The sequence below is a fragment of the Fringilla coelebs genome (genome assembly GCF_963513975.1).
Source record: "Fringilla coelebs genome assembly, chromosome: 8".
Taxonomy (NCBI): domain Eukaryota; kingdom Metazoa; phylum Chordata; class Aves; order Passeriformes; family Fringillidae; genus Fringilla; species Fringilla coelebs.
In genome coordinates this window covers 34,538,456-35,115,171 of record NC_140066.1, presented here as the reverse complement: position 1 = coordinate 35,115,171, position 576,716 = coordinate 34,538,456, and the positions used below count along the sequence as shown (strand labels likewise).

General features: G+C 44.3%; 5 protein-coding genes across 8 annotated transcripts; 2 read left to right on the top strand and 3 right to left on the bottom strand.

The window, feature by feature from the left end:
- Window positions 1-47,665: 47,665 nt before the first annotated feature.
- MKI67 (marker of proliferation Ki-67) lies at window positions 47,666-63,150 on the bottom strand (the record flags this gene model as incomplete). The annotated part of the gene is made up of 16 exons (XM_084210184.1): window positions 47,666-47,799; window positions 48,540-51,518; window positions 51,844-51,916; window positions 52,712-53,772; window positions 53,893-54,279; window positions 54,656-54,790; window positions 54,898-55,069; window positions 55,462-55,577; window positions 57,322-57,715; window positions 58,282-58,520; window positions 58,826-60,271; window positions 60,976-61,054; window positions 61,580-61,649; window positions 61,992-62,107; window positions 62,193-62,274; window positions 63,059-63,150. The coding sequence occupies 16 exons, from the start codon at window positions 63,148-63,150 to the stop codon at window positions 47,666-47,668; spliced, it is 7,575 nt and encodes a 2,524-aa protein (XP_084066310.1).
- Window positions 63,151-73,675: 10,525 nt separating this feature from the next.
- Window positions 73,676-156,320, bottom strand: PTPRE (protein tyrosine phosphatase receptor type E). Its single transcript, XM_084210533.1, has 20 exons — window positions 156,224-156,320; window positions 103,854-103,963; window positions 97,921-98,023; window positions 97,628-97,701; window positions 96,219-96,355; window positions 92,462-92,552; window positions 92,159-92,235; window positions 92,010-92,046; window positions 90,999-91,096; window positions 88,746-88,865; window positions 87,653-87,813; window positions 82,969-83,104; window positions 82,054-82,203; window positions 80,596-80,689; window positions 80,120-80,196; window positions 78,927-79,061; window positions 77,291-77,416; window positions 76,424-76,584; window positions 75,622-75,757; window positions 73,676-74,043 (listed from the first exon to the last, which is right to left on the bottom strand). Exons 2-20 carry the CDS (start codon window positions 103,954-103,956, stop codon window positions 73,969-73,971), a joined length of 2,091 nt encoding a protein of 696 aa, XP_084066659.1. The 5' UTR covers window positions 103,957-103,963; window positions 156,224-156,320; the 3' UTR covers window positions 73,676-73,968.
- A 17,554-nt stretch (window positions 156,321-173,874) lies between these two features.
- On the top strand, window positions 173,875-184,759 carry CLRN3 (clarin 3; the record flags this gene model as incomplete). Its single annotated transcript, XM_084210588.1, has 3 exons — window positions 173,875-174,103; window positions 181,477-181,662; window positions 184,485-184,759. The coding sequence occupies 3 exons, from the start codon at window positions 173,875-173,877 to the stop codon at window positions 184,757-184,759; spliced, it is 690 nt and encodes a 229-aa protein (XP_084066714.1).
- A 74,810-nt stretch (window positions 184,760-259,569) lies between these two features.
- DOCK1 (dedicator of cytokinesis 1) lies at window positions 259,570-532,765 on the bottom strand. 4 transcript variants are annotated; one of them, XM_084210278.1, is made up of 52 exons: window positions 532,647-532,765; window positions 510,356-510,439; window positions 504,710-504,750; window positions 502,678-502,733; window positions 500,613-500,709; window positions 497,509-497,657; window positions 494,313-494,448; window positions 493,388-493,545; window positions 492,614-492,695; window positions 491,801-491,936; window positions 491,417-491,489; window positions 489,521-489,663; window positions 487,234-487,359; window positions 485,974-486,098; window positions 485,587-485,685; window positions 484,536-484,608; window positions 482,695-482,798; window positions 482,119-482,302; window positions 476,982-477,079; window positions 473,094-473,183; window positions 472,649-472,749; window positions 470,302-470,436; window positions 466,641-466,749; window positions 454,382-454,452; window positions 452,678-452,784; window positions 445,111-445,238; window positions 443,540-443,635; window positions 379,775-379,876; window positions 375,014-375,108; window positions 339,157-339,235; window positions 338,603-338,703; window positions 335,769-335,827; window positions 329,431-329,579; window positions 322,801-322,886; window positions 322,457-322,613; window positions 318,271-318,311; window positions 316,851-316,941; window positions 313,073-313,192; window positions 303,663-303,752; window positions 301,121-301,225; window positions 298,718-298,859; window positions 298,429-298,507; window positions 298,018-298,102; window positions 297,160-297,246; window positions 293,662-293,838; window positions 292,402-292,485; window positions 288,284-288,421; window positions 285,679-285,824; window positions 281,035-281,233; window positions 276,384-276,537; window positions 271,938-272,148; window positions 259,570-262,478 (listed from the first exon to the last, which is right to left on the bottom strand). In XM_084210278.1, the coding sequence occupies exons 1-52, from the start codon at window positions 532,690-532,692 to the stop codon at window positions 262,280-262,282; spliced, it is 5,823 nt and encodes a 1,940-aa protein (XP_084066404.1). In that variant the 5' UTR covers window positions 532,693-532,765; the 3' UTR covers window positions 259,570-262,279. The 4 variants fall into 4 exon arrangements, with proteins under 4 accessions (XP_084066404.1, XP_084066401.1, XP_084066403.1 ...); XM_084210275.1 differs by having other exon boundaries at window positions 272,003-272,148; XM_084210277.1 differs by having other exon boundaries at window positions 272,003-272,148; window positions 489,521-489,600.
- INSYN2A (inhibitory synaptic factor 2A) lies at window positions 398,593-436,559 on the top strand (the record flags this gene model as incomplete). The annotated part of the gene is given in 7 exon segments (XM_084210280.1): window positions 398,593-398,711; window positions 410,677-411,832; window positions 427,114-427,185; window positions 435,858-435,915; window positions 435,917-435,928; window positions 435,931-435,992; window positions 436,376-436,559. Coding segments are annotated over 6 exon segments (1,539 nt in total). The 5' UTR covers window positions 398,593-398,711; window positions 410,677-410,681.
- Window positions 532,766-576,716: the final 43,951 nt, after the last annotated feature.

Genomic DNA, 576,716 nt, shown 5'->3' with positions numbered 1-576,716 from the left:
CATAAGTTAAGACAAACTAAGGGGAGTCTATCAGCCAATGTTTGGTGCCAAACACCTGAAAATGAGGTGACAAAACATCCAGAGCTCTACTAAACATCATCAGTGCAAACTAGAAAGGAATAAAATTTCCATTCCAGGGACTGGAGAAGAGAAGTAAATCCTAAGGAAGTGGCAAGCCCAAGGAAAGCTGCTCCAGCTCCCGTGGCTCATGCAAACAGTAGCAAAAACCCTTCCTGTGCTCTTCCCAACCCAAAACAAAAGCTTGTGGTGTCTGCCAGGACGTGCAAATCTTCTGCAGGAACAGAGGAGAGAGAAATAAATGCACATCTGTAACGAGTCTCCACTATCTCAAGTGAAAATCCATTTCATCTGCTGGCACTGGCAAGGCACACCCATAAATTAGAGAAAGCAAAATATTGTCTTCATATCCATCAGAGATGTTCAGGGAAATAAGGATCTCATCTCTTGGGCTGCCACAAAAATTATCTGTTCCATCAGAAAAGGCAAATTTTGAATGTCAGCAAAGGCAGCAAGAACAGCTGCTCTGTTCAGCTTGTCCACTGCTTTTGGCCTGGAGAGCAAGCAGGGGACAAAACTCTCCTGCAGCAGCTTCTGCTGGGGCACAGGGTGGACAAGAGAGCCCAAAGCCCACCTGAGGACACAGGAACCCCTGACAGCACCAGCAGTGACCACAAAGTGCCACAAAACAGAAAAACTGGGAGTCAAACCTTCCCTGGGTGTCCAGACTGGGAGGGCAGAGGAGCAGAGGATGAGTCAGGGAGTTGTAGTCACACACACAAAGAGCAGAAAGCAGCCCCAAACAGCCATCAGGAAACAGGTTCTAATCTTTCCACTGTCTCATCCCCAAATTTAGAGATTTGTTGAAGATGGGAAGCAGGACATTAACATGTACAACATGCCGGCTATCACTGCGACATAAAATTCCTGGTTTTCCATCTGCCATCTCTCAACAGGGTAAAGGAATTCCTCCTGCAGCATATGAGCAGTTGTCTCTTTTATGGCTTTTTAATGGAAAGCAAATAAAAACTCTCCAACTTTGAATTTATCAGAACCATCTTGAAGGGTCTTTCAGAAGAGTTTTTTCAGCCTTTCCAAGAGCTGCAGCAGCTGCATCCAATCATGGCCAATAATTCCTTCCCAGCTATCCAGTGGGCCTGGGAAGGAACCAGAGCCTGCAGCTCCAATCCATGGGATGGTTGGTAACACAGGGAAATGGGATTTCCCACTGGAATAAGGCTGCAAACAAATTGCAGGTGGCTGATATCAATAAGGAAAAGGTTTTAAAAGAATTAAATTCCATCAGGTAACAACAACAGAATAAAATAATTTCCAGGCTCTCTCACAGACCTCATTCTCTGACTATGCTTTTGTTTTTTTGCAAGTATAGACCCCAAAATCTGAATTGGGAAATTCCTCAGAAGGGAATGTCACTGCTTCAGCCAAAGCCCAGCGTGAGCCCCATCACTGAGGAGGAGAGGAAAGTGCTGAGTTTATACAAAACCAGCACCAAAAACAAGTGTTGGCCTCAAACTCTGAAAAGACCACTCCAAAATTTTCGTTTCTGAGCCTCTGTGCTCTCAAGATAAAACTCTGAGCAATTTAAGGCACAACCAGAGCTCCCAGAACTGCAACACTTTTGGAGGTCTCTGATCCCTGGAGTTTGCAGCAGTTTGGGCTCTAAATTCACCAGAAAGTTCTGAATATACTGAAGAAATGGATCCTGCAGAATAAATGGAAAATACTGAGATGTCACCACAGAAACACTAAAATAAATCAAGTGTTGACACAGCAACACAAAGCACAAATACAAAATCTTAATGCACAGAGCCCTCAGAGAAATCTCCAATAATTCCTTGGGGCAAGTGAAAGGGAAAGAAAACAACAGAGAAGTTTTACCCTGATTTTCAGATTACAAGGAAAATTATGCTGAAGGAAGGGATCAGGATTATAAAGAGATGTGGAAGGGGGTTATCCAAAGGATCTCAGCTCCTCCCCCAGAGTCCCTGGATAAGGAAAATCACAGAAATGAGGCCCAGGAGTAAAAACACAGGCAGGTTTTCTGGAAAAGAAATGTCATGTCTGTCCTGGAATCAATTTATCTAATGAATCTAAGAGTTATATAAGTATATAGAATGAAAATATACAGAATATAAAAATATACAGAATAAAAGCTGATGGCAAAGGGAACAGGGCTATCAAACCATCCAGTCTTGGAAAAGGAGCTCCTGTCATTGTCCTTCCATAAAACCATGAAAGAATCAGAGAATTGGGTTTGAAGGGACCTTAAAGGTTGTGTTGTTCCAACCCCAAGAGGACAGAAAGCCAAGACTGGTGTGAAGCAGGTCCTTCCCTGAGAATGTGGGGACTTGTGAGCATCCCTGAGGCCAGAAAGAGCAGAACAAAACCCAAAGGAGCTTGAAGTGAATCCAGAGCAGCAAAGTTCTCCCTGCTCAGCTCAAAGGGCAGAGAACACAATCACTGCTGAAGTGCTGGGGGTAGAAACCACGGGCACACCAATAAAACCCTTCCCACTGTCAAAAAGGTGCCTTCATGGCTGCTGGCATTGCATTTGGAGTGGTTTTGAGGCACAATTGTTGGTACCTGGATGGAACAGGAAAGGGAAGGAGTGTTGGCATTTGGTGCTGTTCATTTTCAGCCCTGTCTGAGTAAAAGTCCATCTGCCAGTGAAGAATATTTCACTGCACAGGCTTCCTGTGGTGCTACACCATGGTGAGGATTTGGGGTAATAATGCACAAATTGGAAATTTTGCACAAATTGAAATATTGTAAACACAATATTTCAGAGGTGGAGGAGAAAAACTGAAGAAGAGAGGGAAAAAGGAAAAAGTTTAACATCATTTTAGTAGCACACACATCACTCTACTACAGCCGTGTCCAACAGCCTGCACCACTGCCAATGGCCAGGGAGGGAATTCATCCCCAGTTCAGAGCCATCCCTAAACTGGAATCTCAGCAGGACCATCCCTGTGCCTTGGGGGCCAGGATCCTCAAGGGAAATTCAATTGTGATATTCAAGTATTGGAGCTTGAGACAAGAAACATTTTCAGGCTCTGCTCCTACACCAGCAATTCCCACAGTCTGCAGATCAATGAGATCTTACCAAAACCCATCACTGCTGGGTCTGGAGACAGAACATTAAACACTGAGGTGGTCAGGAGGCTTTTAGGGTACCTCAAATATGCTGATCCAGTTTGGGTTGGAACTAGAATATAAAGAGCTGCCCAAAAATAAACCCAGACCAAGATTAGAGGAGTTCTGCTGTCCCATCACAAAGGTAAATACACACTCTTGTTCACTGAATTAATCCAGATTGGGGAATAATTTTATATATATATCCAGATTTTATACTTTATAACTATCCAGATTTTATCCTGTAATTAAAGACATGATTTTTAGCTTCAGGCCATCCCGTCTCCTGCATCTTGGACTGACAATTCCAACAGTTGGGAGTTCCCCATCTGCTGAATATCCCAGGTTCCAGCAGAACAAGTGGATCCGTGCTGGCTGCAGGCCAGCTGAGAAGGAGGAAGATTTATGCAAACTCTCAGGAAAACATTTCCAACAGCTGGAATGGAAAGGAAATCCAGGCAGCATCTGAATCACAGAGTTATTACTCTGCCACTCCACACAGAATCACCAGGGTCCCTCCAGCAACCACATTATTTAATAGACCATTTAATAGACTATCAAAAATCCAGTTGTCTTCATTACAGCAAACAGGAAGCTGTGGGATAATGGAGTGATTTTGTGAGTAGAACAACTGCTGAGAACCAAAGGTGAAGCAACACAGAGAAGTTTCACACTGACAGAAATAAGGATGCTCCACACAGGCTGCAAATTGGGAAATTTCAGGTCCTGAGCAATTTAAATCTTACTCTGGGTTAGCATGAATAAATAAATGAATAAATATGAGTGGGAGGGGGAGGCATGCTGCCATAGGTCACATTTTGAAGCGCTTGCACAGATATTGGACATTTTTTAGGATGAGTTGAGGCAGAGTTCTTTCAGGACAGACCCAACATCTGCAAGCAATGGAGGTGGAGCCCAGCAGTGCTCCCTGTTCCTGCAGAACCTGGGGAGTTCACACTTGCAGGGTCACAAATGACTCAATTCCACAGTGCCTGATCCCAGGAGATTCCAGAGATGGACAGAAACCAGGGAAAAGCAGCTCTGGGGCCATGCAGGAGTGCCCAGCTCAGTTCATAAATCACCCCAAATGCCCCCAGCCCTGCTGAGGAATCCCTGGGTTCAGTGCCTGCAGGTGACCATGGAAACTCCTGGGAGAAGAGCTGAACCTAAATGCCTCAAAAAGGCACCTGGGGTAGCCTGGAAGTCTTTCCCTGATGTAAAAACTTAAATGTTAAAAAATAAAATGTTCTTTTCAAATACTAAACTTGCAGCACATTTCGCAGGGGAAAGTTTAAAGGGTCTCTAGCTGAGAAAACACACACAAAAATATGAATTTATAAAGAATAATTTCCTCTTTCACTGCTTCCCCCAGAGCTCAATATTTAAATGTTATTTAAATATTAACAAATGACCCCAAGTTAGGAGCAGCTGGCCAGCATGACCTGGGCAGCTGTGCCAAGGTTTGACAACCCTTTCCATGCTGGAATTTCTCCTAAGTTTTCCTAAATTTTTCCCAAGCCAAACCTCTCCTGGAGGGACCTGAGGCCACTTCCCCTTGTCTTATCCCGCGATGGATCTGCCTCCCTTCCTGGAAACTCAAATCCTGTCACCTGCAGTGATACTTCTTGATAATTTTTACCTAATTAACCAAACACCACAATATTTTGACTTTTTTCCCCCACTTTTAGTACGTCACAACGCAAATTCAAGATGACCTTAGGATTTTCCACATTTTAATGCAGATAAATTCCAGGAATTTATAACACTTCCTTTTTCCTACAACAAATAATACAATTCCTTTTCCAGATCTGAAATACTCACATGTTTTATGTCTGAACTCTGAACTTTTTCCAGGTTTTGGAGTGCTCCATCCAGCTTGGACACCTTCCTTAGGGTTTTATATTGAGGTTTGTGATGGGTGCAGACCCCAAATGACCTGGGGCTGCTGCCAGTGGGGACCCCAAACTGTGGGGGAAAGCAGGATTCTTTTGTTGTTGTTTTTAAAAGCAACATTTCTAAAGAATTCCAAATTTTATAACCATTGTTAAAGTAAAATTAGCCACTGGTTTTGGGTTTCCACTGTCCCTGGTGTGAAATAAAGCTGCTCTAGGAGTGTTTCCTGCAGGTTACCCTTGACAGCCTCAAACCTGGAAGAAACAATTTGGATATTTGGGGGAAGGGGAAGAAGAGAGGAGAAGGAGAAGGAGAAGGAGAAGGAGAAGGAGAAGGAGAAGGAGAAGGAGAAGGAGAAGGAGAAGGAGAAGGAGAAGGAGAAGGAGAAGGAGAAGGAGAAGGAGAAGGAGAAGGAGAAGGAGAAGGAGAAGGAGAAGGAGAAGGAGGAGGAATGGAATTTGGGGTGTCACAGATCTATTGCCACACAAAGGGAGCAGATAAAGGTGTGTGTTATGACTGGGGCAGTCAAGGCAGGCTGTTCCCAAAATGGATTTACCTGGATTTCCTCAGGAGCGTGGGGACAGCCATGCTGTTTAACAAGGAACATGAAACCTTATCGAGCACAAGAAAACACTAACCACTCCACAGCCAAAGAAGCAAACACACAAAGGAGAATCACACAGACATTCCAACCTACATCTAACACCTTGTGTCTCACCCACAGAAAACTGTGAACTTTAAATCTCCTTGTGAGTGTAAGAATCTGTAGTCTTGTAGAATTTTTTGTTAGATAATAGTGTAAGAAAAATATAGAGCTCAATCAAACGCTGTGCTTCTACTTTTCTACTTTACTTACTTTTAATAATACAAATTTACCGGTTAGCCAACCTAGGAGCAATATTTAGGTGACTTTAGCTAATATATTCAGTTTAGATACCACATGTCTGTCCAACACAACCCCAGAAGAACTGTTTTCCTTCCACCTGTCTAGTTAGTGTACCAGTAGATGCTTAACCAATTCCAAAAGAATGTGATTGGGCCATACAAAGTACATTCACAAGATCACCCACTGCTGGGTTTTTGGCTTCTTTTTTCCACCTCTGTGGAGGCTGAGATTGAAGGCCCTTGAGAGGGCAGTTCACATTCAGACTCAGGTGTTTATTATTTCTTATCTATGTTAAGGTCTCACAGCAGTGAGTTCTGCAGTATTTCACTAACAAGGCACAAAATGGCCAACTATCTCTTGTTACAAGGCCTTTTAAGGCTAAACTATCCACTTAAGAAATGACACCTAAATTATTTTCACTTTTAACCCAGTAACTGATCACTCAGTCTGCACTGTGGACTTGTCTGTCCAGTTACAAAATACCACCCAAACCCATGGAGAAGGAGGAAGAAGAAGGAGAACAACCTCTCTCTGCCCTAAAACCTCCATCTTGCTGCATATCTATTACTATATTCTAAAACCCCAAATTCTGTGTTTTCCACCCTGTGATATCACATGCTTCTGTTCAAACTCCACACCCACAATCCCAGTTCTGCCATTCCATTCTGGAAGCTTCTCCCCAGCCTCAGGTCAATGCAGTGTTCTCTTGGGGGTCAGTGCCTGCGAGCACAGAAAGTCTGAAACTCTCAGCATCCCAAACTCCAACAATCCACACAAGATCTTTAGTCCCCAGACCACAACCAAGAGCAAACAGGCCTGGCTTAGCCACTTAGGCAGGGCTGTTAGGCTGGGCCCTGCGGGTTTCACAGGGAGAGGAGAGGCTCAAGCTCTCCAAGGGCTCGCCCTCCTCAGCCCTGCCAGCGTTGGGTGAGGTGGATGCTTGGAAGATATTTCTCATTAAGAACACATCAGCCACATCCTCTTGCTGCCCAAAGAGCAGGAAAGCTTCTCCTAAAGTGGTTTGCTGACAGGAATTTGAGTTTGTTGAAGACATGTGCCTTTAAACCACGCCGTCGGAGGAAAACTGCTTCAACAAGTTCATCTTTTATAACAAACACAAAGAGATTCACAGCCAGGAAGGAAATTGTATTTAGGAATAAATTTGTGTTCGGATTTTATTACTAATTCATTACGTTCTTAATCTGAAAAATCCTGAAGCAGCACAACTGCTTGAGAATTATCATTAATAATTACATTGATACTGAATTCTTTTATGCAAATAGTACAGTAGACTTAGAGATAGGACTCTTTGTAAACCTCCTGAGTGTTTGCAGGAAGTTTAATTCATTCCCTATCTCCTTTAGTTTGCAAATGAGGTGTGAAACAATTGTCTGTTCCTGGAAGGCGGCAGCATTCAAGTGCCACGAGCAGGACGTGGATGGCTCGGGTTGTCTCCAATGTCATCGAGTGAGGTCGCCCAGATATCATTAATTATTACCATTTATTGAGTGCTGGCAGTGCAGGGATGGTCTGGGTGCCTGTGGAGCGTGCCCAGGTCTGTAACTCACCTTTGGATGCAGAGGAGGCAACGTCCAGGATTGCTCTGGGGCCAGGGATGGGTGCGGCTGAGCAGGACCCTCCTGATAACACAGCAAACACTTTTGGCCCATCATTAGGACTTCTCCTTCCCCAAGGGGGGAACAGCTCCCAGGCAGGTAAACATGATTAACAAGATGCCATAACCTCCTAGACACCTCTGTTTTTTTTTCAGAAAAACCAACAATACATGCTGCTGCTAAATGTCTCGGAGAAAGAAACGAAACTATTCAGAGAAAGAGATTTCATTTGAATATGTTGTGCCTGAGCCTCATCCTGGAGTTTCTCAGCTTTCCTATCAGTTTCTGCTAATGAGTTTAGCTCCCTGGGTAGAATGTGTCTGGTAAATTTTTCAAGAACTGATCATTAGCAATGTTTTGTATATTTTATTTTCTTGTTTTCGCCGTATATAGAGTTGTCATTTTTAATTCATTGCCCACTGGAATTTTACGAAGGAAAACTCACATTCACTTAAAAATGAGATGAGGAGGTTGGCACGGATTTTAATAGATGCATGTTGTGCTGCAGGTGAAATTTTCCAATTCAAATACAAGTGGGTGAGAAACAAGGAAACACTGAGAAAGCAAAGTGGTTCTAGAGATAAGAAACTCACTCTTCCCATGGCAGGGGGAATGGATCACTGATAGTTTAAGGAAAAATTCCTATTTTTCCCAAATACACAATGTGGTCGTTGGAGTTTCCAAAGTGCATCCTCTCTTCTGGCCTCAGATTAGAGAATTTGAGCTCAGCAAATTGGGGATTTTGTTGGCACAAAACCCTGAAAACACCAGTTTAATCCTGATTTATGGGGAAGGGGGTAACATAATCTTCTTACTTTGCAGCATTTAAAAGGGCAGAGCAGAATCAAGTGGTTTAGCCTAATTTAGCTGGGGTTTTTCTATTAGATTTGTAAAACAAGATGAAATAAGATGAGCATGTCCATGCACATTGCCTCTTCTAATGAGTTGAAAAACTCTACTGATGAAGAATTCTAAGTGAAAACAGGGTTACAATGCAATAAAATGCTGTTTTGACTCATTTTACTTTTGAGTATTCTATGACATCACAACCCTGACATTTTTCTACGTTACATCACAGAGATGCAGCTCTGAAATGTGCTCACCTGTGTGAGCAGGTGAAATGTCCCCCTTCCAGCTCAATCCTTTCGTAAAATTAACCCCATTTAACCCTAGAATTAACCCTTTCCAGCCAATTTTCCATTATTGAGGAGGAGGAACTCTTCTTCCTGCAGATCTGACCCCTCAAGTCAGGGTTAAAACCAGACACAGTTCTCCAAAGCTGTTTTTGTCTACAACAGGAAACTTTTCCCTCTCCTCCACTTTCTCCACTCATTTTACCTTCAAAGAAATGTTGAGGCTCATGGAAGCGTGAAGGATCCCAATCCCACTCCTTTCCATGCTGTGGAAAACCAAGGAGGAGTCCTGGAAAACAGAATCTTGGCCATTTCTTGCTCCTCCTGAACTAAACCACAGAACCACAAAACACTGGGGCTCCTCACACAGCAAACAGCTCCGTTCATGGAGAGGGAAAATTCACACTCATGGAATTATGGAAGGGTTTGGGTAGGAAGGGAACTTAAAGCTCATCCCCTTCCACCCCTGCCATGGCAGGGACACCTTCCCCTGTCCCAGCTGCTCCAGCCCCAGTGTCCAGCCTGGCCTTGGGCACTGCCAGGGATCCAGGGGCAGCCCCAGCTGCTCTGGGAATTCCATCCCAGCCCCTGTCCACCTTCACAGGGAAGAATTCCTTCCCAATATCCCATCTAAATTTACCCTCTTCTAGCTTAAAGCCATTCCCTGTGTGCTGTCCCTCCATCCCTTGTCCCCAGTCCCTCTCCAGCTCTCCTGGACCCCCTCCAGGCCCTGCCAGGGGCTCTCAGCTCTCCCTGGAGCTGCTCCTCTCCAGGATGAGCAGCCCCAGCTCCCCCAGCATGTTAAATTCCTACCAGACCTCAGAAACACTGTCAGGATTTAGTCACTGTGCCCACCACTGAATTAGAAATTAATTTTTAAACCCATTTTTCTCTCTCCGCACAGCCAAGAAGAGCCCAGACTGGCCTGGAGATGCTGGTACCCAAACCATTCTCAGTATGCAGTGAAAATCTGCTCTTGTCCCATTTCATCCCATCCCATCCTATCCCATCCCATCCCATCCCATCCCATCCCATCCCATCCCAATGTCCTCAGCAAAAGGACCCTGATTTCACATCCCTCAGTGTGTGACAAATGACAGGAAAAACACTCAGGACCTCATGCAGAGCGTTTCCTGGCTTCCCACTTGAAATCAGGAATGCATTTGATAAGATGCATTGAAAATATTGCAGCAAAACATCCTGACAACTCCAGTGTCTCTCAAGGAACATCCAGAGCCGAACACCAGGGACGTTTTGCAGGAAATTGTGCTTTTTAAATGGCAACATATTTATCTGCTTTTGTACCCCCTTTACTTGTGCCTATTGAAGATGGATATGTGGGATCAGTTATGGGGTAACTAAGCCCAGATATCAGGGGGACAAGGAAATATTTGACGTGCTGGTGGTAATTTTTAATCAGAAAACCTGCACCAAAAAGAAAGGAATACATAATAAAATGATTCCACAGGAGAAAAACGCCTGACTTCAGCCTTACCCAGAGCATTACAAATGGATTTTGTCAGCCTGCAGCCTTACAAGGCTCGTTGGTAGTAAATTAAATTTGGTCAGTTTATAAAGGTATTGCTTTCATGTTTCTCTCCCAAGATCTTCCATCCCTCGGAGGTTTGGAATCACCTTGCTTCTCCTCGCTTGTCTTCTATTCTTCATTACACAACAGATGACCTATCAGATATTCTTCTTCTACTCCAACAGCTTTCCCGTTGCCAACCTTCAATGAGAATAAAGCCTGCAACCCTTTTTATCTTCATTCCACTGCTACTTCCATCAGGGGTTTTATTTTTTTTCCCCTCCTAAAGATCGTTTGCCGACGTTGCTTCCTCTGCTTTTACCCAGTGGAACAAGCAGTGTCTTCTGAACTGACAATTCTGACTTTTTGCTGCTTGTGATTTTTCTAAAGCATGACAAGTGCTGGCATGAAGACATGGCAAACCTTTTCAGATAAGGAGCTGGGAAAAAAAAAAGCACGGCCTTTCAAGGAGCAGTGGTAGTTACTGCACAACAAAACAAGTCTCCCATGGATTAATTTAATTCAGCTGCACCTTTTCCGTGGCAGCAACAATTAGAACCAGCACTTTTAAACAGGTTATATTAATTTTTTTTAAAGACTGTTCTAGCACAAAATAAAACTTTTTTTTTTGCATGACAATATAATTAATATTTGATATATTTTAGCCTGGATGAGGAATGGAAACCGAAATAGACAGGAAATGAATCCCTGCAACTCTGTCAGAAGAAAAGGCAGGTCTGGGGTGAGATTTAAAAAAAAAAATTCCACTCAGCGTATCTCATTTTCTACCCTGCACATTCTTCAGAAGATCATCCCAAACTGAGAATTAATAGAATATCTCTGATTTGTGAATGAAAGAACAGGGTTCTTGAGTACCTGCCCAGGATTTCAATTTCTCCCAGAGCAGCTGAGGCTGCCCCTGGATCCCTGGCAGTGCCCAGGGTGGGTTGGATGTTGGGGTTGGAGCAGTCTGGGACAGTGGGAGGTGTCCCTGCCATGGAACTGGGGGGGATTTAAGGTCCCTTCCCCCCAAACCATTCTGTGAGTCCATGACTTTGGGAGCTTGCAGAATCCTAAGGCAGCAGCTGTGTGTGGGTGAGACAAGGCAGGCTGACACTGACAAATAAACAAAATAAATATGAAAATAGAAAAAATATATATATACATATAAAAATAAAAAATTCAAAAAGTAAAAAAAAAAAAAAGAAAGAAAGAAATGAGCAGTTCTCAGTCCTCAGAGCAGTGGGGATGATCTGTGCACACAGAGAGCTGAGCTGGAGTTTGGATGTGCCTGAAGGACAAGCTGGAGGATCCCTGGTGGATGCTGGTGGAGGAGGGGACCCGGCCAGCACAAACCTTCCTGGGGTGTGCAGCCTGAGAAATGGAAAAGATGATGGACAGTGATGGCAGAGATGGATTTTGTTTTCCTCAAGCCTTAACACACACCATGGAAGTTCCAGGCAGAGGGCTGGGTGCCTTTCCAGGGAAAAAGGCATCGCCCAAGGCTTTGTGTGTGCTCTTCAGAGCAGCTTCCATCGATGCCCCAGCTGTGAAAGCCAGGAAGACATGCAGGAGTGGGGACAGCAGTGCTGAGAGTGCAGCAGGCTGAGTCGATAGCTCCTCACACACAGAAACAAAACTATCCCAGCCCTGTTCCATAATGGATCAGGAGAGCAGCTATCAGGGCACATTATCTCAGTGCAATGTGAATGGAGGCTAATAGCCTGCTCCAGTGCTGAATTAAAAGGAGGATGGAATCAATAGATGGGAGCAGATGAATCAAGTGTCCATTTCCTTGAGCTGATAGCAAGAATAATGTGATAATGCATGAGGAGCTCTCCTCTGACATTCCTGGGCTGTAACTGGAGAGCTCTCACTCAGTGCCAGACAGAGGTGAGGCTCCTCTGAGTCAGGCAGTCCAAAACAACACAATGCAGAAAGGAAGGAGGGTTGTGAATTCAGCCACTCACCAAGAACTTCTGCCCAGCACCAACTCTGCCGCCTCGTTTGCTGTTCTCTCCTCCTGGCCTGGGAGCAGTGCAAAACAGATGCTCTGGAATGATTCATTTTCGTATCTGCTGCTGCTCAGAGGCTCTGGCAGCACCTCCACCACGAGCAATGCTCCTGGAACAGCTCCAGATTGGCTTTAGGGGTGGTTTTGCCAGGCTGAAAGGCAGCAGGCAGAAATACATCACTGCTCTCTGCCTTTCCAGGGCTGGCCAGGACAGTTTAAAGGTGAGAGAGCAGAAAATACAGCTCAACCCCACCTTAGCTCTTCCTGAGGATGATGCCATCAGTGCCTTTAATCATCCTCTTTAATTTGAGGGAGAACCAGCAGTGGTTGCAGAGCAGGAGCCGCGTGCCCAGTGCTGTTTCCAGCAGCCCTGATTAATCTCACAAGGATTTTAGCACTGAGATCCTCACTGAGGTAATGCTGCAGGAGGTCAGGTGGTCATTGATATATTAATATATTAATATATTGGTGTTATTAACACATTGACTGGGGGGAAGAGCCTGGTTCTGCTTCCAGCTCTGCCACTGGCCCTTGATGTGACCTTGAGCTTCTCCCTTTCTCCATCCCATTTCCCCACCTGCACAGCTGCAGGCACAATTTCTCACCCCTCACCTTTTTGCTGGGATGGGCCACACACATTCACTTTGGACAGGACACTGAAGGGTTTGTCCTGAACCCATTTTTGGTGTAACACAGATATCACATCTCTGCTCTGAAAGAGAGTTTGCCCTAAAAAAAACCCAAAAAACCCAAAACCAAGCAAATAAATAAACAAAATTCTGTAGGAGAATGGCTCAGAAGCAGCTGAGTACTCCAAATACCCTCTGCATGCACTGACATTTTTGGTATCTGTGAGAGCCATGCAATAACTGAGCTGGCTGAGGGTGAATCATCCACCCAGAGCAACATCTGGAAGCTTCTATTCCCACATTACACAAGGGCACATTTGCCTGTGGGTTGGTTTGAAGCAGGACCCAGAATGGCTTGGGCAGGACAATGCTGAGATTCTGCCCTGGGAAAAGTTCCTTCCTTGGGGAATCAAGGGCAGCTCTCCACTCCTGTCCATCTCCATCTGAATTCCAGCCCAATTCCAGCAGCCTTTGCTCATCCTTTGACCAAAGCCCAGGATTCATGAGCTGCTCTGGAAATTTCTGCATCTGTTTCTCTTCCCCTTCAGTTTTATTTTCCTCTTCACCTTCTTCTCCAGAATATTCCAAGAAAGACCTCCTGCTTCTCCTGACAGTGAGGGTGGAGCAGCTCATTGACACAGATATTTAATGTCTATTTTTACAGAAATGGCTCTCAGATCCACCTCCCTGCTCCCAATTTGTCTCCTTTCATTCAGCCTTGCCTTTCCCTCTCTCTGTTGACACCTCTTCCTGCAAATTCTAATTTAAAGTGACCAAAATTGGAGTCTTGCTCTTTCCTCTTAAGCATCCTTCCTTCCCAAATTCGCTGTCAGCCCTGTCAATACTCTCATTTTCCTGTCATCCAGGGCTATAAATGAGGTGGTCCCAGGTGATGACAACCCATCTTTAATATTTTAGCCAATTAATGGTGACTTGGCTGACAGAGATATGAAGATAATGAGGGTCTGTGCTATTATTTGTAAATGTAGCCATGAAACTTTGATTTTTATCAGTAAAAAATGTTATGTCAATAGGAACTTCTGCTTGGATGTGCTAATTCCAAAATCTGGAAATAAGTCCTGTTACCCTTCTCCCACACACAACTCCCATGGTCCTGGTTATTAATTCAGGGTAAAGAGCAGAAAATCTTGTGGGAAAATTCCAATTTAAGCATATTGAGATTAAACCACAGATCACCAAGATTTTCTGGGGGGAAAAAAAACCAACAGAGAAATATTGGGAAAAATATTACTAGTTTTAGCAAGATGCACTTATTTAACGTCTCTAATTAGGAGAGGATGCCAACAGATGGTTTATAAGATGAAATATGAAAGTTTATAGGTTAGGTTTGGACTTTCAGGAAGGCAGTGCATTCCCAATTCCCAGGTGCATCCCTCTGCTGCTTCCCCAGCCCCAGGAAGGTGGGACAGAGGAAATAAACCCCACACAGAATTATGGACAAGAATAAAACTGTAAATTCACCCCCCAGTAACGGGGACCCAATCCAGGTGCTCCCAGCACACCAAAGGAATGGGAATTCCGTCCCCCCCGAGCTGCCTGCCTTGCTGGGAGCAGCATCAGGAGCTCAGGGGGCAGCCCAGCCTCACAGCCAGGCTGCAGCATCTGCTCCTGCTCCTCAGGAGCCCAGCAGGAGCCTTGTTCCTCCCTGCTCCCTGCCCAGGTGCTGTTGTCAGGCACAGGCAGGGAAAAGGAAAGCTCATAAATCAGCAGGAGCAGTGTGAGAGCCAGAGATGGCTCTGCCCACCTTGGAAAGGACACTGCTGGTTATCAGTGCAGGGCAAGGAGCAGAAATTCCTGGGAAAACTCCCATTTCCATAGGTTTGTGTCAGATCTCCAAGGTTTTCTGCCTCCTTTCTTGCTTGCTGCAGCAGTTTTTTAAAGATGATAATTCCTGACATGGCCTGCCAGGCTCTGTCGTGTGGAGGGGCTCCTGCTGCACCTCTCACACCCTTTCAGATGCTTTCAGCATCCCCCAAAGGCCTCTCCACTCTGCCAGGACATAAGTGAGCTTCTCTTTTTTATCTGTACAAGATGCTGGTTTTCACACTTTCCTTTTTAATGCAAGTCCTGGAATGGAGGAAGGCACTGTCTGGAAAAGCATCCACTGCTGTCTGCCAGGTCTTGAGGAGCATCAGCTGAAGCTGGACTTTGGTTTAAAGAGTGTTCAAAATTCAAGAAAACCATGAAATCACTACTGGCATCTCTGCAGAGGTCGTTTCAGTCCTGTGAAGATATTTAACAGGGATGAGCCAATTAAAAATCGGAGCTGGCCAGACCATTCCCAATCCTTCCAAAAGTCTGGGTGGTCCTGGGTGCTGGCAGGGAGAGAAAGGAGGAAAATCAGCAGGAAATCAGGAATGGAGCTGAGCAGCCCTTTGCAGCCAGACTGGTTTGGGGTTCCAGCCATGCTGCTAGCACAAAGAAAAGCCAGGTTTGTCCTCTTCTTTCCAAAAAAAGAGAGCACACCCCGGCACTGCCACAGGAGGATCGTTTGGTGACAGAGTCCTGAGTCCCTGCTGTGACCTCCTGGTGTCCCCACTGCAGAGTTCCAGGTGCTGCTGCTCAAACATGCCCTTGAAGGCCCCATCCAGAGGTGTTTTGAACACTTCCAGGAATGGTGAATCCTTGATCTGTGTGAGAATGCTCAGGCAGAGGCTTCTCCTTTAACATCCACTAAAAATATTATTATTATTATTATTATTATTATTATTATTATTATTATTATTATTATTATTATTATTATTATTATTATTATTATTATTACTATTTCTCACTTATACCATTAATATTATTAATAATATTTTATTATATTAATAGCATTGGTGAAATAATAATAATAATAATAATAATAATAATAATATCATCATCATCATCATCATCATCATCATCATCATAACAGAAATTACAAGGAGAGGGAGAAAGAGTAACAAAATCCAGCAGAACCAAGTGATGCCCTACTCAATCTCTCAGCACACACTGACCAATCCCCAGCCCATCTCCCAGCCACAACTGGTGCCACCCAGCCAGTGTCCCCAGTTTTCATTCTGGGGGGCTGTTCTGGGCTCTGGGACATCCCTTTCAGCCAGTTTGTGTCACTGGAAGGTCTCTCTGCCATGTCTCCATGAATCCAGGGCTGTGGCATCACTCCTGAATCCTGTGAGATCAGCTGAGGAAACAGCTGGGGGAGCGCTGGTCAGTCCCTCATCACCACCCACCCCGATGCCTCAGGTTTGGCTTTTCTGTGTCTCACATTCTGTGCTGCTTTAGTGTGTGGGGCTGGGCTCACATCAGGGATGCTGAGCTCTGTGCACAGAGCAGGGAGACAAAACAATTCCTGCTCCAGCTGGCACCAAGGACAAATGAGCCAAATCTCAGGCCAGGAGCACAAACCCCGTGGGCTGGAGAGAGAAAAACAAGCAGGGTGGGACTGCAGGGGCTGAAGCTGGGATGGGACAATGAACTGCAAGGTGCAAATGGAGCAGAGCTGATCCCAGGGAGAGACCCCGTGCCCGGCCGGGCATTTTGGGGCCATTTTGGGTCATCTTGGGTGCAGCCCTGGCTGGGCTCTGGTGCTGCCCCAGGTGGGTGCATGGAGGAGATCCTTTGGATAAATCCCTGCTTTATTCTGGAACTCTGCCTGGTCTCTGTTCTAGGGCAGCCTGCACAGGGCATCCACCCCACACCCCAAATCAAAGAAGCCCTTGGGCTTCAGGGCTGCTGCTGGTGGCTGCTGTGCCCTGGAGTGGGTGTGAGGCCCTGGAGCCTATAAATACCCTCTTGCAGCTTATTCCATATCAGAGCACTTTGATTTACTCAGGAAATAAAGTGTCTCCTCCTGCTGCATTCAAATGTTATATACAGATTTAATCACAAGCCCCATGATACTTCACATTACTCACAAAGCTGAGCTTTTGTACTTCTCACATTTCTTCCCTTTGCCTGTTTTTTTTTCCTTAAGTACCCATAAGATTAAGCTTTAAAAAAACCTAAAAAAGTCCCCCAAACTTAAAAAAAAAGAGGCAGCAGCCAAATACAAAGCTGCAAATGACATTTTTCTTTTAAGAATCTTATTTTTTCGACGTGATCTGGGAGACTCACCTCGATTCTTGAGGTGTTTGTGCATTGTGAGACATTCTCTGTGATTGGCATAGAGAACATTCTAAGGAAGGGCTGAATTCCACCAGTGACTCAGCTGTGCAGTAACAAAAATGTGCAGTGCCTGCTGGGGGGGAAATGGGCAAAAGGTGCAGCAAGGGAGCAGAAGGAAGACCTGGATTCCATTTAGGAGAAGAATGGGGTGCCCTGGAAGCAAGAAAAGCTTAGGAAAAGTAGAGAGAAAGAGGGGGGAGAGAGGAGAAGGCTGAAACAAACATTTGAGAGGGTCACACCTTTCTGAAGATGCTGATCTGAAGCACCAAAGCCTTATCAGGGTTGAACTCTGAACTCCCTGAGGTGCCAAATGGATCTCTCCCTTCCCTGGGCTCCAGCCTCCTCCTCCCCAGCCCTTCCTCCCTGGCCAGTGCCCAGGTCTGAGCTGGGGTTCAGCTCCAGGAGCTCTCCTGGAGAGCCCTGAGGAGCAGGAGGGAGGCAGCAGGAGGAGAAGCAGGAGCAGCAGCAGAGCTCAGCCCTGCCCAGCCCTGGCTGCTCCTGCTGCAAACGCAGTCTGTGCCCTCCCAGCTCCCTGCAAGCCTGGGGCATGCACAAGGCACACCCCAGGAAAAGCTCTCCTGTGCCCTTATGGGGGTGCTGGCAGAATGAAGAGACTGAGGGAGGCTGTTGAGGAATGCCTCCACTGTTTTCTAATTTATTTCCTGCAATCACAGAATCCCAGGCTGGCTGGGGCTGGGAGAGACCCAAACCCATCTTGTTCCACACCTTCCCCTGTCCCAGGTGCTCCAGCCCCAGTGTCCAGCCTGGCCTTGGGCACTGCCAGGGATCCAGGGGCAGCCCCAGCTGCTCTGGGCACCCTGTGCCAGGGCTGCCCACCCTGCCAGGGAACAATTCCCAATTCCCCATCCATCCCTGCCCTCTGGCACTGGGAGCCATTCCCCCTTTTTCTGCCTCTTGCAAATCAATTGAGGCGTCCACCACCCTCAGCTGTCCTGTGCTGACCTGGAGATGAGCTCTGGTGCAAGGCCACATCACCCTGTGAAAAATGAGCATTAAACTATTGCAGCACCCCTCAGCAAAGGCACTGCAGGAACAAAATCCTCTTTTGGCAACAAATATGCCCAAAAATCCCCCATAGGAAAGACCCCAAACTTGGGCTGGGATGGTTTAAATCCTTCTCTGGAACCATGGATGGGTCCCACCACAAACCCCCTTGGAGGAGAACAGGGGGAAAAGCCTCAGGGCTGGCAAAGGTGCCTGCTTAGAAGATGGCCACAGAGCCAGGCTCAAGGTATGAGAAAGAGAGGCAAGGATTTCAAACTTTGCTCATAGATATTCTTCAAGTGGTGTTTAATACCGCTCCTTTTGTTTGTTTTGACAATGGATCTTATCTTTTGCTAAGGGCTGTGTTCAGGACTATTATTACCCTCCATAAAAGCCTCCCAGTCTTTCTTTCCACTTGTTCAGCACACCAAAGTGGCATAGCAAATTTAATCGAAGAACGCAGCTCCAGGGAGAGCCTTTGGAGACTCTCCCCTTTTTCATAATGCCGTTATCTCCCTTTCCTTGTGTCGGGGATGCATAAAAATCACAAAAAAGTCATTCTGAGTATATTCTTCCTGATAATTATTGTCAGACTCCGAGATAAGTACCCTACGTGATGTAATGTGTGTCAGACCCGGCTCTCTGAATGCAAATCCTGCCGCCCTCCAGGCCCAGACAATGGGCACCCTAAACACCAGGGCCTGGTATTTTGCCACAGACAAGAGAGAGCTTTGATTTTTTGTGTTTCGATAAGGCACAATCTGGGTGCCTTTATCTCAGCTGTTATATTTAAAGATGACATTCTAGCCTTGCAGCCTCGCCTATTGTCTTGACCCTGATTATCTCCAAATGTTGTTGTTTAGTCAAACTCGGCGCTTTAATGAAAGGCCTGCTCCCAATTTAAGGGGAATTATTTAAATGCAGAGTGTCCTATACACTGCGGTTTCCAAAAGAACTAGGCGGTTAATCAAAAGTTAATTGTATAATTCTCATGCAGATTAGGGCCTCTTGCAAATGAATCCCAGGTTGTGATTATTAAAAAAAGGGAAAGTGCTGGAGTAATGCACAAGGGTCTTCAGTCTGGTAAACAATCAGCTAAGGTTTAATTTGTGGTAAACAAAGTGCTGATACACCAGGGGTCTCCAAAGGAGACAAAAAGGTGAAAATAAATTAAAAAACAACATACAGATATGATCTTTTTGTTTTTAGGCATCTTTCAAAAACACAGGCTAAATGAACAAAAAGTAACCCATTAATATTTACTGGCAGCATCCTGGCAGTATGCAAATGAGAGCAGTCCCATAATTACGCCGCAGCCCTCGGACAGGGATCCTGCTCACGCGGTGTCACTGCCACCACCTCCAGTCCCCACCTCCGTGGTGCTCCCCTGGAAAATAACCGGCTCTAATGAACACTTTGATTAATCACAAACTGCTGCTGCCCGTGCCAGCCCACAGCCTCAGCAGAAAAGGGCACCAGAGGCAGGTCAAAGCTTATCTGTGTGCTCTGGAGTTATCTGAGGGAAGCAATAAACCAGCAGTGATGTCTCCATGCCAAAAAAGTCATGGCTCCGCTGAAAAAAAAAAAAGAAAAGGGGAGTTGGGGTTCCCACGGAACTCAGGATGGATAAACAGCTCCAGGTTTTCAACCAACAGCCTCAGAAACTGAATTTTCTTACCTGGATAACAACCAAGGGGGAAGATACTTCTGTTATCAAACTTTCAAAGGAAGTTCCTTGTTGGAGTTGTGGATGCTGAGAATGTCAGATTTTCTGTGCTTACAAACTCTGACCCCTAAGAGAGCCCTGCATTTGACCTGAAACTGTAGAGAAAGCTTCCAAAATTGATTGATAGCCCTGGGATTGTGGGTGTGGGGTTTGATTAGAAGTGTGTGATGTCACAGGGTGGAAAACATAGAGTTTGGGGTTTTAAAATATAGTAAAATATATGTGTGTGTGTGTGTGTGTGTATATATATATAAAAATATATAGTGTATATATATACACTATATATACACACACTATATATATATATATAGTATATATACACTATATATATATGTAGTAATATATATAGAGAGAGAATTTTATATATATATGTATATGTAAATGTGTATGTATATATATATATATATAAATATATATATATAAAAATAAATAAATATATAAATATTTATAGTGAGAGAGAGGTTTTAGGGCAAAGGTTGGTCCTTCTTTTTCACCTTCTTCTCCATGGGTTTGTAATTGGACAGAAAAGTCTGCATTATGGACTTCAAGTGATCAGTTATTGGGTTAAAAGTGAAAATAATTCAAGTGTCATTTCTTAATTAAATAATTTAGCCTTAAAAGACCTTGTAAAGAAAGATATCGAGAGAGGAGAAAAGAAGCCAAGAACCAGCAGTTCCTGACCCAAACTGTGGCCAGGATGAAGCCAGCAGGGTTCAAGGCCACTCTCTGGTGACCCTTCAAAGTGGGACCCCAAGGGAGAGCCCTGGGCTGTCCTGGGTGAGTGGGAAGCTCAGAGGGTGGTTCCAGGCACCACTGAAAGCCTTTCCAAGGAAATGGTGAAAGTGGCCCTGACTGGGTGGTTCTGCCTGTGAGGAGCAGCAGAGGTGACACCAGCACAGCCAGGGGAAGGTCCCAGAGCTGCCTGCTGCCACGTGGGATGCAGGTCTGGAAACCCCTGCCTGCCTGCCCAGGAAAAACCCATCATCAGCTTCTTTATTTCCTGATGACAGCATCCTGGGTCCTGGATGGAACAAAGAAAAACAAATCTTGGGAGCAAGACATGAGCAGCATCCTGGGATGTAAGTGCTTGGAACTCACCTTCCTGATTTCTCTTTCTAAAGGGAATCCAAGTTGGAGCATTCTTCTGCCATGAAAGGATTTATCCTCTTTAAATTAAGAGCAGGATCTTCAGCCAAGTATGGGTGATTCAAGGAAAACTTCATAGCTGGCCACACCTGGGCAGGCAGAGCAGGGTTGGATGGGATTTTGGGAAGGAATTCCTACCTGGGAGGGTGGGGAGGGGCTGAGATGGAATTCCCAGAGCAGCTGGGGCTGGCCCTGGATCCCTGGCAGTGCCCAAGGCCAGGCTGGACACTGGGGCTGGAGCACCTGGGACAGGGGAAGGTGTCCCTGCCATGGCTGGGGTGGCACTGGGTGGGATTTGGGGTCCCTTCCCACCCAAACCATCCCAGGATTCTAAAGTTCCGTAATTACACACGTAAATGAAACCAAAAAAATCATTTAGGCTGCTCTGCACAGACACTGTCAGATCCTCAGTGGGGATGTTGGCAAAACTGGCTCAGGCTCTCCTGGAATTTGGCTGTTTCTGAAGGCATGAAATGAAATGTGGGAGAAGGGACAGAAACAGGGACCAGCTGCAAGGCTCTGTCCTTCTACACTGTCAGAAACTCCAGTTTCAAAAAGAACTGATCAGAAAACACCCCTAAATATTCTGAAATTGAAAAAAATTGTAATAATCTGCCCCTCCCTACCATTTAACAGCAACCATTGTGATATTTTAAAGGGATTATTTGTGTAAAAGATGACCACCAAAGCATCCAAGCCTCAATTAGTGTGAGCCATCACCTGGAGGTAAAGAGAATGCTATTTGACATTAATTAGGAATCAAGAATGATTAAAAACACTCATGTTTATTTGCCATTAATTGAAAAAAAATTACTAAGAATGAGCAATTTTGTTTCTAAAGGGTGGTGGTTTTTTTTAATTTTCACTTTATTATCGTTCTTACTTAGACCATTTTGTTTCAAAGGAGAAGGAGGGAAAATGTTGCCTTAGAAACGAAAACCTAGGAGCCATTAATTATAATGAGATAATAATAATAATAATAATAATAATAATAATAATAATAATAATAATAATATGTTTATGTTGTAATATAATAATACTAAAACTGATACTACTACTACTACTAATAATAATAATAATAATAAATAATAATAATAATTCCAGAGTGTTGCTCTGTGTTCCCAAGTGCAGAACCAAGAGAATTTCCCTGGAAAACTGAAAACCTGGAGTGCTGGGGCAGCAGCAGGAGCCCCAGGGTCATGGCAAGGGGGCAGTTTGAAAGGATCAGGGAATACCATCCCATTCCTCCACTCCTCATTCCTTCAGACATGCCCAGAGTTTGGAATTATTGTTCCCTTCCCTTCAGGAACCCCAGACCAGCAGAGAATTTCCAGCTGCCTGCCCGGGGTGCAGGTGAGGGCACTGTTGACTTTCCCACCTTTCAATCAGCCCATGGCAGATCCCAAATGAATCTTTCCAGCAGCAGAGACAGACTTTGGGAACTAAACTGTTCAGTAATCTGCATTTTCGATCAAAACACAGGGGAGACTTTAAAAATTTACTGGGCATAAATAAAAGATTTGATGGCTGTGATTCCCATTTTCCAAACCCTCACAGGCACATCATACTAATATTGACATTAAACTTCAATGCTGATGGAGGGATGAGAAAACAGAACTGCTGTAAATACTTGAACAGGATGCAGGAGGAAGTCTGGACAAAAATAGGGATTTTCCAAGAGGTTCTTGGGATTATTCCTCCTGGTGGGAGGTACCAGGGGGCTGTTCTACACCTGAGCAGGACACTGGGTTTGGGCTGCAAGAGCCAGGTGGGGCTTCCTTTGTCATGGAATTATGGAATGGTTTGGGTTGAAGGGACCTTAAAGATCATTCCTGCCATGGCAGGGACCCCTTCCCCTGTCCCAGGTGCTCCAGCCCCAGTGTCCAGCCTGGCCTTGGGCACTGCCAGGGATCCAGGGGCAGCCACAGCTGCTCTGGGAATTCCAGCCCAGCCAGGAATTCCTTCCCAGTCTCCCATCCAGCCCTGCCCTCTGCAGTGGGAGCCATTCTCTGTGTCCTGTCCCTCCATCCCTTGTCCCCAGTCCCTCCCCAGCTCTCCTGGAGCCCCTTCAGGCCCTGCCAGGGGCTCTGAGCTCTCCCTGGATCCTTCTCCTCTCCAGGTGAGCCCCCCAGGTGTCCCAGCCCTGGAGCAGCTCCTCAGATTTCCCCACATCCCATTTTGGTGCCCATGTCCCAGCCCATCCCTCTGAGCACCCCAGGACCTTTACAGCCCAGAACAGCCTGGGAGGGTCCTGAGGAGCCCAAAGAGCCTCACCTGGACACCGAGCTCAGGCTTCAGGAGATGTTTGCCAAACCTCAGCCCTGGGAGGGCTCCTGCCCTGAGATCCTGGTGCTGCTGTGCTGCTCCCCAGCTCCAGCTGGGACAGGAGCACCCAGGGGCTCCAGCCCTGAGCCCACAGCCAGCCCTGGGAGCAGCAGCAGGGTCTGCAGGGGGTGAGTTCCATCCTCACACGGGACAGCAGGTGTGGGGGTCCCAGCTGGGGGTTTCTCTGGGTCTGCATTGGAGGCACCTGAGAGGGCAGTTCATGCTCACACTCAGGTGTTTATTATTTCTTATCAGTGCAACAGTCTCACCACTGTGAGTTCTGCAGCTTTTCATTAGAAGGCACAAAATGCCAACAATCTCTTGGTACAAGGGCTTTTAAGGCTAAACCATCCAGTTAAGAACTGACACCTGGATTATTTTCCCTTTTAGCCCAATAACTGATCCCACAGAGCTGCAATGGGGACTTTACTGCCCAATTGCAAAATGCCACCCAAACCCATGGAGAAGGAGGAAGAAGAAGGTGAAGAAGAAACCCAGGGCAGCACCCTGTGCTCTCCATCTTGCCTCCATCCACAACACACTAAAAACCCCAAACCCTCAATTTCTCACCCAGTGACACACCCACACTGCTCTCTATAATCTATTTCACACTTTTGTGGGTTCCAGTCTATCTTGAAGTCTGGGAAATTTCTCCATGGATGAGGGTCAGAGTCAGTGCTGCCCTGGGGGTCAGGGCACCCCAGAGCAGACACAGAAATATTCCCAGTGCCCTGGGTTTGCACAGCCTGGGAGCATGGGAACATTGTCACCCTGTGGGGATCTGCTCAATACAACAAATTAAAATAAAATAAAATAAAATAAAATAAAATAAAATAAAATAAAATAAAATAAAATAAAATAAATTTTAAATAAAATAGATTTTAAATAAAATAGATTTTAAATAAAATATTAAAAATAAATTATTTTAAAATAAAATATTCAAAATAAAATATATAAAAATTTAAGAAAAAAATCATAAAATAAAGTGTTTTTAAACAAAATATTTAAAATTCAAAAAGAAATTAAAATATTTTAAATAAAATAAAAAGTATTAAAATATTTAATATTTTTAAATATTTAAAAATAAAATAGGACAAAATTTTTAAAATAGTAATAAATACAATAAAAAATAGAATAAAATTTTTTAAATAAAATACAATAAAATAAAATATTCTTTAAAATTAATTAACATTTATTAATTTAAAATTAATTTTTTTAATAAAATAAAATAAAAATAATATTAAAATAAAATAAAACCACAGTCTGCACAGCATGGCAAGAGCATGACAAAGTTTGAAGTTTCTTTGAAAATAAAGCAACTGCAGGGCACAGTGATTCCATTTTAGGCACGGTCTATTTTTGCTGTGGAGGAAACACAGAGCCAACATCAGAAATAGCATCTAATTTACTTTAAAAACAGTAAAAGTTGCAAATAATTAGAGCTGGGTTGCCCAGGAATCGTTAGAGAAATCAATATCCAGCACCAGTGGAGTGTCTACAAAATACCAGATGGTCACGAGCAAAACCCAGAACGTGAGAACTCAAACCCTGCCCGTAAAGGGGGAAAAAAGATGAGTGAGAATTTTCCCTGGGGGCAGACAAAACTGATCAAAATTAAATTGGGCAATTTCCTGATGAGCTCGTTCTGCTAATCAATATCTGAGCAGAAGGGCCGGGCTGGGGTGGGCACGGGCCTTGGCTGGCAGGGATCCCAGTGGGAATGGGCTCTGCTCCCGAAAATCCCCTGCCAAGGGCTCCTCCTGCCTTCACCGGACTGCAGGGACCAGTCTGAGCCAAAGAGGGGAACTGGAGGCAGGAATTCAGAAGGAAGGAAGGAAGGAATTCGGAAGGAATTCGGAAGGAATTCGGAAGGAAGGAATTCGGAAGGAAGGAAGGAATTCGGAAGGAATTCGGAAGGAAGGAAGGAATTCGGAAGGAATTCGGAAGGAAGGAAGGAATTCGGAAGGAATTCGGAAGGAAGGAATTCGGAAGGAATTCGGAAGGAATTCGGAAGGAAGGAATTCGGAAGGAAGGAAGGAATTCGGAAGGAAGGAATTCGGAAGGAAGGAATTCGGAAGGAAGGAAGGAAGGAAGGAAGGAAGGAAGGAAGGAAGGAAGGAAGGAAGGAAGGAAGGAAGGAAGGAAGGAAGGAAGGAAGGAAGGAAGGAAGGAAGGAATTCGGAAGGAAGGAAGGAATTCGGAAGGAAGGAATTCGGAAGGAATTCGGAAGGAATTCGGAAGGAATTCGGAAGGAATTCGGAAGGAAGGAAGGAATTCGGAAGGAAGGAAGGAAGGAATTCGGAAGGAATTCGGAAGGAATTCGGAAGGAATTCGGAATTCGGAATTCGGAAGGAAGGAAGGAAGGAAGGAAGGAAGGAAGGAAGGAAGGAAGGAAGGAAGGAAGGAAGGAATCAGAAGATCCCTGAGGCTGGAAAACCCTCCCAGCCCATCCGGTCCCAGCTGTCCCCATCCCCACTGTGTCCCCAGCCCAGAGCTCTGGCTGCCACCTCCAGGAATTCCTTGCTCACCTCCAGGGGTGGTGGCTCCAAACCTGCTGGGCAGCCCCTGCCAAGGCCTGAGCCCCTTCCTGGGACAAAATTCCTCCTGATCCCTCCTGGGCCAGGGCCCAGCCCCAGTGTCCCTCGGCTCTGTGCCATCCCTGCGCTCCCGGAGGTCCAGCCGAGCCCAGCAGAGGGAACGAGCTCAGAATTCCTCCTCGCTTTCCCAGGGTGAGAGCCAGTCCAGGGGCTCTCCTTCCTGGAGCAGGAGGCCTCTGCCAGAACTCTCTGTGATTTTCTCACTTGGTCCTGGCTGAAATCTACCACTTTGGGCAGCTTTTGGCTTCAGTCCAGCGATGGGAAGCTATGTACAAATAAACATATTTTTAAAATATTAACTCAGGGTCTTCTTCAGATTTTAAGTTCCTAAACCCTCCAGTTTTAGTTATTTCAAGTGAAGCTCAGGGACTTTGCTCCCCAATTAACCTTGGAGAATAAATTAAATTGGAGAGCTCTTCTTTCTGCTGACAACTCATTGTCCATATGATGCTGGTTGGTGTCCTACAACATCTCCCAGAAGAGCTGTCTTTTACCAGGCTTACAAAATGGGGATTTGGCTCCTTTTCCAGCCTTTCTGATGGCTATGGAAGTGTGTCCATGTGGCCTCTGCTTCTATCTAATTAAATCCCCATTAAATAAGTGATTGCAGCCACTATAAATGACAGAGTGCATCCCCTGGATATTTAATCCATAGCAACTGCTGTGACTGTCCCAGGCTGTTTTAAATGGACTTTAAAGGAAAGTCAAGGAATTTGGTGTGGCTCAGTCATTGCAGACTTGTTTCTTTGGAGCCCATGGAATTAGGACATGGGAATAAACGTGAGACTTGGAGCCCTGAGTTTGGATAAAGCAGTGAGGAGCTCCTTGGGGCTGGGACTGTGGGAGGCGGCCAAAAGGAAGCTCAGAGGCCATGGAAAAATGAGAAATCACAGCTCTGGCCTTAACAGATATTTTAGGGGAATTTTAAAATTCAAATGTTATTGAAATGTACTGAAATTTAAATTGTAGGGGAATTTTAAAATGGAAGCAGATTTTTGGCTCCATGAGGAGGAGACCACATACGAACAGCATCAGTTTGGCAGGAATTTTTGGTTGGTTTTGTTCGTACCTGGACATCACTCTGAGGGGTCTGAACCAGCCCAAATTGCTGCTGTTTCAGCTAAGGAATAAATCCAGAGCTGGAAATCCAGAGCTGGACAGGGAGAGAAATGCCAAGCACACTCCCAATTTGAATTGGGCTGATCTGTGACAAAGTGAGATCATTTTCATGGGTTTGTATTTCTGTCAGGTTTTAAGGCACTGAGCAGTGCACATTCCCCAGCTCTTGGCTTAAGTGCAGAAAAGATGCAGAGGCATCAATTAAGAAATTTATCCTCCCCCTGCATGAATCAGTCCATGGCTGCACTTGTGAGTGTCAGGACAGCAGAAAACCAGGCTGGACAGCAAATATAAACTGAAATTACAAAGCATGCAAGGATAAATATCTTGAAGAAGAGCCTGGTTTGGGCTGGGTTTTATCTCTCCCATCTACTGGACACCAGATGAGAATTTCTGCTGTTGCAACAAAACTTGAAATACTTTCGAGCTGATCGTAAATGAATGTGGCTGTGCAGCTTCAGTACAGCACAGCAACCTACAGAGGGGTCATATTTCATCTTTAATTCATTTAAAATCAAGAGGCTGCATGACATCACTCTGACACTCCCTAAGATAGCAGCAGCCAGCTGATGTCACACACATCCTAAGGAAATATGTCAAAATATATTAGCTCATATTTTTATCTGGACAGCTATCAAATGAAGTCAACAGACAACAAGCTCTGCTGAAAGAAAACATTTCCATTTTCACAGTCTCAAAAGGGACAGAACAAATTATTTATAACACTGCAGTTTGTACACGCAGGCACGACTTCCTCTTCAGACTTTAGGAAAAAGAAAACAAGGAGAGAATGAAAAGCCAGTTTATTTTCAAGCCTGCACTAATTCCAGTTTCACAGGTGTGCAAACCAGCCCTCCCAGGAGACTGTGATACTGTGATACAGTAAAATAAAGTACAATAAAGTACAATAAAGTAAAATAAAGTAAAATTCAGCCTGGAGATGAGCTGAGTACCACTTGTTAAATCTGTAAATTGTGAGAGCTTGGGAAAAACCACCAGATTCCCTTTCACAAAAGGGGGAACAATGGGAATTCACAAAAGGGGGAACAGAACTCAAACAGGAGGAGGCAGGCAGAACCCTGATAATGGGAATTACAACTTCAGATTCCTTTTTTTGGGTTGTTTTCCCGGAGCCAGAGGCTGTTTCCATCCCTTTTTTCCCAGTCCCACTGGGAACCACTCACACAAACTCCAGCACAGCTCAGATTTGCATCTCACCCGAGCCTAAGGGGCAGCAGGCAGGGCCTTTCCTCTCTTTTGGAGAGGTGTTTGATCCCCTGTCACACAGCTGGGTGGAGCTGGACACAATAAATTCATTATTAAATAAATAAATTTGATGGTTTTTATGTTCCTGACACCTTGGTCTTGGTGGGGCATCCCTGCAGCCCTCCTTGGCCACCCTGCGAGCTCAGAAATGCTCCTTAGGCTTGGCCTGGATAAACAGCACCTGAATTAAGCTCTGACTTACCAGAAACTCCATTTGCTCCCAGGAATTTGGGCTGACAGGAATTCCCCTTGGAAACTTCTTTTTCTCACCTGAACAACCCACATGGAACATTCTCTTTATCCTCAACTTCCCAGGAAAGCCACCGACCTGAGCTGCGGCCAGGATGGAAGATTGTGAGCACTGAAATAATCTCTTGTGATCCCATAAAATTCCTGTTGGGATTTTGGGGGGAAAACGGTTAAAAAATGTGTAAAATGTTTAAAATGTTTAAAATGTTAAACATGCTGAATTGTTTATTGGGGCTGCCCGAATAAACCTTTCAGGGTTTGATGGATTTTGTGGGAAGCCCCGGTGGAACTGAGGAGTTCCACTGGGCTGCTGGGGATGCAAATAAAACCCGAAAGAATTCGGGGTGAGTCAGAATTTATCAAACTTTTAAAGACGCCGATCCAGCCTAAAATTCCTGCTGGAAAGCAGCACCCTGAGACTGACAGGATTTTGGAATAAAAAGCATCACTGAAAGAACTCATTCACCTGATAATTCCCCGGTGGGGCCGGTTAAAAAAGGCAGCTGGGCGGTGGAGTTTTACACTTAATTACCAACAATTAAATGCTAATTCTGCGCCTTTAACTGCTGCGGGTCCAAACATTGCCCAGGTGGTGACACCGATCCAGGGGCTGCTCCTGATCTGGATTTTTAGGACAGATTTCCTGATCTCTCACTGCCCCCAGAGTGTGAAACTGTGCCGATATAGATAATAAAAAATAAATTGACAACAATAAAAAAATTGCAAATTAATACTTATAATTAAGAAAAATTAATAAAATAACAATAATAATCCTAACAGTATTATAAATAGTAATAAATAATAATAACAATAATAATCCTAACAATATTATAAATAGTAAATAGTAATAATGATGATAATGATAATTATGATGATGATGATGATGATAATAATAATAATAATAATAATAATAATTATTATTATTATTATTATTATTATTATTATTATTATTATTATTATTATTATTATTATTCCTAATTTATTAAGAGAGTCCCATAAAAACATACATTATGTGAAGCAGAAGTTGAAATTCCACCTGAAAAGTGTCAAGGACAAAGAAAATAAGTGAAATCTTTTGGTGCATCACAGGTAGCACGGGAGGTTCTTGGGACATTTTATGAAAAATAGACCAGATAAAGACACCCTAATAGAAGAAAGAATTACAACAATTGACGGGAATTGCAGTGTGTGGGAGGGAAATGCCCCCATTTTCTATCATTTCTCACTCACTTTGCACAATTCACAAAAGGGGAAATAATGGGAACAGAGCTCAAACAGGAGGAGGCAGGCAGACCCCTAATAATGGGAATTACAGCTTCAGAGAGGGAGACAGGAAAAACATCTTCAAATCCCAAACTCTGCTTCCCAGCTGCAATCAGAAAGTCAGGCTGAGCAATGATTCTCTCAGAGATGTACATTTACTCAGGATTTGGGGGATTTCTCCACAATCCAGCACTACAAAATCTGCTGAGATGTGATACTCAGGAACAGGAAAGTTTCTAGGTTCTTACAGTTGTACCTAATTATAAAAGCAAAACCTTTGATCAACACCTTATCTTTCATTTTGGGTAATGCAAAGACTTTTTTTACATTTTTAAGTCTGATTCTCGTTTAGCTCAATGTGATTTTTTTTATTGAAAGTGATCTTTGAAACACAAACCAAAACAGTTTTAAAACTTTACACTCTGTGCAGATACTCATAGACAAGAAAACTGTTTAAATGTTTACAGAAATGGAGCTTGCAGATAAAGCAAAAACTGATCAAAAATTAAGTTCTGGCCACAGCAAGTGCCACAGCTCATTTTTGGTTTTGAGCAAGCACCAAATGCACCCCTGTGGAGAGGGGGACTCCAGCCCTTTGTGTCACCACGGATTTTTGGCAGCCTTTAGTCTGAGGAGCCACTCATGTGTGAACTATTTACATTAAACCCCTCACATTTTTGATAACCTAGACTCACTCCCCGTGCATAGCAGCCACTTTTCAGTACTCTGACTTGATTATCTAATTTATTATTTTTTTTTTAACAGCAAGGAATGCACAGTTTGCAATGGTGACAACATTCAGTTGTGGTGGGGAGTGAGCTATTTACATTAAACTTGTCACATTTTTGATAACCTATACTCACTCCCCGTGCACAGCAGCCACTTTTCAGTACTCTGACTTGATTATCTAATTTTATTTTTTTTTAACTGCAAAGAATGCACAATTTGCAATGGTGACAACATTCAGTTGTGGTGGAGGAGGGAGGATCCTGGCTGGTGCCCCCAAACCACTCCATCAGCTGGGCAGGGGAGGGAGAACAGACCCAAAATCTCCAGGGAGGAGATGAGGGCAGGGAGGATCTCTCACCCCTCACCCTCGTGGACCAAACAGCTCCGACTTGGGGAGATTAATTTAATTTATCACCCATCAAATCAGAGCAGGGTAATGAGAAATACAAACCTGAAAATGCATCCCCCCCAGCCGGCTGAACTTCACCGCCCCTTCCCTCTCCCTGCCCATTCCCAGAGGCACAGGGGGATGGGGAATGGGGCTGGGGTCCCTTCATCCCCCTCACCCCCTCCCCTGCTCAGCCTGGGTCCCTTTCCATGGGTGCAGGGACAGCTCCTGCCCCCCTTCCTCACTGCCTGGGGCTGCAGAGCTGCCCCTCCTGCCCATCCTCACTCCCCTAGGTTTGTAATCCCCTTCCTAACCCTGGTATCCCAGAGCTTGGCCAGCACTGGCTCCATCCTGGAGCTGTTTATCCAGGTGCTGCTGGGTTGTAAAGGTGGGGAACACCTGATCAGGAGGTTCATTTTATCAGGAAAAACATTCCTGTTTTCATTTTTTGCCTTGTGCTGCAGGAACTCCTTGTCCTGTATGTAATTAGGGGCCTAGAGCTGGAATTGGTTCTGTGGGAAATGGGGAAAACTCCCAGCAGCTTCTGCCAGAAACCACCAAAACCTGGTCAAGCAAACCCAAAACAGTTGTAGGGAATGAATTCTTTTGGGATGAATGGGTTAATTCATTCCCCACTTGAGGAAAGCTGAGGAAGGGAGCCCAGCCACGGGGATATCCCATGGCTTGGCTGTTTCTTCTTTCTCTCTCCTGGAGGATCCTGGAAAAGCTTCCAGCTGAGCAGCTGAAAGTGGGGTTCAGGGTGTAACACCTGCCTGGTGGGAGAGGGGAAGGGAATGGGAGGATGCTGAGTGGATTGAGTGAGAAATTTGTCCCTTCTGGAGCCAGCACTGCTCGTCCTGAGCTGGGCCATCAAAATGAGGTGGTCCCAAGACCTTGGGGGCTCCAGGAATGCTGGATCTTGTAAGGACTGGAAAAAAGACATCAAGCAATGGCTAAGACAAGGTCAGAGCGCTCTGGCAGCAAGCCTGGAGCTGCTTTCTCCCTGCAGGAGATCCTTTGGCAGCGGGAAGTGATGAGCCAAAGTTTCAGCTTGGGCAGCACCTCCAGCCCAGAGCGTGGAGAAACCACCCTGAGGAACATGAGGAGCATCCTGAGATCCAGGAAAGGGAGGATTTTCAGAAATAAACCACCCTGAGGAACACATTTCCAGCAGGAATGTCCTGGAAATCCAGAAAGGGCAGGATTTTTCAGGGAGGAACCATCCCAAGGGACACATTTCCAGCAGGAATGTCCTGGAAATCCAGAAAGGGCAGGATTTTTTCAGGGAGGAACCACTTTGAGGAATACCTGGAGATCCAGAAAGGGCAGCATTTTGCAGGGAGGAACCATGCAAGGAACACATTTCCAGCAGGAATGTCCTGGAGATCCAGGAAAGGGAGCATTTTTCAGACAGAAACCACTCTGATGAACACATTTCCAGCAGGAGTGTCTGGAAATCCAGGAAAGACAGCATTTTCCAGAGAGAAACCATTCCAAGGAACACATTTCCAGCAGGAATGTCCTGGAGATCCATAAAGGGCAGGATTTTTCAGATAGAAAGCACTCTGAGGAATACCTGGAGATCCATAAAGGGCAGGATTTTGCAGGGAGGAACCATCCCAAGGAAGACATTTCCAGCAGGAATGTCCTGGAGATCCAGGAAGGGCAGCACTGGGCGTTTGCTGGGCAATTGGATGGATCAAATCCACATCCTGGCAGCAAAGTGGCAAATTTGTTCCCTCTTTTTCTCCTGGTGGTGAATCACCCCCACACAGCCTGTGGTCCTGGGGGTCTGCTGAAAAATTAGAAATCTTAGTTCTGTAAAAAGAGATTTTTACATCAAATTCAGCATTTTTGAACTTAAAACAAAGACAAACCTTCAAGTGCCACTCCCTATCACCCTGTGTATAAAAATGCAGATTCTCTGTGTAATTCTACCTCAGTTCTGCTTTCAGATTTTTCTGGGAACATAGTGGGAATATTTCCTGAGCAACCCCAGTTACCCAACCTGCACTGAACTCCTGCTTCTCCAGTTGTGCCTTATGGCTGGCAGGAAACATTTGTTATTTTCTTCCCAGGATATTTTACCTGGACAGGGAAAGTGGGAAAAAAGTTTCTCTTGTTTGCAGGCTGATCCCAGTGAGAGCAGGACTGGGGCAGAGCAGGAAGCAGCTGCAGCTGGGCTGGGTTTAATCTGTTTGGGTTTCATCAGTGTGACAATGCCTGGGACAACCAAGAGAGTCTCTGAGAGAATTCCTACAATTTTGGAAGATCAAAATCCTATAACAAAGACTTCATCCACATTTAACTGCTTTGCTTTTCTGAATACAGATCCATTCATTTAAACAAAAAAAAAAAAAAAATGTATCTGAATAATTCATCCTCCATCCCATTGCACTATTTAAAAATCTTTATACCTGTGCATGGAACAGATTTTTTTTTACCTGCCAAGAGTAAAAGCTTCCATAATTAATTGTAGCAGGAAATCTCTTCCCTGGGCCATCCATAGAAATCCCAGATCCAAGTACAGGCATTTTAAATTAGTGCTCCCTAAAAGCACAGGCAAAACAAGGCCACCTCAATATTTTCAAAGCAAAATTATTTTTTTAATTAATTATTAATGATGAAAATGATTATTAAAGGTGTGGTTTGATTCCTGCCCAGACTGAGCCCCTGAGTGCTGGGTGTCTCCTGACACCAAACCCATGTGAAGCCAGGTGGGAAATGCCAGGAGAAAACAGGAATAAAGTCACAAGAAATATTTGTAATATTTGTCTGTGGCTTTTTTGCCACTCCATCGATACCCCAAGCAAACCAAAAGCCTTGTCTGAGTTTTGGCTTTCATTTTTAATCTTTAATTTTGTATTTCTCTTACGCTTTGTGGGGGTTTTTGTGTTGGTTTTACTCCTAATTTAAAGCAGGAAAGTTTCCTGAGTGTCTCTTTTGATTTCTAAAGCATTTCTTTAATTCTAAATCTCTTTTTGTTTCTAAATTCAACTGCCAGTGGGCATCACTGAGTCAGGGCAGGTGACCCAGAGCTGCTGCTGGAGCTGGAGAAGGAGCAGCCCTGAAAAGCCAAGGCTGCTCCAGGCATTCCTCTAAAAGTACCACTCAAATCTAAGATTAAATTTTCTTTTCAAGATTTTCCACTAGGACAAAAATAAGACCTATTTTTTTTTCCACTTTTCATTTACATTTTCAGGTTTTTTCCCAGGTCAATATTCACTTACCTACCTTAACATGACTTTTTTTCTATTCTGAAAAGGCATCAGTACAAACCATTCAAACCAAGCCATGCCTCTGTAGAAAATTAAAATAAAAGAAAGTAAAATAATACAGTAAAATAGAGTAAAATGAAGTAAAATAAAGTGAAATAATACAGTAAAATAGAGTAAAATGAAGTAAAAGAAAGTAAAATAATACAGTAAAATAGAGTAAAATGAAGTAAAGTAATGAAATAAAGTAAAACAGTGAAATAAAGAAATAAAATAAAATAAAATAAAATAAAATAAAATAAAATAAAATAAAATAAAATAAAATAAAATAAAATAAAATAAAATAAAATAATAAAATGCATATTTTCATTCTGGGCAACCAGTTAAAAACAAACTTTGCAGCAGGCAATGAGAGTGTGAAGTATCTTGTTTTTTCCACCAGAGCCCTTTTCTCTGAGCAGTGAAACCCCTAATTATGTCCAGGACAAGGAGTTCCCCCAGCACAAGGCACAAATGAAAACTGGAATATTTTCCTCTGATCAGGTGTTTCCCACCTTTACAACCCAGCAGCACCTTCATAAATATAAGTATATTGATAATATGTGTATTATCTAATTGATACTATACTTTAATTATCAATAATAAGTATCTAATATAATTGAATACTTGATAATTTGATTTGAAATTATATCTAATATAATTGAATAATTGATAATAAGTATCTAATATTATTGAAAATGAGTATAATATAGAAAATAAGTACAATATTGATATATTGATAATACATATTATTATATTATATTATATTATATTATATTATATTATATTATATTATATTATATTATATTATATTATATTATATTATATTATATTATATTATATTATATTATATTATATTATATTATATTATATTATACTATATTATATTATATATTATATTATATTGTATTATGTTATGTTATATTATGTTATATTATGTTATGTTATGTTATGTTATGTTATGTTATGTTATGTTATGTTATGTTATGTTATGTTATGTTATATTATGTTATATTATGTTATATTATATTATATTATATTATATTATATTATATTATATTATATTATATTATATTATATTATATTATATTATATTATATTATATTATATTATATATATTGTCTTATATACAATAATATATGTACCTTATATTATTGAAAATCAGTATAATATTGATATATTGATAATATAAATATCAAGACATTGCTATTTTGTCCTCAGCAACAACCTGCCTTGCTGCCAGAGCTCATGACAGATTTAAACACACATATTTTGAGTGGGGACTATTAAAAAACAACCTTTTTTTTGTTTTTTTTCTTCTGCTGATTGTCACAGCTGAGGAGTGAGCCCGGCCTGGGGAGGCTCCTGGGGCAGCACATTCCAGCCCTGCCCTCCTGCAGCCTTTGCCCTCTCCTGAGCAGCCAGGCTAAATTGGGTAGTGCTTTTGGAAGTGCACAAATTGGGACTAGGAAAAGACCCCAAGCTCATTTTCAATTTTGTTCTGAGCTCCTGTTTGAGCTGGAGTAGTTAGGAAAGCAATAAATAGGCCAGGGCCATGGGGGAACAGCTCTGGGTGTACATTTGGGTCAGGGGCTACCACCAGGATTTCTTTAGGAAGCCAGATTTCCATTAGAAAAAAAAAATATAAAATCAAATCCCAACCACAAAAAAGTTTTGTGTGGAGCATTTTTGGGAAGTGGTGAATACAACAATAATAATTAGCACTGCAAATTAGAGCTGGGTGAGATTTAGAACCAAGTTTATTTTACCCTGTCACTTATACACTGGAAATTTACCTCCCCAAATGTCTCAGCTTGCAGTTTAGGCACTCCACACAATTATGATTAATTACTATGCAAAGGTATTAATCAAAGCAATCTGTGCACTTAAACTTATTTTTTAGTGAATTCTCTAGTTTAGCAATATTAGATGTATTAACTTTTATACCAATATAAATAATTAAAGTAATATCAATCTTATTAGGATTAAGTCAATAATAAAAAACCAAATTTCAGTCTTTATCATTTTTATTTAGATATTCAAATAATTTTTATATAGATCCTGTTTCATTGCCCAAGGTTATGAGAGTTGCATAAATAAACAAAATAACAAATCTAATTTCTCCTGTCCTTGGGCTGGAAGCTGCCCAGGTTTTCCTGCCAACATTCCCTGGCACCAGGGCACTTTGGGAAGTGTTCAGCCCATGGGGCACCAACTTAGGGGATGTGCTCCCACAGGAACATCCTTGCTGAATTTCAATGAAAAAAAAAATTAAAATTATTAAAATCTTAAAAATTAAATTTAAACATATTTAAAATATTTTTAAAATATTTATTTCATTAAAAAATATCACCTTGGTACCATCAGCTGCCGCACCTGGAGCATCCAGAGCAGGAGCCAAACCCCCCATCAGCTGGACATGGAGGGTGGCTCTCACAAAATTATTAAAATATTAAAAATTAAATTAAAACATATTTAAAATATTAAAAAAAATTTATTTAAATAAAAAATATCACCTCGGTACCATCAGCTGCCACAGCTGGAGCATCCAGAGCAGGAGCCAAACCCCCCATCAGCTGGACATGGAGGGTGGCTCTCACAAAATTATTCAAATATTAAAAATTAAATTAAAACATATTTAAAATATTAAAAAAATATTTATTTAATAAAAAAAAATCACCTTGGTACCATCAGCTGCCACACCTGGAGCATCCAGAGCAGGAGCCAAACCCTCCTCAGCTGGACATGGAGGGTGGCTCTCACAAAATTATTAAAATATTAAAAAATAAATAAAAACATATTTAAAATATTTTTGAAATATTTATTTAATTTAAAAACATCACCTTGGTGCCATCAGCTGCTGCACCTGGAGCATCCAGAGCAGGAGCCAAACCCCCTCAGCTGGACATGGAGAGTGGCTGTCACAAAATTATTAAAATCTTAAAAATTAAATTAAAACATATTTAAAATAATGTTTATTTAATTAAAAAATATCAGCTTGGTACCATCAGCTGCTGCAACTGGAGCATCCAGAGCAGGACCCAAACCCTGCTCAGCTGGACATGGAGGGTGGCTCTCACAAAATTATTAAAATCTTAAAAATTAAATTAAAACATATTTAAAATATTAAAAAAATATTTATTTAATTAAAAAACATCAGCTTGGTACCATCAGGTGCCACACCTGGAGCATCCAGAGCAGGAGCCAAACCCCCTCAGCTGGACATGGAGGGTGGCTCTCCCACAGCCAGGATGTTCTGCAGGACAGCATTCCATGGACTGGGGCTGCTCCACAGCCCAGGAGTGTGGTGGGACCCAGGGATCCCCCAAAGCTGCTCCGTCCCTCCCTGAGCCGGGCAGGAGGGACAGACGGACAGAAATGGCCATGGGTCAGTTCTTCAGCCTCTGTTCCTCCTCCTCCTCCTCCTCAGGGGCTGGAGCCCTTCCCTGTGGGAGTCAGCTCTCCATGGACTCCTCCAAAGTGAGTCCTGCCATTCATTTTTGCAGATAGATTATATTATTTTTGTTTTAGAGGGGTTCCCTTGCTTCTTTTTTAAGGAATTTTAATGATCATTCATAATTGTTGGAGCACCTTCCTGATCATTCCTGCCCTGCCTTTTGAAACAACCAAGGGACACTTTGGTATTCTTGGAAATAAATTAATTTATCAAATATCTTTGATTCTATTCACATAACCAACATTTAAAATAATTTAAAAAATTATTAATTTGGTTTTATTATTATGAACAACAATGTTCTTCATTTTGATTTTTCTTTTTCATTCCTCCACAGCTGGACACTGTTTATCACCACTCTGGAGTGAAAGTAAATAACAAAATAGTTCTCATGGAATGAATCATTCAAAGAAATGTCAGAAAAAAACCAAAAACCCCAAGAAATTTTAAGGTCCTTCTCTTTCAAGGCCTTTCTTTAAAAGTGGAGGAGAAAGCTTGGAAGGGCCTGCCAATATCTGCTTCAGTGTTAATTAGAATTAATAGATCAGAATTGAATGAAATATTGTTTGCTGGTTAGAGCAGAGACACTTTGGGAGATCACACCTTTGAATAAATAGGGTGCAAGGGGAAAGATTAAGGTTTTTAAAGTAGCTCTATCCAGTTGTAATAATAAATGACCAAAAGTTTGGATAAGAGGAGAAATGAAGTCTTTGCTAATTGATATTACCGTTGTTTTCTGTGGCTGAGGTCACATCAGAACTCCAATAAATTTGATTATTTCAGATGAATTAATCCCTGCCCACAGAGCCAACATGTAAATATTGCATGAGTGGTTGCCCACTGTATCTCTTCATGAAATAAATCTCATTATTTCCCAAAATCATTTCTAGTAAAGGTTACTCAGCCAGCACAACATAAATTTATTTCACATAGAACCACAGAATCGTTAAGGTTGGAAAAGACCTTAAAGATCATCAAGTCCTACCATCAACACCTTAAAATAGTTCCTGAGAAAAAGATAGATTTACACTGAAAAAGACTTTTCTGTCTTCATTCCCTGAGGCAAACTTGTTTCCTCTTCCCTCCCTGCTTCTCACGAGGGAATTGGTCCTTGGAAAACATAAAAAAGGACTTAGAAAAAGGGTTTTACTTTCAGGGAAAGTTCTCAACGTGCACTCAAATGACTTTTCTTTATTCCTACTCACCTGGACCAACCCCCTGCGTTTATGAGAGGCGGAAAAGGCAATAAAACCCCAACAAATGTGGGGTTGGAGCTTGGCAGGGACACAGGGGTAAACAAAGCAAGCCCAGGCTTTGCTTTTCACCCAGCAGCAGCATTTAACCCCGGGCTTGGAAAGGAGGATGCTCACAAATACAGTGAAGTCATGTATTCAATTTTGCTCAACTACTGGTGTGAAATTTTAATCAAAAAACTAGAGAGCTCATTCAAAAAAGAAATTAGTGAAGAAAAAAAAAAAATTAAAAAAAAAAAAAAAACTTTGGTCGTCTCTCATCAGTGAAAACTGATTTAGTTATGCAAATTACTGCTATGAATATTAAACCACTGATGAAAGGTTTTTAATGAAGGGATCTTTTGTTTTGGAAATGCAAGGGTATATGCTTTAATTTCTTGCTAATTTACTGTTCTTTGATAATGTTCGCATTTTCCCCAAAGTGACTCCACTGATGGGTTTAATACTGTGAATAGAACTACAGGCCAACAATACTGGTTTTGACAAGCCTTCCCCTGTGTAACTATAGATCATGATTTGCAGCCCCTTATGCACAATTCTATTAGGGTGAATTTTGTCTACAGGGCTTTCCATGAAATGAATTCTCATTTTAATGTTAGCCTCCTGCAGTTTTTAATTTTTAATCTGTAATATGAAATTGCAAATTTTACAAACATCATTTGAAAAAGCCACTAGGACAGAACCGAATGCCAAAGTTTACATATTGCCTAATTAGACTGTTATGAGAAGCAGCTTATCAATGTCAAGCCAAAGATCATCAAAAAATCCAATTACTAATTTGAAAAACACATATATTTATAGGTTCATTTTGTTTAATTTGCATCCGATTAGCTTAATAATTGTTTAAAAATTGTATTAAGGTTAATAATTTGGGTTCAGTTAGCAACACACCTGGGCTGCCCAAGTGGGTACCCCACCAAAAACAAAGCTCCACGGTGATCTTTTCCAGCAGAAAGCACACAGAGCTCATTACTCAAATGACAAGGCAATTTTAAATATGAGAAGTTATTAAATCCACTCACAGGCTGCTCTTTTTTCAGCTGGTACTGGTCAGGACTGCTCAGGCTGGGCTCTCCCAACTTCCAGTAGGATTCAGCTCGTTTGGATGTTGAGTCCTGTCTCACCAGCCAAGGTCTGCTCTGAGATCCTAACAGGGAATTTGGACTTTTAGAAGTTGCAGTGGAGGGGAGCAATGGTGGGCAAGGCAAAGGGGGTGTTTCTCTCTAGGGTCAATTTTAGTGCAAGCTCAGAGGGGTCATTGCTAACCACAGCAAGGGTCAGGTCTGGGAAATCGGTCTCGTGGCTGGACTCCAGGGTCTTCTCCAAGCTAAATGACTCTAGAATTCCATGAATTCCATCAAAGAGGTGCCACAGCCAACATCACTTAAGAACTTGACTCCTGGGAAGGTTCATCCCTCCCTGGTGCTGTGCAGGTGAGGGCAGTGGTGTCCTGAGGAAACACAGGAGCTGTCCAAATGGGAACTGCTGATCCCAGGGACAGAACTGATCCCAGGGACAGAAAATATCCTAAGGACAGAACTGATCCCAGGGACAGAACTGATCCAAGGGACAGAACTGATCCCATGGACAGGACTGATCCCAGGGCCAGAACTGATCCAAGGGACAGAACTGATCCCAGGGACAGAACTGAAGCTATGGACAGAACTGATCCCATGGACAGAACTGATCCCAGGGACAGAACTGATCCTAAGGACAGAACTCATCCCAGGGCCAGAACTGATCCCAGGGACAGAACTGATCCCAGGGCCAGAACTGATCCTAGGGACAGAACTGATCCTAGGGACAGAACTGATCCTAAGGACAGAACTGATCCTAGGGCTAGAACTGATCCCAGGGCCAGAACTGATCCTAGGGACAGAAATTATCTAAGGGACAGAAATGATCCTATGGACAGAACTGATCCCATGGACAGAACTGATCCCATGGACAGAACTGATCCCAGGGCCAGAACTGATCCCAGGGCCAGAACTGATCCCAGGGCCAGAACTGATCCTAAGGACAGAACTGATCCTAGGGACAGAACTGATCCCAGGGACAGAACTGATCCCAGAGCCAGAACTGATCCAAGGGCCAGAACTCATCCTATGGACAGAACTGATCCCAGGGCCAGAAATTATCCTAGGGACAGAAATTATCTAAGGGACAGAACTGATCCTATGGACAGAACTGATCCCAGGGCCAGAACTGATCCTAAGGACAGAACTGATCCCAGGGACAGAACTGATCCCAGGGACAGAACTGATCCCAGGGCCAGAGCTGATCCTAAGGACAAGAGCTGATCCTAAGCACAGAACTGATCCTAGGGCCAGAACTGATCCTAAGGACAAGAGCTGCTCCTAAGCACAGAACTGATCCTAGGGAGCAGCACAACCATGGCCAGCGCCTGGGAAAGCCGTGCCAGGCTGGGAGGGATGAGCTGGGATGTGGTGTCCGTGTTCCTGCTCTCTCAGAAGCCACCTCAGCCCTGGGACTGCCCAGCCAAGCCCTGCCTGGGGCTCCTTCATTAATCCAGGAGTGGGGCTGAGCTGTGCCTGAGGACCAAGGTTTCCCTTTAGTTAATGGGAAGCAGGAGGCTGCTCCAGAGGGGCACCGGGAGCCCCGAGCCGAGCTGGGGCGCCCTGGAGGAACGGCCGGGATCTTGGGAGGCAACTCTCCAGATGATCAAATTAGTGCCTCTGCTGCCTAATTGGCACGGGGTGCACCAGCTAATGAACGAGGAGCAGCGCAACAAAGGAGGCACAGGCTGGAAAGGGAGGAAAATGAGCCGGCGCTAATTGGTGGGCTTGACTTGGCTGGGATTAATCACACGTTGTAACTGGGAGGGCTACGGGGCACTGCCCACACCCCAAAAGGCACTGCAGGGCTGATTTGTGTCTCTATAACGAGCTGGGCTTCTGTAAACTGACAGGATTTGGCTTCAAAATAAAAAAGCTGGTGGGTTTTCATCTGGTCCAGCACCTAAAAGTCTCAGCTTTAGTTTTAAACTTAGTTTCGGGCTTTGACTGAGGGGATGCTCTCAGCGGGTTCAATTAAAATGGATTTGGCCCCTCGCTTGCCTCATGGATGATTTCTGATCTGCCTGACCCTCCTAGAGGGGTTTCTCATTTCCCATTATTTAAAAATAGGTCATTGAGAGTTTTAGGAACACATGCAAAATATGAATTACAAAGTTCACTGGCGCAGTTGTGGTCAGCTGGTGGGGTATCTCCCCTCAAAGAGAAACAAGGATTTATGGCAGTGGGTTCTTGGGAGATTTACAGGATAAATGTTCCTAGGTGCTTGAAAAGAGCCTGATCTAATCTAATTTACAGCTCTAATTAGCTGGTTTTTAGGAAAATCTGTTTGACCTTCTTGGGGGCAGTGAAAGCTGCATCTTTCCCTGCTATTCACAAACAAGAGCTGCAGAACTGAGAGCCTCAGATCCAGATGGAGATGCAGCTCCCTCTGGAAGGAGCAGAGGAGAAAATCAGGAGTTCATTCCTGTGCCACACAGTGGCCACTAAGATTTCCTTGCATTCTGCCACCAAGCAGCCTGGAAAACTTTCCAAACTGCACAAAATCCCAATTTTCATTCCATCATGCCCTAGAAAATGTGATCCTCTCACTGGAGGAAATGATATTAAGAAAATTAAAAACCTGAATATTACATATAGAAAGATTCTACAATAATTTCATACTAACATAACTTACTTTATAATAACATTTCTATTAAAAAGCTAAATGCTAACATTAAATTCATTTTTGAAATAAACTTTTACTTAGAATTCAATAGAGAAATTTAGAAATAAATTTCTACGTTTCAGATGGCTGCAAAGCTGTGCAGTCCTTTGATCTCCTACCACAAATAGCAAAAATGGTATTTTTCTGGAAATCATAAGTTTTTTTTTGTTTAAGAAAGAGCTGCAATTTATTGTTAAGAAGTTTCATATTCCACCAGAAGAGAAAATAAAAAATTATTGTGTGTGTCCAGGTTGAAACTTGAGTTTAAACTTGAATTAAACTGGATTAAAAACCCGTTTCAAAGTGCTGCAGTTCACTTAGGCCAGGTCTCTCCTGGAGCTGGGAAATTTGTGTTGAAATTTGCATCAGCAAATTTTAAACTGCTGAAGTCAAAATAGGATTTTTTAATTCCTAAATGAACACTGAGGGGTGAAACTCCTCTCACTCAGGTTTTGTTTTAAATATACATCCAATTTTAGGAGGGAAAATAAACCATGAGGAATTTTCTGGCAAGATTTTTGTATCTTAATAAAATAAATTTTCAAATGTAGGAACTTGATTCAGATCAGTCTAATAGCAGCACTAAAAGTGGTGCTAAAAACACTGATTTGTTTCCAGAGTTTCTTCACTATTACACAGAGACACAGCAATATTTGCCTCAAAGTGCTTTGATTTCTTCTGGTTTTGGCTGAAAATATTTCCTGGCCAAGGTGATCTGAATGATGCTGCTCAGGATCAGCAGTGAGGGGGTATTGAAGCACTTCTGTCATGATTTTATGGTATCCCACCTTTAATTCCAAATTCTGGCTGCAGTTCTCTTGATAAAAACTGATATCTTCAGTGAAATACAGTACAAAGTTTTACTCTTTCTGCCATCTGCCTTGCAAAAGTTGTGATTATCAAACTTTGGGATTACCAGGGTGTATTTTAGCCATGCACAATCCTGCATTCCACTGGAATTTAAAAATCCCTGCTGGAGAAAAAAATTAATCTGGAGAATTTGCTGAAATTCATTAAAATAGAAGAGGGAAATTCATAATGTTGAAGATCAGAACAGGATTGGGGTTTTAGCTTTCAAATACTCATTTTTTTCCCAATTTTTAGTGTTAATGGCTTGTCACAGGCTGACAAGTCCTGACCTACCTCCACTCACAGAACCACAAAAACATCAACACCTGCCCTGAGCACCATCAGAAGTTCCCAGATGACCCCACACCCTGATATTTAATTTCCAGTTGTTTTCATTACCTCTTTTAGTACTACAGAAGGAAAATTTACTTCAGGAGATGTTCCTCAAGTTTAGTTTAGCCACGAATTCCAGCCTCTGTTGGCAAACCCGAGAATATTCACTAATTACGACTTTTGGAGTGGCAGGGAACCTCACAATGAATTTTTAAAAGGATGGGAGTTCCCACCTGCCTCTAGGATTTTCTTTTTGTGACCTCCTCTGAGTACCAGCCATAAATGATATTCTAAAGGAGCAGGGAAGGAAGCTGGAGTGGGAATCTACAGAGACAACGTCCTCCAAGATCATCAATTACCTGCCCTCTGTTATCTCTGAGAATTGCCTCCATCAGAGCCCAGCCTTTGGGAAATTACAGCATTTCCCCAAATTCTGGGGGTGTTTACAGCTTAGCTCCAAGGTTAACAACTGCTCTCCCAAAACAGGAGCACACCAGGTCAGGGCAGGGGAGGAATGCCATGGAAAGAGACAAATTAAAAGGTACAAAATTCAAACCAAGGTGAGTTTTCTTTCCATATTTCGTGTAATTAAGCAGCTTGTCTGGCTGTCAGGGAACTCTTTCAGGCCAAGGAGTCTGGAAGGAAATTGGATATGAAAGAGACTGTCAGGAACAAGCAGGGCTGTGGCATTGATGGCAAGGCAGGGCTGAAATATTAAAATCCAGTTTTGTTGTCAGGAAGTTTTGAAGGTTTTGAAACTCTCTGTGACAATCAAGTTGATTTTTCAGCCTTATTTATGTTGTGGAAGCAGGAAGTCCATCTATTTTTAATAAGTGTGGAGATGAAATTTAGAGAGGAGAGATGGAGGATCCCACAGGGATCGGTGACAATTGACAGCACAGTGGTGACAATGCCATCAAAAGGAGGATCAAACCAAAACCTCTGGAAAAATAATGCTCCTGCTTAAATAATAAATACTCTGCAGGGATTTAAAAGCCATGAGGATGTGGCATTTGGGGACATGGGACAGTGGTGGCCTTGGAAGTTGGACTCGATGGTTTTGGAGAGCTTTTCCAACCTAAATGAAGCTGAGAGATTAAATATCATCAACAGGCAGCTCTCTAGATTTACACAAAATATAAAACACTCATTCTTCTTTACTACTCCCTCAAAATCACTGGAGAAATTAGCTTTAAATAAATTCATAGACATAAAAACATATAGATCTATCTGTTGCTTGCATTTAAAGTTGCTGGGTATAATCATGGATAACTAAAAAAGAGAAAGCTCTGCCTCCTCATGTTATTTATGTCCCATTCCTTTCCTTCTTTCCTTAAGAAAATCATCTGCCCAGATTAAAAATAAAAGATTGACAATGCAGAAAGTTTGCAATGGAATTTTCCTACAATTTCCTTTTTTTTTAATTTTTAATTTGTGCTGCCACACAACCAACAATGAAGATGCAGCTCTACAGAAATAACAGAAGATAATTTGGAAATTTTCCTTGAGGAAAGAGAAGATTTGTTTCTTTGGCTGACCCCTCAGGTAAAAGATTTCTCAGCTCTCCCCTCAGAATCATCTACCTTGAGGTAGATTTGCAGTTTCAAATTTTCAGACTGGAAATGGAGCTGCCTATAAAACAAAACACATCTTTATCTAATTTGAATCAACAGGAATTCACGTTAAATACCAGTTCTACAAAAGAGCATGGAGTGAATCTTCTCTGGAAACATCCTGGGCAGTGAGCAAAGCCCAGGTCTGGGTGGCTGCAGGGTCCCCACAACCAAACCCAGGTTTATGTACAAGAAAATGCATCAGCCACATGCCTTAAACTCCTGATTTCCCTGGCTGGCTGTAGAACACTCCCAGAAACGACACAACAACAACATCACTTTTTGAGAGACTTCCACAAGTGAAGCCTTGCTTTGGGAATTCCCATCCTACCTGGTCCAACCCTTCACCAAACACACCTGGCCCTGCACAGATCTGCAGAGCACGTGTGTGCTCCTGGCATTACAGAAACTGGGATCTAACTCTGGAGATCCCTCCAGGTCCTACAAAAGCAGTGGGATAAATTCCTCAGGGAGATCCCTCAAATCCCTACAAAAGCAGTGAGAGACATTCCTCAGGGAGATCCCTGTAATTCCTACAAAAGCAGTGGGATAAATTCCTCAGGGAGATCCCTCCAATTCCTACAAAAGCAGTGGGATAAATTCCTCAGGGAGATCCCTCCAATTCCTACAAAAGCAGTGGGATAAATTCCTCAGGGAGATCTCTCCAATTCCTACAAAGGCAGTGGGATAAATTCCTCAGGGAGATCTCTCCAATTCCTACAAAGGCAGTGGGACACATTCCTCAAGGAGAGACTCTGCCCAGGCTTCCTGCTCAGTCTTGAGACCAGCTCCAGTGAGGCACCTGGGAAAGTGACAATGAGAGGAGACAATTCCTGATTTATTTTTTTAGTACTAGAGAAGGAGAATTTACTTCAGGAGATGTTCCTCAAGTTTAGTTTATCCACAAATTCCATCTTGGGGAGAAACCCCAGCTCTGGACAATTGAGGCATTTAATCTGGGCTGAGCTTCTGTTAGATTTGAACTGGGACCAAACCCAAAAGTGACAGAGTGACTGGAGAAAAAAAACCCAAACAACTTCTTAGAACCAGAAAAATATTCCTGTGGATCCCTGTATTCCCCAACCATGGCATTGCTTACACAGAGGAGACAGTTTTGATTTTAGGGGAGATGGCAAAAGTTTGCTTTCCCCTGAGATTTCAGGGTTAAAGTTTTAGGAATGTCATGATTGGGAAACAGGGTTTAAAAAAATCAGAAAAAAACCAAACCAAACCAAAAGACCCCCCCCCACCACAGAATATTCCAATTCTCATATTTAACCATGTGAAGTTTAAAGGAAAGTACCAGATTCTGCACCTGCATGTATGGACAGACTGGAATTTTCACACTAGAATTAAGTAATTATAAAAAAGTGCATTATAATTCAATAAAAACCCTCTGTGGATATGGGTACAGAACATTCCACATGATAAAAAAACTGACAAGCAAAAAAAATCCAACCTAAATTAAAAAAAAAAAATCATAATATTATATAAATTTTGAGGTTTGGAGTATTGGGGTGTTTTCCAACCTGAACAATTCCAATTCCAACTGCTCTGCTGCAGAACTATCTCCAATGCCTCACACACCACATAAACAAAGGATTTTAAGTCAGGTCTAAAAACTGCACAAGTTTGATGCCCAGCCTGAATTTTCTCTGTTTCTGCATTTAAGAAGCCCCCAGCCATGAAGACAAATTATCTGTAAAAAGTCCTAAAAATTCTGTCTCCAAACCACATCAACCACAGAGGCTGAACCTTAGAAATGAACTTGTGAAGACAGCAGCAATTATTCTTAAGTGTTCTTAAAACCAAAAAAACCACACAAGTGTCAGACTGTTTACAAGTTTAATGACTTCAGAATCTGCACTTTTCAATACAAATTTATTTTTTTAAAAAAGTTATTAAAAATTTAGCGTAATACTTCTGCTAATACAACTATTTTTTTTTAAAAGAATATTTACAGAACTCCAATGAAAAATAAAACTTAAGCATAGGAAAATTTCAGCAGAAAATAGCTTTAGCTGGCAGTAATATGGCTTCCTGATTGTTGTACTGATAGGAAAAAGGGGAGAGACACTGGTAAAACATAATGTAATTTATGTTTGCAGCTTTGCTCAAGCACCCCATGGTTTAGGAACCACCACATAATGGCAAAGCTACTAAAGAAATATCTACTTCCTATCTGTATTTGTAAAGCAACCACGTAATTACCAAAAATCTTAGCTTAAAATCAGAGTGCAAATCAATTCACATTAAAAAAACCTGTAATTGGAATTACTGAATTGATTTAAAAACTGGTTCTGGGACTCCTGAGGCTATTTCCTTGTTCTTGTGCTGGATCTTGTCCTCCTCTCCATCCCTCCAGTGGTCTGAGCCACCCTTGCATCCTCTTCTCCAAGTTTAGTTTTGTTTCTTCTTCCTCTTTGGAGAGACCCATTTTCATCATTCCCTATTTGCACATGGAAAAAAATGTAAATTTGTATCATCAATCAAACATTTCCCACAAAATTCCATCTTCACCTACATTGTTTTGAATGGAAACGTCCCCAATGACAACATTCCAAAGATTACATCTCTGAATTCAACAAACCAGATACCAACCCCACACTTCTGCACATCCAATATCCTTTAAGTTGGATCCCTGAGGATTTACAGCTATTTCTGAAAGTAGGTTAACATTAATGAGAGCACCAAAACCAATTAGCTGCCATTTGAGCTCAAATTCTTTCCACTGATATGTAAAACTAAAACAGAACCAACACCAAAGTCCTGCACAAATGAAAACAGAGCAAGTTTAATGGCAGGAAACTCCTTGCTGCAGCACTTAAGAGCTGCTGCCATTTCTACTTCAAGACATTCATTTGATAATATTTTCTAATTGGGAGGTTTTTAAGTCAAGATGGAAACTCCAGGGAATATTTTAGGTGGCAGCAGGACCAGGGCAGGGATTGGGTCCTGGGCACTGGGGAGGCACCTCCAGTGCTGAGCCTGCTTTGGGTCCCTCAGCTCAGGAGGGGCTGGAGTGTGAGCAGGGAAGGGAATGGAGCTGGGCAAGGGGCTGGAGCCCCAGGAGCAGCAGATGGAGCTGGGATCTTGGATCTTTTCCATCAGCAGCCCCAGAGCTCTGCACACAATTGTTGTATCTACACAAACTCAGCCAACCTTAGAGAAGGCCAAGCCTTGCCTCACCTGATTTTAGTTTTTTGGGTGGCACATCCTCTGCTGGCAGCTGGCACTTCCTTCTGCGAGAGGTGGGAGCAGGGTCACCCTCCTGGCCTTTTCCTGACTGATTCTCTTCAGAACCAGTGGAAGCTCCACTCAAATCCTGAGTTACCAGAGTGCTGCCACTTCCTGGCAAGTCACTGCTTCCATGGGGAGAAGGAGCTGCCTCTAATGACACCTCCACCTTCCTCCTGTTGTTTCTCAACTGCCTTGTTCTTCCTTGGCATGGATTATTTTCTGGAGATGCATCTTCACTTTCTTGAAGAATCCTCTTCTGAGCTCTGCCTCTGGGCAGGTTGGGTTTTCCCCTGAGAGAAGTGGAAATTGTTTCTTCAGAGGTGGAAGAACTTGTTTTCTTCCTGTCCACTCTTGATGGATTTTCTTTTGCAGGTGGAGCTACATCCAAAAGTTTACCTTTTTCTTCAGGAACTGTGTCTTTGCCATCTTCTGGCAAACCCTGAAGTGAGGTGGGACTAAGAGCCAGTGAAGTGGTTGCTTGCCTCAAGCTCCCTTTTACAAGCTCCGTATTTTCTTGGGAAGAATGGTCCAAATTCTGTTTAGCTTCCCTATTGTTATTTTTTCTGCCACTTTGTTTTGACAGGACCTGGTTTCCTTGAATAGAACTTTTCACTTCTACCAAGGGGACAGTTTCCTTCCTCCTGCCTCTTCTCAGTTGATTTTCTTTTCCTGATGGATCACAAGTTTCTAAGGGAACACTCTGCTCTTCTTTGGGAGCTTCTTCTCCGTCACCTGCCGGCACCCTGCGCTTCCCTCGAAGAGAGATGGAATTGGTTGTGTGTGATGCCAGAGCAGTTTCTTTCCTTCTACCCCTTCCTGGTGGCTTCTCCTTGGCACAGGACACTGCTTCCAAAGGCACACTTTGTTCTTCCTGAGTACCCTCATCTTTAGTTTCTGACAAGCCACATTTTCCTTGGAGAGGAGTTAAACTTCTTGCCTCTGCTGCCGGCTCCATCTTTTTCCTTCTGTCCCTTGCTGGTGCATTCACTTTTGCCTGTAAAGTTTTATTACCCAGAGCTGGATTTTCCTCTTCTCTCTGTGCCATCTGTTTAGCATCACCTTCCAGCAGCCCACGTCTCGTTCTGACAGAAGGAGATCTGGTCTGTGATGCTGCAGCCACCTCACGTCTCCTGCCCCGCCTCGGTGGATTGTCCTCTGCTGAAGAGGGAGCAGCTTCCAAAGCTGATCCTGGCTCTTGTACAACAGCCTCATCTTTATGATCTGCACTTAATGTCTGTTTTCCTATAAAGGCAGGACTAGCTTTTTGTGGGATGGAATCAAGTTGCTTTCTCCTGCCCCTCCTTCCCTGTGAAGGAGGATTTTCAGAATTCTCATGTTGATTATCTTTGTCAGTCATCCCTTCATCACCCTCAGGTAAACTATTTCCTTCAATTGCTTTGGAATTGCTTTCTTCAAGCTGAAAATTAACTTTTTTACCTCTTCCTCTTCTACACACCACTGCATTTTTTTGTGCTGGATTGCCCTGCAGGATTTCAGTTTGCTTTGCTTTCAGTATTCCCCTTTCATTTCTTGTCCTCCTCTGAGTGCCCTGCGCAGGACTGGCACTGTCTGCAGCAGGGACTGATGGGGCACCTGGGCTGGGCTGCTCCTCCCTGCCTTGGGCTGCATTGACACAAACAGAGCCCACAGAATCCTGCAGAGAAGATTCATCCACTTCTGTTTCTGACTTAAATTTGGGAGCAATTGGTTTTAGGCTGCTCACATTTTCAGTAAATTCCTCAGCTTTCTGCTCCAAAGAGTCTTTTTTGCCTCTCCTGTTTCTAGCCCTGTTTGCTTCCATGTTCTGAGCACTGACTGGCATTTTGTTTGTCTCTGCAGAAGGTGACTCTGCCTTTAATCTTCGATCTGCCTCTGTTGTATTTTCCTGAGCAATTTCTGTTTCATATCCCTGAGATCCTTTCATCTTATTTTTCACGTGGGATTGTGTTTCAGCATCAGTTTCAGTTGATGTTTCCTCAGTTTTCTGAATGTTTTGTGTATTTTCAAGTGCGACCCCACGAGTGTCTGCTTTTATTTCAGCTGAGTGCTTTCTGTTTCTAGTACTTCTAAGAGACCTAACTTTTCTCTCTGTTGCCCTTAGTTCAAGATTAGTGCCATTTTCAGATTCTTGTGCTGTGACAGCCTCAGGAGCTTTGTCACAAGCCTGCTCCTGTCTTTGTGAAACCTTTGGGGATGGGTCTTTACGAAGCTTTCTGGTTGTTCCCTGAAGGTCTCCTGGAGAAGCTGCTTTACCTTGGTCATTCCTTGCTCGTCTCCCTCTTCTCGGTGGAATCACAGGTTCTGTGTTCTCCATTCCTCTGCGCCTCCTCCTCGGTGACAGGAGCACTTCTTCACTGTCCTCTATCCCACTGTCAGCAGCTTTGCTATCAGGATTATTTAAACTTGTTTGCAGCTGACACATTTCACTCTCAATGTTTCCAGGTCCTGTCTTTGTGCCTGGATCATCTTCAGTTTCATTGGTGCCACAGTCCTGCAAACTCTGTTTGGTATTTGCAGGTGCTTTTTGTAGCACTGAGGAATCTTCAGCATAAGACTCCAGATTTTCATTTGGATGTTTTAACTCCTTCAGCTCTTTCCTTTTACCTCTCCCTGGTCTCTGAGCAGCTCCAGGTGGTTCCACAGATGAAACAATGTTAAGCCCTTCCTGATCAGGGCACTTTGGAACAACTTCTTGTATGCAACGCTTTGTCCTCCTTCCTCTTCCCTTGTTTTCAGGTGTGATCACTCCCACCTCCTCTTGGGTGTCAGGACTCTGCAACTCCTTTAAACTCACATCATTTTCACTTGGCTTTGCTGCAGCAGGAGGCACAGCCCTCCTGCCCCTTCTGGGTCTCTGGGTGGGCTGCTCTTCACCAGTTGAGTCCTTCTGTTGGGAATCTTCACCTTGGGAAATTCTTCCTTTCCCTTCTAGAACAGGGCAAAGAGCACAAACAAAAATGAGACATTCCTGTGCCTGATCAAAGTATCTGTGTATTTCCATTTCCCTCACAGAAGCATCTTGCTCAAACAAATCATACAATAAATAAAGAAATATTTAACCAATTCGTAGATTAAAGGCCAGGCTTCTGACTGAAGTTGTTTAATTTATTTGGATAGGTCAAAGGGAAAAAATTATCTTAGCTCAGGAAATAGCTGGGCTCACTGAGAGAGGTTTAAACAACATTTGAACTTCATAGTAACATTTATGATTTTATATATTCATTACTCCTCTAAGCAAAACATTTGTTCTTACCATGTTTATGACTGGAATTAGAACCAGGAGGTGCAATTTCTCCCTGAGAATCCATAACATTCACTGATCTGACCTAAAGGAATAAAAAATAACCAATAAATGCATGTCTGACAGGACAAGAACTTGTGGAGCCACCAATACCAGATGAATGTACAGCAATGTTTATAAAAATGATTGTGAAACCTTTCTCTTGACAAATTAAATCAATTAGTCTTATAAATGCATCCATAGAAACCTGCTAACATAACAAATTGAATTCTTGCCCATCTAAAGTGAAAGCCAACATTGTGGAGAGGTTGACAAGTGCCCAAATCAGTGCTCAAAGGGAATTTGGGGTATTGAAGAGAAATTGAGTGTTCTGTAGTGTTTTATTGTAGTTCTGAGCACTAAGCCCAGGGATACTCAGCATTTTACCTATGGAACACCAGAATCAAAATAATTTTTTCAGGAAATGATACTGGCAGAGATTGCCAGCGCATCTCCATTGAAGATCAAGATTCTTCTCACAATAAAAAGCAGTACCAGAACAAACCAGGCACAGACATCACCAACCCTGACCCACTAACTGGAGAACTTCACTTCTCCTGCCTGTAATGGTCAGTGTGGAATGGTGAATGAGGTGCTGGGAATGTCACTTTTATATTAACCTTATCACTTTAATATTAAGCCTGTTTTTAATGATACTTAAACAACCTTAAAACACTCATTTGTGACAGGTCCTTTCAAATAAATACGTTTTAACACACACAAATGCAGCTGTCACTAAAAAATGTTGCAGGATGGAAAGTGTCATACTAGGAAGTCTAATTAATTTCAGCACAGGTTTCAAAGTCTAAAAACATCCTTTCCAAAAGTTGAAGTATTTTACCTTCATTTCCTCTGGGGTACCAAACATTTCAGTCACTCCAGCATAGTCTACTTCAGAATCAGAGGATTTCTGCCTGGGTTCTGCCATGAGCCTTTGCAGCCCCACAAAATCCTCAACTGGTTGATATTTCTCTTTAGGAGACTTCATCAGTCTGCTAATTCCAAACATGTCTTCCAGAGGCTCCACCTTCTCCTTTGGCGTCTGGAAAATGCGGCTGATGCCAACCATGTCTTCCACGGGTTGGGATTTCAGCTTTGGGCTTTTCTTGGTTGAAGTCACGGCTGGCGCAGCTTTTACTGCTACCCTGCTCTCTCCTGGAGTCTCCAGCAACCTTTGCAAGGCAATTTCATCTGTGACTGGTTCCAGCTCTTGCTGAGGGGTTCTCAGGAGCTGCTTAATGCCTGACAGGTCCTCCACTGGCTCTGGCTTCCGCCGTGGGGTCCTCATGAGATGCTTGATGCCTGACAAAGCCTCCACAGGCTCCAACTTCTGCTTTGGGGTCCTCATGAGCTGTTTGATGCCTGACAAAGCCTCTATAGGCTCCAGCTTCTGATTTGGGGTCTTCAAGAGCTGTTTGATTCCTGACAGAACCTCTACAGGCTCCAGCTTCTGCTTTGGGGTCTTCAAGAGCTGTTTGATTCCTGACAGAACCTCTGTAGGCTCCAGCTTCTGCTTTGGGGTCCTCATGATCTGTTTGATGCCTGACAAAGCCTCTACAGGCTCCAGCTTCTGCTTTGGGGTTTTCAAGAGCTGTTTGATGCCTGACAAAACCTCTGTAGGCTCCAACTTCTGATTTGGGGTCTTCAAGAGCTGTTTGATGCCTGACAGAACTTCTACAGGCTCCAATTTCTGATTTGGGGTCTTCAAGAGCTGTTTGATGCCTGACAGAACTTCTACAGGCTCCAATTTCTGATTTGGGGTCTTCAAGAGGTTCTTGGTGCCTGACAGAACCTCTGTAGGCTCCAATTTCTGATTCGGGGTATTCATGAGCTGTTTGATGCCTGACAAAACCTCTACAGGCTCTAACTTCTGCTTTGGGGTCTTCAAGAGCTGTTTGATGCCTGACAGAACTTCTACAGGCTCCAATTTCTGATTTGGGGTCTTCAAGAGGTGCTTGGTGCCTGACAGAACCTCTGCAGGCTCCAATTTCTGATTCGGGGTCTTCATGATCTGTTTGATGCCTGACAGAACCTCTGTAGGCTCAGGTTTCTGCCTTGGGGTCTTCATGACCCTCTTGATACCTGACAAAACCTCTCCTGGTTCTGACCTTTGCTCAGGGGTCCTTAAAATCTTCCTTTTGCTTGACATGACCTCAGCTGGCTCCAGTTTCTGCCTTGGAGTCCTTCTTTTACTTCCCGATTTCACGAGAGATGCTGGTTTTTCTGGAGTTACTGCCAAACTATCCATGGTATCTTTGTGCACAGCTTTTCTCTTTTCAGCAGTTCTTGTGGCTGTTTCATCAAACATAGATGGAGATGACTCCTCTCTCAGAAGGTGGAATATGCCTGGACTCTCTTGCTTCTGCTCTGAAGCATCTGAATTATTTAATGGTGACACCATCATCTCTCCTGAAATAAGCAGTAGACTTATGTCATTTGGAAAATAAATTAAGCAGAAAATCCAAACATTTTAATTGCTGCATAATAATAATAAAAAAATCAAATTCAAATATACCCTTCTAGAAATCAAAATCCAAACACATGCATTGGGCATTCAGAGTCTGAATGTCTCATCAGCAGCTTGAAGTTCCATACCAAATAGAATGAACAATAAAATATCCTACTCAGAAACTAACTGGAATTACATTGTCTTTTACTACCTGATAAAGCTCAATGGTTCCTCTCATGGGTTGCTGGATGCAACCTCAGTTAAGTCTGCCTAGACTGAGACTGCTGCTAACACATAATATACCCAAATATTCTTTTTTTAAAATACCAAACCTACCAGATTCCTCAGGAGTGTGCAAGTCAGAAATGTCCCCTGCAGCCCATGGTGGTGTAACATCAGCATTCTCAGCAGCAGTCAAAGGAAATGTTCTTCCTCCCTGATTTTTGGGGGTTTGGAACATTTCAGGCACCCCTAGAAATGATATTTGGAGAAATGAGCAGATGTTTTGACAAAAGAACTGCACAGCAACAGGCTTTGAAATCTCACCTCAGATGAAGCAACAGGCTTTGAAATCTCACCTGTGAAACTTTCATCCATATCCATGTTTAGCTTCAGCTTGGGATTGTTTACCACTTTGGGGACGTGTCCAGCTGACCTGACTGTGGTGGAATAAGCTCTACCCACAACTATGGTAGCAGGTGACTCTGCATGACCTGTGCTGAAGTGACCTTTTATTTTCTTCTCTGGAGTCTGCAAAGGGAAAAGAAAAAACAAAGTTATTAAACAAAGATTCATGGTGGAAGAGGTGGCCAAGCTCCTTCCATAATTTCTCATCAGTCATGGTTAACTCTGAGGTTCCAGAAGGCTGGAGGATGAGGGTTGGAAGGTCTAGCCAGCCTGAGTTTAGGAAAGGCAGGTCCTGATTTTTATGATCAGAGGATGGATTCCAAGATCTTGGAGGTCTTTTCCAACCCTAAAATTTCTGTGATTATTTCTGTACAAATCTCCATTTCCCACATGCTGTGGGAGACACTGACTCCCATTTTATATCACACCAAGAGCTCAGCTTCTCGATCAAAGTCCATCCAAGCTGCTTGGTGGTTATGTAAGAAAATAAAGCAACACAAAAAAGAAAAGGATACCTTTGGTGGGTGGTTTAATCTCTTCAGGGCTCTTCCTTTACAGACAGCTTTTTTAGCAGTCTTTGGCTGTGGTCTTGCAACCCCCAATTTTACCACTTCTGCCCAAGATTTTGCAACTAAAAGAAAAGGAGAAAGAACCAATTTAACTCTCAGCTGTGTAAATGGAAGTTCACAATTATTTCTTTATGATTCCAATACATTTTCTGCAGTCTGGCAGAGGAGAGTGGTTGTTATTATCCAATAACACCTGAAGTATTCTCTGAAATATTCTCAATTTGAAAATCCAATTTCAGCTGAAGTTTAAGAAGACTCCAAGTACCCAGTGTGGCTTTCCACACCAAAACAATGATCTTCACAGTGTCAAACACAGCTCAGATCCTACAGCTGAACACTGACCCAGTTACTTCCGCTCTCTTTTGGAAGGAACTAATTTTTCTCAACAGAAACTTGCCATGAGTTTTTCAGCCTCGTTTATTATAGATGAGCTTTACTCTGGTGAGATTTAACAACAGAAATTGTTTCTAAGTGAAGTTTCTTTCATCACCTTCCTGAGGAATTTCAGTTATTTATCCTGAATTTAGATCTATACAGACTTCCCATAATTTTTCTTGTATCACTTTCTCCTTGTGACACACTCCCAAAATTCCCAAAGCAAGGTTATCTTCATCACAGCATCATTCTGTACACAGCAGTGGGAGCAGGGAATTACAGCTGTGGAATAAATGAATCTGCAAGTTGTAGGACACCTGCCTTGTTTACTTCAGGAAAAAAAGCTATCAGAACAAAGTGATCATATAAAAGAAATGACTTTTAAAAACAGAGATAAAAAGGGAAATGCTGTTCCTTTTCCATCCAAGAAAAGGATGCTGCTATTCTCTTGTCAGAATTGCTATGTCAGTCTGTAAATAAAAAGAACTTTGAAAAGCTGACATTGCCAGGGTGTGCAGGATGCAGAGGAAAATGCCAAGCATCCAGGAAATTACCTGAAACAGCTCTGGAAACAGTTTTATTTTTGGATCTGAATTTTTTAAGAGCTGTGATGTTCTTTTCATATCACAGAAAGAATTGATGCAGTGATATTAAAAAGCAAATTACAGATGTGGTGAGAAATGGAATGCCACTGGTATTTGTCAAGAGCTCTGCTGCCATTAAAATGGACAGAATAATAAAGTAATGAAAATTCCTGGGTGAATGGGGAATTTGACTTTGTCAAACTGATTTAACTGATGAAAACAGGTGACAAATACACCCTACTTCAAAATTTATTCAAAAGTCAAAACCTGAAGAACCAGAACTCCCCTACTACAGTTTCCAATGCTGTCAAAACTATTTCAAATCAGTGCTCAACACTGGGAATTCTGAGGATTTGAAAGTAACACCCAGTTATGATCCTACTTTTTATGTCTATCACTTATGTACCACTTTGACTAGTTAAATACAGCCCAGTTCCTGGACAAAGTTTGTGAGCCTTGTATAAAAAGAAGGCACAAAATAACCAAAGTGAAGGTGAATTGCTATAAAAGGTTAAGGTTTTCAAAACAAAACTGATGTGATAAACATGGTTTAGTTTAACATTACTTGACAGATTTTAAAGATCATGACTCTAACCTTGCAATAGTTTTACCATTTTTAAAACTTCTGAACATTAATATTTGTCTTTAATTATCTTTATAGATGCTTCAATAAATTTGCTTTATGAACAAAAAAATTCAACACTTTGCATTTCCAATAAGGCCAGCAGATTTCAGAAGATTCACCAATGATCTGGTGGCCTCTGCAGAACAAAAGAAGACTTTTCCAGTGTGGTTCCTGTATTTGAAAGCATGAAAGTGAGTATTAAAATTAACTACTGAAACCAACCTAATAAATTGGCACTGGAGGCACCACTTCTCCTCTTGGCACTGATAACAGCCACAGCCCTACCTCTGCTCTTCATAGCAGAGCTCTTCAAGCGCAGCTGGGCACCTCTGGCCGACCTGGCAGGGGTCCCTGTCACCGAGGCTTTGGCATCTTGGGCAGCAGGAGAAGATTTTGGGGTTTTCCCTTGGACACCACTCTTCCCCTCTGGATCAGTGTCTTCTGTGCCAGCATCCTTCTCTTCTGCAATTGGGAATGGAGTGGGGGGCTGGGAGATGGAGAAACGCCCTCTCCTGAAGGGGGCTGGAGAGCCTGCAGGGATTCTGGGAGCTGAGACAGGGGATGAGGCATCTGGGGGTGGCTGGGCTGGGGAATTGTTGGGTGATTTTTTTTCTTCCTAGGAAAAAAAAAAAACCAAACCAAAAACCAATTAGTGAATGGAGGATGTTTCCTTCTTTTTAATGAAGTGATCAGTCCAGGCAAACCCTGCCTGAGACTTGGATTTTACTTTTTCAGGAATGATAAATGATTCCTGAACTGTTGATCAAGTCTGGGCTAAGTTTGGCAGGAGGGCTTACCCCACTTTTGATCCTCACCCTTTCCCATCCTTACCCTTCATCCATCCCCAACCGCCAATTAAATCTTTTTATGTCCATTTTAGTTTCAAATTGATTGATTTTAAATTTTAGCCTGATTTTTCCTTGTGTGTTTTACCCATCCAGTAAGTAGCAGAGTTGACTTTGCCAATGAACTTGGTTTATAATAAACTTCACTTTATAATAAACCTTTTTTAGCTGATGACTCTTTGAGTATCCCCAAACACTCATGAGTGACACCAGCATGCATCACACAAGGGTTACTACTAATTTTGAATTAATAAATAGAATAAATACATATATACTGGAATTTCTAAATTCTGATCATGATAATGGACTCAGCAACTTGATGACTCTGAACATTTACCTGATCTGTCAAGTGCTTCAAGCCCTGAACCTTTTTGAGCACAGCCCGAGGAGAGCTTCCATGGGGTAAGCTCCTCCTGGCAGGGAGGGCTCCTTTTTTCAGGGGAGAGTTGGGAGGCAAACTTTTATCAAAGAGTTCTGGGCTCAGATGACCACCAAAGGACACCCTCTTCCTTTTGCCCAAAGTCGGAGGGAGGGTTTCACCACTTTTCCTCTTCTGAGAGATTCTTTTTGTCTTGCCTGAAAAGAACAATTGAAACGATTTTTAGATACCCAAGAATCCAAAGCAGCATTTTAACCTTTCCTTGTGCATTTCAAAGTTGGCAACAAAACCCAGAGAAACTTACCTGAAAGGGAAATGAATTAAATCCAGGATATTTTATACATATTGTGGATTGTTAAGGTCAAATGTAACTCCATGATAAATATTTTTCAATTAGTGTTAGTAATTGGTTCCACATTTGGCCCAAGTAGGAGAATTCTTAGGAAAGTGCTACAGAATTTCTCTCATACAAAAAACAAGGCAGGGAATCCAAGGTATTTACCTGAGTCTTCTCCATCCAAGAGGCCAAAAGTTTTGGTTTCTGAGCCAGGCTCAGTGTCCCTCAGCTCAGCAGCACTTCCAGGAGATCTCTTGCCTGATGGTCTCCGAGGTTTTGCAGCATCTTCCAAATCCTGCTGTTGGTGACAGCTGTCCATGGCCAGCTCTGCTGGAGCTCCACTGGCTTTTGTGCCTGGATCGTGCTGCTCCTGAGCAGTGTTTGTCTCCAGGGCTGTTTCAGCCAGCACTCCAGAGCTCCTGGGCCTTCCCCTTTTCCTTCCAGGTGTCTGACCAGCAGGAGTTGCCAGCATTCCTTCTGCAGCCAATGCCTCTGAATGGGCACTTTTGTCCAAGAATTCTTTGCTTTCCCTGGGGCTTCTTCTGGGACTCTTGGAATTAGAGAGAGAGGCAGGGGTTTCACAATGCCCCACCTTTGAGTTATCCAGGTTTCTTTCAGCCTGATCCCAGATTTCTTTCAGCACCTCTTGGGCAGGTTTTCCTGGTGTTTGTTGCTTGCTGTTTCGTCTTTGCTTTAAGCTTTTCTCTTCTGGCAAAGGCAGTTGTGTGTTCTCAATTCTGCACACTGGGTCTTCCCTTGGAGCTCCAGCAGGGATCTCTGGAAGTGACTGCAGTTTCAGTGACCCACGCCGTGGGGTCCTTGGAGTGCCAGCATTTCCAGGATTCATTCCAGTGCTTTCTCTGGGAGGTGACACAAGAAGAGAGCGGGGACTCTTCCTCGTGGGCGTTGGTGTGCTCAGCACACACGGACCTCCTCCAGAAGCACTGCAGCCTCGGGGGCTGCACACTGTCCCTTGAGCTGGGCAATCAAACCTCTCTATGGAGCACTGCTCCAGCAAAACCAGGGAGCTCCTGTGGCTCTCCTTGGGTTTGGGTGTAACTGCAGCACCTCTGGATCTGCCTGGTGTCCTCAATGCCTTGGGATCCTGCAATGGACTCTGACTGGTATCTCCTGACACCTCCTTTGAAATGGGAGTTCGAGGACTCCTGGTAAAACTCCTCCTGGGAGTTCTCCCCGCAGCTGACAGCTGGTTAGACCCTGGGCTGTTTTCTTCTTCTCGTCTCACAATTATGCATTTTTCAGTATTTTCCATCCTGCCTGATTCCTTTCTTTTAGCCAGGCTGCCCAGATCAAAAAGACAACTCTGGGATGAAATGGCAGCACTTGGTTCTGGCAGAACACTCCCAGGGTCTCCTTTTGCAGCTTGCTGAGAGGAACTTCTCCTGTGCAAAGGTTTCTCCACTTTCAGCTCATTTTTCACACTTTCATAGAGTTTACTAAAGGGAGACATTTCATTTTGCTTCTTAAGAACACGATGTATTCTCTGTGAAGATTTGGGTGTTTGGAGTTTGACAGGGAAAGCTTCAGGAAGATTTTTCTCTGGAGTTTGTTTCTTTTCATTGGCATTTTTTTCTTCACACTCAGCATTATCTACAAAGAAAGCAAAGCAACACAAAAATACAGATGCAGAGTTACTTTAAAATTGCAGAACTACAAAGAAAAGTTCCATAAATACAGATTAAAAATTCCTTATTTTCCCTCCCAATGGAGAAGATACAGGTCAGCAAGGATCTTCCTGGTCAATCAGGATCTACCAAAATGGAACACCTGGAAGCAGCTGGGGCTTTTGGCATTGGGACAAAAATCTGTCAGAAATGATAATTAAGAGCCTTCTCTGAAGATCAGGATTGTTTAATACAAGAAGGATGGGAAGGTGAAGTTCTGGCATTTAAGCAGTCCATGGGTTATAATTATCCAGAATTAGCTGCTCTGGGTTTTTCTGTTTCTACAGGAAACAGTTCCTGTAAACAATTAATTCAATATATACCATGTACCTTTGAAATGATACTTGTTTCAATTTTTTATTAGGAAAAAATGCATGAGATAATGCAATATTTGCTAGAAAAAGTGTAGCTGTAGGTCAGCAGAGCATTTCAAGTTAAATTTTAATGTCTAAGGTGAATTCACAGCATTTAAACATAATAAGATAAACAGACACAGCAAGGTACAGTCAGATTGGAAAGTCTTAAAATGCCTTTTCCTCCCTCTTTTAACTTTGGTTTAATTCTAATGCCAATAATAAATGCAGTTAAGGGGACAAAAGCAAACAAAATCCTCATAAAACAGGCACCCACCTGAAGCATCAACACTTTTAGCTCCTGGAGGTTGTTTGTGTAGTAATTCCACTTCTGCCACCTGCTGAACATGAAGAACCTGTAAATTTGTACAACATTACAGCAGAGCAACAAATATTTTATACTTCAGCTTTCAATTCTACATTGAGAAAAACTATTTATAAGAGAATATTCACTGTCCCTAAACAAGCCTTAAAGTATTGAAATTAAATCCTTGATCTTTTCAATATTTAACATTGGCCAATACATTTGAGGCCCTAGAGAGAAGTTTATCTTGTTTTATCATTTAAATTCTGAGCTGTCAAAGCAGCTGTAAAATAAGAATAAAACACTTGAATCTCCCCTTCTTACCAAATCCAATTTATAGCTCTTAGTAACATCATGGAATATTAATTATCTTTTACCAAACAGTGGCAAATTTTTGACTAAAATTTACTAAATTTTTCAAAGTATTTGTCAGAAAAAGTTGATTTGTATTTTAAGACAAAAAGGCAGTTTAGGGCTGAAAAGTTACTTTTAGTAAGAAAACAGGACAAGGAAATATAAAATTATGTCACTATTACCAATATATTTGTAAAGAAAAAACCCAGAGCCACAAAGTTACCTGCAGAGTTTCATCTTTTGGAGACCTGGAACGCTTCCTTTTTGGTGTTGATTGCAGAGGATATTCAAACCTGAAAAAAATATTTAAAAATACCATTTTTTGTCACATAATTGATGACACAGTTCTGATTGCTAAGAGGAATGACCTAGGAATAGTTGCCCCCTCCCAACAATGCACACATCTCCATTTGAAAGGCTTTAGCAACTTCAAACCACTTAAAATTTCCCCCTAAAACAAATTCAGAATGATGTCTAAATAATTTTATCTTTACTGATTTAGCTTAATGCAACATAAGTGATAAAAAGATAACTTTAAGCAATCCTGCCTTCTGATGAAGACTTTGTAAAGAAGTAAGAACTAAATTTCATTAATTTCTGCTCTAAATCAAATAACTGAAGAGCCTGGCACGCACCTGAAAGAACGATCGATGATGGTTAACACATCTCCGTGCTTCAGGGGAACAGGCTGCTCCAAGCTAGCCCCGTTCAGCTGCGTGGGGTTCACTGAGCTTAAATTGGTCAGGACTGCCTGAAAACCCAAACAAAACCTGAGTGAGTGAGCTGCAGGGATGCAGCGAGGCAGGGCATGTTTCAGTCCAACACCAGCAGCTCACCTCCTTGTTCTCGTTGATCTCGATTTTGCAGTGCTCGTTGGACACCCAGGGCAGCCGCATGCGGATGTCACATTCTGTTTTCCTGGGGGGAAGCACAGGTTCAGTTCCACACAAAACACTGGCAGAAGCAGGGCATTTCCAACATTTTAGTTAGCAATGGTACAACAGCGTGATATGTCTAATTTGAAGAAAGTTAACTACCTGAGTCTTTTTAAACTGGTAAAAAATAGCAGCTCACACACCTCCAGCATCAGAGAACTGAGATCAGAAACACAGAGAAACACCCAAATGGGAAAAAAGCAGATCACAACAAGCTGAGCACAGCTACAGCACAGCTGGTGCTATGGGATTAACTCACTCCAGAGTTTCCTGAGTCTTGGGGAATATTTTTAGACAAAATAAGCTCTTAAAGTCATTCTTAGGCTTACATTTCTGACCTGAGACTGCAAACAGGTAACTGGACCTTGGTCTCACCTGCAGAGCAATTTCCACCTTCTTAAAAGTTATTAGTGAGTTAAAACATGTTAATAAATGTACAGACTTTTCCTTTCTGTCCTTTTCTGAAGCTAATCTCTAATGCTTTTGACTTGCTGTTGGTCTTATGACTTTTAATCCCTTCCTTCCCCTGCTTTCCTTTGGCCATAAATTTAAAATCAATCAATCAAAGTAGTTCTAGCAAGGAAAGGAGAAAAAGCAGGAATAAAATAAAGTTCAACTTTCTACTCTTACATTAACCTTAGTCCAGTATTGCCTTCCCTCCTCTGTAGACCATTCCTAAATACACGTTTATTTTTGTAAATAAGCATTAAAATACATGATCTGCAGGAAAACAATCACTAATTCAACGTATGCAAGCAAATTCTCACCTTCCAAATAAACAAGAAGTTGAGGTGAGTGGAAAAACAATTCCGTCAGTCCCATTCCTTTTAATGACAACGATTGTTCCATAACGTGGCATCTTCGAACGTAAGGAACCTTACCTATAAAAAACACCCAGATTACTCATCCTAATTAGGATTTATATGTATTTCTCTGTGTAAAAAATAAAGAATATGTTTATATAAATTGTCAGACTAATGTTGGTATTCAGGTGGTTTTTGTTACCCATCAGAACCTTGGAAAGGCTAAGGAGCAACACAGATTTTGTCTCATAAACAACTTAAAAACTCACTCCTCTTCGCCTAAATCTAACTCTTTCCATCTCTTACCCAAAGGGAAATTCTCAGATTTGAATTTAAAACAGAGACCAGCTGATTGTAGTTATATTCTCCTGGAAAAGGAGGGCAGAGTGGCAGCAGCAGAACAGCTGGGAAGGGGCTGGAGCTTGGGCAGCCCCCGAGCTCTGTCGCGACTGTGCACAGACCACGACAGGAGGAGGAACAGCACTGAACCGGCATAAAAACCCCAAACCCACAGCGCAAGAAGATACCCTTTCATGTAATTCATTATTTAATGTATAAGTACGATTACCATAAGCGATTCTCAAAGAAGCATCTTTATTAACACTCTGTTTGAAAGCAGCAAGGTAAAACAAGGCAATTAAATGCAGTTAAGAGAGGCTCTCATGGAATTTTTGGGTGGGCTTCATGCGATAAACAACAAGACACAACTTGGAGGGGAAGCGGGCGGTCCCTGAGCCTTTCGGGCAGGCAAACACTCGGGGTCCCGCACCGAGAGCGCCCTGCCCACGGCAGCCACCAGCTCCCACAGGCCAAACACCCCACAGGAGCTGCACAAGCAGACATTGATAAGCCCGGGCTTCAGGCGGTCACAGGACACGCAAACACGGGGGCAGAAAGGGGCGACAGCCACCACGGCATGGGGCTAGAGCTACCATGGAGGGTAGTGGCCACCGAAGCGGGGTGCCAGGCAGCCCAAGTCCTCCTCGCGGCAGCCGGCACCCCAAAGCCGCGTCCCCCCGGCCTTAGTCCCCTCCCCGCAGCCGCGCCCGTACCTGGGTCCGCCGGAGCGCTGGCGGCCGCTGACGGGCCCCGTGTGGCGGCGTCCGACGCGCGCTCCCGGCACGGCGCGGCGCCAACTGAGCCCTTCCCGCGCGCGCGCGCCGGCCCCCGAGCCCTCGCACTGCGCCCCCGCTTCCGCCCCGCTGTATCCCTCCGCCAGGCACCAAAACAGAGCCCCCGGGAAAGGCGCAGAAGGACGGACCGGGAGCCGCCGCCACCGCCCGCGCCTTCCAGCAGCAGCCATGGCGGCAGAACAGCACCGAGCCGCCCGGCCGCGACAAGCGGCACCGGGCAGAGGGACTCTTTTAGCTTTACCCCATACCGGGTCGGCGGAAGCAGAAACGAACGCACCGCGCGGACCGTTGAACATTCGAAAAGGAGCGCGGTGGCCTCTAATTGGCGGAGGGGGCGGCGCGCGACGCGCAGCGCAGCCAATGGGGAGCGGCGAGGGCGGTTTGAGTTCAAACGGAGACACCGCCCCGCGGGGCCGCTCTGCCTCAGGCGCTGCCCGGGACCCACGGCGGGAGCGGGCGGTCCCTCACGGCGGGACGGGCCCGGACACGGACCTGGCGCCGCTCCTGTGCTTGTACCCGCGCCTGGAGCCGTACCTGTGCCCCCTCCTGAACCTGTGCTTGGACCTGTCCCTGGAGCCGTACCTGTACCTGATCTGTACCTGTGCCCCCTCCTGAACCTGTGCTTGTATCTGGATCTGTACCTGTGACCGAACCTGTGCTTGTACCTGGGCCTGGATTTGGATCTGTACTTGTGACTGCACCTCTGCTTGTGCCTGGGCCTGGGCCTGGATCTGGATCTGTACCTGTGACCGAACCTGTGCTTGTATCTGCTCTGTACCTGTGCCCTGATCTGTACCTGTGCCCCGGCCTTAACCTGACCCTAAACCTGTATCTGTGCCCCAGCCTGAATATTTTCCTGAACTGTACCTGTGACCACACCTGTGCTTGTACCCCTGCTTGTATCTGTACATGAACTTCTACCTGTACCTGTGCCTGAACCTGTACCTCTGACCACACCTGAACCTGTGCCTGTACATCACCAGTACATGAACCTTTGCTTGTACCTGTGTCTGTATCTGCACATGAATCTGTACCTGCACCTGTGCTCTGCCTGTGCCTGAGTCTGTACATGAACTTCTACCTACACCTGTACCTGGATCTGTACCCATAACATTCCTGTGCTCATACCTGTGTCTGTACCTGAACCTTTGTCCATAGCTGTACCTGTACATGAACCTGTACCTGAACCTTTATCTATATCTGAACCTATACCTAAACTTACACCTGAACCTGTCCAGCCTTCTTGGGCCCCTCTCTGAGGGAGGGGACTTTCAGGGAGCTCAGGGGTCCCCAATTTGCACCTCCCCAGATCAGCAAAACACACCCAGATTCACTTTATATCAATTCAGCTTCACTTAGGCTTTATAAAATGATTTCAGCATCTGTGTTTGATCAGATTAAAATATTACTAGCCACAAAAATACTATTAATCACAAAGGGGGAGAAGAATAAAGTGAGCAAGTGAGCAGCAGTAAAAGTTAAATTAGTATTTTAAGTCCATTTTAATCAGCAAATTAGTTACCTTCATTTAGATGTAAAGCTGATCCCCATCTCTGCTCCCAAACAGAATTCATTACTGAGACTGGAATTTGAGGATCTATGAGGCCAAGAATTAACATCAACACTGTGTTTTCCTGTGATTGAAGACAGAAGAAAAAAATAACCATATTAATAGTAACAACAGTGCATTATTGAGATCTGAAATGTGACCTTCATTCCAATTGTGATGCTTAGGAAGGGGATACAGGACAAGGTCATCCAGCCCTTTGTGCTTCAGGGCATAAAATTCTACTATTCAGATCTTTTACAAAGCAGAACTTTTGATTTTACTCCTATTTTATTACCTAGCTTGCCTCAAAGACTATTTTATGTTCTGTGATGACTTTAGATGTGCTACAGTTAGATGTAAGCAGCTTTTTAAATGTTATTTTTTTCAAATAAATGACTTTGAAGTCTATTTTGTAAGCTTTTGTGGGCCTTTAATTTAGCTCAGATTCCTATTATTATTATTGTTATTATTATTATATAGCTGTGTGCTACTGGACAATCTTTAATTTAGATGTAAACCATACCAAAATCAGGATTCTATCTGGTATCTAATTGGGTATCATTGCTAATTAACAGGTTAAAAAAAAAAAAAATCCTTCCTGGAGGTCCGGAATGATGTATCTAAAAAGAATTTCTAGCAGAAAAACTCTTAGAAATTGAATTTATTGCAGTCTCTGCCAGCCCACATGTGATCAAACAGCACAAATAAATAGACACACCTGCACTGTGGCAATAATTGGATTTTCTGGCATGATTTACAGTGGTGCCACAGCTTTTGTGATGTGCAATATTTAGAGGAAAACATAAATTATAACAAAGGTTTTCAATGTCTCCAAGAGCAGCATCTGTACAAATATTTACCAAAGCAGATTTGCAGGAGGGGAAAAAAAAACAAGAAAAAAAAGACATTTTCTCCAAGGTTTAAATTTGCTGGTAGGTTAATTTGGAAACATTTAATTTAGATAAATACACCTGAATCCACCATGAAGTAAAACTGTCAGAAATGAGAAGAAAAATAAAGCCAGTGCTTGAAACTCCTTGACAGAGAATTAAAAAATCAGCATTTTAATTTATCACATGAGGATCCTTGTACAGAGTTATTTATCCAAGTGTTGAACAGTTGAACAGGTGGTTTGGAAGCGCTGAATGAAGCTCATTTACAGATTTGTGCTATCAGTGGTTTTTACTTTAAATCCACAAATTCTGGTGAAAGCTTTCCCTAAATTAGGGCTTTTGCAAGGTATAAAGTAAATAAATATTCAGGCTACTCACACTGGGTAAAGCCAGAGATGAGAAGTTTCATGATTACCCCTGAAAATGTAAAGTTTTGCAACAAATCTCTCTCTTAAAATCATAATTTATTTCACTGACACATTATTGCACCTAGGCTTTTTGGAGTGCTGCTATTCATGCACAGAACCTGATTTTGACAAAGGATTTTATGTGGGAATCTGCATAAATTTAGGCACAATTGGGATGTTTCCAAATTTTATGGAATGCTTTGAAATAATTAATTTACCTTAAATGGTGAAAGAACATGAAAGTACTAACGGAAAAACTTTTTTAAAAGATAGACACACTGATGTTTTTGTAAAATCTGTATTTCAAGTAATCCAAATTAATCTGGAGAAGGAGCTTTCCACTTGGCCTGCAAAAGGGAAGATGACTGGGAAGCAAAAGACACAATGTCCCCACGGGGATTTTTGAAGGAGTTTGAGTAAGTTAGAGATGGGACTTCTGAGTTTTTTAGATGATGTGGTTTATTTTCCTTATCTTTTATAGAGGTAGGAAGGGCGAGTTTGGTTTCTATTGCTGTAGTATGGTTTAGAAAGTTGTTAGACTCTTAGTTGTAAGAATTTTTAAAGAGTTCTTGACTAATAAAACACAGCTAACAAGGATATTTATGTATTTGACTTAATTTTTAAATATTTTATGGACTCATGCTACAGTGTAACTTTTTTTAGTTAATTTTTTGTGACACAAACTTATAGTACAGCATTTTAATTTTTTTTTTTAAACTTTTGTAACTACTTTATTTTTTCTATATCTTAAGCTCTAAAGCTCTCAACTTTCCTTTCCTTAGCTTAACATACCTCTGCTTTAAACTATAAATCCACATTCTCACTTCTAGCACCTGAGTTTGGAAACCTTTTCCAAGATCAGATTCTGGGTTTAATTCTAAGCTGTGGCTTAGAGGCTCAAAGTTCTGAGAGTTCCCTGCATTTCAGATTCCAGCAGTCCCAGTGAAATATGGCAGGTTTAAAATGCAAATGAAAACTTTGCAGTGTGTTCTAGGTCTGTGGGACAGACCTGCCATTCCAGACGATGACAAACCCACCTCTGAGGATGATGGGATCCAACTCCTGGCCCCAACAAACCCACCCCGTGCCCAACCTGGGAATGAAATCCTTAATCCAGGAAATGTTGCCATCAACTTCAACAGATCACTTTTAACCCCAAAGGTTAAAATCCCATAAGAGGGATTTTGCATCTCCCAGCCAGTCCTTTTGCACAGCTGAGTGAGAAATTTGTACATTTTATTGGGACTGGGGCGAGATTCCCCTGGATTCAGCAAATTAACCTCTGTGGAATTCTGGAGTTCCCTAATTTCCATGAAATAAACTCAGCCTCTGTGAAATTCTAGAGTTCCATCATATCCATGAAATTAACTCAGCCTCTGTGGAATTCTGGAGTTCCATAATTTCCATGCACACTTACAAACAAGGAAGGAGAGCAATTCCATGGGCTGCTTCCTTGGAAACAGCCTCTGCTCCATCCATAGGCTGCCACATGAATCATAAAACCATGGAATGGTTTGGGTTGGATGGGACCTTAAAGCTCACCCAGTTCCACCTTCCCCTGTCCCAGCTGCTCCAGCCCCAGTGTCCAGCCTGGCCCTGGGCACTGCCAGGGATCCAGGGGCAGCCCCAGCTGCTCTGGGCACCCTGTGCCAGGGCCTGCCCACCCTGCCAGCCAAAAATTCCTTCCCAATATCCCATCAATCTCTGGCACTCCATGCTCTCAGAAACATTCCCTCTCCATCTTTTCCACAGTTTCCCTTCAGGGTTTGGAAGGACAGATTTCTATAAAAATCTCAACTAGAAAATCCCACACTTAATAATTCCTCCTCAGGCTCTTCCCACCTGGGAGAGTTTTCCTTGCTTTTTGTCCACCCAGCTGGTGAGAAGTCCCAGCTTGGATCTTTTATTCCATGTTTATGGATAGCTGGAGTTCATGAAAATGCAGGAAAATGCTGGAGTTGTTTCTCATGAATGGTAACAGGTGAAAAGGATTCTTTGCACAAAGAACTTCCTTGGCAAGGTGTCAACTCGATTAATGACTGAGTAATTCCCCTCCTCTGTGCAAAGCAGCACAGAAAATGGATAAAAGTCATTAGAAGGAAGCTCTCACCAGAAGATCTAAATTACATCCTAATCCTTTAATTCCTCAGATGAAGAACACTCCCTGGGAAGTTCAGTGGCCTGGAAAATTCTCAATTCAACAATTTCTGCATCAGGCAAAACAGGGCTTGACATTTGTGCAGAGCAAACACCTCTGTGATCTGCCTTAGTTTATACTGTTTAAATATCCCATTACACTAAATATATTTCATGGACAGTTTACAATTAAATTGCATTTTTTTCCTAAAAGTTGAATTTCTAAAAACAGAACCAGATAAGGAACCAGAAGGTCTTTATGGTATCTTTTTTGTAATGTTTAAAAGTGGGAAAAAACCAACTGTATCACCATCAGAGTACAGAAATATCCATGTTTGCTATGTGATCGACTATTACAATTATCACTATTTATTTAAATTAACCAACAATTAATTAATAACTTGTAAATATTTGAGATTCTTCTGTTTTCTGAGAGCACACCGAGGCATCTGCCTGTCCTCACAGTTACCTCCCAGCGGTCACACAAGCTGCATAAAAGTACATCACCCAATCACACAAAATATTTTATCAACTCCTCTGGAATAATTAAAAAAATTAACAGCTTCTTCATGCAATGGCAAATTAGAATCAGATTTGTTAAGTTTGGAAAAGATCATCAAATCCAACCACCAACCAGTTCACCTCTAGCCCATGTCCTCCATGCCACATCCCCACGTTGAACACTTCAAGGATGGGGGCTCCACCCCTGCCCCAGGCATTTTCCCAATGCTTTCAAACCCTTTCCATGAAGAAATTTTAATTTCCAAACCTCCTCTGGCACAATTTAAAGCCATTTCCTCTCATTCTGCCAATGTTAGAACAATGCCCAGGAAGGACATGCAGAAAAGTTCTTCCCAACAACTATGGAAAAAAAAAATCCTAAAATTACCAGCCCTGAAGAGGCATCCCCCAAATGGGAGGTGTGGGGTGGAGCAGGGGAAACAGAAAAGGGTCAGGCAGAAATCAGGCTGCATGAAATCCTGTTTGATTTGCCATCAGCACGGAACCCCTGAGCAGTTACTCCTGCTTTACACAAACCTCCCCCCCTTGTTACAACAGTGGGGCCTTCAGGGTTAATTTTAGCAAGATGTCCAATGCAAAACTTGTCAAAATGAATTAAGAAATTGCTGTTAATTAAAGTGAACTTTCAGTTCATGGTTGGTGACAGAGCTGGAAGTTCAGATCCTATTCTAATCTTGGTATGACACCACAGTTTACCACAGGATTATTTTACTTAATATAAATATTTACTTAATTTTACTATATTTATTTCATCAAATCTTACTTATCCAGACAGTTTGGGAAGACCTGGATTCCAACTGTTTCCATGAGTTTCTACACCCTTTTTATGCACAAAGTTCAGTCCCAAAATAAATCAGAATTTTACTCCCAAACAGCTGCAGATAAGCACTGAAAAATTACTTATCTAGATAATGGATTTCAACTCTTTTAGAATGCTTAAATCAAATGAACACACAACACAGGAATGAAATTAAAAGATTTAAAGGAAATAATGCAGGTGGAGAATAAAAAGGAAGCTTTGTTCTTGCATCAGAATGTATTAGATCTTGCAATTTGCATATACAAATAATTCAGCCACATTCACCGGCATTAAAAACACAGCAAGATCAAATTAGAAACGTAAGAAAAGAAAATAATAAGAGCTGAAACTGTATAATACATACATATATTATAAAGATTTGACAAATTAAATACATTTTGGTTATACAGAAAAGTTCCTGTAACTTTACATGAAAAATGGGACGAGGGAAACGCAAACATTTCAGAAGACTAAACAGAGGGTGGTCAGGATCATTTTAAAAGTTTAAAAAATACATAAAAATAGCCTAAAAAACACTGCTAATTACAGTATGCATTCTTCATTAAGGCCCAAGTCAGCCAAGCACTTGTAAGGGATTGCTCTGGGATCCATCCACGGATGGTGGGATGAGGGCGTGGGGAAGCGAACGCTTCAATGCTGAGCTGAGCTGGGACCTTCTGAACACATGAACAGTCCGAGTCACACAGTGACCAAAAGCACAGGCAGATCAGAAGGACACTTCCAATCCAACTATTTGGCCTTTTGAAGGAATTCCACGCAACAGACGGAGAGTCAAAGGAAAATTCCAATCCAGCCAGACCCTCCCCAGAGCCCCAGCCAGTGAGCACGCACAGTGACTGCCCAGGGAGCTCTCCAAAAACCTTCATGGACCTTCAGCTGGCAGTTCTGAACTCTGTTTTAGGCATTTCTCTTTCCTCCTTCATATCTCAGTCTGGTTATCAACTAAAATCCGAGTACCCACCGAGGATTTGGTGTTCCAGCTGAACTCCATCCTGCTCCTGGTTGGAAGGAGACCTTTAGGGAACCCTGTGGGAGTTGTGCTGCAGCTCCTGGGGGCTCTGGGACCCCCACACCCCCTCACTGCTGCACTGAGATCAACCTCATGGCCAACTCCACCCGAGGTTTTACCTCAGGGGCCCCAAAAATCTGCCCAACACACAAATTATTATTGTTCAAAGGCTGGCTAAAGGGTCAGAAAGATCCTGACATCAGGATCACAACATGGGAATTCCTTCGTTTTCCAACCTTTTGGATCTCCCTGCACTGAGACTGACTTCAGGAGACAACCCCAGTTTTCACCAAAGGGACCCACAAATCTGCCCAACAGACAAATTATTATTATTATTATTGTTGTTATTATTATTATTATTAAAATGCCTCCTAAATGGTTGGAAAGATCCTGATATCAGGATCATACAATGGGACTTCCTTTGCCTCATTTTCCAATTTTTTGGAGTCTCCTTGCAGTGAGATTGACCTCATGAGACAATTCAACCCCACTTTTTACCTCAGGGACTCACGAAATCTGCCTAACAGACAAATTATTATTATTATTATTATTAAAATGCCCCCTAAATGGTTGGAAAGATCCTGACATCAGGACCAGAAAATGGGAATTCCTTTGCATTATTTTCCAACCTTCTGGAGTCTCCCTGCACTGAGATTGACTTCATGGACAACTCACCCCAATTTTTTACCTGAGGGACCCCAAATTCTGATAAATTATGGGCTAAATGGTCAGAAAGATCCTGACATCAGGATCAGAAAATGGGAATTCCTTTGCATTACTCTGCAGCCCCTGGGAGCCTTTGCTATAAATGTATCATTTCCAGGCTGAATTGATTCTGGCTCTTTCCATTTGGATGGAATTTCAGGAGCAGGCCCTTCCTCAGCTCCACTGTCAGTACCCAGCCTCGAGTGTTTCTCCTCACAGAGACTCACCAGCTGGGTTCAGTCTTTACCCAGTCTGGTTTCTGAAGTGATAATTTACTGTACAAACAAATCCAGGAGTGCAGCCCTGGGAAGACAAGAACAGCCAGTGGCACTGTGGGGATTGGGGGCTCAGGAATTCCTATCCCAAACCTTTCCCAGCCAGGCTGGAATGGAAGGACACCTAGGGACACCTTCCCATCCCCTTGCATTGCTCCAAGGGGATTCTGTTGGAAGGGGATAAAATAGTGCAAGATCAGCAGGGAAAAGCTCAGGTTAAGCTGCTTGTTTGAAATTCAGCTTTGATGCTGCATGGCCAAAGCCCTGCTGGATGAGACAGAACTGCTGCATATTTGTTATTTAATTAATTATAGATTCACCCCTTTGTGCTCATGAAGTCAGAGATGCTTTAGGAAGAGTGGGAGAGAGAAATTTGGTAATTATTCAACATTTGGGTGCCCTGTGATTTTAGGGATTTTCCAGCCCCTGGTCAGGGCTGTAATAAAAACTTTTCTATTCTCAGTAGTACTTTCAATAAAAATATATCTCTGTACACAACCCTAAACCCCTTAAGGAAAGTCCTTTTTTGATAACATTTCTGGGAGGGTAAGAACCTGGAGGAACTTTTGCTACAATACTCAATGTTTCTGGCATTGAACTGTTCATAAAATGTTTTTTCCAGTTTTTACCTCAATTATCCTGCTGAGTCAAATCAAAGAATAAGAGTTCATCTCTTATTTTAAAGAAGTGGGAAATCATGCAGGTGTTTATAAAGAAGAGATGCTTTTAACTTAATTTCTGGCCTTTCTCTTCAAGTAGACAAGTTCAGGTGCTGCAAAATATACTTTTCAAATATGCAAAATATTCTGAAAATCACATTATTGCCTTTCTGAGTTGACTTAAACATTATTTGGGCAAAAAACAAATGAACAGGGCTTTGAAAATTCTGTTAATTCAAAAATTCAAATCTGTATTTCTACTGATTTTTTCCTATGGACAGTAAGATTCAAAATCCAACAAAACCTGGAGGCTCTTTAAAAGAGCCTGGAAAAAATAAATATCTATTTTCATGGTGAACATATTTTCCTGGCAAACAAAATATGTTTAAACATGTGCACCCAAATTCCCTGTTTTGGGATGGACTGTAAATCACCTGTCAAAAAATTCAAGAATTAGAAGATAATGTGGTTGATAAATATTTATGAGTGGCAAAATTCAAAGGAAAAAAAAACAACCCAAGAATTAATTTTTTGTTATGTAGAATAAAGATTTCTATCCCATCTTACAGTGCTATACAGTATAGGAACATTATACTTTACTTTAGAAGATATTTATATTTAAGAAACAACTTTATACAGCAAATGCAACTTTTAGAGCCAGCACAACGTTGTATTTACAGTTCAGTCAACAATCCAAGTGACATAGAATAAATTAACATAATATACAACTATTTATACAGACAAATTAAAAAATAAGGCAGAATTCTCATTTGAAATTAGCATAATCTGAAAAGATGTCGATGAAATCTTGTACCACTCTGTAGCAGAATTCATACTGTTCCTGGAAAACAAGGAAAAGAGATCAAAATGTGCTTTTGGTTACAGTAAAAAAACCTGAATTCTGCAAATCCCAGTGGTGAATTCAATATATCCTAACAGAGACCAGTAGCTGAGGACTGGTCTGTTCTGATTTCTGGGGATTATTTTAAATAAAACCAATGGTTTATTTCCTTTGGTCAGACAGAGGCTGATCCCTGCTCTTTGGTTCAAATGATTTCTTGAGCTTTTTCAGAGATGCTTCTTAAACTGAGTCAGTTCTAAGGCCTGGCTTTTGATTTTAACCCAGCTGCTGACAGCAGAAACTCCTGAGCACTGCCCAGGGATAATCAGGGAATCAGAAAATCCAGCATGGTTTGGGCTGGAAAGGATTTTAAATGCCACCCAGTTTCACCCCAGCCATGGCAGGGACACCTTTCCCTGTCCCAGCTGCTCCAGCCCCAGTGTCCAGCCTGGCCTTGGGCACTGCCAGGGATCCAGGGGCAGCCCCAGCTGCTCTGGGCACCCTGTGCCAGCCCAGCACCCTCCCAGGGAAGGATTTCTTTAGTAAATAATATAAAACATGACAATCATGCTTATTCTAGAGCTTAAGAATTAATTTCACGTCAGTTCTTCTCATTCTGGATACCTGCCCGACAGAACCAGTGGGGGATGTGGGAAAACCCAGATTTAGATTATTGATAAAGTATCACTTTCCTTCAGCAGCTGTGGAAGGAAACTCCACAGCTCCTCTGGGAATTCCATCCCAGCTCCTCCCCACCCTCCCAGGGAGGAATTCCTTCCCAATATCCCACCCATCCCTGTCTCAGCCTGACCATGGATAACCCAATTCCATTTCTTCATCCCCTTTCTTCCTATCTGTGGGATGGAGAGAGCATCCCCCTGGAAAAAGGGTTTGAAGTAATTGTTTCTGAAGAGGTTTCAGATTGCTGAATGGAAGCTGCTACAGAAATCAAAAATATCAATATTTTTATGTATTTTCAAGTTCAAAAAAGTCTCAATAAACTTTTTAATGTTTACTCAATAGGGAAAAGGATCTGGACTAAGCTTCATACAGTAGCTGCAGATGACTTGAAGGAAAACTTTAAAGATTTTAAACAAGTCAGAGACATTTCCAAGGATTTCCTCATCCCTGGGAGTGTCCAAGGGAGGCTGGACAGGGCTTGGAGCAGCCTGGGATAGTGGAAGGTATCCCTGCCATGGCAGGGGTGGGAATGGGATGAGCTTTAAGGTCCCTTCTAACCCAAACCATTCCATGATTCCAATTTATGCCCAGACATTTTAAGGTAAGAAAGAACAACTGATAAATAGCTTGAAAGCCATTTACTTAATAAATTTTATCACCTGCAACACTCAAAATACGTTTAGTTTCACTGCCTCAAGTTCCTAAAAGTCAGAGAATATTTAACCAAATTGTATTTTTAGACATGCTCTAAAACCCCCTGTAAAACCCTAATTGTGCCTTGTACACCCACATCCACCATGCATCATTTATGCCAACTTGCAAAAAACCCTTTTATTCTCCTTTCCCAAGTATATTTCCACCCAGAACTCTCTCCCAAAGGCCTGGTGAATCCCATACCAGTGTTTGCACCATGTGTGGCCTCTGCAGCCTCAAGCTCTTCACAGCCTGGAACACGTCCAGGAGCCCCTCAGCCTTGACCCGTTCCAGGATGTTACTCAGGGCTATGAAGGTTCCTGTTCTCCCTGCTCCAGCACTGCAATGAAAACACATTTGTTTGGCATGAACTGGGATAAAATGGGAAAAGAGATGTTGGAATCTGAAATGCAAGGAGCTCTCAGAACTTTGAGCCTGTAAGCCAAAGCTTAGGATTAAACACAGGATTTGAGCTGAGACCTTGGGAAAGGCTTCCAGACTCAGGTGCTGGAAGTGAGAATGTGGATTTAGAGTTTAAAGCAGAGATATGTTAAACCAAGTAAAAGAAAGTTTAGACTTTTAGAGTTTAAGATATAGAAAAAACTAAAAGTAGTTACAGAGGTGAACAAGGAGTTCAGAATACAGCACTGTGGGTTGGTGTGTCATAGCATGATTGGCTAAGAAAGCTCACACTGCAGCATGGGTCCAGAGGATGAAATATTTAAGGATTGGGTCAAAAACATAAATATCCTTGTTAGCAGTGTTTTATTGGTCAATAAATCCTTAAAAGGTCTTGTAGCTAAGGGTCTTGTGACCTTCTGAGCCATGCAGTGAAGATGTGAGCCAAACTCACCCCTCCTGCCTGTGTAGAAGAAAAATAAATAGCATCATCTAAAACAATTCAGAGGTCCTGTCTCTGGCTCATTCACAATTCCTTCAAAAGTCCCCACAAAAGAGGAATGCCAGGGGCACAGAGCAGCCAGGCTGAGGTGCAGAGGGGGCTCACCTGCAGTGCACAGTGATGGGGTGGTTCCCTGTCTGCTGCTGCTGCTTCTGCACAGCTGCAATGAGGTCGATCATGCCCTTCCCTTCGGCAGGAATCCCGATCTCCGGCCACCCATGGAAGTGGAACTGCCTGACCAGCCTGCTCTGCTTCTCCTGGTTGCTCTGCCAGCAGGAAAACACCCTTCAGCCACTTGTCACTCCCAGGTGCAAACACAATTCCTGCCTGGAACGTCTGCAGCAGCGATTTTGCACTGCAGAATTTGCAGCCTGGTCCACACCATGTAAAGGACCTTGGTGATTTTATTTCCAGTGGTATCCCATGATTCTATCCTGGCAGCTGTTTCTGAATTCCCCACCCACTGACAATTTCCCCCTACAATTTTCCTTTGGTTTGCACAGCTGTTTCCTCTAGGAGGGACTTGGGATGCACTTTAAGTGTCCAAAGCCAGGTTGGAAAAACCTGGGACAGTGGGAGGTGTCCCTGCCCATGGCAGGGGTGCAGTGAGATGAGTTTTAAGGCCCCTTCCAATGCAAACGCAAATTTTGTGAAAAATCTTGAATCAAATTTTCTTTGATACCTATGTGGGAGATAGCAGAAAAATCTAGGAATAACAGCAACAACAAAACAGTTTTAAAAAACCCCAAAACCCACCCCCCATTTTGCAACCACCTGTTTCACTGATCAGAATTTTCAGGGACTTTAAGCAAAATTATTTCTTATAAGCTTCCTCTTAGTGCCAGCTTTTGATTAACCTCATTTAAATTTAGACAGAAATCCCAGAATTTAAGATACATAACCAGATTTGTAAATGCCTTCTGATGGGGAAAAAAAAAAAACCAAAAAACCGCTGGAATGGTAAAGAATTACCGGATTATATGTGACCAGGAAGTCCCTCACACTGATGGCATCCATCAGGCTGTCACTCTTGATTTCCACCGTGATCTCTCCGTGAGTCACAGAGCCCTCTGATGGCCAGTACTGGCAGCATTTTTCCTGCAGAATCCAGACAATTGCAAATATTCCTCGATTTATCTTTCCCAGTTATCCACATTGGCATGAAACTCTGGCATAAGAAGTGACATCCAGCATAATAAGTGTGTTTTAAACACTAAGAATAAAATATTTCTTGAATGGAAACCATCATGATGAAAAAGGCTCAGGAGGCCCAGATAGCAAATATTGCTTTAAAACAGAGTAGAATAATAAATGGAACTCCTGAAAGCAAGGTGATGTTGTTAAAAAACTCCCAAAATCACCAAGAAAAAGCTTTTCACAACATCCTTGTCAAAACCAGAATTTTCAAGCTGCAGCACAGGATTCTTTAATAAATTAATGACATCAATTCTCATATTTAAATCGAATAATCAATTAATTCTTGTGTTTTAGTCAAATTAGGACAGGCTTAGAATGAGAAATGGGAGCTTTTTCTGGGACAAATGGGATAAAAGTTTACACAAAAGTTTATTCCCAAATCCCAAAACTCTGTCTCGTGTCAGGCATCCCTTGATGCAAAGTGGAAGCTTTCAAAAATCACAATGTTCTGCATTTTTTTTGTGTTTCCTGACAATTCCAGAAAAAGCAGCAACACTGCCCCACACCAAAGAGTGAAGCAAGTGCTCATTTTAGGAAAAGCCAAGAAAAATTCAGATTGCTGGAATTTGTAGACAAAAAAAATTGTTTCTCCAGTATTGATGCTCTTGGCTTGCAGGTGGGAAGGGGAAGTGTGGGGCTGCAGGATGGGCACGTGTCAGATCAGGCCCTTTTCTGACCCAGACATGGGGCAACTGGGAGGCCTTTTGCAAAGGTTTATTCCATTTTCAGTTTTGTGTGAAGGGTGGGATAATACAGATGTTATAATTCATGCCATCACAATCAGAAGCTATTTCCCAATTACAGGGCATTATCAGGGTTTCTTGGCCTATCAGCTTTTGCCCCACCATGCTGGGGCCTTAAAGCCAATTTTAAATGCCCTAAAGCCATTTTAAAGTTACCCTTCTTGTGGAAGAGGTTTTACAATGACTTCTGTGTGCCAGAAGTTAGATCCATATTTACCCCTGAAAGAATTTCCTACCGAGGGTGTTGGCATAAAAACCAAGAAAGAAAGAAGGATAAATAGGAGAAACCTGCAACTCTGTTGCAGTGAGCACTTTACTCATTGGTCAGGAAAGACAAGCAAAGTGTAAATTTATAAGTTTTGTAAGAATGTGTAAAAAGCATGCATGCTAGAATAAAACCAGGTTTGAAGCCTTCTGGAAATGGAGTGTTGCTTTGTATTGTCTCCATCTCAACTACAGCAATGGTTCCTCCTACAATGCATCTTTCAGGGTTCTGTTTCTCCAAAGTATCCAGTCTTATTTGCAAGGCCATCTTTTGAAACTTGTTTCCATTTCCATTTCTCTCTCAACAACGCCTGTCCTGTTCCATGGCATTTCTAAGTCAGCATTTCTCATCTCAAGGTCTGCCCACCATGTGAGAGCCCCCTCCAAACCCATCTGCCACGTACCTGCTCCCTCTCCTGCACCTCGGTGAGCATCACGATGGTGTGGCACTTCCACTCCCACACCATCCTCCAGAAATCCTCCACCGTGTGAGGGAGGGGGCCCTGGGTGGCAATGAAATAATCCTTCTGCCGGTAGCCCTGTGGGAAGAGAGGGCATCACCCAGGGACAGGGACAGGGACACGGGGACACCACGGCTTTCTCCCCCAGGGAACGGCCTCAGGCTGCCCCAGGGCAGGTGGGAGTGGGAGTGGGGTATTAGGGGGAATCTCCCCTCAAAAAGGATCAGTGAGCCCCCATCCCTGGAGGTGGCACCTGGGGACACGGGGCAGTGGTGGTGGCCCTGGCAGTGCTGGGGGATGGTTGGACTCCATGGTCTGAGAGAGCTTTTCCAAGGTTCTAAAATCTCCCCCAAATTCACGATGCTCAGGTGAATTTCTCCAGGCATGGCTGAGGAGATGAGATGCTGCAGGACCACATGTCACAAGATCATCACAAGGGCAGCTCCCAGCTTTTCTCTAGAATGAATTTGTGCCTCAAGTTTTGGGGTCCAGCTTTATTTCACAGAATCAATGAGGTTGGAAAAGACCTCAGAGACCACTGAGTCCAACCTGTGACCCAACCCCAAGGCTCTGAGGCCACACCCAGCCCCTCCTTATTCCCATCCAGGTGTGATCTGTGTGGAGTCCACAACCCTCAGTCGTTTCACTGCTTAAGGACATGATTAATTCTCCTATTTCAGCAAAAACAAGGCACAATCCTGTGTTCAGCTTCCAACAGGAAGCTGGGAAGAAAGCCTGGAATTCATCCAGCCCTGCCCAAGTAGAGCCTGGCTGCCAAACACTGTCACAGCTTTCCCCGTGCTCAACACTGACTTCTCTGTTTCTCAGAAAAGCAAATATTTACACCTGTTAACCTGAGCCAGATAGTGGAATCACTGGCTGTAATTGTACAGCTGATTCGTTTGGTCAGAATTGAAGAAAAAGGTTTGGTTTATAAATCTGACAACAAGGTTTAAATTGCACAACCATTTAAACTGAAATTAAAAACACCAGATAAGAACTGCATTTGGAAACTCCCACAAACAAAGCTCATGTTCTTTGCAAGCCAAGCTGATTGTGCCTCTTTAAAAAGACCTCTCAGCAGCAGCAAAATCTCTGATTTGACAAGTAAATCCCTGAAAATGTTGTATACTTACATCTATGAAGGAAGCATTGATGTAGTCTGTGTACTCCTGCCCTCTTTTCATGGACAGAATCACTCTGTTAAAATCATCTGGGGAAAAAAAAAAAGTCTGGGCTTAGTTTTGAGTCCAGTAAAAAGAGTCTGGTCTTAATTTTGAGTTCAGTCTCACTTTTGCCAATGGAAGAACAAACCCCACCCAATCTTTTCTGTGAAATATTCATTTTTCAGGTGCAAACATTCCAGTGCTGCTCAGATCGTGCATGGCATCACACAGAAAAGGGGTGGTTTAGCAGGTGAAACTGTTGAGTTATTTAATTCAAAATCCCTGACTGTAGCAGATTTTAGGGTAATCCAGTAAAACCCAATTCACTGAATGTTTTACAGCGACACTTTGTAAGGGGAGCTGTGCTCTGCCAGCACACAGATCCAGTGTGTGCTCCCAGCCAGGGATCCCTGGCTTTCCCAGGAGAGGAGGAGCTGGGCTCTTACAGGGGATGATCTGGATGACTCTGGCTTTCTTCATGTTGGCTGGGAGGTTGCCAGTCCTCATGTTCTCCTTCATGATGCGCACGTTGGTCAGCTTCTGCAGAGAGCACAGGGGTGAGCACATCCTGCACACATGCCAGGGCTCTGCAGGGCCTTTGGGGGGTAAAAACCCAGGGCTCTGCAGGGCCTTTGGGGGGTAAAAACCCAGGGCTCTGCAGGGCCTTTGGGGGGTAAAAACCCAGGGCTCTGCAGGGCCTTTGGGGGGTAAAAACCCAGGGCTCTTCAGGGCCTTTGGGGGGTAAAAACCCAGGGCTCTGCAGGGCCTTTGGGGGGTAAAAACCCAGGGCTCTGCAGGGCCTTTGGGGGGTAAAAACCCAGGGCTCTGCAGGGCCTTTGGGGGTAAAAACCCCTGCCCCACTCACAGGGAGAGAGAGCACAGGGGGGTGAGCACATCCTGCACTCATGCCAGGGCTCTGCAGGGCCTTTGGGGGGTAAAACCCCTGCCCCACTCACAGGGAGCCTGCAGCCACTGCACTCTCCTGGCTACAGAAATGGAGAAGGAATGACAGTCACAGCACCCCAGGATGGTTTGGGTTGGAAAGGACTTTAAATCCCATCCAGTGCCATGGCAGGGACACTTCCCACTGCCCCAGGCTGGCCTTGGACACCTCCAGGGACAGCCACAGCACCCTGTGCCAGGGCCAGCCCACCCTCCCAGCTAAAAATTCCTTCCCAATATCCCATCTAATCTTCCTTCCCTCAATACTGTTGATTTTGGAACTTGTTGCTCTATCATCAAACTTATTTTTACATATATTTTTTTACCCAGTTCCCAACTGCTGGTTAAATTAGCCCTTTAAAGCAAAGAGAGAATTCCAGTTAACACCCAGATGTCAATTAATACTTTAAAACTATAAAGAAAATAAATATTTTACCATAAGGAAAGTATAAAAAAATTCTAACTATTCCTTCAGGAACTAAAATAATTTAAACCATGATCACAAACAGCCAGCGTGGTTTTCTTCAGCTGGGGTTTCTCTACTGATAAGAAATGGGGTTTTTGGAGTTTTTTTTTTTGAGGTTTTTCTCCAGCCCTGTACATTCCCTGCTGTCAGATACATCAGAGTTAACAATCCCACTGGGATGCAGATTAGGAGCACCTAATCCAGTTTCCTCTTCCAGCATTATCTGATCTGGCAACTGCACCACACTCAGAGAATCACTCCACTTTTCTTTTATAAACAAACAAAAAGCATTTAGGGAAAGGCCACGGAATCACACAGCTCTGAATGAGGGAATGAGATTAAAATCTGAATTTAGGGAACAGGATGTTCAGCAAGGCCCCATTCACAACAACCACCAAATAAAACAACTCCTTCCCTTTTATGCACCTTGAAGGTTACACTTGAATCCTCTTGGCTTACATCTTGGAAATCCTATGGGAAAGATTTCCATACTTACTTTAAATTCCTCTTCCAGGCCTATTTTGACCAGGTTTGGGGCTGCATTTTGGGAAGTCTGGAGGTGTTTTTCCAGGGATGACACATCCAGCTCTGTGTCACCATAGAGGTAGTACTCGAGTAAGGCTTGGTAAATGAAGGAATATTGCATCTGGAGGGGATAGAGAGGAAGAGGAAGAGGGGGAAATGAGGAATTCTGGGACTTGTTTAAAAATCCCAGAATGGTTTTGCTTGGAAGGGACCCTAAATCCCATCCAGTGCCACCCCTGCCATGGCAGGGACACCTTCCCCTGTCCCAGGTGCTCCAGCCCCAGTGTCCAGCCTGGCCTTGGGCACTGCCAGGGATCCAGGGGCAGCCCCAGCTGCTCTGGGAATTCCAGCCCAGCCCCTCCTCACCCTCCCAGGGAACAATTCCTAATTCCCAATATCCCATCTAACTTCAAAACCACTGCTCCCTGTCACTGTTTGGTGGCAATCTTCTAATTATTAACATAACAATAATTAGAGATTATTATGCTAAACCAGAGTTTTCCTGTTTGTTTGTTCACATTTTCAATCATGTTCTCGGACATTCCACTCTCTTGTGCATGGGAAAACCTGGAAATGGCTCCTAAAAATTAAGTGTTTCACAGTGGTCTTCTCCACCTTAATCTTCTGCCCCACCCCACATCCTTCACTGAGCTTTGTGTATTTTTGAATTAGAGAATCCCAGAATGATTTGGGGTGGAAGGGACCTTAAAACTCATCCATCCCACCCCTGCCATGGGCAGGGACCCCTCCCACTGATCCCAGGCTGCTCCAAGCCCCAATTTCCCAACTGTCCGACAGCACTGAGCTCCAGCAGAGTGGGAACACAGCAGCATTTCCTTCTCTGCCCAGGAAAAGCTGCAACTCCAGGTGACTGGAGTGCACTCACATCAGTCTGGACCATCTGGGGCCGCTGGTTGCGGATCCTGCAGACGAACTCGAAGACGTCCACCCTGTGCTCGGCGTGCATCATGTCGATGATGGCGTCGATGACGATGAAGGTGCCCGTGCGCCCCACGCCCGCGCTGGGGAGGGAGCAAACACCCGTCAGCACACAGCCCTGCACACACAGACAGCCCTGCACACAGAGAGAGACAGCCCCTGCACACACAGACATGCTCCTCTCACACAGACATGCTCCTCTCAGTGAGAAGCTGTGAGAAAGCTCAGAGGAAAGAATCAGAACAATTCTCATCTCCACTTGCTGCACGCGTTGCTGGGCACGTGTGTGGGGTGGTGTTTGAGGGTCCCCAGGGTGAGGGAAGAGATGAGAATCTTGACTCCATGTTTCAGAAGGCTGATTTATTATTTTATGATATATATTATATTAAAAGAAAATTATATACTAAAGCTATAGAATTATAAAACTATAGAATCAGAACAATTCTCATCTCCACTTGCTGCACTTGTTGCTGGGCACGTGTGTGGGGTGGTGTTTGAAGGTCCCCAGGATGAGGGAAGAGATGAGAATCTTGACTCCATGTTTCAGAAGGCTGATTTATTGTTTTGTGATATATATTATATAATGTCACAGACATGTTTTATGAATAATCCTTTCCTTAGGATTTTTCCTCCTGAGAAGCTGAGAGGCCTCAGGAACAAAATGTGAACAATGATTGTCTGCTGCTGTGGAATGCAGCAGGTGGATCTGGGATTGGCCTCATGTGGTTGTTTTTAATTAATGGCCAATCCCAGTCCAGCTGTGTCTCTCTCTGGTCAGACACAGGATTTTGTTATCATTCCATTCTTTCTCCTTCCTTGCAAGCCTTCTGATGAAATCCTTTCTTCTACTCTTTTAGTACAGTTTTAATATAATATATATCATAAAATAATAAATCAGCCTTCTGAAACATAGAGTCAAGATTCTCATCTCTTCCCTCACCCTGAGACCCCTGTGAGCACCACCACACTATAGAATTATAAAACTATAGAATCAGAACAAATTCTCATCTCCACTTGCTGCACCTGTTGCTGGGCACGTGTGTGGGGTGGTGTTTGAGGGTTCCCAGGACGAGGGAAGAGATGAGAATCTTAACTCCATGTTTCAGAAGGCTGATTTATTGTTCTATGATATATATTATATTAAAAGAAAATGATATGAAAGTGACTAAAACTATACTAAAAGAACAGAAGAAAGGAGACATCAGAAGGCTAGGAAGGAATGAATAATAAAAACCCATGACTCTCAGAGCCTTGACACAGCTGGACTGGGATTGGTGATCAAGTAAAAACAACTCACATGAAACCAAAGATGCACCTGTTGGTAAATCATCTCCAGACCACATTCCAATAGTTATTGTTTACATTTCTTTTCTGAGGCCTCTCAGCTTCTCAGGAGAAAAATCCTGGCAAAGGGATTTTTCAGGAAATGTGTCAGTGATACCTGTGGAATGTGTGATGAGATTGTTTACCAAAGGGTGGTTTGTAACTGGTGGTGTATGGAGGGATTTACCAATTAGTCAAAGCTCTGTGGGACAGTCAGTAAGGGTTATGAGTTTCTAAATAGTACAGTATAATATAGTATAGCTTAATGAAGCAAAGGATCAGCCTTCTGCAATTAGGAGTCAGTGCTAATTACTCCCCATTCAGGGGACCCTTGCCATGATACAAACACACAAAACCTCCTGGAATCACCCAAATCTGCAGGAACTGCTGCAGCAGTGAGCCTTGTACTCAGACTGGATTGAACTGTGACTGGGAAACATTAAATCCCACGGAATCATGGAATGGGTAAGGCTGGAAAAGCTGTCTCAGGTCCTTGAGTCCAACTGTTCCCCCCGTGTCCCCAAGTGCCACATCCACAGGGCTTTTAAATCCCTCCAGGGATCCACCCCTGTGGCCAGTCCCAATGCCTGGTCACCCTTTCAGTGAAGAAATTTACAGAATCACAGAATCACTGGGTTGGAAGAGACCTTCAAGGCCATCGAGTCCAACCCAGCCCCAACACCCCAACTCAACCCTGGCACCCGGTGCCACATCCAGGCTTTGTTAAACACACCCAGGGATGGGGACTCCAGCACCTCCCCAGCAGCCATTCCAGAACTTTATCACCCTTGCTGTGAAAACTTTTTCCTGATATCCAATCTAAACCTCCTCCTTTTTCATTTTAACATGGACAGCAAAAAAAGAGGGGTGTTTCTAGCATAAAACCCCAGCTCTCCCCAGCTGATGCCATGAGAATTAAATTTAAAAAGACGTTTAAAAAGAAAATCTGCTTGACCATCTCTAATGATTCTATAATAACTCTATAAGGCTAAGATAAAATAAATAACTATAATAATAACAACTCTAAAGGTTAAGATAAAAGTTTAATCATTCTTTTAGGAATTTTAGCTGCACATTTCCCAAGGTTGCCATTCCTAAACACTTTTTGGTTTTTATATCCTTAAAAGCCACAAGAGGGAGCACGGCCGTTAGAAATGACAAAATTCCAGCGACTTTCAGCTCTTCCTTCCAGAGGAAAAGGGCATGGCATCCTGTACTAGCCATGAGCAGCTCTCCTTTAACCTCTGGGCAGTTTGCTTGGCTGCAGTGGCCACAAACACCTCCAGGAACACGATAAAAACATCTCCCCTCCCCTCAGGGGCTCAAAAATACAAAGCAATTCTCAGCAAGGCAACACCAGGTTTTCAATAACACCAGGAAAATCAAGTTATTGTATTTATGGTACAATTATTTCATGTCCACACACTCTTTTACCCACAGGGAAACCAAAACCCATGAGCTCCACTATTCCAGAGGTCTGGAGGGATGATGGAGATTCCCTTCCCTCTCCCTTCCATCCATCCATGCTGGCCATCTAGCACCACAAGGAATCTCCCTCATGTCCCAACATCTTAATTTCCACTGAAGAGATTGTTCTCCTCCTGACAGCCCTGGAAGCCACCTCTGAGCACGGATCTCCCCTCCCCATTCCCACTGATCCCTCACTGCTCACTCCTGGAGATTCAGCCCAGCTCAGCTCCTCACTCCCTTTCCACACATCCCTGTTCCCTCTCAGAGGTCCCAGACCAGCTCTGGATTCCATCCCTGCTGAAGCTGGTCACTTCCCCACCCTGGGCAGTCACCTCCTGAGTGCCTCCATCCCTAGCCTGCTTTCTCTTACTCAGCCATTCTTCAAAGTCCTTCTCCACCCACTGAAAAAATTCTATTTCTATAAAACTTACAGAATACAAGAATCAGCAGAAAATCCTGCCACTCCTCATGTTGACTCCTTGACTTCCAAACGCTCTATCAGTGTTTTATTCACTTCCCAAACCTGACTGCAGAGCTTTCAGCCAGGGTAGGTTTTCCTACAGGCTCCCTAAAAATGGATGGTTACTCACTGCTGATGGGCTTCCCTTTCCTTTTCCCAACAATTCAGTGGTGTCACATCCTGGAGTGGGACGGAAGCTCAGTGTCACCTCTGTCCTCCTCCACTCCTCACCCTGACACCCAACGGCCCCGTGTGCTCTGCTGGCCCTTTGGATTGAAACCTCTGCAGGTATTGATGCAATTATTTTGTATTTTCCTTCTGCTGGTGAAACCAAGCACAGCATTTCCTGCTGCTGCCAAATAAAGCTCAAGCCCAGACTGAGACTCCATACACAGCAAAGGGCTGTAAAAATATTCTCAACTGAGACAATTCAAATCTACTTTTCCCATCTCAATTTTTTTTTTATTCATGACACCTGGGGGAGAAGGTGAATCCCAGGAGGACAAACACCCTCTACACCCTCTTTTACTCTAACACACATTTCCAGGGAGTATTTCTAGCAGGGAAAAAAAAACAAATACAGGAATTTACAACTTTGTTTTGCTTAAAAACAAGACCCAGGCAGACAAAGCTGCTCTTCTTTTCATTCTGCTCCTGTGCTCTTTTTATTCTAACTTTGCAATGAAAATTGCTCCTGAAAAGCCACTTCCTGCTCAGGGGTGAGCTTACAGCTGCTGTAGAGGTTGCAATTATTCTCTTCAAAGTCTTTGGGAGTTTGGTTTTAGTTTCATTAAAGATTTCAACAGTTCAGCAGCAGGGTGTGCCTGCGTGAGTGACCAGCGAGTGGGAATTGGTTCTGGATTGGGATGAAGCACATTTTTAAAATTGCAGCATTTAAGTCTCTTGAATTCAAGTCTTTCTTCCAAACTTTTCAGGCATTTCATGGCTAATTTCCATTAAAAAACTGCAATTTGACTGTGGGAGAAGTGGGGGAAGAATTCCCAGAGCAGCACTGAGTGGCAAAGGCCACAGATTTCTATCACCAGTCTGTTTTTCTGACAAAGAACAGATTTATACCAAACAATGGAGATCCCTCACAGAGAAAAACCCCAAAGAGCAGAACAACAACTTCTGTTTGAGTATTAAACTGGCAGCAAAGACAGAGCTCTGGAAATTGGTTTTACTCTCAGCTCTCAAAAACTCAGCAGATTATTACCCTTGAATAGAAACATGTGAGTAAATATAGCTATAAATATAAATACATATAAAAAAAGATATAAAATACTTAAAAATATATAAAAATATGCAAAAATTTTCTAAATCTATATAAATAACTCCAGGCCAAGCCACAAGAATGGTCTGAGGAGCACATACATACCTGCAGTGAACCACAATGGGTCCAGCATGGGCAGGATTCAAGGTCTTGACTTTTTTCAGGAATTTCAGCATGCCAATAGGTGTGAAAGGCACCCCAAAATCCGGCCAGCTGGTGAAGTGGAGCTGTGTGACCAGCCTTGGAGCTTTGCATCCCTCCTGGAGCTGCAGGAACACCCAGACTCTCAGTGTGACATCTCATTTTTCATGGTGGTTTTGTGCTTTTAGTAGTTGATAATTACTGATTTTTTAAAAAATGTTATCTAAGTGTATAGAAGGTATTAGTTATTTTACAGATATGTTTGAGTTGCTTTTATTGTTAGTTAGTTAGTTACAAAAACAAGAATATCAGTTATTATTTGATACTTATAGCTATTTTTGTAAAAGGTAAATGCATAACATTCTATATTTTGCAAAAGTTAAAACTATAATAAAATAATATAAAATAATTTAAAAGAATAGTTAAAACTATGATATATTTATTACACAGATCTTAAATGAAAATATAATTAATAAAAGGTGTTGTGAGAATCCAAATTCCATAGGGGCCAGATCACAACTATTATATTAAAAGCAGTTAAAAGTGACTATAAATATATTAAAATCCTTGTGATTAAGGATTCCTTATCCTAATGTGATTAAGGATTCCTTCATTCCTAATCAATCCATCCACAGTTGATAAAAGTTAATTTACAACAGCAAAAGCCAACAACCACGCAGTTATTTAGCCTAAATCACTACGTGGTTGTTTTAAAAACAGAAGTGATTGTATTAAAATCCTTGTGAATAACAGTTGGGAAAAGTTAATTTATAACAGCAAAAGCCAACATCTACATAGTTATGTAGCCTAAATCACTATGCAGTTGTTCTAAAAGAAGTGATTATAAATATATTCAAATCCTTGTATTAACAGTTCATTTACAGCAGCGAAAGCCAACAGCCACACAGTTCTTTAGCCTAAATCATTATGTGGTGTTTGGCTAAAATCAGCCAAATTCCTGAAATTCTGATTTCTCAAACAGCCTCAATTCCTTCCTTCCAAGGGACATTTGGGATTTTCTCCATCCCCAGGGGCGGGGGAGCAGCCGAGGCCTCACCGAGTGCACGCAGAACTTGCGGATGGTGTAATCCACCAGCACCATGGAGTCCTCCACGGACACACGGACACTGCCGTACGTCCAGCAGCCCTGGTCAGGCCAGTACTGGAAACACTTCTCCTGCACAAGAACGTGGGATTTCAGAGCCAAGCATGGGGAACTTCAGAGCCAAGCACAGGGAATCTTAGAACGAAACTCGGGGAATTTCAGAACCAGACCCAGGGAATTTTAGAACCAGAGCCAGGGAGTTTCACAGCCAAACCCCAGGAATTTCACAACTAAACTCTGGGAATTTCACAACCAAACCCAGGGAATTTTAGAACCAAAACCACTGAATTTCAGAACCAACCAAAGGGAATTTCAGAACCAAACCCAGGGAACTCCAGAACCAAACCCAGGGAATCTTAGAATGAAACCTAGGGAATTTCAGAGCCAAAACCACAGAATTTTATAACCAAACCCAGGGAATTTCACAACCAAACCCAAGGAATCTCAGAGCCAAACCCAGGGAGTTTCACAACCAAACTCTGGGAATTTCACAATCAAACCCAGGGAATTTCAGAACAAAAACCAGTGAATTTCAGAACCAACCAAAGGGAATCTCAGAACCAAACCCAGGGAATCTCAGAACCAAAACCAGGGAATCTCAGAACCAACCAAAAGGAATTTCAGAATGAAACCCAGGGAACTTCAGAACCAAACCCAGGGAACTTCAGAACCAAACCCAGGGACTCTTAGAACGAAACCTAGGGAATTTCAGAGCCTAGGATAGGGGATTTCAGAGCCAAAACCACAGAATTTTATAACCAAACCCAGGGAATTTCACAACCAAACCCAAGGAATCTCAGAGCCAAACCCAGGGAGTTTCACAACCAAACTCTGGGAATTTCACAATCAAACCCAGGGAATTTCAGAACAAAAACCAGTGAATTTCAGAACCAACCAAAGGGAATCTCAGAACCAAACCCAGGGAATCTCAGAACCAAACCCAGGGAATCTCAGAACCAACCAAAGGGAATCTCAGAACCAACCAAAGGGAATCTCAGAACCAACCAAAGGGAATCTCAGAACCAACCAAAGGGAATCTCAGAACCAAACCCAGGGAATCTCAGAACCAAACCCAGGGAATCTCAGAACCAAACCCAGGGAATCTCAGAACCAAACCCAGGGAATCTCAGAACCAACCAAAGGGAATCTCAGAACCAACCAAAGGGAATCTCAGAACCAACCAAAGGGAATCTCAGAACCAACCAAAGGGAATCTCAGAACCAACCAAAGGGAATCTCAGAACCAACCAAAGGGAATCTCAGAACCAACCAAAGGGAATCTTAGAGCCAAAACCATGGAATTTAACAAACAAAACCACAGAATTTTAGAACTAAACAGGGAGTTTCACAACCAAACCCAGGGAATTTCAGAACCAAACCCGGGGATTTTTATCACCCTGACTTTGCTTTCACTGCCAGGCTCTCCTAGCTGGATGCAGGGAAGGTGAGCACAGCTGTGAGTGCACAGAGCTCCTTATCTGGCACAACTTCAGCACCCTGCTACAGCTTCTGACATTGATGCAGAGAAGGTGAGAACAGCTTTGAATTGTTTTTTAACCAACTGAGCCCCCACAGCTTTTGTTTCAGTTTGGCAGCTTTGTTACAGGGCGTCCAACTGTGGGGGCTGCGAGGTTTTCACTCTGATTTGAAGCCTTTAACTGCAGACTGTGAGAAATTCAAAGCAGTTCTGCTTTGGAGCCATCAGGAATATCCAGATTTAGCAGTTCTGGCTGCTCCCACTGGGAACTGGCCTGATGGATTTGCTGTTTGAGCCTCATCAAGCTGCAGTGAAAGTGCAGGAGAATCAAGTCCAGGAGGAAAACAAGGGATGCCGTCCTCAGGGGAGGAGTGGGGCACAGGAAGGAACAGCAGCACCCCCACAACACAGATGATCTCATTTCTCTTTGTTTTGTGCATTTTGAAACCTAAGACTCAGGAAAATGAGCAGAGTTTTTTTCTTCATTCCTAATCAATCCGTCCACAGGTGCAGCCTCACACTGGGATAAAACCTCAGGAGTTTTCTCCTTGATATCACCTGACATAAATGGGTATTTTAGAAATGAAAACTGTATTTTGGAGCAGAAACTCAGCTGTGCTGACAGGGGCCAGGGCAGGAAGTGGTGAGAAATGCACCTGGTCAGACCTGAGCAGCCACAACTGCTCTTGGAGCACAGGGGACACCCAGAGCAGGGTGAAAGCTCCTTACCTCTTTTCTTTCTTTCAGGTTGGTTAACATGACAATAATGGCTGATTTCTGCTCCCAGATCATCCTCCAGAAGTCATTGACTGTTTCCTGCTTGGGTCCTGCAGACAGAGCAGGGAAATGCTCAGGAGAGGGGATGGGGCAGATCCCAGAGCTGCCCCACAGCTGGGTTTGCTACACCTGCACAGCTTTGGAACCTACCACATTTCTGTGTTTATGTATTAAATAACCCCCCCCTCATGTTTTATTTTACATAATCATGCACCCAAATCGACATTTTTAGAAGGAATCTCCTCTCTTGAAATACACAGAATCACAGAATGGTCTGAGTTGGAAAGGACTTTAGAGATCATTTAAATCATTTAATCATTTACTTTCCACTCCTTGCCATGGCAGGGACACCTTCCCCTGTCCCACCTGCTCCAGCCCCAGTGTCCAGCCTGGCCTTGGGCACTGCCAGGGATCCAGGGGCAGCCCCAGCTGCTCTGGGAATTCCATCCCAGCTCCTCCCCACCCTCACAGGGAAGAATTCCTTCCCAAAATCCCATCTAAACCTGCCCACTCTCAGCTTCCAGCCATTCCCTGTGTGCTGTCCCTCCATCCCTTGTCCCAGTCCCTCTCCAGCTCTCCTGGAGCCCTTCAGGCACTGGAAGAATCTCTATCACATTAACTCTTAAATATGATTTAATCTTTTAACTACAGGAGCAACATTTAGAATTTCCCCTCTGCAGCTGTTCCCCATGCCAAGGTCCAAGGTTCCCTTGGAATGGCTCATCAGGAGACACCAATTTCCAGCAAGGAAGGGGAAATGAGCCCCTGCCAGAACAGAACCCACAGAGCTGCCTGCAGGCACCTGGTCACCTCACACACATCTCAAGTTCATCTCAGCTGTAACCTCCAAACCCAGCCTCCCCCTGACCACCACCTGCAGCTAAAAACAACCCCTCAAACACATCTAAAATTAAATGTGCTCAGCCCTGAGCTCTGGAGGAGAGAGAAACGAGGAGGAGTTACCTTGTGCTGCTATAAATTTATTCTTTTCTTTATAACCCTGTGGAAATAAAGGGCACAGCAGTTAAAGGGTGAAAGGTTGAGGTGTGCTGGCAGAGAATTACTTCTTTAATGCCCAAAGTTTGGCCAGCTCTGGGCAGCTCTCAACTCACATCTATGTATGAGGCATTGATGTAGTCTGAAGGTGGGACTCCATCAATCTGGGACAGAATCACTCTGGAATGATCATCTGAAAGAAAAGGACAATGGCCAGTTATTAAATCTGAAATAGGGTATTTCCTTGCAAGCAGGAGGCATGGAAAAGCACAGAGCTCCCAAACCACAGACAACACAGGAACAGCATTTCTGAGCAGTGAAATCGTTGTTTTTTGAGTATTTTCAGCACAGGAGCAGCACCAGCAGTTGCTCAGTGCCAAAATGAGTGGTCTGGTTTGAAAGAAAAGCAAATGGCTTACATGGCAGGATGTTGGGATATCTGTTCTTCTCCCTGTTTTCCTCCTTATTTGCCATTTCAAACGTTCCCTGCACACATCCAGACGTTAATGACTGAAAAAAAAAAAGAAAATATATAGAGTCAATGTGTTAGAAAACAAATAATTTTGACTGTGCACAGCTTAGGGAAAACTTGCATCCTGCCCAGCCCTGGGTGAAAAGGAGGAAGGGAAAATAATTCATATTATAAATTAATGTAAATTTATTACATGGCTTTTATAGGTTTATTTTATTTTTATTATGTTTACAATATGATAAACAGCATCATAATTTATCATATTGAATAGAATTATAATATAATAAGAAGATTACCATATCATTGTTTTCTATAATTAATTCTATATATAATAATATAATATATAAAATATATACTATATTACTATAGTATATAGTAATATAGTATATATTTTATATATACTATATAGTATATATAGTATATATATACTATATATATACTATATATACAGTATATATATAGTATATACTATATTAATATTGCTTATTATTGAATAATATTATTATATTAAATAATATTATTATATTATTTATTAATAATAAAAGATTTTTTAAATTATTGGGTTAAAATCATTTTAACCCATAAAAAATAAAGGGGTTTTATGCAGCGTGAGTTGAGTTCTGAGTGCAGGTGAAAAAAAACCAAAACCAAACAGTCATGGAGGGCAATAAAGCAAAGGAAAAAACAGAGAGGAGGGTGAAGATGAAAGCAAGGAGGTGCCCAAGGTGGAGCTCCTCCACCACTGAGGTGCTGCCACCACCAAAGCAGAACCAGACTGGGAGAAGTTCCTTAAGGAACTTCCTGAAATTCCCTTCAGCTGAGCTCCAAAAGCCCCAGGGGCAGCAGGGTGGGTCCCAGGGAGGGAAGATCCCAGCAGGGTGGGAAGGCAGCAGCAGCTTCTGCCAGCCCTGTGCCTGTCCCTGCCAGGCTGGGTCACACAGGGCAGGACAAACAGGGCAGGGAGAGGGCTGGGACCCCCAGGACTGCACAGGGGACACGGTGGGACATGGGGGGACACACAGGGGACACAGGCAGCCTGACCCCTGCACACAGGGAACACTACCCTGCACTGCGGGCTTGGTTTGCTGGGGCTGCTGTGGCACAGGAGGCTGTGCATGGAAAAGAGAGGAGGCTGAAAGAGGGCTGAGGAAGAAAGCTGCTGTCAGGCTGGTAATTCCTCATCTGAATGAAGCTCGTGGCTTTTTATCAGCCCACTCTGCTGACTAAAGTACATTTATGAAACACAAAACCAAAAAAGGAATAGAGGGAGGTGTCCCTGCCCATGGCAAGGGGTTGGAGCTGGATGAACATTGAGCTCCTTCCAACCCAAACCATTCTGTGACCCTATGAAATAATCATCTTTTTAACCACAATCTCTTCAAGTCAGGCACCCAATTTTCAATTAACAGCCCGAGAAGTTCTGGATTTTCCTGTGAAAAACACATAAAGAGGGATGAACTTTGGGAGATCTCCTGCGCTCCTGAGCCCTGCAGGGCCCTGGCACCGTCCCAGGCAGCTCCTGTGCCCCAGGGTGGGTGCTGAGCCCAGAGCCCAGAGCCCAGCTCCTGCTCCCACCCACGGGCAGGATGTGAATCACCCAGCACATCCTCCCAAATCCACCCTGCCAGCAGCCCGGATCATCACGAGGAGCTGACGGGTCCTGCCGGCCCTGCCTCATCTGTGCCACCCCAGCCCGAGCTGTCCCTGACCCTAAACTGCCCCTGCAGCCTGGAGAGGCTCAGCCCAGCCAGGATCTGCACATTTCCTCCTTTTTCAGCACCGAGGGAGGCCTTACTCAGGCCAGAATTCAAATTTCAAAAGAAAGCTCTCAGGGGAAGCTTTTCAGTAATTAATCTGAAAATCAAGGTGACAATCCCAAACTTCCAGGGATGATCAGCAGAGCTGGGGCCTTTACAGAAAGGAATCAATTTTATTTTAATTTTTTTTTTCCCTGTGAAGAAAGAACACACTCTTCCAGTGCCCAATGTTCACAAAGGAATCACAGAAAAAGAGAAGGAGCCTCTGCCACTCTGGTGAGTGTCCAAGGGGTGCAATGGCCCTCTTAAGGGTCATGCAGGCTTTAAGGACAAAATCAAAGGTGCTAGAGAGCACCATAAGGCACATAAATCCAAGAGAACTGTCCTCAAAGTCAGGAACTGTCCTCAAAACTCTTTCCTCCCTGCTGGGTGTCTTCATCTTTTAATGTCAGGTTTCTTTTTACCAAAAAAATCACTTGGGACCAAACTCCGCAGGTTGGTGCACGTGCCTGGCTCCCAGAACTCACCATTTTCAGCCCAAATTTGTCCCTAATTCCCACTGGAGCTCCTGCATCTGCGTTCCCAGGGGTGCCTGGCCCCTGACATGTGGGATGTGGAGTGGGCAGAGATCCCTGGAGCATCCCCAGGGCAGGGCTGAAGCACAGAACCAGAGACCCATGGAATGCTTTGGGCTGGGAGGATCTCTTAAATCCCACCCAGTGCCACCCTGCCGTGGCAGGGACACCTTCCCCTGTCCCAGGCTGCTCCAAGCCCTGTCCAACCTGGCCTGGGACACTTCCAGCCCTCCCAGGCTGGAGCAGACAGCTCATCCAGCCACAGGGAAAAAAAAAACCACATTGAGCATCAACCCCATCACTGCTCATTTTTGGGGATCAGACCCCAGGTTTTTGGGTGTGGACAGAATCCCACATGCTCACAGCATGGGGCAGAACATTACCAAAGCAAAGAGGGGCTGAAAAATGCAAACAGATGGTTTGTTTCACTCTGAACCTCAGAGCAAATTCACCAGGAGAGTCAAAATTCACCAGGAGAGTCAAAATTCACCAGCGCGCACCAGGCTGGTCCTCACTTTCATTTTCAGCTTTGAGAAGGATTTCCACAATGCTCCCTTGTCTGATAAGGCAAAAGTCTGTGGTTTAAATTTATCATCAAGCAAAGTGCAGCTCTAAATATGCTCCCAATTAAGAAGCCCTCCCAATTAACTCAGCAGCCTGCCTAATCAACACGTGCCTTGGCTCTCACTAATCCACGCCTGACATTTAAACTCCTGCTTTGCTTCTGCTGTGGAGGGAAGGGAAGTCAAGTCATTAAAAATCTGGAAAAAGCCCCAAACTCCGGCTCCTGGTGTTGTGTTCCTCCACAGGAATCCTGCAGGAGCTCAGCACAGACTCCAGGTGCAGCTCATCCCTATGAGCACAAAATCCTGCTCAACAGGAAAACCCTGAGAGCTGAGACACCTCACAGAAACTCTGTGCTGCAAGGAGGGGAGCACTGGCATGGTGACCAAGAGCAAAAAAGTCAAATTATCAGGAAAAAAGAATTCAAATCCCACCAGGACAATGTTAAGGCCACCGTGTGTCCTCTCCTCTGAGTACTTCCCATGGAGGTGAAACACCCAAACAGCATCATCATGAAAATCAATGCTGAAGAGATTTCTATTCAATGTTGCTCTCCTCCAGCTTCAGGCAAACACTAAAGGCTTTCTTAAAATGCTAGCAAGAGGCAAACAGTTCACAGAATAGCAATTCAGCACCACAAATCAGTAAAAATTCCAGGTTTTATCCAGATGAAATTCCAGGTTTTATCCCCACACACGACAGAACCCGTAGGAACGGCACCAATCATGCACCAAACACAGAATTATTAATGCTTGCAGATATTTTGGTTTTCCCCCCCATTTTCAGCCATCCATGTGTAAAAACTTACATTAAACTCCTCCCTGAAGAGCTTCCCCTCGTCGGCCGAGCGTATCCGGATTTCCTCCTCCAGGTTTTCCACAGGGATGGGGAAATACTTCCTGGGGCCCGAGGGAGACCTGCTGAGCAGCATCACCCGCTGCTGCTCTGTCAGCACAAGGGCAGCACGTGTTAAAGGCATGGCCAGAGCCACAGGTCCCAGCTACAAATTCACCTTGGTGCTGAGAGATGCCCAAGCAAACTGCTGCCATTGCACTCTGAAGGGCTAAAGGGGATTTAAAGGAAATTAAAACACCAAATCCTAGGCCAAGTGGCTGCTTTGAGAGCACAGTGGGATCAAGAAGAACCACTGCTGGTGAAATGAAGGATTTCTCTACTTCCACTGGATTCAAAAGTGACCAAGTTTTATTCAGGAAAGGAGAGGGTTCTCTCTGTGAGAGGGCAAGGACGGCTTTTGGCACCTATCACCAAAGAGGTGCTGCCAGATTATTTCATTTTGAGGGGGAATAATGCTAATACTACAAATAATAAATAATTTAGCTTGAACTTGGCAGCCAACAGAGACTGTGCCCCACGAGGAGCTGCTGCCCTGTGCACAGGAACACCCCAGCAGGAAGCTGATGGGTATTTTTAGGGTTTTGACTTTTCCTCTGACTGTCACCCTCCTCAGCCCACTCATCCCTTCACACGTGGCCAAGTGGGGCTGACACAAACCACAGATGGATTATTTTATCTTTAACTTGATCATTTTTCTATGGTATGAGATTAAAACAACTTGCCCAGCCCTTCCAGGTGTGAGCAGAAACAAACCCAGCACAGCTCAGACCGGGGGGAAACATTTGGAACTCCTCAGAGAGTTTTATTTCAGTGCCTCTGGCTTCAAACTGCCCCATCTGAACCCCCTGCCTGTGTTTGTGAACACACCCAGTGTGTTCACAAAGTGTTAAGGACTTTTCCCCCCATTTTAAGGAGAAATACTGCAGCTCTTTCCCCAGATACAAAGGTGACAGTGTCACAAACATGGATCTCAGCTGGCACCCCGGTAAAACAGCTCCAAAGAGCCCAGGGAGGTTTTACACAGAAACATTTGCTGCATCACAAAGTGAAACCTATTTCAAACCAGCGACTGAAAGTTAAGATTTTCCATAGACTGCTCGAGTATGATTGCTAAATATGGATCTCTACAGCTTGGAGGGGACAGCCAAGGGCTGGGAGATGTCCCTGCACATGGCACCAGGGTTGGAACTGGATGAGTTTAAGGTCCCTTCCAACCCAAACCATTTCTGACTGCGTTTTTTCAGACTATTTTCTCTTTAATAACAACCCTGTCACTTATATCAGAAACAAAAGCAAACATGGAGTAATTCTGAATTAAAGACAGAAATAAAAGGGAGAGTTTGAAAGCAAATCTCCCCATACCTTGTTCCTCCAAGATCCCATTTGGCATCTTCTTGTCCCCAGAGTTGACCACAGCCTTCCTGTGTCTCCTGAACCTGGAACAGAGGCACCACATCAACCAACCCACAATTCTGGCAAGGACAAAGCAGCAGTTTTTCCCCCCCAGACCCTTTTCACAGACCATGTAATTCTGGAGAAGCTCTTTCTGTTCATGCTGGCAGGGAGAGCGGGGCAGGCACGAGGCTCTGCCCGGCTTCTGCTTCCGTGGGAGGGCTCAGGGGAAGGATGGGCTGAGCCCAGGAGAAACCACCCACCTGAAAAAATACCCCACCAGCACCACGAAAATGATCACCACCAGCACCAGGATCAGCAGGGACGTCAGCAGCTCCTTGTGCAGGGTGTTCTCCTCGGTGGAGTCTGGGGATGGAACAAGAAATGTGGAATATGAGACGGGGATTGCCTCACCAGGCACAAAAACTGTGCTTCAGGCACTAAAATCTGCCCCATTGTCTGCTTCTGCTTGCTCAAAGCATCACAATTACTTGACATGGGCAAAGCTAAAATTGAAAGTTTATTTTTTTAAAATTTTTAAATTTTTTTCTCCCTCGTCAAAAGCACAACCAAACCACTGCTGCTGAGAAAATCCAAGATATTTTTCCATTTCCCTGTAATCAGGGAAAGTTGAACAGCTATAAGCTGAATTTGAAGCCCATTAAAAGGTTTGCTGCAGTGCCCTTAGGCACATCAGCTGCTTCAGAACCACCTTTCATAGAGATACAGAAAATGCCACCTTTCACAGAGATTTTATTCACTGAAATTCTCAGAGATTTGATTCGCTGAAATTTTATATAAACATGAGAACAAGCAGGAATAATGACATTTTTCTCAGGATGGAGATTAAAGAACATCTTTGTTATATCTGGTACAAACTCTGAGTCTCACCCTTCTGTTCACAGTGCTTTGTGGAAGTGTCTCTTTACCTTTCACTTTCATTATGCTTCTGTAACCTTTTCGTTCTACTGAATAATTCAATACAGAACAGATTAAAATCATTAAAAACCCAACATGTTTTATTTAAGGAAGCCAAACTCCCAGTCTGAACCTTCAGCAAGCAAAACACAACCCTACAACCACTCCTCCAAAATTAAGGCAGTTTCTGTTGCTGCTGGTATTTCAGATTTTCTTCTCTTTTAAACTACTTTTACACACTTCAGGGAGTTTTATTCCCCCATTCCTACAGTGGTCTTTGAGAGCTGACTGACAGAAGGGCTGGATGGGATATTGGGAGGGAATTCCTGGCTGGGATGGAATTCCCAGAGCAGCTGGAGCTGCCCTGGATCCCTGGCAGTGCCCAAGGCCAGGCTGGACAGGACTTGGAGCACCTGGGACAGGGGAAGGTGTCCCTGCTGTGGCTGGGGGGGCACTGGGTGATTTTTAAGTTCCCTTCCATCCCAAACAATTCTGGGATTAAAAAAAAAAAAAATATTTAGGAGTAGGCAACACCTGCAAAAGTATAGAAAGGATTCCTGTGGATCAAAGAAATACCCAGAACTGATGGCTACAAAACCATCTGAGTGTTGGGGGCAGCTGGAAACTCTCTGGGTGCTCCACAGGGTGAGAGGACATGGGGAAAAATTCCTGGAGAGGCACAGGTGAGCTCAGGACACACAGGGAAAAAGGGCTCATAAATCAGCACCATAACTCACAGCCAGGGAAGGCAATAAAAGGCAAGAGGGATGACTTTTAGGTGGTGTATAAAGATAAAAGTGACAGGCATGACAAAACTGCAGTCAGGAGCTTGGCAGGGGTTCAGGAAATCACTCCTGGAAGGAGTGGCTGGATGAGGATGAATAACCACCCAACACCTTCTGTGGGGTGTTCTGCCACTCTGTCTGGAAGCCAAGGCTGGCAAGGAAACAAACACCAAAAAAAATTCCTGGTTTTGTCCCTCACAGACAAAATGCAGCCACTTGCATGGAGTTAGAAATGTCACCCTGAGCATATCAGAATGCCCCAGGGTTTGGGGTTGTGCTGGTTCTCTTCAGCTCTGTGACAAGACCCATGACAAGTTTGCATCACGAGGGAGTTAAAATTTCACTCAATTACACAATAAAAAAAATCACCCCTCTCTTCTCTTCACAGAACTGCTGCACCATTTTTGGGGTGTCTGTGGAGAAGTGATTCCCAGGCAAGCACTGAAAGCTCAATCCCAGCCAGGAAAAGAGAAGCTGAACCACCAGTACCAGTAAATGTGAGTTCAACATCTCAGAGCTGGGCAAAGCCAGCACAGCCCCCCTGGCACTGCAGTCACAATCTGAGTCTGGCCTGGAGGGACCTTTAAATGTCACCCAGGCCACCCCCTGACCTGAAACCACCAATTTCTGAATTTCTGCTTTGCCCACAAATGCTGGGAATTGAGTGTCTGCAGAGAATCCCTCTGGCATTTAAACACCAAATAAAACAAGCCAGGTCCCTTCTGCATAACTCAGTTTTCTGATGCTGCCTCATTTTCTCCATGAAACCACCACGAGTCTCACAGGGAAGTCCCACCTCTGGGTCCTCCTGGGTGTTCACAGAGTCACACAAGGGTTTGGGTGGGAAGGGACCTTAAAAATCACCCAGTGCCACCCCAGCCATGGCAGGGACACCTTCCCCTGCCCCAGCTGCTCCAGCCCCAGTGTCCAGCCTGGCCTTGGGCACTGCCAGGGATGCAGGGGCAGTCCCAGCTGCTCTGGGAATTCCATCCCATCCCTTCCCCACCCTGCCAGAGAACAATTCCCAATTCCCAATCTCCCATCCATCCCTGCCCTCTGGCACTGGGAGCCATTCCCTGTGTGCTGTCCCTCCATCCTTGTCCCCAGTGCCTCCCCAGCTCTCCTGCAGCCCCTGGAAAGCCACAGTGAGGTCACCCCAAGGCTTCTCCTCTCCAGCCTGAGCAATCCCAGCCTTTCCTCCATCCCAGTGAACGTTTGGGTTCATCCCCACAGCCCCAGCTCCTCCCCAGGGCTGCACTCGCTGTCCTGGGTGGGCTCTCTCCAGAGTGGAGAGGCACTAAACTTTATTTTCACATTGCCAGGGACTCGTTGGAAGCTGAAACCAGCCCTGAAGAGGAGCCCCAAAGCTGCCCCATTTTGCTGCCTTCAAACCTGCAGCTCCTCTGATAAATTCACCCCCTCTGCAGGTTCAGACATGGGTGATGGGAGGGGATTGTGAGGATTCCAGGAGCCCTCCTGGAGTAAACAGCAGCGGAATGTAAACATTTGGAAAGGCATTTAAAGGTTTACAACTGCAGCTCTTGCACATCTCAACAACTCCACGAGTAAAAATACAAGAGGAAGTAAAACAATCCAGACTATGATTAATCCTGGGGAACTCAAATATTTGAGTTACCAGGAGTTACAGGATAGTCACAGACAATATCGTGAATAAACAGTCTGTAACAAGGATCTGGGAGCATTAAGGTGTCCTTACTGGAAATATACATTTATTTATGCAAATCCTAATAAATATGAGCTTGGAAGTCACGACTAGATGCTCCCTTCCAACCCAAACCCTTCTGTGGTTTGATGGTTTATATTTATTTGATGCAGTTGAATACCTGGAGTAAAGATCAGGGCAAATTTCCAGTAAATGGCAGTGCAGTAAAGCCCAGAATATTCTCATTTTCTGAAAGGGAAATTTCAAGGCACCAATTTCATGGCTGCAGTTTCAGGGTGTTCTTGTAGGAGGTAAAATGGCAGCAGTGCTAAAAATCGACCCATCCAGACAAGGTAATCATGTTTTAAATAAGAATAAAGCTGATACTGTAATTCAGCAAATCTTTGAAAAAATCAAGGCAGCTCAAATAATGACATGGAATCATTTATACCTGTTCCTTTCAGAATCAAAAGTATCTTTTGGGATCACACATCAAATTAGCATGCAAAAGGAAAGCTGATTTTTTTTTAGGCTCTTTTAGTTCTTTCCATAGTCTGTTAAATGGAGTTTTCTTTAGGCTTCAATCAAAAATCTTTATTTTTGTATTTTAAAATGCTGTATTAGTTCAATGGCTATCAAATTTATTAGATAATCCAATTATCTTGGTTCTCTTTCTGCAGCAATGTAATTTTCAGGGTGCACCTAACTTGTCTGTCAGACAAAACTCTTCCTCACTGCAAAGCCAGGAAGGCTTTGATATTTAGGCAAAACAGTTTAGTCACACCAATCATTTCTGAATCATATCACCAAAATTAAGATTTAATTAAAACAGGGATGATCAGATTACTCTTATCCATATTATCAGTCTTAAATCCAACACAATTTGGAATTAAACTCTGAAGATGAACAACGCTGATGGCAAAACTCCGTTGGTCCTCATGTTATTAAGATTCTGGGAAATGATAAAAACAACAAGTGACTTCCCCTTCTCAATTCCCATATTCTGACATATTCAGCCCAATATTAGTAACTTGTTTTTCTACAGCTCCAGGTGCCAGACAAGAAGCAGGGACCAAAACCTACTTGACAATACTTCAACCTGATTAATTAGCAAATTCACACTCGGCTAAAGCTTCATTCCTATGAATAATTTGGGTTTTTTGGAAGCACTCAGCAGAGCCACACTCAGATTGTCACTGCTGATGGTGGAGCCCCTTGTTCCCCAGCCTCCCCTTCCCCTGCTGAGCTCTGGAGTGCTCAGAGTCTGGAGAAGGCAAATGCTCACACCTGAATTAGCAGCAAATCTCAGAGTGGTTTGGGATGGGAAGACCCTCAAAATGATCCTGTTCCACCCCTGCCACGGCAGGGACACCTTCCCCTGTCCCAGCTGCTCCAAACCCTGCCCAGCCTGGCCTTGGGCACTGCCAGGGATCCAGGGGCAGCCCCAGCTGCTCTGGGCTGCCCACCCTCATTTTCTTCCCAATATCCCATCTAAATCTCCCCTACTTCCATTTAAATTACTACAGCAAGAACCAAACCAATCCAAGGGGCCACGAGCCCGGCCTGGCTTTTGATTCCTCTCCTTCTCCAGGGGTGTAAAGTTCACAGACAGATCAAAAGGAAATAAAGCAACAAATCAGCCTTCTGTGAAGCACTGGGTGTCAACAACAGTGACCTGAACACTCATCAAAACGTGGCCATGGCTCACATGGGACATCAGCAGCTTCACCTCCCTGCTTTGGGCTGGAAGGGGCCCCAGAGATGGTCCCAGAGATGGACCCCTGCACCACCCCAGGCTGCTCCAAGCCCTGTCCAGCTCAGCCTTGGCACTTCCCCAAAGCCCCCAAATTCCCCTGAACAATCCCCCCAGGACTGGCAGGGGTCAGGACGTGGTTCTGGGAGGGGATGGGGAGGAAGAAATTCTGCCAGCAGAAATGAGGATGAGGATGAGGTGCTGTGGTGGCCCAGAGGGATGCCTCAGGTTTGGCTTTTCTGTGTTTCACATTCTGGGCTGCTTTAGTGTGTGGGGCTGGGCTCACATCAGGGATGCTGAGCTCTGTGCACAGAGCAGGGAGACAAAACAATTCCTGCTCCAGCTGGGCACCAAGGACAAATGAGCCAAATCTCAGGCCAGGAGCACAAACCCCGTGGGCTGGAGAGAGAAAAACAAGCAGGGTGGGACTGCAGGGGCTGAAGCTGGGATGGGACAATGAACTGCAAGGTGCAAATGGAGCAGAGCTGATCCCAGGGAGAGACCCCGTGCCCGGCCGGGCATTTTGGGGCCATTTTGGGTCATCTTGGGTGCAGCCCTGGCTGGGCTCTGGTGCTGCCCCAGGTGGGTCCATGGAGGATCCTTTGGATAAATCCCTGCTTTGTTCTGGAACTCTGGTCTCTGCTCTAGGGCAGCCTGAACAAGGCATCAGGAGAGGAGGGGATCACTCTCAGCTCCTGGAACAACTCTCCTGTTTCTCACCTGCCAGGACCCTCCACAGGACACCTGCACTGCACACCCTGCTCCAGCCTTTGCATGAAAGCACAGACTGTGTCCCAAGGCTCCTCCTGGTGTTTCCATCTGTCCATCCTGCTGTCTAATGAACATTTATTTCCTTTTATCCATGCCCACATCCCCTCAGACCCCCCTGGCAGATCCCCCTGCAGCTCCCCCAGCTCTGCCATGTTTCTCCCTGCCAGGACAAAGAGAAAGTGAAACCCAGCAGCACCCAGAGGAGCCTGGCACATCAGAGGGGTCAGAGTCCTGCCAGAGCTCCTGGGCTGTGCCCCAGGGACACCCCGAGTCCGTGCCCATCCTGCCCCCCAGGTCACTCCTTACTGGTGGCTGTGGTTGTTTTGGGCAGTTCTGTTCCATTGGGTGGCAGAGCTCGTGCAAAAATGAAACTAACACAGAGCAGCAGGAGCGAGCAGGGGCCTTCCATCCTGCACCTGCAAGGAAGCAAAGCAGAAGATAAATTTTCAGGTCAAATCGATATCATGGTTTGGTTTTTTTTTTTTTACCCTCGTGATAGAAGGAAGCTAAAAGTAAAAGCAATGTTTGCTTGAAATTTAAATTTATTTAAACCCTGTTTTATGCTCTCCCATCGCCTTAGCACTGAATGTTCAGTTTTGATGCAAAAAGAAAAAGGAAATGCAACTTGTGCACACTGAAAATTCAGGTTTTACATCCCACACTCACACTAGCCATGGTTAACAGACAGCACCAGACATCTGGGCCAAAATGCTCCCTCCATGAAAAAAGCCATCTGAGGACACTGGGGAAACAATCCTGGGAGTCATTCCCAGAGATAAGAGGAAAACTCAGAACAAAGAGGAAAAGTGTTTTACCCCAAGCAGCCCAGTAACACCAGAAAGCTCTGAGTCCCTCTGACACACACTTTTAGAGGTTCCTGATCCCACCTGACTCCCTCAGCCACAGATGGGGGCTCCAGGGATGGATTCCATGGGGGAATGTTTGCCCCAGCTGAGCCTGCTTTCTAAACACAGAATTTCAGCGTTGGTGAGACCAGAAAATCATCTCCAGTGTGAAGAAAATTGGAGGAAAAGTGTGATGAGAACGTGCTGTTTCTTAATTCAGGGAAACTCATCGATGGAGGCAAATAAACAGGTCCAGAAATACTCCAATCCCTCTCAACAGAGGTGGGAAATAAATGTTGTTATTAATTTGTTGTGATTTACCCAATCACTAATGAACAGATTAATTAGGAGAGGCTCCCATCTCAGCCATTAGCCAGTCCTGCTTGATTTAGAAACAATTTCACACAACCTTTGCTTTGTGGCAGGATTTATCCAGATGGTGGCTCTGCAGCCACTGCTAAAATTCTGTCCCTGCAAATGCTGCTCCCCAGAGCTCCCCCTTTCAGGGTAATACATTGAATTTATCAGTACAATTTCCACAGGGCATTACACAGTCCTGCCTCACCACACACTAAAAAACCCAGGAATTTGGCAGTCATTAGAATAACCATTAGAAAATCCTGCCTTTCCATGTAAAGTGGGATAATCCACCAGAAATAATCCCTGGATAAGCTCAAATGTAGAGAAATCTCCCGTGACAACAACTTTCACACCACCTTTGCACTGCTCTCACAGCTGTTACTCAGAAGTGAAATATTCCCAGCCATTCCCAGCCTCTCCAAAGCCTGGTCCTACACCCAGGAGTAACCTCAAACTCAGCACACAGCTGCTATTCCTTGGACAGACACTTGGGAAGCTCGATGTTAATGTTTATTTTTATTTCCTAATACAATGAGTGAAAAAAATATAATAAAAAATATTATTAGCATCAAACTTTATTTTCTTTTTTTTCCCCCCCCAGTCCAGCTTCCTACTTATTTATTCCTTCAATTCCTTCTACTACTATTTCTAATTTAAGCAGCCTAAATGTCTTACAATCTAATCCCATTCTTGGGGTTTTACAATCCCATTCTTTCCCAATCCCATTCTTGGGATTAGTCAGTTCATTGTGTTCAACACCTCCCTGCAAACTGTGCTGCATCATTTAGAGCATTATATAAATGTCCCAAATTAACTATTTATAATTATATTATATTTATAATTAGAAAGCTTGGGACACACAGCAGCACTGAATGGAACCAAAGGGAAGGGAAAGGAGGGAGGATTTGGAACTGTGGAATAAAGGCAGAATAAAAGTGGGATTCACAGGGAAGAGGTGCTGAATGCTGGGATGCTTTCCACCCTCAGCAAAGGCTGCTGAAATCCACTGGAGTTTCAGGTACTCAATCCTGGCAGGGGCTGATTTTCCAGTTCACTTTCTCATCCTTAAAATACATCCAGCTCCTTAAAAAAACTCCCACAGAATAATTGAAGTTGCTGGAAGGTTTCCAGGAGAGCAGAAAGGGAAAGGAGCATCAGTGCTTCTCTCCAAATCCCTGTCAGGAGGGTTTTCCAGATGCCAATTCCCTGCCAGACCCCTGGAATCTGTTCTCTGGGATGTGATTAAAAAAAAAAACACCAACAAAATTCTCTGGGATGTGATAAAGTGTGGCTGGAACACGCTGTGGTGTCCCTCAGTTTATCAGAAATAAACACAGCCACGAAGATTATGCACATCCTGAGATTTTTGGCTTTGGCCAAAGCCCTTTGCATCTCCAGCTCCTGAAGAGAGGAGGAGGAAAACTCCAAGGGAATCCAGGAGCTGCAGCTGAGGTGGGTGCAAAGGACTGGGCTCAGCAGGACCAAGCAGAAAATCATGGAATTAAGGCTGGAAAAGACCTTTAAGATCATCAAATCCAACCATTCCCAGCACTGCCACCTCTGCCCCATGTCTCCAGGTGCCACATCCACAGGGATTTTGAATCCCTCCAGGGATGGGGACTCCAAACTGCCCTGGGCAGGAAAATTTCCCAGGAGGAAATTTTCCCTAATTTCCAATCTAAACCTCCCCTGGCACAGCTTGAGACCATTTCCCCTCTGTCCCTTCTCTTCCCACTGGGGTGGATGGGGAGGTGCCCAAGTTGAAATCCCACAAAAAATCCCACAAAACCCCTGTGAATTTTACTCTCTGTTTATATGTTTATATTTATATTTTTACAGGCCTGCAACATTACCATTTTCTGCACAAAAGGAATAGCAAAAACCCACTGCTGCAGGCACAGCAGCGTTTCCCACATTTTCCTTACTCACAAAGGCACCGAGTCATGATACAGCCTGGTAAAACAAGGAGGAAAAAATAGTAACAACTCTCCTGAGAGAACAGGCAGGGAGCAAAGCACTGCTGAGCAGGGAAGGACAACCACGTGCTACAAAAGAAACCTCTTGTTGGTAAAAGTGGAAAGGAAAAGATCCAGGGAGAGACAAACTGTTATTATTACACAGCTCTGCTGTAGGGCAACTCCTATAAAAAGAAATAGGAACTGCTTTTAAAACAAAACAAAAAAAAAAGAATTAAATGAATTTATGAACTCGTATCCTACTGCATCCAGCCTTTATTCCCTGGATATGCAGGGGTCAGGCTCTGCCCCCAGGGAAGGAGCAAAGGGACAGGAGATTGGCCTCAGACTGTGCCAGAGGGGCTCAGGGTGGACATCAGGAGGAATTTTGTCACAGAAAAGGTGCTCAGGCCCTGGCACTGCCTAGGGAGGGTGGCAGTGCCCATCCCTGGGGGTGTCCCAGGAATTCCTGGAGGTGGCACTCAGGTGTGACAAGGTGGGGATGGGGCACAGCTGGGACTGGATGACCCTGGAGAGCTTTTCCATCTGAAAAGATTCTGTGATTCTATTCTGAATGGCCCAGGCACCTCAGGTTTAACCCCACTGATTTTTCCTGTCCTTTATTGCTGCTCTGGGACACCTTCCTAGAGGGACGTGCTCCCTGCTGACACAGTGACACAACTATCCTTTGTCCCTTTAGAAAGGAAAGGGGCTCAGAAGCTTCTCTCTGCAATTGGGTAAAAAAACATCTCACAGGCCTAGGGACCTTCACCTCTCCTCCATCCCAGGCTGCTCCCAGCCCCAGAGCAGCTGGAATGGAGCTGCAGGGGCTCAGGGCTCAGCTCAGGGATCAGGGCAGCCTGGGACACCTCTGGCCAGCTCCCCCTGCAGCCCCAGGAGGCGTTGTCAGCTCCCCAAAACGTGAATAAATGGCATTCTTTCCAGGGATTAATGGATTACCACACATGGCTAATTTCTATTTTGGCCACAGAACTGAATCCTCATCTGACCTGACAGCTCAAGAGTAAAACCTGGGCTGGGAGAAAATAGGCCAACAAAACCTCCAGTGTCACGTGGCTCTGCCACAGATCTGGAGTCCTGCTCCTTCTCCCAAGGATGCACCAGCTGCTTCAGAGCAGGTTAAATTGATACCCATCCCTTGCATCCTCCTAAAGCAGGGAAAAAAATCAGAGAAACACCCTAGGTAACACAGAGGAGAGTGGAGAGATTGGTGGGATTTGTGTTTCCCCCCCAGCTCAGGTCCTGCTCCAGCCTCTCAGTGCTACAAAAGTCACATTTGCAAGGATAAGCACCATCAATTCAGAGAACAGAATTAAAAATGAGAGACAAAAGCCTTGTCACTGCAGGCTGACAAAGCCATAGGCCACACCAAGAGCAAGTGCCAACCTCAAAAATTTGGTAGTTTAATTAAAAAAACCAACAAAACACCAAAAAGGGGAATGAGGAGACAACAGTCACCTGCTCTCTTTGCTCTTCCTGCTTTCCACCCATAAACCCCAACACCCTGCTGGTCCCTGGAAAGATTCCCCAGAGAAGCTGTGGCTGCTCCTGGATTCCTGGAAGTGTCCAAGGCCAGGCTGGATGGAGCCTGGAACACCCTGGGACAGTGGAAGGTGTCCCTGACCAGGGGTGGAATGGGTTGGGCTCTAAGGTCTCTTCCAACCCAAACCATTCCGTGATTCCAGGAGAAGAATCCCAAGCCCCAGTGCCTGCTTTTCCAGCTGCCTGGGGGTTCTCCTACCTGGAGCAGGTGAGCTGGCACGGCAGCTCCCTCTTGGCTGGAATCCCAGGCACCAGGAGCTGCTCCCACTTCCAGCTGGGTTGATTGCAGCTGTTTTCCTTTTCCTTCAGAAAAGTCAGGGACTGTGCTGACCCATCCCAGGCAGTGCCAGGTTACAGTTTAACTGGAATTGCTCTCCCGTGACCTCATTAGTGCTTAGGGCTTTATTGCCCCATTATGTCATCAGGGCAAGAAATCCAGGCTGCATGCAGCATTCCCAAAAGTGTTCCCTTCAGTGTTTACAAAACAGCTGGGAACAGAAGTGCTCCTCCCTTTTCCAAAGGAATGGAGGAAATCAGGAACTCATGTTGAGAGGGAACCAGGAATGGTTTGGGCTGGAAGGGACCTCAAAGCCCATCCCACCCCTCCCCTGCCACGGGCAGGGACACCCTCCACCATCCCAGGGGGCTCCAAGCCCCTTCCTGCTGGAGTTAAACCCTTCATTGCTCGTGTTTGCAAGGAAAGTGAACAGCTCTGGGAGGTGCCAGGTCCCACAGACCCCTCCATCCCCATCCCCACCTGGGGCACTGAAGTCTGTGGAGCAGCAGGACCTTGGGTTCCTGCCCTCAGCTCACCAGGGACACCCCACCCTCCATGGCCCATCAGCTGGGACCAGCTTTTCACAACTCCAAAATATCAAATTCCAGCTTTTCAGAAGCAGCTTTTCAAAATTACCCCCTTGGGGTCACCATTCCATAACAATCTGTTACTTGGAGTTAGACTGAGCCCCAAATCCAAACGTTGGAGTTACTTGGAGTTAGACACTGAGTCCCAATAACCAGACATTGGAGTTATTTGGAGTTAGACACTGAAGTTTGATCAAGTCCCGTGTTTTGACATGGCTTTAACATTCAGGAGCTTTAAAAAACCCAAACAAATAGAATTCTACTTTTCCTATTTTTGAAGCCTTGTAATTCTTCCATGAGACTCGGGATATCCTAAAATCCAGAGGAGAAAAAAAGGAATGGAATTGGTGGTGATGCTTGTGCATGTGTTCCATGCAAGAAACTCAAGAAGGGACCTCTCCACTTGGGAAACATTCCTGAAAATCCAGCCACTGATAAATTAGAAAACACTCCATTATGAACATTAAATTTCACCATGAATCCCATCATTTTAATGGAACTGTTTACAGCACACTCAATGTTGCTGTAAATGCATTTGATGCATTTGCAACATTGCTTTGTTTCCAACCCCTTCAGAAACAACAAGGGAATTAAGGGACAAATATATAATTTTATAATGATCTATAATTTAATATAACTGCCCACAAAATTATATCTGACTGTAAAAATTCCTCATGTATTCTATACAAATAGCCTCGGTAAAGATCATTTCAAAGAGATGGCAATAATTAGATTAAAAAATTACAAATCAGAATAATCATTTACACGTAAGAGACCGAGCGAGGCAAAGCACCCAATTAAGTGAGTAAAATCAATTTCCATTTGGAATAATCAAGCTTGATAGACTGTCTTGCTTATTTAGTCACTTTGTGTCTAATTCAGGTGGACAAATTATTATATTTGCTTTGATTTCCACGGAAGAGGAGGTCAGCAGATGTGGCAAATCCATTATTTGTTCCAAAAAATGATATTTAAAGAGAAATACCCGAATGCAGGCAAAAATTACCACTTTTGTAGTACCAATTCTTAAATTCTACCCAGCTCAGCTATTTCTGTGCGTCGTTCCCAGCACCCTGAGTGTCCAAACCCAGCCCATCATGGGGAACACGAGTTCCAATCCATTTCAATTAGCAGGGCTGGGATCTCCCAGGAATATAAATCACAGGTTGTCACCAGCAGATTAAGCACTGCATTAACAGGGCTGCTGCAGCCAGGATTAACTGACACTGCTGGTGACATGCCACCCTTACAAAGTGACTTTGCCACTTGAAAAGCGGTGGGGGAATTTTTCAATCAATGGGATTTCTGCAAATGCAGCCAGGAGTGGATGGGCTGGGCCAGAGGAATGGGCTGGAGCTTCAAAGGTCCCTCCAACCCCAATTACTCCGTGGTCACCAGGAGGCAGCAGCACTGAGTGTGACAGGGATCCCTTTCCTTTTATTTCCCTTGCTCACCAGGGTTACTCAAAGCAGCTGTGTTGATATTCTGTGACATAAACTGAATTAAAACCAGGAGCATAATGATCTCTGCAGCCTTAATTTGGGAAAAATACACACTGCCTGCTCATGTGTTGCACATCTGGCTTATCTGCAACCCCACAGATCTGGAAATGAAGGAGGAAAAAAATAAGAGAGAGATTCCTTTTCCATGCCTGAGTGGCTCTGAATGAAGCAATGCAAGGGCTGTTGTTAAAATTACCCAGGATCAAAAAACTCCAGCACAGAACCATGGAAGTTCTTGGGCTGGAAAAGCACTCTGAGACAGAGTCCAGCTGTTCCTGCAACACTGCCCCATGTCCCCAGATGCCACATCCACAGGGATTTTAAATCCCTCCAGGATGGGGACTCCAAACTGCCCTGGGCAGCTGTGCCAGAGCTGGACAAACCTTTCCATGGAGGAAATTGTTCCCAAATATCCACCCTGAGCCCAGCCTGGGGCCGTTCCTTCTGCTCCTGTCCCTGTTCCCTGGAGCACAGCCCGACCCCCCGGCTGTCCCCTCCTGCCAGGAGCTGTGCAGAGCCACAAGGGCCCCCTGAGCCTCCTCTGCTCCAGCCTGAGCCCCTGCCCAGCTCCTCAGGGATGCTCCAGCCCCTGCCCAGCTCCATTCCCTTCCCTGGATGTGCTCAACATCCTTCTCGTCACAAGGGGCACAAACTGCCCCCAGAATTCCACACTGCCCTCCTCACTGTCCAGCACAAGGTGACCATGTTAGGAAAAGTGCACACAAAAAAATAAAAGGAACTGCTTCAGAAAGAGAGAGAAGTATTTTCAAATTCAAAGCTGTTTTCATGCTGCAATAAAAGAGGTCAGGATGACTAATGCATTCTCTCACAGATGTACATTTACCCTCAAACACTTTTTGAATAATTCTTTTGCCATTTTTTTTGCACTTTCCTGACCATCTTTTGCAGGAAATATCCTGCAAAACTCAGCAGGCGCATTTCTGAAGTGATCATACAGTTCCAAAGTCAACACAGTGAGGACACTATTTCCTACCTGAAATTGTTTAAATATTCCCAAAAATCTCAATAAATTTGCCTCTAGTTCCTTCCATTATAAAAAACAAAACAAAACCCCAAACACAAAAAAGTAGGTTAAAGTCCCCTTACCATATATATTTAAAGTTTAATTTGTGTTGTGTCACGAACTGAGGCTATAATCATTAAAGGAGATAAAATGACTCCTACCTAAAGTGAAGTTGTACAGTCCCATGATTTCAGTGTAATTAATTAAATGAGTCATGTTTTATTTAGGTGCTTACACAAGTGCAAGAGGATTAATTCTAAATAAAACCAACAGAGCTGTAAAATGCTCATTTGGAAAAGGTCCTTGACAAGTCCCCCAAGGCCAGTCCCTCACCACAGGCTGGCAATTCCTGTCCCATTCCTGGGGATCTGGTCTGAAGTGCCCATCCAAATCTCCAATTTTGGAGTCTCCAAATCTCCAATTCTCAGCAAATCTTCAGCATCCCTGGCACAGGCTGCCCTCTGCCCCCTCACCCATCATCTCCTGCCCCTCACAACCTCCCAAAGGCAGGGATGGCTCAGCCTCTTCCCAGATCAGAGCTGCAGAGGTGACTCCAGCTGCAAAACACCAAAACACCCAACTCCACCTGAAAGTCCCTCTGTCCTTCCCTTGTCTCAGCCCAGGTCCCATCCCTGCAGCCACGTCACCACGTGGCTCTGGCAGCTTTGGCTGCCCGTTCCCTGCTCCCCCCAGGAGCTTTTCCATCCCTGTGCTGCTGAGGAGAGCAAACCCAGCACTTTTCCATCTGTCCCTTCACCCACCTTCAGCGCTGGGAGCAGCAGGACACACGCGTGTCCCTCGGGGACACACGGACCCAACCCCGCGCGGCCACTCGTGAGCTGCAGCTGCACAGCAGCACAACAACACCAACCCCACACACCCAGAAGTGTTTTCAGAAACCACAAAATTCACGAGAAGCCGATTCTTCTCTTTTCAGGGCCAGAGAGAGCTTCCTTTGTGTCCCTACTGCAGTGCCCAGTTGTGCCTCAGCAGCAAGCTCTGATGGGACAGCTCCTGGCTGCAGTGACAACCTTGCTCTGAAATGCCAGCTCTGATGGAAAAGTGCTGGGTTTGCTCTCCTCAGCAGCACAGGGATGGAAAGGCTCCTGGGGGGAGCAGGGGATGGGCAGCCAAAGCTGCCAGAGCCACGTGGGGACGTGGCTGCAGGGATGGGACCTGGGCTGAGGCAAGGGAAGGACAGAGGGGCTTTCAGATGGAGTTGGGTGTTTTGGTGTTTTGCAGCTGGAGTCACCTCTGCAGCTCTGATCTGGGAAGAGGCTGAGCCATCCCTGCCTTTGGGAGGTCGTGGGAGGCAGGAGATGATGGGTGAGGGGGCAGAGGGCAGCCCATGCCAGGGATGCTGAAGAACCGGAGATTTGGGTGGGCAGTTCAGACCAGATCCCACTGCACAACAGCTTCATCCAGAGCAGAGCAGCCACAGACTGGGAAGCAGGACAGCAGATGCCAGAGCTGGGTGCCACCATCCCTCCACCAGGTCCCCTTCCAGCCTCCCACCCCCCATAGCTCACCTGGCCCCCCATCCACGCTCGGTGTCACACGCCAGCTGCCAGCAGGTGACTCCACACACAGGTGCCATTCTCAGCCAGCCGCTGCCATGCAAAACAAAACCTCCTCCAGAAGTATTCCTGCAGCTGAAGAACGTCTCTGCAGCTCCAGGAACAGCTGAATTAGCTGCCTGCAGTAGTTAAACCCCCATATTTTGTGTAATCAATCCCCTGAGGTCAATCTCTGTTGTATGAGATTTCTGCAGGAAGAACTGACTCTTGTCAGTTTGTGGTTTTTTTTTTTTTACTTCTCCCCTGCAGTTGGGCTTGGACTTATTCCCTTTTTTTCGGGCCATTTCACCATTTCCTCCCGGCTGCCGTTCGGGGTTGCGGCAGCAGCGGTTCTGCAATGCGGGGCCGAGCGCCTGCAATTAACAACTTGCTCCCAATTAACAAAACGACTTGGGGAGAGCCAGGGGCACCTGCTGTACCTGCTGCTGGTGGCTGAAGGAGTTAACAGAGGGTTTCATTAGTGCTATCAGCAGCCAGCCACGCAGTTTTATATATAGCAAAGCTTATCGTGAGCAAGGAGCCAGCCCGCCCTGGCCCCCCTTCCCAGCAGCTCCGAGGAACATCTGACTAAGCCCAGCTTTCTGACTAAGCCCAGCTTTCTGACTAAGCCCAGCTTTTGGAGCCCACAAAGAGGAGCCAATCTATTCAAAGGGAGTGTGGGAGAAAAGGCCTGGGCTGGTTTTGGGGCACAGGAGGCTCAGGAATTGCCGGGGCTCTCACTGGTAACGCTGGCTCGCCCTGCAATCCCAATTATTCCCTGGGAATTCCAGATCAGAGGCAAAAGCCTAAAAGACACTCGAAAGGTTGGAGACAGAGGCTCGGCACAGACAAAATGAAATGGAGATAATGAGCTCCAGCTTGCCAGGGGTGTCTCTGCAGGGCTGCTCGCTGTGGGCAGTGGAAGGACAGTGGTGGCACAGCAGGATGTCACTGCTGAGTCAGCAGGAAGCCCCAGGCCACTGTCACTGTCCCCAAGCTAGAGGAAATGGTTGTGACGCCAGGGGCTGGGGTGGCAGCTGTGACACCCAACCACAGCTGCCACCTCCATGCCCCTGCTGCTGTCACTGTCCCCAGGGCAACTCACACCGCCCCGTGAGAGACTGAGTGAGATGAAGGCACTGAGGGATTTTGTGTGGAAAACGAAGGAAAAACCACTGGATTATTTTCCAAGTACTTGTTGCCTACTGTCAGGTCTGTGCCACAGCCATTTCACACTCCTGTTCCACATCCAATTGTGCCTCTTGCTGTACATTCACCATTCATCCTTTGTGGTCTCATTTTAGTTAGGAAAGGTCTCTGCAGCAAGGCTCTACTTTGAATTATTTACTATTACTGTTTCTCCTGCAAGCTCAGCAAAGGACTGAGGTCATCAACACAAACACAGAGAAGGAAAAGAGACTCCTCAGACTAACCAGAGCACTCATCAAATAATTCAACATTGGCCAGCAACAAAGCTCCAGGATTTGCTTAAAAAAATCTTAGAGGAACAAACATTTCAGATTAAACCACTCTGACTGGTTTTAACATCTCATTAATATCTTTTATAATACTAAAGAGCTGCCCCTACCCCAGATTAATGGCATTTGACTGAACAGGGATGGGGAACCTTTCAAGCCAAAGCAAAACCTTGCAGTTCCACTTTCCCAAGTTTCCAGCACCCCCTGTCCCAACAGGCCTGCTGAAGTCACAAATTAGGGTCACCTTTCCCCGTGCACTGTCAGCAAATCAATCTGGGCTGCTTTTCAAGCAGGGCTCACACATAAATTAGTCAGTCTGCCATTGATTCACATGAGAAACCCGTGAGCAGTGGAGTGAAACACCAATAAAATCTTACAATTAACTTGAGAAGTTGCCTTTGGTTCCGTCCCAGCGGCCCTTCTGCTCCTCAGCTGCACAAAACATGTCCTCACACAGATGCTCCCTTGTAAGGGCTCTGGATGAATGTTTAAAATTGCTCCTTGAACACAAAAACTAATTACAGCCAAGGGGAAATACTCACAGAAGAGTTTTCTGCTGCATCATGGCCAGCCTGAACGCTTGTGTTTCGGCTGCAGTTTCATTTTGGAGGAGAGAAGAGGAGGAAGGGAAAAAGCCAAGCAGAAGTGTGCCTTGCCTGACTGTGTAGAGGCAGAAAAGGAGAACACACAACTGCACGTGTGAGAATTCACTCCAACACGCCAAGAGGTGCAACACAGGAAGGAAGGAGGGAGGCAGGGAGGGCAGCAGGGCTGTGGCTTGAAGGTTTGCAGCCCAGCAGGTGAAACCCCTCACAGGTGTACCCAAGTCCAGCACAGCTCTGCACTGCAGAAACCCAAACCCAGACAATGAAAGGAAGGGTTGAATGAAGGCTGTGAGTGTGCTTGGGGAGCTGTCTCACGGCTGGTGGTGCCAGCAGCAGTCACTGAACACCTGCAGAGGCAGCAGCTCGCTGCTGACTCCTTGAGCTCCGACACTCCGGTCCCTGCAGAGCCCCAGCCCTGCAGGCAGGAGCAGCACCAGGGACACCTGGCCAGGAAGCTCAGCAGCACATCTTTCACAGTCAAATCCATTGCTTGGCCAAATTTAAAGACAGAGGGATCTTTTCAGTGCTGAAGATGGAAATGGAGGCTGACAATATGCAAGTTAATAACAAAGTTTTTCCTTGGCTGGTGGGATGGCTCAGGAATTCCCAGCACAGAGCAGCTCAGATCTGCAGCTTCAGGGAACCCAGCCATGCCCCTCTGCTCCTCCCTGTGTCCTTCATGGAGTTCTCATGTCTCATGTGTCCCTTGAGCTGCAGAAGTTCTTGCTTTCAAGCCGTCAGCTGCTTCCCAAGCACAGCGACACAGATTTTTAGCTGTGTAACTGGAGAAGCAGCGATGGCACCGCTGTTTCCAGGTTCCTAATTCCTCTCCTCGCCTCTGCAGTGCTGAGACTCTTCTCCAGCCATGGAGACTCTTGGGACTCCATCAGACTCCTCCCTGGCACTGGAGCTGCCAAGACTGAAAGGAAAAAGCTTTTGATGATAAGGTGCTGAGGCCCTGGCAGAGAAGCTGTGGCTGTGCCCATCCCTGGAGTGCCCAAGGCCAGCTGGGACAGGACTGGAGCAGGATCATCGTTCTGATGGTCTCAAAGCTCTTCCCAATTGAAGTGATTCTGTGATTCCATGTCCCTGCCCATCATGGGGGCTGGACTAGGTGGCCTTTAAAGGTCCCTTCCAACCCAAACTGTTCCAGGTTCCTGTGGCTGCTCCAGAGCACAAAGGGTTTGCTGGCACAGCCTTTGCACATTCTCATTCCTTTTGTCTCCCACACCAACACAACTGCACATCACCCTGCAAACGAGGGGGAGGAGCAAGGGAAATCCACTTTTCCCTGAAATCTGAAGCAGTTTAATGATCAAACTCACAGGCACGGCCCAACCCATGGCTGAGGCAGCAAAACTGGGGTGCCAAAACTGGGATGGGCAAGGGGACAGCAGAGCAGCAGCAGGGACAACAGGACAGGACCATCCCTGGGGGCTGGAGTGCCTCATCTGTGCTTCCAGGGACTGTCCTTTCACTGCCTCCTTGTGGGTCAGATGACATCTTACTGATGTCAGACACACAGACAGACAGACAGACAGGATCTCCTCGTTCAGCTGAAGATGGCATTACAGACCTTATTCCTTCAGGCCTCCACCCCAGGTTCTCCCTTTCTTTAAGCTCAGAGAATTTTCCACAGCCCTGCTCAATCTTTTTCTCAGCTCCTGTCATGACCTGGCCCACGTGGCCCAACCACATCCCAAGCTGGCAGCCAGGCAGGAGTGACTGTCACCAAACAATCCCCAAAGCATCCCAGGAAAGTCCCCCTCCCTGGAGGTGTCTGGATACAGCTCCCTCACACTGAGCCAGCTGCATCCACACACTGACAAAAACATCAACCAGAATCCTTCCAAACACGATAAAAGTCACTTTGGGGATTATTTTCCAAGCCAAACAACAGCTCTTGATGTTCAGACTGAGCCACTGATCTCATGAGGTGAGCCCAGGACCCTGCTCACTCTGTGCATCCCAGGGGCTCTCAGGAAGCATCAGCTTCAAACCAGCACACGCTGCAGTTCACACCAGGAAAAAATCCAGAGCCTTTGTAGCCTTTTCCCCCTGCAGCTTCCACTTAGCCAGGGTCTATTTATGTGTATTTCTACAGGTACAACTCCCTCTCTGTTTTTTCACTAAGACTCCAACTAACAAAAGCTACCCCAAACATTTATCCTCCCCAAAGTGCCCTGAGAGCAGCAGCAGTCACAGCAAAAGGGTTCCTGACAGCACAGCCATGAGCTCCTGCTGCAAACCTGGCTTTTCCAAGCCCTTCCCACTGACCAGCAGGGAAATTAAACAAGTACAAAACAATTACACAGCTAATGAAGCAAATGCTGCCAGATGTTGAACTCATGCCCCAGATAATTCCAGGGAACACCTGTTCCCTGCCTGGGGCTGTGTCCCAACAGCAGCCTGTGCAAATGTGAGCAGGGATGCAGAGGAACATCTGTTTTTCCAGGAGTTGCTGGCTGAGCATTCATCAAAAGGCTGATATTCCAATTATTTATTTGGAATGGCTGCTGTGGGCACAGACAGCAGCTCCCTGCTCCTGCAGCACCAGGAACTGAAGCAACAGCCTGGCCCGTGGAACAGATTTAGCACCTGCCACCAGTGCTTGCTATTCCTCGTTTCCTCTGACATTCCCAAAGTTAGCAGATATATATTTACTCCCCAGAACTAACTTATGGCATCAACAGCACCAGCTTTAATTCTAAATCTGGCTCTGGGACATGAAATGCATCTGATTTTTTCATCCATTATTAAGTCCCAGGCATGTTAATAAGGCATTTATCTCCAAAAAAGATCATTACCCATGCGGGTTTCTAGGGATAGTCAAGTTCTTTACAGCCTGGAGTCTCAGGACATAAATAGAAACTGCATTTACTATTAAAATTAAACCAGCAAGCCTGGGAGTTATTAGAAAAGTAAAAGGCAAGGTTGTGCAGGCAGCTCTGGGAGCCTGCATCAAATCCTAGGGATGCAGGTACTGCAACCTGCCACGGAGACTGCAGGAATGCTGAGTGCCTGCATCCCTGGAACTGCCCTGCATCCCCTGGAACTGCCCTGCATCCCCTGGAATTGCTCTGCATCCCCTGGAACTGCCCTGCATCCCCTGGAATTGCTCTGCATCCCCTGGAACTGCCCTGCACCCCCTGGAACTGCCCTGCACCCCAATTTCACAGACAGTGCTGAAAGCATGAACACAAGCCCTTGGTCTGCAGTGAGAAAATCAAATCCCCCCCTGAATAAACCATCTGCAACTTTTCATGCATAACACAGGGTTAGGGTTTCCTGGCAGGAGGGAGATTTTTCTTTGCTCAAGTCTGGAAAAGAATTCCCATCATAAAAGAGGAACAGCATCAATAATAAAACCCCAAGAGGAAAATGCTGACACATGCTGAAAAAGGCACTGGAGAGAAAAATTACTTTAGTGATGTTTCTGCAGCAGTTGGGGGAGAATAAATGCAGCAAGAACTGCCACTGTAATTTAGATTTTGAGAGAATTCACCACACCTCTAAGGGACTGCATGAAATTTTTCCATCATTTTGGCTCAGACCACTCTTGGGCTGGGAAAATTCAGGAAAACCCACTGAAACAGTGTCAGTCTGAGCTGAGTTTTTGGAGCATGTTTTAAATTCAGGACAGTTCTTCAACTTTTAGTGTGCCCTGGATTTGGAGAAGTGGAAATATAGCAAAAGAGAAAACCAAATTACTGTTAACATTTTGGAGATGAATCCTACCTGAGATGTTGGGGGCTGGGAAACCAAGCAGCCAGAAACCAACTGGAAAAAAAAGGAGTGAGGGGCAGGGCTGGAAGACACAGCTTAAATGTTGGGATCCCCATTTAGATCACCTGTATTCCATTCAAATTCATTATGGGGGCCATAATCTCCAACTTAAATGTTGGGATCCCCATTTAGATCACCTGTATTCCATTCAAATTCATTATGGGGGCCATATTCTCCAACTTGAATGTTGGGATCTCTGTTTAAAACACCTGCACTCCATTCACTCTTTAGCATCAGCTGCATGACATAAACAATAAGCTTCAAATATAGTTTTATATTCAGCTCAGAAAAATCAATAAAGCATTTCTCAAGTTGGTGCCGCTTTTGGTAAAAATAAGTTTAAAAATGGAGCTGAAAATTTAAAAATGTTGCTTGGTATCCCCTGCAAATCACACAACAGCTGAACAGCGTTTCAGATAAATGATTCTGACACCAAAGACAGAGCTGGGCTAAAAATCTACCCGAAGAGATAAGGATCCCTGATGGCTGCACTGATAACAGACAGAGCTGCACTAACCACTGACAGCTCCACCACCAGAGATGTCCTTCCCCTGTGCCCAGCTCAGCTCCCATCCATCACCAGCAACATCCCACTTTCACAGCCCTAAGGAGTGACAGATTCACATCCATTCCTTGAAGCAGTGACATCCACAGAGCAAGGGCTCCTGCTGACTTTGAAAAAATGATCTGTCACCTCTTCAGGTCCCAGCTGGGACTGGGGCTCTTCCCACAGCTCCCACCAAAGCCAAACTGGGTTTGCACTTGGGGGAATGGTTTCCCAGTGCCAGAGATGGAGGGATTTTGGGAGAGAATTGTGAGGGTGGGCAGCCCTGGCACAGAATTCCCAGAGCAGCTGGGGCTGCCCCTGGATCCCTGGCAGTGCCCAAGGCCAGGCTGGAGCACCTGGGACAGGGGAAGGTGTCCCTGCCATGGCAGGGGTGGCACTGGGTGGCATTTGAAGCTCCTTCCAACCCAAACCATTTTGGGATTTTATCATTCTTGGAGGTGAAATCCAAAGTCTGAGCATCTCTCGTGCTCTGCTCCCTGCCCCACTTTGTGTGCACATCTCTGATTTTGCCTCAGCCTGAAGATGCCCTGATAAGATTGAAAGAATTCATTGGGGGATAAAAAAAAACCCAAAGCAAACAACTCAAACTCCCCAATAAAAGAACACACACATCCCCAAAAAGCCATTAACCACCTCCCTTCTTCTTTGTTTGGGACCAATAACTAACCCAGACAGAAATCCAGTAAATTATAGCAGCAGCATGTCCAGAATACAGAATGAAAGTTTGGGAAATGTGGCAAAACCCATCAAAATGAGATTTTAAAAAACCCAAACAAGCAAAACCTGGAAAAAATTACTCTCCAGTGGTTCCTCTTGCCCCAGTGAGTTTCTTGGTGTTAATTCCCAGCTCCCCTCCAAGTCTGGCCCTTTCCCCTCCCAGGCTCCTCCGTGCAAACCTCATCTCCATCAATCCAGGGCTGTGCTCTCTAAGCCTCTGGCCTTGCAAGGCAGCAATTTTCTCACAAATAATCCTTCCAGTTTCATGCTTTTTCATTATTCTAGTAGAGGAAATGGCTCAGAACAAAACTGAAGGCTTCCAGTTAGATATTTTTGTTTAGCTCACCACCAAGCCCACCATTGCTCTGGCTGGGTAATAGAATTGCTGTAATATCCATCAGAAGCTTCTAAAAGCTTCTGAAGCCTCTAAAATACTGCAGAACTGCCTTTTCCCCCCCCTATTAAAAGGGAATTATGTGATGATATTTGATACAGAGACATGACAGACATCCCATTATTTTTCTGATTCCAAGAGTTTCTGGAGCAACAGCTCGTGGGGCTCTCTGACAATGGCTGCAAAAATCCTTTAATTTCCACCTTGATCCCCTGCTGAGGAATCTGGTGCTGCACATCCCCTCCCAGCAGAGGTACAACCATCCTTCCCAAAGACTAAGCTGGGGAAAAAGGAAATTTCCCTCTGGAATAAACATGGGGGTGGCATTTCCATCATCCTGTTGTCACAGAAAGCAGGATCAAAGCGATGGAACATGAGCCACAGGTCACACAGAGGCCCTGAGCAGAGGTAAGGTGCCATCTGTTTGGATGTTATTTTAGAAAGAATAACCCAAACTTATTTTCTTAGCAATTAAAAAAGCTGGAAGATCAATGATTTTGTGCTATTGATCTCAAGCAACACCCACCTGATCAATAAATACCAAATTACAGGATTTTAATGGGGTTTTTAAAATGAATTTTGAGGGAAAAGCGCGCCAGGCCAGGTTGGATGGGGCTTGGAGCAGCCTGGGATAGGGGAAGGTGTCCCTGCCCATGATGATTTTAAGGTTCCTTCCCACCCAAACAATTCCATGATTTAATGGAGAAATTCCAAGTGTGTAATGATGCCTCTGCCCATCTTACACTGAACACTGAATTCTGTTATTTGGAAAAATATTTCCATTCTCAGCTGTGAGACAACTCAGAGAGATCCCTTTGCCTCCAATAATGAAATTGCCCCAGTGCTGCACACTTCAGGCAGAAAAAGGTTGAAGCACCAAGAAACACACAGGGAATTTTTCCCTAACTTCTATCTAATGTCTGTTTTATTCCTTCTGAATGAAAACATAAATTTCATTACTGGAACATGATTAAACTTTGGTTTTTTTCCTATCTGAAAACCCAGTAATCACCACCTGAGCATCGCAGCTGTCAATGACAACAGCCCCAGGCTCTGATCTGCAGGAACTGAACAATTAGTAATTAATTAGAACAAAGCTGAGCAGTACAACACAAGCTGTATTGGCAGCTAGAGTTATTAGAGAAGCAAAAATTAGGGTTGGGCCTCCTGCTATGTGTGAGCACAGCAAGCTCATGGTTTCTGCAGCAAATTCACAGAAAACTTCCCTTAAAAAAGTGATTTTTTTCCTTTTTCTCCTTGAAGTGACAGCACAAAACTTCTGTCCCCAAAAATACCCCTGTCCTCCACACCTCTGCAGGGTGACAGGATGCCTTGTGACAGGCAGACTTTCTGCCTTGCCCAGTCCTCTGCTCCTTTCCACTCAGTTCTCTCTCTGAAAAAAAAGTTCTTCTGCCTCCAAAATAAACCTCTGACCATCCTTGATATCTGGAAAATCCTTCACAGAGAGTAAAATTTGATGAAATTGTCCTTGAATTTGATTTTCATCCTCCTAAATTCTTAACTAACGACACCCAAAGCCACACCCTGTATGACAAAGAGGGAAGGAACAGCAAGGATGGAGTCCCCAGCTGAAATCCCAGTCTTGGGCTGCTGATTGTGCAGAAGAAACAAGGATTTTGCACACACACCAATCAGCATTTCTTGTCCAAGCACGAGCAGCAGCCTCAGGGGTCTCTGGGGATGGGCAGGTAACAGGAGCAGTGCAGAGAGAGGCTGGCAGGCAGCTGCAAGGGAGTTCAAGTGGAAAAAAACCTAAAATACACCCCAGAGAGGACCTTTGCAGCCACTTTAGTGCATTAGAGATGCCACTTACAAACGGGAGAACAGCAGAAAACAAGAAGTGTCTGTTCACAGCGTGGAGAAATTATTGACAGAGTGGCCTGATTAATGAAATATGTTCCTGTACGTGGTGCTTTTGAGTGTTAAGGAAATCTGAATTGTTACAGCCAAAAAAACACCAAAATGTTAATGAAAAACTGATGGAAAGTATGAAAGCAGTCCAACATCAGATCTACTCCAGACCTTCACACTAATTCCCATTAAAATATATAAACCATCAAACCAGTGATAAACTGAAACAGTGCCATAAACACAGAATAAAGCGCAAAAAATCCCTGCCAATTTATTATGTCCTGTAACATTGGAGAGCTCCAAACCTGCTGCTGATTGAGAGGACTAAGATTAAGGTTTAAACCCTCCTTTAAAGGAGTAGTTCTCAAATAAACACATATTCAGGTCAATGACTTCCCTGCCTTCCCCAAAATCTGTGCCACTGACTCCAAAGCCAGGAATCTCTCAGGGGTGGAGCTGCTGCATCTTTGGAGAATGTGGATCACCAGATCAGGCAGCCAAGGGCAGGTCTGATTTCATTCTGATAGCTCTGCTGAAGAACTGCAGCAGGATTTTTCCTTCCTCACTCACACAAAAATATAAACAGTAACCTTCAATACTGAAATAGGTTTTCTGGCCAGCTTTGAGATTTGAAAACCTGAAAGGAAATAGAATCAGGAAATGGTTTGGGCTGGAGGGGTGTTAAGGATTACCTGGATCCATGGCAGGGACACCTTTCCCTGTCCCAGCTGCTCCAGCCCCAGTGTCCAGCCTGGCCTTGGGCACTGCCAGGGATCCAGGGGCAGCCCCAGCTGCTCTGGGCACCCTGTGCCAGGGCACCCCCATTATCTCACCTACATTTCCCCTCTTCCATCTTGAACCCATTACTCCTTGTCCCATCACTCCAATTCCTGATGCAAAGTCTCTCCCTGAATCCTTGTGTTCCCTTCAGATCCTGACAGGTTCTGGGAGGTCTCCCAGAACCTTCTCCTCTCCAGGCTGATCACCTCAATCCATCTCACTCACTGCTGCTCAAAACCCCTTCTGTGCCATAAATGTTGTGTTTGGGAGACCTGACCTCACAGCTGTGGCAATACTCCCATAAAACCAGGAGATAAGTGCACAACCTTTTCCAGGTTCATATTCTCTGCATAATCAGAGAAGTTTCATCTATTTTAAGCCTCTTTCCAAAATGTTGATTTGTCACCTCTTGCTTTTAACCATTCAATGTTTATCCTATGAGGTTACACCTCCCCAAAAAATAAAACTGTGCCAAGGATTGTCTGAACTGTGAAATATTGTCTGTGCAGATTGTCTGAGATGCATCAATCTATTGTCAAGAAAGCCAGGAAGAGCCATCAGGAATATCTGCAAACACACAGCCAAAACTGAAATGCCAAATCATTTCTGCAAGAGCTCCTGTTAAAAAATAAGAGTTTAAAGCACTGATGTGGGACACAGGGCTAAAGCCAAGTCTCCACAAAGTCAGTCCTGCTTTCCCAAGCTGGGTCCTGGAGCAGATTTCCATCCCTGCAGGCAGGATTCCTCCCCAAAAGCAGGATTAGCACATTCCCATTGGGATTCTCCAGGTTCCTGCAGGTCCAGATCTAGCAGATTTACCAGCCCCCTCCCAGTTTGCTGCTCCAGGGGCCAGGCTCAGGATCCCACGGGATTTGAGCAGGGTGGGAGAACAGCTTGGAAAACTTGTGTACAACCTCCAGACCTCCAAATGACTTCCACTGCTGCCCACACACTCGGCAGCCAGATTCAGCAGCTCAGAAACTCGAGGAGAGGGAGCTTTTCTTGCCCCAAAGAAGAGGAGAGAATGATAAATGAAATACCAGCACTATATTTAGAAAATAAACTCTTTCCGCTGCAGTTCTAATTCGCCGAGTGTCACAACATTTTGAGTTTCCTTGGAAATATTATCTGCAGGGGAAAATAAACCACATTGAAACACTGCACATTCTCACTCCCATTTCCAGCTGCAGCAGAGGACAGCTCAAAAACACTTCCCAGGAAAAGGTGGCACAAGGATTCAGTGTCACTCACTGCTCCTGCCCCTGGGCTGCACCAGCCCTGCATCCCTGACACTCCATCCACACATTTCCCAACTCCCACCTTTTACTATTCCTAGCCCCACTAAACTGACAGATTCTGCGTTTAGGTTGGTTTATTTGCATTATGAAAGGAGAAAAGAAATGTTTTTCTCTTCAGAGAGCAGCAGAGTGAAGGTTGGAAGATGCTGAATGGCCTCCTTTGATGTGAGAGGTTTACACTTGACCTTCTGTTTTCCTTCCTGGATATTTATATCCCGTTGGCTCCCACAGCTGAATAACAATGAGATGCACACACTGACCTGCTCGAGTGAGGCTTCCATCCCTCTCCTAAAAGTGAATCCGTGGCACTTGGTTCCAACAGTTTTGGGGAGATAAATGACTAATTTTCAGCTTAATTTAGCTCTCTTGGCATTTCAGCAGCTAAATAGATTATTCCAAGCAAAAATTCATCACTTCAGTAATTCCAACGCATGGCCTCAGAAGGCAGGGATTAGTGCTTCAAAGGCACAGAACTAATCCCAAAAAATTCTTCTCTGGGAGGGTGGGGAGGCCCTGGCACAGAATTCCCAGAGCAGCTGGGGCTGCCCCTGGATCCCTGGCAGTGCCCAAGGCCAGGCTGGAGCAGCCTGGGACAGGGGAGGTGTCCCTGCCATGGCTGGGATGGGATGGGATTTAAGGGGTTCAAGGTCCCTTCCAACCCAAACCCAGTCTGGGATTCCATGATTCCATCCAGAACACCAATGTTTTGACCCAACATCAAAACAAAACCTTGAAAAGACATCCAAACAACCCCTGGAAAAGGAGAACATTCCCAAGTCATTCCCAAAACACACAAATGTTTGACACACAAAACTTTATGGCTCATTTCTTCCTCACAATCAAAACTACTTAGGAAACAGCAAATTTTCTATGTAAATAACTGTCAAAGCACACTCTCACGATGCCTCAACACTCGTTTCTGAGACATTTCCAGGATTTTTAGTTGCCTTTCTACTGCTATAATCTTTAATTCCTTTTAATCAACACGAAGTAGATTGTTTAGATGAAAGTAAGCCAAATTTTATTTGGTAATAAAGCAGAATACATACAAGAGAAGCAAGGCACCAATGAAAGATGGGGAAAAGGAAGAGATTCCATTTAAAACAAGGACAAAAACTTTGATTCAGGGAATCTGTTGCTTTCCAAGGAAAGTGAACCTTGGAGCATTCTGTCATAATGTGATAATCCCAGATTCTGGGGACTCCACTGCAAACTCTCAGAGAATTCCCAGAAATGCTGAGGATCAGCTGGGAATGTTCTGGTTTGATGTTAACCATGTGGTCATTTGGAACAGGAAAAACCAATATTTCATATCCATTTGCATTACAGAGCAGCTCTGCAGCCCCCACAGGGTAAATATCCAATACTCAAATTATTTCATTGCAACCACATTGAAATTGCTTCATTATATTCTTTTAATTGCGAGTAACTTCAGGGAAATCTATGAAACAGAAAATAAAATAAAAATATAAAATATAAAATTCTGCAGCAGGGCAAAATTTTTGAATGGATCTGCTGAAATGCCTCAAAAATAGCAAAAAAATAAAAGGGATTTCCTACGTTCAACATTTCCAACAACTTTAGGAGCAGCCTGGAGCCCCTGGCAAGGGAAGAGCTAAGCTTGTAATACTTTTCCCTTCTTGTAAACCCAAGGATTACAATCCCTTCCCATGCCTGTGTTTAATGCAGCTAATACAGCCAATACATATTTATAGGAATTCTCCATGCAAACCCAGCAAAGCCCTCAGAAATTGAAGCCAAAAAGCATTAAAATGATCTTTAAGTCTTCTTTAGGGCTGATTCAGACATGTATTTTATAGGGGCATCACTAATGTGATAATCCCAGATTCTGGGGACTCCACTGCAAACTCACAGAGAATCCCCAGAAATGCTGAGGATCAGCTGGGAATGTTCTGGTTTGATGTTAACTTGGGTAAAAATGTCCTTTCAAACCCTGCTCATACTTGAAAGTGTCCTTGGGGAGCTGCTCGTTCCAGCGTGCCCCAGCCTGAGGTCACACACAGCACCCAGGGACTTCCCACTGAAGCCTGGCCAGGGATCCTCTCCGTGCCCTGGGGAAGGGAATGCTGGGCACAGCCACAGGGGCTGCTGGTGAAAGAACAGAGAGGCTTCAGTTCATGGGATCATGGAATCACCAGGGCTGGAAAAGCCCTCTGAGATCATCAAACCCACCCTCACCTCTGCCCCGTGTCCCCAGTGATGTCCCCACATCCACAGGGATTTTAAATCCCTCCAGGGATGGGGACTCCAAACTGCCCTGGGCAGCTGTGCCAGGCCTGGACAAACGTTTCCAGGAGGAAATTGTTCCCAAATATCCACCCTGAGCTGCCCTGGCCCAGCCTGGGGCCGTTCCCTCTGCTCCTGTCCCTGTTCCCTGGAGCACAGCCTGACTGCCCCGGCTGTCCCCCCTGAGTCTCCTCTTTTCCAGGTCACTGGGGAGCATCCCAAAATTCCATTTCTGAGCATTGCTTAGGTTGGAAAAGCCCTCCAAGATCACCAAGTTCAACCCCAGCACTCCAAGGCCACCACTGCCCCATGTCCCCAAGTGCCACCTCCACACATCTTTTGAATCCCTGCCGGGATGGAAACTCCACCACGGCCATCCAGCAATTTTTAAAAGAAGAGGTTTGAATGATCAGAATTATGAAAATCAATACTCATTTTATCTACAGATTCATGGAAAAAAAACCTCAACCAATTCTCCACTTTGTCAGGAAGGAAAGGCACAGGGAGCTGACAGACCCCTCTGTCAGTTATTGCCATGGATAAACAAACAGAGGAAAACCACCACAGGTTTCAAAAGTTAATCATGGGAGGAAAGGGGTAGAGGTCAGGGCTTTGTTGCCAATTCCAACTTCTTCACCTTCTGAAAGGCAGGTTTAATTAAATTATGTATGTAATGTATGTAGTTTATGCAGTTAATGTGTAATTTATGTAATTAATTTATGTATATAATGTATGTAATGTATGTAATTAAATTATGTGTGTAATTTAACTATAGTTCTTGAAAAGAGCCCAATGCTAAGGTTACACTAAAGAAGAAATTCATGTGTTTTCCTGAGTCATGATTGTTCCTTTTCCTCCTGAACTCACAGTACATCTTGGAAACCCTTTTTAGACACTACAGTGAAAGCAGAACTTCCCAAATCATGTAGAGGGCTAAAAATATTTCAGCAAGTTCCTTCAAAGTCCAAAGTGTCTGTGAGAGAAGTACTTTTCCCACAGATAAATTCACAATATCTACCATTCATAACCAGTTCATAATTACTTCTAAAGAGCACAGGTGGGAATCACCACATCAAGTCCCCAATAAAGTATAAATGCAGCTGTGGAAGGATAAAAATCATGGAATGGGTTGGGTTGGGAAGGATCTTAGAGCTCATCCTGCCATGGGCAGGGATGATTCCACCATCCCAGGGTGCTCCAAGCCCCAGTGTCCAACCTGGCCATGGACAATCCTCTTAGATCTGAATTCTGGTGCTTTGATACTTGGGAAAGTTTCACTGGAGCTTTAAGGGTCCTTAGTAACTAATAAGGTTTGGATGTGGGTTGGAATAACCACAAACAATAGTTCCCCGCTTGCACAGGACTCACTCCTCTTAAAATAAATAAAACTACATAAAAACAAATCAAATAAATCAAAATCATGATCTAGCTTACCAAGCAAACTTGACTTTCCATTGGAAATTCGAACACACCTCCCCAGCTCTCCATTGCACACTGCTGGGCTTGGCCAAGCAGAAGCCATGTGAAATGGGTGTTATTAAAATGCCATATGCAGCATCAGATGGTATTTCCTTACACAGTTCAGTTTCCCAGCTCTGGAGGAAAAGAAATGGTAATTCTATGCAAAATAAGCTGTGAGTCACAGCACGCAGCTTTTGCAATCATCAAATTCCCCACTTTTATTTGATACTTTAAAAATGTCCTGATCAAAGGAAGACCAAAACTAATTTCAGAGATTTGTGGATAAAGAAATAGAGAGAACTGGTACCATGAGGACTGGCCAAGGAGCCCAACAGCAGGGATTTCACATGGAGGAAATGATGGGATGCATGGATACTTCCTCCAGAGTGGTAAAACACACCCCAAAAACTTTCAACTTCCCAGAAAGACTCAAAGTGTTGTGATTTTATAACCCCCTCCTACACACCTTTTATGAGGGCTGTACACAAAACTGAGGACTGCAACAGACTTTTTTTAATCTTACACTGAACAGCTTTATAAATTCAATTAATGCAGCATTTCTTCTATGTTTTTTGGCTTAATCCCAATTATTTCTCTAAGTTTGCAAGCACCTGCACCTGACCATTAGAGAAACACCCACTGCCCTTTGGTTTTGTTGCTGAGAAAGTTTGGTACACAGATGTGGCAAAGCTGCAAGCAGACTAAAATAAAATAAAATAAAAAATAAAATAAAATAAAAAAATAAAATAAAATAAAATAAAATAAAATAAAATAAAATAAAATAAAATAAAATAAAATAAAATAAAATAAAATAAAATAAATTTTTTGACTCCACCAAAATTTGGCATTTCTCCTTTTCCCACAAGGGCCCATATTCTCACTGTGGTGATGCTGTGGGTTGGTTTCTGTGGTTTCCCACCTGGAAGTGGGAGAGGAGGCTTTGATCCAGGGCACAGCTCCCTCCAGAGCCTCTGTGTTCCTGTTTGGCTCGGGAATGGCCAAACTGGAACACCTGGAATGGTGAAATAGGAACCAAACCTCTAAAAAAGATGGAATTAATCCTTTTTCATGTCTTCCCCTTGAGTTTGCCCCCACCAAGACAAGGTTTGCCACACTCCTGTTGTCCTGCACAGCTTGGACACACTGAAATACCAACTTGAGAACATTCTGCATTTATTCCAGCATTGGAATAAATGCTGCATTTGGAACAGGTTTATTCCCATTGTTCCTACTACAATAACTTCCAGACAGACTTGCTTTCAGCACATTTGTCCTTCCAGGCAAGGAAAGGCTTTGGATCCCACCATTCCTAAGAGGTGGCCTGGAGGACAGCAGGATTCAACTCATCAGTTCAGGCAGACAAAGGTACAAGGTCCTGTCACTTTAATCTGGAAAAACAGGACAGGATTGGATCCCTATCCACATACATCCCCACTATTTATCAATTATTCACCTTTCAGACTGTAAAATCCGAGATGAAAACACAGCACAGGCCAGTTAACATCCTTTCAATACAGTCACATCTTTTCAATAAAAAAAATCCATAATTCAGTGAAGGAAGGGCAGACTAAGCATTAACTTCTACTCCTCCTGATGCCAAAGTTAGAATAACTGCATGCCAAGGCATGCTTAAGAAGTTGAAACTCAAATAATACCCCTGACAAACAAATCAAAAAGTCCCCAACAAGCCAAAAGTTCCCCAACAAGCCATGGGTTTGGTTTTGTTCTCTTTCTTTCATGAACATGAGAAATCAGGAGCCCAGGGAACTCCTGAGGCCCAGGGCACTGCAGAGGTACCTCTGGCCCTGGGGGCAGCTTTGGGTCACAAAAAAAGGACCTTGAGGGGCTGGAGCGCATCCAGGGAAGGGAACAGAGCTGGGAATGATGCCTCAGGTTTGGCTTTTCTGTGTTTCACACTCTGGGCTGCTTTAGTGTGTGGGGCTGGGCTCACATCAGGGATGCTGAGCTCTGTGCACAGAGCAGGGAGACAAAACAATTCCTGCTCCAGCTGGGCACCAAGGACAAATGAGCCAAATCTCAGCCCAGGAGCACAAACCCCGTGGGCTGGAGAGAGAAAAACAAGCAGGGTGGGACTGCAGGGGCTGAAGCTGGGATGGGACAATGAACTGCAAGGTGCAAATGGAGCAGAGCTGATCCCAGGGAGAGACCCCGTGCCCGGCCGGGCATTTTGGGGCCATTTTGGGTCATCTTGGGTGCAGCCCTGGCTGGGCTCTGGTGCTGCCCCAGGTGGGTGCATGGAGGAGATCCTTTCCATGAATCCCTGCTTCATTCTGGGACTCTGTCTGGTCTGTGTTCTAGGGCAGCCTGCACAAGGCATCAGGAAGGGGCTGGAGAATCCCTGAGGAGCTGGGCAGGGGCTCAGGCTGTGGAAAAAGAGGCTCAGGGGGCCCTTGTGGCTCTGCACAGCTCCTGGCAGGAGGGGACAGCCGGGGGGTCGGGCTGTGCTCCAGGGAACAGGGACAGGAGCATAGGGAACGGCCCCAGGCTGGGCCAGGGCAGGCTCAGGTGGGCACAGCAGGAATTTCCCCATGGAAAGGGTTGTTGAACCCTGGATTTCTCCACAGAAAAGGCTGAACCCTGGAAGGAGCTGCCCAGGCAGGTTTGGAGTCCCCATCCATCCAAGGAACCACTGGAGGTGACACTTTGATGGTTGAGTTGGCACAGTGGGATTCAGCTGAAAGCTGGACTTGGTGGTTTTGGAGGTCTTTTGGTCATCTTTAAATCTTTTTGTGGTCTTTTCCCACTAAATGATTCTGTTGAAAGCCAGTTATAAATCCCTAATGAAGTGGTGTGCAACATCCCCCTGCCCCAGCCTGTTCACCACAGCGCCCTCCAAACACAACCCCGAGGGGGCTGGGCAGCCTGAAAACAGAAATCAGCAAATAAAGCTGCCTCCTTGCCTTGTACTGATCACAGTGAGAAGAAAAGAGGTCACGTCAATTCAGCTGAAGCTGGTTAAAAGTGTGTTTTTAGGTTATCCTGCACATCAGCACTGTCAGCGCGATGAGCAGACGCCTGGCTGGGCTTGGGCATAACCCCCCCTTGGCTCCTGACTCCTGCACCTCAGAGACATCATCAAACATCAGCCAGGTAGCACAGCAGTAACCCAAATAATCCAATCATAACTTAGAAATTTACTATATAAGCAGATAATCACGGGGTTTAACAAATGGTATCGGAAAAATCCTGAAGGAGCAGCAGGGAAAGAGGAATTCTGCCTGCAGACAAAGCTCTGAGGGCTGCTACAGCCCCTCCTGAATATATAGAGCCCACAGGAGCTGGTTGCTTTGGAACATGAAGGTTTTCCTCTGCAAGCCAAGCTGACAGCAAACATATGCTCAAGTGCTGCTGCAGCAGCCACTGAAGCCTGGTTACTTTGTAGCAATAAATATTAAATAACTACATATGTTAAATAAATATTTTTAAATTATATCACCAGAATGATATCAAATAATATTTAATAACCTATTTGAAATAAGAATAAATAATGAATAAATATTCTGATTTTTTACTTCAGTTGGGCACAGACTGGGTTTGAGTAAGTGCCTACATCAATGAGCATCACATGGATATCACAGCTGCTTTTCTGAAGGGGAGAAATGCTGTACAAGGTTATCACCATCAATAAACCACCTGGAAGGTCGATATTCCCTGATTTACAATGCCAAGGTTTTTTCCTGACCCCACAGAGCGAGAGCAAATAAAAATGAAAGGTTCTGCTTCCTGCAGACCTTGTTTGTACCATTCCTGTGCACAGCACTCCCCTTTTCATCCCAAATTCCCCCATCAGCTGCAAACCTTGAATACACTCAATTACTGCTGCAGCTCGACCTGGCAAACACACAGGAGTGGCTTTTCTTTATATTCCTGCTCCAGTCCAGCTTGGGCTCAGCTGGGGCTGGTGTTTGCTGCCCTCATTTCTCCTGTATCAGTCTGGGCCTCCCAACCAGCACAGCAACCTCCAGCCATTCTGGAAAGTTTTACCTGGACAAAACCAGCAAAATTCCTTAAACCAGGAATCATTTGTGATGAGTCATAGTACAGCAGAGCCAAGGAAAAGCTGCAATGGTTGGAGCAGAAAGGGACCTTAAGGATCATCCAGTCTGCCCGTTTTGCAGTTCAGACAGAAGAGAATTCATCAGGGAAAATACTCAGCTGCTTATCATGAGTGATGGTTTCTTGTTTCAACTCAGACCTCGCCACCTAGGCAGTAATCCTCAACAAACTGACACTTAGAGAAACATCTCAGTTTTGGGATGGGAAGAAGTATTCACCAGAATAGCTGCAAGAGCTCAAAAACTGTGTTCTCCATTTATGTGGAAAAAAACCCAAGAAGTGAAGAAAAACCTCCTCAGAACAGCGTGACCCTGCTGGAGAAAAGGGCTGCTGTGTTTTCCCACCGGTGCCTGGAACAGACAAAAGTGGAAGCTGATGACTAAAGGAACAGCTAAAAATACCCCAAGTAGTCTGGATCTGAGAGTTGTGTGCCCTCACTGCAATTAGCAAATTGCATATTCAGTTTCACTGACACTAATGAGTGCAGCCGAGTTCATCTACACCTCAATTAACTTCAAGAGACGCTTCTTTTGCACAAATAATGGCAATTCCTCCTTGCCTTTGCACAGTCCCTCTTTCTGCCTGACCCCTCGGGCAGTAAATCACTGCCTCGTTTGCTTCAAATAGGGTTTGGAGGGATTAAATGGCTGAAAGAAAAGAGAGAATTGCACTTCCAACACAGGGAGGAAGGGAGAAGGAAATCTTGCACTGGATGGGAGCAGATGGATGCCAGCAGGCTTTGGGATACAGCCCTAATTGTGTGCATTTAAGGAAAATCAGGAAGATTCATTGAAGGAAATGTCCAGGCACCTCTGGTATTCTCTAGGACCTTTCCAGGTCTGACCACCACGTTGTATCAGAGGTTAAAAATCAGTTTTCAACTCAAGCTGGAGGAGAAATTTCAGCATGTACAAGAATTGCCCACAGCAGGATTAGCAGGTAGGGTCAGAAGGCTGCAGTTTGCCACTGCTTGTGCTGAACAAAGTCCTTGTAGAACCTTCTCTACTCCTCTCCTTGAAGGAGTCAAGAAGTCCCCTTGGTGGAGACTGGACTTTAAAAAACAGCAATGTAGTGTTTGATCAGATCATTTCAAGAATTACAGTTAAAGCAATGAAATAAAGGCATCATCAGAGGGGAGGAAGAGGAACTGCATTGATGGTGCCAGGGAAAATAAGATGAGAAATAAATCAAGAGATGAGATTTCAAGCCCAAGGCACCAGTGAGGAGGATGCTGAGGATCACCTGGATGCCCATGGGAGGACACAGGGATGGGCCCCAACCCTGCCACCACCAGAGCTCCCTGCTGGATTTGCTCTTCATCCCACCTGCTCCTAGCACACAGACACAGAATCCTGGAATGTTTGGGTTGGAAAGGCCCTCAAAGCCCATCCAACCATGGCAGGGACATCTTTCATCATCCCAGTGTCCAGCCTGGCCTTGGGCACTGCCAGGGATCCAGGGGCAGCCCCAGCTGCTCTGGGCACCCTGTGCCAGGGCCTGCCCACCCTCACCATCAACTTTCCCTTTTGTTCAGCCGCTGACAGCACTAATTAGCAGAGAAGTGTGCAAACAGATGCTAATTTGAGGCAGTATCACTCCGTTTGGCAAGAGGCAGTGGCTGATGGAAAATCCAGCCATTGATTTTCCTATCGGCTGCTGTCATCGCTGCTGCTGCTGCTGCCTGGGAATAAACAACCCCCAGAATATTTGCTTTCCAATGACAGCTGGTGTCAGCATCAGTATGCATTTGCTGTTGTGCTTCCTGCAGAATAAACTGATATTTTGCTATTTAATGTGTTTCAAAATCATCACTGGGATTCCTGACAGCATTGTGCTATGGAATGAACGTGGATCTTCAAGCCCTGGCAAAGCACTGAGCATCCACAGCCGGCTCCCATTCAAATCCTTACAAACTCCTTTTAAGACATGGCATTAAAAAGAATTGCTCCTTTTCAACATATTTACTAAGGGACAGAAGAAAACTCTCTGTGAATACCAGCACAATAATCACAGCAATAACACAGAAAGATCCTCTCGGGAAATATTTAGCACAAGTGAGTTTTGAGTGCTGCTCGGAGTATTTACAGCTCACAAAACCTAATTTTGGACTTGTAAGGGATTTCTATAATTATTGATTTCTCCTCTTTACTATTCAAGTTGGATTTTTGCATAAAGGACTGGGGTTTTTTTTTAGGATGGGGATAGAAAAAGTGGAGTGTTTTCCCAGCAGCCCCTGACAGCTGCCTCAAAGGCACCATAAAACTCAGAGGATGGTCCCACTTGGAACCTTCTTGGAGTGAAACTCATAACAAAGCTGTGGATTTGACCATCACAGACAGAGGTACTGAAATTCCATCCAAAAATACTTGTGGGTAGAAAATACCCCTTGGTGAAGTGTGGCCTGTTACCATGGGAATAATTCTTTGGACTGAGCTGCATCCTGGACCTAAGATCAAAGAGAATTATATTTCTATTTTGGAAATAAGAAGTGGCTTAAAAATAAAATAGAAATGCAGCATTTGTGCAGGACACGGAGTCCCAAACGTGCAGGTTTTATTTTCCTAAATAAACCAGCAGCTGAGCCAGGGCAGAGCCCACAGCCTGGGCCAAGCACCAGCAGCATCCACTGAAATCCTGCCCTTGGAAAGCTCCTCCTGGTGTAAACCCAGGAATATTTTATATATAAAACCAGTTGTTTTCTCAGAGTGCATTTTTGCTTTTTGTTTTTAATTGGAAATGAGCCTTTTATCTCGCCCAGTGTTTCCTGTGATCCCAGAGAGCTGGCAGGGCCCTGCCTCTGCCCAGGTCACCTGGCTGTGCTCCCTGGGACCTGCTGGTGACCCCAGCACCACAGAGGAGGCACAAACACCCGGGGCTGTGCCCCAGACAGGGCAGGTGGCCACCCAGACCCCGATGTGGCATTTGGGGCACTCATTCCACGTCACACATGGAGCACACAACAGCAGCAGGGGGACGAGGGGGTGCCAGGTGGAAAGGACATTTCACAGCACAGCAGGAGCAGCAGCCAAGGCACCACGGGGACTCTGGGAATGGCTCTGTCCCCTGCCAAGGGATGCTGGGGACACTGAGGTGTCCTTGGGGAGCTGCTCGTTCCAGCGTGCCCCAGCCTGAGGTCACACACAGCACCCAGGGAATTCCCACTGAAACGTGGCCAGGGATCTTCTCCATGCCCTGGGGAAGGGAATGCTGGGCACAGCCACAGGGATTGGTGGTGCAAGAACAGAGAGGCTTCAGTTCATGGGATCAGGGAATCACCAGGGCTGGAAAAGCCCTCTGAGATCATCAAACCCAGCCTCACCTCTGCCCCGTGTCCCCAGTGATGTCCCCACATCCACAGGGATTTTAAATCCCTCCAGGGATGGGGACTCCAAACTGCCCTGGGCAGCTGTGCCAGGCCTGGACAAACCTTTCCAGGAGGAAATTATTCCCAAATATCCACCCTGAGCCCAGCCTGGGGCCGTTCCCTCTGCTCCTGTCCCTGGAGCACAGCCTGACCCCCTGGCTGTCCCCCCTGAGTCTCCTCTTTTCCAGGTCACTGGGGAGCATCCCAAAACTCCATTTCTGAGCATTGCTTAGGTTGGAAAAGCCCTCCAAGATCACCAAGTTCAACCCCAGCACTCCAAGGCCACCACTGCCCCATGTCCCCAAGTGCCATCTCCACACATCTTTTGAATCCCTGCCGGGATGGAAACTCCACCACGGCCATGCAGCAATTTTTAACAGAAGAGGCTTGAATGATCAGAAGGATGAAATTCAATACTCATTTTATCTACAGATTCATGCAAAGAAATGCTGCCCTGGGAAGGTGGGCAGGCCCTGGCACAGAGACGCTGCCCCATCCCTGGAAGTATCCTCAGCCAGGCTGGAGCAACCTGGGAGCGTGGAAATGTCCCTGCTCGTGGCTGGAGATGGAACTGGGTGAGCTCTAAGGTCCCTTCCAATCAAAATCACCCAGAAAGGCTCTGAAATTCCTTACATGACACTTTAAACCTCCAAAGATATTAAACTAAAGCAGCCAACCTGACTTTCTCCTGAATAACCCTTCCAGATGAAAGAGGTTTGAAATGGCATCACCAGAATCTCCAGCAGGATCATTTATAAACACAAAGCCCCCAATATTTTCACTGCTTCTGTTTGTTTTACATTTCCATCCCATGTTTTGACTAATCCTTCCCACACCCTAACAAATTAATTTCTCTAAAACATGGAAACTTTCAAAGCAAGTCTCTTTCTGTGGTTCTTGAAAGACACTTGTAACTCTATTTCAAGCATCTCTCCAGCTCTTTGTGTTCCCTGCTCCAGGAATTTTGGGGGTTTTTCCCCTGCACCACAATCTCCAAAGCACAAATACATCCCCATGCTTTTAAGCCCAAACCACAGACCCACTTTCACAAAAACAAATCACACCCAGTTACATTTTAGAGTAAAAAAATACAGGCCCAGGAGACTAAGGAAGGAGATCCTCCAAATGATATTTCCCCCAAATTTTTCATATTTTGCTGTTCTACAGTTCTCCCCTAATATTTTTAATTTTTATTTCATATTCCTGGAGCACTTATTCCAAATCAATCAACAGACAGCTTGTCAAGGTAATTTTGAATAACTTTTAGTCCTTTAGATGAGCTACATTTTAGCAAGATTAAAACATTATTTATTTCCTTTATTTACCTTCTTTCCAAATGATGCAGAGATGCCCAAGAGCTGCTGCCCCACAGGACCCATTTTTTCAGATCAGCTGAACTCTGCTGCCTGTCAGACTGGTCTTTGAGGATAGATCAATCCCAAAAAAAGGGGAGAGCTTTTTATAGAAGAAATTCAGATAGTGCAGCCCCACAGTGAGGATGGAAAACCTGACTGCTGAATATTTTGCTTGTGGCTTTAACATGTGACAGAAGCTCACCCCACGGATTCAATGGAATAACCTGACAGGCTCTGACCATGCTAAAACACCAAATTCTTCCTCCTGTGACTGGAAAATAAATGTTCAGGCTGATCAATGATTGGCTGAAGCTGCAACAAAGTGAAATCCCCTCTTATTCACCAGAGGACCTGGCCACGTATTCGTGTCCCAGGAAATATCAGAGAAAATCTACTTGTGGTATTTTTATATAAAATTTTAAAATTATAATTATAAATATAAATAAATATAATGTAAATATAATATAAATATAAATATTCAGCCTGATCAATGACTAGCTGAAACTGCAACAAAGTTAAATCCCCTCTCTTATTTGCCAGAGGACCTGGCCACGTATTTGTATCCCAGGAAATATCAGAGAAAATCTACTTGTGGTATTTTTATATAAATATAAAAAAGACATATAAATATAATAGAAATATAAATATTTAGGCTTATCAATGAGTGGCTGAAGCTGAAACAAAGTGAAATCCCTTTGTTTATTCACCAGAGGACCTGGCCACATATATTTGTATCCCAGGAAATATCAGAGCAAATCTGCTCGTGGTGCAGTTAAATAAAATATTCCATGGACAACCCTGAGCCTCTTCACACCCTCCTTGCAAAGACTGGGGGAGGATGGAAGGGGAAGTCACAGGAATTCTTTTTTTCCCTGCAATTTTCCCTCTTCCCTCCAAGTGCTCCATCAGCAGAATCCCACAGCAGCCTCCATGGGAAGCCCAGCCTGGGCAGCTGAGGCTCAGCTCCTTTCCCTCTCCCCTGAAGCTGCTTTGGACACCTTGTTTGCAGGAATTTAATCCCAATCCCGTCTCCACATCTTCAGGTGTGATGGAAAAGGAAGGAAGAACATAAATTCTGCGTTTGGAGAAGACGTACAAAGCTGAGACAGCAGGCTCCCTGGAAAAAGCAACCAGGTTTTAATCTCCCAGGCAGAATAATTTTAATTATTTTACATTTTCAGGCTCTGAAGAACAATTTCCAGGTGTTTGAAAGGACGGAGATCATGCTCTGAGAGATGGCAGAGGCTTTTAAAGCCTTTTGGATGTACCAAAGCAAGGAGATCACACCCTGATTCTGAGCAGGGTGGTGGGAAGGGAGAGCTGAGAGGTCAGCCCTGCCCTCTGTGGGCTCACCAACCACGAGGCCTTTCCTCTGGCAATTGCTAACTGAGGAAAAATCAGGAGAACAGCAGCGAAGTGGGATGGCTCAGGAAGGTTTCTGAACTCAGCCTCAGTAGATGTTAGAGCTGAGCTGATTTGCTGGCCAGGAATCGTCCTGGCAGCTGCAGAGCCGTGCACTGGTCACTCTGATTTTGTGAGCTCCAAGTCAGGCTCTGCCCACCAGAGAGGAAAATGAGAATAATTTGCTCCCAAAACTCTGAGCTTGGCATGTCTGGCAAGACTGTGAGGATTATCCCAGAGATCTCGGCCTTAGGAGACACTGAGAGCTTCTCACAGACTTTTCCACCAAGAAAAAGTAAAATCAATATATAAATATATAAACATAGATAATATATAAACATAGAAAAAATATCTAAAAATACATAATATACAAAAATATAACTATATAAAACAGAAAATAAATAGATAAAAATATAAATATATATAGTAATAGAAAATATATAAAATATAAATAATATATAGAATAACATATAGAATATATTCTATATGCCTATGCTATAAATTTATAAAGATATAAAATATAGAAAAAATATATTTTATATATTGTAGATATTATATATTATGTGCACATATATTATAACTTATATAACACACATGAATATATTATAACTTATATAAAATATATAGGTCAAGTACAAACTACAAAGTACTTTTGTAGAGATGAAATTAAATCATAAACATCCTATTAAATTAACCCCACTATGTCTGAACAGAACCTTTCCAACCAACTTAAAATTCTCAGAGGGACCTCAAATTTTATTTTATGGAAAATTCTTTAGTGCTACCATCCACTGATCCTGGAAATGCTGGTTTCCCTGTTGCACACCCAGAGCTCTGATTCTTTCAGGAAACCAACTTAAGGCATTAACTAAAAATAAAAAGCAAACGAGATCAGCTTAAGCAGCTTCCTAAAAAAACATATCCTATTTCACAGCACGCTCATTAATGGAACAGAAGTGATATTTTGATATCATGATTAAGAACAGTTCATTTTGAGCATCTTGCTCACCAGCAGATCAAGGCAATTAACTGGCAATTTGCTCACTAAATGACTTCCCAAGATGTGCTACTGAGATAAGGCAAAGCCTTTTTTAAAGTGACTTTGAGCCAGCAAAAGATGGACCTGCAGGGAGTGTTTTTATAAACAATGTACAAGTCGACTCTTCAGCAGTAAAAGGAAGCTTCTGCTTCAGGAGTAATGACAAGGAAATATTAATTTATGTGGAACAGCAAGACACTGGGGGGTTTTCTCCTTATTTCCCAAACTATAGCCTCTATAAATAATGCTGTGATGGAGAACACATCCAAAACATCTTTTTTACAATATATAAAACTGAAGTTCTTGATTTCTTTGTATTTTAACCATGGCACACAGGTGGGGGCTGGGGGCAGATAAATCCCTTTTCCTGCCCTGTAATCCTTCTGTCCCAGCACTCAGTGCTTTTCCCAGTGCTGCTTCACAAGGAGCTGGGCTGGCTCCTGGGTGACAGAAATAAAAGAAATGCCATCCTTCAGGGGCTGGGAAAAGGACCAGTTTTTTGTTCTGCATTTTGGGCTAGAGCTCAGTGTTTGGTGTTCTCCATGACTTTCCACCCCAGCTCAGCCCTCACCCTTCTCCTCCAGGTTGTTCTTCACATCCTCACCTTGAATTTGGCTCTGGCCAGCCCCAGGATTGGGATGTCCCTGTGCAGAGCATCCCTGCCCTGCAGCACAGCAACTGTCGCCACATTTCTCTTCACAGAGAAAAGCAAGGCACCATTCTTCCCAAGAATATTTCTGAGTTTCACATTCTCTGAACCTCAGAGAAAGGAAAACAATTCTTATCTCATTTACTGCTCCTGTGTTGTTCACAAGTGGAATGAATGCGTGGTGGTAGATGGTTTACCTGAAGGGAGCTGAGAATTGGATTCTGGGGTGTTTGGATTCATTGACCAGTTGAATCCATGTGTGTGTGTCAGGCCTGGCAGCTGACAGTCACGAAAGGCTGTGCAGTTGAGTGCTTGGCAGATTCACTTTAGATGAAATGTAACATAGTATAGAATAATATAATATAATATAATATAATATAATATAATATAATATAATATAATATAATATAATAAATATAATATAATATAATATAATATAATATAATATAATATAATATAATATAATATAATATAATATAATATAATATAATATAATATAATATAATATAATATAATATAATATAATATAATATAATATAATTGTCATGGTTTGACCCGGAAGTGAGTTTTTTTTTTGGAAAGTTATGGTCAAACCAATCAGTGGCCAGATGTGAAATTGGCATTTGGTGTGACCACTGAGGATTTGGGTACGCCTCCGAGAACACACTCAGGGGTTAAAAGCAGAAGGTTCAGAGAAGACCTTCCTCTTTGGAGTCCGGCCGGTGAGTTGCTCTGACCTCTCCCCTGCCCAGCTGCGTCTGGGTGGGGGAGGGGAGGCCATGCGGCCTGAGAAGGAAGGCCGGAGCCCCGGCAAGGTGCAGGGGTGGAGGAGTCCTGGGATGGTTTGGGCAGCCCCCCCCCTGGGAGAGAGGATGATAGAGACTGTGCAGGCTGGAAATTTGTTATCTTGTGCTGGGAGCACAGCCAGGAGGAGAAAGTGGGGGGGGGGCAAGGTGCCCAGCCGCCAGCAGACTGGGCCAAGCTTGTAACCTTTTTGAACCTTTGGAAGCTTTAAAAACACGGATCCTCCTCAGCTGAGGAGTGAGAGGGGAAAGAAGATGGGAAAGAAGAAGAAGTTTGACTAGGTGAAGAAATGCTTGTAGATGAGAGTGCCCTAGGTGGAGGAGATGATTGGAGTGGCTTTGGCTGGACTTTTCTCTTACACAGCCACGGGCGAAACCAAGTTCTTCTGATAATACAGAGACTGCTCCTTGGGGGAGGCGTTGGCTAGAAGCCAGGAGTGACAAGGCCACGAGGAGAAGCGGAGAGAACAGAGACTGAGGGGGAGGGTGTGGTGGAGCCCTCTGCCTCCAGGGAAGGATCTCTGTTCCTGAGAGCCCCAGGCCCCAGGGGAGATAATATGGGGGGGACAGGTGTCCCAAATGGTGAGAGGCGGCCACTTCTTGGAACTGGGCAAAGCATTCTTAAAAGGACCTAAGGAGCAGTTTGGATCCATGGACAGTGGTGAGAGCGCTGGACATGGAAGGAAGATGGTCACCACTACAGATTTTCTTCGGGCGGCTGCAGTGTGTGACACGGAAGCACTGGGGACTTTACAGTGTTTTCCTGGGGAGGCCCATGGTGTGAGAGGAAGACTCCTCTCTCCTGATGAACTGGGGAGAGTGTGTGTGAAGGAGGGTATTGGATTGAGAATTGATGTGTTAGAGGGGATTTGTTTGTTGGAGAGGTGGGGGGAGGAGAAGTGTTTTTGAAGATGTTCTATTGTGGATTGTTGTGTGTAGTTTTTTTTCCTTTTCCCTTTTGTGTCTATGTAGATTAATAAAATGTTGGGTTTTTTTTCCCCTCCATTCCCAAGTTGGAGCCTGTTTTGTTCTGTTCCTGGGTCACATCTCACGGTAACCATTTCAGAAATCCACCTTTCATGGGGGCGCTGGCACTGTGCCAGGGTCAACCCATGACATAATATAATATAATATAATATAATATAATATAATATAATATAATATAATATAATATAATATAATATAATATAATATAATATAATATAATATAATATAATATAATATAATATAATATAATATAATATAATATAATATAATATAATATAATAATTAATTAGCCTTCTGATAAGATGGAGTCCTCCTCATCATTCCTCTCCTTCGTTGGGGGCAAAAATATCAACCAGAGCAGCTGCTCCCAGCCAGAGCCATCTGGCACCGTGCTGAGCCAGCACTTGGTCCCTCAGCCAGAGGTGCTGCTCTGCTCTGCTCTGCTCCAAAACGATGAGCAAAGACCTCCCTGGCAAGTCTGTCTGCATTTAGTGAGGACAGTCTGCCTGCAGAATTTGCTCCCTGCTGCAGCACACATTTGGTCTGGAGCACCCTTGTTGGCAGTGGTGAGGTGATATGTGATGGTTTCAGTTTGAAACCAGGTAGAAACACTAATTGTGCAGTGCTTTTGGTTTGCTGATTTGAAATTGGGCTCATTTTGAGATGTCTCGGTTAATGCACTAAGGAGTGTGGTGGGTTAGGTGTTGTTTCATCACCAGTGTCCTCACTTCCTGCTGGGAGGTAGGATGAGCAGAAAGGCAAAACAGATTCAAAACTTTAAAAGGGTATAAAGAGAAATATATCAACAGTAACTAAAGAAAAAAGTAATAAGAATTAGAACAAAACCTTTAGAACACTTACTTCTCCTCCCCCTACATTTTCTTACTCATTGACAATGTAAAGAAACAAAACTTAATTTTTTTTTAGTTTATTACCTCCAGAGGTTTATTACCTCTAGAATAGTATTTGATGTTATCACTCCAAAGTCCTGAATGAGCTCCTGGAAGGTCAGGAACCTGCAGAACCGTGCCAAGTTTCAGTATCTACCTCACACAAGCTTCCCCAGACGTGAGCTTATTTGGTAATTGTCTGCACAACAACATAAATCACTGTTTTAAGGGCCTGGGCCAACGTAAACAGGAAGAAAACATTGTGTTCAGAGGTCAGGCTTTGCATGTTTTCCAGGGTTTTGATGTCCTAAGGATGTTTGTTAGGATGTTTTGGATGCACACAGAATACAAAATCAGGACTTTGTTAACCAACATCCAGCCCTTGTACTGAATCTTTAAAAAACCCCAACAGAAATTGCTTTTTGATGAATATAAAAAGCTTTACAAGCCTCACTTATTCCAGCAGACTGCAATTGCTGATGTTTTGACCATTTGCCTCAAGCACTCAAGGGAGATGAACTTGCAAATGCCACCACAAGTCACTGCAGCACAAATGCAAACAGCTCAGCCAGGATGCTCCCTGACAGGAGTGCAATTACATCCCAGAGAATCCACAGCCTCTCCTCAAATCATCAAATGAATAAATAAATAAATAAATGCTTGGATCCCATTTATTTGAGCCCCAAAAGGTTTTTTTAAACCCCCTTTCCACCTGACACGAATTAATTGCTTCTACCAAAAAGGATTCACGCCTTGCAAGAAACCTTCCAAGTGATTTTAAAACTGGTGACAGCAAAGCTGAGCTTGGCAATGAGCTCTGGACACCACTCAGGCCAATCTTTCATGGAAAGCTGGGCTTTAGTTTAGCTTTTCCAGGAACTGTCAAGCAAATTCATCAGTATTTCATGAGTGTCTTTTAGAACAGTAATTATGAAAATGACTTTTGCTCTGTGCTCATTGAGGAACTTCCTTTCCTGCCCAACTGAAATGACAATGCTGAGGCACTCACTGCACCTCCAGCTTTGGGTAAAGCCACAGAGGAGCTGCAAGAGGTGAAGCTGCTCCAGACCTGAGCTGGCCAAACCTTTCTGGGTTATCCTGGGAATCTCCTCGCCATGGAACTCCCCCTCACCTTTCAAACTCCAGGGAATACCAGTTTGGGAGAGCCTGGGAGGGTTTTATCAAGCCTGGATATTTACAGGAACTTCTCTTGTCCTGAAGCTGCACATCAGGACAGCAGGAGGTGACTCATCAGTGGGATTTCCACAACACTCATCTGATGCTGACACCCTTCCCTGAGCAGCAACACGTCAGAAATCCCATTTTCCTGGAGATCCTAATTCACTCTGACACCACAGGGTGGTAGCACCACGACAGGGACGGAGAGCAGAGGCTCTCACACAGCATTTGGGGTCCCACTCAGCTGCCAGCTGGGGTGTTTGATGTTCCACTAGGAACATCCAACCTTTCATCCATTCCTCCATTCCACCCAACCTCCCCAGAGGCCGAAGTCACAAAATCCTCATTTCCAGGACAATAACAATTTGTGCTGGAGCTCCAACTCCTTTCAGTCAATTCCCAGCATCTGGGCCGGATGAAACAGTGGAACACAGAGATGCCACACAGATGGCTGAAAAGCCATTTCAAACACCCAACTGTTGTGGGTTTTCACCACAAAGGCAGAAATTGGCTCTTTATAAAGCTGGGTGTGGATGGCTGCCGCCAACTCCATCATCCCAACAGCCTAAAATTCCACAAGAATCACCCTGAACATAACCCCAAACCAGACATTTATTATTATTTACAGAGCAACAGAATGCAGTGGTTCCAGAAGATGGTTATAACCATCTTTTAAATTTTTACTCAATGTAGGAGTAAATTAAAAATAAGAAAAAAAATTAAAGGCCTACCCAGTTTTACTTTCTAAGTGTCATTTGTACTTTGAATGCAGAGTTTTTCTACAGCCTAATGTATTTCTACATGGATTCTCAGGTCCAAGTCTGCAAGCAACTTCTCATTGGAAAAAATGAGAATCCACTCCAGATCTGGAGAAAGATTCACCCATCAGGAATCTGCTCCAGGAGAGGACACAGCAGGGAGAAGAAGGAAGAAGACACTTTGCCTTGTGTGTCCCACTGATGTTGTTCCAAACACCAGCTTGCAGCAAATCACCTTTACTGATAAGTTTCAGCAGAAAAGAACACTGAGAATTCATGGGTTTGATTGTAGAGCAAGAGATGAGCATGAGGTTTGGGAAACAAGGATGGAACAAAAACAAACAAACCCCAAAGCCTCAAACTGAAACACTCAAGTGTTGCCCCATCCCTGGAAGTGCCCAAGGCCAGGTTGGACAGGGCTTGGAGCAACCTGGGGTGGTGGAAGGCGTCCCTGCCCATGCAAAGGTTATTACATTTCAAAGTTAAATCCCAAAACCCCCAAAATCTCAGGCTCTGCAAGTGCTGAGCACAGCCCTGTGCCCTCCTCCAAGGATCTGAGCAACCTCTGTGACCTCCTCATGAGCAGCTCCTCCGTAGGAGCAAACACTGCTGCATTCATTTAGGGAACAAAAGGAGTACTATGGGAAAATCTGCTGCTCACAGTTCTGGTGTGACATCCTCAAAAAGGACTCTTGCTTCCCCAAACTTCAACAGGGGAATTTCAGACACTCTCTAAACCTGAAACTTTTGCTTGCTTTCTTCTTTGAGAGCAGAAAAGCAGTTTTTTATAAGACCCAACTTTTTTAGGAAATAACCACCTTTATATTGTGCTTAAGGACTTTGTCCTGGTTTTCCCTCTTGAATATCAGCTATTAAGAACTCATGGCATCATCCCTGAATTTCTACAACTGCCTGAAAGTTGTAGAAATTCTGCCTCCAACAGACTGGGGAGAGGCCTTACAAAAGTACCAGCCCTAAATCAGCTGTCCAAACTCAAAGAACCAGGAAATTGTTTAGGTTGGAAAAACCCTCCAAGATCATCAAGTCCAACCATGGCCCCAAGGCCACTCCTGCTCCATGTTCCCACGTGCCACATCCACAGGGTTTTTAAATCCCTCCAGGGATGGGAACTCCAGGGCAGGAACTCCTTTCCCTAAAGGAATTTTCCCAAATATCCACCCTAAACCTCTCCTGGCACAACCTGAGGTCATTTCCTCTGGTGCTGTCCGTTGTTCCTTGGGAGAAGAGACCAACTCCCACCTTAAAAGAGCAAGAAAAAAAAATCTCAGAATCTCCTCTACCAAGATTTGTTCTTCTCCCAAAACAAGAATGTAGCAACTTTTCAAGGCTCTGAAAAAATTTCCTGCTCCTGCCAGCCTCCCCCTCTCTGTTCTTCCTCTGCCACCTCAGCTGGGGCATCAAATTCATCCCTGAAACTGCATTTTCCGTAATATTCCTTGGATTTCTTTCTTGGTTTCTGTGCTGATCCAGGGTTTATGCCGCAGCAAATAACCAAAAAGAAATAAACCACCAGAAAAGTAATTTTAAAAAAGTAAAAAAAAAAAACCCTATTTCTTCTCCTCCTCAGTAGTTATTGTGAAGTACACAATTAAATTGTAGCACAGTCTTCTTCAGGAAAGGGTTCTCTTCATTTTTCAATGTCTACATTGCATTAAGGTCAACTATTTAAAAGATAATTAACATAACTCTAATTACAAGCTATGCAACACTTTCCATTTTAATCCATCATTTCCTTTGGGAGTTTCTGCAATAGGTGCATTTACTTTTTGAAAAAACAAGAGAAACAAAAAGGTATTTAGGTGACCTTTTTTTTTTTTCCCCAGCTGAATGAGGTTGCAAAAACAAAGCCCTGGCTATTTAAATCTAGTATCCAGATAAGCTATTTATGGCAGGGCAGTGTTTACACTTTGGACTACAACTCATTGAGAAGATGTACAGCAGCAGTGCTTGAAAAGCTGCTCTGTAATCGGGATCTGGGGCTCTAAAACAACCGAAAAAAAAAAGGTAAAACTCTCCTTCATCCTCAGCTTCCAGGTGAAATCTCAGCAGCACATGAATATGCATTTGGTATTTTATACACAGCATCACAAGTTTGTGAGGCGCCTCGGGACCTCTGAAGAAGGCACAGAATAAATGAAAATCATTTTAATTAAAAGCAAATTAAAGGGTCCTCTAATCCAGGCAGCGGCAACAAATCCGCGGAGAGTTTTTAGGCTGAGGCTCCTTGAAGTTCCCTCGCTTCCAACCCTCCCTAATTCCACTTTCCTTCCCTGATTCTCCCCAAAGGAGGCTCGGAGGCGGCACGAGATCAGGTTTATTATGAAAATTCTGCTCCAGTTGCTAAAAAAAGCTTTTGCTCCAGTTTCTCAGTGGCCAGGGGCGCTGGCACCCTCGCAGAGCAAATAATAAAGGAACGACAAAAGCAACGTTTGTGCTCTCTGCAGGGGGAAAGAAGAGATAAGATTCCATTTTAGGCTTTGAAGAAGTCGTTTCAGCACTGATTAGGAAAGTTGGAGTTCTCCTCCTTGACGGGAGGCTTTGGAAATGCAGCTCAAAAAATCAACTAAGTAACCACGAAGGGAAATGTTATCACGGGAATGGCTTCAGATTAGAGAAGTCACAAGGAAGGAGAATGTGGACAACTAAAATGAAATTATTCCTGTGCTCTTTTTCTCTGCTGTTCCTGAGGCAGGAGGACGTTACTGGGAAAATCTCCCTGGTTTTCCCTTGCCTGTCCCCAATTCACTGTTGCCAATCCAATAAATTCCAGAATGAATTTACAAACGCTCCCAAAAATAAACAGGAAGCTAAACCCAATCATCGTTTATTTCTGTCTAAAAGGCATTTTAATATGTATTTATCTCCTTAAATAAGTGAATTCCTCTGCTACGAGGAAAAAAAAAACCCACAAAAATCTCAACCTTGAGGGAAAGAATCCAAACAACTGAACAAGAGGAACAGAAAAAAAGAGAAAAAAATGGGCAAAACGCCTGGAGAAACTCTGCTTTGATTTTGACACGTGGGAATAAATGGGAAAAAAAATATTCAGCTAACCCTTCTTTTAATCAAAACATCTTCCATCTCGTGTGCAAATTTCAACAGCTGAGAAAGCATCCTACTCAATCTCCCCAAAGTGGTGTCAGCATGTTTTATGTAAATACTGCTTAACAAGGGATGGGTGTTTGCAGCAAACATTCTGAGCTCTGCTTTAGGAGCTCTGGAGGCACCTCTGGATCAGAGGAATTGGAATTCTGGAGAGGAGAACAGGAGATGTGCACACAGGAAAGGTTTTTTTTTCCCCTTTAAATTGTCAAGACATATTTGTTAATGAGGAGTTTTCAGTGGTTATTTAATAAATTAACAGGAGGAAAACGCAGTGACTCAGCTCAGCACCAATCTGTGGCACAGAACATCTTGGAAACAACTTTAAAAGTCTGGAAATAAGTTGGGGTTCAATGACATTGTCACCCTGAAAGGACCCTGGGAGCAGGGCAGCTCCCTGGGACAGTCAGAGTTGTGACACGAGGAGCACGAACAGGACCAGCTCCTGCTCTCCAAGGGGACACCCAGGGAAAGCAGCAAATCCCTGTCCAGATCTGGGGTTTGGGCAATGCCCCACCTGCCCAAGGGCACTGCTGGCACTGCTCCCCCAGCCCCTGTGCCCTCCCAGCACAGCTCTCCTCTGGGCCCACAGTGACCCAGCAAAAACGGGAATTCATTCTTCCTGCACTGCTTCTGAGCTTTTGTCTTTGTGGGTACCTACAGAAACCAGGGCACAATTTGGGATGTGGCCATATGAACCACCCCAGAGCCATCTAAAGCACCTTGTGGTAATCCCATAACCATCTAAACCTCCCTACAACCATCTCAACCACCCCACAGCCATCTAAACCACCTAATGGCGATCCCATAACCATCTAAACCATCCCATAGCCCTCTAAAGCACGTTGTGGTAATCCCATAACCATCTAAACCTCCCTAAAACCATCTAAACCACCCCACAACCATCTAAACCACCTCATGGCAATCCCATAACCATCTAAACCTCCCTAAAACCATCTAAACCACCCCACAGCCATCTAAACCACCTCACAGCAATCCCATAACCATCTAAACCACCCCATAGCCCTCTAAAGCACCTTGTGGTAATCCCATAACCTCTAAACCACCCCACAGCCACCTACAGCACCTCATGGCAATCCCATAACCATCTAAACCACCTCATGACCATCTAAACAACTCCACAGCCGCCCCACAGCCATCTGAAAAATCCCACAGCCGCCTAAAACACCCAATAGCCACCCCATAACCATCTAAAACACCTCATAGTGACCTAAAACACCCCACAACCCCCTTGTAATGAGCTAAAACACCCCCCAGACAGCCCATAACCATGTAAACCACCTCATGGCAATCTACAACACCCAGCAGCCACCTCATAAGGATCTAAACCACCCCACAGCCACCCCAAAGCCCTGTAAAGCACTCCAGAGCCCTCCAAGAGGCATCAAAAACACCCCTTAAACATCATAGAACACTCCACAGCCACAGAAAGTCAATCAAAAATACCCCATAGTCACCCCACAGCCAACTAAAACACCTTAAAAGCCGTCTAAAACACCTCATAGTCCCCTAAAACATCCCATAACCACCCCATAGTCATCTAAAACATCCCAAGGCACCTAAAACACCCCATAGCCACCCCATAGTCATCTGAAACACCCTAAAAGCCATCTAAAACACCTTATAGTCCCCTAAAACACCCCATAACCATCCCATAACCCTCTAAAGTATCCCAAAGCCACCTAGAACACCCTATAACCGCCCCATAGTCATCTACAACACCCTAAAAGCCATTTAAAGCACCCTAAAATCCATTTAAAACACCTCACAGTTCCCTAAAACATCCCATAACCACCCCATAGACCCCTAAAACACCCCATAGCCACCCCATAGTCATCTGAAACACCTTAAAAGCCATTTAAAACACCCTAAAAGCCATTTAAAACACCTCATAGTTCCCTAAAACACCCTATAGCCACCTCAAACACCCCACAGCATTAGGGAAATGTTCTTTCACTGTCACACAGAGCAGGCACAGCCCCCAGCACTGGAAAAACCAGCGTGCAGCACGTGCAGGAATACAAACAGCACAAAAACAACCACCAAGATCAAAGGGTTTCTGTTTTCCAACCTTCCTCTCCTGTCCCCTCCCCTCCCTCTGCAGCTGAGAACTCCCTCAGCCACCCTGCACCAGTGTTTGCTGGGCCAGGCCAGGAGAATATCTGGGTTAAAAGAAATAAATTCATTTTAGAGTGAGGATGGCAAAAGTCCTGCAGAAGGAAACATTTCCCTGATGGGATTCACAGCCCCAAAAAAATGTTCTACATCCTCAGAGAGCAGCAGCTCAGGGGCATGAATAAGTAGCTGAGAACAGGCAAAAACCTATTAACAATTTTTGGAAGACAGAATTCTTCTGGAAGAAGACACTGACATAACCACAACATCCTTCACTCAGACAGAGCAGCAGCAGTTCATTTATTTCAGCTCTGTCTCCTCTGGTTAGTTTGTAACTTTTCCTGCCCAAAAATCTCTGTCCCATCCTGGTTTAAGGGGACACAAGGGAAGAAAAACAGAGCAGGCAGGGATGGGTGAGGCAGCCCCTGATGGAGCCAGGCAAGGGCAGGTCCTGCTCCCATCCCCACCTGCAGCTCAAGGAGGGCAAAGACTTCACAAAAACTTTGCCCAGTGTGATGGAACAGAAGCACAAACCCCCTTGCACAGACTTCACAAAAATTTTGCCCAGTGTGATGGAACAGAAGCACAAACCCCCTTCCCACCGTGCTGCAGTCTGGGATCCACATCAGATCCCTGCTCAGAGTGAATTTCCTTCAATTCCCCCTTCCACATCCCACATAAGGCAACTCCACCAGCAGCAGAGACTGTTCAATATGATTAAAGGAAAGCTTTTTTCCATCAGCTGGAGTGATAGCAAAGCTGTTCCCAAAGGAGGCTGGGGATGGCAATTCCTATTTTCACTCTGCTCAGAATGTTATCAGCGTGGAGGAAAGGGAACTTCCAGATAAGCACACACAATCTCTCCTGCCTGAGGCACTGAGTTTATCTCCGGGGATTTCTCACAATCACACACCTCAGCTGCAGGAAACGTTTGAGGATCCCCTCATCTCCATCCTGCCAGCCTCTCCTCAGCCCCAGCCATTCCAGGATCCACCAGCAGGACTCAAGGAGCTGTTCTGTCATTTTGTGATGTGCAGGAGATGAGACTTCCCCCCCACAATTGTCAATTTTCATTACCCAAGCCCAGTGGTGCCAAGTTCACCCACAGCTTTTTCTTCCTTTAATTTTCAGGATTACCATGATGAGAATAAACGGTTTCTCTGCCTTCCAACTTCCCACACTGAGCCCAGTGGAGAGGACTTTTCCTTGGAGAAGTGCATAGGAAGAAGGACAGCATCCTCCAGAGAGGCTTTGAGGAGCAGAAATGAGTTCCAAGTTTGCTTTCTGTAACAATGAGGGGATAAATTAAAAGTTATTGCCCTCAAGGAACATCTCTTGTTTGCATTTACATAAAATTTCCTTCATTTGAAGATTTGACCTTTTTGCTTGGATGCTGCTATTCTAAGACCTTCCTGCAGAAGCCAGCCCAACTATTTGTCTAATGTGAGAGATGAAAACTCAGATTTGTATGAATTTCTGCTTATTTCAGCCATTCTTCAGTACAATGAAGAAATGGTGAACTCCATTCTTCCTTAAGTCCTTATTCCTGCTGGCTCCAGGAGCACTCAGATGTTCCTGTTCAAAGGCTGGATAAACAGCCAGAAATCCAGATGCAAAACAAAAACTACCAACGGGAGGCTGAGACAAAAATGGATCAAACTCCTCACAAAAACACAAAACTCTCACTGTTCTGCAAACTGTGAGGAGGAAGGAGCTGAACAGCTCCAAGCTGAAACACAAAACCTGTTGGAACCGTGGATGCTGAGATTTTTAAACTTTCTGTGCTGAAGGGCACAGACCCACGAGAAAATACTATATTTGACCTGAGGCTGGGGAGAAGCTTCCAAAATGGAATGATGGAACTGGGATTGTGGGTGTGGAGTTTGAACAGAAGTGTGTAATGTCACAGGGTGGAAAGATGGAGGTTTTAGAGCAGAAGCTGCTCCTTCTTCTTCACCTTCTTCTTCCTTCTTCCCCATGGGTTTGGGTGGTATTTTGTAACTGGACAGACTAGTGCACAGTGCAGACTCTGAGTGATCAGTTATTGGGTTAAAAGTGAAAATAATTTAGGTGTCGTTTCTTAATTGGATAGTTTAGCCTTAAAAGGTCTTGTTACAAAAGATTGTTGGCCATTTTGTAATTGTTAGAATGCTGCAGAGCTCATGACTTGTAAAATAGATAGGAAATAATAAACACCTGAGTCTGAACATGAACTATACTCTCAAGTACCTTCAACCCTAACCTTGACAGAAGAATAACAAAGAAGCCAAGAACCAGCAAAAATGGATATGGAAAAATCTTCAGAGAGCTCCAGGAGCTGCTCAGGGCTGAGGATGACAATGAGGGCAGTGATTCCTGTCACCTGCAGACTGCCAGGACTTCCAGTGAACGACACATTTTTACAGAGAGAAGTCCACAAATGACAGGGATTTAATCTAGAAGCAGACTGGATTCTCCATATGGGAGAAATGGAAAATGGGAAATGGATTTATAGAAGATTTTCAAAGCTTGATAGAAGGTTCACATAGTACATATCTGTATGTAAGCTTTGAGATAGGAAATACTAACTTAGAAATACTATAGAATAGGATAGACATTGTTGAGAGAGAAATGAACTAGAACCGAGTTTTAAAAAGACTTATAAAAAAAGAGTATATAAAGACTAGCCTTATAAAAAAGACTAGATATTTTAGAGAACTAGAACTATGAAAGATATATAGTAGTAAGACTCACAGAGAGTAATTTCAAATAATTAACTTTGAAACATTTACAACATAGTGTAACTGGAGCTAATAAACCAAGAAACACTTACAATGCATGTAATTAAAAAATAGTTAACTTCTAATTGCAATAGCATAAATTATAAGGTCTGTATTGTCTCACCCTTCACATAAAACAGAAAAGGAAATGAAAGTGTTTAAAACACCTCTCAGTTGCCCCATCTCTAAGTCAGCAAAAGGCTTAATCCAACATCCTTAGGCTCCCACTCCATCAGTGGTGGAGAGCTATGCCCAGCTTTTGGCACTGGCTCTGTTTTTCCAGAAAGAAAACACCCTCTGTGACTTACCTGTGTCTAAAAGGCTCAATTAACAGAGGCTGCCTTTCAGATGAACCTTTCTCTCAAAACCTGGTGGTGAGATGTGCCTGCCCAGATGGATTCAGCTATGAACAACACGGAGCTGGGAATCCATCAGCTCAGAAAGGCCTCGGATGCTTTTGGGCAGCCACAGCTTCTCTGGGCACAGCATCCAAGGCCTTTCTGAGCTGATGGATTCCCAGCTCAGAATTATGGAAAGGTTTGGGTTGGAAGGGACCTCAAACATCATCCCATCCACCCCAGCCATGGCAGGGACACCTTCCCCTGTCCCAGCTGCTCCAGCCCCAGTGTCCATCCTGGCCTTGGGCACTGCCAGGGATCCAGGGGCAGCCCCAGCTGCTCTGGGCACCCTGTGCCAGAGCCTCAAAGCCAAAAATTCTTTCCCAATCTCCCATCCATCTCTGCCCACTGTCAGTTTAAAGCCATTCCCTGTGTCCTGTCCCTCCATCCTTGTCCCCAGTCCCTCTCCAGCTCTCCTGGAGCCCCTTCAGCCCTGCCAGGGGCTCTGAGCTCTCCCTGGAGCTGCTCCTCTCCAGGTGAGCCCCCCAGGTGTCCCAGCCTGGCTCCAGCCCTCAGAGCCCCTCCACAGCCTCCTCTGGATCACTCCAGCAGCTCCACATCCTTACCCATAACTGGTTCATTCCCAACTCCATGAATTATTTCCCAATTAAAACAACCCAGAGTAAATATTTCATCCCAAGACCAGCACAAGCCTTGCTGAAACGGAGCCTGCACAGCCTCAGTCGGCTCCCGGCGGGTCCTGGAGGGCCTCGGGCAGCTGAGGTCAGCTCAGCAAGAACACAAAACACATTTGTTCTGCACAAACACCAGGACAGGACGACAAAATGAAAACCAGCAGAGTTTTCCTTTTCAATGCTCGCAGTGAAAATGTTCTTGAAGACATCGGTGGCCAGGAGGTCTCTCCCAAAGAGAGGAGCAGAAAATGAGGCGGGACAAGGCCCAGGCCCACCCACACCCACACCCACACGCTGCTCGGCATTCCCAGCGAGAAATCCGAGAAATCCGAGAAATCCGCTCCTTCTCCTGGAAAACAGCCTCGGAAAACGCCCCAGGTCTGCTCAGCTCAGCCAGGCTGGAGGGAAATCCGAGTGCTTTCCTTGAGGCTGCAGCAGGGATCCCTGCCTGCTCCAGGGCATCCAGCTAACACCAAAGGGCACTGAAATAACGCCTCGCTAGAAACACGCAGGAGAAATTTGCTGACGTTATCAGAGGGTGAAAGGAGAAGTAATTTGGATTTGGATCTCTCTCACAAAGCCAGGGTATAATTTTAAGCCCCTCTAGAATGCAGGATTTTGAAGATTTCTCATCCATTCAGATCCAAGTGGAAGATCTGAAAGAGGTTTTAAAGGCTTGATCCTAGCTGGCCAAAAGCTCATGGACAGACACTCAACACAGTCTCAAACAACACCAGCAGAGACATTCCCAAAATAAGGAAAATTCCCAAAATAAGGAAAGCTAGCAATCCACTTGGAATTTTCTTATCCTGCCAAAGGCATCAGGTCAGATATATTAAAGGCTATTTCAAAATAAAATGCAGTAGGAGCATCCCAGAGGCCCAATAACAATATCCTTTCTCCATTGTCCAGACTTTGTTTGCTAGGAAACAAAGCACACAGATGATTTTAGCATTCCAGAAATTTATAAACAGGGGATGCCTTGTTTGCCTTTTCCTACAGAAAGCCACGTCAGCAGAAACGTGTTTAATACCTGCTTGCACAATTTGGGAAAAATGAGATAAATAAAAAGCTCTCAAGGGATCCAGGAACAAAATGGGCAGTGGGGATTCTGTATGTAGAAATCCTCTTTTTGGGATCCAACAACACCAGGGCATTGCTGCCATAAACACGAATCTCACTCAATTATTTAAATTTGATCATAATTAAAATAAATTTTTAAAAATCCAGCTAAAGAAATGCACCAACACTGCTGCCCCAATGACCCCAAAATTCATTTTACTACAACAATTACGGATTGCCACTATTTACTATCCTGACACAACCACAATTAATTCTGTATTTACCATGCCTCAGGCCTGAAGCTATTTTAAGGAGCTCTTATTTCCAAAATTCCTGTTGCAAAACATCCCGTGTTGCAATTAGACAAGAGTTACAGCTTTTAAAGACTCTGATCAAAGAGCAGCGACATGATGCAATTGTTTAGATGTTTCCAGGGAGACTTAAAAAGCCAGAAAACACCTGGTGGTTTTAAGAGGTCCTCATGGGAGTTCTTAAACACAGAGCTGGAAATTACACAAATGCCTCTGTGGTTTCTGAGTGTTTTCAGCCTTGCAAATTAACAGAACCTCTTTAATACCTCTGATAATTTATTAGCTCCTGCTGCAAACCCCTAAGCAGCAAATGATGCCACCAATTCTGCAGATGCATTGCTGCCTGTGATATTTCTGCGCTGCATCACTCTAATTATTGATCTGAGGGGCTGAAAACAGCTTGAAAAGTTCCTCTTCTGCCTGAAATCAGAATTTTTTGCCATGTTTACATCCCACAGACACAATTCATCAATGCATACAGAACTATATAAAATTATAACAACTATAATATAAAATAGTAATATTTTTTATAACTAGTATAATATAGAATGGCTATAATATAAAATACCTATAATACAATATATAATAACTATAATAAATATAAAGTAACTATAATATAGAATAACTATAATATAGAATAACTATAATATAGAATAACTACAATATAGAATAACTACAATATAGAATAACTATAATATAGAATAACTATAATATAGAATAACTATAATATAATATATAATAACTATTATAACTATATATATATAACTATATAAAACTGTAATAAAAACACCAATACTACAAGGAATTTTTAAAAAAAGCATCATGCCCTCCATAAAACACAACCCCAAGCCCCAAAACTCAAGAAATGCCATCACCTGCCTTGGGCTGAGGGAAGAGGGGACTTCCCTACGCTCCTGCCCTGCCCGGGCTCATTTCCCCCTCGGGCTTTGTTGCTTCTGTCCCCGAGGAAAATTCCAGTTTCCCTGCAGGGATAAAGGTTCCTGTGAGCCCCGAGGCAGCGCCCATGAATGGCTGCAGTGTTCAGTGCCAGAGCCAGTCATGCTCCCCCAGACAATTGGTGTTTGTGGTCCTCAGGCAGCAGCCCACTGGGCATCAACAAAGGGCTGGCATCACCTCGGGGAGAAAAGTTCAAGAGAAATACAATATTTTCCCTAAAAATCTGCCTTTTTAGTTTCGTATTTTCTCCAAAAAGCCACCTTTTTCTGTTTCATATTTTCTCCAAAAATCCACCTTTTTCTGTTTCATCCTCACACATTGAAGCAACTCAACAACCACCACCAAAGCCATGGGGGTGTCAAAATGAACAGCAGGTGGGAAATGAGCTTAACTAGGTGAAAGCTACAGTTCAGCCACGCTCAAGTCATTAAAAAATGACGGCAGATCTTGCTCTGAAAATCAATTTTTATGGCAAAGTCTTTTATGCACAAAGTCACACGTGCAAGGTGTTTTCTGTGTTCAGGCTCTGATTACTCCAAGCAGAAATTCAAAGCCCTTCACCCTCACCAGCTCTGAATTCCCCCCTGGAGCTGGTTATCCTGGGAAGGGAAGAGCAGAGATGGATCCTCCAAACCTTGTCCTTCAGGTGGGATTCTCATCCCCACTCGCCCTGGGCATGCCTCACTTCAATTCCTGCTTCTCCTCATCCTGCCTTTCCCAAAACCTCTGCTCCCCCACAAAGCCTCCCCTGGGAACTAAAACCCAACTGGCTGAAGTTTCACTCCTAATCAAATCCCCAAATCCCACCTTGCTTTATTCCCATTCAAACCGTGCATGGACTTTCAGGAACCGCTGTTATTTTTACAGAAATCACACCTGAAAAATATTTTCCTCTATTTTGTCTTGTTCTGCTGGCTTTGATTCATTTCTTTTGGTGGTAAGAGTCGATTTCTTTGTGTAGACGTAAATATGGGAAATGGACATTACCCACCACTGAAACTCTACCAGTTTATCTCCTAAACTCCTTTCCCTCATCACAGAGAGTGAATCAAATATCTCTGAATAATAAAAAGGTCATTTAAGATGGTTAAAGGTGTCCAAAGCACTGCTGGATGGACACAAAACAGCACAAGACATGGTTTCTGCTCAGCTTCAGGAGAGCTGATAGAAAGCACTGAATTTGAGTTTTAAATACATCTAAATTCAGGAAAAATTTAAAATTGTTAAAAACAATTTACCACACTTTTGAAAAACAATAATACCTAGCTGTGGTTGCATTTCTAGCTGAAAAATCCCCCCTCCCATTGCTGTGTCCCTCCCCCAGCCCTGCACAGCTGGGCACAGCTCTGCAAACGCTCTCTGGCAGGACAGTTCCTGCCTCTGCTCCTTTCCCACGCCCCAGAGCTGCTTCCCATTCCAGCTCCCAGTGCAGCCCTTGGAATGAGGGGAAAACCCCTCAGGGATGGCCTGGCCAGCCTTAAATCCCATCCCAGGGAAAGTGCACAGAGCAAAACTGCCCTGGAAGAGCCTGGGCAGCAGCAGCATCCTGCAGGGATTAACCCCTGAAAACAGGAATGTCCAACTCTGCTCTCACAGAAAGGGCTCTGTGATTTTCCAAGGAAATTATTCAAGTTTCTCCCTCAGGAAGTTCTGGTAAATGAGGCTAAATTTCAAGGGTAAATAGTTTGATGCAGTGCAGCAGTTCTGGAGCTTCTTCAGGACAAATTACAGCTCGAGTTACACGTGCCCCAAAGTGATAAATAACTTGGGCAGTTCACAGTAAAGGATACTGTCTTGAGGGGCCCAAAACTGACCCCAGGATTTGAGGCTCCTCCTTGAAAAATGCCCCATTATGACAGAAATGATCTCAACACCACAAGCTCCTAAGTCTACTTCGAACAGTTCAAACTATGTAATGTAAATAGGTCATTATTTAAATATAGTTCCCTGTTTCCACCTTTTCCTTTCCTCTCTGCCTTCCCAGAAATATTTAAGTCTCTACAACTTCCTCTCCCCCCACTTCTGCCAGGAACCAGTGCTGGAGTGGGAGGTTTGCCTGTAGAAAACAGATTAGAATTAAGTGTTGGATCTGTGGCCTTGAAATGTGCCCTCAGCTGAGTTTTTAATTTGGGCTTTTCAAGATTGATCAGCACACGTGTAATTTAAAAGCAATTTGAAGCACCAAGGTAGGGAGTTTGACTTAAAATTAATGAGTTTTTGACATCTGCAAACAAAATGATAATGTGAACCCATTTAAACTCAGGCCTGTGTTTAACAGGGAAAGCATCTATCATTTTAACATGGTTACACAAAGGCTTTTCTGCTGCTGCCCAAAAGCTGTTCCACACAATCCTGCTCCCAGCAGCAATTTGCAAACTTTGTTCTATCAGATTAGTAGAAAGACAGGCTGCAGATCAATTAATATCATTGGATAATTAAATGTTTTAAGTGACATTTTGCAGCATGATTGAAGACATTCGTGAAACCCAAATTTAAATTAATCAGACTCAGTCCCTGAGACATCTAAACCCACAGAATACAGGGTGCAAACATTATTTATGGCTTGTTTAAATCAGGATTTTACTGCTCAGGAAAGGCCCAGCACTGCAGCTCTAGCAATTCACAGCATATTCCAGCAGAAACCAAGACTAGGAATGCAAAGGAAAATAAATCCTCCAAGGACAACCAGCAGAGATGACAAGATTAAAGGGCAAAAGACAATCAAGATGGAATTTACCAAAAGAAACAGTGCACAGGGTGAGGGAAGGGTTAGGAGTGAAAACTGCAGCTGAGGAATTATAGCTCTTGCTAAAGAAATATTTACAGCTCCTTTATCAAATATCCTGCAAACCAGAGGGTCTGGAATTTTCATCGTTGGCTTCAGGGTGTGATCATGCTGCCTTTCATTTACCAGAGTTAGATTTGCTTTTGGACCAAAAATTCCATTCAAAGAAGCAAGGGAGGTAAGAAATGACAGGAGCAAACGCCAGGGGCACCTGTGGCATTCAGGACCTCAGACAGGGAAGCATCAACTCTTACAACCAACCCAAACCCAACCACTCCATCCCACATCACCCCACAGCTTTGCAGAAGATAAGATAATTTCCCTGGGTAGCTGCTATTCATAAGAGCCATGAGAGAAGTGGTTTTTGTTATAGAGAAGTCTCCATAACATTAACAAGAAAGAATTCTCTCAGTAAACTAAAGAAAGACTATTCTAGAAGTAATAAAGTGACTAAAATGTTTTGTTTCTTTACATTGTCAGTGAGAAAGAAAAAAGTTATGGGGGGAGAAGTGTTCTGAAAGTTTTGTTCTAATTCTTATTACTGCTAATAAAATTTTCTTTATGACCTTTTTAAATTTTGAGCCTACTTTGCCTTTCTCCTAATCCCACCTCACAGCAGGAAGTGAGTACATGAATTATTAACCAGCACTGAACCCCCACACTCATTGCTGTGCTGGGAAGGGGTGTTTGGAACCTTGGAGTTCCCAGTTCATCCCAGTCTGGCTCAACCAAAATTGCTCTGCTGATCTCCAAGGGGCTCTGGGCTGAACCACAGCAGCTCCAGTTCAGCTCCCTCCAGAAGGTTTTGCAGGGGAAGGAGATGGATTTTGTGTCAAACCCACAGCAATTAAGGGAACACCAAGCAGCAGCAGAACTGATGGAGCCCAGGAGGGTGAGATCTTGCCATGGAGGTGCAGTTGAGTATTTCATTCTGAATTGTTTTCTCCACAGCAACAAAACCCACAAGTTAGAGGTTTATCCTCCAGCTGCCCTGATTATTGCGTCCTGATCTCTTAGAAGTGACATGAGTAACACACTTTTCACTTCTTCCCTTGCAAATCTGTTCTTTGCTCTCTTTAAAATTCATTGTCCTACTAAACCAAAGCCTTTCCAAGTCCTCATTCTTCCTTGTTGCTGCTGCATCCCGGTTCGTGTGTTATCTTCAGGGAACAGCTGCTCTTGGCAGAGCTCCTCCCAGCTGCTGGGGCATCCTCACACTCCTGTGGGAAAGACCTGCCTCCTCCCAAGACAGAAAGCCCAAAATTGTCCCTTCTATCCCTCAGGTATTTTTTTAGTTTATGTCTCATCTCACTCCTGCCTGATTTACAGTTTTGGTTTTTGTCAGACCTCTCATTCTTACCAAAGAGCCTCTTGCCATACATTAGAAAACGGAAATCTCGGGTAAGACAAGCTTTCAGGACTGAGAACCTTCTCCTTCTTACAGAGGGGATAAAAGTGATAGAAAACCCAAGAAGAGAGTTGTTGTACATTTCCCTGTGACAATCCACCATCACTGCAAGCAACAAACTAATCCAGCACATTTCTCCCCAGTTTTATTTCTCCCTCAGCCAGGAAACACCTTTGAACACAGACAGATCTCTGAGCAGATTTGATTTTGCCATTTCAGCACTGAGTCATTGCCAGCAGCCAAAGGGGAAAGGGCATTTTTGGGGCAGGGGATGTCACTGGTGAGGCATCCTCTGCAGGAAACAGAGGATTTGGGCAGGCAGAGGGATATCAGGGATGGAATTATTATTATACCTGCAGCAAGTCGGTTGAACACGCCTTAAAAATACACTCCATGGTGTGAATAACTCAGAATTAAATCCTGTACAAACACTTCAACAAAATGCTGCTGCTGAGCTCCTCCTAATCACTGCTTTATCAGTGTCTCATTTCAGCTCTGGCTTGCACAAGTATTAAATATATTTGTACAACACACCTGAAGAGATATCAACATTTCAGCAAGAAGTTTGGAATAAATACAGGCAGGGTTTGTTTTTTTTTTTACTACTAACAGAGCATTTGGGATTGTATAATTCAGATCAGACAGGACAGAAACACCAGGATGAAACCCTGTGCAGAAAGGAATAATGAGTAAAAACCACAAGATTAGAGTTAAAAAAGACGCAGAAACCCTGCACAGAGCATCCACTCCTCATTCAGCCCAAATTCTGCTGCATCACATCACAAATGAGCTCAAGCAACACCCAAATCATTCCCTGAGACAGCTCTGAGCCCAGAAAACCAGAGCCACATCCAGGGGAGCCATAAATGCTCCACCAAGACCACAGAATTCCAAACTCCTTCATAATTCATGGAGCCAATTCTCAGCATTCCATGCTGGGCACAGAACGATATTGCAGCTTACAGAGGGATTTTCTGCCATTAATATTGCAGCAGGAGATCAATAATGAAATGCCCAGCAAGGAGCAGAGAGGGGCTCACTGCAGCCATCCAAACTGCATCCCTCAGGTCTGGCTGCTCTGCTGCTGCTTCTCAACCTGCAGGGATGCTGGAAAAATGCAGCCTCCCTCAAAAAACTGCAGCCTCTCCCCAGGAAAAACTGCAGCCTCCTCCCAAATAAACTATGGCCTCCCTGGGATAAATGCAGCCTTCCCCAAAAAACTTCAGCCTCCCCAAAAAAATTGCAGCCTCCCCCCAAAAAACTCTGCAGCCTCCTCCCAAAAATCCCCTGCAGCCTCCCCAGGGGTGCTGGATGAGGAGCCAGTGACAGAGCTGGAGTCTGATTCACCAAACCCACCCCCTTGTGCTGCTTATAAAGGAAATGTGGTCCCTTCCTGGCAGCCCCCCTGGAATAGGGGTGGAATTGCAGCTTCTACCCAAAACATCTGTTTTCAGCCTCTTCTCCTGAGAAATGTTCATTGCATGTCCAGATCCAGAATAATTCACTTTAAAGCCCATGTAAAGGCAGGTTTTTTCCACCAAAACATCACCATTCATTGATGACACCACACACGGGATCTCCAGCCCTGCCATAAATCCACGCTGAGGAATATCTTAGAAACAGAGACTGAAACACAACATCACATTTACAAAATGCCAGCCTCATTCCCAGGAGGGGCCAGCACAATCCTCAGGTTCTCTAGAATTGAACCATCTTCCTGCAGAAGCTCCCACTCCGTCAGCAAGGGCTCTGTGGGCTCCCAGCAGCACGAAAAACAATTCATTATTCCTCGGGATCTTTCAGCTTTTCCTCCTCCACAGCATTCCATGCTTGCTCTTTTTTATTTTCCACTGCAGCTGACCTGCTCCAAAACCTTGAACAAATTTTCCTGGCATCACCAAGCATGAAGAACATGAACACTTTGCTGATAACAAGAGCTAGAGAGGGGCTTTTGATAAGGGCATAGAGTGACAGGACAAGGGGGAATGGCTTTAAACAGAAGGAGGGGACATTTTGATGGGATATTGGGAAGGAATTGTTCCCTAGGAGGGTGGGGAGGGGCTGGGATGAAATTCCCAGAGCAGCTGGGGCTGCCCCTGGATCCCTGGCAGTGCCCAAGGCCAGGCTGGAGCAGCCTGGGACAGTGGGAGGTGTCCCTGCCATGCCAGGGGTGGCACTGGATGGGCTTTGAGGTCTCTTCCAAGCCAAACCCTTCTGTGTTTGTGTAACACATGGATCTGGCTCTCAGAAAACACCAAGGACATCTGTGACAGGGCAGAATGGGTCTGGCTTCCTCCAGCTCTATTTCACAGTTCTGGCAGTTTGTCAACCCCTGTCCGCTCGTTTTTCTTCACAAAACCTCTTAAATGAGTGAGAGAAAGGTCACCCAGTCACCAGCCAGAGCTCTGCTGGATCACACTCTGAAACCAACCCAGTTCATAACACAGCTCTGCAGCTTTGGGCATGACACCACCAGCTCCAAAACCCCAGCAAACCCCAAAATCCTTTCCACCCTTCTGAGAAGGGGCAGAGCCAACTCTGTGCAAGGCAAGGAGCAGCTCTGCCCCAGCCCCACAAGATCCTGTGTGGAACAGGGGGGTTCTACACAGGTATTGAACCTGCTGGGCCCCCCAGCAATCCTTTTGCAGCTTGCCATCATTTCAGCCCACACAGTGCACTCCTGACACCACACAGGAGCTGGGAATGCCATGGAGGGTGAGGGAAGGAGAATAAGATTTAAATGCAGGAATTCTAGACAGCCCTTTCTCAGAGATGAAAAACACTGACTGAGTTTGTTAACAGATAAATAACCATAAACATCTGAGGTGGAGAGCAAGAAAAAATTCAAAATACAAACACACAGGACCCAAATGTGCTAAAATTCCCCACGTAGCACCTGAGGAGAAATTCCTGTAGCCCAACCAGCCCCAGCACCCTGCTTTAGGTACATAAAGAAGTCTGGGCTTATTAAAGGCGCCAGCAAAGCTGTCAAAGCAGTAATTCGGTTTTGCTCGGTGCTTGGGAGAATCCCTGCATTTCAGGAGCACCGAGCACAGCAATCCCTTTCTTTGGGAGCACAGCAAACACTACGCCCACACCATTTTGTTTCTCACATTATTTTCTTTCCCTTCTTCTCGCACATTTCTGAGCTCTCGCCACACATTTCAACTCGTTCTGGCACTTGAGAAAAGAAATGTTTTCAGCTGAATTCGCTGTGCTGGGCCGATCCATCACCCCACAGGTGATGTTTGCATCCACACCAAGCCGGTCCCCTCCTCCTGGGGACCTCAGCCTGCTTGTCCCACTCCATACCCACCCCCCAAGCCCCACAGAGTGACCCATAAACACCTCGTTACCCCCATAAAGGCTCCTCTCCAAGCCCAAATTCCACCTGATCGAGACTGAGCCGGTCCCCCCAAACCACCTCAAACTTCCCACTCTAAGCTTAACTGGTTTCATTTATCCCCCAGCAACTCCAGCCGGGGGATAACGTCCCTCCAGCATGAGGAAAGCACATTTTATCCACATTTAAATCTCTTCTAAACTACACCCAGCTTCCAGCTGAACGTCATTAGTTTTCATCAGAAGTTACTTATTTTATTTATTTATTTATTTACAAGCCCCAAACACAGCACGGACAGAAGGTACAACTATGACGCACTTAAATTTTTTTTTTCCAATTCTCTGCATCTTTGTTTCTACTTTCCACGGATTATAGCATCTAAGGGGGAAAAAAAACTCAAAAAAAAAAAAAAGCTCGATAAGCGCTGTCTTTTCTTTCAGCTCAGCAATGTCTACCCCATCCAAATCAGACACAGACAGCTACACAGCTGAATACACAGAAAATCACTTCACGCTATGGAAATAAGCCACATGGAGAGGAGCCGCACAGAAAAATTGGGAGAAAAGCAGAAGACAGCCTTTCACAATCAGAAAACACCGTTCCATCCCACGGCAAATACCCATTAACCCTTTCCACAAAGCCGCGAGTAAAGAGAAAAATAAAATCCCGTGATGGGAAGCAGTGAAAAGCCACGTGAGACAACTAATAAACGGCACAAATGGAAATTGAGGGAGTTTAAAGAACACCAGCCTTGACCGTGAGAGACCACAAGAGTTCGTCCGCAGCCACCGGTCCCGCTCACCTGAACGCGGCCACCGGTCCCGCTCACTTCAGGAGAGGCTGGGTGGGAACCGACGGCAGAAAATCGCTTTTAAAGGCGCAGTTCAGGGGCCAGCCGCATTCCGGGAGCGGGGCAGAGCCCGGGGAGCACGCACACCTGGGGTGGATGCGCGGGGATGTCCGGGGATGTCCAGGGATGCGCGGGGATGTCCAGGGATGCGCGGGGGTACCCAGGGATACCCAGGGATATCCAGGGATGCGCGGGGATGTCCAGGGATACCCAGGGATGCGCGGGGAGCCGGCCGTGCCCTTGGCGCTGCCGCTGCCGGCGCGTCCCGCATCTCCCGGGCGCCGCGCGGTCCCAGCCCCGCCGAGGAGCCGCGGCCGCCGCTGCGCCCGCCCGCGCTGCCCCCGCGGCGGTGCCGCTGCCGGGATGTCGCTGCCGGGATGTCGCTGCCGGGATGTGGCCGCGGTGTCGCGCCGGCGCCCAGGGCCGGCCCCGGGCAGCGCCGCGCTCTCCCCGTCCGTGCCCGGCTCGGAGCGCCGGAGCCGCCGGAGCCGCCCGGCCGCTGCCGGCACCTGCGGGCGGCGGCATCCCCGCTCCCTCCCTCCCTCCGCCCTCGCTCCCTCGCTCACCTGGCGGCTGCGGCGGCTCCGCGGGCCGCTGGCGGCGCGGCCGGGCCGGCCGGGCAGGCGCTGTGGGCCGGGGCGGCGGCTCCCGGCAGGAAATTTCCCTTTGGCCGCCGCCTCCTCCCGCTGCCGCCGCCGCTGCCGAGCCCCAGCCCGCGCCCGAGCCCGCGCTCAGCCCGGCCCGCGCCGCCCGCCGCGCCGCCTGGCGGACACACCGCGCACTGCAGCGGGAGCGGCCCGGCCGGGGGACGCGGCCTTGGGGCTCTGTCGGCGCCGCGACAGCGACAGCGACAGCCCCGACACAGCCACAGCGACAGCCCCGACATAGCCACAGCGACAGCCACAGCCCCGACACAGCCACCGCCACAGCCCCGCCGCCGCACACACCGACTGTGCCGCCAGCGCCCCGCTCCATCCCGAGCTGCCCCCGAGCTCCTCCCGGCGCGCCCGGCCCCAGTGATGCCGCACCTGCCCGCGTCCCCATCCATCCCGCGATGTCCCCAGGAGCGGCCCCTGGGGACGGGATGCCCCGCACGCTCCGTCCCCTCGCTGCCCAGCCCGGCCGGGATGTGTCGGTGCCGGCGCGGGGAGGGAGGGACGCACCTGGGGCTGGCGGTCCCCGCTGTCCCCCGCGAGGCGGGACGGGGACACCCGGAATAGCAGCGGCAGGTGGGAAAGTAGGGCAGGGAGGAGGGGATTTGCAGGAATCAGGAGCCAGCGCGACTCAAGGCACATCTTGGCTCCAGTCCCAGCTACACACCTTTCCCAGAACCGGAGGAGCCTCCCAGCAGGAGGAATCCCTGCTCCAGGAGGGATCTGAAAAGTCTTGCCCAAGGATTCCCTGCGTTATTCAGTCACCCCCATACCCATCCACACCGTGCTTAAGCTTTCCACAAGATGTCCCAGAGCAAGAAGAGCATCCCAGCAGGAGAAATCCCTGCTCCAGGAGGGATCCTGAAAGTCTTTCCCAACCTTAATGTTTCTGTATTTTACTTTCAACCTCTCCCATATCAATGCCCACCATATTTAAGTTTTCCAAAAGATGTCCCAAAGCAAAAAGAGGATCCCAGCAGCACAAATCCCCCCTCCAGGAGATATCCAAGCAATTTTAATAAATTTGCCCAACCTTAATGATTCTCTGTGTTATTTTCCAAACCCCACACCCACACAGGCAACATTTAAGTGCTCCAAAGGATGTCAGACAACTGGGAGATGTAAAGAAAGACCCACCAGAAGAGAAAAAAAAATCAGAACATCTGTGAATGTTTGTGTCTTCTGCAGGAAACTTCATCAGGGCCTAATTACATCCCTTTGGCATCGTGTTGACAAGGAAACAGCAATTTAGTGGGGGCTGAAATCCCGTGAGCAGACGTGGCAGGGCACAGCATCAGGGAGGAGCTGCATTTTAATGAACATTTTTTGCTGATAAATGGTTGCAAATCAGCGATTTTCTCACTGAGAACCATTTGCAAGGAGTTGGATATTAATTTAAATGAGTGCCTATAGCCAGGGGATAAAATAAATAGAATTATTATATGTGTTGGACAAAATGACCACATTTTTTATTAGTGCAGGAATTAAAGATACTGTTAGGCTGTGTGGTCCCAAAATTAATTAGTCATGAGACAGAAATGGGAAGGCAAGTTGTACAATAAAGTTTTTAATACGTTATTTGGTGTGAAGGGATTTGCCGGAGAGAAGGAGAACATCTAAACAATATCAAAATAAATTGTGAAATAAAGCCGTGAAAGGAACATCCAATCTTCCCCACTCACGTCCATAATTGATGATTTTATTGATAATTTAGCCTCGTTAGTCCCCAGCTCTGCATCCTCCCAGCCTCATCCAGGATGCTCCAAGCCAGGTTTATGCCACTCGTGTTTTCCAGGATACATCAACGAGCTGGAGCCAACAGCCTGAGGCTGATTTTTTGTTGGCTGCAGAAAAACAACCCAGGGTGCTGCTCCCTGATAGAGGGCTTCAGCCAGAAATCCAGATTTAAAGTCTGGGAGGGGGGATCTGAAGGATGAAATGCCTTGAAACCCAATTTCAGATCTCTCCAGACAAGGTCTGAAGGGAATTTCTGCGCTGACAAAGGGGAGAGGATGACAAACAAGGCTGCTCTGAGATTTGTAGCCATTTAGTAGCAATTTAATGACCTTGACAGAAGGAAGACAGAAGCTGCACCAAAAAATAAATTTAAGAAAGTGGAAGGCTGAAATATTGTGTACAAATAAGACAGCAACGAGCAGCTGATCCCACATTTATCCCAATTCTGGGATAATCCAATATCCCACAGGGACTTTCCAACCTCCACCTCCCAGCCCAGGTGCCTTTTCCTCTCTTTCCATCACAAATCCAACCCCTCTCAGCAGTGGCAGCTCTTTGGCAGCCCTTCCACCTTTGCTTCCAATTTTCCAGAGATGCTGCAGGGCCTCCCACAGCTCCTGGCTGGCCCCAGCCCCTGCATCCCTTCCTTGGAAGGAATTTATTCCACCAGAACTGCTGGGAACTTCACCCAGAGCCATTCCAGGCTCTCTGGGACTCTCTGCCTCAAGCTCAGGGAATAATTGATAGGAAAAATGCAATATTTGAACACCAAGATTTTATTTTGGGTATTCCAGCATGCTTACCTTGGTGGCAGGGCAGTAAATTGGTCTCCTTGCTGATGCACTGGAAGAAAAATAAAATAAAATATTATTTGATACAAGGTAAGAAATTTCCCTTTATTCCTCAGAGCTTCAATCAAATCCTGGCTGATTTCCACTATGTTAATGAAGCATTTTAATTATTTAGGAATAAAACTTAAATATGTCTTTAAAATTATATTTATATATACCTATAAATAGTGACCTTAAAGATATCACCAAAGTCTCAAATTCCCCCCAAAAAACCAGAAAATCAGAGGCAGAACAGTCAGAAACTGACACAGACCCAGGATCTCTGTGGCTGCAAACACATCTCAGCCTGAAAAGCTCTTCAAAGTAGGGATAACTGGGCAAGCTCAAGAAAATAAATGATAGGAAAGAGGCAAAATTTGCCTCCAGCATTTTATTTAGGTGTTCCAATATGATGCCCTTGGTAGAGCGGGGGGGATCAGTCTTTTTGCTGCTGTACTGGAAGAAAAATTGTAAATTCCTGAAAGGATCAGGAAATCAGAGGCAGGACAGCAAAAAACTGACACAGACCCAGGATTTCTGATGCTGCAAAAACATCTCAGCCTGAAAACACAAGGAAAACTCTTCCAAGCAGGAATAATTGGGTAAAAGCATGAGGCTGTGTGATATTGCAGCAGTAGTTCATTTAATGACTTCAAAGGGCTGTTTGCTGAAGGTTTTTCCATTTGGAATCCAAAATGAGGAGTCTGTAGGAATAGATTGAAGTGTTCAAGGCTGCATCTCTTTAGAATTGTTACAGAAATTGCAAGAAGGGAAAGGCTGCCCCGCCTGCTCTTCTCTCCACCTCCACCCCAAGGGGTTGTTTTAAACACTCCACACCTTGAAGCAGCTTCAAAGCCACATTTGATTTAAATGAAAACATTGCAAAGGCTGTATTTGCCATTTCTTCAAATGTCAGGAGTGGGTTTTGCCCCTCAGTCTTCAATAAACTGCACCTGACCGCTCAATTTCACTATTCAGTCATAAATGAAAACATTTTAACAGCAAAACAGATAATTTTAAAGCTGGGGTATCTTTCAGGGTATGGAGAAAAGACACCTTGAGAGATCTTAAAGGCTTTAGTGGAGCTCTGTGGTTTGGGGAAATGCAGACACTGACTTCTGGAGTGGAAAAAAAAAAGGAAAATATCTCTATCATTTCAAGATTTCATTTTAAAACTTTTTATTTTACCATCATGGCCTGCAAACATTGCCACCAAGGATTTTCCAGCTAGGAAACGGGGAGAAACAGGACAAAGAAGGAGTCAGGTGCTCAGGGAGCTGCTGCTCTCCTTGCCCTGCCAGGATGGGTGTCCTGGGGGAAGTTGGGGAGGATTTCCATGGAAGGATTTAATATATATATTAAATCCCAAACTTACTGCTGGATCATTTCTTACCCCAATATTGTTGAGAAAAGGCAATTTCAGGGCTGTCCCTGCAGCTGCCATGTTCCCACTTCCCAAAATCCAGCTACCCTGGAGGTTTGGAGCCATTCCCTCTTTCCTGCCACTTCAGGCCTTTTCCCAAAACTCCAGAGTGGGCACAACCCACATCCGAGGGATGCCCTGGCAGCAAGAATCACTTTAAACCAGGATTTTGCACATTTGTGCTGATTCCACTGTGCTGGCTTTGGGATCTTCCATTTCTTTTCATTCCCAGTGGAAATACTCCTATTTTTTTTTTCATCTATTTTTTCCCAGTTCCTGCTGGGGTGAGAGGATTGGGCTCTGAGGGGTTGGTGACAACATTCCAGCTGTCTGAGGGACAATATTCCAGCTGTGATCCCACTCCAACATCAGAGCTCAGACATCCACAACCATCCCGGGATGGAGCTCTCAGCTGAGAAATTCTGGGCATTTTCTGGCAAGAAATCCAAGCAACATTTCAAACATGCTTGCTTTGTCTTTCAAAAGTGCTGTGGAAAAAAAAATAGTCAGAAAAGACTATTAATAAAATAATAGAAAAATAGTTAGTCAGGAAAGACTATTAATAAAATAATAAATTAATTAAAAACTGGTCAGGAGAGAAGAAATCAGGAGATGGAATTGTGCAAATCCAGCCCATGGGCAGGGATCCATAAAAAAGCTGCTCACACCCCTCCCTTCCAAGGAGTTCCAAAGTTTTCCAAGGAGTTGTTGCAATCATTTTGCAGATCAGTGCAGCTTCACATTTCTCAATCCCAGCTCCAACAAAATCCTGATGCTTTATCCCATTTCCCTCTGCCAGACCAAAGGCACAAAGAAATCCCTGTTTCCATCTGAATGGTGCAAAGTGCTGAGGAAAACACCTGGATTTTATTCTTAATATTCTATCATTTGCTTTAATTGCAATTTATCCATCCCAGAAGAGGGAAAGACAACACTGGCAACACGTGGCTGGACCCTGAGTGGAGTTCACGGACTGATCCTGCACACTCTGGAAGTTTCTGGAATCTTTTTGGAGCCAAAAGCAGCTGAGGGATGAAGCAGCTGAGCTCCTCTGCAATCAGAGATGGGAAATGGAAAAGCAGAAAGATCTCAGGGCTTGTGGGACACACGAGGATGCAGCAGGAAGGACAGGCCCACGGAAAATTCCAGAGAGCAGCAGCACCTCCTGCCAGCCCTGCTGCCAAGCCACCCTGCAGCAGCCAGGTTTGGATGAAATATTTCAACAGAACGTTGGAAAATGGTTTGAAATGAAATCTGGTTTGAAATGAAATGTTTCAAGAGAAGATTTTTAAAGCACCAGCAGTGAAGCATTGCAGCTGCAGCACACTGAGGATAATTTGCAGTGGATTCACCTGGAATTTCCCCGGCTGCTGCTGAGCACAGCTGAGAGCTTTGACCTGGGAGCCAAACCTTGGATCTCGCCCTGCTGGCACTTTAGAGTTTCTTCATCCTACCCTACATCCTAATCCCAATAACAAATTTTAAAAATTTATCAGTAATTACACCCAATTTGTTTTAAAAAACCCTAGAAATAAGGCTTTTCAACCTTTCCTTTCCTTCTTCTCCTTTAAATCTATTAAATCACTTCAAAAAAATATTCAGTTTTCCCTAAATATTAAAAACAATATTCTTAATAAACCCTAATATGTAATCTAATAAATAAATAAACAGAAATAAATCTAAATGAATAATAATGAAAATAATAAGTAATAAATAATAGCATAAATAAAACTATAATTAAAAATAAAATCTAGAGCAGCAAATAATAAATAAATCTAAATTAATCCTAATATTTAATCCATCCTAATATTTAATCTACTAAACTTCCTTTATATAATCTGCAATTTATCTAAAATAAAAACTGAACTATCCAGAGGATGTTCTTGGGAGAACATCCCAGAATGGTTTGGGTTGGGAAGGACCTTAAATCCCAGCCAGTGCCAGGGACAGGGACACTTCCAGGGCACTGCCAGGGGCAGCCACAGCTGCTCTGAGCACCCTCCCTGGGAACAATTCCTCCCCAATCTCTGTTCCTTCTGGAGCTGTGGGCAAAGCAACATAAGATTTTTTTTTTTCGTGTAAGAATGTGTTTGCAACATTAAAGAACTGAAAAGTTTGCATTTAAAAACTTTCCTTTTGTATTTTTGATTTAAAGGAAACTGATGTAAACAGAAGGGAAATGCATCAGCAAGATTTAAAAATGAGGGGTAATTTTATGTCCAAAGGATTGCAGATCTCTCTGCTGCCCCCCTGGTTCATAACCAATAATCTGATTTTTCTCTTTGGTTGCCGTCAGGGCTGAGTCAGGGGCAGTGGGGGCAGAGTTGAGGAGGTGCTGAGCAGGAAATATTTTCTCTGAGTCAGAGGAAACCAATATCTCCTTTCTCCTGTCTCTCTCAAGATGAGGTGTGTCCTGTCAAACTGCAGCTTTAATTCCAGGGTTTATGATGTTTTTACAGGCAGCTGTGAGGAAAAAAAAAAAGACAAAAAAGACAAGGAATCATAGCCTAGGCAGAGAATGAACCTCAAGGTGACAAGCAAGAAAAAAGTAAATTATGGTCTCATTTACAGAGCAATTCCCTGAGCCACAGGAGAGTTTCAATGATTTGAGCCATAACAATTTGAGCTGAGTCACCAAAAACTCAATAGAATTGAGTCAGGTTGCAAGGAAGGAACTCCAGGCTGTTCACATCTCTGAGGCTCTGCTGTTCAGTGTTTTTAAAGGGCTGCCTGCTTAATTCATCAACATGGAAGGAGCTGAGAAATAATTCCCTGGAAGTTTTTACCAAGACAAATATCAGCTCTTAAATATGGAATTTTTTTAAACCATTTTTCAGAGGGGTCATGTGGCACTGCTGATGGCAGGAGGGCAGGTTTCAGCTCAGTTTATTAGAAAACATCCTTGGATTATAAAGTCTTGGACTATGTCCTGTGGAGAATGGAACTGTTGGATTAATGAACCTGGAGAGGTGGATCAGCCAAACAGAGCCTCCCCATATTTCTGTGGTTAAAGTTTAACTGGGTACTGGGCAGAAAGTGAGGCAGGTTTCCTATTATTTGATACAGGGTAAGAAATTTCCCTTCATTCCTCAGAGCTTCAATCAAATCCTGACTGATTTCCACTATGTTAATGAAACATTTTGATTATTTAGGAATAAAACTTATTTTTTAAAAAATTGTATTTATGTATTCCTATAAATAACGACCTCAAAGATATCATCAAAGTCTCAAGTGGTTTGAAAATTAAAATAAAAATCACAAGATTACAGAAATAAAATCTATGAATTTCAAATCTAATCACTGCTTCAAAGTTTGGGATCAATAAACAGGAAAATCTCAGTTCAATAACGCTGCATTGCAGAATTAATATTTTCCCAGGTATTTTGTCCTCCTGAGGAATTCTTGGCTATTCAAATCCATAAAAAATTCAGGAATCTCTCCCTGTCATCACAGGACACAGCAGGGAAGCTTCAGGACAAGAATTCCACAGACTGTGCCCTAGAGGTTAATTCAAAAGCTCTGGATGATCCAGGAGCAGGCCTTCAGTGTAAAGTGGGATAATGACATTATAATTAATAGAAATAAAAGCTAATGGAATCTCTGTTACTCTACACCGACAATAAATTATTAATTTATGTTCCAGGTTCCATGCCAAAATGATGGGGACTGAGTTTATCTGAAATTCTTGAAATTTGGCTCTGGTCTTTTCATTAAGCAATGAAGGTTCTGTTTGAAATTGTGTTCTCTGGTCACTGTTTAGGTCATTTTTTTGGGGTCAAAAAAAATGAATATATTCCCTTGGTTTCTAGCACAGAATAGATTTTTTCCCAGGATTTCTCCCTGGACATATCCACTGCTTCCCTGAAATGAAACCCTGCTTCAGGTATTTGTTTCCTCCCTGACAAAAAGCGAAAGCGAAGGAGCTATTCTCTAAAAATATGTGGAATTTAACTGGGAATCAGAGGTCTTAGAAAATAACCTATTGCAAATAGATGGAACAATCTCACCCCACCAAAAGCCAAGACCAGCACCATGTTTTGTGAAATTGAAAGAGTTTAAGAGGTTTCCCAGAGGGATGGTTGGGTGTGTGCTTAGGCGGTTTGAATGGAGAAGGAACATTTTACAACTTTATCATAACATAGTAGAGAGAGATTAGATTGAGAGTGTCACATTCCAGGCTGGCTGTCAGGATTCAAAGAGGAAGAAGCAGGGAGCTCAGAGCTGTCCCAGGAGGAGCTGGGAAGGTGCCAGAGCCAGGCTCTGGATGAACCCAGAGCTGGGATCTGGGAAGCGACGCCTTGGCAAGGACCATGAATCACCCATGGACGATTCCAGCGGCCTTTGCCAGGCTGCTTTGGTTGTCACCATGGCAACACCTTTTCCCCAGGGCAAAGTTCAATTATTTTACATTTTTATTGCCACTGCTTAAAGTTTACCAGAACGACTTTGCGCTCGGACTGCGCCGAGGAGGAATCACCCTCATGGTGCATGGGACTAAAGGGAACCAAATCTCTGAGCTGGGGGAAAAATCCGAGGAAAGATGCCGTCCAGGAAGAAAACCTCCATGTTTGCCTCTGCTTTTTGTGCCTGTGTGAGCTCCTTCGTGGTGATCTGCGTGGCGCTGGCCACCCCGCAGTGGGTGAGCAGCGAGGTTCGCTACTCGCGCACCGGCACCGCCGTCACCGTCAGCCTCACCTACGGCCTCTTCAGTGGCACCTGTGAGCAGTTCGTGGATGCAGGACTCCAGGTGTCCCAAACCACCTTCCAAGGTAAGTGCTGGCACAGCTGGAAGGGGATCAGGGCATCCCAGATTGGTTTGGGTTTGGAGGGAGCTTAAATCCCATCCATTCCCACCCTGTCCCACACCTCCCACTGTCCCAGGTTGCTCCAAGCCCCATCCAGCCTGGCCTTGGGCACTTCCAAGGATCCAGGGGCAGCCACAGCTTCTCTGGGCACCCTGTGCCAGTCCTTACATCTAATTTGAATCCATATCCCATATTTCAAAATTACTTAAACATCTAATTTAAATCCATACCCCATATTTCAAAATTACTTAACCTACTGTAAGATGGATACGTCTGTCAGCGGCACGAGTAAGATCTTATGTTTGGGTTGGATATTGAGAAGGAACTGGACTGGCCTTGGACACTTCCAGGGATCCAGGAGCAGCCACAACCTCCCTTGGAAACCTATTCCAGGGCATCATCATCCTCACAGGCTGGAATTCCTTCCCAGTACCCAACCCAAGCCCAAGATGATCTTACTTGTACTGCTGATGGACATATCCATCTCACAATATTTTAAGTGACAACAAGAATTTAAGTGGGGGATTTAAGTGCTATAAAATAAAACCCCCAAAAAAGCACAGAAATTCAACAATTACAACTTACCACTCGTGATCTTGGCCTACACCTTGGAATAAAGGGGAAAAACCCACAAAATGTGGTTTTCTGTCAAACTGACTTTGATTTTTGGCAGTTCAGTGAGGAACAGGAAAAGCAACACTCATCACTTAATTAAGGATTTACAAACCTAATTCACCTTCCAATTTCATGATGTTAATTCATTGTTTCGACTTTAAACATTTTGCTGCCTGCTGCTGAATTAGCACCGTTTTGATAGAGAAAGGTTTGAAGGCTGCTGTAGGAAAAAGAACAAAACACACAAAACAACACCTGAGGGGAGATAAACCTGAGAGCTGCCACAAGGATCAAGGGTTTGCACTTATTTTATCTGCCTTGCTGCCTCATCAGGTTCACAGCAACAATGCTGGTAACACAGAGGAAAGGGAGAAAAGCCACTCAAAAGAAAGGCACCAAAAATATGAGCAGGTCAAGTAATTTAAAATGTGAGCTATGGATTTAAATTAGATGTAAGGACTGGCACAGGGTGCCCAGAGCAGCTGGGGCAGAGCCCAAGGCCAGGCTGGACACTGGGGCTGGAGCAGCTGGGACAGGGAAAGGTGTCCCTGCCATGGCTGGGGTGGCACTGGATGTTCTTTAAACTCCCTTCCCACCCAAACCAATCTGAGATTTTAAGATTCTTTAAGAAACAATTTCATTTTTTGTTAGGCTGTTGTGAGATGTTTTAGCACAGCAGATACAAACCTCCAGCCTAATAAATTAGGCTCTTCCCCTGCCTAATTTATTCCTGAAATTGCAGCTGCAGAAGCACCTGAATTCCCACGGTGGTAGAGCTGTGTTGCACAAGCCAGTCCCCATGTTTGACTGGATTCCATTTCATTCCTGTTCTCACGAAACCCTGAGCACAGCAGCACTCCCAGCAAGAGGTGGAGCATGGATTGCCATTGTTACATAACAAGTACAAAATCCCAAATCGCTCCATCTTTCTTTATTACAGCCACAGCAGAATAACGAAAGTGATTCTTAGAAGAGTAAATAATAATAAAGAAATAAACTAATTTCTATGTGGTGGTAGTTGGCTGAAGCCCCAAACCTTGAGCCATGTGGGCAGCTGATTTTAATGTGGCTCTGTGGGAAAAGTGGAATCCTGCCCTGGGGAGCTGATGGCAGAGGAGGTTCCAGGCTGGCTGCAGTCCAGGGACTGTGCCCTGCCTTTGTCTGAAGCAGCTCTCACAGCCCAGTGCCAGGGCCTGGCTGTTGCCACCAGATCAATTTTAATTAGAATGAATGAAATGAACTCACAACACTGGTATCAGTGAAGGGTTTCAGTTCTCTGCATGGGCTGCATTGGTGGTGTTGGGTTTTCCCTCACCAGATTTGGGGTTTTGGGCTTATCATTTATCAGATGCTGAGAGAACATTGACAGAAAGTGATCTCAACTCTCCCCATCAGTTATTTAGGGATGAACAAAGGGAGTGAGCTGCTGGATTTGTGAGTTTCCTTCCACAGCTGCTGAAGGAAAATGATGTTTTATCAATAATCTAATTTTGGGGTTTCCCACATCCCCCACTGGTTCTGTTGGGCAGGTATCCAGAACGAGAAGAACTGACTTGAAATGAATACTTAGGCTCTAGAATAAGCATGATTGTCATGTTTTATATTATTTGCTAAAGAAATCCTTCCTGGGAGGGTGCTGGGCTGGCACAGGGTGCCCAGAGCAGCTGGGGCTGCCCCTGGATCCCTGGCAGTGCCCAAGGCCAGGCTGGACACTGGGGCTGGGAGCACCTGGGACAGGGGAAGGTGTCCCTGCCATGGCTTGGTGGCACTGGGTGGCATTTAAGGTCCCTTCCAGCCCAAACCAGTCTATCATTCTATTCCATTTATAATTGAAATAGGAAAAATGATTCCTAAGATTCCATATGTTCTCTCTTCATATTCAAATTAATTTATACTCCTGTCCTCCTAAGGCAGGAGATGCATTTCCTTTGCTGATATCCTTAAATAAATGGATTTCCAGTGCTATGGAGGAACAAAGTGCTGAGCTTTCTCTATTCCAAGATTTCAGACATGAACAAGAGGAGTTCTAAACATCCCTTAAAATCACAGCATGATTTAAAAGCAGCTGTGCCCTGCCTGGGGGCTCTGCTGTGCACCCCATGTGCATTTCTCAAATGGCACTGTCATATTTGGGTGTGGGAAAAGAAGGACAATCCCTGAAGGGTAAATCAAAGTCAAGAACTTGGGGATTATTTTCAGGAATAGCCCAGGCTGACTTTCATCAGTGGCCATTCAAAAGCAGATCATCAACAGCCTTTACCAAAAAACCAAAACAAAACCCAAAAACAAATAAACAAACACTTATTTCTGTAGAAATCACAACGTTCCAAGGAATTTACAAGCATAAAGATGAAAGACAAAGGAATATCATTTCTGGCAGTGCCCTGTGCATGGAGTGCCTGGCCAGGGTTGCTCTTTCCCAGCCTTAATAGAGCAATAAATCACTGCAGCCACTCCTCAGGCTCTGGGGATGGCACAACGCAAAAGTTATTTAACAACCAGGCTCCTCAGAGCCTTCCTGAGCTGTTTGAGTGATTTGTCTTACAGAGGAACCAGCTGGGAGTAAAATGTCTGTCAGGGGAGGTTTGGGCACGGCTTTGGCTGGTCCAAGTCAAACACGTAGAGCTTGAGCCAGGCTCAGGAAGAACCACGCCCAGGGAGTCTGGAATGTCAGGATTTATCCAACTGCTGGCAGCCAGCAAGGCCAGCAACACCCAAGGAAGGCTTTCCAATTTTACCTCAGCACAGAGGAGTCATTTCACTTCCTAACTTAAATATACCCTAAAATACATGACAAAACCTAAATACACTCTAAAATACACGACAAAAGCTTGGAAATGGCTGGGATTCATTGGTGTTCTCATCAGTTTCCAGGGATCTCCTGCAAAGTGGGAAGCTCTGTTGAACTCTCTCCCCAGGAGTTTTTGTTTGTTTGGGCTTTTTTCAGTGATTAATCCCTGATGTGTCATGGGTGATTGTAGAGCTGTAAAAGCTGCTGGCAAGGCTGACTAAGCTCAGTGAAAGTCTGGAAAAATCCTACCCAAACATGTAAGAATAAAGGATGAAAACTAGAAAAAAACACAGGAAATTAAGGAGAAATCTGACCAAACACTGTTTTCGTTCTAGAATTGTTGTTTCACACAGATCCAGAGGTTATCCAGCTGCAGGTTACCACTCAAAATATTTGAGTTTGATCCCACTCAAATAGATCAGCTGCAGGAGATTCCTTCTGTTTGCACAGACTGCTTTATTTAGGGATTTAAAAAAGGATCAGCTGCCATGAAAAGAGCATTTTCTTTCAAGCCCTCAGCCTTGTGCTGTTGACAGCTGGAGGCTGCCAAAATGCCACCCCCTAAACTGCAGCTCAGTGTCAGACATAAACAAGATCAATTAGGGGGTGCAGGAGGTGTAGCCAGTTCTGGAGAAGTTCTGATGGATAAAATTAAGTGAGGCTGCCCAGAGGGAAATTACACAAGCCTGGCTGGTTTGGCTCCAGACTTATTTCTTCTTCAAGAAATAGATCACAGGTGATGGCCAGGCTGCTTCAGCCTGAGTGCAGGGTACAACCTGCTCACTTCCATTCCATTGAGTGATATCCCCTGGGTGCCCTGCTTTCCTTTTCTTCCAGGAAAATTGCATAAATTCACAGCTGATTTCCATAACACATCCTTACCTGCCAGTGCCTCCAGCAGAAATTAACTTGTACTGCAGTATTGGATAAAATGTGAGAGGAATTCTCCTTTTCATTCCTTGCCAACAGCTCTTTTTATTATGTTTATTCCTCTTTATGGGGTTTTTACTTTTTTCTTTCTGCTATGATTCCTTCCAGTTATGCAGAATATTTTGCAATAATGGCTCTGTTCAAGAATAGCACAGAAAGGGAATTTTCCTACTGAAGTCAGTCTCTCACAACATCTATTTGAACAAAGCTCCAAGACATTGTCACTGCATTTGTTACAACATAAAGCACATCATAGCTGCCTTTTCAATCTTTAAATTGAGAGGAGGGAAATAATTCACCTCAACAAAAAAACACTTTGATGGTATTCAATTTGGGGTTGAGTCTCTTGTTACCAGCACCTTTTTGAGGAACTGGAAGGATTTAGGCAAAAATTGGTGACAGTTCTGAAGGGTTTGACCACAAGAGCCATGGAACTACAGCAGGGAATGATCTGGAAAAAAGCTGGGAAAAAAGGAGAGGGAGCAGGATCTGGGATCAGGGCCACGTGCCCACAAAGCTCAGCCCTGAGGGAACCAAACCCCCACAAATCCCATCCTGTCCTGCTGGAGAACAGCAGGAGCTGCTCCTTTATTTGAAAAGAAAGGAGCCGGTCCTGCCTGCACCCAGATTTTCCTGCAGGGCACAGAGACAGATCCAGTCAGGAGATGAGCTCAACCATCCTCATCTGCCCATGGATGACCACACTCAGATTTATTTGTCCTGCAAAAGCCCCTGGCCTGTCCAGACAGCAGCTTCAGTGGGCTTGGGGAAGGTTTTCCCTGTCACATTTATTGTATTTATAGCAGCGTGACTGCTGCTATTTTTAAAGGAAATACAACTGGAGCAGGGTTTTAAATTGGAGCAGAGTTTTAAATAGGCATTTGTGGAGGTGACCAGACACTGGCAGAGGAACACCCAGATTTCTGATCCAGTTTAGGCAGAAAATTCCTGTCTGGCCTCATCCAGAGGAAATTTTTACAGAAGTATTGGGGAACAGAAGTTTACTACCCAGCTAACTGCAGGATTAGCTGGCAAGAATTTATTTCAGCCCAGATACCTTCACCCCATTTGGGATTTGCGTTCATTGCTGGGTCCAAACCTCCTGAACTTTCCTCATCCCAATCCCTTCACATCAGCCAAACCTCTGCTCATTAGTTTTTAATTACAGCCCTGGCAGGAAGTCACAAGGTTTTCCAAACCCACCAGACTGGGCAGGGCAGGTTATCAGAGAATCCTGGAATATTAATGTTGGAGAAGCTCTCCAGGATAACTGAGTCCAACCTTTACCACACCCCCAAGTGCCACAGCCACGCACCTTCAGCACACTTCCAGGGATGGTGACTCCCTGCTCCAGGGCTTCCCCACCCTTTTTCTGGGAGCAAACTTTCCCAAATCTCCAATCAAAGCCCCTCTGGTACAAGCTGGGGCTGTCTCCTTGATGCCTTTTTCAGGCTCACTTTAGAACAGAGGCCAGACAGGATTAAGGGAATAAAAGTGGGTATATTTAATGAAGGCCTTTAGGTACATTTCAGAACAAAGCCTCCCCAAGGGGCTACACCCAAAATGGACCATGGTCATGAATTTTTCATACTTTTATAAGTTTGGTCCATTCACATATCAGGGGTTAATCCTCCAATTACAGTTTCAGGTAATGAAGTCATTTACCCCCATTTTTCTCTCCTCCAACTCACTTTTATTTGTACTTTTTGGGCCCTGAGGCTGTAGGTGATGCCCTGAGAGGCTCCCTGGGCCAGAGGCTGGGCAGAGTTAAGGAATAAAGCAGGGATTTATTAAAATGCATCACAGGACACACCTTGGGCAGTGCAAGAGCCTGGCCATGGCTCCACCCAAGACGGACAATGAGTCACAAGATTTCACACTTTTATGGGTTTTGGTCCATTTCCATATTGGGTTCAGTGTTGAATTGCAGCTCCAGGGGATGCAGTCCCACCCTGCCAGGCTGCTCTCCTCCATCCCCTGCTCTTGGCACTTTTGGGGCTGGAGCTGCAGCGCTGCCCTTGGTTCTGGGGCTGCAAAAGGATTGAGAGTGTGCCTGGGCTGTGAGGAGAGCTGCTGGCACTTTATATGGAGTTTAAAAACTTCATATATACAAAACTATATAGTGTATATATATACTATATATAGTATATAGAATATATATGCTATATCGTATCTGTATATACACTATACATATATATGCACTATACCATATATTTTATATACTGTGTATATATTATATTTTATATATTTCTATAGAAAGTAAATATATATATGCTATAGTATATATATATATATAGTATATATATAATATATATACTATATATAGTCTTACTACTGAAATGTATAGTAAATAGTATATATAGTCTTGCTACTATATATATACACACTACATATAGATTATATATAGTATATAACTATAACAATACTATATAGAGACTATGTATAGTATATAACTAAAACAAGACTATATATATAGACTATATATAGTATATAACTATAACAATGCTATATATAGACTAGACATAGTATATAACAATACTATATATATAGACTGTATATAGTAATAACAATACTATATATATAGACTATATATAGTATATAACTATAACAATGCTATATATAGACTATACATAGTATATAACAATACTATATATATAGACTGTATATAGTATATAACTCTAACAATGCTATATATAGACTATACATAGTATATAACAATACTATATATATAGACTATATATAGTATATAACTATAACAAGTTCAGAGTTATATACTGATGCAGTACAGAATCTGAAATATATCAAAGCTAAACCTCAAGGCATCATTTGGTGCCCTGAGTTTCAGGCTTAGAGGAATTGGTTTTTCTGACCAAGAGATGACAGTGAATGGCACTTTCTATGGAGTTCAGCTTCACCCTAAGGCAGTCCAGGATTTGAAGAGCAGAAAAGCTGAACCCCAAGGTTTCACACTCCCTCTGTCCCTGTCCCTGCTGTGTTGCAGTCTCAGAGGCCCTGAGCAGCAGCAGCAGCAGCAGCAGGAGCCTGGTGGTGGCCACCATCGTGGTGCTGGTGCTGGCCCTGCTGAGCTCCCTGCTCAGCGCTGGCTTCACCTGCACCAACGCTGTCAGCAACCCCTACCAGACATTCCTGGGACCCATCGGAGTCTACACCTGGAATTCCCTCTGTGGTGAGTGCCATTCTAGTCCTCAGGTACATTATATATATATATATTCCACATATATACACAATTAAATATTATATTATTATATATTATTACATTACTACATCATATTTCATATTATATTATTCCTTATATATAAATGGAATATAAATGGAATTTAATATAATATAATACAATACAATATAATATAATATAATATAATATAATATAATATAATATAATATAATATAATATAATATAATATAATATAATATAATATAAATTATAGTAGACAATATTTAATATTTAATATTTAATACTTCTATATGTTATAATTATTATTTCTAGCTGTATATTATAATTATATCTATTTTACCCTTATATATTATACACCATTATAATTATATATAAGTATTATATATGATAATATTACACATAATATATTATCTATAAAATAAATAAGAAATAATACACCATATATAATATATACAATATATTTTAATATATTATATAGGTAACATATATAATATGTTATATACTATAATGCTATTATTCTATTATGTTATGTATATATTATATAGGTATTTATATATATTATATAGGTAACATTTATAATATATATGATAATATTATTATCATATGTTACCTAAATAATATATTATATAGGTAACTTATATACTCTATATTACACATATATTATATATATAACATATATATAATATACATTTTTATATGTGGATATATATGTGTGTATTTTATATATAAAAATATATATATATTCCAACATGAAGGAACATAGAGCTGCAAGAAACACCTGGAAACACATTCTGCTCTCTGGGTTTGGTCTTTAACTGTGCCTCCTGGCACACCTGAAAACCATCTTTTAACTATTATTCAAATATACTATTTAGGAATAAAATAATATTTATATGACAGTATTTATAGGGAGGCAGCAGTTTGGAGGAGTGAGCGTTGGCAAAAATTTTTTCCCTCTTTAAAAATTGAAATTCACCAGTGAAAATCAGTTTAAACTTATTTAAGCATAAAAAAAAAAGGGTGGAGAGGCTGAGTCCTTAGAGCTGTGTAGCTGTCCAAGAGACTGGGGGTGGGAACCCCATTCCTGCTGGGATTGAGCCTGGCTGCTCCCAGCCCCCCTGTGCTGCTCTGGCCTCCCCTCTGCTCTCACACTCCACCAGTCTCCAGAGGATGAGGGTTCCTCTAACAATAGGTTTGCACTTGAACCATTTCCTTTTAAGACATTTGATTACAGAGTACCTCAGCACGGGTATTTTGGCCTTCTAAAGCTCTTCAGGTCCAGGGAAAATGTCCCCAGCAGCATCCCCCTGACCTGGGGACAAAACCAGACCTTGGTGGGGAGGGAACAGTGCAGATAATCTCAATTATTACAAGTACAGGTGGAGGAGTGAAAATCGCCCATTTTTAAACACAGATGCTGAAATAGCTGTGAAACACAGAAGGAAAAGTGAACAAATCTTAATTAGACAATTACTTACCTCTGAGACAAGCAGGTCACTGTCTCATCCCATGGGAAGGTTTTTCCTGACCCAGCCCCTGAAGCTCTGTCTGAAACAAAAGGACCACGGGCTGGCCAAAATGAATACTGGAGAGAAAACAAACCCTGGTGTTGGGCTGTTGTTACTTCTAACAGCCCTGCAATGCTGTGACCTGGAAGGTTATTTTGCTGTGGGTGCATTTTTATGGGAAATCACACATCATTTAATGTGGGAGGTCATCCTGGAGGTGCCTAATTCTCCTACCAGCGCTCTCCTGAATAAAAAATGAAGCTGTTTCAGCGTGAGCTGGGCTAGGATGAGGTGCCTGGAGAGGAGGAATGGAACTGTTCCACTAAAGTTCAGAGATTACAGCTCTGTTGGCACGAGGAAAGCAGAGGTGCAGCAGCAATATTTAGATAAATGTCAAAGCAGCTGAACTTTTACATTTGGGAGGCTGCAAGAAATAAACCCACATCTAATAAGACATCACATTTTGGCTTCTCCCAGACTCATCCAATCATTCAAGTTGTAAAGAACAGGAGGTCTCCAAGTCTAAGCTCTTTTTGCCAACCCTGAGCACAGACCAGGCTGCTCAGGGCTTTATCCAGATGTGATATTTATCCAGCTGTGATATTTTACCCAGCTATGATATCTTATCCAGCTGTGATATTTATCCAGCTGTGATATCTATCCAGCTGTTTTGATTTTATCCAACTGTGAGACTGCCCATCCATGAATTTGGGCTCATATCAAACAGACATTTACAAATCACCAAGGGGGTCAATACACAATACTCATCAGCACTACATTAGATGAAAAAAACTTGAATTAAATGGCCTTTTGTAAGAATAATCAGTGACAATCAAATAATCTTAGATATATCACTGCCTGCATCAAAACACCTGTCAGATACTATTGGGTGGGGCAAAAATTCTTTAAATGCCCCCATAGAATTGCTAATATTAGATAAATTGATTAAAATCCCTGGAATAGGGCAAGGATTAAAGCAGATTATATCTAATATATTAAGATATGATACATGAAAAAATAATATATAAAAAATAATATATTAAAAATTATAAAAATTATGACAATACAATATATGAATAATATAATGGGATATAATGGGATATAATGGGATATAATGGGATATAATGGGATATAATGGGATATAATGGGATATAATATAATGTAATGCAATGTAATGTAATATAATATAATATAATATAATATAATATAATATAATATAATATAATATAATATAATAATATATAAATGTCACTACACAAATAGCACTACAGTTCCTCCTCTAAAATTTGTATTTCTGTTTTCCAGGAGTCCTCATCCTCATAGCCATGATCCTTTTCCCTGTGAACGTGGAAGGGAACAGCCTGTCTGAAGAGCTGGCCCACAGCTGTTCCAGCTCCCTGCAGGCACACCTTGGATCCAAACACAACTATGGATATTCCTACTGGATCATGCTGCTCACCCTTTTCCTGAACATTGCTTCTCTCATCATCATCTATTTCTATGACCATGCCAGATATTCCAAGAAGAAGGAGCAGGAGAGGCCCATAGAGAATGCACCAAAGGATGTTATTCTGTTTTAAGGACACCTTGGAAAAGGGGGTGTGAAGGAAGATGACTTTAATGTGGACAGCAAATTTCCATTTGCTCTGAATTGTGTGCACACTTCAATTCCCAGATTGTTTTGAGGACACAAAAGCCTGGTTTGGTTTTGTGCCTGCTGGGGAATGGTTGGACTAGATGGATTTTCCAATCTAAATCATTCAACAATTCCATGAGAGCAGAGAAGCCCAGTATCTCCAGGTTATTAACGCACAGAAACACCAGGAAAATCCTGCTTGACCTCTGAGCACTGCCAAGAGCCAAGGGCAAAGCCCAGCCCCTCTGCACACCTCCCTGCCTGGCACAAAGTCCCCCAGGTGATGATTCCAGGGCTGATCTCTGGCCAGGGCCATCCCCTTGCCCAGTTTGAGGATTATTTCATGTGCTCACAAAGACACAGGGCTGCAGCACTGCCCAGGAGTGGGGGAATCACAGCTCCATTCCCTTCTCATTCCTCCCTGGGAATGAGCAGTGGGACCTTGGGGCAGATCCAAAGTGCAAAATCCTGCTCAGAGCACGTGTTCAGCACTTCTGGCCCTTTGTCCCTCACCTGTGCAGCCAGGAGAGGCTTTTTTTATTCCTTTAAAAAGAAAAAAAAGCTTCCTTTTCCTTTCCAGTGTGATTTTCAGTCACACTTCATATCTGTGATACAAGAGGTGCTCGTGGAGATAAAACAGCATTTTGAAGAGGGGATGAGGAGATACAAGAGGTGAATCCTCACTATTTATGTCACAAAAATAAAGTTTGGAGATGAAAGCAGCCAGCACTTTGTGCAGCTGAGCTCCTTCAAAGGAACCAAAGCAGAGGGATTTCCCATCCCCTTAAAAGGGTTCTGAGGGCAGAGTGGGGAATAAAATAAAAATAAAAGAGGATTTCTAAGACTTGAGGGGTGGCACAGGTCAATAAAACCAGGGCTGATCTTTGCTCTGCCTGCCTGGAAGTGCTGGGGAGGGCTGGAAACGTTATGGTGGAGTCAAACATTTGCCAGTTTTGCTTTGGCTGCAAAAATTTTCACAGTTTCAGCATTCATCTGTCAGTGTTGGGCCCAGCCAGCATCTGCCACACGCCACAGCTCTGCTCAGAGGGGCTTGGGGGAGGGATGGAGGCAGAATAATGCAGGAAGAGCAAGAATTCCAGCTCTGGAGAGCTTAGAGGGGTCTGGTGGAGGGATGGAGGCAGAATAATGCAGAAGAAAAAGAATTCCAGCTCTGGAGAGCAGGAGCTTCCCCTTGCCTGGGAGTTTCTGCTGCATCTAAACCCTGGGGTTTGGTGTGGTATTTTCTGGGGTCCCTGTGGCAGAAAGAAAATGATGAATCTGACTGCATGTTCTCAGAAGGCCAATTTATTATTTTATGTACTTACATTATATTAAAGAATGCTGTACTAAACTCTACTAAAGAATAGAGAAAGGATACAGACAGAAGGTTTAACAAGACACTAATGAAAAACTCGTGACTGACGCCTCAGAGTCTGACACAGCTGGCTGTGATTGGTCATTAAGTTAAAACAATTCCCATGAAACCAATCAAACAATGACCAGTTGGTAACAATGTCCAAACCACATTCCAAAGCAGCAAAACACAGGAGAAGCAAATCTGATAATTATTGTTTCCCTTTTTCTCTGAGCCTTCTCAGCTTCCCAGGAGAAAAAATCCTGGCAAAGGGATTTTTCAGAAAATATGACAGTGACAGTTTTGGAAATCACAGAAACCCTGTTTTTGGGTGTCTGTTGGGAGCACGTGGCTCTGTTAGAATCAGACTGCAGATCTCTTGTTTGCCTGCAGACACCAGAAAGTGGCTGTGTGACAAACCTCACCTGCTTTGATGCGAGTGCCAGATCAAAGCCACCACAACACGACAAAAACCCGATTTCAACAGGAGTTCAAGTTGCATCTGTCTAACAAAGCTACCTCGGGGTTCTTCCTCTGCATGATTTATTTCAGTTTGAGGGCAGAAATTCCCTTCCCAGCACAAAGAGCTGCTCGGGGCTGGAGCAGGGGGATGGGACCGAGGAGCACCCACACATCCCTGTCCCAACCCCACTGATTTGGGGCAATAACCTGCAGAGCACAATATTTACAGGCAGAATTTGAAATACAGAAAGTTTGCATTTTCAATTTGCTCCAAAAGCAGGCACCCAAGCTCAAATTCAGAAGTTCCTGGTGAGCTGTTGATAATTTCTCCTGAATTAGGGACCAACCAGCCACAGCAGGAGGGAACACACAGAGCTGGCACCAACTTTTCACCCTAAAATTCCTTCAAATGCTTTCCTAAAACTCCCTGCCAGTGCTGGGAAGTGGCAGCAGAGCACTGTGTGCAGCGGGGAGCTTGAATTTATAGGGGGCCCCTGGATCCCTGGTGTTCACATACAAACACTCACCATCTAAACCTTCTATTAAACTTTAAAAACTCTCTACAAATCCATTCCCCACACCTGGAAGTGTCCCAGGCCAGCTTGGAGCACCCTAGGACAACGGGAGGTGTCCCTGCCCCTGGAACTGGGCGAGTTCAGGCTTCCACCACCCCCAAACCATTCTGGGATTTATCTGATCCTGGTCTCAGGCTCTCCTCCTTTCCCCCCAGCCCAGCCTGCCCCAGAGGAATATTCCCTGAGCTCTCTGATGGCTGTAACAGAGATCATGAGCTGTGGCTCTGCTTGATTGAGAGCATTGATTGTTAATCCCACAGCAGGGAGCTCTGCTGCCTCTGCAGTGCAGCAGCTCCTGGGCACGGGGATTGCTTTTATTGACGCAGCCTCTTTGCCTCTGGCTAACAGCAAAGCTGCACTGCCTCTTTTTGTCCCTATAATTGTGAATTAACCAGCTCTGCATGCTGGCCAGGAGCTGTGCCCACATCAGAAATGTTTGGATTTGCCTGCCTGCAGCTTTGCAATGTTTTTTATTTAGTGTTTTCAGCTGCTGCTAAACTTTAGGTGACTGTTAATTTACCAGGTGTTGAGGGTCTCTGTGGGTTCAAGGAAAGCTGCCTGTATTCAGCATTTCTGCTCCATGCTGTAACTTTTTTATCCAGTGTGAAACTTTGAGAGTGAGCTATAAAGCTCAGGTAGATCTGGTATAAATAAAATCACAGAATTAGAGGATGGTTGGTTGGAGGGGAGCTTCAAATTCATCTCATTCCTTGGGCAAAGACACCTTCCACTATCCCAGGGTGCTCCAACCCCTTGGGCACTTCCAGGAATCCAGGGGCAGCCCCAGCCTCTCTGGGCACCTGTGCCAGGGCCTCAGCTCTCTCACAGAAAAAATGATTTTTCTCCTGATATAAAAAGAAAGATTTCTCCCTAATATATAACTTAAACCTGTCCTCTTCAATCCACAGCCATCCCTCCTTGTCCTGTGCCCCTGCAGAAAGCAGGGTGAGGATGTATAGCCCACTTAATGTAATGTATGGTTATTTTAAACCCTGCAATTCAATCAGGATCACTTTAGCAGAAGCACCCAAGTGATTTATTCAGCCAGGGAAAAAGAAGTGACTCATTGAGTCAGAGCAAGCATCATGGACAGGTCAGCAGGGAGTGAGGACTGCCTTGGATTTCTGCTCTGGGGGTGAAAGGAGGAAGAGAGGGAGCAGATGGGAGCAGGGGGTGCCTTGCTGGATGATCCCCTCTTGTTCCTCTCTCTCAGGCTCAGCTTGCAGCATTTCTGACCTGGGGCACAGGTGGGACTGGGAGGTTGGAGGGGGAATCACCTTTCAGGCAGCTTTTTATCTAATAATATATAATATTTTTATCTAATACTTTATATATTTTTTTATCTAATACTATATATATTTTTCCATATAATACTACTTAAACCTAAGAAGAAGAAGGTGAAGAAGAAGGATTAGCCTCTGCTTTAAAACTTCTATCTTGCTTTATATATATCACTATATTCTAAAACTTTAAACTCTAAGTTTTCTACTGTGTGAAACTTCGAGTTTCTATTCCAACTACACAATCACAATCTCAGTTTTATCATTTTATTTTGGAAGCTTTTTCTGTGGCCTCAGGTCAAATGCAGAGTTCTTTTGGGGGTCAGTGTCTGTCAGCACAGCAAGTTTAAAATTCTCAGTAACCAGGGTTCTAACCCCTAATGCAGGCTTGGATTAGGTTGCATCCTATCTTTTTTTGGTTTTTTCCTTCCCCTTCTTTTTTACCTTTTTTCTCTTTTTTTTAACCTTACTTTTTTGCTCCTTCTCCCATTTTACCCTTCCTTCAGCCTGTGGCTGCAATGGGGATGCACAATCCCTTGGTTCCTGGGCACTTTGAATTCCTGTTCATCCCTGTCCTGGGAGAGGATCCTGGGCCACCTTTTCCCTTCAGGACATGGGGAATTCCAGAGTGTTCTCATTTTGTAATTTAATTTCATTTAGTTACTGATCACTGACTTTGTTATCTCATTATCCAACCCAGCCCTGGACACTTCCAGAATCCTGAATCAGCCAATTATCCCAGGGAATTAATGGGATTTCCAGGAATTTAGGACTTTTCTGCTGGAGGAGCAGCTCCTGTGGTGCCCAGACCACACCAAAACAACCTCTTGGGAGAGAAGGAACTGAAAAAATAGAGAATAAAATCCCACCAGGCAGCACTGCCTGGGATACCCCAGGACATGGAGTCAGCCCTTCCCATCCTGGCTCTGCTCCTGTGCCTGAAAGGGAATTTTGCTGGACAAGGAGGATCCTCCCAGCTTTTTATTCCCATTTTCCTCCCGGCTGTTTTCTCCAGGAGCCATGAGAGGGCAGCAGGCTCCTTCCTAGGATTCCTTGGCTTTGCATTCCTGGTTTATTTTTGATGAAAAGTGGATGGAGACAAAATGCAGGGTGAGACAGGGAGAACTCCCCTAACTCCACATGCCAAGGAATATAAGACTCACCAAAACCAAACAAAAACCACAAGTATTTCTCAAATTAAATTAATTTTAAATCTCTAATTGACAGCCCAGCTCTGTGGGAATGGGCACAGGGAGATGGAATAGAGTGGTGGGTTCCTGGAAAAAGTTTTTGGCTCATTCCCAATATTATTTTACATATATATATATATAAACAAGAGGAAACTTGCCCCAAAAAAGCCCAGAGGAAAGTGAAAATACAATATTTTAAAAAAAAAATTAATCAGAACTGACAAAGTCATTGATTAACAATGGTCAGAAATTCAAAAAGAAAATGGGATTTTATACAGCATAAATCTGACAAACAAGGATAAAAATACTGAGTTTTGCAAAGGTAACCAAGGCAACATTCACTGATATTTCCTGATCAATACACTGCGAGCAAAACTATAATCTCAAATAAGAATAGAGCTGTATCACTCAAAAAACATTTAATAAACATGATTATTTCTTCTCTGGGTGCAAGAAAGAGAGAATCTCTCAGTGTTGGACACCACCAGTTATGTGCTGCCTTTGTTAAATCTCCAAGAAAATAACCCAGAACCCACCCAAGTGCCCCAGAAGGAACCTGCTGCTGGCTGGGGCTGTCTGAAAGTCCAAAGTTTTGTTTATAAAGGAGGTTTGTCAGCATATAAATGGTTCTTTTCCAGGCCTGGCACTTGGGCTGCAAGGGAGGGAAGCGAGCTGAGGATCCATCAGCATCCATCTCCATCTGTCATTCCTGGCTGGCAGCAGAGCAGGGCCCCAGATTCTGCTCTGATTCCACCTCAGGAGTTGCTCATCCCCTCCTCTCCTGCCCTCCCAAGCTGGGACTTGCTCAGGTGCCCACATTCCCTGCATTTTGAAATAAACTGGATGGATTTTTCCAGCACTTGGCTGGAAATGAAACTTTGCACAGGTAAGGAAACACAAAAATATAATTCAAAGCTGCATTGAAATGGCCACACCAATGAAGTTTTAAATGTTATTTTCAGCCTCTTCTCTTACAACTATCACAGAGCTCCCTGCAGATCTGAAATTCTATTGGATGTTAATAACACCTCTGGGTTTAATATGAGACAATGAATGAAATCTGCCCACAGATGGGAAAGGATCCTGCCAGCCAGGGGGAATTCAAATTATTCCTCTGCAGCCAGAGGGTGACTCCTTCTCATCTGGAAATAACTTCCATTACTGGAAACAAAGGAGAAGGAGCTGCAGCTTCTGGTTAATTCTGGGGGACTATTCAGCTATTTTTTAATGAAATGCAGGTTGGGAACAGAGTTTGGGCAATTTCTTGCACAAGTAAGGCTGATGGGAGAACACAAGATGCAGGAGAGAATCCAAGTCCTTCATCAGAGAAGGTGCAGCAGGTAAAGCAGGGCCAGGTGTAAGAAAGGACTTGAAAAGAGCAGCACATTTTGGTTTTCCTTAAAAAGATTTGCAAAGGAGAGCCAGGGAACAGAGCACTGCCCTTTTCTGCAGATAATTCACTTCATCCCTCCTCTCTCTAAGGAAGATGTCATCACTTATTCCATGAAATGCTCCCTGGCAATGTGAAAGGCATTCTTCCCCTTGCAAGAATAAAGCCCAGAGGTTGATTCCATCATTTATATTGATTTATTACACCTGTCCAAAACAATTTCAAGAGGAATTTTTTTATTTTCCTCTGGGAAGCTCTGAAGTCCCAACCACGCCCTGGTGAGGCTGCAGGAAGCCTCTGGATCACACAGAGGCCAATTCCAGCTTTGTTGGGTGGGGAGGGAATTAAAATCATCCAGTGCCACCTCTGCCATGGGCAGGGACACCTCCCACTGTCCCAGGCTGCTCCAAACCCCATCCAACCTTGCCAGGGAACAATTCCTTCCCAAAATCCCTCTCAACCTCCCCTCCTTCCCTTTGAAGCCATTCCCCCTGAGCAGACAGGGAAATAATCCCACTCAAATCCAGCAGGGAAAGCAGAATATGAGCAAGGGTGGTGTTGGCCCCATTAATAATGCCAACAGCAGGAGCTAATCTTACCCCCAGTCTGAGCATTAAAATGTAATTTATGCCCAGCAGCTGCTGATGGAGATCACTCAGTGCAGCAGCTTTTCCTCCCTGGCTCTGGAGGACAATGCTTGGTTTGAAGTGAGGCTGCTGCCCTGATGGAAAATAGGGATCCTGAAATGCAGGAGTTTGCAAATGATCTCTGGAAATGAGGTGAAAACAGGAACTGGAATTGTGCTTTGGCATCCCCAGCCAGGGGCCAGGGAAATCTGGGATTTCCCAGGGCCCATCAGGAAGGAACAGGAAGCTGCAAACACAAGAGGTGCCCCCAGCATCTCCTTTCAGCCTCAGCAACAAATATCATTATCACCTGTGGAGGTGATCCCTGTCCAAAGTGTGGGCAGAGAAGGATTTCTCCTTCAAATCCATGTCAAATGTGGAATTATGCATGGTGTACTTAAAAAAAAAAAGGCAAAAACCCAAACAAACCCAAAAAGTGTTTCCAGCAGAAAGGAAATGTGAAATTATCATTTCCCAGGGCTCAGCCCCACCAAATATTCCCAAAATTTGTTCCTCAAACAAGCCTTTAGCATCACTTAAAGAAACCCTAATACAGCCAAGGACAATGAAAATATAAAATTCAGAGGGATGGAAATCTTCTGTGTTACCAGGCTTTTGTTTTGAGTGACTCCAGAACAGCACAAACTCAATTTATCCCCAGAAATTCCCTTACAACCAACTCGGGCTGCAGAGAAATCCCAGGATCCTCCCTCACCTCCCACTCGTGGCTTGAAGCCCAGGAAAGAGAATTAAACCCGATTTTCTCAGTAGGTCTAAAAGCCACTGGACGCTGAGATGCTCAGGGGAAAGGGAAAGTTAATTAACAGTGAATTATCTGCAGAGTGCTCTGAGGGCCCCGAGGCAGCAGCAGAGCCATGACTGCCTCATTTCAGCTGCCACCTCCTCACTTCCAGGGCAGCACTCAGCTCCTCAGCATTCATTTTGATTTCTTCACTGCTTTTTTCCCACATTGTTGTTCCCCCCTTCCATTAGGACTTAATGAAATTCTTCTTTCATTGAGAATTCCGTCTTTGTGCTGGATGATTTTTCTTCCACGGGTCCAAACATCATCACCCCCCTAATGGGATCCTCCCAGCTACAAATCAGCCTTTGGCTCTTGATTTTTTTATTTCTTGATTATTATTTCTTGATTTTGATTTCCCAGCCAGATGTTCCAGGGGGATTTTTCCTGATATTCTCCTTCCTGATATTTTTATGTATTAAGAACTACTTACAACTTCCCTTTCCTTCAGCCCTGATGACTCCCAAGAACCTGGAAATTCAGTTTTGTCTTGATTTTCCTCCCACAACATAACATTTAATATTCCCTGTTCTGTTTTCCAGAAAAAAAAAAATCCTGGGAAGCTGTGTTATCCCACAGTAAAGCCCAGGGAAATCCTAGTGCTTAACAAGGATTTATCACAGGCAAGTGTTGGAGCAGAGGGAAAATTGAAAAGAAAAAAAGGAGAAGTAAATCTGATTTATCACATCCTGTTTGCCTTTGTGATGGGCTCCTCCTGAGTGATAATCACGCTGAAAATAGAGATTTATTGCTTTTGCAACTGGATTAAAATAGAACTGAGACTACAATAACAGCAATTAAAGCCAGGAAAATAATTCGTGCTCGTTGCTGAAGAAGTGAAACAGCCAGCTCTGCTCTCCAGCCCCTGCCTGCCTTCCCCTGCCCAGCCAGGGGCATTCCCTGGGTTTTTCTGGGAATTCTCCATTCCTCCAGGTGAATCTAAAGGACACACCATCAAAACCCCTGTGAGCAGAGGTCACCCTGCTCTGTCCTGCCCTTTTTGGGAGGGCAGGCTGTCAGGGATCAGGAGGGATGGGGCTGGTTTTTGGGAACCTCCACCCTGAGCCAGGCTCAAAGCACAGCCCCAAACCAAATATTCCAAAGTGCAAACTCTCCTTTCATGCCCTGCACTGCTGCCCCTTCCCAGACCTGCTTGGAAAAGGAAACACAGGTTATTTGAATGCCTTCTTCCTTGAAAACCCTGCAATAATAATAATGGGAACACAGAGATTCTGTCTGAAATCTTTTAAATTCCATTCCAGAAATTTCATTTCCCCTTTCTGTGTAAATTTTCTTGGATAAGGCTTTTTTCAAATAGGGAATTGATAAAAAATCAGTGTATCCACCTAGACCCTCACAGGATATTGGCTGACAAGTTCAGTTTGCTCTTTCTTTCCCTTCAGATCTACTCAAGTTGGATATTTGTAAACCAGATCTTTTTATAACACAATTTACTGCATTTTAGGCCAAGAAAAATGTATGTTGTACAGTTGATTCTTCCCTTTCACCAAGGATTTCACCTAACGTCTAAATCTCCCCTCTTTTAGATTAAAATCATTGCCCCCTGGTATAGGAATCCATTATCTCTCCTTTATAAGCTGATTTTAGATACTGGGAAGGGCTCTGAGGTCTCCCTGGACCCTTCTCCAGGGTGAGCACCCCCAGCTCATCTGCAGAGCACCCCGAGCATCTCTGGGACATCAAACCCTTCCCTTCCCTCCCCAAACAGCCAGGAGGGCTGGCAGGGAGCTCTGCTTTGCTCCTGGCCACGGAAAGCTGCCCATGCGAGCTTTCCATAGCAGGAGGTGAAAGCTTTTCCAGCCTTCTGGTGGGACGGGACGGGGAGAGCAGGAGGGACGGGGAGAGCAGGAGGGACGGGGAGAGCAGGAGGGACAGCGGCGGCGCTCCGCACACCCATCCCCTGGAGTTACCAATTCTGTACAAACTCACATTTCTGCGGTACAAGGCCATCGATCGCTCGTGCCCGGCTTCAGCCTCGGGTTGCCTCGGGCGGGGGTGGCCGTGTCCCCCGCGGGTCCCCACCGCTGTCCCCGGCCCCCTCCACCGCTCCGGCCGCCTCCGCTCGCCGCTTCCTCCTCCTCCTGAAATTCCCGTTGTCGAACATCTTCTCGCAGTTGGGATCCAGCGTCCAGCAGCAGCTGCCTTTGCCTGCGGACAGACCCAGAGCAGAGGTGGCGGCCCCGCATCGACCCGAACCGCCCCGCACATCGCTCCGCACATCGCTCCGCACATCGCCCCGCACATCGCCCCGCACCGCTCCGCACATCGCTTCGCACATCACCCCGCACATCGCCCCGCACATCGCCCCGCACATCGCTCCGCACATCGCTCCGCACCGCTCTGCATCGCCCCGCACCGCTCGGCACATCGCTTCGCACATCACCCCGCACATTGCCCCGCACATCGCCCCGCACATCGCCCCGCACCGCTCTGCATCGCCCCGCACATCGCCCCGCGCATCCCCCCGCGCATCCCCCCGCGCATCGCCCCGCACATCGCTCCGCATCGCCCCCCGCCTTACCCGGCTCGGCCCGGTCCCGCGGCAGCCGGTGAAGCCCTGGCTGAGGGCCAGGCTGTGGCGGGTGCGGTTCTGCCCGCCGGCCCCCCCAGAACGGGAAGGTCTCGGCCACGAACCGGCAGATGCGGCTGAGCGTGCGGCCAGCCCGGCACGGCCCCGGAGCGCGGGCACGGCCCCGGAGCGCGGGCACGGGCACGGAGAGCAGGCACGGGCACGGAGCGCGGGCACGGCCCCGGAGCGCGGGCACGGGCACGGAGCGCGGGCACGGAGCGCGGGCACGGGCACGGAGCGCGGGCACGGAGCGCAGGCACGGCCCCGGAGCGCGGACACGGCCCCGGAGCGCGGACACGGCCCCGGAGCGCGGGCACGGAGCGGCGGGGCCGATGGCCGCAGGCCGCAGGTACGGGCTGGCCGCGGGCGGCTGCGGGGCCGGCAGGGAGCCGAGCATCCCGGAGCATCCCGCGGCCCCAAGGGGTGCAGGTGCGGGCACCGCTCGGAGCACGGCCCGGTAAATAGCGGGGACCCCCGGGAGCTCTCGGTCCGCCCCCGAGCGTCCCGCACCGCCCCGCAGGCGCGGGGGAACGGGAGAGGGTCCGGGATAAACGGAGGGATTTGGGAATGGGAAGCTGAGCACAGGATGCAGAGGATGATCAGAGGATGGAGCAGCTCTGCTGGGAGAGCTGGGATTGTTCACCTGGAGAGAAGAAGTTTGGGATGACCTCACTGCAGTCTCGTAGTGCCTGAAGGAGCTACAAGAAAACCGGAGGAAAACGATTTGCAAGAGATGGAGCAGCAGGAAAAAGGGGGGAAGGCTTTAAAATGACAGAGAGGAGGTGTAGATGGGATATTAGGAAAAAAATACTTACTCGAAGGGTGGGCAGTGCTGCCACAGGGTGCCCAGAGCAGCTGGGGCTGCCCCTGGATCCCTGGCAGTGCCCAAGGCCAGGCTGGACACTGGGGCTGGGAGCACCTGGGATGGTGGGAGGTGTCCCTGCCACGGCAGGGGACAGAACTGGATGAGCTTTAAAACCACTCTGGGATTCCATCATTCTTTCAGCTTGGGAACTGTAACAACAGCAGCAGCTCTGAGGGTGTTATCCCGGAGCAGGATGGAGAGGCAGCAGGAGCAGGGAGGGCACTGTGCCCTGCCCTGGCACTGCGGGGGTCACACCTGGAGGGCTGTGCCCAGCTCTGGCCCCTCAGCTTGGGAAGGAGCTGGGACACTGAGCACATCCAGAGAGGCTGGGAACACAAACCCTGAGAGGAGCCCTGAGGGAGCTGGGGGTGCTCAGCCTGGAGAAAAGGAGACTCAGGGCTGCCCTCATCACTCTCACAGCTCCTGAAAGGTGCCTGTGCTCAGCTGGGCTGGGCTCTGTCTGCAGCAGCACTGACACAACCAGAGCACACAGCCTCAGGCTGCTCCAAGGGAAATACAGGCTGGAGAGCAGGGAAAAGTTTTTCACAGCAAGGGTGATAAAGTTCTGGAATGGCTGCTGGGGAGGTGCTGGAGTCCCCATCCCTGGGTGTGTTTAACAAAGCCTGGATGTGGCACCGGGTGCCAGGGTTGAGTTGGGGTGTTGGGGCTGGGCTGGACTCGATGGTCTTGAAGGTCTCTTCCAGCCTGGTCATTCTGTGACCCTGCAGTCCCGGGGGATGCTCCCGCTCGGAACGCGGCTCACCTGGAAAGTGGGGTCGGCGTTATCCCGGCGTCATCCCAGGGCAAAGCAGGGACGGGCGAATCGTGGGCTGGCGATGCCATCTAGTGGCACCGGGACCGGCTCCTGCTGCTGCTGGCACCGATCCCCGCCTCAAATCCCCAAAATCGGGGCTGGGAGCGAGCCAGCAGGAAATTCCCAGGCGTGTTTCCAACCAGGAATGGCCCGGGAGGGACCTTGGAGCTCATCCCACTTCCACTATCCCACCTTGCTCCAAGCCTTGTCCAGCCTTAAAACTTCCTCCAGCTTTACTCTTGTGACCTCCAAAAAGACAACAAACACCAACTATAATCATTGACTTTCAGAAATATCTAAACCCACCTAAAAGAACTTTTTCAGGCATAACAGAATTCCATTTCTCACCTCCCATATTTCCTGATCTGCCAGGCTTAGATAACATAAAAAGGACATACAAATATTCAAAAGTTCTGTACATTGTACTTTTATTTCCTATTTTACTTCAGGGAATTTGGGTATGAGATATTTGCCAGTGTTCAAACCTGTTGGTGTGAAGTGTTTTCAGTTTGTGGAATTCTGGGGGTGCAACATCTGCTTTTAACCAAGGAAAAATGCAAATAATATTTTATTAGTTCTATGAAACAGTTTAAATTAATTATATGAAAATAAGCTGCTTTTCTAGGATAATGTGACACAAAAAAATAGCTGGAATCTCCCACAAGTCAATTATGTAAAGAACCTCAGTGGTGGAGTTTGTGTGGCTGCAGAGCAGGACACTCCTGGTGTTTGTGAGGACAGAATGGATTTCTTCTCCATAATTATTAGAAACACCACATCTGTCCCAGAATTCCCAACTATTTCTCTTGATGTCCTTCATCATGCAGTCCTACAGAGAGGGAAGTGCTCAGGAGCATATCCTGATCCTAAAAAAAAACCATTACTGATTTGGGAGCACTGGAATTTCCCATTCATTATTAATAATCCATTAATCCATCCATTATTATAATCCATTAATTCCTGCAAAATGCACTTTTCATGGGAAGGCAGTGCAGGGAATGTCTCCTCAAGGACCTGCTGGGGGTCAGAAGTCCTTGTGAGAGTTTCCCTCAGGCTCTGGGATTTTTTCCCAGATTTCCTGTGCTGGCACAGGGCAAACCCCATTTGTGTCTCCATGGTCACAGAAATGCAGGCTGGCATCCTGGGTATCTGCTCAGCCAGGGGTGCCAGCCTGATTTCCACCCAAACTCCACCAAAATACTGAAAACCCTCCTGCTGGAGGTGTTGGAGACACAGCACTGACCTCCTGCCTGCAGCTGCTGCTCAGGGCTGTGAGGATTCCCAAATCCCACTGCACTGTCCTGGGCTCTCCATCCTTTCCCTGAAGGACATCAGGGATCATCTTCACCTCTGCTGCCCCCACTTGGGATCCCCCTCTGCTCACCTGGAGGAAAAGGTGACAACAGGTGAGCCCTGGAGGCTCCCTGGTCTCCTTTTGGGAGCTGGAAAATGGGAGAGTTTCATTTCCTGCTGATTTATGGCTCTTTGGGGTCCCCTTTGTGGAACTGTATTTGAATTTACAACCTCTGGCAGTTGTTTCAAGCTCAAACCAACAGGTTTGACCCAGGCTGGGTCGGATTTTATGAGGATTTCACTGATCAGCTGAGATCTTCCCTAAAAGCCTCCTCAGTGTTTGTACTTCCAGCCACTCACCTTTAACACTTCATTTGACTCTGCCTTGGGAACTCTGAACTCTTCCTGAACTCTGTCCTTCCTAACCCAGACCATTCTATGATTCTATGATTTTTCAAGTGGTCTAAAAATAAATCAACAGCTGAAAGCAAATCTGGTTTCCCTGAGACCAAATACTGCAAATATTGGCCAGCTCCTGGCCTTTGACTCGTGGCTGCTTTGCATTTAACCCAGGAGAAATGGGATTTGTTTCATTGCAGAGCTGCAAAGGTAAATGACCCTGAACAACACCCAAATAAAATCTTGCCATAAGATTTTTGCACCTTTTAAACAGCTACTTCTGCCTGTTCAGAGAATCTGAAAGCAAAACAGCCATAACAAATAATATATAACAAGTAATACAGAATTATGTGTGGCACAGAGATGTATCTGCAGAAAAGAGCTCTAGAAAAGAGAGGTTTGCAGCCAAACTTTCCATTTCCTGTTCTGCTGATTTATTCCTCACATATTGACAGTAAAAATCCCACTCAGGGTTCAGGCCCTCCAATTGTTTTTTTAACTGCACTTCACAGAATATCCTAACCCTGAATCACCTGATAACTCCAAAGGAGCATTTTCCTTACAGGTTTTTTTAGCACACCTTTTCCTCTGCAAATAAAAAATACTAATAGAAAGCTCAGAGTAAATAAAAAATAATCCCAGAGCAATGGTAATTTGATGCATTTGTTGTGATACCAATAGAGTAATTCCTGTAAATATTCCAGTGATAAGAAATGAAGTTGAAATCCCATTCATGGTTCAGCAGATTTCACTTTGAGGAACATCTCTGCTTTATGGAATATCAGATTTATTTCTTTTCAGTCACATTTTGCTGTATCCCAAGTAACTGGTAGGAAGCTACAAGATTTTTTTTTGTGGAAGATTTTTTACAGAAAAGGATTTTACCTCAGAGGAAAACATTTGTGTGTCAGGAGCAGGATGTCCCAAAATCTCCCTCCTGAGCTGCCCAAAGATTTTAATTTTTTTTTATTTTAATTTTCCATCCAGAGCACCCCAGTGACAAATCCCTGCCCTTCCCACCCACCTTGTACACAGAATTCCTGGACCTCCAGAGGGACACCCCAAGGCTGGGTGACCGTGTCCTCCTGGCAGCAGCCCTAAAACCCAGCTCAGAGTCCCACATCCCACATCCCACATCCCATTTCTTTTCATGGACCTGCTTCAGCCAATTAAACCCTTTTTCCTTCAGAGCTCATCTGTGGAGAGAGTGGCATTAACTCACCTCGTGGGATTAATTGCCTGGAAAGTCACTGCCAGACCTTGGGCACGCTGATATTAATTACTGTAATAGATATCAGAATGTTAAACATCATTTCTGACATTTATTTGGGGAAAAAAACCCTCTCAGAATTAAAGGAATTAAACCACCCCCAGGCTATTTAATTATTTTATTGCCCTGCCATGGTTAGGTGAGGACTCAGCTCAGTTCTTCTCCTCTCTAAGCCGTGTCAGGAGTGTGCTTCAGTGATTCACACAAATCAGAGAGATAAAATGCATAATTTTTCACTGCATAATTTCTACTTCCAAATTGTCTACAACCCACAATTTTCTTTATTGGGCTGTTTGAAATTTGTCCTCGTGAGATACAATTAATCTGCAGCAGAGATTCAGAAAGCTGGAGTTTAACAGAGGAAGTTGCACTGTGCAAAGGTGCTCGTTAGAAATATGGGATGTTTGGTGAGCAGTTCCTTTCCTCTAATGAGAAGAATTCCAGACAATGACAAAAAAAAAAAAAAAAATCACAGAGCAAAATTATCCTCTGCCTGTTTTTACTGATTCAGGTGACATTGCACCAGGAAAGCAGCAAAAAGGAGGGAAATGAGACAAATGCATGTTGGTTCTGAGGGAGGGTTACAGGTCATGTTTATATTTGTTGTGAGTGAGGAGGAACATGCAGGAAACAGCAGAAATAGACTCAAAAAATCAAATTACTTTGGGGTACCAATGGCAGCACCAAACTCCTCTTCCCATGCTGAATTTCCAGCCCAGGCTGGGAGCAGCTCCCAGTTCCACACTGGGAACACTTTGCTGCCAGTCAAGGAGGTTGGTGGTGCCTCAGGTTTGGTTTTTCTGTGTTTCCCATTCTGTGCTGCTTTAGTGTGTGGGGCTGGGCTCACATCAGGGATGCTGAGCTCTGTGCACAGAGCAGGGAGACAAAACAATTCCTGCTCCAGCTGGGCACCAAGGACAAATGAGCCAAATCTCAGGCCAGGAGCACAAACCCCGTGGGCTGGAGAGAGAAAAACAAGCAGGGTGGGACTGCAGGGGCTGAAGCTGGGATGGGACAATGAACTGCAAGGTGCAAATGGAGCAGAGCTGATCCCAGGGAGAGACCCCGTGCCTGGCCGGGCATTTTGGGGCCATTTTGGGTCATCTTGGGTGCAGCCCTGGCTGGGCTCTGGTGCTGCCCCAGGTGGGTGCATGGAGGAGATCCTTTGGATAAATCCCTGCTTTATTCTGGAGCTCTGGTCTCTGTTCTAGGGCAGCCCTCTCAAGGTCAGCATCACTGCAATGACCCCAGGCATCCTCCTGGATCCTCCTCCCACACAAGGAGCCACCCCTGAGCCAGGGACCCTGGGCCTGCCTGGCTCAGGTTATTGCTCCAATCCATCACCCTAATTAATTCACCCTAATTAATTCTGGGATGCTGCCATGCTGGGATGGAGTGTCCTGCAGAGGATCTGTGCCCCATGGACAGAGGGACAGCCCAGGGGTGAGGGTGGGATGGTTTAGGGGAGGGAGGGATGGGGGTCCTTGGCCAGCAGAGTCCGACTGATCCAAGACTGCCAGAGGGAAGTTGGGGCTGGAGATGGGGGCCACAAAAAACTAAAATAAAAGGAGAAAATTCTTGGCTTGGTTATCTCCTATGCCTAAAGGCTGGAGAGGGACTTTTCACCAGGTCATGGAGTTATAGGACAAGGGGAAGGGCTTTAAACCAATTTATTTTGGATATTAACAAGGAATTGTTCCTTGTAGGGTGGGCAGCCCTGGCACAGGGTGCCCAGAGCAGCTGGGGCTGCCCCTGGATCCCTGGCAGTGCCCAAGACCAGGCTGGACACTGGGGCTGGAGCACCTGGGACAGGGGATGTTTGCAAAATAAAACTTAAATTCTAAACCCCCCCCCACTCCTGGATTCTGTAAAGCTTTCCTGCTCTCACACACAACACTAAACCATCAGCACACAGAACAAAATCATTATCCAGGCTTCTGGCAGAGCTTAAAGCCAGAGTAGCTCAAGCCCAAAGAGGGAAATATTTGCACAATATGACTCAGTGCAAAGAATTTACCTCCAGTTTTAATTGCTCTGCTTGTCAGCAATCACACAATGAAATCCTGCAAGGACACACAGAGGATGTGGCTGTCTTCTCTCATGACACAGCTCTGTTACTCCAAAAATGTGAAACACTTTAAATCATCAACAATCCCTTCAAAAGGAAAAAAGAAAAATCCTCAACAATCTCTTTTTTTTTTTTGTTTTTAAATATTTTAAATCATCACCCATCCCTTCAAAAGTTTTTTTTTCTTTAAATATTTTAAATCATCACCCATCCCTTCAAAAGGTTTTTTTCTTTAAATAATTTAAATTTAAAGCTATTATTAATTTTTTTTTTTTGACCAAGGAAATAAAACCTGTAATAAAGCAATCAGTGCTCTCTGTAATTGTATTTTTCAGACACCCACCTGACCTTTACCTGGTCTCTCTGCTGGCCCCTGGCAGGAGGATGCTGTGTTCCACGTGTGATATGCATGGAAATGAAGTGATGCAGTGGGTGGGAAGTGAATTAGCTTCAGTGAGTGACACAATGCCTGGAAATGGAACTCCACACTTCCTGCAGAGCCTCTCCTGCCTGGTCTGCTCCTCACTGCCTGCCAGGGCAGGACAGCATCTGCCCCCCCTTTTCCTGTCATGAACTGACCAATTTGATTATCTGGGAATCACTGCTGACCCTCCTTCCTTATCCCTCACTCCAGGCTGATTTTTCAGCCCACACAAATCATCCCCTCTGTACCCAGCACCTTCCAGAGCCTTGTCCCAAGCTCTGCCAGCAAGGGATGACTTTTCCTGCCGAGGCTTTGCCCTGTGGAGATCAAACCCTGCTCTTTGTCCTTCCCTTTGTCCCCAGTGAAGGTGTCCCCAGGGTCTGGCAGAGAGTGGCACCTCCAGCTCTGCCTCCCTGCACTGCAGCCAATCCCTTTGGGATTGGGATTGGGATCCTCCTGGTCCTTCCCCTGCTGCTGGGGGAGGCTCCAGGGAACCCAAACCCACCCCACAGCTGGTGCTGAGCACCTTGCCTCTCCTCACTGCTCATCCCTTTCACCTGCTCTACCTGGGACAAAAACCCCCAAATTCTTTGGGATAAGAGGGGGAAGAGGGCAGGAGCTGCTGCCCAGGGGCAGAGGATCTGTCCCAGCTGTGTGTCCCTGGCTCCAGAGACACCTGGAGCATGGGAGGAGATGTTTGGTGTATCCAACACCTGAGCTTCAGCTTGGAGAGGGAGATTAAGAAATAAATATGCTGTGTAACAGGAGGGGAAAATGCCAGATAGTCCTGGATTGAGGGATAACCACTCTCCTCAAGGTGACAGTCATGGTTTCATGAACTGCATGAAGGAGCAAGGGGAAAAGGAGCAGCTCCAGGAGGGATCTCCTGGCTCTCAGGTGGGGTCTGGGTGGGCTTGGAGCAGCCTGGTCCTTGGAAGGTGGCCCTGGCCCATGGAGGGGTGCACTGGGTGACCTGTGGGTCTCCTCCAGCCCACACCACTCTGGGATTCTGGCAAGTCTGAGCTTTGCTGCTTGGAGCCTTCCACCTCTTTGCCCTTGGCTCCAAGGCTGAGTGACCTCTGCTCCACAGCCAGTCCCACCTGAAGGTGGAACCAGGTTGTCTCAAGGCTGCATTTGCTCTGATTTGGTCCCTTTTAGCTGCCATGAGAACATTCCCAGAGTGATGAGGTGTTTGCTGCTGCAGGATAATCACGTTGCATAAAGCCTCTGCCCATTGTGGAGCTAATAAAACCAGCAGCAGCATCTATCTTGGCCCAAAGAGGCTGGGAGTTTATTAAAGTTTTAAATTATGAATGCTGCTAATGCAGGGTAATGAGTTCAAGCAGCCCAGCCTGAGCACTGATCATTCTCCCATTTTTGTCTACTATTGTGTAGTTATTAGACACCTTGTCCTTTATTCATCTCCTTTGACCTTCTTCCACAAATTCTCCCTCTCATAAAACTGAGTAACTGCTGAGGATCAGAATGTGCCCAGGAGGGCCTGGGGGGATGAGGCACAGTGTGGACAAAATGCAGCTGATAAAGGAAATGCTCCTGGTGAGGCCACCCCGACCCCTCTGAGCTGGGATGGGACCGTGGGGCTCAGAGCTGAGGAGGAGACCCGGGGTGGGGGAGAATTTCATATTATCATTTTAATGGAGATTCTGGGAGCTGGGCAGGGGCTCAGGCTGGAGCAGAGGGGGCTCAGGGGGCCCTTGTGGCTCTGCACAGCTCCTGGCAGGAGGGGACAGCCGGGGGGTCGGGCTGTGCTCCAGGGAACAGGGACAGGAGCAGAGGGAACGGCCCCAGGCTGGGCCAGGGCAGCTCAGGGTGGGCACAGCAGGAATTTCCCCATGGAAAGGGGGCTCAGGCACTGGCACTGCCCAGGGAGGGCTGCAGTGCCCATCCCTGGAGGTGACACTCAGTACCTTGGGCTAGGGACAAGTTGGGGATGGGGCACAGTTGGGATTAATGGTCTCAGAGGTCTTTTCCACTCAAAATAATCCTGTGATTTTGGGATCTGATACATAAATCAATGTATACTGCCAGCAGCAGGAATTTCTCCATGGAAAAAGTTGTTAAACATTGGAATGGGCTGCACTGGATGGGCTGCACTGGATGGGATGCACTGGATGGGATGCACTGGATGGGATGCACTGCCCATCCCTGCAGGTGTCCCAGGAATTCCTGGAGGTGGCACTCAGGGCTCTGGGCTGGGGACAAGGTGGGCATTGGGCACAGCTGGGACTGGATGATCCACCCTAAATGATTCTGTGAGCTGGGATTTACTTCAGCAGAATACCTAAATGCCATTTCTGAGCTTCGAATGACAATGATTTGAATACTAACAACTCCCCATTTCCTGAGCACTGGGAGAGGAATAAAGAACCCTTCAGGGAGGGGACAAAAGAAACCCAGAATCTTCTTTCCAAAGTCCTTGTTGAGAATTCAGTGCAGGATCTCCCCCTCTGGAAGGCAGCCAGTGCATGTTCCCACAGCTTTTCCCTTTGTTTTATGGCAGACTGAAGGATCAAGGATGTGCCCACCTGCAGCAAGGACGTGAGATGGAAAAGAGCTCAGCACTTTGCTCACTCCCTGTCAGCACAAAGCACAGTGCCAGACCCTGCTTCACCTGAACCCACGTGGCAGCAGCAGACAGTTACAGAGCTAAATCTCTGCTTTTGCCTGAAAAATGCCTGTGCTGCATACAAATTTAAATATTCATGGCATTTCCAACTTACTCATCTCAATCACAACACTGCCACTGGAGTGAGACAGGTGTGAAGCCTCTGCTGAGAAGTTATTTCCCAAAAAAAGTTTAATTTTTGTCTCTTCATTATTTTTTTTTCCCCTTAAGTACAGGATAATGAAGAAAAACCCCTAAGTTTAGAGTTGATCATTCTATTCTGGTTGTCTGAAGAAACATTAAATAAAATGTTATACAGCTTTAAACAAATTGCCCATTTGAATGAATAAATAAATAGCTGAGGTATTAGAATTGAAAAACCAGCAGCTGATTAGTAAAACCTCCTGAGAAGTGAGGGTTATGTTCTTACAGAAAATGCTGGATTTGAAACATGCTCGTTACAGCAGGTGGCTAAAGAGTTTTCTTCCAGCATGGGGAATAACAGCTTTCAGGGACTATTACCATTATTTCATGTGTAAGCAACAAGAAAATTAAAAAGACACAAAATGCTCAGCCCAAGCCAGCAGAATCCCCAGTTCCCATCATTTCTGGGCTCTGTGGGAGGGAGCAGCTCCTGGAATGGGGCACTGTGGGCAGCAGTGACCCATCCATGGTGCTCCTGCAGCTCCCCAGGAGCATGGGCACCATCCCAGCCTGGATCCCTGGGGGCTTTCAGGAGCCCAGGAGTTGTGATATTTCATATTTAGTGCATCTCAGGTGGTCCCAGGGGGCTGGGAGCAGCAGGCAGGTGCCCTGTGCCTGCCTGGGACATCACTGCTCATTCCCAGGGCTCCATCCAAGCAGGAGCTCCCCTGCCCCATCCTTGGTAAAGGCTGGCAGTTCTTGGGTTTGCTTTCCATTGAACACCCCCTGAGAGGTTTTTTTGTTTAGTTATTCCCTTCACCAGCTCAGGAGGAAGAGGCTGGAGCAGAGAAAGCATCAAATATTTTTGTGACAGGACAAAGGGAAATTGCTTTAAATGAAAAGAGGGTAGATTTGGATAGATTCTGCTCCTCAGGTGGCCTCTGCAGGAGGGTGGAGGGACAAATGTATTGCCAGCACGGGTGCCACCTCCCTGGCCCAGATGTCACTCATGGGATGTGCTGCAATGCAGAGTTGGAGTTCAGAGATGACAAAATCAAGCAATTTATTCTCATTTTTAATGCACTGGGACAAATTTACTGCCTTAACCCATCCACAGCTTCCTCCCCTCCCATCTCCTCAGCAAAACAAGGAGGTTCATGGCCAAGGAGGGAATTCTCAGGACAAGGGACACCAGGGTTCCATCAGTTGGATTTATGTGCCCCTGGCACAGCACAAGCCAGAGAGGCATGAACATCTCCTCCTGCCTCTTGGATCTGGGAAAAGCCTGGGCAGGAGCTCTGTCCACCCAAAACCCAAAAGGAAGAAAGTGAAGAACAACCAGCCACTGCCCTAAAACCTCCATCTTTCTTTACATATATTACTGTATTCTAAACTCTTAAACTCTGAGTTTCCCACCCTATGACATTACACACTTCTATCCAAACTCCACACCCACAATCCCAGTTCTGCCATTCCATTCTGGAAGCTTCTCCAGGGCCTCAGGTCAATGCAGTGTTCTCTTGGGGTCAGTGCCTGCCAGCACAGAAAGTTTAAAATTCTCAGCAGCCAGGGTTCCCACAGAGTCCCAGCCAGGACACAGAGGAATGGAGAGGAATGGCTGGAGAAAACATGGAATGCTCTGTGCTGGAGCTGCCATCCCCACTGGGAGGGGTGAGGACACTGGTGTGGACCAGCAGCTGTTTAGACCCAGCCATCTCTCTCCTGCTTTCATTAAACCCCACACAGAAACAATTAAAACCTTGTCTGGGATTATCCTGTAAGGTCTGTTTATCCCTCTATAGCCAAAAACTAACTTGCTTTGTTTATTAGCTGTGTTTACTCACCAGCTCTACCTTCTGAGCAGCCTCAAACCTCAGTTTGTTTTAGTCTTTACACAAACAACATCTGTCACAAGCTGCTTCCTCAGCCTGCCCCTTTTCTACCCCTCAACTTGCATTTTTTGCTTTCCAAGGGCATTTTTAGGCATATGAAAGGAGAATAAAATGAGCTCCCTGTGCAGAATTCCCCCCTCCCACAGCCAGACAAAGCAGGGAGCAAAGCAGAAAATAGATCTTGGAAAAATGCCACAGCCTTCAGTCCATGAGGGGTGAACAGGAATGCTCCATGGAACCAAATGGAAATTTCTGTTGGAATCTTCACCCACACTGCCAAGGTCTCTGCTGCTGGCTTTAAAGAGGTACCAGGGAAGCACGAGAGGTTTTGATCAAGTCACAAAATCTGTTCATCCCCAAAATGCTTCTTTGGCCAACAGCAAGGAAATCTGAAAGGAAAAATAAAGAAATGAAGGGTTTTTTCAAGAATGTTTCTGGCGTGTTTGTGACCTTCCATCTGGATTACTGCAAGGTGTTAGGAGTGTGGGAAGTGAATAGGTTGTGCTTGAAATTCCAAAGCTCTGCCCAGGAGTGCTCTGGGTCAGACAGGGACACAATTCCCTCCCCAAGCCCTTCTGCTGACAGAGAGGGGAGCTGCAGGGTGACATTTTCCAAAAGCATCCCTTCATCCCTGCTAATCAATTCCTCTGCCTAATCTATAAGGGTCATTGCTTAATTTTGAAGTCAGAATGTAAACAAAATGTAATTCCTAAACATCTGCAATTATTCCATAGGAAAAAGCCAAAGGACAGCAGCTCTGAATGGTGACATAAAGATTTCCCCTTAATTTAGGATTAACTGATGAAAAACTCTCACTTAATACAAGCTAATTAGAAATAAACAAGTTTCCTCTGAGTTGCTCCAATACCCTTGAAGTTCCTCATGGTATTTTCTGCAGGACAACAGAATATCCATGATCATGTCCCATTTAAAGGCTTTAAAATCTTTTATCATAATTTTCCACGTGTTGCATAGGATTGTTGTGGAGATTGTTTTCAATGCTCCAGTCCAGAGCAGGTCCCACCGTGCTGGATGTTGTCCAAATATTTATGCCAGCTCCAAAGTGTTTATCATAATTGGGATAATTCACTTGTGGGGAATTTTGGAAGGAATTCCAGACAGGACCTCTGAATTGTTTTAGGCGATGTGGTTTATTTTCCTGTCTTCTACACAGGCAGGAGGGGTGAGTTTGGCTCACATCTTCACTGCATGGCTCAGAAGGTCACAAGACCCTTAGCTGCAAGACCTTTTAAGGATTTATTGACCAATAAAACACTGCTAACAAGGAGATTTATGTTTTTGACCCAGTCCTTAAATATTTCATCCTCTGGACCCGTGCTACAGTGTGAGCTTTCTTAGCCAATCTTGCTCTGACACACCAACCCACAGTGCTGCATTCTAAACTTCTTCTTCACCTCTGTAATTTCTTTTATTTTTTCTATATCTTAAACTCTAAAACCCTAAACTTTCTTTTACTTGGTTTAACGTGTCTCTACCTTAAACTATAAATCCACATTCTCACTTCCAGCACCTGAGTCTGGAAGCCTTTCCCAAGGTCTCAGCTCAAATCCTGTGTTTAATCCTAAGCTTTGGCTTACAGGCTCAAAGTTCTGAGAGCTCCTTGCATTTCAGATTCCAGCAATAATCTCAGGCCAGTGGAGCCTGTAACAAAAAAGGGGATGAGGAGACAACGACGGAGAGATAAGCACTTTATGGTCCTGAATGATGCTCAAGAAATATGATTTGTGTTCTGAAATGAATGAGACAAAGACAGGGAATGAATCCCCAGCACATCCTCACCTACAGAATATTTTCCAGCCCATTTCCATAACTGCAAAAGTGTTTTAGGCTCTTAACCAGCAGCACAAAAAACTTTTGGGTGTTGACCTCTCTCAGCCTGACTTGCAAGTTTGGTGTTGGCCAAGACCCTTGGGTGTTAAGGAGCAACTCTTGTCCTGTGTGCCTCAAACAATTCCAAGCTCATGGAATTTTCTGCACTCCTGCATTGTCCTGGTGTCAGATACTCTGGTTCAGAGGTGCCAATGAGGGAAAAGGAAAGGAAAATGTTCATGTTTGTCCTGGAGTCCTGCAACGGGGAAAGGTGGTGGGAATAAAAATTGGTGATTTTGAACCAGCTGAAAGAGGGGAAATTTACATTTCAGGAACACCTTGAATATTGAACCCTGAAATTCACATTTCAGGGACACCTTGAACATTGAACCCTGAAATTCCCATTTCAGGGACACCTTCCACTACCCCAGGTTGCTCCAAGCCCTGTCCAGCCTGGCCTTGGACACTCAAAGGAAGAATTCATTCCCAATATCCCACCCAAATCTCTACTCTCTCACTTTGAAGCTTTTACCCATCAGTCCTTTCTCATGTCATCAGTGCTCACTATAAATTTTAAAAACTTAAAGCAAAATTTAAGCAACTTCTGATTTTCTCTCTCCAGAAAAAAAATAAAAAGGACAGATAGAAATATTTTTTCCCATCCCCTAAATATTTTTCTAAACAATTCCCAGTTTGTCACCGAAACCACCTGGCAGATTCCTGACTGCAGAGGGGAAACATAGCTTCCAGTCTGTTTATATGTTCATAAAATGTAATTCCCAGGGAATACAGACATTTTAAGAATAGTTAAGATATTGAAAGATTTCCCTGGCTCAAAGTCAACAGAAAATTAATTTTTGGGGAAGATCAAGAATAGAAAGATTCAACACTGGAGGAGATGGGTGTGGACAATTATCTGAGTACATCAGAGGAGTTCTGTGATAGGAATTATCCTGGTCATTACCAGTTGTGCCAATCAGTAATTCCACACTGGGGATAGGAACTCAGGATAGAAATTGATGGAGGTTTTGTTGAAGTGTCAATGCACTTCATTTTTATCTATTGATTCCATGTTTGTGAGCTCCCTTCCTAGTTTATTTTCCTTTTATTTTCCCATATTACTCAGATGGTGAATGGAGATGTATGTGCAGAGTTACACACTGAATGTGCCCAAAACTCTTTAGGCAAAAGTCCATTTATTTCAGATTCAAGAAATAGGATGATCTGACTTTATTAAGAAAAGGAAGATTGAAAACTCTGTGAGGTGAGACACTTTTAAATGAAAACCCGTTAAATTATTTACTGAGATAAAATAAGTGTTTAATGGAGAAACATTTAAAATTTAATTGAGTGCTGAGATTATTGGGTGAATTATGTGAGGAGCCCACATGAGGTGCAGCTTTCTCTTGCAAGTGAAAAACTCAGAAAAACATGTTTATAAAATTATTTTGAAACAACAACAAGAAAATAATGGAATATTTGTTGTAAAATGTTCTGCTGTGTTACTACTCACATCAGTAGAGAAAATTAAATTGAATAATTTGGGGGAAGGGGGAATGAGGGGAGCTGTGCTTAAATTTGAGGACTATGACTGAAAGTTCTGTTTGGAATTATAGAAGGATAATTAAATAAGGAATTCAATCTGCTGTGTAATATGAGTTTAAGTGACTAACTGACAACTCTAAATAAAATTTGCCATGGAATCCCAGACTGGTTTGGAAGGACCTTAAATCCCAAATAGTCCCACCCATGTGCAGGGACACCTCCCACTGTCCCAGGTGCTCCCAGCCCCAGTGTCCAGCCTGGCCTGGGGCACTGCCAGGGATCCAGGGGCAGCCCCAGCTGCTCTGGGAATTCCATCCCAGCCCCTCCCCACCCTCCCAGGGAACAATTCCTGCCCAATCTCCCTTCCAAATTTATCTTCTCCCAGCTAAAGCCATTCCCTGTGTGCTGTCCCTCCATCCTTGTCCCCAGTCCCTCCCCAGCTCTCCTGGAGCCCCTTCAGCCCTGCCAGGGGCTCTGAGCTCTCCCTGGAGCTGCTCCTCTCCAGGTGAGCCCCCCCAGGTGTCCCAGCCTTTTGTTGAGACATTTTTCTCTGCTGTTCTCCAGCCTTTGATAATTTTCCAGAACAATCTCCTCCAGTGGCTGCAGCCCCTGTTGTCCTACTGCCCCTATGTGAAATTACTCCCTCCAGGTCAACACAGAGAGGCTTTAAAACTGGAAATCCTCCACTTCCCATGGATTAATTCCTTTGCAAAACAAGGAGAAATTACAGCAACTTTAAAAAACAAACTGTAGTCATGGACTGAGGAAAAGTTTTCTGGGAAGCACCAGCTGAGTCAGACAATACAGGATCCTTCCAGACTATTTCCAGTTTATTTATAGCGCTTGAGAAAATATTCCTAATATTAGACCTTGCCAGACAATGTGTCAGACTGCCACTCTAATTCCTCCACCAGCAACACACATCCTTTTCCAGCTGATCACATTTGTGTTGGTTAAAAAGCCATTCTTTTTTCGGTGTTATTTTTAATTTGCAAATTTATTTTAGATTTGCTGTAGAGCTAGCATAGGACCGTGTTATTTTTTTCTCCACAGCACATTATTTTTTAGCATTTCCATCTAGCTAGAGATTATTCAAAATTTGGTTTAAAAAAAACCCAAAAAACCAAACCAAAACAAAATGATGAATAAAGACATATTTTTTAAAAGAAAAAGTAGCTGGGGCTCATGGTTAATATCAAGAAGTTCAGAGAGATTATGTCCACAGGAAAACAGGAATATAATCTTGATGAAGATGTGCCTGGTTATTCCAGGGGATGGAGTAGACAGCCTTTAAGCTCCCTTCCAACCCAACCCAACACAACCCAACCCAACCCATTCTACGATTCCCTGATCCAATGTTCCCCTCAGGCTTTATGATCTTTCCTTTAAAATTCTTACCCTCTACCAAAAAGTGAATATATTAGAAAATGTTGCTGTTTTAATGCTAAAAGAGCCACCCTCGAGATGTCTAATCCAGCCAGGCTGAACTTTGCTGTTAAACTCAGTGATTAAGCTCAGTCTCAGCTGAGAACCAATCCACCAGATTTCAGCCCGGAGTGAAAACAAACGGCTGAATTAGAAAAACCCCAAAAATAGAAATTCCGCACGCAATCACCGCCACAAACCTTCGCTGGGGCCCCTGTAGAATCATAAAAGACATTTAGTAAACAACAAGGTGCCTAATGATGCAGGGAGCTTTTCATCCAGCACTTGGAGACAACTCTCTACACGTAATTAGAGCATCACCAGAGCCATCCGGCGGCGACGACAGCGATCCACAAATGTCACCTGCCTCCACATCCAGCAGCAGTTCTGGCTGTTTTATGAGCAGAGCTTTAAAATGCAGACAGAAAAGACGACAAAAACAAAGCTAGTGACAGAGTTCATGTCTTGTTTTGGAGCAGCAGAGAAATTTGGAAGTGGATTTTTTTTTTTCCTCCTGCATAATTTGCTGGGTTTTGTAATAAAATCTTATGGTAGAACCAGATTATTTGGGTGTTTGTAGGGAAAAAGTGGTGTTTTCTACCCCTCAGGAAGTAATTCATCGGAGCACTTGAGGACAGCTCAGTGTGCATCCACAGGAATCTCTTCTTGGCCTGATTCCCTTCAGTATTTCCATTTATGTAAAAATTACAATGCCACAAAATAGAAAAGAACCCAAACAACCAGAATTGAAGATTGCCACAGGGAAATGATTAAATGGGACACACTGAGAAAGGCAAATTTCAGGTAGGAGTGGCTTTCCATGCAGTGATTCTTCAGGAATTGCTGGAAGAGGGAGGATATTGAATACGAGCTGTTATTGTGCAAAAGAGAGGTTTAATTTAAGAGAAAATTTCAGAAAGGTCAGAGCTGAACTGTAGAGGTTCAAAAAACCCCACAACTTTTAAACAATAAGTTTAAAGTTCTGATTTAGTTTAATATCAGAAAAGGATGGCTAAAGGAGGCTGTTTGAGGGGCATAAACCACCAGTCAGCTGTTCTTGTCCACTGGACATGAGGAAAACGAGACCAATTCAATGGCAACAAGAGACATCTGAGGAATTCCTGATTGCTCTTGCAGGAGCTGTCTGGACTCCCTCATTCCCAGGGTCTGGAGCATTGCTGCTGGCTGTTGTCACAGCAGGGTTGTTGTCTGACTCGGTGTTTAGAAGAACGGTTTTGCTTGGAGGCAACACAAGATCTGGGCCTGAACCATCTCTGGAGGCTCTATCAGCTTTGGTTTGGGAGGAGTTGATTTTTCTGACTCACAGCATCAAACCCCCCACATTTGTTGGTTTGGTGCCGTTTGTGCCAGGCAGGAGCCACGTGGGAGAAGAAGGAGGAGAAGAAGAAACCTCTTTTGAAGCCCAACATGGTGATGACACACAGGAGGCCTCGGCCTTGCTGACTGAGGCCTGGGTTGGAAAGGCAAAATGGAAATCCACACTCTCTGTTTAGTCACTGGGAAACAAATGGTTTCACAAGCCTGGATTTTCCATTCTCCTTGTTATTTTCCCCCCTCAGGGCAGTCCTTTCCAGCTTCTGAAGGCTCTTGTTCCCATGTGTCTTGGTTTTGGAAAGACAGTTGCCTGCTAAAGGAGACAGGAGCCTCCCCTGAAATGGAGAATGCAAACCCTCCCCACCCCTCCAAATTGCTATGAATTTGAAATTAAGGGGCTCTCAGGCAAAAATATGGAGCAGGAAATAACAGTTCTTTAATAGGGAAGGGGAAAAAAAAAAGGATAAAATAAAACAATGCAATACACTAGAACAACACTGACAGAGTCAGAACTCAACCTGACACCCTGTGGGTCAGGGTGTTGGCAGCAGTCCAGTTGGAAAAGGGGCTGCAGTCCTCCTGGAGTGTCAGGCGTGGTTCTGTTGGAGCAGGGGAGTCCTGTAGGAAAGGGGTGAATTCTTCCTCCACAGATCCCTGGAAGTAGAAGCAGCTGCTGCTCCTCTGGGGCGTCCAGTGGAGAAGAGCTGTGCTGGTGTGTCAGAATCTCCAGATTATATCTGGGTAGGAATGCTTGGCTCCTCCCTCTGGGCAGAGCATCTCACAATGGGATGTTATAGTTCTTGTCAGTCATGTGGTGACATTCAATAGCCCCTTATCAGCAGATGTTCCCTGCTGAGGGACCTTGATTATGATCACTGAGGAAGAGAGATAAGGAGCATTGCCCACGTGACACCAGACACTACCATACAGATGGCAATAGAACACATCTTGCCTTGAAATCTGGAACACCATGGGAAACAGGATGGAAAACAGGGGGCATTGTTAGCAATTCCTGAAGGGAAAACCCTTTAATTCCTGAGGTGTAATTTGAAGGTGCTGCTCACATCCCACTGTAGTCTACAAAAGGCTTTTTTGGTGTGTAAGAATTAACTGATTACTGCTGTATTAACGAATTCCTGCAAGGAGAACACAGAGGACACACCAAGGAACACAGAAATCACAGGAATCACTCTTCTGAAGGCTGGAAGAGCTGAGTTCATCAACAATGTAGAAAACCTTTGACTCAGTCAACACACAGCATTTTTTGAAGTGTTTGGCTCAGGCAGTTCAGGAGTCGATTTGCTGTCAGAATATTTGTTCTGGACCTGTCAGGAATCTCCTGTAGGAGTAACAGCTCTGTTTGCAGAAATCTCTGCTAAAAATCACCACCATTTCTGCTAGCTGGTCATGTTTCCTAAACCCAGAGATATTTTCTCAATCTGCCTTCAAAATTGACCAGGTATCCATGAGGAGGACTTGGGAAAATAAGTCAATTAAAATATTGCTGGTGTTAGCTGGTAATCTGCTAAATTACAGCAGAAATCATCAGTGAACATTACTTTTGTTTTCATTTTTGGATGAGCAACCCTCAGAAAGCTTCACAACTCCGTAATGTGTGCAAACATCTTTTAAGAGGGACTGTTTTGTTTTTTATTCTATTAATTCCTTTATCAAAGGGGAATAGGAACCCCTGGGTACATCTTATCAGCAAGCAAAACATTGCAATCTGAAATAATCCCGAGCAGAAATCTGCCAAGAACATTGGGAAAACAGCTTTTCCTGCAGGTGTTCATGTGCTGAATCAGAAGTCAAGCCTCAGAAACATACAGGGAGAAAATAAAGATGTTTGTCATGCCTGACATGCCACCACTTTCATTTTTCCAAAAGGAGCTTTCTAAATCTCCCCCTGAAGTGTCTGTTTGAGTTTGACTGAAGGTCAACACGTTCTCCTTGTGAAATGAGAAGTGCCCAATTACCCTGTGGTTAATGAGGGGACAGTTAATGAGATCTGTAGAGAGCCATGACTCTGAAATAGTCGATATTGCAGAGCTTGTGTCGCTATCCCAGGATCTGACCCCAAACCCCACTGGGATCCAGCAACACTCCCAGCCCATGGGAGCCTGCTCCAGCCAGCACATCCTCTGGGACACATCAGCTTTGCTGTGACACGAAATCTGTCCCTTCTTGTTGCTTTTCTGTGTTCAGTGAACAATCAGGATCCACCCCTTAAATGCTCTATTTCTTCTGCCAGACTTGCTGGCAATTAGAAGAGCAATTAGGATTTCTGTGTAGCTCATAATAAACTCTGGTGGAACGCAGAGTTCTCCACTGTGCTGGGAATCTGTAGTTTGGAAGATGGATATTCCCAGCCTGTCAGAGACCCAAACTGCAATTTTAAAGTGCAATTATCCTGAGACACTTCACGAGTTACCGGGGATCCAAACCAGCATGATGCACTTACCTGTCCCAAATACATGTGCACATTTTCAGTTTAAATTTGACTATTTCATATCCTGACTTCATTGATCAACTGACTTGAAATATTCAATTAATTTTTGTTGATTAGAAGCCCTCTAATTGAGCAGTACTGTCAGAATGTATAAGGATCTTTATGGATGCTGAAAACAGGCAGGTGTCCAAATATCTCCCTGAAATGAGTTTTCTGTTTAGTTAGGGAATAACTTAAATTTCAGAATCTGGTCTGGATCTTTATCTGCTGCTGGCAGTATACATTGATTTATGTATCAGATCCCAAAATCACAGAATCATTTTGGGTGGAAAAAAACCTCTGAGACCATCCAGTCCAACCTGTGCCTGATCCCCACCTGGTCCCCAGCCCAGAACCCTGAGTGCCACCCCCAGGAATTCCTGGGACACCTCCAGGGATGGGTACTCCAAACCTCCCTGGGCAGTGCCAGGGCCTGAGCCCCCTTTCCATGAGGGAATTGTTCCCAATATCCACCCTGAGCCCCCCTGGCCCAGCCTGGGGCTGTTCCTTCTCCTCCTGTCCCTGTTCCCTGGGAGCACAGCCCAACCTCCCAGATATCCCCTCCTGGCAGGAGCTGTGCAGCAACAAAGTCCCTCCTGAACCTGCTTAAAATAGACCCAACAATAGAAAATAAAAACAAAACAAACACCAAAACCAAGAAGCTGAGGTGAAATCCATAAAACAAAGAGATTTTCAGTGCTACTCCCATTTGGTACCTGCAGCTCCATCGTGGCTCTGGTTGCTCACGGAGCAGGGACCCAGCTGTCCCCTGTAGCCCCAGAGATGTCACCTGTGCTGGGGCCATCCCAAGTGCCCTCAGAGATCAGGGATTTCCAGGATCATCCCCAAAGCCACGTTTCTGGAGCTCCCAGGTCATGCCCACGCCGCAGGCAGGGTAAAGCAGCGGCCACGCGATGCCAAGGGGTGTCTTCCAAATTCCCCAAAATCTCTGGAGAAGTCTGGCCCTGAGGAAAAGAGGCTCACTGCAGCTTCATCCTCCCCTCATCCTCCTCTCCAAGCAGGATTATTGTTCAGCAAAGAGAGAAATTTCTCCTCCTGGCTGAGTTCCCATGGGTGTTTTAGCCATGTTTTTTTTTGTTTAGGGTGTTTTACCTCTCTGGTGGTGGTGTTAACAGCATCCCTGGCCAGGTGTGGGGCTGCATTCCCTCTTTTCTCCAGTGGCTCTCCCTGTTTTGCAGGAAATCCATTGAAATGAATGGCACTGCTGGGAGAGAACACAACATAATCTGCACCAGTGCTGTAAAATGTTTTACATCCTGAATTCTCTCCCAGAGGAAAATTTTTGCAGCCAATTAAACCAATGGATTTAAATGTGCTTGCTGTTGTTGCTGAGCAGTGCATATTCCCCTCAGGAATTCCAATGGATACGGAGAATGGGACATTCTTAGGGTGTGGAAGGTGCACAGACAACACAGTTCCAATTCTGGGATGATTTAAGGTCCAGTACCTGCTGTCAGCTCATGACAAACCAGGTCCTCCCTGAGCAAAACCAATATTTTAGTGCTGCCTAATGAGATATTGGATCATTAGGGAAATGTTTGTTTCCCAGGAAAAACAGAAGCAATTAATTTGCTCTCACATCCCAGAAGGTTGTTTTGGTAAAAACACCCCACACCACAAAGAGCTTCAAGCGGGGGTTGTGGGCACCTGGGTTGAAACAGCTCATAGAGAACTTGGAGTCACTTAAAATTTTATCACTTTTTTTTTTTTAATCATGTCTTTAATTGCTTTAAATCTATTAATGAGGGAGAAAATGGGTTAGGTTTGCCCTGAGCTGAGTCTGGTGGCAAAACCCAGGGAGAATTCTTGGTTCAAGGTGCAGGACAGAGGCTGTAAAGAGCCACAGAGCTCTGGAGTGTCCAGAGAAGACAACAGGAGAGTTCCCAGCCCTGCAGGTGCCCAGGGAACTCCTGGAGTGGCACTCAGGGCTCTGGGCTGGTGACAAGGTGGGGACTGGGCACTCAGTGATCCTGGAGGGCTTTTCCAGCCTCGAGGATTCTCTGATATCACAGGCACAGCCTTGGTGGGTGGCAAATCTCCTCATGGAGAAGGGGTCTGAAATCCCTCATGGCTTCAGCTTGCTGAGAGATAAAAAGCCCCAATAAATAAAAGAAGTGAATCACAAGCACAAAAAGTCAGGACCTGATTCTGGGGCCAAAGGAGATGAGCACCTGTAAGGGAAATTATTTCCTCTGCCATGAAACACATCTCCTGGGCTCTCCCAGTGCCCAGGCTGCAATAAATCCTCTCTCTCCAGCACAGGATCAATTGGGAATCCCCCCTGAGCACAGAGTTGTGCCTCTGAGTCTCACCCTCCATTTACAACATTTCTCTTCCCAGTGATTGTTCCATCAGCTTTTTTTCCTGCATTTTTCTGGCAGGAAACCTGAAATGAGCGTTTCGAGCACAGGAATTGTCTCACAACCCACCACGGCCATTGAAATGTCAATGCTGCCACTGCTGAAGATTTAACAAAATCAGGAGTAAGGATTTGATGGAAACATCCCAAAATTTTGGCACCAGGACCCAGAACTGCAGCTTGTGCTGCCCTCAGAACCCAGAGCTGTCAGGGTTTGCTCCAGGGATTCAGCAAAATGTTGGGCACCAATAAAAACCCATGGATCTGAAAAGGCAAATTCATTTTACTGCATCTCAAACGTTCACTTAATTTCACTGTTAATTGAAAAATAATCAGCGACAAACCTGGGGGTGTCTGAGCTGCAGAGGAATCTGAGATGGTCACACAGTCCATGAAGGTGGAAGGTGCTAAAAGTGCCTCATGATCTGCCCACCTTTGTTTAACAAGATATTTAAGGCAAAAAGCATTAATTGCTTTATTTTCATGTTTGAAAAAAGAAATGGAGCATACAGATAATTAATTACTTTCTGTTCTGAGAACATATTGACCTCAAATATCACTTCCAGTTTAGCTGTGGGTTAAAAACCCAATAGAACTTTTTCTGTGCAAAGCCTCAGTCCCATTTATTAACCAGCTGGTGGCAGTGTTTTCATTAGGAAAAGATAAAAGGCATCCCACTCATTTCCCCAAGAATCCAGTCTTTCTGCTGTTAAAGTGGGAGAATCTTCCTTGTTCCTTGGTTTTCTTCATTACAATTCAAAAAGAAATCCATCCATGATAAAAGCTCCTCAGTCACTGCTGCAGAATTCTCTGTTTTTTCACAGGTTATGGAATATTTTACTGCTCTTTGGACCCTGCCTGTCGATCCTGCTGCTGGAATTCTGGTGTTAGAGAGCTCCTTGCTTTCCTCTGTAAGTTAGTTCAGATTTCAAACAGAGGTGTTGGAACGAAATAAAACCAGGACAGATTTAATCCTGGCTTCTGCCCACTGGATTTGTGGGATTTGTGTTTGGGGAGAGAGGTTGGAAATTGCTTCTGGAAAGGGAGGCATGGCAACATTCCCTTGTTCTCCCCACACACCCAGCAGTGGCTCCTTCCCATCCCTCTCCTGAATCTTAATTTAAACCAGACCTGTGTGCAGGAGAGCTCCATCTCTGCCCATGGTATTTATTAAACAGAGATTACATCCATCAGCATTTAGCAGGAGCAGCTTGCAGCATCCAGCCTGGAAAAACCTTCCCAACCCCTCCCTCCTGAGCTGCCAGCAATGCACCTGGCCATGTGCTATTTCATGTTTTCCAGCCTGGAATCACAGGGTCCTGAGGGATCAGTGGAAGCAATTCCAGACAATATTTAAAGTTTTCCAGCCTGGCATCACAGGCACAAGGATCCTGAGGGATTAGTAGAAGCCATTCCATGTGATATTTAAAATTTTCCAGGCTGGAATCACAGGCACAAGGATCCTGAGGGATCAGTGGAAGCTATTCCATGTGATATTTAAAATTTCCAGGCTGTAATCATAGGTACAAGAATCCTAAATGACCAGTGGAAGTCATTCCAGGTGATATTTAAAGTTTTCCAGGCTGGAATCACAGGATCCTGAGTGATCAGTGGAAGGCATTCCAGGTCATTATTTCCAGTTTTCCAGCTGGAATCACGGGCACAAGGATCCTGAGGGATCAATGGAAACCATTCCAGGTGATATTTAAATTTTCCAGGCTGGAATCACAGGATCCTGAGGGATCAGTGGGAGCCATTCCAGGTCATTATTTCCAGTTTTCCAGCCTGGAATCACAGCTATAAGGATCCTGAAGCATCAATGGAAGCCATTCCAGGTGATATTTTAATTTTCCAGCGTGGAATCACAGCTATAAGGATCCTGAAGCATCAATGGAAGCCATTCCAGGTGATATTTTAATTTTCCAGGCTGGAATCACAGCTATAAGGATCCTGAGGGATCAGTGGAACGCATTCCAGGTGTTATTTAAATTTTCCAGGCTGGAATCACAGGCACAAGGATCCTGAGGGATCACTGGGAGCCCTCTGACCCCTCTACCTGGGAGCACCATCCCCGAGCCCTCCTCTCTGTGGGTGCCAGCTGTGCCATCTGCACCAGCTCCATCTGCCCAGGGGTACCTCCAGCCTCCACAGGTGTACCCAAACCTGCTGCCAAGGCGTGTGGGAACACCTCCTGGAGGGCTGGGAAACGCACCATGCTAGAGCTGAGGTGGAAAAAAAGAATAAAACTCTTTTTTTCTTGTTGCAGGAAAAGCTCCAGCAGCTCCAGGAGGGAGTGGATGCCTGTCTTGGTTTGGACAGCCAGGTGGCTGCTAAGGAAGGCAGGAGCCTCCCCTGAAATGGAGAATGCAAACCCTCCCCACCCCTCCCAATTGCTGTGAATTTGAAATTAAGGGGCTCTCAGGCAAAAATATGGGAGCAGGGAATAACAGTTCTTTAATAGGGAAGGGAAAAAAAAAATAAAAGGATAAAACAATGCAATACACTAGAACAACTGCCAGAGTCAGAACAGACCCTGACACCCTGTGGGTCAGGGTGCTGGCAGCAGTCCAGTTGGAAAAGGAGCTGCAGTCCTCCTTGAGTGCCAGGAGTGGTTCTGCTGGAGCAGGGAGTCCTGTAGAAAAGGATGTATTCTTCCTCTGAAGATCCAGGGGAAGAGGCAGATATTTCTCTGGGAAATCCAGTGGAGAAGTTGTGCTGGTGTTCCAGAATCTCCAGATTATACCCAGGTAGGAATGCTTGGCTCCTCCCTCTGGGCTCACATCTCCCAATGGGATGCTGTAGTTCTTATCAGCCATGCAAGGACATTCAATGGCCTGTTATCAGCAGATATTCCCTCCTGAGGGAGGAGTGATTGTGATCACTCAGGGAGAGAGATAAGGAGAATTGCCCACGTGACACCAGATACCTGCCATACAGATGGCAATAGAATAAATACATCTTGCCTTGCAGTCTGGAACAATCCCGACTGCTCCTGCTCCCCTCCACATCCCCCATCCCTCCCAGAGCAGTGCAGGTGCAGGAGCTGCAGGGATAACCCTGCATGGGGGATGTCCTGGGCTTTGGGAAAGCTTGCTGAGCCCCTGGGAGTGCCTGCAGTCAGTTTGGGCACGGCCAGTTGAGGTGGCAGCTCTCCAAGGCTGGCACTTCCCTCTGCTCTGAGCACCAGGAGCGCTCAGCCTGCTTTGGATTATCTGGAAAACAAGGAATGAACGCTTGCTAACGTCAATAAACCTGCTGGGCTTTTGGAGTCAGTGCTCTGGGAGACTGGCAGAGCTTTCTTCCAGGTTTTGCCATAGTTTTCAGCTTGGATTTGCTTCTCCTCTCTTGTCCTGCAGCCCAGAAATCAGTGCAGGTAATTCTGAGGTTACAAATACACAATAAATGGAAAAAACAAACACACCTGCTCGTGTCCCTTCAGGAATTCTGTCATGCAGCTCGGCAGAAAGGTCACAGTGACCCCGGATTTCATGGCTCTGGAGCTCCTGGTGGCCTCCAGGGCTGGGAGGGACATGGGACATGGGATGTGTGTCCAGGGGGGTGAAATCCTGGATCTGCTCCTGAAGGAGACTGGAGCAGGAGCTTGGCAGCTGTCAGGGAATGCTCCTCGCTGTGACTCTGTCAGGAGTGATTGATTTCCACAGATCACTTCGTTCATTATGATCTGGCATTTTCCAGTGGAAAACTGTTTGGAGAAAAGTCCTGGCCAGCCTGATTTCAACCCTTCTGGGGTTTATTTCATTCCCAGCCGTCTCCAATTCTTGGTGACCACACGATTTCTGCATTTATTGCAAATGTTTGGAATAAAATTTTCCCCTAAAACCCCCTGGGATACACAATTCATTATCCCTTTGTCGAGTTAAAAAAACCCCACTGTAAATATTTCTCTGTGAACAGGTGATTGATGTTTCAATCACATTTGGATTTACATCCACCTTGGTGTCCTTCCCCTGTGAATATTCCTAGGAGCTGCCTGAGTGATCAAAAAATTAAACATTGCAGTCTGGAGTGTTTTGGGAACACCTTTCATGTTTATTCCCCAAGCCCTTCCCCCTGGAAAGGCAGCACTGGTCCCAGGGTGTGGATTGGTGGTGACACCAAAAATGTGAAATCCACAGAAATCTGCTGGGGGGCAGCAAGGGAAAACAAATCCCCCAAATCTGCTGGTGCTGAAATCACAGAGCAGGACCTCACACTGGGACCACTCCCTGTGCTCACTGCTCTTTGATATTAATGCAAATATTGAATTTTCCTCTTTTTTGGGGCATCTTTGATATTTTTAAAGCACATTAGTTGCAAGGGGAAGTGGTAACAGACCCAGGACGTGTTTATTTTACTTAATCTGAGTGTTTTACCAACTGCCATGAAATATTCTGTATTTAGAGTCCACTTTTCCATGGAAAACAGAATCATGGGATGGTTAAGGTCAGAAGTGGTCAGGGATCATCTAATCCCATCCCAATAAATGTTCATCTGACCAAAAGGCAGGAAGGAAACAGATGAGGCCTCACCTGGGGGAGGATTTGAGAAACAAATGGAATTTGAGGCTCGGATTTGGCTTTTCCTGGAAGCTCAGCTGCACTTGATGCTTTTAAAACCCCCAAATTTCAAATGTTCCTCTACTTTTCTATTTCAATTTCTGTCCATCCGGAGCCAATCCTCATCCCTCCATCTCCCTGCGCTGTTTTCCAGTCCCTCTGCTTGGATTTGCTGACGTTAGAGGGCACTCTCCCATTTTCCTGCTTTTTTTCGAAGGTATTTTAACCAGCTCCGGTTGCAAAATGCTTCGGCAGGCTGGGGCTGAGGGCATAGACATGCTCCAAACAAAAGCTGCTGTTTTTATTTAAAAACTGCTGTGGTGCTGAGAAATCTTCTCTCAAAACCAACTTTTTAATGATATCTGTATAGCTGGGAGGGAGGGCAATTTATAAGACCTCACACACGTGAAATATCTCCTGTTGCAACAGTTCTCTGTGAGGGATCCCTGATTTCCCAGCTGGAATTTGTGGGAATTAATGCAGTGCAGCCCTTCCTTGACATTGCAGGGTATTAAACTAGAGGTGGCTAAAAGGTGACTATGACTTTTGTGTGATGAATATCTCCTAAATCCTCCAAACTCTCCACTTCACTTCCAGAAGTGTTTTGAAATTACAGATGAGCCAGAAAAAAAAAAATAGGGAAAAAAAAAAAAAAAGCCAGAGACCAAAAGTTGTTTTAAAATGTGTAGGAAAAGTGTTTCTGAATCAGCCCCAGGAATGTCTCATAGCCATAAACCCACAAAGCATCCAGAATGCCATTCCAACATCCACAGTGGCAATATTCATATATCAAAGCCGAGGTGCTCTCAGCTTCCAACTTTTTTTTTTTAGGATGGCATTCATCTTTCTGACAAAAATAATCATGGAATGCTAACCTGCAGCAGCTTCAGCTCGCTAGGAAAATATTACCACTTCTCCCATCCTCAGTCACACCTAATTTAGAGAAGCTAAGCTTGTCATCACTAAAAAAAACAAAAAGCAAAATGGGCAGAAGTCACCACAGATTTTTATCTCCCCTGGAACTTTTTCTTGTGGAAGTTGCAGGACAAAACACACCCCCAAAATATGGGATTTGAGATCCAGCTTTAACCCTTCCTTGCTGCTCTGGGAATCTCCCTCGTGCCATTCCCTGGTTATCCATTGTTCCCATAATTAGTTATGATTTACCCTGCAGTAGTGTTGACACAAATTAATTTGCAGTGTCTGGATGCCACACAAATTCCAAGTGGGAGCAGAAAATCCCACCAATAGAACAGTGGAAGGAAAAGGGACAAGTTCAAAAGTTTGGATGGAAGAGCCAAATGCAGAAGCAGAATCAGTCAGAATCCTGCCCAAGGTGGCACAGGGAATGTGGGGGAGTTTCCAGTAGGAAAAGGAGAAATGGTCCCATTTTTTAATTGAATTTTTGCCAGGCTCCGTGTCAGGTGTGCAGCATTCCTGCCTGGAAAACTCCTGTGTTTGTGTCTGCAACTCCACAGCACCAAAATTTTAACAGAGCAGGAAGAACCCCTCTGGAAGGTAAATTCACTTTTTCTTTACAGGGAAAGTGAAGCATTTCCTCAAGGTCAGGCTGTCAGAAGTGACTCAGAAACCAGAGCTGTCAGTGACCCCGAGCAGGATCCCCTGGGTTTGTTCCATCAGTCAGGAATGAGCCCCAGCCTCCCTGCTCCTGCTGACCTGGGCCTTTTCTATCTATTCAACATGGAATTGAGGAAATCACACAACTCTGCTGCAAGCAGCACCAAAATGTAACATAAAACTACTGAGACAGTGCTTGCAGTGACTGCTGGTGAGTGCCAGGCATGAGTCATGTGGGAACCCTTCCATCCCATGATTCCAGGAAAATGAGGGAGATTCATTTCTTTGCACACTTTGCACACAAGATAAAATTTCTGCATTTGCTGGAAATGCAGTAAATAAATATTGCTGTGGAGTGAAAGCTCCTGGCAGCTGGAAAGGAGCTGTAAGGAGCAGCAAATGGTGTGATGGGCTCATGGAATCCCAGATGGGGTTGGGTGGGAAGGACCTGAAATCCCATCCTATTCCAACCTCCCATCAACCTCCCAGGTGCTCCAGCCCCAGTGTCCAGCCTGGCCTTGGGCACTGCCAGGGCTCCAGGGGCACCCACAGCTGCTCTGGGCACCCTGTGCCAGGACCTCATCCTCATTTATTAATAATCAATAATGAACAACCACATCTGCAAAACACTCTGCAATTAATTTGTCAAATGAACTCTCTTCAGCCATCAGACTCTTCAAAATTATATATTTTTTTTAATGCAGTATGACTAATTCATTTAAAATACAAAGTATTTTACCTAAATAAAAAGCTGAATTATTGAATATGCCTTTGAAAAACATCCAGCTTAGGCCAGTGACCAAACAATCCAGTGGACAAGGCCAGAGCATCTATAATATCATTAATTAAGCAGTTACAGGCTCAGAGGTACAGCCTTTGACAGGTGAACAGCACGAGGCAGGCGAGGCGAGTGCTCCGTGCCAAAACACCTGAATCCATCCTGAGAGCACAGGGAAGATAAATGTAGCTCATTTCCTGAACACAAGCACGTAAATGACACCTTATTTGTTGATCATAAGGAGCGATTTGTAAAGTTCAAGCACCAAAATATGCAAATTGGCACCACACTCCACATGCAAAAGAGCAAAGGGATCCTGGAGATCTCATCCTCACATGGCTTCTGCCTAACTCTGGAAAAAGCCACTCTGGGGAGTTCAAAAAGTTCAGCACAAACCCCTAGGCACTGACAGCAGAAAATTCAGGAAATTCAGCTGGTGGGAATTTAGGGAAACACCAGCTTGACACAAAAATAGAGAAAATATTTGGGCTGTTCAAAGGGCCTTGAGCTGCACGGATTTGATGTGGAGTTTGTGTCTGGCAGGGCAGGAGCATCCAGGAGGATGATCCTTGTAGGAGCTCAGCTTTGATGATCCTCGTGGATCCCTTCCTGCCCAGGATGTTCCATGAGAAATCCAGCGACACTCTCATTAATACCTGCAGAAAGGCAAAGGTAATATAAAAACCCCTTTGCAACAGGGAAAACATTGATTTTTTTTGTTCATAATTATCTTTTCATGGCCCAGTTCCACCCACACGGGGCAATTATCTTATTTCCTTTAAGGTTGTGTAAATTAATCAACATGAACAATTTACATAATTCATTATATAATTTTTTCCCCCATTTTTTCTCATGCATAGTCTTCTTTCCTCAAGTTGAGAGCTATTTTTTCTTTTTAATTAATTAATGATTTTTACTAGAAAATGAAGTGAAAATACAACATGATAACCATCATCTACTGAGAGTGTGATTTTTAGTTAGAAAATAAAGGAAAGCAGAGCTGGGGGGACCAAAATGACTCTGGAATGATGCTGACATCACTGAGTTTAACAATAAATTATCTTATTTTCTTTAAGGTTGTGTAAATTAATCAACATGAACATTTACATAATTCATTATATATTTTCCCCCCATTCTTACTCACACATACTCTTCTTTCCTCAAGTTGAGAGCCATTTGTTCTTTTCAATTAATTGATGATTTTTAGTTGAAAATTAAATAAAATATACCCCTCTGCAACATGATAACATAACATAATCATATACTGAGAGTGTGATTTTTAGTTAGAAAATAAATTAAAGCAGAGCTAGGGGGGCTGAAATGACTCTGGAACGATGCTGACATCACTGAGTTTAACAACAAATTATCTTCTTTCCTTGAAGGTTGTGTAAATTAATCAACATGAACATTTACATAATTTATTATATATTTTCCCCCCATTTTTACTCACACATACTCTCCTTGAGTTGAGAGCCATTTGTTCTTTTTAATTAATTGATGGTTTTTACTTGAAAATGAAATATTTTCAGAAAAATAGCAATTTTTATTTATAAAATAAAGCAAAGCAGAGCTGGGGTGTGTGTGTGTGTGTGTTTGTGTGTAAAATGACTCTGGAAGGATGCTGACATCACTGGCTTTAACAATAAATTTCCACAGCATCCTCCCAGACCTTGGCGTCAGCCCAGTGTCATGCTGCTAATTGAGATGTTAATGAAGACACAGAGCCAACCAGAGCAGCCTGGGCTCCTTGTGGAGCTCCCAGCTCTGGGATTTGGCTGCAGTTTGGGAAGCCCAGTTAAGGTCTGGGGGGTCAGGAGAGCCTCAGGCACAAAGCACAGAAATCTGTGCAGAGGCTCGGTGGGCAGGGGAATCTCTGAGTGTTCAGAGCTCTGCGAGGTGCTCCAGGGTTGCCATAGAGACTCACCAGGCTTGACCAGGAGTGAACACAGAATATTCCAACCCTGAATGTGCCAAGTGTCTGAGGCAAAACCTGTGGAAGATGATCTGTGACTCCTTGTTCTTCCAGTGAGCTGGAGGTGAAATCTGGGCATGATGTCTGGAGAGCTGCTCTCCACAGCTCATTTCTTGTCACACTTGTGGGAATTAGAAAAATCAGAAAAACAGAAACTCCCACAGCACTGAAGGGTTTCATCTGCAGCCTTGGGAGAAGCTTGGATTGATGTAAAAATACAATACACAGATATTAAGCAGAAAAACCATAAACTCATATTTCTGCAGTTGTCAGTAAGAATATGCCTGAAGTGAGTGAGAAACTGCACTGCTAAGGTGGTGAAGGGTTTCTCATGTAGGGCTGGGGCTGTATGGAATAGGCTGAGAGTTTGGAAGTTATAACAGAAGCAGATGTGTGCCTGTGAGACAGACCCCATTGGACAAAAGGATCCAGAGTGCAGCAGAAGTGAGTAAAGGTGAGAGGTCAGAAAAGCAAAACAAACCCTGTGGGACTGTCCATTGGATTAGAAAGTTCTGGATTGCCTTGTACCAAAGAACTTGGGACTGCTCTTGAGCTATGGCAGAATGCCTGCTCCTCTGAAACCTCACAGCCTCTGAGACTGATGTTTGACTGAGCAATGAATCCTTCTTAGCCTGAAAACAGTCCCACCCCTTCATTTCTAGAGGTGACAGTGATAATAACACTGAGCCCTTGCGTGTGCTCTGGCAGGTTCACACCAAAGAAGTTGACAAGATGGGTCTCAGCTGATCAAGTTTTAAGATCACTTTATTTTCCAGCATCAGCAACCCAGTGACTTCAAATCTGGGAAGGAATCAGAAGAAAAAGTCTGCCTATCACCACAGAGACAGAAATATTGCCCTAACCCCAAAAATTCCTCTGTACCCCAACCCCAGAGGGATGTCTGATATTCAGCTGTGTCATTTTTCCCACCACCAAGGTCCATCCTCACCTCAGTTGTTCTCACCAGCCATGGCCCATTGGGGTAGGAGAATTCCAGCTTGTTTCCTTCAAGAAAAAAGTCCTGCCATGCTGCTTCACTCCCAAAAATAAATTTAAATATGGTGAGACTGATACAAGGCATATCTTTGACATTTTTTTCAATCTTTCCCCAAACTCTTTCAACATTTAAGCAGACAGCTCATCAATGACATTCTGCATAAATGCTCCATGGTTCAAAGTAATTTTTCATGATGAATCTTTAAAGTGCCAGACTCCCTGATAAGTTAAATTTTGATTTTCTTTATATGACAAATGGTTAATAGTTGTCTTAGAGCCTTTCTGCACGATGATTTTTATCTCTCTTTTATTATGGTAATAATAACATCTAATATACTCTCTCATATCTGTCTTGTTCTTTCTTAAGGTCAAAATTATATCCACAGTTAAAAGCACAAAGAGATTTCTCCCTTTCTTCCTCTTGGTATTTTCAGGGAATAAATTACCACATACAGGCAAATAATAGCAAATTAGGAAACCTAAATGTGATATCCATACTTTAATATGTGCTGGGCAATCAGAAACCTGAGTATTGGGATGTCATTACAACAAGGAATTTTCAGGCTTGCAAGTTAATTAGGTGCTATTACATCAGGCTATTTAATTGCCTTCCTTGCCAAAAAATCTGTGAAGAAGAAGAAGAAAAGTGTTAACTCCTCTTCTTGTCTTTGGGCAGACTTTGTTGGTGATGTTTTATGGGATTTGTTCCCGTCAGGTTCACCAGTGGGAACCTCAAACCTTCAGAGGCAGAGATGGATTTGGGGGAGCAAAGGAGCAGCAGGTGACACATCCTGATCCTTGGAAGGTGCCATTCCAGGGGTGGGGATGGGATGAGATGGGATGGGATGGGGATGCAGCTCCCACAACCTCCATGTAGGATCAGCCCAACCCCAGGGCCCAGCACAGGCTAGTTTATAAATTCATTAACTTATTTATTACTAACTGATTTACTTAGACACAGCTGGATCTGAGTTGTCACATTTCCCAATGGATGGGTTCTCTTTATGGCAATGATATCACAGTTAAAAGGAGTTTAATTCTTCAATAAATGTCAAAATAAAAGTCATTTATTCAGTAAATCTAGGGAAATCTTTTTTCTAGTTTGAACTAGAATCACAACTGGCCAAATTGAGTTTGGCTGCTCCAAACAGTGATTGCTGAGTCCAGGGATGGTTCTCACAGCCCAAAACCAAGGAATCATCACTGGAAATTTATGTCTAAAGCTTCCAGAGGTGGATACAAGTTAGACAGCAAAGTAAGGGAAAAAAATCCTTATGGATTCAGGAATTCTTCATGTCTTTTCTCTCAGCCTTTCCAGCTGCTGAAACCACCCTTTTCTGTCCCAAAACTCTTCCCAAATCCATCAGCCATGACTGCTTAGTCAAGATGGCTCAATGAAGGCAGTTCCTTATTTTTCAGACGGGGAAATTGAGTAGAAACTATTTTTCTAAAGTCACAGACGGGATTACTCAGCCAAGACTGGCCAGAGCATTCCCAACTCCCCAACTTGCTCCTCAATCCCCACACAAAGCATCACTCTTCCCACCCTCTGAACTCTTTGATCATTTCTCTTTCTTTTATGTTAGCCAAGAAAAATAGTAAAGAAATTCACAAATTGTCTTCTCATAGCATCGTGAATCCCTGCTCTTCAGAAAGAAGTAAAATTAATGACAACACATTAATTACGGTGCAGGTTGGCACCCCTATAGTTGTTCTCATTGTTCACTTTTTACTGAAAAAAAGGCATTTTCTGCCACATTTCCAGTTCCTGTCAGCATAAAAATTAATGTGCCTGGCAATGGCCCCCTCAGATCCTTATTTCCTGACAGAGATCACTGAGGTCACCCTCTGTTCTCTCCAAAACAAAGCCACCTTTAAAGTTCAGAGATGAATTCAGCATTGCAGCGTCTTCTGTGAGCTGAGCTGGCCACATCAGCCCTCCAGTGACAGAACTCCCAAAAGGCAGCTGGACAATCCACATTTTGCAGGCTTGCCCTGGATTTAGGGGATTTAGGTGACTTATGGCTCTTGGTGGCCTCCTGGTCCCATTGTTTTGTACATGCAGATCCCTCCAGCTGGAGTGGGGCCTGTCAGGGACTGGCTAAATCATAAAGAATGGGATTTTTCCAGCAGCCCATTTTTCTTGCATCCCTTATTTTTGATAAAAGGGGATGAAGGTCTGTGGGAGTAGGACAGCAGCTCTGCAACCCTCTGGAACATTCCCTGCCCAAAGACAAATGCCAAAACACTAAATGAGTTACTGTCATTCCTGCATAATAAATGAAAGAGGAGAACCTGATTTCCAAGCTCCACACTGAGTTCTGTTGGCTTGAAGACAACCTTGCTCATCCCAGGTTACCAAGGCAGGAACATATTCATCATGTAGGAAAATGTTGACAAAAACAGATCTCAAAACTCAAACAAAGGTAGTCTGAATTTGTTTGGGGTTTCTGCTTTCCTGAAAGATGGTTTGGGTGGGGATGTGAGCAGGACAGAGCTCTGCACTGGGACAAAACACCTCCATCCCCACAGCCGTGTGCAGATGCAGAATGGATTCATGGAATCATGGAATCATGGGATCACAGACTGGTTTGGACTGAAGGGACCTTAAAGCTCATCCCCTTCCACCCCCTGCCATGGCAGGGACACCTTCCCCTGTCCCAGGTGCTCCCAGCCCCAGTGTCCAGCCTGGCCTTGGGCACTGCCAGGGATCCAGGGGCAGCCACAGCTGCTCTGGACAATCCATGCACTCAGGACCTGCTTTTGATTCTGTCACCAGCCAGGAATCATTCCCAGCCCTTCCCTTTTCCATGCCAAAGGCAGTGAAGTTCTGCTCCCTGGGGAGTCCTGGAGACACCTGGAGAGTGTTTGGGATGGAAAATTTGCAGGACAGCTGGCGTGGCTGAAATGCCAGCAGCCAGAAGTGACACAGGACCATGCCCAGCTGCAGTGTCACCATGGTGCCACCCTGAGCTTGCTCCCCTTTGATAGCTATTAATTATTACCAAGGGTAATAAATATCCAGCACACTCCTTAGGCATTTTCCATGGCTGCTAGGATCCCATGGGTCCTAGGGTTCCATAGTTCCTTAGATCTCATGGTTCTTGGGTTCCACGGTTCCCAGGATTTTATGGTTCCTAGGATTTTATTGTTCCTGGGTTCCATGGTTCCTAGGATTCCATGGTTCTTAGGATTTCATGGTTCCTAGGATTCCATGGTTCTTTGGTTCCATGGTTCCTTGGTTCCATGGTTCCCACTCAACTCAGCAAGCTTGAGATGACCCCAAAAGAACTCAAATGTCAAAGAGGCTTTAAAAACCAGGATGTGTTAAACTTTTCTGCCTGGACAAACACAGGCAGGAATGTGTTTGATCTCCTTGGATCAGCCAGAAATCATCCAGAAAAACCTGCTGTCCCACCAGCACAGCTCCATGCTGGGCTCACTTTATCCCACGAGCTCAGGGAGGGCATCACAGAGGTGATGACACCAAACCACCTCATTGCAGGGTTTAAAATGATCTCCTTGGCTATGATATTTAACAGGAAAATATTAGAAAACATCCACAGAGTGATTTATTATAATTAATATCACAGCTTTGACTGCAAAAGGCATTGCAGAGACACTCTGTCACATTTTCAAGCCAAGGGCACAGTTTGTTACATTCAGGGGACACAGCCACAAGTAGAACAGACACACGTGTGTAACTCGTCAGGTGAACTTTCCTCCACACCACATTTACATATTTCACATCAAATTACTTTTTCCTTGTTTTATTTTATTTTTTCCAACAGGAAATTAAAAAAAAAATCCCAGATTTGACACATTTCATCAGCTGGGTGTTGCCTACCTAAGTCAATTAATTGAGGCACAGGGAGAGGTGTTGATACCCTGCCTTAGAGTGATTTCCCAAGATTCTTCTGGATATGAGATGAGACATCTCCAGAGACTATTTCCTGCCAAAGTCATTTTTAATAACTATATTAAAACGCCAGTGGAAGTTACGAGTAGGGCCTCATTCTTTCACCAGTGGTCCTTCATATCAGTAGAAACCTGAAATGAAGTGTACTTTAAATCTGTATTTAAATTACCAGTTGCCTTCAAGTAAATGTGATTTGGGATGGGAAAGCACAGGAATGCCTCGTGCCTGGCAGAAAGGAGGGATTTTGGGAATGCTCCGTCCTCCCCACAGGCTGCGTGCGCTCATCTCCTCAAAGCACGGGATTATCTTTGGATGAATCAAAGAGCAGCTTGATTAAAACCTGTAGCCTGACAAAGGAGGGAAATTAAGCAAATGAAAACATTCATTTCGAGACAAAACTTTACGCCAGTGGGACTTTGGGGACAAAGCCCTTCCCGAGCGCTCCCATCTGCTCCGCTGGGCGCGCGGCGCTTGGAAAGCGACATCTGGGGACTCTGCCAGAGGTGGCTCCGTCGGAGAAAAGCATCAACAGGAACTCAAAGCAACGACTGGGACATCAGATGTCACACCCTGGGCCGGCCTTTGGGACACTTGCTCAGGACTTTGCCCTTCGGAAGGAAGTTTTTTTAATTCCCGCGCCGACGCCGTTGCGGAAGGACCTTTTGTGGAGAGGGGACTCCAGGAGAGGCTTCCCAAGGGGCAGCTCCTCAGCCCTGCCCACCTTGGACAGGCAGCTGCTCAGCAGCACCAGGCACGAATCCCATTCCCCATACAGCTGGCAGGTCAAATAAAAAGGGTTGGTGCTCTGGAGATTAAAGGCAAACAAACAAACAAACAGGGAAGAAAAAAGAAAAGAGATAAGGGAAGGTAAAATTATGGATTTGTATATTTGCCAGGACTTGTTCAGGCAACAGAGCAAAGTAGAAACGCAAAAGCGATTTATGCTTTGAATTACAGGGATGAGCTGTTATTTTCTAAGGACTTATCGTGTTCAAAATCAGATTTTTTCATTGTTTTTTATACATTTCTGGTTTAAAATACTGATACAATTATGTTTAGGGTATGATATGAATTGTTTTCAGTGATGCTGACCAGCTGTGACATGGTTTCCTTGGAACAACACAGGTGTTTATTGCTGGAAAATGAGATTTTTTCAGGGAAAAATGAAATGCCAGCTTTGTATAACCTGTGTGAACTTCTGAGGCTTAAATGACAGGTAAGAGAAAACAAAAATACCTGTAAAGCTAAAATTTGGAGGATGCTTTCCAGTAGTTATGACCAATTCTGGAAGTAATTCTGAATGAGTTTAATAATGACAAAAGAGTAATGGGAATTTTAAAAAGTCTGCATAAAAATACAGGCTTGGATAAAAATCCAGGGTTTTGCACACATTCCTTTTACTTGCACTCTACCGGACAAAAAATGCCAACTAAATAAAAACTTTCGCATATTTCAACAGCTCTTAAAATAAACTGCATTTAATGACTGCTGAATTATAAAATAAAACCATTTCCTGGCATGTCTGTGGTTCTTCTGTGTGTATTTCATCATATCCTGGTTTCCCAGCTGATTTTCCATCTTAAAGTCATGTTCTGTAATCTCTAAAAATTCCATGAAAAACCATAGGATTAACACCAGGAATTGCTGGTAAGACCTAATTAGGATTTGTTTTAATTCAGTGTTTTATTGCTCTTCTTTAATACTCGTTATTAAGTTAATTTTTTTGTTTGTTTAATGACTTTTTTTGCAACCAACACCTTCTGCTACTGACAAGGCATTTCCCAGACTGAATTTTCTCCCTAACAAGAAAAAACATTTTTTGCAAGAAAAAACCCTATAAAAACCAAAAAACTGGGCACAGAGAAATTCTCCTTTTGAATTTTTAGCTGCTATTTCACTAGGTTTCCTGAACATATAACTTTTATTTTGACATTTATTGAAGCAATTAAAGACCTTTTAACCATGATATCATTGCCATAAAGAGAACCCATCCATTAGGAAATGTGGCTACTCAGATCCAGCTGTATCTAAATAAATCAGCTGATTATAAATAAGTTAATTAATTGATAAACTAACTAGCAATAAGTGAAATTAATACATATATATATATATATATATAATTGCACCTCTTTGAGATAAGCAAGGAATTCAGATTAAATGGAGAGGAGATTTGTGATTTTCTCTCTTCTATCCAGGATTTCAGCTCCCCACACTCTACATTAAATATGCACTGAGTTGCTCACATGATTATTTCAGAGGCTTGCATATTTTATTAATAACACCAGGAAAAATTAGGCTATGCTCCAGGAAAAGGAGGTAATAATATTTAACCAATAGCTTTAATACAAGAAAGTCCTTTCATTTTATAAAAAATAAGAAACACAGCAGCAAAGAAGCAACCAAGCAAACAAAATTAAATTAAATAAAGAAGTAATTTAAGAGGAATGGAACAGATCTGGGAGTAATTAGAGAATGGGACTTACCATGGAAGGGCCAACTGGGAAACCCGAGCACACCAATGTCATGGAGATCCACAGGATGAAAACCAAGTTCAACCTGCATAGACTTCAAAGAAAAGCTGAGATTAATGAAAATTTGGACCCAAACCAAGCGAAATATGAACAGAGAGCATCCTGTGCACCAAGAACCCCGCAGTGCCTTTACCTGCTCATTTTTTACCCAGCACCGTGTGTGTGAACATGCAGCTCCACATCCAAATTCCTCACATATCCTTTCAGTTCTTCCTCAGGTGACCATTTTATACCAGAGTTCAGGAGGGAAAATGTCATCAAAGCTGATTTTATTCTGACTAATTGCTCCTTGTTTGGCCTTTTCTTCTTGTTAAATGGGAAAATGGCAAGAACACGCTCAGCTGCCATCACCAGCCCCGGGATTTCATTTAAAGCGTCCCATTAAATGTCTCTCAAGTGGTTTTATTGTTACCTCTGTGTCATCACTGCAAGCCTGGTCAGAGGTCTAAAGATTTCAAAAATCCATCCCAAGAGTTTGTTACCACTTCCAATATATCAGGAGGAGACCTTGCAGAGCCTGGCAGCAAGGGAGAAACATTAAAAGTGCATTTTAAGTAGAAAAATCCTCAGAGAGTCTTATTATACTCCAAACAGCCCCATACAAAGAATAATATTTTTTTGCATCTTTCTCCCCCCAACATTATTTTTTATGTGCTTAGTTCTATACACACCAAATGAATTTTTTTTTCTGACGATTAAAATTCTTTGGACAATAATTTCTACTATGCAGCCGTATCTCAGCCCACTCTGAGTTTAGCCAATCCAAACTTCTGTAGGATTAACAAACACTGTTAATCTCATTAATAAACTCTGTTACTCTCCAGCAGCACAGCAAATGTTTCATGTCTAAAAGCATCATTTGTTGCTGCAACAAATTTAATGGTGCAGCATTTTAGGGGATTCTGTGGTTTATTTATCCAGAGTGGTGTGAAAGTGCTGAATGGGAAGGTCTGGGAATGTTGGGCTGCACAGGGAATGCTGAAAAACATTAAATTCCATTTATTTTTTTCTGAGAACGAACACCACATCTACAAAAACATGCTGGGTTAATGCTTGGACTCACTGATCCAAGAGCTTTTCCATCTTTAACCATTCCAGGGTTCTAAAGAAAACGCTGAGGATCATTTTTTGACAGCCACAGAGTGTCAGACATGCACACAGTGAGGCACAAACCCCAAATGTTGCATTTCCTTTGGTGTTTACACTGAAAAATCAACAGACAAGAGCTCCAGCAGGGACCTTGGTGTGAGCCTTTGGGGAGACTGAGCTGTTTGTTATAAATGATGCCAAATTTCACTGCAGTATTTCAGGTCATCTGACAATCTGGAAGGTCTTTTCCAACCATGACGATTCCATGATGCTGGGATTCAGCCTCCTGACAAAGTGCATTGCATTCCAGGAGCCAGAGGATTGTGAGGAGAAGCCCAGTGGCATGGAAGAATCTTTGGGAGTTTTAATCAAACATTCCTGATGTGATCTCAGCCTGGGTTGACCATTTCTCCCTCATCATGGTGGTGCTGATCACGGCGGGGTTGAGAAAATCCAACTACTCTGAAATGACTTTCTGAAAAGAAAAAGTGGTTTTAAAAGAATTGTGGTTGCTGGTGAGCTCTCCAGGATTCTCCAGGGCCACGAGGGCTGAAATGAGGATGAAATTCACCTCATTTAAAGCCTGCAGCTTTAAACCCTTTATAAACCCATCAGCAGAACAGGTGACTATTTGCATTATTCAGAGAGCAAATCCTCTCTTTGAATGGAGCCTCCCATTCCCACTCATCCAGGACCTCCAAGTCCAAGGATAAGAGGATTAGGTCGTGTTGCTGCTGCACAGAAAAGCACTTTGGGCTGGATTCTGCCTGGGCACAGCTTAGCTCAGCTCTCATTGTGTCTGCATTTAGTCCAGCTCCGTTTTATTCTGAAATTAACCTTCACACAACACTTTTTGTGGAAGGTGAGGAGCCAGGACAGGCTGGTGATTAAAGCTCAGGGTTTCCAGGTTCAGCCTGAGACTCTCTGGGTAAACTCTGGTGCATTAATGAATTAATTTTTAAAATTATGAGTTGTTAGATCTCCTATTGGGCCTGGTCAGTCCCTCCTATCCTCACCTTTCTCACATCCCTCTAAAAGAGAGGTTTTGACCAGGTGAGAAATCACAAACTGCTTTGGAACTGAAGAACAACAAGATCATGGAATAGTTTGGGTTGGAAAAGCCCTCTAGGTCTGAGTCCAACCATTCCCCAGCACTGCCAAGGCCACCACTGCCCCACGTGCCACATCCACAGGGTTTTAAATCTCTCCAGGGATTGGAACTCCACCCCTGCCAGGGCTGGACAGCCCTTTTTGGGAAGAGATGTTCCCAATATCCAGCCTGAAGCTCCCCTGGAGATGCCGATGGAACCAAGGCAGGAGTCACTGAGACATCACCACAGGGCCCAAGGGCTTTGTCCACCCCTCAGACACACACAAAAATATTTCCTGAACGTTCAAACCCTCCCATTTGCTCCTCCCTCTTTGGAGGTTATTTTTCCCAGCTTTTCAGGATGCAGTTTAACACAACACACCTGTGATTTGCATGCATGAAGCACAGATGGAGACTGAGCTCCATTCCAGATATTCCCACTTCAGGTCTGGAGGAATCAGGTTGAACAGAACAAGTGGCAATTGACATTTCTGTCTGCTGCTCTGTCTGCAGAGGCTCTTCTCCCAGGCTGGGTTCACTGGCAGCTATCAGAGGTCAAATGAATCATTAAGAACCACAATAAAAGCTCCCAGTATCCATAAAATTTGTATTTTCTCAGAATAAATCAGCAGCAGTATCAGCAACAAAATCACCTCTGCCCTCCTGCTTGCCTTGTTGGAGGGCTGCTGTGTGGAACCTCAATGCTGCTTTCCTTTGGTTTTCCCCCAAAAATCACATGGAACAACACAAAACTCACAGCTGAGCCTATCAAACCTTGCAAGTTTTTGAGGTTAATAAGCCTGTAAGCTTTAGAACATGATATTTCCTTCTCTCAGCCCACTAGTCAATCCAAAGTGTTTTAAACTGGCATTGTGGGACTTTGCTAAGTGATCAAACAAAAAATGAATGAGCACACCTCAACCTGTCCATTGGCATAACCCCAAAAGTTGTAAACCCACAGCTCCTGATAAAGGCAAGGCTCAAAATCTCATTTCCTTCTGGGATGCTCCCAGTGAAACCTCAGCATGGCTTTGCTGGAGAAAGCTGCTGGGATATTTTGTTCCAAACTCAATGAGGTTTTTTTTTCTTGCTTTCAAGAATATCAAGAAAGCCAAGAGCCAGTGTGGTTTGCTTTCAGCCCACTGCAAGGTGTGAGCTGGAAATCAATCACACTCCCAGCACATCAACCTGCTTCTGAGTCAGTGATAATAGAAAATCCCAGCAAGACACCAAGAGAGAAGAAACACAGAAAGCAGAAAGTTCATTCCTTGGGTCATTCCCTCTGTGCTCTCACTGCTGCAAGGGGACACAACCAAATCTTTCACCTGCACCACGAGATCTCATCCACAGAGGCACAGGGGAGCTGCTGTGGATACACCTGACTGATTCTGAGCATTTCCCTGCCTGGAGATCTCCAATCCCCCTAAAACTGGGTGTCAGGTGGCTGCCCCATCCCTGGAAGTGTCCAAGGCCAGGCTGGACGGGGCTTGGAGCCACCTGGGACAGCAGCAGCTATCCCTGCCCATGGCAGGGGGTGGCACTGAGGCATCAGGGGGAAAATGATGCCTCAGGTTTGGCTTTTCTGTGTTTCACATTCTGGGCTGCTTTAGTGTGTGGGGCTGGGCTCACATCAGGGATGCTGAGCTCTGTGCACAGAGCAGGGAGACAAAACAATTCCTGCTCCAGCTGGGCACCAAGGACAAATGAGCCAAATCTCAGGCCAGGAGCACAAACCCCGTGGGCTGGAGAGAGAAAAACAAGCAGGGTGGGACTGCAGGGGCTGAAGCTGGGATGGGACAATGAACTGCAAGGTGCAAATGGAGCAGAGCTGATCCCAGGGAGAGACCCCGTGCCCGGCCGGGCATTTTGGGGCCATTTTGGTTCATCTTGGGTGCAGCCCTGGCTGGGCTCTGGTGCTGCCCCAGGTGGGTCCATGGAGGAGATCCTTTGGATAAATCCCTGCTTTATTCTGGGACTCTGTCTGGTCTCTGTTCTAGGGCAGCCTGCACAAGGCATGAGCACTAAATCGGATTTAAGGTTTATCCCAACCCAACCCTTTCCAGGATTCTGTGATGCAGGAGGAGAATGGCCCTGACTGACAGGGCTCAGGGGCTCTAAGGGCAAGTGATGCAGCCTGGGGGAGGCTCAGCTCCTGCTCCCCGCTGTCCTCTGAGACTTGGGCAGTGCCTGCCCACCTGCAGTGTCCCCCAAGCAGGTGGCACTCGTGCCCAGGGCTGTGTGTCCCCTGTGCCATTTGCCTGGCCCCTGAGCCGCCACAGAGCTCCCTGGGGAGGATGCAGCGATCTCATCAAAGGTCAGGCACACATTTTCTGCAGCCTGTGCTGGCTGCTGTGGGTGCCCAGCTCTGAGCTCCTGTTCCAGCCTCAGAGTTCTCCAGAATGACAGAGCTGTTTATTGAATTCCTTCCTGGCTGCCAAGCCCTGTGAGTGAGACACTGCTCCAGCTCCTTGCAGGCAGGGACAGCTCCTCTGCTGAGCCCTGGCGCTGTGCCCTGGCTGGGAAGATGCATGGCTCCTATTTAAAAGCCAGTTTTTAATGCAATTCCACTCAGACACCTCTCCCCTCGCAGCCTGAGCCAGCAGCAGCTCAGGCTCCAGCCAGGCCCCCTCTGACGCTCAGGTTTGATCTGTGAGAGGAGGAAAATCAAAAGGCATTCAAGGCAGAGCAGCACTGCCAGTCCTGCCCCCCTGCCCAGCTTTGGCTTTCCTGGACGGATGCTCAGCGGACAGGAGGGGAGCAGCAAGGGCTGCCAGGAGATGGAAGGAACAGGGCACAGGGTTTGTGGACACTGTGAACCTCAGGATCCTCACTGACACCGGATTTTGGAGCACTCCTGCATCACTGGGGCTGTGCACGTCACTGCCTCGGCAAAGGGGAAGGAACTGTGCTTGGATCCTCCCATGCCAGGGGAAAAATTAGCTCCAAAATCCCATTTTTGATCCTACCTCACACAGGAATCGTGGGCTGTGTCACAGTCACCATCCCCAGGATTTTAAAGTCTACATCATCATCATCTCTAAATATATCAATTCCTTCTCCTGGTTCCAGCCAGGGCCGGTGTGGGCAGAGGCAGCGCGAGTTCCTTACCCCACTGCCCAGCAAGTGTCCCAGCGTGAATCCAAAGCGGTGACGGAAAATGTCACCACTCCCCACGTCCCACAGCACGTGGCACCTCCTGGGCTTTGTGCCAGGCCACACATGGCCATACAGCCCCTGCTGATGTCACCCAGCCCTGCTGATGTCACCACGGGAAGTGGCAGGAATGAAGCTTTTGGCCAAAACATATCGGAACGTGTCAGGAAATGTTTCTAATTTATGGATCCCTCTCTTTTTTTGTCGGGTTCCTTAGCACACCTTCAGAAAAACAGCCTGCACCAAGCTCAGCATGAAATACAAGCCCTCCCTGCACCAAGTGTTAAAGCCCTCTGAGAATTTATCTGAAAAGAAAGAGCAGAGCAGACAAAAGTTGCTCAAACCGTCAAGGGGAGGCTCAGCAGAGGAAAAGTGGAGGTAATTAACACTCTGGCTACGCTGATTTGCGCGTGCCAACATAATTTATGCGCTCAGAAATCTCTCAAATAGATCCTGCAGGAAGTGGCTGCTGAAGAAAAGATGTCAGTGCTGAGCTAAAAAGACACCTGTCAAAGCCAAACCCAAATTCCTGCTCAGATGCAACAAAGATCTCGATGATCTGAGAAAGGCTGAATAGCTGTTGAAGGAGAAGCCAGAAAGAGAAAAGAGCCTGGATAGACAGGAAAAGGAGAAGGGTTTTGAGGAGAGAGAGGAGAAAAGGATGTAGCAAAGTCTGATGTGACTTTAGAGGAAGAGATCAAACTTTAAAGGGATCAAACTTTAAAGGAGTCAAGGAAAGCTAACGTAAATATTATAAATAGCAAGGAATAGGGAGAAGGAGCTGGGTGGCTTTGAAGGGCACAATTTTTTATGGGTTTTATGGCACAGCACCTCAAGGTTTCCCCATGGATAAGGCTAAGGAAAGACAAGGAAAACATATCCAATATTTTCTATTGGGATAATCTGGCTGGAGCAAGGTTGCATGTTTTCCCCTACAGAATCCCAGCACAAACCCAGTTGTTTCTGCTCCCCAGCTCCTTCGGACGTCACCCCAACAGCCCCGTGTCAGCTGGGAATGGGAAAAAGGGAGCAGTGTAGGGAAAACTCAGTTCTGGCAGCACAAGGAGTTATGCTGGGAGGTATTGGGACACAAACCTCTGGATCCATAGGGGCAGTGAGGGGATGCTGAAGGCTGCTCAGATACCCAGACAAAGGGGCAATTGCTCACCCCAGAGCAGCTTTTTGTGCAATCCAGAGTGACCTTGCCCTGGAGAACAGCTCAGGTGGGTGCAAAGCAGCTGCCAGGAGGTTCTGTATCCCTGCAGACACTCCTGGGCTGAGGGACCCCTGGTTTGGCAGCAAATCTCCAGCTCACAGCTCAGGGTGAGTTCCTTTCCTCCCGGCCAGGCTGGGAAGGAGCATCTCAGCTGCTCCTCAGATGAGCTCTTGGCATTTCTGGAGAAGGGTAAGATGCCAGCTTGAATTTGTGACACGAGACCTAAAGAACCTTTAGGAAATGAGTGGCTGCATCTGGAACTACGCTCATCATGTGGAGGAGGTGAGAGGACACACCTTTTTTCCTCTGAAATGCTGAGTATTTTCCATCTGCTCTCCCTGCTCTTTCAGCTCGCTGCTGTTTTCTCCCTACTTGGCTGTGGCACCTAAATAAACAAGGATATTGCAGCCTCTTTAAAGGAGACTCCTTTCCTGCAAAAGCCTTCTTGAAAAGAAGGATCCTCTCCACAATGACCCGCTGAAGAGCGAGCAAACAAACAGGAGCCGAGCCCCAGCTGCATGTTGTGTTTTAAAATTGGCTGGTAGGAAGAGAAAATCAAACTGTGAGTCTGCCTCGCTCTGCAGGCTCTGGAAATGCCAGGTCTGGATCAATTCTTGGCGACTTTGGTTGCTTGTAAAGGTCCTCAAGCAGGAGAAAGGGAATGTGGCTATCAAACAACTCTGTGCCTTTTGTCTGAACATGATCCTGATTTCCCCTTGTGTTCTCTCCCTCTTATAAAAGGCTTCAGCCAAAAATATCCCACACCACAAGACAGGAGAAGTTTCTGTTTCCTCACTGAAAGCCTGTTGCAGCTGGCTGGATCTTTCTTGCTCTGTGCAAAGATTTCTTTGTGCCCAATTATGTTTCAATGCTTGATGTAACTCCTCTGGAAGTTAGAGCTGCAAAGGGACTTTTAATGAGGTCAGGGAGTGACAGGAAAAGGGGGAAAGTAGGTTTAGCTTGGGTGTTGGGAAGAAAATCTTCCCTGGAAGGGTGTAAGGCCCTGGCACAGGGTGCACAGAGCAGCTGGGGCTGTCCCTGGATCCCTGGAAGCTCCAAGGCCAGGTTGGACATTGGGGCTGGGGGCCCCTGGGAGAGTGAAAGGGGTTTGAGGTCCCTTCCAACCCGAGCCATTCCATGGTTCAATAGTTTTATGATGCTGTGACATCTGGCTCCATTATTCTCCTATTATTTATATCAGTACCTGATTTGCAAAGCTCGTCTCTCCCCTCTCCACCCTCTGAGCTCCCCTTTTAGCATCAGGGTCTTCAGGGTTTTTACCCCTCCCCACAGCTGCCACATTTGGAGGTAATCAACAGCTACTTCTTAATCAGGAGCGCAGATGAATGTGAATAAACACAAAATCCAATATCAGAAAAGCCCATCCAGCCCCGTTCCCAGGGGAGCAGAAAAGGCCAGGAGCAGAAAGGACAGGGGATATTCTCCAGCTTTTCCTGCTCCAGTCCCTCAGGAAGAGCTTGGAAGGCACAGGAGATGAAAAGGAGCAGCTCTCCGTGCCCTTGGCACTGCTCTGGCTGCCAGGAGCAAACGTGCAGTGCTCAAAAACCCAGAGATTCTTTCTTGCTGCCCTCCTCAGCTCCTGCTGCTGCCAGCCCAGCCTTTCATGGGAGCAGGGAAGGTTCAGCCTTTAAACCCAGAGCACGGGGAAAATGATAGCATGGACTGCAATCCTGCACTCCTCAAAAAAGGCTGGGCTGGGAGGGGTGAGGACAGACAGGGCAGCACCTCCCGAGGGGCTGGGGCCTTGCTGGAAAAGCACTGGGGGCATTCTGGAATTAACACTGGTGGCATCCAATAAAAAAAAAAAAAATAAAATAAATTTTAAAAATTAAAATAAATTTTAAAAATTAAAATAAAGAGAAGGGTAGAAAAACCCCAACAAAATACAAGCATACATAAAAGAACAACATAAAAACATCAAAATCAATAAAAAAGAAATCAAATTCCAGATAAAAAGACTAAAAAAAAAATCTTAAAACTTAAAACCGCTTGTAAATCATTACAAGAACCTCTTTTTCCCAATAACACATAGAACTATAAAAAATTAAAAGTTCAATTAATATCAAGCAAAACCCTCCATGTTAAAATAAGCAAATATTAAAGTAACTATAATCCCATAAAAATTTAAATAGAAAAAGAGAGAAGAGTAATCCAGGTTTGTTTTCAGGGATACTTCTCAGGTGCTTCCTGAGCATGCTCTGGCTCAGAGATCCCCTGATTCCTTTGGGAGCTGGAGCAGAGGCTAGAGGGAGTTCAGGGGAATAAAGTGGGGATTTATTGAGGTGCCTTCAAAGGTCACAGCCTGGAAGTGCCCAGATGGCTCCAAGATGGAAGCAAAAGAGCCTGGGCACGAGATCTCGCATTCCTATAAGTTTTAATCCATTTGCATATAGGATTAGCTGTCCAATTAAGAGCTTCAAATGATGAAGTTTCATCCCCCTTGCTTCCCCACCCTCCTCTTTTCACGTTGTCCATGCTTTGGGCCTGAAGGTTGAAGAGATTGTCCTGGAGTCTCCAGCTGGAACAGGGTTGTTTTGTCTCCAGCACCCTGTGCAAAGACCCCAGTAACTCTTCACGTAAAGCTAAAGCTGCACAGCAGCACAGAACAGAGAAACTCAAACCCCAAGGCATCGCCCTGACAGGGCTGCTGCCCTTTGGCGTCACCTCAGGAGGGGGGAGAAGCTCCAAGGACCACCACAAATTGTCAGTGAGCAGCCAGGGAAGAGCAGCTCCCAGAGCTCCCAGACCTTCCACAGCTCCTACGGCTCCGAGGCCTTCCACAGCTCCCACGGCTCCCAGAGCTCCCAGACCTTCCACAGCTCCCACGGCTCCCAGAGCTCCCCGATCTCCCACAGCTCCCATGGCTCCCAGAGCTTCCACAGCTCCCAGAGCTCCCCCATCTCCCACAGCTCCCACGGCCCTCAAAGCTTCCACAGCTCCCATGGCTCCCATGGCTCCCAGATCTCCCACATCTCCCACAGCTCTCAGAGCTCCCCCATCTCCCACAGCTCCCCCAGCTCCCTGATCTCCCAGAGCTCCCCGATCTCCCCCATCTCCCACGACTCCCACAGCTCCCACATCTCCCCCATCTCCCACAGCTCCCACAGCTCCCACAGCTCCCATGTCTCCCCCATCTCCCACAGCTCTCACGGCTCCCATGGCTCTCAGAGCTACCACAGCTCCCCCATCTCCCCCATCTCTCAGAGCTCCCCCATCTCCCCCAGCTCCCACATCTCCCTCATCTCCCACAGCTCCCCCAACTCCCCCATCTCCCCCATCTCCCACAGCTCCCCCATCTCCCTCAGCTCCCCCATCTCTCCCATCTCCCCCACCTCCTCCATCTCCCCCACCTCCCACAGCTCCCCCACCTCCCAGCCTCTCCACACAGCAGGAGCAGCACGGCCACGTTCGAGACAAGAGATCCCTTGAAACTCAGATAACCCCACAGTTCTCTGCCTTGCCACACTCCATAACATCAGCAGCGCCTAAGCCAGCAGGACAGCAGCTAAAAATACTCTGCTGCAGCTCATGGCAGCTGCTGATGGAAGGGCAGAGGCCCTGCCATGCGCTCCCTGCGGTGGCGGCAGCCTCGGGGCAGGGCCCGGCCAGGCCCCGCACCCACGGCAGGGCCTCAGCCCAAGCTCTCCATCGCCCGGATCGCTCCCGGCTCGGCCCTGCCGCGCTCTCCTGCCCAAGCTCGGTGTCTGTGCTCTCAGTGCCAAACTGCTCTGCAGCCACATCCAGTCCCTTTGCAGTCCCTGCAGTTCACAGCTGGAAATTGGCGATTTCTGATCCAAATGTCAGCCGTGGGAAATGCAGGCCTGCGTAACTTTGTGTTTCCCAGGGCTGTTTCCCAACCTAAACCCTCTCCCCAAAGCTCACTGGCACTTTTGGGGTGCAGTAGCATAAAGAGGGGCTTGGGAAGAAGAGCAACTGTGTTCACGTAGAGTTCATGTTCCCTGCTGTCCTTCTGTGCTCAGTCCCATTTTCTGCAAGAATGAACAGAGAAGCAAACCAAAATGTATTCGCTGTGCTTTTTTTCTGCTGCATAAGGTGATGTTTCAGTAGAATGCCAGGCTGGTTTGGGTTGGAGCAGACCTTGAACCTCATCCATTCCACCCCCTTCTATAGGCAGGGACACTTTCCACCATCCCAGGCTGCTCCAACCTGGCCTTGGACCGTCCCAGGGATGGGGCAGCCACAGCTTCTCTCTGCCAGGACCTCACCACCCTCACAGGGAAGGATTTCTTCCCAATATACCATCTAATCCTGCTGTTTTTCAGTTCAAAGCCATTCCCCATTTTCCTGCCCTATTAAAAAAATCCTATTAAAATCCTGCTCTATTAAAAAATCCCTCTCCAACTCTCTTGTAGCCCTTCTAGGTACTGAAAGGCCCCAAGAAGATCATCCCAGAGACTTCTCTTCCTCCATTTTTTCAGCCATGTGGGGTTTTCTCTCTTTCCTCACTGCTGTTTCTCTGTAGGGAGGGGTTGCCCTGGTCCAGCTGCCCTGAGCTGGGACTCTCTGTGTCCACAGCACCCACTCAGTCCTTGCCAGCAGGATGTGCCCAGAATATGTGGCCTGAGCAGTGAAATCCTCTTTATTCAGAACAATCCCAGCCCAGGAATGACCTTAACTCGGTGAGGAGACATCCCAAACTGATCCGAAGCTGAACCTTGGCAGGCCCTGCTCCTGGCTGTGGATGGAGCTGAAGATGCTCCAGTTGCCTGGGAAACCTCTCCTTGGGATGACTGCAGTGCATCCCACACTTCTGCCTTCGGACACACCATCAGCACCTTGTCTGGGAGGGAATCCTGCTGGGAGGGGCCTGCAGGAATCAAATCCTGCTCCTTCCACAGGGATAAATCCAATGTAAAGTCACTCAGGGGTTGTCACTGTCGCATTTCATGAAAAATCCCTTGGCCAGGATTTCTTCTCTTGGGAAGCTGAGAAACCTCAGAGAAAAAGGAAAACAATAATTATCTGATTCGCTTCTCCTGTGTTTTGCTGCTTTGGAATGTGGTTTGGACATTGTTACCAACTGGTCATTGATTGATTTCATGGGAATTGTTTTAACTTAATGACCAATCACAGCCAGCTGTGTCAGACTCTGAGGCGTCAGTCACGAGTTTTTCATTAGTGTCTTGTTAAACTTTCTGTCTGTGTCCTTTCTCTATCCTTTAGTATAGTTTAGTATAGCATTCTTTAATATAATATAAGTACATAAAATAATAAATTAGCCTTCTGAGAACATGGAGTCCGATTCCTTCCTTCCTCCTTCATCTAGAGGACCCTGAAAATACCACAGTGGGCCAACCACAACCAGATCTGCCCCAAAAGAGTAAATTTGGGTCCCATCCAGGTGTTTGAGCATCTCCTTCCTCAGCTGAGCACAAAGCTTAAACCCATTAGGATATTACCAGCAGGTGGAAGAATTGGCTGGGCGGAGATAAAGGAGCTACAATCAAAGGAGATGGGGTTACTCAAGGACTCAGAGCATTTATTTAGATTAAATATTTGCAAATTGGGATTGTTTTTGTCCTATTTTAAGAAAGAATGGATTCAATACTTAACAGCACCAGGTAGGACCTTAAAAACCATCTTGTTCCAGCCCCCTGCCATGGAAATGTGGTTGGGGAATCAGCCTGATTTTAGAGGACAAAAAGCCATAAAGAAAAGCAGGATATTGCTGCAAGTGTCCTATTGCTGGCAGCATTTAGACAAGGAAAGCAGCATCATCTCACTGCTTGCTTACCTTCAATCAAAAAACAACACTGGGCTTTAATTTCTCCTGTGGGTGTAGTCAGCTCTTAAGTTAAAATCCAGGCTTTAATATCTTCTCCTCATAATTTAGGTCATGGGCAGGGAAGCAACACAGGGAAAAACAGAGAGAAAATTCAGGCTTTGCAAGAGATGCTAAAGAACTGCATCAAGGCTCCCAGGGCACCAGCTGCAGCCAGTCCTGCTCAGAAAGGCTTGGAGCCAAAAAAGAGAGGCTGGAATCCCTGCAGGATTTAAATCCCGAGTCCCAAGGCCTTTCTAGGGTCTGTTTGCAATCCCTGAGGTCAGCAGGGAATGTTCTGCTCATCCCTAGGGAGAGCTGGGAAGAAGGGCTGGAGGTGCTCCACTCCTGGGGAAGGGTCAGAAAGGGACACTCAGGGATGGGAAAGGAATCCTTGGGATCATCCAGGGCAGGTGCATGGAAAAGTGGAAGGAAAAGGGGTTAAATGGCAGAGAAAAGTGTCTCAACAAAAGGCTGGGACACCTGGGGGTGCTCACCTGGAGAGGAGCAGCTCCAGGGAGAGCTCAGAGCCCCTGGCAAGGCTTGAAGGGGCTCCAGGAGAGCTGGAGAGGGACTGGGGACAAGGATGGAGGGACAGGACACAGGGAATGGCTTTAAACTGACAGTGGGCAGGTTTAGATGGGATTTTGGGAATAAGGAATTGTTCCCTGGGAGGGTGGGGAGGGGCTGGGATGGAATTCCCAGAGCAGCTGCGGCTGCCCTGGATCCCTGGCAGTGCCCAAGGCCAGGCTGGACACTGGGATTTGGAGTGGAAGGTGGATCTGGATGAGCCTTAAGGGCCCAACAACCCAACCCAGTCTGGGATTCTGGGATTAAACACCAAATTGCAGCTGCACTGGTCTGGGAGGATCCTGTGTTGGGTTGGTTTTTTTTTCAGTCTTTCATTTCAAAAATCCAGACAAACCAAAACACTTCCCTGTTGTCTGTGACACAGATTCTGCTCTCAGTGTCTCAGTGGGATCCTGTTCACCCCCAGAATTCAGAATTCCACCCCCCTGCTCAGTTTATGGTGCTCATTTTCATCAGAACATAATTACACTGCACAGGGTCATAAACTCCCCATTCTGGGGGGTGGAAGCAGCTTTCTTCTCACATTTATTAAATTGTGTTTATACACATCCTTACCAATTTATATGGCATCTTCCTTGTTAAATAGAACAGCAAAATATAATTGAGTCCTCTATTCCTAATGGGTCTTTTTTGTTGTGGTTTTTTTATTGCCAATATACACATGCATAAATTTTTGAGCATCCAGAAGTCATCTGGAGTTTTAGATGATCAGGGCAAGGAAGCCTTGGGGTTTTTGCTGGGTCACCATCAAGGGTTGTTGCATGCAGCTGACACCAAGCACTGCTAAAAACACACTCAGCTCCTTCAAGACTGCTCAAACAAAATTAAAATTCCAGGAAACTGCAGCCAGTTGGTTCCTAACATGTATTTCAAGTGAAACTGCTTGGAATTTTTTCTTTATTATTATTAATTTTTTAATATTTCAGCTCTGGTGGGATGTGATTTGAGATTTTCAGAAAGTCAGTTTCTGAAGAAAATGTTAATAATGAATGGAGTGAAATGAATCCCATCACAGGTGAATGTGCCATGGATTTCAGTTTTGGAGAACACAGGAGTTTATTTGTTCTGTTACCAACCAGCCCTTTGGACTGGGGAGGAAGAGGGAAAGTGAAAAAGGGAAGGAAAAAAGAGGGGAAAGGAAAGGAAAGGAAAGTGGAAAGGAAAAGAAAAAGAAAGGTGTTCATTTTAAACCCACAGCTCCAAGATATTATCATGGTGCAGCAATGCCGGAGATGCCACCAAACTGAATTATATCCATTTTTCCATCTGTTTGGGCACTCCAAGCAAACCATCCAGCACTGCCAAAGCAGCTGCACTAGATCTGTCCCACAGCAGAAATCACTGCACCTGAACAGTCATAGCAGAGTCCCCAAATTCACTTTTCCCTTCTCTTTTCTCTTCCTGACAGCAAAAGCTCAAACGCTCTGTGAGAGCTCCACGCCACCAGCAGGGAGGATCTCACCACAGAGCTCCAGGAGAGGAGTTTTTCAGTGCAGAGGAGAAAATTACTGTTTCACCAGGAGACACAGATCCCATGTCAAGGGAAAAAAAAATTAAAACAAAATAGATCTGGACAGCAATTCTGTAGTTTCACCAGGAAATGTTTTGTGATGAAGCTGAGCAAGTAAACAGAATGTCAAGTACCCAGATAAAAGACTTGCACTTATTGTTGGACAATCCAAAGGTGTTTTGTTGTTGTTGTTGGTTTTTTATAGCTCTATTTTTTTCTGCAAATAAATGTCCCTACACATTTTTTAAGGAGGGCAATGCACTGGAACATCATGGAATAGTGGAATAGCCTGTGTCCATCTCCAGGGAGCCAGGGTTAGCAGGTCAAAGACACCAGGACTTCTTAGGAAAAATTCTGCATAAAAACCCTAAAAAAAACCCCACCACAGGTTTCCTTTACATCACATCAACTGCTCCCCTCTCCTGCACAGAAAGACAAAAAATGCCTGGACTGAAACATCCTTGGAAATAAAAGGGTGATTCTGCTGCCTTGGGGGATGCTGCTGGAAAACTCTGAGTGTTCTTTTGTCTGTCTTTGCCCCTGGAAAAATCCAGCAGCACTTCAGGCTTTAGGGGCTTTCTGGGATTATTTTATTCTGTGTTAAGTGGAAAATAGAAATCAATATTTTTTGTGCACCTCCCAGTGCTGTATCTGATATTTTTGTGCACATCCCAGTCCTGTGTCTTGCCCCAAAAAAGGATTTAAATTTGCCAACCAGAGAGACCAAATGCGTGCAAACATCTGGGCTGTGCATGTTACAGATCATGGAGCAGCTTTTCCTTCATGGAACCACCGAGAGCTTCAGGAATCTTTGGAAAAGCCTGGGACAATATCCAGTTGTAAATGAAGTGCCTCGATTACTTGAGATTAGAATTTCAACCAGGCTCTCTGTATTATGGAGCCCTTTGTTATTTGCCTGTGTGATTTCTCCTGCACTCCAGGATTTATTTTGCAGTGGTTCCCATCTCTTAGCAGGGCCCACATTTCTTTTCCTAATTAGGATCATTGCAATGTTTTGATTTGGTTTGTGACATTTGCATCTCATTACATGGAACTTCTCTGAGCAGCACAACTGTGTTTTATCCAGCCCTGTCCTGGAGGAGCAGAGAGCTGGAAAAAACACTCCCACAAAGGCTTCAGCTCCTCAGTTTTAATAATTCTGGGCTCAGACAAGCAATTCCAACTCATTCCTGCACCAGGGCTCCATTTGTCTGTCCTGGCCATTCCCACCCATCCCTACTGCCCACAGAAATGGGATGGACGTGTCTGGAGCCTGAGGCTGCAGCTGGAAAAGTGGGAATTAAAGGAATTACCTTGGAAAGAAGAGGTTTTCAGTCTCCTGTTCTTGTGGAACAGAGAACACTTTCCTGTCCTTTTCTGCTGTGACAGGAGCTGGGAGCTCAGGACCCTTCGGGTGGGGTTTGGTTGGATGCAGGGTCAATTAGGATGGAAAATTCCAGGATTTCAGCAACTGGACTCCCACTGCCTGTCAGATAATTGAAGAGAAATCATTACAAGGAGAAAGTCAGTCAGAAAAAGCACTGACAGAGAAAAATGTAGGTCCTTTGCCCCCAGCTGGGGGAATCCTTTAAAATATAGTTCTGGGATTTGCAGCAACTTGATTTCCATGTCTTCAGGCACTTTATCAACAGCCCGAGCATGAGACTAAATGCACTAATTCCAACAAACCAGAGTGCAAAAAAATGGTGCACTCAATACTCACAAAGATACATTTCAGAATAAAATAACATTATCCCAGGAAGTGCTGGAAAATGAAGGCTTTTTTTTTTTTTTTTTTTTTTGCTGCTGGAGATTTACAACCCTCCACTAATGTTTTTCTCAACTGGAAAATGCTTTCCCAAAGGTCCCTATTTTTTTTCTAAAGTACAAACCCACCAGGAATGGGTCTGGGATGAAAGATCTCAGAATCAAAGGCTCACAAGGGATTTTAAATTCACCCCATTTCCCCCCTGCCATGGCGGGGACACCTTTCCTTGTCCCAGCTTGCTCCAAGCCCCATCCAGCCTGGCCTTGAACACTTAAAATTTCTTTTTTTTTCCTTTTATTTTTCATTCTGTTTTCCCTCTGCAATGAGCTGCAGGCCTTTGGAGCAGCTCTGTTCAAAAGCCCTGGGGAGGGGGCACTTGGGGACACGGGGCAGTGGTGGCCTTGGCAGTGCTGGGAATGGTTGAATTTAATAATTTCAGAAGCCTCTTTCCACCTTAATTATTCTGTGATTTTTTTTTGGTGCATTTGCTGCAACCCTGAGCCACTCTGGGCCCACTGAAGCTCCTTTAATGCCTCCCATTATTTTCAGGGTGTGAAGAGAAAGGATTTTAGGTGACATCAGTGAGGTAATGAAATGTAATCATTAAAATGTCCTTCCCCTGCCTCTGCCAGAGCTCTTCCAGACACTGCTTTTCAGAAAAGAAGTTACAAAATTGGAGGTTTGCAGTACCAGAGCAGGTCCTGTCAGGAGCAGCATCTCCCAGGGCCACGGCAGTGAAAACAACAGCAAAAGTCAAAGGAAAATAGTTTATAAATACATCAGGGTTTGATTTAAGGTGTTAAGGGTTGGACTCAAACTTTGAGGACTTTTCCAGCCTTAAAGATTCAGAGATTCTGCATGGGAGAGCAAAACTGGTATGAAAAACTTGGGATTTCTATGGGTTTAAATTGCTGGCACCAACACCATGGATCCAACCCAGTGATTCTGTGATTCTGTGAATCCAGGGCTAGGGCTTATAAAGACAAAACCCAGCACCACCAATGAAGAATTTGGGTCGTGAGGGCATGCAAAGAATCATTTTTACAGAATTCACAGAATTCACAGAATGACAATGGAGTTGGGAGAGAACTCCAAGATCATCGAGTCCAACCCAGCCCCAACACCCCAACTCAACCCTGGCACCCAGTGCCACATCCAGGCTTTGTTAAACACACCCAGGGATGGGGACTCCACCACCTCCCCAGCAGCCATTCCAGAACTTTCTCACCCTTGCTGTGAAAACTTCTTTCTAACATCCAACCTGTTAGGAAAACCTGTTTTTCAAAGCATATTTACATTTGGAATTAAAAATTCCAGCCATTCTAGGCTTGAGCTGGGTTTTTTGATTCCTCCCAGTGCATCTGAAGAATTCAGAAGTGCTCTTCCAAGCAGTGGGGATGGGAGCACATTTAGTGCAGCTGCTGAGAGGCAGAGTCTCAGTGAACTGAGAAGTGATTATGTTGTACCCCTGGGCAATGAGGCTGTCATCGAATTTCCAAACAAGATGTGAGAATCTAGGACAGTTCTGTTGTTGGGTCACAACGTTTGCTTGGCACTTCTCCTCCCTATTTTCTGCTTAGGAATGAAATCCCAACATTTCCAGGATCAAATCCTCCCCTGGCAGGGAAAAGATGCACAAAAAGCTGATTTGGGGAGGGCAGGCTGTGACAGCAGGATGGGTCAGACACAGGGCAAACCCAGCCAGAAATGAGAAATAAAATGGGGGAAAATGAGAATTTGTGGCTTTTGCTGCAACCCTGACCTCAGCTAATTACTTGTTATACACCAGCTGCAGTTCTGAATTGTTATAAAACAGCTGAAATTATTACTTGCTATAAAACATCCGAAGTTTTGGCTCTGTTGCCCACCCAGACCCCATGGAAACTTCCAGGGAGGTTCCTCCAGAAGGGAATTTTAAGCACCTGTTGCTGAAGCATCCCCTGGAAAAGCCCATCCTTCATTTCCCTATTTTTAATATATCTCTTTCTTTTCCAAATAAATTAATAAATAATTGTTTTTAAAACCCAAACAAGAAAGGAAACAAAGAAAATAAAACTACCTGCAAAGGTTTGATCATATTTTAGTGGCAAAGATGAAATCCTGAGGTCACCTCTGCTGCTGGGACTTGTTTTTCTGCCCAGCACAGAGCAGAGCTGCCTGTAGTTATCCAGCAGGGACAGAATTTCATATTTCCAGGCATCACAGATTCCAAGAGGAGTGAAATGGCCACAGTAAACCCACAAGACCCAGCTCTATTAATAATTAAATTGGCTCCCTAACGTGGTCAAGAAGGATGGCTGCCACCAAGTGCCACAGCCACGCCAAGGGCAATAAAATGGGTTTATGCAATATTTTGAGGCAGCCTCCCCCTCCAAAATGTGTCCTGTGCACAAGGAGCTCCCAAAGTCAGTAGGAATGGAGCTGAGCCCACAGGAGAGGGTCATTTCCAAAGGAAATTGGTGTTTGTTAACCCAGAACTGTCCAGGAGTGGTGAGAATAATGGAGCCTTACAAGGCTGAGGTTGAAGGAGAAATGGGGAGATTGCTCTGCTGTGTTGGTGTTGCACTTTAGGCAGCGTTGTAGCAAACAAATATTTCCCTAAATAAAGGAAAATGGTCAAATGCTTAGAACAAACCCCAAAACACTCACAGCCCAGAGTTTTCCCCTGAATGGTTCAATCCCATTTCTCTCACCTGCCCCTAATAAGAGGGAAGTGCTGGTGCTGCCTCAGGTTTGGCTTTTCTGTGTTTCCCATTCTGTGCTGCTTTAGTGTGTGGGGCTGGGCTCACATCAGGGGATGCTGAGCTCTGTGCACAGAGCAGGGAGACAAAACAATTCCTGCTCCAGCTGGGCACCAAGGACAAATGAGCCAAATCTCAGGCCAGGAGCACAAATCCCGTGGGCTGGAGAGAGAAAAACAAGCAGGGTGGGACCTCTTATAACCCCTCTTATATGATTTTAAACCTTGCCCTTATAGGATTTTAAATAACCCCCTTATAGGTGTAAAAAAAAAAAAACCAAACCAAAGGAAACCTGCATTAAAACACAGCTGCAGGAATCATAAAAGAATCAATTCAGGAATTATAAAATAAAAATGCAATTCAGGGGGCCAGGCTCTTGCCAGGCCCATCAGCCAGGGGTATTTTGCTGCCTGCAGCTCATTTCAGGGAGGTTTGAGGGGCAGGCACAGGACAGGATGAGGTAAAAGGGTCAAGGGTGAAGCTGGAAGGTCACTGAGGTGTTTCAGAGGACTGGAATGGCACTGTTCATATACAGTGAGATGTTTTGGCAATATAGACGTGCACAGCCATGCCATGATGTAAATCCTAATTCCTCAGATTGTTTCTTTTTTGGACTGGTTTAGATAAAGCAAAATCCACCAGGGCCAGCAAGCACCATGTAACCTTGAGTATATAATGCAAGGCTCAGCTGCCAACACCAATTTCAGGGTGCAGGAACCTTTAAAAGTTCAGTTCCCGTTTCCCTTTTACATGCAAGACTGAGCAGAAAGAAGAAATTAAAGCACTGGTTTTTAGGGGAATACTATGTAGAAATTGTTGTCCTCAAACACATGAACACTTCGCTCCCTCATCCAGAATCCAGAAGTTAGGGAGCAGGGATGCATTTTTCAGCTCTTTTGGTTACTTTTATTTCCTTTCCTTCCCAATTCCCCTTTTTTCACCCTTCCCAGCTGCAGGACTCAGGGAATGCCAAGCTCCCAGCCCATCCCTCAGCAAACACAACAAGAGCACGTGCTCCATGCTGGTTTTCCACCAGCTCTGCACTTGCCTGAAGGTGCCTTCCCCTGCTCCACCCTTTTGTTTTAAGGGAGCAGAGAAATGCAAGCACCACTCATTTCACAGCTCAGCTACAGGTAAATTATCTGAGAAAATAGGGAAGCACTTGGCGCCTTTCATTTTTCTAGGTGTGAAAATCAAATGTAATGGGCTCACTGATTGATGACTGCCAGCAGGATTGAGCACAGGGATCATTGGATACCTGCCCAAATTCCTGGCTCGATCACAGAACCCCTTCCACCTGGTTTGAGGTTCCCTCCAAACCTCTGCTCACCAGCTGCACCAACTTTTAAGAGGAAAAAAATTCCCTCCAGCCCCACATTTCCATTGGGAGAGTCCCTGTGGCTCCCGGGGTGTGTCCAAGCTGGGAAGTGCCATTCCCAAACTGGATGGAGGCTCCAGGCTGTGAGCTCAGGGGATGCTGGGTGGCACAGGCAGCTCATCCCTTGGAATCCCAAATGGAGCATCATGGAATGGTTTGGGTTGGAAGGGACTTAAATCCCACCCAGTGCCACCCCTGCCATGGCAGGGACACCTTCCCCTGTCCCAGGGGGCTCCAGCCCCAGTGTCCAGCCTGGCCTTGGGCACTGCCAGGGATCCAGGGGCAGCCCCAGCTGCTCTGGGCCAGGGCCTCAAAGCCAAAAATTCCTTCCCAATCTCCCATCCATCCCTGCCCTCTGGCAGTGGGAGCCATTCCCTGGGTCCTGTCCCTCCATCCCTTGTCCCCAGTCCCTCTCCAGCTCTCCTGGAGCCCCTTCAGGCCCTGCCAGGGGCTCTGAGCTCTCCCTGGAGCTGCTCCTCTCCAGGTGAGCCCCCCCAGCTCTCCCACTGAACAGGAGCTCCAGCTCCATTCTTGCCATCAAACCAACAACAATTTCCCATTTTCCAGGTGTTTTAGAGACCAGGCCTAACCTAAAACATGATTTCTGCTCCTGACCACAAACACCACGGCCCAGAAAACCTCACACCAGAGAAAAGGAATTTCTTTTTCCAAAGTCACTTTTTTGCCATGTCCAGAGCCCACAGGGCAGCTGAGATCAGACCAACACTGATTTCTCCAGGAGCTTCTGATGGGAGGTTCAGAGGACCTGTGTCTCTTCCCAAAGGTTTTTGTGTTTGGACTTGTACTTATACTCCCTGCTCAAATACTCCCACACCTGCCCACCTCCACAGGGACCACAAAGTGAGGAAAGGCACACACTTCTTTAAAAATCCCATTATTTCTATTTTTTTCCCCTCTTATTTCCCTCTGTGGAGCAACTCAACAATAATGGGCTGCTTGGAAAAAAAGCAACAACAAATCTATTTGCCAACTGCACAGAGTAATAAACTCATGGAAGGAAGTTTATAGCCAGTAAACTGAATATTATTGACAACAAGATCTCAATAAAATGTAAAAAATATCTCATGACAGGCCTCCTGCAATGCAAGTAGGTAATAAGTGCCTCATCTTTTGAAAGAAGGTGTTTTAAAGTTTTTTCTAATTTATGGCTGATTTCTTTTGGATTTTTTTCTTGGTGAGCTTTTGAGCTCATGCAATTAAACACAGGCAAACACATCTAATTCCCAGAGAAACAATAATTACAGCTTAACCCAACTTCCTGCCCTGTGCAGCGCCTTCCCCTCTTGCTGCAAGAACACGCTCCCCAAACCAGTGTTCATCCTGTTAAATTGGATGTTAATAAGTGGTTTTAGCTGCATAATTGATGCTGAGCTAAGGAATGTTTTGCTCAGGCTGGAGCTGCTGGGATTGTTTTACCTCTCCGAGCGTTCCCTGAGCCGCGCTGATCCCACGTGGAATTTGTGTCACACTGCTCTGGAACGGTGCCTGGCTCCCTCTTCCCTCCCACAGCTTCCTCCAGATCCTGCTAAGGAATTCTCTTTGGAGTCCAGGAAGGTTTTGAGTTCATTTTCTGTGTTTTCCCCTGTCAGAGCAGTGATCTGGCACAAACTCGTGGGGAGGACGGAGAGAGGAAACTCCTTTGAAATTGGGATTGCAGCACTGGGGAAGTGCAAGCACAGCCATGGGAGAATGGGAGAAATTTGGGAAGAGCAGCCAACAACAGGAGAATGCACCAAAAATGCTTTAATAGGAGCCAGTGCCACATTGGGGTTTGGCTTTCTCCTTGTAAGGACTCCCTAAAATGTTGATGACAAATATCTTCTGCTTCATCTTTCTCATCTCTTTTCTACTTCTTCTACCTCCCATTTACTGTTAAATAAAATCAGAACTATTGACTCCACATGGTCTCCTGTGCAGATTAATTTGGGCAGAGCAATCTCTCAATATTTGGATCTTAACATCATCCCAAGGGGGTCAGGACGTGTCCCCAGCACTGCAGTCCACAGCCACCTTCCTTTGCAGGGAAATGAATTATTTAATTTAGCCTCTTCCCTTTGAAGTGCTTGAACACAATGCCACACATGTTGGAAATGAAAAATAAAAGTGTCACTCAACAGAGAAACACAATTTACAGTAATTATTCATGTCTGCAGAATACATATGAAAAAAACCCCAAGGGAAATTAAAAATCCCACAAATAGCCTCACTGGAGAACAGCTGGAGAGACCCCATACAACAACCAGGTATTTCTACTGATCCCCACCTTTCTGCATCCACAAGAAGATAGCAACTGCAAGCTGAAAATCAGTTTAGAGCCATGGAAAGTCCAAAAGGAGAATGAGAGGAAATGGAAATGTCAGCATGGCCAAACCTCACGCTTCCCATTACTGCTAAAAACCGAGCACAGAGGAAAACCCTGAATTTCAGTGCTCACATCACTTGAGTGCTTGCCCTGTTTTCCATGGGGGAATCTCTACACATGCTCCCATTTACTGATTTATCACAGGCAAGGAGAGGATGGAGACAGGGAAAGCCTTACCTGGTTTGTGCAGGGGATGCAGCCACAGCCTGGCTCACACCACGTCACACTTGTGGCACGGGATGGTCCCCAAAGAGGCCCCAAAAATTGACAGGAAGATGTTGAACATGAAGGAAGAAGGTGGAGACCTCAACCAGTCAGTGAAGTGAGATGTAGCACATTAAAAATAGTGTTTGATGTGTGTGCATGAATACACAGCTGCACCTGCACTCACATGAATCTCTGTTCATATATCACAAATAAATACAATTTCACCGCGAATTTTTCATCCTTTGCCTTTGTAAAGTCACACAGGCAAGGTAAAGAAAAATGCCAATGTTAAGACAAAACTGAATTTTAAAGCATTTTTACCCTCAGAATTTGTGGTATTGTGGGAGACACTCAGTAATCATAAATGTCAATTACAGGAACCAGCTTGAGGAGTGACCTTTGTGTTGAGCTTCCCAGTGAAAATAAATGTGATTAAAAAGCAAAGAGGCCCTGTCCAACAAATCTTGTGTGGTTTTGGGTGGGACTGATCTGTGCACCTGTAAATTCAACCCTCACTCCCGGGCTGAGACTCAGGGAAATGGAATTGAGCAATCTCCTTTTATCCTGGCACTGTGAGTTAACTTTCACAAAGTGAATTCAAGCTGCTTTTCAAGAAAATTAGTGGCTACTGAAATTCTGTTTTTTCCACTATCCAGGAACTTGGCACCTCTGAATTCCTCTTTCAGGGAAATTTGTGTCCCAAAGCCCCGAGGGCTGCTCTGAGTGTGAGCAGAGGGACAGCACTTGGGGGAGGTTAATCTCTGACTTGTCCCAAGTGGTGAAAACCTGGCCCCTGTGGATCCTGACAATTCCCTGGCCAAGGTCTGCTATGGAAAACATGGATGGGTCACCTTTGTAACAGAAATATTGATTTGGCTCGAGTCTGAGTGGGACCTTTGGTTGTGGAGGCACTGGGAGAATAAAGAAGTGATAAATAAACCAGGTCATCCCAACCTCACCTTCTCCACATGCAGCTCAGGGCACGGGGAAAGCAAAAGGCTCCCTGAAGCCATTCAGGGATGAATTCTCACAGGAATGGGGCAGATGGAAGGGACAGATCCCCCCACTCTAAAAGTCAAATAAGTTTCTTCTCTGAATTGTTTCATAACAAGCTCTTCTGCATTAGCCCAGCTGTGTCCTAACAACGTGACAAGGAATTCCCAAGGCACTGGGATGCTCTGACTCCCAACTGGACTGGAGAGAGCAAACCATGAGCAGTAAGAACATCCCTGGGATTGTCCACTGCCTGTGAGGAATTAGGTGCTGCCTTTGCTCAAGTGTGCTTTTACCCCGCTGTGAGGAGGCCCTGATTCATTCTGGGCTCTGCACAAGGCACAGCCTAGGAGCTGTCAGACTGTAAAAGGGTGACAATTTGGGTCTGAGAGCTGCTCTGAGAGCCTGATTTTCAATTCCCAGGCTCAGCTTGCATATTTGTAAAACACACACACAGATGAGATTTGGAGTTTGTGCTGTGAGACCGATTTGGAAGTGCAGCTCTTGTTTGAGGAGTCTCACAGGGCTGAATTATAACACTTGCACGAGCACAGGAATTTGCTGAGGACGTGGGAAAACAAACACATTATCAGAAAGACAATTTACAGGCATCCACTGAAAGGTCGATGGGAAAGCTCTTCCCATCCTTTAGGAAGCAAATGGAACAGAAAAGAGGAGAACTCACCCAGCATCCCAGCACGAGCAGCAGCAAGAGCAGCCTCTAAAGTAATTCTCAATTAAATACGAGACTTATAGAATCAGAGTTGTAATATGTTATTGATTGACTATGGGTATCTGATTGGCTGCAGCCAACAATCCTTCCCTGCCTGCTCCTCTTGAGCAGAAATTATAGGAACAAAACACAGAGGGAATTGCAGGATGAGATCTAACAGTAAATCCTGAGACAGTCCAGGAGCTGATTTCACAGCAAGGAAGTGTGTTTGTTTGATCCAAAGTGACTCCGTGGTTTAAGGCAAAAAAACGAGAATATGTAATTGACCACAGGAGCCACTTTTTACAAGAAGGGCAATTTTTCTGGCTCTGTACCAACAGTGCTGTTTTACTGCTGTGTAAAGTCACTTCTGCTTGCAACTTGCATCGTGTAGCAGGTACCTGAGGTGGAAAATATTACATAAAACTCGTCTGTTTTCTGAAGCATTCACTTAGAGATACCCAAGCCATCGTTTTGGGCATGGACAGCACACAGGGGTGGATGTTCTTAGTGCTGATGGATGTTTTAGCTCCAACCTGCAGGGACAACCACAACAGCAGGGTAAAAGATTTCAGTTTTCTCATGAGTACCCCTCCTAAACTGTCCTGAAAAAAAGAAAGTGTATACACAGCCTTCTACATAATGCAGCAGCTCCCAAAATTCTGCAGTGAGGACCAAAAATACTCAGGGAATGTATTCATTTTCTTAGACAAGCTTTTAAAATAATAGTTTATTTTTTTTGAGTCAGTGGTATATTTAAAAACAATCTACTGTAAGAATAAAAAGATTGTAGATAATAAAAAAAACCAAAGTGTGATGACAATAAAAAAACACTAGAATATAAAGTTAGTTTCCTTCCTCCCAAAACCCCATCCCATCAGTCTGATATTTCTCAGAGCTTAATATCTGGAAAAAAAACCCACTTTTTGTCTTTTCTTTACACTTTCAGCAATTAGGAAATTAAGAATACGTAAAGCATTCTTTGCGGGCACATTAATCATTATGATGTGAAAAGCAGGCACCATAAAAATTAAAACATTCTAAAAACCATCATATATACAAACACTGTACAGAATGATGGCACAAGGACAAAGTGATTCCGTTCAGTTCATCCTAATCCAACATGAAATATTACACAACAGAGAAAGGAAAAAGCTCTTCCCGTTTCTGTACTCAACATTTAGGTTCAGAATGACCAGGAGTCTCCTCTCTGCTCACTGTTTTCTCTGCCACACCCTCGTGCTGTTGGCAGCTCCAAGGCTTCTTTGTTTTCCCCCTCGTGGACAGCCAGAAGGTCCAGCTGAATGGCAATGGCAGTGGCTGATCACCAGTGACTGATTTTACAAAGCCCATTAATCACAATTATCCAGAGCTGGGAGGGACCCACAGGGATCATCAGTGCAGCTCCCATCCCTGCACAGACACCCCAAAAACCCCACTGAGAGCTGGGGATGAACCTTTCCCTAAATCCAATTTAAACCCTCTGAGCCAGCTCCAGCCATTCCCTGGGTTCTGTCCCTGATTGTGACAATGAAGAGTTCAGCTCCTGTCCCTGCATTTCCCTCAGGAGGATGCTGCTGACCCACCAAGGTCTCCCCTCAGTCTCCTCTCCTCCAGCTGAACGTTCCAAGTGCCCTCAGCTGCTCCTCACATGACTTCTCCTCAAGACCCTTCCCCATCCTCGGGGCTCCTTTGGACACTCCTCAACAGTTTAATTCTTATTTACATTGTGATTGGTGCCAGCCTGGTGTCACCCCAGCCACTGGCACCCTTTGTGCCCCACCCCTGAGCCAGCTGCTCACCCATCCCATGATGTGCTCCTTCAGCTGTAGGATGGACATTTTGTCCAGAAGGATCTTGTGGGAGACAGCACCAAAAGCTTTGCAGAAGTCCAAAAAGATTCCATCTCCAGGCTTTCCTGGACAGCCAGGGTTACCCTGCTGCAGAAGGGAAATTGGCTTCCACAAGCAGGACTTTCCCTCATGGAGCTGTGCTGGCTGTGACCCATGGCTGCTTTGTCCTCCAGGTGCTTTCCAGGACATCCCAGAATAATCTTCTCCATGATTTTACTGGGCCTGGAGTTTCCAGGGTCCTCCTTCTTGCCCTTCTTGAAAATCAGGACAACATTCCCCAGCTTCCAGTCAGCGGGGACCTCTCTGGATTCCCCAGCCTGCTCAAAAATCATCAGGAGGGGTTTTATGATGGCATCAGCAGCTCTTTGAGGATTCTGGATGAATCCCATCAGGGCCCATAGGTTTGCAGGGACTCAGCTGGGACTGCAGATGATGCAGTTCAGGCTGACAGGGAGCTGATCATTGTCACAGTCATGGTCCTCCAGCTCAGGGCATGGGACCCTCTTGGTTTGTGACCACCCACGTGTAAGACAGACAAAGGATGCGTTAAGCACCTCTGCCTTGTCCCTGTCCCTGTCTGTGAGGTGCCCATCCCCACCCTAGAATGGGCTGATGAGATTTTTACACTGCCTTTTGCCATTGATATATTTGAAAAAAAAAACCCTCTTTTTTTGTCCCCAACAGTTCTGGCAGCTCCAACTCCAGCTGAGCTTTGACCACAGGAATTTTCTCCCTATAGTGGGGAGCTGCAGCTCTGTGTTGTTCCCATGCCCCCTGACCTTGCTTCCACTGGCACACACCTTCCTTTTCCACCTGATATCCAAGAGGAGATCCCTGTTCAGCCAAGCCAGCTCTGCCTGACTCCCAACATTTGGGAATTGCTGCTCCTGTGCCCTTGGGAGGTGATGTTTAAAAAGGGACCAGCACTGATGGACCCCAGCACCTGCAAGAACATTTTCCCAGGGGACCTTACAAATTTCCTGAGCAGCCTCATGGTCAGAGGGGAGGCTTTGCTGGCCCTTTTCCTCCTCTCACCAGAGGTTTTAAACTCGATGGCATCGTGGTCACTGTGGCCAAGGCAGCCCCAAATCCCCACTTTGCTCATTGCAATCAGGTTATTTGTATCACAGACCAATTTCACAAATCAGTGGTGTCTGATTTTTAACCCTGGGCTAAAATCCCTGTTATTCAGGGAAATCCTACAGCAGCTTCACCTCACTGGGAAACCTCCTCTTGCCCTGAATTCCATGTGAATATTGTCATTGATTCCTATATACACTGAGATTAGGTACAAAAACTCTGCTCATTTGAAACTCCAGAGGTACCCAAAATCTTTAGGTACAACATTTCCAGCTCTCATTTTAATCTCCACGTTCAGCTCTGTGCCTGGCGTTATCCAGAAGCAGGGAGAAGGTTTAGGAAGAGGGTTCTGTCAGTTGATGGAGTTCCCAGTCTCAAGTAGAAATCCAGATTTCTTTCAAGTTATGGGAGGGAATGATCCCAAAAACAAGGGGATGTAGTGTTGGGTCCGACACACGGCGAGAAATGGATTTCTTACGGAGTTACCATTGCACTAAATATTAGATACTGCACACCTGAATGAGGTAAACATTATAGACCAGAAAATACTTAGGGAAATGAATTGTTACAGCTTGATCTTTGGAAAATAACCCGCTTCCTTCTTCACTGGACAATCCCAGAGTCAACAGACGTTTGCTTCCGCGTCGTCTTGGGAGGCGGCGGCGGCGGAGTCTTGCTGGGCAGAGGAGGAGGCAGGTGCTGGAAAAAACCAATTTGGGCAGGTCATGTTAGGAATGAATGGAATTCTGCAACGTTTTCCAGTCATCTCTAAGTGCAAGAGGCAGCAGGTAAGTCTGGAGCCCTCTGGCTCACAAAAACCTCTCCCTGCAGAATTTGCTGTGAACACAGAACGCTCTCAACCATTACTTTTAAATATAACTTTGACTTTTGACAGTGAAAAAAAATCTCTCAAGAGTTCAGGATTAATTAGCTCAATATTTAAGGGGAAAATCTTTTGAAAGCACTGGAGAAGTTTATAATTCCCCACTTTATATCATGATAGGATATTGATTTCTTGGTCTGTATCGATTGCCCTCAGCCTCTAGGCACTCAGAGCTTAAAAACCAAGCTGAAGCAATGGCTTCATTGCTTTTCCATTATGATTTGGATTTTGCACAGTTAGAACAGAAATATTAAAAGAAAAAAAAAAAGAAACAATTTAAAATCATTTAGAGAGATAAGTAACTCACAATTTACTATTACACACAGAGTTATAATTAAAATATTCCAAACAGAAATGCAGAACGTTCAAATATACGTATTTTAAATCACTTTACATATCTCACAACAGAAAACCATCCCCAGTCAGAATCACCAGCTAATTAGACGAATTAAAAAAGCCATTATGGAAATTAAGACCTTTTTTCCCTAATGTTGAAACCTACAAGTGATAAAATCTGTTGCAGAAAGAGCTGGAGAACACTGCAGTTTGCAGGCAGGTTTTCCCAGATTTTGGCTGTGCAGGCAGCACAGGTTTCCCAGAGGCTGTGCTGCAGTGTCACAGCTCATCAACTCTGCTCTGGCTTTGTTTTTCCCTATCATTCTCCCCCACTCCCCAGTCTCAGGGCCTTTTATTTTCCTCCAGGCCCAGTGATGCTTTCCCAGCTGTTTGTTCCTGTCCTGTCTCCCCCAGCCCAGCACCAGCTGCTGGCTCCACACAGGCACAGCCTGAGGAGCCCCAGCTCTGCCCAAATTCCTTGGCTGCCTCTGCAAGAACAGCCCAAGCAGCTGCAGTGCCTCAGTGCTGGACAGAATCCTGATGGTTTGTCAGGGTCAGGTATCTGATCAGCTGAGCAACCCCAAGGAAGTGCACAGAACCAAACTGGTCCTTTCAAAGCTATCCTAGGATGCTGTCCCAAAAAGGAGAGAGGTCCAGGGCGATGCCAGGACATCTCAGTCCCTCCTCTGCTCAGAGCAACTCCTGATGCTCCTGCAATCTCATGACTGGGAGTTTTCAGAGATGGGTAAGAGCAGAAGAAAAACAACCCTTAAGGTGACTAAATATGCTCTCCCAAGCAGGGATAAGCCAGCATGGAGTTACAAATCTGAGATTTCACCAGACAGTTTTACTGATCACAAACTAAGGAGAAAGCTGGGAATGCAAACTGGCTGAGCCAGGCAGGCTGGATTTTGCTGGAATCTCTTTTCTGTACCCTACCTGGACAGCACCACTTTGCACTCCATTTCACACCTTTCCTCATTCCTCCCAGGCAAAGGAAGAGGGATCCCACACAACCACCAGTGAGCCATGCCCTGAGTTTGTCTCTCCATTCTGCTCTCCACTCTCCATTTCCCAGCCCTTCCAGCAGCACCACTGCTCTTTCTGCCTGCTCCCAGCTTCATCCTTGGCTTCAAAATGCTCTCTGCACTCTGGAAATCCACTGGGTGTGATCTGCTGCTGAGGGAGAATCTCTGAACCAAAAGGGAGGCACCGGAGCAGGGTGCCAGGGTGGAAAGCTGCACTTCCCTGCCTGCCTGGAAAAGAGGCACCACCCCTGGCACTGGGGACAGGGGGCAGTGGTGGCCTTGGCAGTGCTGGGGGAACACTGGACTGGGTGATTTTAGTGGCCTTTCCCACCCTAAATGATGCCATGATTTCCCACAGCAGCCTCCAAACGGGCACTGCTTGTTCCCAGTTTCCAGTGGGACACGATGATCTCTGAGTCAGAAAAGTCAACAGATTAATATGAAAGACAGATAAAATAAGAATTTAATTTTTTTACTACATGCAAAACTGAAGATTTTGTTTGATTTTTAATTAAAATGTCACTGCTGATCTGCCTCTGAAGTGTTACAGCCAGAACCATTAAATATTTCTACTACCTGAGCAAATCCACTCTTGGCATGTTAACTCCTGAATTCCTGCTAAGGCACTTGAATAAATGTCAATTGGGATCTGAAGATTCCAAAACCTTTGAAAAACTTGCTTAATTACAGTCCTGTATCCAGGCAAGGGCTCTGGGAAAGCTCTGGGAAATGCTGGTGGTCTGCAGAACATGAACATCTCATGGAACTGACATTCCCTTCAAACTCCATAAACCACGTGCACCTCAAAAACACAGCACAAAATAGAAAACTTTCCTCCCTGCTTTGCTCTCTTTAACTTCATATTCATCACCAGGAAAAAAAAACCTAACTCTGCTGATAGCATCATTTGTGCAAATCCATTTTGAATTTAAATAACACTCTATTGGCAATAATTCTCAATTCAATTAGATCAAAGGCATTTCTCAACCAAATGAGCCCCTTCATATTGATCAGAGAACAATCAAATCAGCCCTGAAAACCTGGTTCTGAAAAGCAGAGACAATGCAAATACAATGAGAAGAAGCTAAATATATATGCTATAAATAACAAGCTCAAAACCTACCCGAGCTCAGATTCTGCAAGCAAATTAGGCAGAAAGAAATAGCAGAGATAGGTAGATAATTATTATAATTGAATTTACAATTTCCATTAGAAAGTCGGATAAATTTAGCACATGTTCATTTATATAATAAGCTCCCAATGAATATATTAAGTAGGATGTGTAATGCTGGTTGGGGTGACACTGTTGGGAATTTTGCAAGACAAAACATTCCATCATGGAGCTGGGGCAACTCCAAAGCATCACTCCCAGGGCTGATCCATCCTTCCTTTTAGCCAGGACAGAAGAAATTCAACCACATTTCCTCCCTCCCTTTAACACCACACTCACAAAAACCATTATCAGGCTTATAAAGTTCATCTGTGCTGTGCTTCCCCTTAGAAACTTTGCAATAAAAATAGAGTTTGCCTTGATTTTGTGTTTAATTAAGATCTCTTTGCCGAGTTGGTGTTTATATCTCGGTGGTTAATTGTGAACCTGACTCTTCCCTTTCCTTCCTGACAAACTGACAGAGGCTGCTGCTTCACATCCCAACCTATTTTGGGCAGAATCCTTGACTCAGGGGTACCTCAGGGGAAACAGAAACCTTATGTAAAAGGCACATCTGCAACACAGAAACAATCTGTTCCTTCTGCTTCAGACATGAAATTGCTCCCATTTGTTTGCTGGGTTTTTTTTTTCCTTTCCCTGATACAGAAAAGAATCAAGTTTAAAAACATTTGTCTGTCTTCTCTTACAGAGAGATATAAACTGCACTACACCAGGCGTGTTTAGGATGTAGTAAAAATCAATTACAGAAGATGAGAAAATGCTTTTTTTAAATTTTTTTTTTCTCTGCTACTCTCAAGCAGCAAAATGAGAGATGAGTTGTTTTTTGTTCATAGAATACTGTTAAAGAAACAACTACAAAAAAACCAAGCAGGATTTGACTCTCCAACAGGGTCCTTGTGGCACTGCATGAGATTTCTTTCTGGGCAAGGAACTCTTTGAAATTCAGTGGTCACTGAAATTCAGTGGTCACATCGACAGGACACGCTCTGGAGATCCAGGGAGAAGCACTTTGGCTGGAAGAATTAAGAGATCTAATTAGGTCAGAAGCAGCAGAAATGGGATGTAAATAGACCATCAGCTACCCAGGACTGTGAAAATGTTTCAGACCCTGAGTTGTTCCTTCAGCACGGAGCTGAGATGCCTGACAACAACGTGGTTATTTCGTATCTGCAATGAAAAATAACATTTGAGTGTGAGGCTCTGGCAGAATAACTCTCCAGCAGGGAGAACAGCCCAACTCCACTAATGGCAGCCAAATTACAGACAGTTTAAGCTAATTGGCTGTTTGACCCAGAGAGCAAAGTTCTGTGCAAAATCCAGCAGGTAACTGATGGGAAATGACTGTTTAGCCCCTGGTTCATCCATCATCTATTAGAGTCTCATTTGACTCTGTGGCATGGCCATTACCTGCCCTTGCTGGAGTGCCCTGGGATCAGGGAGAGGAACTGGAAGGGTTCCCCTGGAGAGATTTGTGCTCCCACCCCCAGCCCCTCACAGGGACGGGAGAAATGCCTCAGAATGGGAAAGATGGAATTGCTCCGGGTCAGAATCCCAGAGCAGATCAAAGGGGCTCCTCTGCTCTGGAGCCAGGCTGGGACACCTGGGGGGGCTCACCTGGAGAGGAGAAGGAACCAGGGAGAGCTCAGAGCCCCTGGCAGGGCTGAAGGGGCTCCAGGAGAGCTGGAGAGGGACTGGGGACAAGGATGGAGGGACAGGACACAGGGAATGGCTTTAAACTGACAGTGGGTAGGTTTAGATGGGATATTGGGAATTGGGAATTGTTCCCTGGCAGGGTGGGCAGCCCTGGCACAGGGTGCCCAGAGCAGCTGGGGCTGCCCCTGGATCCCTGGCAGTGCCCAAGGCCAGGCTGGACACTGGGGCTGGAGCAGCTGGGACAGGGGAAGGTGTCCCTGCCATGGCAGGGGTGGCACTGGGTGGGGTTTGGGATCCCACCAACCCAAACTGAAGACTCTGTGACTTTCCCCATGATTTCTGGCAGGCCCTGCTCCTGTGGGGGACATTGGCAGTGGATGAGGACAGAGCTGGACCTGTCAGGGCTCTCATGCAGGGAGGACCTGGCTCCTGGAGTGTGGCAGCTCTGCTGGAGCACAGCTAAGGAGCCTCCTTCCCTCTGTGGAACCCCATTTCTCCACGTGGACACCATCAGTATTTCTGCCCTCACTGGATGATACTGGAGCTCCCCAGCACTGTTCCAGTCTGTGCACAGACTCAGCAGGGATGAGCAAACCCCTCAGAATTAGCTTTAGACTCCAGACTGACTCTGCATTCCTCCCTGGGGGCCCAGGTCCTGCAAGAGGGACAAACCAGCACATCAGCATGGCCCAAACCATGCCCTGCTGCCATGAGGAGAGCAGGACACGGCCACTCCCTGGGCTGAATCAAGGCACACATCACATGGCTGGGCACACAGCAGGAGGGAGAACACAGCTTTCACTCCAAGTCCTGTAAAAAGCAGTGGCAGTCCATTGACTTGGAGATTTATTAAAAAGTAAATGAATTTTTCAGAAACTCTTTGCTCAGCAACATCTTAACCCACTGAAGAGTGAGGGACTGGCACAGGAGGAAAGGCTTGCAAGGTTTCCCATACCCAGCAGGCAAAAATAATGATCAGACAGCAAATAAACCCTGTATTTTAATTTGTTTTTTTCTTCTGGGCACATTGTCCAAGGCTCCTGGAGCTCTGGCAGCCTCGGGGCAGTGCCCATTCCCTGGGGAGCCTGGGCAGTGCCAGCACCTCTGGGGATGAACCTTTCCTGATCTCCAACCTAAACCTGCCCTGACAGAGCTCCAGCCACCCCCTGGCTCCTGTCCCTGTCACAGCCAGCAGAGATCAGAGAGGAGCTGTAGGCTGCTACTGCAGCCCCTCAAGTTGCGCTCCCTAATTCCCTGCTCCTCCACAGCTCCAGCTGCATTTCCAGCCTCTCTCTCCCTGTCCACATGAGGACAACACATTTGCTGAACCCTTTCAGGTCAGTTTTTGCTCACTGCAGCTGCTACAAGAGAGAATTTCCAGCACTGCAGCACCTGCATTGCAACACACAAAAAATCCCCCTGGGTTGTGCCTTCTGTGTGTCAGATGTGAATCTATCACCCAGTTTTATCCCAGTGAGCAAGCAGAATAATCCCCACAGAGCAGAGCCAAGCCAAGGCTGTTCTGCTCCTCGCAGGATTCAGCCTTCCCCAGGTTCCACCTGTGCTGGATTGATGGAGCTGTTCCCATCCCAACCATTACCCCATGCTTAGCAAGTGTTATAGCCAATATTAGCAACCCAAGTGCTCCTTTATCTATTTTCTTTGAGCTCCCTCCCTGCTCTGAATACTAAGCAGGAGGTTGATTTGTATGCAAGGGTGAGGATGAGCCCATAAAGAATGATAAGTGCCTAAAGGAATCCCTTGATGTAATAATAATCCTTGCAGGAGTCGTAGATTTCTCTTTTTTTTTTTTATGCTCCCATATATTATTAAGGACATTTTTAGCAGAACAAATCGCAGGGAGCAAGAAAATATCTACAGAGGTCTCAGAGTTAACAAGGAGTAAGGGACAATCAGGAAATGAAAATGAGGTGATCACCTGGATTAAAGACTTCAGGTAGACCAAGGTAACACTGGACTCGGAATATCTGAGATTGCTGTCTCAAAAATGACATTACTGCCTGCAGTTTGACTTGGAGCATCTGATCCCTTTCTGGCTGCCTGCTTTTAGTTCAATACAGCACTTTTCCTGCCTTTCATAACCCACTGCAAGACAACCAGAGTGAAAAACACAATCATTCCTCACACGAGGAGATATTTCCAGTTTAAAAGCTACTCAGATAATCTTATCTCTAATAGGTTTTACTGATTTTTCTTCACTGATACAACGGCAGTGTAATTTAAAAGATGATCAGTTTACCAGGCAGAGAATTATCCAGTTATGAATTATGGAGCTATTTGACCCATGAAACATAAGTCATTAAAACTGTGGAGTGGGATTTAATCACGGCAGCAATGAGAATTTACCCATCTGATCTTTCATGTCCAGCACTACTCATTTTCTTGATGTTCTTTAAAAGCTTCCTTCCTACCAGCCTGATGAAATAAAGGCACAGAGTGATTGTTATAAGATTAGAAACCTTCTCCAAAATCAATCCTGAAGCTAATACAGAATCACAGAATCTGCTGAGGTGGAGGGGACACACAAGGATCAGCAAGTGCCACTCCTGGCCCTGCGCAGGACAGGTGGCTCTGGGACAGATCTGCTTTAGGTCCTTCTGCCAGGCTTTGGAACCCCATTCCATGCTCTTGGAAAGCTTATAAAAACACAGATGCTGGAGAAAATTGTGGGCAGTTAGATAAGAAGATGTAGCTTGTATCTGATTGCATTTCTGAGCTATTAAATCCTGATGCCCTTCAACACCAGATGTTAAAAAATGGGCTCTGTTCCTACAGAGACAAAATGTAGTAAAAAAAATGAGAGGAGCCTGAGCAATCAAGATTGGAAAGAGCAAAAATATTGAGAGCTAAATAAAACTTTGCAAAAAACCACGGGAGCATATTTCTGAACTCCCATTTAATGATGTGGAAATGCTGCTTGTGGCAGGTACAGGGGCTGCACAAGGTCACAGAGCAAATCAGGCTGAGTTATCTCCAGGTGTGGGCTCCCAAAACCACACCCCCACGGCATTTGGGAGTCATGAAATAACTAAAAACATACAGCCCCAGAGAGGAAACCCCTTCCAAAACCCTCACCAGCCAGGAAAAAACCCTGGCTGCCAGGATTTTATTTCTTACCACTGTTTAATACTTTTTAGCTAAAATCTGAACTCATCCTAGCAATCCTGAACTGCTACCACAGCCTAAACCTTGCAGTACATCACAGAAAATGAATTTACTACTCTGGAGTTTATGCAGGAAAGAGTTGAAGAAAAGTGAATCCTAATGTGAATTTCTCAGCTTTCTTCCTGGGGATGGATTCCTTAGACAAAGCTCCTGGCAGCCCTGCTGTACATTCTGTAATTTTCCACTTTGAGGGCTGTGTTCAGGACAAATGAGAGCTGGCCCCTGAGACAGATGCTGGGGAAGGGGGTTATAAGGTTAGAAGTGCAGTAAAGTTTGATGGAAACGAGAGGGAAAGTGAAAATATTGACTAAAATGATCCAGCCATGAGGAACAACCATGGAAGAGAGGATTGGAATACAGAATTTTCCAGTATATGCAAATAAAGAGTAAAACATGGTGTTTTGAATATCTCTATTCTCACTTCTGAAGTTACTTCTATACCTGTATTTTTATTTTACCATTCACCCTGAAATGGGAAAACAATTCAAAAAAAGTCAATTCCTGCAACAACAAAGGCACAATTTCAAGCATGGAAAAGCTGGACTGGGACAATCTGTGTTAAACACAACTATTCCCAGGGTCAAACCAAACTCCTGCCTGGCTCCTCCTCTGCTGAGATTTCTGCCACCATGAAATCTGCTGGAGAGCAAATTACTCCCCAGAATTTCACTGCAATGCTGAACCTCAGAGGAATCCTGGATGACACCTCTGCAAACAACAAGGGATCAGTTCTGCTGGGAAGTTTCCCACAAAACAGCTTGGTCAAAATTTGACATTTCAGAGTCAAAGAAAACTTGTGACTTGTGGGTTCTCGCTGCCCTACTCTGATTTGACTGGTAATAAGTTCAATTAATTTCCCAAAGTTGAGCCTGTTTTGAGGGCAAGGGGTGAGTGATCTCCCCCTGTCCTTATCTCAACCCATGAGACTTTCATTGTATTTTCTCTGCCTGCCCAGCTGAGGAGGGGAGTGATGGAGCATCTTTGGTGGGCACCAGCCAGGATCAACACTCCACACCCCTTTAAATGTATTTTTTTTTTGCCCATAGAGAAAATAAAAGGCATTTCTGAAAAGTGCTGCTTTAAAGAAAAGGACCACATTATTTTTAAACGCTTCCAGCTACAGGAAACAAAGCTGAAAAAGCAAATTTTCCTCAGAAAGCTGCAAACCCTGTTGGTGATGAAGAGTTCCTGAGCTCCTTGCCTCAAAGGGGACACGAGTTTGCCTCAAGGAAATAAATGAGTGGTGACTGAACGTTGGCAGAGCAGAGCTCCAGGAAGGGAAGGTGGCAGGTTCATGTTTTATTTCCTTTCCTGACACAGGACTGAAAGGCTTGAAATCCAATTTGCTGCTCCTGCTGGTTAAAGCTCCCTGCCCAACAAACCTGACAACATCTGCCTTGGAATTGCCCAGAATGAACCCAACTTTCCTTCAGGTTCTGCTGCTCCCTCACCCTCCTGGCACTGCTGACCCCTCTGGATCAGTGATGGATGCAGGAGCAGGATCCCAGCTCCCCTGGGATGGCTCAGGGAACAGAACTGCAGAAGGGATCATTCCCTGGGAAGAACTGCAGAAGGGATCATTCCCTGGGAAGAACTGCAGAAGGGATCATTCCCTGGGAAGAACTGCAGAAGGGATCATTCCCTGGGAAGAGGAACTGCAGAAGGGATCATTCCCTGGGAACAGGAGCTGCAGAAGGGATCATTCCCAGGGAACAGGAACTGCAGAAGGGATCATTCTCTGGAACAGGAACTGCAGAAGGGATCATTCCCTGGGAACAGGAACTGCAGAAGGGATCATTCCCTGGGAAGAACTGCAGAAGGGATCATTCCCTGGGAACAGGAACTGCAGAAGGGATCATTCCCTGGGAACAGGAACTGCAGAAGGGATCATTCTCTGGAACAGGAACTGCAGAAGGGATATTCCCTGGGAACAGGAACTGCAGAAGGAATATTCCCTGGGACTCACCCGTTGGTGGGCAGGGGGGGACGTGGTGGGGCTGATCAAGTCCTGGCTCTCCATGAGGTTCCCGTAGTCGGCCGTGCTTCCCTTGAGGGGCAGAGGAGGGGGAACGTCGGGGATGTCGGAGCTGGACATCCCATTCAGCTCCAGATCTGCAAAAACCAACACTGGGTTAACGCTGCCAACAGCTGAACCCCACAATTCCACAATGCTTTGGGTTGGGAGGGACCTCATGGATCACCCAGTCATGGGTGATGCACTTCCACCATCACCCTCCACTTGCTCCAAGCCCTGTCCAACCTGGCTTTGGGCTCACTTTAAAATGCCCTCAAAACACTTGAACAACCCCCTGGTTTTAATAAAACATCATTTTTGTTTCATGTTTCCCACCAAAATATTCATAGCTTAGAAAATATAATTTCCCCACCTTCAAGCTCGTCTTGTACATTAAAACACAATAAAAGTTTTGCAAAGTGCACGAAGAAAATATAATCTGGCTAAGTTTTATTGACATTCTCCCAGTAAAATCAAAGTTCCCTGTTAATAAAATGCACAAATGAAAGCCTGGAATTAAGTACATCTCTCTCCAAAACTTTCAGGCTCCAGGTAACTATAACAAATGAGCAGCCATTAGTTGTTGAGTAAATAAAATCATGCACGAGAAAGTACCAAACATTTATTATTCCTGTGTGCTGGGTAGAAAATTCCCTTTTCTCAGCAGATAAATCCTCCCAGGTATGTGCTGGAGGGGCAAACAGCCTGAGGGACAATAAAGTTTATTGAGGCCTGAGTGATGCATAGGTTTTTGGGGAGAAATCCCCCCATGGTGTATTTCAGGGTAATTCAGACATTTTAATACAGTCATTTTAATTCAGTCATTTTAATAAAACCCACTGCGGTCTCTGCGAGACAAGAAACTGAAATTATTTGTTTATAAATGAGGGCATTTTATTTAGGAAAAAAAAGGTGATTTCTATTTTATTTTACTGGGGTGATTTGTGAAACAAGAGAGGACTTATTTATGCAGATGTTTTTATTGCAAAGCTCATATAAATATTTTATTAAAAGTGTGATTTTATTGTTCTCTAAAATGGCCTCTCACAACAAAATTTAACTCTAAGGTGGCTCTATTGATTTGTCACTGAAAACTGTAATTTTATCCCTCATCCTTCCACCTGAACTCTTGACTACATGGAAAAAAGGTTATTTTCCATCCTGGGACTCCATATTTTCAGTGGCTTCCTTTCCAATAGGCTGAAAATGTTGTTTGTCCACCAGGACTGGAATTTCTCATTGCTTTTTCCATTGCTCCTGTTTTTTATCCTTCCCTTTCTCCATTCCCCTGACATTCCTCAGAGTTTCCTTTCTGCATCTCCATGAGAATCTCCTTCTTCATGGAACTGAACTGCAGCTGGAAAACCACACTGTGCATTTGTAACTAAGGATTGATGCTGGGAATGAACTTTCCTGTCCATTCTGGATGAACTCCCCATCCATTCTAGAGAATTCAGGAATCTGAGATTTTTAATGTTACAAAACAACTCCTTGGCACAGGTCCTGCATGGCTCCCTCACTACTACACATCTATATCTTAGCTGCATATATTGATACCTGAATTTTTGGTTGGTTTTTCCATGCAGTTTAGGGAAATACAGGGAAACATTTGGGAAATGGCATTTTCTTTTGTGTGTTTAGTTAGAGCTTTACCAAAACCTGTTTCAGAAAGAGAAACCTTTCCATATTTACTAGAAACAACCCACGTTTTTAGGCCTCTTGGTAGACATTCCTTGGGAAACTCAGAGGAATAACACACAATGTCCCAAAAATAAAGTCAATTTAACCCCCCTGAACACTTCAGCTTTGCATTCTATATGATATTTTTTCAACTAAAAGGATTTCACTTCCATGATAAGTTACTTCTGACTTCACCTAAGCCAAGGTGCTCCCAAGAGGATGGGGAGACCCATTTTGTTAGGAATAACCCAAATCCTTTGTTTTTTGAAACAAATCCTTGGAAGATCCATGGAAAGGGAAGTTTTCAGGAAACATCTGAGGAATGTTTTCAGCAGAGCTGAAGAGGAAACAAGGTGTGGAGGCAACTCTGCTTGAAGGACCTGGATGGAACCCAACTGTCCATGCAGTTGTGTCCTGCTCTGCTTCTCCCCCTTTCCCTACATCCCTGCAGCTGGAATTTCCTGCAGCCTGTCCGTGGGACCTTCCCAATCTCATCCTGATGAAGGATCCAAATAAATAAATCCCTGCAAGTGTGGGCAGAGAATTTCCACCCACAGGAAGAGCTTATAAAATACATGAGCAACGTGTTTGCATTTATCTGGAGCTGTTTAGTGGAACAACAAGATTCTATCCTGAGAAACAATGATTTGATCTTTCCCAGAATTCGGTGAAATCCAGGGAACTTCTCCCCTGCAGCAGGTATTGAACAAATCCAGGAATTCTCAGTGTTGTCCCAAGAAAATCTATTTGCTGCAGATCTGTTGATTTCCTCAGCTGAACTAAACCCCCCTAAGATGATCACTAAAATAATTACCCCAAATTTCTGGTGTGCCCCCATTATTCAGTGAAATTCATTATTCAAGGTGGTTCATCAGATGAGTGTGCTCTGAATATTTGTTCCTTGCTGGACATGTGCCACTGGGAAGATCTTGGAGCTGACAAAGGATCAGTTAAGGGACCCTTTTTTCATCTTACCCCACTGATCACATTTTCCACTCCCTTCTCCTCAAGTGCCAGCTAACAGACAGCCAGGATTGCTTAGCAACCCAATAACTGCTTTTAGCCAATTTGGGCTCTGAAGGAACTTCTTTATCCTTGGAATTCCTAAATAAATTATCACTGTAATTCCTGAAATGATTCTACACTGGTGCAATAAGCTGATCCTATTTTATGTAACACCCACCAACCTCTAGCATAAAAATATTCTCAGAAAAACCTGGTAACTTCAGATACTTTTAAAAAAGAGAAATCAATTTAAGTGTTAATAAAATTTACATATGATCAAAAAGTCCAATTAAAATATCTTTTGCAGAAGTATATATACCCTAGTTCCCTGTATTCCCAGTTTTTAGCATTTTTAGTTTTTAGTTTCTGTCTATAAAATTGTAAAGGAAGGTGAGAGTTACAATTCATTGTAAGCAAAATATTTGCTTTGTGTGTCTGCCTGTTTAAGAGAAAAATTTTTGAAATACCACAACCAGTAAATAAAGCAGTGACCTTGATGGAAAAGATTTTTTTTCTGAAGACTGATCATCTCTTCTCCTCCTTACTAACACTGAACTCTTGGCCACTGGAGTTGGATTTGGGGACATGTATAAAAAAGATCTTTTTATTTTGCTTTTTTGTCACATGCTGGCAGCTGCAAACTCTGAATAACAGGTTTTGGGAAAGAGCACTGGGAAAGAAATAGGTGTTGGATTACACCCAGTTCTGCAATAGGGTTTGCTGCAGACTGAAGCAAACAGATGATACTTTACAGAAAAGCTGAGTGATAGATGTCAATGTCAAAGAAAAACTACTTCAAAAAGCCTGACCTTTATTTTCCCTTCTGGTTTGTACCCACAACATATCAAAGAGAAAATTTTTTAAATGTACAATTACAAAATATTACTTTTTAAGCCTTTGTGCTCCAAAACACTCAATATGGCATCAAATACAACATGAATTTTTGACTATTACTCTACACCTAATTAATTGTTAATGATGACTTGAAAAGAAACTGTTTCACTGCAATCATTCTGCTTGCTTTTGTAAAATACTGAATTAATTTTTGCTGGCAAAGGTAAGAGGTTAAGTAATACTGATGCCTTGTGCAGGCTGCCCTAGAGCAGGGGCTGGGCAGAGTTCCAGAATAAAGCAGGGATTTATCCAAAGGATCTCCTCCATGCACCCACCTGGGGCAGCACCAGAGCCCAGCCAGGGCTGCACCCAAGATGACCCAAAATGGCCCCAAAATGCCCGGCCGGGCACGGGGTCTCTCCCTGGGATCAGCTCTGCTCCATTTGCACCTTGCAGTTCATTGTCCCATCCCAGCTTCAGCCCCTGCAGTCCCACCCTGCTTGTTTTTCTCTCTCCAGCCCACGGGGTTTGTGCTCCTGGCCTGAGATTTGGCTCATTTGTCCTTGGTGCCCAGCTGGAGCAGGAATTGTTTTGTCTCCCTGCTCTGTGCACAGAGCTCAGCATCCCTGATGTGAGCCCAGCCCCACACACTAAAGCAGCACAGAATGTGAAACACAGAAAAGACAAACCTGAGGCATCAATACCTGGTGCAAGAACAACCCTGGTGATGGCGAAACTCAAACCAGGGTGTGAAGAAATGCTCAGGACATACATTTGCACACTAAAAGGAGTTCATTTCAGAGAGAACACTTACTGGGCTGGATGCTGAAGGCGAGTTTGGTCCGAGGGGTGATGGGGGGCGGGCTCAGCTGGGAGCTGGGCGGCGCTGGGGACACGGAGAATCGCCGCTCGCTGGACATCACGTTCAGCACCTGGCTCTTGGGTCTCTGCGGCCTCAGGGGGCTGATCTGGGGGACACAACCAGGAAGGGGGGCAAGGAATGCACAGAAGTGAGTGTCAGAGATGGAAGTGCCGTGGTTTGATGCCCTACAGGGTGAGGGCAGTGCTAACAGCCAGCATTGCCAATTCCCAGCTCCAGGGTCTTCTTTTCTCCCAGCCTGCTCTGGTTTGCTGAGCTAATTCCCCAAGCACTTGTTTAGTACCACCTGAGGAACTTTAGAGTTTCACAGCACATTACACAGCACTCAAAAGCTTTATTTTTTCTCACACAGATCTACTTTCCTGTTAAAATTTACCTCTTTAACCATTTAACCAGGTTTCTGCTTTCCACATAATTTCAAGCTTATTTTTAGTAGAATGGATAAGCTAAGCACCCACTTTTTCAGGGGCAGATAATTATAAAAAAGCAACTAAGGAAAACACGTTAATTGGTGAAGGAAACACGCCAGAATCAAAAGAAAACCAACTGGAGGCAGGTCCCCAAGTTAACCCACTCTTCATCAAACTCTCTTCTGATGAAGACATCATCAGTCCAGAAACACTTCTTGGTGGCTCCTGACTGTGCTGATATTTAATTAATTGAAATATCTCTCTTTTTTTTTTCCCCTCTGGCTGCTTCATAATCCATTCAAATTTTCCATCAGGAACCCTCAAAAGATATTTGTAATCTGATGGGCAACTCATGCTTTAGTCAAGGCAATTCTTTTTACTGAGTTTTATTCTGAGCTCTACTGATTTCCCCATTCACAACCCCCCTATTAACAGGAATCATAGTGGAAAAAATGAAGCTTTTATTTCAAACAGATCCCAGGAAATGGAGCAGCAGCCTGAAGTTAAAAGGGGAATTACTCCAAGGTGCTGCAGTGGGACAAAACAGAAAGTGCCAGGAGCAATCCAGGCTTTTTCAAAGGATTTTGTCATTTCCCAATGTTTGGAGTTTTATGAAGTATGTTGGGAAGGAGAAATCTGAAATTTTCTTTTCAGAAAACAAACCCTAAAAGGCTTTGCATCAAAGATTGTGCCTCTGAGACCCTTCTACAACAAATGAATGACCAAAAAGTATGGACCTTTTTTTGGAAAGTTCATCAAGACCTCAGGGTGACCTCTAAGAAATTGTTTTGATGCTAAAAATAAAATTCTAGAGATTCCAAAGGTTTCTGCTTTCCACATCCTTTCAAGTGTATTTTTAGTAGAATGGATAAGCTAAGCAACCCACTTTTTCAGGGGCAGATAACTATCAAAAAGCAACTAAGGAAAACACATTAATTGGTGAAGGAAACATGTCAGAACCAAGAGAACAACCAACTGCAGGCAGGTCCCCAAGTTAACCCCCCTGTAATTACTGAAATAAATAAATGTGAAATAAATGAGAGCTTCTCCTGTGATTGACAACTTGGGCCTCCTCTGAAAGCTCCACACAAATCACAGATCTGCTGAGGAATATGAGCTCTTGGGAGGCCACCAATCCATAATGAAGCCATTGCTAATTTTTCCTGGTCTAGCCCCAGATCAATGGTGAGTGATGTTAGACACCACCAAATCAATAAAACACAGCCTGTTCTTCTGATTTCCAACAGCAGCCTCCCAGTGCTCTGCTAACTACCTGGCCTCAGAGCTGGCTTTGCTCTTAGCTCCTGGGAGCAAAGCACAACAAGGACAATTTATGTTGAAGAAGTTGATGTGATGCTTAAAAGAAGATAATAAATCTGTTGGAAAGGATGAAGATATTACTGATATCTTCACATTCTCAAGTGCTTGATTTATCTTTGTTGTTTTATGTAATTAAGGCCTGGGGTTTGATCAGTCAATAAATTCATGGTTAGTGCAGTGAAATTTGGGGAAGAGTACTTAAACCATTCAATTAAACAGACTCTGAATGCTCCTTTTCCATGCAAACCTAAAAGCTCCATGAAATAATTCTGCAGCTTTAGAAATTCCCCATGTTCTCCCTCGGTGATTCATTTGATTGGAAAAAAGAAGATGCTACAAAAGACTGGAAACACTCATTTCTTTACACAACATCATTGTTGGGAAGAGCAGCAGGAGCTCTGCAGAGGTGGGGATGGCCACTGGCGTTTCTCTCACTTGATTTTCTCTGGAAATTTGTCTTCTGTTGTAAAATCCCCAAATATTTCAGAAGTCAGAACTAAGAATCTGTTAAAAAAATTCACCAAATAACTGAGATGTTTTAATTGAATGAGTGATAGCACAACGAGCTGTAAAATTCTCAGCCCAATGAATCCAGTATCTGTAATAAAAAACTTAGTAACTAAAAGTATTAATTACTAAAACACCACTTTAGAAACTTTAAAAAGTTTAATTTCCATTTCTAGACAAATCTGTACTTCCAACTTTTCTTTTTTAAAAAAAAACAATCCTTATTTTTTTTTCTTCACCACATTTAATCCAGCAAACTTTCTTCTTCAAAGTTCTTAATGCAGGAAAAGCCAAAATGTCTTTTTCCTCATACAGCACGGTGGTAGAAATGCTTTGGGAGTAATTTCAGCTTAAAAAGGGAACTTGCACATGAATGTTGAACACAGGGAAAGCTGAATTCCTTCCAAATTTCCCTTCACATCATTAACAGGGGATGCCTCCAGCACGCAAAAAATTTAAGACAAATTTTATCTTTAAACTCATCCTTGATATTATCTGTTCAAAATTCCAGACGACAGCAGTGGGAATTGGGCAAGCACTCGTGTAAACTGATCTCAAAAGAGTTTCTTCTGCTTCACCTAAAAATGAACCCCACTCACACCAAACCTTCCAAACTGACTCAGTCGTCTTGGAGCTCATCAAGGCTTCTGCAGAGACTGAAAAGGGAATTTTTTCTCTCAACAGCAAACTCCTTTTCATATTATTGATCTGTGGACTTGAAGAAGCTCAAAATAACTGTAAGTAACCAGTTCTGACATTTAATTTCCCTCCCTCTCCATAACCAGGGGAATATTGCTCACACCAGTCAGCAACTGAAAGCTCCTGACTGGGAAGATTGGAAGAACTTGAGTCAAACCATGTTGGGCTTTGCTGATTTTTGCTCTTCAGATGCCAGATGGGAATATGCCCTGAGGGGTTATTTTGCACTCCTTTCCAGGCAGAATTTGCATTTTTCCTGTCACAAACAAGCTCTTCCAATGTCCAAGACCTCTGAGAGCTGACAGTGACCTCACAGCCAGCTCCCCAGCATCCTTGAATGCCTCCCAACTGCTCCAGCTGGCTCAGCTGCCCTGAAATACAATTTCCTTCTTCTGTGACATCTCAACAGCTCTGCTGGTCTGTTTGGGATCTGGGAGATGCTAGTGGAAGTCTTGCCATGGTGATCCCAGTCCTCAATCAGTCAAAACACAACTGCTGCAAGGTGAAAGCGAAATGCATGGCAGCAAAATCATGAGACGTGGAAATCTGTGCAGGAGGAATCTCCATTTAACCAAACCAAGGCTCATGCAAAATTTACTGAAGTCAATGGAAAAACTCATTGGTTTCAAAGGTGAAAAGCCTGAGACCCTCAGATGGGGTTTTACTGGAGTTTCTGACTGGGCACATCAAACACAAGAACTCTGATTTTTCAGGATGTCCCAAGACATGTGTGAGAGATTAACTCATCTTTGAGTGGAAAAAGAGGGCAAAATCCAGAAAACAGAGAAGTGTGGTTGAACATGTAAATATCTTCCTATAAATACCAAACAGAATTAAAGGATCCAGTTACCACAGGAGAGAGAGAAATTGTTTTACAATCCAGTGTCAATGACACAGCACCAACAAGACTCTGCTGAGTGCAAAGCTGCCTCTACAAGTACTTGTGCAGATCTTGAAAAGAACATTCCATTTATTTCTGGGAGGCAACTTTAAACTCTTGGCCTCCAAACAGGTGTCCAGGCAGAGATTTGGAGGTCACAGCCAGTTCACACTCTCCCTGCTCCAGCTTTAGACATCCCTGCTTTCAATTTCCCAGCTCCAACTTCTCGGGTTACCTAAGCCTTGAGGACAGTTCCACTGAATTAAATCTAAGCCAAGAAGAGAGGGTTTAAGGGAGATATGCCCTGGTTTTAATATCCTTACACACAAGAACTGCTCAGGATTTTCTGCTCCAAACAGGGATCTTGAAAATCCTTCAAGGACATGCATCTGCTGACAGAATGACCTTGGGATGTCCCACCAAACACTGTCCTGCAGTGAAATGTGGGCAAATCCATCCCAACCTACTGGGAACCAGCAGTTCCAAAGGCTGCTGGAATGGCAGCATTTATTTCAGCTATGCTGTGCCACCTGCTCCTTTATCAAACAGTCATCCAGAGCTTTGGGTGAAGATTTTCAGAGGATCTTTTCCCCACTGTAAATCAAATCAGTATTTTTGATTCATTAGCATGTGTATTAACCTGTGGTGTATCCCCTCAGAGTTATTTCTGGCCTACAAAGGAACTAAACGGTAAAAAATCAACATTTTGATTTCAAAAGACAGAACATGGCTCAGAATTAGATAAAGCTTTCCTTGCTAATAAAGTTACCGTTTCTGAAAGGATCACTGCTTCAGCCTGCTGCAGAGAAATATCAGTAGATTTAAATTCTTTATCAAATATCTCTTGATGCTTGCTGTTCCTCTTCTCCTTCTTCTTTTCCTTTTTATCTCTATCTAGGTCATCCTTGTCCAATTTATCTTGCGACCTAGAATGCATCTTTTTTGGCAGGAGGGGCTCCAGCACAAACCTAAGGAAAAATGTTGCTCAGATCAATAAAACGTTGTTTTCAAAACAACTAATTTTTATTTATGTATTTCCCAAAGTCTCGCCTGAGTTAATGAGGCTTTGCTAATCCAGAAAAACTCATTAGAGGGAGAAGGAGGGGGCAGAAGGTCACACAATCATAATTATCTTATAATAAAAATTACTGCAGGACTGCTGGAGAAGCGGAGCTGCAGATTTCCCTGCTCTGCAGTAAATTTATTGGTTTCTGGCTGCACAAATTCCTGAATTTCGCATAAAAATGGATTTTTCATTCAGCACTGCCACTCTCCATGCTGGGGCACCTGGAAACTCCAGTCCCACCCCCTGCCATGGACAGGGACACCCTCTACTATCCCAGGGTGCTCCAACCTTGGACACTTCCAGGGATGGAGCACTCTTGGCTAGACAAAGTATTTTATGATTTATTTTATATTATAAATGAAAAACACCACTAAGATCACACCTAGACAGAATCACGCTGGCAGATTTTAAGACTGTCTCAAATCACCACATTACAAAACCAAAACCAAACCAAAACTTCCCAAAGAAGGACATTTTTAGCCCTGGAAAAGCATTTCCCATGCCATGGGGTGCATGCAGGTACAGGCCACACACAGTCTTTGCTGTGAAATTCCAGAGTATTCATATTTCAGACAATTTGCACTGACATTATCCTAATCCCCACCATTAGCAGCTATACCCAGCAGCAATATCCCAAATTATTTCTATTTTTTTGTTGTTCTTTCCACTCTACATCAGCTCCTTTGATGGGAAGATGCTCCAAGCAGCACCTGCAACTGCAGCCCCTGAGCCATTTCCCAAATCCTGAATGCCATGGGTTGGGAACAAACCCACAAGTTTATCCATCCCATTTTACAGAAAGGGAAAAGGGAAGACAGCAATTTGCCCAGGGTCACAAAAAACCCCAGTGACAGAGCCCAGAGCAGAGCCCAGCTCTCCCAACACCAGGACTTTTTAGGAACCTGAGTTGTGTATTTTGGACTGGGTGGTGCCAGCACCTCCGAGGCCAACTGCAAATTCACAAGAGGAATTTCCATCCTTCAGACAATGATTAATTGCTTCCCTTCCAAGCACTGTATTAGGACTATTAATTATTTGGATTATTAATGTATCTGTGCTAAAATGGGTCAGCACACTGTGCTCCAACTGGAAGCACTTTGGGACTGCCAAGAGCTGAGAAATCCCACTGGACCCCAGGATTCTCCTGCTTCCAACCACTGAGTGCAAGTGCTCACATTTGTATTTCTAAGTCCCATCCCAAGCAGGGAATAAATCCAAGTCTCATTTTTGAAGTCAGTTTTATTTATACATAGAGCTGGGAGTTGTAAAACACGTCCTGTGTCAAAGCCTGCTTTGAGTCTTTGCTGTTTAAAAGCTCCAGAGCAGGAGCTGCAAATGGCATTAAATAGAACCTGGGTGATTTGGATAAGACACCCCTTTAGCTTCTCGTTTAATGGTTTTTTAGTTTCATCTCTAGTCTCAAATTTAATTTATAAAGAGACATGGAAAGACAAGAGGAGAACTGACCATGAACCCCACCAACCACAGCAGGAACAGGAGGAAACTTCTGCCAGGCCAGCAGCGCCAAACCACCCACATGATTTTACAGCCACCTGAGTTTTTGAGGTCTTTCATGATATTATTTGTTTCTGTTGATTTTTCTCCTCCAAACAAATGAGAGGTATTTTCAGGTCTTCTCAGTGACAAGAGTTGTTCACTCTATTTTCCTGTACTGCCCTGGGCCCAGAGCAGGAGCTGAGCTGCACTGTGATTTTTGTGGGATCTTTGTGAAAATACACCCTGAGGAGACTCAGAGCCTCAAAAACTGCCATGTGACACTACCCCAACACAGCTGAGAGGTGAACCTGAAGAAAATAATACCCAATGACAAAGTAAAATACACTTAAAATTTTGAAGGGAAAACCAGAAAGAGGCAAGGCAAAGAATCCATATTTTTCTTCTGACATAGAACAAAGTTGCTCACTTACTTGGGATGGTTGTTCTGCCCAAGTTCCAGCAAGACAACTTTGTTCAGAACTCAGGATCTCTGCTGTCCCACATTTACACCAAATGTGTGAAAGCATTCCAGAGGGCAGTGGAATGAGAGCTGAGCTGTAAACAGCTCCTGCCAATGACTAAATAAACTCTTTGTAATCAAGGAAAGCATCCTGCTGGTCCTTAGGTGCTGGATTTAATTTTACTTGATGCCTTTAGTTTCTAGCCGGGTATTAACTCCTCTCTGAAGGTGCCCAGGAGTTTCCAGCACATCCCTGTAAATCAGCAGCCCTTCAGAAGGTGTAAAAAACCTGCTGCCTTGGTCAAATATTGCATTTCTGGATTACAGGGGTGCCTGAGGGGAGGAAGAGAGAGAAGGGACTTCTGAGGCTGCATGGAAAGCCCAGACAGCAAACAGATTATTTTGTTCTTTGAGGGATGTGACTGTGAGACAGGGCTTATCAACAGAATTCCCAGTCCTCATGTGAAATATCTTGATAAGTCTTGAAGTACAATCTTGCCATAAGCAGCTTTTCCTCTGGCAGCCGGAGTGAGCAGCAGTGATTGAGCAGTCAGGTAATCCTGCCCTGAGCTCCTGGGCCAGGGCTGGCTGCACACACGGCCTGCAGAGCATCCCCCACACACCTGGGACACTCTAAAAAGGGGGAACTGATCTCCTCTTTGGGAATTTTTGGTGTTGTCTGAATGCTTACAGGGCAAAAAAAAACATTGTATTTATCTGGGTTAGAGAACAAGAGACCTTGAGAGAAATGTCTCTGTAGGTTGGGTTTTTTTAGCCAATTTTAGGCCGTCACTTAAAAAAATCATGGAATGGTTTGGGATGGAAAGGACCTTAAAACTCATCCAGTTCCAGGGCAGGGACACCTTCCATCATCCCAGACTGCTCCCAGCCCCAGTGTCCAACCTGGCCTTGGACACTTCCAGGGCTCCAAGGACAGTCACAGTTGCTCTGGGAATTCCATCCCAGCCCCTACCCACCCTCACAGCCAAAAATTCCTTCCCAATATCCCATCCATCCCTGCCTTCTGGCAGAGGGAAGCCATTCTGTGTCCTGTCCCTCCATGCCTTGTCCCAGGTCCCTCTCTTGTGGAAGAGGTTTTACAGCAACTTCTGTGAGCCAGGAGAAGTTTGATCCATGTTTACCCCTGAAAGAATTTCCTACCAAGGTCATTGACATAGAAACAAGAAAGAAAGAAGGAAAAATAAGAGAAACCTGCAACTCTGTTCCAGTGAGCACTTTGTTTGTCTTTCCTGATCAAAATGAGTGAAGTGTAAACTTGGGAGTTAGGTAAGAATGTATAAAGAGCATGCATGGTACAATAAAAGCAGTTTGAAGCCTTCTGAAAATGGAGTGCATCTGTACTGTCTCCATCCCAACTACAACAACACTCTTCTGGAGCCCCTTCAGGTGCTGGAAGAGGCTCTGAGCTCTCCCTGAATGCTTAGAGGGCAAGCATTCCCTTCCCTTCTCCAACTGAACACCCCCAGCCCTCCCAGCTGCTTCCAGCTCCAAGACCTGGGAATGCCACCCACCCTCAAAACCCAGAGAGTTTTAGGGACAATCCCTGGCTGAGGATTCCCCACCCTAGGGAGCTTTGGGGACAATCCCTCGCTGGAGATCCCTCACACAGCCCAGGGAGCATCAGGGACAATCCCTGGCTGAGGATCCCCACTCATCCACCCCAGGGAGCTCTGGGGACCATCCCTGGCTGGGATCCCCACTCATCCACCCCAGGGAGCTCTGGGGACCATCCCTGGCTGGGATCCCCACTCACCCACCCCAGGGAGCTCTGGGGACCATCCCTGGCTGAGGATCCCCACTCACCCACCCCAGGGAGCTCTGGGGACAATCCCTGGCTGAGGATCCCCACTCACCCACCCCAGGGAGCTCTGGGGACAATCCCTGGCTGAGGATCCCCACTCACCCACCCCAGGGAGCTCTGGGGACCATCCCTGGCTGAGGATCCCCACTCACCCACCCCAGGGAGCATCAGGGACAATCCTTGGCTGGGATACCCACCCCAGGGAGCAGCAGGGACAATTTCTGGCTGAGGATTCCCTGCCCCAGGGAGCTTTGGGGACAATCCCTGGCTGAGGGTCCCTGACTCACTCACCCCAGGGAGCAGCAGGGCCAATCCCTGGCTGAGGATTCCCAACCCCAGGGAGCTTTGGACACAATCCCTGGCTGGAGATCCCTCACACAGCCCAGGGAGCTTCAGGGACAATCCCTGGCTGAGGACTGCCCACCCCAGGGAGCTCTGGGGACCATCCCTGGCTGGGATCCCCACTCACCCACCCCGGGGAGCTCTGGGGACCATCCCTGGCTGGGATCCCCACTCACCCACCCCGGGGAGCTCTGGGGACCATCCCTGGCTGAGGATCCCCACTCACCCGTCGGAGCCGGGCCGCGAGGGAGTGCTGTCCGAGGAGAGGGAGGACACGGAGGCCACGGAGAGGGGCCGGGATGAGGAGGGCATGGTGAAGGAGCGCACCATGGAGCGCGGCCGGCTGCCCCGCCGCTCCTCCAGCCCCGACAGCTGCAGCCAACAGAGGCCAGAGGTTACTGCTTCATCCCAAAAAAAACATATCTAGTGTAAAGAGCAGGCAACCCCACTGAAGGGGAGAAACGATGCATCTGACTCCATCATATCAGAAGGCTCATTAATTACTTTGTTATACTACATTATTCTATATTGTATTACACTATATTACATTACATCTAAACTCAACCTGTCAGTTCATCTCAAGAACTCAACCCAACCCAACTGCCCAGCATCTCGTGACTGTCAGCTGACAGTCCCAACACACACACATGGCTTCAACTGGTCAGTGAATCCAAACACTCCCACCAGAATCCAACTACCCATTCCCTTCAGGTAAACAATCTTCCTCAATGCATTCCACTTGTGAACAACAAGAGGAGCAGCAATTGAGATAAGAATTGTTTTTTCTTTTTCAAAGGTTCAGAGGATGTGAATCCCAAGTTGTACCTTGCTTTTCTCTGTGAAGAGAAATGTGGCTACAAATATCCACACGCCAAAGGGAACGGGGGAAAGTTCCGTGTATTTTCTTCCAGGTAGAGTTTGGTAGCATTATTGAATTAATAACAACCAATACCTCATGTTACCAACAAAGAAATAGGTTCTAAAGGAAATTCACCCAAAGGACTAGAAAAAAATATTTAGGTAGATGTATAATTTGAAGCATATTTCAAGAATTCCTTTGTTCAAATGGTATTTCCATTTGTATTTCCAGTTTTTATATCTTGCATTTAAAAAACTATCTTTTTACATATAATTTTTTAATCCATCTCTGCCATCGTTGTGACTGCCCTGTCAATATATTTCAATGAAATGGACTTCATTAAAAAAACCCCCAAAACCCAAAGTAAAAACCCACAAAGAGAAACTTCATGTCAAAAATATCAGGAGAGCCAATTTACAGAGTGACACCAGGTTAAGAAGAAAATATATGAAAGTTTTGGTTTTGTTTCAGACAATTTCAGAGTTCTGAATATTTCTCCAAGCTTTGTTAGTCATTAATAACTGATATATGCATAAAATAATTGAACTCTTGCAGTCAACAAATAAGAATCTCATGCTGTTTAATTACAGGTATATTTTCCACCCTGTCAACTACTGGTAAATTGGCCTTGTACAAGGAAGACAGAAGAGATAAAACTCCATCACTCCTGAAAATTCTTACTGGTGGGTAGAGTGAAATTAGAGAGATAACACCACTTTCCAGTCATCTCCTTGATGATGTAAATGGATATTACTGAAGTGACTGACATGCAGGTATCATTAATGTTAATTACTTCTGTTCTCCCTGGGAATAAATTACTGTTTGAACTTTTCCCTGAATATATAAATTCATAAGATGGGATTTGAAGGACCACAAACAGAACATCAGTTAAAGGATACCACAAAGGCTGGAATGTTCCCTGTAAGATCTATGTCCCCATTAAAAAAAAAAGATGTCACTGCTACAGACAGAGTCCCAGAATTATTTAGGGTGGAAAAGTCTGAGATGGAATCCAAGCTGTGCCCAGTCCTCACCTTGTCCTCAGCCCAGAGCACAAGTCCAAATCCACTGATTCATTGGACACCCACAGGGGTGGGGACTCCAAACCTCCTTGGGCAGTGCCAGTGCCTGAGCCCCCTTTCCATGGGGAAATTCCTGCTGTGCCCACCCTGAGCTGCCCTGGCCCAGCCTGGGGCCGTTCCCTCTGCTCCTGTCCCTGTTCCCTGGAGCACAGCCCGACCCCCCGGCTGTCCCCTCCTGCCAGGAGCTGTGCAGAGCCACAAGAGCCCCCTGAGCCTGCTTTTCTCCAAGCAAAATAGGATCTCATAATAGCACCCATCCATGTATTTTTGATGGAATTATCAATTCTATCCTGAATTAAAAAGCTGTTGGCTTTGTTTGTTCTGACCTCCACACTCAACAAAAGCAGAACAAACCTCCACTGGAAACACCATGAAATTCTTGGCTTTCCCTTAAGGATGAAGCAGCAACTGGAAATAAGTTGCTGGAATGAGAACAGAGTGAATTTCAGTCCTTTTAAACTCATGAAGTAGGAGGTGTGGCTTTCTTGCCTGCCTCCATTCAGTGAAGGTACAACCACACGCTACCATAGAGCACCACAGATCTCCCTTCCCTAAGGAATCCCACCTAGGGAAAGGTAACATTCAGCTCTGGAAGTGCCAATTTTTAAACTCATTTTTGTAACCCAAATCCTTCAGAATTGAAGGGTTTTCTTGACTTTCAAGGAACAGACTCGGGCAGTTTAGAAATTGCTCCCGTGCTGGGAAATGAAAGCACCGAGGCTTCCTCAACATCTCTCATCTGCTCAGTATTCCATAATTTGATGATGCCTGGGAACAACCAGGAACTCTGCATCTACACTGCTCTGGAATCATCACACAGGAACAGAGAGCTGCTGTAATTCAAGGGAATTCCAGATACTGTGGAAAGGAGAAGTTGAGAGGGAACTTACGATGGCGCGGACCCCGTACTGCTTTTCCACCTTGTCCTTCAGCTGCCTGAAACACGCCTCCATCCTCTCATGGAATGGCCTCAGGGCCTCTGTCACCTTCTCCCCATGGATCCTGATGCCTTCAGCCAGGAATGGGATCTGGAAAGCAGAATTTGGCTGCTCCACCCTGCCCAGCCCTTCCTGAGCCAAGGGACAGGGCAATGCTCCCGCAGCAGGGAAAGAGCTCGTGCAGTGATAGTAACATCAGTAATAGCAATTATAACACTAATAATAATGATAACAATAATAAAAAATAGCAACAACAATAATATTAAAAATGACAAGAATTATTATTATGATCACACTGACCATCATCATTCCTTGCATATGATGCAACCCTTTCTCCAGGATTTCCCTTTTTTTCTGTTAAACAAAGTCCTTTACATTTAATTCAGCCCTAATTCTGCCCAGAAATCCCATGCTGGATTTATCCCACAGCACAAACCCTCCTGTGATATTCCATTCTCAAGCCCCCACAGATTCTGTACTTTAAAACACCAAACTGATGAATGATGAGTCTCACACCAGGTTATTAATATCAAATCCTTTCCCAGTTCCATGAGGATAAAACCCTGAAGACAAAAATAGTTTATGTTTTCTTTAATAAATGCTCTTTCTAAAGCTGCAAATGAGCTCCATCCTTGGACAGATATATATTGCAGAGCAATATTTATTAATAAAACATACAGTTTTAGATGCTATATAGTTCTCCTTAGAAAAATTATTTTATTTTCTCTGGGAAGAAAACAGAAGAGGGAAAAAATTAAATTAATTCTCTTTTGTAACTGAAAATAATAATTTATCTTCAAGGCTTCTGTCACAAAATATCCATGCCAGCACAGGATTATATAATTAGTTCCTAGTGTGGAGGTGTAGCTGACCTTTGGAAATGTTTTAAGAGAGACATTTTCATTCCCACAGCTACCCAGACACACCATTAGAGTTTTCTACCTCCAGCTCAGGAAAAATATTTCCTCTTCCAGGTCCGTTTCAGCCCACACAGTGCTCTGATTCTAACTCAGATATTCTCTGCAGCAATCAAGCTAAGAGGCTTCTTCTTAATAATTCATAATTAAATCATAATACTGATTAAAAACAGATTTTTCTAATAAGACTGAGCAGCAATCAGAAGGAGCAGCTTTATTAGTAAGGAGAATAATAAATACACAGATGAATTACAGATGAACAAATTCAAGAAATCTCATCAAGATGATTCCCTGAGATCTGGCACTATTTAAATGGACAGAGGTGCTTCTCCTAAAAGGCTACAAAGAGAAGAATGACTTTTTTTTTTTTTTTTAATGTAGTGGCTTCTATGTATAGGCATATGGATTTGTACTTGACAAAAATTAAACATGAAACCAGGAAGTTTTCCCTGCTCTCAATAAGTCAATGAATTTCTAAATTTACATAATTACCAGGCCACACTGTGACCCTCCTGTTTTGGGGGGATAAGTGGTCACTCTGCTCATTTATTTTAAAGAACTGTTGACATTGGAAATGGACTCTATTTTTAAAAACTGGAATTACCAAGGTGAAGCATATGAGACCATTTTATGGGTAGAAAATGCACTGAAGAACCTGTCCTGGGGATCAGCCACCTCCAGGTTGGAAAATCAAGAACAGGAAGTAAATGACATTATTTGTAGGAGAAAAAATGTGGGGGGAGGGAGAAGAAGGAGAACAAGAAGAGAAAGAACAACAAGAACAAGAAGAAGAACATGAACAAGAATAATACAAAGAAGAAGAACAACAAGAACAAGGAGGAAGGGAAGAAGAAGGAAGAGAAGAAGGAGAAGAAGGAGAAGGAGAGGTTTGTTAATCTTTTACAGAAGATCAAATTCATGAATGTCCCATGGCTTTGCCACAGAATGTGGATATTTGGCCTCCCTGTCCAAGACCACTTAATCCTTAAACATTTATCAAGTGCAGGAGGAACCTTTCAGCTCTGTTACCATTTCAGTTTCATCTTCTTCTACCAACTTCCAAACTCCTCCTGTGTCTCCTCCCAGACACAGGGAAATGTGCTGATGCCTGACATGGAATTTGACACCTGTCAGAGGCAGAATTTTGCCACATTCAGGATATTCCCAATTAATCTGGCCTTGAAGAAAGGGCATTTTCTTATTTCATAACTCTGTTCTTGGCCGATTTTAAAATTTTATAAAGTTCTACTGCAACTCAAAATTATTCCCTGATTTGTTTCCCCTTTTTGTTTTTTTTTTTTTTTTAATCTTGATCTGCTTGGCTGAAAAGACTGAAAAAAATGACATTGATTTGAATTATTAAACTAATCTTTGAAAACAATCTTTCAGAGCAAGGGGATCATAAAATATGAGCATAAAACCTGAGTTTGGTATGCAGCAGTTCTTTCATCTCTGTAGAAGGAGCACAAGGTTTTGATTTGCTGTGGTATTTTTCTGTTTTGCTGTGCTGTAAATACTTTAGCTAAATTCAGAGTGACTAATGTCATCAATCATTCATTTCTCTGCCTTAATTTCAATCAATCATTTCATTATCTTCACGTTAAAATGAAAGACCAGCTTGAAATGCTGCAGTTGCATGGGAACATTTTTTGCCTAAGTTGGAAAAGCACCAAGAAGGCCAAAAATGGACCTTGCTTTGCTAATGGAATTTATCTGAAATAATAAGAGACAGAAACAAAATGTACACTTGAAGTTCACAGGAATTATATGAATTATGAATTATGAATTCCATGGCACAGTGGAGAAAGAGGTAAGGAGATGAAAAAAATTGAATTTAACTGGTCAGCTGGTAATACAATTGTCAGGCTCCTATTTCATCTCCCCAGATTGATTTATGCAGCAGGGAGAAAATTCCATGTGATTACAGAACTCCAAGCCCCAAATTATTGAAAAACGAAATCTCCTTTTTGCTTTCCATCCCTGTCAGCCCAGGATATATTCAAAGGCTTCCAAACACATCCCTCTCCCAGTATTTGGGAGCTGACTCCCACCTGGCTGGAAACTGATGTAATTTCAGAGGAATTTTAAATTTTAGGATCCCTTAAATGTGTATGAAACATCCAAGGCAATTTAAAAGCACTGAAAGGGCTTTTAGTGACTCTTATTTTCAGGTATAAAAATAAATTTTGATCCCTTTTCTCTATTTTCCTGGTTCCTGTTGTTTTTGAAGTACAAAACTGATGGGAAATCATGTGTTTAAAAGTCCTGAATAATTACAATACAATGTGATCAGCTGCCATACCTATTTTCCAATTGTAATATTATTTTAATACACAAGTGTCACCAAAGTGAGCCTTTGCTGAGGGAAAGTGTGTTTGGAATTCATTTGAAGTATCACTCTCAGAGGCAAAGACACAGAGCTGACACCAAGTCAGTCTCCTGGGACCAAATTATTTTCCTCTATAAAACCTAAAGCTTATAAAATCTAATTTTTCTAAAAGCTCACAAGAAAGTAAATTTAAAAATGCCTTTTTTTTTTTTGTCAGACCAAAAGAGTTTTTTACTCACTGATAATTTTAAAGCCTTCAGAGGATATTCTATTTTTGAATTCTGTAGCTTTGGTTCTACTACCTCTAAGACTGAAATCTACGGAAATGTAAATTATTCCCTTTATTATAAAGACAGAACTGAATATGAAAAGACAATGATTCACTTTCTTTTTCTGTGGGGAAAAAAAACCAGTTCAAATCAACGTGGTACTTTTTTTAGTTATCATAATATTATATTGAGACCATAGAAAAATGTCCAGTGTGTGACTATGGAACAAAACTGGAATTGTCACTTGTTTGCCTTGAAAAATATTTTCTCATCTGATGCAGATGGGAGATTGTCACTTATTGTGTTTACAAAAAAAAAAAAAAAAGACACAAGAAAAAAGAAAATATCTTGATCATATTTGTTCTCTGCAAGTTTATCAAAATGAGCAATTATGTCAGATTTGAAAAGATGAACTTTAACTCAAGCTCCAAGACAGATTTAAATGGCAAAGAAATGTATCCAAGGTGAGGATAATGTCTGAATTTCCTCCAAAGTGACACCAAGCTGTCTTTCCACAGCAGCTGCCTCTGCCAAACCTGACTTCAAGTTTTTTACCTGCCAAGCAATCAGATCCTTCAGCTTCTCAATCTTGTCATGATCCTCGGGATGCTCGTGCATGTATTTTTCAGTAAAAAAAGCCTAATTGAGAGAGAGAGAAATGAGCCATTATTCAGAAAATGAGGAATGAACTACAAGGAAGATAAACTGATCAGCTTAAAAATTCTGCTAAGTAACAGCTACAAACACAAAGTGAAAATTATGGGATCACACAATCACACTGATTTGGGTTGGAAAGGAGCTTAAATCCCACCCAGTGCCACCCCTGCCATGGCAGGGACACCTTCCCCTGTCCCAGCTGCTCCAGCCCCAGTGTCCAGCCTGGCCTTGGGCACTGCCAGGGATGCAGGGGCAGCCCCAGCTGCTCTGGGCACCCTGTGCCAGGGCTGCCCACCCTGCCAGGGAACAATTCCCAATATCCCCAATCTCCCATCCAGCCCTGCCCTCTGGCACTGGGAGCCATTCCCTGGGTCCTGTCCCTCCATCCCTTGTCCCCAGTCCCTCTGCAGCTCTCCTGGAGCCCCTTTAGGCCTTGGAAGGCCACACTGAGGTCACCCCAAACCTTCTCCTCTCCAAGTGAACAATTCCAGCCCTCCCAGCAGAGCTGCTCCATCCCTGCTCTGGCCTTTCTCTACATCCTCCCTGTGCTGGGCTCAGCTGAGACCCAGTAGGGCAGGGGATCCTGGTGGAATTCAGGGGATCCTGGTGGAATTCAGGGATTCCTGGTGGAATTCAGGGGATCCTGGCAGAATTCAGGGGTTCCTGGTGGAATTCAGAGATTCCTGGTGGAATTCAGGGGATTCTGGTGGAATTCAGGGATTCCTGTTGGAATTCAGGGGTTCCTGGCGGAATTCAGGGGTTCCTGGTGGAATTCAGGGGTTCCTGGAGGAATTCAGGGGATCCTGGTGGAATTCAGGGGTTCCTGGTGGAATTCAGGGGTTCCTGGTGGAATTCAGGGGATTCCAGATGGAATTCAGGGGTTTCCTGGTGGAATTCAGGGGGTTCCTGGTGGAATTCAGGGGAGCCTGGTGGAATTCAGGGGTTCCTGGTGGAATTCAGGGGTTCCTGGTGGAATTCAGGGGGTTCCTGGTGGAATTCAGGGGATCCTGGTGGAATTATGGGGATCCTGGTGGAATTCAGGGGATCCTGGTGGAATTCAGGGGATCCTGGTGGAATTATGGGGATCCTGGTGGAATTCAGGGGATCCTGGTGGAATTCAGGGGGTTCCTGGTGGAATTCAGGGGTTCCTGGCGTTACCTTCTCGTAGTTGGCGAAGCCGCCCATGACGGCGGGGTCCACGATGCCGTTGAGCAGCATGGACAGGGGGTTGATGGGCAGGTTGGGGTCATTCAGGTGCTGCTGCACCATATTATTGATCTTGTCATTGGTCAGCTGCATGGTTTCTATGGCATTTTCCAGGGGGCTGATCTCCACCTGAAACCCAAACAAAAGGAGATCTCAAACCAGGGCCAGAGTTTTTAACCTGCTCAGCAAAACCCCACGGGCAGAAACGCTCCAGGCCCCTCAGAACTGAGGTTATTGGGAGATTTTGGACCTATAATGACCAGAAAGAGTGACTGAGGTATTTGGTATCTCTGTGCTGCAGTAACTGATATGATGATGGGTATCAGTGGAGAAAGTTAACTGCATTTTGCTGCTGCAGGAGGGATTACATCCCAGCACAGCATCCAGAAAGGCTCTGGCAGCAATCACGTGAGGTTTTTTGGAGGATTACGGAGAACATCAGAGATTAAGGGTTGGTGAGTTTTAGCAGCACAAAGAAGATCCAGCTTAACGTAACAGTAAGAAAGAAATGATAACTTTAACGTGGATTTTCTGATGGAAAATGTAATCCTAAGCTGCTCAAAAATCAGGAAGATATTTTTGCAGTGATTATTTTGGTGTGTTTCCAAGGACATCGAGTTGAATACGTTGATGAGATGACATCTAAACTATCCGCTGTGCTTTCTCCCAAGAGGTCACATTTTCTTCATCTGACCATCGAGAACTGAAGGGAGAAATTTTCTTTCTACCTGGACTTCAGTGAAGAGTTTCCTCAGATGCCTTCATTGGTGTACAGCTCATATGCTGTACAAAACTTGCTTTATTTTAATGGACTGACCTCCAGCTACTTTTTATGCCCAGCTACTGTGTCTTTCAAGAAGTTCATGTTGAAAAAAACAGTATTAAAATATTTTAAATATTAGTCAATGGGCTGAGAATCGGTAACTTGCAGTGACCCAGAGTGTAGAGAGTCCTGACTGGAAGCCACAGCCTGCTTGTATTAAAAAAATGATGTGGAAGGGAGAGGAAAGGAAGGTTAATTGAGGCCTGTGAGGAAAATGCAAGTGTATATTTGATTACAGCCTCATTTACATAAATGCTACATAAACAAAGCAGCACTTCTACCTGGCTATCAGTTGCTTACCCTGTTTCTGAGAACCACTTATAATCAAATCTCTTTAGTTGTTACTCTTACACCTGCCAGCTGATTACATCAAGGATGTTTTAATTAGCATTTTGAGCAGCCTGCCTGCTGGATGATTCTGAAGGCAGGGGAGGAGCCTGGTGGTTCTGCTGGGAACAGGGAGCAGGCCAGGCTCGGACAGAGCCCAGCCTGCCACGGGGGAATCTGGACTGGGGAGTGAAGCCACATCCAGCATCTGATTGGGCAAAACTGCTGGGAGCATCACAGGCTAAATTTAGCATTCTGTCACTTGTATTAATGGCCTTATAACTATGCAATAATGTGTTGATGAACCATTGCTTTTAAAGCTCTTGAGCATCTCCAGAAATTAGCACTCATTGAGCTGACAGCTTTTTGACTTTTCTGTAGCAGCAATCATGGCTTTCTTTCTCATTCTCCTTTCTTTTACTACTCTAGTAACACTCCCTCTATTTTTTTAAAAGCAGATGGAGAATTGCAGTTGCCATCTCACTACTACAAACTGGGCTTTGGAACCTGGTGCAAGCTATTTATGAGAAGTGTAAATTCAGAGCCCAGCTCCCAGGGCCACTCTGGGCACTCCTCACTCTAGCAGGGAAAACAGGAATTACATTCTCCTGAGACATTTGCAACAGTACAGAATTCCAAGACAAAAACAACACAGAGATTAGCATTTGTGCTTTTCAAATTCAAGTGTGATTCAAAATCTGATTTCTAATTCCCTGGTTGGTCTCTCTCCCCTACAACTTCTCGTGCCTGGCTGAAGCAAATCACATCCAGAATAAGGAATGTTGGCCCCAAATTCCTTGTAGATAATGAACAGATTGCAAAGGTTTAGGTAAAAGTACTCAGAAGGAATTGGAAAAGCCAGCAGATTTAAAGCAACTCTGCATGTTCCTATGGGTTATGTAACATAATACACTGCATTTATGAAATTACTCCGTTCTCTAAGCACTGATTTGATGTAATCTCACCTCTCCCTTTAACGATATTCCAGTTCCATCAATAAAATATGAAACATGCAGAGCTGCTGGAGTATCCTGGTGCTTAGCAAGGGATCAATATCATCTGTATCCATAATCACAATTTAGCATTACAGGGATGTAAACCCTGTGATCCTCCTTGCAGCATTTTAGCTGACAGAGATCTTGAGGAAAGTCAATACCCATTTTGTAGGAGCTGTGCCAGAGGAGGTCAGAAGTTATCTGTAGCAGTCTTCCCACACGTTATTAAGTTCCATTCTGCTATCATTTCTCAGCTCTGCAACTCATACAATCCTTGCTCCCAAAAGGCTGATGGGATTTGTGCCCATCTGGATGCCAGGCAGAGCAGGAGGGGTGCACACCAAGCGCCTGTCAGGCTCTGCTCTCTGCTCATCAGGACTGCCATCAGATCTGCCAGCCTTTACAAACAGCACTTCTTGCCATCATGAAGATAAATACAATCTTCTCCATCAGGGTTATATTGAAACTACGAAATTCATTAAAAATTCAATGTGTTTTATTCAGCTGCCTGTTACTGTCACACATCACATTCATATTCTGTTACTATAGATACCATAGTAATTTTCTGCATTACTTCTGTTCATCCAAATACAACTGTCCAACATAACCTCAATGGAGCAATGAAAAAGGTTTTAATTAATCATATGCAAATTGTTCTTTTCCTTTAAAAATAAGCCTCACAAGAGAGATTTCAAAAACGCAGTAACAATGTTTTTATTGCTACTTAAAAATTACAGCTGCATAAGAATAATTTAATCTTAAAGGCGTTTAATGGATATGTCTTATCTAAACAGTCTAAATGGTTGAACAGAGAAATGAGTAATTTGGAGTTACTCTGTGAGGTTGCTGAGGGTATATTTAGCTAAATATGGAGAAGAAACAAAAACAACCTTTAACCACGAGTGGTAAGGAAGGCAGACATACAATGCCTTTGATTATTGGGGTATTTTGAATTAATGACAATCAAAATATCCAGATCCTCTTTGATAAAGTTCAGGCTAGGTTCTCCGGGATGGAGCAGGGTTTCCCTGCACCACCTCAGGTCTCTCTTCACTCTAGGCACCTGCTGAGGGACACAAATGCTTTCTAAAAGGGCTGAAGGCCTTGGAGGGCTGGCTGCATTGCCCGAGTCACCCTCAGCCAGCAATCAGCACCCTCAGCAGGTTCCCTCAGGATGTGCCAGGTCCAATCCCATGGATTCCTTGTTCACAGATCTCAGCACAGCCACTGAGACACACAAATGCTCCCTGGCTGTATAAAACCCCATTGTTTTACCCAGTCTCAACACAGCCAAGCTGATCTTACCATGAAAACTGATTTGACTTCAAACCACCTGAGGATCCCAGGTAATTTATAGGCTGTCACGTAGATGGTTCTCTCAATCCACATGTTCTGCAAAGGCAACACAAGTGTCACATTATCAATGGACAGCTGGGACCCCGAGCTAAGCCCTGAAACATCAGCAGCAGGACAAGGACCAAGGTATGGCAGATGTCACAGAGCCAGGGGAGAATTCCAAATGGAAGATGGAGCAGCACTGATTTAAATCTGGGATGTGACTTAGCAGGGAAAAACTGCTCCCTTTCTGAAGGAGAATACCAAGGAAAGATCCCCTGGTTTTACCCAAATGGTTTAGGTTGGAAAAGACCTTAAAACATCCAGTTCCAGGAGCAGGGACACCTTCCACTATCCCTGGCTGCTCCAAGCCACATCCAACCTGGCCTTGGGCACTTCCAGGGATCTGCACAGCTGCTCTGGGCACCCTGTGCCAGGGCCTCCTCACAGCACTCATTTATTGACCATTAGATGAAGGAAATGGTTTAAAAAAAAGGCAAGAAAAAGCAAAAGGTATTAGTGACTGAAGATTTTCAGATGCCTGACTGAAATCGTCACGGCAAGACAAGTTTCAGGTGTAACAATTTAAAATCCTTTCTCAGAAGATCTGTTTTTACAAAATAAATACAGCTTTGCCCATTTTTGTTTCCTATTGGTATAAACGAGAACATGATAAATTGGCTTAATTAACTTTCTATGAAAAATAATCCCTTTAAACCTAGAATTTAATTCTCAACAAGCAAAAGATAATGAATGGCTCAGATGCTCAAAATAGAGGGGGATAAACAAGCAAACCAAAAGTGGTTTATTTTCTTCATAATTTCTTACTGCAAATTCATTGTCGGGGTTTTTCTCTCCTTTTCGAACAGGGCGTGAATACTCAAAGCGTTGGACTTCATTCACCCTGTAGAAACTGAAAAGAGGGAAAAGAATCATGGAATCACAGAATGGATTGGGTTGGAAATGACCTCAGAGATCAGCAGTTCCGAGCCCCAAATGCACAAAGAAAATCAAACGCTGTCTGTTTAGGAATGGATACTAAATTCTAATATTAGAGGAAGTTCAGGAACAAATATGGGATCACTGTTTTCCAGTGGGTTGGACTGTGTGCCAATAATAAAAATCACCATTAAATGCCCTCACAATGCCCACATCCCTTGGCTGGGCACAGACTCCTAATACAACAATAATGTGCTATGAAGGGGACTGAGAAATCAACAAAACCCAACTCAAACTCACCTCACAATTTGCTCCGACACCGGCCTGTGAAATTTCGAGGGTAAATCCAGTTTGGGCTTCACAGTGAAGCACTGAATATCTGAATTTCAGGGGTTAAGAAGTGAATTTCAGTCACACAGAGCAAACAGCTCAACAGGAACACGCACACACACAAAAAAGGACAAAACAACAAAATCGGTGCGTTACACCTGTCAGGGCAACAGGTTGGCCACAAATCCTTGACCTGAGCTGTGGATGCACTGGTTGTACTGGATGCACTGGCTGTACTGGGTGTACAGCCCAAGGATACACTGGCCAGAGGAGGTTTTGATGTCATCGCCGGGGGGTGACGTCGTCTTCATCTTCTCGGCGTTGGGGAACTGCGTCAGCAGCCGCGCCTCGAAGTCCTCGCGGCGCTCGTACTCCTTGCCCCGGTAAATGAACACTTTGTTCTGCAAACAGAGACGCCTCAGGTTTGGCTTTTCTGTGTTTCACATTCTGTGCTGCTTTAGTGTGTGGGGCTGGGTTCACATCAGGGATGCTGAGCTCTGTGCACAGAGCAGGGAGACAAAACAATTCCTGCTCCAGCTGGGCACCAAGGACAAATGAGCCAAATCTCAGCCAGGAGCACAAACCCCGTGGGCTGGAGAGAGAAAAACAAGCAGGGTGGGACTGCAGGGGCTGAAGCTGGGATGGGACAATGAACTGCAAGGTGCAAATGGAGCAGAGCTGATCCCAGGGAGAGACCCCGTGCCCGGCCGGGCATTTTGGGGCCATTTTGGGTCATCTTGGGTGCAGCCCTGGCTGGGCTCTGGTGCTGCCCAAGGTGGATCCATGGAGGATCCTTTGGATAAATCCCTGCTTTATTCTGGGACTCTGCCCAGACCCTGCTCTGGCTCAGCCTGCACAAGGCATCAGAGGGGCACCCACAGCTGGCACCAGCACCCCCAGAGCTAAAACCAGTGCTCCCAGTACAGAACTGGGGCCTCAGAAGGGCTGACACCAAAGCTGTCAGCACCTCTCAGTACGTGAGGAATTTCACACTCCTCACACTGTGTCGTAATCAATACTTCATCAATATCTTTTTCTCACCTCCAATTCCATCCTAGGATCATTAAGCCCATGTTTACCTTTAGGTACTTTTTTAAGCCACATTAAGATCACCTCAGACCATGATTTCAAGGGTCTGTAACATTGGTGACCATTTAAAATATATTAACAGAAATTATTACCAAATCCAAGATGTCTCCTCCACTTTCCACAGCTAATGATGGAATGGATATCAATAAATAAACTGAATTAGGCTTTTTATACATAAACATTTATTCAAAGGCACTCAGGTGAGCAGAAAAGAGTAGCAGAGAAAAGCAGAAACATACTGCAGATTTAAGGAGGAATATACAAAAATACTGACCCTTATAAAAAGACTCACATTAATGCATTAGATTTCTGCCATTATATACTTAAAACTTTCTATAACTTTAAAATTAAGTTTCTTGTATTTGTAAGCATTGGTTTCTTCTTGGTCAATAAAGAAAATGAAGAGATATTTTATACACTCCATTTACATGCTGAGTTCATTAAATTCTAAAGGAAAATGTAAAAGACAACTTGCATATTTTTAAGTGATCAAACATATTAAAGCAAGTTTGGATAAAATTTGCATGTGAATATGCTTAACCTCATTACTCATCTCAAAATGAATACTTGGTGAAAAAATTATACAGCACTTATTAAAAAAGGGTGTTTTGACTGGGGGTAGGAACCTGGAGTTGTTCACATTTGCCCAGTTGGGTTTAGTTCTGCAATGGTGCCTTTTGAAAAGCTCAGTGGGGAAAGAAAGGTAATAACAGATGGCTCTGTATAACTGTAATTTATGTATATACATTTGTAATTCACAGGGAATGCTGGAATAGAGGGGAAAGTGAGGATTTTCTAAACAGCAGGGCACTCAACAGCCTGGTTTTCAGAGGGTAAATTGGGAAGGAATTAATTCCTGTGAGGGTGGTGAGCCCTGGCACAGGATGCCCAGAAAAGTTAACGAAATAATAATGGGTTATTTCTGTGTCAGCAACTGCCAGGTGCCAAAAAATCATAATACAGATGCAATTCAGACATGTTATAGCCCCACTTTTCTTTAGCCACTAATTCAACCCATAAAAATCCTAATATTAGTGAAAATACCCCTTAAAATGTCACTAAAGCTATGATCCTGGCATCAACCAACTGACACATGTCTTCAATTGGCACATGACACAGACAAATTAATGATAAAAATTGCTATTAAAGATGTCACACACACCTTTGACAGTCAACTTAATTTTAGTGACAATGCTGGAAAGGACACTCACCTGAAAACATGGTCACATACAAAAGGCTTCTCTACCATGCTCATATATATATATTATATATATAAATATATATTAACCTGCCAGGCAAAAATGTCACCATTTCAGATGGTTATGACCCCAAGTGATGGATTGGGTCATTTATCTTCATTTCTAGTGATACCCTGAAGAAATAGAAAATACTGAATATGTCTGAAGAGAAAGTTTTTCCGCTACAATTCAACTATTCCAACTAAGAAACCAGAAAGGAAAAACCAGTGTTCGTTTTGTACACCTAAAAAACACCTGTCAGTGTCAGGCAGGTTTCTCCAAGCCAAGGGAAATTTCCAGAGCTAGAAAAGTCTCTGGACACAGGTCCCACTTACCCTTATGAATGTTGGGAATCCCTGGCCATAGTATCCAACAGCAAAATAATCTGGTTTTGGTCGTATCACCTTCACAATGTTTTCATAGAACTGGGCTTGTTTTCTCTGCAAAATAAACAGGAGGGATTTGAATGACCTGAGCTTTTAGGAGATTCCTTACACTTAAGATCTTCTATGCATCTCTAAATGAAAGATGTTTCATTCCCTTCTTTTTCTTCACCTTTATATCAGTTTCATGGCTATATTTGGAAATACCAGACTCTGTAGCCATGATTTTTCTACTCATCATGGTGAATCTGACTGTTCCCTAAGGGATATCTCAATTTTGATTAATTTCACCTTATCATGGTGAACCTCACTGCTACATATCCAATATCTCAATTTTGATGGACCTCATGTTGGTGAACCTCATTGTCCCATATCCAATATCTCAATTTTGAGGCCCCTCATCTTGATGAATGTCACTGCTCCACATCCAATATCTCAATTCTGATGAACCCCAATATCTTAATTGATAAACTTCATCACTGTGAACCTTACTGTTCAAAATCCAATATCTCAATTTTGATAGACCTCATCTTGGAGGACCTCACTGATTCCCATCCAATATTTCACTGGCAGTAAAGGTCAGGAATTTGCAAGGCAATCTGAAATTCCAGTTGTGACACTTCCGATGCCGGAACACCATAAGGATGAAGCCGCACACAGCTCATCCCAATGGTGCTGACTTGTCAGTTTTGGGCTCTTACATCTCATGACATTTTTCTACTACTTCTCTTCCATATTTACAACCATGAATTTGCATATGGAAAGCAGGCAGTTGAGAGTTGCAGGAAAATGTAAATGTTGGAATAAACACACGCATGTCAGACGCCATCTGCTTTCGACGCCGAGTTCTTTATCTCTAATGATGAAATAATAGCAAATGAGCAGCTTCAGAAGATCTGTTCATTAACTTATTTTTAGTCTATTATTTCTGCAAATAGAATGACTTTTGATCTGGGGGGAGGCTTAGTGCTGCTCCCACATGGCAGATAACAATAAATGGCACCAAGACTACAAAGACCCAGATCTGCCGAGTATTTCTCAGCTAATCTGGAGCAAAACTATTTTGTCATTTGTGAACTGTCTTAGAGGCTAATATTTAATATTGCTGGAAGAAAAGAGACAAGAGGGAAAACAGAAAGAACAAAAAACTACTAAATTTTATTGTGGGAGAAAAAAGAGAGCCGTTCAGCAGCAGCAATACGAAAAGCTGATGGGGTATGTGAGACCTGACTCATACAGGAGAGTGAATTTTGAGCTCTGTCTTGTGAGAGAAATGCACGCCAGAACTAATTCTGCGACATCTCACTGCCTGGCTGATGAGCAGATAAACTCAATTTTCTGATGTGAGGACTGGAAGTTCTGGGTTTCCTTTCTTAGAAAAGGGAGACACTCCATGGAAATATCCAAGGCCAGGTTGGACAGGGCTTGGAGCAACCTGGGACAGTGGAAGGTGTCCCTGCCCACAGCAAAGTGGGTGGAACTGGATGAGCTTTAAGGTCCTCCCAACCCAAATCATTCAATCACTCTGTGATCATTGGCTACAATGAATAAAGCGCAAATTCCAACTTCTCCTCCAAAATGGATCCAGTAGGATAATTAAAGAGTGGCTTCCTCTGTGACAAACCCTTTCACATTCCCGTGTGCAAGCAAAAAGGAGATGGAAAATTAGAACTGAGGGACTCGGAGAGTAGCAACCCCCTGGTGAATTATCACCTCTGATAACCATTTCTAGCTGAGGAACAATCCTACCCAATTCCTTTTATACTGAAATGAAGAATATTCTGTGCCCACCCCACCAGGAGCAGTGAGCTGGGGCTGTGTGGAGCTGAGTTCAACACCACAGGAACGCCCAGCTCAGACCTACTGGGATAAAGAAAACAAATAAATAATTCAAAGAAATTGAGGAATATGTACTCTGAGTGCAAAAGCAAATGGCATCAAAAACTTTAGAGTCGAAAATTTTCAGAAACAAACTGGAATCACATCCCAACTCCTGTGGAAACAGTTGGGACCTGAGGAGGGACAGTGACAGCTGCCATTTATCTCTTTGGAAGAGAACAGGAGGAAAAAAATGGTGCAGGAATAATGAATGGGTAACGTCAGGGCAAAAATAACTGACTGGAGACATGAATGCTTGGGGATTATTCATACCTAAAAAAAGAAATGTGAATATAGAAAGACACTTGAGAGAGAATGGGAATTTTTTTTCACGTCCCCATTTATATTTAAATTCAAAATTTCCTTTTATACCCCAAATAAATCAGCTTAACATTACTGAAATGCTTTTCTTTCAGCTAAAAAAAAAATAAATTCAATGTTTTTCAGACAATCCAGTGGTAGTCAGTTAATTGACATTGGTCCAACAAAACCATGATGGGTACTTGTTTCTGAATTTTACTGTCATTGATATAGTATTTTTTATATCATTTTAAAAGCTTAGAAATTAAACTCTGAAATAAATTATTGCAGTGTCTATGTCATTAAAAAAACCTACCAGCAGTTCACTGAGTTGTTCATAATCGAACATTTCATTTTCATACTGTTCTGCAAGTTCTTTACCCAAGGCAATGGCCTCTTCCCACATCTGTTGGAAAAAAAAAATCACAAAACAACAAAAAGAAGCTGAATTACATACCTTGGTTAAACATCAACATCAGAATCAAATAAATCTGAATAAAGCAACCAAATGAATTGTGTCACATGCCTGAAAAGACAGTATCTGACGTGCCAAAGAGCTGTGCTGGGGTTATAAATGTCTCTATTCATGGAATCATGGAATTGTTGAGGCTGGAAAAGCCCTCCAAGTTCACTGAGTCCAACCATTCCCAGCACTGCCAAGGCCAGCACTGCTCCGTGTCCCCAAGTGCCACATCCACAGGGATTTTAAATCCCTCCAGGATGGGGACTCCAAACTGCCCTGGGCAGCTGTGCCAGGCCTGGACAGACCTTTCCAGGAGGAAATTGTTCCCAAATATCCACCCTGAGCCCAGCCTGGGGCCGTTCCCTCTGCTCCTGTCCCTGTTCCCTGGAGCACAGCCCGACCCCCCGGCTGTCCCCTCCTGCCAGGAGCTGTGCAGAGCCACAAGGGCCCCCTGAGCCTCCTCTGCTCCAGGCTGAGCCCCTGCCCAGCTCCTCAGCTGCTCCTCATGGGGCTCTGATCCCCTCCCTGGACACATTCCAGCCCCCCAATGACTTCTTTATCATTGGGGGGCCCAAAAGTTAAAAATGAGATTGGAGATGCTTCAGCAGTGCCAGGACAGAGGGACCATCCCTGCCCTGGTCCTGCTCCACACCATTTTTGACACAACCCAGGTGCCTCCTTGGCTTGGTGGCACTCAAGGTGATCTGCTCCATGACCTTCCCTGGCACAGGATGCAAATTTACTGGATCCCAATCAAGTCAAATGATCAAAGAGCTTCAGAAATGAAATTACTCCTGCCAGCCCATCCTGTAATGTGTAAACACAGCCTGTCCACCAAGAAACCCAGGACCTAAGGCTGTGGAGCAAGGCTGGTGATTGATTATATTTCATAATCACCCCTCTCTCCCTCTAATATCTGTAATCTGTATTAGACAGGACAGGCAATTTGCAGATATTGCTTTGAACAAATACTCATTATATTTCCATTGGTTCTTCTTCTTCTTGTTCCTCAACCATGAAATTCAGCAGCCGTCTCAAGTGACCCAAAGAAATTTAACAATATCCTTCAGCTCCTCAGAAGGCAACAATCTTAATGAGGAGCAGCAAGAATGGTTTTAAATGTGCATTTTTCATTTGTTTTTTCCACTCCAAAGATAAAGAACCACTCCAACCCAAAAATATGCTTAAATTAGCACACCAGGCTATCTAAGATCAAACTTGATGATCTACCTCTGCTGCTGAAATTCGGCTGGCATTGCTGACCTCACTTTATTATAAAAATGAGTTTCAGAATAAGTTAGAAATGCAGATTTTATCAGCCTCCATCTTAAATTTAAATCCTCTGGCCACACCACCTCATTCTCCTCTCAGTATGAGGCCACATGTTCCTCACCCTCATGGAATCCTGAGGGGATGCTGCAGCCAAGAGCAGGTGGATGGAGAAGGGCTGAGGGGAATGGCTGAACACAAAATTCCCCATTTTCCCCCAAAAATATCCACCTTTGGGGATAGGGCGTTTGGGATGAAGCACCACAACTTCCAAAGATGGTGGGAAGTGGATGCTGGCGAGAGAAGAGGAAATGTGACCTGGGGAAACCTTTAACATTGCTGATCCTGGCATCCATCCCATAAAAATCCCTCAATCCCATCCTCTTCAAAGCACTGTGCAAGTAAGAGATATTTTACACCCCAAACCCCAAAAGCTCCCCAAACCACACAAATGAAATTCCACACTCAAAGCCCCCAAATCAGGGCTGGGTGAATTCTCTTTGTCTACTGATCTGCAAGGTGAAACTGCATTTCTTAGTATATCTGGAAAACTTGGGAAAAATAAGACTTTTAGAAAAATTCCTGCCTCTAGATGCTGATTTGAAAAATATGAATAAAACATTAAGGATGAATCCTCAGCAAGTCTTCACGTGGAACATGCCAATGCCACAAAAAGCAAGATGGGTCCCATTGGTTCACTGTCCATCCCTGCTCCTCTCTGGAAAAAAGGAGCCAATTTTCAAGGGGAGGAAATTGGTTATCCTGGCAAACTGAGTGGGAATGGCTGGAAAGCAGCAGCCTGGAGAGGCAGGAGAAAGGAGAGAGATTTCTGCCCTCCAAGTAAAGACAAAATAAGGGCTGAAAACTACACTGTGGGGCTGAGCAAGGGGAAAGGAGCTTCTGAGTCCTACAAAAACCAGCTGGGATGAGGTCTGGACAAAGTGGTGACCTAATTTAAGATAAAAAAAAGCCATGAATGCTCACAAGGAGCAGAATCTGGTTCTTCATTAACCTTTCCTTGCAGCTCCTCGTGATATTCGACCCCTCCTCTTGATTTTACTTATTTCTCCAACAAGGTTCAGAATGTTATTTATCTAGGGAAGAGGACTGGAATGAGCATGAGTTGCCTCATGTTTGTAAAGTGCCTTGAAGGTGAAAAACGCATCAGAAGGACTAATTACAATCACGGTAATGAGGGATCGCGTCTGCAGGAAATTACAAGGCAGCCTGAACGCTCTGCAACGCAATTTTTGCAAATGGAAGGATCTGAATGTTTTTATCCATATTATGGATCTAATCTAGCATGATGATACAGAGCATGTTTTTATTTTTAAACAAAAATTAACATGAATTTAAGAGTAAAGGCACAGTTGCAGAAGAAGGGGGACATTTTCACGCACCACGATGAGTTAATTCTGATTCAGAAGGGCAATACAGCACCGATTTATAGGAGCTGAACTAATATTCAGGTGTTTGTTAAGTCAGGGAGTGAAAGCTTTCAAAATCACTTAGCCTTCCCTCATTTTGAGTGCCACTTTCTTCTGAACTTCAGTCATCCATAACTTATGCATATTTTCGTTTCAAAGACAATGGTGTGACCATCACTTCCCCTGTCCTGCTTCCCTGTTTGGGTGCTCCAGATTTAACCAGCCCCTCTCCAAAATGAGACTGGAAATAAACTGAAGCCTAAATCATTTTTTGATTTGCATCAACACTGTAGATGGTTCTTCCCACTGACTCCTGGCTGAGCACAGATGTGCTCCCAAACTACATCTGGGAATGGAAAAGTTTAGATGGATGGGTTTAGATGGGATCTTGGGAAGAAATCCTTCCCTGTGAGGGTGGGCAGCCCTGGCACAGGGTGCCCAGAGCAGCTGGGGCTGCCCCTGGATCCCTGGCAGTGCCCAAGGCCAGGCTGCAGGAACCTGGGAGAGCTGATAGATGTCCTTGTGATGTGATGGGACCAGGTGACCTTAAAAGGTCCTTCCCAACACAAACCATTCAGTGATTCTGAAAGCAGACACACTCTGCCTACACATCACTGCCTATAGGTACCACAGCACTGCCACTGATTAAATAACAACTTTAGCAGAATTAAATCTCCTTTGATTTTTTTTTTTCACCTTCCCACCCTTGTCTGTCAGCACCATAAACACACTGGAGCAGAAGCTGCTTCCACTGCACCTCCTCTAGCCTGAACAAAGCCTTTAGATGTTACTGAATATTAATATTAATAATGGATTCTGTAAATGTTCCAGAGCCTGAAAAATGAATCCTCAAATTGAATGTGATCCAGATTTAGTTCATGTACAACAGACAATAATCACATAATCCTTGCACTCTTCCTAGCAGGGAAGTGGAGATGAACAGGAGAAAACCAGACCATGGAATCCCACCAGAATGATTTGGGTTAAAGATCATCTCCTTCCACCCCTGCCATGGCAGGGACACCTTCCCCTGTCCCAGCTGCTCCAGCCCCAGTGTCCAGCCTGGCCTTGGGCACTGCCAGGGATCCAGGGGCAGCCCCAGCTGCTCTGGGCACCCTGTGCCAGGGCTGCCCACCCTGCCAGGGAACAATTCCTTCCCAAATATCCCATCTAAATCTATCCCTTGTCAGCTTAAAGCCATTCCCTGTGTGCTGTCCCTCCATCCTTGTCCCCAGTCCCTCTCCAGCTCTCCTGGAGCCCCTTCAGGCCCTGAAAGGGGCTCTGAGCTCTGCCTGGAGCGTTTTCCTCCTCTGGGTGAAACAATCCCAGCCCTCTCAGCAGAGCAGCTTCAATTAGAACATTTGTTTCTGGCTTAAATGACTGGAATTCCTTTAAAGTTTCTGTAAAAGTCAGTTTACAAGTTCTCCTGCTGCCATGGTGTCACATCATCTTTAATGGAACACTTTCAGGAGTGTACTGAAAATCTATTGTACTGCAAATACACAGTGAAAAAGGGAGAAAGGGGAAAAGATTCTTTTCACTTTTGCCAGTCTAACTTGGTCCCTCTCCAGCCAAGACCTCTGCCTAAGAGAAAAAGCACCCACATTTAATTTCTACTGTCTCTTAGAAACCTCACTGTGCTCCAACACCTCTGCTTGGAATTCCCAACTGTGCAGTTGTTCCTTCAGAGGAACAATGAGAACTTGGATTATGGAACTCAGCTTTTTGAGTGGAGAGAGAGCCCTGAGCTCCAGAGGCCCAGGAGTCCACAGAATCACTAAGGTTGGAAAAAACTTCTGAGCTCATCAACCATCACCTTGTTAAACAATAAACCCCATCCTCAGGTGTCAAATCCATGCATTTTTTTAACAATTCCAGGGATGGGGACTGCACCACTGCCCTGGGCAGCCTGTTCCTCTGCTTGCCAACCCTTTCCATGAAGAAACTTTTCCTAACATCCAACCTAACCTTCCCCTGATGCAACTTGAGGCTATCTCCTGAACTGCCTGGCTTTTCCCTTGTGCAGCTGGACCACAACACCTCCAACATCACAGAAAACCAACCTAAAACTGGAGATTTTCCCACCATTTTCAAAGAAATGGGGACTGTGTGTCCCACATCCCTGGCACAACCCTCTGAAAAATTCAGCTGTTTGCTCCAGAGCCAATTTATTCAGGTGAGGACAGCACGGCTGTGGCCCAGGATCCTGATAAATGAAATCTATATTCTTGAAGGTCAATAACTCCCAATCTGCTGCCTCACAGATTTCCTGCCTTGGAAGCTTTCCCAGCTTTGCCCAGGACATGGCAAGTCTTCTGGAGAAATGAGTTGTACAGGGAGCTCCTACACAGGATTTGTACGAGGTACAACTCATTAATGGGAGAAACAATTTATCTGCAGAGGGTACCAGGGAGAGAGGCTGCTGATACTGGAAGGAAAATGCTTCTTTTATACTCAGGGGGTAAGAAAAATGTGCAGAGCCTAAATTTAGTTGTGTAGACACGAGCTGCAAATTGTTATGGGCAAGACTTTGCAGATGCAGGAGATCTGTTTTAGGGAAAACCCAGAGATTTAATTTATGTTTCAGGCTGGATTGCTTGTTGGCCAGAAAGAACTACAGCATTCAATTTAGTTTTTGAGGTTAATAGCAGCAAAGGAGGATCTCAGGGTGTTTCTGAGCTCCTGCAGAGTTAATGGTCAGGAGCAGTGAAATAGTCTGGGATAAGAATATTATGGTGCCATGTTCTGACGTGTGAGGGACTTTCTAAGCTGGTTAAATTTCAGGTAGTGTTAATTAACCAGCATAAAGGCTTAATATCTTAAATAAAATGCTAAAACTCAGCATTTCTCTATTGCTAGCACTGCATTCAAGATACAGCCAGGTTGGAAAGTCTTGAAATAAATAAATATATTCATCTGGAACAGGGTCAGACTCTGTATCCTCCCTCTCCCAAGACTCTCTGTCCTTCCCAGCTCTCAGGACAGCTCTGGGGCTGAGCTGGCCACCAGCCTCACACAGATTTTTGGCAGACAGGTGAATTTCACCACTCACTTGTTAAGATGGAAGAAAAAGCCATTTGATGTCATCCTAGGAGCCAGAAAAAAAGGCCTTTTAAGCCAAAGCATGGCATTTGCTGCATAATTTCAGATATTTTCTGTTCTGTGCATGCTGTAAAGCAGTAAAAGCTTTTTCTTGGAGGAGGAGGGGAGAAAGGAGGAGCAGAAATAAATGAGCAGTGTGCATTTGTTTAGTTATTTTCTCCTCACAAGCAATACCTTCAATTTATGGAGGAGCAGAGGAAAACCTGTCCTGATTTATGGGCAGCAGCATCACCAGCAAACCTGAGCCCGTGGCTGGTCCCACATCTCAGCAGGCAGGAACAGGAATGCTGCTGCTTCCCCTGCAGCTCCACAAACAAACCTGGCTTAAAACAACACCTCATCTTTGCCAAGGAGCATTCCCTGGATTCAGGAGCTCATCAGCCTTGATTTCCATCAGCTCCTTCCCCCAGGAAAAATGTCACCCCTCCCCCCAACCCTTTAGTCCCATCACTCTTTCCCTTCTCATCTTGGGACATTCTAAGCCAAGAATTTCCAGCAAAGTCCCTGCATTAAGGGCTCTGTTGGAAATCACCAAGCTTCAGGAAAGCACAAGGAGAGCAAACACTTGAGAGCAGCTCAAAGGATGGGTCAGACTGCTGGGATAAACTGAGGATCAGGATTTTAAGGGCAAAAGCCAAGAGAGATGGAGAGGAGACTGGAAAGTGCAGTGCAGTGAAGAATGATCCAGAAGAGAAAAGGATCTCTATATCATGGAAACAACTTTCCTTTTGGAAAGAAGGAATTTGGAAAAGGAATGAAGTGCATAACTAATCAGGAATTTAATCCATAAAGTTGAACAAGTGCAAAATGCAAAAGTTGTTCCTGAGAAATGCTCCTTCCCTAAAAGTGGAAGTTGTACTTCAGCTTTATAAAAGGTTGGTTTGAGGACCAAAAGTCAAATACAGGTAAAAAACCAAACTTCCTTTAAAATTAAACATAGAAATAATTTTTAAAATAAGATTAAAAATAGAAATCAATATGAGGAACCCTAAATGGATCTTGAACTCCCAGTACCAGGGATACTCTGGTGAGGGCCAGCATTTTGTTCTCAGCCCACATGGGGTGCCACATTCCTGCCTTCAGGGCAAGTCCATGCTCCCTCTTCCTCACTTACAAATTTCTCAGGCACTTCTGGGCCAGAAGTGAAGTGTTCCCTCCATTCCAGCCTGTGTGTGGAGGATTAAATCGAAATTCACCTGCCCATGAATGCCAGTATTTAAGGGATAAGCCTCATGGTTGCCTTTCAATGGACAGAAAACTGTGAATTCCCCTGGGAAATTACTCTGCCAAGAGAAAGGGATCCTGATTTTTGAGAGGCTGAACTACACCAGCCTTTAAAAAACAAAAAGCCAATGTTTTAAACCCAATTTTAGGAAATCCCTCTGCTCCATTTCCTCTACACAATGTTTCAAGTCCCACATCTCCCTCCCTTCCCAAATCCACAGCTTCCCATCAAGCAAACAAGGAGGGCTGAAGGATTCTCTTGTAACTGCCAGAAAAAGTCCTCCAAATTACATGCATCACTTTTTTATTTACTCCATGGCATCACATGCCCATATATTTACCCTTAAGAGATGAGTTATAAATGTACCATTGATTTCTTTTGACTTTTTTTTTTTTGGTAATATCATTATCTGTAAGTGCTTCCTGAAGGTTGGGAGAGGCAGGTTGGGAGAGGCACAGGCTCACAACTGGAAAACAGAACTCCTGAGCTTCTGGAAAAGCTTCTGGAAAAGCCTGGAGTGTCTGCACAGCTGCCCAGGGCTGGTGACCTTCTGCTGCTACCTCTTGTTAACTTAATGGGAAGGGAAATCAAACAAGTGGGATCTGGAGTGAGCTGCCAGGCAGGGACCCAGCTGGGTGATAATGGCACAAAAAAGGCAAAAATTTGTTTGGGCATGGGTTCAGCATCCCAAAAATGCACAGCAAAGGCTGTTTCAGGTGTTTTACTGATCGGGGAGAGTTAGAGCAGCTGCTGGGCTACATTTGCAAACTGCTCAAGGAATGCAAGAAGTTGATTTAATTTAATGTCAGAATGTCCCAAATGAGAGGATTACCTTCCATCTACACTGGAAACTTCCACTTGGAGCTTCCTGACATTTGCAAAATCACACAAGATGAATATTCTCAGTGTATATTGATTTTTTTATTTCCCTTTTCATGGAGTAATGTGAAAAATTATCACCAGCTTGAGTGACCAGAAAATGAGAGAAGGAATATCTGTAAGTAGGAAAGAGCAATTTGGAAATAAATCATCTCCTCACAGACACAGAAATCACACAGGTGTCCTGCCACTTGAGTTCTGCCCAGAACTGGTGTTCAGCAGAACAATTCCCAGTGCCTGGACACCAGGAAGGACCAACAGAAAGCCATAAAGACAAACAAAATAAAACCAATAAAATAAAATAAAACAAAATAAAGCCAACAAAATAATAACAGGCAGCTCCTGGTTTTCCTTCCAGACAGGAATGTAAGATTAAAATAAGTTTTAAAATCAGCTGTGACCCTCATTCAAATGAGATTCTTCTCATTCACCCAGGAAAAGCTTTTTGGGCAGCAGGAACTGTCCCCAAGTACCTCCAGCAGTCCCAGCCCCAAACAGCCACTTGTGCATCACTCCAGAATTATATTTTTACAACTTTTGTCCCAGTCCAGAACTGCAATTTTTACCCCAATCCAGAATTAAAACTTTTAGCATCACTCATTAACAATTTTTAAGTGTTGCATTAAGATATGCTATAAAATTTGACTTTCTAAGCAACATTTCTAACAAAATGATAGAAATGATAGCTCCTATTTAATTTATTCTGGGATTTTAATCTGATTCTGCTAAAAACTCACCTAGAAAGGATGAACTGGCTGGATAATATTCTAATTCTACCAGAAAACACCACTTCTGTTTACTTTTAAACCCCAAGTTTACACTTCTGAAATGTTCTAAGAGATTCCTACTTCTATACTTGAATATTTCGTGCCTGAAATATCCAAACACTGATCCATCCCTGTCTCCCACATTAACCCCCTTCCTCTGCAACACCAAGCAATGCCAAATGCAATTTCCTCCTGCATTAAAAGATGCAATTGCAATGAAATATCCTCATCCCAGGATATTTATGATATCAACCACAGACATCCAGGCCCTGAGGGAATTATTTTTGTGTACATGAGGAAAAACAAGGGGAGCTGAAGGATTCTCTCAGCTCTTGTAACTGCCAGAAAAAGTCCTCCAAATTACATGCATCACTTTTTTATTTACTCCATGGCATCACATGCCCATATATTTACCCTTAAGAGATGAGTTATAAATGTACCATTGATTTCTTTTGACTTTTTTTTCTTTTGTAATATCATTATCTGTAAGTGCTTCCTGAAGGTCACTGGATGCAAACTATGTTTACTATTAAATTTATAAGTTTGAGAGAAAAGCAATGAAATCCATTTGCACTTTTTTTCTTCCCTTTTTACCTTGCCCTTGTCAAAGTAATGAATAATTTCTTGATAGAGCTGATCTTTCAGCTGTCCTTGAGTAGCAGCTTGGTATCCATCCCGCTGGGTAAGATGAGCTGCACATGCTTCTTCTGACCACTAAATCACACACACAAAAAAAAAAGAAAAGTGAAAGCAAATCCAAAGCTATGAGTTCTGAAGTGAAATAAAAGAAAAGGACTTTATTTAAAGGAGTTAATGCACCAACAAAGGGTTTTTTCACAGCTGTGCCCTTTGCTTCCTTGGGCACAAGGAGCATTTATTTGGATGCTGTAATTGGAGGCTGTAATTACATCCATCAGCTGGAGGGAGCTTCTGGAGGTGGCTCCTCTCCTCGGTTTGATGAGAGTGACCTTGGCCTGCTGATGGGTACAACGTGCTGGGGACACAATGAACACTTCACTTTGTGTGGGAGAAACCCTGGAGCCCAGATCCATCAGCACAGAGGTGATGCCTCAGGTTTGGCTTTTCTGTGTTTCACATCCTGTGCTGCTTTAGTGTGTGGGGCTGGGCTCATATTATGGGATAGTGAGTTCTGTGCACAGAGCAGGGAGACAAAACAATTCCTGCTCCAGCTGGGCACCAAGGACAAATGAGCCAAATCTCAGGCCAGGAGCACAAACCCCGTGGGCTGGAGAGAGAAAAACAAGCAGGGTGGGACTGCAGGGGCTGAAGCTGGGATGGGACAATGAACTGCAAGGTGCAAATGGAGCAGAGCTGATCCCAGGGAGAGACCCCGTGCCCGGCCGGGCATTTTGGGGCCATTTTGGGTCATCTTGGGTGCAGCCCTGGCTGGGCTCTGGTGCTGCCCCAGGTGGGTGCATGGAGGAGATCCTTTGGATAAATCCCTGCTTTATTCTGGAACTCTGCCCAGCCTCTGCTCTAGGGCAGCCTGCACAGGGCATCAGAGGGAAGGGCTGCAGGCAGGGATATCGGATGGCTCCAACTCATCTTTGGAGGCAGGGAAAGCATAATTAACTTTATCCAGCCTGTCTGCAATTAGCAGCTCTGGCTATTCCAGCAAATGCCTGATGGATCAAATGTAAGATATCAATCATAGCAATCACAAAATGGTTTGGGTTGGAGGGAGCTCATCCCATCCCATCCCATCCCATCCCTGCCATGGCAGGGACACCTTCCACTCTCCCAGGCTGCTCCAAGCCCCATCCAGCCTGGCCCTGGACACTTCCAGGGATGCAGGGGCAGCCACAGCTTCTCTGAGCAACTCCCAGATTCATTTCCAGAATTACTGCTACTTTACCTCCTACACATTATTAATTTTCACCCAATCACTTCTTGATTTGGCCAAAATATTTGTGTTTGGGTTATGCAGACACCTCTGACAGCTCTGTTCTTAACTCTGAGTAACACAAACCTACTGGAGCCTGCAATGTGATGGAAATTTTTTCAGCATGCTAAGAGCTGCTATTTTCTGTTAGTTTTGAACACCTCAATTTTGAGAAAAAGAGTTGAAACACAACAAAAGTCTCTTTTCTTGAGTGTGCTTCGTCAGCTTGCAGTAATTTGGCCTCTCTCCCTCCACAGACAGAGCCTTCTTGCAGATTTAAAGGTGAAATTCTCACCCACTCTCAGTCTTGCCCTCGATGTGATCCCATTAAAATCACTGGGATGAAATATCTGCCCATGATGAGTGTCATTGAAAATCCTGTCCTGAGGCTTGACAGAAAAACTCAATTGCTCAGTTCCACACCCCCAGTACTGCTGCTCCTCAGGCAACACTGAACTCCTCCCTCCACTCGGGGCTGCAGGAGCAGGGACTGAGCTAAAGATTGATACACTTTGATAATAAAGTAATTCCAGCCTCTAATGAAATTATACTTACAAACAAACATCCACTCAGGGATGAAAACCTGTGACAAATTCATCCCTGGCATTTGCTATTGATTTGCATTAGAAGGAAAGAAAAATGGATATTTCTTCCCATGGAGTTCTTCCACTGAATTCAAAGAAGGACATTAAGAGAGACACTCACCTGCTCTCTGAACACATTCCCTAAGAAAAGCCACAGCTGGCTAAACTCTGATTTGAGGTCACAGGAAGTAAATTGTCTAACAAGTCCAGGCCATGCCAGGTGAAGTTTGAGTGAGGTTTTATAGCATAGTTTATTCCATCATTTATTCGGGAGCACAGCCCCCATGGAAGGGAATGAATCCTTCATCCTGTCTAAAAGGTTCATCCATGTGAAGTAGGCACAGTGCTTTTGCACTCCAGATGAATCTTAGAGATGTTTCCTTGTGTAATAACCCTCTAATGATTTTAAAATACAGTAAATACATTTCAGAGTGTCTTAATTTAAATTGCACATGTACACTCTGCATCATATTTAGTCTTTTTATGGCTTGGATGCAGTTTACTCGGCTCTGAAGTACGAATAATTCTCAGTGCATCCATCAGAAGGATCTCATTTAACACCTTCCCCTTTTCAACTTTTCAAAATAGATATTTGACACTCACACTTTGCTGGGGGTTGCTGAAATTAAAGCCAGGATTGCCAGGAACAGTTGGCTGCTGAGGATGAGCTCCATTTCCTGGATGCAGAGGGGCACCATGAGCACAGCAGGGTGCAATCACACAATCCCAGGCTGCTGGGGGGGAAAAGGGACCTTAAAGCCCATCTGGTTCCATCCCCTGCCATGGGAAGGGAAACTTTCCCTGCACCAGGAGGCTGCAATACCCTGGAATGAGCAGGACATCAAGGGGAAAATGAAATTCTCATTTATTCTGTCCCTGACTGCTCCTGGGCAGGGGGTCATGTCCTTGAGAGGGGTGGAAAGAGATCCAGAACTCCCTGAGGAAGAGATTTCACTGCAGGTTGTGAAGTGTGAGGAAGACAAACAGAACTAAATCAAACTCTTCCAAAACCTCTTATTTTTTATCACATTGAGATTTTTACTTCTCCCATGAACTCCTTTTAAAAATTAAAACATAAACCTAGGAATTCAGTGATGATTCAGCTGTATTAAATGTGATTTCATGACACAAGTGTCTGCTGGCAAGAGCAGCACCTTCCTAAGTGATAATCAGGAGAGCAAAGTGGGTACCTGCTCCCACATTTGTGACATTAGCACCTAAAAAAGCTGCATGTTAAGAGACAAAATCTTCCCCCCAGAACGTTTTCAGGAGAATAATGCTTCTGAAGTACAGCTTCACTCCATTTCTGGCTGGCAGTGGGTAGTGTTAAACACTCAAATGTTTTATCTCAGGCACTTTCTGCAGGTAACATGTTATTTGTGCATATTGCAGCCTACACCAAACATTCCTTGAAGAGAGCAATATTGTTGTGCCTCTTCAAATGTGCTATAAACTGGGTAACACTGCATTAAAATTATATGCACCTTTTGAAGGCATGACCTTGGAAAGAAGGCCATTTGAATCTCTCTGCAATTTTCTGAAATCAGCTACAGACACCCAAGAGCACTCGAGCAGGGGCTCCAGCACTGCTTGCACAAAAGCTCTGTGGAGAGCTCATTTACTAAAATATCTGCTTAGAGGCTTTCACTTATTGTACAGTCTGGATATTTGCAATTTGGATTTTGTGGTGCTGACTTGACCACACTCCCTTCCCTCCAGCTCCAGCTCCACCTCTGCCATGCAGTGAAGTGCTGCTTTCCTCTGGGGATGCAAAGAGAACCCAGAGCAGCTCATCAGCTTCAAGTGCAGCTGTTCTGAGTGCCAAACACCCCCTGGCTGGCTGCTGCTGGCATTTCCCAGACTTGGGAAGTGTTTTGGGGTTTACCTTGAGGAGCTTTGCGTGCAGCAGTAAGGTGTAGGCAGCCTCTGTGTAGTTGTCACACTCCTTGTGCAGGTCACACAGCTTGTACAGGTACCTGCCAGCAACAGAAACAATGGCTCTTAAAAAGAGGGGGTTTAAGATGTTACTCAATCATTTATTTTGAAGATTACAAGGGTTCAAGTCTATTTTCAAACAAGTAAATATTTGTGGGATTGGTTAAAATTCCCATTTCTGTGTGCAGACAACATTTAGGACCACTTGCATTTCCACTGTGCTGTTTTTAAGGGACACTCAGGGAATCATGAGGCTCAATAAGGTTGGAAAAGTCCTCCAAGATCATTGAGTCCAATCTTTGGCTGAACATTTGTGGTGAGCAACAAATCCCAACCCAGATGTTGTGCAAGACAGAGCACTTTTACAGTTCAGCTATAGGGACAGGAATAAGTTTCATTATTTACCTCCAATATCACCACACCTCTGGCAGGGGATTCTCTTCATTTGTTTGATGATTTTTACACTGACAATTTAAAAAAAAATCCCCACAAAACTATTAAAAATTGCATTTTGAAAAAGCCAGTGAAAATACTTTCAAGTTTGATATTCATGAGTTTGTTACCAGAAATTGGAGAGAATTTGGCTGGGGGTTTGACAGTGAGAGGCAATTTGTCTTTCTAGACATGCTGAACAGGGCAGACCTAAATAATAAGAGATCACTTCATGTGTTTGTCCACATTTATCAATCCTGCCATTTCCTATTCTTTTTGCAACTTCTAAAAGACCAATTAAAACCATTTAAGCAACAGGAAGAGAGTTGACAAGTCGAAAACTCTTCCAAAAAGATCACAAGCACCTGAGAATGAATAATGAGTCACATTTAGATACCTAAAATAGCAGTACAAACACAAACTCCATCATTTGAGCACAACAGTGTAAGCAACAGTCAGCCAAAGCACAAATGGGGGGCTGTGAACCTTGAGGTTTACACAAAGCACAATATTTCCATGTTTACATGGTCTGAAAAGAGATTTTGAAAGTTTAAAATAAGTATCAGTCAAGTATTATTTAACAGTTGTTTTTTATTCCAAGTCACATATTTTGTACCTCACCAGGAGGTAACATCATTTCTTTGCTCAGTTTATTTGTTTCCTTCACCAGCAGAAGAATTCTGGCTCCTGAGTATTTCAGTGCTCATTGTAATGGAACTGAAGGACTTGGAGAAAGGGGACAGAGATAATCTCCTGACTTTCACTTCCAGTGCTCTGTTCTCAGTGCAGATAAGCTTTTGAATTATTTCAGGTTCAGCCAAGGTGTGATTTTTCATTACTCCTCTCCTCCAGCCCCCAAGTGACTGCTTAATATGAACTTAATTTCCCCAATTACAGAGCCTGTGTCAGGCAGTTTGTCACCAGTCATGTTTACAAACCTTATGTACATCTCTTCCCTCTCGATCTCCTTGTAGAAATTCTGAAAAACAACATAATTTGGTTACAAAGTCTTTGATTTCACACTTTGGAATGTACACAGAACACGCTCCAAATTAAAAATTCATAATTGCGTAACGTCAGCTTCCAAACCGCAAAATGAAATTTGCCTCCAGTGATGGAACACAAGTTGTTTAACTCAGAAAATCAAATGCTGGGATGTTTCATGTTGCAATGTTTTAGAGCTTCTGTCTCATTGCAAAGGGTAAGAATTTGCAAGAACAATACTGTTAGAAATTTGCTGCTGGCATTTGCAAGTCACACATCATTAAACATTTTCAGCTGAAATTTTTTTAACATACAACAAACCCAAAATTTTTAAGCAACAGTTGTTCTATGGATTGAAAACTCTGAACCTTAGTCCAGCAATACATCATCTGCTCTTGGATTCTAACAGTTTCCTTGGAAATTCAAAGTTAGATTAGTGTTATTTGTCTGGTTTCATATGTCACACATTAGCATCACTCTCCTCTGAGTGCCTCCAGCCTTGAGATAAACTGGTTAACAGTGGAAATATTGTAAATGCAAAATATGATAACTGGGGAGAGATTCGAGGCATTTCTGAATCTAATTTCAAGTTTGCCTCCAAAATTTAAAATGTATCTAAGAAAACAAAATACCAAGCAAGTCCTTCTTCACTGAATTAAATATATCTCAATGCTAAATTAAAGAAGTTTGAGGAGGCACTAAAGGAGCACCAACCCGGTACTAAAAGAGGGATGAATCCAACACAAAAGTGATCCCTTAGAAAAGAACTGGAATGCAAGACAGAATCCACATTTCAGAGAGGAATGTTGGGTTATTCCAGTATTTCAGTTGATATAACTGCTTATTAGTTTTGGGTTCCATTCAGAAAACAAACTGCCAAGGCCAGCACTGCCCCGTGTCCCCAAGTGCCACATCCACAGGGATTTTACATCCCTCAAGGATGGGGACTCCACCACTGCCCTGGGCAGCTGTGCCAGGCCTGGACAAACCTTTCCAGGAGGAAATTGTTCCCAAATATCCACCCTGAGCCCAGCCTGGGGCCGTTCCCTCTGCTCCTGTCCCTGTTCCCTGGAGCACAGCCCGACCCCCCGGCTGTCCCCTCCTGCCAGGAGCTGTGCAGAGCCACAAGGGCCCCCTGAGCCTCCTCTGCTCCAGGCTGAGCCCCTGCCCAGCTCCCTCAGCCCCTCCTGAGGCTCCAGCCCCTTTCCCAGCAGCACTGGCATAAATGCAGATCAGACCCTCCCAGTGAAACCACAGTCAGTGCAGATAAATTTAATCCCAGGGATCAATAAAGTCCCAATTAGGAACTCTGTGAGACCTCACGCGGGAATTGTGCCGAGTTTGAGCCGTGGGTTGGATTTTTGCAAAGGCATGAATTTCATTTCAGGTACCTGGAGAATGATGAAAAGGCTGAGTGGGCCCTGGAGGGAAAACGGGAGTGTAAAATCAAGCTCAGGTTTGAAACCACGGTGACCGAAAGCGACGGGAAATTCCGCCCTGCGCCGCTTCCCGGGATTCCAGCAGCTCCACAGGCTGCGCCTGGAGTCTCACAATGACTGCACCTGACAGCAGCACATCACCCACAAAATCTGTCATCTGCAAACGCCTCTGAATCCAGCTGCCCAAAGCCAGCATCAGGAGATGCTGCTGGGAGACACCTGGAGAGAACCAACCCCCAAGGGTTCCTCTCCCCACAGGGGTGGCGAGAATTCCTGGGAGCAGGCTCTGAGTGCTCTGATGAAGGGAAGGAGAAACAACTCCACCTTCCCAAGGGAGTTTTCTCAGTTTGACACAGTGTGTGGTGACTGTGATGTGTTGTTTCCCATCCTGCTTGCAGACCTGGCAGGATTTTCCAGCAGGGTTCTGCTCAGGAGGACGCCGTGACCTTTCTGCAGGCAGCCCAACAGCACTTGCTGCATCACCAGCCTGTGACAACTCTCCAAGTCCCTCCTCTTTGCCCATTTCCCAAACATTCTGATGCTTTCTGATGTGCAGAGAGGAAAAACAAACTAAAAATAAATGCTCAGTTTTGGATTTGATGCCTCCATCTCCTCTCCTGCTCCAGTGGGCACCGTTTTGTTCATGGCTGATGAGATGGGGCGGTGTAAATGCTGCACTGCACGAGGCCAGGACTGCATTAGATGCAAAATAAAAAAGCTAAAAACTACATTACATGTAAAAAAAAACAAAGAAAAAAAGCTGCAAACTACTTACTCTGCTCTTTCCTGAACAAAATCCATCAGCCAGATCACATCAATGATAAAAACTGGCTGTGCCTCATGTATTTAAGCAAAATCAAAGCTTTGATGATGATATGGGGAGGAAAGCTTGGAATTCTCAGGGGCAAACAGTGGAAAAATCAAATTTAGTTCACGTTATTTTGGGGTCTCTGAATGTTATTTTTCATGGGTGCTGATTTTTGGGTTGTAAAATCTCATTTTCTAAATCTCCACCAAAGACCATGATGTGTGTGAGTACAACTGGAACAATTATTGCTTCCAACTCCAGCCCAAATGGACCAAGATTTGTGTATGGGGTGGAGACTCCAAAATTTCAGGATCTAAGAGGAGGAAATTTCCCATCAGTGAGGAAAACAAGCCAAGCTTTTCCTGCTGTGAATCAAATAGTACCTCCAATTTCTCCAAAGAATTTGAATAAAGGGGCTGAGCAGACAGCAGAATATAAATGGGATTGCAAATCCATGGGAATTTTGGGAGTAAATGGCAGAGAACTCCAACATTCTGTATGTCAAGTGGTTTTCAGCACAGAGTTGTTTATACACCAATTGTAAATGTCAATGAACAGGCCCTGTAACATTTCTCCTTAAATCTTTCTGTAGAAACAATTAAAGAAAGGATAATCCATGTTTTCCCAGATTCGCCTTCACCAAAATAGGAGAAAAACAGGAAAAAAAACCTAAAGCATTCAAAACTTCCCCAAGAATCCAAACAGACACTCTGCTTGACACAAGCCCTTGGTTAAAGATGCAGGGTTCTGAGGGTAATGGGGGTTTGGGTGATTTTGTGGTGATTTTCTAGTGGTTTTATGGTGGTTTTGGGGTGATTTTATGATCATTGTGTGGGGATTTTTGGTGGGTTTGTGATAGTTTTGTGGTGGGTTTAGGGTGATTTTGTGGTGGTTATGTGGTGATTTTTGGTGATTTTGTGGGGACTTCGTGGTGATTTTTTGGGTGATTTTGTGGTGATTTCACAGTGGTTTTGTGGTGATTCTCTAGTGGTGTCATGGTGGATTTGTGGTGATTTTGCGGCGAATTGGTGGTGATTTGTGGTGATTTTTGCAGTGATTCATCGTGATTTTTGCAGTGATTCGTGATGATTTTGTGGTGTTTTTTAAAGTGATTTGTGGTATTTTGTGCTTATTTTGCAGTGATTTGCAATGATTTTGTGGTGATTTTTGCAGTGATTCGTGGTGATTTTGTGGTGATTTTTCAGTGATTCGTGGTGATTTTGCAGTGATTTGTGGTGATTTTTGCAGTGATTTGTGGTGATTTTGCAGTGATTCGTGGTGATTTTTGTAGTGATTTGTGGTGATTTTGCAGTGATTTGTGGTGATTTTTGCAGTGATTCGTGGTGATTTTTGTAGTGATTTGTGGTGATTTTGCAGTGATTTGTGGTGATTTTTGCAGTGATTAGTGGTGATTTTGTGGTGATTTTTGCAGTGATTTCTGGTGATTTTGCAGTGATTCGTGGTGATTTTGGGCTGATTTTGCAGTGATTTGCAATGATTTTGTGGTGATTTTTGCAGTGATTTTGTGGTGATTTTTGCAGGGATTTCTGGTGATTTTGTGGTGATTTTTGCAGTGATTTGTGGTGATTTTTGCAGTGATTCATGGTGATTTTGCAGTGATTTGTGGTGATTTTTGCAGTGATTCGTGGTGATTTTTGCAGTGATTCATGGTGATTTTTGTAGTGATTCGTGGTGATTTTGCAGTGATTTGTGGTGATTTTTGCAGTGATTTGTGGTGATTTTTGCAGTTATTTGTGGTGATTTTGCAGTGATTTTTGGTGATTTTGTGGTGATTTTGCAGTGATTTGTGGTGATTTTTGCAGTGATTTTGCAGTGATTTTTGCAGTGATTCGTGGTGATTTTGTGGTGATTTGTGGTGGTTCTGCTGCTCACCAGCACATTGACGGTGCAGCTCATGCGGTTCTCCTTGTTCTCATCGTGCATGATGGTCCTGTAGTCCAGCAGCCTCTCCATCAGCCTCACCACCAGCTTCACAAAGGTCTCCCCACTCTTGGCCAGGTATTTGTGCTTCCTGCAGTGCTCCAAGAGACTGAAAAACCAATTAAGTTCGCCTTGTTAATCACACGCAGAGAAAAACCTTGACTCAGGTGCAGTTTTAAATATTGCGCATCGTTAACAGATTTTAATTATTTCTGGGCTACAAAGTTCATTGTAGTCTAATTGCTCTCTCTCCTGACTTCCCCGTGACATAAATTTTGCTGCTGATCAACACTTACATTTTGTCAAATAACACTTTGTACTGCTCATCTCCACGGCCTCCTTCCACTTCGTGATCCAGTTTGGTGATGATCTCGTTTTCGAACTGTAATTAAACAAAGCAAGCGTAAATAATCAGCTGGCAAATATTTCACTTTATTACTGTAGCCTCAATGCCTCACACGTTGCTTGGGTGCCTTGGTGAGACGTTTAGCCCCTGGTTTAAAGCCTGATTGACTTTTAGAGTTTGCAGTCTTTGGTTTTTTAGACTCTCCACGATGATCTCCTGCCCTACAAGGACTTCTCTGGTTAAAGGAATCGTTGGTCGTGCTGTTAAATGAAGTGTAAATATTTGCATTATGGAAAACTAAAGAAGGAGATTAATGACAGGAATTGAGGGCAGGGAGAAAGGAGACAGAATGTCACCAGCAGCAGAACTGAACACAAAAATGCTGGAAGAGAGGAAAGGCAACACCCGAGGCTGGATAACCCTGCTGGGTGCAACCCCAGCATCCCTGGCACCCCATTTTAGCACACATACACTGACTGCAGGACACAACCTGATCAAGCTGTTAATAAACCCTGCAGAAGGGAAGGGAGCAGTTTCAAACAACTCCAGAATAATTTCAATTGGGCAATACTAAAAGGATGAAAACTTAAGCGGCCAACAGAAGATGCTTTAAATACAAACTGGGTAATTCCCTGGATTTTTTGTGATTACAGAGGGTTTTGGCTCTCGCTGATAGGAATGGATGTGAACTGTTAGTGGAGGAAGGCTCACTCCAGGCCTGCTGCTCTGCCATGAATCAGTGAAATCACCTAATTCCTAATTCTTCATTAAATAAGCACAGACAGCCACAGATTAAAGACAGAGATCTCAGCAGGAGAGGCTGGGTGAGCTGGGAGCCCCTGGCAGGGGAATGGGAGCCCAGTGCTCCCAGTGGGTGACAGAACACTTGTCACCAGGCTTTTTCACTGTCACTTCCTTATGCCACCCCCAAGGATGCTGAGGAGAAGCAAAGGGCCCCTGCACAAGAACAAAGAACATTTAGTAAATGTCAAGAGATGTACTTTGCATCCGCAGGTGATATTAACAGCACATAATGTACCCGTGGAGAAAGAATGGATTGTCTGAATCACTAAAATATTCTGGGTTGGAAGGGACCCACAGGGATCATCCAGTGCAGCTCCTGGCCCTGCACTGGCACCCCAAAAACCCCACTGAGGGCATTGTCCAAAGGCTCCTGGAGCTCTGGCAGCCTCGGGGCCGTGCCCATTCCCTGGGGAGCCTGGGCAGTGCCAGCCCCTCTGGGAATGAGCCTTTCCCTGAGATCCAACCAAACCCTCCCCTGACACAGCTCCAGCTGCTCCCTCAGGTCCTGCCCCTGGTCACAGAGAATACAATGAATCCATTATTAAAATAAGGACAGGAAGATGAGAAAAGGCAGGATAATGCAATCCACCCCATCCCAGAACCAAACACGCTCCCACAGTAGCAGAGAGTTGAGTAAAACACTGAAACAACACAACGATGAAACAGAGAAGTCACAAAAATCCTGTTCCCTAATGAGCCCAGAATAAAATTGACTTTCTAACCCAATGTGAAAAATGACACTTGCTGCCAGCCCCAGCCCTGCAGGTGATGTATTTTTTAGGAAGAGATTACTCAGATAGAGAAGAGCAATTACATTTGTCATGCAGGATCTCCAGGATCTTCCCACTATCAGTTTTACTTAAGCCTCTGTAAATCCATGCTTTGTTGGGCCATTTCCCCTAACAGCCTCTTGGGCTGAACAGAGCCAGACTTGTGGCATTTTGGGGGTTTTAAGGATTATTAACAAGATCTTTGCTCTTCAGTCATTCCTGCTATTTCTCATGGAGTCGCTGTGATGCTGATCATCTGAGTCAAATGAATAAATGTTATTTAACATCAGTTACAATTCCTTCTGTGGTCTTTCCATGGAGGAAGGTTTTAGCAATACCAGCTGAGGTTTATGGAGCTTTGGAGGTTTAGAACTCCCCATGATGGGAGCAGGAATGTGACCCTGGAGCTGCACAAGTCAATGGCTCTGGGACACTGCACCTGGCATCTGTTGATAAACTCCATTTTTCCTTTTCTTTCTGTTTTTTTTCCCCTAATGCACTGAGTTTTTATAAATGCATTACATTTAATTTAATGCATAAATAAGCCAGCAATTATTGTGATGGGATTTAGTCTCAAATGAAGAAGTGCCAAATCTCCAATGTTTCCATTAGAGCCAGTGCCACTTGCTGAGGCTCTTCCTGCAGGCTTAGGGGGAATATCTGCACCATCAGTGAGCCACACTCACACCCTCCTGTTGACACTGAAAGCCTGAGGGGTGATACCAGGAGGATTACAGCACATTTTTATCCACTTTTCCTCACAGCTGATCAAGATCTCAGCCTCTCTTTAGGATGAGAGTTTGAAGTTGAGCAAAGAGCACCTCCAGTGCTTCCTCTGTCCGTGACAATCTCCCACCTGGAGCAAATAAATCAGGGTCAGCCATCTCATGTCAACTCAGCTGATCACTTCTGGGCTTGGGTTTACCTCGAGGAAGGCTGAATTTGTAGCACTGGCTGACAAGTTAATTTTGCTGTAGATGAGGAGGACTTCCAGCCCTCCAAGCTGCTATAAATTCATTTTGATGTGGGCTAATAATAATTTGTCATATAAAATTCAAGTGACAGATCACACCACCAGAAATTAGTCCTAACACAGAAATGGCACCCAAGTACAGCAAAACTTTGCTCAGAGGTTTCTGTGAAAGTTGGTGGTTATTCCCAAAGGTTTCATCTGTTTCCTTTCCTATTTTCCCACAGCATTCCAGGTGGGGAACAGATCTGGAGCCATTCAAAATGATGAGATCACCTCTGCATTACCTTTCTCCCTTGCTCCCCAGGTGGAGTCAGAGAGGATTATTGATATTTTCCAAAAGGCCAGAAACCAAAAAAAGTACACATTTACACTTCAACTGTAGGTAATTAAAAAATATTTCTTATTGAAACCAACCCTTTGTGAGGGATTAGTTATTTGGATTTGAATGTTCAGTGGGATCACAGGAACTGGGAGAGTCATTTACTTGTGTCCTGTTGCAAATCCACAGCACAGGGAAAGGGAGGTTAACCCAGGGATCAGAAGTGGCAAAAAAAACTTAATAAGGAATTGCAGGTTCTGAAAGCCAAGAGAGATTCTGATGCACTGAGGGTAACTTCTGACTAGGGGGAATAAAATCCATCTCAAATTCACCAATAACCAGAAACTCAAAGTGCTGGTGTGACTGTTTGGTGGCACTGAGATTCATTGTTAAATGTAAGAAATGGGCTCAACTCCAAACAAGCAGAATGTGGTAGCAGCAGTGACACAGGTCCAGAAAAGGTGAGTTAAAATTGATGCCAGGAGTGCTGGTGGGAAATGAGGAATGAAGCCATAGCTGGGAGCAACAGGCATCAACACCAGGAGCTTTCCATGCTTCAAATTCCACATTCCAGCTGAGGGGCTGTTTCACCTGAAGCTTTCCCTCCTGTTGGCACCACGGGATCCATCCCACTCACCTGGGCAGGCCCTGAGCAATCAAACCAATTCTCTTTCATCACTCTGTGGCTCTGACAAATTCCCTTTGATCCAGAGGCTCTGCTCCTGAAACCGGCCAAGGGAGAAGCCAAGGGGAGGAGGAGGAGGTGTTTCCTTCCACAGGGAAGCTTCAGTCCCACACTGTTTTTAGGATGGGATTCCTGCTTTGAGGTGCAGGCTACTTTGAAGTCTTATAAAAGCTTCAAAGCACCTTCAGAGGGAAAGGACAAAATGGGCAACTCCAGCTTTTAATTCAGTCGGCCTTAATACAGCTCTGTAAAAACAAGGGGTATTTATCTTGTTCTGTCTCTAAATACACTGGGAGAAGAAAAAAAAAAACCAACTCTTCTGTTCCTGGTTTTACCAGGCAAACCCAAATCCTCCTGAAATGAAAACCACCCCAGGGAAAGCTGCCTGTTTATCACACAAACCATCACAGCATCGGAGGCCTGCAAAAAACTGCAGTTCCTCCCCCACAAATCATGAGGTTGGTACATCTGCTGGAGAAGTGGAGCCAACCTAAACCCTTGTTGATGTGACTAATAAGGTTAGATAATTGGATTTCTGGCAGATTAGTTTAACAGCAGCCAACCATGCCATTTGGAAGTTCTCTCTGGAAGCAGTGCTGGACAAGGATAATTGGTACTTGCATATAAAGGATATAAAGCAGCACATTACATCAACCCATTAAGCATCAAAGCTTGCCTAGGTACTGGTAATATTAGAAAAAAAAATAGATTTTATCTATTTCTACAACTTCAACACAAAAGAGACAAAAAAAAAAAAAAAGAGTGAGGAATCTACAGACCAGGCATCCCCAGTTCAGTTCCTGAGGAAACCACAGATCAAGATCTCATGGAAGGTTTTTCCAGGTACACAAAGGGCAAGAAAGTGACTGGGAAAAACCAATGTACCAAGCTGAACATGAAAAAAGTGTCCCCCTTGAATGGAGCCTAAATGTGTCCTGGATTGCACCAGCAAGGGCATGGCCAGAGCAGCAACAGGACTATTGCACTTGTTGGACCATGGCTGGAATTCCATGTCTGGCTCTGATCCACCAGCTGAGAGAGACCCTGACAAACTGGAGATGGTCCAAAGGAGGGCAGAGTGCTGCAGAACCTGCAATGGTTGAAGGAACTGGGTTTGCTCAGCCCAGAGAAAATCCAGCTCAAACATTCCAACACCTCAAAGGTGCTCAGAGAGGAGATGGAAGCAGAAACAGGCACAAGCTGACCCAAGGAAATTCCATCAGGAGATAAAAAGCAGAAAGTCTGAATCATAGAATCCTGGGATGGCTGGGGTTGGAAGGGACCTTGTATCGTTCCAAACCCCCTGCCACAGGCAAGGACACCTTCCAAAGGCCAGGACTAAACACTGGAATAGCTCACCCAGAGAATTGCTCAAACAACCCTCTCTGGAGATATTCCAAACTGAGCTTCAGGTGGTCCCAGATAACCCAACCTAACACCCAGATTAATTCCAGAGGTCCCACCCAGCCCAGACTTTCCTTCAACCCTCTGCTTTTCCCAAGCCTGCGATCTTCATTCCCCAAAGGCCGACCTGAGATACTCAGCAAACTCAGAAGTGCATGATCAGTGGAGAGATTGATTATTCCTTGTAGGATGTGGCTGGTTCCTCCAAACCCATGGAAAAGGGTTTTTTTCCCTCTTCACCTGTACAGCCATAAAGAAGCTACACTGCCACAGGAAATATTATGTCAAGTATAACCCCAGACATCTCTGACTAAAGGATGAGGCATTTTTCTTAAAAGGCAAAAAAACCTCCCTAAGTGAAATATTTAAGACATTCATTTATTAAAATCAGCCAACTATTCCACACAAAGCTGGTTTCCTTCTGTCAGGAAAATTGAGGGCCATAAATTTAGCTATAAAGTCACCCTCGGATTTTTCATGATCTATATAATTGTACAAATAAAAAATGACAAGCAACAAAAGAGAGCATCTGACAGGAAACTGTTTAAATGGCATCCCAGTGAGCATTTCAATCTTTACAGTAGCACTGGAGTCAAACATGAGAAAAAATGATTATGCAGTAATTGGATGAAGCCAAAACACAGTTCACAACCTCTCCACACACCATCCAGCACAAAACAAATCAAAGCAATAAAGCTGATGCCATTTCCCTTGCTTAAGTCTCTCCACGCAGATTTTCATTTACTCTGCCTACAGATTTATTAAGAGCTGCTTCTCAATAGCAGTTCCCAAGAAAAGTATGGAAAAGGATAAGGTTTTTCATCCAAAAAAGAAAACTGCCAATAGAAAGGGGAAAAAAGCAAACAATACATGTCAAGCTTTATTGCAAAATTCACAAGGTCATATCCTGAACTGACAGGAATCTCACAGTGGGAAGGAGCTCCACTGGCTTAGTCCAAACCCTGCCTGGCCTAACTAGTCTTAAACTCAATCCATAAGCAAAGCTTCAAGGGAAGCAATGTCAGATGAATGATATCAGGAAACTTTCTCTCCCTCCACTTGTCTTTCAAAAGTTGAAGCTATCAGGAAAAGATGGTGTGTGTGTATTCAAGGGCTCCCCTCAGCAGGTTCAAATCAAATAGAATAAAAATGCTCCATTACTATTTGAGATTTTGCAGTGCCTGTAGAGCAAGAAGAATCACCGACAGTGCTGGATTGCTTTTTTCCTCTTCAAAATCCATAAAATGGTAAGGAAAATCAGAATTATAAGAGAGAAGAGATAATAAATCCTTACAGGTTGTACTTTTGCCACATTATCAGGCCTTCTTTATGTCCAATTTATCTCAGGAACAAACTCCTTGTGTGAGTCACAGTGACAATTTAAGACATCTGTCTTTGCTCCTGTGCCATAACCAAAGGTTTCATTTACTACATGCAAATTTCTCCTTCAATAACCACTTCAAACCAACAGATGAAAACTGCACAGCCCCTGAGGAGTTGTAGGAAATAAGCAAATCCGTAATTATATTATTCCTTAGAAAAATGAGAAATAACAAAACTCCTTATGTTTTGTCAAAGAACAGCCAAATGTTCCTCACTTTAAATGTCTGCAGCTCCGTGCTTACCCTCTGGAAGCTCCTGGTGGAGTGGAATTCACACTGCATCATGTCAAAGAAGATGGGGATGGTGGCTTTCCGCAGCTCTGTTTCTGGGATCAGTGTCATTTCCAGGATTGGCCCCACCATTTCTGGGATGAACTTGATTTTATGCTGACCTTTAGGAGAAAAGATGCATTTCAGAGTGAACAACCCCTGGCTTTGGCAGAAGATGTAAAAGCTGTATTAATATGCTTATGGAGCTTATCAAAGCATGCTTTAATATCTGGCTCTACTGAAACACTTTTTAAATTATTCCTATTTATTTGATTATGATGATGATCACCACCATTATAATCATTATTATTAATAATAAATTTATTATCATTTAATTATTAATAATTATTACCACAGGAGAGGAGGTATTGTCTAAATCCAAATCAAGAGGAGTAGTTGAATCAGTCGTCGAGCTGGGACTCGCCACATTTCCCACTACGTATTTTCACACCCAAATTTCCAGATTTTATTTTAAAACACAATGTGTGGCTGGCAGGGAGGGAGGCTAAAAGGCACATCACTTGTATTAACTTATTTAGACTCCTGTGTGAACAAAATGTTCTCGGTGTCAGTCTATCAAAGTGTCACCACGAGTGCAGCCTAACAGAGCCTCGAGACATGAAAGCACAGCTCAGCCAGCCCACAATATGTCTCCTTTCCTGGGAGCTGAGCTGCCTGCAAAACCTGATTGCAGATTTAGCTTCCCAAGAGGAAGCTGCTCCTCCCCCCATCCCTGCTCTGCTCCACACAGGGAAGGGAAATTAGAGCCTAGCAGGAGCGTGGCACCTAATAAATGCTGGGAAAAGGAGCAGGTTACTGTTTATATTATTGGCTAAATGGATGCAGAGCGGGTGTGCTGCAAATTATCCAGTGAATAAGTCCATGGAAAAATCATCAGCATGGCTGGAGTTGGCAGTGACATTTAAGTTCATGCAGTTCCAGCCCTGCCATGCAAGGACACCACCACTATCCCAGGTGGCTCCAGCCTGGCCTTGGACACTCCCAGGGATCCAGGGGCAGCCCCACTGCTCTGGGCACCCTGTGCTGGTGTTTCATCACCTCACTGCACCATGGTGCTGGAGCAGCACAGCCCTGAGAGCTCCAGGCAGAAGTTTAGGAACACAAACACGTTTCTCCATCAGCAACAGGCTGGGATCCACTGGGAGCTCAGGACACAACTGGAGATGTTCCTCACAAATGCCCTCTTGGGGATGTTTACAACCAGGTTCAAACACTGTTTCTATGCCCAGTGCTTCAGACCAGCTTCTTTGGAGTCCAGCCCTCAGTTCCCTCCAGCTCTCAAACTCTTGCTTCCCACTGCAGTTACCAATGGTACAGGACACAAACAGATTTCAACTCATTTTTATTCCCCTGCACTACACCACTGTGACAGTAACCAGTGAAGGCTTTAATTGGTAGTTTCACTTTGACCAGAACTAACATAAATCTCAATAACTGTAATCAAGAAAAATCCTTTACCACCAAAACATGCTCCTTTTTTTAGCAGATATAATTGAAGCCCCTTGATTTGGCAAACTCCTGAATCCTATTAGCATTAGCAATCGGATCAAATTAATACTCAAGGAAAATGGTGACTCTGGGTGCTGCTGCAGTGCTGGGGCTGCTCAGGAATATCAAGTGAGAGGCCTAAAGCTTCCCTCAGTCTCCTACAAGGATGATTACACTGGATCTCTCAGGTGACAGATTTCTTGTGTTATGCCTGAGGAGTGTCAGAGTCAAGACTGCAGAAAACAAATAATGGTGACAAAAGTTGTTCATCACTGCGACTTCTCCCTGTGCCACAGAGGGCTTTTCCATTGCCTCAAGCACAGGAATTCCCTCAGAAAAGGAACATCTTTTGAACTTGAGAAGTGAACAATCCCCTCAAGATTAGAATCTTCGATGAGATGATGATCTGTTTGCAGCTCTGGGGGAAGCCCCTGGAGCAGGAGCCCTGGGTGGCGCCTGTCCCAGTGCATCGGGGGTGACACACATGGGTTTGCTGTGATCCTGGGAGAGGTTGGGCCACTAAAGGAGCACTGGGAGCAGAGCAGGAAGGGAAACGATCCTCCCCTGGCCCCCCAGGGCATCCATGCCCCTGTCTGGTAAACAACCCAGCAAGGAATTCACCTTTTTCCTCCCTGCGGGAATGTGGGAACTCCCACGCAGAGACTCCAAATCTGACAAGTCTGGGAGGAAATTGAGAAGTGTCTTCTGAAAACCAACTTGTGAAGCTGCTTGAGGAACCACATGCAAAAAAAGCCCCCTTTGAACCTGCAAAACCTTCCCCTTGCAGCACCTCGTGCCTGGCCATGGGACGTGCTCACACAGCAGGGAGGGACCTCACCACAAACCAAACCCAAGGCGTGCTGGACAAAGCGCAATTCTCATTTCCCAGACTCATCCCATTTCAGTCTGGGCCACAAAACCCTGTGAGTAATTTGCCAGCAGCCTCCCCTGTGCCCTGGGCAGGCTGGGAACACGCCTGACTAATCCAGAGAGGGTTATGTGCAATGACTTCTATTTATGTAACACCCAAAGTTCAGGGCTATTTTTAACCCTGGCCTTCCCTCCAACGACAGGGAGGGCCCTGTCAAGACACCTTTGGTGACGTCAAGCCCTGGCAGGGATGGTGGCACTCACAGGAGGACACCAGCAACCATTCCCCTTCACCTGGAGGAGCTCCTCTCCTCCATCTCCCCCCAGCTGGCTCAGACGTCACCAACACCTCTGAGCTGCCTCTCCCTGGCCACCTTTCCCACCAGGATGTCACCTGAAATGTCACTGCAATTCAACTGTGGGTGCCACCAACCACTACACCCTGTGCACAGGTTCTGTTTGCTAAATTGCATCACAAAACCCTTTCCAGCGTGTGGCTTTTGAGTTCCTGCATCTCCAAGACAGGCCACGGCCTGTTTGATGCTTTTTTGATGCTTTAATGTCTCATCAAGGTTTAAGAAGCCCCAGTTTCAACAAAACACTGACTCAAAGTAACACATTTTAAAGTTCAGGTTGTGGTATGGAAGGATAAAAGCTTCTCAAGTGCTGCTCTGCACTATAAATGTTCTTTTGTTTTTTTTTTTTTTCTTTCTGCTCATAAAAATAGGAAAGCGTGATTATTGAGGCCTCCCGTGCATCAGAAACAGGCAGCCAAGTGAAAACTTTAAGAATTCTTATTTTACTATTGAATTTCAGAAAAAAAATTATACTTTTAAATGTGCATTATAGCTGGAGGACTGCGTTGCTCCCAGCTGGGGAATTTTAACTCAGCAGGCATCGTGTGTTAATCATGGTATTTAGAAACAAAACCTGATGAGACAAAACATTCATTTTTGAGGCTTTTCTATACCCTTTAATCCATAAATCAAAAGTCAGGGTGGCATGGTTTCATCACATCTCATGCACAATGGCACAGACATAAAAAACCCGTGCTTAAGAATTCCAGAATTCCAGCCCTTCACTTCTGATTTGGTTTCTGAACATACACATGAATAATTTGATGAATGCAGTGCAGCTTCCAAGATAAAAGTGTCAGGCACCCCCAATCGATTCCCATGCAGTGAGAAGTTGGAATTCCTTCTTAATTGATGCTGTGACACAGATGAGATTGGTGAGGGGCCAGAAGTGGAACACAGTCCATGAGTTTAACATGGACTCTCTGTGTGACAAAGAAGATGAGGAAAATCAAGGTGCTGCTCAGGAGAAGCACAAAGGCTGCCTCAGACTGGGGTTCTGCCTCACATTTACCTTTCTTTCCCAGCTTTTTTTGGGAAGAGCAGCAATTTCCTCCCTCCCTCCACATGTGGGATTTAGGCATTAATGATCCCATTAATGGATCTTGGAGAATAACAAATATTAGAGCTTGAGAAGATCACAGAGGGATCTTACCTGGATAATCTCCATTTATAAAAAATCCATTAAAAATAAAAGGCTTTCATGACAGCACAGGAAGAAATATTGAAGAAAACACTACCCTTTGAGCCAATCGATTCCCAAAACTGCAGGGGAAATTATTATCCTTGTTAATGGTGAGAAACTGAACCCTGGAGCAACTAAATAACCTGTAAAGAGCAGCCAGTGACAGCAGCAGTAGTGAAAGGCACAAGGAACTCCACAAAGCCCAGACTGGATAAAACAACCTCAGTTAACAGCAGCTGGATGGAAAAGTCTGTGTCAAACTTTCTACCTTCAGTCCAGCAAATTCTTGGAAAAACTTAAGAATCCATAAGGATCCAAAGAGGCCAGGAATATCAGTGAGGAGAAAAGGTGGCTGAGGGAGCTGGGCAGGGGCTCAGCCTGGAGCAAAGGAGGCTCAGGGGGCCCTTGTGGCTCTGCACAGCTCCTGGCAGGAGGGGACAGCCGGGGGGTCGGGCTGTGCTCCAGGGAACAGGGACAGGAGCAGAGGGAACGGCCCCAGGCTGGGCTCAGGGTGGATATTTGGGAACAATTTCCTCCTGGAAAGGTCTGTCCAGGCCTGGCACAGCTGCCCAGGGCAGTTTGGAGTCCCCATCCTGGAGGGATTTAAAATCCCTGTGGATGTGGCACTTGGGGACACGGGGCAGTGCTGGCCTTGGCAGTGCTGGCTGGACTCGACCTTTTCACAGAATTCACAGAATCACTGGGTTGGAAGAGACCTTCAAGGCCATCGAGTCCAACCCAGCCCCAACACCCCAACTCAACCCTGGCACCCAGTGCCACATCCAGGCTTTGTTAAACACACCCAGGGATGGGGACTCCAGCACCTCCCCAGCAGCCATTCCAGAACTTTATCACCCTTGCTGGGAAAAACTTTTCCCTGCTCTCCAGCCTGTATTTCCCTTGGTGCAGCCTGAGGCTGTGTGCTCTGGTTGTGTCAGTGCTGCTGCAGACAGAGCCCAGCCCAGCTGAGCACAGGCACCTTTCAGGAGCTGTGAGAGTGATGAGGGCAGCCCTGAGTCTCCTTTTCTCCAGGCTGAGCACCCCCAGCTCCCTCAGGGCTCCTCTCAGGGTTTGTGTTCCCAGCCCCTCTGGATGTGCTCAGTGTCCCAGCTCCTTCCCAAGCTGAGAGGCCAGAGCTGGGCACAGCCCTCCAGGTGTGCCCTCAGACCTTACCAATTACCAACCTTTCCAACCTTTCCAATTCCATGGCTCCACGACTGTGGGGCTGGAAGAGGGGTGGATTTGGCTAATTACTCACCCAGAGGCTGCCAGCAGCCCACGCTGGGTGATGCAGCAGCAGGCACGACACTGATTTTATTACCTGCCTGTCAAGTCACATCTCAGCCCTGCACTAAGCTCTAATCTGTTCTCCAGACACTTAATTCACCGAAGATGCTTCTAATAAAAGTGAACTCAGCTGCTCTCTGAAGCCTTTTCTCATCATTCCAGCAGATAGGATGCAAATTCTGTGATATCAAATACTTATGAACCCTTGGCACTCTCTTCTCTTAGAAATGCTGGGGTTTTTCAACTCCCAGCAACAACAGCTCAGCCAGAGATAGAAGTGAAGTGGCAAACGCTTTATTTCTGATCATTTAAGGAAGTTTTGATAAAACTCAGAAGAGCTGAAGTGTCTGTGCCGTTAAGCTCAGGAAAATGAAATCTGGCAGACGAGTACACTCAGGTCACAGTAAATACTGAGTTTCTCATGAAATTCAGTCCCTGTACAGGCAAATTATACCCAGGGAGCAGCCTAGGGTGGAGAGAGGCAGAGCTGCCTCACTTACCCATGAGCTCCAGAGAGCTCCAACTTTCCAGGTTTTCCTGAGTCACTGAGGCTGCCAGACAAGGCTGGAAAGCAGAGTTGAAGCAGAATTTCCAGGCTGAGGTACTGAGAACCCTTGGACACGTGCATTTTGCTACAGTTCCAGGTACTGCATCCTCAAGTGAGTAAATAGAAATATGTGCATATATAGATATTTTTAAGGGGAAAAAAACCCCATTGAAAAGGTATCACCATAGCAATGGCTTTGTGTTCAAAAGAGGCTGAAACTCATAAAAACACAGACAAATAAATATTACCAAGAGTGATGTGCCTACCCAGATGGTGAATTAGATGTGCAGGGGTGGTTTGATTTCTTAAATCACCTGATTTTTAAAAGCTCTCTGCAGGCATACTTTTGTTTCAAGAGAAAGCAAATTCATTTTAGAGAATCATGGGATGATGTGGGTTGGAAGGGACATCAAAGACCATCTCATTCCATGGGCAGGGACTCCTTCCCCAGAGCAGATTGCTCCAAGTCCCATCCAACCTGGCACTGAATTTTTCCAGGAATATCCCTCTAAATGGTTTTTTGGGAACACTGAAGGGAACACATGCTTAGGATACTTACCCAGGTTGTACCACATGTCCCTGATCTCAAACCCAATCTGCCTCCTCATGTCCCCATACCTTGAAAAGGAAAACAAAACCAGCATTAAAACAAAAGAAATCTAAGACCTACAAGCAGATAAATCTCATTTCCAAATCAGATTCACAGCCTTCAAAAGGGGAAGAAACTCCAGAACAGGTTCTCCAATGGGACTCACACTACTGAGATTACCTGGCTACCCCCACCAGCTCAGCAATGCTTCTGTCAACATCAAAATCTGGGGAAAAAAGGTTTCCAGCCTCAGCAATTCCAACATTCCATGGTCCCAGGCAGAGGTGGGAGCCCAGCCACCCTAAAGGTGGTGCAGCAACACCTCCCATGTCCCATCAGGGTCACTTCCCACTCCTCTCCCTCTCCACAGGAAAGCTTTAATGGGTGGAAATCATCCCAATGCCTTCATTAAGGATGGGATCAGAACCCTAACGAGCTCCAAGGATGCATTTGCTACATGGAATATTTGCAAGGTAAAGATCATTACTTAAATAACAAGATGAGCCAAATTAATATCTGGCAACTTGTAGGATTTCTGGGGGATAATAGTGAGACACCCAGTCATTAATATGGATTAAAGGGAATCTTCTGCATCTTTAAGAATCTGCTATTATCTAATGCTTAAATGCAATGTTTAGCAAAACCTACAAATTACAATAATTAATTTTTAATTATTAAATATTTGATGTTTTAATTGAAATATGTACTTAAAAAGATGGGTGAGTGTGATATTGAATTAACTGATTAATTACATCCCTTTTGACACAGAAGTGCCTTCACACAGCAATGAAAGTGCCTCCAGACCATGCATTTATTGAATCTCAAATTTATTGTCTTGATTCCTGTCTCCAAAACCTGATTAAACTGAAAATAACAATTTGCCAATTCATTATAAACAAAGATTTACAATTTTGCAAACTTTATTAAGCAACCACTTCGAACGACTTAATTTATTTACTTCTATTAGCAGTGAGAAATGCCTGTTGATTCCTTTAATTCCTTCAGTAAGATAAACTGCTCTGTTTATTATAAAAATCACTCCAAGAAAATTTGTGCATGTGGTTCCCATCCTGATAAAGAGGAATTATCAGTCCACAAATGTATTTGACAGCAATTTCCAGCTCAGCTTTTGGCTCTTTCTTCAGGTCAGGAGTTTGAGCTGAACTAAAATGCTCTCATAGGTGCTCATTAACACTGGGCAGAGACAGCAAAGGGATTCTAAATTTAATTAAATCAAATTTACCTGCAACACCATCTCAATATCCTAAATAAAATATACCTGCCTTTACAATACCAGCTCAATTTCCTTAAATAAAATACACCTGGCTCTGCAACACCAGCTCAGTTTCCTTTAAAAACTCTTTATCTATAATGTTATTTATGGTATTTATAGCACAAACCCCAAACCCTGAGCTCTGCTTGACACCACTTTTCCACTGAACTTGTAAATATTCCTGTTTCATCAAGAAAGCCCCACGAGTCCCAGGTAGAGCAGATCTTAAAGTGCTTTAAAATTCTCTTTCAAGGCTCAGGTAGAGCAGAGCTTCCAAAGGAAACACCTCAAAACTCAGGAAGGAGTGGTGGAGTTTGCAGGGAAAACTTGGCTCCCATAAAAAGGGATGGGATGTGGAGCCCTCCCTGAATTTTCTGGTCAAAACCCAAAAGCCACATGAGCAAAAAGCCTTTAAAACCAAATCACTGCAGCAGTGCTGAACTGTCCCCACTCCCCCTGGGATTTCTCTTATCATAATAATAGATAGAAAGGCCTGGATTGGGAAGGTGAAGGGATACAAAATGCATTTTCTCTCTCTATATAGAAACATTTTATTTCATGTACACACCAGAAGCCTGAGCTGTGCTTGCTCAGGGAATCACAGCTTGGAAATTCCCCGTTTTTGTGACCTCACTGGCTGTGGGAACACCTGGCTTTTCCAGCTGCTCTTCCCAAATAGAAAGAGAATCCACACACTCTGTCTGAAATGCCAACACTGGCTCTTTTCAGAGCTTGGTGTTTAGTTAAGCAGTAATAAGGTCACTACTGTGGAACACCAATAAAAGGCAGGAGAAATATCAACAGGAGAAGGGAAAAACAGCCTCAAGTTGTGCCAGGGGAGGTTAAATTCCTCACTCAGAGGGTGGTCAGGCATTGGAATTGGTTGTGCAGGTGGAGTTTCCCACCCCTGGAGGGATTTAAAAGCTGTAAGGATGTGGCACTGGGGGATTTGGAGCAGTGGTGGCCTTGGACTCCACGATCTTACAGGTTTTTCCACCCTTAATCACTCTCTTTAAACAGAATCTTCATGTTGCACTCTCATTTCCAGGCTTTGTTCCCCTTTGGAAAAGCTTTCCTTTGCTGTGGGACACTGACTGGCAGTGGGGTGGTTGGAGGCAGGGGATGATCCCTCAGAAGCAGGAAAAGGCTGCACCCACCCCAACCCATCCCTCAGGAACAGCCCAGTGGAAAAGGCTCTCAACAAAGTCAGGGATGAGCAAGAAAGACCAGACACAAAATGAGATTAGAAGAAGTACAAAGCTGAAGTGCTTTCAAAATGCAGTTTTATAACATGTGAACATGAGAATCTTGACTTTCTGAGCAAGAAATTCATCCCTAATGAATGGTGAAATTCAGATCTCCATGCCAGGGCAGAAACACACACAACACTTGACTCATGTTTTTCAACCCAACCTTTCATTATCCCCTGATTGCATCTCAATTTGAATAGATTTAGCAAAGAAATTAAACTGAAATTATGGCAATAGACCTCGAGTTCTTGGCCATGATTTAGATGACGAGCAGGACTTACTTGTTAAGGATTTTTGTTCTTTTAGCACTTGAAAAATTCTCCAGTTGTAAAGATTCTTGTGTGAGAAAAGCAACAGCCAGGTGGAAATAGTTGTTCCAGAGCTGAAAGCCCCCAAAATGACAAGAAGAAATTCCATTAATTCTCTGAAATGTTTCTCTACACACCTACAAAACAACTTGAAAGTCTCTAAATTATGCACATAAATATTTAAAGGAGAAAAGAACAGACACCACAGAGATGGTGTTTCTTGATAAATTCTTAATACAGCTCCTCGTTGCCTTTATGTTTCCAACAAATATTTCCCAGCTACAAATCCCAATTCTTTGTGTTTTGATGATTCAGGCAGAATCCCAAGCCAAACCCTGCTGTGATTCTGTGATTCTGTGACAAGACCCACAAGTCAGGAATGGATCACAACACCTGCTGAGCCTGGAATGATTTCACTGGGGTTCACAGCCATGAATAAACCACGAATAAACCCCCAAAACTACACAGAGCAGAAATTCATTACATTAATATCATTTATTCCATTCAAACTGGGAGGTTTTTCTTACCTGTAACTCAAAGTTGGCTTGATCAAGGAATTTTTTGTTTAGCATATCTGCATACTGATTAATTGCTCGCAGGAAGACTCTGAAAGATCAAGAGAAAATTACATAATTACACACTTCTGGGGTACCTTTGTATATTTGGCATCCCAATTAGACACAAAATCTGAGTCTGTCTGGAAAGTGAAATTTGAGGCTGATACTTGAAAAGCAGTGTGATCTCACCACTGGTAAGTGTACAGAATTCTATGCAGATGTTCTCCAAATTAATCAAGTAAATTAGCATATGCAGAAACAGAGGGAGTGTTTGGGATAAAATCACTTGTCTTTAAAATATCTTTTCATAATCAAGAGATCATTAAAAATGCAGTTTATTAGCACTATATAGACATAAATTTTTAAAGTTACAGTGTTGTGTCTAAGCCAGACATGCAACTGGTTGTATTTTAACTTTAAGGTCAAGAAAAACACATTTTTAAACACATGGGGCAAAAAAACTTCCACTTATGGCACAACAGAAATGCTGGTGAAGGACAGCTTTTAGAACATTGTTCACTGCTCGATTTCCAAAATGCTAATTCAGTACCCACTGTAGCTTACAGAGTTTCTAAAACACCTCTAGAGGTTCTCAAACACCTCTTAAATTGCAAAAGGAGTTGGTCTGACAAGCTTGAAAGGGAAAACCAAATGGCACAGGAGAAGTAGGGCACTACATATTCATGGTGCTGAAAAATAAACTGATTATTCCTCGGTAGTCTGATCTCCATTTTCAAAACAAACATGAGATTCCCCCTGCAAACTCCAAATTTATGCTGTGCAGCTGCCAGCTAATGCCCAGACAAATGAGCTGCTCCTTGGAGCAGGCTGGGGGAGAGATTTGCGTCTCCTCAGAGTCCCCAAAAATGATGAAAACCCCTCCTGACATGTTCTGGGTTTGTTTTTTCCCCACCCCCAAAACCAATATCGAAAAAGAAAGTTCACTACTGTAAATAAAAATATTATTCTCCTTCAGGCTGGTCAATTAAAAATAAAAAAAAGGCAGAATTATTTAAAACAAACCAGCTAGATAGTGTTTGTCCTGAATTTAAGATACTGAAAAAAAATTTATATTTAGCTGAAAGTTTGGTATCCAAGAGAAAAGAAGCCTCCAGATAATCCAACATGATGGGAACAGACATTATTTATAAATATTTATATATTTATATATGGGCAGTATGTTGCCAAGTGATTATTTATGAACATATTGATGTATGTATATAAATATATCAATATGTACACACATTCATAAATATTTCAATATGTACATAAATTTATCAGGATGCTAAGAGAGTTTATTTATTTATATATTGAACTAAATTAATAAAGGGAAAAATCTGATGCCACTGGGATGTATCTGTAGTGTAAGGTCAGATCATTCCCATGGCAGAATTATGGAGGAGAAAGAAAGGATCTAAATGGGAAAACTAAAATTAAATTTAGAAAGAAAAACAGAAAAAAAATTAAAATATGAAAGTATTTTAAGCTATAAGCAAATATACATAAAAATCAAGTCCATACATATATACAGGTGTGTTTTATAATATTGTTATTTATAACTAAGAAGACAGAGACATCTCTGCACTTGCACCCAGCAGAGCCAAGGAGGAATTTCAGCCCTTCAGTGTCTTTGTCAGTGTTTGGGCAAGCACTTCATTAAGAGATCTTATAAATCAGCTGAACCCAGCACACAATGAACACCCTGCACTGCTCCAAAATAAACGGACTGGAGATCTGTGATTCAATTACTGAGCTGTAGCACAAACTAAGATTGAAATCGAGCTTATCTGTGTGATCAGAGAATCACCATTTTATCCCCTCCTTAGCCCTGCTTTGCCTTGTGCTTTTGTTAGGTGATAATACCAGGAGATCTGTAAATCTTCCCCCCAAATTAACAATTTAACGTGGTGCAGGGCCATCCCAGGCTGCTTCCTCATGGACATAAAACTGGTTCCAACTCAGGCAGGATTGTGCCTCCAGCTCAGTGATGCTGCCTTAAGACATCACTGGAATGTATTCAATCTGCTCCATCTAATTAAGCTTTGGCACAATCTCATTACTTCATATACCATTATTTTTCTTTAAATTGTAACTCTCATTTTTCCCTTATATTAATTCCAGGGAACACCAACAAAGAATAAATAATACAAATTCTGCTGTGTTTGCCACTGGAAAAGGAGCAGAGCACAGAATATGTGTTCAACTGGAGCTGGAATTAAACAACCCCTGGGCATCAGGGGGGTTTAGGAAGCCAGGAATTCCTCCAACTTTCCATAAAGGAACATCCCAAAGAAGAGCTAGAGAGACTTAATGTTGATTTCTGAATTACTGAAATCCCAATTTATTTATGATTTGATCAATCCTTCTGTGACTGGATAAAACACTTCCTACATAGGTCAGTGGAGACATCCCAGTGACAGTCAACAAAACATCATCATCATCATCATCACCATAATTATTATTATTTCTTTTTCTACTACTACTCCTATTATTACAATTATTATTACAGTCTATCTGCATTTGCAAATCAAGTGTCATGCAAACCTCACAGCACTTTGCAGGATATTTCAGAACCTCTAGTGCCAAGAGCAAACAGCAAAATTAAGATGTTTTTTATGTAATGAAGTTAATTTTAAAAATATATTTATTAAATATTGACAAGAAGAAGTAGCAAGTTGCAAGATCACTACTCTGAAGAGAGAATCTCCATAGTAAAAAATCATGCTGGATGAATTCTTGGCTGGAACCTGGGCAATGCTTTGTTATCACCTGGGAAGATGCTGCAACTCATGAATATAAAAACGGTTCAGGCTTATGCCCAAATAAAAAATGAAAGAGGGAGCTGAAATATTTTATCATTCCTGGTGTTAGTTAAATCCTCCTCCTCCAAAGCAGGTCCTGACAATTTTCAGTAACTTCGCTGTCAAAAGTTGGAGAAAACGGAAAATGAAGCAAGAAGTGGCTCTTCAGACTAAGTGGAATTAACCCAAAAGCAACAGTTCTGTACTGAAGAAGAAAGGAACTGGCTGCTGGAACACTCTCAAGGATAAAAGGTGGACTTGGACATCACTGGGCCAAGGGATAAATAATCAAAACTCTCAGCTGGAGAGCATCCCTTGCAGTGCCAGCCCTTATCTCGCTGTAATTAATAACCAAGATTGGCTCCCAGTTGCGTGCGCATAAAAAGAAGTGCTCTTCTTGAAATTCAGTTTCAATGAACAAAAGAATTTATTATCCATGTCAGGAAGAGCCACAGAAGTTAAACTTTGAAAAAGGGAGAAGTTCAGAGCCTGGAACCCAACACAATGGACTCTGCTGCCATGTAAGACAACAAAACCTAATCCGAATGTACTGGGAAAGATTTGTGAGACAAAAGACTTTATCAACCCAATTAAAAGCAGGAAATTAACATTTTCTATGATGTGATTGGAATAGGAGGAATATGATTACAGAAGGAAGTCACTTCAGGATACATGGAAGAAAGAAGGGCATAAAAATCTACCAAAGAACAAAATCAACAGCCTGGGCAGAGGAGGTTTTTGTGTGAGCTCTGGGGAAGGGGGGGTGGGGATGGCTCCAAGGGCATCCAGAGATTTCTGCTGCAGTTTGATCCTCTGAGGCAGGGGCTGTCCTCTCATTCAGTGTTTAGAGACCTTCCACAGAGCAGAATCAGAATCATTTTAGTTGGAAGGGACCTTAAATCCCATCCATTCACACCCAGCCATGGCAGGGACACCTTCCCCTGTCCCAGCTGCTCCAGCCCCAGTGTCCAGCCTGGCCTTGGGCACTGCCAGGGATCCAGGGGCAGCCCCAGCTGCTCTGGGCACCCTGTGCCAGGGCTGCCCACCCTGCCAGGGAACAATTCCTTCCCAATATCCCATCTAAATGTCCCCTCCTTCTGTTCAAAGCCATTTCCCCTTTTACGTCCCCCTCCAGGCCCTTGTTCCAAGTCTCTCTCCAGCTCTCTTGGAGGCCCTGAGAGTGGCTTTAAGGTGTCCCCAAAACCTTTTCTCTGTCACCAGGACGTTCTGGCATTTGATCCCTGTTGATGCATCTCCTGACCAGATCTGTATCAGCTCTCCATGACCCAGCAGGAACAGTGAATTGCCCACCAACTTTAGAACATGACAAAAAATATGGCTGGGAGCTCAGGTGAGAGAAGCCAGGGAAAAGGAGATGGAGAAACCATGGCAAAGGTCAGTTAAGAAATACAGGCCATGAAAAGCAGAAATTCTCCAGAAAACCAAACCAAAAATCCAGGTGACCAATCTCAGTGACCTGCTTGGGTCCATCCACCTTGCCCTGCCTTAGGCAGTTCTCATTTCTCCAGTAATTTCTCCCCTTTATGGCTCTCACTCCAGAGTTCATCCATCCAGGAGTGTGCTGCTGGTTCATGAACTGACTTCAATTTCAACCCCTGACTCCTGGGAATATTTCCTGTTATTGATTATTATTCACTTCCACCAGGCCCAGAGGTGCTTAATTGGTTTGTGGATACAGAGATTGCTTCACCAAACAGAACAAAAATTAATGGTTGGATTCTGTAGTTTTCCAAAAGGTCCTTTTTTCCCTCCAAACAACCTCACTGCCTCCAGGAGGTGGGAACATACATCAAACCCTGGCTTCCAGTGGCAATTGTAAATGAAGGAGGGACAGAGGGATTTGATTTATAAATGGAACAGGAGTCACTGTGCCAAACAACTCATTTTTTTTAGCCCTTTCTCAGGTTCAGTCACTTTTTATTCTGCCCTTCTCCCTCCTAATTAGTCAAGTGCCCTGATTTGTTCATGTTTAAAAACATTTTGTGCCCTGTTTTCTCTCACTCAGTTCTGACATTGTTGGAAAGTATTTGCAGGAGCTCCAGGAGCTGAGGAAAGCTGGGTGCAGGATGTAACACCCATCCAACTGCCTCTGCAGAAACACTGCTCTGGAGGAATAATCCAAAGAGAAATATTTAAAAAGTGGAAATATTTTTTACAGCCTATGCCATTTGGCACGTTATTTAGTTAGCTCCAGTACCCAAGGACTTAGGATTTATACTGTGAGTGTTTATGCAAAATATTTCTGACAGGAAAATTTCTGACAGAAAAAGAAACAATACAAACTAGGAATGTCCTCCCCACTATTTTTCCTTAAGCAAACATCAAAAAAAAAGAAAGAAAAAGAATGAGAAAATTACTTCCTTAATGGCAGAATGATTATCTAAACAAGAGTACACAGAAAAAGCTTAAAATAATTTTGGTTTAGGTGATAATTTGATAAAAGAGAGGGAATTTGCAGTGAGGTTCTAAAATGCACTATTATGATGCCATTTTTGCTAATTTAGATGGAAGGATAATGAATGCTTTATTGCAGCTGATCAGCCTTCCTGCACATCATCATGCTCCCCATGCCTGAGCTCTGCTTCTCTGGGAGACAAATTCCTTGTGCTAATGGGAGCCAGAGTCCTCTTCTCTTGTCAGGCTGGGAGGGAAACAACAGCCCCAGACCTGGAAACCCCAGAGCAGAACCCAAACCCCAGCAAAGATTTAGGAAGGCACCAACAGCCCAGCAAAGCCTTTGCTGAACACCCCTCAACCCCTCTTGCAAAGCAGAGTTTTAAACGTCTTTTTTCTTACTTATGAATTAAAAAAAGAAATTTTCCCTGGTATTCAACCTAAATCTGTGCTGGTACAATCTGAGGCCGTTCCCTCTGCTCCTGTCCCTGTTCCCTGGAGCACAGCCCGACCCCCCGGCTGTCCCCTCCTGCCAGGAGCTGTGCAGAGCCACAAGGGCCCCCTGAGCCTCCTCTGCTCCAGGCTGAGCCCCTGCCCAGCTCCTCAGGGATTCTCCAGCCCCTGCCCAGCTCCTCAGGGATTCTCCAGCCCCTTCCCAGCTCCATCCCCTTCCCTGGACACCCTCCAGCCCCTCTGTGTTTGTCTGCTTGAGAAGGGTCCAAAAGTGCCCCCAGAATTTGAGGTGCCTCAGCAGTGTCTCACCATAGGAGACTCAAAGTCATTTCAATGGCTCAGCCTGGAGGTACCCTTGCATCTCCCCCAGTTTTCTCCTTTCCCAAATTTTGTCTCTTTTCTTTCCCTCTTCACCTGCCTTTGCACCTCCAGGCCTACCAGCTGCCCACCACAAACGAATTAATTTCCTTTAACACTTCTTTATATTTACACATCCCTGCCTCATCCACTTCTTTCTCTTAAAGAACATTTAAAAAGTGTTTAAAAGATTCCTTGCAACATCCTCTAATTCAGCAGGCTAAAGAGCAGTCAAAACTTAAAAAAAAAAAAAAACCAAAACAAACCAACTAAATCCTTGATCATTTGCTGCCTTTTGAATTACAATTCCTGGGCTGAGGATGATAATAGCAGAGAGTAATCCCAGAGAAGACTTGCTACTAAATACCCACATTAGCATAATCTCCTCATAATGCCTGCTCCACAGCAGCACAGGTGCTCCATGTCACTTTATTAACCTATTTTCTAACAAATTTTTCAGCCCCAGCTTTAGCACATTATCTCTAATCACTGATAGCTCTCCCCTCATTTGTATTCCGGGCTGGTGCCCCCTGAAACAAAGGGGACAGATGAATGAAAAATAACTGAGTTCCAAAAGCTGAAGGACAAACTTGTGGGCTGACTACCAACAGCCAAGAGGCACAAGGGGTTCTGTGTCCAAGGTGCCCCTGGAGCACAGCTCAGGGCTGTGTCCAGGTGGGGTTTGAGCCTCTCCAAAGGTTGGGATCTGCCTGGATAACCACGGATCCGACTGCCCTCACTCTCCTCCTGCCTTGTGTATGTGTCTGAGGTCTCAGCTGTGGTTTTTGGATGACTTTGAGTGCAGGAAAGAAGAGGCTTTAGCCTTCTGTCCTCTTTCTCAAAGCAACTTTGCCTCCTGGATTTTATCTCCATGGATAGAACCGTCCATACTCAGTTTTAGCACCTGGAGAATTTTATGGCAGAGCAATAAAAGCTTGGAAATTTTCTAATGGAAATGCTAGCAGACAATTTAATTTAGGAGTTTTTAGCTAAGGCTACGATGCTGGCAAAGTAGCATCTCTTGCAAGTGGACAGTGTTACTATTCCTCTACTCCAAAGTTATTATTCTAAAGGAGGCAGACTTGCTGAATTCCAAGAGACTTTCTATTGTGGCAGCTGGCAAAAACTCCCAGCAGAGCTTGTAATTTCAAACAAATGTAATTTGTTGGAGTGCTGCTGGAAGGGATCTGTGCCATCAGGTGAGTTATTAAACAAGCATTTCATTGTAGTGCAATGCTCAGTAAAATGCAGAAAGCTTTTGCTAGGAACAGAAATCATCATCTTCCCCTTGCAAAGATCAGAGAATTCCAGAAGGGTTTGGGTGGGAAGGGACTTTAAAGCCCATCCAGGGCCACCCTACCATGGCAGGGACACCTCCCACTGTCCCAGGCTGCTCCAGCCTGGCCTCGGGCACTGCCAGGGATGGAGCAGCCACAGCTCCTCTGTGCCAGAGCCTCACCACCCAGCTTTTCACCTCAGTTCTTGTTTTGACTTGATTTCACAAAGGAATCCAACCACCCTTTGCAGAGGTACAAATCAATATAGAAGAAGTTTTTGGTTTTTTTTTCCCGTTGCACTGCTTTTCACACAAACAGTTATTCCAGAAAGAGAAATAATTAAAGAGAAGTAATTCACGGAAAGGTTGGGAAAGGATGTGAAAGGCAAATCTTCCTGCAAAGCATGGAAGTTCTGGCTGAATTTGGCAAAATGTTTTCAGATATTTGACAGTGCCTCAAGGTTTGCAGCAGGGGAACCTCCCCTGCTCTGTGCTGGCAGCACTGGCCTCTGCTCCTTCCCCATTTCCATGGATACTGCAGGTGATTAAGGCCACTTTAGCTACTTATGGATAAATCAATAGAATTGATCTGCTACATTTCAAATTATTTGGCATTCTCATCCATCTTGCCATCAACTGGGAAGACCTGGCTAAACAAATGTCCTGATGTTGCTGGGAAAAGAATCTCCCTTTATTCCTGCAGGTACTTAATTTATCAAATTCCACCAGAGAATAGCAATGAGGAAAAAGAAAGCAATCTGCAAAGGTTGGGTTATCACCTCTTCAGTGCTGGGGTCACCAATCAGGGTTGTTCAGAAATTCCATTTGCTGAAGTTTCCCCCAAAATGTGAAGTTCATTCTGATGGCAGAAAGTTTCCATGGGAGCTGAATTACCCAATGCCTCACCATGACTTTTCTAACCCAAGCAATCATAAGCACAGAGGCACTGCCCAGGAGAGCTGAACCTTCACCAAACTGGAGTCCATCTCCCCAGCAAGCAGAGACTCCCTGGGAAGAGGTTAAAATGTGATTTCTTGTATGAGATGAGAGGGATAAACCCCAGCAGCTGCTCTGCCGGGCTGTGCCACGGCTGCTGACAGCTCTGTGAAGGGAACACTAATGCTGGCAGAGTAAAACCCCATCCTGCTGGAGCTTCAGGTAAGCCTGTGTTTGATCCAAAGGGTGGCTCAGATGTTAAAGTGACACAGAAGGTTTTAGAGAGGCACTGGGGTGTGTGAAGGAGGGAGCTGTGCCTGCCTCCTGTGCCCGTCCTGCCTGCCTCACCCAGCTGTCAACCCCTGCACAAAATCCCTGCTCTGCTGCCATTCCCAGAGCTCCCTCAGCAGCCTGCCTGATATCTCTGGAGTGCAATAAATGCTTCACTGGGATGCTTCAACACATGCCAGTCACAAGGAGCCCAGTCCCTCGGTGGCTCTGAGCAGATTTTCTGCCTCTGTGGGAAGGCTTACATCACCCTGCACACCCCACAAACAGTCCCAGGTGATACAGCACAAAAATCAGCCTGGCAGGGCACACAGTGCCATTACTAATGTGGGGTTTTCTGTTCTGTAGAGCAGCAGAGGGACATTGCCAACCCCACAAAGAGATCCACTGCAGCCTTTCAGGTGTGGGGGCTGCACTGCAGCCTCTGCATGGACTCCAGGCAGGATTCAGTGACATGCCAACCTTTCCCAGAATTTTCCAGCTGGGGATTAGTTTCTGCCTGGTGAAATCAAAGCCCAAGATGCAAACGCAGTCAGGGTCACAAAAACACAGCCAAGTGTGTCAATGGGACAAAGGCTGGGATGAAATGTGGTTTATATCAAACAAGCAATGAAACAGAATTGTGGATGTAAATGCTGCCCTGCTCCTGGATCCCTGGCAGTGTCCAAGGCTGGGTTGGACAGGGCTTGGAGCAGCCTGGGGCAGTGGAAGGTGTCCCTGCCATGGCAGGGTGGGATCTGGATGGGCTTTAAAGTCCCTCCCAAGCCAAACCATTCAGGGATTCTCTGAAATCAGGTTCTCTGCGATTCCTTTTATGCAATACTTTAATTTCACTCCCTCTGTTGATCCCAAGAAAACTCTTTAAACTACTCAATTATGCTGTGTGGCTAAATGATTGTTGAACAACAGGAAATTTTGTGGCAATTGAAACACAAACTTTAGAGCACCACAGGGCTAAAACTGGATTTCTGACAGGTGAGTTTGAGACAGTGCAATAACCTCCAGGCACAGCTACCCTTGGGTGAATCCTCCCCTTCCCAAGGCAGAGCCATGGGAAAGTTTGCTTTACTATGGACACAGCAAGAAGAGAATCTCCAAAACTGTGCAAGGCTTATTTCCTTGGAATTTGGGAACTGGACACCAGCACACTGGAACACACCAGTGCACACGGGGGATGCAGTGCCAGGGAAGTTAATTCCAGGATGAAAAATATTCCTGAGCCTCACAAAGACCAGACAAGCAGGCAGTCCCTTCCCAAAAAATCAATGCCCCTGGCCTGGTTCTCCTGCACTGGGGCAAAGCAGAGTTGGCTACAAGGCCTAAATCGCATTTCTGCACCATTTCTGCTCCTTTTATCTTCCCTGGCCTGAATTACACAGTTTGGCTCTCTCCAGATAGAAGATTTATAATGCCAGTGGCACTGAAAGCCAGCAGCTTCTCTGGGAGTAGACTGCAATTATCTGATGGGCTCATAGAAGCAAAAAACCTAAGTGGGGAAAAATTCATATTAGTCTTGATAGGAGATTTTCTCACCCAGAAAACAAAACCAAAGCAAATGCTCAGGTTGATTTTTTTTTTTTCACCCAAAGCTTGTGTATGGAGTACCACCTAAAGCCATCTCATTTTATAGGATTGTATTAAAGAATCCCAGAATGCTCTGGCTTGGGACCGTAAAGATTCTCCAATTCCATGGGCAGGGATAGGTTCCACAGCCTCCAAACTCACCATTCCAGGACTAAACCAATTCACAATTCCTTCATCCCTGCCTTCAGTGATGTTTGAGCACCCATGTGGGATGGGCAGCACTGCCTGGTCCCCAAAAACTCAGGATACCAGTAAAGCAGGGCCTAACAAAGCTGGGAACGAGCTGAGCAGGATGCAGGGACTAACACTGGGATGCTGGCATCCAGTGACCCATGAAGGGCAAAGAAAAATCTGCTTTTCCAATGGATATTGATGCTTGTGCAGAGCAGATTTGCCAGAGTTTTCAGCTCCATCTGCAGCAGAAATTATGGAAAGCCTGGCAGCAGCCAGGAGTGATCTAGGCCAGCAATGATCAATAGGATCAAAGGTTTATACAAGGTAAAAAGCTCCATTTCCTGGATTTTTTCCAGAGAAATTAAAAGCAGAATGGCACACACAGGTTGTCCAGATTTTAAGTAATTTCATCTTTAACATCAGCAATATCCAGACATTGATCCCTGAAAATGGATCCCAAAGGATACAAAAAGTGGCAGCACAAAACCTGGGCTATAATTTATAGTGTTACAATCCAAAGCTTCAGTGCTACAGGAGCCACACAAAAGCCTTCAAAAAGCTTTTCCTTTGGATCACACCCAGAGGCCAAAGAGGTTTGAGAGTCACTGCTGAAGAACTAGGGACAAAAATTCAGGAATTAGCTTTTTCTGCCTGGTTTCCAGTTAAAAACAGTACTTTCAAAGAAAACATTAATAAGAGTTTCATAAATTATTGCAAAAGATTTAAAATTTTTCTTTTTTTCCTGAAAGTGTACTCTGAGATAAAGATTTTTTTCCTGCATATTTTAAGACCTTCTTCCTTTTTCTCTCACTTTTTAAGAAATAATTGCCTCACCCCCTTGATGTTTAGGTTGAGTAATTTAACTTTTACTGGGGAAAAAAGTAAAGGGTTTGTGTTTTTTTTTTTTTAATATATATCTACATTATTATTACTTTTTCTGTATTAAAATTGGGAAATTCTCAGTTGATTAATATTTAACTTAGATGCTTCTTCTACCCCCCACACAGCATTTACTGGTGCAAATGGGCTTCAAAAATTGTGATTTAGTCCAAGACATAAGAGAGAATTAAATGATGACACCACTCCAGTGCTGTTCCTGTAATAGGGAGTGTGTTCATTTAGTCACTCACATTTGTAATTCATAACAAAATATATAATATTTTTATTCTCAATGTATCACCAACTGTTTAAGAGCCAATTGTCACTAAAAAGGGAGAAACAGAGACTTGTGCAGAGCCCTCCTGTGATTGAACTCTTCAAGTGTTGACATTTTCATCAGAAATTCCCTAATTTCCTTCAGGAAAGTTCCCAACTGGGGCCACAAACCTTGCCCAGAGCTTCTCACCTCTCCTGGAATGAGCAAACAGAACTAATCTGCTTTTCATCAACAATTCAGGCTACAAGCCCTCATTAAAAATACTCCCATTAAAAACACAACGTTCCAGCCCAGCTACAAATAACTGTGATTTTCTCTGTGCCACCCTAGGATAATTCACTTGTAGAGAAACACAAAGGCAGAATTAAAACCAGCTCGTGGTCCAAATTAACCCTCCATGTATTATTTCTGCAAGACACCACCTTAATTGCAATTATGCATTCAGGGACCAACGTGACACTTTGTTCTTAATTTGTACACAGTAAAACAAATGGGGTTTTAAATGAATGAAAAAAAGTAAATATTAGTCTGTGACAAATCATAATTACAGGGTGGTCACAGCTGTTTAAATTGACTCCTGCTAGGGAATTTCAGGTTGTGACAGACACAGATTTTAATTTTTTTTTTTTTGCTGTTTGGACAGCACAGGAAGTTGGGGGGGGGGGGGGTCACTTGGTTTCTTTCAGAATTCCTTTAAAACACATTTACAGAGGTTTGGAAATCACACCAGTATTTTAGCACCTTGCTTTGCCTCAATTAATGACAACAGCACTCGGCCAATGGGATGTGGCACTTGGGGACATGGGACAGTGCTGGCCTTGGCAGTGCTGGGAATGGTTGGACTCAGTGGGCTTGGAGAGCTTTTCTGACCTGAGCAATGCCATTATTCCATTGATAATGTCTAATTTATTCCACCTGCTCCAGCCCTGCATGGAGCCAGGGAAATGCAGCAAAAATAACAGAAAACCAGGGAGTGATTTGGGTTGGGAAATCCCCCAAGATCATTGAGTCCAACACTGCCAGGGCCGCCACTGCCCCATGTCCCCAAGTGCCACATCCACACATCTACTGAGCACTTGCAGGGATGGGGACTCCAAACTGCCCTGGGCAGCTGTGCCAGAGCTGGACAAACCTTTCCAGGAGGAAATTGTTCCCAAATATCCACCCTGAGCCCAGCCTGGGGCCATTCCCTCTGCTCCTGTCCCTGTTCCCTGGAGCACAGCCCGACCCCCCGGCTGTCCCCTCCTGGCAGGAGCTGTGCAGAGCCACAAGGGCCCCCTGAGCCTCCTCTGCTCCAGCCTGAGCCCCTGCCCAGCTCCTCAGGGATTCTCCAGCTCCATTCCCTTCCCTGGACACCCTCCAGCCCCTCTTGCAGTGGGTGGGGGATGCCCCAGCAGGGAGGGCAGAGGTCTGGCAGAGCTGGAACTCACAGGGTGTTGAACATCTTTGAGACAGAAACGTTTTGTGCTGACCCCACTTTGTACATCAGAAGGTGCCACTGAGCAGCCAGTGACCTCCCATGTTAAAAGCTCTGCCTTTATGTCATGCAAGGGCAATTTTTGATTTTCCTACTCAATAAAGGCAAGGTGCCCTGAGGTGAAACCTGTAAATAACAAATCCAAGCACAATTGGTGTTAATCCTCGAGCAGGAAAATGCTGCTATGATGATGTACAAACAAAATACAGGGTGTGAGTGTTTATCTTCTGCTTGGTTTTAGAGATTAAATAAAACTTGGCTCATTCAGCTGGAACTGCAAAGGTAATTTCACTGCTGCCTCTGACAACAACTGAAACTTCATTTTCTCCTTTAAGAAGTCTCAGCACCCACAAGAGTGGGATCGATCAGGGTGAGAAGCAAAGCTGTGCTTCCCTTCCTCCTCTCCAGCTGAATCCAATATTTTCTGCTTCTATGTGCAGGGCAGTCAATGGACACATCACTGCCCAGAGAGAATTATCTGACTCAGGAGTAGGAGGGCAGGACAAACACGTGGGAAGCTCCTCATCCCAGGGGAACATCATCCAAAACCTGCTGGGCCTGGGCTGACAAGTCCCAGGTGCAAGGACTCTGCTGATCATAAACCATGGAATTCCAGACTGGTTTGGGCTGGAAGGGATTTTAAAGATATTGTCATTCCACCCCAGCCATGGGCAGCGACACCTTCCACTGTCCCAGGCTGTTCCAGCCTGGCCTTGGGCACTGCCAGGGATCCAGGGGCAGCCCCAGCTGCTCTGGGCACCCTGTGCCAGCCCTGCCCACCCTGCCAGGGAACAATTCCCAATTCCCAACATCCCCAATATCCCACCCATCCCTGCCCTCTGGCACTGGGAGCCATTCCCGTGTCCTGTCCCTCCATCCTTGTCCCCAGTCCCTCTCCAGCTCTCCTGCAGCCCCTTTAGGCCTCCCAAGGTGGCTCTGAGCTCTCTCTTGAGTCCTCTCCTCTCTGGGCTGGTCCTTCCTGATCCCCATCTTTCTGCTGGAGATTCTCACTTCCCAAATACTGCTGCAAAAAACACTTTGTGCAACATCCCCCCTGGATTCAGGGAAAAGGAGCTCAGAGGGGTTTGTGTGACTTAAACCAACTGAGGGGTAACCCAGTTATGTTAACCAGCTGATCTGGTGAGCCCCTTTGCTGTGAACTGCAGCAGCTCTGAACCTTCCTAAAGCCTTGTTCAGATTTAAACTTGGGAATAAAAGAGCCTTTGGAACAATAAATCCTTTGGAGTGTGGGTTAGAGACCCAAGGATAATAAACCTCAGGCTCATCTAAACCTTCTCTAGAGCTGGTGCTGCTCCTAATTGGGATGGATGAGCTTTGCCATGGAAGAGCTGGGGAAGGATTGGGTTGTTAAAACACAGGTTTATAGGACCCATCCCATAAAATGATGGATCAGGAACGTGTCTTGCATTATCAAATTACCCCAAGAATTGGAGTGTTTTGCATGTAAAGCTTCAGTGCTAATAACACTGTGCCAAATTAGTGGGAATGAATAGATGCTGAGTAAATAATCCCATTTTGCTGTTAGTTCCTAATGGATCTGTTGATAGGAAACAACCTCTCTATCTGTTTCCATCAGGATAATTTGATAACCCATCTGTATTAGTTAAACTGCAGATTTTGTAAACACTGAGGCCGAGTGATTTGTAACAGGAGCAGGGTGTAGGAACCACTCTCCTAAAGTGTTTTTTAAATTGCTTTGCTCGCAGCTACAGAGTTTGCCATAAAGAATGATCCCTCATTGTGAAATTTCCCAGCCTCAGGAGTGGTCCTGGAGCTGAGAAAGGGACAGGCTGATGATTTAAGACTATTTAATGCCCTGCTTGTTGTGGAACAGAGAGCTGGAGACCTTCCTGCTCTAGCAGAACACAGCACTGCAGCTCCTTAATGCCTGAAACTGGGAAACTGATTTATCACCTATTAGGTCTTATTAGATCCCATTCAGTAGGAAAAATGAACTGCTGGAGCTGGATGGCAGAAAATTAATTTGAAATAAATGTTATAGAGTCAAGCTTCTTCTGCTCTTCTCTTCAAGCCTCTGTGGCTGGGGTTTTCCAGGTTGGATGTGGGTTCTTGCAGGGAGGCACGTTGTGATCATTTTACATATTTGTAGTTTAGATTTAAAAAAAAAAAAACCCAAACATTTTCAGTGCACATCTCCTTCATGGAAGGGCAGGGGAAGGGCAGCTCTCCAGCTGTGCCAGGGTATGGGATCCACTGGGGTTTATTTATTCTAGAAGCACTTCTTCTTCCCCAGGAAAAGGAATCGCTGCAGAGCTTTTCCCACAGTTTCAGATTTTCATGAGTTTTAATCTATTGTTTAAAACTGTAAGAACAGTTTCCCAGTGCCAGAGGGCAGGGCTGGATGGGATATTGGGAATTGGGAATTGTTCCCTGGCAGGGTGGGCAGGGCTGGCACAGGGTGCCCAGAGCAGCTGGGGCTGCCCCTGGATCCCTGGCAGTGCCCAAGGCCAGGCTGGACACTGGGGCTGGAGCAGCTGGGACAGGGGAAGGTGTCCCCGCCATGGCAGGGCTGGGATGGGATAATCCCTCCCAGCCCAAATAATTCCAAAATTCTCTGACAATTCCATGACCACCAAAGTTAAACTCCCCAAAAATTCAGAACCCTGTGGGTTCTCTGGGGTGAGTATTTGCCCACACCTTTGCTGACCTTAAAAAACAAAGCATTACAATAACCTTCCTTAATTTTGCATAGAATTTTAAATAATTTTTCAGCTTTTACTCCTCAGATGCGAACTGGGCTATTTCAGCAGAGATATGGGTTAATATTCCTAGGGAAAATGGACAAATTATCAAAATGGAGCTGAACATTGCATGTGAAAATAATCTATGAGCTGACTCCTATTCTTCACTGCTGGTTGCTCACTGCATGGGCACAGGCAAATTACTTCATTCCTCCATGAATCAACTTGAACATCTGTAAGGTCAACATAATGCAGATGATCTTCCCCAGCTGCTCTGAGATTCTTCCAAAAATAATTCAAATTAATATTATTGTTGTTATATAAAACTGTCACTACAAATCTTTCTTTATGGCAAACAAAGCATCTTTGACAATGGCCCTTTAGCAAAGAAGAGCTGAAAAAGTTGGCAAAGTTTAATTTTCCCACAATGCCCAGTTGCTTGAGTAACAAATCCAATGGATGATTTTTCTGTTTAAAATGCAGGAATAAAATTCTATAAATATATTCTTGCCCATAAGATCATATTTGGCCCATTTGCCATTGATATTTGTGTGATAATTATCTCAGAAAATATTTTAAGTTACCTGAATTCAAGCCAAAAGTACCTTTAAATCGTTTTCAAGCCAGAAGTACCTTTAAATCAAACACCCAGTTAAGTAAGTGGACTGTGAATGGAAGATCAAATTTATGTGTGACTTTTAACATCACATAAAAAATAAAAATATCTTTTAGCAAGATAAATGAGGCACCATAATAAAATGTTCTTGAAAAAAGGTCATTAGAACATTATGGATTAAAATTCATAGAAAATGGAAAACCACGTACTTAATTCCTGATAAAGAAATCACTGATTTTCTTGAACCTTACTTTGGCATGAAATTTATATAAAAATTAGGTTGGAGTTTACACCAAGCTCACTCCCAGCTCTCTGCCACAGCCTCAGAATCAGTTCAAAGACTGAAGTAAAATTGAAATGCAAATTAAAAGAATCAAAACTGCAGCCTGACTAATCCCTGAATCATGGAATCATCATTGATATGGTTGGAAAAAGCCTCTGAGATCATCAAGCCCAACCATCACCAGCACCACGGTCACCACTGTCCCCAAGTGCCACATCCACAGGGCTCTGAAATCCCTCCAGGGATGGGGACTCCAGCACTGCCCTCGACACCCTGTTCCCATTTGACAACCCTTTCTGTGAAGAAATTTTCCCAGATATCCATCCTGACCCTCCTCTGGAAGAGTCTGAGGCCATTTCCTCTTGTCCTGTCCCTGTTCTCTGTGAGCAGAGCCCAACCCCACCTGGCTGCTCCCTGTCAGGGAGATTTAAGGACCAGCAAATTCTTCCCTAAGCCTCAATAATATCAGGAAATATCATGCTGGTGTTTATTTTCACACCACTTGCATGCAGAAGGATCTCTCACCCTCCTCACATCCCTGCTCTCCTGTGCTCCAGGGTGGGCACTGACCCCACCCCTGCCGAGAAAACCCCTCAGATCTCTTGGAGAGCCCTCAAATGGAACTCCAAACCCTTTTCCAACACTTACCATGGTACATCCCCTTGCAGCAGCCCAAAGGCAACATCTGTGTGGACAACTGATGTCCATTTTCTAGAAGTCTGTGTCTGTCAGAGCCTGCAGCACACCCCAAAATGAGCTGCATCACATTTCAAACCTCGGCTGCTTGCTTGACATCACCGTGGCTTTACTGCTGGCATCCCTCCTGACACCTGCACTATCAATTCTCCAGCATTGTGCCTTGAAATACCTGAATTCTGACATTAAATCTGTCCCTTTCTCAGCCTTCCTATAATTCAGCCTCCCAGATCGACTGAAGAACTCAAAAAAAAAAAAAAAAAGGGTTAAAATTTAAAACCTTCACAAATCATGTCCTTCTTAACCCAGTGAATTTGCATGGCAGAGTCTGATTCCTTGAGAAGTTTTCCTGCATTTCTGTTGGATTCCTTGCCAGCCTTCAAGCAAAGCTCCTGAATACTGGCTCAGGTATGTGCAGACATAAATTCTTGCAGGGATGGGCAAGTTTTACAAGTTGTTGCTTCTTTTTTCTTTTTAAACTTTTTCAGCAGATCTTTGTGCTGCTTTTAAGATTTCTTTCACATCAATATAATTCACCAAAATCTCATTACAGAAAAAAAGAGAAGTATTTACACTGAGTTACTGATAAAAGAGAAAAAGACATGAAATTATTCACTTGCACCATCTTACTTCTGTATCTGGGAAATAAATTTAAAATAGGATAAAAACAACTTGTACAAAAACGTTTACAGCTTTTCACAGAGCAAGGAAAAACCACCTTTTTCCCCCTCCAATGATCCATAGAGTAGGACACTGAGCACAAATTCCATCCACTCTTTTCAAGACCTGGGCTTTCATTTCTTCTTTCCTTTTACTCTCTGAGCTGTCCTGACCCAGGTGTAAATAACCAAAGTGCAGACCCCAGGTGCTGCAGCCTGGATTGAGGGGATGAGCTGCACTTTGTGTCCCTCCCCTGCCCCCGTGCTCTCCTCCAGGGCAGCTCAGCAGCCTCAGCACTTCTCCCATCCCAACAGCACTCCCAGAGCCAGGGGATTTATGATTCAGGGAAAAAAAGGAATGTTTAATGTTTTGTGGGCTGGCAATGGACAAAACAAATCCTTAGTGCAGCCAAGGAGAGCTCAAGGACACAACGTTCACCTGGAAACCCAGAGCCAGTGCTGGTGAGTGAATTGCAGAATATCACTGCCAGGAAAAGTGTTATTTTCATAAACATGACATTTTAATTATCCTGTTAATTGCAGATTAAAAGATTTGCATGGTAGGGTAACAAGATCTCATAAATTTAGGTTTGAAATGTAAGTATGTGTAAACAATACATAGATATTAATCTAAGAAAAACTAGGCACACAGGGGAAAAAATGGGTGGCCAAGATTCAATTCTTAATTTTTTTTTTCTTTTGTATGTTATAAAAGTTAATAAAAAATTAGGATCATTGTTGGATCCCAGCTTGGATGAGCTGTTGAACAACCTGGGACAGTGGAAGTGTCCCAGCCCATGGCAGGGGGTGGGATGAGGAGGGATTTAAGGTCCTTCCAACCCAAACCATCCTGGGATTCTGTGACTGTACCATGAGCAGTTTGCTCATGCACTCAACAGCTGAAACACAGCACTCAGAGAGTAACAAATACATACATTAATCAAAGCACAAGCAATTAATCAATATCCAGAAGGGGGAAAAGCAACAAATTAAACATAAATCAGAAAAAAATGACCTAAAAAAATGCCAAACAAACAAACAAGCAAAAAACCCAACAAAAGTCAAATTATTCCCAGTGACATCTGAAGAATTTGAAGGGAAATTCAGATCCACACAGTGATCAGATCAGTAACACACTGAAATGGCTATCACTGTGTTCCAGTGGACAAACAGTGGCTAGCACTAGAAAACCTCTTTTTCTGCTGTTGGTGTATCCTAAGTTCATCCTTCACCCTGAATTTCCTAATTGATGCACCAAACTTAATGATACAAAACCAGAGAGTAACACAAGATTAAACCCTTACAGGGTGATTTTCTCTCAAAGCATAAGGAAACCAAAAACCATGTAAATCTCCTTTTTTTTTTTTTTATTTTAAAAAAGGCTTTTTCAGGATTGTTCCTCTGCAGCCTAAAGCTCCTGACAGAACCTGCAGCATTCCCAAATCCAGCCCTGGCTCTGTAAGATGTATTGCAGTACTTACATCCCAAACAGGCTTATTCACTGCATGGAGAGAATTCATTTATTATTAAAGAGCACTGGGGAGAAGGCAAAAAAACCCTAAAACCCTAAAGGAAACTGGTCCCTTATCACTGCAATTTCATTTATTAACACAGCTAGAAATGAGCTGGGGGTAACTCTTTGAGTGCATGGACAGGACAAGACAGGACAATAGGAAATGTCCTCAAGGTGCACCAGAGGAGGGGCAGGGTGGATACTTGGGACAATTTCTTCCTTGAAAGGGTTGCCCAGCCCTGGAACAGCTGCTCAGGGAAGAGGTGGAGTCCCCATCCCACAGAGGGATTTCAGAGCTGTGTGGATGTGGCACCTGGTGGCCTTGGTAGTGCTGGGGAAATTGGACTCGAGGGTGCTGAAGGGCTTTTCCAACCTACACTGAAGTACAGCTCTAGGACTCTGTGCATTCATCCTTCCTGGCCATGGACAACTGACACATTTACAGCCCCAGGAACATCTGCCACTAATCAGATGGGGGAAACAGAACCTTCAGCTTTTCCTAAGAATCACAGAACCACAGAATCCACATTGGTTTGGGTGGGAAGGGACCTCAGAGATCATCCCACCCCACCCTGCCATGGCAGGGACACCTTCCCCTGTCCCAGGTGCTCCAGCCCCAGTGTCCAACCTGGCCTTGGGCACTTCCAGGGATCCAGGGGCAGCCCCAGCTGCTCTGGGAATTCCATCCCAGCCCCTCCCCACAATTCCTACCCAGTATCCCACCTTATCCTGCCTTTCTACAGCTTAAGGCCATTCCCCCTCCTGTCCTATTCCCTAACCCAGTGAATCTCTTCCATTGCACAAGAACCTGCCCTTGGCACCCACCAAGCTTTCCCAGCATTTATTTGTATTTATCATATCTATCCACAAAATACAATCCAGCCCCTCTGGATTTTCAACTGAATGAGCTGAAAAACTTGGAAAAACCTCAGGTGCCAGTCAGCCTTGTCTCATCTGAAGCTGCCCATCTCAGGTTAATTGTGGTGCATCGTTATCTCACTCCACGTGCCTGCCATGAGACGTCTCTGACAGACTGAACTGAGCTTCCCCAGATCTGGAGATTAATTTCCATGATCAGCGAGTCTTGGAGCCATTCTGCTCATCCCACACCCACATCTCTGCCCAAACCCCACTCCAGGGTGCCTTAAATCAACCCCTTGCTATTTATCAGCTCTAACAAACCTCTCCCCACGTTAAATCAAGGCGAGCGCTGCGTTTCATCCATCACACTTCTACAGGGAGGATTTCTATGTCAGAACAAGGGAACAGCTTTAACAGAAACATGTAAGTAGAAGGGACTAGATATTTTACAGCAGAGAGAACAGAGAGCTCTGATACAAAACTCCATGTACGGGCAAAGTTTACAAATTTCAATCAAATCCAGGTTAAGCACAAAATGGAGGAGTCGGTCACGTCAGGAGAACCACGGCAAAAAATGCTGAATGCAACGCTGGTTTTGCACTCTGGCTTCAGTGGAGTCCTTATTTCCTACCAACTTTCAGACCAAACAAATTAGCAATTCATGCTACAGATGTCAGAAGTTATAAAGGAAATTAATGCAACAGTCGAGCTGAAATGAGACTGAGGAAAATGCTGTTATTTTCCCTGTGGACTCGTACGTCCACACACCGAGTTCTGCTTTGTGAAGATAATATCCAGAAAGTGCTCAGCAAAGCTTAAAAAGTAAATATCTAAACCAATTTTTATTTTTTTCTAGAAATGAACATGAGTTTTGGGTTGAGGTTTTGGGGTTTTTTTAAAAGATCTAATATTGAAGGATTTGATGTAAATTTGTCATTGGCAATACTCCAGTTTTCTTATAAGGGGTTTTATTCTATGACTTCTGACTAATGCAAATGATAAGTCTGAAATCCTGACTAACAGAGCAACAAACTCAGTTCTAAGCTAGAAATCCAACAACTACTGCGTTGATGGGACAAGGGAAAATGGCATTAAGCAGAAGGAAAGTAGATTTCTATGGGATTTTGGGGGGAAATTATTCCCTGTGAGGGTGGGAGGCCCTGGCAGCTGGGGCTGCCCCTGGATCCCTGGAAGTGTCCAAGGCCAGGCTGGAGCCGCCTGGGATAGCAGAAAGTGTCCCCACCCATGGCAGGGGGTGGAAAAAGATTCTTTTTATGGTCCCTCCCTATCCAAACCATTCCATGATTCTGTGAAATACGAAGCACAGCACAGGATGGAAATCCAGTGTGGAATCTGCATATTCACACAAAACAATCAACAGTTTTAGTCTATTTCCAAATTTCCTATTAGCAGCTCTGATGTCAGAATTTAAAGCATACTTTCAATGCTGGATGAATAAATCTCATATGCCAGCATAAATTTTTCATGATTCCTTCATAAATTCCTCATTTCTTGTTGTCAGTTGTCTTGGCAGAAACTAAAATATAGGAAGCTGTAAAAACGTCGATCTGCTTTAATTAAGCCAACTGCCTCCTTCCAGTGGTGTTGGACAAGCCCTGGGTGAGGCTGCAGATCACCCAGAACACAAAGCAAGGAGTGTAAAGATCAACACAGGGAATTTCAAACCCTGCCTCAGCCTGACTGGTTGGTGATCATCTCACAGCTCCTTCCTTTTCTAACCCAACCTGAGTTGTGAGCAGCAAAGCAGAGAGGAGGATTTTCACCCCCTGCAATCAAGAGGCAAGAGTTTACTACAATGGTGCATTTTTTTCATTAGGCTAGGTCAGAAAATAGTAAATCAAAACAGGAAAAATGCAGCAATGGAGTACTGCAGACAGGTCTCATGCCCTCAACATGGGCATGGAACTGTGGGAGCAAGTCCCCAGGAGGCCACAAAGGTGACAGAGGGTATGGAGCACCTCCAGCACAGAGACAGGCTGGGAGAGCTGGGACTGGTCAGCCTGGAGAAGAAAAGGTGGTGTGGAGACCTCACAGCACCTTCCAGGAACTAAAGGGGCTCCAGGGAAACCAGAGGGACAATTCACCAGGGACTGCAGTGATGGGATGAGGGGGAATGGGTACAAACTGCCAGAGGGCAGGGTTAGAGGGGATCTTGGGAATTGGGAATTGTTCCCTGGCAGGGTGGGCAGCCCTGGCACAGGGTGCCCAGAGCAGCTGGGGCTGCCCCTGGATCCCTGGCAGTGCCCAAGGCCAGGCTGGACAGTGGGGCTGGAGCACCCTGGGACAGTGGGAGGTGGAATGGGATGAGCTTTAATGTCCCTTCCAGCCCAAACCATCCTGTGGTGCCATGATTCCATGCAGAATGAGAATCCTCTCATCAACAGACAATCACAGCAGAGCTGAGCACGGGCTCTCCAAGGAGAACCAAACTCCCCCTCCTGAGCTTTTCTCTATGCTCTTCCCAAGGAACACAGCGCCAGGTGATCCTTGAGATGCCCTTCCAGCGTGGGATCCTAGAATTCCATGCTATATTCCACATCCATTGTTCAACAGACATTCCAGAAGAACTAAGAATGGGTCCCTCAAGGAGTACCAAGGCCCCACTGCTCCCTCAGCAGTGTCAGAATATTTTGAGGGGAAAAAGAGGCTTTGGACAAACTGGAAAAGATGAAGAATAATTCTTAAAGAACCTAAAATCCTTAAATTCTGTTAAAACACTGAAAATCACAGGTTTATGAAGAACAGAAAACTCTGGAACTCTGGCTAGGAAACATTATTTTCAGTGATACAAACACTGGCAAGTGCTAAATGCACATTTCTAAGTCTAAAAAATGCTGCACCAAAACAGGAAAGTACAGCTCATCATGACACCAAATATAAGGTAATAACTGTGATTCATATCTCAAAGATGGAAATATTTTTCCTCAAGAAAACTTTGTCCTCATTTTCCTCGAGGAAACACAAGTGAAGTGGTTGTAGAAGGAACATGTTGTCAAAAATAGTCTGACAAATAAAAAGTTAGTCTGTGTTCAAGAGGAACTTACAGAAAACATGTTTGGTTTTGACAGTTGGCAATTTCACTTTGATTTTTAAAAATGAAACGTGGTTTCTGCATGAGAAGATGCAAAACAGTCCAGAAGGAAGAACATGAGACAACAAGTGTGGGAAGGAGAGTGAATCCTCACAAAGCCATTCTAGTATCACACCTCCCTTAAAAACCTCACTGACGCAAACACACAACTGAAATTCACCCCAGAAATGTTTCTGTTTGTACATCTTTATGAGGGAACTGTCAGAAATTCATCATTATATTCTCCTGCATCTTTTTTTGAGTACTTCTGTTACACCTCACATAGTGCAGACGTGACCAGGCCAGCTACAGACAAATCATACAAAGTAATTACATTTTAACAGTCAAACACAGAGAGGGACAAACCCAGGGAGTGCCTGAGCCTCAGAAGGAAAATTCCAGCATTAAGAAACACAGAATGTCATAAAGGTGATTATTTTGTTAACACAGAACCCCCGTTCCTCTGACTGATAGGAACCAAAATACATTTCCACGTGGAAGATGAGAAAAGAAGAAATGAAATTAAAAACTGGAGGGTGGAGGGGGATACAGCTGTTGAAGCTTTCCCTGCTTCCTGTGCAGTTTGTCTGTCTGTCCATCCATCCATCCATCCATCCATCCATCCATCCATCCATCCATCCATCCATCCATCCATCCATCCATCCCTGTGAAGGAGGACTCTGCAGGAGCCCATCTGGTGGACTCAATTCCCAGAGGTTTTGAGGATAAGCTGACTCAGCCCATGCTCTGGTGCATTTCAGCGTTCATGTCCCAGAGGACTCCTCCTGCCCTTTGCATTCCCAAAGTGCTGCTGCAGCTGCACCCCAGGTTTCCAGCAGGCAGAGCTGCAGCTGTGGCTCTGCACCAGCTGCAGGAGTCAGGGGACACCTGAGCCAGCAGAGAGCTGCCCAGGCCAATTAAACCACCCAAAACTTCACAAACTGAGCCAGGGCATGATGCTGCACCACAGGAGTGCTCTGGCTTGTGGAGAGGTGGCTCTGTCACCACAGAGCTCCAAAGGGAATTGGAGCAGAGATGGGATCAGGAATCAGGGGCTCCACTTCAGCTCCTTCTCTCTGAAGCCACTTGCAGAGAGAGAGAGAGAAACTTCTCATGCCACTGATAACCACAGTGACCTGAGAACTGACAGTTTTCCCACCTTCTGCAGCAACCATACATTATTATTTTTTCCTTTTCCTGGAGTTGCTGGCAAGCAGCAAATACCTCCCACAAAGGGCAGGTGGGTGCTCTCCCCAGTCTCCAGGTGAGAGCTTAGGGAAGCTGAAGCCAAGCAGGGGTGGGGAAGGTCAGAGCAGGAACAGCAGAGGCATTTCCAGAGCGCCTGCGTGCTCTGGATGCAGGCTGGGAACATGGACAGGCTCAGGGGAAGATGGAAGGTGCAGGGGAAAGCCCTTCCCACACATCCAGGACAAAAAAATTGAAAAAGCTGGGAGAGTAAAGCTTCTGTCCTAGGAAGAGCAAATCCAAACAGATCCCTGAACACTGACAGTAAATTCCCTTTGCAGCTCAACAGGCCTTTGGCGAATGTTTATGCACAAGGAATTTAAAGAAGGAAAGGGTTTGCCTTTAATATCTTTCATGTTATTGCTTTGAACATCCCAAATGAAAAACATGCTGGAAGTTTAAAGTTCAGCCACTCAAGGCACAGTGTGTGCCTCAGGATGGATATTTCCTAACACCAGTGATAATCAATATCCATCACCCATATCCTAAAGATGCTCTCATTTTGGTTAAAGCTAAAAAATCATGAATTTACCTTCTCAGTTCAGCCTGTTCATCCCAAGATCTAGAAATATCTCTGGTTTACTACCTGCAAGTGCCAGCTTTCCTGTAACACTTCTGATGGAAAAGGAGAAACATCCATCAAGAAAGGCTGAGCTCAAGCTCTGCCTGCAATGCACTGAGAGATGACTTTTCAGTGCTTATATTCAGTGATATAAACCTTCAAACTGGTGATAGCCAATGATCTGACACCTCTTTTCTCCCTAAATATGCTTTAAACTCTTCCTGCCCTACAATCACCCATCTGTTATGTCAGAGCATGAATAATTTCCTTCTTTAAAAAAAAACACCTCCAGTTCTTTCTGTGGTGGCTGTGCTTTCTCATACTCCCACTGTAAAAGCTTGTTTTCTAGAATATGTTCATGAAATATTTCTGATCCTAAAATTTAATAACCCCAGAAAAGGCCTTGCTGGCTTTTTAAGCATCGAGGCTGCTGCTCTGAGAAGCCAAAATGCTGCACCATTGTCAGTCATTGAAAAAGATGAAAACTCAGAAAAGGAACATGTTGGCAAGGGAAGAGCAAGTAGGGGTTTAGGCATATTTCACCCAAATTGTATTAAATTAATAATTGGGTTGGACACTATTCTTGTGAATCATAAAAAAAGAATAGATTAAGAGCAAACTACTATTTTAGAGGATGTACAATATCTCTGTTTAGCCAAACTGCTCTAAGTGCTGAAAATCCTGAAGTCACTCATTGATGGTCAAGACCACAGAATTTCAGTGCAAAGCTCACTACAGAAATCTGAATTGCAGACTAACAGCCAAAAATGCATTTAAGCCTGAAAATAATATCCAAACAACCATTTTTTATTACTTTTTAAGACTGAAATATTGGGGTTTTTTTACAATACTGGAAAAGATGAATAAACCCCGAGTGGGAAAAAGCAGCCCATCCCTGGGCATTTTTAAATGGGCAATGGTAGTAACAGAAATGATGCTGATGTGGAAAAAGAATGATTCAAAGTGAAAGCTGCTACACCTTCCCTGTTAAAAATAAACATCACGTGGTGTTAGCTTTGACTTGGTAAAAATGGAGCCTTGCTTTGGGATTTAACACCTTCAGCTTTATTTAATTAGCTCCTTCACTCTGCTGCTTTTATAAGCACCAAGTGTTCCCACATCGTGCTCATGCTTTACATCCTGTGCTAAAAATGTCCCAGAATGTTCAGATTTGGGGCTGTGACGTGGAAACCCTTCCTGGGGGGGTTTAGTGTGCACAAAATGAGCACTCAGGGCACCAGAATTCCAATTAATAACTGCAATACCACGTCCAGGTGGGTTTGGGTGCTCAGGCAGAATGCTTTTCCCTTCCACCACAGAATGGGATCATTCAGGATGGAAAAGCTCTCTAAGATCATTAAGTCCAACCTGGCATTCCAAAGCCATCACTGCCCTGTGTCCCCAGGATGCTCCATGGTCTTTGGATTCCCATCACCAAATGGCACCATCATCATTTCTCGCTCTTGGCTTTGGTCACATGTCCCAAGGATCATTTTTCCTGTGGGAACCTACAGAGGAAATCTCCTCTGGGTGGTCCCAAGGAATGGGGTACTGCAGGCACCAAAACTGGCTGTAAGGAGCCAGGAAAAGCAGAATAAAGCTGGAAAAGTCCCCAAAGCTCCATGAAATGAGAAAGCAAATACTTGGATGCAGCTTCATCCCAAACACCCACACTGGTACAATAATGTGAATTCAAATGTTCATGAGCTCATCTTAGAGAGAGCTAAACTTTGAGTATCTACTCACCAGGGCCTCTGGAGTGGGCTCAGGCAGCAGTGGGGAAAAGAACATTAGCATCACAAGATAAAATGTCAAATTTAAAATGACAGTTAAGGGTTCTTTTCAGTTGTAATTAGGAAATTGTAAGAAAACTTTAATTTAAAGGAAGGTTTACACTAAGGATCTGTCTGAGGAAACGTAATCTGCCAAGGGTTTCTGCTGCTCCTGAAGTAATTAGAGCACAAAACAAAAACCAAAAACATGTAGCAACACTATTATCCATCATTTATGGCACAATACATTGAATTCTTCTTGTTTAATTTGATAAAAAAATATCATAAAGCCCAAATTGATAAAGATATTGGCTGCTAAAAGGCTTCTGAGTCCAATCATCCCAAAGTATCTTAATGTCAACTCATGTTTAGATTCCAGAAGGGAAAATAATATTGGAATCATTGTGTTCCATTTGAAATTACTTTGGCAAGGCTTCTTCAGGTCTCAGTCAGCTCTCAGCAGAGAATTACCACAACACACAGGCTAATAACCTCTTACAGCTTTCTTTCTAAACAATGTGTTAAACCCAGCAGTTCTCAACAGTGTCAAGATGCAAGTTGGGAATAAAAAAAGAGGGCAACTAGCCAAACAAAGGAGTTGGCTTTCCAAGGATCCTGTTAAAAACAAAGGAAACCAGACATCCACAGCATCCTGTGGGTGATGGTTCCAAAAAGAGAGGAATAAAAAGCCATTTTCAACATCCTCTTGTTTTTTCTTAGCGTAGCAGTTGAGGCACGCTGGCTCTTGCACTGTGTGAAGATCCCGTGCCCCATTTTTCTTTAAAATATCCCATTTCTGAGCCACTCTGGAAATGACAGACTGGCAGGTGCCTCTTAACTGCTTGTGACTTTAGAGCAGGTAAAATTCACCAGGGAACAACCAGCAGGTGTTTGGGAGGAGTAGCCACTCCTACCTGTGATTCCCTGTGGAATATCCTCCATGGAAAACCCCCAGCAGTAACATGGGATGTCCCCTGGATTAAAGATTACTCTAAATAATAGTGACAGGATGAGAGGAAATGGCCTCAAGTTGTGCCAGGAGTGGTTTAGGTTGGATATTAGAGAAAATTTTTTCATGGAAAGGACAGTCCAGCAGGGCAGTGATGGACACACCATTCCTGGAAATGTTCACAAACTGTGGATGCATCATTTGAGGATGAGGTGGTGCTGCTGGGTTGGTGCTGGACTCTGATCTCAGAGCTCTTCCCCAACCTCAACAATTCTATAATAAACCCAGGGATTCCTTCAAGTTCCCCAGCTTTATAAGACACATGGAGCACTCAAAAGGTTTTGAAGGGATTGAATTTCTCCCCAGTCCAAGGAGAACATGCAGCTCACACTCAGGAATTTTCCAGGTCTAAACCTCAGCACTATCTCACTACCTAGAACTTTGCAAGGTGCTAAAACCAGCAAAAATTTCTTCTTTTAACAGAAGATGAAAAAAAAAATCTCTAAAAAACCCTTTGTTCACCTTTTTCCCCTTGAACTCAAGAACAGCAGCAGTTGGGATCATTTTATCCCTCTGTGTTTCTTCCCAGTGCAGGGAGAGCTGTTCCCTAACACACAGTTCTTTGCTTCCAAGTCACTGGAATTTTCTTGCAGCAAAACAAAGCTGAAGTGTCACGGGGTTGCTGCTGAGCAATGAAGGTGGAGCTAATGCTGCACAGTGATGTTTTGGAAGCAAAGTTAAAAGCAAGATGTGCTTTAGGATGAAGAGGACCTGCAATAGCCTTCTGATTTTACAGAGCTGCTGTAGCTCCAGGATCTCCATTCCTGGCAGGACACCAAATCCCATCCACCTTTAGGGACAGGAAAATGTCTGTCAAGGGAAGCACAATAATAAAATCCAGAAAATAGCAGTATCACAGTGGATGCTGGACATGGTCACCAGCCCAAGCCCACCTTGCTGCAGGAAATCTTCCCAAAAACCCAAGATGGCTCTGAACATAAGAAAACCATAATGAGGATGATACAATTATCCAACAAGGTAATTATTTTAGTGCTGGAAATCATTATTCTGCCTCTAGACCACAGGAGGGATTAATCATGACCCAAATCAATGGAAGGAGTGCTCAAAAAAGGAGCAGATGGATTTGGGAGAGCTCACATCTCACACCCACATCCCAAGATTGGCAGCTTCACCAGGTGCTTCTCAGAATCCCAGACTGCTTTGGGTTGGAAAGACTTTAAATCCCATCCCATTCCCACCCCTGCCATGGCAGGGACACCTTCCCTGTCCCAGGTGCTCCAGCCCCAGTGTCCAGCCTGGCCTTGGGCACTGCCAGGGATCCAGGGGCAGCCCCAGCTGCTCTGGGAATTCCATCCCAGCCCCTACCCACTCTCCCAGGCAACAATTCCTTCCCAAAATCCCATCAAACCCTGCTCTCCTTCCATGACTTTTCCATCACAAATGATGGCAGAAATTAAGGAAAAAAACAGATAATGAAATCCAGTGGGCTGCCCCAAGTGCTCATCAGCTCTCACAGCCACACCATTATCAATATTCCACCAATGCCAGGAACATCTCAACTCCAAAGGCTGGCAGAAAACCACCTGCTATGGGGTGGAAATCATCAAGGGAAAAGAGCAGCTGCTGAAGAATATTCCTTCAAGGAATCTCAGCTCTTTGAATAAGAAAATACCCTGTTATTTCAAACACAGTCAAGTATATTCATTTTCCTCCCAGGTGCAGTTAATTTGACAGGTACAATGCTAAAGCAAAAATCCTGCAAGGTCTTTCCTGAAAAGGTCAGTACATTATGCAACGGGGTTTTATGGACAGCAAAAAAATTCCCTCCTTCTACAGAAATTTTCGATGATTTATCAATGTGAATTTGTGTCTTTTATTCCCAGATGAAGAGGAAACTTTGGGGCACACGAGTTCATTTTGAGAGCTGGTTCCTAAGGAAGTTCCAAGCTTTGAAAATTGTTGTCCTTGGTCTATACATGGGAAATCATGGGAGGTTTTTCTATACAGAGAAATATTCAGCACTAAAGAAAAACAAAATTGCTCCCATTTGAAGTCTTATTGCATTCCAGCCCTGAATTAAATTATTTGATTGTTCAAGCTGCATGTCTGGACTCTTAAACTTTCTAAGTAAGCAGAGTCCTGTAGAAAATGCATTAATAGTCAGGAAAAGTAGCAGCAATTCCTTCTAATCCAAGCTTTTTGTACTGTTCAAACTCTTCTTGAAACAATGCATCCCTTGGCCTCCTAAAACATAATTGCATTTCAAACCCTTCCTTCATCCCAACTGCAATTTGGAAATGTAAACCAGTTACCCTATTCCACTAAAACATATCTTGAGGAAATATTTAAGTGATCAGGGCCCCAGTTATAAACTTGGAATTTCAAGTAACATCCAATAATCATAAAATTGAGTGGTTAAGGTTGGTAAAAAACCTTTAAGGTCACTGAGTCCAGTGTTCAACCCACCTTGTTACAGATGTTTTTGGAACATTTCCAGGGATGGGGACTCCACCACTTCCCTGGGGAGTGCCTGACAACCCTTTCCATGAAAGAGTTTTCCCTGATCTCCAATCTAAACCTGCCCTGGAGCAATTGAAGGCCATGAATAATGTCTTTGAACATGGAATTAACACAGGCTTGAACCCACAAAGGGATTTGGGAAACGAAAAGCTTTTTTCTGCTTTTTAAAGCTTTTTTCTGCTCCCTCCACCCCAATCCCAAAGATTCAATAATACCTGACAGGCTGTGAAACTGGGGTGCCCTGCTTTTCCTGCAGTTTGTCAGGATCTTTGCCATCCTTCTGGCCTCTTTTCCCCTGTTATGAAAACCACCCCTCATCCAGCAGGAGCTCGGGATGGATTTTAAATCAGAGCTTTTGCACTTGCACTCATCTGATGGATGCGACTTGACTGGTCAATTATGTAAGTGCAAAGAGCCTATTTTCATACATTTATTAAAACCATCCTGCTTTTGTTTCCATAAGCCTGCTTCCAACCCAGCACAATATCACCATTAAGCCAAATTTCCATAAGCTAAACCCAGATTTTAGTGTGGCTTTGGGGGCCTTGTCAGGAAGGATAAACTCAGAGGCTGCTGGTGAAGGTCCCGAGCTGCACAGAAGTTGCTGCGGTTCCTGACGCACGTCAGGGTTTGCCCACTGCTGATGGATGGTCACAAACATCACTGGAGGTAATTCTGAGAGCACAGCACGGATCTGACAGGTACTGCTATGACAACCAGGCAGCAGAACTGCCTACATTTCCCTGGAAGCTCCAAAAATAAACATTCCAGGACATGTTTATCCAGAGTGGCTCCCCAGTCCTTTGTCCTCCTCTTTGCAAGGCTTTTTTTTGGCTTTTCATACAGAAAATTCATCGAGATTCTGGGCTGCTGGGCTGGGTTTGGGTGGGGTTGAGGGCATTTTCTTCATGGAAGGTGTGGGGTGGTGGTTTGGATTTGTGCTGGGAACAGGGGGCAGAATATAAGAATATTTCTGTTGCTGCTGAGCAGAGCTTGGGGCTGTGACAATTCCCTGAGGAGCTTTTCCAGTGCCCAACCATCCTTTGGGAAGAGTCTTCTCCTGATATCCAACCTAACCCTCCCTGACACAACAGGTAACACCCTCCAGATTCCCTCCCCAGGCCAGCTCTATTTCCTCTGGGAAAAAAACCAATGGAGACAAGAAACCTCATTTTCACTGAGAGCATCTCATCCCTTTCTCCCTGACTTCAAAAGGCAAAACAAACAGGTATTTTATGTAAATGTGGACATTAGAAACAAAAAATAGAACAGCAAACATCAAATTCCTTTTTCATAGGCAACTCAGCTTCCACTGGCACAGCTGCAGATGAAAGTAGCAGCAACAAATTAATATATCATAAGGTCTTACCAAAGGAACTGAATTGTCTCAAATGCCAAAAGTAAGACCAAAGACTAAATTATTTTCATTTACGGAACCGTAGGGAGGAATTGCTTTCATGTTCTGAGTTATGTGTTTAGGAGGAACCTAAGTTTAGCTTGTCAGCTTCTGACAAAAGTTAACAACAATTTCTAAAACATTTTGGAATCATTTCCAAACATGCTTCCGATGGGGGAAATGGAAACAAGACAAAATCACAAAATCCCTGCCTTTTTGTGTAACTGCTTTTACAGCTCCAGCTCCTCGTGTGTGCTTTCCTGGAGGTGCCTGGAATGAAGAATCTGCCTCCAAAGCACTTCCCAGCCCTAGCCAGAAACACAGGAAAACTCCCTGATTGCTTAAAACTATTAAATACAAATATTGTGGCTTGAATAGGAATAACTCTTCCTGAAAATGTGGGCACAGACAAACCCAACAACAGTGGACAAGTATCCTAAAAGGAATTTAGGGTTACATTTCCAGCTCCTCCTTACAAGGAGATGTTTCAAAAGTGCATTTAATGGTCCCTTATCCATCTCTCTCATCCCTCAGTGGTTTTTTTCCACCTCCTTTCCTTGGATATTGTTGTTTACAGTAAAGCAGGGGCTGATCTGGACCAAAATTTGGAAGTGAAAGGAAAAGCCACTGCATCAGTTTGAATATTCTCTTCTTTTACCTCCAAAATGCTGATCAGCCACCTGCAAACCAATGCCCCCTTGAACACACTGGTGGCAATTCCACCAAACAGCAAACACCAATACCTTGGACTCTGAAGCAACAAATTGCTTTGCTAAAATGAGAATTTTACTTCATTAGACAAGTCAGTAAAAAAATATTGTACAACAAAAAGGAAGAACTCTCTTGTTAGATATGAAGATTTGTTGTGTTCATTTTGGCATGAAAGGTGGGAACAGAGCATGGCTCCCTGAGGTGATGGGATGTGATCCTGCACTTGAGATGTGATCCTGAACTTGGGATGTGATCCTGAGCCTGGCACAGCAAAACTGAGAGGCAGAAAAGAGAGAGGACCCTGATGTTTTCATGCACCAGGCAGGCAAAGTTTTCAGAATAATTTCTGTCAGTATTAATGAGTGTGCAGAACTTTTATATATATAATATATATATATTTCTATATATTTATCCCACTGGTGAAGGTCAAAAAATAGAAAACTAAATTTGAACGAAACTTATATTTGCAAATATTTCCTGTAATCCAGTTGTTCACAAGCATTTCTCCCTTTCCCCTCTTCCTCCATGGCTATAACTTTATCTCATGCAGAATATTTGAAGCCACTGCTTAATCCAGAGTATTTTAATCTGGAAGCAAAGCATTGCATGGAGAGGAGCTTTAGGAGAAACTTCCTAAGGAACTCGTCTAAAAGAGGAGTTAGAGCTCAATTTTCCATTTCTTTTTCCCATTGTTTCACACTGCCAGATACATTCCATGCAGGAAACAAATGGAATTATGGATACATTTAAAATTTATTCCCTTGATTTGGTTCATGGCACACAATCTGCCCAAGGAGATGCTTTCAGAAACAACACAGAATTGCACATTTGGAGTTATTTCTATGGAGGGGATGCCACAGCTTTAAAAGACAGAATTTGTTCTTAAATTTCATCTGGTTTTCTTCAATAAAACTTTATAAGGGTGGAAATAAATGGAGCAGATGGACAAAACAAGGTATTTTACAATGCAGCTTTCTGGGCTAGGAAACCACGTTAACTCCAACAGGAAAAATGAAAAGCATGGAAATCAACAGAGAACTTCTAAAGGAGCTGGTGCAATGAGGGAATTAGGGATGAACAACCCCCCTTAGGACATCTGAAGATCCTCTTCAACACCAAAAAGACTGAAAAATGTTTTTGTTTTTAACTTTAAATACTACTCAGAGTCAGGAAGAATCAAAGATCATCAACACATCCCATTTCTGCTTCCTCAGGACTCCATGTACAGCATGGAAAAAGAAAAGACTATTTTTAAGGAAAACCACAGGCAGGGAAAGGTTCTTTTTGTACCTTTGCTCTTTCATTTGTTTGGCCAGAATTTCACAGCGCCAAATAAAACCCAAGGTGAAATCCCTACCCAAGTGAACACTGAGAGGTCACCTGGCAATAATGTGAAGAGCACACAATTCCAGACTGGTTTGAGTGGGAATGGACCTTAAATCTTATCCAGTGCCACCCCAGCCATGGCAGGGACACCTTCCCCTGTCCCAGGTGCTCCAGCCCCAGTGTCCAGCCTGGCCTTGGGCACTGCCAGGGATCCAGGGGCAGCCCCAGCTGCTCTGGGCACCCTGTGCCAGGGCTGCCCACCCTGCCAGGGAACAATTCCCAATTCCCAATCTCCCATCCATCCCTGCCCCCTGGCAGTGGGAGTCATTCCCTGTGTCCTGTCCCTCCATCCTTGTCCCCAGTCCCTCTCCAGCTCTCCTGGAGCCCCTTCATGCCCTGCCAGGGGCTCTGAGCTCTCCCTGGAGCTGCTCCTCTCCAGGTGAGCCCTCCCAGCTCTCCCAGCCTGGGTCCAGAGAGGCTCCAGCCCTACAGCAGCCCCCTGGATCCTGTCCATGAGCTCATTGTCCCTCCTGTGCTGGGCTGACACAAGAACACTCCCTGCAATACTGACCACACTGTAATTGCTCTGTCTCCACTTAGCAAAGCCAGTTAAGGCATTAATAATGTCCAAACACAAACCTTCCCAATCCTGTTTCAAATCTCTCCCAAACTTCAGGAACCTCAGAGTTCTCCTGTTCACAGGAAACACGTGCTGGGAAGGTTTCCCTACACCTCCAACACAGCTCCCAAGGCACCCAGAGTTGCTGAAGCAAAACCACTTTCAAAATTCATAAAAAAAGAAATAAATCCAAAGAGCTTCAGTTGTTCCTCATCAGCTCTCAATGTGGTCCTTATTTCAAACACCAGGTGCTTCCCAAGCATTCCAAAGCAGCAGGAAGAACCCAAAGATGGCTCTATTTCCTGACTCCTACTTATTCAGAACAGATTTTATTAGGGAGTTAAGGAGACTTCAGAAGCCAAGATGAAAGTTATGGTGCATTTTTATAAGGAGAGCAGGAGCTGTGGTTCAGGATTTTATATAAGGAAATGCTGACAACTTTACAGCCATGGTAGCTTCCAGTAAATGCAGAAGAGATTTCTCCAGGCAACTGGTAAATATAATGTTTTTCCCTTATACTTTCATCTCAGTACACATAAAAGCATTTGACACACTTAATAAAATGTCACCAGCATAAAACACCGCACAAAGGAATGCTAAATAATGACAGAACTGCAATTATTGGGGAAAAAAAACGAGCATTAGGAACATTTTCAGCCTCTCTCTACATTACTGGAGTGATGGAATTTGGATTTAAAAGCTTTCTTAATTCTTCTTGTAACACCAATGAAAACAATCCTGGACATACAACTCCATACAACACCACCTAATGTGAGGTCATTTGCGAAACATGGAATTCACCCTCCAAAGAATAAACTGAATTACTTTAAGATATGGATAGAAAAAGATGTAATTCACCCTCCAAAGAATAAACTGAATTACTTTAAGATATGGATAGAATTTTACTGCACCTGGAGTCAGCTCCAAAATCCAGGCTCTCAAACTGACGCCACCCTAAATTTTAGGTGGCCTCCAAGAGCCCTAAACCAGGCCACTACAATGCTCCTCCAGAGCCAATTGTTCAATAATTCTTTGCATCAGAGGAGGAGGAGAAGGCAGGGCAGGCTGGCTGCAATTGCTGTTTCCAGGCAACCCCAGAGTAGTGGTGGAGCTGCCGGCTCAGGAGAGCTCTGGAGCCTCTCCCTCTGCGCTTGGGAGAGCTCTGGAACTTCTCCCTCTGTGCTCAGGAGAGCTCTGGAACTTCTCCCTCTGTGCTCAGGAGAGCTCTGGAACTTCTCCCTCTGTGCTCAGGAGAGCTCTGGAACTTCTCCCTCTGTGCTCAGGAGAGCTCTGGAACTTCTCCCTCTGTGCTCAGGAGAGCTCTGGAACTTCTCCCTCTGTACTCACTTGTTCTGCATCATGTTCATGATCACCCAGTCGAAAGGATAGACGTTCTTCCCAATCAGGTTCTTGAACATGATGAATGTCTCCATCAGGAAATCCTAAAAGAAGAAATAATATTTGGAGACAATCGGACCAAGGAACTCCAAGGGGTGGTGGCAGTTATTGATGACTGCACTCCAAAGGGGTCTTTGTGCTCTGCTTCCTCAAAAAGACATTTTTCATAAAAACACACCTAAGTCCTACTCAAGCACATTTTTACATGATGCCCCTAAATCCTACAATAATTCCATTTCAGAAATTATAACCACAGAAATCACACATTAAAGTAACCCATGGTATTCATCAAGGTCAAGCATTGGTTCACCAATTACCCAAAGGAATTTTTACTGGAAAAAATATCTTTTTTTTTCCATACTATGGACAAAACCTCTCAGTTCCTTCGTGTATTGTGACACACCTGTCATGACACACTCTTGGGAAGTTGATAAAAGCACATTGGTTCATGGAAAGAGGAAAAGAACCAAGCTAAATATTTATTTCACTCTTAGGATTGCACTAATACTCCCTAAAGTCAGGTGATGAATAATCCCTCTCTTCATGGATATTCTCCAGAAACTGAGATTATTTATCTATTAAAATAAAAACAACTTCCAGCTCAAATAATCACCTCCACCTGGGGCAGAGGACAAAAAGGGTTTGACATCCCAAAATTGGGAGGAACCCTCCCCCCTCCCTAAAGGGAGCAGCAGGAATTGCTTCTGCAAGTGAAAAGCTGCCCAAGAACAAGTTAATTTAACAGCACAAACCAATTTATTTCCACACAGTTATAAACACACAGTTCTTTGGACCAGAAACTTTGTGTACTTTACAATGTAAATCATCTCCTACAATTTGGGAATCTGTAATTGCTATCTAACAATTTCAGTGATATCAAATGCTGCGAGAAAGATAAAGGGGAAAAGGGAACTTCATGCAGAAAGTCCTTGATCCACTTCACACAGAGATAAAAATGAACTTCTGTTCCAAGGTTAGAATATCTTCCCTTTGATACAGTTTCTCAGCAATGGTATTTATCTGGTCTATCTTTAAAATGTCAAATGCCTACAAAAAAAATCCCCAATATGTTCCATCAACTGGACTTTTAACTAAGACTGGTTTCTGTGTAACCTTTTCAGTGAGAAACCAATCTGAAGTCCTTGCTCTCATCAGCCTTTCTTCAGCTCTGAGAGCCAGGATCTTCAGCAGATTGATCTTTTAATGCACTGCTCTGTTCAAATGTTTTCCTGGCTCAGAAATTCCCCGTGAGTGGGTGCAGGGAGCTGCAGAGACCCTGAGGACACGGCTTGGAGATCAAGAACCCCAGAATCCCTGACTGGTTTGGGTGGGAAGGACCTTAAAGCCCATCTCGTTCCACACCTCCCACTGTCCCAGGCTGCTCCCAGCCCCAATGGCGAACCTGGCCTTGGGCACTGCCAGGGATCCAGGGACAGCCCCAGCTGCTCTGGGAATTCCATCCCAGCCCCTCCCCACCCTGCCAGGGAACAATTTCTAATTCCCAATCTCCCATCCATCCCTGCCCTCTGGCAGTGGGAAGCCATTCCCTGTGTCCTGTCCCTCCATCCCTGGTAAATATTGTCTCTCCATGATTGCTTTTTCACAAAGGAAGGTGAAATTCCCCCTCTATGGAGCCATTCCAGACCCACTTGGACCCTGCCCTGGCAGGGGTTGCACTGGGTGATTTCCAGAGGTCCCTTCCAACCCCAGCTATTCTGGGAACTTCCAGGGTACTGGTGAAAGAGCTCCTCCATCATTTTACCACACAACATCAGCAACAATCACAATCCCAGAATTCTGAAGTGGGAAAAGAGCCCCAGGGCCATCAAATCCAACCTGTGACTGAGCACCACCATGCCCAGTGAACAGATCCTGCTACTTTGGCATGAACAGGATGGACAGCAAGTCTGGAGCTGCTCCTGGTTCGGATGTCACCACTGCCACCACTCAGCCCAGAGCCTCTCCTCCAGCTCAGGAAAATCTGCCTTCATTCCAGAGCTCAAACTGCACATTTCCTCCTCTTTTTGCTGTGTTTTGGTGACAGAATTCCATTGATGATGATTTGGTTCCTTCCTGAGCCTGGGGGTTCTGACCTACTTTGCTGATTCAGCTCTGTATTTCCATCCCCTGATATTTACATTTTAATAACCCCACGCTCACCCAGGTACTTTAAATAATGCTCTGTAACAACTGAGCTAATTATTGATCAAATAAAAGGCTCCTGATGCTCACCTGGGGTTTATGTATTCATAATATTGCTCTTTTTTCCACTTTATAGTTCTCATAGAAAAGAAAATGGTTTGGATGAATTAACTTCATTTTATGAAGAAAACTCAGGGTTTTTGAGGGGCTGGGAAGAGAGGGAAGCCACCAGGACAAGAAAAAGCTGCTTATTTTCAGCATAACTGGAAGCAGGACAAATATTTTTGAACATAAAAACCTGCACTAAAGGAAAAAGGGTTACAACTCCTGCTCTCTCTCCAACTACAAATACAAATCCTATTTAATAAGAAATAGAATTCACAGCAGGTAAGACCCCTAAAAAATTCCCATCCACTGATGGAAAGGAAACAGTCTGAGCTCAGCCTGAGATTCTCCACATGGCAGAACATTTACAGGCATTTTTTGTCAACTAAACCACATGTGTCTCAAATAAAAATATTTTTTACCAAGTAAAAAGTGGAAAAAAAATCAGCTAGTCCCAGAAATAACCTCCCTGATCTCAGACAATATTTCATCTCAGGATGACAGCAGAATCACAGATTTTGATTTTACAGAATCACAGCAGAGTCTGGGCTGGAAGGGATCTTAAAGCAAGAAATACCTCTTTGAAGAGACATTCCTTAATAAATCTAAACTCTCTATTCTGCAGAGAGGTAAAGGACTGGTTTTATTGCACTCCACCTCATCTTTTTGAAGACTTTTGAGGCCAAATATGACCATTATAATAATCTAAACCTGCCACCTACATAACACAGACCATAAAGTTTCCTCCAGCACTTCCAGCCCTGAGCTTCCAACTCCTGCTTGAGCAAGAGCAGAGGCTGAAGGAAGATTTAAGGGTCTCCAGTGGTGAAAAAGAAACCACAGCTTAAGTTTTCCCTTTTTCTTGCCTTTTTTTTTTTTTTTTTTTTTTTTAAAGAAAAAGCTTTTCATTTCTGCCTGGCTGAATTTAGTCTCAGTTCAAAATCACTACTTTGTGATTAAACAGAATCTTCTGCAAAAGGAGGTGTAGTTTTCACCTCCAGCTCTGGGTTTAAAAGCAAAGACTCCTGGATTTCAGTTCTACTGGCTGAGTCAAATGAGAGTGGCACCAAAAATTGCTGGGTTAAAAAATTGGAAAAATCATAGCAAAACAAATAGAAAGAAAGTTTAGTTTACTCTCTGTAGTTTCCTTTACTCACAGGGTTAACAATGCTCTGCCAATAAACCTCCACACCTTAATGAATATTATTTAAAATAAGCTCTGAGCTTTAGAGATGCAGGTGCAAAAAGAGGCTGAAAACTGGAACAGGCAAAGAGCTCAAACCTTGCCCAGCACAGGCATAAAGAAGAATTACACAAATTCAAGACAAACTGGGAAGTCCAAACATGAAAATTCCACAAAAGAAAGACCCTGAGTTGCTTTTCAGCCCTTTACCTGCACCTAATTTGGGAATGCTCTGCTGTCAGTGCCCATCCATGTAAATGCTCCAAGATCCCAAAGGAATCTGAGTGGGAAGCAGCCCTTCCCATGCAGTGATCCTATTGCCAGCAGTTTGCAGCTGGACTTTGCCTTCCCCCTCTCAAAACAGCAGCTCTGAGCTTCAGAGATGCCAGAGCAGGTGCAAAAAGAGGCTGAAAACTGGAACAGGGCAAAGAGCTCAATCCTTGCCCAGCACAGGCAGAAAGAAGAATTACACAAATTCAAGACAAACTGAGAACCCCAAACATTAAAATTCCACAAAGGAAAGGTCCTGGCATTGTTCTGGTGGGGCTGGAGGAAGAAGAGAAGCTGAAAAGGATCCAAGCTTGGGTGGGAGCTGCCTGGAGCAGCCCAGGGGGGCAGTGGGGATGGGTGGTCACTGACTGCTGGAGCTCAGCCAGGAGTTGGGTGTCCCCTCCCAGCCCTGCCTGGCCATATGGCAGTGGCACTTTCAGGTTATTACAGACTTATCTCCTCAGCTATAAACTCCCTTCTATTATGCTTTAATTAACTTGGGTTGTTGCCTTAGTCAGGCTACCCAATGACTCTGAGAAGACAAATTTCAATTATTATTGCTTATTTAACAACTAAGGGCATCTTTAAGGTTAAAATGTTTTGCATAAAAGGGAAAAGGGAAAGTGAGCAGACCTCTAAGTAAAAGCTACTTCAAGAAACAAAATCAGCACATCTGGAAGATTTAACACTGAAAGTTCCTTTCCTAAGAAAGCCTTTTTATATTCTTTTTCTTCTTTCCTTACCAGATTTTAGTAATGTCTTATCACTACTAATTTTACTGCTTTCCTTTAATTGCCTTCAGTCCACTGTCTCATGTTTGTAAGCACTCAACAGCTCCAGCTGTACTCCTGTGCATGTCACAGTGCCTAAATAATTATTTTCTATTAAATCTGTAATGCCAAACACATTTTGTTCACATCTCACAAGTCCATTTAATGAGCAATAACAGGAAAAAAACCCCAAACACAAGCTGAGCCATCTTATGAAGAGATAAAACAAATGAAACTCACCACAACATCCGACCTCATCTTGCCAAAAGTCTTGATTAAATGGGCATAGTGGTAATCCTCCATTTGCCTCAGGATGGCTGTCATGCAGGCCACAAAACTCCCCTGGCAAAAAGCAAAGGAAAGGAATCCATTATTTAGGATAATGCAACATAATACTGGCTATCAAAACATAATATTGCTAGAGAGAACCACGGAATGCAGTGGAGATAATTCTAGCATTAAAATTCATTAATGGATATGCAAAATTCTGTCAAGGAAACAAAAAAAAAAAACCCATCTCAAAAAGTTTCCAGTTTCCAATTTCATGGGTTTATCACTGAAGCTTTTGTGACATATTCTTCCTCTAAAAATTGCTCAGACATTAAAGTGTCTGCAAGGTAATAAACAGCACTCCTAAAAATATCACACAATATCAGCATTTGCATTTGGAAAGTCAATATTCTGCTCAAGGAAGAAATCTTTTCAAAATTATCATCTTGAGCACTGAGCTAAACCAACCCCAAGTTTTCATTTCGCTGCGTGGTATTTTCAGATACAGCGATGCTTAAAAAACCACCGCCAAAATCCAGTGAATACCACCAAATCAGAAGAGCAGCAACATCCAGATCTCTCTCAAAGCACAGAAAGAGTAAAAAATTACCAAAAGAAAGTTTAGATTTTCCTTCTGGTGGGTGAAAGTGTTGCAGTAACAATCCAATCCATTCTCAAGGCTCCTAGGTGTAGTAAAACCCCATAAATGGGAGCTTCTTGTCCAATCCCCCTCTCTGCCTATCTGCTAAAAGCCTGTTCATGATGTCCACATCTTTTCTTTGGTCTTTAATGCAGGAGAAAAAACATTAAAAACTGGCACAAATCCCATCAGAATGACTTAGAAAAGAAGTGATTCTTTCTGTGGTTTGATAGAACTGCAAATCCTCCTTTCTGTGCTGTTTCCCAGGTTATTCCATGCCACAGCCCAGAAAAACACTCAGGAATTTTCTCTTCATAAAGGCACAGAGACTTTATTGTTACCTTTAAGATCAGAATTAATTTCAATTTTAATTCTTTATTTCCACATCAGTCCAAGTAATTGAGATTAAACCTGAAAGGACACTGGGTCACCTGCATGTGCTCTGAGCCCTCTTATTTACAGAATTTACAGGTTAACCTTAAATTCCAACTGATCAGCATTCCTGGATTTGCTTTTTTCCTGTAACTGAGCTGAGATCCAAACTCCTACAGGGCTGGTTTTATCCACGTGGGAATATTGGATTTTCCAGAGGATGCCAAGGTACTTGATGGGAGCTCTGTGGCACCTGCAAACTCCATGAATATGGAAGGAAAGTCCACCTGAGCTGCTGTTCTGGGACATCAAAAGAACTTTCTAACAAGAACAGAATCTGGGGCTCTACAAAGACAACATCTCCTACTATGAAATGGAAATAAGACAGGACCATCTCAAAAATCCAAACATTAATTGTCAAATCAGTGCCTAACGAGCTCCTGGCACAGCAAACACTGGGCTTGATAGGAGCCAATAGGAGAGCTGGTTAAAAACCTGGAATGGCTGCTGGAGTTAAAAATAAATACAAGAAGCAAATAGGAATGGAACACAAACAGGAGGGGATTCTGTAGTGCTGTAGGTTTTAGTTAGAATGACAGAAACTTGTTAAATTTTGTAATTTCAGCTCAGGCTGAGCCCCCAAACTGGTTCTGAGCAGACTGGGTGATGGTCTTTAAGCAGTTATCAACACTTCTTCCTGTTTCCCTGCATAAAAATAATGATTCATGCTCATCCTGGTGTTCATCTTGGTAATAAAACCCTTCCTTTGACACAGAACTGCTCTTTGAAGCCAACATTGCATCACACACACACATCTCTGCTCCAACACTGATCTGCAGATCCCCACCTGCAAACCACTGCTCAAGGCCCTAGGAAGGAAAATCTATTTAATATTAGGAGGAAAGAACAACTACCAGTCATCATTTCCTTTGTGAGGTATCACTTGCAGCCAGCACACTCTTAATTACAGTGCTAATAAAGGTTTGCAATTATTTAGAGGTAATATTTGTACTCTAGGTGTTTTTAATATGCTCTAACTAGTTAGCAATAGCTAACAACATGATTAGATTTTAATCTTAAGTTGATTTTTAATCTTTAGTTGTATTTGGAGATCATTGTCATCATCTACAGACCAGCACTGGAAGCAATATATAGAAAAAAGGTACCTAATTCTCTAAAAAATCAATTTCAATTTGAGCCATAGGAATAATTGCAAAGCTGTGTTTACCCAGCCAGTCCTGCAAGGAGTTTCCATTGTGCTGGGCATTTCTCAGCTATTTATTCACTGAAATAGTGGCAGGCTTTACCCTGGAACTTTCCCTATTGCAAAGCTCAGAAATGAGCTGGTCACACAGACAGGAAGATCATGAAAGAATATCCACCAGAGAAGCATTTTGCCAGCAGGTTGCTGCAATTCCTGCCTCTCCTGGAATGTTTCTTCCCAAACCAGGGCCAGTGAGGATCCCCCTGGGCCGGCAGGGTTGGAAAGTGCCCAGCAGGAAAGGCCCTGGGGGTGCTGAGGGGTTGGAATGAGCCCAGCTGTGCCCAGCTGTGCCAGAGGCCACTGGCACCTGGATTGGAGCAGGAATTGTGTGACCACAGGCAGCAGGAGCTGTCCCCTGTCCCCCAATTCCTGAAGCTTTTCCCAGGAGCATCACACCAGGAAGGGCAGGAGAAAGACCCAAAGCAGAATCCCCCCCTAAGGCACAGAAATTTCTCTCTATGCAGAACAGTGTCCCTTGTGCTGGCACTGCTGAGAGACCTCAAACCCCAGGGACAGTTTGGATTCCAACACCAAGGCATCTCTATTTTCTTTGGAAATGATTCCTGATTATTTAAAAACAGATTTTATATTTAAAAAAATGAATATGCTATTCCAAACTGTGAAATTATTTCTGATTTCTGTAAAATTCAGTTCTGAGGGAAAACTTGAAGAGGCACAGGAATGCTCCAAAATTACTTATTTTCCTAAATTGCCTTTAAAATAAAACACTCAGTGTTCAAATGGCTCTTGAACAGGAACAAGAAAGGAAATTTTAGTTTTAAATAATCCCCACAAGTAATATTAACACTGAGAAATTCCAGAATGAGAAGAGAATTCCCTGCAGGAGAGACCACACATGCCAGCACTTGTCTCCCTCAGGGATAAAAGATCCTGTTTTAAACAGGCCTGTCCATTTTCTCCCAGTGAAATATTTAAATTGAAATATTAAGCTCTTTATGTATAGTGAGAAAATCTAGAGAAATCAAACCTACATTCAGCTAAGTGATGTCTTACTACAATGTCCCTGTTAACATGGTCAGGAATAGATGAAAAAGTCTAAGTTTCATTTATTCTTTCCATTAAATTTTCCCTATGTGGCCTTAAAAGACTACACAGCTAAATAAATAAATGGATGATTATATAATAAAAAAAACCAAAAAAACCAAAATCACTTGAATTAATTCACTACATTTTGGCTTTCAGAACATTTCCACAGAATTTAGTTTGTTGGAAAGGATTTAAGTCCCTCACAAAGAAAAAAAAATTAAATTTTTTCTCTCCTTATATCTTGTATTCTCTCTATATTAGCAACAAATAAAGAACTAAAAATCAATTGTTATCAACTCTAGAAGCCACTCATTAAATTGCCACTGCTTACAGACTCACAAGATAAAAATCCAACTTTAAAATGTCCCAAATTTCATCTTTTTACCATGTGAAAATGTAAAATCCAATTTGTCTGCCCACAAGCTTGCTCACTTCAATAGTAATATTTTATGTAATTTGTAGTATAAAGGTATTACAAAACCCTGCATGAGTAAGGCAGAGGACCTTCCATCATTCCTTCTCTTCAAGAATGTTTTATATTATAAAATAGATAAATGATATGGATGGAAGTTTCAGCTTCCAGGGCATCCTGAAAGGAGTTTGATTCCTGAAGCTCTTCCCAGGAGCATCACACCAGGAAGGGCAGGAGGAAGACCCAAAACGAAGCAGAATCCCCCCCAAGGCACAGAAATTTCTCTCTTATGTACAACAATTCATCCATGTATTTCTCACAACATTAAAACAAACATTTCTTTTCTCATAATAGAAAATCCCACAGTAAATTCAGCAGCACCTTCAGAGACAAATTATTTCGTGGCCACAGCAGCAGGAAAAAAACAAGCGCAAAACATTTCCATTTATCACATTTTTTACTGAATACACAGAATATTCCATTTCCTTAGGCCAAACCCTGCCTTTTATCAAGAGAATAAAACATGTGAGCCTTTTTCCTTGCAGGAACAGAAGTTCACACCTGCAATAGTGGCAGTGATAAATATCTGGGCAGTCTCCTGCTGCCACAAACATTCATTTGAAGCATCTTTTTGCCAATCAAGATGCAGTAAGGTATTTTCAGTGACAAACTTTGCTTCCAGAGCTCCTGGAAAAGATGTGAAACCTCCTTTACCTGATGTGACTTAAGGAGTTCAGAGCCTCCCTAAGCAGCAAAACTGATTTTAGGTCAAGTCAGGGAAAGACCATGCAGAATGCAGAGCTCTGACATGGGAGTTTGGAGGTGAAAATCAGTTTGTTTAGTCTTCAAACCTTGTTTTACCTTAAGAAGTACTTTACAGATCCTGATTTGATCTCTGACAATCCCATCTCAGTCAATAGAAAACTTGTTTTAAAAGGAAAACTTTTCCAGCACTGAGTCCCTGCAGGAGTGGATGCAGGGAAAGCCCCTTGGGAAGGAAAGCAAATGGGTTTTCACAAAGATCACAACCAGAAGCCAGCCCTGACTGTGGCCCTGGCATCTGAAGGAGCTGACAAGAAAGATGGAGAGGGAATATTGACCCAGGGAATGGCTTCCACTGCCAGAGGGCAGGGATGGATGGGACACTGGGAATGGGGAATCCTTCCCTGGGAGGGTGGGAGGGGCTGGGATGGAATTCCCAGAGAATCCCCTGGATCCCTGGAAGTGTCCAAGGCCAGGTTGGACATTGGGGCTTGGAGCAGCCTGGGATGGTGGGGTGGGATGGGACAGGATGGGATGGGATGGGATGGGATGGGATCAATGGGATGGGATGGGATGGGATGGGATGGGATGGGATGGGATGGGATGGGATGGGATGGGATGGGATGGGATCAATGGGATGGGATGGGATGGGATGGGATGGGATCAATGGGATGGGATGGGATCAATGGGATGGGATGGGATGGGATCAATGGGATGGGATCAATGGGATGGGATGGGATGGGATGGGATGGGATGGGATGGGATGGGATGGGATGGGATGGGATGGGATGGGATGGGATGGGATCAATGGGATGGGATGGGATGGGATGGGATGGGATGGGATGGGATCAATGGGATGGGATCAATGGGATGGGATGGGATGGGATGGGATGGGATGGGATGGGATGGGATGGGATGGGATGGGATGGGATCAATGGGATGGGATGGGATGGGATGGGATGGGATGGGATGGGATGGGATGGGATGGGATGGGATGGGATCAATGGGATGGGATGGGATGGGATCAATGGGATGGGATCAATGGGATGGGATGGGATGGGATGGGATGCAACGGGGATGAGGATGGGATGCGATAGGATGCCATGGGTTTGGATGCCATGGGTTTGGATGCCATGGGTTTGGATGCCATGGGATGCCACAGGCTTTGAGGTTTTTCCAACCACTCCACAATTCTGTGCTTCCAAGATTGCAGCAGCTCCACTGAAATTCACTTTGCACAAGGTTTATTTGTTAGGAAGTTGATGGTAACACAGTGGGAATAGACAAAAAAAGTTCCCTGATTCAAAAGTGCTTTGCACCAACTTCTGTAAAAAGCAGGCAAAAAAATTAATGAGATGTTTTAGCAACACCATTTATCATGTTTCTAAGGCTCTTTTGCAAAAAAAAAAAGTCCATTTTAACCAAAAAATGTTTCTCTTTTAAAAGCTCCATGCAGTGTCAGTATTGAACAGTGCCCTTCAATGGAACCCACAGTGCTCAGGAGTTCTCAAGGTCAGTACATTTATTTCTGGTTTTCTAAATGCATTTGCCTTTCCTCATGGTTTTTTTTCCTCCCTCTGCTACACTAAACATTATTTCACTGAAAATCTACAGAACTGCCCTCAATAAATCTGTTTCAGGTATCTTGGTTTACACATCTATTAATGCTGATAATAAAATTATAAATGTAGTCATAAAATACAGAAAACAACTGAATTTATGGGAATGGCCAGTACTCAAACAGTAAAAAATAAAAAGGAAAACCCATTAAAAAAATGTTTTTAAAGTAATTTTGCAAAAATGCAGCACTGAATATGGGAATATAACCCTGGTGCCAGGGCCTCACCACCCTCACAGGGAAGAATTTCTCCCTAATATCCAATCTAAATCTCCTCTCCTTCATTCTGACGTCATTCCCTGTTTTCCTCTCACTTCATGCCCTTATAGATATTTCCTTCAAAAAGTCACTGAGGAGGAACAATAAAACCAAAGCTATGACAATGAGAAACCCTCTTTTATTTATCAAACACAATTAATGTTGGAAGCTGTGTAAAAAACTTTGACATAGACCAGGAAAAAGAATTAAAGGAAAATATAAACCTAAAAAGGAAATGATAATTGGAGCAAAGTGGCATTCCCAGTTACGAATGCACTGCAGTCCCAGTAATTGGGATAGCCCACAGATATTTGGGATATTGTCTCTGCAGCACTGAGCTACCACTGTGACAAATTATGGGAACAAGAGAAAGAGAAATGATCTTTTAAATGATAATCTTCACACCAGACAGGTGATGCTGCCAGATGAATACACTCCTAAAAGCAACAGCCATTTTGAAGACAAATGATCCCACTTTTGGTGCTTCTCATCCTCCTGTTTTAATGTAAATTATTTAGCAACTGCTTTATTGAGGGGCTCAGCGAGCATGAGAGATAAGAAATGTGTGCAATCCAAATTTAATTGATGAAACCACGCAGTTCAGAGATGCCTGGATTAAAAAGCTCCTTGCAGAAGGAGGTCTTTGGGGAAGTTTTTGCATTTTGCAATTAATTCCTACCTTTGGTTCACTCAGCACATCAACCATCACACCATACCCCGGGGGCTGTTCCCTTCCCCAGGTTTTGGGACACAACACAGTGGATATGGGAAGGTTTATGGGATGCAGGCTCTGATGTGGTGCTGTTCTCAGCTCTCTGAGCTGCAGAAGGTGACCCAGTCCTTGCAGACAGGAATTACTGCCAGGCTTTCATCAGTGGGGAAAATAAAGGGGAGGGCTCTCTCCATATTTGCATGATATCAAAATGAAATCCCCAGTACAGGCAATGTTCTCATTCCCTCCTCCCCAAAGAACAGGAAAAGCGATGAAATCCACAAAGACTGATAAGAGGCTGGTCCTTTGTTCTGACTTCAGCTCAGTTTTCTGTGATATTTTATGTTACAGCAGCAAATTAATGCTATTTACACAAATGCATGTATCAATAATGGTAAATAAGAGAAATACAATTTCCAGACAGGTCACATTTCAAGTGAGAATTTCTGTTCTAATATTGACAGATAAGAGGAGCTGAACAGATTAATACCCAATAGCAGCAAACAGGGGATTTCAAAGGAGTGAAATTGCTCTTCTCTGCCTCCAGGAGTGTTCTCACCTTACCTGGCTCTTCCCTTGGAATTTGCCTCCCAAATCACTCCTTCCACCCCAGCCATGGGCAGGGACACCTTCACTGTCCCAGGCTGCTCCAACCCTGTCCAGCCTGGCCTTGGACACTGCCAAGGATCCAGGGGCAGCCACAGCTGCTCTGGGAATTCCATCCCAGCCAGGAATTCCTAATTCCCAATATCCCATCCATCCCTGCCCTCTGACAGTGGGAGCCATTCCCTGTGTCCTGTCCCTCCATGCCTTGTCCCCAGTCCCTCTCCAACTCTCCTGGAGCACCTTCAGCCTTTTCTCCCAGTTGAATCCCAAATTCCCAGCCTGGCTCCAGAGCAGAGCAGAGGAGTTTTATCCTTGTCCCACGTGCACAAGCTGCCTCTTTGCACCATTTTACTTTACCTGTACCTCATGCAGGTTGTTCAATTTTAAAAACATGTGCAAGGTTTGCAAGGAGCAGAGGAAAATTTCCACAGCATTTCCCTTTTCCAACAGAGATTCATCAGCTCAGGTTTCTGTATTTTCCAGGAGCTGTCTGCAGGTGTTTGGAGAAGCAGCCATATCTGCATTTTACACCCTCTCAAGGAACACAGACCTGTTTAATACTTTGCATTTAATTAAAGGGAGCTGTAAAGGCCTCATCTGCAGAACCTGAACATGAGAGTATGTGGGCTGAGTCTCCAAGAATGACCCAATTCTTCCCTAACATTATTAAATTTGAATTTTGTTTCTTATTAAACTCGCAACAACTCAGAAGACTTTGGGGGATTCTCTCAGACAACCCAGTGCTAAACAATGTGCAGTCTCCAGAAGAGCTTCAAAGGTGCCTCATGAAAAGAACATGAAATCAATCTCTAAGCTGCAATCTAAGCAAAAGTAGATGAACTTTTCTATTGTGGAAAAGTGAATTAATTAAACCCTCTTTTATTATGATTTGGGACGATGACCAAAGCGTTCAGCAGAGTAAGCTCCAACAGGATGCTGCTGATAAAAGGCTCTTTATCCTGATCCTGCCTGAACTCAGCAGAAATCCAACCCCAACAGGACAAAAGGAGACCATCAATGAAGTAAAGGACAAACTGCCTGAGGTAAATGAACCAGTGTGGACCCAGGAATTTCCTGTCACACACCAGTTTTTTGCTTTTATATTGATTTTGAACCAGTAACATATTTGGAAGTTAAGAAACAAGCTGAATATGTTAAACACATCTCATTCCCTTCTCCATTCCATGGAAAAGCCAAGATCCCAGACTGGTTTGGGCTGGAAGTGATGCCTCAGGTTTGGCTTTTCTGTGTTTCACATTCTGGGCTGCTTTAGTGTGTGGGGCTGGGCTCACATCAGGGGATGCTGAGCTCTGTGCACAGAGCAGGGAGACAAAACAATTCCTGCTCCAGCTGGCACCAAGGACAAATGAGCCAAATCTCAGGCCAGGAGCACAAACCCCGTGGGCTGGAGAGAGAAAAACAAGCAGGGTGGGACTGCAGGGGCTGAAGCTGGGATGGGACAATGAACTGCAAGGTGCAAATGGAGCAGAGCTGATCCCAGGGAGAGACCCCGTGCCCGGTCGGGCATTTTGGGGCCGTTTTGGTTCATCTTGGGTGCAGCCCTGGCTGGGCTCTGGTGCTGCCCAAGGTGGATCCATGGAGGATCCTTTGGATAAATCCCTGCTTTATTCTGGAACTCTGTCTGGTCTCTCTTCTAGGGCAGCCTGCACAGGGCATCAGAGGGGACTTCAAGGCTCATCCCATCCCACCCCTGCCACGGGCAGGGACACTTTCCACTGTCCCAGCTCCCTCCAAGCCCTGTCCAACCTGGCCTTGGACACTTCCAGGAATCTCCTCCTGAAGGAAAGAATGGAATATTGCTCAGGAAGCTCTGCTGCTTCCAGATGAAGCTAATTCAGGTTTCTCTGCACTTGCAAGTCAACCAAAAGCCACCTAGAATATTTTAGGAGAATAACTTATTTATTTTCTCACTAAACCAAAGGTGTTAAACATGTTTTGACAATTTTCCTCATGACAGCCAGCACACTCCATGTATTCCAGCAACAACAAAACATTTTGAAGTGCTGGTTTTCCACCACCAAAATAAATCGTGACCTATAACTGAATTTTATTTTCCTCCCCAACTTTGTTCTGGCAGAAATCAGAAGGGAAAGAAGTAAATCCCTTCCAAATAAGGAGTCGTTTATCACATTCTAACAACAACACTCCCACATTAAGAACAGGATTAGAGATGGATCTTCAGCTCTGGAATTGCTTTCCCCTACCTACAGCAAGCGGGCAACAAAAGCAACTTAAGTTGAGAGATGTTTTTAATTACACATCCACACTTAAATGAGAACTAATCTCTCCTTGGAAAAAGCAATTAAATCCAAACCAAGATTAAAATCAGTGGTTTAAAACATGCCAAAGTGAAAATCAGCTCCTGGGCTGCAGGGGCAAGACAGGGAATGTTCCTGGGAAGGGGCTGGTTTGATCCAAGGGCTCAGCTCACCCTTCTACACCATTCCAAGAAAATGCATGGATATCCCATGATTCACATCCCTTTCTTCCATATTTTTCCTCCCATATGGGCACTAACAACAGGACTAAGCAGAATCTCTTTTCCAGGCTCTGATGTTCAGCTTCATGCCCAGAGTCACCCAGGATTTCCCATGCCAGCCTTGGAGATCCAGGAATCTGTTCCAAGGTGAAGTAAAATCAAACCAGCAAAGCAGCTTTAAGATGGATTCAAAATATAAACTAAATACTAAGGAAAAAATAAAAAACCCTAAAATCAGTGCACAGGCTACTGCAAAACCTCAATGGAATGGTAGAGAGTGGAACTATATTTTCTTTAAGGCCCCTCCCAGTTAATATCATAGAATTCAAATATCTCTGTATGTTACAGCACTACTTAGCTATACTAAAAATACAAAATAATGGGAAAAGAAAAATAGCAAAACATCCCAATTAATCTCAGGGCCCATCTTTCAATCTCAAAACACGAGATGTTTTTCTTACTCGTGTAATTTCCGTGCACTTAAAACCATCCCAACTAATTTTTTGGGGGGAATAACATTTGAAACCCCAGCAGAAAATTAACCAACCCTGAGTTATGGCAGAGCCCACAACACTCATCCTACTCTTGATGGCAAAAATGGGACTTGTAACTTCTCTCAATATGGCTGAAAAATACTCATCATCTGTTGGGGAGGTAAATTTAAGCATTATTTTAAAAATGCTTTAGAAATACCTCAGAAAAGCTACTTAGAGCAAGACAAAATGTTTTTCAGAGCCAAGGAAACAGCTCTGATTAGGTTGTCCCTATAAGTAAATGTGAGGTATATGGACAATTTCTGCATACAGAGAGCACAAACATTACCCAAAGTCATTAACTGCTAGGCAGGAATTAATATGTTTACAATTCAAGCCAAGTGATAAATATGAATATATAAAAGGCAAATACTCATTGCATCCCTGTGAATTATTAAAACTCTTTCTTTCCTTAATAAATGGAAAAATTAACATGTACAAGCATTCTGCTTTTCCCAGTTACCAGGCTTTTCTATGCAGGAATCTTAACCTTGTAACTTTTGTTAACACATGAAATTTAAGAAAAAAATATTTAAAAATAAAAAGCCAAACAAACAAAAAAAGATACTTTAAAGTGTAAGTCTGTTAAACTCAAATTTTATGAAAAAACCCCACATCATGAATTGCCTGTTAAATGAGCTCCTATGGAATATCAAGGCCAGGTTGGATGAGCTTTGGAGCTACCTGGGATCATGGAAGGTGTCCCTGCCCATGGAAGGGGTGGGACTTGATGCTCCTTAAGGTTCCTCCAACCCAAATCATGACGGCATTTTACAGTGAGAAGAGCAAGGGGTTTGTCCCTTCTTCCCCTCAAGACTTGGTGTCCCTTGTCCCAGCCACCTGTGACATCATGTGCCAGCTTCAGATCTTATCTGTCACCTGGTAACTGATGGGAAATAACAAAACTATGCTTCCAAACAAAGCCTGTTAGCTCATCACATCATCCTGAGGGCAAGCTGAGATCAAGTAAAGCCCTGGTGATGTTTCCTACCAGCTTCAATGAAAGCTTTGATTTCCATCAGAAGTAAAACAATTCCATAAATAAACGGAGTCTCCGCAGCTTGAGGGGGGCATCAGAGATGGCAGGAGGAATGAGAAGGGCCACCAAAGTGACAGCCTGGAGAAGAGAAGGCTCCAAGGAGAACTTCTTGTGGCCTTCAATATTTAAACACGGCTTGGAAGAAAGATGGAGAGAGACTTTTATCTTCCCACTGCCAAAGGGCAGAGTGAAATGGGATTTTGGGCAGGAATTCCTCCCTGGGAGGGTGGGCAGCCCTGGCACAGAGCCCAGAGCATCTGGGGCTGCCCCTGGATCCCTGGCAGTGCCCAAGGCCAGGCTGGAGCACCCTGGGATAATGGAAGGGTCCCTGCCCATGGCAGGGGGTGGAAGGGGATGAGCCTTAATGTCCCTTCAACCCAAACCACTCTGACAAGGGATGGAGAAGTTCCCTCCTGAGGAGGAGTCACACAGTCCCAGATTCTCCCAAGAAGGCACAGCCTGGATGGATTCACATTTTCCTGAGGTTTCCAAACCCACAGCAGTGGGGATGAAAGGAGTGCACAGCTGCTGCTCACAAGTTTCACTGTGTTAGAACCAGGAGGCAGCAGCTGAAGCCAACAGAAGATGAATTTCAAACAAATGAGAGATGGGACTTTTAATCCTGGCATTTCTTATTTCCTCCCAGGGAGTGATGGGAGTTGTGCCATGGGGACAGGCAGCAAAGGCAGCTCCACAAGGGAATGTCAAAGTCAGGAGAAGGAAGTTTGGAGACAAGGAGCAGCCTCCACCTCCCATCCAACCAACTTCCCCATCCAGGTTCGGGCAGAAGGCTGCTCAGAAGGGAAGGATGTGGGTACACTCAAGTTATTAGGGCACTACTTTGAGTTCCCAAAAGTAACTTGAGGAAGTGCCACATTATTATCAAATTATAACTTTATTTCTGGGTTTTCAGAGATTTCATCCTTTTCCTCCCCAACAGCCCTTCCAGTTGTTGGGCTTTTCTGTAATACTGATGGACACCCTTTGGATATAAAGCAGCTGCTAATTATGCTCCTCAACCACTGCTGAGTATTAATATTTAAAGTCCTGAACTTGTTTAAAAATTGAATAAAATCAAAATGTGGTGCTGCTTTGAATGGTTTTTAATTCAGTGTCCCCAAGCCATAAAGGACAGAGCCATTTTTCCTGCACTGTGTTTTGAAGAGCCACAGACCAAGGATTAAGAAGGACTTCAAGTGGCCTCTGCTGTCAATTGTAAACTCATTTAATGTCAATATCAGGCTTCCCATATTTTTCAGTACTCAACTTCTTGAAATATCTTGGGCTTTTAGGATTTCCAGACTTTTCAAAATAACTTCTGTTCCTTTCTTAAGGTAAAACTCAGTCACAGACATTTTAATATATAAAATAATTAGGTCTTTGCCCAGTCAATCAGGAATTTAGCATATTCTTGTTTGCACAAGGCAAGTTTCTAGGTCATTTTATTTAGAAAAAATAAGGGAGGAGAAGCTCTTAATTGAGAGCATATGGCTAAATTTTAGGTGCCCATGATGCTGCAAACTGCCTCTTTATATCCCTTTTTTATTCACTGCCATCATATTTCCCTGTCATGTATCAAAGTTATTAAGAGCAATTTTATTTTGGCACCTGCTTGGGGATTTTAGAAACTACACTAAAGAGTTCATTTCTGAACATTATGGCCAAAAATACTTAATTTTGGTTTAGAGCACCAATAGAAATGGCGAGTTTAATTTTATTTGCACTGTTCATTATTTCCCTCTTCCATAATTTTGTAGGATTTTCATTTTTCATTTGTTTAACACATTTAATTTCAGCTTGGTTTTTTTCTGTTCAGCATTTTTCTGTTATGCATTAGGACCAGGCTGCTCTCTGGGCTTCTAACTTGAAGGCAACATGCAAAAGCACATAAAAGTCTGTATTTTTATGCTATGTTCAAACTTTAAATAGTTCAATATTTCAAATGAGAAAACCTTCCTGAGGCTTTGGGAGTTTACATTACTTTATAACATCGAATGTTCTCCACTTTGACAGAAAAGTTGCATTAAATCCTCCATCTAATGAAATCAATGTTGTATAAATAATATATTATTCCACCAAAGAGCAAATAGGAATCAGATGCAAGTATCCCCATTATTTGTTGGATTTGCCTTTTTTTTGCCCATAACTTGAGATTGAAGATAGAATTCATGCTCATCCCACATTTCATTAGGTGCTTAAATCTGAAACCATTTGTCTAAAGGCAATCAAAAGTACGACCAGATTTGTTGGTTTTTATTTTTAAGCAGGGCAGGATTTTTCCCTTTGCTATAAAGCAGTCAGAGAGAAAACCCTGGAATTTGGGAAGGTCATAAAATAAACGAGATAAAGCAAAATATTAACGAAGTTGGCAGAATGTTCTTTTAAAAACATTCCCCCACACTTCCAGTTCCTCAAGGCATCTTAACAAGGATGTAATTTCCCATTTGCTCTCAGTGAGCAAATCAAAAAGGGTGATTTATTATTCAGATGGGCACAAAGGATTTCTGAAATGCAAAAAGAAGGGCTCTAAAAGCACAAGTCATCAGTAATGACGACAGCCTGAACTGCCTTTCAAATATGAACAAAATGCAGCCATTTAGGGGCTCATACATCACGCTCTCCCAGACCCTCATTTATTTCCCAACTGTACAGGCTGCATGAAAATGGAACCGGAATTTGGCATCTACTGAGAACATCTTTATCAGGGAAGTGATTCCACACCATGGGAGAGCAGCTCAGAATCCCCACCCTTGGAAGAACAACCAAGGCTTTCCAATCACCACTTCTGTTCCCTTCCCAAAAAAATCAGTGTGCTGAAAAGGAACTTTTCTGAACTATAAACACAGTGAAAATATGACAAAACTCCCACTCCTATCCCAAGAAAATTCATGATTTTCTTGATAAACATCTCCAGCAATTTGGGCTCCTGATGAGACAGCATTCAACTGGAACCCAAAATCTCAGCTTTAGCTGGTGAGACCTGCTGTTATATTTTTCTTCCAATGATCTGTACAATGGGAAATTGAGAGAGAGAACTAAATCCTGCTCATTCTTATCCCAACGAAGCACAGAAATAACCATCTGAGCTAATGAGGTTACTCAGCATTTTTCTTCTCCAAGCAGAAAACCCACAAAGAGCAGTTCCCTCAATCAGCTGTTTAATATTTCAGCCATGCACAGGTATTATGGGTATTAGACACATATTCTTAAATCCACTTTATCTTCAAAATGTTCCTTTAAGTAAAGAGATGTGGAATTAGCACTTTATGTATAAAGAACTGACATCAGCATAGGCTCAAATGAATTTTCCAAGCTCATGGAAAAGACTTATTATGGAGCAAGCCATCCCAGCAAATCTCCCCCAATTTCTGCCAAACATGACTCCAAGAGACCTTTTTTCCCTGCATCACAGCCAAGCAGAAAATATCCTCCCCCAAAGCGAGGAGCACCTCCAAGGATTGGACTGCATGAAGACCTGTTTGAAATTCCAGCCAAGTTTGCCTTCACCTCAGCTGGAGCAGAGGAGCATATTTAACATCCTTCCATTTCTGTTCTGATGGCAGGTTGGAGGAAATAAATAAGTTAATTACCAATTTAGCTCAGAAAGCCAGGCAGTTATCATCTAAAGGTATGAAAACAGCCACCTAATTAATGGGAATGAAGGTTCAGCAATGTGATCTTGGTTTTAGCAAAGACTGAATGGCAGCATTGGTCCCAAGTGACTACAGAGAGAAAAGGCACAACTTTGTCCACAGCTCTGCTTCAAATCAAGTGAACTTCACCCTTCTTTCATCTCCAACACAGGTGGAAGTTCTGCCATAAATTAGCCTGGTCCTAAGGAACATCCCTGGGAACCCAGCTCAGGCATGTAGTGTTGGGATGTAAATTATGCCTCCTAATGTAATTTACTTAACATAGATCTGAAAATCCCACTGGTGCTGGTTTATCATCCTCCCTCCCCACACTGGTGGTCACCAAACACCTGGCAGGTGACTCAAGCTCTGGCTGCCACATGCTTTTCCCTGAGCTGCATCCAAGCTTTCCTCTACAAGAACTTCACAGACTGTTCCAAAAAATTACATTTTAGTGTTCCAATGTCAGACCTGCATGTTCTAGAGGAGCATAATCCTACAAAGAAGCTGCTCAGCAAAAAAATCCCCCCAGGCAGTCCCTGGGCTAAACCTGGGGCAGTCCTTGAGCTAAACCTGAGTGTGGGGAGGACATGCCAGGCTGACTCTCCCACAGTCACCCAGATGTGTCCTCAGAAACTGAATGGAAGGAATAAAGTCAAGTAAAATCTGAAGTCTGTAACACAGGCTGTGTGTGATGAATATTTCTAAATACACACACAGGTGCCTCCCTGAATTTATGATGCAATTAGCAGAGAGGGAGAAGGGCCTCTCACTGTACTTCTCCACAGAGAATGCCACTAAAAATCCATCTCACTGCTCTCCAACCCCTGCTTTTCTCACTGCCCCCAGAAGTCCAAGGCAGGACTTCCACCTGCACGTGTCACTGCAGCCCCAAGCAGTGCTCACTCCTCCCTGAGTGGAGAAAAAGCCAATCTGGGAAGGTAGGACACTCCATGAGAGAGAAATACGTTTATAAGCTAAAACAACTACAATTAATTGTCTCTTTTCTCTTTGCACCCTCTCAGGTTGAAGCCCAACCCCTCTCTCCCCTCTCAAGAATCTCTTCAATGCTACATTTCATTATGCAACAGTCATGCTCAGCATTTTTAAAGGCTAAAATATTGACAAATGGGGTGATGAAGCATTTCCAATTTCCCAGTGTATTTACTTCTACGTGCTGTTACAGTAACGTGAAGCACAATAATCACAAAACACTTCATTTTTCACAAACCCTGATTTAAAAAATCCCTGTATACACCAATGGTGTCAGCAGTTACACATGAATCCGGTCCACATCAGAAAGTGCTTTATAATTCCCTAAAAACCTCCACAAGATGCTGTACAGTTTATAAGTGGGGCATATGCATAATGCTGTGCAAGACTAATCAGCCTTGAGACAACAGCTTCTAAATATCATTATGGAGAAGACAAGAATGATGTTTAACTGCTGCTTCTGTCAGACAGATTCTCCTTTCAAGTCACTCAGGATATCAAGTTATAGTATTTCCTTCCAGTAATCATGGGCTGGATAAACTCACATTTTCAGCTTGTGAAAAAGCAGCAGCATCTCCTACCACTGATCTGTTGGCTCTGAGGAAGTAGCCTGTGTTATTTCAGACGTGCTCACCCTACCATGTAATTTTACCCACGTCTGTATCCAGGCTGCAGCCAAAAACCACATTTATTTTCATAGAGAGAAATCCACAGAGGACCTGGAATACAGCAAGTCAGCACTGCTGGAAAGAAAAACAGAAAGAAAAAAAATAACAGCGTGGTGGCTGCTGTTGCATCAATAAGCAGGTCGATATTGAAGTTCTTTGGAAAAAAAAATTTATCTGATAAAATACCAAGACAGATGCTGAGTGCGATCCAAGCTGTGTCACAGTCGCTATCCCAGGGCAGAGCAGCAGGTGATGGGGAGGGCACACCCCTGGCATCCTCGTTCAGGGATCAGCAGCAGGGATAAGGAGCAGAGGGAAGAGGGCAGCGGGAGTACCTGCACAGGTAGCAGGCAGGCAGAGCGGCAGAGCTGCCCTCTGCTGACTGTCTGCTTCGCTGAACACTGCTCTGATCCGGTCCCGCACCGCGATTTAAGCGGCCGGGCTCTCCGTGACTCCATCCCCACGGATGTCACGCTGGGTGACAGCCGGACCCACGCGGGTCTCCTGCCCCGGGCCAGCCCCAGCCCGGGCTGTTGGCGCCGTGGTGCCCCGGCCCTGCGGCAGCCCCGGCACTGCCGTGCTGCAAGGGGCTGCTCCGGCTAATGAACTCCAGATACACCCGGGACTGGAGCCAGCGCTGCTGCTGCATCGTGTCCGTGCATGCCGGACTCACGCAGCGCCCAGCTCGACTGGCCCTGCCTGCTGTGGTGTGGGGCCGTGCTGGAACACTTTGGGCTGGTCCAGCTGCTCTCATCTGCCAGTTCAAATCAGGGGTGGCTTCAGTAACCCCCAAAATCAATAACCCTCATCGACACCAATGGTGAAGGCAGCGCTCTGACAGAGGAACTCCGTGGCCCACACCTGCTGGCACCTGGACTAGGGGACTTTTCTGCTGGGAAGTATTTATTGAACAGCAGAACTCCTGGGAACTTCCAAATGAAACACAAACCAATCGCTTCCCAACTCAGTCCAGTTCTCGTCCCTCTCATGGCATTTCTGCCTATCACTCAGGTAAAATACACACGACCTATTTAACTTCCAACTTTTTGCTATTTTAAAGTGAAAAACATCATTGCTAAACCCTCTGCAAAATGAGAGAAAAGGAGGAAAGATATGATTCAAGTTTTACGCAGATTATCACGTTTATCAATCTCCTCTGTCAAACTGCTTCACTCCGAACTCGCGTCCATTTTATACAAGGTTTAAAAGCAAATGGGAGCAGCTACTCCTTTAGCACCTTAAACACTTTCCCTCCCAATAAAAGGCAACCGTGTAGCTTTAACCCAGCGCTTCGCTGAAATCCCCAATGGATCAGCATCACCCACTCTGCGGCTGCTCCATCGCTCCCGTAGCGCGACTGGAAACCTGGGCTGCGCGGGGACGGTGTGCACGGCTCTGTTATTAACGAACCCCCGCGCAGGGGAACCAGAGCGATAAAGAAAGCTTCTCAGCGAGCCTGCGAGCGGCAGCTCCGCGCTTCTCCCCTCCGTGTGCGCGGCCGCCGAGCATCGCTCCATCGCTCCATCCCACCTCCCCCGCCCGCCCCCGCCGCCAGCCCGGCCCCCGGCTCCTCCTCCCCGCTCCCGCCCGGCTGGGGGACGCCCGCCGGTCCCGCTCAACAAGTTCCCCTCGGCGGGGACCCGGCCGAGGGGACCCCCCGACAGCGAGCCCCCGCCGCAGCCCATGAGGGCAGCGGGGGAGCGCGGCGGCGGCGGCGGCTGCGGCTCCTCCGGCGGCTCGGCGGCTCCGCGGCAGATGCGCCCCGGCGCCCAGGCTCTGACGCCCAGCTCGCCCCGGCGGCTGGAGGGAGATGCTCGCCCAGACCGCCGCTTCTGCGTGAGGAAGCACAAGGTAAGGCGCTCTTCCCCGAGCCCCCGAAATCCCCCGTCCGCTGGTTCTGCCGGCGGAAAACTTCGTAGGGATGAGGAGAAAGGCTGGCGCTGAGCGCCAGCGTTATGCAATAGCGTATCTGCCTGCCTGCGAACAGCTCCCGCATCCAATAACTTTCGTGACAGATAAGGAGAGAATATCCCGATACGCGACTTTCTTCTAGAAAAATACCAGCGTTTCTTTGCCTGCTCCCCTTCCAGCGGTGCCTGGGAGGGGAGAGAGGTAGCTGGAAGATTTTTGGAGGATGCACGAAGTGCTTTGGCTTTTCACATGGCTGACGGCGAGGAACTACCGCTGCTTATTAACTTCAGCCGTCCTAATGAAGTGCCCGTACAGCGGCGATGGAGGAACACGGGATGTGTTCATCGCTGAACTTGCAGTACGGCACTTCATTAAAAGCCCAACCAACCCAAAAATCCTCCTCGGGGACTGAAGCTGCCGCTATTCAGTGAAGTGTGCAGGGTTCTCCCGATTTAACACACCCGAGTCCCCCATCACCATCACCGACCACACCGAAATCGGGGATGCCGTGGAAACGCCGTAGGAAAACGGGACAGAGGTAGCAGGGAGCCATCCCCAAAGTCACAGTCCTTGCATCGTGCAAGGCATCCCGAGCTTCCCGCTCTGCAATTCCATCGTGCCTCCCTCGCTAGTAAAAACCCTGTGCCGTGACCTCGGCGCCTGTTAATGCCATGTTTACGGGGAGTTACGGCAGCGAGGGGATGCAGGACTGCAGTTCCATGGGATCTGCCCGGGGGAGGCGGGGGGGCCGCCGGCCCCGGCAAAACAGGGACAGCTTGCACTGCTGGGAGCGGGGAATATATTCCCTGCTTATGTCACCGTCTCCCGAGGGCTCTGTCCCAAGGGAGCTGTGCCCCCCTCGCAGCCGCGAGTCGGAATAGGGAATGGAGCGCTTCGCTTTGACCTTGTGTGTCTAAGCAGCTTAAAATCCTGCACGGAGGGGAATTTAACTCATTAGGCTCTAAGACAGGGAAGTCTGGGAAGACCTGTTTTTCCCAGCCTCGGAGAATCATTTCTTTTTCCCCCAGCTGAATGCTGGCAAGTGCTAAGGGAAGGCAAACCAGTAACAGGTCACGTCTGATATAAACTGGGAATTTATTCCCTCCTCTTAAGTGCCGGATCGTGCTTGGATTTACCGGGCTGCCAGGGATGCTGCATGTATCAAGGTTAAAATCTGGCTTCTAGATGGAAAAACTCCTAGCTAAAAATAAAGAAATAAATAAATAAAAATAATCACATGATATGCAACTATGTCCTAGCCATGGACTGGGATTAATTTAATGTCAAATTCCAAGGCAACAGACCAATAGTAAAAATAGGAAATCAGGGAGAGGAATGGATCTCCTCACTCTTGGTGTGATGCCTCTTGGTGTTCCACCAGCCTGCTCATGCCTGGCTGTCTGGACTACAACGATCTGTTCCCTCCGAGTACAAATAACAGTTCTAAGTTAAAAGCTAGGTTCTTCTCCTGGCATTAAAAATTAATATTTAGATGAAAATATCTCAGGGCTCAGGTATTACTAATTTATCACCTGGAGGGTGATATTCTGCTATACAGTGGTGACATAGGGTCCCTGATTCCAGGAGAAATCCATAATGTAGATTGCTAATCCAGAGACAGTTCTAAAATAAAACTCCTGCCCCAGAGTTTAAGGTGCTGTTGCATTGAAAGCATCCTCCCTTCACATGATGGGGAAAGCTGATAGTAAACCAGCTTCTTTTTGGGCTTTTTTGTAAGGATGTCACGATGCCCTTGATGAAAAATGTTTGTTCTTTAGGACTCCGTCATTATTAACGATGTGTGTTTTTAACGAGATGCTCGAGGTAATTCTAATCCTGGATGGAATCAGGGCTTTCCCTGAGACTGACACATAGAAAACCAGCTGGGCAGGAGCACCACAAGAGAAAGTGTTCAGTTCCTTATCAAGAGGGCCAGCACTCAGCATTCAATGCACTCTTGTATTAACTGAGCTCACAAACAAGGAGCTTGTAAGATCCTCGCTGCCTTTTCCCCCAGTTAACCACTGCACTGACAGAGCATTTCTGCATGAGGGGCACACACTGCATATTCTATATTCTAATCTAGATAGAATTAACTCAGCAAGAAGAGTGGTAAGTTCAGTGCAGAGGAGCACAGGGAAGGAGAATGTGGTGAAGAAGCCCAGGACTGCCCAAGTGCCGAGTCACGGAGCGTGCGTCACCTCCCAGACCAGCACCAGACACCGCTGGTCGCCACCAGGACACTGCCTGGGAACCCAAAAACCCAAACTCAGCCAGGGATTGTGCAGAAGGCAAGGAAATACCAACACTAATGTTTGCTTCTGCAGGATTTAAAAGCCAACTTAGCCATGCCATTCCTTTGCCGTGACTGATGGGGAAACCAGTCAGGGAAACCTGTGAGCTTGCCAAAAATCCCTGCTAAAATCTAAGGATACCTCCACAGAGCTTTTGAGCTGTGATGTCTCAAGGCCATTCCTTATCTGAGCACAGGACAGGGAGAACTAGCGATGTACAGTCCCATAATTCATGCCCACTTGAAGAAATGACAGCAAATCTAGAATATCTGAGCCTATAAAAAAATTCACGTGATTATCTGAACTAGCTATTAATAAAAAGCTCTTATATTCTACTTTATGACAGGCACAGTTTAAAAAACTACTGAAAATTTGTCTGAGATATTAAAAAACATGTAAGCAACAAATCTATTTTATAGCCCAGTACTCCCTTGTATTTTTACTAATCAGTTTGCAAATTAAATAGGCTTTCTGAAAATGAAATCATGAGCATATTTTAAGGAAGAAAATAATCTCAGAGTGGTAAATTCAGTGGGAGCTCCACATTCAGCCTTCTGAAAACTGGTGCTTGCTTAGAAAATCCCGAATAACCTCTAAACACACACAGGTACGACTCCCTGGGTATCGACACTCGATTTTAAATTGTTATTGACCACACAGAATTGTGCTCAGAGCATTCTCTTATTGTAGTGGCACATCCCCATCTGAAGGCTGTTTACTCCAATTTTACTAGGTTCAGGCAGAAAAGTGATCCCTTAATACTCCTGAAGCAGTTCACCCTGTTCATGCTTTTGCTCTGTGTCAGGGTGATCGGTGCCTGAAAGGCGCTTCCCATTAGGACATCCCAGCACAAGTCTCCCAGGCAAAGAGAACTGCATGTAAAAATAACAATTCAGTGATCAAACAGCAACATTTGGTGCCCTCTTTGCGTTTTTCTCCCCCTTTAGTGGCACAAGACACCAAGCCTGATTTTACTCCAGTTTTTCCAGCTAAATCCATTTGGTTTGATACAGAGCAGCATAGAGGAGTAAGGGCCATTTTCAAAGTCTGAATTAAACAGAGGTGGATTAAAAAGACTGAAGAGCCTCAAGTCTTGCTATGTTTAGGTGCAGATCCAAACTTCTAAATCATAACAACAGATTTCTGTCCTGGCAGGGAAGTGCTGGAGCTCTACCGTGTCCCTCTCCCCAGAGTTGCTGATTTCTGGTCTCAGACTCAACCCAAATCAAAAATAGTTGTTAAACATCCCAGCTTTAACTCATGTTTGTGACATCCACGGGCAGGAGAAGCAGGGTGCTGTTATTTTTGCCTGCCCATGATTGCTGGAGCAAGCCTATAAATAAAGCCCACGTAGTTACCGAATAAAGCCAGTTTAAAAACAAAAGCAGAGGAAGCTCTTTCCATCTGGTCTGAGCGAGAAGGAATGGTCACACGCTCACCAAAAAAAAAGGGGTTACTTGTTTTGTGCTCTTGCCCACCTTCCCTGCTTGTTTTACAGCTGCCCTTCTCTCCTTTTCCATCTTTTTCTCCCAATTCTCATGTCAAGGCTGTGATTGCATTGCTTGGAACAATTCTGGGGAGGTCAAAGCTTATAAAGCCCAACCATGGTGTAAATGACTTTTTAAAAGCTGGAACAGGGGCTCTCTGATGCCCAAGACAAACCCATTTAAGCAGGTGTGTGACTTCAGGACTGTATTTTAAAAGTTCATAACACAAATAGTTTTGGTCTGGTTCGCTTCTTCCTGGGAGAAGGAAGAAGAGGGAATTCAGTAAAATCCTTAATTTTGGTGTATTTATCTATGAATAAGCACAAAATCTACAAAAAGCCCGAAGTCTCCTTCCAACCATTAGTAATTGGTTGTTCATACCCGTTTTATTATTATATTCATTATTCTCTCCTGAAAATAGAGAGGAGAAATGAATGAGGAGATATCCAGTACAAAAATTTAACTTGTGGATCAGCTGAATACATTTCTGTGTATCAAGGCCATCGGCAAATAAAACACAGCCATATCTCTACGGAGCTGACAAAGAGACAGATAAAACATCCCACTGCTGGAGAGAGTAATTCAGCAGAAATTATGCTTGAACTGCCTGCTCACAGTGATAACACTGATCCCTTCTGGAGACTGAACCTAAACTGCTGAATTCCAGAGGAATCCGTGTGGTTTTGTTGAGCAGGTTGGTGAGAAGAACGTGGTACGCTGCAGCAGTCACAATCTGTAACAAAAGCACACAAAGCCACAAGAAAAATGATGCAAATTATCTGTCTGGTGGCCAGTTGTGGTGCCTTCCCCAGCCAAAAATTCCCTTGAGAGGGTCTTTATTACTTTAATAAACTTCCTAATCATCCCTATCACAAACAGCCCATCCTAAAATCCAGAATCACACAGTGGTTTGGGCTGGAAAGGCATTAAAGATCATCTCATTCCAGCCCCCTGCCATGGGCAGGGACACGAGGTTTATTTAAAAATCATATTCCACATTAACTGAGGTCCACAAAACCTGGGAACAACGTATTCAGCAACCTCACATTGTATTTGCTTCCCTCTTCATTCCCCACGTAGTTCTTCCCACGTGGCACCAAAACTGTGTCCCCTGGAATGAGCAATTTCCATCAGCCCTCTCCCAGAGTCCTCCTGTTTGATGAGAACCTGGGATTTGAGGAGTTTAAGACAACTTCCCTTCACACAAGACTTTGGCTCTTCCTTCCCAGGATTTCAAAAGCATCTTAGACCCAGCTTTGAGGAAGCTTTGCAGCTCTAGGGACTGTAATTCCCCTCAGCAACCGAAGCTTTTTGCTCTACTAGAACTCTTTTTGGGTAACTAATGGGAATTTTTGCACAATGCTCTAGCAGGAGTCAGACTGATCTGTGCAATTTCCCCAACACCAGCATGCTCAGATCCACCTGTACATGATAATTCAGAATTCCAGCAGAACCAGAACGTGCCTGAAACCAGAAACTTCAGGAATGTGCTCCTGAAGAAGGTGACAAATGACACAGCTCTTACTTGGTGGCAATTGCCAGCAGTGGAGTGCAGAAACCCATCTAGACAGATCCTATTCCCCAATTAACATCCTGCTAATGATGTCAGGTTTTAGACCTAAATTACCCAGCTGAGCTGTTCAACAACACTTCACACCCTCCCAAGGTTGTGTGCCTGGAACCCTGATCCAAGCAGAAGAGCTGACAAGGCTCTGATGCCTTACAAGCACCCACCCAAGGAATGTCACTGTCACCTCCCATCTGCAGGACCACCTGCATTCCCAAGGGAATGCTCTGAGCTGCAGAGCAAAATGAAGGATGCAGGATGGAAGCCTGGAGCTGGCACCTGCTTAGCTGCTTTATCCTCTTCACCCAATGCTTGAAAATCTCTGATGAAGGAACAAAACCAGCTGCAGTTCCTGGAGGTGCTCACAGTCTGATCATCCCTGAGAGTGCCCAATGCAGGCTGGACAGGGCTTGGAGCAACCTGGGACAGTGGAGGGTGTCCCTGCCCATGCCAGGGGTGGAAGGGATGATCTTTTAGGTCTTTTCCAACCCAAACCATTCCATGATTCTGTGTTCTCAGCATTCAGCTCCCTCTGTGCAGAGCTCTGACAGTTTTACAACCCTGTTGGTCAAAGCTAAAGAGCAGCACTGCTTTTCCCCTGTCATTTGCCTGCTTATTTTTTTTCCCTTAAACACCCACAAAACCTATTGATGTCAACTAAGAACAATTAAACTTTGTATTCAACAGTAATGCCAATAAGGAACTGCCTTCAGTAATGCCAATAAGGAGCTGCCTTAAACCCTTGTTTTTAACAACCTGCCCTTTAAATTATTTACCAGAAAGTCCCATAAAAATGAAAAACCTTCCAGTGCAAGTCCTGTGGCTTTTGCACTCCTGCAAGCCAGGAGAGTGTGAGCAGAAATACTGGGGATTCTCCTACCAACCCCTTCTCAGCAGCATCCTGCTCTTCTTCCTCCCCCTGGAACAGGGACAAACCTTGCCGAGGTTTTCATGAAAAAACAAAATAATGCTAAAGAAACCTTCCCTACTCTCGTCCTGAGAGCCAGAGCTGCAGAGCACAGGGAGAGAAATCAGCATTGCTCTCTTCACAGTGACATTATTTTTTCCAGTCCACTAAATCCCAGCAAATGTTTGAGATCAGAACACTCTGAATTCACAGGGACTATCTTGTGCCATTGTGTTTGTTCCACTGGGAAGTTAATGGTTATTAACTCACCCCATAAGTCTACCCTGGTTTTAGTGCAAGTGCAAATCTCCTGTTAATGGTGCTATTCCTTGCAAAATTCTGTTATAGGGAAAAGAACCCTTATTTTCCAGAATTTTATCACATTGAATGGATTCCTTTTAATTTTATGCACAGAACAATATAGGAAGCAACAAAACCTAAGTATTATTAAAATTTGTGTTCCAAAAGCATAGTAGAGATGTCAGAATTAAAGAAAATTGCCTCTATCAGTTTCATTCAGGGAAACTGGCTTGGTTTGTAAGGAAAATTTTAAGTAGTTTATCCTCCAGTAGATTCTTGTTTTATCTAAAAGTCTCCAGGCTTATTAAATCGTACATTTTATTTGTTGCCACTTAGTTCTGAAGCTGAAGCTCACAAGAGCATTTAAAGGCATTTATTGGGTATCTCAGCCATAAGCTATGACTTTATACATGATTCTCACAGAGCCTGCCAATGGATGGGAGGGGGGAAAAGACAAATCCAATGCCACAGGATCCTGATAATTCCAAAGGAAGACTTCCAAGGCACTTGGAAATGCAGCAGTAAGGATGACTTGGGTATTGAGCAATAAATAAGGAAGTTCAAGAGAGACAAAATTCAAGTTCAGAGCCGCAGGGTTTCAAAACAGAGTTAAAAAAAATACTGGTTTGACATTTAGCAGCACTGCTAAGTCTGTTATTCTACATGAACGATTCTGTGATGAAATAAAGACAGGCAGGGCTACCCCAGCAGTTTTCCTAATAATCCTCTCATCAGTATTTTTTATCCCCTAAAAACTGGGAATACCTGCAATCCTCAGATTTATCTGGAAGTCAAATTTCTCCTCAGTCCTTTTGTATTAAAACCCTCCAACATTTCCTAACACAGGCAAAGTTTCTGCAAACAACTTCTGTAATTAATAACTGCCTAAGACAATTATTATTTTCCAGTGTTTTTATCATGACGGTCTTCTTTACTGGACATTACTTTTAGAATGAGACTAAATAATTTCTGCATTTCTAACATAACACTGTCAGATAATAACAATGAGATTCCTTTGAAAAGAATAAAATTACTCAATGAAGTCAAAATGTATGGGATATTTAGAATTAACATTAGGTTTCTATACTGGATTTGTTTCTACGAAGTAAATCTGAGCTTCTTTCTGCTCCTTATTTTTGACAGTGTAATTGGATAAATATTCCATGGAAACACTTATGGTTTATTGACATCAAATAGTTTTTGAAAAGTAAGTGGTTTAAGGTGGTATTTAGGCATATATAATTTTATCTGAAGCAGTGGTGATTTCTCAGGAGAATGTCCAGCCTGGAAATATCCAGAAGCTTAAAGATGCTGCAGATCACCTCCCACTTTCCGCGCAAAAAGCCAATTTGCAATTCCCTGCATTATTTTAAGCAATCCATCCATCCATCCATCCACAAAATCCTGTGTGCTCTTAATACATACACAGATGTTTCCAGCTGTACCTCCAAAGCCTTCACTTGCTCTGGAAACCCAAGGACTGAAATCTGTGCCTTTCATCTGCATTTGGAACCTGCAAAGTTTAAGCCCACTCTGCGTATTAACACATCCTGAATCTGCTTCTGTGTCATAAAACTGACAGAGATAAAATGGAAATTGCAAGGTGAGTTCCAAATCTCCTCTCCCCTCATTAACCAATCAGTCTGGAAATTCCACGCTGTAATTCTCCTCCCAGAGCAGTGACTCTGCAGAGTTTGGGATGCAGAGTGAAGGTCCTGCAAAGATTTGTGCAACCGAACTAGTGGTTTCCACAATTACCCAAACATTTTATACCCACTCAAAGCTTCTCTGTGCATCACTTTTCAGTTATTATTATTAAGTAGTTTATTTCCATATTCAGACATAGAGGGATGCTGCTTAAAGATAATCAGTGACAAGTTTATAAAAAATCAAGGCTAAAAACTTAAAAACTAAGCTTGTGATTACTTAAATATTTACTTTAGCAAATCAGCTCTTTGTTTGGAGTAAGTACAGTTAAAAAGTTGAAGTCTATTATCTGCATGTAATTGGCATCTGCAGCTAAAATTCAAATTCAAAGGCTTTATTACCCCCCTGACAGCACGAGCCATGAACTGAGGAACTCCAGCTCAGTAGTTTCCTCAAGTATCCAAAAACCCTGCAGAGACGATGCTGTGGCAGTGCCTAAATAAGACAAAATAGGAGGCAACACTTTGTCCAAACCAAAAATGAAACCAAACAGAAAATATTTGATCAATTCTTCCCTGTGAAGTGTTTAACTCACAATTGACTCTTTCCTCAACTGCTCTTTTATCAGCTGAGCACAGAGAGTTCCCCTCAGAGACACCAGGATCCGAGCAAGGCTTCAAAAAAAAAATCGACTTCTTTTGGTTGTTGTCATTCTTAATCACAGATATCTCTAAAATTATTACTCCCAGCTACTAGTGGGAAAAAAAACAAAAAAAACTCTGGATCAGTTAATCAATCAGGCCTGTGCAGTTGGGAAAAGGAGACAAGCAATTTGGTGAAGAATCAATTTATTGGCTATTAACGACATGCTCAAAATTAACTGCACAATGAAGTTCCCCATTTATCTACTCTGGAGGATATCTCCAGGCTCCTAGTTTCAGCTGGGGTGTGGAATCCATGAATTCCATGGGAAGTCATCCCAAGCAAGCCCAGTCCCCAAAAATGATGGGATTCAAGTGGGAGGTAAAATAATCTGAAAATTGAGACAGGTCACAGAGACTAATGAAATATCAAGCCAATACTTGAAAATAAATTGCATGTTAATGGATCCTGCTGTCAAATAACCAAGTGCCCAAAAACTCACTTTGACAACTCCAAGGAATCCTAAGAGATGGTGACTTTCAGAGCTAACAGCCAAGTTTTGTACCCTTTTTGGGTTTTTCAGACACAGTTACTGAAAATTTCACATCTTTGTGAACACAACATTTAATTTTTGCCACAATTTCTTGGGAGCTCAGAAATTCCCACTGGCAGATTTGGAACTAATGGCTGTAATGGCTGTTGTCTTCTTGCATTTAGGGTTTTTTTGGTCAACTCATTAATTTACCACACTGTTGTGGAAAATTTGTTTCCAGGAATTCTGAAGTGCAGAGGTTTGGGGTTCAGCAGGAGTTTTTACAATAGATTTTTATGTGGTCCAGCTGCAAGCTAAAGGACCAGGTTTGTATCTTAGCCAGCACTTTTTTCATTAAAACTTCCCAAATTCCAGCCCTAGATAGACAAAAAGATGGATGGCCCTACCTGCTCTGTCTGCAGAATGTCCCTCAAATAAAGGCCCTCACAAACACAATTACAATTAAAATAAAGCCCAAAGCAGCCAGGACAGGACACTGATGTTCCCCCACAACCAACTCCTTATTTAGGTTTCAACTAGAACAGAAAATTCCGACATTCAAACGCAGTTCATTTATTCCCCTCAAAATCTGCCCCTATTTGTACCTCATGTGTTAAGGGCACAGGGATAACTGATCTTACCTCCCTCCTCTGCTTTAATCTTCAGACTCCTCCTTAATGTTTTCATTTTATTCTCTCTTTTCCCCCAAAACAGGGACTCGGTGACCTTGGTATCAGATCCTAGGCCTGTATGTATAAAATGTCCAGTTGAAAACTGGAATCTGGCAATCTCAGATCCCATTATTTGAGTGGCTTTGTCATGAATTTTCTCTTCTTTTTGCTTCTTCTACAGACTTTGCACTACATCAGAGTCACAGAAAAACTTTTTCCCCTTCTCCAACGACTGCTGCTCCCTCACCACTCCCTGAGCATCACAATTCAGACAGAAAAAGGCAAACTAGGGGGATTTTGGAATATTTCAGTTCCTTCTTCACAAATCACCAGGGCCAGGGAATTAAAACACGAGAAAAACGTTAAGTAATGACATGTTTTCATGGAATTTTTGACCCAGATATCCAACCTTGGACTCTGTGCCATGCACATCTGTGAGTGTCTTTAGGGAAGTGTTACTTTCACTTTTAAACTTCATAAACATTCAGTTTTCCACTGAAAATTATTTCCCCATTAAGCTTTCTTACTTTAAATATAGACGAGTCAAGGATTCATTCCCTTGTGCCCCTGAGTTGGCTTTTTAAAGCAGATGCTATTATGGCACTTAACTCTTCAAGAGTTTCACATATTTTATTAAATAGACAAAGGAATTTTAATTAAAAACATATTTCAAGTACACCTGAAAGTCCCTTTACTTGTTTTACATTATACTCCCGAGTCCCTCTGAGAGTTTCAACAGGAGATATATGCAGAATATTTGGATTAAATGGGAATTTGGTAATTCAGCAAGTCTCAGGGAGAAATTTGCACAACAGGAAAGTAAAAATTACAACTTCAAATGAGGTGTAAAAATGAAATCTTAATTATGCAGCTACTCCAGATCTCCTATGATCTGAACAACCACTGCAGTTTGGAGGTTTGTCTGGGTAGATGCTGTGTAAAGCAGTTGGCATCTTCTCCTCCTTGAGGAGGAGCTTATATTTCAATGGCAGATTAAGTAATTTCTGTGATTCATCACAGGTTTGGAGGTTTGTAGAGCTTTAGGATTTTTTGGGATAAGCAGCTGTATCATAAAGGCACATTACTGCTTCTAGGAAAGGATGAGCTGTTTTGCATTTGAAGCAAAACCTTAACTGATGCACTGCTGACTTCCTCCAAAACTTCGCTAATTCATAAATTCTACACACCCAGCACTACCAACAAGTTGCTAATAATAAATCATCTGTATTTAGCTTTAGCCATGTGGAAATTTTTTATAAAAAATCCAAATAATGACACCTCTAACAACCAACTAATTCCTTGCAAAGAACGCTGAACACATTACACAGCAGAAATGTGTCTGGTAAGCAAGCACACTCTAAAAATAATGCCAGTTGGACACTTCTTGCTACTCAACATTTGCAGTAAAGGAGAATGAAGGGTGGGCAGAGTTCTCAACTTTTCCTCACCCGGACAAAGACACTTGGTGTTCAATTTCCCTGTAGTTTTTACTGACTATCAGGTAAATTCAGAGGACTGGCTTCCCGGGCGCACAATATTCCTGAGGGAAATTGCTTCCTGGGAGCCCTGGCACGACAGCCACGGTCCTATCCTGGGAAAACAGTTGTGGAAAACCTTCTGGCACCGGGAAACCTCCTCTCTGAGGAGCAGGTGTTCAAACAGATCGAGGTAGAACATGATTAAGACACAAATCTCTAGAAAATCACCAAGGGCTGCGACTCGACGGAATCGAGCGCGTCGGTTGCGAGTCACATCCATTTGAGTGGGAACACAGTGGCTTAAATTTTGCAGAAACCTCAGGGGAAAAAGTAACATTTCCGTTGTAACTTGAGGCTTTTTGCACTGTTTTTGGCTGCAGGCATCATGGTGAGTAAGGAGCCCAGTAAATGCTTACTCACCGCCTCGGACAGCGACGTCGAGCCCGCGGCTTCCCTGGCGCTGGAGATGAAATACGCGCTGGATCCCAACCGGCAGATCAAGAAACGGAACAAAGCCCTCCAGGTGAGGTTTAAGGATATCTGCGAGGCCCAGAACGAGCAGAGGGACAAGCAGCTCTCCACCTCCTCCACGCAGGACCCCGACAAGAGGGAGGCCAAGGCCATCTCCTACAAGACGGCCTATCGCAAGTACATGACGGTGCCCGCCCGCAGGTCCATCCCCAACGTCACCAAGAGCACAGGAGTCCAGACTTCCCCTGATCTCAAAAAGTGCTACCAGACCTTCCCTCTGGACCGGAAAAAAGGGAATATTCTGAAAAGCGCCTCGACCGTGGACACGTTACCGAGCGAGAACAACGGGTTCCTGATCGAGGTGAAGGACAGGGAGGGCCGGGGCTCGGGCGAGGCCGCGGCCTGGGGCAGGAAGGCCGGCAGCCTGCAGACGGCCGAGTTCATCTCCCACATCTCCGAGCGCGCCGCGCACGACGGCGCAGAGGCCTGGAAAAGCAGCAGTTTGCACAGTTCTCCCAAAGAGCCTCCTCCTCCTCCACCCAACTTGGCCGAGCCCGGCGAGGAGGAGCCGGCGCGGCCGCCCGGCCGGGGCAGAGCGGCGGCGGCGCGGCTGGGGAGCGACGAGGCCGCCCAGCCCCTCCACGGGAGGGTCTTCAAGACTGAAGTGGCCACCGTTTACCTGCCGGCCTCGCAGCCAGACCTGCCCGGCCTGGGCGACTGGGGGCCGTGCCCCGAGGAGGACGACAAGAGGACGGTGCAGCTGAACGGGGTGCAGCCCCCGGCCGGAGATGCCCGAGCGTGCGCGGCGCGGGCGCAGTGCCCGGCACCCGAATGTAGTGACCGGAGCCTGCAGGTCAACGTGGCGCCCATGGAGGAGAGCCAGCCCTGCCGGACGGCCGTGGCCGTGAGCCAGGAATGCCAACAAATCGTGCCTCACACCGAAGTTGTGGACTTGAAAGCGCAGCTTCAGATGATGGAGAACCTGATCAGCTCTAGTCAGGAGACCATCAAAGTGTTGTTGGGTGTTATACAGGAGCTAGAGAAGGGAGAAGCTCACAGGGAAGGGTGAGTAGAAGCTTTTTTAATGAGTATGAGCTGATTGAAATGTCTTTTCCACCTTGAGTTTGCTGATGCCAACGCGTCCCTGCTGCCGCGCACGTGGCGCTCCTCACACGGAGTTTTGCTGCTTTAGGACAAACCTGCCTTCAGCATTGAGATTGCTATCTGCCAATCCCAGGGTGTAATTAAGTAATTATTTAACGAAGGGCCCCTAATACATCTTCTTGTGCCTTTTCTAAGGAGCACAGAACGAGCCGCTCTCCAAACAGGATTAGCGAGGATGTTTTCACATCAGCAACTTGCATTAGCCATAATTCCTCACACGGCACGAAAAGCAGCAGCAAAACCTTAATTCTGTGAGAGACTTACCTTTTTAAGATTAAGGGATATTATTACAACTCCTAATGTAATTCCCTTAATGGCATATGAGTCCTGTCTGGTTTCCTTTCACCTGAATTTTTCATGGTATTTTTATCAGAAGGAAATGAAATGAAAATTTTGAATATCAAAGTCTTCTTCATAAGTTTCACACAGCCCTAAACATGACAAACCCAAGCAGAAAGAAACAAAATTGTGTTTAACCCTAGGTTTCATTATTTGAATTAACCCATAAGGCATTACATGTACTGAAACTGTAACTCAGTACAACCTTTAGTCTTTACCTGGACAATTTAACCCATCTTTTCTCACCTTAACCAATACTCTGCAGACTGACTCACCTGAGTTTCCTCATTTTTATTCAGTGAACATACCTCAAAATGTTTGTGTGTTTTGAAATACTTCTGTAGTTAAATCATAATTTGCCAGAAGACATCAGGACTTTAAAATTAAAAAACCAGCAGCTCATTCTACAAAAGCAGCACCTGCTTTTGTTTGAGTCAGAAAGGTACATCTTTTATTTAAATTTCTTTAGGAATGTAGGAATCATGTGAATCCTTAAACTCAATGCATCTGGCATTAAAAAGTCATCTTAGCTGGATCCTGCTGTCAACACAGCCGTTATGTCGTTAGTTTATTTTACAGCTGGTTATATTATTATTTATAGATTCATCAATTATCAATATCAAGGACCTTATCAAGCCCTGGATAATCAGACAGGGATGTTTCTTGGCCTACCTGAAAGCCACACAGGTTTCAATGATTGTAAAGATCTTCTCCAACTGAAACAATTCTATAATTCAATTTTTTTTTTAATTATTATTCAAAAAAAGAACTCACCTGATTTTCTTAACTTAGAGAAACTGCAGGAGCTTTGGCAAGAAGTGCCAAGCTGCTTTTCAAATCACAAAATACAGAAAACTATTTCATCATCATCATAACTCATCACCCGCTCGTCGAGAACCCCGAGTGCACAAACACCCACATCACCCCCAGAGCCACCTGCTATAAATACTCTGCTTCCTCCCCACAATTACATACCCAGATTTCCTCCCTTCCCCAAGACACTACAGCCACAGGTGTGGCAGTTTTACTTCCCTGACAGGGCAGAGCTGTTAATGCAGCCAGTGTTAGGAGTGCATCCCTGCCCTTGGCACAAAACAGATCTTGGCCAAACTATAAAAGATTGTCTTCAGATAATTCCTCTGCAGCTGTCAGTCTTACAAAGCTGTATTAGCCCTAAAATGGTGAAATTATCCATAAATCCCAGTTTAGAATATCTTTACAGCCTCTTAGACTCGTGTACTAGTTTCCAAGACTCCATCTGACCAGGAAGAGCCCATTTATGAGCACCACTTTACACTTGGAGCCATTTCCAGCTGCTCCTGCACATGGCCCAGACATGTCCCAGACCTGCTCCCTCCCTGCTGGGCACAGAGAGCGTTAGGATGGGGAAGGAAGGAGAAGGGAGATGCACACTTGCATATCTTCAAATCCCTGCATTCCAGAGCCCTCTGATTTTGTGGCTGTTGGATGATTTGGAAGGAGACTGCACAGCTTCGTGCCTGGGACCTTCGGCAGCGATGCCTCTCTCCAGAGCTGGGAGAACACTCTGTTCTCCTGCAAACACCAACACATCATTAACACAAAGCCTGTCTTTATCCCCAGCTCCCTCAAATTACACAACTCCTGCAATAATAGGCTGCCCCATCCTTTTATTAGAACAATTCTTGCCAATTGCTGCATTCATCCTACAGCATCTTTGCCACAGACCCTGTGTAAACTATTACGTATCTCCTTAGTGCCAGCATGTTGAGCTTTTTTCCTGTTGTAACCAGGTTTTGGGTCAGTTTAGATGAAGAAATTAAAGCAGTTCTGCTGTTTATTGTAGCATCTTCCATCTGCTAGAACAGCAAGAGATGTTTTGTACTTATGGAACTCACCTGCTTTTCTGATGCACGTTAAATTCCCTAGAATAACATACTACAAGAAACAAATACAAATGACACGCTGCTGGGAAAGGAAAAAAAAGTAAGGAAAAAGAAAACCACCAAAAGCAAAAAACAAAACCCCAACTAAATTTCTTAATCAGATTTTTGTGCCTTTAAGGAAATCAGTGTTCTTTAAGTGCTGTTGCAGTGCCGTGGGACTGGCGCTCAGTGGATTCATTTTCACTAATATGCTGTAGGTCCTGAACTGCTATTACTGCAATTCATCACTAAATGAGTCGATGCCAGCAGAACTGTAGCAGCATCTCTGAAGGCAGCAGTCTCATCCTTTGGGTGCCTATCATCTATGTGTGCTTTTGAAAATGTCAGTGCTCCATCATCTGCAATTAGCAACAACAGCCAGCACTCAACTCTGCTTCAAGGGAAGGGGAAAGCCACTGGAGCAGGAGGAGAAACACAAAAACTGTGATCCCCCTCCCAGTTTCAAAGTACATTATTAAAATTCTGTATTAGGTGCATCATTATTTACTAAATGCTTGGCAAAATGGCTGTTTTACCTCTCTGTATGGAAGCTTCTAGAAAAAAAGCAAATTAAATCCCAGCAAACATTGCTGGATGCCTTAAGTCATGCATGAAGGAAGTGCAGAGCTGCAGCTTCAATTAAGAGTCCCAGCTCTGAGTTAAAACAACATTGAATATTACATGATGCAGGGTGCAGCTTTACAACACAAACTCAGCTTTATGTTCCAGTTTTTTTCTGATAAATCATCAGTGGTCTCACTTTACAGACATATTTGTCTGTGTTCAGAGGAAAATTTAGGAGACCAAATGTGTGGAGGATCACTAAGGCTGACAGGACTGCAAGCACAATGCAAGTTAATCATTCTAAAACCTGGCTAACAAAGATCTGTGAAATACAGAACAGAAGATGAGCACATAATCAGAATTACTTTGCTGCTGGAGAACAGCAGTGACCTGCCCTTTAAATCCTTCCCGTGGAAGGAACAGTAATCTGGGCCCTCCTCATTATACAACAAATCAGCAATTTTAATAAACAAAGTGCTCAATTTGCCACACAAAAACAAGTCACAGTGTTTTGACTCTGCCAGGCCAAATGCTACACACCAGACAAGAGTTAAATGAACCTGTTTCAGAGCTAATTTACATTCCTCTATTAGTCAGCAGTGGTTCAGGAATTTAAAGAGCTCTCAACAAACTCCTTCGAAGATGTTGTCATGGATGGAATTTAAATGTCATTGCTCGTTTTTCAATGACTAAGGGAATTTTGTGCCTCACATTCTCGTTTCTGAGCAGAAAATAAGCCCATACAGTGTGTCTGGATGGAGGTTTGCACCCAGGGGAAGAGGAGAGCAGGGAGCATCCTCACCCGAGTGCTGCCTGAGCAGCACTGGTCCTCAAGGTCACCCAAACCGATCCTCCTGCTCAGCAGAGATGGCAAATCCAAGTCAGGGAGCCAAAGCAATTATTGCCTGGGTTGTTTGCTCTGCTCCCAGCCCAAGGAGACAGAGCAAATCAAGGCAGGAACAACCTCCATCCCCTCACCTTCCAAACCGGAGGTCCTTATTTCACACTGGAGAAAAGGAAGCTTTAAAGAGATTACAAAAGCAGAGCCTCTGAAAGCACAGCCTTTGGGAGTGATGTGCCAGCTGCAGGAATGAGAGCACAGGGCTTGCTTTGGGATTTCCCCCCTCTGTGGCTTTGTTTTGCTTTTTTTTCAATTACAGCCCTGGCAAAGGGAAGATTTAACAGGATCATTTCTAAGAGAAAACCTGGAAATGGAGGGAAACAACAGATAAGCTTAACTACAAAAGACAGCTCAGTAGAAATAAATACATAAAAAGCAGAAAGAATAGAGCAAATTGCATCTGGGATGCACAAATTGTGTCATATTCTGAGTGACTTCAGGTTTTGGGACACTGTAAGAACTGTTAGAGAAGAAGACTGTGATGAGTGCCTTTATTTCCTGCTGTGACCTTTTTACATCCATCCATTCAGTCTGGAATCACCTCTGAAATGGTTACATTCATTTCATTATCTCCAAAACCACCTCCTCAATTTTTCCCTCTTCTCTCTCTCTGGGAGCTGCTGTATTTTTTTGTAATTTTTTTTTTTTTAATTTTTTTATTTTTGCATCATTTACAGATCATTCCCAAACACCTCAGAATCTGTAACAATCCACCTTCCTGAGGCAGAGCCAGGGAATCTCTTTGGATGCACCTTCCTTAGCCAAGAAAAAGGAGTCATTTTGCACAAATCAGTTTGGTGGACCTTGTGATCCTTGGGCCAGTGATGGTTGAGTGCTGCTCACTCAACCCAAAGCAGGAGCAGTACAAAGACACCCCAAGTCCATTTACCTGCCCTCAGCATAAGAGATTTGGTTTTCCAAGCTCTGAACCAGCCCTTTCCTGCTCCCCCAAGGACAGCTGGAGCAGAGCAGGCCCACACTGACACCTCACCACTGCAATTATTCCATTCTATCCCAAAACCCCATGGAGGTTATTCCAGTACCTGCTGCCAGTCCATGGGATCCCCTTGACCCCTCTTATCTAAAATTCTTTTACATAAAAAAATCCCAAACCAACCAATGAGAGCTGATGATAAAGGACTGACCACTGAAATACCCAGTATCACGGAAGGTAAAAAATCCAGCATCACCTAAGGTTTAACCTCAAATTCCTTTTTACTTTAACATTAAATTCCATGTTTTTAACCTCAAATTCCATTTTTTTAACCTCAAATTCCAATTTTAAACCTTAAATTTCATTCTTAACCTCAAATTCCTTTTTTTTTTTTTAACCTCAAATTTCATTTCTTTTAACCTCACATTCCATTTTTTTCCTGAATTAGCTCCCTAAAAGCTGTCTGGAGTTGGATGTCCAAAGGCAGGTACCAGGAGTATCTCAGAGCACAGCATTTCACAGGCCTCCAAACCAGGATGAGATTTATATTTTTGATAGGATTTTTCATTAGGGTTGGACACATTTATTCTGGGGCTGATAATCCAAGTTTCAGATCAGATTGGCAGAGTGGATAAGAAGGGCAAAGTGTCCCAGTTCCCAGACATCCTGGAACATTAATGTGTAATAATTCAGAGTTCCTGGGTACTCTAACATTGAAGATAGAGAGCTCTTCAATAACCCTGCTGTCAGAGCCACTTTCTGTCAATCCTTTGTGAGGAACACAGTGGTGGGAGGCTTTCAGCAAGGAAAAGAGGGGGGGAAAAAGGGAAAAGTGAACACTTAACAACAACCAGAATGTGGAATAAACATTAAAAAAAAGGAATAATCTTTTTAGCAAAGTTACTTGGTATTAATGCTCTGTTTTCTCCCCAAAAAAATGCCACTAGGAATGTTCTGAATCTCAGAAAATAGAACTTATTTTGCTAATATAGTCCAGCTCTTTATCTGCATATACTGTACGGGCAGAATTTAATGGAAATGTATTTGAACTACTGAGAAAAATAATTTGATTTCTATCTGGGTGCTATTCACTGGACTTTAAAACCAAGAAGAAATGTCATTCCCCACCACACCTCCCTGTTCCAGCCCAGGATCAGCAGCTTCAAAGTGAAATTAAGGTTCAGGACTTTTCCAGCAGATTGGCTGCAAGGACACAAAGGCCAATAAAAGCAAATCCCCACAACTCAAATCTGGAAAAAACTGATGGAGTCTATTAATGAAACACTAAAAAGAAGTGTAAGCAAACAATATTTTTACTAAATATGTCCAGAGGAATTACCATGGATCAGAAGCTTCCCAATGTCACCAAGCTGCCCAAATCATACACCTGCAAGGAGAGTTTCCCTGCTAAATCAGTCTGTTTTTTTTTTAAAAAGAGAATGATTAAAGGTAAGGAATTATGAAGTTTGCACAACTAGAATAATCCTTTAATAACTGCAGTTTGGCTGTTGGCAGTATCAGAATGCAGAGCCACGAGCCTGTAAAAATGGGACCAAAACGAGCTTTAGAGTGTTAAATTTCTCACTGCTGTTCCTTCACCAGGAGATGAAACAACTGATTTCTAATTGACACCTCCCTCTGAGCCCTCTGCTTGCACAAAGGTACAATTATCTCTTATCCTGACTGAGGAAAAATGGCAAAAAAAGAGCAAAAAGACTTGTCTGAAGACAGGGGTGCTTTGTTTTTAAACTGCAGAGGCTCCAGGTACCCCAGGTTCCAGATTTAGGACAGGCTTAAAAAGCTCCTGTGTAGCACATTTAGGAAAGTGAAGAACTGGGAGATGATGGAGACCTGAGCTGGATTCAGGAACCTGGGGCTTGGAATGAGATGATCCCTCCCAACCCACACATCCTGGGATCTGTGGCCTGAGGAAAATTGGAAGTGAGGAGTTCACAGGCATGGATGTGTTCATCCTCCCTGACCCCACCTCTGTCACTGCTGGGTCTCTGGTGGAACTGCTCTCACTCACACCTGAACAAACCTGAGGTGTCCACGCTGTCCCACAACTCTTACAGCTTTTGCTTTGAGCTTTGCCAAAGCAGAGGAATTTTGAAGATGGATGAGTAATTCCCTGCCATGGAATCAGTAGTAAGTGAACACTCACAGTAAAAACAGTAGTTAGTAAAACACTTCCACGAAACTGGGCAAATTCTGAGCTTTTTGTGATGCTTTGCTGTGATGGTTTTTGCACGTCATGGAGGGAGCAGTGCTCCAGGTCAACAAGAAGGAAACCTGCCATTCCAAGGGAGGCTGGAAATCCCTCCAGACATTCTGTGTTTGGACCTCTTTTCCTAATAGGATGATGATGGGGATGATCTCTACCCCATTACTCACTGCATGAACCAACCAGAAGAGGACAGACACAGCTCTATGGGGGAACACTGAGATTTTTTCCCCTCAATTCCAGTGTCAGAGAATCCCAGAATGGTTTGGGTTGGAAAGGACCTTCAAGACCATCCCAATTCCACTCCCTGCCATGGGCAGGGGACCTTCCACTGTCCCAGGCTGCTCCCAGCCCCAGTGTCCAGCCTGGCCTTGGACACTGCCAGGGATCCAGAGGCAGCCCCAGCTGCTCTGGGCAGGGCCTCCCAGGGAACAATTCCTTCCCATCCCAGGGAACAATCTCCTTCCTATCCCATGCCCATCAACATTTTTTCAGTTTAAAGCCACAGAAGCTGTGTGTGGTCCAGTAACTCCTCATAATGTCAGCAGAGGTATTTTGGCATTAAGAAGGAAGTTTACCCTCTGGAATGTTTGAACCTGGAGTCAGTTAGGTCATTTCTTTGATAAATAAGAGATTTCTTTACTTCATTGTCATCCAACAAGCTCCAAAGAAATTCCAGGGATGGACCTGGAACTGTGGACTCAAGCAACTGCCACACTCCTGGTCTGGGGATTCTCCTCAAATTCCCATTATCCAAGGAAATGAGAAAACACAGAAGTACTGTTCAGGCTGCAACAGGCAGAGTTCAGCATTTCCATGATCCTTCCTGCTGTTTTTTGGTTTTATCTCTATGCATTTTCCCATCCTTCTTGCAAGTACAGAATCCCAGAACCATTTAGGTGGGAAAAGACCTCCACGACCATCAAGTCCCACCTGTGCCTGGTCCCCACCTTGTCACCAGCCCAGAGCCCTGAGTGCCATATCCAGGCATTCCTGGAACACCAAGCACTGGCTCCACACAAACACCAGGAGCAGTGGCCAGCAATTCTCCTCCCTCTTTTAATTCTATGCTGCTGCACAACGTTTGGAATTTTAAACAAGCCTGGCTGATGCAGTTATTATTTGAAGCCAGTGTAGGCTTAGAGATATAATGCACAAAGGGTATTTGAGCTTGAACTGAAATCTTAATCACAGCAAAATGATGGAATAATACCACAGATTTTGATTTCTCCCATCTTCCCTCCTTTATAGAAACAATTCCTGGGGGCAGCCTCAGTTCAGAAGTCCGAGCCAAGCAGAATGCCAGGTGTTGTGTTTCAGCAGGAGGAACTCAGCTCAGGGTGGGAGCAGCAGGAGCTGTGAGGGCACAAGGATTTCCACCATCACCCCAGCTGCTCCCAAAAGTCACACACACAAAATTAAATATCAAATGCCATGGATTTGGGTGTGTAAGAGCAGTGGGAAGTGGGAAAAGGAACACTTGAAGCTGCAGGAAAGGATGGGTGGGTGCAGCAGATCTGATGATGAGCTGCTGGCTCAGGAGGCTCCAGGCAATGACCCCAATCCAGGTAAAAACCCCAAATCCAGTCCTGAATCCTCCCTCGGGGGGAAACCACAATGGGGAGAGATCTGGGATGGAGGGGGAAGGGACAGAGCTCATCTCAGCCTCACGATTGGAATGTGCTCCCAGATAACCTGCTGGAGGTGCCTGGCCAAGAATTACCCACAGCAATGCAGCTGCTGTTCCACCAGAGCAATTCCCTGAATGGTCATTAACACCACGAGCTGACATTTTAATTATCCTCCTGATTTTTCTGATGAGACAACAAAGGCACAAATATTCAGGAGAGATGTTTGACCTTGCACGCACCTAATTCGTACAAGATTTTGTGATTTCACTTGAAGTACATTTTAATTCTCTTCATCCTCACTGTTTTTTTTTTTAAAAACTCAACAGTCCTGCTAAAATATATAGTTATTTAAAAAAAAAAAACCCCAACACTCCCTGACTAACCTGAGTATAATACAAAATGTATTTACAGGGTGAAAGCACTTGAATCGCTGTCGTGGGAGTCGTGCCGTACGCCCACAGTGCAAATACCTCAAAAAGCAAATTAGTCATCTGCTTCCAACTGTCAGGATGCAGCAAAAGACACACCACTGTCTTGGAAAGAGCCTGAAAAATCTCACCACCGACTTTTTATACATGGCAAAGGATTTTTTTCAGAAGCCAGATCAGTAATATCAACCTTGGAATAAGAAGAGAGAGAGGAGTGTTCAGTGTGGGAGTGTCAGGGTGAACGGGGTTTGGAGCAAGCTGGGATTGTGGCAGCTGTCCCTGTCCAGGGCTGGGGGTGGAATGGGATGAGCTTTGGAGAAAGGACAACTGTCTTCAGTAAGGTTTAGTTAATCCTTAGTTGGAAAACCAGCCAGCAGCACAAAGCTGGGATCACTTAGATCTGTGTGATCTCTGAGTGGGAAAACAAAACAGAGAGAAAGAGGAAAAACAGACACAACAAAACCAAGGAAAATTGAAAAACAGTTAGGAGGGAAACCAAAAATAACCCAAGCACACCAGACCCTGAAACACACAGAGCAAATCCATGTTTGCATCCAGAAGAGCCTCAAGGCAATTCCTCGAAGCACAACATCCATCCTGATTTTCCCCCTCTCTAATTTGGTAATTATCAACTTCAGGAAAACACAGCAGCAAAAAGGTTAAAACAATTTTTCTACTTTGAAAGTGATTTTTCAAAACACCCTTACAGGAGCCAAAGGCTGGCCCAAGGTGGTTTAGACCTGCCCAGACCTGGCTTGGGAGCAGAATCTGAAGTTCTTAAAGGAACTAGAGATTTTCAGCCACTAAAAACCTGATTTTGCTGATATACAAATACATCTGTATGAGTTTTCCATTGAACTAAAGTGGTAAAGCTTCCCTAGGGCAGAATAAACCTCTAGGGCTAAGCAGGATTTATTTTAACCTAAAATAAGATGCAGAAGATATACAAGAGATTTTTCTGCATTTTACATGGCTGAAAAATGACTTACTCAAGTCCTAAGGACAACTAAAGCTCTTGTGACAAAGTGGAGTCATTTCATTTTGCCAAAAGGCAGATTATGTTTGTAATAATAATGCCAATTTTCTCTTGAAGCACAGTTACTGGAATTATCAGTTCTGTAATGCTTAGAAGTGGAAAACAAAGATTTTGAGATGTTCTCCATCCAACTGTTGATTTTTAAAGCATTTTTCTGTAAAGATGGGCAATGTTAGGCCAGGTTGGATGGGGCTAAAATCAACCTGGTCTGTGGCAGGTGTTCCCATGGCAGGGGGTGGAACTGGGTGGGTTTTAAGATCCTTTCCAAGCCAAACCACTCTGGGATTCTGGGATCAGTAGGTTTAACCAGCTGTGTAATGAGTTGTCTCAGCAGCTCTAGGAAATAATAAAACAACTCCAATTAATACAAAGACTTGAGGAGAAGCAGGGTCTGCACTTCCTCTGAGCAAGGCCAGAACTGTCACATCAAACACACTTCAAAGGCCCACTGCCTGCCTAAGATCATTTGTTTCACTATATTTAAATAACAAACATCAACCAAAAAAAAAAATTCTTGAAGTCTGTTCATCCTCCTTGCTGGTAACAATCCATCAAAAGTGTGAGGAACATCAAGATCATTCTGCTCTGCACCCATCACAGCCACTTCTGGAAAATCCTGCCATTAGGGGACTCCAGATCTAAGAGATTGATCCTTCTAAATCATTTTTAGGAGTTTTTCTTTATTTTTAATAGATGCCCATTTAAAAAAAAAATCAGCATACACAGATTTAAGTTTCCCTCTCCCAGCTCAACAGGGTCTCTCTTATTCATACAAGCAAAAAAAAATATACAAATGCAAAGATTTTGATGTTTAAGTTGTTTTTTTTTAAAAAAAAGCCTCCAGCAGGTGCACAAATTGTGTGTTTCACAGGGATTTAGAGAGTGTAATCCCCTTAGGCTGCTCTGAAAATTGCAGCCTATTCTTAGTTCCTGCCAGCCCATGTCAGCAAAATGGTTGCTCTTCATTATGATATTTTAATACTTGGGAGTGTTAATTGAGGTTAAGCTCAGGTTGTACCCAGAATGCTAAAAAAAAATATTCACCTGACAGAAAGTGAAAGTCTTCTGAAAATAATGTGGGAAAACGTGTGAAAAACTGGAGATGAGAGCTCCTTCCCAAGGGGAGATGCAAACACAGAAACTGAGCTCACCTACATCCATCCTTGCCCCAGGACCTTGGAGGTTGGACAGGGCTTGGAGGAGCCTGGGATAGCGGGAGGTGTCCCTGCCCATGGAATTTTGTGGGATTTAAGGTCCCTTCCAGCCCAAACCAGTCTGGGGTTCTGGAATTCCATAACCTGCCCAAGCTCTGCACACCCACACGGAAACAGAAAATCCAGGATCTAAGGAACAGAGGATGAAGCTCTGGAGCAATGGCTCCTCCTCAGGGGATATCAGAACAATCCCATCCAAAACAGGCTGAAACTCCAGCAACAGCCCTGGGATCCACACCAGGCCAAACCCAACTTCCATTTCTCTGAAAAGGCAACAGATTTTCTGTAGGAAACTCTGCCTTGTGAAAGACTTGACATTTGAAAGAATTTATTTTTACCAAAGATAACAACTGGTTTAGTAATGATGGACAAAGTTTTTGGTCTCTCTCCTACATGGGAATACTTTCCAAATTATTTTTGGTAGGAAGGAAAAAAAGCAGCTTACTCAAACACTGCATGGCACAAGGAAAGCATCATCACCCAAACTCTGCTCTCCTTCTCCTGCTATCCAGACTCTGCTCTCAAATCATTCCTAGGAGCCAAAACTGATGGAAACTCTGTTTTTCAGGAAGTCTGCACTGAAAATCAACCTCATTGCCTAAAATCTGCATGGAAATGCTGTGCCAGTAGTGAAATCCTTGCTGGAGTGAAGGAGACAAATTCCATGCAAGTGTTTGTGTAGATAATTATGTGAAAACAAGAAAGTGAAAGTCCAAAGCCCTGAGGTATCAACAACAAAATTCTTTCATGAGGAGTTTAATTTTTATAGAAATAATTGAATTTACACTGTTCTAACACTCATATAATTCAGTCCTGGCTAAAGAGCTCTGAAACTGCCAGATGGAAACCAAACATTGGGACACCATGGAGTGCTCTTGGGGCTTTCAGGGAATTCTAACAGGATCACTCAAAGAAGGAAATAATAGAAAATATGCAAAAATCATCTCTGAAAAGCTAAAAATACTCAGTAAGGAAAAACTGCTTTAAGAAAATTTAATCAAGAATTAAATCCAACTAATATGAATGTATCACTATAACCAGTGAAGACTGAGAATTGCAAAGATGCTAAAACCAAGCACAGCTGAATGTGGCAGTTGAGAGATCAGGATTTCAAACTCATCATCCAAAAATCATCTCATTTTTAAATAATTACATCCAAGGATGTAAGTATTCATTTTCATCAGCTGAACAAGTCAGCCTTATACCAGCAAATATGCTTTTAAGTATGTGGAAATCTAGAATTATTATGCATTTAAAGACCATCAAATGATAGAATGGTTTGGGTTGGGAAGACCTTAAAGATCATCCAGTCCCAGCTGTTTGCAGGACTACAAAGATGAATGAAAATGTCCCAACTGGAAAACAACTTTAAAAAAAAAAAAAAACCAAACCAAGCTGGCAGCAGCACAGGGTGTTTATGGCTTTACCTATAAAGAGCAGAGCCACATCCCTCTGAAGGCAGCTACTGACTCTTCTTTATGTCCTCAGTAAATAAAGGCCTTCCCCAGTTCACCTCTAGATTCTAAATGTTGTATCTTTAGTTAGAGCTTTTAGGACCTGATCAATAGCTTGGAAAAAAAAAACATTTTACAAGTCTCGGGTTCATAGTAGGGACAATTTGAATGTCAGCTTCTGAAAGATCTGAAGAGGGGAAATGAAAATCAGGAGTTGCTTCTCATAGAGAGGATAAAAGCAAATATAAACCAGGAGTGGGGTTTTCCCATAAGGAAGAGCACACCAAATGGATGTTTTGCTTTCTGTGAATTCCTCTGCACATCTGAAGGAGGGTGGGTTTGATGCCATTTTGGTGTTTGCTTTTTTTTTTTCTTTTCTATGTCCTCTGTATTCTCTGCACGTATATTTGGAGCTCTGTAACCTATTACATTAATAGCTAATTTTCCCAATAACTTTCCATGACTCTTCCCTAGACAAAAATCAGCACAAATTCCAGAACTCCAAGCCCCAAAACCCCTATGCTAGGTTGGTTCTCCCTAACTACTGAGGTTGAGAACAACTCTTCAAGATACATTTCATGGACAAAGCACAGCTTAGTGCCTAACTCCAGAAAAGGGACTTAACCTAGAGAAAATTGTTCCACCACCTCTCCTCCTAATTAGCCCATTCATCAATTATGTTAATTTCCCAAAACGTATTAAAATGTACTCACCACTGGAAGGGTAAACTTTAGTAGGCATCTTTCCACAGCTGTCCCTGAAAGGCTTCAATAAAAATCCCCTTTTATATTACCTCCTACCCTAAATTTATCTTGAATTTAATTTTCCAGTTTGGGAAAATGACAACAGGTTTAGATGGGATATTGGGAAGGAATCCTTCCCTGGGAGGGTGAGGAGGGGCTGGGATGGAATTCCCAGAGCAGCTGGGGCTGCCCCTGGATCCCTGGCAGTGCCCAAGGCCAGGCTGGACACTGGGGCTGGAGCACCTGGGACAGGGGAAGGTGTCCCTGCCATGGCTGGGGTGGCACTGGGTGGGATTTAAAATCCCTTCCCACCCAAACCATTCCATGGTTCTGTGATGTGGCTTTTGTGTGAAGTTAAAAATCAGCAATGTTGGTATCTGAGCATGTGCTTCTGATTAAAAAGCAATTTTTAATATCATCTAGATAGCCAAATAACTATCATCTAGAACAGCAAGAACCCCACACTGCATTTTGCTTTAAGAAGGAATAAAAATACTTAAAAGCAGCAGATTCACCCTCTCATGAACTTCTCTTGGTGCCACCACAGTGCCAGGAGCTGCAGCCACAGCCCAGAGCCTGTGGCTGTGCCACCACCCCAGCCACTGCTAATCCTTAAATCATAAAGAAAAGTGACACAGGCCCAGCTACACAAACAGCCTGCAGCACCTCAGAAATGCTGATTTTCCATCCTGGGCACAGGCACATCAAACAGCTGGTGCAGAATTTCCCATTAACACTTGATATTACATAGGTGGGATATTTTGGCAGGTAAAAATAAAGCCTTTTTTTTTTTACAAATGCTGGATTTTTCATTTTTGCTCATTGTCAGGGCAGCAGAGGAGCTCTGTCCCTGCAAGGGCAGGGAAGGGGCAGAGATGCCCCTGGTTAAGCAAAGCAGCCCTGAATAATTGGAGGTCAATCAGCTGAACTGCCTGGGCTTGAGGCAAAGCCTGGTTCCTTGACTGGATCTATTTTCCACATCTCCAAAGTTCCCTGGACAAATTATTTCCCCACTTCTTCCAAAAACAACTTTGAAGAAATGTTGCCAGCACTTGTTTGTATGTAACAAACTGAAATTAACTTCAAAAGAGTCTAAATATGTGATTTTACAAAGAAAAATCTAAGTACCAATGCACAAATATTGAATTAACAATTTTCATATTACACTCATCTGCATGCCACAACATTGATGTTCACAGGCAACTGTTCTATTTTAATGAAATCTATTTATTTTAATGAAATTTCTATGTATTAAATAGTACCTGCATACCTTAAAAACCCTTTTTTAATTAAAAGTGACCAAGGCAGAGACAAGCACAGCTAAATGAGAAGTCACTGCTGCAAGAGACTTCAAACCAGAGTGTGACAAAGCACAGCTGCAGGCTAAGGGAGCACAGGAAATGTCATTTCAAAGGCATTTTCTTCCTTTTAACACATAAACAGCCCTACAACAAATCTTCAGACCTCACTGAGAGGCACAAAACTCCTAAACAGATCCTATTTTGCATTATTTTAGTCTGTACACTCCTCCTGATATAATGGATTTTGTGTTTTGATTTATTGCTTAATGCTCAGAGTTTGGGTAGAGTGAAAGTGGAGAAAATAATAACACACCCCAAAGAAGTAATTTCGTAATTTAAGCTGAATATGCCATTTTTGATGCTATTTTCCTTATGTATGGATTTTTGTATTCAATATTCAAGGTAAAAAATAATCCTGAAATTCTGATTATTATGCAAATGGTCATGGAAGGCCAAAACTTGTTAAAATAAATAACATTTTTACTGATGCCATGTTCTTGTCTCTGCAGGCTTTCCTATCGGACCGGCCAGGACACGGCCAATTGTGACACGTGCAGGAACAGTGCATGCATTATCTACAGGTAGGTTAAAAATACCAATATTCCCATTTTCCCTGGGAAAATGCAAAGATTCAGTCACTAATGCAGGCTCAGTGATTGGCCTTGATGTTCCAATCAACAAAACAAATTTAACTCCACTGAAGTCATAAAATTCAGCACCTGTGGCAGTGAAAATGACAAAGAGGTGATTGTGGGCACAGAGCTGTGGGATGGGAGGTGTTACATGGGGTGAGCTTTGTTTTTAAACTGCTGGAGGTATTTCTGATTGTCTGACCAACTAGTCAACCTCAATTTTACTTTTATACACTTTTGTACCTACTTTGGATTTATTTTTATGGCAATAACAACTGGACTTGGGAAGTCACTTGGAGAGAGGGTTTGTAAAGCAAAGAGAACCAGACACAGATCCCATCTAGAGCTTTAGAGGAAACTCAGGGAGAGATGGGATTTGGGGAAGGAATTGCTCCCTGGAGGGAGAAATAGAATAGAATAGAATAGAATAGAATAGAATAGAATAGAATAGAATAGAATAGAATAGAATAGAATAGAATAGAATAGAATAGAATAGAATAGAATAGAATAGAATAGAATAGAATAGAATAGAATAGAATAGAATAGAATAGAATAGAATAGAATTCCCAGAGAAGCTCTGGCTGCCCCTGGATCCCTGGAAGTGCCCAAGGCCAGGCAGGAGCAGCCTGGGATAGTGAAGTGTCCCTGCCCAGGGGTTGGAATGAGATGGGCTTTAAAATCCATCCCAACTCAAAGCATTTTCTGATTTTATAAACTCACATTCCTACCCAGTTTGGGGGTTTTTTTGGCACATCCAGTGAAGGACTAACAGGCACTGGGCATGAGGTGAAGCCATCATGAGGCTGACAATGTTTCACCCTGACAGCTTCATTGCCCTCCTTCTCTGGAGTCCCAAAAAATCCACCTGACTGTTTGCAGGGGGAGTGAAAACAGATGTGGCTCAGGATCTCAGCAGATCAGGCAGTGCAGCACAAGTGAAAATGCAAAAATAAACCAATTGCAGCAGAGACAAAACTCAAATGAAGGCACCAGTTATTATTTCCCCCCTCAACTCCTTAATTCTCTGCTCAGTAAGCTTTAGGCAGAAGAGCTGCAGCTATTTATTTATGAATTTTCTCTTCACTGCACAGAAATAAAGGAGAAAAGGATGGAAACCTCCAGCTCCAGTTTACAACCAACCACAACAGGGCTCTGTGCAGGGGCAGGAACCCATTAATGTCTTTGTTCCTCCTCTACAGCCAAGTTCAGAAGCACAGGGACACCCAAAGCCTCCTGTACCTCCCTTTTCCTGTGCAATTCCTGCCTCAGAGCAGCCTGGAGGTACAGCACAGCACAACTCCAGCAGGGAATTCTCCTTGTTTCATTAGCTAGGAAAAAAAACCAATTAAGAAATTTTTGTAAATCTTCATTTCTACTCAGTGGATTTCAAATTAAGGAAACTTCCAGCTTCCATTCTTGCATTCAATGTGGGTGAAATCCAGAAAAGCAAGTTGGGAGAGTTTTCCTACTGAGAGAAGGCAGGTCCTGCTGCCCATCCCCACCTGGAATGCCTTTGGATATTTCCCTCAAGCCCTGTTTGCAGGGGATTTTTGGAGCAAAAACCAGCTCAGCTTTGTGCCAGTTTAGGAGAATTCCTGCTGCAGGCAAGAAATCAGAGAGCAGGGGAGGCAGAAGCAAAGGGGATTATGGAGACAGGATAAGCCAGAAGGGATAAACCAGGAATTCACTGATAAAAGCAGCCCTGGGATGTCCTGGAGGAACTTCTGAACACCTCTGGGAAAAGGGCAGCAGCTCCTGAGTCAGGCTGGGATTAAATCCAGATGCTCCTTTGCCAAGGGCTTGCATGGAAAATGCTGCAGGGAGTGACCTGAGCTCTCTTTAGGGCAAAACAGCTTTTAGGAACAGAAATGAAAACTGCTCAAGGTGCCAGAAATCCCTGAGCTCTTGGAAGGCACTGGACCTGTCAGAGCAGGAGGCTCTTAGTCTTGAGCTCTTTTTCCCAAATTAACACAGGAGAGACTTAAATATATATATAATAAATATATAATTAATTTATCCCATATAAATAAATAAGATATATACCTCCATATATTATATATAGTATAATATATATTCTATTATATGATTAACTATATTCTATACAATTACATTATTATAATAATAAATATTATGTTACTATAACAGTAAATAAATAAGAATTATATATATATATAAATTAATTTATCCCATAAGGGCATTAATATATAAATAATGCCCTTATGGGATAAATCAATATTTAAAGAGAAATCCTTCACATTGCCTTTATTTGACTGTGTGGGTTTTTGGAATTTGATTCAATTTTGAACATTTTAACACTAAAAAAAAATATATATTTACAGGTGTTTCAAATCTTTATTTTCAAACTGCATCTTAAAGGAATTATTAAGTTACCCAAGTGCATCCTGCAGCGTCAGGTAGAGCACAGGTGAGGAGGCAGAAATTCATGGAATTAATTTCTTCCTCCTCAAGATGAATTTCAGAGTATTGATATAATGGAGCACAAAAACCAGAGACAGTGGAGAGGGCAACAAAAAAACCCTGCTGTGCTTTAAAGGGTTTTTAGCATCCAAAATATCAATACTGTCAGGAATAAATTCTAAGAAGAGCCTGTTGGGAATACAGTTCTTTTGCATATTAAATTTAATTTTTTGTTAGTATTAAATATCTATTTTATATTATTTTGCCCTTATGTTGAGAAGAATAAATATTTCTTAGTACTAAAAAAAGGAAAATCAGATTATTTTCTCCTTTTTTAAAATAAATAGGGAACTGATCAATTATTAAACAGTATCAAAAAGACAAATTAGCAAAACCTGAAGCTGCTTTGAAAATCAGGAGGAAAAGACATTCCCATTTGGATATTCCATTTTCCTCAAAATTCTGTTTATTTCTGCAATATGTTCAGGAACTTGGAACTCCAGAGCCAGGAATCACTCAACTTCTCTCACTGCACCAGAGCAGCCACAGCCTTAAAACTGTCAGTAAAAAATATTCTTTGTAGGCATGTTCAGGTAGAATTTAAAACAGAAGCAAAAAAGTGTGATTAAATTGCAAAAAACCCAACCACTTCATCATTTTATCCAGCATTTTCAATAATCATGAGGTCACAGAACACTTCTAAAATCATCTGCTGCAAACACAACACAAATTTCTGTCTGATGTTGATGCCCCATGGACATTTTTGAAGACAGAAAAGAAGTTTAATTGGGGGTATTGCCAGGACAAAGTCAATTTAAACACTGAAGTATTTAAATAAAAATTCTGTATATGGCAGTAAATATTCAATTTTTACAGTGCAGTAAAATCTGGCTGTTAAGAAGGAATTGCATTAAAATGCACAAACTGTAGCAATTCTGAAAAACCCCAAACCCAGGTGGAGTGAAAGCTTCCCAGCCTGTTTTATTCTGTAATTATCTTTTCCTGGACCTGCCCTTCCTGCTCCTGTTTCATTTCCCATCCCACGTGAATGTTAATCCTTGAGCAGGAACCTGGAGGAGAAAATGGGGTTTCCCTGGAATATTTGGTGTATTTTTGTAAGGATTTTTAGCAGTAATTATTTCTGGGAAGGAGCATCTTGTGGGATTCCTGCTGGACTTCCCTCCAGGCAGGAAGGTCAGGAACTTCCAACAGCTTTTACAAGGAAATTTCAGCTGCTGGAAACAAATTTCTAGGAGCTGAAATCCCAATTTCTGACTTGGAAGGAAAACAAATCCACACTCCACTACTGCAGTTCTGTGGGGGAGAAAAAAAATCACTCAAAGCTGTCTCAACCATTAATTTAGCTACTTTTTACTCCTTTAAAATGTTGATTTATGCTGCTGTATTTTTACTTTATATTAATTTAAGGTGGACTCTCAGTACCCAGCAGAAAATATGTTATTTAGAATCTATAAAATGCAATTCAGTACAAGAGGTCAAACAGGTTAAAATATGGGGATAAAAGTTAATCAGGCAGCACAGAGCCCACAAGGAAGAAATTCACTTTTAAAGGTTAGATACTTAAATATTAATTATTCAAATTAACAAATTGGCAATAAAAAGTGAGCATAAGGCATCAATCCCTAGGATAGCAACAGTGTAAGAAAATCAGGTGGTTTAATGCTGAGAATAACAATTTTCATCACCTTTTTATTTCCTACCCACATTAATTAATTTACATTTTCCCATCTTATCTCTGGACTGTAAGATGAAAAATGGATCTCAAAGGCTCCTGAAGGCTGGCAGTGCTTTGGACCCCAGGCTGGGCTGATTTTTGGGCTGAAATAGGAAATTTAGCAGAGATTGCTGGGAAGTGCATGAAGCTCATTTTGAAGTGCTCAGTGCTTCTCTGGATCCCATTTTTGCAGGAGGTGAAGCACTAAGGCTGTGCCATCCAATTAATGGCACCCACAAGGTGGAATTCTCTAATTCCTGCTTCACCTCCCCAAGGTCCAGCTGCTCTGAGAGCCTGGAGGATGTGAGGAGGAGCAGGGAAAATCAGGTGGGAAGGAAAAGGGATTTCCCTGGAGGCAGAAAGAGGAAAAAGCTGCCCAGAGCCTGTGCAGGCTCCAGGGACCAGTGGAGGAAGGTCCTGGAGCTGCTGGGATGAGCCCAGAGCAGCTCCAAGATGATCAGAGGATGGAGCAGCTCTGCTGTGGGGAAAGGTTGGGAAAATTGGGATTGTTCAGCCTGGAACAGAAGTTTTGGGGTGACCTCATTGTCCCTTCCAGTGCCTGAAGGAGCCACAACAGAGATGGAGGGAGCCTACAAGAGTCTGAAGGGACAGCACACAGGGAATGGCTCCCACTGCCAGAGGGCAGGGCTGGATGGGATGTTGGGAATTGGGAATTGTTCCCTGGCAGGGTGGGGAAGGAATGGGACAGAATTCCCAGAGCAGCTGGGGCTGCCCCTGGATCCCTGGCAGTGCCCAAGGCCAGGCTGGACAGGGCTGGAGCACCTGGGACAGGGGAAGGTGTCCCTGCCCAAGGAGTTGGAATAGGATGAGCTTTAAGGTCCCTTTGAACCCAAACCATTCTGTGATTCCATGATTCTCTGAAATGCCTCAGCAGCTCCATCCTGAACCCAGATTCCTCTGATTCAGCAATTCTCCAGTAAGCAACAGATCATGAGCAGCTAAAACCTGAAAATGATCCATGACAACAACGTGTGACTGTGCTAGAAAATAAGAAAACCCATCCATATCTCAGAGCTTGTTGCTCCAAACCCTCCCACAGTCCATATGTTTAATCCCAATGGTTCTCACTCCTCAAATTCTGCTCTCAATCCCTCATACAGCTCAACTAAATTAGAAAAGGCTTTCTGCTGCCTGCAGGCAAAAGTAAACTCATTAATATTTACTGCCAAATACAGAAAGCCAAAACCAGAAAATTCATCTCATCAATGCCTCAAGGTCCCCTAAAGGGGCTCCAGGAGAGCTGGAAAGAGACTTGGGACAAGGGATGGAGGGACAGGACCCAGGGAATGGCTCCCACTGCCACAGGGCAGGGCTGGATGGGATACTGGGAAAAAATCCTTCCCTGTGAGGGTGGTGCCAAAATAAAATCATCCAAGGGCTGCTGGTTGATTTTATTTGGCCCAATTCTCCTGGGGAAGGAAACACTGATGCACAGGCAACTGCCCCAAAATGGGAAGTTTTGGTTGCAAACCTTGTGGGTCTATAGTGATTCTGGGGAAAAAACACAGAAATATTTATCACAAATAGAATTTTACTGCTTGTGGTTGTTGCTGAAAACAGCCCCTCTGTTTGGAGGAAGAATTAGGGATAGGCATTAAAGATGGAAAAACTCTGAGTCAGTGCTCCAAATTTCAAGTGTTTAACAACATGGAGGGAAGTGAAGCTTCAGGATGTCCTGACCAGGTGTGTCAGGCCAAAGCTTGTGCTATTAAATAATATTTAAGATTCATCTCTTGTTTCTGTAGGGTTTGCTCAGAATTGTCAAGTCTATTGAAAAATATGATTCTAACATTAAAGCAAAAATGCTTCTGAAGCAAATAATTCCCATCTCCAGGTGTCATGCCAGGAGAACAGGAGAGTCCTGGATAATTAAATTAATGGAGTTATTATGGGCAGGCTTAAGGGACAAAATGCAAGTTTGAAAGTGAAAAGAGGCACATGGCAGGAGGATATTTCAGGAAAAGGTCACCTGGAGAGAGGACACCTGGAGATGCTGAGGGGACAGAAATAGCTCTGAGCAAAACAGGATTGGCAGAGCTGTGACAGGTGACACAATCAAGCTCAGGAACACAGCTCAATAACAAAAATATCAAGAAGTCCTACAAATAGGGAATAATTGCTGAATTTAACCCCTGGAAGTGGCCAAGGCAAGGCTGGACAGGACTTGGAGCAACCTGGGACAGTGGAAGGTTGGAACTGGACGATCCTGAAGGTCCTTTCCAACCCAAACCTTTCTGGGAATCTGTCATTCATCATGATTAGCAGTGTTTCATATGACTGATATAAAATTAAAGAGTAACACTAATGTCAGCTCTAGACAGAAAGATATGTGAATTTTTTTTTTAAATCAGGGTTTTGTCTTATTTCTGCAGCACAAACAGGGATAAATTAAAAGCTACATTTGCAATCAAATAATTTGCCTGATGGACGAATCCCATTAAAACACCTCCAATGCTGGATAAATTGATGCTGATAGACACCAATCAATTCTTCTGCAAAATTTACAGTTCTAAATACTGAAATAACACAAATGTTTTTCCTTCAGCCTCTTTATACCCTTCAGAAGCAAAATATTTCCCTTGGATGTGAAGAGCTAAAAGCTGATCTGTGCTGCAGCAGCAATAACATGGGGCTTGTCAGATAGACCAGAACTAAGATGCTTTTTTTTTTTCCCTCTTGAGGTCTATCTTTAATAGAAATTGATTATATAAAAAATTACTCTCTTCAGCAAGGGAGTTTTATAACAATTTCTTTTTTTTACAGCAATTTTCAGCAGCTCTTAAGAGCCTCCCTGCAAGAAGAATGTTTGAAAGGAGTAAAAATGAACTCTGGCAATGCCAGAGCTGAAAGCTTTTTATTTTTTCCCCAAAAAAAAACTTGATACTGAGAAAAAAACAGATACAACACATGCTAAATGCTGCACTTAAAATGAGATTTAGTGAGCTCTTAGAGAAGCATCTCCCCCATTCCAAGATTTTCTGTCTCACTGACAGAATTCCTGTGCTGGGACATTCCCAATGAGCTGACATCCACATCTCACCACTAAATTCATGCTGAACTTCTCAAACCAAGTATTTTTTGCCAGCCCCACAGCCCACAGAACATGTTAGCAGTGAAGACAACATTGTTTTTCCATTAACAAGAAGGGATATTTATCAGTAGACTTGGAATGTGCTTCTGCACCAACACAGCTGCCTCCTAAAAATTCACCATTGTATACTTCCAGCACTGAGCTGAAATTTTTTTAAATTATCTTTGATTTGGAATGACTTTTTATTCATTATTAACATAGCAATGGGTAAAATACTCTATTTGAATTCTTACCTATTGTATTTCTCCTCTCTGCTATTGAAAAGTTTATCCAAATCACTGAAATGCCAAAACTTTTGCTAAGAATGAATTTACACTCAAACCAAACACCAAATTAGGCACAGCCAGATGTAAAAAGACCTCACACCTTTCCAGCACCCCTTTCTGGGGCTCCACCAGAGTCCTGGCAGTCAGAATCACCACCTCTTTAAAAAAATACAAAGCACAAAATTCTCCTTATCCTTCTCTCAGCACCTTTGATTGCTAAGAGGAGAAGAAGCCCCACCTAAATCAGCAGATGGTATTTGATGACACTCTGTGCTCAGCTTACAAGCCCATGGAAGGTGAAGTCCACCCAAATTTCCCCCTGGAGATCTTGGAGGTCTTTTCCAACCCTAATGATTCTGTTGGAGAATTCCCTGGAATGGCTGCAGGTGTTCTGTGCCATGTCCCTGCTCTCCTCAAATCAGACAGGGCTTAAACTGAAGTTTAAAATAATCTCTTTATGGATGAGAGCTGGGGAAGCAAATCTCACTTCTCCAGTGGTTCACTCCAAACAAGCAATGGCAGAAATACCTCAGAAAACATATTTAATCCTAATTAAAAGTGAACTCAAGCTCAGGAGTGATAACTTCATATTTAGGCAGTAATGAAAGCAGCCAGTACAAAGCCCAAGAGAGCTCAGCAGTGGAGGGGGACAGGGAAGAAATAAATTCATCCAGGTGTCTAAATTCCCAAAATTTCACCCTTTTAAATTCATCCTCTCATATCCAGAGGTCCCACTGCAACAGGAACCCTTCAAAGGTCCCTTCCAGCCCCAAATATTCTACACAAAGACAGGAACAGCCTCAGTGCAGAGTGTTGCCAGAGGGTCCTTCACAAACCCAACCCAAACCAAGTTCTGGGGAGTTCTGAGGGGCCAAAATTCAGTTTCCACCATCAGACAGGATTTTTGCTCCATTTTTTGCTGTGGTTCCTTTGGTTTATAAGGCGGTCTCAAAATGCTCTGCAGCACAAAGCTCAAGTAAGGGCTGGAATTTCATCTCAGATGTGGTTCTTAATTGCTGGAAGGATTTTGTAGCTTGACAGTGTTTGGAGTTCAGGACAGGGATTTACAGCTTCAGACTGTTTTCTGAAGGCAAGGATGCACTATAAAGGAGAACTGCTTTTTAACTGATCTATTTATTCCACACATGTAGATGCATCTATAAATACAACAGGAACTTGATGAAATTAATCTTTTCCATGGTAAAAGTGGCAAGGAACAGCTGAGGTAAAGAATTTCTGGGACAGCCTCCTTGCTTTTGGCTGAGCTCTCAGCTTTCCCCAAAGAACAAGGATGCAGGGGCTGCCATCCTGACCTCCCAGAAGGGCGAATTGACCCTGGAAGCCCTCAAAAATCATTTCTTCACCAAAAAAAAAGTTGGATTTCTTGTGTTCAGTCACTTCTCACAATAATCCTCAGGACCCTCCTTAACCCTCCTGAACAATCCCATTCCTATTTTTCTCCTGCAACATGTCCCTTTTTGAACTTCCCCTTTCCATTTTCACGCAAGAAGTATTTATTGACTTCCATAAATTAAGCACTTAGACATTGGGTTAATTAATTTTTTTTATCATCATAATTAATGAGCGCTTTTCTCTTCCCATTTCTAGCGTGGAATTGGATTTTAAACAGCAAGAAGATAAACTACAGCCAGTTTTGAGAAAACTTCATCCCATTGAGGAAACTCAGGTTGCACCTTTGCCTTATTCTCAGGAGAGCTACTCCTCTACTCCCAAGCAAAAATCCAAAACTGAATCAAAAAAGCATGGAAGATGGAAACTCTGGTTCCTTTAACCCAAGTCCATGACGTGTGGAGTTCAAGGCCTTCTTTGACAAATCTTTGGAGTTGTATCCATCATCTCTGATGGGATCTTGGTGGAAGGAGCAGCGTCCTGGCCGGGGCGGCGTCCAGCTCTCACCGCGCGTACCAACAAGGCCTTTGTAGCGACGGACTCACGCCCAGCAGACGGGCTTGGGAACCCCCTGCCCACTTCTACTTGCAGTTTGCCAATGTGGGATGTAAAACCCGAGTGGAAATTTGGACAAAGATGGGAAGTAAAACTGTTTCCCTCCCCTCCTCAGATCGGAAAGCGTGGCGCTCCGAGCCGTTAGAGCGTAGGCTGGCATCCTGCTCCCCCAGGAATGGTGGAAGCCTTTTGGGGGTCTGGGTTGTTGTCTCTGGACAGCAACGAGGGGGAAAAACAACAGCAAGCCTTATGTTTGCAGTGGTGTTGAGTTTTGCAGCTCCATGTTGATCGGGGAGTGCAGTTTTCAGCACAGAATTCCTGGACAAAGCACAATTTTTCCCGCGGCCCGCGGCCGCGCCGGTCTCCGAGATGTGACTGTGGTGTATTCTCTGCCTTCATGCGATGTAGACTCCGACCAAGCTCTCACATTTCAACCTCATCTCTGGTTTAGCTGTGTCCTCACCACCAGAAGAACCACTCTGCTGCTCGGCCCCAGCAGGGCAGCGGCCAGAAACCTCCCAAAAATCAGGCCCAGCCTTTAAGCACCTCCAGCTCACAGGGTCCAGGCCATGGGACAACCCCTCGGTGTCACCTTGGAAAGGTCTCAACCCCAAAACAGACCCATCCCAATCTGGATTGTTGGCCTTTGCCATGGGTTAGTATTTTTTTCTAACAGCCTTTGGAAAAACCTCTTCACTGCTGCAGAAGGCACCAGGAGATGTCCAGGTTGCAGCACTGCTTGGAAGGAGCTGAAATTGGAAATGCTATTTATTTATTTATTTATTAAGCTGCTCAGATGGGTTTCCCAGCGTATTATAATTTATAGCTCAGTCTATCAATTGTACTCAATAATTGAAACGCTTAGGAGAGAGATGTGAATCAGATTTTTCCTAATTTGGCTTGGTTTTTTTGAAATGGCACTTAAAATTTTGCTCTGACTTATAAACTGCAACTTTTCCTTTAAGTATTTGCTACTGCCATTAAACTTGCATCTAAAATGACCATTGGTGGAAAAATTCCTCATGCTACAAGTGGCCAGGGAGTGGGAATCTTGTTTTTTGTTCTGGTTTGGGATTTTTCCCTAAGGATTTCAGATAATTTGAGTGTCATGTGACAAACTGAGTTTGAAATTGCATTACCCCTGTAGCAGCAGGAAGGTACAAATTCTTCAGCCTTTAGGTGCAAGGACCGTGATCATTAATTTGCACAGACTAAAAATTCGGGGAAGTGTTTTTCTTTTACACTGTTTCTCCTCTTAGCTCAGCATCCAATTTACTCCTGAGAGGAAACTAGAGGAAAAGAATCTTATTTTTTTTCCCCTCAAAGAGCAAGAAAAGCAAATTAAAATGGGAAAGGAAATGTAGAAGATGCCTATGGCCAGCTCAATATTTGCAGTAAACCTTCAAGAGGGCTACAAGTTCTTGCACAGAAGCAAATCCTGAAATCCTCTGGTGGGAGTTGAAGGATTAGGAAGGTGATCCTGTACACAAGGAAGTGCCATTGTTTCATGTGGAAAAAACCCCATTTTTCATGTATTTTATATTGTTTTTAACTAAAATATAGAACTGTTTACAAGACAGCCCATATAACATAGCTCAGAAACCCAAATATTTCCAAACAAAAAAAACCACTTTTTTTTTAAGCAGAAAGGAATCTCAAAAATGGGCAGAAAAAGGAAAATACAGCAGTATTCATTATTAAAAACACATTAATAACTAATGCACTCCTCCATGCTAACAGGCCTAGTGTTTGGGGTTTTTTAAAGAAATTAAACCAAGCATCTCTCCATGGCAATCAATTCCCAAATCCTCAGTGCCACCCCCCAGCAGCTTTGTGTGTGCAGGGACCCTGAGTGATCCAGAGCTCCTGGAACCAGGGGAAAAGAGGGAGGAAACTCCAACTGGAGAAACAAAGAGCTCAAAGGGAAAGTTCTCACGGCGTGTTCTGTACATGTCCAGGCTATTTTCTTAAAAAGTTGCAAATTTTTAATTTTTTACATTTTTTTAAACCTGGGGAAAGCTGACATTACCATAGAGTCTTGCTTCCAACTGACATCTCGTGTTCTCCGGTCCCCTCCGATGTACTTTGTAATAAAATGTTTTTGCAAGTGTGTAAAATGTATCATAATTGTATTGCCTTTAGAATCACTCAGGCTCAGGTTAGATAGACACCAAGAGAAAAAAAAAAACCAATTCTTTAGAGCTTTTAGTTCAATGTGACAGAGCTATTTTCACCCTCATGTAGAAGATCTTGGAGGTTCTAATGAGGAAAATGCTTTTTTATTTTCAATGTGGCTTTGCTGGATTCACTGGCAGTCCCCTGCACTTCATACTCTGATTTTCTAGCTGCACTTCTCCCATCTCCTGCTTCAAAATACTTTTTAGCCAATAAATACTGCAGTGATTTTATATCCCTTGCTCTTTGCTGAGTCCTTATAATTTCCACACAGCAACAGTTGCATTCTTTGGTTTAGAACTAGGAGGAAAACACTATTCCTGTGAGTAGCATTTGGTTTCTTAAAGATGAAAAACAAATTTACTGTAAAAATACTTTTAAAAAACCAGGATAAAGTGAAAAAAAACATTATTAAAACTGGAAAAATCCTACCCTGGGTAAAAAGTGTTTGCTTTTTCTTGCCTAAAATGCAAAACCACTGTCCATGCTTCTGATTTCACTTGATGTTTGAAAGGTTAAATCAGTTTTTCCAATGAAATAGGGCAATTTTTCATAAACTTCCCAACCAAGTCAGCTGTTAAATTATACCAGGACCTGTGTATTAGCACATATTATATATTGCTGCTGGAATTGAGCTGGAATTGAACCAGATTGCCACTAAAAAGCCAACTGCACCAACACCATTTTGTCTGGGAGAACGAAAGGGACCTGCATGAAGATTTTTAATATTCCATAAAAGCCATCTGTGGTTCATTAAAATAACTGGAGTGCTACAAATGTGTCCATTTGTTTAGGTGAGTGCAGCTCGTTCCCATTAATGTTGGTAGGGAATGCAACAGGGACGGTTTGACAACGGGAAAAAAGCTCAGTATTAGTGATGGAATAAAATCATGGCCTCCATCCAAACTCCACTTCAGTTTCAGTGAAATTAGCTTGCAATATGTAATTTCAAATGATTTTGAAAGAGAAGAAACCATGTGACTCAATAAAGTAAAGTATGTTTACATGGAAGAAGTCTGGTGAAGAAAATGAGGTTTTCTCCCCAGTTTTGGAACCCATGAAGCCTGACCTGGGCAGATTTTAAGGCACAGGAAGATAATTTACACCCAGATTCAACTCCTGAATAACAAACTGTAGCCCCAGAAGCCTCCTGTGACCATCAATAACTCTGATTTCAGGCTTGCCCCTGTATTTTACATCCTTCTGAAGAAGCCTGCAGCCTGGAAGTGCTGAGAGATGGACAATCCACCATGGTGACTGATTGATTGATTAAGTGATTGATTATCCAGAGCTCTGCCATCAGTGCCACTCTGCTCTACACAACCCTTGTCACTCTCCTTGTGCTGGGTGTCCCCTGCACCCCTTCTCAATCTCCTTCCAGATTCCACAAATTCCCTTTTCCTCCTCCTGATGGCTCCTGCATCATTCCTGTTCTGGTTTCACTTCACCCTCATCCCAGAGCACAGAGGGGAAAGCAGCAAAGTGGAGAAGATCCCACTCAGCAGCAGCACCACAAAACCCAGTGCTTCCCCCTTCCCAATCCCCAAAATCACCCATTTTGCCTGGTCCCAGGAGCCAGGAGTCACTGCCTTTGTTCCCCATCACCTTCAGATGTCTTCCAGAGCCACTTTCCTTAAGGACACACTCCTGGAAGTTATCACCCCAGGAACATGGAATGGTTTGGGTTGGAAGGGACCTTAGAGACCATCCCATTCCAACCCAATCTTCCCTCAGGCCAGGAGATTTCCCTTCAGAAGCTGCAGAGCTCAGTTTCCTTTGGAAATGAGGCACATCCCAAGCTGCTGACAGGAGGAGAAGGAGCAGCCATGGATAGTTTTGGAGCTGCCACTGAGGTTGCTCTGTCCTGATTTACTGCAGGAGGCCAAGATGCTGCCTCACCTGGAACCCAACATTGTCCAAAAGGTACCAGGAAAGGAAAGAGAAGGTTTAAAACCACCCTTCCAAAGGCTGAAGGAAGTTTGCTCAATTTACTTTTTCTTCAGGCACTGTGTTCTTCACTAAAAAAGGTTTGGTGGGTTTTTTTCCAGGTGATTTCTCTCTGGGCCAGGAGCAGCAGCAGCTCAAGGCAGGAGCAAAATTAACCTAAACCAGGCAGTTTGGAGCAGCAGGACAGCTCAGCACCCTCAGGCTGCATCCTGCACTAACAATAGAATCATTATATCAAATAAATATTAATAATATTAGAATCTTCTGCTCAGAAAATGGATCAAGTAAAAACCACCAGTGAAACTTACAGAGGGAAAAACAGTCCAAGCCAACGAGGATTAAAAATTCTTTTGCTAACACAGTTATTGTCAAACCAGATTTTAAACTCATCATTTATACTTCACTTTACTTAATATCTGGTTCTTCTCCTTGCAATTGGTTTCTTATTTCAAGGTAATTCTCTTTTGAAGGTATAGGACAATACTTGCTTTTGATTTTATCAAGGAACTCGCATTTAAGGAGGCAAAAATTAAAAACCAAATGTGCAAAGCCAAAGGACACTATTGGAGAATCCTTCCAGTTCAGTGCTGCAGAAAAAGGCTCCTCTTGTAATTAAAACTTTTCACTTGAGCACTTAAATCCTTGACATTCCTCCACTGCTCATAAACTGCATTATGCAACATCAGGTTTTGGATGGAGATGGTGTCACTAAGTATTTTTCCAGGGAGAAAACATGCCAGCTTCAGGACACCAACACAGATATATTTATAGAATAAAAAATTGCTTATGTCCTGTATTTTACTTCTTTTAAAGAAATTATCATTACTTTAAATCTGTTAGGTATTTCAAATTCCTTCCAGTCACCCTGTATGGTTAATTCTCTACTGAAGGTAAAACTAAAAAAGGAGTCACTGCATCATTTCAACCCAAATCTGATGTAAGAGAGGTCAGGCTGTGCTTCAAATTATTATTATTACCATTATTATTAATTTTACTGCTCCTACTTTGCTGACACCACAAAAATGAGTTGTGGCTGGTTATTTAACAGGGGAATCTCCTCAGCAAAGGCTGCATTGTAAGGTAGGAGTAAGTACTCATTAAAAACACCCAGAAATCTCCGTGTTCATTAGCTGATTAGGGAGGCTGTGCATGAGGGATTGCAGGCTGTGCTCAGGAGCACAATGCAGATCTTCAATATCACTGCTCTGAGTTCAAACACACACACACAAGTTTTCAAATCTACTCTGCTAACTGCAAAAGGCATAATTAACGTTTTTAAATATCACCTGCACCACCTTCATCAAAACAATAATTAACTCTCATTCAGCCTGAAACTGAGGAAGTTAAAATAACACACAAGTCTTCCTTGCACTGCTGCATCCCAGCACTGGAATATTCTGTAGGAATGTTCTGCTTGGAACCACTTCCCCACAGAGGCTGTGGATTCCCATCCCTGGAAGTGTCCAAAGCCAGGCTGGACAGGGCTTGGAGCAGCCTGGGATGGTAGAACTGTCCCTGCCCATGGCAGGGGTGGAATAAAATGAGCTTTAAGTCCTTCCAACCCAAACCATCCTGGGGATTCTGAGACTTCTTGCTCCAGCAATGGATCTGGAGATCCATTATCCCTTCCTTACAACAAACCCCCAAGTGATACAAGTGGGAGACCAAAACTAAGCCAGTGGATGATGCACAGAAAACAAAATGAAATTGCAGAAGATTTACCAACACAAGCACCCCCAAATGCCAAGGAAATGGGCAGCAGCAGGTCAGGAAGAAGTGCTGAGGACACAGAGCCCTGTGTCAAAAATCACTCTGTGTGAAAGTCAAATATCACTGGGTGCCTTTACAGGGAGAATTTCAACTGGGAAGGAAAGAGGAGATCAAAAAACCAAGTTGCTGATGGACTCATCTATCTGAGTAACAATTAACCCCATGGTAAGAAATCAATGCATTGAGCCAGACTGACCCAAACTGATGCAGAACTGAGGGACAAGTGCTCAGACACAGCACAAACCTGGCCCACTTCGACCAGTTCCCTGGAGAGATCAGCTGCAGCTGCAGACAGCTGAGAGAATACAAGGGAAAGGCAAGCACACAGAGAGGCCCTCAAAAATACACACAGAGAGGCCCCCAAAAACACACTCAGATCCATCCCCATCTCAGATATCAACAAGCCTCACTATTTTTTTCATTATTTAGTCCAATACTCATTAATTACAGTGGGAAAATTCAAGTGTAAGGCTTTAGAATCACAGTGTTAAGTCAATAGGGTCGCTTGCATCAGTCCTTCCTCTAAACATAATTTTGGGCTCTGTTCTTCAGCCATTTGAACACTCACCTTGGTTATCTCAGTTTCAGTCAAAAAGACAAGTAAATGCTTGTAAAGCAGTAACAACAGCCAAGTCTCATTTCCACACTTCTCAGCTGGCTAATTACCAATACTCCATCATTTGGTGCACACAGATATCAATCCTGGCTAATCACCTGCTCACAGAGATTTTTCAAGCTTTTTGGTTTTTTTTTGCTCTTCCCCTGTGTCAACCACAGCAAAATTAGCAGGCAGTGCTTTCCAGCTTCCTGAGCACACAGAGAGAGGAGGTTTTGATTGCTTTGGGTCACCTGGGATTGCAATCCTATTACAGACAGGTTCAGGGAGATGTGCCAGAGGAGTTTGAGTTTACTCACAATGAGCTCCGAGTCGCGTCCCATGGAAATCACGGTTCTGTTCACTGTCCTCAGCAGGTTCTCCATGATGATCTGGACATGGCGCTGTGTGGGACCCTGAGGACACAGAATAAATCAGTGACAGCTACAAACAACAGACAGCAACACAACTGGACCATTTGTGCTGCCTTTCAATCCACCTGTCTGGTGGAATTTAAATAAAACTTCACTTGCTGTTGATCACAGGGAGGGAAGGGGTTTAACCAAGTGTTATTTTGGTAATACATGTTTCTGATAAATTAAAATGTGCTGTTACAATGTCAGTGGAAATGCAGCTTATGACATTTAGTTACCCATTAATTTTTCTCCCCCAACTCCTCTTCCAACATCAAACCCCCACAGGCATTACCAGACCCAGGGAGTGGGGGCTGTTCTGCAACAGCTCAATTAAAAGGAAGTAGAAAAGCAAAGCAAAACTTTCATTAAGGAATTGCCAATTTCAGTCAACATTAGAAGCAATCTTCCACTACTTTTGAAAGAGTTAAAATGAAACATTTATTCCAAGCAGCTTTTAAGGACAAATCCAGAACCTCACATGGAATGATGGGCAAAAAACACAGCCAAAAACACCACAAGGAGAAAGAAACAGATGAGCTTTGCTCCCATCTTTTACTTCATGGATGAAAAATAGATTTGCATATTTGAAGGACAATCCACCAGCAGCACAAACTCACCCAGGAGCTGGTCCTGCTGCCAGGATCAGCCTGGGAGAGGGTGGAGCTGCAGGTGAGCCCCCACCACGGAGAGAAAAGCAGCCAACAAAGAGAGACAGGAGCAGCCAAGCTGCCAGAACCAAATTCCTCCTGTAAAACAACTCCCTGTCTGAGGCAGCCACACAGAGCTACTTCCAAAAACAAACAAAATCAGAGCAAAACCCAAAAAAACCCCAATTAAATAAGATGCCAGAGAGGATGTGAGTAGCTGACCCCTGAGGTTCTTTCCAGCTGAATTAGTGTATGATCCTACACAGCACTGAAGGTTCAGGCGGCAGCAGCAGCCCAAATTTCAGGAGAGCATCAAATCACTGCAGCTCTCTGGCAAAGCACCAATATTTGTATGCTTGTTGAGGTCAAGAGAAAGCAAAAAAGAGACTATTATGCAAAAAAAAAAGGGATATTACACATGTTGCATGTCTGGGAACCATGTCAGCAACAATACAATTCAAATGCACATTTTCCAAAACGCCCATGGGAGAAAAGAAAAAGCACCAAAACACAACATTTTCCACCTGGAAGAGGCCAGGCACAGTAAATGAGGAAGGTTTAACTACTAAGGACATTTATTTCTTCACCATCTAACCAGAAAAGCTGCACTGGATGTGCCTCAGAAACAACAAGTGCCGTGCTGGATGTGACGTGTGAGGTGCCACACAACAAACACATCCTCATCACTGGAGAGCTGAGAGTTAGAAAAAGCTGGTTAGGAGGTTATAAAAAAGAAAAATCTCAACCTTCAGGAGTTACCTGCTTAATTCACTTTACTAAAACAATTTCTGTGAAGTGTTACTCATCACAGAGCCAGCCCACACTCACCACGTCTTTCTTGTAGAGCACTTCCAGGATGTTACTCAGCAACTGGCAGCAAGCCTCCAAATCTTCTTGTCTCTCCAAGTGATACTTGAGCTGGTCTGTCATTGTTGGCAGCAAGATTTCCCTGCAGTCTGCACACAAAACACGAGGTTACAAACACAGCTTTCAGGGCCTCCGGGCTGATGTGCTTCAGTGCTTACATAAGACACAAAAAATATCAGGAAAAATAAATTAACTTCCAGCTTTTCAACCAAAGCCTCAGCTCACCTTAAAAACTTCTGCCTCTGAACTGCTCCAACCTTTGACCATTTGCTGCTGTTACAAAAATAAAAAAATCCCCCTCCTTGCTCAAGTACTCAGACTGCTCCTACATAGAGGGAATCACCAAGTCAAAATTAATTACTAATTATCCATACAAATGTCAGCCCAGTGAACAGCCTGGTTCTGCAGCTCTGCCCCAGAGATGCTCTGTGATCACAGCCTTGTGCCTCTGCACTTGGGAAACTTCAGGATATGTTGCTCCCTGAATTTTGGACTAGGAAAGGAAACAGCAGATGAAGCAAAGCCCAGAGGGCAGAGGGGAAATGTGAACTGTCCCCAAATGCAGGGGAGGGGAGGAACCCCAAAGCCCAGCTGCTGAGCACTCCAGGAAAGGCACAGAACGTGTCTTTGCTGAGCCTGTGAGGTGAATCACTCTTTAATAACTTAAAAGGCCCCTAATTAGAGGGCTGAGAATGTTCCACAGCCCTGCAGAGCCCCACTGGCAGGGAGGGGGCAAAGATCAGTTTAATACCTGAGTCACCTCTGAGTGCCACTGCAGGGCTGGGGCTGCTCTGATCAATGGGGGAGGCAGTCAAAATGCAATTCTGAGAAAGGGAAAACTGATTTTTGGTCTGCAGTGACACAACCAGCACAGAACACTCCTTTCCCTTGGGGGGAGCTGACAGGGCTCCTCAGCTCCCACCTGGAGAAACATGGGGGGAAACAAAACGGGCTGGGAACTCCACAGAATCATCCCAAGGGTGAGCAGGAGCAGCTGAGGGAGTTGGGGGGCTCAGTCAGGAGAAAAGGAAGCTCAGGGGGATCTTCTGGCTCTGCACAACTCCCTGACAGGAGAGAATACGGAGAGAAGGACCCAGGGAATGGCTCCCACTGCCACAGGGCAGGGATGGATGGGAGATTGGGTGGGAATTCCTGGCTGGCAGGGTGGGCAGGCCCTGGCACAGGGTGCCCAGAGCAGCTGGGGCTGCCCCTGGATCCCTGGCAGTGCCCAAGGCCAGGCTGGAGCAGCCTGGGACAGTGGGAGGTGTCCCTGCCATGGCAGGGGTGGGATGGGATTTAAGATCCCTTCCAGCCCAAACCATTCCATGGCTCTGTGATGTTCCAACCCCTAGACCAAGATGGATTCTCAGTACATCTGTGCTAGGAGCTGTCCTGAAGAACCCTGAGCTGATTACCTGGAAGCTCAGAGGAGGAAAGGTGAGCCCCCATCACCCTGCCTGCCACAAACACCCCCAGCCCTGATCAGTGGGAACCCTCATGGTCCAGAACATCAGATCCTCCTCCCAAGGCAGCTGAGGGTCTGCTGCACAATGATCACAGACAGTGGCAATTCCACATCTGTTCTAGGAGCTGATTTAATAAGAGAGAATCAAAGATTCATCTGCAGCCAAGGATGCTCAGCAGGAATTACCAATTAGCAGCACCCAAGGAAAGCCTTCAATGAACACAGGTGAACACACACCATAAATTTGTGTCAATAAAAGCATTTCCTTTCCTGGGACACTGATAAATCCATTTATTTTATGGTTCATTTAGTTCACCTGGCCAAAAGAATCTAACCTGTGCTCAGTAACTTTGTTTCCACCCCACAGCCTGTGAGCTGAGTCACAACTGAACAATAAGAACTCTTATAAATGCTGGTATTGTCTACTAATATTCAACAGGCTCCAATTCCTCATGGAAAAATCTCTGATTTTCTCTTTGGAACTCCAGCAGCTCCACAGCTCCCTTGGCAATCAGCTGGAAGTCACTTGGAAAACAAAGCAACAGCAAATCCAAACAGCTCCATAGGACAAAAATCAGACAAATCACTGTTTTCATAAACCAAAACCTTGATGCTTGCAAGGACAGGACACTTCATTTAACTCCCAACCATGAGCACTGAAACTATCCACTAAATTATTATTAAACTGCTCCACACTCAGGGAAAAATGATATTTATGCCTTTTTGCTTAATTTTTAAGTAGTGGAGTGATAATTATATATAAAATTATATATATTATGTTATTATATGGTGGTAGGGATAAATGTTACTTATATATTCATTTACTTCTGGAAAAGGATATATATTCATTTACAATTCAATACATTCAAAGTATTTATATATTCATTTACCTCTACTTTACTACATGGAAACATTACTTAATTATATAATTACCACATGTTCCTATTTGTGTTTATAAAAATAAATTAAATACATTTTAAAACTATATTTTAAACTATTATATTACTATTAAACTATGACTATTTTAACTCTTATATTAATTTTTTTTAAAGATACAGAAACCCCACCGCCAGTCTCCATTCTGATCCAAGGTCCCAAACTCTCCAGATTTCCCAGTGAATCATCCAACACTCAACAACATCACTAAATCAAAATGCTTCAGCAAACTGCTTCACACACTCCCCTCACCCCCAAATCCTTCAAGCTTCACAAATTCATGTATTTTAAATTTTAATTCCTCTAGAGACACAAGTAAATCTTCCTTGACCTCTCAGAGCACAGAATTAGAGCTTTTTTCCTCCACCAGAAAGAGGCTGATGAAATTTTCTGTGCATTTGCCAGCCTTCCCTAAGTCCACAATCCTGCAGTGCATATTGCTTTTAGAAAAGAAAATCTCATTTTTGCAACAGGATCCAGGATTAGTTGACAGCTTATATGGAAGTATTCCCTATCAGTTTAAAACTCCTCAATCAGAGAGAAGCAGGAGGAACAGCCAAGAACATTTTAGTCATGAACTCCAACCCACAAAGCGAGGGACAGGAAAATCTAAATTTTTAAAAGGCTGTGAACAGAGGTTTGGTTTATTTTCAAGGGAATTTGAATGTTTTTGAGAAGTTTCCCAGCACGACTGAGGCTTCAGACACAAACTCCAGAGAATGATCAGGATGAAGAATTATGGTGAGACGATCAGAGGGATGGAGCCCCTCTCCTCCTTAATAAAAGCCTGGATGTGGCACTGGCTGCCAGGGCTGGACTCCATGAACTTGAAGGTCTCTTCCAACTTGGCCATTCTGGGAATTCTGTGAATTCCTATGAGGAAAGGCTGGGGATGCTCACCTGGAGAGGAGCAGCTCCAGGAGAGCTCAGAGCCCCTGGCAGGGCCTGAAGGGGCTCCAGGAGAGCTGGGGAGGGACTGGGAACAAGGATGGAGGGACAGCTCACAGGGAATGGCTCCCAGTGCCACAGGGCAGGGATGGATGGGATACTGGGAAGGAATTCCTGGCTGGGATGGAATTCCCAGAGCAGCTGTGGCTGCCCTGGATCCCTGGCAGTGCCCAAGGCCAGGCTGGAGCAGCCTGGGACAGTGGGAGGTGTCCCTGCCAAGGCACTGGATGGGATTTAAGGTCCCTCCCAACCCAACCCCAATCCAGTCTGGGATCCTGTGACACCAATGCCAAGAGAAGCTTTTAAGGCTGTTGCCTCGATTTTTTAAGATTTTCTCAGCCTTCTGATGTTGACATTCTTTCAGAGAACTTTCTCACACGCTTTCTGTAGATAGCACATTGTTTTGCATTCCTTTATGGAGGAAGAGAACTTTGGTGGAATGTTGGTTTGTCCAGTGTCATTGGAGAGGTGGCACTGTTACCCTCCAATCCACTGTCACTTTTGGAAAACTATAAATGTTTTAGTCAGAAAATAAACTCCCCTTTTGCTCTTCACCTTGAGAGCAGCGGTGTGCACCTGTATTCTTTCGTGTTCCATAGCGACATCAGGTCACACTTTTTTTTGAATACAAACCCCCAGACACCCACGGGAACCCCAGAGTGGTTTGGGGCAGTGCAGGTGCCTGGAACCCCATCCCAGCCCCAGCAAAGGCTGCTGGATTGAGGCCATTCCTAACAGGCAGTGACAGGAGAGCCCAGCTGAGGAGCCTCCTGATAAGATCTCAGAGCCATTAAGCAGCAGAGATCTGCCAGCAAACCTGCCCTGGGCCCTGATTAATCACCCTCCCATTAACACTGATCCATTCAAATTTCCCAGCAGCTCAATAATGTTGGGCTGCACCATTCCCTGCACCCTGAAGGGCTGAGTTTGGGAGTCAGGTTTAAAAAACAAACCAGCCACACACAATTCCTCCCTCTCCCTCTGAAAATGGAACTGCTTCAATGAGATAGGGCAAAGATTAATATGGGAAATGCACCACAGCCTTTCTCAGGAGTGTGTTTTACACTCAGTTTTGTGTTTTAGGTGAGTTATCTCCATTTCTTCCTCCCAAGGAGAGTAAAGGATGATCCCTGATATTCCTGACTTCTGCCCCAAAGTCCTGGCAACCTGAGAGCAGCCAGGAGAAGGGAAAATCATTATACAGTGAGCTGAGAATGAAGGAAGCAAATGAATAACAGTGATTAGAGCACAGCTCTAGCCAGGAAACATTAAATTATTCTTGAGGACACCATTTTACCCAGGTCCCAGCACCAGCAACTCCACTTGTATTCCTCCTTTCACTTCTTGAAAATCCAGCATTTCAGGGCTGAATAATTTCAAATCATTTCAGAAGCAAAGATAAAGTCTGGACTTGCTGTTTTTACCAAATCTCTACACATGGTGACACAGGTGGTTAACTGTTTTCCAGAGATTGTAAGAGTGGCATAAAACCACCACAAGATTTTTTAAACTGGAACCAGCAAAATTTGCTTTAGCAGCACTCAGCAGTCTCAGCTTTTGTGATCTGAGAGCAGAATCCTCCCAAATCTCCTTTCCCACTGAAGCAGTGCCTATTTGCTCCCTCATTACCTTCCCTGACAGCACACAAACACTTTGTTTGGGTCAGTTTAACCTGCAGCCAGCCTGAAAAAGAATCAAGTGCTTCACCTCAAAGGAGGAAATCTGTAGGACAAGTGCCTGAGCTTATCTTTCACTGGCCCATTAATGGGAAAGCAGAAAATAACAAGGCATGGATGAACAGCACCCTCTGAGAGGTTTCTGTTTCCTTCAGCCAGGGAACAGCTCCAAGGCACAGAGGACATCCAAAACCCCCATTTCCCCCACACAACTTCACTGAGCACAAAAGCTCAATTAATGATTTTTGATAAACCCCAACACAAAGTTCCAACTGAGCCCAATAAGCTGGCTGCTTCATGCCCTTTGAAAATAACAATTCCCAAGGTTTTTTTGTAATTCTGCACTTTCCTAATTGAGACTGCAGTAAGAAATGATAAAGAAGTGATTTTCCTCATGCCCAAGGTCAGGCTGGATGGGATTGGAGCAGCCTGGGATAGTGGAAGGTGCCTGTGAGAACTGGAAAAACAGAAACTCCCACAGACACTGAAGGGTTTGATCTGCAGCCTTGGGAGAAGCTTGGATTGATGTAAAAATACAATACACAGATATTAAGCAGCCAAATCATGAACTCATATTTCTATAGTTGTAAGTAAGTAATACACAGATATTAAGCAGAAAAACCATAAACTCATATTTCTATAGCTGTAAGCTGTAAGTAAGCTGCCTGAAGTGAGTGAGAAACTGCACTGCTAAGGTGGTGAAGGGTTTCTAATGCAGGGGTGGGGCTGTATGGAATAGGCTGAGAGTTTGGAAGTTATAACAGAAGCAGATGTGTGCCTGTGAGACAGACCCCACTGGACAAAAGGATCCAGAGTGCAGCAGAAGTGAGTAAAGGTGAGAGGTCAGAAAAGCAAAACAAACTCTGTGGGACTGTCCATTGGGTTAGAAAGTTCTGGATTGCCTTGTAACAAAGAACTTGGGACTGCTCCTGAGCTATGGCAGAATGCCTGCTCCTCTGAAATCTCACAGCCTCTGAGACTGATGTTTGTCTGAGCAATGAATCCTTCTTAGCCTGAAAACAGTCCCACCCCTTGCTGGAGTTTTGGATGCTGAGAACTTTAAGTTTTCTGTGCTCACAGGCACTGACCACAAGAGAACACTGCATTTCACCTGAGGCCATGGAGAAGCTTCCAGAAGGGAATGATGGAACTGGGATTGTGGGTGTGGAGTTTGATTAGAAGTGCGTGATATCACAGGGTGGAAAACATAGAGTTTGGGGTTTTAGCAATAGCAATATATATGAGTGAAGATGGAGGTTTTAGAGCAGAGGCTGCTCCTTCTTATTCACCTTCCCCATGGGTTTGGGTGGTATTTTTTAATTGGACAGACAAGTCCACAGTGCAGACTCTGAGTGATCAGTTATTGGGTTAAAAGTGAAAATAATTTAGGTGTCATTTCTTAATTAGATAGATTAGCCTTAAAAGGCCTTGTAACAAGAGATAGTTGGCCATTTTGTAATTATTAGTGAAATAATGAACTCACTGCTGTGAGATTGCAACATTGATAAGAAATAATCAACACCTGAGCCTGAACATGAACTGTCCTCTCAAGTGCCTTCAAGGTGTGGATTATTTCTCCACAGAGGTGGAAAAAGGAAGCCCAAAACCAGCAACCCCTCCATTATTATTAGTGGTGACAATGACAGGTGCCCACCAAGCCAAGGGCAGCACTGGCTTTAAGGTCCCTTCCCACCCTAACCAGTCTTAGGTTTTGATTTTCCACCTTGTCCTCCCAGAGGAACACCCTTGACCTGTCCCAGGCTGCAGAGGGATGGCAGCAGGGCCCAGGCAGGTGTTCCAGATTGTTCCAGATTGCAAGGCAAGATGTATTCTATTGCCATCTGTATGGCAGTGTCTGGTGTCACGTGGGCAATTCTCCTTATCTCTCTTCCTGAGTGATCATAATCAAGGTCCCTCAGCAGGGAACATCTGCTGATAAGGGGCTATTGAATGTCACCCCATGGCTGATAAGAACTATAACATCCCATTGTGAGATGCTCTGCCCAGAGGGAGGAGCCAAGCATTCCTACCCAGATATAATCTGGAGATTCTGACACACCAGCACAGCTCTTCTGCACTGGACTACCCAGAGGAGCAGCAGCTGCTTCTCCTTCCACAGATCTGCAGAGGAAGAATTCACCCCTTTCCTACAGGGCTGCCCTGCTCCAACAGAACCACACCTGACACTCCAGGAGGGCTGCAGCCCCTTTTCCAACTGGACTGCTACCAACACCCTGACCCACAGGGTATAGTTCTGACTCTGTCAGTTGTTCTAGTGCATTGCATTGTTTTATCCTTTTATTTTTTCCCTTCCCTTCCCTGTTATTCCCTGCTCCCATATTTTTGCCTGAGAGCCCCTTATTTAAAATTCACAGCAATTCAGAGGGGTGGGGAGGGTTTGCATTCTCCATTTCAGGGGAGGCTCCTGTCTCTTTTAGCAGGCACCTGGCTGTCCAAATCCAGACAGGGACAGGGAGCAGAGCCTGGGGCTGTGCCTGCTCACCGTGCTGGGTGAAGAGGTCGCTGTGCACGATCTCGATGAGGCAGTAGAGCTTCTGGATGGTCAGGCGGCTCACGGGCACGTTGAGGATGAACTCTGTGAAGAGCTTGCTGCACACACAGGGAAAGCAAAAATCCATTAAACAAAAGCAAAACTCCACTAAATAATCCATCAAAAAAACCCATTAAAGTTCCATGGAGAAACAACTGGACACAATCACCCATAAAGAACCCGACACACAACTTCCTGCTCTTGGATGAGCAAACTTTTTTTTTTTTGAGATATTAAAAAAGAAATCAGAGAATCATGAATAGTTTTCAACAAATTTCTTTAGTTTTTAATGTCATTTCTTTTGTCTCCTCCCTTTTATCCCAGTTTTATATTCTTTGTCCATGTTTCATTAAAGGTTTTAGATTCCAGGTTTTCCTTGCCTGTGCTCCACGTCAATCAGCACGTTTGTGATTATGGATGCCAAAAATAAGGTGATAATTAATATTGTAAGCTACCAACAAAAAATAATTAATAATTAAAAACCCCCAGAAATGGACATTTTAGGAAAAGGTACCATCACATTCATCAGCTGAGATCCCACTTAATATTGACAAGACTTTTCCTTAATTTTCCGTCTCTTCCTAAAATCTTGGGTTCTTTGGTTTTCCTATTGAGACTAAAGTCCACCTCAATTTAAATACTCCCAGTGTTTAATTGCAATTTTGATTGGTAATACCACAGGAAAAATTTAATGTTTGGGCTAAAACAGGCCAGGTCCTGCATTTTCCTTTCTCTTTTCCCAGGAATTTTGCTGTCACATACCAAAATTATTATTTAGTCCAGAAACTCTACAAATCTGGACTTCTTAAGCCCAGGGAAGGGTAGATGTAAAACCCTTCACAGTCCCCAGGCAAGCAGAAGGTAAATGACAGGTTCCTCAGGCCACTGGAATATTAGACTAAGATTTTATTTATTTTATCCCTGTTTTATCTCTTTTCCTCCTTCTGACATATCAGGACCATAAAAATAAAGCCAGACAAAATTTAGAAGGTTTTGTGCAGTAAAATCAGATTTAAAATGTTTTTTCAGTTTGTAACAACACCATAAAAAATAAAATTGTATTTTTCTCTTCAAGAGCTCAAAGTTCTGCTGAAATATCAGTTTTTATTTGGTTTTTCCACTTTTTTTCCTTAAATATCCTGTCATGGTCCTGCTTATTTACTAACAACACTGTCATGTTTATGAGCTACTGAGACATCGATCCAGCAACTGGATCACGGAATTATTTATTATTTTATTATTTACACGAAATTTATACATGAAAGAGTGAAGCATCATGGTCCAGCTTAAGAGTTTTGATGGCAGCTGCCTGATTAATAACTCTTGCTAATGGTTTGTACTGCAAAGTTTGTCAGGTATTTGTTAGACATTATTTTTTAAAAACGAGCTCTTTGTGTAGCCCTTAAAAATAACTGCAAGGGACAAAAAAAAAAAAATGCAATAAAACCAAAGTGATAAAACTTCTCAGGTGATCCATATTTCACTGCCTCAGTACATATTTCTATATTTTTATATATGTAGTAACAGGTAAAAATGAGATATATAGTGTATGCTTTTATGCTTATATATATATTAAATGAATTTTATATATTTGTGTGTATTTATATATAAATATATCTTAAAATTATCACTCCACACTTAATTAACTCTACTCACCTGAGCTCCTTTGGATCAAACACCAGTTTCACATCATTGACAATTGCCGGCAAGTATTTAAGTGCTGCACCCTAAAAAAATACCAAAAACCCAAAAAACCCAAATTAACAAAATTAAAGAGTTTAAAGGTGATGCAAAAACTGTAGGAGAATCACTCATGAGGAGGTGACTTTTATTTTAGCATTTTCTGCGACACCAGTGATGAAACTCAGTGAAAATTAAACTTTCAAACTGATTTAAAATGAGACAGAGGCATGAAATGTTCATAAACTGGAGAAACGCAAACCAAAATGAGAGATTTATAAACTCCTTCCAATATTTTATAGAAACCTTTTGGTTCCTCTAATCCCTTTATCCCCATCTTCTGTTGAGGACTCTCTCATCCTCCTCCTCAGCCATGCTGGAGTTGTTTGGGTTTAATTTTCACTCCACTGCTTAAAAATTAAACAAAAAACCTAATTAGCATTTTCCCCTGCAGTAAATTCTTGGTAGCCACTCATGAAACCCTGGCTCTTCCCAATTCCCCTTGAACTCGCAGCTGCCACTGCACAGCACATGAAAGAGCTCAGAAGAGACAAACAGATGTTTAATATTTTAACTGTTTGTAGGGATTTTTACTCATTTTATCTTTTTCTTAGGAACAATTCGTAGGTATTGCATGCACTGAGCACCAGACTAGGGAAAAAACTCAGAGTAATTGAAATATAAACCAGGCCAGCCAGACTTGTCTGCCTCACCTTGTGTCTTATCAATTCAATGGAATTGTTTGGTGTATTTCTGCTGAGAAGAGGCAGGGATGGATGGGATATTGGGAATGAGGAATTGTTCCCTGGCAGGGTGGGCAGGGGCTGGGATGGAATTCCCAGAGCAGCTGTGGCTGCTCCATCCCTGGCAGTGCCCAAGGCCAGGCTGGAGCAGCCTGGGGCAGGGGAAGGTGTCCCTGCCATGGCAGGGGTGGCACTGGGTGAATTTTCAGATCTTCCCAACCCAACCCCCCCTGTCCCTCTGCGATGTGAGCAATGACTGCAATTCACACCCCCCAGCCTGGACACACATCTCCCATCCCAGGTGGTTTCTGCAGCAGAGGAGCCACAGGAGGAGAACAGTCTTGAGGAGCCAACACAAACCCAACTCCTTTCTTTCCCAAGAGCTCCCTTTCCTTCCACAACCCCTCTCATTCCACACCCAACCCCAGAGCTCCTGAAAGCAACACACCAAGGTGACACCCAAGGAGAGCCTCAAGAGGCCACCAAGGCCAAGACCCCTCCCCAGAGGGAACCCCCAGCCTGTCCCTGGGCTGGATGCAGATTTTAGAGCATCAACTCTCAGTCACAACCCACTGAGGCTGTCCAGCTGGACCAACAACCATCCCACACCTGCTGGAAGGAGTCCTGAGCTGGATGCAGATTTTAGAGCATCAACTCTCAGTCACAACCCACTAAGGCTGTCAAACTGGACCACCAATGACCCTACACCTGCTGGAAGGAGTCCTGAGCTGGATGCAGATTTCAGAGCACCCAACTCTCAGTCACAACCCACTGAGGCTGTCCAGCTGGACCAACAACCATCCCACACCTGCTGGAAAGACCCCTGAGCTGGGAGCTCTGGAATTCTGCAAAGGGAGCAGTGATGGATGAGGGCTCTAATGACCAGTCAGGAACCACAGGCAGCAACAGGGGTTTATTTGCTGATCATTCACATGCACAGAGCCATAAATGTTTAGTAACACATCTTAAAAGAGAGCTTGCATTTTATATCTTGAATTAAAATTTCATACCGAGCGTAAAAATTAACACTTGAATGGCTCTCATGAACTACTGTGGGGTAAAACTATTTACAACAGCCATTTACAGCTTGGAGCTGCAACAATTAGCAGTAACTGAGGGTCTACTTTATGGACAAACCAATTAAAGTTTAATTCTGGAGATTTAAAGAAGATTGTGGAAGTATATTTCCCAATTTCCCACCTCAGCTGGCTCAATTATGTGACAAGATGATCAGACCACGAGGCTGTGCAGCCCTGTGATTAAATCTGTATTTGTCCAAGCCAAAGGGCTACTGAAATAATTTTTATTGGTATTAAATCATGTAGAAGGGCAGCTCTTGCTGTAGATCTTACTCTGCTCAAGCTGCAGCTAAAGTAGATTTTCTGTGAGCAGTAGCTCCATTGCAATGCTCGTTGTTCCCAGGACACTGCAATGCATAAATGAGGAATATGAAATGCAGCAGATGAAAAAATAAACCTCCTCTTGTCTTTCCATGTAACATCAGGGAAAAACAAATAAGCATCTGGTTTGGGGGAAGAAATTCTTTCTTTTCAGTTGAAAGAAATTAAATTAATTACTTTTCATTCTTGATCAGCACTGGACAAAGGTTCCAATTGCTCATTTCCACAAGAAGCACACAGCAAATGAAGCCCAAAATCTTAATTCCATGATCACACAGGGATGCCTTAACCGCTTGAAAATTCCCACCAGCATTAAAAAACCACAGTAGTGAGGAACCTCAATGTTCACTCCAACTTTTTTCTGCAGTAATTTCCCTGTGATCACACGAGAAGTACACCCAAAGCTGGCATGATCAGTCTCACACACACACTCAATAATTACACAGAGTTTCAAGCTGGGCTGCAATGAAAATCTGACTGCCCCAAGGGGCTTTTCTCTTTGTGCAAAAGCAGGGACAAACTATTCCCACCCTTATCAAGTCACAAAATCAGTCATTTCCAGCACTACAAAACACACAAATAAAGCAGCAAAGGGGAAGGATGAAAAGGAGTGAAAGCAGCAATGAGCCAGTGTGTGGCATAAATAATGGATTTATTCTCCCTGAGTTGAATTTCTTCACACACTCACCGTTCTGTTGGCTCTGGGGTGTCATTGGGATTTCATTTTTTTGCCCAGGCTGTGATTCACGTGGCTCAGCATGACATCAGCAAGGCCATGGCAGCCTGCAGCCAACTCAGAGATGCTGTGGCTCATCCTCTACATCCCAGCCACACAACTACACATAAATTTCCCCTTTATGAGCACCATATCTGTGTGTAAAAGGAATTATTCCACAGAAAGCATGGGAAGAACCATGAGCTGACACTCCTTCTGAGCAGGAGCTGCCAAGAGAAGCCATGGAGCTGCTCAGTGCCTCAAGGATACCTTTAAAAACTGTGAAAAAAGGCAATTAACTGGGCCAAGAAACACAACTCACTAAGTGAAAATACTCAGGGGTCAGAAAAGTCAAAGCTTTGCCTTAAATGGGATAAATTAAGCAATAATTGATGGGCACAGCTCCCTGCACAGCCAATGCAGGGGATAGCAATTCCCAGGATTTATCCTTCCACGGACTAATTGCAACTCATTCCCTAAATCATGCCAACCTGCTCTCTGTCTGGAGCAGGACCCTTCGATAAATTTCAGATAAATTCATTGATGGGCTCCTAATGACTTCACAGCTAATTGTGCTGTCCTCACCTTCTCCACAACTGGCAGCCAAATCACGTTGGTGTGGAAGAACAAATGCAGTGCTGGTATCAAAAGATTATTTGAGTGCAAAAACCCATCAGATGTGCTAAAAAAGCCAGGATAAGTCAGATCAGGAGCAATGGAATTGTTGTTTCCAACAGTGGTCCCTCTGAACATCAGTTAATTGAACAGCTAATTGTGTTTTCCTGAACTTGTCCAGGGCTGGCAGAGAAGTCACGTTTGTGTGGAAGGAACCAACTCAGTGTTGGTAACAACAGATCAAAAAACCCTTCAAAAAGGCCAGGATAAACAAGATCAGGAGCAGTGGAACTGTTATTCCAGCAGTGGCCCCTCTGCACACCAATGAATGAGTCCCCTGCACTGCCCACACTGCTCTTTTCTCACTGATAGTTGAATTTCCACACAGGAAATGAACCTAAAATGGGTAAAGAATGGGATCTACCATGAGGAAAATTAGCACATTGCCCAGATCTAAAAGTTCAAAGAGTTTCTGTGACTAAAAGTTTATCTGAATTATTTATCCTGATTCTCCAAAAGGAATTTTTCCTGCAGTTTTTTGCTGGGTGAGGGAAACCTCAAAAAACTTCACTTTGACACTTGAATATTTAAACAAGAGTAAATTTCATTTATTTATTGGGACAGAACTACCAGGAGGAGCTGCTTTCTAAGGAAATTTCTGGAGTTTTTAATTTCTTCACAAAAGGATGAGAGGACAAGTAAAAGCCTTTTCTTTGTGTCATCAGGCAAATACAAACACATTAAAATAAAACAGGGAAACATTGCTAAATACCTTAAAGTATTTCTAATATAATTGTGGATAACAGAAAAATGAGTTTTACTCGTTTAGTTTTGTTTGTTACACAGTTGAGAATACGGTGAGATCTCTTAATACAAAAGTGAAATCACCTGTGTGATAAATACAGTAGGTCACTGGTGAATGAAAAGCAAGCAGGACAGAAAAGGAATCTTGTAACAATGGAAAATTATCCCACTCTTGGGTTTATAAATGGAATGACAAAAATAAGTGTCACAAAAGCTTCTCTGCAGTAGCTGTTTAAATAAAAACTAACTTAAGGTTGTCGTTAGATTGACCAAATGACATTTGCAAAGTATTAAACAAAATGTATTCTGAGCAGAACACCACAGCTTTTTTCTGGGGCTTAAGTTCAGCTCTTTGTAGTCCATAAAAGCAAAAAAATCCTTAATTTAAAACTGTCATTTTCCAAAGCCATTAGTTTCCATCAGCACACCTGGCCTCCAAATTAAGCACAAAAACCCTGTGCCAAATACATGATATTCTTCTGAACTCTTTGTTTGACAAAGCAATAAATTGGTTTCACCTGACTCCATTTGAGAACATTATTTTAATGTTAATTTTTATCCTTTGTGCCATTCAACAAAGCACCTCCCTTCCACCACAGCATTATCTTGGGTGCCATTCCATTAAACTCAGCCCAACCAAACAAAGCCCAGCCAGCTGCTGCATCAAACAATATCCAGGAACTCCTGAACTCAATATTTGAGATTTGCCCCATCCTAGAGTAGTGATTCAGCTCACAAACTAAAGCAGTTTTCAGCCCAGTTGCAAAGCAGCACCTCTGGCACTAAATTCAGTGTAAAACAGCCCAGTTCCAGGCTAAAAACCAGCCTAATTCAGGGTAAAACCAGCCCTAATTCCAGGCTAAAACCCAGCCCTAATTCCAGGCTAAAAAACAGCCCTAATCCCAGGCTAAAAAACAGCCCTAATCCCAGGCTAAAAACCAGCCCAATTTCAGAATCAAACAAGCCAAATTTCAGAATAAAAATCAGCCCAATTTCAGAATAAAACCCAGCCCAATTCTAGGCTAAAAACCAGCCCAATTTCAGGGTAAAACCAGCCCAATTTCAGGCTAGAAACCAGCCCTAATTCAGGCTAAAAACCAACCCTAATTCCAGGCAAAAACCAGCCCTAATTCCAGGCAAAAAACAGCCCAATTTCAGGCTAAAAACCAGCCCAATTTCAGGCTAAAAACCAGCCCTAATTCCAGGCTAAAACCAGCCCAATTTCAGAATAAAACCAGCCCAATTTCAGGCTAAAAGCCAGCCCAATTTCAGGCTAAAACCCAGCCCAATTTCAGGCTAAAACCAGCCCAAAGCAGGATCACAAATAAATATCTTTTGGAGATACTTCCCACATGGGTTCTAAGAGACACAGAAACCTCAGCCCACAGCTGCATTTTGTTCCTCAGCTCATCTGAAATTATGTTTATGAAGAATCCCACCTGCTGGAAAAGTCCTGCAGATTAACACAGTTTTCTTCTCAGGCACCTCATATTTCCCTGCCTTCATTTAAATACTTTTCTGTGGCTTTAGCAATAAATGTTGAATATTAAAGTACAGAGTGGACACTGAGAAATGTGTTAGAAGTGAGCAGAATTCTTAAGAACCCACAGGCACTGGAGAATTCGCATTAAAAAATGATCTCATCTTCCACCCCAGCTCTCTGTGGCCTCACACAGGATGATTTTATACACACAGAGTGCCCACACCTCCTTAATTCAGATTATTCAGAGGTCCCTGCCTTTTCCCAGCCATCCTGAACAAAATCAGAACAGCAAATATCAGAGGGGCCCTGATGGTTTTTGGGGCTTTTTTGTTTTAGGGTTGGGATTGAAAGTAGTTTTGTGTTTAGACTTACATGTTTATTATTTTTATTTATATTACATTTTTACAAGTCCCAAGTTCTACAGCATTCTATTAACAAGCTACAAAATGCCTAACTATCTTTCTCTATAAGGTCTTTTAAGGTTAAACTATCTAATTAGGAAATGACACCTAAATTATTTTCACTTTTAACCCAGTAACTGATCCCTTGTGCCCTGCAATGCAGACTTTTCTGTTTAATTACAAAACACCACCCAAACCCATGGAGAAGAAGGTGGAGGAGAAGAAAGAAGAAGAAGAAGGTGGAGGAGAAGAAAGAAGAAGAAGAAGGTGGAGGAGAAGAAAGAAGAAGAAGAAGGTGGAGGAGAAGAAAGAAGAAGAAGAAGGTGGAGGAGAAGAAAGAAGAAGAAGAAGGTGGAGGAGAAGAAAGAAGAAGAAGAAGGTGGAGAAGAAAAAGAAGAAGGTGGAGAAGAAAAAGAAGAAGGTGGAGAAGAAAAAGAAGAAGGTGGAGAAGAAAAAGAAGAAGGTGGAGAAGAAAAAGAAGAAGGTGGAGAAGAAAAATAAGAAGGTGGAGAAGAAAAAGAAGAAGGTGGAGAAGAAAAAGAAGAAGGTGGAGAAGAAAAAGCAGCCTCCACCCTAAAATCTCCATTTTGCTTTATATATCTATTACTATATTCTAAACCCTTAAACCCTAAATTTTCCACCTGTGACATTACACAGTTCTATTCAAACTCCACACCCATAATACAAATTATCAATCCATTTTTGGAACTTCTCCATGGACTCAGGTGAAATGCAGAGTTCTCTTGGGAGTCAGTGCCTGCCAGCACAGAAAGTCTGAAATTCTCAGTACTCAGGGTTCCAACATCTCCCCCTCTTGTCTCAATTATGAATATTGTTTTGACAGTTTTGTTAATTTTTGTTGGCTTTATTGAAGTAGATAAGCTATTATGTTTTGTTAGTTATGGGTAGGATTGTATTAATTAAGGTAAACAATGAAGTAATAAGGTATGAGTATGACATCTGATTTAGTTTTATAAATTTTTGGGGTATTTATTTAAGGCTTTTTTTGTTATTTTTTTCTTAATTTCATTTTGGGATAGGTTAAATGTAACTAAAATTTTAATGGTTTTATATTTTATATGAAATTTTGAATTGCAATATGATTTATATTATGTTTTTGTTAATAAGGTTTCATTTTATTTATTTTGATCATTATGATGATGATTTTTATATTTTTTTGTATTGGAATAAAACCTTAAAGTTTATAATTCTTTTGTGGGTGAAATATTTTAAGTGCAGGTTAGAATTTTTGTGTCATTTATATTTGCTGAGAAGGGTCCAGCTCCCTCCACTGCAGGAGGAGCTTCTGTGCCTCCCAAGAGAGGCAGGAATCCCTGACTAAGGAATATCTGCAATTTTGAACCATCACTCCCAGGCTCCAGCTGAGCTCATGCTTCAGCAGGAGGAGGTTAAGGAAATAATTATCATGCACCAATTAGCAGAAAGGAGGAATAAACCCAGCAAGGCTCAGCACACTTGTAACCATTAAAAATGCATGCACCCACAAATGCTGCTCACCTTCCTGCAGCAGCTTTAACCCTCAAAGTCCAAGTGAGGCTGGGAAATCCAAGTGGAGCCTCCCCTTCCCAAGGCACTCTGCAGCCCTGGCACTCAGCATGAGAGAGGAACTTTTGTTATTGAGGGAACAACCACAGCATGGCAGCTCAAATCCCTGCTTGGATTTCCCTCTCCAGCTTGGACAGCCCCACACCTTGAAAAACTGCACAAGGCAGCCCTGAAACGTCTGTCTCCACTGAAATACCAAAAAAAAAATCCCTAAAATTTTATTTAATTAACTAAAAAACTCCAACTACTGCATTGTTTTGAACATTGTAATTTTTAGCAGCTCACCTTCCCAAATTCAAACCTACAAGAGTGATTATAACCTGGGGTGAAAGTGGGTTTTAGTCATTCTTGCACTTCAACATTTTAATTCCAACATGTTGGAGTATATAAAAGGCAAAAGAAATGAGGTGTAAGCACCAGCAGAGTGCTAGTAAAGCTCTGCTCAAACCACATCCCAAGATCATCCCAAGATGCAATTTTACCTATTTAGTGCAAAAATCCATAGCTGAAGTAGTACCAGACAATTTAAAAAGAACCTTTCAATGTTACATATAAATATATTTATACATATAAACACACACACATATATATATACACACACACCCTATAAATTCTCCCCTACCTCTGACTTTTTCAATATCCATAATCCTAAAAGAAATACAAATTCCAAGCCTCCTCTTATGCTCTACAGCCTTAAATCCTTGTACAACTCTAAGAGGTTTTTTTTTGAGGAAACTTTTTTTCCCCATGCATGCACCCAAAGCCTTGAAAAATTCAAATTTAAAAAAAAAATTACAAGCAAAATATTAAACAACTACAGTCAACAGCAGCTCATCAGCTTCCACAAGGACATAAATATTTGAATAGATAAAGAGGAATTCTTGCTCAGAACACAAGACTGCAGTCTTTCATAATGTGTCAGCTTGAAGGCTACTCCCCCAGCAGACAGGAAAAAAAATCCAGTCTATCCAGCCCAAAAAGTTGGGAACATCTCTGAGAAAGTTTCCAGTGGCAGTTCTGCTCCATGGTGATCAACTGTAAAGGAAAATTCCAGTTTTTGCAAGGAGAAATGGGAGCAGTGGGATGGGTGAAAGAAGCATCTGCCTTGTTTCATGTAAAGCACCTTAATTTTCTCTGTAGGTCTTTGCAACTTCTTATCTCTGTCCAAACACACTTATTGTGTCTACAATAATTTAACTCCCCCAATATTTACAAAAATCAGTGAAAAAAAAGTCTAAAACTGCTACACACCAAGATCTGCTGATCTTCCTGCACAACACAGGGACCTGGGGATTACCTGCTTAAAATCACTGATCTTCCATGAAACTTCAGCAAATTATCCAACAGCACCAGAATTCCAGGCTGGTTTGGTTTGGGAGGGACTCAAAGATCTTTTTCCACCCCAGCCATGGCAGGGACACCTTCCCCTGTCCCAGCTGCTCCAGCCCCAGTGTCCAGCCTGGCCTTGGGCACTGCCAGGGATCCAGGGGCAGCCCCAGCTGCTCTGGGCACCCTGTGCCAGGGCCTCAAAGCCAAAAATTCCTTCCCAGTCTCCCATCCAGCCCTGCCCTCTGGCAGTGGGAGCCATTCCCTGTATCCTGTCCCTCCATCCTTGTCCCCAGTCCCTCCCCAGCTCTCCTGGAGCCCCTTCAGGCCCTGCCAGGGGCTCTGAGCTCTCCCTGGAGCTGCTCCTCTCCAGGTGAGCCCCCCCAGGTGTCCCAGCCTGGCTCCATGGGAGGGATGCTCTGGCCTTTGGAGCATCTCCTTGCCCTGGTCCCCAGCAGTGTCCCCAGGAGATGCCAGCCGTGCTTTCTGCCCTCCCTTCCCCTCCTGGCTCTCCCAGCCTCCCTCAGAGGCTGCACCCAGCACATCCCTGCACCTGAGCTCTGGCCCTGGCTGCCCCCACAACCCCCTGGAACAACAAACCTCACACTTCTGTCAGAAAAGACAAAAAAATCCTTTTAATTCATTTTAATTCCCCTCCTAAGGCTGTCAGCAAGTGCCAGCCCTTGCCCAAAGCCCTGAGCACAGCAGATCAGGGTTCCACTGCTGGGGAGGTGCAGCATTCCCAACCCTCTGCACCCCTCTGACCCCTTCCAGGGGTTTGGGGGACCAGCACAGCACCCAGTGGCTGCTCCAAGGCTCTGTGACAGCAGGTGACAGCAGGGTGACAGCCCTGCCACCCCAGCACCCTGCCCCTCCCTGATGGCTCCAAGGTGTCCTGCCCAAATGCCAGGACACGCAGGGGTCCCTTCACTCCTCCTGACAGCAGTGTCCCCTGAGTGTCCCCACCCCTCTGCTCAGGGGTCAGCCCCAGCTCTGGGAGCTCCAGCTGATGCTCCTCTCCACCAGCAGAGATGCAGATGCTGAAGGAGACCTCAAATGTCACCCCACAGTGTCACTGGCACCTCCTGCAGCTCTGCCAGGCAGGGTGCACAGAACCCACACTCACCCTCCAAAAAACCCCACATTTACCCACCCATTCCATAGTTTTGTTCTCAGACAGAGGCACACATTTCTGCCAGGCAGGGTGCACAGAACCCACACTCACCCTCCAAAAACCCCACATTTACCCACCAAATCAAGAGTTTTGTTCTCAGACAGAGGCACACATTTCTGCCAGGCAGGGTGCACAGAACCCACACTCACTCTCCAAAAAACCCCACATTTACCCACCAAGTCTGGAGTTTTGTTCTCAGACAGAGGCACACATTTCTGCCAGGCAGGGTGCACAGAACCCACACTCACCCTCCAAAAAACTCATTTACCCACCCATTCCATAGTTTTGTTCTCTGTGACAGAGGCACACATTTCTGCCTGGTGCTCACACTGCCCAGCTCCAGTGGATACCTGAACATCATAAAAGCAATTCCACAAGCTGCAAAAAGCCAATAGTAGCAAAGATGTGTTCTGAGAGCTCAGGAATTCGAGTCCAGAAGTGATGAAAGCAATAAGTAATGAATGAAAGCTTGTCAAGGCTTCTGCAACCCACCCTGCTCATCCCTCAGAGCTTCACCTGCCACCCCACACACACACAGTGCCCTCCCAAGCCTGCAGAGCTCTGCACCTGGAGCACTGCTGCTGGGATCTCTCCAGCCCTTGCCAGGCAGTTTTCCTTCTTGCATCTCAGGTGAACACAACCAAATCAATTTTTAGCTTTTTTTCATTTTTTTTCCCCCACCAAGGTATAAATTGTAAAAGAAAAAAAAGCTCATGTTCATCTGCCTTCCTGCAGCAGGCCCTGCAAGGGAGACTGAGGAAAAGAAATATCACATTCCACTCCTGTAATCTGCAAGCTATTTGTGAAAGCCCAGAGAGCCCACTCTGAGCCACAGCCTCCACCTGCCCATTTCCATTCAGGACAGATGCTCTGGCAATGAAATGAAAATACAGCTTTCCTGAAACGTGTAATATCCCTACTTTGTTATCAGATGATCCAGTCTTGGCCTCTCTGCCTAAAATATTCCTCCTCAGCTGCTTTATCCCCACTGTCTCCTCCTGCTGTGTGCTCAGCATGGCATCAGGAGCCCCAGAGCTCAGCTACAAAGGACTGGGGGCTTTGACTCGGGACTTTCCCTGCCCCAGGAACTCCTTCCACTGCCACAGGGACTTCCCACTGTCTGTCTTTGCAACCACCTGAGCAGGAAGAGCCCAACTGTCCCCAAACCCTACCCCAAATCCCAGCCCCTTGATCATCTCTCAACTGATTCAGCAGGGCTGGGTCAGGGCTTTCACCTTTTTTATAGACTCTGGTTGGAAGCACAAGGAGAAGTTCAAGGTGCAGCTTATCAAACACACTCAGGGCAGTCTCTGTAGTTTTCCATGATGAAAAAGATCCACTACCTTCTGTATCCAGCCTCCTCTGGATACTAAAACCTGCCAGTCCTACAATTCAGAGCTTTTGCTCTTTGATATCAGCACCATTTGAGGGCACAGACCCCTTTCCCAATTGCATGAGCCAATGTTCCCAAAAGCAGATTTAAAGGGACACAAAAAAAGGTGTAAGGGATGAAAGGTGGAGCTTTCAGCCACTCTCATTACTAATTTTCTTTTTAAAAATATGTACTAGGGCTTAAGATCCTGTATTGAAGTTCCTGAACAGCCTCAGATAAAAATAAATACATTAAAATATGAGGATCTACACTGTCAGCAGCATCTTAAGTATAATGTCTTAAAAACACCTTAACTTTGAGGTTATACAAGTTAAAAAAAGGCAAATACCACTGAATCCAAATTAAGTTCTCTTTTTAAAATAAAAGTGAAGGTTTTGAAGCCATTAAAGGTTGGACTCAATGACCTTAGATGTCTTTTCCAACCTAAGTAATTCTAGAATTCTATAAATTAACTTGTTCAAAGAAAGCTCTTTACACAGTCACAAACCCTTTAGCAGAAGCACCAAGAATTAACCTTGATTGAAGCAAAGCCAGCTTTTAAGCACAAATTAAGCAAATATTTCCCTGCCTTGTTGTGCTTGAGGATGTAAAACTGAAGAGCTGGAAAGCACAAACCTTCACTATGACAGTCTGGTCAGAGTTGCTGCTCATCATCTCATTGATGGACTTAAAGAGCTGCACCAGGGACTCCCTGAAGTCTGCTTCTCCTTTGTTTTCATACAGCCTGAAAAACAATGAGGTTTCATCAGCACAAACCACGATGGAAATACTGTTCTAAAATATCTGCTGGCTTTTTTAACAATCAGGTGGCAAATGGCCACTTTCTGTCTTATATTTTTTCAAGAATTTTTACAACTTTCTTCAGTGAATCAAGAGGTTTCTTCCAGAAAAAAAACAAAAAAAACACCAACAAAAGACAGACTGGCCAGGCTGGGCCAGCAGGAAGAAGAGATTTTTATTGTGAAATGCCACATGCAGCAGTGCTGCTCCAGTCTCTGGTGAATCCCTGAGCAGAGCCCCAGCTCCCTGTGCCAGGGACAGCCTCTCCACCCTGCAGATGTCTGCCAGGACCCTTGTGCTGATGAAGCCAGAAAGCAGCCAGCCAACTTGCCAGCAATCATTAAAATCTACCAGTGGCCCAAGGTGAGTGACCTGAAACTCTGGGAGGGAGGGAAAGAAAAGAAGGAAAGAAAAGAAGGAAAGAAAAGAAGGAAAGAAAAGAAGGAAAGAAAAGAAGGAAAGAAAAGAAGGAAAGAAAAGAAGGAAAGAAAAGAAGGAAAGAAAAGAAGGAAAGAAAAGAAGGAAAGAAAAGAAGGAAAGAAAAGAAGGAAAGAAAAGAAGGAAAGAAAAGAAGGAAAGAAAAGAAGGAAAGAAAAGAAGGAAAGAAAAGAAGGAAAGAAAAGAAGGAAAGAAAAGAAGGAAAGAAAAGAAGGAAAGAAAAGAAGGAAAGAAAAGAAGGAAAGAAAAGAAGGAAAGAAAAGAAGGAAAGAAAAGAAGGAAAGAAAAGAAGGAAAGAAAAGAAGGAAAGAAAAGAAGGAAAGAAAAGAAGGAAAGAACCCATCGACCCTGTTTTTGCTAAGAAGATACATTTTTTTTCCTGTGGGAAGGAAGCAGTGAGGTTAAATCGTGTTTCAGCACTGATTTCAGGCTCAGTTTGCCATGGAGTCAGCACAGCTGACACACAGCAATGACTCAGCCCAGCTCAGCTGCAGGAGCAAGGTCCCTGTGCCCCCAGGCAGGTTCCTCACAGCTGAGCTGCCCACTGGCAGCCCCCTCTCCCTCTCTCAGATGATTTCAGGGGGGTAAAAACTGCAGAGAGGCACCTGAGAGACACAAGAGGCCAAAAAAACCCAGCCAAGGTGAAGAGTTTGGGCCACTGGTACAATGAGCGCTCCTGGAATTCTCTGCAGGGGTTTAAATGCAGAAGCTGCTCTGCTCCAGGTGCAGGATGGCACAATCCCCATGGAAAACCAGGGGGACACCACCACTGGCTGCACAGCATCCTTGAAAAGCTCCCCTCCTCAGGCAGCACGTGGGGCTCACCCACACCAGGGTCAGTCAGACTTAACCTGGCCAAAAAAAGGGATCCAGATTAAATCTGAACAGGGGGAGTTCCAAACATCACAGGGACTTCAGGCCAGGCTGGACAGGGCTTGGGGCACCCTGGGACAGTGGGAGCTGTCCCTGTCCATGGCAGGGGTGGGATGGGATGAGCTCAAGGTCCCTTCCTGTCACCGTGACATCTTCTGAAAAATCCTCTTTGCCCAGGATTTTCTCTTCCTGGGAAGCTGAGAAGCCTCAGAGAGGAATGAAAACAAGAATTATCTGATTGCTGCTTTGGAATGTGGCTTGGGCATTGTTCACCAACAGGTGAATGTTTGATTGGTTCCATATGAATTGCTTTTAATTAATGACCAACCCCAGTCCAGCTGTGTCAGACTCTCTGAGCAGTCACAGGTTTTTTATTATTCATTTTTGTCATGTCTTCTGATGTCTCCCTTCTCTTTCTTTAGTATAGTTTAGTATAGCCAGGGATCCAGGGGCAGCCCAGCTGCTCTGGGCACCCTGTGCCAGGGCTGCCCACCCTCCCAGCCAGGAAATCCTGCCCAATATCCCACCTAAAGCTACATCATGATGGATCACATATTGCAGCTGGAAATGGGCTTTTCTTGGGATAAACATGGAGCTCAGGATGCTCCTGCTGCTTTACACTGAAGTTAATGTGTATCATTTTTAATGCTGTGCTCATAAACCTTGGGAAGTCCCAGATGTGAAAAAGCTGATTTTAACCTAGACACAGAGGAAATAAATACTGCAGGAAAAAAAAACAAAAAACAAACCAAACCACTAAATTGTGTTACTTTGCTGTGCACACTTCTATTCCCCTTTTAGGCTTAAACTGGGGGTTATGCAGGATAAAAAACTTGTTAAGTCCCCATTTTCATAATGGATTTTAGTGTCCCCCTGAACAGATTAGAGAGCTGAAGCTTATACCAACAGAAAAAGTAACTGAACTTGACAGCCCAATAAATCAAAGTGCTTCAGACAAAAAGCTCTGCCTTTCAAAAAGGAAGTTATAATAAAAATAAACAAGTCAGTCACAAATGTGTTCCTACTGTCAGTTAATAACATCTATTTATTTAATATACCTGATAAAGGACAAAAATCTCTGCAGCTGTGAGAAATCAAGGTTTACACCAGGTTGATGCTTCTAGTACTGCCTGGAGGATTTTAAGAGTGCAGTAAATACACCACAAGCACTGGGATCACTACTGAGGAAATCAGAGATATTTCTAAAGGTCACTTGTAATATTTTGCCTTTATCAACCTTTACTGTAGTGAACAAATGGTTGTGCCACCACGCTTTAAGTGGATGAACTTCCATGGATTTATCCAGAACTCAACTGCTAAAATGCTCCATCCATCCATGGAGCCCACCACCCCCTTCCTGAAGTTAAAAATATGTCATATTTTGGAATAAAAGCTTCAGCTTGCTGCTTGTGATTCCTCAGTGGAGAGGCAGCAATCCTGCATTTTAATCACTCCAAATCACACCCCCCAGGCAGGGCTTCAGTCCTGCAGCAGAGCAAACCACAGGCTCTTTCTGCATTCACTAATTTTGCTGATTAATCCCTTGGCATGGAGGGCTGGGTCTCACACTGAAGGGCTGTGAATTCGTGCTTCCCACAAGGAAATCCCACAGCCAGTCCTGGAGGGTCAGATTGTCTGTAAATCCAATCTGCAGCCAGAGGGAATTGTATTTTTTTCTGTTTTCATGTGATTTGTAGGCCCTGCTACAGCCTCAGTGACATCCAGTATTTTATGAATCTCACAGCAAGGCTCCTGCAGAAATAAATTCCAAGCCCTAAATTAGAGGAAAGGGTGGTGGAGATGGTAACTGAAGAGCTCTACATAAATCCCTTGCAATAAGGTTGTTCCCACTGCTAACAAGCAGTAAAAGGACTCAATCTAAGTGAAGATCCCATCAGCTTGGTTTATAACTTCTGTAAAATCTCGTGTATAAAACAATACAGAAACAGAAGTCTCCCCAAACAGTGCCAAGCTTTAATTGTCCAGAGACCTAAACTAGGATGATTTTACCAATTCCCTGCTACTGAAAACACAGATCTCTGCTAAAGAGGGAAAACCTTTCTCCTGAAGTAACTTCTCACAGCGTCAACATTTCTGAAATAGTGCAATAGGAAGCAGTTTTATCTGCTGGATGTAAAATGTTGGCAGTTTTGGGGCATTATTGGCAGTGGGAGGTGGAACTCACTGGTTGAACAATATCCTGGAGCGGACAATGAACTTGAAGATGTATTCCAGGGCTTTCATGGCTTTGAAGAGTTGATCAGTGATCCCACACTTCTCAGCATTGTCCACATATGTTTTTAAAACCTTGGTCAGTTTCCTGTGTAAATACAAAAACCCACAAACGAGTTACGAGTATTCTCACAGAATTTCCATTTTGAAAGGTTTAATGAAAAATGATGTGCTCACAGAGCTACAAAGTTAATTATTCAACTAATAAACTCATCATGGTTTTGTTTTGCTGATAAGTAGCTGGAATTTATTCTTGAGCAAAAAAAGAAAAACCACAGACCATAACCTCATTTAACACACAAGCAATACAACAAATCTCAGTAAGGCTGATTTGCTGGATGCTCAGATGGATATTCAGATTTAGGCTCTGAGAAAGATAGACCCTCTAATAAATAATTATAAATAAGAATTAAAAATTATAAATAAGAACAATAAAAATAATTAAATTAAATACAAGCATGCTGTTAGAATTAGCACAAAGTATGAGTTTCTTCATTCAGCAAGGCTTCCCCTTTAGAAAGCTTTCCCATGGATTTTGGGCAGAAATTTGTAAAATTCATTTCTCAAAGTACACACCACCAGCTGGAAATTCTCTTCTTCCCCATTTTAAAGCCTATCAAACTCGAAAGTGAAACAATTTCCAAAATAATCCCATTCCAGCTCCCTCCCTTCCAATGAATATAAATCAGGGCTTTAATGCAACCACGAGCAATTCCATTTTAAATCATCCCAGCTCCAGTGCATGATCCAACATCCCCACTCCAAGTAAACAAGCTCCACATTATTCCCCACTAACAGAAAACAACACAGAGATCCTGCTGCCTGGGGATTTGTTGGAGCAGGAGCAAACTGCCTGAGAATTTCAAGTAAGCACTTAAATACAGCCAAGGCTACCTCTCTTTACTTCAGGGCTGAAGGTTGGGCTGTGTGATCTTGGAGCTCTTTTCCACGCTGGATGTTCCATGAATGAAAGGCAGGGAGAGGGAAGGGACCTGTCACATCCATGGGGACACCTCAAGGCAGAATTCAGCTCCTCCCTGTCTCTGCCTCCCTGCACATGAGGAAGGGAAGGATGCTCTCCATGCCAGGAGAGGACCACCCTCAGCTCTTCCTGAGAAGTGCAGGTGATGCAGGATGCTCCACATGAGGGATCAGTGATCAAAATATCAGCCTTGAGACTGCAGGCTCAAATCTCCTTTGGGAATTAAAGAAGGATCAGGGAAAGGGGTTTTTTTCAGAGTGCTGGGCACTGCCCCGAGGCTGCCAGAGCTCCAGGAGGGTTTGGACAACATTCCCAGGGATGCACAGAGTGGGATTTTGGTGTGTCTGTGCCAGGAGCTGGACTGATGATCATTGTGGGACTTTCCAGCTTGTCACCGAGATTTTTTAAGATTTTTTTTAAGCCTTCTGATGTTTATATTTTTGTAGCAAACTTTCTCACACACTTTCTGTACATAACTCATTGTTTTGCATTCCTTTATAGAAGAAGAGAAAGTTGATGGACTGTTGGTTTGTCCAGTGTCATTGTAGAGGTGGCACTGTCACTTTTAGAAAACTATAAATGCTAAAAGTGAGAAAATAAACTTCCCCTTTTTCTCTTCACCTTGAGAACAGCGGTGTGCACTTGTGTTCTTTCATGTCCTGAGGTGACACCAGCTCAGGATATTCTATGATTTCATGACTCTTCACAATTTTAAATCAATATTTTCAAACATTTTCAGGTCCCTTAATAGAGACTCTGCACCAGCAAAGGGCACCCCAGGCTTCCTGGTTTGGGTTTGCCTTCCCCCCAGCACTGCAAAGATATCCATCAAATATTTTGCCTCCAGCCTAATGGAGCAGCAAAGATTCCAACTGTCAAAAACGACTCAAGACAACAAAAATAATGGGCCTTTTTTGTGTCATTCACTGCCTCTTCCCCACACTGATAGTAACCTGGATAATTGGGGCACAGTGTCATTTATTGCACAAAAAACCCCCAGTGTTTGAAGCATCCTAAATGGACATGATTTCCTTCCAATATCAGTGAGAATTGCTCTTGTTTTCCTTACAAAACAACTCCTGAAATTGTCAAATCATCCCCTTCTTCATCACAGCACTATCAAAGCTTCTCCTTGCACAGGACTGAAAGTTGCACCAATTTATTTCAAGAAAGAAACAAAGACTACCCCCAGTCTTCTTCCAGACCCTCCCAAGCTCATGAGCATGTTGCTAATTAAGCAACATAAACAAGTAATTAAATAACATTACCTGGAAAAATTCTCCAAGTCACATTAGGAAAAAGAAATTTTCCAACTCACGTGTAGGCCAGGGTAGCACTGAAATGCTTCTTGATGTAAGTCTCCAAGACAGGGTTGAAATGTTGAAATTTTCTGTCAGCAATCAGTCCAATGATAAATACCTGAAAAAAACCCAGCATAATTAGTGTGTTAGTCTCAAAAAAAAAATCTTTCATTTTTGTCCATTCCCCTTTCTTCTCAGAGAAGAGACATCACTGACATTAAAAACTCTGCTCTTGTCCTAAATTCTGCTGGCAATCCATTAAAATGACTGGATTTCAGTGCTTCCTTATTTCCTGGGAGGATGACATGATAGAATCCAACTCCCTCTGGATCTGAACCTTTAAATATAACTTTTAAATTAAACAATAACTCTCAGCTCAGATCTCTTCCATTAACCAACTTCATTCTGTCATTAATTCCCCATTATTAGGAACATTTCAGACCCTCCCCACTGCAGACTCACCAAAGCATCAAACACCAAAGTGTCAAAGGTCTCACTCTCTGAATTCTCCATCATGATATTAAAAAGGGCATCCAGTGTATCTTGAAGGAACTACAAAGAAACAACACAGCTCTCATCATGTTTTCAAAGGAAAATTAAACTGAGATTCCACACAGGTTTCTACAGGTGTTTTTGCTAAAATTGAGGCATTTTAAAAGTTAGCCAAAAAAAAAAAAAAAATTGGAAAATCCAACACTTTTCTTTTCAGCAGACGATTTTTAGTGAAGTTGATTATCTATACACAGGTTATCAGTCCAACAGAAAAAATGAAGTCAGAAGTCACACTTGGCACACCTGGACAAGGACTGGAATCTGTGACAATGCTCCAACAACAACAACAACAACTTCCAAACTGCAGATTCCCCACACGGTCACCAGGCCCATGCATTGCTGACAATTTGGCAGTTCCAGAGCACAAACCACACAAGCAACTGAGTCTCATGCCAGGGAGGTGGGAGCTGAGCCACAGGAGGCACTCGGAGCATCCCTGCCCAGGGCTGCAGCACAGCCCCAAATCCCAGAGGGATCCCACATGCAGGCATGGGAACAGAGCCCCCCACTGCTGCCCCAGCCCCAAAGCTGCCCAGCAAGGTCTTCACTCCCCCTGCCTGGGCAGCACCACAGGAAAAGCAGATTAGTGCCAGGGCTTCCAGTAAAGCTCAAGGACAAAAGGTCCCTAATTCCAGGAGTCCTTCCCAGAGCCAGGGATCCATGCAGGGCCAGAGATACTCATCAGTTCTGCTGGGATGGGCTTGTGCCTGAGCAGCTCCTTCCTCCAGCTGGCACAGACACACAGGGGCTCCTCCAGGGCACAGCCAGGCTGCAGCACAGCTCAGTTGGGGTTGAGAAAGAAGGGGTTAAATGCAGATGGTTCCAGCACATCTGTCTCAAATCATCCCAGGATGGTTTGGGTTGGAAGGGACCTTAAATCCCATCTAGTGCCACCCCCTGGAACCCCTTCCACTGTCCCAGGCTGCTCCAGCCTGGCCTTCCAGGGATCCAGGGGCACTTCCAGGGATCCAGGGGCAGCCCCAGCTGCTCTGGGCACCCTGGGCCAGGGCTGCCCACCCTCACAGGGAAATAAAATTTAAAAAAAAAATTTTTTGCCTTGTAGATGTGTGGTATTTGCAGGGGTTCCCAGGATGAGGTGAGAGATGAGTGAATCTGACTCCATGTTCTCAGAAGGCTAATTAATTATTACATGTACTTATATTAAAGAATTCTATACTAAATCTATACTAAAGAATACAGAAAGGATACAGATAGAAGGCTTAACAAGAGTGATCATGGAAAACTTGTGACTGACACCTCAGAGTCAACACAGCTGGTGGTGATTGGTCATTAAGTAAGAACAATTCACATGGAACCAATCAAACATGCACCTGTGGGTAAACAATCTCCAACCACATTCCAAAGCAGAAAAACAGGGAGAAGCAAATGAGATAATATTGTTTTTTCTCTGAGGCTTCTCACCTTCCCAGGAGAAGAAATCCTGGCAAAGGGATTTTTCAGGAAATATGACAATGAGGTAGATGAGACAGAGGGAAGAACATCTCAACAAGCAGAAGGGAATTGATGCTGAGGTTCCAGCTACAAGAGCCATTCCACATCCTGTGAGAGGGATGGAAAACCAGCCTGACTCCCACCTTCCTCCTTTCAAAATGTTTCCTTAAAGATGTTCAATGAGTGTCCTGGATCAAGCCTGATTCACCTGATCTCCTAAACCTACAGCCAAATGTCATCAGTTAACCCCATTCCCCAGCTGAATGTCAAACTCCTTAAACCAACTGAGCACAGAGTCACAGTTCCTGCTGCTGAGAATGAAAAAACAGAAAAGCCCAAATTCCTGCAGCTGATCTTAGCCCAGTCCTGGGGAAGAGCCAGCTCATAATTTCACCACGGGGGCAAAAGGAAAACATCACCTTCTCACAGCCTTACTCATCCCATTAAAGAAGATGTGCAAATAAAGCACATTAAAGGCTGGACTTGATGTTCTAAAGGTTGAACTCTGTGATCTCAGAGGTCTTTTCCAACCTAAATGGTTCTGTAATTCTAAATGATTCTGTGGCTGCTGCCAGCTGGCAGGGAGGGAAGTGCTCAGCACCGTTCTGAGCCATGACAGGAGAAGTTTCTCTCCTGGTCTGAAGAGAAGTTGCACTCCTGGGTCCCACACACCGAGTCCCCTGGAAGCCAAAGGATGGCTGGGAGGCTGATCAAGCCTTGATTTCACATTCAGACACCTCAGCCTGACTTTCATCAGCAGAGTTCAAGCCTGAAATCAGTTCACCAGGACCTGGTGCAGCAGCAGGAAGAGCACAGCAGAGATGCCACTGCTGAGTGAAGGGGCAGGACGTTTCTCAGGTGCCATGAATCATTCCTGCACTATTAGTTTACATTCTCATACTGCACAGACTCTGCACAAATGGAGCCAGAGCCTCTGGGGAAGGGAGATAACATTTACAGCTTCCACACACTCTGGGAACAGGCACAGAATGGGGAGCTGGGCTCATCTCCACTCAAACAGAGGAACACCAGTAGGCCCAGGCCTTTTACTGGGAGTTTTAACAACAGGCAATGGCTTAACAGAAAATAGGAATGTTTTTTATCACATCAATACTTTTTCTAAAGATATCCAGGCTGCACTGGGCATTGTAGTTGAAAACACGAAGGGCAAAGAGAGCTGCAGAGAAAGGAACAGTTACAAAGCAGATCCTGCAATGGAGCAGCCCCCACAAAGATGGAACACTGCTGCAACAGATGGAGAATGCAAGCACTGGCCCTCTAAAAAGGATAAAAATGGTGGTGGAAGCAATATTAAACACTCCCTCTTCTGCCCTCTGCATGAGTCCAGCTGTGCTCAGATCCCTGGGAGAGGAGGAGGGAATCTCACTGGCTCCTGAGCGTGTGCCAGGTGCAGAACTCACTCCAGAACTGCTTTTACTACTCCAGCCCCACTTGTGGTGCATCCTGAGGAAATCCCTGATCCCCACCCAGCAGGAACATGCCACTGGGATGTCACATTTGGAGTAGCAGAGCCATAGCAGTGCTCAGCAGGAGCCACGGGCAAGATTCTGCTCTCAAACCACCCAGGACAAAACCACAGCAAGCAGAACCTTCCTAAAACACAAATCTGTGGGACCCCACCTTCCCCACCCTCCAAGGAGGACAAAATCAGCATTCCCAGGTGCTTGAAGTTACTTCCAGCTGAGGCTTCATTATGCTTCTGTCAAACAACCAAAAATCCCCTGAAGTAAGGAAACAACTCTCCAGGGTCACCTGTCCCCAAGAACATCTTTTGACACTCTTTTAGATTTGATTTATTACAACACCTTCAATAAAGTCCCAGCCTCCTCTTTTGCACAGCTAAACCTGTCTTTATGTAGCTCTCTGCAATCACTCAGTGGCCTTGGCAAATGTAAATAACTTGGCTCAGCTAAATGTTTCCAGAAGTGTTTTTTAAAAGAAAACAACAGCAGCACACACTAGCATTGCATTCCACACCCATAGATCAAAAATACATTTTACATCACCATGTAAGACTTCCAAGATGGTCTAATCTTGCAAAGAAAAGCATTTTCTTTATGTAGCTGTATATAAAAATTCACCCAAGTTCTAGAAAAAAACAAGCTAATGTTCAGCAATGTGCATTTGATGTGTGTTTTATCAGTTCCCAAACACCTGAAATGTTTCTGGAGGGCAGGCAGAGGAGCATCAGCACCCTGAAGTTTGAGGTTCCTGGTTGCAATTTAATGTGCAAATGAGTGCAGTGAGGTTGAGGGGGAAAGTGTGGGGAGCCAAAAAGAAAACACACCTCAAACTCTGGGATTTTTACAGACATTAACTCATTACCTTGACCACTTCACCACCATCAACTTTCATCAGCTGCTTCAAGTTCTGGTGCAACAGGCTCGTGTTGGATCTCCACTTCAGCAGTCCCAAGAGATCAACTAGGAATAAAAACACCCATCAATTATCTCCTGCAGGCTCTTTCCCTTTCCTCACTCTCCATCACCATATGCAGGACAAAGTTTTATTTCCCCACTTCAGCCTTTTTCCCTGGACAACAAGGTATTTCTGGTACCCTCTGACGCTGCAGAAAGCTGGGACAATCCCTCTGCCCTGACACAACTCTGAAAGGCTTTCAGAAAAGCAGCCAGCTTTTGAAATATCAGCAGGAAAATCTAGGCCAAGGAAGCCTGGTGCCTGGGTTTTTGATTTGCTGTACACAACAGTTGTATACTTAGAAAAAAAATGCCAAAATGAAATTAGTCAGCCACCAACACAGTCACTACAGGGCAGCGACTCTCCCAGCATTTACAGCTCCAGATTCTCTGCTCTCCCTGCAGAAACTGAAAAGAAAATAAAGCACAATGAAGCACAAAGAGCTGCAAACTAACTGACAGGGGGGGAAAGCTGGGGGATGAATATCTGCCAGTGCCCACTGGGCTGCTCTCTGAGGGCACAGCCCACACCATGCCAGTGGTGTCATCCCCAAATCCTGCAGCCTGGGGCTGGTGTCCCTTCACCATTCCCTGAACAGTAAGGGAATACAGGAGGCCAGCCCTCCCCATCTGCCATGCAAAGCCTCCTTTAGGGAAAACTCCGGGGGATGAGCTCTCAGTGGGGTTCCCCTGCAGAGCAGCAGCTCCCTGGCAAACACCAACCCCAGCCCTGGAACCCACAGATCCCAAAACCCTGGAACCCACAAACCCCAAAGCCCAGCCCTGGAACCCACAGATCCCAAAACCCTGGAACCCACAGACCCCAAAGCCCAGCCCTGGAACCCCCAGACCCCAAAACCCTGGAACCCACAGACCCCAAAGCCCACACTCCTCCCCCTCCTTTGCCAAAGCTGACTCAGGGGAAAGTTCTTCCCTATGAAAAGTCAGGTTTCAGCACAAAACAAAACTCCCAGCAAGTCTTGCTCAGGAGAATCCTTCAATAACAAACTGAGCACAATGATCTCAAAGGTCTTCTCCAACTTCAGTGATTTTATGGCTGATTTAATGACTCACTACCTTCAGTCTAGCCCCTGGCCCACCCCCCCATATAATTCATACTGTCTGAATTCTGCCCAAAATCACTCAAAACAGGCACTTTCTCCCAACAAATTCCCCCTCACCTCTTTGGCATTCAGGCTTTCAAAGCAACAAACACAACATTTAGCAAGGCACGAATCTGCAGAGTTTATTGTGGAAATTATCTGCAGAGACTGAAAGCAGCTGCTCTGCTTTTCTCAAAAACCTTTCATTTTAAGTAATAAATGGAATTGCTTCTAGTGGAAAGCACTACAGTACTCCTTGGAAAGAGTCCCCTCTGAGCAGCACTCAAACCAAGCCTTCTCATCATCCCTTTGTGAGGAGAAATCAAGAGAGTTTTACTACATTAAAGCTTTAAAAGACTTGAATCCAAGTCCTCCATTCCTTTTAATACATCCTACAAGAAGTCTATAGCCTGAACCCAAAGTCTTAGAAACTCAGTATTAACAAAAAAAAAAAAAAAATTTGCTTCTGGAAGCAAAGCAAAGATGCCTCCATGAGTTATCCAAAGTGTTTCATGGGTATATTTATATCAGCTTTCCACCCCTGAGTTTGGCTGCAGTCTGACTTCTAACAAGGCATCAGCCTGACAGAAGAAATGATGTGAACAAAAGCCAGCCCACAGACGAGCTCTGAACAGCATCATGGATTGCCCCAAGAAAACAAACCCACATGGACTGCAGCGTGATGGCAGAGCAAATGCTAAATGAATATACATTTGTGAGCACAAAATGTCAGTGCAGGCCAGCTGAAAGGGAAAAATAACTCACAGGCTATGGAAAAATGGGCACTGGCTGGTAATGCAAGCATTAATTAACCCCAGCAAAGCAGCAGCCAGACACTAATCCCACTCTTTTCACAGGGCTGTGTGGAAAATAATGCAGAAAAAGGATGTAAAACAGTATTTCAGCCTACAGGAAACAGCAATGATGGAGTAAGCCTAGGTCAACTGAAATTTGAGGTTAGAAAACATCAGGAGGGAGAGGGAATGAGGCTGCCCCTGCATCCCTGGAGTGCCCAAGGCCAGGCTGGAGCACTCTGCAGCAGTGCAAGGGGTCCCTGCCATGGCAGGGATGCCACTGGATGATCATTAAGGTCACTTCCAACCCAAACCAGTCTGGGACTCTGATTTCCCACTGCAAAACGTTTAAACAAACACTCAGACTGCAAAGTCCCCAGCAGCAACTTGGCTTTATTAATGTGATTTATTATTCTAGGGACTGCATTTGAAGATTGTTCTTCTACAGGGTATTTAACAAATGGCAGGAAACAGCCCAAGTTCCTGCTTATCTGCTTTCTTTAACCTGCATCTATGCAAAAGCTTCCCCTATAGAAACACCCAAACTTTTCCCAAAGCCCCTGAATTCAGTAAGATAATATTTCCCCTCTAACTAAATTCCCATCTGTTCTTTGAAATTCTCTGCCTTCTTGACTTTAACATTTGATTTTCCAGTCTGTGTGATTTTTATTTTAATTCTGGGCTTACATCTTCACTTATTATGCCACTATAGCATTTCCATTTGTCCTATGTGTGTGTTGGGTTCTTTTTAATTACCAACTGTGCTAAGTTAAATTCCTCCCAAGTGTTCTCCAGAATCCTGGTCTCCTTGGCTCCTCTAAGTCCTGACTCCAGTGAAGGAACAGAGTCACTACTATCCAGAGATTTGAGTCCTTCAGCCAGAAGAGAAAACAGAGAAATTCTTGGAATAAGCTTTTGAGGTGCCCTGGATGCTCCCAACAGTAAATCCCCAGGGACAGCACGGCCAGCTCTGCCTCTTGATAACTGAACATTTTCCCAGCAAGCCATTAATGCAATTTCAGTTCTGTTCCCATCACCCTGATAACACAAGGACACCCTGGAGGTCTGAGAAGATGCACCAGGAGCATTTACTTCCACAGGCACTGAGGGTTTCTGCTCCTCCTCTTTGTCTTATGTCATCACTCTTCCTCAAAATTAACTCAAAACCCAGGAAAAGGCCAAGGAATGGGAATGTCCTGCTTTAATAAATTCTGCTCAAATCACTAAAAACTGCTCAAGTGTTAAACTGAGTGAACACCTCACACTATCACTCTCTCTCAAAGTCTCAGCAGTGACCAAGTTTGTTATTTTGAAGGCTTTTTCATGCTAAGGACATCGATTACTGATGGAAAAGCAACATGAAAAACTCACAGTTCATAGAGAACTGAAGGCAAGGGAGTGTTCAAAGAGCTCAGACACAAAAAAGTCTCTGCACCATCAAACACCATGCAGAAAAAGCCAGATGACTTATTCACATTCTTTCAGAATTACTAAAAATAAGTCTTAAAGCCAGTTCTAAGATAGTTATGGAGGGTAAAGAAAGAACTACTACAGGTAACCAAAAGGAGAAAAACCTCCTTTGGCCCAATATTTTTGTGAGGATAATACTGGATTTTTATTTACTTGTTTTTAAGAAAGTTAAAGGAAGAATATTAACCAACCATTTTACAAAGCTTGAAATCAGCTTCAGAAATCACCCTCTGAAAATCACTGCCAACTTTCAGATGAAAACTGATACTTGAGGGAGGAATTCAAGGATGATTTTTTTGTTTTGTTTCTTTTCTGCTCAGTGAGACATGGTGATCTTGCTTAATAATGTCACAGTACTTTGAAGAGAGAGAAAAGACTTTGGCAACTCCGAGGAAAAGTTTCCCAGACAACATAATTAGCAGCAGCATTAAATAAAGATCAGGCCTTCAAAGCAAACAATATGTAAATCAAGCACCAAACAATGCTCAGGCTTAATTTTAATAGCAGTTCTGTGAAAGCCACATCAATATATTGATCACTGGGAAATACTTTTAACTACTAACGAGCACTAGGGAAGGCTGAAGGGAAAAACAGCAGCGATTTTCCAGCAAAAAGCAGTTTAATTCCAGATGTTGGATCCTGCTCTCCAAGCCCCAGCCCCACCGTGCTGCTGCTGAGCTGTGAGCCCATCTTTGCTGGGAAATCCTACAAGCACATCCCAGTTTTGTAGCTGAGCACCCTGCCAGGCTCCAAGGCTGCCAGACTGCAGTGGAGCCGATGTGCTCTGCATGTGAAACAGCCGGGATGAGCTGGGAGATGCCCCTGGAAAACAGCACAGCCAAGCTGGGGCTGGAGCCACAGTGAGCAGGGACATCCCCCTGGGCAGAGGGGACTCTGCATGTGGCAGCATCCTGGTGGCTCCCACCCAGCTCCCACAGACCTTCCTGAGTCACAGCAGCTCCCTGCAATGACTCAGTCCCCATGGAATGACCCTCCCACACTCCCCACTCGCTGCTGGTGCAGCCAGCAGAACAAGGCATCCATGGCAACCAGCAGGGAGTCACACACAGGGCAGGGCTGCAAATGGCAAAGGTCTGCTCTGGTGGCTGCCACCAGCTCCCCACAGCCTTGGGATGCACTCAGCCAGCTGACACACGGGACAAATGCACGGAGAGCAAGGCTGGAAAGGAACACACGGAGCCAAGGGCACTCCTGGGAAGGTGTGGGAACGTGGGGGTGACCTCCATCCTGCCCTGACATCCCTTCTGCACACAGGAGAGAACATCAGAGCTGTCCTCAGCCCTGAGATATGGATATTGCACCTTGGAATAACAAACCAGCATGTCTGGGAGCAGAGCCCTGATACTGCCTACTCTGGAGAGCAAACTCCTCCCCTCCCTCAGTGCTATTTTTCAGAGAGAAGTGAAATGCCACAGAGCCTGTTTCAGTGCATTTCAGGGCAAGAGCTCAGCTACATGGGAAACAATATCCCTGGTTCCACTTCACTTGGATTCTGGTTTTTCAGAGACATCAACTGCTCTGGAGCAAAGCAGAGAAAAGCTTGGATGGTTCACACACTCACCCACACAATCCAATCCAGCACACAGCCACGTGGAATGGGGATGGAGAGCAGCAGAGTCAGCACACAGATCCCAACCCTGCAGCTCTGGGCACTCACCATTCTGGGTAAGCTTTGTTGAACAGACCAGGGTGGATATCTGGAAGGAGTCTTTGCTGATGGTGCAGCTCCCAAGGTTCTGCATGCTCTTGCCTGTGGCTGAGTGCCCCTTCTCCTCCAGCTCAATTTTTGTGGATGGCAGACTGAGATAGGTTGAGGCATCCTCCAGCTTCTTGGCCTCTGCCTACAGGGATGTTTGAAACACAGCAGGAGAAAATATCCTGTCAAAATCTCGGTAATGAGAAAATTTTAACCTTTATACTGGATTTTCTTAGGTTTGGAGCTATCAAATGCATCTTTAACAACACTAATTTGGCACTAATCTGGCTACATTAAAGCCAAAATGGCTTAATTAAAAGGCTACAGAATTCACTTTTCCCAACCCACAAAAAACTCCACAACAGATCCTGCTGAAATTACAACATATTCAAGGTTTAACACTCCATCTCCCAGATAAACCAACTGCTCAGGACTTGCTGCTTAGTTTGATTTAACAGCAGAGCTCAAAACACATTTTCCAATGTAATTCTAGAACAAAACTCCCCAGAAATGGAACTTCCCTGCCAGAATTTCTACCTTGTAAACTATAAGGTCGTGCTCTCCATCCCTCAGAGTTGTCCCATCATATCTCATGAGCTTCACAAATGCCAGAGCAAATATTTTCTCAGATTTGTCTTTGGCTGTTACCACAAAAAAAAAAAAAAAAAAAAAAATCAGCACATAATTATTTCTACAGTCAGGACACCTAAATCTCACAAACATAGACATCCTGTCAGTGACTGACCACAGCAAAGATTCTCATGTAAATTGAGTGTATAAAATTTGGGGAAGTCTTCTAAAAGCAAGACAGAACAAACAAACAAACAAAAAAAAAAAAGCTAAATGAATACATCAACAATAACCAGATGCTTCTTATTTCCATATTCTGTCTGTTCTTTTTGGAAAGCTTTATAAAGGCAAATTTTAAAACCAAAACAGAAATGTGATGCATTGAGAAAGCCCAGGTTTTCAGAAGAATGGCAGTGTCTGGGAGCTGGAATAAAGATTAAACACCAGCACTGAGGATCTCATCAGAGCACAGAGCCCTGAGGACAGACATTTGCAGGGGGAACATTAGAAGCAAAACAAAAACTGGATCCATAAATGCAGATGAAGTGCCTCGGTATTTTGAAAGCTGACCCATTCTGCAGCCAACAGGAACTAAAAAAATGCATTCAGCTTCTTCTTGGTCAAATCTGTTGGCAAAAGTTTGAAACAACAAAGCAACAGATGAAGGAGAGATCACAGAGGAAGCAGAGAAGTAAAGCCAGAAGGAAAGTGTCATCACCTGGAGACAGCCCAAGGAGCCTGGGAGAAAGCCCTGAAAGGCTCTTGTTAAGATTTAGGAGTGACCTCTTTTAAATATTTATGCTTAATAATATGCAGCCAAACTAAATATTTGAGTCATTCTACTAACATTTTTGACTAATAATTTGTCATAATTCTGCACAGTCATAATTCTGATAATAATGACACTGAATTTTGGAACATTGTTTTCCTTAAGAACTATCATTGTCCAGATTATTTCATAAATTTTCTTAATCCCAAAGTCTTCAACTACTGATACTAAACCAACTGTAGACTTTCACATTCCATTTGTTGAAGATCTCTATTACTTCCTACCCCTAAGATACAGAATACCACAACCCTCTGAGTTATTAATGAAAAGCTTTACTCCACTAGTAACCTAGTAAAAAATTCCATTTATTCCCTTTGGGGAAAAAAACTGGGCAGGGAAGGAAAAAATCAGGATAGGTAAGAGTGAGGTAGATGCAATGGGAAAAAGGAGCTGAGATATGACAAAGTGTCACAAATTTAATCCTGCACTAAAAGCAAAGGCAATAATCAGTTGTGGATTGGGAATGTAGGAATGGCATCCCTGCTCCAGGAATTCCCAAGGGTGATGCCTTGTGCAGGCTGCTCTAGAGCAGGGGCTGGGCAGAGTTCCAGAATAAAGCAGGGATTTATCCAAAGGATCCTCCATGGACCCACCTGGGGCAGCACCAGAGCCCAGCCAGGGCTGCACCCAAGATGACCCAAAACGGCCCCAAAATGCACGGCCAGGCACGGGGTCTCTCCCTGGGATCAGCTCTGCTCCATTTGCACCTTGCAGTTCATTGTCCCATCCCAGCTGCAGCCCCTGCAGTCCCACCCTGCTTGTTTTTCTCTCTCCAGCCCACGGGGTTTGTGCTCCTGGCCTGAGATTTGGCTCATTTGTCCTTGGTGCCCAGCTGGAGCAGGAATTGTTTTGTCTCCCTGCTCTGTGCACAGAGCTCAGCACCCCTGATGTGAGCCCAGCCCCACACACTAAAGCAGCCCAGAATGTGAAACACAGAAAAGCTGAACCTGAGGCAGGAAGGAGAAGCTGAGTTACTCACAGTCCTGGGAGGATCTGTGGCGGAAGGTGAACCTCAGGTGGCTGCGGTTCACATCCTCAATGGGAATGGCAACCTGGCACCAGGGAGAGAAGGAAATGGTCAGGGCAGCACCTTCAGCCTCCCCCAGCCCCTCCAGACATCCTGCAGCACATCCAAATGATCAGAGACAATCCCAGTGCACATCCATCCTCAGCAGCCCTTTCTGTCTACAGGCACAACGAGGCACCTTTGGAGTGAAAATTCTGGGGTGGGAAGCAGCTGCAAGGCCCTTGTGAGCACAGAGCCCCTGCTCCCACTGCTGCAGAGACTGAATGGACTCCAGAAAGCCACCATCACCCTCCAAACGTGGCAGTGCAAAGGTTATTACCCAGCAAAACGAGCAGGCTTAAAGCACAACCCAAACAGTGCTGAGTCCAACACAAGGGGAGGAGAAGGAAATGGTCAGGGCAGCACCTTCAGCCGCCCCCAACTCCATCCAGACATCTTCCAAATGATCAGTGAGTGACAATCCCAGCAGGCACATCCATCCTCTGCCATCACAACAGCCCTTTTCTGCCTACAGACACAATAGGGCAACTCTGGAGTGAAAATTCTGCTGTGGGGAGCAGCTGCAGGGCCCTTGTGAGCACACAGCCCCTGCTCACAGACAGACTGAATGGATTCCAGGTGTGCAATCTCCAAACGTGGCAGTGGAAAGGTTATTACTCCAGAAAAATGAGCAGGCTTAAAGCACAACCAGCTCCCCAAACAGTGATGAGCCCAACACTATGGCAAATGTGTTTTAGACTTAATATCCTGCTCTCCTCTAGGTCAGCTTCATGGAAAGAGAGCAAAGCATTCCTGAAGAGGTGCTGGAGTTTCCCCACACCAGTCATCCTGAGCAATGGCTGAAATAAACTTCAATATGCAATAAAAGTCAAAGCCTTTCTTAGCTGAGCTATTCCTTGCCCTGCTGAACACAGGCACTGAATTTCCCCACTTTTGTTTCCCACTAGAAGCTGTATTAATGGCACATTAACACCCAGAGAAGTTATTTTAACAGTTTAAATACCTTTACAGTCTCAAACCAGCGAGGCTGCTTTACTTGGTAATAGATCACTGACTTGTACTCTGAGATGGCTTCATCACCAGCACCAGGAAAAATAACACTCTGCAAAAACAAACAGAAGGGGAAGCGTTCCTGTCACTTAAACTCCACTTCTCCAGTCAAATAAACAAAAAATAAATCAGTGAAGTAGGTCAGAATAAATAAGAGAATACTCCTCATGAAACTGGTATCAAAATGCATGCATTGATAAGGCAAGATGTATTTAATGATGACAAAAGTTTGGCTGAAAATAAAACCTGGGACCTTAAGCTGACAAATACAGCTGTTGAAAAGGCTTAACATGATATGTATCAAAATCAAAAAGCCCCCAGACATTAAACTCTTTAATACCTCCAATCTCTTGCCATCTTCATCATAAACAGACACTGTGACTTCCACATTCTTTGCTGTGGTTTTACTGCCTTTGTCAAAATCTCCCTGCACCAAGGTGACGTAGATGTCATTTCTAACATCTCCTACAAGGGAAAGCAAAGCACAAAATAACCACAATTCTCACAGTAAACCCAAGAATTTGGGAAACCAAGGACACACAGAAACAATGGCAGAACATTTCAAACACCACATTTCCATTTATTTTATTTTTACACAACTTCTTTCAGTATTCACTTGAAAGGAGAAGTTTCAACACATTTATCCCATACAAAGGTATTTTGCAATTTAAAATATTTTAACAGCCTACAAGAGGTCTCTAATTTGTAACAGCAGGAAGAGGTTTGATGTTTTTGCTGGCCTGGGGGCTGTACTCAGATTTATGGCTAAAAATGCTCCTCAACTCCACCCCAATTCAACTGAAATTTTAACAATGAGCTGGGTGGGGAAACAAGGGATTTCCAATAATTTTATGAGCCAGCACAGGATGCAAACAAGGTGCTGAGGCACTCCCTCTTGTAGAAGAGACTGTAAAACATCTGACAGACATCTGTCAGCAGCCACAGGGAGAGCTGGAACTCTGATGGGCTCTGGAAACAGCTCAGGGATCCCCCAGAGCCCATCAATCTGCAAAGGACACTGCAGGCTCTGCTCTTGCTCGTGGCAGTTTTTATTTTGAGAAGCACCACGTTTTTGGGTTGGTTTTCATGGCTTTTGGTTTGGTTTTATTTTTGTAAACACCTGAATTGAACATGCACAGAATACATGTATTTTTAAAAAATCATGTGGCTCTCTTTCAAATGCATTATCCAGACCTGGTACAAACCCTAAGAGAGCTGCTATCTCTAAATCAAGCCTGTGCCTCAAAAATCTGCTTTGGATTCAGCACAGGAGAGAGGTTTTACATATGCCCTTGCTATGGGGATAATACAAAGTGTGTACTTTGTGTACATTCTTTTTAACTGGGGGAAAAAAGGAGAATTTCCACTCTTACTGGGATTTCCTGTCTTCTTGACAGGGGTGGGAGCTTTATTTATTGATGCTGGTATTACCAAAGTATTTACATCTCTTTTTAATTATTTTTAACTTTGGATTATTTTTTTTAATGCATACCACACCTTAAATTCATCTTTAATTATTTTTTCCTCCAAAACCTCCCACACATACAGACATTTAAAGCAGGTTAAAATGTAACAAAGCAGGATTAATTAAGTGCCTTACCTGGCATGATAATCTCAGGAAAACCCATTTTCCGAGCCACTGCTGTTGACCTGTCCACTAAGTGTGGAAACTCTTTCCTAATCTGATGGATATCTCCTGGAAGAAGTTTCAAAGTCACCCACAGACCTGTTGTGGAAAAAAAAAAAATACAATTATGCAAGTGCTGGGATTTATTCCTACTTACTAAAGATTTCTTTCTAGAACTTGAAAAATGTAAAAACATTAAAATAATTAGGTACATTAAGATAACTGATCTTCCTCTACTAAAAAAATAGAAAATATTTTCAAACACTCAACAGATTTCATCACTTCACACAAAAATATGAGTACAGCACACAGAATTATTTCTGATTATGTTCCATGTTCTTTGTAATGAGATGTTTATCTTCCATGGGGAGAAAAGAGAAGGAGCAAGGATGATTTGCATGGAGAGACCCAAGGACTCCAAGCAAGCACTAGCAGCATATCCATGCCCCAAACTGATTGATCACCACCCCACAAGCTGTTTTTACTGCTCTGAGCACACTAATCTACAGCATCAGCTTCACACAGCTGATATTTTTCTGCTCAGCAGCAGAAGAAGCCACTAAAAAGCTGCTGCTTGCCAACTAACATCAGGCACATTTGTTACAGGAGAAAGAAAGATGCCAAAGTGGAAAAAAACCCCATAAAAATAAAAAAAGAAACCCAGCCCAAAGAAGCCTCCACTTGGTGAAGTGGCTGGCAATCAAATTTAAGCACAAAATAATCACAGCAGCAATTTGCAGAAGAAAATCCTAAAATTAAAAGCTATGAAAAACACCCCAAAAATATTCATCCAGGAAATAAATTGTGGGTTACCCTGTTAGAGAATTAACTGTACATTCATTTTGTGTACACTTGGCAGCTTGTCTTTCCCATGGTATCTCTGTGAGAGCTTCTGGGCTGATTTGCTGCCAGGGATGGTTCTGACAGCTGCTATTTCACTGAGCTGCAACTGTACCTGCACTGACTGGCTAAGGAACAACTCCAAATCCTTCTTCTGTTTGCTTGGGAACCCTTTTTTTAGGGAAATGAATCAAAGACACTGAAATGTTTCCTCCTGTGGGATACACACTGGCCACAGGTGAAAACAAGGAAGGGAAGCAGATAAAACTTCTCCTCATTAGCTAAAGGAGAATCTAAAAAGAAGGTTTATGTAAAATTTTGTTTGCTATTGATTAGTGTAAAAATCAGGGGAAAGTGTGAAGTTTTCCTGGGGTTTGGCCAGATATGGAGTGATACAGATATTCACAGAGTGCTTGGTAGAAACTCTGTATGAATCAGCATAACTCCACATTAATCCAGAATTCCCAGAAAATACTGAAGCCAGCAAAGGAACAACTGGGCACAGACACACCATGATCATGGGATCACACACAAAAATAAATCAGCCCAGGGCAGTGGCCTAGAGAAGGCACCAGGAAGGTTTCAGAGGGGTTGCCTGGCTCTGCCTCCCTCCTCACCTCCTGCCAGCTCAGTTCTCCTGAGGAAGGAGCAAAATGTCCCAAGTGCAGCAACAGAGAGCAAAAATACGGGAAAGGAAGAGAAGGAAGGGAATATCCCTTCCTTCAGCATGGAGAGGTAAAAATCCACAGCTCAAGGGCACAAGAGGTGAGTCCTTGAGTCGTCACCTCCAGCAGAGGATCTGTCATGGGACAGGTGGGGTTGGAAGGGACCTCTGGAGATCATCCAGTCCTGCCAAGGGGAGCAGGTGACACAGGAACATGTTGGGAATGTCTGCACCAAGGGAAACTCCAGCCCCTCCCTGGGCAGCTGTTCCAGAGCTCTGCCACCCTCCATGGGGAGTTGTTCTTCCTCACGGTGAGGTGGAACTTGGTGTGTTTTAGTTTATGGCCACTGCTCCTCATCCTGTCATGGGGAGCCACTGAAAAGAGCCTGGCCCCATCCCCTGGCACTCTCTAGATGTATTTATATGGAATAATGACATTCCCTCTCAGTCTCCTCTCCCCAGAGTAACCAGGCCCAGCTCCCTCTGCTCACAGAGATGTTCAGACCCTTGATCATCTTGGTGGCCTCCCCTGGACCCTCTCCAGAGAAATATAAACACATCCAAGAGCTGAACAATGCTACAACATGCAGAGCCCATACTGGGGCAGGGGAAAAATTATGGGAAAGGGGGAAGAGCAGGCTGAGCTCTGAGGAATGGGGAAAGGAGGAACAAAACCATACGAACAATTTTCGATCCCAAAACCAAAACCACCACGACACGAAGCGAATCAAGGCGCACAGAAATCGCAGTACCTACCCTGACCCTTGTGGTTGACTTCTTTAGCAGCAATCACTTTGTTTATAACAGTCTGCAGGAAATCATTCTCCCCTGCCACCCTGGGTGAAAAACGGGATGATATGTTCAGCTGCTTGTGTCGAATGGCGTCATCCAACGCTAGCCTGGAGGATGCACATGACGACCAACACCAGGAGACAAAGGGGCACAGAAAACCAGAAGTCACAGTGACAAGGGAACACAAAAGATCGTATCACAGTTGTGACAAAGAGTATTTATTAGTCAACGCAGGACAGAGGACAGGAAAGGTAACAAGAAAGACAGAGGGAGATCATTAATCAGAAGAACGCTGATCTAGCACAGAGTCCAGCACACCTGTGAGGGCTCTGCTCCCTCTGGGACAGGGACAGTCCTCAGGGAGCAGGGGGAGCTCTCCCACCTGGGAGTCCCCAGCTACTCAGTGAAAACCCACACAGGCAGCTCTCTTTTCTATAATTAATGAAATAGAGATATATTCATAGCAGACTGGCCCTGCAACACCTCCAGGGTCACCTCTGTCATTCCACAGGTGGAGTGCCTGAAGGAACAGCTCCCATCAATCTCACAGGGAAAAGGAGGAGAAGAGCAGACAACCCAACTCAGTGAACAAATGAGAAGATGGGGACAATAAATAAACAGCAGCATTAGGTGGCACTGAAGTAAATCTTGCCAAGTGCTTTTGACAGCCATTGTGCTGGTGGCCAGTGAATGAATACAAACAAAGATATGAAAACAGAATTGCATGTGGTACAACAGAAACAAAGCATGGGATGAGGAGAAAAATGTGCCTCATATACACAGCCCAAGTCTATGTTGGAAATAACAACACCAGCGTTCACCCTGCATTGGTTTCCACCTTATTCATGTCCTTTGGGATAGACTTTTTCAGGAGAATGTTCTTATTTATTACAGGAAAAATCACATTGTGCATCTTTTTAAAGCTCTGTGTATATGTAACAGGAAAAATGAATCAGTGCTAATGGAGCAGAAAACTGGATGTTCCATAAGCACCCCCTCAGAAAGGTTCATTTTCATTGCATACTTCCACACTGGCTAAAAAATAACTTTGCTGTTGTTTACCACAAAATAAATGTATCTTTCTCGTCCCCAAACCCCATTTTCCTTGAAAAATGGAGTTGTACTTTGATTTTGTCATTAACAGCCCCTATCCTTGCAGGGCCTGCACACCTTGCAGTCCTCTCACCAGCCCTACACCTTCATACAACAAGGACTTCCTGAATTATGCCTATTTCTCAAAAGAAAGTTAATTTATGTTGTTATTATGTCAAGCTTTTTTAAAAAATATTATGAAAAGCCCATCTGAATATCCATTAGTGCATTAATCGAGGAATTTAGCTTCCATAATTATGTTTTGCCTTTTAGAACAGATGGCAGTCCAGCAATGGGAGAACTCAGCATCCATGCAAATTATTTATTTATTTAATTTTTATTTATTTATTTACTTCATGTAAATTTATTTGCCTCATCCCTTCTAGCTTTCCTCACTTCATGGAAGTAAAAACTTGGGATTTATGGATGGAACATGATCTCTATTGATCTCAGGCACAGCTAAACCAGCAGTGAACTTTAAGCACTTCACCTCTTACACATTGTCCCCCTGACATCTTGAAACAAAGAGAAAACAGGGCTGCAAAACTGGGAATGGATGATTTGATCTCCAAAAACCCTAAAGTTTCTGGGGATATCATTGTTGCAGCTAATGGCAAGTTAGCAGGGAAGATAAATTAACAATATTACTGAAAAGAAAATATCCCATGGAAATAAATTAGCTTAAAATATTCACTTTTTTTAAAAATCAAAGTTTAAATCTTGTTTTTTTTTGACTCCTGTTTGTTCTTGCACCTGCTCCCTACTTACGGCTGGAAGGGGATGAAGTGCTGCTTGTCCTCATCATCAACCTTGCCGTTAATGATGTCAGTAACATCCATCACTGCAAAGACAAACCAAGGGCACTGAATGAACTCAGCAACGTGGGAAGAGGGAAACCCCTGGGGAACTGAAGCCACAGTGACTCAGAAGAGGGGTGGAATTACCAACTGTGGAATTTCAGAGTTGCCTATGCAACAACACAGCGCAAACGAGCTTTGGAATCTCGGCTACAGAAACCCCGGTGGGTGCAGGATACAGCAACCAGTCTGATGGGATTTGAACAGCTCTGAGTTTACACAACCCCACAGCAGCTCCACCACCCAATTTCCATGGAGGAACTGAAGAGGAGATGGAGAGGACCCCCAGAGGTACCTGCCACCCCGAAGGGCCTGCGCAGCCCCGACGTGAGCTTCCTGGTGTTGTTGTCCCGCAGCTCCATCCTGCCCACGCGCACGATCTGACACACAAAACTGATCTTCTCCCTCTTCAGGTCCTTGCTGCCCAGGTCCTACAAACAGGAGTGGCATCAGGCTGCTTTCTAAGAGCTGAATTTCAAGTTCCATTTCAGCAGGCAGAGGCTTTGCTGCTCTGAATTTGCCTCTGCTGTGCAAGCCTCTAACAAAAAGTGCTCTCAAAGCAAAGCAGCTTTTTTAACAGTACTTCAACACCTTACTGGAGTTCTGTGCAAATTAATTCCTTAGGAGGTCAAACCATTTCTAGTAAGTTAAAAGTTCAAAAATTCACTTTGGTTTTTCCCAGGTGTTGAGAACATTTAGCAGCCACTTAGGAGAAATGTCTCATGCAAGCTTCCGGCAGCAAAGATTCGTGGAATGGTTTGGATTGGAAGGGACCTTCAAAATCATCTTGTTCCCACCCCAGCAATGAGAAGGGACGCCTTCCACTATCCCAGGGTGCTCCAACCTGGCCTTGGGCACTGCCAGGGATCCAGGGGCAGCCCCAGCTGTTCTGGGCACCCTGTGCCAGGGCTGCCCACCCTCCCAGTGAACAATTCCTTCCCAATATGCCTAACCCTGCCCTCTGGCAGTGGGAGCCACTTCCCCTTTTCCAGTCAGTCCATCCTTGCCCTCCAGGCCCTCCCCAGCTCTGTTTCCCCCTGCAGAGGTGCCCCAGGCTGCTCCCACCCCGCCCAGCCCCAGCCCAGGGTGGCTGGCAGGGCGCACTCACGGTGAACACGGCGCGCAGGTTGTGCAGCCTGTCAATGTCCTTGGGGAGGCCACAGCTCGACCACCTCACCAGGTAGTTCTCACTGAAAAGAAAAACATTTTGAAGGCTTTTTGTTTAAATCACAGAGCACAGAACCACAGAATGCTTTGGGCTGGAAGAGACCATGAAGATCATCTTGTTCCACCCCTGCTATGGGCAGGGACACCTCCCACTGTCCCAGGGTGTTCCAAGCCCTGTCCAACCTGGCCTTGGGCACTGCCAGGGACTGGGAGTCCACAACCTCTCTGGGAAACCCCTGCCAGTGCCTCACCACCCTCCCAGGAAAGGATTTCTTCCTAGTATCCCATCTAAATCTACCCTCTTTCAGCTTAAAGCCATTCCCTCATACCGTATCACCGAATGCCCTTTCACTTAAGCAGATAAAATCAACTTCAGAATTCACAGGAGACTTTTCAACCCAATTTCCTTACCCTAAGGAAACAAATATTGAGCAGGGAGCTGGCATTTCCCTTAGTGCACACAATTTTCATAAAGAAAGCAGCTCCTCAGCAAGCAAGTGTGGGAATTCTGCAGCTCAGCAAGGGCACAGCCCTTGCAGGTGTGCTCCACTCTGAATTTCCATCTGCTCTTGGGGAACCACAAGCACAGCACAACCCTGAAACATCCCCCAAGTGAAGGGATCTGCCTCTGCTTCTCACAGAAATTTGACTTTGCTAAGCCCCAGAAGTCCCTCAGTACCACCCCTGAGCGAGCACAGATAAAAATGGCCCTGACCTGATGAACTTGAATTCCAGGGGGTCATACAGAGACATCAGGACCTCAGCATCTTCTCCTATTTTACACACGACGTTTTTTAAATTTACAAACAAAGCAAATGAAGGAGTGGCAGCAAACTTGGCTTGTCTGTTGATATCAATATTCTGCTTCTGAGACTGCAATTGAAGAACAAAATAAAGTTTAACTTTGCCTAACAGACATCCAACAGCTATAAAACTTTCCTAAAACCTTCCAGAAAGAAGAGAAGGTTTCCATTGAGTGTCTGCTCCTGTGATCTTTTTTCTGTTAAGTTTTATGACAGACAGATTTTCTGGATCTGTCTTGAAGTGCTGCACCATAAGGAAAAAGTTAAAATAAAAAATAAGAGAGAAAGGAAGAAAAGATGTCTTCACTTATTAAATAGAGAGAAACAAATGGAGAAGAAACAGAGCCTCAAACATACCTGAAAAAAATCCAGCAACACACAATAAAAAGAAACAGAAAAGTTCTTCCTTTTAAAAATAAGGATTTTGAACTGCAGAGGTGCTGACAATTCAAGACTGAGAAGGGCTTTAAATTTGTCCCTTTTATTTCATCAACAAGTTTTTAGGATTGGCATAAAGAAGCCACACAAGAATGAGGATTTTAGTCTTTGTGATTCTCAAATAGAAACTCTGATGACAACCTAACTTACAAACCTCCCACATGCACATCTGATATTAACCTACAAATGCAGCTGATTTATTCATACATGTCTGAATCATAAATTCTACTAAAGGATGAAAAAAAAACCCCAGCCCAAGACAAAACTTCTTACAAAATTTTTAAGCCTGATAATTCTTCATAAACACATCAAATCCCTCATTACCAATGCTAAAAATAACAGTCATCCAATTAGCTCACAGCCTTGTGTTTCCCAGGGAAAAGCCACAGAGTCTCTCACTTTTTCCTCCTGCAGCCTCTCCTCCACTTGCTTGGAAGCTATTTCATGTGCTCTGAAAAGGCTGATGGTGCTGGTCTGCTCTGGGTCCAAAATGTTGCCATCTTCATCTCTAACCACCAGATCTAAATCCAGAATTCTAAAACAAGACAGAAAATACGTTTGTGAATTAACAGCGTTGAAAGGAGTGCATAAAAAGCACCTGCCAAATGTTCAACTTGCACACCTGACACGTGATGGAAAAGAAATTATCTGAGACGTGGTAATGCAATTTAACATGTCAGCAACCTGGGGATCCAAGTCACTCATTCCCACAGCACAGGGAGAAGGGATGGAAATGAAACAGCACAACAGCCAGGGAAGCAACTTCTTAAACAAATTAATTTGTTTATTGGTCTCCTCCTCTGATTTATCCAAGCCTGAACACCAAGTCCCACCACACACAGCTCACGTCTCCCACTCCCAATTCATGTTTTACCCACACCCCACGAGACGAGGCAGAAGTTGTTTCCTTTTTTAAAGCAGAAGCCAGATCTCTGTCAGCAGGGTGTTAACATCCATAATTACCTTCTGCAGAGAGGAAGCTTTCTGCCACAATCAAATCCAGGCTCAGGAAAAACCTTTCACTTTTTCTTCACATTTTCCAGCAGTACCAAGGGTTACAAAATCAGGTCCCTTCCCTAAGACTGCCCTTGGCACCTCCACCCCAATAAATGTGTCCTTATTTCCTTCCAACTCCGTGGTCAGCTCTCCCAGTGGAGCTGCTCTAACTTTAGAGTTGAAATATGTTTGATCAATGAGCTTAAATCAAATTTGCTGTGTCTGATAAGTCACACAGGGGTTCATGATTTATCTGAAAGTAAATTCCATCTGGGCACAACCTGCAAGGACTTGGAAACAGGAGCTGTGGCACACAGATATTTCCATGGACTTGGAGGATTCCCCTTCACCCCTGGAAGTGTTAAACCCTTGAGTGGGGTCAACACACAAATCCTCCCAATTAACTGCACAGAATTAATTGCAGGGGAGACAAAGATCACTCAAGCTACAGGGTGGAGAAAGCAGAATTTAAGTTCTGCTCTGCAGCTGGACCTAGCCACCACAAAACTCTCCAGCATCCCCAGAACATCTCACTCCCAGATGAATTTTCTGGTGAGAAAATGGATTCATCATTGAAAGGAAACAGAAAAGCAGACAAAGTTGTTTTCCTCCTCCCTATTACTGCTGCCTGGACAGCAGCCACAGCAGGAGAAACACCCACAGAGCACTGGAACTGTCAGAGCCCTTCCATGGGAGAAAGTGCCTGGGCCAGGGAAAAAGCTCAGAAATTCAGGCAAAGTCTCATAACCCAGACTACAACACACCAATGTTTGCACAGGCTGTCAAAGGAGTCGAAGCAAACCCTCCTTTGATTTAATTCCTTTGTTTTAGCCTTTAACTTGCAAATGATGCTTGGGAAAAAATCTGATTTTTTTTTTTAATAAGTGTCCCAGTTACAGATTTTTGCAACTGAATTAAAAAAAAAAAAGCATTTTCACAACAAAATTACCTGACCCAATTTCAGTAAGATATTAAAAATAAAGATTCCCAAGGCCATTTTTGCCTCCTCAGTTATTCTGACAATACGCTGCAAAACTTCTGTCTGTATTTACAGAAGGAAAAAAAAACTTATTTACAAATCAGTGTTCCACAAGACAGGAAAGGTTAGGACATGATTAGGACAGAAAACATTTAGAATTATTTGGGCTGCGACCTCAAAGGTGACCCAGTATTTATAAAGCAGATAATGAATTCATTCTGCTGGATTCTAAAATTCCCATTCATGCTCCTTTTAGGCACAAATGAAGGGTTTAGGGTTTTATTAGGAACATATGTTATCTTTCAGTGGTGAGCATTTACTCAGAAGTTCACATTCACCTCCCTCCTGCACTCCCCAGAGAACCTCCTGATCACTTAATTAGTCCATCAGAACATTACAAATACAAAGCACAGCACAAGATGTTCCACTGGATTTGAAGGCTGAGCATCTGGAGGTTATTCAGAGCAACTTTCACCAACTCCTTGAGCAGATGGTGGAATCCAGTAGCCAAACAAATAATCCCAACAACATCTGGGTAATTGTCTGCAGAGGTACCACTGTCCATACCTCAGACTACAAATGATAATTACTGACTCAATGCAGTTAATTATTATTTTTTAAATTTCTTTTTTTTAATCACAGCTTTTGCTGATAAAGTACACGAGCAGAAATACTGTAAGACTGGCAGTTCTTAAGGAATTAAACAAAAATAAATGAAATATGGTGGGATATTTGCATTACAAAGCATTGAAGGACTGGGTTGGTGCAAACTTTTTCACTCCCCAGGTGTGCAGGACAACAGAATCCCACACAATGGGCAGGACTGAAGGGAGCACTACAACATGTTTTGTCTCTCAGTATTTAAAACACTGCTTCCAATGATGAGGAGTAAGATTTGATTCCTCATTTTTGATCAAAATGCAAAATCATAACTGTACAGACAAGTTATAATCTAAAACTTGTATTCACAGAAATTTAAATGTCTTTAAACCCAGCCAACCATCTGGGGAGAGAATACATCTGAATCACTGAAATATCCAACACATGCAACCTGCACTGCTTTTTTGGGGCAATATTTCCTTCCCAACTTCCACTCTCTTGTGCTAAATAGCTCCTTTCTTTTATGAAATCTCCCTGCTCATCTCATGCCACCAGCTGGATGCTGTGGAAGGAGAGGAACCAAGAGCTAAATGGTGCTTCTGAGCCAAATCCTTCAACATCACATTACAGCTGAGTGACTCGAGGGCACAGGCAGCTGGTGGTGCTCAGAGGGTGACAACTGTTTGTGCCACAGAAGCAAGTGGAGTTTAAAATTCTATTTTCAAGGCAGGCAATACTTGCACTTTTGAATTGGCCTCAAAAAATTACAGCTTGATATCATTGTCAAATTGATGATACCATCAAGAGAGAGATGGATTCCACTTTACATATTACACTTTAAAGATGCTGCCTCAACTTCAATCTTTATCTTGCTGTAACAGAAGTGTGAATACACAAATATTTCATCTACAGCTCCAGGGGAAAAAAAAAGAATCCTCCAAGAACTCATTGACAGCTGATGTGTCTTACACAGGGAACCTGGATTCAGGCAGAAAAACTTGGGAAACACTGTTCACAAACCTGTTGCCATAATCAATTTTGGCAGTCACTTTCTTTTTCAGTTCCTTGAGCTCGTCTTGGGGCAGGGTGCCAGAGAGGATTTGGGATCTCCACTCGATCAGGTCGTAGATCATGTGCCGGACACTGCGGAACATTTCCCTGTTGTCCTGCTGTTGGGGGGGAAAAAACAGGGGAGAAATCAGGCCTGAAGGCTTGGGAATACACAGGATAAATTGTAATTATCAACAGGAATTCAAAGGGTAAGTCTACAGCAGCCCTGGAACAGGAGCCTAACTTCCTACAGCACAGAACACTGAATATATTCCGGGTGCTGCACTCAGCTGTAAGGAGCTAAATAGGTGTAAATGTTTGGGTTTATGTTATCTTAAAACTTGGGTCATGCTGTTTTCAGGCATCCAAGGGGAAAATGTCCCTTTATTGATTCCCAGTTTAGCTTTGTTCAGTGACCTGAGCAGGACTGAAAATGGTTCATTTTAACAGCAAGAGGCTCAAGTTCTGCAACAGATGGGAGATTCCTTTCTCTCCCTGCTTAAACCTCCACAACAACACTTGAAAATCCCTCTTTGGGTACATCAGTGCCATACAAGTCCACAGGTAACTTTTAAAGGACAGTGAAACACCAGGAAAGACCAAAACGTGACAGGAAGTTAAATAACTCAAGTGTTTATAAAGCCTGGAACTGTGGATATTAAATACTGCCAGCAGCATATACAAACTTTCCTTGGCAACACTCAGCTGAGCTAGGAATAATTAAATAATTACAATAAAATTCTCCACATTAAAAAAAAAAAAAACAAGGAAAAACTGCAGAAGATGCAGGAAAAGAACATAATGACTCCAAGACTCTGGGAAAAGGATATCTAACTGTGAAACTTAAAGACTTCAGTCTGTTCAGATTATCCAAAGCTGACTTGATTATAGTGGGAGAACCTTCACAGAGAGAAAATACTCATTATTAAAAGCTCTGTAATGCAGCAGAGAAAGTCACAACAGGCACATATGGCTGGGAGCTAAATACAGACCAACCCAAATGGGGAAGAGGTTCCTGATTTTTGAGGCTGCAGGGACTCATAAAGCAGAGAGATGGGAAACATTCCACATCCCCTGATCTGCAAACAAAAACTCAACATCCCTTCAAGATCTGAACACAAATTACAAACTGGATCAAGGCATAAATGTGGCCATTTAATGGGTTTGGATATGCAAGACAGGGACAGCATGGAACATCCCTCAAGCCTACAGACTGCCCAGTCTAAAACCAGTAACCTCCAGTAAAGCAAACCTCCCCTTACTGCCTGCTCTTGGATTCAAAGTTATTAGCAAAGAACTTAAGTATTGTTTACCATGGAATCATAGAATGGAATGGTTTTGGAGGGACCTTAAAGCCAAGCCAGTCCCACCCACAAATTCCACTGTCCCAGGCTGCTCCAAGCCCCAGCCCCACTTCCCACCCTGGAAGGATCCAAGGCCAGGTTGGACACCTGGGCTTGGAGCACCCTGGGATGGGGGAAGGTGTCCCTGCCCATGGCAGAGGGTGGCACTGGGTGGGATTTAAGGTCCCACATTCTGGCATTCCATGCAGTGAAACCAAGGGCAAAGCTGTTCCCAGTGTCCTCATGAGCTTCTGTTCCTCCTCCTTTATTTCTGCCTTTATTTCTACCCCTTCCCTGCTCCTCACCTCACAAACTCCCTGCTATTCCAACTCCTTAAAGCTCTCTCTTTAACACATAATCTGCTTCTTTTCATAGAAGATATTATCCTTCATCTTCTATATTGCCACACTACATCACTTCCATTACACTCTTACTCCTAATCTTTATTTTCATGGGTGTGATTAAAAGCCACATTAGTCAGCACAAACGTCTTCATTACACTCGGTGTCTTCATTACACAGCTTGCACTTTTATGATACAAGATTTCAAACATATTTATGGGAAACAGAGACTGCATTAAACCCTGCTTTAAATAAAGGAATTTCATGTTCCCATTATCTTGTTACAGTGACCTTGCACAATGAGAGCACCACAAGTGTGGGCCAGGTCCCTTAAATCCCACTGCAGGCTTTGCTTCACATCTGAACTGCACTTTTAAATAGAAATTTGAACCCTTGATCTTATTTATGTGCACTTTCACCTCTGGTTTTGTAGCTTCCCATCTGAGAGACTAGCAATAATTATCACTGCAAATTTCTAAGAATATATTCTTATGTGGTTGAAACATTAGCATACCAAAATAAACAAGTATGCAAATTAAGGTGTCAAAATTTGGGAACAATTGACTTTATGTAAAGGAATACTGCAAGGTTAAAGGCCTACACTGATAATTTTACAAAGCTTTCAGTTTAAACTCACAAATTTAACACTAAATACTCAATTATTTCATAACAGAGACTGACAGCCTTAAGAAACAGCCTGAACACTATTTCTTTATTAAAATTACATGTTAAATTACTCCAAATCTGTATATACCTTAAAAATAAAACATATCTATATAATGTTATATAGATATATGTCATTTATGCTTTATATGTTTTAATATATTATATATAAAAGAATATATAAACAATATGTTTAATATATATTACATGGTTTTATATGTTTTATATAAATATTATATGTTTATTATATATTTTATATGTTTTATATATTATATGTTTATTATACATTTTATATGTTTTATATATTATATGTTTATTATACATTTTATATGTTTTATATATGTATATTTTGTATGTTTTGTATATATAACATAGTAGAACCTACATGAAAAAGGGATTGTAACTGCTCAACAAACTATTGCTAGATCAAGGTAGCACTCAAAAAAACCCCTGATTCTGCACAAGAAAATAAAGAGATTTGAGCAAACAGGCAAGAGATTTGTGCTTTAACAAGCACAAAAAGCTCCTGAGATTTGTGCTTTAGCAGAGATGATGCTACATGGATTTTCAGCACTGAAAGTAACCTCTAGAAACAACAACAGAAGGGGAAATTCATTAAGTATTCCTTCATAAACAGCAGTTGCTTCCCATTTCTCCTGCACCTTTCCCAGCAATACTTTTCCCCCAAAACCCTCCCAGGGGGAAGGCTTTCCTGAGCTGGCCTCACCACATAGAGCTGTCTCCAGATGATGGACCATTCCCTCAGTGTGGTGGTGACCTCCTGGATCAGGGGCAGCTCGTTGGGGATCACAGTCTCGTGTTGGCTGAAGAGAAAGAGTTAAAAAAAACAAAAAGCTGAACAAAGCAGCAGCTTCAGTGGGAATGAAGCAGCACAGAATTGTTAAGGTTTGAAAGGAGCTTTAAGGTCATTGAGCACAACAAGCACCACCATGGTCACCACTAAGCCACGTCCCCAGTGCCACATCCACACAATTTCTCAGCAATTGCAGGAATGGTGACACCACAACTGCACAGAGCAGCCTCTCCTGTGGAGATTTTTGTGCTGGTATCTAATCTAAATCACCTGATGAAGAATAATTCCTGAGGAAGAACTGTTCCTTGCCAAAGGGAACTGAGTAGAAGTGGGCTGGAATTAGCATCACTTGTAAATTTATAAGCAAAAATAAGATGTTATCAGACACTGAAGCACACCAGTAAAACCACACCTTGTAAAAGGTACTTGGATGTGCTCAGATTATGGAATCATGGAATGGCTTAGGTTGGAAGGGATCAAAGATGAACTGATGCCTTGTGAGGGCTGACCTAGGACAGAGGCTGGACAGAGGCCCAGAATAAGGCAGGGATTTATCCAAAGGATCTCCTCCATGGACCCACCTTGGGCAGCACCAGAGCCCAGCCAGGGCTGCACCCAAGATGACCCAAAATGGCCCCAAAATGCCCGGCCGGGCACGGGGTCTCTCCCTGGGATCAGCTCTGCTCCATTTGCACCTTGCAGTTCATTGTCCCATCCCAGCTTCAGCCCCTGCAGTCCCACCCTGCTTGTTTTTCTCTCTCCAGCCCACGGGGTTTGTGCTCCTGGCCTGAGATTTGGCTCATTTGTCCTTGGTGCCCAGCTGGAGCAGGAATTGTTTTGTCTCCCTGCTCTGTGCACAGAGCTCAGCATCCCTGATGTGAGCCCAGCCCCACACACTAAAGCAGCCCAGAATGTGAAACACAGAAAAGCCAAACCTGAGGCATCATTTTTCCCCCTGCCATGGCAGGGACACCTTCCCCTGTCCCAGCTGCTCCAGCCCCAGTGTCCAGCCTGGCCTTGGGCACTGCCAGGGATCCAGGGGCAGCCCCAGCTGCTCTGGGCACCCTGTGCCAGCCCTGCCCACCCTGCCAGGGAACAATTCCCAATTCCCAATATCCCATCCAGCCCTGCCCTCTTTCAGTTTAAGGCCATCCTCTCTCCTCATATCCCTCCACCCCTTTGAGAATTTTTCCCACCCTCTCCTCATCTGTCCACTCCCAAGGATATCAATGCACACCTCACTAGAACATTCACTACTGACTGATTTATTTTGCAAGAAACAACCAAGATAAAAACCAGATGAGCCCAACCTACAAGGCCACCATACTGCTCTTTGATTGTTTTTTTTTTCAAAATATCAATCTCACAATGAAAAATTAAGACTCAATTCCTTCCCACGAAGTTTCTGTATGATTTGTTTTAAAATGAAGTGCCATGAAGGTAAGAAACACCAGCCAGATCTTTGAATATTGCAGAAGTAGAGTACTTAAAGGCAGTTTTGCAATCAGCAAGGAAGATGTCATTATGCAGCAATCTCATGATTAGCATTTTGATCATTTACATATTTAACAGAGTATAAAAATAAATCAGGCACAAAGGAATAAAACATTTTAATCCTGTTTCAGTCCATTTCATACCTAGGTAATGATTTATTAATTTCACTCCACCTCATTTTTTCTCTGGATTTGGTTGGGGTTTTTTTCCTGGTTTTTAACTCAACTTTTATACCCATGTTAGAGACTTCTACCTGCATGCCCAGCAAAGCTGATTTGGTACAAAAAGGATCTGAAGAGCTGCTGAACAACAAATGCAGCTCAAACCACTGCACACACCAGGGAAAGGAATGGGAAAAACACAAAATAACTTCTCAGTGAGGCAGAAAACTACCTGGAAACAAGTGTAAGTTACCTGGTAATGCATTGAAATGATGCAGATAAAGCAAGAAAAAGGAGTTTTGTTCTTTTCAAACCCAACTTACCCTTTGCCTTCAACGATTGCTTCCTTAAGATGGATATAGGAGGCAGGGAATATGCCCTTGGAGAGGGAGGGAGAGGAAAAAAATGTGTTATTTAACCAGCTGCACACAACAGATTGTGTTTATTACCCAAAATATGCCAAAACACTGCTGGGATGTGCAGAGCCATTCACATCCTCAAGCATCAGAAGAGTTGTGTTTGGGACTTTTTTAATAAATACTGAATTTTTGCATTGCATTACCTGTCCTTTCAAGATGTTATTGCAACCTTACAGTTTCTCTGAAAAAATATTCTAAATTCATCAAGATACCAGAAGTAAGACAATGTTTTAAAAATAATCCAAGTAAAGCTGATAAAGCAAATTCCACCATCTCACTCTTCAATGTAGGAGTTCAGTTTTCTGATCATCTGGGAATGCAATAAGAGAAATTCTTGGGAAGCCACCAGGGGAAATAGTGCATGGACATGTGAATTTTTACCCCAGTTTAAAAATGTTTCAAAATCACTAAATTTAGTGGCAGCCAGAGAAATGCAGCAACACGTGGAATTAATTTAAGGCAAGAAAAACATCTGATTGCTTCTCAGACTGCAAAAAGCATGTTCATGAAATATGGTTTGTAAGAAACTCAATGTGTTCACACAAAAAAAAAATATAGGCAAAGTATAAAAACAGAATGAAAACCCAGGCCTGGTAAGGAAATGGGTGGGATGAACCACCAAACTCTACTTTTAGACATGGAAACAACTAAAAACACACCTCAGGAGGCACACATGGCATTTGCAGTGTTTCAGTGAAAAAAGCAGCAAGCCCTGAAGTTTAATTTTGTTTAATTACTACTATGAAGTAAGAGGCTCAAAAAATAAAACATGATGCTACAACCAGCATTTGTGTGGTTTCCTCTCAGAAAAGCTGCTGCCAATGCAGCCCTTGGTGCACACTGAAATTCCAGAGCAGGAGGAGCCTCCTCCCCTCTCCAAAGGGAACAACTGAAAACTCCCAAGGTCAGGGAGCTGCATTTCTCCAGGAACTCAGGGTTGAACAGAAGCAGTGTCAGCCTCTGAACAGAGAAGAGGAGAACACCAAGGTCTGAGCTCTTCCCTGAGGAGAAGTTGGGTGCAGCAGTGTCTGCACACACAAAAAAGATGATGCGTATCAAGAGTTAGTGACTGCTTTACCTTTAAAGTGCAAAACCTGGGATCACAGAAATACAAAACAGCCTGGCTTGGAAGGGGCCTCAAAGCTCATCCAGTGCCACCCCAGCCATGGCAGGGACACCTCCCACTGTCCCAGGTGCTCCAGCCCGGCCTTGGGCACTGCCAGGGATCCAGGGGCAGCCCCAGCTGCTCTGGGAATTCTTCTCCACAGAGGCTGTGGCTGCCCCTGGATCCCTGGCAGTGCCCAATGTTGGACACTGGGGCTGGGAGCAGCCTGGGACAGTGGAAGGTGTCCCTGCCATGGAAGAGGTGGCACTGGATAAGTTTTAAGGTCCTTTCCAGATCAAAACATTGGGCAATTCCAGGAATTCCATCCCAGCCCGCCCTCAACGTCCCAGGGAACAATTCCCTCCCAATATCCCATCTAAACCTCCCTTCCTTCAGCTTAAAGCCACTCTCCCCTGTGCTGCCCCTCCATCCTTTGTCCCAAGTCCCTCTCCATCTTCCCTGCAGCTCTTTCAGGCACTGCAAGACCACACTGAGGTCACCTCAAAGTTCCCCTTCTCCAGGCTGAACAATCCCAGCTCTCCCAGCATCTCCTCCATCCCTGGGATCATCCTGTGCCTGCTCTGGACTCTCTCCAGCAGCTCCACATCCTCCCTTTGGACCCCAGAGCTGCATCTGCCACTCATCTTTTAGGCCTTGCTAAAATCAGTTTTCATTAACTTGGAAAACTCCCACTGACCAGAGGCTGAGGACACAGAGGAGCAGCAGGGACCAGTGCAACCTGGGATCCAGCTCCACCAAACCCACACACCCAGGGCCAAAACCCCTCCTAGTGTAAGAGAAAAATGAGGGCCACCCTCTGGCAACACTCACCTTCTTGGATTTCTTCCGTAGTGTATAACCCCTGTACCAACCTGGGAGAGACAAAAGGGGAAAAGCATGAAAAAGTTCATTTATGGCACCTCCCAGCTGCTCCTCCCCAGCTCAGCAGCACCCTGAGGTGGTTTCAGATCATGCTTCAGCCCTGCACATCCCACCTCAATTTCAGTTTTCCACAGGCTTAATAAATATCCTGGTAAAACAAGTCATCCTGGAAAAGTGTAAAATCTGAGTGATAATGGAGAGAAGTAAATGACAGATGTTGGTTCACATGATGTGTTTAATTGCTGTGCATTTAATTTTAATTACTAATTCACCAATACAAACAAAACCTACTTAAGAGCATTAACTTGACAAAAATTTACAGAGAGGTGACTTCCATTTCAAAATCCACTTAAATCCCACAAATCCAAGTCTTCAGCTGTTAGCCATCTCCCCAGGAAACAGGAATGCCTGGGAATTTAGGGGTCACTTATCAAAATACAAAAGCAAGGAGCCCTTTTGGAAAACTGAGCCTGGCAAAGAAGGGTTTGAACAGCACAGCATCCTTGTCAAGGGGAGGATGGGAAGATCACAAAGCAGATGTGGAATAAAAACTGCAGTTCCAGCCCTGGGAACAGGGGGAAACTTCCATGAAACCAACACATGCTGATAAATTCATTATGCACAACGTGGAGCCAGAAATCCAAATTAAAGGCTGAAGCACAGGGGATTTTTCAGTCTGCTCTCCTGAAGCACAAGCCCAAGGGATTCATCACCTCCTCCCTGCAGCACTTGGGGCTGGGCTAGTGCCACCTCAAAAATCTCAAATTTGTAACCATCACACTTCACCTCCCAGGAGAGGCTGCCACAGCCTCACATCCCACATTCCCACTGCTTCCCAAGAACACCAAACTGCTGCTGCTGAAATCAGCACTCCCAGTCTTGGCCAGGTGCAAAGGAGGCAAAACACTTTTGCCTGTGCTCACTCCACTGCCTGAAAACCATGCACAGATTCCAACCCTAATAAAAAAAACCCGAATTCCCACAGTTTCAGATGAATAATGCAACATTTTGAAGTCCTGGAGTTTAAACTGCTGAACAACAGAACTCTGATCAGATGCACTGCACAAACTGCAGAACAAACAATCATTATTTCTTCTCCCAGCCCACCTCCTGTGCTGCCTCAGGACATCCTGTGGAATAAAAGCCCTGTGGCAAAGACAGCTCCTCATGGATGAACCTCTGCTTCCTGAAGTTCTGCAGCCAGAGCTGCCAGGATCATGGAGAAGAGAGCAGCCAAAACCTGCCTTGGAGAACTGGCTGCACTGCTGCTCCTTGCAGAGCTGCTGCTGTGGCCAGGCAGGTCCCACCTGGAGCTGGGCAGGGAGCCCAGGGCGCCCATGCAGCTCCCACTGGGGCACCTGGGGACACTGGGGATGCCCAAGAAGGGGCTCAGATGGGGGCAAGGTCACTCAAAGGGTGAAGCCATCTCTAAATAACTCCCCAAAAACATGGGAGAGCTGGGGGGGCTCACCTGGAGAGGAGAAGGTTCCAGGGAGAGCTCAGAGCTCACCATGGATGTGAGACTGAGCCCTTCCAACTCCTCATCTCTCGTCTGCAGAGACCCCAACTGAGCAAGCATTTCCCATGAGTTTTTCTTGCCAATGCAAATTGAGGGGGGAAAAAGCCACAAAAATGAACTTCTATCACTTCAAAGCCTTCAGGGCCTTCCAGGGCCTGAAGGGGTTCTAGGGGAGCTGGAGAGGGACTGGGGACAGGGGATGGAGGGACAGGACACAGGGAATGGCTCCCACTGCCAGAGGGCAGGGATGGGTGGGAGATTGGGAATTGGGAAGAGTTCCCTGGCAGGGTGAGGAAGGAATGGGACAGAATTCCCAGAGCAGCTGGGGCTGCCCCTGGATCCCTGGCAGTGCCCAAGGCCAGGCTGGACACAGGGGCTGGAGCAGCTGGGACAGGGGAAGGTGTCCCTGCCATGGCTGGGGCTGCACTGGGTGGGATTTGGGGTCCTTTCCAGCCCAAAGCACCGGGGTGTCGCTATGGAACACAAAAGAACACAGGCACACACTGCTGCTCTCAAGGTGAAGAGCAAAAGGGGAGTTTATTTTCTGACTCCAACATTTATAGTTTTCCAAAAGTGACAGTGGATTGGAGGGTGACAGTGCCACCTCTCCAATGACACTGGACAAACCAACAGTCCATCAAAGTTCTCTTCCTCCATAAAGGAATGCACAACAATGTGCTATCTACAGAAAGTGTGTGAGAAAGTTCTCTAAAAGAATGTCAAAATCAGAAGGCTGAGAAAATCTTAAAAAATCAGAGCAACATTGGGGGATTCCAGGAATTCCTCCCCTGGGAAGGAGGTGATGCCCTGGCTGTGGACTCCTCATCCCTGGACCTGTTCAAGACCAGACCTTGCCCTTAAGAAATCTGGGACCAAACAGGTGGAGATGCACATCCAAGGAAATGCTCAACTAAGAAGACACCAATAAAATATTTCTGTCTCTCAAAGCTGCAAAAGACACTCAAGAATTTGCTGTGGTTACCCTCAAACAATGCATCCATTCTGACACTTCCACTGCATTCACAAAGAAACAAAAAAACCTGCAACAAAATCTAAACTTTCCCATAATATCAAGTATAACTTCTGTGAAAATCCCTATTTGGGAAACCAAACTCCCTTCTCACAGCAGCACTAGAAATTAATTGATGCTCCAACAGTTAATCTTGGTCTCAAGGTTGATTTTCTGTTACATTTCCCAGCAATTCCCCTTAATCAGCCACATTTATTGATCATATGGTTCCATTTGCCCATTCCATCAAATAATGTCAAGAAACAGAATTAAGACAATAAAGATGTGGGAAGTACTAATCCAGAATGTGGCAAATCCTTGGGTTTTAGGGTATCTACTACAAAATGCAATCCTCCTCTCCTGCAGAGCAGGATATTTGGGAATTCCAATGGCTTTTCCTCTAAGGCTCAGATTAGAAGGGCAGAGAAAGTTTTCTAACTGAAAAATAAACTAAAATACTCCCTAAAAGAAAAAAAAAATTTTCAATATTAATTAGTCTAGAGAGTAGCCTCATCTTTACTTTGGTTCCTGGAAGAACACAAATTTAGTATTTAATAATGAAATGTGTACATTCATTTCCAATTCACTCACTCCCATAAAAACAGGGGATGTTTTCATCAAGACTGAAATTTTACAGAACTTTACAGGATCCACACACTGAATTCTTTCTACACAATTTTTTTGCATTTCAGAGAAAAAAAAAGTTTCCACTATTAGAATTTAAAATGTCAAAACTTTAATAATAAACACAAAGTTCTACTCATGGGGAACAAAAGTAAATATTATTTTAAACACATCAGAAAAGTTCAACTCAAATTAATTCCAGTATATGGCAGCAACAGATATCCTACATCTGTCCTAAAATCAGATCTTGCAGACCATGGATGTGAGACTGAGCCCTTCCAGGTCCTCATCTGAGCAAGGGTTTCCTATGAGTTTGTCTTGGCAATGCAGATTCAGAGGGCAAAAAAACCAAAAAAACCCCAAACTCTACCACTTCAAAGCCCACAGACACAGACCAGTCTTCAAAACTGCTCTCAACTTAGGAATTATTGCAGAAAACTAATTTAAAATAGTATCAAATCTATTTTGGACTGGGGGGAGATGGATACTCAGGATGGGAGGAGCAAAGCAGGTATCCACAAAAAAAGCCAACTGATTTTCCCACAGGGAAAAGGGGTAGGAAAGGCAAAATCCTCAGCAAAAAGGCTTTACTGACTCTCCCAACAACTTTTCTGTCCCAGGATTATTTAATTAGAGGATTTTCCTTTGGATGGGCCCATTCCCACCTCAGCCTGGCACACCCCTGGGAATTTGTAGGGTACAAAACCTCCCAGGGGCACAACCCACAGCAATTTTATCCAGGGACAGCAGGAGATCAAACAACTCAAATAATCCCCTGATCCTGGCAGCTCTGAACACGAGAGAAGAGTTACAGCATCCCTTAGATATCTGTCTTAGGTTTGGTTGTTGTGGTTTGGTGATGGTTTTGTAGGAATAGAAATGTTGAGAGTTCTTTTGAGAGGCTAAGAAAGAGGTTTGGTCTTAGTTTGTTGTAGTTCAGGAGAGTTTCTTGAGATTTAGGTGTTACAGAATTTAGAGAAATAATAAATTAGAGAAGTAATGCTACAGTTTTTTTTAACTAAATTAAAAAGTAAAGAAAGTTCATCCTTTATAAGTATTAAAACAGGTTTAGATAATTGTGGTCCGTTGTGCTCGATATATTCTGTTGAAGTATTGAACTGAGGATATTAAGAGCTTTTGTAAACTTGCTACCCTTTGTTTTTGTTTGATTTGTAAAACATTTTTTCAAGTTTCCCCATCTCAGGTCAGGAATGAGCAATCAGTGCTTTGGAGAACAGGAATTTGCATTTCTTTTACCATGAACTCATCCCAGCTCCAAGCCCTGAGAGGGTGAAGGTTTTCCTGTATTTCCAGCCCTGGGGAACGTGGCCCATCCCCACTGTCCCATTTATTTGGGAACAGTCAGCATTTATTAGGGTTTCAGCATCTGATAGGATTGCAGCATTTAATAGGGTTTCACATTCCCTGCTCAGTTACTCCCACATTCATTAAATAAATCTATTTTTATATAGAAGTACAAAGCTGTGCAATATTTGAATTGCTCCATTTGCATTTAAAATCTTTGCATTATTAGGGGTTTATTAAAGCATGCAACATCAGATAGTGGAAAGATTGCTTTGCTCAGAGTCAAACTTGGCATTGCAGCAGCAAACTGAGCTCAAAGAAAAAGCCAGCCCAGGAATAATGAGAAAATTCAAAAATTCCACTTCAAGTAATGATCAAGTCTTATTGAAATAGCATTGTTTGTTTCAATAAATATAGCATTTTTAAAAATCCAATTAATCCATTACCTAAAATAAATTTATCACCCAGATCAATGTCTAGAGAAGCAAATTAAATCAATATATTAAAATAAACCATGCTTCCACAAGACAAACAATGTTACACACTATTTTAAACACACACTTTAGTTCTGTGTTCCCCACACCTCTCCAAACTGCAGCACGCCATAAAATTCCAACTCAAGGATATAATGAAAGTTTTATTTTGCGTGGATTAAGAGCTGAAAACGTTGTGACAATTTCCACATCATGCTGATTATCAAACTCAGCGTTGGAATTCCCTTGTACAAGGATCAGGGAAGAAAGGTTTTGGTACAGGTGATGTCTGTAGAGTTTCACATCCAAAGAGGCACCTGGAAAAGGCTGAAATCACTAACACAGGCACCCACCTCAGAAAAGACAAATAATTCAAGACCTGGGTGACTTTCAAATTCAGCTTAAACTTCTTAGAGCAGCAAGTGGTTTTGCATCACCCAAGGGTTCCCAAAAAGCATCTCTCATTTCTCTGTTATGGGGGAGAGGCTACAACTGATCCACACAAACCCAGCTGTGGGAAAATTCTTCTTCCCCCAGAAAACCCAGTGCTTTATCAGTTCATCAATCCATTTGCTCCACCTTCCAATTCAAGAGGGTCACAAACAGAAAAGGAATGCAATTCCCCCAAAAAATCCTGGTTTTCAATTCAGTTTTTGCCATCTTACCCTCGTAGGTTTCCAGGATGTGCACGGTGTCCCCGATCTGCAGGGAGAGCTCATCAGGTCCCCTGGCATCGTAGTTGTAGAGAGCTGGCAGAGGGAACACTGCTGTTAGTACAGGCAAGGCAACAATTCCAGCTGTTTCATCACATCACTGCTCTTATTACTCATTATTGCCACTCTGAACCTTTTTGTTAAAAAAAAAAATAAATTAAGATCTATAAAAATACAGCCAAGTTCTTAAATCCATTAATAATTCCCTTTGTAACATGATAAAACCCCCACAAGTTCACTTTCTAAAGCTGTGCCTCACTGTGTTTATAATGCTTTGCTTCTTCATGGCAATAGACTCAATTTTTGTTGTATTTGCCAGCCTTCCACAGCACTTTGTGTCAATTTTAGGCAGTTCTACAAAGAACTGCTCTGTCTTCCCCTGTCAGCTCAACACACAAAAAATGTACAAAGTGTCTTTAGAAAACTCAAATTGCCACACCAACATTAAAGGATGATTTCTCAGTCATTTCATTCATTCACTGCATGTATAGGACGTTGAAAAATATGATTTTAGAATTTCTGAGTGGCAGAGGCTGTACAATAAACTACAACAAATCCAACAGGAACTCAAAGACCACTCCTCCCTGCCACTCCCAAAAGAAAATCTGGCCAATGTCTACAAATTTTTCTGACAAAGAATGCTACAAACCAGGTTTAGTTGGGCAAAAAATACTCATGATCCAAAAAAAAACCATTTACAACTCCTAAAACCTAATTTTTATAAGTTTTATATGGAGTAAATGCTCAGTAGGAGAAAAAAAATCTTCCAATACCAAGGAGGGTCCTCATGATTGAAGGTAGAGACTGAAATATTTCACGAGATTGAAATTAAAGAACTTTACTCAAGGTGGACCCACAGAAGTTTCTTCTTCAATTTACAACTGCAGCTACTCCCTCCAAAGAGGATCAATAATACCTGAAAATCAGAATTCCTCACTATTTGTTGTAATTCTTCAGGAAACAAAAGCATTTTTGGAACATAATAATTACCTCTGAAGTTCCTACCCCCCCTGAGATTCTCACTGCTTTTCTTTCTGCCTCAGCTCCCAGGGCAGGGCTCAGGGATGTTTTATTGGAACAGAAAGAGCTGGATAAGTGACATGTGGCAGTCAGAAGAAATTTATTTCAGACCAGGAATTCACAGAGCATCCACAACCCACTCCACACTCGTTACAGGTAACAGCACTTCCAAAAAACCCTCAAATTCCAAACCTGTGGCAGAGTTCTACATGAAGCCATGAGAGGTGGGATCCAGACCTGCCTTCCCTGGCAGCTCCCTCCCACCCCAGCACTCCTCCTGCATTACAGGAGATCAACTCCACAAACCACATCAGCAGGAACTGGGAACTGCACAAAACCACTGCTCTGAGCCCAAACCTGGGCATGTTCACACACCAGGAACATCCCAGGGGGCATGAGAGGAGCTCTGATCCCAGCACGAGGATGGGGCACAGAGCTCACTGCCTGCTCCAGTTCCAGAAATTTATTCTCCACAGAACCCCAGGAATTCCAGCTCACAACCAGATCCTCAATAAATAATCCATTGGCTCACCAATAAGTCAATAAATAATCAATTACATCACCCATAAATCAATCCCTAAATCATTGGATCACCAATAAATAAATCCATAATCCATTGGATCACCGATAAATCAATACATAAACCCACTGGATCACCAATAAATAATTCATAACCCATTGGAGCACCAATAAATAATTCATAACCCATTGGAGAACCCATAAATCAATCCACTGGATCACCAATAAATCCATAAGCCATTGGCTCACCAATAAATCAATCCATAATCCATTGGCTCACCAATAAATCAATCCATAACCCACTAGATCACCAATAAATAATCCATAACTGACTGGATCGCCAATAAATCAATCCATGACCCACTGGGTCACCAATAAATCAATGTAAAAACCATTGGCTCACCAACAAATCCATCCATAATCCATTGGCTCACCAATAAATTCATTGGATCACAAAGAAATACTGGATCACCAATAAATAAATCCATAATCCACTGGCTCACCCATAAAACAATTTATAAGCACTGGCTCACCAATAAAACAATCCATAACCCACTGGCTCACACATAAATAAATTCAAAATCCATTGGCTCACCCATCAATAATCCACTGGATCACCAATAAATCCATTTATAACCCATTGGGCTCACCCATAAATCAACCCACCCAGGCTGGCTGGGTCCTTTTCTCTGCAGAATTCCTCTGGCTTGACAGAATTTAGAGTGAAGAGGTAAATAAATAAAGCTGGGTGCACAAGTAGAAAAAAATAAAGACATGGAAAAGCAGTTTGGAAAACACTGTAGAAGGTGGAAGATTATTAATGGAATAAAAACACACTACAGGGTAGAAAGAATAAAGGTCAGGTGCACTGCAGAGACCAACATCACCAGGATTTAAATGAAGCTTTTAGAAAGTAACAGTTTTTATTGACATCAAAATAAGCCAAGCTATTTGTGTTTTAATGTTTTCCTTCATTCAGTCATTATTAGAGACAGATAAACTCTCCCTCCCAGGTATCTGGCACAGGATATCTGAGAGCCATGAATGCCACCCTGCAGGAGAAGGGGCTTCTGAGAAAAACCTTAACAAAAATGAGCATTTTGAACTGTTCACAGCAGTGAACACAGAGCACGTGGGACAGTCTGCTTGGAAACACTCCCCAGAAATATTCTCATTTCAGCTTTTGTGCATAGCAGGGAAAACAAAGTTACACAGCCCTAACTCCTCCAAACTCTGTGTGCCTGGAGTGCAACACAAAACAACTCAATCCTTAGGGTGTTTATTGAGATCCCTTCAGTGCTCACAGCTCAGCCAAGGGCCCCTGGGATGTTCACACATCCAGAAATGGATCCAAGGACAGTCTCCCACCTCCAGGACCCTGACAAGCAACTTCACTGACTCACACCAGACATCCCAGCCAGGAAAAATCTGCATTCTAACAGATTAAAAACCAGTCCTGCACTCAATTCACACTTCAGCTGAGCATTTCTCCAGCATTTAAGTGGAATAACACTCAGGATCAAAGGCAGCTATGAATAAAAGGCACTAAAATTTATGCCCAAGAGTGCTAAAACTAGTGTCTGTCACAACAAGGAAGGTCAGGCAGCAGGAGCTGCAGTGGAATGACCAATTCTTCTGACAGAAGATGACAAACAGCCATCAAATGGTAATTACTGCCCACACCAGCTCCCACTGACCTCAACTGACTGAGGAGCCAGGGAGGGGTGATTTATCTTCAAAAATATATATATATGTGTGAAAAATATGTCTGCAAGAGAAAATAAATCACATTTCTAGCTTCCAACAGCATTGACAGATCGTGAAGCAAACAACCCAAATAACTATGAAGTGCATTCCACCCCTGTGATTACAAAGCAAGGCTTGAACTGCACCACAACTCCCCTGCAAGGGAGCAGGTAACTCCTTCTCACAGGAAGTTTTTTTTTATGTACAGAGGCATCAAAAGATGTTGTGACAGAAAATGCTTGATTGGAGCAAACAACAAAGCTTTAATTAAAAGGAAAAGACAAAGTTTGGAGGAGTAAAGGATGAAACTGGTATGTTTGCATTTTGTCTCATCAACTGTATCCTCAGCTACCATTTAAAATATTTAAAAGCCTGAGGTACAGCTTTCTATTTTTTAAGTTTTTTTTTTTTTTTCACTGAAGTATGTTTTGCCTAATTTTAAAAATACAACATCCACCCAAGGGTCCCAAAGTGCCAAAAGCAAAGGATTAAGTGTGGGCACAGAAAGAGGCATTTTTCCAGCTCTAGGAGTTGATAAAGAAAGGAACACTGAACAGGGCATTTCAGTAATTGCACCAAACCCCCATTTACCATTCAAGAGCACAAAACAAACACCTCTGTGAGCTGCACTCAATCTGCACTCACCAGAAAAATGAGGGGGCCAACACTAGAAGAATTAGTGGTGGAAACAAAGGAGAAAGCAAACAAAGGTAACATCAATTTATAATGAAAAAGCTTTTTTCTAACAGTACAAAAGGTGAAATATCTTAAGACAGCATAAAAATGTTACAGAGTAATATTCCCTGGTATTACTTTGCTCTAAAGGCTGTATTAATCATTCTGAACTCCTGAATGAACCCAAACTACATTTAACACATTACCAGCTTTATTTTACACTGGCTTTAAAAAAAAAATCCCTAAATCCTAACTGTGCTTCTTCAATAAAAGCAGACAAATTGCAGAGGTGAAAGCAAAGTCTTTTGTAAATTCTCTGGTATTAAAAGACACCTGAAGGTTTTCCTATTTTCCCTAAAATGAAAGTGGATGATTTGAGTATTCAGGCAGATTCCTTAGTCCTCTGCTACGCACCCAGAAGAATTTCTAATTTCTACACCTGAGGCTAATGGAGAAGCAAAAGAAAAAAGCAGTGTTTGAGTCAGGAGTTGCACCTGAGAACTGTTAAAGACAATTATTTCATACGTGCATTAACCAAGGGTAGATCCTCTCACCCTCACCTTGGGTTTTGTCATTCCTGGTCTCACCAAGCTTGAGTCAGAGTTCTTTCTCAATATTTTAATTATTCTGTTATCCAAACGTTCCCAAAAAAATCATTTCCTGAAGAGAGGAGAAGCCTGGAGAAATCCTCAGATCTGAACAGCTACCACCAAGCTAAAGGAGAAAATCCTGCTCAAGGTTCCTCCTGCCCAGTGATGCTCTAATCTTATTGATTAAATCCACAAATGTGACTTTTATCACAGGATTAGCCCAAATCCCACGAGTTCAAGTAGATAGAAAGGATTTATCACCACTTTCCCTGACAAAGGTGAGACAGCTCCTTTCACTCCTCTCTGGGAGCAGCAAATTCCTGAAACACACAAGGGCTCGCCTGCAAACTCCTCCATCACTACACAGGGCATCTGCTGAGGGTGAGAGAACCCTCAAGCAGCCTCTGGAACTCCTCAGGCTGAAATCCCTGCAATGCCAGCCTGGTTCCCTCTTCCAAAGTCAGGACACAAAGAGTGAAGGGCCACCAAGCCTTTCCAAGCACCAGCAGACACCCCAGGTTTCACACCAGATGGCAAAGGCAGCGATGTGTCTGCATCACACTTGGTGTCTCAGCACTCACCACCCAGTGTGAATTAATTAATAAACTGAGGAAACTTCAGAAATCCAGAACAACCCCAAAGTTGGGGGCTGGTGCCTTCCCAAAGTGCAACCACCCTGCTGAGCCCTGCTGGCAGAGCTTGAGGAGGACAAAACAAGATGCTCACTTGTCCTTTCTGCAGTCATTAAAAATATAGAAAGAAATAAAACCTGGAGCAAAGGAGGCTCAGGGGGGACCTTGTGGCTCTGCACAGCTCCCTGACAGGGGGGGACAGCCGGGGGGGATAAGGCTCTGCTCCCAGCAAAAGCAAAAAGAAGACAAGAAATGTTGCACCAGGGGAGGCTCAGGGTGGACATCAGCAGGAATTTCCCCATGGAAAGGGTGATTTGACATTGGAAGGGGCTGCCCAGGGAGGTTTGGAGTCCCCATCCCTGCAGGTGTCCAAGGAAGGGCTGGATGTGGCACTCAGAGCTCTGGGCTGGGGACAAGGTGGGGACTGGGCACTGCTTGGCCTTAAAGATCTTGGGGCTCTTTTCCAACCTGAATAAATCTGGGATTCTCTGAAATGAAGAGTTCTGGATGAAGCCAAGATTTCCAAGAAGCAAGTTCAGTTTCTTGTTTTCCTTCCTCCCCCATTTCAAGGCAGAGACTTTATTTCTAGGGAGCTAATGAAGTGAAATGCTCAGTCACCATTTTACCAGCTCTCCCCCCTCCTCCTGGCTAATCTGTATTCACAGTACTTCACCACCAAGTACTGAGGGTATAAAGCTGAAACTAGTGCTAAAATATATATATATACACACATTATTATTGACTCTAACAGCATTATTAATGTGCCATAATGCACAGCTAACAAGAGGCACAATCAAGAACATCCAAATTGATTTTTAATATTAAGAAGTCCATTAAGTGAAACACCCTGGATGCAAAGAGTAATCACATCACCCCGAGCTCTCAACACTGGCTCTTGCAGAAAAAGCAAGATGCTGATTTAGACTAACACAAAACATTATCCAGAGGCAGATGTTTTGGCATCTGTCTTGTGGTAACTCAGAATCACAAAGTGAGTGAGTTCTGATGTTCCCTCAGACCTCCTTCATTTCACTGGGGGCCACTAAGGAGCTGTAACTTGGCTCCTGCTCCAGCACCATCCTCCAGGAAGGCAAGGACAGCATCTGAGCATTGGCTGTGCTCACCCAAAAAACAATCTGTGCCTCAAGAAAGGATTTCAGTGCTTGGAATTCAGCAAATTTCAAAACCACCTCTACACGTGGTTATTAGAAAATGTGCAAAAGTTTCAACACTGCTGTGTAGAAAACGCCCCCAGGGGTCTGCAGGGCAGGAGAAGGACAAGCATTAAAGGCTGGAGAGGAGAAGAACTCATCCAGCTTCTGGTCAGTGCTGGCAGAGCATCAAACGTGCCTGGGCTGGTGGTGAGTCAGACCACATCCTCCAGCCAAGGGTCCCCAGGAGAGGAGAAGTGACCAGAACTGGCAGGGCTGCAGCTCCACACCCACTCCTGCCTGATGTGTCCCCATCCCTGCCCTTCCCTGGCAGCAGCACTGCACCCAGCCCATCCTCAGCCTGCACTGCCCAGGGGCCAGCTTGCTCAGGGACAGCAGAAACTCCATCAACAGCAAGGACAGCCCCAGGAGACATCCCAAATACAGACACAAACCCCAAAAACCAACAGCAAGGACAGCTCAGGAGGAGTCCCAAATCCAGCCCCAGAAGCCCAGACCAGGTGGGGTTGGAAGGGAGCTCTGGAGATGATCCAAGTCCATCCCCCTGCCAAGGCAGGTGACAGGAGCACACCCAGGCAGGTTTGGAGTGTCTCCCTCGGAGAAGGAGGCTCCATGTCCTCCCTGGCAGTGTTCCAGTGTTCTGCCACCCTCGTGGAGAGGAGCTCCTCATGTTGAGTGAAACATCCCCTGGTTTAGCTTATGTCCAACACACACAGGTGCACATCCCAAATGTCACAAGCTCACTCTTAAATCCAGTGTGTGAAAGGGACTTGGAAACCCTCAAGTCCTTCCCAACACAGCACTCCAGGCAAAACCCACACAAATGATGTCAAAGCTCCCCCAGGCCCAACTTGGTGCTCCAGGAGGCCACAGAGCTCCCTGTGAACATCCCTGAGGCATCAGCCTCTAATTCTTCAAGCCTCTTCCTTGCCATGACAGGAAATTCCACTGAGCAAAACTGTGCTAAAAGGGTGTCTTTACTAAGCATTACTACAGCAGTGAGCTTAATGGCACAGCTATGTTTTAATAGGACTATAAAATCAAGTTCAATACACTGAAACTCCTCTTACACTGCTGTGGAAACAGGAAAAAAAATTACACAATCCACTGCAACACAGAGCTGATGATGCAGAGCAAAGAGCCTAAAGCAAGGAGGAAATGAGGTGGTGGGAAGATGCTTTCATTTCCTACTGTTCTTCCTCCTCAGTATTTCTGCAAGGGAAAACAAAATCAAAATTCCTCTGTTCCTTTCTCAGGAAAACCTCTGGAATGGGAGAAAAAAGATGAAGGGAGTTTGAGGCTTTTTACACATCAAACCTTACTCAATTTCTTTTTCTTTGCCATCACATCATCAGGCTCCAACAGCATTATCAGGGTCCAACAGCAAGAGTACAGACCCCAAGTCAAAGAAACCCCAAGGAACTTGTTCTGCATTCCCCAAAAGAACACCCAGAGAGGGGAATGACCTGCTGAGAGCCCCAGCTGGACCCAGTAACACTTTCCCCCCCCTCTCTCCCAAAACAGCCAGGCTAGGGCAGAAATGGGAAATCAGCGACACTTTTCCTGAATTTGCACCTCACGCTGGAATTAGGAGGAAAAATCACCATGGGAGCAGTCAAACAGCACTGAATGCACTCAAAGATAAGAGCAGCATTTTGCAAAAACAGGGAAAAATTGTTTTTCTCCAAAGCAGAGGCAATCACATGCTTGGGGCAGCTTCCAGAGGACTTGGCTCGGCCACTGGCCCTAACAAAGGGTCACTGTCCAGCTCCCTCTCAGCTCCAGCCCTGGGGCAGCTCTCACAGAGAGTTCATATCCCTGTAATTCCAATTTCCCCACCTCAGAGAATCCTGTGAACCCACACCAATCTTAGTGTTCATTCTGGAAGAAATAAGGGAGAGTAACTGGTATGATCCCAGTATTCATTAAAGAGCCAGCATCAGGTTTTACTCCAGAAATTCAGATTTCTGGGAAGGGGGAAAACCAGAGTAGAGGAACACCCTAAATCTGTTTCCAGACCCTGAGCTCCACATTTGTGGCACAATAAGAAGCCACCTGTACATTCACAACCATTCACTTTATTATGAGTTCACTTCATAATTCTAAAGCCTCTTCTAGCCTAATCACAGAATATTCTGAGTTGGAAGGGACCTACAAGGATCATCAAGTCCAACCCTTTTTTTATTATTATTATTATTTAAATCTATCAATGAGTTTTAATACATTTATAGTGTAATAAATTGGTATTTTAAAGTTGGTGCAGCCCAGCAATCGATCCCAGATGTACACAGGAATTCCCAGGTAAGAATTTGGTTCCCCACTCCTTAGGCACCCTTCAAGCCTACTGAAACACATCAAAAATAACCCTTAGACTTCCTTCCCTCACTGCCCTGAGCCTCCAAATTGCCCTTGTTAATTCAGAATCATTCAAAGCCGTAACTCCTTCCTTCCCAAGCATAATCACCCAAGGAAATTGCATTTTAAAACCCCCTGGTGGTCAGATATTAATGCCAGGAGGGTGATTAAGGTGCCACTAATCCAGCAGTAACTCACCCACCTCTGCTGTAAGCAAGGGAGTATTTTGATTATTCTTTCCCCCTTTTTGCAGGTTTTTTTCCCAGCATCCCTCTGAGAATTCCCTGAAAAGGGGGGAGGCATTAGCAGCCAGCACATGCCCAGGGCAGAGCAGGGGCAAGAGGCAGCTCCTGGCCAAGGAGCAGACCCAGGCTGTTCCTAGCACTGCAAACAACAGCTTAAGGGGACTGATTTCCCTGCCATGATTCCCCAAATCTGCTTCAATGTCTCTGTTTGGAAAGCTCCAACAGGCAGCAAAGCTTGTGCTGGGCTAGACAGTGTAACTTCCACCTTCAAATGTTTGCTTCCCTTGCTGAAAAAAATACTGCATTCATCTAAAATCAGTGGTTATTTCTCAACTCTTCAACTCATCTCCACTTGCAGTACCTCTACCTCAAAACAGAACTATTAAAAAAACAAAATAATGACAGCCAGCACACTTCACACAATTCATGCCCAGCAAACCAGCTTGTTTTTGACAAATAAACCACACATTCACCCTGGCTACATTTGATGAAGGCATCCTCTGAGACACCAGGAGCTCTCAGCAGTGGGACCTGTGCTGTAAAAGGTGGGGAGATTATTTGTGTCATTTTCCTGCAGGAATCTAACTCAGTTCTCTTGCTAAGCAGCCCTCATTGTTCTGAGAAAAACAATTTAAACTTTAAAAATATTCCTTGCTCCGTGGATGGCCCAAGAGCAAGAGGAAGCTGCTGCATGCAAAGGTGACAATACAAATTCTGTCATGTGCAGATGCAGCAAAAAGAGAAACAACTGTAGAACTCAAGATTTCATCAATGATCACCAATATTTTACTTCTCACTCAGTTTACTCAAGCATTTCTCAAAGCTGTCACTACCCATCTCCTGAAAACCTAAGCTGGCACGTAATTATTCTAGTTCCCCCTGCACAAAATTATTTTATATTTTACCACACTTTTTATGTAAATTATATGGAAGCATCCAGACAGCCCTTTACAAATATAATACATGAACTCCTGGGCTTAAAAGTTTATATCCTGATTTAAGATCAGCACACTGTGTTATAGATGGTGTCACACCCAGGCTGTAAAAGCTTGCAGTTATGCCAATATTTTAAATATTCAAGCCCTAAAAGTATTAAAACTCCTGGTTTTCAGCCAAGAACACGTTCACCTTTGTGTGCTCTAACTGTGGAAAGTGCAGCTGTTGCAGGAAGCCCAAACTGTACTTTCTGTGTTTAAGGCAAAAATCTGAACCAGTTCCATCACTCATCACAGCCCAGTAAATAAACAGAGGCTCCTCTGCAGCACAAGTGATTGATAAAAATCTGTTAATAAATCACTTCAAGAATACATTCAAGGAGAAAATCAAACCAGAGCTGAACCCACACAAAACTTCCAACAATGTCAGCAGCACCACAACTGAGTCATTCTCTCAAGTCTTGACTAAAATGTGCTTATCTGGTATATCCAGTCTTTATTTTTGGGGAATAAGAATTCCCTCCCCACAGAACTCAAAGAAAGATAGTTTAGCATTTGAAGACTCAAATGATTCTTAAAGAAGGTTTGGGATGTTTTTCTCAAAAATACTTTGCTGATCTTAAAGGTCCTTTCCAACTTTAATGATTCCAAGATCATCCAGTCCAACAGTCAGCCCAGCACCATGGTGACCACCAGCCCATGTCCCCAAGTGCCACATCCACATGTTTTGGACACTTCCAGGGATGGGGACTGCACCAGCTGCTGGGACCCCATTCCCAGTTTGGCTGCAGCACTGGTTTAACCCAGCCTTTGCCTTAATCTCACACAAGCACCACCTCCATCAACATCCCAAAACTGGGACTGAGCAGGAGACGCACCAGGCAGAATCCAAAGTCCAATTCCCACCATCAGCACTTTGGAGACAGATCAAGGCTTATAAAACATTCCCTCACCCATGAGCACCTCCTGGAGCTCTGCAGGGCAGCAATGCTCAGCACCAGAGCAATCCCATCTAACTGCAGATGTCCTTATTACCAGATAAACATCTAATGTGCTTTTTAAATCCTTTTAGAGTCTTGGTTCCAGTCAAACGCTCAAGAACACAACCAGCAAACACAAATAAAGTGTAGTGTAATAAATACCAAAAGAATATCTGGCTCTGCATCAAAAAGTTTGGGGTTGGTGTTTTGTCCCCTTTGACTCACACACTGTGGAAATTACTGGCCAAGAAATATCTCTGCACCACAAAAAATATCTGTTCTCATCTCCAGCCACTTCAGTGTCAGCAAGGACAGCTGTTTCCTCACCAAAACAGCTCAATGACTGAAATCTCTGGGAAAAGGATCTTTATCCACTGCTTTGTCACATGTCACTAAATTATTTTTACAATGGAGTCTATGCCAGCTGTTTGTGAGGCAGTCCCAGTGCTCCAGGAATTCTGAGCTGCCCCTGTGCACACTCCTGCCATGGCCTGGACAAAAAGCTTGGTTCCTTTATGCCCAAAGGTCAGTGAGCAGCACCAAAAAAGGGCAGAGCAGCCCAGTGGAGGTGACAGAGGTGGCACAGAGACTGTCAGCAGCTCCAGAGGTGTTGCTGACAGGGAAGGACAGAGCTGGATCCTGCCATAACAAACACAAACCTTCTACAGATCAACTCTGGTGTGAAACAGAAGCCAAAACACTCCCAAGTTGTTTTTTTTTTTTTTTAATTAAATTGCCACAAACTTTTTTTCCTTTTTTTTTTTTTGTTTTTTACAATCAGTTTGAGCCACTCTTCATACTGGAAACCTCAGCAATCAATCAAGAGAAGGAGAAAAAAAAAAAAAACAAAACCAAAGCAAACCCACAAGACACACCAGGCTCAGACAGAAGGAAATAAAATAGGCTCTCAAGTCTTCTCCACCTAAGAATCCTGGTCAAAGAAAGTGATGGATTGATGGAAACACCAACACCTACCAGGCATGGCAAGAAAAATGCAACAAGCAAGACTGAGGCAGTATAAGAATGGGGGAAAGGGTGAGCAGGAAGGAAGGAATTCCTGCAGGGATGACAAGGCAACAGGTGATGGCTGTAGAAAATTGGTGGGAATTTGAAAGGTCAAAAGAAGAGAAGTAAAAGAAAAAAAAGAGGCTGGACACCAGGTAACAGCACCACCACCTCAGGTTAGACAGAGCACACAAAAGGCTTGAGTGTAAGCATTGTTTTTTATATTAAAGCTACAAATGAGCCACAGATTAATGCAAAAGAACAATTCTCCCACAGCACCTCAAAGCAGCAGGAAAAAGTCAATCAAACAACAGCTGCTGGACACATCCTCAAAACAGTAATTAAAGATTTCTTGTCATGTTGATATTAGTTTCCACTCATACACTCCCACATTGAGAGATTAACCTCCTATTTATCAACAGAAACATTCCCACAGGCCCTTATCTCCAACTTTGCTGGCCCAAGTGACACATTTCACCATATCTCTGCACAGTGCAAGCCCTCCTTCAGAGAACAGCATTGGCAGGGCATTCCAAGCCACCCCCTCAATAATCCCAGCCCTGGCAGGGCAGGATTTGCTCACTGCACTCATAAGCACAGCAGATTTTCCTGAAAGCAAGCGTCCTTTTCAATCCTTCACCATCTGCCTCAAGACTCACAAACTCGATTCTCATCAACAGCTTCCATCTGGCTCAGCACTGAGAGATTTCCTGTGGCAGGCTCTGCTACAGGAGCACTTTTTTTTCTATTACCAGTTGCTTCCACTCCATTTCTGATCCACACACGCTGCATGAAGCAACTCCTCAATAAAAGCACCCAACTCCATGCCCTGAACCATTCCCTGCTGCCAACATTTCCTCCTGCAGACCAGCTGGCACCATGAGGAGGATGCTCAAGGCTAAAGCAGCAGCTGGGAGGCAGGGAAGGGAAGAGTGGAGCTCCCCATCATCCTGTACCCCTGCCCACTCCCAGAGGCACCAGCAGCACCAGGGTTGGCCACGGTCTCTCTTAGTTCCAGTTTTTCCTTTTTATTCCATGCGTGAAAATGGGGAAACCCACCCCAACACAGCCCAGCTGAAGGTTTTTGGGCACAGTGTGAACTCCTCTGTTCCCTGCCCTTCTGGGACACTCAGGCCCTGTTCCAAATTCTGATTTTTCCTTTTTATTCCATGTATGAAAATAGGGAACCCCCTCCCCCAACACAGCCCAGCTGAAGGCTTTTGGGTACGGCATGGCTTTATCTGTTCCTTGTCCTTCTGGGACACTCAGGCTCTATTCCAAGTTCTGATTTTTCCTTTTTATTCCATGTATGAAAATAGGGAAAATCCCCCTGACACAGCCCAGCTGAAGGTTTTTGGGTACAGCACGGCCTCACTGGTCCTTGTCCTCCCCGGATGCTCTGGCCACATTCTGAGTTCTGTTTTTCCTTCTTATTCCATGCATGAAAATGGGGAAAACCTCCTCTAACACAGCCCAGCTGAAGGTTTTTGGGTACAACGTGAACTCCTCTGTTCCTTGACCTTTTGGAACACTCAGGCCCTGTTCCAAATTCTGGTTTTTCCTTTTTTCCATGCATGAAAACGGAGGAAAACCCCCCCAAGAGAGCCCAGCTGAAGGTTTTTGGGTACAGTGTGGCCCCATCTGTTCCTGTCCTCCCAGGACACAGGGCCCTGTCCCTCCACAGATGTTATTTTACGTTTGATTCCATCCAGCCCCAGCCGGTGACGCCGGCACTTCCGTGCTTTGTTTGGATAAGCAGGAGGAGGAAGGCAGAGCAAACACAAACACCTCAGGCTGCACTTGCAGAAGGCATCTGTGTGCCTCAAGAGGCTCTCAGGTATTTCAGATACCTGTGCTGGAACCCTGCATGCTGAGAATTTTAGACTTTTTGTGTTGAAAGGCACAGACCCCCAAGAAAACACTACATCTGAATTAAAGCTGTAAATAAAGCTCCCAAAATTAATTAATAACAATAAAATTATAAGTGTATAGTTTAAATAGAAGTGTGTAACATCACAGAGTAAAAAAATTAGAATTTAAAGTTTTAAAACATAGCAATACACATAAAACTAAAATAAAAGTTTTAAAGCTCATCCCATTACACCCTGTGCCATGGGCAGGGACAGCTCTCACTATCTCAGGGTGCTCCATCCCCATCCAGCCTGGCCCTGGGCACCTCCAGGGATGGAAATACCAAATCAAACACCTTCAATCTGCCTCCTGACTACCAGCAAGTGTAAAGCAGTAACTTCTTCACCTTCTTCTTCAGGAGTTTAAGTAGTATTTTGTAATTAAACAAAAAAGTTCACATTACAGAACACAAGTAATTAGTTATTAAATTAAAAATAAAAGCAATTTAAGTGACATTTCTTAATTATAGTTTTTCCTTAAAAAACCTTATAAAAATTGATATAAAACAATTTTGTATCTTGTTAGTAAAATACTGTAAAACTCACAACTTATAAAACTGTACTATAAATAAGAAATAATAAACATCTAAATCCAAACACAAAATACTATCTCGAACACTTTCAATCCCAACCCTAACCCAAACAAAAAGAAAAAAAAAAAATCAACATTAGCTCTGTGCTCTCTCCAGTCCCAAGTGCCTACCTTGCAATGCCAAATGCTCCAGGAAGCTCTGCCAAAACCAGCCAGGAACCCCCCCAGGTCAAGACAGGAGGTTCCTCCTCAAGGGAGATAATTCCTGCTGCCCTCCCCACGTGGGACTCCTCAGGGATAATGAGATTTTCCCAAAACCCCCAGACCTGCTCAGCCAGGCAGCAGCTCCAGCAGGTTTTCCACCTCAATATTCAATAATTTCTGCAGCACATCCATAAAAGTGGCACAGCCACTGCAAGAGCAGGGATGTACAAACAGTGTGCCTCAAAAACCCAAGTGCCTACAAGCACAAACATTGATTATGTACAATTTTGCTGCCATTCCCATTCAGAAATTACACAGCAAATTCTGTTCCACTCGCTTGTTGGTATTTTCTACTGGGGAACACAAAGACATTTTGCTACTCCAACACCCTCAAGGCAAAATCAGCCACCAAAACCCTCTGCAAACAAGTTCTAAAAAGGGTTTTTGTGCTGAAATAATATAAGCAGCACTCAAAATAAAGCAGAAGTGCTAAAAAAAATTAAAAAAACCCCCAAATTCATGTATGGCAGCCAGTGGTTGCTGCAGTTCTTCACCCATCTGTTTGTTTTGTTACATAGAGGGTACATGATTACACATAATAGTTCTCAATGCAACTATTTCAGTTTAGTTACAAAGCTATATGGAGCAGAAAGATATTTCCAGAGATATTTCATATTTCTGCTGATGGAACTGAAATGCAGCAACTGCAGCTTCTTGTATTACAAATCTTTACATCAGAAATCAGATTTAATGCACAAATTACATAAACATGGGCAGATAATTCCATAAATATATAAATGTTTGCACAACTACAGTCTGAAAAGGGAGAGAAAGTTTCAGAATTACAGGAATTCTCTCTTATTGAACATTTTTTGGGTTTACACAGGGTGTGATTTCCTCTCCCCCCCAAGCTAAAGGAGGAAAGTATTCCAATAACTCATCAAGGAATTCATTAAAGCCTTATTCAGAAAATTACTATTGTCAGAACAGCCCTGGGGGCCACCACAGGCTAGAAAACAGAACTAAAAATGTTTTTAAGTTTAATAAAAAAGAAAAAATCTGACTTGTCAGTGGTCCACCACCCTTCCAAAAAACACCCGTAAATAAGAACAGCTCCACTGAGTATTTTGAGGAAGTTTTGGACTTGCAGGAAGACAAAGGGGAGAGGCAAAACTGACACCTTGGATGGAATAAACACTTGAAAACTGGATTACAGGCAGTCGTTGGAGCTTCCATTCGTGACCAGGAGTCAGCCCCAGCTATTCATTTGCAGCTGGACATCCCCAGGTGTTTAACAAGAGGTATTGGATTGCAGTCCTGCAGGACCACACTGAAGGATTAGACAAAGCAAAGGATCCACGTGCTCCACAACCAGCATGGGACAAACCCCAGGAACAACAATATTTAAAGGAAAAACACCCTTCTGCCTGTAGCTGCATGCTGACAGAGGGGCTTCCTGGAGAAGGTTTAACTTTAAGTTGCCTCTGATTTTTTTTTTCCCTTTCCCTGAAAGTTTTGCCTTTGCAGAAAGGAAAATGCCTTTGTAACACAGAGAAACCTGCGCCAAGTGTGTCAGAGAGCCCAAAGTCAGCATTGTTTGAGTGCACCTAAGCCAGGCATTTCCAACAGAACAGATAAAGGGATAATTACAAAACCCACCAAAAGCTACTTGAAATCAGAGAATCCCACAATGGTTTGGGTTGAAGGGACCTTAAAGCTCATCCCATTCCACTCCCTGCCATGGGCAGGGACACTTGCACTGTCCCAGAGTGCTCCAGCCCCATCCAACCTGGCCTTGGGCACCTCCAGGGATGGAAATACCAACTTCAATCAGCCCCCTGACCATGTCACTGCCATACCTGCATACCATTTAAAGTGTAAAAGCTCACTTTTCTACCTCTTATCTTCTAGGATAAAGAATAAAATCAGCAGCTGAAAATTCCCTAAACAGACAGAAAACTTCCTTTGCAAAGTTAAATAAAAGCTCTGTACTGTGGTCATAGGCAGCTGGCTACCTACTGAAGTCAGTTTGTCTCCATGAGAGGAAAAAAAAAAATATTCCTGGAAAATCCCATCACGAATCATTTCTCAGAACAATCCCAGCTTGTAATGCTGTTGCTGACCTGAATGAAAACAAACAGGAGTCCACACTCCCTTCCACTTATCTGGTAAGGTTATCCCTCTCCAATCTGCTGTTTGCAACAAGTGTTTATTGACAGAGAACAATAGTGGCTGCTGAGCAAACTGAGCACAAGCCTGCAGTCCAACTCAGGTCATTCCTGCAGGAAGAGGTGTGGTGCATCTTCCAGCCCCTGCCCTCTGCTTCAGGGGGTACCAGGATGGGGCAGCACAGAAATGAAAGCCTCAGCAAGCAGGGAATTAAAGGGTACTGGAAAATAGAACCATGGAATGGTTTGGGTTGGAAAGGATCATAAACAGCATCCAGTGCCACCTGTGCCATGGCAGGGACACCTTTCCCTGTCCCAGGCTGCTCCAAACCCCAATGGACACCTGCAGGGACCCAGGGGCAGCCACAGCTTCTCTGGAATTCCATTCCAGCCCCTCCCCACCCTCACAGGGAACAATTCCTTCCCAATATTCCCATCTAAACCCATTCTCTGTCATTTTAAAGCCATCTCCCCTTGTCCTGTCACTCCATCCCTTGCAGAGAGTCTCTCTCCATCCTTCTTGTCAGTTCCTTCAGGCACTGCTAAGTCCACTATGAGGCCACTCCAAAGCTTCTCTCCTCCAGGCTGAACCACCCTAATTGTCTCAGCATTTCCTCCCAGCAGAGGGATGTAACAAATAACACCCTGATCTGGGAGTCCATGGGATGGAACAAATAACACCCTGATCTGGGTGTGCAGGGGATGAAACAAATAACACCCTGACCTGGGTGTGCAGGGGATCAACAAATAACACCCTGATCTGGGTGTGCAGGGGATCAACAAATAACACCCTGATCTGGGTGTGCAGGGGATGGAACAAATAACACCCTGATCTGGATTTGCAGGGGATGGAACAAATAACACCCTGATCTGGGTGTGCAGGGGATCAACAAATAACACCCTGACCTGGGTGTGCAGGGGATGGAACAAATAACACCCTGACCTGGGTGTGCAGGGGATGGAACAAATAACACCCTGACCTGGGTGTGCAGGGGATGGAACAAATAACACCCTGATCTGGGTGTGCAGGGGATGGAACAAATAACACCCTGATCTGGGTGTGCAGGGGATGAAACAAATAACACCCTGACCTGGGTGTGCAGGGGATGGAACCAATAACACCCTGATCTGGGTGTGCATGGGTTGGAACAAATAACACCCTGACCTGGGTGTGCAGGGGATGTGCTGGCTCTAGGAAACTGAACCTGCATGTGCTCACTCCAATCCTCTGATCAATGCAGCAGAAAATCTTCCATGGACATTTTTACACTTCCACTTCTGCTCCCTGGGTTTGGGATGTGTCACAGCACAGCCCTGCTGTCACTAACAGCAGTCACCTGTCCTGTCCTGCCAGGTAGCTCCAAACCTCACAGCACAGCAGCACTAAAATCACCAAGATGCATTCCTAAGATCCATCATTTTCAATTTCCTTCAAATGTTTCCTTCCCTGCTCTAAGATGCAAATGTGCACACAATCATCACCTTAAACAAGGGTCCCCATGTGCCACCACAGCTCCCCACAGCCTGGGCTGTGACTCCAGGGTTCCACAAAAGCCTTAAATCTGTCCTAAAGCACCACCTGAAGCAGTAGAGGAGAAGAAGCAGTGCTCTGCTATAGGATTTCCTGTGCTTTCACCAGCTTTCATCTTGACAAATTCTTATTCCCTCCTTCAAAGAGACTTTACAAGAGCAAAACTCAGCTGCAAAACTTTTAAATCATGATCACTGTATCACCTCTTAGTCCACCAACTCCTTAAAGCCCTCCCCTAATAATAAAATGTATAGATTTCTGTGTACCTGATGTGAAGATACTTGCATAAACCCCTGAGGCACTAAAACACCCTGAGTATGAAGTGTGGCCAATGTCCCCATCTAAAATTAGGCGTGTTATTATTTGCCAAGTCGTGACACACAACAAAAACTCACCAGGAACAAACAAAAATACTGGAACTCACTGAATTTGGAAAAGCCCTCCAAGACCAACAAGTCCAAGTCCAATCCCCACTTTGTCACCAGGCCAGAGCTCCGAGTGCCACATCCAGCCCTTCCTTGGAAACCTTCAGGGATGGGGACTCAAGCTCTGTAACTGGGAAGTTCTCCTTTTACATCTGACCATCCAAAGGCATGTAGCACCAATCTTCTGTTTCACCATTTATTAAATTTTTAAAAAAAGAATTAAACTACCACAGTAGTGGTCTGATTACTCCATATGAACACAAACCTTTGAACACAAAGGTATTTTAAACACCGTATTTTTTAACAACAGCAGCACCAGTTCTACCTCTAACTGCAGTTTTCTGCCCAAAGGAAAAGGGGCAAAGAACAGCAGAATTCAGGATTTGGAAGCTACCACACAGCCACTGTGCACTGTCTCAGAGGTGCTGGTCAGGCTCCCAGACCTCCCAGAGCAGCTCCTTACATCCCTCTTCCCCAGCAGAAGGAAAACCTCCAAAATTACCCATCTCACATCACACTAAAAGCAGGGAATGGGAGGCTGAGCAGCCACAGTCCACAGGCACTTTGTGACACCGAGGGGACACAGACAGCTCTCAGGACTCTCTGGGAGCCTCTGATGTCCCCGTGGAGGAAGCCACACACCCACGTGGTCCCCTCCACACAGCCACACTTCTCCCCACCAGCTCAGGACGAGGGATGAATGGCAGGATTGAGATGAAGGACAAGGATGTGCAGCACTGGGAGCAGGAAAAAGCTCCTCCAAGGAAGCTGATCATGTCCCTGTTGTGCCTGGCTCCCCACATGTTCCCCTAATATCCGTATGATCCCATTAGATCCACACCCATTCCTCCTGCAGCCGAGCCCTGAACGCTCGCAGGAAGCGGAGCTGAGTCACTCTCTCAACTGCCTGCTGAGATAATGCCTCTGCACAGAGGCTCAGGGCAGCAAATTCACTTTGCAGGCATGCAGGGCACCCAGGAGCATCCCCAAATCCCACTGTGCCATGGGATAGTGCTCCTCAACACACCTGGGTCCTACCAGCTGTCACTACAGGCTTCTGTGCATCATTGCTCCAGCTGCACCACAGCCAGCAGATCTTCAGCTCTTGAGATGTGAAGAAAACTCTGTTGTGCACAGGGATACAGAGGAGGGGGAGAAGGGATAGAAACGTGTTATATAGGCACATGTGTGTGTTTTATATGTACACAACTCTGTATACAGACACACATACACTTCTGAGTTCCCACTGCTGTGACATGGATGTAACCACAACAGCACACCTCCCTGAGAGCTCTGCTTGGGGAAGCCTGCACACAGAATCCCAGAATATTCTGGGGTTGGAAGGCACCTCTGGAGATGATCCAGTCTATCCCACCTGTCACCTGGAGCAGGTAACACAGGAAGGGTTGGGTTGTCTCCACACCCTCCCTAGGCAGCTGCTCCAGAGCTCTGCCACCCTTCATGGAAAGAAGTCCTTCCTCATGGTGAGGCAGAATTTCTCCTGGCTTATTTCATGGGCACTGCTCCTCACCCTGCCACTGGAATGATGGCACCATCCCTTTGGAGATATTTGCATGGACTGATGAGACACCCACAGCGTTGTACATTATGTTTCACTAAATCCCATAAGCATTGCTATTAGGGATTTTCTCCCTGGCAGACAATACTGAGTCAACATCAGCCCCAGGACTGGTCATGGCAAATAGGAAGACAAATATTCTCACGTCCAAATTTTCAGGTTAACAGTGCTGTCCCCAGTTCTGTTTGGGACTACACAACTGTTGCATCAACTCTACACAACCTCCAGCTTTCACAAGCAGCAAAAAATAAAACATCAGAAGACTCACAGTGCACATTCTTAACAACATTAAAGGTCCATAAAACACTTAGAACCAAACTGAATATTCATTTCCTTTAAGAGGACACAAAAAAGAAACTCTCTCTCCCAAAACAGCCTATAACAGAATGGCACAGGCCAGTGAATCCAATGTTCAATTAGCTCCAAATCTGATTTATCTCCTTGAGACACTTCATCCACTTTCAACCCTCACATCCCTGTCACGCAGCAGAGAAATCCCAGTTTGGTGAGGATCTCAGCCTCCTTGCAGGAAAAAGAAAACAAACTATCAGAGAAACATAAATTATTATAAAACCATTACAAACTTCTCTGCAGAGCAATGGACACAAAAATTACGAACTAAGCACATCCCCTTGGGTTTTTTCGAACTGGGAGGGGTTTTTTTTTACTCTTAAATTACAATTAAAACCAGTTTTCTTACTACACATGCAATCCCCCACACTGGAGATGCAAGTACACTTAAAAGTATGTTATGAAACAATCAAGTCAATTTCTTCTTTTTTCTCTCACGTCACTTTCAAATCAATTTCAATTCAATTTCAATGAATCTCCATTCATTCCTGGAAAGCGGGCAGGGCAGTCACCCCCACCACAGCAGCAGACACAGAGTTCCTGCAGAAGAGGAACTTGCTTTCGAGTGTCACTGGGTTGTAACATCAGCTCATACTACGTGACAATTCAGTCATTCCAAAATACCCATCCCACACCACCAGGCAGATAATTTGGAAACTTAACGAGGGTTAAGTGCCATCAGTAGCACTTCTGCTTCCCTCTGCTTGTCCTATATCCTCAGCGCTGGCATTACCCACAGGTCCCACATGCTGGAACTGCAATTTTCTAACCATTTTTAAAAGCCAAGCTGTGGTTCTCTAGGGAAACACACACACAGAATTTAAAATTAAGTCCTACAATTCACTCAGGTTTGACTCAGCCCCAGAAACTCCCTTGTTCCTGCTAGCTTTGTTTACAAAGTTTAGCTGTGGCTTTCTATGAAAAGTTGTTCCTCACAATCAATCCAGCCCAAGGACCGTGGTAGGCACTGAACTTCACGTTTCCAATTTGAATAGTCAGATTTATTATTTCCTTCCTCCAGACAAACGCTCATTCACTCCAATAAAGTTTTCTTCGCCGCACCCCCGAAATAAAACCTTTTGCTCCAAAAGCAACATCTTTGAACTCATGCCGGGCCCTCCCGGCCCAAAGCTCGCCGGGGTTGGGTCGGTTCAGTCCCAGCGGGGATGTGCGAGCCACCAGCTGGGAACAATCCCCCTCTGTTCGAGAGGGACGGAAGGAGCGCGGTAGGAAATGGATCCCAGAACGCCCTGATCTGTATGAGCATCACATTCCGGCAGAACCGAGAGGGACAGCACTCGGGGCACGGCTCCCAACGCGGCCAGCCTGGGAGCGCATCCCGCCGCCAGCACGGGGAGAAAGAAGCCGAGGTGAAAACAACTCGGAGCTTCTCCGCTCCGCGCAGCGCTCGGGGAGCGACGGGACCGCAGCGGAGCGGAGGGAGAAAGGCAACTTCTCCCAGCAGGGCACGGCGCTCCCAGAGAGCTCCTCAACTTCTCGGGAGCCGGGAGGAGCCGGGCGGGGGAAGCAGGAACCGGAGGGGACTCGGGGGGAGCACCAAGCTCCATCCCGGCCGGAGAGGAGCGGGGAGCCGGGCAGGGACGGGGAGGCCGCGGCCGGGGGGTGCCCCTGAGCGCAACAGGCGGGAGCGGGGCGGGCGCGTCCTCACCTACGCCGTACTTCTCCTCCCTTTTGGTGGGCACCCAGCGGGTCATGGCGCCGGGAGCCGCCGGGATGCCGGAGCCCCGCTCCCTACGCCGCCATTTTCCACCGCGGGACGGGAAAAGTTTCTCCCGACGGCGGAGTCATGTGGTGCGGGCGGAGCCAGCCCGGCCCGGCCCGGCCTGCCGCCCCTCAGCGTCCCCTCCGCGCCCGGGCCGGCCGCCACCGGGGCGGCTCCACACAAAGGGAGCGCCCTCCTGCCCCCGGTTTTACTCGTGGTGCCTCTCGGCCTAGTCCCGGCTGTGTCCCAGGTGCGCCCGGCTATGTCCCAGGTGCGCCCGGCTATGTCCCAGGTGCGCCCGGCTATGTCCCAGGTGCCTCCCGGCCTCTCTCCGATTGTGTACCAGGTGCACCCGGTTGTGTCCCAGGTGTATCCGCTTAAGTCTCAGGTGCACCAACTGAAGTCCCAGGTGCACCCGGTTGTGTCCCAGGTGACTCCCCGCCTCTCCTCGGTTGTGTTCCAGGTGCACCCGATTGTGTCCCAGGTGACTCCCTGCCTCGCCCCGGTTGTGTCCCAGGTGCACCCGGTTATGTCCCGGGTACCACCCCACCTATTCCCGCTTATGTCCCAGGTGCCTCCCCGCCTATTCCCGGTTATGTTCCAGGTGCACCCGGTTGTGTCCCGGTTGCCTCTCTGCCTCTCCCCGCTTGTGTTCCAGGTGCACCCGGTTGTGTCCCAGCTGCCGCCCCGCCCATTCCCAGTTGTGTCCCAGGTACACCTGGTTATGTCCCGGGTACCTCCCCGCCTCTCCCCGACTGTGTCCCAGGTGCACCCGATTAAGTCCCAGGTACACCTGGTTATATCCCGGGTACCTCCCCGCCTATTCCCGGTTATGTCCCAGGTGCACCCGGTTGTGTCCCGGGTACCTCCCCACCTATTCCCAGTTGTGTCCCAGGTATACCCGGTTATGTCCCGGGTACCTTCCCGTCTCTCCCCGCTTGTGTCCCAGGTGTGCCCGGTTGTGTTCCTGGTACCTCCCCACCTATTCCCAGTTGTGTCCCAGGTACACCCGGTTATATCCAGGGTACCTCCCCACCTATTCCCAGTTGTGTCCCAGGTACACCCGGTTATGTCCCGGTTACCTCCCCGCCTCTCCCCTTGTGTTCCAGGTGCACTCGGTTGTGTCCCAGGTACCTCCACACCTATTCCCAGTTGTGTCCCAGGTACACCCGGTTATGTCCCGGGTACCTTCCCGTCTCTCCCCGCTTGTGTCCCAGGTGTGCCCGGTTGTGTTCCTGGTACCTCCCCACCTATTCCCAGTTGTGTCCCAGGTACACCCGGTTATATCCTGGGTACCTCCCCGCCTATTCCCGGTTATGTCCCAGGTGCACCCGGTTATATCCCGGGTACCTCCCCGCCTATTCCCGGTTATGTCCCGGGTACCTCCGCACCTATTCCCGGTTATGTCCCCGGTACACCCGGTTGTGTCCCGCGCCTATTCCCGGTTGTGTCCCAGGTGTGCCCGGTCATGCTCTGCCCGAAGGTTTCTGGCTGCCCGCAGGCGCGGCTTTAAAACACGTTTATTTTTTGGCCAATGTTTGACAGCTGGAGCAGGATGCGCGTTCGGAGGTTGCCGTGCGGGAGCTGGCCGAGCACGGGAAGCGGGGCCGTGAGGACATGGAGGGGGTTAAACAAGACCGAGTGCGGGTGGAGCAGCTGGGCTGGGGGTGAAGCGATGGACCAGCTCTGGGAGAAGGGTTGGTCGGAGCTGGACATGTCTCGGCCATGCAGGGAAAAACCTCGAGTCCTGGGCTCGTTCCCACACCATGGGCAGTATGGAAAAGGAGAATTCTGTCCTTCTGCTCCGCTCAGGTGAGGCCCCACCTGCCGAGCTGCCTCCAGCCCTGGGATCCAGCATCGAAAGGACGTGGAGCTGCTAGAGAGAGCTCAGAGCAGGCATGGATACAGCCCAAGGGCTGGAACCCCTCTGGAGCCAGGCTGGGACACCTGGGGGTGCTCACCTGGAGAGGAGCAGCTCCAGGGAGAGCTCAGAGCCCCTGGCAGGGCCTGAAGGGGCTCCAGGAGAGCTGGAGAGGGACTGGGGACAAGGATGGAGGGACAGGACACAGGGAATGACTCCCACTGCCAGAGGGCAGGGACGGATGGGATCTTGGGAAGGTATTTTTGGCTGTCAGGCACTGGGTACCCAGAGAAGTTGTCCCTGGATCCCTGGCGGTGTCCAAGACCAGGCTGAACAGGGCTTAAAGATTATAAACCTTCTGATTTCTAGACCCAGGTCCAAAATCTTGTCCAAATCTAGCATCTCCTGGCTAATTAAGTGTGGAATAAATGATTACAAAAGAATAGAGCAAGGGAAGTGAACTTCCTGTTCCCAGTCCCTGTAGTCTTGGAGACATCTAGTAGTGTGCTTTTTAAAAAAAAACAACTAATTTTAAAGCCTTTAGGAAACAGAAAATAAAGTGTGTAAAAGTCAAGAAACAGCAGAGGGCTAACACTTAAAAGGAATAAAGAGAAGTGAAATGACTGACTGGCTGTCATTTGGTAGGATTAGTCCTCTGCCAAAGGGGAAGCCCTTTAGCACAAATTTAAGGATTAAGACAGATTCAGGGTTGAATCTTTTCTTCCTTATTTTCTTGTGTTGCATGGATGGCAAAGGACCAGTTTCTACAACAGCATTTTGCTGTCAGGTTTTGAGATAAGCACTCAGACCCCTGAATGAGTCTGCTCCTCTTTCCATGTCCTTTTCCCACCCTTGGGATTGGTTTCCCAGGACATCACCAACATGTTCAAACTCATCCAGGTTTTATTGTAGCTGTCCTGCAGCATCCCAGGGGGCTGTGATGAGCCAGCTGCTGCACCTTTGTTCATTCTGCCCAGGAGTGAGGACATCAAAAGGTTTTCAGAGCCATGGCTTGTCCTCGTTATCCTGCACTAATGGATCAATGATTTAGAGCCTTCCCAAAGACAACTTACAAGGGAGCTCTTTGATTTCACACCTTTATTTTCGTAAGGGAAATCAAAGTGAATTGACTGGAATACTGGATGTGTTCTCTCTGTGCCTGTAGTCACCTTTGGTTTTCCACAGCAGGAAAGTGAAAAGCAATAATATTTATTTCCAGCTATGAATATTTCACCCTTTTATACAACCGGTAAGTTACGTTTGTGGTGCTCCTAAATATATGCAGCAAAACTGCCAGAGCTGCTCAGGCCTCAGGTGCTTTAGGGATTTTTGAGGTTATTACTGGAACAATCTGTAAATCTGAAAGCTGATTGACTTTTCATTTACATCACTGATAACCAGGAATCGCTTCTGTGGAACCGTGGTGGCTTTGCAGGTTCAGGGTGCGAGAGGGGACACAAAGCAGGATGCTGATGTTAATTTAAACCTGGAGTTAGTTAATAAATGAGTTATTGTTGCAGTCTGTCCTTTCTGGGCCTCAGGGTTCAAAGCTGAATTGTGTCTGTTTCTGTTCTGAGGGAGGCTAAGGAAGCACTCATGTTTCCCTTCATGAGAAATGTGGTGCTGCCAAGCTTTCTCCAGGTGTTAACCAAGAGTTAAATTAAATTCCCCAAAAATTTGGCACTCCTTACCTCTATATCTGCACTAAATGGGAATTATATGGACACCAAAGATCAAGTACAAGCCTAAGGCAGGAAGCAGCAGGTTCAATAAAATGAAAGTTAAAGAATTACTTATAACTTCTACATATTAAATCCATTCAATAGCACAATTTATGTTGATCTCAGTGAAAAAGAAGGTTTGTCCTGTTGTCTGACCATGATCTGTAACAAATATAACCCATCTGATCCTGTGACCACCATAAAGCCTCACTGCTACTGATGAGGGTCTATATTCACTTTACTGCTTTCCACATTCTCATTTTAATGAAAACGTGTTACAAGTAGAGCTAATGCTATTAAAATTTTGATAGCCAGTAAAAAATGCTTCTAATTCACAATGCATAAATATCCCCCAATGCTGGGGTTTTACAGCTTGGAAAAAATGGTAATTTTTGGACTGTGATATGGAGAAAATAAAAGATTTTTATTTTTTCTCCAGCAAACGTAATATAAACTGTCCTGAAAAAAGCATTTTTCATTAAACTGTAAAATGTTCAAGCTGACATATTTTACATGCTTAGACATAATATATTCCTTTGCACTGTGCATGTGGGTTTTTCATTTATTAAGAGGAAACTGAAAAATGCTTCTTTCCATAAAACCTGAAAGTTTTATCACATCCTTATGTCAACTCTTGGGGTTCTCATCTGATTTTTTTAATGCATCACACAGAATTGGAGACACTTGGAGCAAAGGAACATTCCTTTTCATTCCTAAGTTCCAAGAAATCCAAATGCAGTGTTTGGCCATGAATGGTGTTTGGAATTCTTGTCACAGCATCTTTTCTAAAGGATGAATGGAAACAGAGCTGCTGCTCTTCTTGAGACAGATTTGCAATAAAAACAGAGATGTTCCATCAATGTACAGATATGATCAAGATTTGTTTCATGGTTATTGCAGATGACTACACCAGGGGAATGTTTGTTCCATCTCAGTTAAATATCACAGGTTTTTGTAGTCATTTGTTTTCATTGACAGGCCTTGTAGGTAAATTCAGCATTTTCAGACAAAACACATAAGTAGTTGTTGTACAGCCACAGTGCAAACTCTTCTTGGAAATATTCCTCCCAGGAGGAGATGGGTGGACTTATAAAAAAACAATGTAATCACTTTTTTGGCTTTTCTGTTTGCACTAAAGATATTCTGTTGGAAATGTTATGGCTTCCACTCCAGCTGCTGATCATCTATTTTTGCTGGCATTTCCATGAGGGGTCAATGACCTCTGTGTCTGTGACTGGCTGCATGTTCCATGTTTGGGTGTACACAAACTAGGAGGTTTTTACACCTGGTGGGAAGAGGCTTTTAGTAAATGCTCTGGTTTGCAATGTATTGCAATGAATCAGAATGGAAATAAAATTAAATTTACGAGTTTGTGTTACAAAAATGACTTCAGCCTTGGCTTTGCAGATAGCTGTTAAATGTCTGATTAGCTTGGGGGTCTCTTGCAGGCGAAAGTGAATTTCAGGGAGAATTAAGAAGCCAAAACTGCATTTCCTTTGACATCCCTGCTGCTTTCTGTCAGCCAAGGTGTGGCATTCACCAACTTGGACAAAGTTTGACAAAGCTGGAGGGAAGTTCTGTGATTTTTGCTCAGGAACCTTTCCTGTTCCTCTTACTTTCATAGAAGCATTTTGATTATCTCTGGGTGTGTATTCAGCTTTCCTTTCAGCAGGATGACATTAGGGATGCCCAACGTGCTGCATTTGCCAGCAGAAGGGTTCAAAGGCTACATTTGAATTTATTTAGCTCCTGGGATGTACACTGCAGTCATTGCACTGCTTTAGGGTCTTTGAGAAGGGTTAAAGAGAGCATCTCTCCTTCCATCCTGCTGCCTCCATCAGCAGTTTCTGCCTCCCAGCATTTGAATTTTTATATTCAGAGATTATGGGGCTATTAGGGATTTAGAGGGTGATTAATTATTTCTTTCAGAGAGAAGTCCAGAAAGGAGCTGAAGATAATAATTTATTAAGTAATATTATTTTATTAAACTGTTTATGTTTTAGCCTAAAAAATGGAGCTTGACTGTACATAATGAAAGGGATTATTTCCTAAATTATGTTCCTTCACACTGTGCTGCTAGAAGTGATAGAAAACAAGGAATCTTCAGAGGGGTTGGATGTTTAGATGCAAAAGTATGAACATCTCCCAGGTACTCTTTACAAATGCACAGGGGCTCCCAAAGTGGTTTTGGAAGGATGGGATTATTCTGGATCCAGTTTCATTTATACCCTGGTATTTCATCCTGTGCTCTCTAATAAAAAGTGCTTTACAAAGCCACAATAAATGGAAGCAGCTTCATGTCTACAAAAGAGGGAAATCTGATTTCTGGCCATGCCAGAGTGTGAGGTTTTGCATTCTTCAGGGAGATTTATGGTGGGTCAGTGCTATCACTGTGTGCTCTGAATAAACACCATTTACATAAAGAACAGATCTTTTGTCAAAACTATCTCAGGCGTCACCATCAGGACATTTTATGTGATGTCTTGGGCATTGGCTCATGAGCTCTTTCCCTACAGGGTTTTTTTTACCTCTCACCCTTTCAGGGATGTTCATTCCTGCAGGACTGAGGCAGCTGAAATCCTCTTGGAAATTGCAGGTTTCTCCAACTCTCTGCAGCCAGAAATTTCATCAAATCTAAATAAACTTTTTTATTCCTAGCTGAAGTATTTAGTAACAGGAGGAAGATACCCTCACTCACATGAGTGTTGTTAACTCCAAAAGCACACAAAAGTTAATTTTTTAGCAGTTCCTTGCACAAACTGGGCTTTAATTCTTGTACATAGCAACACAGTCAGGAATATCTTTGCAAATTTTACAGTCAAGCCCAAAGCAGTTCAGGGAAAAGGTTGTACAAATTAATCTAAAATACATGTCAGCTCAGAGTTCATTGTTGTGGCAACCAGCTCCTCTTTGCTATACCTGTGAATAAGCAGCAGTACAGGGGTTTCTGTGGTTGTGGGGTTTTTCTGTTGGTGTTTACTGGTGCATTTTTCATATATTTGATATCTACACTCAAAATGAGATTATGAACTCAATTTACAAAACTCTCAGACAAATTCAAATATAACTGACAAAGCAAAAAGCTGGATGTAACAAGTCAGGGATGAATCATTCCCAGAGAGGCTGTAAAGTTTAACTATATCAACTCCAACAGATCTGTGATCTTAAATCTGTTTTCAAGCTCACAATGAAAATAAAGAGCATTTTCCAAAGATGTTTTCTGGGACTGTATTCTGGTAAAGCTGTTACTTATTAGAAGCCAAATAATGATGACACAGAAGAGTGCAGGCTGGAGTTGCAAACATCCATTATTCCTGGTAATAAGGCCCAGCACTCATGTTGCACTTAACATTTTGAAAGCACTGAACAAATATTAACTCTCTCTTGTGATCCAGGGAGGTTTCAGGATCTCCATTTGCAAGGGGGAGGCAGCTGAGCTAAGGCCAGCTTTTTAAAGTGTGACAGGCATTCAGAAATTGAGAAACAGAATGCCAGGCCACTTCTGTCACCTGCTGATGATGGGATTTTCCTGAGGCCAAAAGTGACACGTTAGCTGGGGCAGGGTCAGATTGGATGATTTCCTGGGCCTGCAGACAATGTTCCCTCTCATGCTTTGATGAACGATACGAGATGACAATGAGAAATGACAGAGAGAGGGAAGATGATGTACTAGCACCTGTTAGAAGGTTTGAAAAACTGGTTACTGGAATATGGAGTTTTTGAAGCAATGAGGAAAACGAGATTGTGGGAACAAAGAACTGGGCAGGATTCACAGAAATGGCCTCCATGTATGAAATGTACATTTCTGAATGGAATAAAAAAACATCCCATCAACTCTCTACCCAAATTTTATCCCTCTGAGCCCTTGGAAGACCAAGTTAGGAAGGGTGCCCAGGAGGCTGTGTGTAGTGCTGGAAGCTGACATGGCTTTTGACAAGGGATTGATCCAGGGCAAGCCCTGCTCAGGGAATTGTGCAGCACTGGCAGGGTCTGGGGGCAAGTGATACCATTGTCTCTCCCTGGCTGCTCTCCAAAACTGGGTTTCTAAATGGATTTCTCACTGCAAACTCTGGTAGGCTTTCCTACCCCACGATTGGTTTCCTAAAGAGTCTTTTAAAAGACTTTATCACTGTGCCTTAGGACAAAACCTTTGCTCTCCTTTGCCCTTTGATGGAGACATCAGTTCAGCCACTCTCAGGGGAGATGATGGGGTGGCAACTCCACACCTTCCACCTGGGCTGCCCTGGTAGTTCCAGCTCCTTTTGGAAAATCCCAAATAATTCTGTTTAACCTTGTAGCTCACAAATGACTGAAGCAGCTCAAACTGGCTTCTGCAAAATGCGGTGTGATCTTCCCCTAGAGACAAAGAGCAAAGCAGGAACTCAGACACTTGTTTGATCCTCTGTCAATCCTTCCCTGTGAGGGTGGGCAGACCTGGCACAGGCTGCCCAGAGAAGCTGTGGCTGCCCCTGGATCCCTGGAAGTGTCCAAGGCCAGGCTGGACACTGGGGCTTGGAGCAACCTGGGATAGTGGATTCTTTGCTTCTTTTTTCCTGCCAAGGTCGGGATTAAATGTGTGAGAGGGTATTTCTTGTTGGGACTCAGGTGTTTAATAGTTGTTATCCATGTTGCAGTCTCACAAACCCTGAGCTCTACAGCACTTCACTCTAACACACTAAAAATGGAGCCCCATCTCTCTCTCTACAAGGCCTCTTAAGGATCAACTGTCCAGTTAACAAATGACACCTCAATTATTTTTACTTTTAACCCAATAACCAACCACCCATGCCCCACATTGTGGACTTTTTTATCCAATTACACAAAACCACCCAAACCCATGGAGGAGAAGGTGGAGAAGAAGGTGAAGAAGAAGAAGGTGAAGAAGAAGGCGCAGCCTCCACCCTGAAACCTCCATCGTGCTTTATACATATTACTATATTCTAAACCCTTTAACTCTGAGTTTCCCACCCTGTGACATTACACACTTCTATCCAAACTCCACCCCCACAATCCCAGTTCCATCATTCCATTCTGGAAGCTTCTCCACGGCCTCAAGTCAATGCAGTGTTCTCCTGGGGGTCAGTGCCAGTGAGCACAGAAAGTCTGAAATTCTCAGCAGCCAGGGTTCCAGCAGAAGGTGTCCCTGCCCATGGTAGCAGATGGAACTGGATGAGCTTTAAGATCCAGGGTTCCTGGAAAGTGCAGACAGGTATTTGCTGTGCTCTGCACGAGGCTCAGCTCTCCTTGGAGCACGGAGCTGTTTGGGGTTGGCTGCCAGTGACACAGCTCCTCGTTCCTCCTTGGAAAAAAGACAGGAGCTGATCTAATGCTCAGCGCCTTCCTTTTGTCTGGCTTAGGAAAACATCTCAAAATTCTCTCCTGTCATGTTGGAAAAATGTCACATTTTTATTTCCAGCAGGCTCCTGCACTGAGATGAGTCAAACGCAATAAAGCTGATATCTGTATTCCTGAGCTTGCTCTGGCTCTGCCCAAACTTCAACTTACAAACTATTTATGTGGAGTTGTTTGGAAATGGAAAGTTGTGAGTGCTGTTCCTGATTCTGTAATCAAAAGTTGTTTGTGTCAGCCACAGGAACTACTCACCAATGTGTGTTGACAGTGGTTGAAATGGAAATACAGGAGCCCTTGTCTGAAAAGGAGAAAATCTTCCTCCTCATCAGAAGCTTCCACCTGAAAAACATTGATTTGCTTGTTTGACAGAGAGAGAAACACTGATAAAACAAACTCTGTTCCAGGCCATTTTCAATGTTCATCATCTATCTGTCTATGAATATGTACTTTTATCTCTCAAATACACATATTTCCGCAATAAAAGTATTCATATTCTGGACAGGAATCCAATTTTATCTTTAAGCAGCATTTGCCAGGGATTGTTAAATCATATAATGGAAGCTTTGTCTAGACACATTTCTCAGTGGCCAACTAATTTTTTTATTTTTTTTTTTACTTTGATTGTTTTTAATGTATTTCTCGGAAGAAAAGGTCCTAATAAATTTGTTTACAACCTTTTCTGGAAACTATGTCAGTTTTATAATGTACAACTCTGGAAATAATTTTTCTAACCCAAGCCCCCTATTCTTGGAGTGTGAGTGTTCTCCAAGAGAGCCTTCAGCTGAAAGTTCCCTCAGATTGTTATTAAAAAAGTTATTAGGTTTTTTTTTTTGCAAGTGTAACATTATCAAGTGTATTACTTGGAAAGGAGCAAAGCTTTCTTTCAGTGACTGCAGGACGTTTCCATGTGATGATTTTTACTATGAGGCATTAACATAGATTGCCTGGGTGTATTTTACAGTGGAAAATCCAAATTATGACCATTAGCAAACCCAGGACAGCCTCAGCACCCAGGCAGGGACCAGGACATGGCTTTAACATCTCAGCAGTGGTTGTTGGAACAAAGGGCAAGATATTTTTGTGCAGCATTTTTAAAGCTGCTGCCTTTGTCCTGTGGCCCCTGGCCTTGGTCCAAGCTCCCTGAAATCAATGGAAAGGCTCACGTGGATTTGGGGGGGATTTAGCTCTGGCCCAGCTCTTCAGTGAACAGGTTTCAGGTTTTAGACCTCTCAATCACAAGCATTCAAGCAAGCCTGACAAAATGGTGCTGCTTTCCACAGGGCTGCAGGTGCTCTTCCTGAGGCTCACAATGTCATGTTTGCCTTTGTTTCTCAATGCTCTTTATTAATGAACCATTATTTTCTTCTGCTTGCCAGGTGTGCACCTCAATCACCTCAAAGCCATTAAAAAAAAACTGCCAGGATGCTTCTAAAAAGCTGAAGTAGCTGCATGAAGTTGGATTTTCACCAAAGGCCTAGAGTTCATTTAGGACACCTTTCCTTGGTTTGGGTTGTTGGGGGGTTTTAGGTTAATTTTTGAATCTTTCCCTGCAGCATTATCCTGTTTGAAATTTAATTCTGTGTGAATCCAGTCTGTTGTCTGAGAACTTCTGCATCAGTCAGAGAAGGAGAAGTGAAACTCATAAACTGGGTGAATAAAGCAGAAGGATTCCTTCCAGGATTTGGAGCTTTGGGGGATGCTGGGAGCTGTCCCTGCCCTGCACACAGCGGGGACAGTGCTCCTTGGAGCCTCCCAAACCTGCCACACCACTCAGAGAGAAAATGCAAGGCTCCAGTCATCCCAGTATTCCCTGCTGGTGCCTGCTGGGGAGGGCAGCAGCTCCGGGAGGGCTCTTGGATCGTTCTGGGTCCATCTGCTGGGACATTGCCAAGGACACTCCGTGGATGACATCACCTCTGCTTACAGGAGGGAGTGTGGTTTCCATGGCCACACTTCCATCCCCTCCATCTCCCTGCCTGTGCTGCCACCTTAAACACAAAGGATTCACTTTCCAATTTAGAGAGGTCTGAGCTTGTGCATCTCAGAGCTGTCACACTTTGATTGTTCTTTCAGTGCTTTAAAAACTCAACTTTTAGCTCGACTGCGGAGCGAGAAATATTTCTTCCTTGAACTCTCTGCATTTATACAGCCCTCTGTCTTTAGATTAGACAAGCAGATACAAGAATTGTCTTGTAAAATTGTAGTTTCCCTTTAATAAGCCACTCTGACAGGCAATTATTCATGCAGTCTGCTCGGTGCTAAATGTTTTTTCATGCTGTGCACCCCTGTCTCTTGATTGCAGGAATGCACTCCTGTGAATTATAATTATGAGTAAATATGAACTGGTGTGCAGGAAATGATTTACTAGGCCTTCCATTGCTACATGCTATTCATTCTCCTCTTCTAACAAATAACATGGTTTTTTTTTTTCATTCTGTAGGTTTTTAAGTATTTACTGCAAGTTATTTTGACAGAAGCTGGTGAAACTCTGCGTAAAGAATCTCTTTGGTGACAAATTGTTTGCTAATGTTTAAATGGCAAGAAGGTGTTAAAGATTGGTGCTGGAATATTAAATGTTATACAGACATAACCATGTGGATCCAATTCACCTTGATAATTATCCCATTTTCAGATACTTTCAGACAAACCACAGGCTTGTCATACTTAATAAACCAGATATTCCCTCATGATTTAAAAAAAAGAAGTCTGATCTCACTCTTTGTAGATCTTTGTATATTTGGGGATTAGAGAGTAAAAATCTAAACTATTTAAAAACTCAGTTATAATAACCATTTTGCTCTTTGGCTTCAAATGTGAGCTGTGTGATAGAAATTCAACAGGAAAGCCCAAAAATAGACAGAACATCGTGAGCCTTTCAGGATCTGAAGTTTTCTTCCTCTCCAGGCAAATCCTGTTGACTGGGATATCATGAATCCTCAGAGAAAACAGAGGAGGTTCTGTGAGGTTCAGAGTTGTATTTAATTTTAGAAATAGTATCACTTACGTGGGTATGTAAAGAACAAATGGTGTCAAGCAAAGATGACTCCTTTTTTAATTAAATCCTAAATTAGTGGGAGAAGGCAAGGCAGGGCGTGAAAGCATCTAGAATTTCCCAAAGTGTGTCTCAAAATGGTGTTTGACAAATGAATGCAAGTGGATTATGCAGAAATGCAATTATGAGCCCGGGTAATTGGCTAAAGAATGTTCTGAGCAGTGATGATCCACAGGGGAGTGCAGTGCTGGGCCCAGGCAGGACATTGCTGGGCTTTCATCACACCCTGAGGAAGGAGGTTTGTGGTGGTAATAATTTAACTGGCTGGTGGGGTTGTGTACCTGGCAGAGCTGAGGATTCAGGGAGCTGGAGAGATGTTCTTTGCTTTGTTCCTGTCGAGCTGAAGGTGTGGTGGGGAGCAGGAATTCACGGTGTGCCTCTGATCTCAATGGCAGCTGCAGCTTTCCTGAGTCAGAACCATTTCTCTGCCTCTCAGAGAAACATCTGCAGACAGATTTCAGCACCCAGCACCACCTCCTGTGCAGGGCTGTCACCTTTTGGGGCTGTTTCCCCCGCAGCTCACCTGTGAAAACACAAATTAAACCATTCCATTTGCCCATTTGTGGCAGGGCAGCAGTAACCCACAGATCACAGGGTTTTCTGGCCAGGGATATCCCTGCTGAGTGGATGCTGGGAATTACAGAATCATTTAGGTTAGAAAAGACCTCTGAGGTCATGGAGTCCAACCATGAACCCAGCCCTGCCAAGGCCACCACTGACCCACGGCCCTAATGAGAAGGAAATTTCCTTGCTTGAAAGAACAAATAAATGGAAATCCCTGTGTGAGCTGAGCAGTTTCCTTCCCTGTGAGGCACAAATCCGAGTAAAACACGAGCTTGGATCACACATCAAGGAAGCAACAGGCTGGGGTGAGAGGAATAATTGGCCCATTTCCCAAATTCACCTTCTGTGTTTGGCTGTGGCCCTGAAAAGGGAGGGCAAATTGCTGCAATTTGGGGTTGTGTCCCTGCTTTCCCTTTATCCTGCTTTGCTTTCCACAGGTGCAGAGGTGCTGGGTTTGGCTCTGTGAATGCAGCGTGTTTAGATGAGCAAGGTGGGATGTGAAAAACCCCAAGTCAGCTCTCTGGAATATATAAATAGATGGAATTGAAGCAGGAGCTCTTTCTCATTGCTCAGGCATCACAGCACAGAAAGCTGGGAATGTTTATCCAAGAGCTCCATCACTTATAATGGGCAAAAATAAATGCTGCAGCCAGTGTGGGATGGGGGTGGATTCTAGACCCTACATTCTACCCAAGGGCTAAATTTGGTCCTTCAGGGGAGTTTTATTAGGGAATTCCTTCAGGAGGATTTCTCAGGGAATTCCCTCAGGGGGATTTATCAGGGAATTCCCTCAGGGGGATTTGTCAGGGGATTCCTTCAGGGGGATTTATCAGGGAATTCCCTCAGGGGGATTTGTCAGGGGATTCCTTCAGGGGGATTTATCAGGGAATTCCCTCAGGGGGATTTGTCAGGGGATTCCTTCAGGGGGATTTATCAGGGAATTCCCTCAGGGGGTTTGTCAGCCTTTGTGGGAGCACCTCTGACAGGAGAGGACGGGCCAGCAGCATCCTCCCCATTCCTGTCAGGACAGTTTGGCCACGATGTCCTCACCCACCTGAAACAGTTCCCATGGTGAATATTTGGTCTGTGTCATGGTGAATATTTGGTTTGTGTTTTCACCCAGTCTCCCTCAGCAATCAGGGAAGGGAGGATAACACAGCTCATTTTTAAGCATGTACAAATAGTTCACATAGGTAGAATGAGAAAACCTCTCTTTTTCTGCCAAACAAAGCCTGGGCAGCTGTGCCAATCTGTGGGCAGTTCTTCAAACCTGACAGGTTTGTTACCCACCTCAGCCCTGGTTTACTTACCAGTGGTTTATAACCACTGGCACATCCTAGCTTGGTTTTTCCCTACATTTTTTTGTCCTGCCTGCACACCCATTCTGCCATTCTCCCCTTCTGCAGGGCAGGGAGGGACACTGGGAGCAAACTTGACTCCACTGATCAAACTTCAGAAATCAGCAGAAACTTTTTTTATTAAATAAAAACCCCATTTTTTTCCCTCATGGGTAAATCTTTCCCAGGCTTTTGCTGAGGAAGTTTGGACCAGATGAGCCTTGAGGTCCCCTTCAACCCGGTATTTTCTTCCACCAGTATTAAGCTGGTAGAAAGAAGCCTTCCAGCTGAGAATGCTTGCTGTCTACGAAAGGAGAGCATTTAACCAGAATATTTCAATAATCCCATGAATATATTTCACTCCAGGCTGATGGAAAAGTTTTAGGATTGGGGAGATGATTCCCAGGAGTGTAAGCCAGCTCCAGCTGCCCATAGCTGAGGCTCCCTGGGCTGGGGAAGTGCAGAGAGAGACCTGAGCTGACTCACACAGGTGGATGTTGCCATTCCTGGGATTTAAATGATTTCCCTGCCTCACTATTCCATAATCAGGAGCTTTAATGTTCCTGTATTCTTCATTTTTATTTCTAGATCAAGCAGCCACCAGCACTGAGCAATGCATTGTCACAGTTGTGAGTAATGAGCCTGAAAAGTGGACGCTCGGCTAATTTGCTAAAAATAAGATTTTACATCTCTATAAAAGCTCCCTCTCATCCCTTTGGGTGATGAAATCAGCCCTGAGATGTTCTCTTGCATCAGTGTCCAGGTGGAGAAGGCTCTGTTTCAACAGACTTCCCAAAATTCACTCTTTAATCCTATTTCATGTCTGGTGGTCTCGCAGGGAGAATAGAAAATGTGAATGGTGGAGTCATAGTCATAAAATAAAGAAAGTAAAAAGCCTTAACACTGGGACTATGAAAGCACTTTCCAAGCAGTCCTTATTGAGATTAGGTTTTAATCTGGTAAAAATAGAACATACATTTACAAGCATCTCTTTCAGTGGAGTGAAAATACTGCAAAATAAAAAAGCTCTGCAGTTTATCCTGTGGGTTACTGTTTGCTTTGATGAGGATTTTGTCAATGACAGAACAAATACTGTAAGCATTTCCTGATTTTTTTTTCCCCTCTCTGCTTGGGAAAATAACAAAATAAAGAAATAATTCTTTATTTTTTTTTCCCCAGCCTGTTCTTTCTGATATCACTTTTCAAGCTATTTCTCTTCAGTCTTGCTGATAAATGGGGCTTTGCAGGGAGCAGCCATAAAGCTCTCACAGTTTGTTTGTTGCACGTTGCTCGTGTGGATTTTAAAAGAACATTTTATTGTAATAAACAGCCATGAAAAATTACATATCCTGATCAGTTGTACTAACAAGTATTTGTGAAATAAATCAGAGAATTCAGGTTTGTGGAGTACTTTCAGAGGAGTCTGTTTGCCCTGCTGTTGTGCAGAGATTTTATTTCATTTTTTCTTTAGTTTTCTTTAATTCAGCTTTGGTTTTTTAGCCTTATTTTCTCATTCAATTTGAAAGCATCATCCATCTCTCTCTCCTTCCAATGGCACTAAAAATGGGATTCCTACATCTGTATTGCTCCAGAATTCCAGGGGATTTCCTCTCCTGCCCTGTGAGGAAAACATTCCTCCCAAACAACTTGGCCCTCAAGTCCAGTTCTTTGGAGAAGCCAAACAAGACATGTCCTATCAACACATCCTTTTTAATGAAATTAATCTCCATTTTCCAATTAGGCTTCCCTTTTTTTATCAGTTCCCACACTTCATAATATCTACAATTACGAATAGAAATTGTAGTTAATAGTGTCTATTAACAACTGGCTTTATAAGAATTTATCTCCCATTTAAATATCTGTGGTCATAGTAACAGAAGTAATTGAGGACTAAATGAGTGTGCAGCCTTGAGCGTTGGGTAAATTGCATTATTTCCTTTTTTGTTATTTATGCAGCACCACAAGTTCAGGTGGGCAGCCCTTGGGTGAAGGACTTTTCCCAAATATCCAACCTGAACCTCTCCTGGTGCAACCTGGGGCCATTTCCTCTTGTCCTGTCCCTTGTTCCCTGGAAATGAAGGGAAAAAATGGTGGCAAATGGAACCAATTCCTGAAGGTAAATGATAAACTATAAATGATCAATGATAAATTATGAATTAAATAATAAAATATGAATGATAAGTTATATTGATTGGGTTCTTCCATGCCCCACATTTCCATACCCATCCTTTCTAATCACCCAGGTGAAGCCACAGGAATTTCCTGCCAGAGCAGGGGAAGGCAGGGCTCCGTTCCTCTCTTGCACTTTCTCAGTGTTCTGGGGTTTTTTCCTCCCCATTTTCTCTTTTCTTTATCTCTGCCTTCCCTTTGCTATTTTCCTAACTCATTCCATTTCTTTTTCTCTATAAGGGGTGAATGTAACCTACATCTTTTTCCATTTTCCAGGGGCGTTCTTTCTTTTCTACTTTTCCCCATTTATATTTTTCTCTTTGCCTTTTCTTTTTTTTTCTTTTTTTTTTTTTTTGGCAATTTCCATTTCTTCCTCTTTGTAGGAAGATTATATTAAGTGACAAGAATAATGTCAAATAAATGAGATTATGTTAATTAACAGATCTTGTCGCATTTCCATGATTCACAGGAAAAAATATTCACACTGGCTGATTTTTCAATTAAATCATTTGCTCTGTTATCTGCTCAGCATATCTTTATGAATATGCAGAACTGTAATGCAGTTAAATTATTTCAGGGTCCTTGTTAACCTCAAAAAGCCACAAGGTGCCTACTAGCAAAATAGGGATTTTTTTTTTTTTGCCTTTTTGGGCAAAAAAAAATCTTTGTTTTAGCCTTGATATCTTTTTCAAGGAAGTACAGGGGATTAAATGTTTGAAAAAGCATCTTGATCCTATCCAAGGATAACAGGCTCATTCTTTTCCTTGTTCGACTTATTTCATCTTAAAAGCATTATTTTCTTTTTTTGTGCCTTTAATATTTCTCATAATGTCTCTTTGTCCCATGGGGGCTCTCACCACGAGCAAGAACATCCCAAAAAACGCCTCGGAAAGAATCTGTGGAGAATTAGCTGGAACTTCAAAGGTATCAGAAGTATTAATTCTGAACTGGAAGATTGTTCCTGCCCACGTACAAAGGGAACCTCTTGGGAATAAATTGGAGTTTCCTGAACATTCCTTTCCTATGGCACGGAAGGAATTTCGAGGTCTGGTTAATGGCAAGCACCAACACCTCTGATCTCAGAGCCTGTGACAAAGCCTTGCAGAGCTGCTGCAATTTGAAAATAAAAAAACTTTGTATCATCAGCTGAGAAGCTGGAGTGTCATGGGCACCTTCCCAGGGGGATTCTGTGCTGAAATTGCTCCAATTGGTTCTCTGGTGAGATTTCACTGAAAATAAAATAACAGAGCCTTGTGCTGTGGAGGAGAGAGGAGATCTCTGTCCCCTGGAGGCTCCAATTCAGGATAATTTGGAGGAATTACAAGACACAAATGAAGTGAGCTGGTGGTTGTTTATTGATGGAAATCAGCCAGAACAGACATTCCCCCTCGCCAGGTTCACCCTTCCAGGGCTTTCCCTTTCAAAAGATTCTCTGTGTTTTGAGTCCTCTACTTGGGACCACAGAAAAATGTTTTAAAAATTTTTTTAAATACTAAAATATTGCAGCACTGAATGTAATTCAACATTGATGATGATGATGATGTTGTTGATGATGATGATGATTATTATTATACACGTAAGAAATTCTTCTAAGGTTGCACAGTGCACTGTAATAAGGATTTTTCTTTTCTACAAGGTTAATATCCTTTCAAACTTACAGCCTTTATATCTTTGTGTGTGTAAAATAAGACAATTTGCTAGTGTGGAAAATGGGTTTTTTTGTAATAAAAAGTGGTATTTTATGTGTTTGATAAGTCTGATTAGAACAGGAAAAATATGAGTAACAATCTGCAGAATATTTTATTTGGGATTTTCATAGAATTATGGAATATTTTGGGTTGTAAGGGACTTTAAAGCTTCTCTCATTCCACCCCTGCCATGGCAGGGACACCTTCCCCTGTCCCAGCTGCTCCAGCCCCAGTGTCCAGCCTGGCCTTGGGCACTGCCAGGGATCCAGGGGCAGCCCCAGCTGCTCTGGGCACCCTGTGCCAGGGCCTGCCCACCCCACAGCAGATCTGGTTATAAAAACAGTAAAAGAAAACATTGCAAGGAATATTCCACCCTCTACTCAGGAATAGTGATTTTAGGATTAGATCTTAGATGGTTGAATATAATTTGTGGCAAGGGAAAGAGCCCAAGGTGGCACAAGGCTCCCAGGGAGCACAACCACAGCCTTTTCCTTCTTTTTCCCTGCCCCAGGTTGAGGATCCCTTCATTCCCCAGCACCCCTGGGCAGGGCAGGTCGCTGTGCCCTCACCCTCCTCTGATCAGGATCAGAAATTTCCACTTCCCTCGGTCAGTTCTCCTTCTCTGCCAGGGCCAGAGGGGTCTCCCTTTGCAGTGACCCCTTTAACTCCCTGAGATTCAGCTCATTCTTCCAAAATCTCCACACCTGCACACCCCAGCCTTAATTTCTAGGTTGTTTTAAAAAAAACAAAACCCAAGTTCTCGAGGAGAGGAGCACAATGTCCCCCATGTTGGGGCAGGTTCAGTCTGGTGGGGAGGGAGGGAAGGCAGGATGAGCCTGTGAGCCTGGCCCAGCCACCTTTGCCACGACAAAATTCGGGTTCAGCAGAGCTCCCCTCGGCCCTGGAGCTCCTCTGAGTGTCCGTGGATGTCGTGGGTGCTGCTCCTTTTTGTCCCAGGCTCACTCAGTCCAAGTGACTGCTTTGACTTTTTTCAGCTCCTGCTATAATAAGGTGGAACATCTCTGCCTTTTGCTGACTCTCCTCATTTTGTCAGAAAGAAATGTCCCTGATCAATACCCATTATTCTGGGAGATTCCTTATTCCTTAATTGCTGACAGGGTTCCTACCCTGCCCCTGCTCTTTATGGAGCTGAAATCCCAATAATGCTCCTCGAGGTGATGTTTTCACCCTGCTCCATTTCCCTTCTGCATGGATGTTTTGATGGGAACCAAAACAAGCCAGCAACTACGCTTTTGAGAGTTGTATATTTAAAAATACAAGTGGAATTGACTTCTTGCCAGAAGTTTTTGATTTTTCTGGGAGTGCTCTTCCCTAAAATGCTCTTGAATTGGCACCCTCAAGGGTTTAAACAAAGGAGATAATTAAACAGATCCTTCAAAGCAGAGACTTACTGGTGTGCAGGAAAATGGTGCTTAAGCACATTCTTTCATTTGAAAACTGTAACTTTGTGCAGAGCTCCTTTTATCTTTTCTCACCCATCTTTGACGCTGGTGCAATTATCGTGAGCTAATAGCAGCTGACTCCATTCTGAACTTGAAATGAGAGATCCATTCCTTGGGTTCCACCTCAGCACTCACATCATGCCAGCACAATTCCAGAATTTTCTTCTGATCCTGAAAAAAAGAAACCACTCCTCATGTGGCAGGTCTGGAATGGGAGCATCAGGGCTGCTTCTGATGCCACCAGGCTGTAAGGACATTGGGAATGTCCCTAAAGGGCACCAGGGGTGTCCCACACCACACAACCCCCTGGAGGGTTTTACATAGGGAAGGGTTTGAAAATTGCATCAGTTTTCCTGAAGGCTCCATCAGGATCCCTGTACATTCCCTGGTTTCCAGCAGGAATGAGGGAAAGGGAAAAGGGGAAGGAGGGGAGAGTGGTTATGTACAAAGTGAAAGTAAAGTCAATTTGAGTGATCAGCTGTGGGAAATTACCTCTGTCAAACCCTGGCTGTCTCCATTCAAGGTTTAATTATCTATATTTTGGAATAGGATCTTAAAATTCCTTGTAAATATTTTTTGAGAATAACTGCATAACATTACATTGCTCTTTTGTGACGTTCTGAGTTATGGAAGGAACAAATCCCCTCATCACCAGGGGAGTCTGTGGGCTTTGGATTCTCAGATTTCCCTTGTCTCCCTCCCACACACTGCAGGTATGACACAGGATGATGTCACACTTTGCCAGCTTTGTTACTGTTTAGTCAGAATGTTGTCCAAACAAACCCAGATAAAGTTAAAAGGTATCTGTAGCTCTCAATGTTTGAGCCCTGCTGGTAACAGCTGGGCAAATAAATAAGGATTTGCACTCTTTAATTGTTGTCACTCTCATGATGGAGTTAATTTAAACCTGAACTCAGAGTTTCTTTTAGAGGTTACCAGGAGAAATGCAATTTGTTGGCTCTGTTTAAACAGACTTTAGTGGGGCTGAGGAGCAGCAGTGGGGTCTGGTTTCACTGGTGCCAGTGGGAATCTCCCCCTGAGGTTTCCCACAGATCCATGGAGCAGCCCTTGGAAAAAGCTCTCAGTATCACCACAACCAAAACTACACTGAGTCCCAGAATGGTTTGGGTTGGAAAGGACCCCAAATCCCCCCCAGTGCCACCCCTGCCATGGCAGGGACACCTTCCCCTGTCCCAGCTGCTCCAGCCCCAGTGTCCAGCCTGGCCTTGGGCACTGCCAGGGATCCAGGGGCAGCCCCAGCTGCTCTGGGAATTCCAGCCCAGCCCCTGCCCACCCTCACAGGGAGTAGTTCCTTCCCACTATCCCACCCAGCCCTGCCCTCTGGCAGTTTGAACCCAGCAGGAATATTCCTGATGATTTCTGTGTCACCAGAGGGGACCTGCTCAGCAATGGATGCTGATGCCATAAGGAATCATTCCTCACCTTTTGTCAGCATCCAGAGCACACTGGGAAACAAAAACAGAAATAAAAGCTGCAGGAAGCTGAGTTTGGTTGAATTTCATCATCCCCATGTGATCTGATCGGTTCTGGGGCTGTGGATTAAAGAACCCAGGGATGTTTGGAAAGTGCCCACCTAGAGCTGGCAGGCACCATAAGGGGCTGTGCATGGTTAATAACCTATTTTTTCCTTGGATTTTGCACATGTGATCACAGGGCAGCCTACCACAGAGTCTGAAAACTCTTGGTTTCTTCCACAAGTGGGGGAAAAAAAGAGAATTGAGCTGGAAATTAAAACATTGACCAAGAGTTACACCAAAAGAGTGAGAGAAAAAGGGTGAGGAAGGGAGAGATGGAAGTTTGCAGGAGTTTGAAGTGTCTGTCTTTGAAGTTTTTTATGTTCCACTCATCTTTCCTGCTGCAGCCCATGGGGAATTTGAGGATGGAAGTTCAGAACTCCATGTTCAGAGGAGATGAAAGGCAGAGTCACTCAGTGGGGAGAGCAGATCTCTGGAAGTGCATCCAGCCCCACGGAGCTGCAATTAAATCACAGGACATGATGTTACTGGTTAAGGGGTAACGTGGCCCTCACTGCTGGGAGAGGTGAAATGAATAATAACTTCTGGGAACAGTCATAGATCACTGAACTTTGCAACATTGGTGGTGGGGGCTGAAAAATGAGTTACTGGGGATTAATTGGGAGAGTGTGCTGCTATAAATTACAGAGACATGCTCAAGTTCATCAATAAAGGTTTAAAAAAGGCTCTTTAAATTAGCTTTCTCATTGATCAGGAGCAGTTCTGAGAAAAGATAGCAAAGGGTTGGAGCAGCTGAAGTCTGTGAGCACAGTCTGGACCTTGAAAAATCTCTGTCTGTCTTTGTAAATGAAGAGGTATTCAGAATATCCCTGAAAAACTGACTCACCTTGATGGATGTCAGCTTCCAGAGAGGCAGAAATCAGTGACTCAAGAGGAAGAAGCGGTAACTCGTGCAATTTAGATGTTTTCCTTTCATTTTTGTAAAGATTATGAGATGCAAGATAATGCAAAAGGGTTTAGGGTTGCTTTTGTTTGCTGACACACCTTACCTTTAGACTAACAGGGAATAATGGGTGTTTATACTGCAGCAGTGTCTGTGTGAGTGCTCAAGACCTGGAAATAAATATACTCCTTTTTTTTTTTTATGTGAGCTTTTCCCAGCATTGCAGAACACAAACCCAGGGAGGTTTGTTCTGTTTGGCTTTGAGTGTGTGTTCATTCCAGGGGCAATTTCCCTTTCTTTTCAGCCTTTCAGGATATTCCAGTTTAATTCCAGGGTGCAGTTTCCATGATTCCATGAACTCTGGGACCAGCCTGGTGTCCTGTGAGCTGTGGGGTGTGAGGGCTGTTTTGGGATGTTGGTGATCCCTGGAGTGGGCATGGTCTCATTTCCTTCCTGAGATCCTGCTGGCAGTGAGGGCTGGCTGAGCTCCCCCCAAAATCCCCCACAATTTCTGCTGAGGCTGCTGGTGTGCAATTTAAACACCAGAAAGGCTCAAATAAACCCCATCAGCTGTTAAACAGATGAAGATAAATAGACCCAGCAAGCACCAGTGGCCACACAGTTGGGTTTGTTTCATCTCCTGAGTCCTGTCATCACATTGGAGTTCCCAGGCAATTCCAAAGGAATCATATTTAGGATTTATGGAGAATAAGCCTGTTCAGGTTCACAGCTCCCTGCCTGCCTTGAGGTGGCATTACCCAGTGTGAGCAGCAGGGATGAGCCTGCACTCCCTGCTTTGGATTCCTTCTCTCCCCTGCCACTCACTCCCAGCCTGCCCAAACATCATCAATCATGTCACGATAAAAGCTGGCTCTGCACATGTCTCACTGTGCTCACAGCTCCTTCTGGAGCTCGTGCCAGTTAACTTCTCCTTGGGTCAAATGATAAAACAAGATGAAAGAGCAGGTGCTGAGGATGCCTCCTCTGAAAGGGTTCTCCTATCTCCCCATGTCCCGCCGCCGCTCGTTTCTGCCGGGGAGAGCAGGAGATAATTATAATCTCAGAGTGGGGAAATAACTGTCTGCCTCCTCACTGCCACCCTGGGGAGCGTTTAAGCGCTACTTAACCACGGGTTAAGCATTGCTGGCTTTGCAGTAAAGTTTAAGTACAACTTGCTTTGAATAAGTACAGGGTCTGCTCTCCTGGAAGCGCTTCGAGGGCAATCATCTCCTCAGAGACATCAGCTGTTAGGATGGGCTGGCACCTGAACTGCCTGCAAAAACTTGTGCAGCACTTGAGCTGCTGAAGAGTTCAATAATTTAAAAGTGGAAAAGACGTACCAAATTATCGAGGTAATTTTCCTGAATATGGGTTTAACTTAATTTTCTGTGTCTGCAGCAAAGCAGTGCCCAACATTTCCCTTGGGAGCCATCCTAATGAATCTCATTGCCAGCGAATTTTCCCTTATATTCAACCTAATTTTTCCCTGTCTTAATTTAATCCCATTACTTCTGCTTATGCTCCCTCTTGCTACACTAAATAATTCAGTGTAAGTAATTAGGTGCAATTAGAGATGCGTCAATTAACGTTCATTGGCATGGCTGCAACGCCATGGGAAGGTCCAGGAGACCTGGCTGGGTTTGTGAAGTTCCAGGAACTGCTGGACACGGATCTGGTCCCTTGCAGGCTCCACCACCCCCTTCCCACTCCTCTATATTTAGCTGAAGTTGCTGGGCAGAGCAGCTCAGATATTCTTATCAGCTTTTCGTTATTCTGGTGACACTGAACACATCCATCCCCCAAGCCAGTCAGTCCCATTTAGGCCAACAATTAGCAAAATTTATCAGGGATGTGAGTGTGGGTATAAAAACACAGACACATCAAATCATCACGAGTTGTAAGAAATGCTGGAGTTCCAGTTAACCCATTGAAGTGTTGACAGAAATTCAGTTCATGTTCTTGTTCCATTGGTGAGTTTGTGCTACATGGAGAGGGAGTTTTTCCCTGTAAGATTTGGAGTTTCCTTCCCTTAGACTACAGAATATTTCCCTTGTTTCCTGGAACAGTTACTGTGGTTTTGTAGAGATTTGAACTGCTGAACACTCAGCTGGAAAAGATTGACTGTAGCAGTTTGGATAAATATATTTGATGCACAGATGTTCTAAGAACCTATTTTGCATGCTTGCCTGACTCGCTTCCCTTTCCATTTTAAAGAGGGATTCCACCTCTTCCATCCATCTGCAGCTCCTCTCCCTTGCCTCTGAGGAAAATAACAATTCCTCACCTGCAGATTTCTAGAAGCACAGAGTGGTTTGGGCTGGGAGGGACCTTGAAGCCCATCCAGTGCCACCCCTGCCATGGCAGGGACACCTTCTGCTATCCCAGGCTGCTCCAAGCCCCGTCCAACACCTTGGACAGCTACAGCTAAAGTTTCCATGGAAATCCAGCGCAGAGAGAATTCATCCCCATCAGTCAGGAATTCAGACAAGGAGTGTTGGGATCCTCAGGATTACCTCCTGGGGCCGAGCTCTCTGATCCCTCCCCGTTTTTGATGGCATGGAGCTGCTGGAGCTTCCCCAGGAGCAGCGCTGGGAAGGATTGTCCCGGGAATGTAAAGTGGGTGGTTATTTCCTGACGTGGTTGGGGGGTCCCAGCCAGGCATGTCAAAGCCTGTCCTGACTCCATCTGCTGACCCTGGATCTTCCCAGAGAATGTGAGAGCTTTATCTGCTGCTGGGGCAATATTGTGCCTCCAGTTCAGCGACAGAACCAATTCTGTAATGCTGTTATTCCATGTAAATTGGCTTATTATCCTTTAGAAAAACCCAAAGATCTTACCCTTGTGCTTACCCTTGCTGATATTTCAGCAGAGATCCACAGGAACTTTTTTCAATAAATTAAAATAAAAAATAAATCTAAAAAAATCCACAAATATCATGTGTCAACTAATGGGAAACAACTGTAAATTTTAATTTTTCAATTTAGGAAGAGAAAGCAGCTCCAGCTGGAAGGAGAGGAACCCCGGGGTGATTTTGCCAGGGAGGTTTTATGTATCCTGTGCTGTATCCTATCACCAGCACAGCAGACAGCCTTCCTGACCTGCAGGGGGAATGAAAAGGTGCTTAAACTTAATGCTTTTAAAAATAATTAATCATCTGTTATTGTTATATATGGCCAAGTTCAAGGAACAGTAAATTGTTCTTTATCTTTTATCAGTGAAAGCCAAATTTCAAGCATGGGAATGGATAAATCTAGGTCAGTGGCTGGATTTTCTGTGATTTCTCTGACATTTGAATAAATTAAAACTACATTTTGAACACTGAATGCATCAATCACTAAGTACTCAAAAATGGAAAGAAATTTAGGGGTTGGTCCTTCAAGAGTTTGCTTCCCAAGGCCTGGGTCCAGTCACAATGTTGTAATAAACATATTTTTAATTCTATTATGTTCTCTGCTCTTATTTTAGTTGTGGCTTTTGGGCATGTTAAGGAGATCATTTCTCTGGTAGAATTTATTTTATCTTTTCTTTCCTTCAAGCCAAACTGAGGCTGTTTGTATTTTTCCTGTATCATGGCCCTGCCTCCCTTTGACCTTTGGTATGAGCATCCTTGTCCTGGTCAGTTGGAATTAAGTCATATATCTATCAAATTTCAGCAGGGTCAAATTCCCTGAAAATCCTTTTGCTGTTCCTGGAACTTGTAATTCTCCAGCTTTTCTTCCTCCTGATGGTGTCTGGGGTTGTTCAGTAGCACAATTGGTGCTTTTATTCTTATTTCATGACATTATTGGGCAAAGATCTGTCAGATGAAAGGATTCCTGTGGACCAGGAATTGTCCCTAGTCCTGCATCTTAAAAATGTAAATTATTCTTTGTGGTATTGATAAAAGGTGGAGTGGAAGGCAGAAACATTTTAGGAATTTTTTCCCTTTTTGTTTGCTCCGCCCTGGTTTTATATGTTATCCAATCTATTTCAGATTATATCCTTTGTGAAGTGTTATGAATGTAATCTTTGATCATTTAAGGCAAGGCATTTGCCTTAAATGTAAATATAATCTTTAATAAATAAAATGTAAATGTAAATATAATCTTTGGTCATTTAAGGTAGATGTCAGTTTTCCAGTGAAATATGAGGGGACACTTATCCAAAACTAAATTTGGAAGGAGCCTTCCCACAGCCCAGATCAGATCTGCCCTCTCCTCCCAGGGGACACTGGGGTTGTGAGGCAAGAAGGAAAAACAAGACACAGACAAAGGCACTGGTGCTCCTGCATGGACACCCATAAATCTGATATTAGGAAGAATTTCTTCACAGAAAGGGTTGTCAGGCTGGAACAGCCTTCCCAGGGAAATTGTGGATTCCTGGAGGGATTTAAAAGCCCTGTGGATGTGGTACTTGAGGACATGGTTTAGAGGTGGGCTTGGCAGTGCTGAGCTCATGGTTGGACTCAATGATCTTAGAGATCTTTGCCAAACTTAATAATTTCATGATTTTATGAGTGGAAGTGGATTTGGCCCAAATGGGAAAGAAAATTAATTTGAAAATTAATCTGAAAATTAATCTGAAAGCACCTTTCCTATCCTTGGCTAAAATGAAGTGAAACAAGAAGGAAACTGAAGTTTCTTTCTCATTTGGAGCTCACAAACTGCATCATTTCAGATGGCAGAGGATTGGTAATTTTAATACAGATTTCCTGGGAGTCCCTAAGGCTAAACTTTATCCAAACAAGAGCAGAATGATAGATGTGCTATTTAGGACACCCAGCTCCACATCTGTGGCTAGTTCAGCAAAATAAGATTAAATGAGGAGAAATTCTTTCCTTTTCCTTTGGGTTTGGTTGGACCTCCAGGGACAACGAACTTCCCTGAGGTTTCAGATGACTGGGAGACAACTCAGTGGGAAAATGGGACAGCACATCTGCAGCTAAAGGTTCCTTGGTGGGACACTGGAGTTTGGTGAGGGATGGAGCTGGCACCAGAACTGGAAACTGGAGAGGATGTTGCTGCTTTGGATCCTGTGCTGGAGACAAATCCAATCTCCAATCCAATCCAATCAATCCAATCCAATCCAATCCAATCCAATCCAATCTCTGATCCAATCCAATCCAATCCAATCCAATCCAATCCAATCCAATCTCTGATCCAATCCAATCCAATCCAATCCAATCCAATCCAATCCAAATCCAAATCCAAATCTAATCCGAATCCAAACCAAACCAAACCAAACCAAACCAAACCAACTTGGTTTGTTGAATGTCTCTATCCAAAATCATAAAGCTACAGGATGGTTGGGGTTGGAAGGGACCTTAAAGCTCATCCAGTGCCATGGCAGGGACACCTTCCCCTGTCCCAGGTGCTCCAGCCCCAGTGTCCAGCCTGGCCTTGGGCACTGCCAGGGATCCAGGGGCAGCCCCAGCTGCTCTGGGCACCCTGTGCCAGGGCTGCCCACCCTGCCAGGGAACAATTCCCAATTCCCAATCTCCCATCCATCCCTGCCCTCTGGCACTGGGAGCCATTCCCTGTGTCCTGTCCCTCCATCCTTGTCCCCAGTCCCTCCCCAGCTCTCCTGGAGCCCCTTCAGGCCCTGCCAGGGGCTCTGAGCTCCCCCTGGAGCTGCTCCTCTCCAGGTGAGCCCTCCCAGCTCTCCCAGCCCTTGGAGCATCTCCATGGCCTCCTCTGGGCTCTCTCCAGCAGCTCTGTGTCCTTCCCGTGCTGAGCATCCCAGGGTTGGATTCAGAGCTCAGCTGGGGTCTCACAAGAGCAGAGTCTGGAAAATCATCCTTCCCTTCCAGGGAGGAATTCCTTCCTTGCCTGCTGCTGCAACTCCAGAATTGCTCCCAGCCTTCCCTGGCTGCTGATTTCCTGCTGGCAAGGGGAGAGAGCTGTGCTGGGCAGGGAGCAGGGGCTGAGGGGGCTCTGCAGCCACTGCCAACAATCTGCTGTCATTCACCTGGATTCCAGGGTAATTTTATATTTCATGAGCTTCTTTGCTCTTGCTCTTCTCTTCAAGCCCCCAGGAGATGGCAGATGTTTTCAGGTATCACGTGGAGAGCAATGTGTCTTTTTTTGATTTTGTTTTTATTGTGAATATTGCTCCTCCTTGAAGGGATTAAGAGAAGAAAAAAAAAATCTCTATTATATTTTTGCTTTTTTTTTTCTTTTTTATATCAAATGCAATCAGCATTTCTGAAAAGTTTGCAGTCAGTTTTCATCTTAAAGCCCTTTCAAAGGGATGGACTGGGTTTCCAGAAAGTTTGGGTCCCTCCTTTCCTTCAAGGTCCAGCTCATGTGCAATAAAACACCAGGATCAGTGACACTGCAAAATGGTTTTGCTACTTTAGATCCTCATTTATTACATATTGTCTCCATCTAAACCCAAATTCAGAGCCAAGCACCTCATGAAATCAAATCAATAGATAATATTTGCAAAATTAGGTGTAATCCTTAAGTCTGTAACTAAGGAGAGGCATTACAAACAAATTACAGAAGCTACATTGAATTTCTTCTGGCAAAATCCAGCAGCAGCAATGAACCAGTGGAACAATGAGCAGCATCACCCATCAGATCCCTGTTTTCCTCTCTATAGAATTAATCCCTCGTGGTATTGAATCTATTGAACTTCTCTAGAATTGTCCCTTCAGCTCCTTTCTATTGATTTCTTGCTTTCCTTTAACAATAACAACATTTTTTCTCTTTTGCATACGGGTGGGAAGATGAAGTTGTTAGGTTTTTTTTTTTTTTGGAAAAACTGTAGAAATTGCAGTTTATTAATTCATTGCACCTCATATTAAACAAGGGAATGTCTGCCATGGGATTTCCATCCTGGATTTCTGCCTGATTCCTTCCTCCAGTACCTCCACAGTGGCTTTGTCCAGAACACCCCTCCCAGCATGAGGACAAGACCTGTGCACCAGAATCTGGGACCACTGGATGTATCCAACCAAAGGAAGACTGGCTGTGCATCCCTGATGGATGAACGTGCTGGAAGTGGAACCTCTTCCCAGTTTGCTCCAGGAGTGTCAAAACTGCTCCAAGGCATGGGGATGGGCACCAGGATTGGAAATCTTGGCTGGATAGGGGCTGTTCGTGCTTGGTTGCTGCTTTGCTGCCAGCTGGCAAGGCTGGAAGCATCCCTGAATTCCCTTTAAAACATGGGAATTCCATGGGGCTGGGCCAGAGCTCAAAGACTGCAGGTGTAAATCCAGGAACTCCAGAGGAAATGCCAAAGTTCTGCCAACTCTCCTCCCTCAGCCAACTTTTATTTTAGCTTGAAATGTAAGAAATAATTTACTTCTTGGAAAATATGGAGGGCAATTCATTAAAAATTCATTTCCCCTTACCTTGGTGATTAAGGTGGCTCTGTTTTTTCCTTCCTGTTTCCAGGGAGGGGAACAGGCAGCCCAAACTCTGCTGAATGAAAGATAAATGAGTGATAAAATTGCTGGAGAATCTCTGATGTACATGCTCAAGCCATCAGGCTTCAGCTCTTATTAAGTGTGAGCAAGGACTGGGACTATTCCTGTGCTTGACTGACGTTGGAGGCTTTAAAAAATTCATTTTAAAGGACAAAAGCTAAAATAACTTTTAGATCTTTCACTCAATGTAACCAGAAATATTTTGCAGAGTGTCATGGTTTAATAATAATAAAGAAGAGAAAGAGAGAGGAGGGAACAAAGCCCCAGCCAGAGCAGTGGTGCTCAGCAGCGGTCCCCCAGCAGTGATGGGGGCTCCCAGTATCCCCAGTTTATAAACTGGGCATTGTGAGGTGTGGAATGTCCCTTTGGTCACTTCAGGTCCCTGTCCTGGCCATGCTCCTGCCCAGTTCCTGAGCAGCTGCTCGCTGGCAGAGCTTGGGACACTGAGAGTCCAGACCCTGATAGTCCCAGTCCTTGCTCACACTTAATGGGAGCTGAATCCTGATGGGTTGAGAATGTACATCAGAGACTCTCCAGCAATTTTATCACTCATTTATCTTCCATTCAGCTGAGTTTGGGCTGCCTGTTCCCCTCCCTGGAAACAGGAAGGAGAACCAGAATTCCTGGGCTCCAAAACAGCAGTGTGCTCCCAGCATTGTCCCCTCCATCCCAGCCAGAGGCAGCACAAGGTGGGATGGGGATCACATTCCCTAAACCCTGGGAAGGGTCCCCCAAGCCCAGACCTCTCCATACTGGCTGCACAGAGCCATAAATAAAATAAAATAATAAAATAATAAAATAATAAAATAATTTTTATGTCCCTTTGCAATTTCACTCTGCCTTATCTCCTTCAATTGATGCTCAGGAAAAGAAAATGGTTGTGGAGGTAGCAAAAAAAAAAAATAAAAAATGCTTTGAGTGTTTCTCATAAAATGAGATGTATTGGGCTCTATGAGCTTCTCCTAATGGTTAAAGTAGAGAGAGGCAGCCTGAAGCCCCAGACTAATTTTGCAGACAGGGAACAAAGAAAGAGCTGGAAGGAGGGGAAGATGATGATGGAGCCCTTCCTCAGTCTGTGATGTGCCTTTGCCCATTCCCAAGAAACAAGGGAGAAAATACTTGTTAAACTTGTCAGCAATATGAAAGCACATTATCTGGGACACCAAAGAAAAAAGATCATAACTTTTGCTCTGTATCCTCTCTATTCCCCTGGTGTTGAGTGATAGAACCTTAAAATACTCTTTTTAATTTTTTTTTTTTATTACTTGGAAAAGTGGAACGAAGTTACAAATCTGAAGTTTTAGAGTTCTGTGCTTTAAAAGAAACTTCTTCTGAAGGTATTTTTGCCTGGTGTGCAGTATTGTGCTCTCTTCCTGAGCATGTGGAGTAAAGGGATCTCCTGGAATGCTCAGGGAAGTTCCCAGGAGATGAATAGAATGTGGGTATATGTACAAATATATATATTTATATACACCCACTGTCTATAAATACTACTACACACCATTCACATAGTAGATTTGAAGTATATAAACTACAAACTAAAAAATATCCTAAAATAAAATGATAAAATCATATTTGCAGAATTGAGAGGTGACTGCTGGAAGTGGCAGAATACTGTGGAAATCCAGCAAAGGACAGTTTTAGAGTGAAACATGAGCACATGAATGAGCAACTCTACAACTGTCTATAAGAACAAACTCAAATTTTGATAGACCTGAATATTCCTCACTTGCCTTATTATGAATATAAATAATTACAGGTTTTTTAAAATTTTTTTCCATCTAGGAGTGAGTATTCCAGAGCTTCAGACAAAACCCACCACGAGGAAGAAAACCCCCCAAAAAATTAAATAATTTGTCGGGGACCTGCTTTTCATGGAAGCAGAGACTGGTTTGGGTTGGAAAGGAGCTTAAATCCCAGTGCCACCCCTGCCCTGGCAGGGACACCTTCCCCTGTCCCAGGTGCTCCAGCCCCAGTGTCCAGCCTGGCCTTGGGCACTGCCAAGGATCCAGGGCAGCCCCAGCTGCTCTGGGAATTCCATCCCAGCCCCTCCCCACCCTCCCAGGGAACAATTCCTGCCCAAAATCCCATCTAAGTCTGCTCTCTGTCAGTTTGAAGCCATTTCCCCTTGTCCTGCCCATCCCTTGTCCAAATTCCCTGTCCAACCTTCCCTCACCTCCCTTTTCCCTCACATTTCACATACTGGGAATGTCTGAAAACACCAAACTGTGCAGGAGCACAAAACCTGACTGGGACAGCAGGGATGGGATTCCTGCTCAGCAGGAGAATGAGGGGCAGCATTCCAGAGAAAAGATGGGAAACCCAAGCAAGGTCAAGGTTTTGGGCTCTTTGCAGAGGCTCTCGGTGTGGGATGCTGTGGAATTCCCAGACCAAGCCAATCCCTGAGCCTGAGGTTCAGTGAGGGTGCAATTAACTGTGAGATTCAATTGGGGGCTTCTGGAGGCATCCCCTCTGCATTTCAACCACTATTTGTACCACTTCTGCATCATGTACATATATGTCTATATATATATTTATTCCTGCTTTCTAAACCAGAAGAAGAATCCCCACAGGAATAAAAAGTTCCCCTGGAATTTCATTCCTGATGCATTTTTCTTATGCAAACACCTTCTGGGGAGGGAATGATCTCTGGCAGGCTGGTTTTTTTCCTTTCCACGTTCATTTAAAAGGGAGAGGATGAGACTTCTTCAAAGCACAGTCCATCACTTCCTCACCCATGGCTGTGACAGGTTTTCCTGAGGAAACACACTCATTCCATCGTTTCCCATCAAGCCTGACACCTCCAAACCACATCTCAGTGTCACTCATGCTGCCCCAGCGCTCACTCCACAGCTCCTGGTGACACAAGGATATTTCCCAGAGCAGCCCATGGGAAGCACAGGTGCTGCTGGCCCTGCCACGTTGAGGAGCAGAGGAACAGCACAAGGTCTTGTTGAAATCTGGCAGGGAGCCCCTCTCAGAGGAGAGTTTATAAAAGATATATAAGAGAAAAATTAAACCATTAAGTTTTCATGGAGTGTAGACTGAGGTGTTTAGAATTGTAAATTTTCTCCCCTTTTGCAAAATCCAAGGAACAAGCTTAAAATTGTAAATTATTTGACCTACAAAGCTTTATATCATATTTATTTAATCAGGATTAGAGAGATGGTTCTCCACCTCTACTCTACTCTTGTGAGACCCCACCTGAAGAACTGAATCCAGCCCTGGGGTGGATTCAGATCTTCAGTATGGGAAGGATGTGGAGCTGCTGGAGTGATCCCAGAGGAGGTCATGGAGATGCTCCAAGGCTCTGGAGCCAGGCTGGGAGAGCTGGGGGGGCTCACCTGGAGAGGAGCAGCTCCAGGGAGAGCTCAGAGCCCCTGCCAGGGCCTGAAGGGGCTCCAGGTGAGCTGGGGAGGGACTGGGGACAAGGATGGAGGGACAGCACACAGGGAATGGCTTTAAACTGACAGTGGGCAGGGATGGATGGGAGATTGGGAAGGAATTTTTGGCTGTCAGGAGCTGGCACAGGGTACCCAGAGAAGTTGTCCCTGGATCCCTGGCAGCGACCAAGGCCAGGCTGGACACTGGGGCTGGAGCAGCTGGGACAGGGGAAGGTGTCCCTGCCATGGCACTGGATGAGTTTTGAGCTCCTTTCCAGCCCAAACCATTCCATGCTCCTCTGGCAGGCACAGGCAAGTGGAGAGGTGCAGAGAGTGTTGACTGCTCTAATAAATTCCACTGAATTCCCAAGGCAAGCAGAGGATCTGAGCTGCAATGGCATAACTCATTCAAAGCTGTCTCCCTGGGCTCTATCCCCGTGTTTCCAGTGGAAAATGGAGTTTCCAGGAGGTGCAGCTGGATTTCTGGACTGTCCATGGGAAGAGCAGTTTGCAGATTACCTTCTCTCCCTGAGAATTAAATGCTTCTGCAATAGGAAATTGGGGCACTGGAATGTGATTCCTTCAAGGCAAAGGAAGATGAGGAAAGAGTGATTTGGGAGTGAATATTTCAGTTTTGGGCCCAGTCCCATGCATGGTTTCATTTCATCATCAATCCAACAAACAATTACACAACCAACCCCTAAATTACACACCACCTAACCAAGTCACACAACCAACTCCCCAGGCACCACCACAACAAATCACCTCCTTCCTCCATCCTTTCTGACCCCAAAAAACCAAACAAAAATATGAACTATATTTACAACTCAACATCCTTGTAGCCCATAAAAAGCATCACCCTGAGGATGTCAATTTGGCTGTTACACACACCCAGGACAAAGGACTTGGTGCTAACCTTGCTGCTGGTTTTTGCTTTTCTGTGCCCCTGCTGGGTGAAGGGATGGGCCCCTCTCTTCCCAAGAACAGCCAGGGAAGGTCTCCCTGAAATGGGTTTTTACAAAGCAAAATCTTTTCCTCAGTGACTTCTCATTAGCACTTTTCATCTTCCACAATAGTGCTAATGATGGTGAAAGGAAAGTTTCTCCAAGGGATATGGACACAGAGCACAGATGAAGCACACAGAGATCATAAATAAAGCTCGTTATCTAAAAGAAGGGTTTTAAGTGTAATTCATCAGCCAGCTTAACATATTGTCTGAGTTCTTTCTCCTCGAGGACATTTAATGGTTTGTGGTTCATTTAACAAATAGGGACATCCATATTTAAAGAAAAAAATGTGAAAAAACATGCTGGAATTTCAATTATCTTTTTAGTCCACTTATTAATTTTATATATATATGAGAATACATATCTAAATCTGTAAATAAATGTTATGAGGAAAAGGTTCTTCCCCCAGAGTGTGCTCAGGCACTGAGCAGGCTCCTCAGGGCAGTGATCACTGGATGTCTCTTCCAACCTCAATAATTCCACGATTCCTTGATTTTCCTTTGCGCAGAGAAGAATAAAAATTCCAGGTTGTGCTCTCCTCAGCTGAGACAAACACACTGGACTGTGCCTATAATAAGCACAAGTTCTTGAGCTGAAAAACATCGACCAGCATTTCAGAATCCGGTAAATTATTAAACAACCCATGAAGATTTTGAATGCATGGCTGGCTTTTGTGAGCTTATCTGATAGACTGATTTTCTGTCTTTAATTTCTACAGATAACTCCAATTTCTCCTTTTCTTCTCAAAAACACATCCTTGCAGCTGGGTGAGAACATGTGTTTGGGTAAGGGGTGCTTTGGTGAGGCACAAGGGCTCCAGAAATGTTAAAAGGAGGAAGAGAGGATTGCAGATACGTCTGGTTTCAGCACTAAATGAAGGTCAAATTCAACCATCATTAGAAGCTATTAAGAAAATGCTGTAGGCAAAATAAACAGTGGCTGACACGCCGAGGAAAGCCAGGTGTGTGATCAGATGGGCCTTACAACCAAACCAGGATTGGCTAAGGTTCAACAGCCCCACACTGCACCTTACACAGACGTTTTCCCACTGTCCCAGCCCAATCCCAAGGGATCCGTTCAGGTCCGTGATCTCAGCTTTGCACCTCTGGTGCCTTCCCGTATTTTGTCACGGCACTCAGAGCAAAGGGATGATCCAGGGGAGATCTTCCTCCCACAGCTCCATCTGTGTGCCAGGATCCCAAAGAGCTGCTGCTGTCCCTGTGTGTGCCATGTGCTGCCCCTCCTGGGGCAGAGCTCTGGGCCAAAAAGTGCGGGATTCAACGCGCGTTAATTTTTCATTTCATAACGAGCTTTTGGAATGGTGTGCAGAGCATAAAGGAAAGGTTTCCAGAACAGAAGGGATTCCATGGCAGGCCTGGCTGGGGACTGATTGCCACTCTGGCAGATGAGCAGCAGCCCTGGAGCACAGAATCACCCAGGGCTCACAGCCCCCAGCAGCTCTGGCACAGTGACCCTCACCAGGGGGGCTGAGGAATGAAATCTCTAATTAATGGGATAACTGATAAACAAACCTATTTGGGACACTTAAGAAAGGTTAAACCCTGGGATTGGCTGCCCAGGAGAGGAATTAATTCACAGATAACTGGGTTGGAAGAGACCTTCAAGATCATCGAGTCCAGCCCAGCCCCAACACCCCAACTAAACTCTGGCCCCCAGTGCCACATCCAGGCTTTGTTAAACACACCCAGGGATGGGCACTCCAGCACCTCCCCAGCAGCCATTCCAGAACTTTATCACCCTTGCTGTGAAAAACTTTTCCCTGCTGTCCAGCCTGTATTTCCCTTGGGGCTGTGTGCTCTGGCTGTGTCAGTGCTGCTGCAGACAGAGCCCAGCCCAGCTGAGCACAGGCACCTTTCAGGAGCTGTGAGAGTGATGAGGGCAGCCCTGAGTCTCCTTTTCTCCAGGCTGAGCACCCCCAGCTCCCCCAGGGCTCCTCTCAGGGTTTGTGTTCCCAGCCCCTCTGGATGTGCTCAGTGTCCCAGCTCCTTCCCAAAGTGAGGGGCCAGAACCTTTCGTTTAGAATTTCTTTAGTAACTGGAGCCTGCCAAGTAGGGAACAAAGTGAACCCAGCTCCCAAGGTGAAATGAGAACCTGGAGTCAGAGTTCCATCATTCCACTCCTTTTGCTGTGGGGGGTTCAGTCAAACACCACTCCAAGCTACCAAAGCCCTGCTGAAATCAGTGAGTGCATTGCCAATAAAAATGAGTGTGCTCCAGAGCCACTGCTGGGAGCCTCACGTTAGTCAGGGATTTTAAGTGCTTGTTTTGATGCAAGGAATATTTTCAAAGGAGGTTATGGGAATGAAATACTCCTGGAGAGGATGATGGGTTATTTTTTATCATAGCCGCTTTCAAAAAAATCAATTTCTGAGAAAGTGCATTATGCTTAAGGAAGCTGGTACAAACAGGATGGAGATGTATAAAAATGTTCTCCTCTCTTTGGTACAATACTCTGACTTTACTCATCCCCAGCAGATCAATAAGTAAATTTGGTCCTCATCCTTTTACCACATCAGTTGTTATTATCCTCTGATTCAGGTCTTAAATATTGAATATTTAGAGAAATGTACATAAAAGTTTATGTAGATATAAATGTATTTAAGTGTGTACATACTAGAAAGTATAAATACATATGAGTATTTGAGTATAAGAATTGAGTCCAAAGATGTGTGAAGAAGAATTTGAAGTTAATTACAGAGGTTCATAATAGCTGTGGTTGCCCCTGGATCCCTGGAAGTGTCCAAGGATGGGGCTTGGAGCACCCTGGGATAGTGGGAAGTGTCCTTGGGTGGGCTTTAAGGTCCCTTTCCACCCAAAGCATTCCATGATTCTGTGGTTTCATTACCATAACCCTGTGCCCTTGGCTGTAAAATTCTCTCAAAGCAACGCAAAAATTCTCCTTTGGGCAATAAAACTGGGAATTTGTAACAGAGGAAAAAAAATTCTGATTTTTGACCCTAGAATTTGCCAGTCCAAAAAAGTGATTTTCCATTTGTGCTTCAAGGCACCCTCATTCTCCTCAAGCAAAGAGTAGTTATAAAGGGAACAGAGCTGCACCAATCCTGAGCCTTAATCTGCTTTTTTCCCAGCTTTTTAAATTAAAATGGTCATTTTAATGCTCTTCAAACCCTGATCTTCCTTTTGATTGGCCATTGATCCTAATGCTAAATCTATACCTGTTTTGCTGAGCTATATCTTGCTGTATATTGATAAATCCATATTTTTATGATCCGTTATCCAAAAGAAAACAAAATTTAATGTGATGCAAGGGTTGGTGTCAGATTTTATTTCTGTCTAAATAGCAGTGGGGCTCAGGACAATGCTCTCACCTCACCTGTGTGCTCCAATTTCACAGCCACTCTGATGGGTTCTGCGCTTGGGTTTGCTTTACAAGGAGATTTTGCTTTATAAGGAAATTTTCTCCACCAAAGGAAAGAGCAGAGAGGTCCCATCTCAAATGTCCTGGGAGTGTTTGGGGCTGAGCATCATCCTTGTGTGGCCCAGAGGAGGATGGAGCCTCCTCTCAGTGCCTCCCTAGGTCAAGTCCCACTCCTGGCAAGGAGCAGTTTGTGCTCCACGTTTTTGGAACATTGTAAACACACCCAGACCAGCAGCTTGCAAAATTAAATCCATGAGCGGTAATAGAGAGTTCCTTCTCCTTACTGAACCAAAAATTTGGTTAAAATAACCAAAAATACCGTGGGTTTGTGGGTTGTTTGTAACTCATTGACAGCAAATAAATAATTTCAGTGCTTTCACGTGGAGGGCTGTGGCATTTCTGGGATTCAGTGAGATGCTTGGATGGCACAACAAGGAGGGTATTTTGTGGCTGGGCAGCTCCAGCATCCAGCTTGGCTCCTCCCAAATCCAAACCCAGATCCATTAGGACATCATTTCAATTCAGAGCAAACAAAAGCCCCCGAGGGCAGCTGGAAGGGAATTTCTGCAGCCCTTGTTTCCCCAGGGACCACGAGAGGGGCTGTGATGCCAACTCCACTCTGTCTGTCACCCTCTGCCACCCCCTCTGCACAGCTGGCTCCTCCCTGGGGACAGAGCTGCCTTTGTCCCCCAGGAAAAACACAGGGCCATTTTAGCACCCTGGGCTCTGGAGAATGCTCAGAATTGTTTTGGGAAGAGAAAACTTTTTCAGGGATTCTCAACAGGATTTTAGGTTTTTTTCAGCAGCCCCTCCCCCAGGATTTTGGTGATTTTGAGAGCCTTTCAAGGAAGATCCTTGTGAGAGATGCAGAAGGAAAGTGTTTTCAGACAAAAGGTTGGAAGAAAAACTCCTAAATCCAAATATTGCTGAGTTCACTCAAGGCTTAACATGGGAGCAGTGAGAGCAAACTACTTCTCTCTTTGTTTCAGAGCACTGGGGTGCTTTAAGCATTTAGGGCTGATCCTCTCCAGAGGATGAAATATCCCCATTTTCTCTTCAAAAGTCTAAAAGCATTAGAAGTTTTAAAAGATTTTGGTGCTTTAATAGGCAAGCACAAGCAGGAAAAATAGGAAGTGACAGTGATTTTATGATAAGTATAATTATATACAGAAAACAGGAACTGACTGTGATTTTCTGGTAATCACACACACTGGAACTGTTCACGAGGTATTTAATGACAAGGAGCCAGTGCTGTTCCTCAGGGAATGCTTCAGGATTTCAGTCCTGGAGAATTCAACAACCCAAGGAGGAATCAGTTCCTGCTCTCCCCTGGAAATTATGATCTCTCCCTTCTCTCTGTGTCTCAGCCTTCACCACCCACCTTGAACCCCACAGTGTCAAAAAGTGCTGATCCACATCATGATTCTTGGAAAAAACAAGGAGTTGTTGTTTCCCAGCAGGTTTGGGGAGGTTTCATGATACTTTTGGCTGATGCAGCAATTAAAAAACTGTAAATAACATTCAAACTGTACAAAACCATGTATCTGACCATGCCCATGATGTATCTAGAAGTAAAAAAATGCACATTATCAGCATTTCAAAAGAAACTAAATTATCATTAATTCATTAATTCAGAGTAATCCTGAGGTTTAAGCACAGAAATGCTGCATCTCCTGCAGTGGAAGATCTTTCATGACAGCGAATGTTACTCTGATAAAACAGATTAAAAATTCATCCTTAAAATAGATTAAGAATTCAGTGGCATAAATATCTGGCATAGAACACCTGTAACTATTTTGGTTTTTAAAAATAATTCATTATTGAAATGCTTAAATGCATATTAAATACTGCAAGTTCTACTGCATTGCAAGAGAACAAGACCAGGTTAATCCCTGAGCACTGGAGCTAAAATACACAGATTTTACACTAAAAGGAAACTCAGAATGTTCCTCTTTCACAGGGAGAGTTGGGGGTTTGGAAGTCCAAATATTTTCTTGTCCAGGGCAGGTGTTGAGGAGTACAGAATAAAGCAGTGGTTGATGGACACCCCACATCACCTGGCTGCTGGTGCATCCAGAAAATACCTGGAAACAGCACCCATGATCCAAAACAAATAGAAAAGAACAAAATCCTGCATTTCACAGCTGCCAGGGAAAGGCTTTCCATCAGCACAGAGGGGAAAGGGTCACATGGAGCTGCTGGAAAATCAGCAGCAGGGTCAGAGCATGATCAGCTCCCAAGGGGCAGGAAAAGCCTTGGTGTTTTCCCTGGACACTCTTTTGAAATAAATCAGGACACCAGCTTCAGCTCAGGAACAGCCCACATCATTCCTGACAGACTCAAGCACAGGCCCATTACCTGAATTACGTTTCTATATTCAATTTTTTGACAGAAGGAACAGATTTTCTTGGGTAGACAAAAGCTCCAGCCCCAAACCCCCTGCACTCCAGGTGAGCCTCTCTCCTCCTGTGCCCCATGAGGGGTTCCAGCACTGAAATCCCAGACTTCCAACACTACCAACCTGCTGATATTATGGAACAGAAGGAATGCATTTCTCCATTCACATTACTTGTTGCTGCTAAGTTACATTTTATAATCACATTTTATCATAATTTTTTTTTTTTGTTGCTTGTTTGGTTTTCCCAGCTCGGTTTCAATTTTAACATGAAAAATAACCCGAAATACCCCCAGAATCTCTTAACCAAGACCTGCAGCTGCCCCAAACCCTGCAGCAGGCTGTGAGCAAACCCAGAGGAGCTGTGTGTGAGCACAGGGCCCTTTTTTTGAACACATCCATTGTGGCAAAACCCGTTCTGCTGGTTCATTGTATTATCACAAATGTTTTCGCTGACTTAACTCCTGGGATGACTCACACAGAGGCAACTGGGCTCCGGGAATAAAACACTGTTGTAGCAGTTTTTCCACATAAAAGGCAAGTGTTTCAGGGCTCCTGCCTCAACAGGGGTTGCTTTTTCAGTGTATAAAATCCATGTTCAGCCTCATCTCTGCTCCAAGTTGGTGAATAACCAGTGAGGATCATCTGCAGCAGCCTGGAGGAGGGAGGTGCAAACCTGTGCAGGCCATCTAAATTTATATGGGAAGGAAATTTGTCTCCTGGGACAGCATTATCTCTGTGTGCTTTCTATGGTTGCTTGTTCAGGTTGCTCTATTCCCCCTCATGAAGTCTCCCTCTCTGCCATTTTTATTTTTTTTTTTAATGAAGAGTTTCTGACATATTCATGCTGTAGCACAAATCTATTTGATAGGAGTGATTGGCGTTTTCCAAGCCACGTGACTGCATTAACTGGGCATGTTTAATGGGGAGCGTTTGTGAGCTGATGAAGAAATGCTATTTATACTCTAATTCCCGTGGCTGCTGGAAAAGAAAAGCTGTAAAATTTGCAAAGGAGAATGGGAAGATCTGTGCAGGTGCTGGCTGTCCTTGGGTTCCACCTGGTGAAGGCTGGGATGGGCAAACACTGACTCACTCCAGGCTGCAGTTCAAGGAGTGCAGTTTTGGTGGTTTTTTAAGTTGTTTTTTTTTTTTAACAGACACTTCAGATGATGTCTGCTTGCTGTTTGTTTGTTTGTTTTTTGTCTCATGTGCCTAAAGGAATCTGCCTGGTTTAGCACTGAATTCTTCCTTCAGCAGCACAGGATTAACCAGGGTTTCATCTGCCTCTTGTTGCCGTGACCTTTCTTTGCCTGTGCAATCAGAGAATCAGAGAATGGTTTGGGTTGGGAGAGACCTTAAATTTGATCCCCCTGCCATGGCAGGGACACCTTCCCCTGTCCCAGCTGCTCCAGCCCCAGTGTCCAGCCTGGCCTTGGGCACTGCCAGGGATCCAGGGGCAGCCCCAGCTGCTCTGGGCACCCTGTGCCAGGGCTGCCCACCCTGCCAGGGAAGGATTTTTCCTGACATCCCATCCAAATTGGCTGTCCTTCCATTGTCCTTCCACTGCACCTTTTCCTATCACAAAAAGTTGTCCCTGGTTTGTCCCCACATCTTTCCTACCACAACAATCCTGTTGGGTTTGTTGCTCTGCACCTGTTGAAACTGTCACTGTTTGCTTTGGCACAGCAGAGCAGACAGACACAGCCTCCTGAAGATGAGAAAATATCATGTTAATGTGAATTATGAAAACAGCTTTGTTATTTTAAATATATGCACATTCACTCATCAATCATGTCAAGGAAAAAAACTGTTCGGCAGAGTTCTGCCAAACTCCAGCGCTCTGCTTTTTAGAAGACATTTAAGAATTATTTAAAACCAGAATTCTGAGGGCTGAGAAACACAGCTACTTGTTTTTCAGTGGAATCCTCGAGTTCAGAGGAACTGGGTGTGAAATGAGGTGGTGCCTTTGACACCCGATCCCCGTGGGATGATGGAGCAGCAGGCAAACCGGGGCCAAGCCATGCTCCCAAGGACCTGGAGGGCAGCGTCCTGCTGGGGATGAGGCTTTGCCAAACGCCAAAATCTCCCTCTGGAGCTTTAGATCCTGCAGCCCTGAGAACCTGATCCCATGGATTGAAAGGAGTTGGGCGGGGAGGTGAAAGAAGGAGTTTCAGAGCAGCTCCAAAGAGCCTGCAGCACCTGAAGCGAGAACAAAGGAGGGTCTGTTCCTGTGCTGAGCTCCCTGACAGCAGCAGGGCTCCCTCCAGCATGGAGGGTTTGGGAGGCTCAGCTCCAGCCACAGCAGGGAAGAGTCTTCAGGGGATGCTGGAGGTGAGAGAGCAGCTCCCACCCTCCTGCACAGGATCCGCCAACCTTCTCCTGGTGAGGAGCAAGTCCCTGGAATAACTGAGAGAGGAGAGCTGGAAAGCTTCATCTGCACCTGCCAGACCCTGGAGAACAAAGGCATAATAGCCAGCAAATCTCAGGTAAAGACGAGGGTAAATTCAGAATTGCAGTAAAAATGTGCAGCTGTTGAAATCAGAATATTGAATTAGGGGGGAAGTTGGTCACTAACTGATGGCTAAGCAATGTGAAATTGAATTATAAAAAGTTTAAATTCATGTTTCTCTTAGCTAATACTCATGCTGAGAGGATAAATGTGAGCTGGTTAGAATTAGGAGAGGGAAATGGATGTACAAGGGCCCAACTTGACTTGTCAAGGACCTTGCTCAAGGAGCAAGATTGCAGCACGAGGCTCTGCACTTTGCCTCTGAGTTATGAAACCAGGATCTCTCTGTTTCTAAAACTTCAAGTTCAATTAATTTTCCTCTCCTTCAAAGTTCGAGAAAGAAAATAAACCATATCAGAAATATAAATGGTGCTACCATGGGCCTTTTGTTTCACTTGTGCATATCTAATAAACTCCCAGATATATTGTGTGTCTCCAACAAAGCGAGTCCTCCAGTGCTGGGCAGAGATTATTCTCACAAAAGGGAACCTCTTTGTCAAAACAATGGGAATAAGAAAGTTTTCAAGATTAAAATGTCAGGTAGATAAACACATTACTTTGAACCATATTTGTATTCCATGGCTGGTTCAGGCACTCCAGCAGTTATCTTCCCCAAAGTAAACATGCGTGAAATCTGATCAGCTCTTTATTGTACACGGAATAAATTATGCAGGGCATTGTAGGAGACTCCTATACGGCTCATTTACACATCTTTTGATAAATGTAATATGCAGATTCCTGCTCCTTTGTGAGGCATTAACCTCGGTGCATATTGATGCTGTTATTCCCAGAGATGACAGCAGCTCAAAGACCTTTCTGTGTCTCTTTGAGAGCTGGCAGGGCCTCGACTGGGGAGGGACTTGCTCAGGGATGTACAAATGACCTTTCTTTAGAATTCAGCCTCGTCATAAATTTCCTTCTCACTGTCAGAGAATTGAAGGTTTCAAGCGGTTTTGATAACGGTATAAAGTGGCTGGGGTAGAGTTTATTGCACTGTTCAGGAGGAAATCGCTCCTAATCCACCAACTACAGGAATTACTGGAAATTTAAATGACAAAAACTCACATTAAGTGGCCAAACTCTTTGAAGATTAATCATTTGGGGTGCTTATCTCAGTTTAAGACACCCAGCAAGCCTATTTGAAGAAAAGAAAGAGCTCCTTAAACGCCTCAGCTTGGGGCTCCACTCAGGCACTGAGATCCCCACGCATATCAAATCCACTACCAGGATGCTGGAAGCTTTTCCCAAGTACCTGTGCAAAGGCAGTTTTTGTTAAAACCTTGTCTGATAGGGCTGCAGAGCAATAAAGCCACGTCTTGATAGAGAACATTTACTGATAAATGGGATTGAAATTATGTGCATGCCATTTTTTTGTGCAAAAATGTTCTTTTCCCCTTATTTGGCAGCAAAATGAAAAAAAAGAAAAAGGGATGTTGTACTCTAAAGGTGAGGATTTGTAGATTTTTCTTTTGAAAGAAGCAAATCTAAAGGAAATCTGAAGGTTTGTTTAAAGTCTTCTCCTTACTCAAAGTCAAGGCTATTTATTCTTGCAGGCTTCTTGTTCTTACTCAAAGTCAAAGCCAGGAAAAAAGGAAAAGCAGAATTTTTTGGGCTGTTCTCCCAGCATGGTGGATGTGAGGAGAGCAGGAGTTTGCTGGATTAAACAAGTCCCCTGCTAAATAAAGCAGCTGCAGGGCTGAGACTGGATGTGTCATTTTCTTGACAGTGCAATGATCATTTCACCTGACAAGGTAAGGAAGGGCTTTGCTACAAAACTTTGCTACAAAACATCTCCAAGCTGAGACCTCTCCTGATTCCTGGTTTCATCCCAGCCAGGAGGAATTGGGAAGGAGTTGAGGAGCTGGGGAGGTGTCTTGGTTTGGAAAGCCAGGTGTCAGCTGAGGAAGGCAGGAGCCTCCCCTGAAATGGAAAATGCAAAACCCCTCCCTCTGAATTGTTATAATTTTGAAATTAAGGGGCTCTCAGGCAAAAATATGGGAGTAGGAATAACAGTTCTTTATTAGGGAAGAAAATAAAAATAAAATAAAAATGCAGTAATGCAAAACAAACTACTGTCAGAGTCAGAGCATGCCCTGTCCCCTGTGTGTCAGGGTGGTGGCACAGCCCCATCCAGGGTGGCACACTCCCATCCCAGGGTGGCACAGTCCCATCCCAGGGGGGCTCAGCCCTCCTGCAGTGCCAGCTGTGGCTCTGCTGCAGCAGGATCCTGCACAAGGGGGGAGTTTTCCTCTGCAGCTCCAGGGCT

Coding starts and splice junctions, on each gene's coding strand:
- DOCK1 (XM_084210278.1), bottom strand. CDS start 532,692: ATGACCCGCTGGGTGCCCACCAAAAGGGAGGAGAAGTACGGCGTAG. Junction 485,686..485,973: donor AAGATGGCAAGAGATTGGAG/GTATTAAAGAGT, acceptor TTGTTTTTGCAG/AGTGTTATTTTTCCTGGTGC. Junction 379,877..443,539: donor GACGCGACTCGGAGCTCATT/GTGAGTAAACTC, acceptor GCTTTTTGCCAG/GGGAGTTTTGTGGCCTGCAT.
- PTPRE (XM_084210533.1), bottom strand. CDS start 103,956: ATGGAAGGCCCCTGCTCGCTCCTGCTGCTCTGTGTTAGTTTCATTTTT. Junction 92,553..96,218: donor TCTTCAGGGAGGAGTTTAAT/GTAAGTTTTTAC, acceptor TTTTTTTTTCAG/TCATTAACGTCTGGATGTGT. Junction 82,204..82,968: donor CCCAGATGGTCCAGACTGAT/GTGAGTGCACTC, acceptor TATCCCCTCCAG/ATGCAATATTCCTTCATTTA.